Source organism: Manis pentadactyla, chromosome 4 (genome assembly GCF_030020395.1).
Source record: "Manis pentadactyla isolate mManPen7 chromosome 4, mManPen7.hap1, whole genome shotgun sequence".
Lineage (NCBI taxonomy): Eukaryota > Metazoa > Chordata > Mammalia > Pholidota > Manidae > Manis > Manis pentadactyla.
Genome location: NC_080022.1, coordinates 21,035,245 through 21,483,461, shown reverse-complemented (window position 1 = coordinate 21,483,461; position 448,217 = coordinate 21,035,245). Strand labels below are relative to the sequence as shown.

Genomic DNA, 448,217 nt, shown 5'->3' with positions numbered 1-448,217 from the left:
CAAGGGAGGAGAACGATTAGACCATGCCCCTGCCCCTGCCCTCTAATGACCGGCCCTGGATTTTCCTACAACCCTGATGGTGGAGGGAGGCAAGGGCAGAGCTCATTTTATTTTTTTATTTTTCAATTGTGTTTGCATCTGAGGTTCTTGGAGGAAATGCACATACCTGTTAAAGGAAGCATCATGAGGCCCAGACCAGGCACCATCTGTCTGGATGACAATCACCCACTTCAGAGGAGGGAAGGTGATACCAAAAAATGTAAGCTGCCAAATCTCCCTCCCCCTCCTGCCTGGGTTCAGCTATCCGCCCAACCACATCCTCTCCTTGTTCCCTGCTGCTGTACTCTGGTCGGGCAAGGGGTGTTCCCTTGATTTGGGGAAAGGAGCCCTTCCCTGTCTCAGGGGACGAGTTGGCCTAAATAAATCATGGTAATCTGTGGTAGATTGTGAAATGGCCACAATTCTTCATCCCTCTCTGTACCTTCTGCAATGTGACTTTACAGCTCTTCCCATCAAGCAGTGGAGTCTATTTCCTCACCCCTTGTATCTCGACAGCCTTGAGACTTGCTTTGCCCACAAGAATAGAATGGAAATGACAGTGGGCCAGTTCAGAGTCCAGGCCTCAAGAGGCCTTGCAGTCTTCTGCCTCATGTCTTGGAACCCTCTTGTTGCCATGGAAACAGCTTGGGCTAGCCTGTCACCCCATCACCCTAGTTGACAACCAACCAACACTAGATACAGGAGTAAGTGAGGCCATCCTAGAACAGACAACCCCAGCCAACCCAACAGCTAACCACAGGCACACCAGTAAGCCCAGCCAAGAGTAACCTCAGATCACAGAACTACCCTTCACGCATAGACAACTGACGGGTAATAAATGGCTGTTGTTTCAAGCCACTAGGTTTTGAGATGATTTGTTAAGCAGGAGCCATCGCAATACATACTTCCCTACATCATTCTACATCCTAGGGGTGGATATGTAAGCAAAAAGATGTAAAAAGAAATCTGCCAACAGGCTTTTTTCCAAGGATTAAAAGCAAAGCCCATCAGAAGAAAACGGCCAAACCCCTTGGGATGCTGTTATGATGCCTGGAACTGTAGCGGCTCTCCTGCAATCATGAAGCAATAAAGATAAGAATGAAAAGGTAATATTGTCAGGTTGTCAGTAGAAAGACAGAATAAGCCTGGGTCTTTGGTGATGTTGACCTGCAAGTACGCCAGCTCTGCACTGTCTGCTTCAAGACCTTTTGTTTAAGCCACTCCTCATCATACTTTTTTATTTCTGTGACTTAAAGCATTCTTAAAGGATGCAGCAGTGTGTGGGTAACATCCCAAGAGGAGTGACACAGAAATAAGTGGACATGGTTTACTGGCATGAATACATCTTTGAGACTGGGAGGAATTCTATGATTAAAAGTTTGGACTCACTGTGAATACTAGGTCTGCCACATGCTAGTTGTGAATTTGGATAAGTTTATCAACTTCACCACACCTCAACTTCCTAATCTATTAAGAGGAAATGATAATAATACATATTTCATAGGATTATGAAGGAGATGAATGAGGTAATGCAAATAGAGAGCTTGCTACAGTGCCTGACACCTTGGAAACCTTCAATAAAATCGTATCTTAGCTCATACTATTATTACAATAAGCATGTCCAATATTAATATCAATAGCCAGATTTGTATCAGCCTTCATGTCAAGACAAGATCTTGCAAGGTAAAGTGATCACAGATTTAGAAGAATCCATCCCTGGGATTGAGCCAGTGATGGGTATGTGTAGTGAAGAGTGTGCTGGGTCCTGTTAGAGCTAATTTGCAAGCTTCAAATGCCAGGATTTGTATGTTTAGAGTTGGGGGGAGATGAGAGGGGAAGTTAGTAGGGACTTGAAAGATGAGTAAGCCGGGAAGGGACAGTTCTGGGATGAGAGTGTGGGACAGGCCAGGGCTCCCCAGCGCAGTGCCAGCTAGAGCTGCATGAACAGAGGCCTAGGAGTTATAGACAGAAGGCAAGGGACCTCTGAGGCTGGGCGCCAGCAGCCCGGGCAATCAGGTGTGACCCAATGTCTCCCCTGCCTGCCTCCTGGAGGTGGTGAGGTACCACAGGATAGGGGAAGTGCACATGCTCTGTCTGCCTCCTGGTTTTCTCTTGAGCTGCCATTTTCTATAGACAAAAATCAATTCTTCCCTTTCCTTTCTTTACTTTGTCTTCTCTGCTCATTGCCTTCAGCTTCCTACCACCCCCTCCCCAGCCTCCTGTCCCCCCACTCCCTGCACTGGAATCCCTAGTGCCTCCCACTCTCTCTCCTTCTCCTTCATCCTCAGCGATTACTCTCTGGAGCATCCAAGCTGCCCATCTCTCATCTCCACAGTGACACTCAGGGTATTAAAAATTGCTTTCAGTTGACCGAGTTAGATGAGTAGTCCCTGCTGGCGAGTATCCAGTCTCCTTCTTCTGCACTATCCTTCTCCCCAGGCCCATTCCCATCCTCTCCCCCAACAAAACCTGGGCAGGACCCCTGCACTTTGGGGAGCCAGCCAGACTGAGTGCCGACAGCCCCAGCCTTCAGGGTAGTCCTGCCTTCAGAGGTCTCTCTCCCAAGGGCCCTGCAGCTCCCGGTGCTGGCTGGCTGGCTGGGCGCTGGGGCCATCCTGATAGCAAAGCAGGGTGGTGTGGTGAAATAAACGCAGCTTTAGGAGCCCTGGGATTAGCATTTTCACCAGCTGTGCAGAATTGCAGGCCTGGAAAAAAGCTTAGGCACCACCTGGTCCATCCCTCCTTTAGTTTACAGAAAAAGATGCTACGGTCCAGAGTGGTAAAGGGATTGAGCATAGCAAGTAAGTAGCAGAGTCAAGACCAGAGCCTGCATCTCCTGAATCCTATAACAATGCACTTTCCCCCCTGTTGGGCAGGACCACCTTGGGCCCTGCATCTCTTCACATGCCAGGTACAAAGCACTTCATATATAGGATTTGACTTTATCATTCACATAACTCTTTAAGGGAAGGAGTGTCATGATTCCCAGCTTACAGATGAGGAATCCAGGGTTCAGAGCAATTCAGGAGCTTGTCAAGTGTCATGCAGGGGCTGGACTGGAACCCAGCTGTCTCTAATTTCAGAGACCCTTCTGGGCAAGGCACAAAACCTCTTTGTGAAACACTAAGCGCCCTGGGCCACAGTTTCCTCACCTTTGAAATGGAGGAATTGGACTCCGTGACTCCAAGAACCACCTGCAAAGGCACTAACAGGAATTTTTTTTTAAAATAATTTTTGTGTGTGTTTCTTTTTTTCTTTTTTTTTTTTTCTTTGGTATCATTAATCTACAATCATGTGAAGGACATTATGTTTACTAGGCTCCCCCCTTTACCAAGTCTCCCCCACATACCCCTCCACAGTCACTGTCCATCAGCATAGTAAGATGCTATAAAATCACTTCTCTGTGTTGCACAGCCCTCCCCGTGCCCCCCCACACTATACATGCTAATCGTAATGCCCCCTTTCTTTTTCCCTACCCCAACCCTCCCTTCCCACCCATCCTCCCCAGTCCCTTTCCCTTTGGTAACTTAGTCCATTCTTGGGTTCTGTGAGTCTTCTGCTGTTTTGTTCCTTCAGTTTTTCCTTTGTTCTTATACTCCACATATGAGTGAAATCATTTGGTACTTATCTTTCTCCAACTGGCTTATTTCACTGAGCATAATACCCTCTAGCTCCATCCATGTTGTTGCGAATGGTAGGATCTATTTTTTTCTTATGGCCGAGTAATATTCCATTGTGTATATGTACCAGATCTTCTTTATCCATTTATCTACTGATGGACATTTAGGTTGCTTCCATATCTTGGCTATCACTAACAGGAATTTTGAAGTGAGGCTAGCCATTTGCTCGTTCCCACATTAGAGGGAGAATTTCCCTGTTTTCCCCATTTGTTTCAAAACAGCTCACCCCCAGGTTTACACATCGTGGAGCCTGGGGAAGGTGCCCGGGCAACCACGGTGGCTCCTGAGAGCCAAATTTGCCAGACTGGGCCAGGCTCACAAACTGAGTGACCTGAGGCCTGTCACCCCTGAGGGGTTGGGGCAGAGCTAGGGCTGGCCTGGAGGACATTAATCAGACCATAGAGGGCCTGGGGCAGAGGGGGTCGGGGAAGGGAGGTTGAGCAGCCTGCACTTTGCTCCTGAGATCCTGGCATGGCAGAGAGAAGATGGGTCTGATGCCTGAAAATATGGCTCTATGGTCAGATCTGTGATGTAAATTTGAGGACCGTGGCCAAATCACTTGCTCTCTCTGAGCCTCCAGGGTTTTTTTTCCCCCCTTGCCTAGCACGTTTAATTGCACACATGAGGATAAAATGAGAGTTCCTGTGGCCAGGATTCTCACCTGGCCCTGGTTGATTAGCTCACTGCACACCTGTGGGCAATACATGGCTGTTGACTCTATATAAAAAGCTCTGCCCAGTGCTCTGGGCATGACACGGTGGCACGGCTGCAAGGCTGCAGGAGAGCAGAGCAGAGGCTGGAGTGGTGGCAGCGCAAAGGACAGAGGCCCAGAGGACGGCTGTGTGGGACGACTGTGCAGAGGCCCAGAGGACGGCTGGGTGGACAGAGGGACCCAGAGGCAGAGACTGGCTTACTGCATGCAGACTCACTCTGAGTGAATGGGATTTTAGTGACTGACCTGCCACCTGGGAATAAAGTTGGGTATAACCATTTCACCCCGAGAACATGGTGTCATTTTCTTTGGTCACATTCAATCCATAGCGAACTTGGCAGGGGCTGAAACCCATTGGCAAGACAACACAATAAATGGCAGCTGCTGTTAGTATTGCTAATATCCAAATTTTGAAAAGTTGGATGCCCAACAGATAATGAACTTGAAAATGTTTTACATACTGCAGCACCACACAAGTGCAAGAGATTATTATTATTACCCAATAAGAATACTCACAATCCCATCTGTGTAGAACCCCTTATTTGCATATAATAGTTTCACCAAGCACTTACTATCCAAAAGACTATGTTTGGGGAAAAGTACAAAGATGAATCATACATGATGCTTTACAGTCTAGAAGGTGACATGTAAGAGGTAAGGAAGAAGGTGGTAAGTGTTATGAGAGAGAGTCAGAGGAAGCTGCTAGGAGCTGAAAGTCACAGACCATAGACTGATTTGCGGAAGGCTTCCTAGGGACCAAGTGGGCAAGCCACATTCTCTCTCTACCACTGCTATTCCCTGGATTGCAGACCCCTCTGTGAACACACACATCTCCTGTGTTGCAGTTATTTGTCAGCATTGTCCCTATCAATTAGGACTGTGTGGTTGCAAGCAACAGAAACTTATGCAGATAAAGATTTATTATAAGGGAATGGGGGTGTGTAAGGATACATGGTCAGCGATGTAGACTGGCTCTGGGAAGACCCTGGGACCAAGAATAGCATCTAGGAGACTCACTCTTTGTTTCTTATCTCTCTTTCATTCTTCTCCTGCTGCTGCTCCAGCCACAGTGACAGGTCTGACCACCCCAGAGCTCCTAAAATCTCAGGTTTAACACTCAGCCTGGCACAAAGCAGATAGGGTGACCAACTATCCCAGTTTTCCCAGGACTGAAAGGTTTCCATGGTAAAATTAGGAGAGTCCTGGGAAAACTGGGATGGTTGGTCACCCTAACGATAGTTGCTTAAGACATGTCACTGAGATAATAAGAGTTCTAGTGCCAGTGGCAAACAGGGGTAGTGTTTGAATCCCTGTTCAACAGTTCTGGGAGAAGAAAACCTGACTGGTCCTATTTGAGTCAGTCCCCCATCCCCACTCACCCAGTCCTATCAGCCGAGGCTGCAGGATCGGCTCGCAGGATGGACATGGCTGCCAGGTCACAGCCCTGGATGGTGAAAGAGGTCCTAGAGAAAGCAAGGGGTGATTCATGGTCCAGGTAGAGCCCCCAAAAGGTGTCAGCTGCAATTTCTGCTTTCCCCCCCAAATAATGACTTCCTTAGGGAAAAGGACCAGGCCCTAATTATCTTTAGATCCCCAGAGGCAGCAGATGCCTGAGACAAAGTATGCAACACAAGTTTTTCTGTTCTTCTAACTCATCAAACTTGTTCAGCCCTATCCTTGGTACTTGCTGATCCCTCTACCTAGAATATTCTTTCCCCTAGTCCTCAAGGCTGGGGTCTCCTCAAACAGCAGCCCTGAGCTCCAATCTAAATGATGTCCCTCCCCGGCCCTGGCACTCTCCTTGACATCAGCCTGATGCACCCTGCTGTTACTTCCTGGTCTTCTTCCCAGAGTTTATCACTGCCTGAACTTATCTGGTTCATTTACTGGCTGGCTTGAGTTGTGTCTGTTTTCCCAATACTAGAACATGAGTGAGATCCGGAAGGACACGCCCCTTATCTCTCTTGCTCATCACTGCATCCACAGTGGGTAGATAGTAAGTACCTCCCCCCTTGTACATGCCTAAGAAATATTTGTTGTATGAATAAATAAATGGATGAAATGTAGAGGGGGGAGGGGCAATCCCAGTGTGGTTACAGGTGAAACAGGAGGAGGGAATTAACTGCAGGGTCTATGCAGGGGAACAAGAAGTAGCTTAGTTTGGCTGGTGAGCAAAGAGCACAAAGGGAAGTGGGCAACTGTTAACGAGCAGGTTAGTTGGTTAGGGCCAGATCTCCACACCAGAGTGTCTAGGCCTTGGTGTCTTCATGCCTGAAGGAACAGGTTTCAAGTGAGGCTCTCCTTTTCGTGAAAGAGTAAATCTGTAGTTGATTCAGGTCACATAGGTAATGAAAATTCCTATCAAAAGATCTACTTTGCAATAATGCCAGACAGGAGTGTTTCATAATGATGCCAGACATGAATGTAGCCCTCTATGGAATGTCAAAAGCTTGCAGGAGAATGTCTTTTGTGCTTTGACAGCCACAGGAAACACACAGGAACAATCTGGGGACCACACAAGGCTGACTCTGGTCACTGTTCCAAGAAGCCTTGCAGTGAATAGAAAGAACAGCTGCCTACACCAAGTTCAGAAGACCTGGGCCTTCTTTTTGAAGGCCCCGTGTGTGAGCAGGCAAGACTCTCACCCTCTAGATCATTCATTCACTCACTCATACTTAGGACTGAATGGTTATCATGTGCATATTATGATGGTAAGTTTTATGTGTCAACTGGGCTGGGCCACAGGGCAAAGAGATTTGGTCAAACATTATTCTGGATGTTTCTGTGAAGGTGTTTTTAGATAAGTCCAACATTTAAATCGGTGGACCTTGGGTAAAGCAGATTGCCCTCCATAATGTGGATGGCCTCATCCAATCAGTTAAAGGCCTGAATAGAACAAAAGACAGCCTTCCCCAGAGCGAGGGCATTCTGCAGCTAGATAGCCTTCAGACCTGAACTGCAATGTTGGCTCATGCTTACTAGCCCACTTTGCAGATTTTGGACTTGCCAGTGTCCATAATCACATGAATTAATTCCTTAAAATAAATCTTCTCTGTGTACACATGTCCTATTGTCTCTGTTTCTTTGGAGAACGCTGCCTGACACAGCCTACTGTTTGATTAAGTCTGAAGACAGGGCAGTGAGAATAAGGGCAGTCTGTGGCCTCACTGAGTCTACCCTCTAGCAGGAGGAGGAAACAAGAAACAAGCACAGTAACACACTAATTAGAGAGGTCTGCAAGTGTGCAGGACCCCCAGGGCCCAGCTCTCACTGGCCTGGAGGCCTACGCAAGTGAAGAGCTGAGCCAAGTGGCTTTCAGGCAAGGACCAAGCCTTTCATTTCAGTTTCCTCTTCGGTAAAATGTAGAAAAGAATACTGGCTCTGTTGTCATAGACAATGTGTAAAATGAGCTCATTTTGTTAAAAAAAAAAAAGATGGCTGCGTCTAGCAGGATGGAAGTAACTGTTGCCTTAACAGATGGCGGCGGGCTCCTTAGGGAGGGAATTGTCTCTTTAAGATAACACATTGGTAAAGCGCTTGAGGTGGAAGCGAGCAGGCACCCAAGGGCACTGGCTCCCACACCAGCCTCTAAGACAGATGCATTAGCAACGTCAGGGAGGGGGCCTCAGGGAAGAGAGGAAGGCAGGGGAGCACCCCGACAGGCGACCCAAAGACTTTCATCTTTTTCCAAACAAAAGATTTCACAGATTTATTAGTGAATCAACCTATGAGTGCAGAAGCATAGAAACAAAGAGAAACACCATTTCCCCAGTAAAACACATCCAACTGTTCAGACTGTAGTGATGTTCACAGAGTGACAGGGTAAGAGCAAAGACCCTGATACAGCATAAATATGTGTGTCATCTCACGCACCATTTCTTAGAGGCCCAGCGAGGGTCTTCTCCGATGTCTCCTCTTGGAGTTGTACAGGATTTTATTACCAGTGTTCATCCGAATCCACTGGAGAATGGGACAATTTTGCTTTTGTTTCTTGGCCAGGAATTGCCTGATCCTGAAATTCTTGTAAGAAAAAGGAACAGAGTCAACCGCACACAACATAATTGTGAAGGAAGACAGAGAGGCCCAAGGACTTTTCTTTACAGAATCTCAACATTCAACTTAAAATGGTTGGTATTCCTGTGACATAACTCCCTCTGTCCCTCCTGCCTTAGAAATGTTTGCAGTACACACATGGCTTCTTGTGAATGGGGACTTTTCTGGAACTGTAAGAAAAATTTCAGATCTTTAAATTCCAGATCTGTTACCACCAGACCGTGTTGCCCCAAGGGTCACACACCAGAACAGCCAGAAGGATGTGGAACAGAGACTAAGAATTCGGTGGAGTTAGAAAGTAGGGCTCAGAAGTGACTGTGCCCACTTAGGTCCCCTTATGTTTGAGGAGGGAATTGTAATTTCCACTGGGCACAGGCTGAAGTGTTCAAGCCCATTTTATCCCAATCTTAAAACCTCAGATGATTTCTGAGTGACCTGGACATGAATGCATAAGAAATCATAGTGTGGAAATCTTGGCACCAAAATGCTAATGGAGCTATTTCTGGATGATGGAATGATGTGATTTTATTTACTTTACATATGTACATATATATTTTTTATGAAACTGTCTAAACATTTTACAGCAAGCAGAAAAAAAATCCAACAAAGCTCTTTTATTTTTCTAGAAATAAATCTCCTCCTGCTGCCAATCCTGCCCAAGTGGCTGAGACAGCACGTGTGTCCTCAGAAGGAGGGGACACGACGTGAGGCTGGATCTCCTTCCTCCACTGCACTTGAACACATGACCCATCTTGCTCCTCAAGCTTCTATGAACACAAAGGGAGCTCCCAAGAAGACTTGCAAACTGCCCGTCTCTCCCTTCCCTCTTTCCACTGGGAGAGTAAGAGGAGCCCAGTTGTCCTGCTCTTCTCCCCAGAGAGCTCACTCCTGGCCTTTGGCCTGTTGGACCCAGAGATGCCTCATGCTTGCCCTCAAGGCCAGGCAGGTTACCCAGGTGGAGGTTTGTCTTGTCTTGCCAGTGGGTTTCAGCCCTGGGTAAGTTCACTGTGGGTTCAGTGAGACTGAGAAATGACAATGGCACGTTGTTGGGGTAAAAGGGTTTATTACCCAGCTTTATTCTCCTGGCGTAGTAGTTCGAACACTAGAACCACATCTGCATCCAGCAGTCTGCAGGTTCGTAATCCTCCTCCTTCTACCTCTGCCCAAAGCACTGGGCAGACCTCTTTATATAGTGACTCAGTCAATAATAGCTTATTGCCTACGGGTGTGGAAGCAGTAGCCTAGCAGTAGGCTACATCATCAAGTAGTACAGGTTCAGGTGAGGATCCTGGTCATAGGAACTTCCGTTTTCCCCACAGTGGGAAAGCATAGAAACAGTGGGAAAGTGTAGCTCCAGACTGGGTTTCACCAAAGGCCTCCTCTCTCTGTAGCCTCCAGCACCCTCCTGAAGCCCCCCAGCCCTTGCTGGCCACAGGCCCTGATATCAGAGAGAGCTGCAGGCCTACCTTCCACCTCCCTCCTGGAGACCCCACCCTGTCCCGGGCAGCAGTGCCTCGCCCAGGTTACCGAAGACTCCCCCTCACCTGCTTCCATAGGGCCAGCCTCCTCCTTAGAGGGTGGTCCAGGTAAAATGTGGTTCCAAAGGGCATTTGGGGAGAACAGGTTTGAAAGGAAAATTAAGGCAAGAAGAACCTTAAATGCAAGAGTACATTTAGTAAATGGTCCAAGTGAGAGAAATTATCCGATGGTGCTAGCTAGCGATTTAACCTGAGAGTCCCCCATTTTCCAATCTTCCTGGCTTCCTCTTTCCTCCAATGCCAGAACCAAATAGTTTCTTTTCCCCTTCTGAGAGACTACAGGGAGGCCAATCTTCTGGCCAATGTTTCTGAGGCTTCTTGGAGAGAGGTACTTAATAATAATAATAATAATAATGACATTAATAATAATGTCCTGTGTTTATCAGGCCCTTATTAGCTTGAACCATATGAATTTCTCTCTTCACCATATTTGAACACAGAACAGCAATTTCATATGGCTGAGCCGGCCTATTTGGCATGCATTATACTCAGCTGTATATATACAGTATCTCATTTAATCCCCGTGACAGCCCTATGAGGAAGAGACCCTTATGCTCATTTAACAGAGTAAAATTGAGGCTCAGGGAAGTTAATTAACTTGCTCAAGGTCATATAGCTTGTAAGGTAGAACCAAAACAAAATTGCCTGAATCCCAAACTCACAGCTTGACCACAGTCATATGTGTTGTTTCCACATAATCTGAACAACTGCTCTGGTTTCTTCCAGATCTTTCTGAGCTGTCTTGTAATCATCTTTTCCAGCTGCCACCATGCTCCCAATCGCCTTCACCCAAAGACCTGATCGCCTTTCTTCAATCCCCAAGCAGTACTAGCCCCAGGCTAATTCAGGCCTGCAGCCAGCCTGGGTAAATTCAAGAGGAAATTGCAATTCAGTAAACAAAAACTTGAAACTGATGCCCTCCAGAAAACTCAAATATGACATCTTAAGGCCCCTCAGCCTCCCTGCCACATCAGTGGGGCCTTCCCAGCCCAGAAAACAGTCTTCTGTCCCTGCCCTTTCTTCTCTGTACCCAAATTGTGCCCACATCTGTTTCCTGGGTCCTGCAGGGAAGGAAAGCAAGAACAGTGTTTAGAACCAAACAACAAAAACAACCTAACGACCTCCATCCTTTAGTTCACTGTGCAAAGTGGCTAGTTAGCCCTCTGGTCTCAGTTTCTCCCTCCATATTCATTCTGAATCTTGCTTTGCATAACCAAAAGGCCAACGGGGTATGTCGTCCCAAAAAGGCAGTCTTCCACCAAGGTCTGGCTTAGGACAGGAAATGCTTCTTCCAGGAAGCTTTGGTTTTTTGTTTTTGTTTTTCCATTAAATATACATAATATAAAATTTGTTATTCCAAGCAGCTTTTAAAAATAGCATTTATTCTCTTCCCTGCTACATTATGAATAAAATGGGCAAATGAAGTCTGAGGAGAATGTGGATGGTAGGGGACAGGGAAGGGGCATGTTTTGCCAGGTAAGTGGCCCCAGGTATCCAGCAGGTGGCATGTACTTCTCCCTGGTGCCCCTTGAGTCACTGCTCTGCCTGCTTGGTGGCCTCAGTACTAGTGGTGACCAGTGTTGAGCCTGCAGAGTTGGGTTGAAGTCCCTCTGTAGAGACTTGAAATACTAGTTAAATTAACTATGTGCTACATGTCCAATCCATAAGGAGCCACTGAAGGTTCTTTAACATAATCAGAGCCACACTCTGTTAATATATCAAGTATGAGGGTGAAGAATAACAGGGGAAGGTTCCCAGGGTGGGGAGATCTGTTAAGAGATGGAGATGGGGCAGGTGGGTCCAGGTTCTACGATACAGAGTAAGGAGATAGAACTGAAACCCGAATATAACTTAGGACACTCAAAGGACTATACTCCTTGGTGAAAGAGGAGATGAGGAGAAATCTCTCCTCCAGCACAGGGAAACAAGGTAACTTGTTTGTCTCGCCTGGGTTGAAGTGGAAGGTGGGTATTTCCCTGGGGAATTTCCAAGCTTGGCATAATCCAAGCTCAGGTTTGGAGTTTGACTTCACAATACCCACATGATCTTAGACTCACATGCTGAAGAATTAACATGTGTCCTGGACCCATAAGCCTGCTCCCGAGAGACTGTTCAGCGCAGTCCTGGATAGCCTGGGGGTGGTGCTTGAATTCTCCTGAGAGGCCAAGGGCTCTCCACAGGGACTTCCAAGGAGCAAAAGCCTGGCTCAAAGGGCTCTGTGCTCAGCACTCGCCCGAGGTTGCAAACCCTTGGCTCCTGACCTGCAGCCTCAACCCCAGGGCCCGGAGCCTCCTCATGCAGAGCCCTGGACTGGTTTCTGGTCTGTCCGGTCTCATTGGAAGACACACCAAATGAGGAAGTGTAAGTCACTGTGCAGGTCCACGGAAATGTGTGCAAACCCAGAGGTTATGAAATGAACCAACAAGGGGCTCAGAGGCGGCCAGCTTCTGGGCAGAGACCTGCCTACACCAGGGCTAGAGAGACAGCAGAGGTGGAGGGCAGAGGAGTTGGGAGTTAACCTGTTGGCTCTCGTCCTCCTGGCTGTGTCCTTGGCAAGCCCCTGCCCTTCCCCAAGCCTCTGCTTCCCCATCAAGGGTCTTCAGACACAGATTCTGTCAGGCTGCGGAAAGAAGGGAGGGGAAAGTTCCAGTGGGAACACTCAGCTTGGAAGGGACAGGCCGCCAGCAGCAGCTGAGGGCAGCGATGGGCGGGGGCAGGGGGTGGAAGCCTGTCCCCAAGGCTTTGTTCTCCCCTGCCTGAAACTCTCCTCGCCCACTCCGCCCCTAGCCCCGTACAAACCCACTCGGCCCAGCACACTCCTGAAGCTGCTCTCCCGGTGCTTCCCAGTGACCCAGGCCCACAAGCCCCTCTTGGCCCTCGTTCTCCTCGGTCCCTCAGGAGCCGGTGGCAGACGCTGTTGCTCACTATGTCAACTGGCCTAGGTCCAGACTGTTTTTGCTCCCCACAGTCCTCTCATACCAGGTTGTTCTTCCTAAAGTGCAAATAGAAAATGCTAGAAAGCCTCCAATGGGTCCTTCTGCCCACTGGCTTAAGTACAGACTCACCTCACAGACAGGCAAGGCTGTGCGCAGTACACATCCACCTGCCTTCCCAGCTTCCTCCCTCACTGCTCCTTTGTAAACTGTGTACCCCAAGTACACCCTCGCCATTCTTGCCCACCTCCCTGCCTTTGTCATGCAGTTACTCCCTCCTGGAACCTCCCTTCCCTTCTTGTCAGATGACTTCCCATCATCCATGTCCACGCTACTGCTTCCTCGGAAACCTGTCTTGATCATTCCCAAGTGTAACTGCCATAGTGAAGCTGCTGAAACAAAGACACCCTGAAATACATGGGTTTACATAAGCCTCCCCTGATTCCTATTTTCTGACCCTGTTCTCCAGTTTTCCTTTTGATTCTCTGAGATATTTGATAACCTCCCATACTCCAGACCATCCAGAATTGGTTTCTGTTGCTTGCAATCAATAACCATGACTGATCCCCCTGCCTCCCTGAGATTGTATCAAGTGAGATGCTGTGTGCACAGGTGCTCTGAACAGGGAAGCCCAGCAGAAATGTGATGTATCATTTCACTCTGTATCCCCCCAGCCATCGCCTCCAACCACCCAGCCGCCTCTGAAGAAGAGAACCAGGGGAACAGCTGGCAATCACACTAGCCAATGGGAATGAAGGGCCAGGAGAGCTAGCAATGAGGCCCCCAAATAGAACACTCATGTTGCTCTTGATCATTACCTCCCTGACTATGACTTTTGCAATTATATAATCCCAAGCTTTTCTTTCTTTCTTTTTTGCATTGTAAACTGATAGCAAATCTCCAAGACCACTTACTGATGATTCCTGACTTCATTAAGGGATGTTTAAGTGCTTTTAGATCTTCTGTAAATGAGCCACCAAGAGAGAGAAAGTGGCCATGTGCCCCCTGCAGTTCCTCCTCCAGGCCACAGGCCTTTCCTGTCCATTTAGCTCCAAGAAATCACAACCCTTCTCTAAACTCCTCTGGTGAATTTTTTTTCAAGTATCATTTACACACATTTAAGCACACAAATCTTAAGTGTACTTTGGATGAATTTTTGCATATTTTACATATACCCGGGGGTCTGCTATGCAGATGAAAACAGAGAACATTTCCAGAAAGCTCCTCCCTGCCTCCTTCCAGTCAATACCCCAGTGGGAACCACTCTTCTGACTTCTATCACCATAAATAGAAGTTTTGGCAGTTCTAGAACTTCATAAAAATGGAATCACATCATCTGTACTCTTTGTTTCTAGCTTACTTTATTCAACAAGATTTTTAGTTTCCTGGCTCTTTAGAAAAAAATAACCTCTATCACTTTGCACATGAAAGCTTCCTTACTTATGTACATGATTCTCTCTACTAGAGTTGGGAGTAGGGTCCATGTCAGATGGCATCCCCCACAGCACCCTCCACAAATTAGATGCTCAATAAGGAGTTCCCAAATAAATTCACCAATGAAGATCAGAACTGTGGACCCAACTTCTCACATGAAACCACGCACATGTGTTGGCCATTTACTATGTACCAGGCTCTGGGCTGAGTCCTATGTACACAGAAGCTTCACTTAAGTCTCATGACAACTCTGGACACCAGTGTGACTTTGTCTCCATTGTCCACATGAGGAAACTGAGACTCAGAGATGTTACATTACTTCCCCCCAAGGTCAGCTTACTAAGAAGTGACAGAGCCGGGAGTCAGAACTTGCTCTGTTCTGCCCCAGAATCCAGACTATTAACATTAACCTGCACTGCCTCATGGTTGGGAAAGAAGCTAGCACTTACTGGTCAGCATGTCCCTGTGACAGCATATGAACTCCTCCCATCAGCCCAGCAATACACATATTATCATGCTGGTCTTCACAGGTAGGAAGGCTAAGGATCAGAAGAGTTGAATGGCAACAGCAAGTGGCCAAAACTGGAAACTAGAATCCCTCTCAACGTGAAGCCTGGGTTCTCTGACATCCATGAGCCACCTTTCTGTAGGACAGACTAACTGCATGAAAGGTTTTAGCAGCCAGTCTCCATGCAGGCTGGGTGTTTGTTTTCTTGAACCAGGGAGATTGCTAAAGGATCAACGATCTCCTTTAAAGCACAGCATTGGAGCGTAGTAGACTTGATGATGCAAGGCTGTGAGTAGGGCAGCTGTGTCTGTAGCAGCATTTAAGATGTCATCCTCAAATAATCTAAAAAGGCAGATCCAAATAAAAAGGATTGTCAAGCAGTATGTCTTGGGTTCATGGTATGAGCCAGGCATAGTGCCAGGTACTGGGGAACACAGCAGACCTGGTTTTGAGTCTTAGGAGCTTCTGGCTCAGCAAGAGAGACAGACATGAGTAACGAAGGGCCAGTTCAGGACCATGGGAATCTGTCACAGAGGCTCCCACCTCAGCCAAGAGGTCCAGGAAAGCTTCAGAGAGGAAATGGCATTTAATTTAGAGCTGTATGTTGGCTTTGTAGTTAAGGGGAGTAGAGTGTGCATGTTGAAGGAGGGTGTTAGGGCAGGGGGAGCAGTGTGTGAGGGAACCTGAAGCAAGAAGAGAAAACACAGGAGGCTTCCTGAGGGCTGAGACATTCGCTTTGTTCATACCCACCTAGTACCACATCTGGTACAAACAAGGCACTGGTTGCTGAATGAATGAATGAATGTTTAAATGAAATTCCAACTGGCTGAAGTAGAGCAGAGCAAAGAACAGCATGAGATGGAGCCTGAGAGGTGCAGGGTCCTGAAGGTCATGGTTAAAGAGCTTGAGTTTTATATAAGGGAAATGGGCGGGGGTTAAGAGTTTTAAGACATGTCGTGATCTTATTTGCATTTTTTATAAGTCACTTTGGCTACTGAGGAGAGAATGCTCGCAGAGGGGGTTGCCCAAGATGATGGTAGTGGTAGGAACTGAGAGCAGTAGAAGGATTCAGGAGATACTGAGGAGGTGGAATGATCTGGACTTGAGTCAAGGTCGATTCACACAGGCTTCCGGCTGAAGCAACAGGCTGGGTGATGCGGCCATTCACCACGATAGAGACCCCGGAGGAACAGGTGGGGAAGATGAAGACTTTTTAATACAAGTTGAGATTAAGATGCCTAAGAGACATCCAAGTGAGAAAGTCAAATAAGCTGTTGAATGTGTGGGCTAGAGCTGAGAGGGGCTGTGGAGAGAGCTCTGAGGACTGTTGACATCTAGATGGTGATTGAAACCACAGGAAGAATGAGCTCACCCAGGGAGAGGAAGAAGCGAGAGAAGGCTAGGGCTTGGAATTCAGCCTTTAATGGCTACAGAGAGGAGTAGGAGAAGCGGCAGATGAAACCAAGAAGAGGGAAGAGGCAAGTGGCAAACTGGAGAGCTCAGGCTCACACGCACAGGAAGGCAAATATTTCGAAGAAACAGCAGTCCTCTGAATGATGTAAAAACGAGGACTGAAATGTTTCCAGGGGATTTAGCAATATGGAAGTGATGGATGATGTCAGTTGCTATAAAAATATAAGTGATGATTACTATTGTCTCAGCCCTAAGGAAGGAGACTGTGTTCTAAGGACAAGACGGGAATCTTCTAACAGGGCTCTGGATGCCAAGGACCTCGCAGGTTATAGCAATCCTTTCCGCTTTGCGGTCAGGTTTTCTTGTCTTTGCAGGAAAGAAAATCTGTGAAGAGCTTCGGACACAGGGGGAAAGAATCTTGGAAAATATACTCATACTAATAGAAAGGACATACGATTATCAAAGAAACTATCTGACTTCTGCATCATTCAACCAACAATGCATTTATTGAGCCTCTACTATTTACCTGATGTGTAAATCTCAATCCATTGTCTATTTCTTGAGCCCCTACTGTACACACTGCATTAGTTAATTTCCTAAGTCTTTTATCCTTTCATCAAAAATATAAACTCTCACAGCAGAATTTTTTCTTTACCCTTTATCTTCCATGCAACTGGGATAACGCAGACGTTCCTGGCAATTCACCATTCTATCAATTTCCCACGAGTCCGTTCCCTCTATCCATAATGTCCTCCAACACATACGTCCTCCTTATTTTCAAGGCCTAGTTCAGATGTCACTTCCTCTGTGATCTTTCTACAAATTCTTCAAGCAAACTTAAAACTCCCTTCAGGTCTCCTAAGGTTCAGGAATGCCCTTGTCTTCCCATGTAGTGTTGATTTCTGTGTGGGACTTCTGTCTCCCTGGCCCAGCTGTGCCTCTTCTTACAATCCCTGATGCCTAGTAGAGCACTGAGTAAATATGTCAAGACTCAGCTATCACCTCCCCAGGTCTAGGGCTCTGTGCCCTAGACAGAAAGGCTCAGACAACTCAGAAAATGCTCTAGTGCCACCTCCTGGCTAGATAGAGTATGACAGCTCCCGATTTGGGGCTTTCTTACTCTCGCAGTCCTCTCAACTATTTTTTTTTTCATTCATTCATTCTTTATAGTTCGTTCTCTGCCAAGCTCTGAGTATCCTGGTGAGCAAGACAAACTCTGCTCCTGACCACAGGGAGTTTAGAATCTAGTACAGAAGACAGTCCCAGAACTGGAGTGAGAGGAGCTGTGATCCTGAATGTTTTGAGGCTACAGGAAAGGTGGCTGCTTTGCCTATCTCTGAGGTTGCCATCCCCCAGGGCCGTGACTGACACATGGTCTGAACAGGACATTGCCCTTTTGTGGCTACCTGGGCTCTCACTTGGGGAGCACATCTGTGCCAGGCAGGTCCTCCACATTCTACTCTCCACACACTCCCAGTCACATTTTTTTTTTAAAAGCTTGTTGTTAACAAAACAAAACAAAAAACAGCACACCACACTAGAAAAAACAATTCAGCACCTCTCTCTGTGCTTCTGAATGGCTGGGTCCTGGAATCTATGTCTTATAATCTTGAAACTTTAAGATTAAAACCACAATGTTAGAACTAGAGAAGACCTCCATTCTTTCGTTCGCTCATTCTGTGACACCCACTGAGCTCACAAGTGCCAGGCATTGTGTTAAGTGCTGAGGACACCACAGTGAACCAGAAAGGTCATTGTGTACATGCTCATGACATTTATGTTCTTTGGGAAGAGAGGAAACAAAGCAAGTATACAACTTTTAAATAATTACTTATTTATTAATAGGTGGTACATTATGATTCAAAATACAAAAAGGTGCACATTGAAAAGCCTCCCATTCCTGCTCCTAGCCACCTAGTCCTTCCATAGACGCAAGCAATGTTATCAGTTTCTTCTGTGCCCATTCAGAGATAACATGTATATACAAGCAAATATATTCTTTCCCCCCCTTGTTATACAAATGGTGGTTTTCTACACACTGTACTGCGTCTTGGGCTTTTTTCACTTAACAATTTATCTTAAATTCTTTATCAAGACACAGATTTCTTTTTTAGAGTTGTATGGTATCCCATACAACTGGAGTGAGAGGAGCTGTGATCCTGAATGTTTTGAGGCTGTGTGAGTATTGCATGATTTCAAATGTTACACTGTAATGTCATGATGCAAACAGAAAACAAGTAGGGAGCTGAATTTTAAATAGCATGGGAGATCTGGCATTAGAGATGATCAGCAAAGGAAGTTCACACTCAGGAAATGACACTGAAGCTCGGTCCTAAAAAATAAGAGAGAATCCACCAGGGAACATTAGGAGGAAGAACGTGCAAGCAAAACAAAGGACTGCCAAGGCAGGAAGGAGCTTGGCACACTGGAGAGGTCTGGAAACCACTGTGGAACAGAAGAGGTGGAGGGAGCACAGAACCAGACAGGGAGGGACCTTGTAGGCAGGGGTATAGAGCCCAGGCATGATTCTAAGTGCAAAGGGAAGTTCAAGAGAGAAATGGGCATGCTCTGATTTACATCTGTGAACAAATTCACTTAGGCAGCCATGTGGGAGGTGGATTAAAGGACAAGAGTGAAAGGAGATGATGAGCAAGGAGGCTCATGCAGTACCCCAGGCAGGAGATGACAGCAGCACGGAGACAGGGTGGAGGGCAGCGGGGATGATAAACACTGACAGTGTTCGGATTTCTTTCAGAAGTAGAGTTGTCAGGATTGGAGGTGGGTTAAACTTACATACAGACCATTTAATCCAGCTGCCTTGCTTTCCAAGCTAACCAGGCCTAATGACTTGCTTGCCACAGGTCACAGAGCTACTTAGTGATAGATCCAGGCCTGGAATCCAAGGCTTCTGACAACCAGGTCAGTGTTTAGTCACTGTACAAAAGCAAAGTTGGAATTTGAGACTAGAAACTGCACTTTAAAAATTCTGTTTACCAGTAATTACTGACACATTTCGTTTTTACAGTTGTTTGACATCTTTTTATTAGCTTTTTGACTTCCCATCTCAGAAAAGAAAGACAGATCTGGGGCGGGGAGAATCTCAGGTCCACCATTGCCTACTGTAAGCATAGAGCAAGAGAGACAGGCAGTGTGGGGGACGGGGACAGCAAATGTAAATAAGACAGTCAGGGAGAGCTTGCTGGTCAGGTAACCCCTGCTGGAAAACCTGAGGTGAGGGAGTGAGTGGGCCTTGCAGGTACATGAAGGAAAAGCATTCCAGGTAGAACATGCAGCTGGAGCAGAGACCCTCTGGCAGGAATCTGGTATATTTGAAAGGCTCCAGGGGGCCAAAGTGAGTGGAGCAGGGAAGAACAGTGAAGTAAGCCGGGAGAACAGTGGGAATGAGGGGCAGGGCTCAGATGGCATAAGGCTTTGTGAGCAACTGAATGCTTTAGCCTTTACTCTGACTGAGCTGGGAGCCATGATGTGTGAGCTGAGAAGTGACATGATCTGATGTATATCTTCACAGGCTCCCTCTGCTATGGTGTGGAGGACAGACTGTACGAAGCAAAAGTGGAAGTAGAGAGCAACTAAGAGATTGTTGTAGTCATTGAAGTGAGAAAGGTGACTTGGCCCGTTGTTGTAGCGAGAAGTGGCCAACTGCTAAGATTTGACGACAAATATGACATAGGATGTGACAAAGGGAGCAAAACATTATTCCCAGGATTTGGCATGAGACATGGGAATGGGAAAATGAGCTTGTTATCAAGTGGTATAGGGCAGGAAGGGAGGGGTTTGGGTTTGAGATGCTGGCTGGACATCAGAGAGGCTAAGCTGACAGTTGAATGTACTAGAGCTCAGGGAACAGACCAGGAATGGCTCTACACTGGGGAGTTGGTGGCACACGGATGATGTTGAAAGCCAAAAGATTGGATGAAATCTAGTAAGTAGTAAGTGTAGAGGATCCACTTAGCCCTGGATTGCTAGGGCATCAAGATAAAAAGCAGAGAAGGAACCAGATAAGGAGACAGAATAGGAACAAGCAGTGAAACAGGTGGCAAGTTGGAGGTTATGCTGAGCTAGAATCCAAGTGAAGAAAGTATACCAAGGTGGAAACAGCAATGCCACATGTTGTTTACAGGTCAAAACAGAAGAGGATGGAGAATGGTCAGTGTGAGGTCACCAGTGACCTTGACAAGACCAGTTCAGAGTGAAGAGGATGGAAGCCTGATAGAGCAGGCTGGAGAAAATGGATAGAGACTGCAGCTAGTAAGTTTCCTCTGGGGTTTTGCTACAAAGAAGAATAGAGAAATAGGTGGTAACTGGTGGAAGAAAATGGAGACACAACAGCATGTTTGTAAGCTGACAGGAATGCTCCAACAGAGGTAAAACTGGGATGTGGGAGAGGATTTGATGGAGCTGTTCCTGAGTTGGTGAGAGACTAAGGTCTGGGGCACAAGCGGAGGGATTTTCCAGACAAAAACACATAGTCCACAAATGTTACTTGTCAGATCCTAAGGTCCATCAATCACCTGGAGCACATACTAAAGCAGATTGCTGGGCCCCACCCCCAGAATTGTTGATTCAGGAGGTCTGAAATGGGCCCAATTATTTGCCTGACAAGTCCCCCAGGAGGGATGTTGCTGGCTGGGAAATCAGGCTTCAGAAAACACTGATCTATATTTACATGGAGTGGATGTAGTGGAGGGAGTCTGTGGTATTCCGTTCTGATTGCTTCAATGTTCTCAGGTAGGAAGTCAAGTCATTAACAGAGTAAAGGTGGGACTTGAGGTGTTGGTCTGAGGAAAGGAAGAAGGTACGAAATGGTTGTCTTGTATGTACAGGGCTAATGATGATTCTCCCCTGAGGATGATAATCATGAATTTAAAATATAACAATGGTTTTTTGTTTTTGTCCGACCACTCTGAACTGCACAGGTGCAAATAGGTGGAGAGTTGTATGTGGAGAGGATTGTGGCTTACCAATTAACATAGAAGAGAAAGGGGCAAAGGAGTTGATGGCAATCACAAGGTGGGGAGGATTATGATGGACCATGGAATTTTACCTGGGAGAAGAGACATGAAACCTGTGAGACAGAATGAAAGGTGATACACTTTTCTTGAAAGTGGGTGCTTTATTCTCAAAGCCTTACCCAACGTGTAGTCTCTCACCTCTCTGGACTTCTGATAGCATGACTTTTCCATCCTCAAACCCTTGTGTTACTTTTCTCTGTAGCACTCATCAACCACCTGACAAATCTGACTCTCCACCAGAATTAAAGTCCCATTGGACTTTTTGTTTTCTGCTTTTGCCCCAGTGCCTAGAATTCTGGCTGGCATTTAACAGCCCTCCCTCCCTCACACAACCTCTCTATCCCATCCAGTTTACTCTTCAACCATACACGCAGGACACGTCCAATACTTCTGCATCAAAATGCCTTGATATGGAATGACATCTAAATACAGAGTACCCAGGTGAAAGGCTTTGGGGAAGCACAAATCTGGAAAAGTTTGGGTTCCAAAGCTTAAAAGGAACAAGGTTAGAAAGACAAGGTTTTACCAAGTTGCTTTTGATGACGGAGACCTAGGTTCTTACTGCTCAGCCCAGGATCCTAGACGACCATCCATATTATTAGAGGAGGCAGACCAAAACAGAAAATTCATGGAATCGTGACTGGGGAGGGGGAGGAAAGGGAAACTTCAGATGGTTTGGTATTATTCCACTTGTGTAAAATAACTTAAAATTATGTGGATTATATATCTTTAGGAATACACACATGATATATGTACTGATTTTATATATATCATAAAGCAAAAGCTTTTTTAAAAAAGGTTTAAGACAGCAAAGTTATACCAAGATATACATTTTTTAAATTCTACATATGTAATTATCTGAACTGGTTGTTTCATTTTTAATTAGAAAAGCACTATTAAAATGAATTTTAAGTCCTGCAAAAATCATTATATCAAGTGGCTTCAGAGGTCATTCCCCATTTGACCTCTGAGGGAATGTGTGCACAGAGCTATTCCAATTTGCGCAACATCACACAGCTTGTTATGATGGAGCAGAGTGCCTCGCAGTGAAAGGTGAAACTGTGAAGGAGGATGAAGAGGCAAGGGGCTCATGTGGTTTCCACTGAGAAAACAGGAAGGAAAATTCAGTATAGAAAGGGCAATCTTCTGCACAGATGCCCCTCTTCTCTTCCTATAGCATGCTGTGTGGAGCTCCTACCACTCCAAACTGTATTACATTGTAATCCATAAACTGAATTCTGAGATGACAAGAATTTTACTCATTTCCCTTCCCCCCCGTTGCCCATATGGGGAAAATGGAAGTTCCTGTGGCCCGGATCCTCACCTAAACCTAAACTACTTGCTATAACTGGCCTACCGCTAGGCTACTGCTTCCACACCCACAGGCAGTAAACTTATTATTGACTGAGTCACTAAATAGCTCTGCCTAGTGCTCTGGGCGGAAGCAGAGGAAGGAGGATTACAGACCTGTAGACTGTTGGATGCAGACGTGGTTCTAGTGCTCGACCTATCGCCGGGAAAACAAGCCAGGTAATAAACCCTTTTACCCCAAGAATGTTCCATTGTCATTCCTCAGTCTCACTGAATCCATAGTGAACATGCCCAGGGTTGAAACCCATTGGCAAGACAGCCCAACAGTAGCAGCAACAGGGACTCACAAAACATAGGCTGAGTGACTGAACATGTGGAAAAAACATATGCGTATACTCACAGAAAGAATTGGCCAAAGAAGGGAAACTGGGAGTTTCCTCAGGGAGCTTCCCCTTAAAGGGCAAGCCTCAAGCAACCTCTTCCTTTCTGAGCAGAACAGCGCCTATGGCCAGCAGGTGGGGCCAGAGTAATACCTCTTCTACCTTCAGCTAGCAACGAACGTGAGCAGGGTTTTAAAAAGTAGAGGAAAGCAGTTAAGCCTTGCATGACACTAATGACATCTTTACCCCACCAGCAGGGTAGCGCGAAACTCCATCTCCTAGTCCCTCAGGCAGCCTAGCTCACCAGTGAGTTAGGGGTTTGGCACTGGGGCAGGTTTTTGCGCAGGTGCAAAGCAATGGGCGACACAATCTTGAACCTGGTAAAATGGCCGATCAGTCAGAACAGGTAAAAACGTACAGAAACGAGAGGATATGCAAAGCGGACCCACAGGCTGCAGAGTGTTCTTGAGAACTTGGAGACTCGGGTTAGCAGGACAGAGATTTGCCCTCTGGGGGGGCCCCCAAATCACAGCAGACCTCGTGGCTGCAGGCACCGCGCCCCACAGGCTGGGTGGAGCCCGGCAGAAGGTGCCCCTAAGCACCCCTGCAGGGGCTGCAGAGCCAGCCTGAAACCTGCACGCAGGGCACATCAGGTTCATAGGACTTTCTCAATCCACTTTCTCTCGCTGGGGATGGCTTATCCCACAGCCGTGTCAGCTTTCCACGTGCAAAGCCAGCAGCTGTATTCAGTCCTGAAGAAAGGCTTCCCAGGGGTCTGGAAACCACTAGCAGTGTTAGTCGTAAAAAGTTAACACTACTTCCCAATGCAAAAAAAAAAAAACTACCACATCTGAAACCTAGGGACACTTTTACTCACTTTTTTTACAAGGATCCTACATTCATGACACAAACCACATTTCAAATACATATCTTCCTTGATTTTCAATGGGATTACATCCCAATAAACCGTTATGTTGAAAATATCATATCAAAAATGCATTTAATACCCCTGGCATAATCATAGCTTAGCCAAGCCCACCTTTAACGTGCTCAGAACACTTAACATATTAGCATACAAATGGGCAAAATCATCTAACACAAAGCCTATTTTATAATAAAGCGCTGAGTAGGTCATTAATTTATCAACTACTGTACTGAAAGTGAAAAGAATGGTTGTAGTGGTACAGTAAATGTATGGGTTGTTTAGTTGTTTACCCTCATGATCACAAGGCTGAGTGGGAGCAGCCGCTCACTGCCACCCAGCATCAGGACTATCCTAGGAAAACATAGCCACAGACAAGGAAAGGATCAAAATTCAAAATCTGAAGTGCTATTTCTACTGAATGCATATTGCTTTCCTACCACTGTAAAGTTGAAAAATCCTAAGTCAGGGACTGTCTGTAAATCACTTTTCAAACAAAGGTCAAAAAAGGTGGCAATATTCAAGTGCATAATAAGCTCCATAACAAAAAACAGAAAACATTAGCATATGACCATTTATTTTCTCACAGGCAGAAAAAGCCCTGAAACCCTAAGATAATTTAGGTGGGGTGGAAACCAGGACTTCCAACACTTTGGGTCTCTATTTACAAGGCTAAAGGTAGAAATTATGGGAGGGTACAAGCTGGCCCACATTCATTTAGCCTCACTTTAGGCAAAGTATTATACCAAGTGAAAGCCCTCTCCATAACTCCAGAAGATTCGTAAGGTAGTGCAATATGAGGAAAAAATGGTTAAATGTTCTGATTAAATAATTATCCACCTAACATCGGTATTTAAAACCCAATTTAATATAATCTGCTACAACTTCTTTTACTTAATCAAGGGCTAGTTTCTAAATATTCTCCAAGAAAAAGAACCTTTGTTCCTTGGAAAAATGGGGGTGAATTTTTCAATGAACTGGAACAAACAGTTCTAAAATTCATTTGGAACCACAAAAGACCCCAAATAGCCAAAGCAATCCTGAGAAGGAAGAATAAAGCAGGGGGGATCTCGCTTCCCAACTTCAAGCTACACTACAAAACCACAGTAATCAAGATAATTTGGTACTGGCACAAGAACAGACCCGTAGATCAGTGGAACAGAATAGAGTCCAGATATTAACCCAAGCATATCTGATCAATTAATATATAATAAAGGAGCCATGGATACACATACAATGGGGAAATGACAGCCTCTTCAACAGCTGGTGTTGCCAAAACTGGACAGCTACATGTAAGAGAATGAAACTGGATCACTGTTTAACTCCATACACAAAAAGTAAACTCAAAATGGATCAAAGACCTGAATGTAAGTCATGAAACCGTAAAACTCTTAAAAGAAAACAGGCAAAACTCTCTTGAACATAAACATGGGCAACTTCTTCATGAACGTATCTCCCCAGGCAAGGGAAACAAAAGCAAAAATGAACAAGTGGGACTATATTAAACTAAAAAGCTTCTGTACAGCAAAGGACACCATCAGTAGAACAAAAAGGCATCCTATAGTATGGGAGAATATATTCATAAATGACATCCGGTAAGGGGCTGACATTCCAAAATATATAAAGAGCTCACGCACCTCAACAAACAAAAAGCAAACAATCCAATTAAAAAATGGGCAGAGGAGCTGAACAGACACTTCTCCAAAGAAATTCAGATGGCCAACAGGCACATGAAAAGATACTCCACATCACTAGTCATCATAGAAATGCAAATTAAAACCACAATGAGATAACACCTCACACCAGTTAGGATGGCCAACACCAAAAGACAGACAACAGATACTGGTGAGGATGTGGAGAAAGGGGAACCCTCCTACCCTGCTGGTGGGAATGTAAATTAGTTCAACCATTGTGGAAAGCAGTATGGAGGTTCCTCAAAAAACTCAAAATAGAAATACCATTTGACCCAGGAATTCCACTGCTAGGAATTTACCCTAAGAATGCAGGGGCCCAGTTTCAAAAAGACATATGCACCCCTATGTTGATCGCAGCACTATTTACAATAGCCAAGAAATGGAAGCAACCTAAGTGTCCATCAGTAGATGAATGGATAAAGAAGATGTACATATACACAATGGAGTATTATTCAGCCATAAGAAGAAAACAAATCCTACCATTTGCAACAACATGGATGGAGCTAGAGGGTATTATGCTCAGTGAAATAAGCCAGGTGGAGAAAGACAAGTATCAAATGATCTGTGGAGTTAAGAACAAAGCAAAAACTGAACAAAACAGCACCAAATTCACAGAATCCAAGAATGGACTAATAGTTACCAAAGGGAAAGGGACTGGGGAGGATGGGTGGGAGGGAGAGATAAGGGGAATAAGGGGCATTATGATTAGCACACATAATGTAGTGGGGGGGCACGAGGAAGGCAGTATAGCACAGAGAAGATAAATAATGACTCTATAGCATCTTACTATGCTGATGGACAGGGACTGTAATGGGGTATGTGTTGGGGACTTGATAATGGGGGAATCTAGTAACCACAATGTTGCTCATGTGATTGTATATTAATGATACCAAAAGAAAAAAAGAAAGAAAAAAAAAATGGGGCTGAGCCAGGGAAAACACCAGGCAAACTGGAACATCTTGCAGTACCAGAAAAGGGCTCCAAAAAAACAGGGTCACATCAAAGACGCAGAAGCCCAACTTGAAGGAGCTCCCAATGGCCAAAGCTGGAACAATTTGAGCAACAAAATACATGATAACCCATGGAATAAAATATCCCACAGTCCATACTGATTAATAATAAAAATGGGGAGAAGGAACAAGTCCTCTTTACAGGATTCTTAGTATAAACGTAGAGTCATAGACACAGGGAAGTAACATTTGGCAAATGCCACAGCAATATTTGTTGCAGGCATTAACAATCTGAAGATGTTAAAAACAGTGAAACAAAGACAGAGTTTCAAGGTATATCCCTCCACAAGTTACTAATTATAAAGGGAAGATCAATAATTTTACAGTGGAAAAATATGGCAAAAACTACCTTAACCAAGTGATCAAAGTTAACGTGACCAGTGAACAGACATATGGCTATCATATATCCTGATAATAAAGCACTAAGGGTGACTTCTGAGGCATATGACTTTTGTGGTATTCTTTCTAAAAATAACCTCTATCCAATAGTAACAGAATATCAGACAAATCCAATTCAAGGGACATTCATTCCCAGTACTCCCCAGAGTGTCAAAATCCTAAAAGGTGACGACTGAAGAACTCACAGGCTAGGGCTGAAGACAACTAAATGCAATGTGGGATCCTATCTTGGATGCTGAGCTGCAGGGGGGTGAGCTGGGAGAGACATCCCTGGACAATTGGCACAATTTAAATAAGGATGAGTTAATAGTACTGTATCAGTATTTACTGTTTTTGATAATTGTACTATAGCTATGTAAAAATGTTAACATTTATTGAAAGCTTAATGAAGGACATATAAGAACCCTCCATGCTATTTTTGCCAGTCTAAAGTCATTCCAAATTAAGTTCTTAAAAAATGGAACATGTTGGAGGATGATAGCCAATCAAATATAACTAAAGTTTAAACCAAGTGAATGTAAGATTTATAACATCTTCCCCATATTAAAAGTTAAAATACTTTTTAAGTAGCACTGATGGTATATGGTAATTGTTCAGTTTCCCCTCAAATCACAAAACAGAACAAAGCACTGAGAGCAAATAGTTTTAAGTCAACAATTAGCACTGGCAAAGTTCTCATTAGCAAATAAATAAGAACTAACTAAGCTGCATTTTGAGGTCTTCACCAAACCAACTTTTGAACCGAACTCTGGCGAAGAGTGAATGTAGTCTAATTTTTTATGCTATAGGAAAAGCCAATGTATATATATTTTAATATACAAATCAACATCCTGACCCCCTCAACACTCACACAGAACTAGGTAAAGCAGCCTTCTCAGGGGCTCTAAATTCCTTTCAGTTTGCCCCCAGAGCCATACAAAGCATGTTGTTTTATGTGATGTGAAAAGAAAAACTGGGAAGTAGTGGCCTAAACTACACAAACATTTCAACTTGCAGAAAAACATCCTGAATAATCTCATATACAACTTGAATAGAAGGTAGGAAAATCTAGGTAACACTGCTTTTGAATTTGCTTTCCTCAGGGTATTTTCCTTTTTGAAATCCAGTGACATACTGAACACCATGAGAGTCCTCTAGAAGTTACACAAGTTTGAGCTAAAATTGAAAACAATGTTACATTTCCAATTCAGAAAGTCAGTATTTTCAAACTGATGAATGCCCAAAGGACTCCCCCATTTGGGGGAATGTATTTCAAAAAGCTTGGCAAGTAGGTGTAATATAAAGATATGTTGTACTATGTCTCAGGCAGAGAAAAAGTTCTCAACTCAGAGCGCCAACTATAATGCTAATTACAAATCAGCACTTAGCAATTTCATCACACCCTTGACTGAGTGGCCTGGGCTGTACAGAAAGTCACACGTGTAAGTAATTTGAGGGCAAAACACTGTCCAAAGTATTAAAATCTATTTTCAGAACCCTTTCTTATTATAGAAGTTTTCACACATGTTAACTCTCCAAAACTGGGACATCTTGAGGGCTAAGAATCTTTAAGGCAGAGCAGCTATAAACCTCAGGAAATAAGCAAGGGTGAATCAAATGCCCCTAGTATGGTTATATGGTTCATGAGCACCCAAGCCCACTGGAATTTCTTATTCTTGGACATGCATCCATGTGGAATCCTGTGTAAATAAGCCATATTGAAGATCAAACACTTACTTCCTTGATACCATGCTCCACCTTCTTTGCACATAAGCTATCTGGCCAATTTTCTACAGGGTGTTAGCACAGTATTTGGCACCTAATCACCACTCACAATGAAGTATCTGCTGAAAGATTTAGCAGTGGCGCTCTACCCTCTCTGGTAAGTATCCAGAAACAAAGCATTATAAATATTGGCTCATCTTGCTTTGCAAGAGGTCATGGTTATCCAACCCTGGGTACAAAAGCAAGCCTGAACTATTTCATCTTAGCAAACTTTCTAAAAATTGTTGCCATCGCACTTTTTAAAACTCCCTACACTTCAAATCTTTCAAAAATATAGCAGACTCAAATAATACTACTAATAAATGGTACTAGAAGTGATGCTCAACAGGATCTCATGTTTATTGAGAAGTGATTAATGGTAAAAAGAAAGGCAATGCCCTTTCCTCATTGGCCGAACAAGAAACTGAAGAAACATTCACTACACGTTTTACAATATTTCTCTCTTCCAAAATGCATTTCTGTAAACAAGTTTTTACCACCGTTCTCAGCTTTGAAATCAAATTAATCCTGACTTAATCAGCATAATGTACAAGAACAGAACATTTCTTAGGACTCCTAGTACTTTGCTTTGAGTAACAAAGGGTCATAGAAAATGAACCACCCTTAAAGACACAACCTTGGGTAACACTGTCAAATTCTCCAAGACAAAAATTCTTCATAAAAATGTTCTTCCAGTTCGGAAGGGAAAAATCAAATTCCCACTTTCTGGGGTGGAGGCCCAAAACCTTCGAAACTCAAGTGTTCTCCAAGTGCAAATGTCAAAATGGGGGGAGGAAAGGGTTTAAAAATTAGAGAAAACTGTATGCACTTACGGACTTTAAAATCCGAAAAACATTAATAAAAAGACAAAAAAAAAAAACAAACCCAAAGCATTATGCTCTGAAATCACAACCAAAGCCAAAATAAAAGGGACATTTTTCACCTAAACTACCTAGAGGGATTTTTTGTTTAGTTTTTTTTTCTTTTTCTTTTTTTTTTCATTTTCCAGTTAAGTCCTATGTCTTTTGTGAAATTCCAATACTTAAACTGCAAGTCTGCAATCGTCTCTGAAGTCAATGAAATTAAGAAAAATGTCCTAATTCTCTTGAAGGTCATATTTTTCCTCTTAGGATGTGCAGACGCAACCGTTGCTGCAGTCTGTGCAGAACTGCCTTCTATTTCCCACGACCTTGACGTTCCTACAGAGGTGAAAAAAAGATTGAGATAGTTAGTCAAAACTTATCTGAACATGCTTACTTAAGAATTAAAATTTCACAGAATAACTCAATAGACATTTGACTATGTGTGCTAGACAGAACATTACCCACAAATAAAAAACAACTTTTACTTCTTACATTTTCAAAGTAGTAACACTCAAGCATCCAAATTAATATACAATTGTTTTTGTGTTTAAAGTTTCTTATATGACTAAACAGATTTGTTTTATTATAATCCGTTTAGGTGAATATTTGTCAGTCCCCCAAAATTACGGCCTAACGAAATTAACCCAAACAAACATCAATAGCCTGAGGAAGGGAAGCAGCACATATAAATAGAACACTAAAGAAAAAAAACAATAAACTAACAGTACTAGAGTCACCCCATACTAGTCCCAAGGTCTTAGACATAATCATATACCTCAATGTCCTTTTTTGTAATATAAGGTTATGTATCTCACAAAGCTGCCTGAGAATTAATAAGATGATATATAAAAAGCTCTTAGTCCATAGTGAGCAAGAAAATTATCCTCTTCCCCTAAAGAGAACTTAAAATCTATTTAAGAGCTGGATTTTGAAAAGTGACTACAGTATTTTGAGATTTTCCTGAAATAAATCTAAATGGTCGTTTCTTTTTTAGAATTATTCTTTATGATCTTCTCAGAAATTTATCCTAAACAGCTTTCCATTTCACATATTACCTCATGTACTGGAATTTTTAAAAATACAACTCAATCTACATGCCTCAATTTTTTTTTTTTTATGGTTCTCCAAAAACTTTTAATCAGCAGTTTTTTTTTTTTTGAGAGGGCATCTCTCATATTTATTGATCAAATGGTTAACAACAACAGAATTCTGTATAGGGGAGTCAATGCTCAATGCACAATCATTAATTCACCCCAAGCCTAATTCTCGTCAGTCTCCAATCTTCTGAAGCATAACAAACAAGTTCTTACAAGGTGAACAAATTCTTACATAGTGAATAAGTTCTTACATGGTGAACAGTACAAGGGCAGTCATCACAGAAACTTTTGGTTTTGATCACGCATTATGAACTATAAACAATCAGGTCAAATATGAATATTCGTTTGATTTTTATACTTGATTTATATGTGGATCCCACATTTCTCCCTTTATCATTATTATTATTATTTTTTTTTTTTTTAATAAAATGCTGAAGTGGTAGGTAGATGTAAGATAAAGGTAGAAAACTTAGTTTAGTGTTGTAAGAGAGCAAATGTAGATGATCAGGTGTGTGCCTGTAGACTGTGTGTTAATCCAAGCTAGACAAGGGCAATAAAACATCCACGGATGCAGAAGATTTCTCTCAAAACAGGGGGGGGTGAGGTTCTAAGCCTCACCTCTGTTGATCCCCAGTTTCTCACCTGATGACCCCCCTGCGACTGTGCCTGTCTTAGATTGTTCCTCCCTTGAGGAATCTTACCCGTCTCTGGCTAACCAGTCATCTTCCAGGGCCATACAGGGAAATGTAAAGTTGGTAAGTGAGAGAGAAGCCATATTGTTTGAAAAGGTTAGCTTTTTACTTCTTTGCAGATTTATGCCCTGTGGCTTCTATGCCCAGCATTTGTCTTGAGGTATCTTTACCACTTGGAGGAATTATGATACTCGGTAAATTCGATATGATACATGCCTCAATTTTAAAAGCAAAATGATTATAGTAGCACTGAACTCACACTTGATTCACCAATTTACTTGAGTAAGTCATCTGTTCCCATTACCCTATGGTAACTATGTTTCTGAAATTAAATATGATTCCTACCAAAAAAATAGCAATTATGACTTATGGGCTTCCATGTTCCAGACACTGTACATAAAAATGATCTTTAACCATCCTACAAAGGCTGTATTATTCCTGTTTTAAAGAAAACTAAAGCTCAAAACTTACATGACCGAGGTGATCTAACAAAATAAAACCAAGACTCAAACCTAGGGCTATAAAGACTTTTTTTTTTTTTTTTTACACCATGGTGTTGTATTTATGTAAAAGTCAACGAGTTTAAGTGAGACTTTGTCATAAACTGATTATCCTACCGCTAAATTAGTCCATGGATATACAAAACAGTATATTATTGATTCACAAAGAGCAGTTATCTTTTTGTGACATCTCACTTCTCATACCTGGAATTCAAATATAAACTCACTAACATACCAAGATCTGGGATATTATTTTTTTAGTAAGTCATTTTGAAATATGAAATTTAGTAAAATAAATTTAATAAAGTAACTTACTCATACAATTCTATCTCTGGAAATCAAATTCAATTGAAGAATAAGAAAAATTCAGTCCAATATAAGAGAGACCTCAAAACTTTTGATACTCCTGGGCTGTGGTACTAACACGTCCCACACCTTTGTTTCCCCTTCTATATAATGAATATATTGTTTATAAGTAGGAAAACTGCTTATTTTTTAAAATCTCTAGAGCTGACCATAGTCTAACATTAAAAAGCACTCTGATGCTCATATCAATTTGAAACTCGTCTACCTGGTTTTGTCTTTAATTTGGATGGATACCACTTATCTAACCTCTTCTACTACTGATCAAAATTTACCTTTTGCTTCAGTAAATGTGGACTCTTCAGTATGTTTCTTCATTAAATCTCATTCCTATGCTTTTATTATTCTTTAAGCCAAGAATGTCTGGCCTTCTGGCCTTCAAGGTACAGTTCAAAACCTCTTCCTTCTTTGAGACTTCCTTAACCACTGCAGCTTTCAATGCCCTCCTAAATACGCAACCACAATTGAAAATTAAAGTGCATTTGTCTTGTTTCATGAAAAATTAGTCAACTCCATCAATGCTTCTAGAAAACAAAGAACTGGTCTTCAAGTAATCTGACAAGCTATGAGTTTAGCTGTGGGTTAAGAGGCTACAATTGACTTTTTAAATAAAACTGATTCTCTTCACAAGAAAAAAAAATTCTAACTATGTTGAGGTGATGGATGTTAACCACATTTATTGTGGTAATCACTTCTCAACATATACACATATCAATAATTATGTTGTATACCTTAAACTCATGTTTTACGTCAATTCTATCTCAATAAAACTGGGGGAGAAATTCTGCCTATTATCTTATTTTAATGTAATGTAGCTCAGGAATACAAATAAACTTATGTGCCCCAAACTATACCACTAAACTAGAAAACCTAGACTTTGCCAAATCCATGTTTCCCTTAAGAAATACACTATATATATAAGTTCATCAGCATACTTAATGACAGCATTTACAGTATTAATTAAAAACAGCACTGTGTAAACTTGGCACTTATTGCATTACCTCATCTTTTAAACAGTCTGTTTCTCTTTCTAATGTGCTAAGTCCCACAAATAAATGTGTTCAATTTTGCCCTACAACATAAAATAATTCCTGAATCTCAACTACACAATGATACCAAGAAGGCAAGTATCTGTATCCTAATATAAACCTGTATTATTTTAAATTATGCAAATTATATACAAGTAAATGGCATTTGCTGCCTTCATCTCCTGAACAACATCCAGAAAGCATCATCACATTGACACATTTTGGCTAGCTGAATAAATTGCTCTATTTCCAAATAAAGTTTTGATGTATACATAAAAAATAAGCTTATAGATTTACAAAAATAAAGATAACATCTATCTTTCCAGAAATTATAAAGATACTTAAGCATTCACATTATACTACCTTGAAAAGTAAACTAAGTGAATTTGGCACCAATAAAAAAACTGTAAATGATTCATTCGACTTTAAGTACTGACCTGTTTTTTTAAAAAAACATTATTTTCATTTTAGAAAAGTAAAAAATTGGAGGCAGGAGTTAGTAGGATCCTGCTGGAAGGGCCTCCCACTGCCCAAGTCTGTGACAATTTGAGCCTTACATAACCTTAATGATAAGTGAACAACTATCATAGGAATACCTGAACTAGACAAGAATTAGCAATGGATACTAAAACTAAAGGGTGAAAACTTGATGAAGAACAAGACATTTATAGATTCTCAACTACTTTCCCAATTAAGAGGAAAATAGCTTTAGAAAAGGAGAACCTGGTAAATACCTTAAAAAGGTGATCAAAGTTAATTTTCCCAATAATGACATAAACAGACATCATATAACTTTGGCAGGAATACTTCGTAAGTGATTTTGTATCGAGGATACAAAATCACTTACGAAGTATTCCTGCCAGAGAAACATAATCTGAAAGTACATAATGAGGAAATCTAAAGACAAGTTGAGGGACATTTCTACAAAAATAAATAGCATATACTCTTCAGAAATGCTAACTGGTGTGTAACCACTGCAGATTTAAAGACACCAAAAAAACATGAAGAATAAAAGATCCTAGACCAGAACCTGGACCACAAAAAAAAAAATGCTACCAAGGACAAGACAACTGGTAAAATGAGTAAGATCTATAGATTACAGTATTGAGTCAATGCTAAATTTCCTGATTTTGATACTACTTTGTTGTTTGAAGTGCACATTCTTGCACTTGGTTCCTTCATAGCAATATATTTAGGGGAGAAGGGAATTTACGCAAGTGGTTCAGAAAAAAACTGTACACAAATCTCCAAAAAGAAATGACAAAGCAAATCTGGCAAAATATTACATTAATACATCTGGGTGAAGAGTATATATAAGTTCTTTGTACTAGTCTATTCCAAAATAAAAAGTTAACACATGGAGGGGGATTCATTTTCAATTAATCCTTCTGCAAAAACTGGTTGCACTAAAAAGTTAACTTAACAATTCATGAAACCTGGAAATGTGTTTATTTCCTCAGATCTATACTAAAGGTCATCAAATACAAGGATACTTTAGCAAAAAAGAAAGTCTGCCTAAAGGGAAACAAAAGCAAAAATGAACAAGTGGGACTACATCAAACTGAAAAGCTTCTGTACAGCAAAGGACACCACCAATAGAACAAAAAGGCATCCTACAGTATGGGAGAATATATTCATAAATGACAGACCCAGTAAAGGGTTGACATCCAAAATATATAAAGAGCTCACGCACCTCAACAAACAAAAAGCAAATAATCCAATCAAAAAATGGTCAGAGGAGCTGAACAGACACTTCTCCAATGAAATTCAGATGGCCAACAGGCACATAAAAAGATGCTCCGTATCACTAGTCATCAGAGGAATACACATTAAAACCACAATGAGGTATCACCTCACACCAGTAAGGATCGCCACCATCCAAAAGACAAACAACAACAAACGTTGGCGAGGACGTGGAGAAAGGGGAACCCTCCAACCCTGCTGGTGGGAATGTAAATTAGTTCAACCATTGTGGAAAGCAGTATGTTCCTCAAAAAACTAAAAATAGAAATACCATTTGACCCAGGAATTCCACTCCTAGGAATTTACCCTAAGAATGCAGCAGCCCAGTTTGAAAAAGACATATGCACCCCTATGTTTATCGCAGCACTATTTACAATAGCCAAGAAATGGAAGCAACCTAAGTGTCCATCAGTAGATGAATAAAGATGTGGTACATATACACAATGGAATATTATTCAGCCGTAAGAAATAAACAAATCCTACCATTTGCAACAACATGGATGGAGCTAGAGGGTATTATGCTCAGTGAAATATGCCAGGCAGAGAAAGACAAGTATCAAATGATTTCACTTATCTGTGGAGTATAAGAACAAAGAAAAAACTGAAGGAGCGAAACAGCAGAAGACTCACAGAACCCAAGAATGGACTAACAGTTACCAAAGGGAAAGAAAGGGACTGGGGAGGATGGGTGGGAAGGGAGGGATAAGGGGGGGAAGAAAGGGGGCATTATGATTAGCATGTATAATGTATGTGGGGGGGAGGGGCACAGGGAGGGCTGTACAACAGAGAAGACAAGTAGTGATTCTACAGCATCTTACTATACTGATGGACAATGACTGTAATGGAGCATGTGGGGGGAACTTGGTGATGGGGGGAGTCTAGTAACCATAATGTTCCTCATGTAATTGTAGATTAATGATACCAAAAGAAAAAAAGAAGAAAAAAAAAAAAGAAAGTCTGCCTAGCAGCTTTTTACAAGTTTTTTTAGAATAAAGACAACACAGAGGTTTCCAACACAAGGACCATTATTTTTAGCCACTTTTGGACATTAAATACAACATCTTTAGGTTTAAAACAGTTTTCTGCCACTTTTCTATTCCCTATTACTACAGGGAATGATTTCCACTAAATTATGTGACAATTTATGGTCAAAGGGCTTTGATTATAAGTCAGCTGCATTTATTGACATTCATAATCAACCAGCTCTACCCTAGTAATATCTAATGAGGTAAAGGGAAACAGGAGAATAATGAAGGTTTTACAATAAAGGGAAAAGGACAGATAAATGGTGGGGCAACTTGGTTTTCCCCCATGGTGGTGTCATGTGGAGCCTACATATACCACTTTTTAATCTAGTGCTCCTAGAGCCACATGTGATGCAGTTGCTGTTAGATCTGCAGCAGGAACAGGCTAAAGTAGCCAGTCCAGATCAAGCTCTTGCCACAGGTTAGCCGTCCATAGATACAAAGAGGTAAACATAAGATCCTCAAGCATAAACACAAAATTAATTATGAAGTCCCAGGTTAACCAGAAAATAGCCCAAGAAAAGAATGGTGCATTTCTAGAGCTTGATGATACTGTGATGGTAATAAATAGAGTAGAGGAAAACAGCAGAGCCAAGATTTTACTGAATTTACACCCAATCTCAAAATTCCCACTGGACTATTCATCCTAATCCTTAAATCACCCCACAATCTAAAAAAAGAAGGAGACTAAAGAAACAATCTTAAGAAAGATAAATTTAAAGAGATTAAGAAACTATAAACCAGAAGTTTCTAGCCCTCAATGTCTGATCTGTCACTTAAATATCCACAACTATCCACCCTCCCTACTTTACATCTATAAAATACAAAACTTGTCTCTACAGGAAATATCCTAAGAGCCACAAGATGACAATGTTAAAGTCTGCATATTTGAAATCTTCCTATAATACATATAGGTCTCTGCCTGTTTTTCCTCTTTTTAAGCTTAATATCCTTTCTCATTTCTACTACCTCCCTCAACTTTTAAGTGGGTCACAAAAACATTACTGAGATATATTTATGTTTATCTGTTGGGTACAATTTTATTAACTTTAAAATTTGATGTTTAGATCCCCTCTCCCCCAAAATTAAATTACACAGCCCTCAACTATTTTTCCCTATGTCTCCATAGGCCTTGATAGAAAACACAAATTCCTAAAAAGAATGTTTACACAGAAAAAAATGTGATAATCACTCATTGCTTTATATGGTTTATGAAATCAATCTCTGTAGTCTTCAATGTTGTGAGTAAGAGTTAAATGAGTCTAATGGCAGAAAGAGTTATACATAATACTCTGCCTCCCACAAGTGAGTGAACAGTTTTCCAATTTAATGAAAGGCTGTAATATTTCATTAAAAATATCTTCTATATTCTCATCCCCCTTTTGAGTTTTTCTAGATGCAGAAACAGACATATAGTTGGCATGAATTTCTGGGAATGGAAGTAGAAGCACCAAGAGGAAGTTAATGAATTAATAACCTTTCTTATTATCAAATTATTTTCCAAGACTGCGAATCAATTAGTAGCTGAACTCCTATATACTTGTCACCAAAAGGGTCAGATGTAAAAAGTCTGGATAATCCACTATTCTCAGTATCTGAATAATAAATCTGACTAGTAACAGAACAAAGGACAAGATAAACAGGTACATTAAAATTTTTCAGCTTAACTAAGAATAAATTAAAAAACACTAGTTCCAAACCGAGTGAAATGGTTTGTTGACTATTCTCTGAATCACTCCTTGGCTCTCCAGAAGAACTACATTCGAATCAAACCTAATTTCACAATAAAACCAACCCCTCAAAACACTTCAGAATACAATTAAACCAGCACAGTTTTAACAGCCTGTCAAATCCCTACTCCCAACCTAAGTATATTCTGCATTTGAGAGATAAATTAGAAAAAATGAAGCAATCATTAGAATATACTTTCTATTTCTCCACCAGCTCCACCTCCAAAAATTCCCAATCATCCCCAACAGCTCCATTAATACCTCTCTAGTCCAAACTACTGTCATCTCTCACCTGGACTTTGCCACAGCCTCTTAACTGACTTCTCTTTCACTCTTGTGCCCTCTTCAGTCTAAGGGTTGGACCCTAAAATGAAAACCAAGTAGCACTATTAAGCACTATGCCAAAAATTATTGAAGAATTTAATGTTAAACTAAACTGTGTGTATATTTATGTGTATATGGGTGTACATACAGACACACACACATATATATAAGCCTGAGATTATGGATCACAATAATCATTTGTGAAAGACCTCTATGTAAACACTTCATTTATATATTTAATCCTAACAACCTAAGGTATTTTCTCTATTCTTCAAATACTAAGGCTCAGAGAATTTTACTTGGTCAAATCAGTAATAGTGACAGATATGATACCAGGTATTCTAGAGCCCTTAGCCTTTGCATTACTAGACGTATGTTCACAAGACCACAGAATCTAAGATTCATGTTCTATTGATAATATCAACTATTTATTTATAAAGGTCCACCTTATGTAATATACTTAACAGAATCCTTTCCCACATTCCAAAAAACTGATTACCTTTAAAACTCAGCTTTTAACATCTTAGTTTAGGTGACTTCCAGTGGCCACTAAATCTTTTATCTTAAAATTACCTCTCTATAAAAAAAAATTAATGTGTTCACAAAAGGATACAATAAAAGGAATACTAAATATAAAACTTAAAACATTTATGCCTCTTAGAAGTAGTCATATTGCCTCTAAAGAGTATATTATAACAAAGTTACATGTGTAGAATATTAAGCCAAAGACATCACTACCTTTTAATGGACAAAAAGAATTCACTAGAGGCTAATAATACTGATAGCTGATGAAAAATGGGCAAACTATTCAAAAGACCCTTTCAGTCTTAAGGTAGGCCACAGTATCGAAAAGTACAGCCAGGCTTATCAGACACAAGTGAATTCTAATGTTTCTAAAGAAAAATCTTGAGACTAGCAAGTAATTGGGTGGGGAGGGGTGTGTGGATCCTACACAGGTCTACAGTACAAAGGAAGAAACTTTGGAAAACAAATTTACAGGAAAAATAAACATGAGGAATTTGAGTTTGGGGGTACACAAAACACTAAGACATATAAAACCCAGTAGTTCTCAAACTGCTTTTGTTGAAATATTTTTTTAACTGAAGTATAGTTAATATACAATAATAGTTCTCAAACTTTACATACAAAAGAATCATCTATAAAGCTAATAACATGCAGATTCCAAAGGCTCACCTCCAAAGATGCTCATTCAGTAGATGAGGTGGGGAAAGAACCTGCACTGTAAGTATTCCCAGATGGTAACTTGTACAAACTTCTCTTCAATCAATTTCTCCATATCTTGGGAGCTTACTAAGTAAAATTCTAGTTTAATAAGTCTGGGGATAGAGCCCAATTATTTTTGCAAATACTTTTTAGATGACTCAAAGTTTTAAATGGTTCTTACCCTCTTTTTTGGAGTTTCTGAAGCAATCACCCGTATCCACCCTGCTTCCCTTTTCCCATCTCTTCTCAGGATCATGGCTCCAAGTAAACTAACGTTTGTCATAAATGACTGAATTACCCAAGAACTTGTCTAGGTACTAGTTCTGCCACTGAAGTGATCTTGCAGTTTGTGTTCAAAATTAAGAGTGGGGTAGACTAAAACCTTCCCACTCAATTTTATAATCTTTCAGATTACACTATATTCAGAACCATTTTTTTCCTCTTATTCCTGCTATCAATGGCAGCAACTTTCACAACATTAGGTAAAGTGATGAGAGAAGATTAAAACCGAGTTTAAATAAAAGTTTATATTTCAATTAATTATGTTCTCCTCCTATACCCACAGAGTGGTAACTGGCTATAAGGCATCAGAAGATAAACATTATTTTTAGCTCTTTTAAATAATAAATATGATAATGCAGCAAGATGTAAACAAAAAAAGCCTTGGGGCAAAACAAATTCCAGCTCTTCTACAACTTAGCTAGCAATCTTTAAAAAGTTATTGCTTTTTAAACTGAAGGAACAAAATGGCAGCAGACTCAGACTCCAAGAATGACTAGTGGTTACCAAAGGGGAGGGGTGTGGGAGGGTGGGTGGGGAGGGAGGGAGAAGGGGATTGAGGGGTATTATGTTTAGTACACATGGTGTGAGGGATCACGGGAAAACAGTGTAGCACAGAAAAGGCAAACAGTGAATCTGTGGCATCCTGCTGCACTGATGGACAGTGACTGCAATGGGGTATGGGTGGGGACTTGATAATATGGGTAAATGTATTAACTACATTGTTTTTTCATGTGAAACCTTCATAAGAGTGTATATCAATAATACCTTAATAAAAAATTTTAAAAAAAGTTATTGCTCTTTGAGTTTCAGTTCTGTAACTATAAAATGAACATAATCTTAACTATTCTACCGGATTACTACACAAGGGATCAGTGATAAAATATGAAAAGTGCCTAAAACATAAATGTCCAAAAAGATGGCTAAATACAGGTAAGCACCTCAAGTAGTTAGGGAAAAAAATCAGGATAAAATACTATACAGAATGATTATAACTGCATAAACCACTTGTGTAGGTAAAGATGAGACGGAAAAATGCCAAAAATAAGTTATTTTTTTTCTCACCAAGAGGATTTGTGGGTTATTTTTCTTTCATTTTTCTACACTTTTTATAATTTGGTAGAGCCTAACTATATTTTATATTTAAAAAAATGCAAAGGCAGAATTCACAATTAACAAAACATTTGCACACGTAATTTTTTTAAACATGCAAATACATTGAAAGTTCTATATGCTATCCACAACCTGATTACCAAAGACGTGATCGTGTTAACTCTAAAGCTTATGTAAGTCTATCTCCTCTAAATGGCTTCATGGATTGCACAAGCGGTGTAAGACCAGGTTTTTAACTTGGACATACGTAGAGTACTAAATATCTTCTAAGAACCACCAGTAACTACCACAGCAGTAAATGCAAATGAGTTGGAGAGAATAACTGCCTGCCTCTTCCCTAACCCCTCAATATCCAACAACTCAAACTTGGGGATTTATTTAGCCATTTTCTTTCTTCACCTTTCCACTATCATTTCCTATCCATCCTTCCAGACCCAATTCAAATCCAGTCTTCCAGAAAAATGTTTGACTCTAGTCCTAATTGGTCTTGCTATACTTTTCCTCTGCACTGTAAAATAGCACTTTAATATACTGTCCTATACTGTTTATGATACCTCATAATTACTTGACATCTTCTCCCCTTAACTAAAGTTAAGTCAGTTCAGTTAGGGATTTTTTATTCAGTAAGGGATGAAAAGCACTAGGGACCTATTTATTCAGCTAGTTGTTACAACAAGAAGAATTTGGTCTGGAGGAGGTGGCAGCAGCATGCACATTTGAACTAAATCTTCTGCTTCTGTGGAGGAGAAAGGCAGAAAGGATGACCTGAGCCACAAAACTCAGCCTGCCTTTCTCGATCATTTTGCAGACTTGCAGGATTCAATGGTGAAGAACAGCTCACTTCTGTTTACCCTAATTCGGGGAACACGCAACCCCTGAACAGCTGCAGTTAACAGTTCTTTGTTGTACTGTCCCTTAAACTAAGGCAGTCAAAGCCAATGCTGTAGATTCCCATTTCCTGTGACTTATATGTCTTCTAGCCCTGCCCGCCCCCAATAAACAAACCAACACACCTAAATGAAAAGCTGAAGATGCAGAAGCTTTACATTTCAATTTCAAAACAGACCACCCCACCCCAACCTCTATGCACCATTCATCCATTTTAAAAACTTCGTGTCATCCAATGAACCGTCCAAATTATGCTTCATAAGGAGAGATGCTTCAGAGACCTGGGGAAGAAACTGAGCATGTAAATTTAGCAATTTGTGGGGGTTCTCAGTAAGGTTGTTGAGGGAGGGGACAATTCCAGTGCTTAAAAGTTTGAAAACTGTTACAGGACTTATCTTTACTTCTGGCAGGTAAGCAGAATGGCTCACACCTGAGTAATTCTTGGTTTAAACTATCAGAGTAAATAATGAATGATTCTAGAATCACTAACTATCCATTATCCCAAAATGTTTAAGTGTGGAAAAATGGCAGTGCCCTCTGGATCAATCTTTAGCCAAATCAAAAACTGAACACTGCCGTTTTTAGTACCCACTTGTATTTCAGACATTTTTTTACAATCTAAATTTACCAAAAACAATTCATACTAACTAAATAAAAGCTGGTCTTACTTCACTAAACCTCTTTGAGGTTTGGAGCAAACCGCTTGGAAGACGTTGCAGGTGGACAGGGGTAGAAACAATACAGAAACAAGGAATGCAGTCTGTTGAATGATGTGTGGGAAACCAAAATCTTCAAACCTCTTAACAAAGCACTCTCATGCTACTTTAATTCAACAAACAGCCATTGGCATTTGCAGTATTCATCTGCTACCTCTCTGCAGTCTCTGAAATAAGTTGATTATACCCCACTGCTTGAAACTCTATTCAAGATAAAGTCCTTTCCTTTGTTCTCTTTCTAAAGCTCAGATTACTCCCTCTTTAACCCATCCTTTAAGTTTTGTTATTTCTGAATGTTCTTTCTTTGGCTCACTTCTCTCACTGCATGTTGGCTCTATAACCCCACTGCAAAAGTGAGAACACCAGCTCTGCTTTCTTAGCTTGTGTAACTTTGCAGTTTACTTTTTTCTGTGCTTCAGTGTCTTCACCTGTAAAAGTGAGATAACTACATCTACTTTAGAGGTACGGAATTAAATGAGAACTTATGTACAAATATGTTAAGTATTCAGGACAGCTATATGCTGGACACTGTACAAAGTGCTCAATAATTTCAGCCATTGTGTTTATTACTGATATTCTTGAACAACCTTAAACTCTTCCATGCTCTTACCTATACACTAAGGATTGAAATTCCAAATTTCTATCAGTGGACCTCTCTTCTGAACTCCAGATCCCACTGTCCCATGGGAACCCCAAACATCATTTCCAAAAGACTATACATTTCCAAACCCTAGCCTGTTGCTTATCTCATATTCTCTAATCTTTTCTGAATAACTAGTCAGCAAATATGTCCACCACATTCTTCAAATCCAACTTCCCTATCCTCAGTCTTGGTTCCAGTTCTCATTGTCTTTTTCTCTCAAACTATTGTGAAAGGAAGCCTCTTGTTAGATCTCTGAGCCACCTACACCTATCTCTCTTCACTTAACAGATGAGTTTAGGTAAGTTGCTAACCTGCATTTCCATTTCCCTACCTATAAATATGGGATATTACCTCCCAGAGTTGGTGTGGGGATTAAAGTAAGGCTATGGAAGATCCTAACAAGATCAGTACCAAGTATTTCATTCTTTCCATTCTCCAAGCTGTCACTCCACATTAACTACCATCCCTTACAATCCAACTGAAACAAAAGTATAGAATAAACATCCAAAGCCCTTCATATACTAGGCCCAACCAGCCTCTCCAGCTGTACTACTTACCATTCTTTTCCACATTAAACTTTTCATTCTGAAAACATACCCTAAACCATTCATAAGATGTTTATAAACATGCTGTCTCCTCTTTCTAGAATGTGCTTCATACTACTTTTCTATCTGGCAAACTCCATATATCACACAGTGGTCCATGGGCTTTGAGGCTAGATACCTCCCGGGTGTAGTTCCAACATATTTTCATTTATCATTTATTTATTAAGTCAAAAGTGAAACAACAAAGACAGAGGTGAGAACTTCGGTTTATGAATGATTTGAGCAACTTCTTTGCTAAGCTGGATATTAATTTCCAGATTCTGTAAGATTATTTCCTCAGATTTTTGTGTTAATTCAAAATATGTCAGAGGTAGAGACATGACACACTTAGATTTAATCTGCATTAATATATTCTCAACCACTTTAAGCACTTTAGACAATCAACAAAAATCAAGTCCTGATTTGTATACTGCATTTGACAATTTTCATAGTGTAAATAAAAGGTGATTTCAAGCTACAAATGTGATACCACTGAATGTCAGGTTGAGAAGAGATATGCAATGGCACATTATATTATATATTGATAAAATAGATGTAAATCACCTTTAGTAATGAACCTGAATGTATTTCTTTAATGGTAATAGCAATGCCAAGTTTATGCAATTTAATTATAGTTTATAATACTATAAACTGTAGTTTATAATGTAAATAGGCATGTAAACAGAAACACCTTTTAATACAATGTATTTTAAGTTTATGTAATTTGTTTAATAATGACTGTAATTAACAAACAGCTTGCTAAAATTCTTGAAAGCTAAAATGTTGGCTCACAATTAGCCAGCTCAAGCACGTCACTGGACTTAACACTGAAATTCCAACTCCACCACTTATAAGCTATGAGACATACAAAAAACCTCTGAGCCTGCTTCCTTATCCAAAATATAAGAATGATACATTAATGAGATAGCTAAATACTTATGTGCACTATGTGCCAAGCACTGTTATCATTTGAGTGATTACTCATTCTATTTGACATGGTACAAATAAATGCTATTTCTACCATGAAGCCTCCCTAATTTCCCCCAATTTATTACTCTTCTCCAGAAAAACAAAACATTTCTTCATTCCTCTATTACAGCTCTTATTCCATATACTATCCATTTTGTTGTCCTGACAGTCTGCTCCTATGGTTAGAGATGGAGCTTTATCTGTTCTATCCTAGCAATTAACACAAACATTTGCTGAAAGATGGACACAAAGTGCAGGGTTCAAAGAGATCCAAATTCAGTGTCATCTATTCTCTTTTAGTCTTTAAGGAGACTCTACAGAAAGGCATTTTATCTAGCTAAAAAGCAAGGAAGGTGATGAGTAATACAAACAAATTCCTCAACTCTTTTGACAGACAGATTTATATGCAAGATTGAAGTAGGCAGAAACGGCCTTAGAATTTTACAAAAAGTTTGTTTGCCATCCTGATAAAAACATACCCACTTACTAGAATTGAAGAGGCAATTTAAAACAGTGGAGTAGGGAAATGCTAAATGGAAAAGAACAATACCCCATGGCTTAGATTTAATAAGAAAATACATTTGACTAATGTTTTCTTCCTTTCTGACTTCTACTAAACTTGGGTGGGTTTAATTTTTTTCTAAAATTAACAATAGAGCCAAGGTGATTACTCCAAATATTTCTCAACAAGGAACTAAAACACCCAAATTTAAGGGTTAGGAGGAAAAAGATGGCTATAAGGGGTGGAAAAAAAAAAAAACCTTCCTATAAAGAAAAACTTGCGCCAACACTATAAGAAAACTGGATTTTTTTTAAAAAAGGAAACATTTCTCTTAATCACTTCTATATTCCTTTAATAAGAAGTCTTTTTAGTACATCACAGGTAAGTTTTTCGTTAATACTTACACAGTAAATACATTAAAAAACAACTACCTATATACCTAATCTGTACTAAGATTCACTGGGAGGCCACCAATCCTCTCTGTCATTCATATCTTTTTATCCCTCAAGTCCTTATTTTCTATATGTTTAAGTATCTAGTCCAGAAATGACAGAAAAGAAACAATAACCTTCCTAAAAAAAGAATGGTTGAGTAGCACCAATTGCTCCCTAAGAACTTCAAATGTTATCTTGGGCCAGCTTAACCCTCTCTTATCCTTGGTATCTCTAGTCTAGACTATGCCATGTATGAATCTTCTCTATAACATATCTAGTAAAAGTTCTTTTAGTCTGTTTATTGAAACCCTCCTGGTATTTCTATAAAATTCTTTCTTTTATTTACAAAAATCTTCATCCCTAACCAAAAAGCCAAATTCCCTTCAACCTCTATGCATTGGTTCTAGTGTCCTTCTGGCCATGGAAAATAAATCTGACTTTAAAAGCATCTGTGAACAACTATCACATCCCTTTCTAAAGCATTTTCTAAGCTAAATACTCTGCTAAACATTAAGGCATGTTATGAGAAATAAGATAACATGTATGAAACAGGGTGGGAAGAAGTCATCTGTACATATTCAGTAATGTTATCTATTATTACCACATACTAGTTCACCGTTAATTCAAGCTTCCTACTGCCTTCCATGCAAAAGTTGTGTCACAGAGCTCCTCCATCCTAACTCAAATTAGACCTCTTCTTTAAAACTCTAGTACCTTTTTTTTTTTAAGGCCAACTTTGTACTTGTCTCAGTAGATTCCTTCTCTATCAAACTAGTTACATAAACATCTCATTCAATTGTCTTTTCCTCATTTATCTCCAATCTTCCCATTTTGGAAATCTATTCCACTAATACCAGTTAAGACTTGTTCTTGAACTGTACGGAATTTCTGTTTAAAATTATTATCTATACAGTGGCACCAATTTGGGCTGTTCCTTCCAGAACACCTCTGGCTATCCTGTACACATCTTTTGTGGCTCAGCTCAGAGGGAACTTCTTCCAGGACTCCTCTATGATCAATCCACCTACACCCCAGGCTGGGTTAGGCAATCTTCAAGCTTCCAAATTGGCACCCTGTGCATATCCTGAGAAAACGCTTTCTGTTTTGTACTGTACCTGTCACTAACGTAAGTCACTCTCACAATCCACTCCTGGTTTCTCTGTAGTGTCTTGCACACAGTATAATTTTTCAAAGATAAATTTTTGAACAGCAAAATTCTTAGAATTAATTCTTAATTCTTGAACAGCAAAAATTTTAAATGTCCAAACACACTCCATGTCACCATTTTAAGACCTTCTGCTCGAAAGTAAGAATAATTCTAGAAGTATTTAAGGAGAATCCTACTATTCTCACTTAATAGTAGCAAAAAATTTAAAAATATATACCTTAAGCTGTTGTCACTATAATCACATCTCCTATACATCAATCTGTCTTACCACCCTATTAGCTTTCCAGTTATTCAGAAAAATCATTTACCAAGTGCCTGATTGAGCCAAACATTGGGTTAGGTTTTAAGAAAATTGGTTCTTAATCCCTTCTAGTAGGCTGTTCTTATTTTTACCTATAGTTTGAAACCTTTGATCCAGCAGTAACACTAAAGGACAGATGTGAGTCAGTATTTATATCAAAGGATAGTGTTATTTTAGCTGGCAAAAATTACAAAACTGATATATTCAACAATTAAGGATTGGCAAATTATAATAAAACTATTTTAGAATACTATGGAGCCACCATAAGTGATGTCACAGAAGAATATTTAACAATTAGGGAAAGGTTCTAAATAATGCAGAAAAGTTACAAAACAGTATCTGAAGCACAGAACAAAGTAAACCATGTATCAAAGAGGTCACTTAAATTTTCCAGAAGTTTCAAGCCAGAAAAGATTCAAAGCTTGAAGTTCTATGATACTGAATTAGATCATGTGACAGAACAAGTCCATAATAATACTTAGGCAAAAATGGCTATAGTTGATTCACTGTGTTCTGCCAAGATACATGCCCAATCATGGAACTTTAGAACAGCTGTGACATCATTTTCAGGATGCAGTTTAAGTACTTCCCTACTTATTGAGTTACCATGCCCATTTGGCATGAAGATTTTTCGCAAACTTGTAAATAATACAAAGGTGCACACACAAACATCCCACCTAAGGGAGTCTACTGCAATGACCTATCTGTCCCAATCTCATGAAATTTGTTTTGTCTTGGAAAGCTAATAAAGACTGGCTTTACAGTCAGTTACGTAAGGATGTTAAGGATAATAGTGGGCAATTGAGGAGTAAGTCAATACTAAACTCTGAAATGGTAACTGGGTTTAGAATCAATCACACAGACCTTCCTGAAACCCCAGCAGGCTCTTCTTACAGAAGGTAAACTAAAAAGTAACCTAACACAGGTATAATCAAAGCTTTTATTTCTATTTTTGGTAGTTTGTTCACCAGCCAGAGAACAATTAGGAAACTCATTCATCAAAAGTATTTATGGAAACATTTTAAGAACTATTCACTAGTTAGCTTAATAAACACCCTAAATCTTGATTATTATTACACTATGAAAGCAGCAAAAGGCTGGTCAATTCCAACATAATGTATCTTACACCTACTTATGAAGATCAATTGTCATTCACTGTTAATACAAACACAGATTTGATTTAAAGTTTATATAATAGTCCTCAAATTTACTACTACATTTTTAAACCCTAGCTTCCCTACTGGTTCTAACACATACAAATTTATTTTACCTACACTTTACATTCTTAAAAATATTCCTGTCTTTGTTTTCCTGCCTTTAATCACAAGATGCAGGACAGAACTTTGCAGATGAAAGAAAGCAGATTCATAATACAGGATAGATACTATGCATGTTTTCAATGGCTTAACTCAGCACTAGGATGCCCCTCAAATCTAATAATCTGCTATGCGACTAAATGCTGCTAAAAGGTCACGGCCTCCTTCCTTATTCGTCCAGAAACAGGAGCCTGTGAATACATCTTGAGAGCCTTTCAGATGTCTAGCAAAAATAATCAATAAACTATCTTTTTCTACAAGATTATGACATATTTTAAGTTACTGTTAAACTTTGGGGAAAGAAGAGGGGAGTTTAAAGGACTAAAAAGTAGAGTTTTTGTTGACAGCGAATTTTTCAGTAACCTGGCTCTATATCCCCAATACTTTTAGCATCACTGTCATGTCTATTTCCATTGCTTATTTATCTGTAAACACTAAAAGATGGTAACCATCTTGCTTTAGTTGGACAACTATACACCTCTGACTCCATGTTATGAAGTGGAGAATCTACGAAAGAGCCTTCCTTCCACTGCTCAAAGGAGTTAAGTTTTGTATAGAGGCATAAGAAGTGCCTCAGATACTAAATTAAATATCTAAGATCCTTATGAATTCATGACAGATTTAAGAACATATTTTCATAAACTTATTAAGGTTTTGTTTTTAATTTTACATTTGAAGCTACGGATTCTCAGTCAGTATAAACAGATCTTTCTCTGCCCACAATCTTTACACCTACTTCCTATATTTAAATGTATGTAAGTCCTAGGTAATACATGCTGTGCCTCAACCAGTTATTTTGTCATTCCCTTATGGTCCTAAATATATTCACTCCACACACACAGACCAAGCATTACCAACTCTTTCAAATGAATTCAACTCTTTAGTTGGGGCCTATTCTCATCACTCACTCTGCCCGAGACTCCTGCTTGTTACAGAGGAACCAAGAGAAAGTGACTCTTCAGGAATTCAATAAAATGTTAAGAGGAAAAGGTCAGCCTTTTCTATTATGTTTTCTAAGTTTTATAAACATCACCGCTTCTAACTAGTGACTCTACAGCATCTTGCTATGTTGATGGACAGTGACTGCAATAGGGTAGGGGTGGGGGGACTTGATAATATGGGTGAATGTAGTAACCACAATGTTGCTCATGTGAAACCTTGATGAGATTGTTTATCAATTATACCTTAAAAAAAAATTACCTCTTCTAATGGAAGAAAGGTTTTGGAAAATGTAATTAAGCAAAACACTACAAAAGACAGGAGCAAGGAAAACATACTCCTAATAATGCCAGTTGTCAGACAGGCAGAAAAGTGATGTCAGGCCTTGGCAACACACCAACTCAAAAATAACCACTGTACCCCAGCTAGGCCAAAAGTTAATTCCAACAGAACTTTTACCTTTTTCTCTGCAACAGCCTCAATCTTTTCCTACTTTAATATCCATGGCTCTACCACTTAAACTATTTATTCCCTTTGTAATTTTTTTTGGACTCATTCTCCACCTCTTTCTGCATACATAAATCAGATTCTCTACATTGTTTCTGATTAAGCCCACATTTCTGTCCTCCATTACTGTTCCCACATTCCTTCACACTAAGGTTCAAGTCGTAACACCAACTATACTTCCTTAAAGGATTCAGTGTAACACCTCTCCTGTTCTAGTTCCTTCCCCTTCCGTAAGTCTTAAGAATGGCAAGCTGGTTACCTTTTTAACACTTTCTTCTTCCTCTTGGCGTTTCTCATAGTGTGAGAAGTCATCAAAAATGGAAGTGGTGTGCTTGTAGCTGGCTATGATTTTCAACACCTGCTTAGCCTTTTCCAGAGGCACTTCCTGAGTGTCCCTGGAGTTGGTCACCGGTTTATTCTCGTTGTTCTCTAGGCGAATGTGTCGCAGTTGGCTATTGGGAACGTCCTTCACAAAAATCCACCTGACATCAAAACGACCCTTCCATTTGTCCTGGGACCACACACCTGCACATGTGTTGTAGTCCACAGCAGATTTCATTTCTGCAACGCCACAAAAGTGTCCACTGCCGTTGACACTGAAAAGTAAGTAAACGGGGCCTTTCCCGTTCATGGAGCGATAAGCAGCATCCAGTCTCTTGTTACCATGCTCTGTGCTGCACCAAATATTGTACTTAATAGAACGGTGGATATCGTCCTCAGAGTAGCTCTTAATGATGAAAACCCGGCCATGTTTCAGATTCCAGTCAAAATCCTTGGGGTTATAGTTATTAATGGACCGCAGCTTCTCCAACACTGGGTGAGGTTCTGAAGGAGCAGATCCAGATCCAGCCTGAGATTGTCCTACTCCATTACCATCCACCCCATTATGACCAAACCCACTGCCACGGTTCCGAGGTGCTACCCAGCGGGTTGGCTGAGTTGCCTGTTGCTGGACTGAGAGCTGCGCAGGCTGTGGTGGAGGTGGGGGCAATGGCTGTGTCTGTTGCCCTACTGATGCCTGAGCCACTGGTGGGCTACTGTTAGCCTGCTGACCTACAGGCTGGGGAGACCCCTGGTTTGGTTGTTGACCTATATTCTGAACCAAAGCCTGTGAGGGGGCTTTTGCCACAGGACCCTTGTTATCCCAAGTTCCAATATCCATGTTATGCTTTATTGGGGGTGGTGGAAGACTTGATCCTGCAATGCCATTCTTGGTCTTCAACTTAGGTTGCTGTTTTGCAGGCTTGCTAGCAATATCAGCCCAAGATGCTGGTTTTGGAGGAGCAATGGTAGCTGGAGGCAAACTACTGGAAGCCACAATGTTACTAGTAATGGACCCACTACCAACAGCAGAACCCACAACTTTTGGAACATTGCTTGCAACTTCTGTGCTACCCAACTTCAGTGCTGCCATCCCTTGGTCTATAGTGTTCATGCCAGGAGCCTTATTGAGGGTCTCACTGGCAAAAGCTGACTGTCCATCAATCATGGCTCCACCTAAGGAGCTAGGTGCATAAGCATAATTGCTACTATATCCAGAGCTCTGAGTAGACTGTCCCTGAGAACTGTTATTTCCCCAAGCTGAGAAATCAATCCCACTGGGAAAGAAATTAAAACCATGCTGACCAAGAAATGGAGTGCTACCTAGGGCTCCTGGTTGTCCAAACATTGCATCTGGTAGGAAGTGAGGCTCTCCGTTGCTCAGCTGTCCATAAGAAGCTAGGTAGGGCATGGCTGTGTCACCCCCAGTAGACCAAGCAGCTTCACCCAAAGAATAGGAGAAGCCAATGGAGGGACTGTAGTAACTGGGTAAGTAGGAATCTGACATGGCAGTATAGGCATTATTCTGTGAAAGAAAAAAAAAGGCAAATCAAAACAACAGAAAAATAACCAAATAGAGAAATAAACAAAAACAACAATCAGGAGCTTTCCTCTGCCTATCATTCATACAATTCAAATAATTCAGCCATTACCACAAAGAAAGTGAGTGACCACTTGAAATGGTTTCTTCCCATAAATTCACTGGTAGGAGATTTTGGCATAGTAATCAAAATGTTTAAGCATTTGGACTGACAGTTAATATGGGCATCAAACTTTAGCACTATAATTCAGAAAAGGGAAAACCTAGCACCTCACCAATAGTTTAAGTCTTATTCTACATAAGTAATGAGATGATGCTTTTACTAAAAACAGTATCTCTGAATTTAGGGAGTGGGAATTTTGGCAGAATGGAGAAGTATTGAAAAGAGTGTCCTACTTAAACTATAATAGGTAAACAACAAAACAAAAGAACCGGAAATTTCAAGTTCTATCCCAAAAATGTGTGTAGTCATTCATCAACCATAAAGTTTCTACATCTAGTTTATAGTGTTAGCCTCATGGCAAACCATCTGGCAGCATCAACAGATGCTACCATTTAATTATAACCTGGAAAGGAAAGTGGCTTCCTGAAATTTTAAAACTAGTCCACATCTTTCAATAAGGAATCATCCTCAAGAACCAGAAATATACACTTATATGCAAATAGTCTTAACATCAGAAGCCAGGTTACATTGCAAAAACCTCAGTCATTCTTGATCTTAGTTTGTGAATAGTATTTTTTATAATTCCTATAGCTCACAAAATAGTTCCACAAATGAGAAGCTGGAGGTATGAAATTGGTCTCTACAGATGTAGATATAGCTAAACAACTCTAAATAGAGAGTACTTTACCATCTACTTTCAAAATAGCTCTGGTATATAAGAATCCATTAACTAGTGAATGGAAGTTTTGTTCCTAAGAGAGCTGTATGATAAGAACTACACTAGGCCTTAAGTTTGTATTACCAAAGCCGGTATTCCTCTCTAGGAACTAAAACATCTCTCTTGAAAAATGTTTCAACTATTGTGGCTTGGTAAAATGGTGCTTTTCTCCGCCAATTTAACATTTTCCTGGGCGGGGAGGAAAAAAGCTAAAATCTTTTCAATGTATCTTCAAGCTTAAGAGAAGTCTGTATTTCCTGAAGACAGTGTTAAAATATTAACAGACCCAAACCCATCATGTATAAGAAATTCAGTCTATAATCAATGAATTAAGATTGAACAGTTATTCCAACATAAAGCAATGAAAAATTTGGTTAGGAAGTAGGTGAATTACTCTTGACAAGAAACTATAAAGGACAAAAATTCTCAGGTTATCTGTCTTTTCAATGGAAATTTTAATTTTTCCCCCAATTTTTTTAAAGATTAAGTTCTAGCTTGAAAAATAAGAAACAAATGGACGTACCACATCATGCCATTATATAGCTGAATACCTAAACTTTAACAAGTTCCCACATGCCCCTAAGCTCAAAAATCTCAATTACACAATGTTTCACAAGAAAGACCTAGGATTGTTTCTAAATGCTCTCACTCTCCCTGTAATAATTATGTAAACAAACTACTTCAGTAGCAGGAACCTATTAATAGTTCATTCCTCTACTTCCTTCCCTACTTTTCCTGATTAACTGGTTGTCTTCAGGGAAAACTTTTTCCCAATCACCTGCTTAAGTGGTTTTTTATACTTTCAATGAAGACTATTTTAATAAGGGGTCTAAAAGTTTTAGATCCAAAAAAAAATCTAAAAATATTAGGCCCAAACGTGGGCATGCACTAACGTCATGTTCAGAATTTTACAAAGGTCCCATAAGCTTCTTCATCTTTTAGGATGTTCTGGAAAAGTTATTATCAATTTTCCTTTCCTTACTGGTCTGGGGAGTTATAATTATTAACCACAACTTCGTGATTGTCTTTGGAACTCAAGATATTAATACAAAAAAAACGGCTAAATCAAGTTCCTACATGCACAGGTCATTTTAATATATGAATCTACATGCAAGTAACCTTCACATTAGCAGATTCAGTACACTGCAAAAGCCTCATTCTTCACATTATGATAAAGTTATTTTATCTTCCTTTTAACTCCATTTTGTAAACCCTATAACTCCCTTAAGTGAGAAGCCAGAGGTACACAAAGTTGGTCTCTATAAGATGTAGACACAGCTCAATTCAAAAAACAAGATCTGATTTTGTTGTAACTCCAAAATAGACCTAATAATCTAAGAACTCACTACCTAGTGACCAGAGGAAAGTTGGATACTCATTTTACAGCACTGAATAAAATTCAGGTGATTTTACATTAGTTTTTCCCATTACATATGAATCCAATCTCCCTAAGAGGGAAATTTCAGAATATTTAACGCTATACGTATTCTGAAGTTTTGCACTGTTACATTCTTGGTAAGGAAGAATTACTCAAACAGATGTTACTGTTAGTACACTATAAAATGTGATCAATACCAATCTTAGAACACAGTATGTTTGCTGACAGTAGAGATGGGAATCTTAACAGCCTGTAACATTTGTAATAACTTTTTTATAACACTTTGGCTGGTATTAAGAAAGTCATCCCCTGAAAAAGACATTTACTGATAAGGCAGAGAAAGAATGGTATACTACACCCTTTCATCAGGCATGTAAATGGTTAACTACTCACGGGCCTCGCCTGCGGACTCAAGTACGGCTCAAAATCATCATCATTTAATCCATCCTTTTGATGTACAGATCCATTTTGTACTAAAGGAAAAAAATTCAAATTAGTAGTCTTCACAATAGTACAATCTACCTACCAAGTCAATCAGATTTTTCCTAATCAGAAGAAAACCTTACTAAACAGAGCAATAAGCTTGAATTTCAAAAGGATAAAAAATGAGTGATGAGAATATTCGTCAGTGAAAACGTCCCCCTCCACCCAGAGCAAGTTGATCTAAAAAGGTCATTTTATTGGCTCCTCTAGATTTCAATTCCCTCCCGCGTCCCCTCCCCCACCACATGTAAGTACTTCCAGAGTGTGATCCACGAGGATGAAAAACAAAGGCCTTCTTCTAAGAGCTGCAGGAAACTAAGGACCTGGGACCTTTCAAAACCGAATCCACCCCCACCCTTAATGAATTACGCCTTGTTCACTAAAAAGCTGTTCACCAGCTGCAAGAACACACCGAAAGGGTCAAAGAATTAAGTGTGGGGCACCTGCGAACTAAGAGGCTTCCGAAAGGTCCTCTCCCTGGGGCGCTTCGAGACCCCGCCCCCACTACTCGGCGCCCCCGGCCCGGGGCCACCCGCGGAGCTGGGCTCACCTTTGTTTCCTTGACCTTTTGGTCTCTGCAGGCGAAGAAACGTCGCCGAGCAGCAAGTTGTCCGAGGAAAAAATGAAAAAGGAAAGACAAATTAAAGCTGGGCCCGAAAAGGGAATAAAGGAGCAGGCCTGAAGGGAGGCGTCAGGAATGATGATGAGGAGGAGGCTGAAAATGAGAGGCAAGGAAAAGCCCTAGGCCGGCGGGGCCCGCGAAAAAAAGCGGGGACGCGCCAGAAACAGCGCGAGAGGACCAGAGTTTGGAGGAAGGGGAAGGAAACAAGGAAGAAAAACGAGGTCCGCTGAGAGGAGGGAACGCGGCGCGGGGTTGCGAGGCCGGGGGAGAAGCGGCGAGAGCGGGCTGAGGGCGAGGCGCTGGGCGCGGCCGGCCTGAGAGGCCCGAAATCCGGCCCGCGAGAGGCACCGCCTCGGCTCGGCCCGACCGGGGGCGGCGGGCCCGGGCCTAGTCGGGCTCCCTTTCGCCTCACACAATGGCCGAGGCATGCGGGCTGGGCCTGTACCTGCTCCAAGAGGCTGCTGGCCGACATGACTCTCGGATCCACACGGGTGACGACGGCGGCGAATCCTCCTCAGGGCGGCGGCAGCGGCGGATGTGCCCCGGCGGCGGGAGCAGGCGGCGCGGCGGCGGCTTTTGTCCCTGACACTCGGGGGCTTCGGCGGACGCAAGCGGAGACACAGCGCGCGGCTCGGGCTCCGGCTCCGACTCGGCGACGCTCTAGCCCGGGAGCTGAACGCCCGTCTCTATGCCTTTACGCGCGCGCCCGCCCCTCGCAGCCGAAATAAGGGCGCCGAGAGGCGGAGGCGGACGGCGCGCGCGGCGCGACGCTGACTCTCACATTCACTTACCCACGCGGAAGGGGCCCGGCGCGGAGGACCGCGGGAAGGAAGAAGCGGCGCCACAGCGCCCTCTGACGCTCTGGAGGAGCGGAAACGGCGCTCGCGGCCTTCCCCACCCCACCGCCTCGGCATTGGGGCCTAGGAGGATGGGAGCGGCCGGGGTCTCACCACGAGGTTTTGACTTAACACCTGGAGGGAGTAGCTTTAGCTTGAGAAAACCCACAAAAGCCGGTTTCTCAGTTGAGGAAGGGTCCCTCCGAGCCTGAGACACCTTAAAATAAACACGCGTCCCAGCTGCAAATGGTCCGCCATCCCCCTGACACCATCTGGGAGGGAATCCGAAAACCGGTCACAGTGTCTGGGGGGAAATTTCTTGGAGGGGGATCCTACCCCAGAAATACACGTCCCCACACCAGGGGCCTGGTTACCTCTGATGTTAGCGGACTGCAAGAAGAGTGTCCAGAGAACGAAAACATCCATTAAAAAAATCGGTCCCCTGCTAAAGAGATTCACCCTTTGGTATTCATTGCAGGGAGGAGAATCTATAATCTTTTTTTAGGGAAGTCGCTGGCCCCTGTGATAATCTTTTAAACTGGACTTGATTTTCAAGAAAAACACACCTCACACACCTACCAGTCCAAAGAATCTATAAATCTAGGGACATCAAAAGGGAATATCTTTTTCTGGGGAAGGAAGGAAATTAACGCTATTTGAATACCTGCTGTGGTCTGGGCTTTGTTGTTAGGTGTTTTTAAACCTGTTAAAGGCTTTCAGCATCTTCAAAATAGTTATCAGTCTCTGTTGTACAAATGAGGAAACAGGTTAAGTAATGTGTCCAACAAAAGCTACTGAATATCTTTTATATTTAATATAAAATATGAAGTATACTGACACTAAGAGAAACAGTCATGTTCCTCCACCCTCAAGGGAAATCCTGTATGCAGGAACCAGAGTCCAGAGGAGATCCACAGGATGTGCACAGGCATTCTGAATCAGAGGCAAATCCAATTTAGGACTGTTTGATCTTAGGACAGCCCATCTCCTTATAGCTTTTGTTATTAAAAATAGTGTAAACAAATAAAATAATGCACTGTTAAGTGTCAACCTGATAATATTCACTCCCTGGATACAAGAGGCTTTGGTGAACTCAGTAGTAAAATAAATGATAGCACAGCTTGGATTTTGCACCATAATTTTGCTTAAAGTGCTCAAAGCATTCTTTCTGCCCATAATCACTTTTATGGTTGGAACGAATAAGGTCAGTCACCAAATGTGATGGACTTCTAGCAGAGAGAGTAAAATGTCAAGTCTCAGAGCATAAATCCCACCAAGGGAATAAAAGGAAATTAAAACAACCTAGCTTTTTTTTGAGGGAAGGCGTGATAGTCAGTTAACCCCATTGCCCAGATTAATGTATAAACTGTAAGCAACTGCCTACACTCACCCTTGAAAGCGTGGTTATGTTAAAAAGGTTGACCAGGAATCATACCTGGGAGGGGGAGAGACTAAATACTGGCCTCCCTACCAGATTTGCAACATCAGGTAAATTACTAAACCTTTCCAAGATTCCCTCATTTGATAAAGGAAATAATAGTATCTATTTAACAGGTTTGTTGTGAAGATAAAGTTAAAATATACACACACACATACACAAACAGCCATTAAGCAAGCCTGGCACTTTGTAGGTCCCTTTCCTATAATCCCATTAAGCGATGACAGTGAAAATTCCCTCCTTGCAATAATATCTTCTTAGTGCCTGAAATTTTGATTGCAGTAATCCTCCCCACCCAATTTAGGGTTTTCACTGTTTCAGTTACCCACCAGCCAACTGCTGTCTAAAATCAGATGATTCTCCTTCTGATGAAAAGGTCGGTAGAGCCTAACACTACTACGTCACAATACTTTCGTCATTTACCTCACTTCCTCTCATCACATAGGCATTTTATCATCTCATCATCACAAGAAGGGTGAATTTAGTACAATAAGATATTTTGAGAGAAGACCACAGTAGATTGTTACAATTATTCGATGTTAGTGTTGTTAATCTCTTAACATGCCTAATTTGTAAATCAAACTTTATCATTAGTTATGTATGTATAGGAAAAAGCATAATATGTGTGGGATTCGGTACTGTCTGTGGTTTCAGGCATCCACTGGGGATCTTGTAACTGTCCCCTTGGATAAAATGGAACTACTATAGTTCCTTTGGGATTACTTTCTGTCCTCCAGGAGTTCCCAGTTAAAGTGCAGATATCCTGGGGGAAGAATTTGTAAACTGGATTAATTCTGATTGGCTTTTATCAGACTCCTGAACAGAACACACAGACTGATATATTTAATCACTGAGAAGAGGGAGAGGAAGTCTGGAGTGTGGGGTAGCATCTTATGGGGAAAGACCTCTCATTGTTTGAGAAAAGAATATTGTACTAGAAATAAGTTTGGATTCTAGTTTCAGCTCTGCCATTGGGTAGATAAAGCATTTAATTCCTCTTTTAACAAGTATTTTATGAGGGCCAGGCAGTGTGCTGGAGAGAAAATCTTGAGTTCACTTCCCCTCAAGCTTATAGGCTCAGTCAGGGAAACTGACAGTCAGCAAATAGTTATTCAATTACAGTTGTGCAAAGTGCAAAAGAAAGCACAGACAGATCTAACCTAGCCAGGTGGGCTAAAGAAGTTTTCTGAGGTCCTGAGCTTCAGCTAAAACCTGAAGGATGACCAGAAATTGCCCACACAAGAAGAGAAGGGAAGTGAGGGAATATTATGTGCAAAGGCCCCAAGCAGGAAAGGAGCTTAACACGCTGGTGAGGAACTGAAAAAAGGCTGGCATGACTAGTGCATAGTGAGAGAGAGGGTGGCACCAGCTGAGACTAGAGAATTGGACAGAAAGGAGAAAAATAGGGACTTTAGTTAACTACAATGATCAGCTAGTAAAAAGGGTTAATGGGAACATAGAATTCTCAGGTTTATGGTTTAAGAAGTTCACTCTGGTTGCAATGTGGGAAAGAGATTTAGGGATAAATAAGTAGATTAGGAGCTAGAAGAGTGTTGCAGTCAAGGGTCCGCAAAAGAATAATCTAATAGTGTCAGTGAAGATGGTAAGAAATGGATGCATTTTGGACACTTTCAAAGGTAAAATGAGAGATCTTGGTGATTGATTGGATTGGGAGGCAGGCTGTAAAGGAGAAGGAGGCAGTTAAGGACCTGGTTTGATGTGAGCAATTCGGTGGATGAGGTGCCATTTTCTAATTTGGGGACTATTGGAGATTTGTGGAGGTGGGAGGGATCATAAATTGATCTTTGCATATGCTGGGTTCCAGGAGAACATAAAACATCAGATAGAAGTGTTCTGTAAACAATTAAAGGGCTTGGGGCATGGAGAGAAAAAACAGGGCTGGGAATACAAATCTTGAAATCTTTGGTATAGGAATGTTAGTGGAAGCCAAAGGAGTCTGTAAGTTTCTTCAGAAGAGAGGGAGAAGAGCAAAAAAAAACCAAGCCAGAGATAGAAGAGGAGACAAGGAGAGTAAATAACTTCCTCTCTCAGAATCTATTTCCAAGGCTGTAAAATAAGGAAGTTGGAACAAAATAACTTCTATGGCCCCTACTAGTTTTATCGTTTTAGACCTTTGGAAGGTGAAACCAAAGAGAGAGACCCTTTTGAATATATGAAGTGGGCTGGCCTGCGTCCTGGAGCTCTGGTTCTCAAACTTTTCCAGCCTTCAAGAACAGTAGATCTCATTGGCCAAATCACCCTGTTAGTGAGGCAGGACTAGAAGAGCTCTCCCATGAGAAATGTTTATATACTTCATACAACCAAGAATGTATAAATCTATATTTAAAGATTTTCTGCTGGTTCTTTGTAGTCCACATAGTGTACAAAGCGTGCACTCTCTGTTCCTGTGTATTTCTCAGTGTGTACCCATGCTCCAACCACACTGCACTTTTCCCAAATACACATCTTTTCTGGAACCCATGATATTATATTGTACATGCAGTTTTTCTGCCTCAAATGCTCTTGCTATCCTCCCCCCACCAAGCCCACTGTCCTTCAAGGCCCTGATCAATGATGCCTTATTTCTTTCCCCAAACAGAAAGAAGATGCTCTAATCTTTGCTCATACTTCCTTATCATAACATTTTAGTGTATTCAAATTGCCTGTTTACATCAATACTTCTTTTTCTTTTGGAAGTCAGAGTCAGTTAAGAATCGAATAAGAGGAACCAATCTTCTCAGAAAAATGTCCATGCATCCATATTTTTGTTAATGATCTCATTAAGCATCCCCTTCCCCAAGACCATCCTTCCCATGGACCCCAGGTTAAGAGAACCAACTCCCAGCTTACATACTGCCACGCCAATAAGTCTATGTCTACTTATTGGACAAAGAACATTTATATTATTCTTTATAATCCAAAGCTAAGTAAATGTTCAATGAATTAATTTATGTCATTGATTTCCAAAATTCTCCCTGGTAATGTCAATTCCCATTTTATTAAATGAAAAACTGGTGAGGCCAACATTTTAATTAAAAAGTTACATGTGCAGACTGAACTAGCCTAATTGAATGTTAAAGGAAAGGCCCTGTGGAAATGCCAAGTTGATGATTGGCTTTGTAATGCGCATGTTTTTAGCGATTGCTGAATAGCGGTATGAAAAGAGCAATGTGAGAACAGACTCAAGTAAGAAAAGACCTGCAGCTGGGCCAGGTGGCTTAGGACACTAAGAATTCACAGCTGTGTTATCTAAAGGACGTTGTTAGAGACATCAAGGGCAGAAAATAACAAGAACCAAGGAAGAGCCCCCAGTAAAGGAGCGGTGAAGATTCAACTCAGAGTCCAGAGGGGAGAGCAGAAACTTTCACCAGTCCTCCAGGGGGTAAGAAAGGTAATGATAATGTAACGATTTTTTTCAGAAAGCTACAGGTATTCAATGTCGGGGACTCCTCTTTATTCTGAAATTATTTCTTTTTGATGTAAAATGCCTTTTCTTTTCAAAGGATGCCAATAAGAGTTGGCCATTTAAAAAAATACACTTACTTGGTAAAATATGTTGAGAACCCCATCTTGATTCCTAAGATTTTTTTTTTTAAATAATTATTTTTTATTGAAGGGTAGTTGACGCACAGTATTACATTACATTAGTTTCAAGTGTACAACACAGTAGTAGAACATTTATATACATAATTCGAGGTTCCAGCTATCACCCTACCAAGCTGTTACAATATCTTGACTATATTCCTTATGCTATACATTACATCCTGGTTACTTATTTATTTTACCATTGGAAGTCTGTCCTTTTTTTTTTTTTTTTTTTTTGTGAGGGCATCTCTCATATTTATTGATCAAATGGTTGTTAACGACAATAAAATTCTGTATAGGGGAGTCAATGCTCAATGGACAATCATTAATCCACCCCAAGCCTAATTTTCATCAGTCTCCAATCTTCTGAGGCATAACAAACAAGTTCTTACATGAAGAACAAATTCTTACATAATGAATAAGTTACATAGTGAACAGTACAAGGGCAGTCATCACAGAAACTTTCGGTTTTGCTCATGCATTATGAACTCTAAACAGTCAGTTCAAATATGAATACTCATTTGGTTTTTATACTTGATTTATATGTGGATACCACATTTCTCTCTTTATTATTATTATTTTTAATAAAATGCTGAAGTGGTAGGTAGATACAAGATAAAGGTAGAAAACATAGTTTAGTGTTGTAAGAGAGCAAATGTAGATGATCAGGTGTGTGCCTGTAGACTATGTGTTAATCCAAGCTAGACCAGGGCAATAAAACATCCACGTATGCAGAAGATTTCTCTCAAAACAGGGGGGGGTGAGGTTCTAAGCCTCACCTCTGTTGATCCCCAATTTCTCACCTGATGGCCCCCCTGCGACTGTGCCTGTCTTAGGTTGTTCCTCCCTTGAGGAATCTTACCCGTCTCTGGCTAACCAGTCATCTTCCGGGGCCATACAGGGAAATGTGAAGTTGGTAAGTGAGAGGGAAGCCTTATTGTTTGAAAAGGTTAGCTTTTTACTTCTTTGCATATTTATGCCCTGTGGCTTCTATGCCCAGCATTTGTCTTGAGGTATCTTTACCACTTGGAAGAATTATGATACTCGGTAAATTTGATACGAGGCACGAATTCTATTTAAGGGTTGTAATTAGGAAGGAAGAAGAAAAGCTATAGAAGTAGCAGGCGGAAGAGAACATGGGAAGATTGATTATTTCTTTGACATATCTTCTTGTAGAGTAACTTCAGCATGAATAGGTTTTAAGCTACTACTTAAATTGCGCACACACATTAACATAATAGGAGTATGGTTACATAACCAAAGCATATCTGTAATTACCAGCCATCTCCAGTGAAACCAAGTAAACCAGTTAGGCACCTTAGGCATTTGTGAAAACTTATCTATGACATGGTGGATATTGTCCAACTGGACTTGAACAGTCTGAGAGAAATCAGACAAATTAAAACAACCCATTCCTGGGGAATGTTCACATCCCTTATGTTCTTTTAACAGTAAATAGTCTGTAGTTGTAAGACTTTGGAGCGCTACAATTTGCACTTCTCCAAATTCTTGGTTGAGTTCCAACAGTATAGATCCAGTCAAATTTGTTGTTTTACTGTATGCACAGGCCAGCTTAGATATCTCCTTCCTCATTCCCATGGCAAGTCCAGGAGCTGGTGGGATGAGTGCATCTACAGCTGTAGCAGTGCGTGGATCTTTGTTGGGGTTTTTGATGATCATCTTCTGTCATGCGTCTTCCAGAGAGTGCTGATGTTGGAAGTTCTTTTTCATATCGTATCTTAGTTCATTTTTGGGGTAGCCCAATTAGGCTTTGATCCTCTGTATAAACACAAACAGACCCTTTGCCTACACTTTTATATGCCCTTTATACCCTTGTGTAGAACTCGTTGGAGGTTACCACACAGGAACTGCCCTTTTTTTTTTTTTTCTTTGTTTTTGGTATCACTAATCTACACTTACATGACAAATATTATGTTTACTAGGCTCTCCCCTATACCAGGTCCCCCCTATAAACCCCTTTACAGTCACTCAGTCCACTTTACAGTCCATCAGCATAGCAAAATGTTGTAGAATCACTACTTGCCTTCTCTGTGTTGTACAGCCCTCCGTTTTCTCCTACCCCCCCATGCATGTTAATCTTAATACCCCCCTACTTCTCCCCCTCTTATCCCTCCCTACCCACCCATCCTCCCCAGTCCCTTTCCCTTTGGTACCTGTTAGTCCATTCTTGAGTTCTGTGATTCTGCTGCTGTTTTGTTCCTTCAGCTTTTCCTTTGTTCTTATATTCCACAGATAAGTGAAATCATTTGGTATTTCTCTTTCTCCGCTTGACTTGTTTCACTGAGCATAATACCCTCCAGCTCCATCCATGTTGCTGCAAATGATTGGATTTGCCCTTTTCTTATGGCTGAGTAGTATTCCATTGTGTATATGTACCACATCTTCTTTATCCATTCATCTATTGATGGACATTTAGGTTGCTTCCAATTCTTGGCTATTGTAAATAGTGCTGCAATAAACATAGGGGTGCATCTGTCTTTCTCAAACTTGATTGCTGCGTTCTTAGGGTAAATTCCTAGGAGTGGAATTCCTGGGTCAAATGGTAAGTCTGTTTTGAGCATTTTGATGTACCTCCATACTGCTTTCCACAATGGATGAACTAACTTACATTCCCACCAGCAGTGTAGGAGGGTTCCCCTTTCTCCACAGCCTCGCCAACATTTGTTGTTGTTTGTCTTTTGGATGGCAGCCATCCTTACTGGTGTGAGGTGATACCTCATTGTAGTTTTAATTTGCATTTCTCTGATAATTAGCGATGTGGAGCATCTTTTCATGTGTCTGTTGGCCATCTGTATTTCTTTTTTGGAGAACTGTCTGTTCAGTTCCTCTGCCCATTTTTTAATTGGGTTATTTGTTTTTTGTTTGTTGAGGCGTGTGAGCTCCTTATATATTCTGGACGTCAAGCCTTTATCAGATGTGTCATTTTCAAATATATTCTCCCATACTGTAGGGATCCTTCTTGTTCTATTGATGGTGTCTTTTGCTGTACAGAAGCTTTTCAGCTTAATATAGTCCCACTTACTCATTTTTGCTGTTGTTTTCCTTGCCCGGGGAGATATGTTCAAGAAGAGGTCACTCATGTTTATGTCTAAGAGGTTTTTGCCTATGTTTTCTTCCAAGAGTTTAATGGTTTCATGGCTTACATTCAGGTCTTTGATCCATTTTGAGTTTACTTTTGTATATGGGGTTAGACAATGGTCCAGTTTCATTCTCCTACATGTAGCTGTCCAGTTTTGCCAGCACCACCTGTTGAAGAGACTGTCATTTCGCCATTGTATGTCCATGGCTCCTTTATCAAATATTAATTGACCATATATGTCTGGGTTAATGTCTGGATTCTCTAGTCTGTTCCATTGGTCTGTGGCTCTGTTCTTGTGCCAGTACCAAATTGTCTTGATTACTATGGCTTTATAGTAGAGCTTGAAGTTGGGGAGTGAGATCCCCCCTACTTTATTCTTCTTTCTCAGGATTGCTTTGGCTATTCGGGGTCTTTTGTGTTTCCAAATGAATTTTTGAATTATTTGTTCCAGTTCATTGAAGAATGTTGCTGGTAGTTTCATAGGGATTGCATCAAATCTGTATATTGCTTTGGGCAGGATGGCCATTTTGACGATATTAATTCTTCCTAGCCACGCGCATGGGATGAGTTTCCATCTGTTAGTGTCCCCTTTAATTTCTCTTAAGAGTGACTTGTAGTTTTCAGAGTATAAGTCTTTCACTTCTTTGGTTAGGTTTATTCCTAGGTATTTTATTTTTTTTGATGCAATTGTGAATGGAGTTGTTTTCCTGATTTCTCTTTCTGTTGGTTCATTGTTAGTATACAGGAAAGCCACAGATTTCTGTGTGTTGATTTTGTATCCTGCAACTTTGCTGTATTCCGATATCAGTTCTAGTAATTTTGGGGTGGAGTCTTTAGGGTTTTTTATGTACAGTATCATGTCATCTGCAAATAGTGACAGTTTAACTTCTTCTTTACCAATCTGGATTCCTTGTATTTCTTTGTTTTGTCTGATCGCCGTGGCTAGGACCTCCAGTACTATGTTAAATAACAGTGGAGAGAGTGGGCATCCCTGTCTAGTTCCCGATCTCAGAGGAAATGCTTTCAGCTTCTCGCTGTTCAATATAATGTTGGCTGTGGGTTTATCATAGATGGCTTTTATTATGTTGAGGTACTTGCCCTATTCCCATTTTGCTGAGAGTTTTTAACATGAATGGATGTTGAACTTTGTCAAATGCTTTTTCAGCATCTATGGAGATGATCATGTGGTTTTTGTCTTTCTTTTTGTTGATGTGGTGGATGATGTTGATGGACTTTCGAATGTTGTACCATCCTTGCATCCCTGGGATGAATCCCACTTGGTCATGGTGTATGATCCTTTTGATGTATTTTTGAATTCGGTTTGCTAATATTTTGTTGAGTATATTTGCATCTACGTTCATCAGGGATATTGGTCTGTAGTTTTCTTTTTTGGTGGTGTCTTTGCCTGGTTTTGGTATTAGGGTGATGTTAGCTTCATAGAATGAGTTTGGGAGTATCCCCTCCTCCTCTATTTTTTGGAAAACTCTAAGGAGAATGGGTATTATGTCTTCCCTGTATGTCTGATAAAATTCCGAGGTAAATCCATCTGGCCCGGGGGTTTTGTTCTTTGGTAGTTTTTTGATTACCGCTTCAATTTCGTTGCTGGTAATTGGTCTGTTTAGATTTTCTGTTTCTTCCTGGGTCAATCTTGGAAGGTTATATTTTTCTAGGAAGTTGTCCATTTCTCCTAGGTTTCCCAGCTTGTTAGCATATAGGTTTTCATAGTATTCTCCAATAATTCTTTGCATTTCCGTGGGGTCCGTCGTGATTTTTCCTTTCTCGTTTCTGATACTGTTGATTTGTGTTGACTCTCTTTTCTTCTTAAGAAGTCTGGCTAGAGGCTTATCTATTTTGTTTATTTTCTCGAAGAACCAGCTCTTGGTTTCATTGATTTTTGCTATTGTTTTATTCTTCTCAATTTTATTTATTTCTTCTCTGATCTTTATTATGTCCCTCCTTCTGCTGACCTTAGGCCTCATCTGTTCTTCTTTTTCCAATTTCGATAATTGTGACATTAGACCATTCATTTGGGATTGCTCTTCCTTTTTTAAATATGCTTGGATTGCTATATACTTTCCTCTTAAGACTGCTTTTGCTGCGTCCCACAGAAGTTGGGGCTTAGTGTTGTTGTTGTCATTTGTTTCCATATATTGCTGGATCTCCATTTTGATTTGGTCATTGATCCATTGATTATTTAGGAGCGTGTTGTTAAGCCTCCATGTGTTTGTGAGCCTCTTTGCTTTCTTTGTACAGTTTATTTCTAGTTTTATGCCTTTATGGTCTGAAAAGTTGGTTGGTAGGATTTCAATCTTTTGGAATTTTCTGAGGCTCTTTTTGTGGCCTAGTATGTGGTCTATTCTGGAGAATGTTCCATGTGCACTTGAGAAGAATGTATATCCCGCTGCTTTTGGATGTAGAGTTCTATAGATATCTATTAGGTCCATCTGCTCTACTGTGTTGTTCAGTGCTTCCGTGTCCTTACTTATTTTCTGCCCAGTGGATCTATCCTTTGGGGTGAGTGGTGTGTTGAAGTCTCCTAGAATGAATGCATTGCAGTCTATATCCCCCTTTAGTTCTGTTAGTATTTGTTTCACATATGCTGGTGCTCCTGTGTTGGGTGCATATATATTTAGAATGGTTATATCCTCTTGTTTGACTGAGCCCTTTATCATTATGTAGTGTCCTTCTTTATCTCTTGTTACTTTCTTTGTTTTGAAGTCTATTTTGTCTGATATTAGTACTGCAACCCCTGCTTTCTTCTCACTGTTGTTTGCTTGAAGTATGTTTTTCCATCCCTTGACTTTTAGTCTGTACATGTCTTTGGGTTTGAGGTGAGTTTCTTGTAAGCAGCATATAGATGGGTCTTGCTTTTTTATCCATTCTGTTACTCTGTGTCTTTTGATTGGTGCATTCAACCCATTAACATTTAGGGTGACTATTGAAAGATATGTACTTATTGCCATTGCAGGCTTTAAATTCGTGGTTACCAAAGGTTCAAGGTTAGCCTCTTTAGTATCTTACTGCCTAACTTAGCTCGCTTATTGAGCTGTTATATACACTGTCTGGAGATTCTTTTCTTCTCTCCCTTCTTGTTCCTCCTCCTTGATTCTTCATATGTTGGGTGTTTTGTGCTGTGCTCTTTCTGGGAGTGCTCCCATCTAGAGCAGTCCCTGTAAGATGTTCTGTAGAGGTGGTTTGTGGAAAGCAAATTCCCTCAGCTTTTGTTTGTCTGGGAATTGTTTAATCCCACCGTCATATTTGAATGATAGTCGTGCTGGATACAGTATCCTTGGTTCAAGGCCCTTCTGTTTCATTGTATTAAATATATCATGCCATTCTCTTCTGGCCTGTAGGGTTTCTGTTGAGAAATCTGACGTTAGCCTGATGGCTTTCCCTTTATAGGTGACCTTTTTCTCTCTAGCTGCCTTTAACACTCTTTCCTTGTCCTTGATCTTTGCCATTTTAATTATTATGTGTCTTGGTGTTGCCCTTCTTGGATCCTTTCTGTTGGGGGTTCTGTGTATTTCCGTGGTCTGTTCGATTACTTCCTCCCCCAGTGTGGGGAAGTTTTCAGCAATTATTTCTTCTAAGATACTTTCCATCTCTTTTCCTCTCTCTTCTTCTTCTGGGACCCCTATAATACGGATATTGTTCCTTTTGGATTGGTCACACAGTTCTCTTAATATTGTTTCATTCCTGGAGATCCTTTTGTCTCTCTCTATGTCAGCTTCTATGCGTTCCTGTTCTCTGATTTCAATTCCATCAATAGCCTCTTGCATTCTATCCATTCTGCTTATAAACCCTTCCAGAGTTTGTTTCATTTCTGCGATCTCCTTTCTGGCATCTGTGATCTCCTTCCGGACTTCATCCCATCTCTCTTGCGTATTTCTCTGCATCTCTGTCAGCATGTTTATGATTCTTATTTTGAATTCTTTTTCAGGAAGACTGGTTAGGTCTGTCTCCTTCTCTGGTGTTGTCTCTGTGATCTTTGTCTGCCTGTAGCTTTGCCTTTTCATGGTGATAGGAATAGTCTGCAGAACTGGGACAAGTGACGGCTGGAAGGACTTCCTTTCTTGTTGGTTTGTGGCCCTCCTCTCCTGGGAGAACAGCGGCCTCTAGTGGCTTGTGCTGCGCAGCTGCGCGGAGACAGGGTTTCTGCTTCCTGCCCGGCTGGTATGGAGCTAATCTCCGCTGTTGCTGTGGGCGTGGCCTGGCTCGGGCAGCTACTCCAAAATGGTGGAGTCGCGTTGGAGCAGGAGCTGCTGGGAGGCTATTTATCTCCGTAAGGGGCCTCCCTGCTCCCTGCAGCCCAGGGGTTAGGGTGCCCAGAGATCCCGGATTCCCTACCTCTGGATTAAGTGACCCGCCCTGCCCCTTTAAGACTTCCAAAAAGCACCCGCCAAAACAAAACAACGCCCACCAAAAAAAAAAAGAGAGAAAAAAAAAATTTTTTTAATTAAAAAAAAAAAAAAAGTTTTTAATTAAAAAACAAGGGTGGTCGTTCGTTTTTCTTTATTCTCCGGTGCCAGCCTCAGGCCTCTGCTCACCGGTCTTTCTGCCCTGTTTCCCTAGTATTGGGGGCACTACCCCTTTAAGACTTCCAAATAGCGCTCGCCAAAACAAAAGAGCAAAAAAGCAAAAAAAAAAAAAAATGGTCGCGGGCTTTTCTTATGTCCTCTGTCGCCCAGCCTCCAGTGCCTGCTCACTGTTCTTGCTGCCCTGTTTTCCTAGTATCGAGCGCCCTGCACTCTGGCCCGGATGGCTGGGGCTGGGTGTTCGGCAGTCCTGGGCTCCGTCTCCCTCCCGCTCTGCCTGCTCTTCTCCCGCCGGGAGCTGGGGGGAGGGGCGCTCGGCTCCCGCGGGGCCGGGGCTTGTATCTTACCCCCTTCGCGAGGCGCTGGGTTCTCTCAGGTGCGGATGTGGTCTGGATATTGTCCTGTGTCCTCTGGTCTTTATTCTAGGAAGGGTTGTCTTTGTTATATTTTCATAGATATATGTGGTTTTGGGAGGAGATTTCCGCTGCTCTACTCACGCCGCCATCTTCCGCCCCTCTCCTAAGATTTTTTTTTTTTGGTCTTTTTAACTGATACATGGGATCTAAAAGTCCAAGTAGCACTGTGCTAGGGAACAACTTACAGTCTCAATGTAATATAATATACTAAAGAGAAAAATGAGTGCAAACAAGATTTCTGGAGATAGTGACAAGGGGAAATGAAGCCAGGGAGCCCTTGGGAGGATTGCTTTAATTTGAAGTCTGTGCCAAGGAAGAAATAGTTAAACCAATGAATGTGTGTCTAAACTATTTGTGACAATGTTTTAGATAAATCCTACCCTCTGTAGGGGCAACTACAGAGAACTTAAACAGGGCAAGGATATGAGAGGCTATGTCCACTTTGCTCAGATAGGCTAACCAGAATATCTCAGTCAATAGAAGTGTTAACTTAGCATTTCTGAGGCATAGTAGTTCCATTTTTGTTCTTGGAGTGGGGAAATACTGCTTTTTGCTCAGTTAGCAAAGGTTCTATAATATTATTAAAGTTCTATGGGGTAGGTTCCCTGTGTAACAGCTAGCACCTGGCACTGGGCTCTGCACAGTAGTAGCTTAGCAAAGGAATGAAGGAGTTCTAACCAAACACAAAGTGATAAACCAGTACTTTCTGTGACATACAAATGATCTGGGTTCTAAAATCCTTTGTCAGCCAAGTGGACTTTCCTTCTCTCCCTCCAGTACTTCCTCTCCTATACTCTTGAGCCATGATGAGTAGGACTTGCTGCCCATCGCAGATAGCAAAATCTGATCAGCTACCACTGCCCCAGATCTCTGAAATCTCAGCTAAGTTGCATCCATACATACCCTGTCCCACAACTGAAAATTTTAATATGCTCAAAGTTGAATATGAACAGAGCAACTTAAGTAGTGACTCAGAATGTTATCAAATAAAACACCATTATAAATGATTCGTTGAAGGCTTTCTTTTAGATGTTAAACATCTCTACTACATTTAAAAATTGTTTAATAAATTTGATGGAAGATGGAGGTGTGAGAGGTGAGACAGAGGCTTCCTCCTAAAACCGCATATAATACAAAAATATAATTAATACAATTAATCCTGAAAGAGCAACAGGAAAGAGGACTGAGCCAAACTGCATACACCTGGAGAAAACAAACTACACAGAACACGGTAAGGCATCAAAGCTGTGGCCTGGAGGGACCCAAGCCCTTCCTCCACCCCAGCTCACTTGGTGGGAGGAAGAGAAACGGAGCACAGAGGGAGTGGAGGCCTGGGACTGCTGTAAACCCAACTCCGGAGATCTACTCTGGGAACACAAACCTACATTTCATGGTGCTTGTATGGTACTCTCGTGATTAGGGGGTTGGAAAGCTAAGCAGGCAGAATTCCTGGAGAGACTGAGATTCCAGCCACTTGTGGAAAGCAGGGAACCATATCCAGCTGCTATGGGACAAAAGAAAAGCGGGCAGTCTGAGAGACTTCCTAACAGCAAGAGGGCTGCTAAAGGGGCAAGGATTGCACAGAGCTTATGCTCAGGAGAAAGGACAGGTAGACAAAATTGTCTGGGTGCACTCTGCCCAGCAGGTTGGGAGCTTTCCCAATTTTCAGGTGCTCCAGCTCCAAGGACCCCCTCCGTGATACGCAGCCTACTGCGCCTTTCTCCTGGCCAGCCCCAACTGGCTCGCAAACCGGCAAACCCTACCCTGGCGTTAGGCCAGCCAGAGGGAAGACCTATCTACAGCAATTACAAACTGCAAAGCAAAGAGGCTTATACCTGGGTGCCTGGCCCACTGGTTCAGGCAGTGGAGACAGGCATAGCAGCTGGGAAGCAGGAAACAGCTCTTTCCTCCCCCCAGGCACCAATACCACTTCCCTGCGACCCCTGACATTACTTCAGGGGCTGAGCAGCTCCAGAGAGGTAAGCTTCTGGGCACTAGAGGGCGCCATATACAAATATGAAACGCCAAAGGAACCTGGTTCAGAGTAAAATTATTAATACAACCCCTGAGAAAGATGACACCGACTTCATGAATCTTCCTGAAAGTGAGTTCAAAATGAAAACCATTAACATGCTCATGGAGGTACAGAAAGATATTCAAGAACTCAGGAATGAATTCTGGTCGGAGAGCCAATCATTGAAGAGCACAATGGAGGGTATTAAAAGCAGATTAGATACAGTGGAGGAGATGATAAATGAAATAGAAACTAGAGAAGAGGAATACAGAGAAGCTGAGGCACAGAGAGAAAAAAGGATCTCAAAAAATGAAAGAATATTGAGAGAACTGTGTGACCAATCCAAATGGAACAATATTCGCATTATAGGGGTACCAGAAGTAGAAGAGAGAAAAAAAGGGATAGAAAGTGTCTTTGAGGAGGTAATTGCTGAAAACTTCCCCAATCTGGGGAAGGAGATAGTCTCTCAGGCCATGGAGATCAACAGATCTTCCAACACAAGGGACCCAAGGAAGACAACACCAAGATATATAGTAATTAAAATGGCAAAGATCAAGGATAAGGACAGACTATTAAAAGTAGCTAGAGAGAGAGAAATAAGATCACATACAAAGGAAAGCCCATCAGGCTATCATCAGACTTCTCAGCAGAAACCTTACAGGCGAGAAGGGAGTGGCATGATGTATTTAATGCAATGAAGCAGAAGGGCCTCGAACCAAGATTACTTTATCCAGCAAGATTATCATTAAAATTTGAAGGAGGGATTAAACAATTTCCAGATAAGCAAAAGATGAGAGAATTTACCTCCCACAAACCATCTCTACAGTGTATTTTGGAGGGACTTCTATAGATGGAAGTGTTCCTAAGGTTTAATAGCTATCACCAGAAGTAATAAAACCACAGTAAATAAAATAGAACAGATAATTACTAAGCAAATGCAAAATTAAATTAACTATTCCCAAAGTCAATAAGGGATAGACAAAGAGTACAGAATATGATACCTAATATATAAAGAATGGAGGAGAAAGAAAAAGGAGGAGAAAAAAAAGAACCTTTAGACTGTGTTTGTAATAGCATATTAAGTGAGTTAAGTTAGACTCTTAGATAGTAAGGAAGTAAACCTTGAACCTTTGGTAACCACAAATCTAAAGCCTGCAATGGCAATAAGTACATACCTATTGATAATCACTCTAAATGTAAATGGACTGAAAGCACCAATCAAAAGACATAGACTCACTGAATGGATAAAAAACGAGACCCATCGATATGCCACCTACAAGAGACTCACTTTAAACTCAAAGACATACCCAGATTAAAAGTGAAGGGATGGAAAAAGATATTTCATGCAACTAATAGGGAGAAAAAGGCAGGAGTTGCAGTACTTGTATCAGACAAAATAGACTTCAAAACAAAGAAAGTCACAAGAGATAAAGAAGGACATTACATAATGACAAAAAGGGTCAATCCAAAAGGAGATTTAACCGTTATAAATATCTATGCTCCCAATACAGAAGCACCTACATATGTGAAACAAATACTAACAGAATTAAAAGGGGAAATAGAATGCAATGCATTCATTCTAGGAGAGTTTAACACTCCACTCACTCTGAAGGACAGAACAACTGGACAGAAAATAAGTAAGGACACAGAAGCACTGAACAACACATTAGAACAGATGGACATAACAGACATCTTTAGAACTCTACACCCAAAAGCAGCAGAATACATATTCTTCTCAAGTGCACATGGAACATTTTCAAGAATAGATCATATACTACGCCACAAAAAGAGCCTCGGTAAATTCAAAAAGATTGAAATTGTACCAACCAGTTTCTCAGACGACAAAGGTATAGAAGTAGAAATAAATTACGGAAAGAAAATGAAAAATCCCACAAACATGTGGAGGCTTCACAACATGCTCCTAAATAACTAATGGATCAATGACCAAATAAAAACAGAGATCAAGCAATATATGGAGACAAATTACAACAATAATTCAACACTGCAAAATCTGTGGGACACAGCAAAGGCCGTGGTAAAAGGAAAGTATATTGTAGTACAGGCCTACCTCAGGAAAGAAGAACAATCCCATATGAACACTCTAAACTCACAATTAACAAAACTAGAAAAAGAACAACAAATGAGGCCCAAGTCAGTAGAAGGAGGGACATAATAAAGATTAGAGCAGAAATAAATAAAATCAAGAAGAATAAAACAATAGAAAGAATCAATGAAAGCAAGAGTTGGTTCTTTGAGAAAATAAACAAAATAGATAAACTCCTAGCCAGACTTATGAAGAAAAAAAGAGAGTCTACTTGCATAAACAGAATCAGAAATGAGAAAGGAAGAATCACTATGGACACCACAGAAATACAAAGAATTATTAGAGAATACTATGAAAAATTATATGCTAACAAACTGGATAACCTAGAAGAAATGGACAACTTTCTAGAAAAATACAACCTTCCAAGGGGCTTCACTGCTGAATTTTACCAACTATTTAGTGAAGACCTGATATCCATCCTCCTTAAAGTTTTCCAAAGAGTAAAAGAAGAGGGAATACTTCCAAACTCATTATATGAGGCCAGTATCACTCTAATACCAAAACCAGGTAAAGACACCACAAAAAAGACAATTACAGACCAATATCCAGATGTGAAAATACTCAACAAAATATTAGCAAACCAAATTCAAAATACATCAAAAAGATCATCCATCATGATCAAGTAGGATTTATTCCAGGGATGCAAGGATGGTACAACATTTGAAAAATCCATCAACATCATCTACCACATCAACAAAAAGAAGGACAAAAACCACATGATCATCTCCATAGATGCTGAAAAAGCACTTGATAAAATTCAATATCATTCATGATAAAAATTCTCAACAAAATGGATATAGAGGGCAAGTACCTCAACATAATAAAGCCTATATATGACAAACCCACAGCCAACATTATACTTAACAGCGAGATTCTGAAAGCTTTTCCTTTAAGATCGGGAACAAGACAAGGATGCCACTCTCCCCACTTCCATTCAGCATAGTACTGGAGGTCCTAGCCACAGCAATCAGATAACACAAAGAAATAAAAGGCATCCAGATTGGCAAGGAAGAAGTTAAACTGCCTCTGTTTGCAGATGACATGATATTGTACATAAATAAAACTCTAAAGGATCCACTCCAAAACTACTAGATCTAATATCTGAATTCAGCAAAGTTGCAGGATACAAAATTAATACACAAAAATCTGTGGCATTCCTATACACTAACAATGAACTAGCAGAGAGAGAAATCAGGAAAACAATTCCATTCATAGTTACATCAAAAAGAATAAAATACCTAGGAATAAACCTAATTAAGCAAGTGAAAGACCTATACTCTGAAAACTACAAGACACTCATGAGAGAAATTAAAGAAGATACCAATAAATGGAAACACATGCTCATGGATAGAAAGAAATAACATTGTCAAAATGGCCATCCTGCCTAAAGCAATCTATAGATTCAATGCAATTCCTATCAAAATACCAATAGCATTGTTCAATGAACTAGAGCAAATCATTCGAAAATTCATATGGAACCACAAAAGACCCTGAATAGCCAAAGCAATCCTGAGAAGGAAGAATAAAGCTGGGGGATTATGCTCCCCAACTTCAAGCTCTACTACAAAGCCACAGTAATCAAGACAATTTGGTACTGGCACAAGAACAGACCCATAGACCAATGGAACACACTAGAGAGCCCTGATATAAACCCAACCATATATAGTCAATTAATAAGTGATAAAGGAGCCATGTACATACAATGGGGAAATGACAGCCTCTTCAACAGCTGGTGTTGGCAAAACTGGACAGCTACATGCAAGAGAATGAAACTGAATTCTTGTTTAACCCCATACACAAAGGTAAACTCAAAATGGATCAAAGACCTGAATATAAGTCATGAAACCATAAAACTCTTAGAAGACAACATAGGCAAAAATCTCTTAACATAAGCATGAGCAACTTCTTCCTGAACGCATCTCCTTGAGCAAGAGAAACAAAAGCAAAAATGAACTCATGGGACTACATCAAACTAAAAAGTTTCTGTATGGCAAAGGACACCATTAACAGAACTAAAAGGTATCCTACAGTATGGGAGAATATATTTGTAAATGACATATCCGACAAGGGGTTAACATCCAAAATATATAAAGAACTCACATGCCTCAACACCCAAAAAGCAAATAACCCGATTAAAAAACGGGCAGAGGATATGAAGAGCCAGTTCTCCAAAGAAGAAATTCAGATGGCCAACAGACACATGAAAAGATGCTCCACATCACTAATCATCAGGGAAATGCAAATTAAAATCACAAGAGATATCACCTCATACCAGTAAGGATGGCCAGCACCGAAAAGACTAAGAACAACAAATGCTGGCGAGATGCGGAGAAAGGGGAACCCTCCTACACTGCTGGTGGGAATGTAAGCTAGTTCAACCATTGTGGAAAGCAATATGGAGGTTCCTCAAAAAACTAAAAATAGAAATACCATTTGACCCAGGAATTACACTCCTTGGAATTTACCCAAAGAATACAACTTCTCAGATTCAAAAAGACATATGCACCCCTATGTTTATCGCAGCACTTTTTACAATAGCCAAGATATGAAAGCAACCTGTGTCCATCAGTAGATGAATGAATAGAGAAGAGGTGGTACATATACACAATGGAATACTATTCAGCCATAAGAAAAGAAACAAATCCTACAATTTGCAACATGAATGGAGCTGGAGGATATTATGCTCAGTGAAATAAGCCAGGCAGAGAAAGACAAGTGCCAAATGATTTTCCTCATTTGTGGAGTATAACAATGAAGCAAAACTGAAGGAACAAATAGTAGCAGACTCACAGACTCCAAGAAGGGACTAGTGGTTACCAAGGGGAGGGTTGTGGGAGGGCGGGTGGGGCGGGAAGGAGAAGGGGATTGAGGGGTATTATGTTTAGTACACATGGTGTGGGGGATCATGGGGAAAAAGTGTAGCACAGAGAAGGCAAATAGTGAATCTGTGGTGTTTTACTACGCTGATGGACAGTGACTGCAATGGGGTATGGGTGGGGACTTGATAATATGGGTAAATGTAGTAACCACATTGTTTTTTCATGTGAAACCTTCATAAGAGTGTATATCAATAATACCTTAATAAAAAATTTTTTTTAAATTTGATGAGGATGCAATGCTTCAAGTGTCTCTACTGTTTAGAGTAGAATATATTAGTTTCCTCACTGCAAATGAAGTACATAATGCTCTTCACCACATAGGATTGTTATGAATCTCAAATGGATTAACATTCATAGAGTGCTTAGAACAATGCTTGGTACAGTTATCCTTCAATAAGTATTGGCTATTATTATTAATATTAATATGCATCAAATATCTATCGAGCTTCTACTACCAGGCACTGTTCCAGGGACTGTAGAGACAGCAGTGACTAGGGGATAAGAAAGGACCCTGCTCTCATGGAGCTTCCAGTCTAGTTGGTGGAGAAAAAGAAAAGTAGGTTAAGTGCTAAGTAAACAGAGATAAATAGAGCAGGAAAAGGAAAATAAGAAGCACAGTGCAGAGGGAAGTTGCCATTTTTTATAGGGTGAATGGTCAGGGAAGTCCTCTCTAATAAGGTAACATGAACAGAGACTTGAAGGAAGTGAGGACATAAGCTTTGCAGCTTATTTGAAGCTTATCTGGGGGAAGAGAATCAAATAAGTACCTACCAAAATAAGTAGGTCTTGGTTTGTATAGGGAGTAATGGGCAAGAAGCCATTACCACCTAAGTCAGGGCTCAGATGCAGTTAAGTGCTGCTGAGGAAGTATATATCCAGTGTTGTCAGGTCTTGTTTTTTGAAGAAAACCCTCTCTGGAATTTTTCATGTGAACTATCCTAATGTTTGAAAGTCTGAGTAGGCATAAAAGCACATATATGTTCATCAAAAGACATGTACAAGAATGTTCAGAGGCATTATTTATTATAGCCCCAAACTGGAAGCACCCACCATTAGAATGGATCAGCTGTGGCCTAGTCATTGTTTCTACACAGTGCTGAGAAGGAACCAGTTACAACTTTGCACATCATGGGTAATCTCACAACATAATGTTGAGTGAAAAAAAGCCAGTCTGTACAAAGGAGTCCAAAACTGGTAAAATTCAGCTCTGGGGGGTTAGAGAGCTAGATGGTGGTTACCCTGGCTGGGTGAGGTACTGGTAATTTTTATTTTTCCTTGATCTGGAAGCAGATTTCATGGATGTGTTCAGTTTGTTAAGTTTATCAATTTGTTTAGTGATTTGTGCACGTTCTGGTATACATTTATACTTCAATAAAAAGTTAAAACAACAACAAAAATATATATATGGGCCAAAGTAAGTGTTCAGGCTGAATCAGGACTGTGGGCTTCCAGTTTACTCTAGAACGCATAGATTTCTTTAGACAAAAGGCAGAGAAGTTTTAAAAAACTAACACATACTTTGAAATGCAGGTAAAGTCTCTCTCTGTGTGCTTTCCTTAGAGAAGTCCTACAATGCCCAGTGAGGAAGTTGTCTTTCCTCCTCAGTCATTATCCTAATATGTGACCCAACAGTATTGTTCATTCTTGTTCTCAACCTAGAAAAATTAATTCCTGTATTATCATATCACAAGCCATAACTATCAGTTAAGGTATAGTTGGGAACCACAGATGCAAGGAGGAGAAGCCAGAGGCAATTTAGAAGTAGTGTGTGGTCTACTTAGGTTGAGAGGCATCAGGAGTCTTTAGCGTGAGAGGCTCTTAAAACAGAAATTTCAAGTAGTCGTGAAGAGGTACTAAGAATCCTATTGAGTTGAAATAATTTACCCAGGAAACAGGCATATCTTAGCCTGGGCCACAAACCCTGGGTAGAAAATCAATCAGGGGTAAAAGGTAGGATTTAGAATCTCAGATTCTGGGAAATTAACTAATAGTCACTGCACAAGCACATCCCTAAGGTACTTGAATTCAGGTGACTGACACAGTTAAGGCTGTTTTAGGGTAATGAAGGCTGCAGTCTATAGATGTATGCTGAGGTTTGGGTCTTGGAGGGTGACAAAAAATGAAGAGTTGAAAGTTACTGACATGGCAGAAGGGTTCCCAAAAGCAAGGGCTAGAGATGTAGGAGCATGGATAAAGAAGTTAGAAGAAACAGAACCTTCTAGAGGAACTCAAAGTGCATAGTTCAGGAGTAAGAAAGGTATTCCAAGATTGGGAAGGGAACCTGGAAAGGACTCAATTAGGGATGCCTAAAAGAAATTCTAGGGTAGAGTCTAAATCTAGTGAACTGATCCCATGTGATCTCTTGTCCAATGCTCCAGCCTTGGCTGTTGTTATAGCATATTACAAACTGCACAGCAATTTCCTATAGAGGATGTGTCTTGGGAGAGAGGGGTCTGTGATCAATAGTACTAGGTAAGTGTTCTGAAAGTGCAGGGGCTATAGCCTGATTTCTTTCCCCGAGAGGTGTTTCCTCAGGAATATAGCCCGAAGTGAATCACAACCTCATGCTTATTTTCAGAAGTCAGCCTTTTCTTTATCCTTTCCACCTCCAGGATAGTACTAAAACCTGGACCAGTCACAACTTAATAGACTAGTAATTCCATATTCCATGCTTGATTTTGCTCTTTACAATAAAATGCTACCAATACCAATACTTCCCACCATAGACTTACCTTTAGTGCCTTCATGAACTGGGATACAATTCCACCACTAAAGAGTGCCAGACCACCTGAACTGAATATTCATTTCTAAGATACTCAGATTAACATTGGTCCCTAATGTGGACAGAGGTGTGAAAGAAACTTCACATGAAGTGCTTTTGAATCTTGACTATTCAAGACTGTTGTCTATTTTTTACTTCAGAATAAATGGGAGGGAAAAGTGAAAAGGGGAAAAGAAAAAGGCAGGGGACAAACAGGAACATACTAAAGTGAGACAGTTGTACAGTTGACTCTAAGGCTTTTGTGGAAACCACATGGCAGGAAGGTTTGGGGCATTTACCTTCTACCAGCTCAACTCCAGTCCTGCACCGGACTCATCTGATGGAGACCTGGAGAAGCCGACACATGGCTTGCATTGTCCAGTGGGGTGCTATCAGGAGAGACTGCCCATGCTGTTGACTACGCCTAACTTTGGAGGCAGAAGCAGCAAGAGACTAAGGATTTCTTTCCCCTCCAGTATAAATAAGCCCACCTATTTGAGAATACTAAATACTAATACTACTAAAAAACTAGCCAAAACTGGTGTCTCCTAAATTAGCTTATGTTCACACTTTCTTCAGGAAGTACTCCCAGATTTGCTCACATCTGCCCCCCAGCTGGGTTAGGAACTTGATCGTTTATTCTCTCAGCTCTCAGCCAATAGCTCTATCTCTGTACTTACCCCAATATGATGATGTATTTCAGTATCTCACTAGAGAAAGGCTTAACCTTTTTGGCCTTTGGTACAGTTTGCTGAAAGCTAAGGACCAAGTCTTAGGATAATGCTTTTCAATGCATGACATAACATGCATAGGATTACAAAGGAAACCAGTTGTACTGAACTATTATTTTTAATTCCAGACCACTTCTGGAATACGAATTCCTTGAGTGCAGGAACTATGTCTTCATCTCTATACTGCAAGTGCCTAGCACAAAGCCTGGCACATAGATGGTACTTAACAAATGTTTATTTAATGAATAAACAGAAAGATAGATGGCTACTGCCAAGTCAGCCTGAGGAATGACTCATTGCAACTACTTGTGCACATACCAATGGATTGCATATGTCTTGCCCCATCTGAGATCATCTAGACCAGGGCTGTGAGGACATGCCCCCTCAAAAGGTGCAATAGCATCTAGCAATAACGACAGGCTATTGGAAGACCAGGAAAACAACAAGGTTCATGTATTTCTACCAGCCGCAATATTCAGATAGTGAACGTAAACAGGCTCTGTCCTTAGATCTCTTGACTTTAGAAGCATGATGCTCATGCTACTTATAAAACAGTATCAACAGCTGACAGAGGAAAGAAAGGAAACTTTCTAGCGTGTAGATGTTCTCTAGGGCTCCTCCTCTATCCTGAATTGGGCCTCTCATCTCTGGGAAAGAGAAGTGTCCCTAAAAATCACAATAGGGATGACATGTGCTTTTCTAGGTTCAAGGAGCAGTTGTAGGCTTAGAAGTCTGTTTTTATGTACCAACAGAAAACTTAAACAAGAAATAAAAGCTACTTCCCTCACTAAAGATTACATATAAAGGCCCCATTTGTTGTAACCTGATTTCTACCTCTATTAAATATTTTGAAAAGAAAAATAAAACCCCAAACAATTTTAAAGCTGAAAGCCATAACTGTATGGGGTTCAGAAATCTCACCCTTAAGGCCTTTAAGATTGACCCTCCTAAATCAGAGGGCTTCTCTAACTATGCACAGCCATCTGAGGGATAGCAGAACAGTTTTCACTTGCTTGACAACAGGGTTTCCAACATTTGTTGGAAGAAACATGGCTTCAAGTGAGTGCCTTCCTTAAAAAAAAAAGAAAAAAAAAGGAAACTACAGGTCAAAGTTTTGCTTTTAATGGGGGGGAAAAAAAAACTCCCACTCGTAAGGTGTGTGCTTTCTTTTTTGACCTTTCCTTTAAATTATCTGTAGTTTCCCTCTATTTTTCCTAGTTCAGTAAACAACGCAATCAAAGAAATGAAAACTAGGGTAGACTCTTGCCCCAAACACTGAAGATGGTCAAAGAGAAGGAATCACAGCACAGAAATGGCCCAGCTCTAAATATACAAACATAAAAGAGAGAAAACAAAATAACCCCCCCACCAAAGACATTAATATTGACATTCCCAGTACATTTCCTATAATATAATGTTGCAGACAATGCTTCTTTCCCAGGGAGTCCAGCTCGCTCAGGAGGAGACATCCACTCAGTGCCTCATGATAGGCTGGAGGTGTTGAGTCTTCCCTGCCAAGCCTAAAATTTTTTTGTAAGTTCAATATCTCACAGAAACATCTGTGGTATGAATGGTATAAATGAATCTAAAAGGGGAGGAAAGAAGGCAGGCACCTGTCACTGTTCTCCAAATCAGCCAAAAAGCTGAAGAGCATGGCATCCAGGAGACAGATGCCATTAACAGTTGAGGGATGGAGGGCAGAACAAGAGGAAGCACCAAATGAGTGGTTGCTTTTGGTTCCAAAACCAAAATAGGGCCCCACCAAAAAGGGCAGCTGGTCTGGATGAGGAACTCCCCTGCTCCTGGAGTCATGCAATAAAAATGATGGCATTGGAGCCCCACCCCCATGACAGCCAAGGTCCAAAACTAAGCAGTTTACACCACATCACAGTCTGCTAATAAATGGACTGATCCTAGTTTAGAAGGGTAAGTGTTTTGACAACATAGGGGGGGCAATGTGAGCTTAAATCCCAAAGCACAGCCGTGACATCTCTGGATTTCTACTTTTGCAAAGCCACAGGCCACTGATGACATTTGCTTTGTGGAGATGTACGCTTCCACTTATCATGGCCTCCCCTCAAAATGGCACCCATGGTGGTAACCCTCAGAGTTATCAAGAAGCATCAGTTGTACTTCTGGAAGTGAGATAATTTCCTTGCCCCATCCTAGCCAAAGCACTTCCCTTTTTAAGCAGCTGCTGATATGCTACCTTCCCCTTCAAGTGGAGTTCAACTTCCTTTTGTTGTAGAGTTTTGCACTAGCCTCTAGGGCCCTTTCCAGGATACAAATAAAGTATCCTTCTGCAACCACATGTAAGTGGATTGCATTCCAATGTCAGATCTGTGTTCCATTGTTTGGTCAATGCACCTTTATAAAAATAAAACTGCGTGCATACACAGATAGACTAGCCTGGAAAGGGCTTTCTGGACAGGGTTCCTGGTTATCCTGATGCCTCCCCTAAAAGAAATAACTTTCTTGGTGTAAGAGTATTAGGAATATTGAGTGACCTACTCTCAACTTCTGGAAAGACAGCTTAGCTTATTTTTGTCCATTTTTCAATGAGGGGTGGGAGGGACCCAACATTTTCAGTTATAACAACGAGATTTTGTTTAAAACAAAAAGGATCCTATATGGAAATGAGTGGGACAATGATAAAAATAAACAAATAATTAAAATTCCAAGCCAAAACATATCTCCTGGCCCTGAGATCCTATCAATCCTCTAAGACCACAATCTCCACATTGTGGACTTGATGCTGGTGTTCTTCCATCTCAGCCACAACTTTCTCCTCAGTCCTCAGCTCTGTCTCCAAAATGACTGCTTTGCCCTCAGTATCCTCAGCCTCTGGGTCTGGGGCCGGGTCAATCTCAATGATGGTCTGCCCATCCTCCGAGGTGCTTTCAACAGCCTGGATTGCTGAGGTCAGGCCAGACTCCATGGCTACCAACTCCACAGGGCTCACCATGGTGGTCATGTTGCCCAGGGTACTCCCATCCTGCATGGTGGTGGAGCTTAGCAGCGCTAGGCTAGACGAAGGGTGGATGGTCACTGTGTCTGGTGAGCTGCTCTTGGCAGAGGAGACCACTGTGGCATAGCGGAAGAGCTGAGGGCCAGAAGGCAGTGTGTGGACAGTCACAGGACTAGAGCCCTGGCTGAGGGTGGCCACTGGAATATTGCCCATGGAAAATGACTGACCCATTGGGGTGATGGTGATGGGTGAGATGACTGTGAACTGAGGCTGCTGGACAGGAGGAGAAGGGCTCAGGATGGTGGTGGAAGCTGGCCGCTGGAGCCGGGGCCTTTTGGGAGGCTTAGGAGTGCTGACAGGCATTAGTACCACATTTTGAACTGTTTGGGATTTCAGCCTGTGATCCTGAGCTTGCTTCTTTTGCTCTTCCAACTGACGTTCCAAGTCTATGAAAAAAAGAGATTTTGAATGGAAAGAAGTATGACCTTGGGAACTGTAAACTGGAAGTCAGGAGACCCGAGGTCTTGTCCTGGTTTTGCTACTTGTAACCTCAGGCAAGCCACTTCACTGTGTTCAAAATTAGAAACTAGACTGGATGATTTAAAAAAAACCCTCCTGTAATTATATTTCACTGTGCGATTAGAGGCAGGGCAACAATTCAGCATCTTTTTCAGGCTGTGATTCTACTATAGTACAACCCGAGAAGCTCCTGTGGTTGTCACCTGTCACCAAAATATAAATGAAAGAAGCCTCCAGTTGATTGTACAGTTTATATATGCCTGTCTGGGTCTGTAGGTGAAAAGAAAGAGTATCTACATAATCCCTTTAGAATTGTCATTGGCCTATAAAGGAGCTACAATGGCCCCTCTGGAAAACAGTGGTTCCCAAATGGCCTTAAGCTGCCATTAGCGAGCAAAAAGTCTATAGAAAGTTACAGAGCACATCCCTAAGAATTTAGAACCAAAAGAGATCTTAGAGTTCTCACACATTCATTTTAACAGGGATCCAGAGAGATAAAGTGACTTCTTTAAGGTCTCAGAGCTTAGGCCAAGACAAAAGTCTTCTAATGGTGGTTTTCCCACCACAATACACCTATTACTATCCCTTTCCCAAGTATACAGTTCAGCCTTGGAGACCACTAGTGAGTCTGGTTCTATATTAGAACTTCTCTATTGCTTAGAACTTGATAAGCACTCAACGAATAATCATTTATACCTGCAGAGTGCCTTGTTCCCTATGGAACACCAAGAGCAAGTCATCAAGAACATGTTCAAAATTTTTTAAATACTGTCTTTTAAAGTTACAAAATACTGCATTTTCTCCATCTTCAGTAGTAATCAAAGAAATGTGAACCTAAACAAGATACCAGTTAAATTAATAATTTTAAAAAAGTTAAATCAGGGAATTTTATAAATAACAATGCCCAATGTTAGTGTGCTCAGAATAGTGACTTTTTAATAAATTGGTATAATCTGGAAATTTGACAACAGGTAAAAAAAATCCATTAAAAAATTATCACTGTCATTGACCCTGAAGCATACTTCTGGGAAGTAGTTTAAAAGAACATAAAAAGAAAAAAATTTATTCATAAAAGTTCACTGCAACAAAATAAGCTACTGAAGAAAATTTTGAAATTTTAAATGGCATCCCTGGAAGACTGTCTAGGTAAATAACTGTGTAGCAACTTGAAAAAATAGTCCTATATCATAGTGAAAAAAGCAGAAAACAAAACTTTATATATACTATGATTAAAACTACCTAAAAAAAATAATATGAATAAAGAACTAAATGCCTATGTTTTTAACAAAAACAATTTTTCAGATGGTATAAAGTTTTCAGATGAAAGACAGCACTAGATAAAGAGTAAGAAAATAAGAGGTCTGCTCCAGGTCTCACTGCCAAGTAGTGATGTGGCCCCAAGCAAATCATTTATCCTCTCTGCCTCCACTGGGTCATCTGTAAAATTGGGATAATAGCTCACAACACTCTAGGAGGGTCAAATGAAAAAGGGCATCTCTGAGAATAGTTGGTAAACTTAGTTTAAAATATAAACTGGGCATAAAAATAAGTTTAAGACAATGTAAACTGTTCTTCTCTTACCAAATGATCTTTGTCTTTTGGCTTCAGGACTGACTATAATATGAGCTATATCATTCAAAGGCTGATTATCCATACCTCTTACTTGTTTTATATCTTTCACCTGCCTTACCTCTTCCAAAAGCTTCTCTTGAGTCTCTCCAGGTATAAGTGGCAATTCCCTTTGCTCTTCCACCATCCCACCTATGTGCCTCTGTCCCCAAACTGCCTACTTATTTCTATGTCTGCTTCCCCTTGAGTTCCTTAAAGACAATGAAGAGACTGAGGCTGTCTTATTCAGCCTTGTATTTCTAAAACCTAGTTTGGAGACAGTGCAAAGAAGTACTGATAAAAAGATTTAAATTATCCATGTGCTCATACTTTATGATTACCACAAATAATCAAAAGATGTAGCATTCATAACGTAAAAAAGACACAGAAGAAAAAGATATCCCAGAAGAAACTGAAGAAATAAGCTATGACCTAGGAGAGTCAGCATAAGGTAAATGCAAATGACCCAGGCCAATTTGTTTCTTCTACTACCAATATTACTGGATTAATGGAATAATCTAGCAGACATCTTAATCTTCCCAAAGATAAAGGAGGGCCATAATAAAGAATGAAGGAAGGAAGGGAGGGAGGTAAGAAGTCAACAGAAAAATGGCAAGACTCAAGGATGGTAGTATCTTATCACCTAAGAAGGGAGAGAAGTTATACACACCTGTCAGAGTATAGAGAAACTGCTCTTCTCCTTGCTCTATTTGGTTCCTTCTGTTGTCCAAAACCTTCTTGACTGTGTCCATTAGGCCAAATGTATGTGCTACATTGTTGAGAACAGCAGCATCTATTTAAAACAAAAGACATGCCTGCTGAGTTAAAACACAGGTATTTCACCAACTCCCTTTTGTGCTGCTTATAAATATGAAACACAGTAATGATGGAATTGTTATAACTTCATTTTTAAAATTTTTAACAAAGATTTATCACATGGCTCTTCCCATTAGTGGCCTGAGGTGATCTCTGAAAATGATTGGCTATCTACTTGCCCAGAAAACTCCATTAAATCATGCAAATCAAGGGGTTCAAATCTCCATATTCACTTTAAGAACACTTGTGAAACTGCCCAGGACATCAAGGGCATGCATATCTGAAAAGCCACTGAGTGTCTGAAGGATGTCACTTTACAGAAGCAATGTGTGCCATTCCATTGCTACAATGTGGGGTTGGTGGGGCTGCCCAGGGCAAACAGTGGGGATGGACACAGGGTTGGTGGCCCAAAAAGAGTGCTAAATTTTTGTGGCACATGCTTAAAAATGCAGAGTAATGCTGAACTTAAGGGTTTAGATACAGATCCTCTGGTCATTGAGCATATCCAGGTGAACAAAGCCCCCAAGATGTGGCGCAGAACTTACAGAGCTCATGGTTGGATTAACCCGTATATGAGCTCTCTCTGCCATCTCCTCATTGAGATGATCCTTACTGAAAAAGAGCAGATTGTTCCTAAACCAGAAAAGGAGGTTACACAGAAAAAGATATCCTAGAAGAAACTGAAGAAACAGAAACTCATGGCCTTGAATACTGAGCATAAGAAAAATGTAATACAAGTAAAAGCAGGGGAAAAAAAGACTTATTACATGTATAACTAATTATGACTTAATTGCTGTATCTTTATACATCTTTCCATATAAATAAAAAATAAGAAAAAAATCTTTCATCTGGTTATAGGTTCTGATTTTTTTGGTTTCATGATCATTGTGCTATACAGAGCTAAATTTGAATCTCGTTTTGCTATTTCCAGCAATCTACATGACCTTGGGTAAGTCATTTCACATCTCAGTGTTCTCATCTGAAACAAATGGGACTAATAACACTGACCCTGAAAGACAGATATAAATATGAGAAGTATCATATTTTAAGTGCCAAACATGGGAACTGGCATGCAATATTATTAAGACTATTATCTCTGTTCCCCTTTATGCAAAACTTCCTGGAAAAGTGGTAATTGTGGTCACTACTTCCTTAACTCAGATTGCTTCTCTACCTACAACTCTTTTCTACAGTCACCTCATCCAGTTCCATGCATTTAAATAACATGTACATGCTGAGAACTCCCACATGTAGCTCTCTAGCCCTGACCTCTCTCCTGCATTTCAGATTCACACTTCCATCTAGCTGAGTGAAATCACCACTTGAAGGCCTCATAAGCATCTCAATTTACCAAGTCAAAAACTAATTCTGATTTCCTCCCCCAGTGGTCTTCATCTCAGGAAATGGTATCACCATTCACAGCTCATGCATCTGGTTATAGGTTCTGATTTTTTTGGTTTAGAAAACATGATCATTGTGCTAATGTATGACTCAACCTGGATTTCTTCTCTTTCCCCCTATATTCAATCCATCAGCAAGCCTTGTCAGATCCACATTCAAAATATATCCCTAATATGATCACTTCTTCCAGTACCCACTCTAATCCATGCCACCATCATCTCTTGCCTGGATTAACCACTTCAGGAGTCTCCCAACTGATCTTGTTTCCACTCTTGCCCCATATAGTCTATTCTCCACATAGCAACCAGAGTGATCTTCTACTAATATAAATTTGGTCACTTCACTCCCTTGTTCAAAATCACTATGATGGCTTACCATCATCTTAATATAAACCCCAAAGTTCTGACCAAAGCTTATCTAAACTATTCCTTATGTTCTTTTCCAAACTCCTCACCTATCACTCTCCTCATACCTTACTCCACTGCAACCACATGGATGCTTCTGCAATTCTTTGAACCCACAAGGCTCATTGTAACTTCAAGATCTTTGTTTCTTCTGCCTGGACTGTCATCCTCCTAGCTCCTCACATGGCTAATTTCTTCAATTTGGGTCTCTGCTCAAATGCCACCTTCTTAGAGAGGCCTTCCTTGACCACCCTATCTAAAATAGTCAGCCTTGCTTTTTATATTATTTGCATTTTTTTTTACTCCAAGTATGTAAAAAAAGATCTGCTACAGTTCTTTATTTGGAAAATAATTATAAGTTGGTTTTATAACCCTCAGAAAAGAAAAAGATAATGCTGTAAAGTTTGCTTAAATATATTTACATAATGTATGAGTTATAAAGAGGTAATAAGACACAACTAACAAATCTGACTTCACTGAACACACAAGTTTATGAGATCCCATCCCTTTTGTACCAGATGATTAGAACATCCTTTTACATTATGCACAGCAGCAAGCACCTTGTGAGTATTCAGAAACAGCTATAAGTGCACACAATAATTCTGAAAGCAATAAACTAATAGAATATGAGAAATGTGTGTATGTGTATATATATATATAGATAGATAGATAGATAAATAGAGAGAGAGAGAAATAGATTGACAGAAAGAGGGTGGCAGGGGAGGAGACAGAGATTGCTGTTTAGCACCATTTCTAAGGGCAAAAATTACCTGTGGGAAAAGCACAGCCGGATCTCAGTTTAAAACGTAGTTATAAACTTTGGACAAGTAACTTAACTTTTATGCGTCTTAGTTTCCTAATCTGTAAAATAGAGATAATAATATCTGTATCTCAGTGTTTTCATGAGGCTAACAGGATCTACCTACAGTTGTTAGTGTTTAATAAATAATGCTATTACTAGAATTAGTACTTACCTGTGACCTGGAAGGGAGCCTGGATGAGACGTTGCTGAACTCCCCTGAGTAGCTCCTCTATTTCCTTCTGTATATTGCAAACAACCTCCTCCATCAGCCCTACGTCAGCTATTCCTTTCCAGAACATCAAAGTGTCCTCTGGTACAAGAGAAGTAAGACAAAGGGTAAACAAGAGATGCTACTTATACTTAAGCACATCTCTGTAATGCTAAATTCAAAATTATTTTGATTCAAAATGATTTCTTGTTGGGCCATTTCTGGGAAAAGCGAAGAAGCTTTTGGAACACTAACTGCCTCCCTGATTTGGTATCTAATTATTAAGCCTCTTCAGCAACATAGGGACTTGGGATAACTGCCACAATTTGTCATGGCTCTGGCTATAGCGAACAAGTATCTCCCTCTAATAAAGATACTAAATTAAGTATTAAATAAACATTAAGTAGTAGCTATTTAAAGTTAAATAATATTTAATATATTAACAGTGAAATAATAATGATATTAAATTAAATATATACTCCTTCTAGACCTAGACTTAAAAAAAATGAAATAAAACTGTTGAATAAGTAGTTATTCAACGCCCTGCACCTGAGGGCAGAGGCTCTATCTTTTCATCCATCTATCTAGACCTAGCAAGAATGCAAATTAAAAACAGTTAACAACAAATATTTGTTAAATGAAGTAATGACTGGAGAATAATGTGAAACATCCCTGATCCCCTCTAAGTGAATCACTATTAGTCACCATCCTCCACACCACCTGCTACCTAATCTTTTCTTCTAACATCTTGCAGCTTGGCTCATCTAAGAAACGTGCCAAAGTTGGAGGCTGAAAAGCATGGTCTACAAACAGCTGAATCCAGCTCTGACACTTACTGGTTGTACAGCTGATCTGAGGCAAGTTGCTGAACCTTTCTGAATTTCAACTTCTTCATGTGTAAAATGTGACTTTGCAGGGCATGTACATTAAAGTAAGATGTTTGCAGCTATAATCAGTATTAATATGTGTGAGAAAAACTAGTGAAAGAAATTAAGAGGCTTTTTGTGCCTATAATTGTGATGGGAATTGATAAGGATCACAAAACCCTGCAGGGTTTCTGAGCCCATAGAAAAGTACCTGAAATTTCCTCTGAGTCTTTCTTCACACCTTCCTCTGTGGCCATGGTAACAGCAGCAGTGAGAGCCGAGTTCCATTCCAGCCCTGCCTCTTCCATGCTCTCTTCTGAGATGGCAATCTGTGTGATGCTACCTAAAGGCAGTCCATTAGAGGTAAGGGTAGTGAATTTTATAAAAAGTCATAGCTATCCTCTATTTTATACTCACCAAAGAGACCCTGTTATTTTAACATTCTTGCCTTTTACCTGCAGGTTCATATATTAAAAAATAGAATCCTAAGTAAGCCAGGATGAATATTGGATTTTCTAAAGGAAACCTGCCTTGCAAAAGAAAATGCTTTCTTCTTTCTCTGAATATAAAGGGAAAGATCACTTATAAAATCGCAAAAGAGCAATCTGCTTCCTGAGCAGGTTTTTAGAAAGACTGACTGATGATGGGCATGAATGCCAGACTGCCTGCCCCAGACTTAGTGAGGATGAAATGGACTTGAAATAATTTAAAAAGAAGGTATGGTGCTCAGCCAAGAGCCCTACCACAAGCATCTTTGATACTAACGATCTAGAATATGTGAACTTGCTATATAGCTTATCACCCCATAAGAGATGGCAAGAGAAATGAGACCAAAAAGTCAGATAAGAGATCCATGAACAGAAGAGGAAAAACTTTTGCTATTAATTGTATATTAAGATTTTCAGCAAAGAGAATTGAGAAAAATCAAACTGATTCAGACAGAAATATAGACAAGTGTAGACTCTACATGTTGAAGGATATCAATAATCAAGCAAAGAAGTAGTAATACCACTATGAATAACTGGGATTTGGCCAAAGGAGTTTTGGCCAAATGAAATAATTTCACAGCATTTTTCACTTTTCAAGTACAGGAGTCACATGACCAAAAATTCAAATTGCTAGATATTTTATACTTTCCTGAAAGGAACTTAGGTTCCAAGAGATTTGGCTTCTACTTACCTGGTGGTAACTCATAGAAGAATAGCAGGGCTGACCAGAAGAAACCTCAAAAGGTCATTTTTAAAGCACAGTACTTCCCTTACATCTTTTATTATTCTTACAACTCTGTCAGGCATATTTTATAAGTCTTCTGGAAGCAGTTGAGACATAGTCTATCTAAAAACCTTAGCTATGCTAAATCTCCAGCTGGACTAACTGAATCCTTAATAATAATCTCACAAGGCTACATCTTTCCTGGATATGGGCAGGGAGACCTATTCCTCCACTCAACAAAACTGAAGTTAAAAGTGTGTGCCCATCCTGCTTCACTGTGAGGAAACCTAAGCTTGGTTATCTGGATGCCTTCCAGGCAGAGCTATCTGATCCTTACAACAGTCTCCAAAGTCCAGCCCAGCCAACCACACACTGTCTTTGACATATCTCAGTTCAACAGTTGGAAACCACTCACTATTCTAATCCACCTTCTGGCCTCCACCACTAATACAGCAAAGGATTTTCAAAAAATCTAATTTCAAAGATTTGCCAATGACACCTAAGTGAGACTGAGACTTTGAATAAGAATTATAACTACTGAACCATCTTCCTAATGTTTACCATGCCATGATAAGAAAGAAACAAGGCAGAAGTTCTGGTCAATAGGAATCACTTGGGAGAAAACAAAGAGATTTGTTTCTAAAGCAAGGTATCCCACTCAAGATTATCACATCTGACAGGGACGTCAATGCTCATGAGAACTGAAATTATAAAACACAGAGGAAAAATGAGGGGAAAAGTGCCACTAAAAATCACAGTGGGTTTTCTGGTGGTTTCCTACCCCCTACCATCAGCCGAAGTGGGTGTCTGCACCACACTTGTCTGTTGTCCTGGCACTGGAGCTCTTGCACTGCTGATCAGGAGATCAAATTTGGTGCTTCTGCAGGTATTGGAGCAAACCTTGTCATGTTGGTAAAAATCAATCTGTCCAGAGTCCATCATTTTCCTACACAAAAGAAGACAAGAAGTACCAGTTCAGCCTGTACTTCATCTGGAGGGACCGAGGCCTCAGGAACAAACACAAAGATGCTAAGTCTACTCTGCATATTGGTGAAACCTAAAAAGTCATTAGATTGCAAAAATTCTAATTGGGACTATAAAATTTGCATTGGTACTGCCCCCATATACAAGTACTCCTTTTTGCTCCCTAGTCTATTCATTGTAGTTACTCTCTTATTTCCCATTATCACTAAGCTTTAGGTATATACTCCTGACAGTAGCTAAGTTTCCCCATAGAAACTCACTGAAACCAAACCTGAAAGGGGAAAAGATGACCTTATATCCTAGCACAACTGAGAAATGCCACAGGAGAATTAGAATTTTGTGATGAGATTCTGATGTATTGGTATTCCTAGACCAGCAAGATCTGTTCCCACTTATGGAAGCATAAAACTTGGGCATATTTCTTTTCTTAAAAAAAAAAACTGATAACAACTCTCCTGTAAACACAAAGTTGATTATACTAAGCCTCCACTATAAAATGTCCCTATAACTGGATTTGCATGACATTGTTATTATAGGTCATGGGCAAAACCATGGGGAATATTAATTATAGTAAACTCTATGTTTTAATGTTACTTGGCTTTTACTAAAGATTTTTTAGGCATTCTGATTCCTTTTTCCATTGGCAGAAAGTAGGTATATGCTTGTTTTTCTAGGTAAATAAAACAAGAACAACAAAATGAAAATTAAAGGTATACCTCCCCAATTTCATTCAACTACTTATTTGTGCACACAAATCATCTGGAATGAATTTTTAAAAATTATGAATCTCTGACTATAAAAATAATACATAAAGAAAAAAATTAACATTTTCTGTGGACAATGCAAAACAATATAAAGAAAACAGCTGCCCTTTAAAAAAACCACAACACAGAAATAATATCAACAATTTGGCATACTTTTTTCTACTAAGCTTTACTTAACACAACTAAAATCACACTGTTCAATCATTTTATATTTTGTTTTCTTTCTTATATAAACATTTTTTCCATGTAAAAACTCTTTAGAAATATTTTAATGACTACATAATATCCCACAGTATATACTTATGTATATTTATATGAGCCATAATTTACTTTAGATATATTTTGACTACATATTAAGGCAGACTATAATTTTCATCATAATAAATAATGTTGCAATGAACATCTTTATGCTTGAATCTCTACATGCACTACATATTTTTCTGAAGACAGATACCTTAAAAAGATTTAAAGACAAAGGGTAAGACATTTTCAAGACTCTTGATATGTGTTCTGTGGGGAACTTAATAATTCTTGACCATATTTTAAAATTTTCTAACAATAGGCAAGTGCTCAAGGACTACCAACTAATGTTAATCTTCACCAGAGGGAAAAAAATTACAGTAATAAACTTCCTGCATAAAGAAATAGGGGTGGGGATATTTCACATTCTTAAGTTTATTTCTATGATACAGTGATGGCAAGGGTTGCCTTCACTGTGCATAACTGTTACTTATCAACAGCACCCTTCTGCTGTACCAGATTATTCCAGGATTTGTCAAGTCAGCCTATACCTCTCACGCTTCTTCACCATCAGGCTTAGATCTGCCTATGCTTGGTGATCTCAAGCAGGACCATAATCTACAGGAGTCTCTCTGCCTAGAGAGGAACCTGCCCAGCACCCCAGCATCAGAAAAATTTGCCCTACATGATGAGAAGAGTTAATTTAACTCAATCTTCCTTCTCCCAAAGGGATTTTAAGAACAAGTTGATGAAGGTCAAATAATACATGAATTGCTCAAGTCAATCCTTTGGACAGAATAAAAATTTCAAAGTAAAGAAAAAAGACTGGATTGTCTGGAGTCTACCATTATTAAGTGTCCCAAAGTCAGTTGAAAGGTATGTCCCTGCTATTAGAACTCACCTGAGCATGATTCCACCCAGACGAATGGCTCTCTTCCAGTCCTTTAGGGTGGACTTGCCAGCCAGATGAACAAAATGCTTGGGGCTGATCAACTGATCATTGAACTAAAGTAAAAACAGAAATTCAAAATAATCCGATTTCAACTTAGGCAGGCCAAGAGGAAAAAAGAGATAACTCTACTTGCTATATATAAAAAATACCCAGAAACACATTAAGTCATAGCCTTGTATTATTTAGCTTCCTGCCCTATTGTGACAGAGAAGATGATCCTTCTCTGGGCCCAGCACCCTGTCCTGGTAGAAAGCTACAGAAGACACAAGGAGAATCAGAGATTAATATACTGATTAGCATCTAAAATCCATTTATGCCTTGAATCAGATAGTTGGGTCCAAAATTGCAAAGCCTGTGTAAATAAACTGAAGTAATCTATCTAGCCCTAATGACAAGATTCAGGATGTGGTAGAAAGAATAAATATGATAGAACCAATAGTATGGCAGAGCCTTGAAACTCTGTAATCCTAATGATTCTAGGATAATGCCATTGCTATTATCTATGGGTACAGCTGTGGCTACCAATGGAGACAAAATAAGCAATTACTTCCAAATTGTGCTCTTCTGATTATTTATTTTTATAAGTAATAATTTGCAATAAGTGCTATCATAACCCACCATCAGTGTAAGGCATTTTACATAAACTATCTCATTTCATCTTCTAGCAACCTTATATTGTGTATGTTTGTGTGTGTGTGTGTATGATTATTTGTATTTTAACATATGAGCCTCTGAAATATTAAATAACTTGCTCAAGGTCACCTAGCTAGTCAGTGATAGAGATAAGACTCCATTTATTCATTCATTCAACAAATATTTATTGATAAATATGCCAAACACCATTCTAGGTGCTAGGGATATACTGGTGAACAGGACAGACAAGTTCTCAACTCTCACAAAACTTTTGCTCTGGTGGGGCTTGAATCCAGGTAAATTTTACTCCAAAGTCCTTATTTCTTTTAATGTGACACTATGGGACTATAGCCATAGAATTGAAAACATTGATATGGTAGGAGAGAGAGAAGAGGCACTGAAACCATACCCTTGGAAAACAAGGAGCCCCAAAATAGGCCCTAGCAAGGAGAAAAGACAATTACCTTGACACACTTTACATTTATTCCTGGACATACAAACTTCTTCCAGAGGAGAATGGCTTTACTCTCCCCACAAGTTATGGGGTAAGCAATTTCCATATCCTCATTTGCTTCTATAGTGCTTGCATCTGAAAATGGAAAAAAAATTATCAGTTACTTATCATTCTTCCCCAAAGCTTAATTCAAAATTTCTAGTCTCCTGCTTCCTCTAAGGAGCTAACAATTCAAATTGGCTGTTATTGTTTAGGAATCTTCTGGAAGAAGTTTGGCATAACAATTCTCTTTCCAAACTCCTCCTATGTGCCACTGTGCTATATGCTTTTACATGCTTAATCTTATTTAGTTCTTACAACAATCCTATGAAGCAGTAATTGTTTCCTATGTACAAATGTGGGACTCAGAAAGGTGAAGGGTCTTTCTCAGGGACACATAGCTAAGAAGTGAGAAAGTAGGACTCAAATTCAGGTTTGTCTAATTTCAAAGTTTCTTGTCAGTTTCTTTCCACTGACTACCTTCCAGTCAACACCTTATCAGTCCTCATCAGCAACTTCCCTAATGACAGGGAGCAACCTTGAGGCTTCAATTGCTTTGTGGAATTTTTATGGATGAAAAATCTTTTTAGCAACCCTAGCAAATTGATGTTAAACAATTTCTAACAGCCCTAGCATCTTAGTCAGTGGTGTCTCCAAATGTGCCACCATTAATCAAATTGATGGCTACAACATTGGTAGAGCACACTGGGTGGGGGGCCAAAAATAAGGCACAAAAGGCAAGAAATGTCAACCAATGAAGCTAAGATCAAAGATACTAGAATAACAAAAAACTTACCAATCCCTTCTTCAATTTTGTGTATTGTATGAGTTTCTACTGCCACAACTGCCGTGTTGTTCTCAGAACCAGCTTCATAAATCCTGTTGTAAAAGTGTCCATCGATAAACAAACTACATAAATCATGAAAAAATTAATATTCACAGCATGGGGTTAAGAAATTTGTCTTAATCTATCTCAAAAGGAATAAAATAAATACACTTTACAACTCTATGTTAGTGTTTTGACTAGTTCCCCAATATTTAAACTCTAAGCTGCCCAGGACTGCTTAGCAGCTACTACCGTGGAAATAAATCAACAGTTTCCCCCACCTCAAAGGAAAGTTCCTCTTACTACTGTATTTATACCAGATGTTTCCCTTCATGACTTTAAAAGCTCATGAGATAAAAGTGTTGCTTCAAGCATAAGATTAAGTCATATCACAGAATTATCCTAACAAGACTAAAAAGCAAGCCTGCTGAACAGTTCAAGGCAAAAAGAACCTGCTGACCATAGAAGTTCTGTCCCTTGTTGGAATCTAGGCACTTAAACATTTTTTAAGGCACCATAACCAAACTACTCTGACACCAGCAGAGCCTAGTTTAAAAAGGAGACTATGTCCAAATAACTAGCAGTAACTAGAGGCACCACTCAGGGAAAGTCTCTCTAAAATGTTTCTGCTTTCTAAGAAATGGGCTCAGCTCAGTTAACCTAACATGATACACTAATGGCCTCTGTTTAATTTCTATAATAAACCTAATGTGTTAATCACTGTGTCTTGTTATATGAAAGCACTGCCTGAATAACCTCCTTTGCATCTGTGATTACCCACCCCCACGGCGACACCTCTAGCACAGAACTCCGTTCTAAATTTTACATGAGGACACAGTTAACTGCCAAATGAATAAATATGGATGCCCCATAGGCCTTTGTTGAACTCAGTACGTCTAAAATAACCAAGTTTCCTTCCTTCTCCCATCTCTCCAACTATTCTTCCTATACTCGCCATCCTTGTTAATGGAACCACCCAGCACACTATAGTCTAAGACAGAAGCTGGGGATTTATTCTCAGTTTCTCCCTTTTCCTCAACTCCAACATAGCCTCCAAATTCTGCCAGCTTCTCTTTTATACCAACCACCCTCCCTGTGTCTATTTCCACTGCAATTCAGGCTGCATCATCTCCAGTCTGAACTGGCCTCCTTGCATTGACCTGATCTTCGATGTTCCTACCAGAGTGATTATGTAACTTGCTCCTTACGACCCTTCAACAACCCTCTCTTTGCTGTTAAAATGAAGCCCCAAATCCTTAATATTTAGTCCCTCCAAAATCTGGCCCCTGGCTTCAACTCTTCCCACACCCACCTTACAATCTAAGCCCCAGTCATACCAAACTATTTGTGGTTCCCAGAACTGTCATCTTTTACACCTTCTACCTTTGCTCTTCTCCCTCTTCTGAGAAATTCCCCATCTATTTGTTTAATGAGTAGCCTCTATGACGCTTTTCCTTCCATCTCAATCCCTCCAAATATAATCACTCATTTCCTCCTTTGTGACCCAATTGTACTTTAGGCTTCTGTCAGAACACCTGTAACACTCAATACTATATACTTGTTTACCAGTCTGTCTCCCCTTGGGCATAGTCTAAGAGGCCCTGGAGAGCAGAGATTATGTCTCATTATCAATTTATTCAATTCTGTATGCCTGTCACATCAACACTAACTGAAACATGGCAGAGCACACAATTAATGTCTGGTAAATGAATGAGGATTGTGATAAACATCCTGTGATAAAAAAAAGTATCATGATAAGAAATCACTGTCTTAAGTTTAGTAAATTCATTCTAAATTGACCAGTAAGTGCAAAATCCTTTAAAATAGTAAATTCTTATTTATACATAATTTCATCAACAGTAAATTTCACTTGGGGTGGGAAGTAGGAGCATAGTCTGTATTTTTATGAGTAAACAAGGTTTTATTGGAAAATTTTTCTAAAGCAATTCAGGATAGTGATAGATTTAGCCTAATTGTATGTACTACAACTGTAAGTAAAAATCATAAAATATGTTCAAAATGTTAAGGCATTGTAAGATAGTGATGTATGAATCATCAAAGGAAGGTCAAATTATGTTTACTAGAGCTTTAAATTTAAGTCTATACCTTTGTATTTTAATTTTCTGAAAACTAAAAATGCACATATATTAAGTTCTTTTTATCTAGAATGTTAAGGGCAGATATTCTTATTCATTGGATGTTGGGTTATGACATAAACTAAGGGGCACCCTACTGATCTGAAAGAGTATATATCTTCCTAAGGCCTTAAACTTTTGACTATGGAGGGATAATGAGCAAGAAAGGGAAGGCTGGGTCATTATTCCTCAAGTTGAACTATTGTTCTATATAATTGTATCAGGAGACTGTTACCACTCTACTTTGCTTCATAATGTATTCCTGAAAACATGTATGTATATAATGAATACTTGATAAGTATAAAGTGTCATGTATGGTCATGTTGTAAGAGCTAGAAAGACGTACAAGAGGAGTTCTATATATTGAAATCCTTAGAATATTTATATAAAATCTCTAATTATTTATTACCTTTTGAATATAATCTTTACCAATTTATTTCCAGCAATTCATACATGTTCTTTGTTTCTTTCCTTCCTATTTGAACCTGCAGCCAATCAAGTTAAGTGTAACTGTGGCTGAAGACTGACACCTGATGATTTCCATCTTTGTCTCAAGTGTGTTAAACTTATGAGACCTGCAACTTATTGCTAGTATCAATGTTTTTGTTCCCTACTCTTTTTTTAAAATGAGGCTAAAGTGCAATAAAATATTCAAATAATTAAAAAATACAACTTGAGAAATCAACTAAGCATCAACTGGCAGGCATCTCAAAATGCAGTTCCTCAAAATGTTTATTCACTATCTCATATACTAAATTCAATGTGAAAAGTAGACTGGGGAGTTAATATAGTTGTACAAGTATGCCTATATCTCACCAAGCATAAGAGGTTTCCAGAAAAGGCAGTATCGTTTGGAAAACAAGAGAGACAGGCAAAAAATAAGGGGAACTAAATCTTCAAAAGAATTAAGTCTTTAGGAGCAGAGAGGTTTTTTTCTCTACTAGAGATAGGGCAAGTGACAACTGGAGCATGTTAGGACAGATAGAAGAAATGATGACTCCAACAGAAATTAAACCTACCAAGAACTTTAATTCTTCCCCATGTTATCCTTCCTCAAAGGGATGTGTATAAGTATGTGTAACAAATGAATTTGAATAAGCATATATAATCTGTGGGTGCCAATAAAAATTTTAATGACTACTGACTATATGTCTGGAATTATTTTTATCATCTTTTCCTTACAGATCATAGATTTCCTTTATGCTTAACAATATTTAGAAATGTCAGCAAATTATAATTATATTTTAAAAACTAAAAAGTCATTATTTTTACAGATACATACTACTGTTTTGGGATTTGCCTCAAATAATTCAGAAGTGGGTGGATACAGAGGTGAAATAAGACTGGCCATGTACTGATAATTGTTGAAGCCGGGTAACAGGTGCTTACATGGGGGCTCATTATAGTATTTTAATTCTTTAAATTTCCTATATGAAAAAAATTTTTAATTGCCAAAAGAGGTTAGAGATTAATTTATGTCTCCAGAAGTGTTTAAGACAAGGTACATTATTTAGTATACTGGGATTGGATTTTATGTTTGCCCAAGAACATGTCTATGAATAATCTTTTATACATTCTCCAAGTTATAAAATTTAACTACCCCTTCCTTCTCTATGTAGATCTAATTCTTATTTAACCTTCAAGACCATTTAAAAAATCTTACCTCATCTCTCAAATTCATAGTGATCATCTGAATTCAAAAGCACTTCCTAACCATGCCACTCAGCACTTCTTAGATTTTGCCATGTAAGTGATCTATTTACATATATGTATTCTGGGTTTGTACAACTAGACTGCAAGTGGGAACCACATGCTATATTTCTTCCAACACTTTTGTGATATTTTGTATAATAATAAGTCATTGGTATGTGTTTTTTGATAGACTAAGGTTGATAATTTGCCCATCCATGAGAGTCCAGAGAGCTTTTGGTGGGAATACAGAGTGGGTAAATAAGATGAGGTAGTCGAGTCATTTACCCACATGGAGCTCACAGTGGAGAAGAGAGAGAGAGACGAGGGAACAGGTAATTCTTGTAATAATATTAAAATGACCAATTTAGCTCACAATACATTAAAGAGATGAAAATTTAGCCAGCTCTGAGGGACTGACATTGAACATTCCACTGTGCCAAGCAATCATAAAGTTGTAATTTCCCCACTCTAAACTTCCCAAAATTTTCAGAATATTGAAATCTCTAGCCACTTACCCTTGTTGCACAGGCTGTAACTGCAAGATTACTTGAGTTTTAGTGTCTTCAGGGTTCTCCCCTTCATTTCCTTCAGTGGGTACCACAACCACATCCCCCACTGGGACACTCACTTCTGCATTAGCCATCTTTCACATGAAGTCAGATAGCTGAGACTGTCAGAAACAAGAAGCACCAGTAACTTCACCTGGTTTGAAAAGATGGCAACCATAGCAAAGGAACACCAAGATAATGGCTACCAATTCCAAGGGCACCCCGGAGATTATGGAAAAGGATGGGAACTGTGAGGAGAGGTTGACATAGGCTGTAATCTTTCCCGAAATGCCTGACTAGCCACTTGCTATTGTAGGTTTTCTTAGTATGTGTAATTCAACCCAGTAGTGTGCTGGAGCCAGCGCTATCAACCAGCTTCTGAGAACTGATTGCACACATCTCTTCTCAACTCTGCATTTAGTGACATCAAGTTGGGAGCTTGAAATTAGTAATGCTAGGAATATGTACACCACAGAAACTGACAAACACTACAAATCAGGGGGCTTTTGTGTGTTTTCTTTTCCTAGAGAGCTGGTTTACGACATCCCAAACAGTAAGCTCCTAGAGAGCAGGAATCATCCCTTTTCTTCGCAGCCAGCCATTACACCTCATCAAGCGCTCTGCACAATGTGAGTACTTAGTATCTGCTGACCAACTGATTTAAGCTGTGTGGGAAGAGAAAGATGATTTGCACTGTGTGGTTGTTTAATAAATGCTGAATCCAATTGTATGACCTCTAGGAACTTCTTAATATCTCTGTGCCTTAGACTGAATGGAGAGAGGATCTTGCCTGGTAGTTCCCTTACAGAGCTATTGGGGAAAGCAGCGTCCAGCACCATGTACTCCTTGACTCTAAAGTAACTCAAAGTATTGTCCCAATCTCAATGAAACCTCAGAAAGCTCCAGGATTTTCTGCAGTTGTTAGTCCTCACAGTTGAAAAGAAAAGGGTCACTTAAGAGAATATAAGTAGGAGCACTGTATTTACTGCGATGTGAATACACAACGATGATTGGAACCATGCTGTACAGAGCCAGGCACATGATAGATGGAATTTTGAATATGTAACTGGTTATCAGACAACCAAATCCACATTTCAGCTCTGCCACAGCACTTGTTTACTTACAATACACATACTTAAGCATAGCACTCAATCTCCCTCATTTGGCTCAAAAATACTTTTCCAGTTTTATCTGCAACTGTAATACCCCAAGAATTTTAAGTTCCAGCCATACCAACCTCCCACTATATTCTGATATAATACATACTTTCAGGTTTCTGTCTGTTTGTTATACCTTATGCACAAAATTCCCTTCTCCCTTCAAGACCTAGTCCAAAGTCCACTCCTCCACAAAGCTACTAAACCATTTTTTTTTCTGCAGTCCCCCAACACTTGGTCTGTAGCTCTTCCCTAGTGTTTATCATGCTGAGTCCCATCCTGCAGTTTACTGAAGAGATGGCTGTCTCCATAACTACACCGTACTCTCTGTGAGGACAGTGCTGCTTATCTAAAAATCTTGTCTCCTACAGCCCTGTTCATCACAGGCACTGACATACCTTTGTTCACTCAATTTTTACTTGTATTTGTCCTAGTTAAAATTCCTCACATCTGACTTAAACTTCTGCCTTTTTTGATTCTTGCAATTTTTTTCCTGAATTCTGCACCTCCTATATCCAAAAGCCTCTTAACATATTTGTAGGTACCTTAAACTCAATTCATGTTCCCTCTCAAACCTGCTCCTATGTTTCCTGCCTCAGTAAAAGGTGCTACCCTCCACCTATTTTCTCAAGCCAGAAACTAAGGAGTTATTTTTTATTCTGTCTAAATCCAATCAAACACCAAATCCTATCAATTCTATCACCTACATACCTCTTTTAACCATCCCCGTTCCATTTGTGCTGCCACCTCCATATTCTGAGCCACCACAGTGTTACCTGGATTTTTCCAGCTGTTTCTCATCTGTATCCTAATCTCTGGTCTTGCTCTCCAATCCATTATCTACAGAGCAGACAAAGTGATCTTACTAAGGGTCACAGACCATTTCCCCATTTAAAAATCCTTCAGTGAGGAACAAAACAGCAGCAGACTTACAGAACCCAAGAATGGACTAACAGTTACAAAACGGAAAGGGACTGGGAAGGATAGGTAGGAAGGGAGGGATAAGGGGGTGGGGAAAGAAAGGGGGCATTATGATTAGCATGTATAATGTGGGGGGAGGCAAGGGGAGGGCTGTGCAACACAGAGAAGACTAGTAGTGATTCTATAGCATCTTACTAAGCTGATGGACAGTGACTGTGATGGGGTATGTGGGGGGGACTTGGTGATGGGGGGAGTCTAGTAAACATGATGTTCCTAAAATAAATAAATAAATAAATAAATAAATAAATCCTTCAGTGGATTGATTCCCTTTGCAGTGAGAATAAAGTACAAACACCTCAGTTTATGAAATCCTCCACATCTATCCTATCTACCCTGCTAGCCTCTTAGAGTTCTTCAACCCACATTTTGAGCTCCTGTCATTGACTTGAAATATGCTGCATTTCCTCACCTGAGCTTTCACACTTGTTTCCTCTACCTGGAATCCTCTTTTCCTTCCTCTTTGGTTAGTCACTGCTAGGCTTTTGTGACTTATTGAAAACATCACTAACTCAGGGAGGCCTTCTGTACTTCCTTGACTAGATCTGAGCTTGTGTTCTTGCTCCCTCAGTGCCTGCAGCACCCCTGTCACAACCATCACATCCCACTTTGTCAGCTCTCCCTTACCAGACTCCATCCTGGGAGAGCAAGGATTGCTTTACTTTTTCAGCAGCTCCCCTGTGCTCAGCTCAGTGCCGAAGACACAGGAGTGTAATAAACAGTTTTTATACCTGCTATTTACAAAACTGCCTAACCAAAACATTCCAAGGAAATTTGGCACATAGCTGGTATGTAACAATTTTTATGCAATGACTAAATGACTCACCTTACTCTAAAAGACTTCTAGAAAAGTAGAAATACTTTTCTAACTTAGGGAATATAAATTTGCTTAGGCACCTAGGGTAAACTACCTTGCTTATCATTCATCATTATGGTCAATTCAACAAAGAATTACTGAGTTTCTACTCCACACTGGGCACAGAGTTAGGCTCCCTGGATATGGAAAGGGGCAGTATCTGTTTTTAAGGAACTACAGAAGGGAAAGAGATGCTTGGCACTGCCACTTACTAGAGGAAAAAATGTAATTGCAAGATATTACAATACATAATCTGAACTTCTGTAAATCAAAGGTTTGAAACTAGGAAAAAAAGAGACAGAGAGAGAGAATCAATGGACTGGTTCACTGGCTGTGGGCAACAGAACCAAAACCATTAGGACCCTTGAGTCTAGAAAAAAACAGGAAGGGATATGATGAAGCATACAAATACAAACACCAAATCCTAGAATAATTGAATAGATATCTTCAAAATTAAATAATTTTATGAACCATCAAAATGCAGGGTGAATTAAAATAATCACAGTTAACATTTGTTGGGCATTTGTTTATTGTCAAGCGCCATTCTGTTCTATTACATTTTTAATGAATTTAAAAGATGTGATACTTGAGTATGTAACAAACTTACAGAATTTATTACTCCAAAAAGGTGGTTTAAATTTTTAAAAATAGCTTAGGTATATTAATAGGTTAGAGACCAGAATTAGAAGGATGCATCTAGTTTCAACCTTCTACCCTAAGGTGGAGTCCTTTCTACAACACTCGGGAGTAAATGGTTGACTAACTACTTAACACTTTTACTCAAAGGGAACTCATATTTTACTCCTTACCTTTCCCACACTATGGAACCCAAGAAGAATGTTCTGGCTGCTTCTCTAACCTTCTGAGAATTTATCAGAGAAGATAATTATAATATTCTACAATAAATCTCTCAGTGTCAGAGAAACAGGTCTGATCCAACATGGCAATTCTTACATTCTTTATAGCAGCAAGTTTGGGTTGAATCTCTCTCACTACCCTAAATACCATATTCCTAAAAAGAAACCCAAAACCAGCTCTACAGACTCCACTGGCTAACTGCAAAGTGATCTCTTTGAGCTGAGTGTAAAATGAAAAGTAGCTCTTGTTTATAGCAACAAAACTCCTGAGGCAAGATGAGTTACTCCTCTGGGTATTTCATAGAAGGGGCCTTATAGTATTAACTGTGGAATCACACAAGTCTTTGTAATTCTAGGGGAACACACATAAAGGAAGTATATCAAATTTATGTGAAAAGACTTTTGTAACTATTTTCACAGACAAAAAAAGACCTTGAAAGCTTACTCACATAAACTATCTGAAAACTAAACAAAGGTCATCTGATCTACTCTGGATTAAATTCATTTTTTGTCTGAAAATTAATGTTGAAAACATGGCAACATGTAAGCATGAGTGTCACATGACCAAAGGGACATCAGAGTTGGTAGGCTGAGAGAGTAATAGAGACTCCAGATATCCTTAAGTTTTCTAATCCCAAGGTGTATTTATTCCATACTATAATTTTTATATAAATTTTATAGACTATATTCTTAAGAAATTTCCAAGTTAAAACTTTATTATTACTCGAGGCCAAGCCCTTTTATTTTTTCCCCTTTGTTATTCCTTCTCATGCATTTAGTTGGTGAACCAGGGTGCTACAAATGTAATGGAGCCAACAAGGCGGCTACACAGGACCACTGTGAGAGAAATAGTTTAAGCAAATGAGGTTTGGGGTACGTCACTATTGGAGACTGCTATATAGGTGTTTGGGGGAGCAATGGAATGAAAGTGTTCTTTGAAGGGTCTTCCCTCTAGCGTAGAGGGGACTTCTGCTTAGGATAAAACGAAAACAGGGCCCAAACTAACTCAATAAATTTAAGTACACATTAGCTATTGTTCAAATAAATGTAAGTGGTTGACTAATGACTAATGAAAAACTCACCAAGTCAGTAGATAATAAATATACGTAATTGATAAAAGGCTTACAAACCAAGGGAGATAGTCCAAACATTTAATGAAAAGTCCCCCAAAGTATTTTGGTAACCATTAGCAGAGGCAAGTGGGAGAAAAGAATGCCTGTGAGACTAGAATTATCTGATCCTCCCTTTCACTAATCCTCCAGGTTATGAAGGAAAACCCCACATCTTGGTTCTCCTAAATGAGACACCAAACAAGAATTCTTTTGTGCCTGCTAGGAAGTGGTTTTGAGATTTTTCTCCTCCTGTTCCTTGGCTAGCCAATCTTCCTGATCCCTGGGTCAAATCTTGACAAGGTAAGTGGTGGATCACTCTCCAGGACCCTCAGGTAAGGCTCTACCCTCATCTCTCCGCCTCACTTAGGAGACACCGGGCCAGTTCCTTTGTCAATTCAGAAAGTAGGGGTATTCTAACTTCTCAATTATCTTCTCTCGGTCCTCAAAAACATGGGTTTGCCAATCCTGACATAACAGCTTATCCTGTTCTCTATCTATGTTATCAAGAGGTACTCAAATCTTTCATTTCCTCATAGGTTTGGACCCTTCTCATTCCTACTTCAGGAGGCTCTGAGGTGTCTTCCTACCACCCCCTCATCTACGGGAGGGCGGAGACCTACTCCGGCTCTCCTTGGAGCTCTGCTTCCTTGTCCCCTGCTCCCACTACTCAAACCTGTCACCACGCCTTCGGAAAGGCACCTGGCCTCCTTTCCCCTAGACTGAAGGGCTGAGGCCTCTAAAGCACCCCTCGGGTGAAGCCTGGACCTTCCTTTCCTCAGCCGAGCTCCCTCTCTGCTCCTGCTCCTGCTCCCGCCAAGTCTCCGAGGGTCTCCTCCCGAGCGGAGAGCCAAGCTTCCCTCACCTTTTGTCACCCCACCCCCACCTCCAACGCGACCCAGGCCTCTCCCGAGCTTCTCATAGAAGGGCCTGGTGCTCCCCGGACCCCGCCTCTGGGGATACCCCAGGATCCCCAGACCCCTCGCCGGGGCTCTGGGCGTCCGGGTCTCTCAGTCCGGAGTCGCACCGGCCCCTCCGGGGCCCTCGGCCGAGGACTTCCGGGCCCCTCAGTCCGGGGGCACGGGGGGCCCCCCACTGCCGGACCCACCGGCGCCCGCCGTCCTAGGCTGGGGGCCGAGCCCAGTCGGCGCGGCCGGCCGCGCTGGGGGCGGCCCGGCAGCTCGGGCGGACCCAGCGGCAGCGTCCCCCCACCCCCCCGCGGCGCCGCGACGTCCGCTCGCTCCCCGGCGGCGGCGGCGGCACGCACAGGGCGTGGGGAGGCGCCCGCGGAGGCAGCAGCCCCCCGCCCCCTGCGCGCCCGCCCGCCCTCGCCGGCCGCCGCGCGGCCCCCGCGCCCGCCCCCCCCGCCCCCACCCCACCCCGCGCCCGCGCGCCCACCCCTCCCCCTCCTCACCGTCTCCGTCGGGCGGGCGGGCGGCGAGCGGCCAGGGCGGGCGAGCGACGGAGCATGCGCAGAGGCCGCCACGGCCGCTACTGCCACCGCCGCCGCCAGGCCGAGCTTCAACACTTCCGGCCGCCGCCGCCAGCGAGCTGCCTCCTTAAAGGGAACGCGTCCCTATTGCCGGCCCCGCGGAGGATGAACCTCAGCCGGATGGGTTTGAGTGATCCTTTACTTGAGCAGTGGTCTTCTGCTGTGAAAAGTCAGTGTTGGAAAGGACACTAGGAACCCTAATAATTCTTCTTTCCCCTCTTAACGGATTAGGAAAACGAGGCATAAAATAAAGATTAACCTCATCCACAATCGGGGGCAAACGCAGGTCTCTCGACTCCTCTGGAGGACTTCTGCCCTTTACCTCCCAAGTCCTGTCTTATGACGCTTACATCTTATCAGGCCTTTAATTTGGAATCAAAAGATCTGATTGAGTATAGAGTCAGCAACCGGTCACGAGTTCTTAAACTAGCTGCTTACATTCTGGGACCCATCCATGTTTGCCAAGCCTTCCTTTCCTGGGTGAGGTTCAAGGCTTAACTTCCTTAGGGGGTTATTTAACAGCTTCCAGCCTCTCTTTTACCTAAGGCATACGGTTGTTCTGAGTGTTTAAAGAGATGGTATAGGAAAAGTGCTTAGAAAAGTTCCCGGACCCAGTAATAGTAATTAGCAAGTATTAAGACCTTTTTCTAAGGCCAGACTTTGGGGAAGATGCGTTTGTCTCATACAATCCTCACAGCGACTCTACTAAGTAGCTTCTTTTCGCTCCCATTTTACAGACTAAAAAACCGGAGGGCAAGAGAAGTTAAGTCCTCAATGTTGCATAGCCTGTAAATAGTGTAGCAAGGATTTCAACTCCAGTCCTCGCTATCCCCCAGAGTCCATGGTCATAACCACTAAGATAGTTGCGGTGGTCGTTAAGAACAAATGAGGTGGAGGTACGCGGGCCCTTTTCTGATGGGGAAGAATTGTTTCCCCACCTTGCCGCCTCTTAGGAGGCCTATATCTGCCCTCCGTTCCCAGAAAGTTTTATAAGTTCTTGATTCAAGTACAGGTGAGGCAGCCCAGGAGTAAATAATAGAATTTGGTGAGTGGGGGAGGTCAGGCAACCTGGTTTCTAGGATCTTGGCCAAGTCACATATCCCTTAAGCTTTCATTTCCTCATTTGTGAAACAGATGATTTTCCCACCGTGCACATTCTCATCCCTCATTCCTCACCTGCCTTCCCTGGCTCCCAGCCTAAAGTAGGATCCCCAGCCACATTCTTCCTGTCATCACTGCCCCAGTTCCATCAGGGCACCTTTCATTGTTCATTTGGGTGACTATTTCAGGTCAGAGACCACATCTGAGAGAACTCTCCTGCCCACGCCCTAGTTATTTCCTCTCAATCCCCCTGCTTACTTTCATACCAATCCCCACAATTTGAAATCCCCCAGATTATTTATTTACCTATTTTGTGTCAATCTTTATCATTTGCCCCACATAATATTTGGAGCAGAATTTGGTGCCTGACTGCTATGATCATCCAGGCAAGAGAGAGGGCCTCATGCAGGACAGCCAGAACTCACCAGCAGTGAGCTGAGGCAGTCCAGACACATTCCCAAATTGGAACCAACAAGCATTAGTGACCAACCAAAGTGTAGCGTGTGGGAGAGAAAGGGACACGGATTACCCCGGATGAAGGAACAAAGCAGGAAGAGTTGGTTGGGGTTGAGGGAAAGTAGAAATGGGTTCGTTTGGATTTGTTGAGTCTGAAGTGTTTGAGGGACGTCCAACAAAGGTGTTCAGAAGGAAGTCGGATTGACTTGTCCCAGGCAAGAGGCCAGGACTGGAATTTGGGACCTGCCATGTTTATGGGATTCCAGAGGCCAAGAGTGAATGAGGTCCCTCAGGAAGAGTACAGAAGGGGACGGAGTTAGAGGCCCAAATAACAGGGAACATTAAAGTTGAGGTGTGAAGGGACCGAACAGAAGCGGTCAGACATATTAGGTCCCTGGACAGAGGAGAAAGGAAGCCCAGGGAGCGGGCAGGGAGCTTCCGGAAGGAAGGGATGGCACCAACAATGCCAGATACTGCAGAGAGCTCTGACAAAGAAAAAGAAGCCACCAGATTTGGCAACTAAGAGGTCATTGCTGGTCCATCTTTCGGAGGGAGTCACCTCCAAGGTTGGAGAGGAGGCCAGATTGCAGTGGCTCAAGAAGTAAATGGGAGAAGTAGCAGAAACAGTGAGTGGAGACAATTCTTTTAAAATTTTTGTAGAAAGGAGGACTAAGACATAAGGCAATAAGATGATTATTTTAAGAGGTGAGAAAGTCATGTGGAGGCTTTCTTTTTTTATTTTTCACTTAATTTTCCTGTTAATTCCATGTTCACTGTAGAAAATTGTAAAGTACATAAAAAGATAGAGAAGCCGAGGGGAGAAAAAAAATCCTTCCAATCTTTTGTTCTATGCACTTTTCCTTTACCTGGATGAATTATCTTGAACGTACAATTCCAAGTTGTATTTTTTTTTTCCCACTAAACATTATTTCTTGAGCATTGAAGAGAAATTCTTCTCCTCCTCCTCCTCCTTCTTCCATCTGCCTCTTCCTTCTTCCTCCTACTTCCTTCTTTTTTTCCTCTTCCTCCTCCTCCTTTTTTAAATATGAGAGACACTCGAATGGCCTGTCTGGTTCTATCCTCTCCTCTAGAATTCTTGGGGTCTCTGATTCCTGAGCAATTTTGTTTGGGAGATAATTTTGTTCATTTTGGGTGAATAAAAAATTTAAACAGTGGAAAGGCCAAAAATAACTTTGGGGCAGCTGTCAGGGTTAGGAGAGGGCCCAGTGCGGGAAGTTCAAGTCATCCAGGCCCCCTTGGGTAGATTGTGGGTGTGAGCTGGACACAGGCCCATCATAGTGGCTTCAGTATGGAAACAGCAGGGAAATGAGGGGTGGTGATGCCCAGGCCTGCTAGGAGCTTATGGCTGCCAGATATTGTTCTAGGCACTATAGATCTATAGAGCTTCCCAGGTCCTGTTATTAACCCAGTTTAATAGAAGAGGTTAAGAACTTTCCCAAGTTCGTACATCTGTTTATTGGCTGGGTTGGATTTGAACACAGGCAGTCGTACTCCAGAGCCCATGCTCCTAATTACCCCTCCACCGTGAAGCCACTAAACCTGGCTACAAAATCACTTGGAGAGATTTTATAAAATATCCGTATTAGGGCCCCATGACAGATGAATTCAGGTGGGATCTCTGAGGGTAGAGCCCAGGCATGAATATTTTCTAAAATGTCCCTAAATGAGAACCATGACTTTGATGTGTATTTTTACCCTGTGCTAAGTTACAACAGCAGTAGTAATAATACTTACTGAGTGTCATGCCATTTAAATGCCATGACACTTACTAAACTTATTTAACCCCGACGAGGTAGGTACTAGTAGTGTCCCCATCTTACAGATAGGAAAACTGAGGTTGCATGGTTGGTAAGTGGCAGAGCCAGAATCTGGGCTCTTTACCTCAGCCTGTGCTATGACCTAACCATTCTGATTTCCTGGGACTGGGTGCTTATGGGATTGAAAGGAAAAGAAACTAGCATTATTTGAGCCCCTTCTCTGTGCTGCCGTTGTGCTAGGAGCTTTCCCATAGATGAAATTCCAGATAGGAATTTTCTTTCCAGGTAGGGAGTGTTATCCCCTTTCTCCAGAAGAGTAAGACAGGTTTAGTGAAATTAAGTGGCACATCTCTGGTCACCAGGCTGAGAAGCGACAGCCTCTCCCAGTGGGTCTGTCCAAAGGCAGGCTCTGTCCCAGGCCACTTTTTCCCCTTTCTGTGGTATCACCTCCTGTCCATGCCAGAGGTTGAAACTCCAGTGCTGCCAGGACTAGCCCTTGAGTGGAATCTGCAGCAGGCCTGCTGGGGTTGGGCCAGCCAAGAGAGCTCATGCCCTATCTGGAGGGAGCAACTCCTCTACCAGCCTGCTGTGGAACCAGAATGTGGGCCCATTGTGGCCAGAGCATCCAGTTTGGAAGAAGACGTGGAAATTCTGAGTTTTATTTGATTATTTCTGGATTTGTAAGTGTCGATGACCAATTTAAAAAACAAAACTTAAAGCATTCTGTTTTACATTACCCAAATCTGGGAGCGGGTGTGGCCCATGGGTTCCCAGGTGGCGGCCTCTCATTGTCCTCCCAGGTATTTACTTCTAGCCTGTAACAGTGTCCCCACCAAACCTGCTTCTCTTGTCTCCTCCACCTCAGAGAATGACACCTCTGTCACTCAGTCACCTCCCAGAGGCCCCTCTAATACCACCTCTTCTCTTAATCCCTGCTTGGTCCTGACCAGCATCATCGCCTGCCTCTGTTACATTGCAGCCAGAATGTCCAAATTGGTCTTCCCACTTCTGTCATGCTGCCCCCCCAGTCTTCACTCTTGACTCCTCCAGTGGCCTCCCTTCTTAGAATTAACTTTGACCTCCTCATCATGGTCTATAAGACCCTACATGAGCAAGCGCTGGGACCTTCCCTTGATTCCCTTCTTTCTGTCACTCTGCCCCAGCCTCACCAGCCTTCTCCAGGTTCCTCTAACACGTGGATTTCATGGCCTTCACCTTGAGCTGTTTTCCCATGGAATCCCATGACAAATCAAAAACTCTTGAGACCGAGAGATCTCTTAAATAAAAGGGTTTATTGAGCCTTTACAGATGTGAGCCAGATAAGGAATGAGTCCTGGGACAGGAAATTTCTGCTTCACCAGCAGCAAGAACAGTTAATAGAAACAACTTGTCCACCAGACCTCAAGAAATGGCACATTTATGCGAGGTCTCAAGGAAAGAAAGTTCTTGAATTCACATTGGTTATAGATAAGGCAGGCAGGCTAATAGAAAGCAGGGGAAGTCATGGGGTAGGTGGCAGTCCCAGAGAAGACTGTTTATTGATGATGGTCACACCGATCACACACAAGGGGTTGCAGTCGTTCTGTGATCCTTCTAGATAATTGGTGAAAGAACTTTATCCAGAACGTGGAGTTTCTGATTAGCTACGGCCTGTGGCTATTGACTGATGACTTTTCCTTGTCTCTCCCCTTACGTCACTTAGGACACTTAAGAATTTTTGCCTTGTCACCTGGAATGCTCTTCTTCTAGAAGTTTCAGCTACTTCTTTCCCATCCTCCAGGTTTCAGCTCCTGAGCCAGGCCCTTCCCTATTCTCTCATTGTCTATAGTTGTGTCCCCCAGCCCAGTCACTCTTTCCCACACATCCTTTATAGCCCTTTCTGACTTCTAGCCTGAAACAGTGTCTCAGTTGGGTTAACATCCTATAAATCTCTAGGATTTATAAACATCACTCTAGCCTGAAAGAGTGTCTTGTTCCTGGTCTGTATCCACTCCCTTCCTCCCCCATCCCCTCTCCCTACCCCCTCACCCACATATACACCCTGCGGTGAAATTGCCAAGAGGGCAGGGACAAGGTCTGTTTCATTCAGCAGAACTCCCAGCCCCTAGGACATTGCCTGGTACATAGAGAGCACTCAAAAAATAACTGTTCATTAAGGACTGCCTATGCTTTTGTGTCTACCTCCCTACCCCCACGGCTTACCCCACCCTCTACGTCACATTCTCAGAAGCCAGAAGCCACTAACAGATGGGGAGTGAGTCAGAAAAGGAGGCAAAGTGAGAAAAGAAGGAAGTTCTGCCAGTGGGTGCAAGTGAAAAAAAAAAATCTGGGCTGAATCTAGGTACAGTCAAGTGAATCACCTCCTCCCCAACCCCAGACCCACTGTCACCCACTGTCCACCAACACGACCAAAGCAAAAGGCTGACTTTCTGGTTTTGGATTCAGAGAGGACAAGATTCAAGGTCTGCTGGCTCTGTGACCTGGGATCAGTCTCTGTCTCAGCCTCAGAACCCTCCTCCATAAAGGGGAGATGGTAATGGTACCTCACTTACAGAGGGATTGCAAAGAGTAAGTGAGGTAATCCACACTCAAAAAAAAGGAATGTAGTAAGCACTCTAGAAATGCTAGCTGGTATTACTATTAATAATCCAACTTGTACCATTCACTTGCTTTACAGAACTTAGGTCCTGGGAATCAGCTGCCTCTATTGGCTGCAGGACCTTAGTTAAGACACTCTCTGGGGCTCAGCCTCCTCATCCTCATCTGTGATGAGTCCCTTTAGTAGCCGCACTTAGGAGCACATGGTTCATACCACGCACTTGACATACACTGTTTTGCCCACTAGCATGTAAGCCCCCTGAGCTGGTGACTGCCAGCCCAGCGCCAGGGACATCACAGGCACACTCAAAACTTGCTCTTCTCCATCTGTTCTTTTCTTTAAAATTTAAAGTTTTATTTTATTCATTTTTAATTTTTAAAACTGTGATAAAATATACATAACGTAAAATCTACCATTTTAACTGTTTTTAAGTGTACAGCTCAGTGGCATTATCTACCTTCACATTGTGCAGCCATCACTACCATCATTTTCAGAACTTCTTCATCTTCCTCAAGTGAAACTGTACCCGTGAAACAATAACTGCCCATACTCTCCTCCTCTCAGTCCCAAGGAACCACCACTCTATACTTTCTGTCTCTATGAATCTGACTATTCTAGGTACCTCAAAGAAGTGAATCATACATTTGTCCTTTTGAATCTGGCTTATTTGAATCTGGTCTTCAAGGTTCATCTGCTGTAGCAGGTGTCAGTATTTCTGTTTTTGGGGCCAAATAATATTCCATTGTATGGATATTGATCATTTTGTTTATCCTTTCATCCTTTGTGGATATTTGGGTTGTTTCCACCTTTTGGCTATTGTGAATAATGCAGCTATGAATGTGGGTGTACAAATATCTCTTTGAGACTCTGCTTTTAATTCTTTTAGGTGGAATTGCTGGATCATACTGGCAATGCTATATTCAATTTTTTTAGGAATCACCAACTGTTAATGATGTTGAGCATCTTTTCATGTGCTTATTGACCATTTGTGTATCTTTAGGAAAAGGTCTATTTAAATCTTTTGCTCATTGTTGAATTAAGTTTGCTTTTTTATTATTGAGTTGTAGAAGTTCTTTATATAATCTGTATACTAATCTTTTATCAGATAAGTGCTTTGCATATATTTTCTTCTATTCTGTCAGTTGCCTTTTCACTATCTTGATAGTAGCCTTTGAGGCAGAAAAGTTAAATTTTGATGAAGTCTAATTTGCTTTTTTCTTTTTTGCCTGTGCTTTTGGTGCCGTAGTCAAGAAATTGTTACCAAATCCTGTTATGAAGCTTTCCCCTGTTTTCTTTTAAGAGCTTTATAGTTTCAGCTCTTATGTTTAGATCTTTAATCATTTTGAGTTGTTTTTTGCACGTTGTGTTAGGTGAGAGCTAACCTAGCGAGTTGGGGAGACCAAGGAGGGCCTCCTGAGGAAGTGACATTTGAGCTAAAATAGGCAGAATGAGGAGTTAGGAAGATTTTTTTGGGAGAGGAGAGAAAAGGAGAGGGTGAAGACCTGTTGAGAAAGAGCACCTCCAGCTAAAGGATAGAACTTTCTGGAGGCCTTGAGGTAAAGAGGGTAGTCGCTTCAGAGAGACAGAGAGAAGATAAATGTGGCTATAACCTGGGGACAAAGAAGGTGGTGAGTCCCTTGAGATTTATAGGATGTTAACCCAAGCTACTTAGGTGCCAGTGAGGGTTTTAAATGAAGGAGTGAGTGACATGATCAGCTAACACATGGAAGTTCAGCATGCAGGAAATTCACTAAGGTCAAGTTTCTAATTAGATACTTTATTCAATAATCTGACAATAGATTCTCAGGCTGGGTGAACTTTTCTCCTTCTACTCCTTGATTTAACAGCTGCATTAAATTATAATGTACATACCATAGAAATCACCCATTTCAAGTGTATTCAATGATTTTTACTAAATGTATAGAGTTATGCAACTCTCACCATAATCTAGTTTTAGGACATTTCCTTCACCCCAGACAGCTCCCTCATGCCCGTTTATAATCAATCCCTGCTTCCACCTCCAGCCCCAGGCAACCACTGATGTGCTTTCTGTCTCTATGGATTTGCCTTTCCTGGACATTTCATTGAAAAATTACATAATATGTGGCCTTCTGTAACTGGCTTCTTTGTGAGTCTGATTTTATTTTTCATCATTTGTATTCCAGTGACTATGCATCCTCATTATTTCTCTAACCTCTTCTACATAGGGCCTGGCACTTAGTGTTCCATAGAGGCAAACCATTATCATAAATGCTTCTATTTCAACATTTTAATGAGTACATAGTATTCCATTTTGTGGCTGTCCCATAATAGTTGGTTTGATCAGAATCTTACTGTTCTTGAATGTGTAGACCAGAGGCCAGTAAATTATAATTCCCTGCTCTTGCCCAGGAACCTAAGAATGGTTTTCACGTTTTTAAGTGGTTAGCAGAAAAAAAAAAATCAAAAGAATACTATTTTGTGACATGTGAAATTTATGTGAAATTCAAATTTCAGTATCCCTAAATAAAATTTTATTGGAACACAGCCACGCCCACCTATTTATATATTGCATTGTGCTGCTTTGCAACAGCAGAGTTAGTGGCTAGCAAATACCATATTGCCACAAACCTAAAATAAGTACTATCTGGTTCTTTACAGAAAAAGTTCGCTACCTGGTGTAGGTAATTTTTCATATCTTCTGCTTTATAAAAAGCACTGCAATGAACATCCAAGGTCTGTGAGGCCAGGCCTCAAGGGTCTGTTTTAAGTGTCCTGCCACCTGGATGGTTTCACTTTGGTCTTTCAGCTCTTGGATTTCAGCACAGTTTCTCCACCCTCAAGGCTTTGTCTCTACTTAAAACAGCCCTGCACCCCACACTTTGCCAGGTTATCATCTATTTATTCTTTAGGTTTCAGCCTTCTTTGCTCAGGAAAATTTCCACATCTCCCCCTCTCAGGCAAATTCAGTATTGTACTGTTTTCTCTTTTCTCCCTTCACTAAACTGTAAGTCTTTGAAGTCAGGTAAAGCAGTGAGTCTATTGTGTTTGCTACTATGTTAAAGCACAGCATACCTTTTTTGTTAGAATGAATGAACCCTTATCGCTAAATCCCCCTTTTTTTAATTGAAGTATTGCTGATATACAATCTTACATTAGTTTCAAGTATACAGCACAATGGTTCAACAGTTACCCGTATTATAAATTCCTTACCCCCACGAGTGCAGTTACTATCTGTCAACATAGGAAGATATTACAAAATCATTGGCTATGTATTCTCCATGCTGTATTATCATACCTGTGACCAACTTTTATTATGATTGAGAATTTTTGTGCTCTTTTATCCCCTTCACTTTCCCCGCCCACCCGGCCACCTACCCCAACCCCTCCTCTATGGTAACCAGTCACTTCTCAGTGTCTATGAGTTCTGCTGTTTCGGTTTGATTTTAGATTCCACAAATAAGTGAAATCATTAGGCATTGCCTTTTGCACCTGGCTTATTTCACTTAGTATAATACCCTCTAAGACCATCCATATTGTTGCAATGGCAGGATTTTTTTTTTATGGCTAAATGATAGTCCATTGTGTATATGTACCACTTCTTTACCATTCATCTATTGATGGGCACTTTGGTTGCTCCCATATTTGGCTATTGTAAATAATGTGGCAATAAACACAGGAGTGCATATATCTTTTGGAATCAGGCATTTTGTTTTCTATGGGTAAATTCCTCGAAGTGGAATTACTGGGTCAAATGGTATTTCTATTTTTAGTTTTTTGAGGAACCTCCATACTGCTTTCCACAGTGGCTGCACCAATTGACATTCCCACCAACAGTGTAGGAGGGTTCCCTTTTATTCACATCCTGACCACCACTTGTTATTTCTTGTCTTTTGAATAGTGGACATTCTGACTGGTGTCAGGTGATATCGCACTGTGGTTTTGATTTGCATTTCCCTGATGATTAGAGATATGGAGCATCTTTTTATGTGCCAGTTGGCCATATGTATTTCTTCTTTGGAAAAATGCCTGCTCAGGTCCTCTATCCACATTTTTTAAATTAAAGTATCTTTGATATACACTCATGAAGTTTTCACATGAAAAACAATATGGTTATTACATTCACCCTTATTGAGTTCCCCCCCATACCCCATTGCAGTCACTGTCCATCAGTGCAGTAAGATGCCACAGAGTCCCTATTTGTCTTCTCTGAGCTACACTGTCTTCCCCATGACCCCACACACACCATGTGCACCCATCATGATACCCCACAATCTCCTTTTCCCTCTCTCCCCACCCACCCTCCTCCACCCCTCCCCTTTGGTAACCACTAGCCCCTTCTTGGAATCTGTGGGTCTGCTGCTATTTTGTTCCTTTGGTTTTGCTTTGTTGTTATACGCCACAAATGAGGGAAATCATTTGGTATTTGTCTTTCTCTGCCTGACTTATTTCACTGAGCATAATACCCTCCAGCTCCATCCATGTTGTTGCAAATGGTAGGATTTGTTTCTTTCTTATGGCTGAATAGTATTCCATTGTGTATATGTACCACTTCTTCTTTATCCGTTCATCTACTAATGGACACTTAGGTTGCTTCTGTATCTTGGCTATTGTAAATAGTGCTGCGATTAACATAGGGGTGCATATGTCTTTTTGAATCTGAGAAGTTGTTTTCTTTGGGTAAATTCCTAGGAGTGGAATTCCCGGGTCAAATGGTATTTCTATTTTTAGTTTTTTGAGGAACCTCTCTATTGCTTTCCACAGTGGCTGCACCAATTGACATTCCCACCAGCAGTGTAGGAGGGTTCCCCTTTCTCCGCATCCTTGCCAGCATTTGTTGTTCCTAGTCTTTTTGATGTTGACCATCCTAACTGGTGTGAGGTGATATCTCTTTGTGGTTTTAATTTGCATTTCCCTGATAATTAGCAATGTGGAGCATCTTTTCATGTGTCTCTGTTGGCCATCTGAATTTCTTCTTTGGAGAAGTATCTGCTCATATCCTCCACCCATTTTTTTGTAGGGTTATTTGCTTTTTGGGTGTTGAGGTGTGTGAGTTATTTATATATTTTGGATGTTAACCCCTTGTCGGATATGTCATTTACAAATACATTCTCCCATACGGTAGGATGCCTTTTTGTTCTGCTGATGGTGTCCTTTGCTGTACAGAAGCTTTTTAGTTTGATGTAGTACCACTTGTTAATCTTTTGTTTCCTTTGCCCAGGGTGATGTGTCTAGAAAAAAATTGCTCATGCTTGTTAAGAGATTTTTGCCTATGTTTTCTTCAGAGTTTTATGGTTTCATGTTTTACACTTAGGTCTTTGATCCATTTCTTTACTTTAATGTATGGAGTTAATAATCCAGTTTCATTCTCTTACATGTAGCTGTCCAGTTTTGTCAACATCAGTCATTGAAGAGACTGTCTTTCCCCCACTGTATATTGAGGGCTCCTTTATCATATATTAATTGATCATATATGTGTGGGTTTATTCTGTTCCATTGATCTGTGGTCTGTTCTTGTGCCAGTACCATACTGTTTTGAGCTAAATCCCCTCTTAAACATAATTTTATATATGATACATTCTTAGATAATTTTTTTAAAGGTTTTAGATTTTCAAGTCTGTTGAATTGCTCTCCAGAAAAGTTGTTGCTATCAGCTATTTAAAAAAGTGCTACTAAACTGGTGTTTTAAACTACAGCCTGTTTTATTTATTTTTATTAAGGTATTATTGATATACACTCTTATCAAGGTTTCACATGAAAAAACAATGTGGTTACTATATTTACCCATATTATCAAGTCCCCACCCATACCCCTATGCAGTCACTGTCCATCACTGTAGTAAGAGGCCACAGATATATTTGCCTGCTCCCCTCCGCTCCTAGTTCCTTCTTGGAGTCTCTTTTGAGTCTGCTGCTGTTTCGTTCCTTCAGTTTTGCTTCGTTGTTATACTCCACAAATGAAGGAAATTATTTGGCACTTGTCTTTCTCCACCTGGCTTATTTCACCCAGCTTCATCCATGTTGTTGCAAATGAACACATACTTTTCCTACTTCAAGGATCAGACGCTGCCCAATGAATGTGACCCCACCACTCTCAGACACCTGGTAGAAGTTTAAAACCCCCAAAACCATAATTTCAGCTCTTTGAACATCCCCACCCCATAAAGTCGTTAGCTCTCATCATCACTTCAAGCAGGGGCGCCAGGACCAACGATCACTAGCTGCCCAACTACCAAAAAATTATGCTTCCGAAATCTCTTGATGTCGATTCCGCACGAAGAGCATACGAGCTGCCCTACGTGTGCCACTCACGACAGAAGCCCTTTTTATCCAAGGAAAGCCAAAGCCAAGGTGGCAATGTTAAAGAATCCCTCTTTTGGTAAAGGTGAAAATAAGCCCGATGCAATTTCCTTTTCCACCTTCCTGAAGTTGAGGGGTAAATTGCAACACCGTCAGAGCTGGAAGGATGTCGTCACAAGGAGATTCTACGATTTGTTCTTTCGATTTTTATTTGGAAGTAAAGGCAAAGATGTGCGCTGTTATGCAAATATGAGCAGTGCTTGCTGGGAAGGTGCCGGCGGGTGCATAGGGAGACTAGGGGAAGAGCGGTTGCCGGGGGGGGGGGGGGGGGGGGGGGTAGGAAGCTGTCGCCCGCTGCGGTAGGGCGCGTCAGCCGGTGTCCTCCGCTGCGCGGAAAGACCGGTTTTTCAGCGGCAGTGGGTACCTGTCTGGAGAAGACGCGAATCCCACCCTATTAAAATTGAAAATGCACACGCTTGTGCCACTCTTAACCATCCACCCTGAACGGTGGCCCCAGTACGCAAGTACCGGAGGCACCGGATGACTGTAAAAGCGAAAAATTGGGAGCAATCTAATCGTCATCTATACAACAACGGATTAGCAGAACGTGATCTATTCATCAAGTGGAATACTATCTGCCGCACTTCGAAGGAGGAAATTAGGCATCCAAGAACATTCAGTGATAAGAGTTGCAGAATAAGGTACAGCATACCATTAACATGAAGAAAAAACGCAATACTACACTTGAACTGAAGATCGTTATCAACAGATATAAAAATTGAAAAAATGTGTTGAATAGGATACCGCATGATCCTGTTACTGTAATAAAGACTAACGGGTGCACATAAGACCCAGTGTTATTTTCTCTACAGCATATATTTATATGCATTAACTTATTAGAAAAGATCTGAAAGAACACACATCGGTGATTAACCTCTGGGAAGAAGGGAAGGGATCAGGATGCGTCTGTGATATACAAGACTTTAGATTTACCTGTATTCTAATTTTGTAAAAGCATAATGGATTATTATTGTGTAATTTTAAATATCTTTAAAATATAGTCCTTACGTTTTGTATTTTCTCCGTATACTTCATTTTTTTAAAGTCAGGTTTACTGAGGTATAATTTACATTCAGTAAATTCACCTTTTTTTATCATAGGGTTGTTTTTACAAACCTGTAGTGACATTTATCTGCTACCACAATTAGTCCAAATAGCAAACGTTCTATCACTCCAAAAAGTTCCTTTGTCCCCTTTTCTGGTCAGCCCCTCCCCCTATTCCCAATCCTGGCAGCTGATACTATTCTCTGGCTTAGTTTTGCCTTTTCCTGAATTATCAGAAAAAGGAATGGAACCATTCACACATGCTTCATTTTTAATATAAAAACAATGTGCACTAACTGTAAAGAAATTCAAACAGGACAGAAATGTGAGGATGTTTTCCCCAAACTATTAACAGTCTAATGTTTATCTTGCCAGACTATTTTCTATGTGCATATAATTTTTTTTAAAACAAAAAATACAGATCGGTAGGCATTTTACTTTCCTTAATGTATTTTAATATATTTAAGTTCCTGACCTCTACAAAGTAGAAGCTGCAAGAAAAGAGTCATATAAACAGCTCTTACACTGTAATAGGAACCAGATGTGTAGTATAAACTGGTGGGAAGCCTAGATATGGGCAATGTCAGTGTGTCTGTTGGCAGCTCCTGCAGTCCACCAGTCATCTCTTACCAACAAATTATTTCTCCCCTCAGCTCAACCTTCCAATGCCACTCCATTGCACAATAAATAAAATCCCACATCCCCACCAGTCTATAAGGTCCTGCTTGACCTGACACTTGCCCACCTGTCCAACTTCATCCTGCTACTCTCATTATCACCCATTAAGCTCCAACCACCTTGGCCATTTTGGTCCTTGAATAAATTCTTTCCTAGCTCAGGGTCCTCCATCACTCAGCTAGATACATCTGGTTTATTGTCTCCTCTTACACTTTTGTGTACTTGCTAATGCTGTTTCCCACTTCAGATTGTAAACTCTCTAAGGCTAAAGATATAATGTCTCATCTACTAGTGTATATTCAACACCCAGGCTTGGTACACAATGAGCACTCCTTTTTGTTGAATGAATGAATGAATGTACATTTAAATAGGGTCTTATAAAAAGGTGGGTAGGAGTGACAAAAAGAGAAAAAATATGTGCCAGACCCTTAGAATGAAGAGAGCATTGGCAGGGAATAAAGGTAGGAAGGCAACTTGAAGTCTAATGTTGAAGGGGCCTTGAATCTGCGAATTTGGATCTGGTTGCAGTGTAAATGGCTTATCAAGAATTTGGTGGGATGAGGATGAGAAGATATAAAGACATGGAGGGCAGATTGCTGCACTAATCCAGGAGGCATTTCTTCCTGATTCCTGCTGGCAGTTACTGTGCCTTATTCTGGGCTGTCACAGTCATTTGTACATTCCACTGTGTTTTTAAGTTCTTAGCCATCTTAGTGTGAACCCCGCAGAGGCTGGGACTAGGTATTTTATGGTAAAAAAAACATCAGTTTTCACCAAGCGTTTGCTGGATGAAATAACCAACATCAGTTTAAGGATTACAGGACAGGTTTAGGCTTTAGATTGACAGCTCTGAGTTCAAGCTGAGGTTCTGCACTTATTAGCTAGAACCTTGCTTTCTCACAGTTTCCTTTGAACGATTGAACGATTAAATGGTAAATCCAAAGGGCACTTAACAGTTCCTGAGTTAACTGTTAAGTGCTCAATTATTACTACTCATTGCCAATACACAGGCACAACCGCTCTCTCTAGTCTTCGTTCTTATGCTAGCAACTCCCCTGCTGGAGTCCAACAGGATACTAACGGGGTGCTGCTGTCCTAGGTGATATCCCCGTTCCGATATTACGATAAAGACACCAACCGAAAATGGCGACCTCTAAGCTATCCGAGGGCGTCAATCACCGGTCATGATAGCAATATATATACGACAGCAGAGTCTGCAGGGAAGAAACAGCGAGGGCAGGGTTCGCAACGCCAGGGTAGAAGACGCAGAGCTCGCCAACGCTGCCAGTCAACCACAAGCAAGAAAAAGCCCAGCAGCCGGACCAGACCCAGAGCCCAGAACAGCGACCACGTGTCGCAGGGCTCTCTACGTCTGCGCAAACCAGGCGCGCGCCCGCCGGCCGGAAGAGCCGCGCGTTTCCGGGTTGGAGGCGGGGAGCGGTGCCGGAAGTACTCGGGGAGGGCCGAGCAGTCGGACCGGCTGCTGAGACGAACGCTTCACTGGGGCAGTCTCCGCATATCATGGGGAGATAGACGCTGCTGCCTGTGAGTCTTGGGCCCTGGCAGTTGAGGAAGAAGAGCGGGAGGAGGGTGTCAGGACCCAGACCCACAGTGGGTCAGTGTTTGAAGAACCAGGTTGTGGAGGAGACTGGGCTGTGTGAGGAATCATGCTCTTGGGACGGGAATGAGGGATCGGGACTCGGAGAAGACGCGGCTGTGGGGACCCGGGCTCCAGACGGGACTTAGGGAACGGGGACGGATGTGAGTTCTCAGGCATCTGAGGGAAAGCGGTCTGAGAGGGACGAGATTGTGAGGACTCTCGCTCTTAAGAGGTTAGGGTAGGAAGGGAACGGGTGTGAAGACACGGGCTCCTGAGGTAAAAGCGGAGCGGTAAGGACTTGTGCTTCGTAAGAGGCAGAAGCGGGACAGTGAAGACCCAGGCTCCTAAGGATTCACAAACTGGGCAGCGAAGAACCTCTCAGGTTCCTGAGAGCCAGGAGCAATAAGAGAACACTCGGGTTTGGGAAGGAGCAGGAGCGGTCAGTGAATACCGGCTTCTGTGGGGACGGGATCGGGGCTGGAGACTCCGAAGTACCCGAGGGAACAGAGCTGTGAGGATCCGAGCTTCTAAAAGCGGAGCATATAAGGGGCCATGGCAGTGAGATCAGCCTCCAAGGGAAAGAGAGTTTGGAAAAGATTTTTTTCGCATATTCTCAGAATCCAGAGTAGTAAAGGATGTATTCAGGGGAAGACGACGACTGCTTCGCGCTGCCTAGTTGGCTTTTGGCAGGCTTTTTCTTGTGTCAGATACTTATCTAGGAAGCCCACATGCAAGCATCTTCATTTTCTGCTTCATTCTTGAGAAGCTCTGCTGTGAAGTTGAAGCAGTTTGAACTCAGTACTGTACTTGATAAGTACTTTAAATCCCATTCCACTCCTGATTGAGCACAGCTCTCTGCATCTCTCAAGTAAAAAAGAACATCAGAGATGGAAGGGTCCGAAAAGATCATCGTGTTTAAACTCCTGTTTTACGTGTAAGGAGGCTAAGGTCCAAAGAGGGCTTAGGTTCACAGTGAGGCAAAGATTAATTAGATCATAATTTTGATACAATTCCTTCCTTTGTGGAGCAAATAGGAGATGCTTGATTAATATTGTTCCAGAGTCTTTGCTCTAACGTCAAACTCAAATTACAGATTCTAATACTTCTTTTTGACTTTGGTTACCGAATTGACACTGATATAGTGAATGTCACTTACCAGGTAGGAAACCTTTAAATGAAGCCTCCTCCCCCAACAAATACAGTAAGCCATTTAGAAAGCTGTAGATAAGTAAATTGTATACTGTATTTTTAGCATAAGCATTTTCAGGGTTTCGCAGGTTTGGGTCCAGACCACTGCAATAAAGCGAATATAGCAATAAAGCGCGTCAAAAGAACTTTTTTGTTTCCCAGTATATATAAAGGTTATGTTCATACTGTAGTTTCTTAAGTGTGCAATAGCACAGTTAAAACAGTGTATATATCTTAATTTAAAAAGTTTTATTGCTGAAAAAGTGCTTACTATCATCTGAACTTTCAGCAAGTTGTAATCACTGATTACAGATTGCCATAACAAATATAATAATAATGAAAAAGTTGAAGTATTAGGACAATTACTAAAATAAGACACAAAGTAAGCAAATGCTTTTGGAAAAATGGCACCAATAGACTTGCTTGATGCAGGGTTGCTACAAACCTTCCGTTTGTAAAAAATGCAGTATCTGCAAAGCGCAATAAAGCAGTGCAATAAAAGGAGGTGTGCCTATACAGGAGATGGCTGCTTTTAGATAAGAATGGTAGGGTGACTTGGACCAGTCACTTCTCTTCAATAATATCTTTTACTGAAACCCATTTAAACAAACCAGGCACCATTGTAAGCACTTTCAAGTATAATATTATTAAATTATCACTTAACAGCCCCATAAGTTAGATATTGTTAGTCCCATTGTACAGATAAGGAAATCCATTCAGAGAGGTTAAGTACCTTGCCTGAAATCACATTGTACTAAGTGGCCCTGCCCCAGTCAAACCCAGTTTTGTGTTTGACTAAAACTTTTTTCCTACTTGTTTAAGTGGATTCCTTTCCATGTTTCAGTTTACGCATCAGCAAAATAGAATAGTCATACAAGCATACCTTTGAAGAAAAGCACCCCCTCCTCCTTAACTCCTCTTAATGTCAAGTACTAAAACTTTGTAGAGTACTTAGATGTGAGGTATTTGAGGAGGACTAAGTTCCTATGTTTTGAAAGAAGCAGAGATAATCAAGATAAAAAACAGGACCTGAATAGAACTTTTTTTCACAATAGAACTTTTCCTCAAATTTAATTCTAAAGTTAGGAGGCAGAGACCAATCTGAAAACCAAGGGTTTAAATTGGATTAACTTTACAATGAATTGTAATATGAACTTGATGATAGAAAGTGGGCTTCCTTAGTTGAAACTACTATTTTTTCCCAATATTTTTTGCAAGTGCCTAACACTGCACTGTATGCAAGTAATCAAAACTTACACCAAATTACGAGGTAAAGCATGCCCATGCCACTATTTCAAAGTACATTACAGTCTGCACAGTGAAACAGGTGTATTGGAGGAAGAAGAAAATCTTTGAAATCTGTACATAGGGATTAATTTAAAATAAAATCTTACATAATTGTTAGAACTGGAAAGGGACTTTAGAATTTGCCTGGGTACCACTCCTAATTATAGATGTAATTAAATGAAACCCTAGTCAAAGGTTGCTCACATAACTCAGTAGCGTGAGGGTGGCAGTCAGCGCTCCTGACTTGGGTCTTCCCTGTGCCACAGTACCTCTCATCAGCCTCCTGCTGGCCATTTGTTACTACCATTTTTTCAATCCACTGTTCTTTTTTAAATGTCTGCAGTCAAAAGAATGGTTATAGGATGCTGCCAACACAGCAGGATGGGAGAAACCTTTAACACACTGATTTTTAGAACTAAGGCTTAGAAGAGGAGAGCATAATAACAGCAAACATGTTAATGTATATTAAACATGTACCATACACTCTTCTAAATGCTTTAGATATATAAACTTAGTTGTCACAGCACTCCCATGGGGTATGCTGTGTGATTAACTCCATTTTCCAGATGAGGAAATTGAAGCATAAACAGATTAGATAATGAAAAGCTAGTAAGTGGCAGAGTTGGTACTTGAACTCGGACACTGCCACCAGAGTCCAGGCCCTTGACATTGTTCTGTACTACCTTTCTGTTAAGTCAAAACCACCTAAAAGAAGATCAATCTAGTAAAAAACTAATGGAAAAAGTCCCACATTTCTATTGCTCTCAAGTCTCACAGACTACAATAAAGTGATTATTTTTGGTTTATTTAGGCTGGGAAATATGAGCTCATTTAGATACATCTAGAAGCCAGTGAAGAGAAAAACACAAATATCTTGTACAAAAACAACCCCTTCATTAAGTTATCCACTGCAGTGATAAGGCTTTCAGGCCATCATTTGGTAGTCCCCTTCACTCCAGTATTTTGTTTAAATAATAAACATTTAGAGGTAAAAGCATTTTAAGATAATCTAGTCTTCTATTACCCTATTCTCATCACTTAAAAAAAAATCTGTTAATGAAAGAGGCCCAGACAATGTGACGGTCTTATTACTACAAGGTCTTCCCTGGTTTCCTACCCTCTGAAAAATCAGATCCTCTTACTACAATAATAGGCTTGCAACTGGATTTCTCTTTGAGATACAAGGTCGTTAAAAGGAAAAGCATTAGGGCTTGTCATCCTTAGCCTGTCAACCACAGTTTAAATGTAACTGCTGCCGGAAAGAAAGCTAGACTTGGTATTTAATTGAACTCCCAGCCACACAATTTTTTGTAATAGGATTATTAAGTAATTTCTACTGCAGATCACAAGGGCATGGACTTTCTGACTTACTTTATGAATCCCATAGCACATGATTTTGACTATGCTAGTAAGGGTTTATTTCGTATTACAGTTGTTCTCTCAAACCGTCTCACACTTAATGCCTACAGTAGTATATCCCTAACTCTTGGCATTCTAAGGAAGTGAGTTAGAAATTTGACTAGTCCAGAGGCAACCATGGTATATTACATAATGGAAATCAGGTTATTTATGGTCACTTTATTCCATTGTTCTTGATCAGCATCATCCACAATTAAGCTTGATGAAAGTTGTCAGTAAACAAGTAATTTGGGTGTTGGATCATTGGCCATTCTGATCAGGTTGTGCTGTTTTGTTTTTTTTTACCTTATTTTTAAATTTATATACCATAAAATTCACTCTTTTGGGTGTACAGTTCTATGAGTTATGACAAATACACACTGTCATGTAAGCACCATACATGTTACCTAACATGTTACACAGTCCTCAAAATTTCGCTCATGCCGCTCTTTTGTAGTCAGATCCTCCTCACCTTAGCCCCTGGCAACCACTCATCTGTTCTCCATCCACATAGCTTTGCATTTTCCAGACTGTCATATAAATGGAATCATACAATAAGTAGCCTTTGAGTCTTGCCTCACTTACTTAGCATAATGCACTGGAGATTATTCGTGTTGTTGCACATATCAGTAGCCCTTCCCTTCCACTGCTGAGTAGTATTCCAGTATATAGATACACCTGTTATTTGTTTATCCATTCACCACTTGAAGACATCTGGATTATTTCCAGTTTGGGGCAATTATGAATAATATAAACATTCACATACTGACTTTTATGTGAATATAAGTTTTCATTTCTCTAGGGTAAATACCTAGGAGTGGGATTGCTGGTGGTCATATGTAAGTGTATACTTAACTTTATATGAAATTGCCAAACTGTTTTCCAAAGAGACTGCACCATTTTACATTCACACCAGAAATGTATGAGGCTTTTAGTTGCTCCAGCACTGGTCTGTTTATTTTTTTTAATTTTAGTTATTCTAATTGTATTTAGTTGTGTCTCATTGTGTTTTTAATTTGCATTTCCCCAGTGACGGATGATGCTGAACATCTTTTCATGTGTTTATTTGCCATCCATCTATCTTCTTTGGTGAGGCACCTGTTCAGATCTTTTGCTCATTTTTTAATTGGGTTTGTTTTCTTGTTGAATTTTGAGAGTTCTTTATATATCCTAGATACAAGTTGTCAGGTATGTGATGTATACATATTTTTTATTAGTCTGTGACTTGTCTTTTTCTTTTGCAAAGCATTAAGTCCACTTTATCGATTTCTTTTTTGTGTGTGTATTGTGCTTTTTGGGCTTTTGATGTTGTATAACAACTCTACCTGACCCAAAGCCACGAGGATTTTCTCTTATGTTTTCTTCTAAATGTTTTACAGTTTCACATTTTCACATTTAAGTCTGTGATTGGTTTTGAATTAATTTTTGTATAGGTGACTGAGATACAGTCAAGGGTCATTTTTGTAGCTCCTCCTATATTTTCTGTTACATTTTAAAAACAGGAGCCAGTATTTCTTCAGAGGAAACAAAACAAATAGTTCATTTTAATTTTTTTCATAGGTAACATATCGACATAGTACAGAATTTGGTATACAATGGAAAATAAGTCTTCTCCCTTTTCCTCCGTCCCTTAGGCCATCCAGATACTACCATTCCCTTCCCCAAAACAACCACTGTTATTAGTTTCTTATGTATCTTTCCAGGAATAATTTATGCATTTATAATTATGTCTGTTTATGATAACAAACTGTTCGCACTGTTCTATAACTTGCATTTTCAATGAACAGTGTATCTTGGAGGTCATTTCATGACCTTCCTCATTTTTTAAAAACATTTCTTGAGCTATCCACATATATAATTCACCAATTTAAAGTGTACAATTCACTGGATTTTTTTTTTGTATATTCAGAGTTGTGCAACCATCACCAGAATCTAATTTTAGGTTATTTTTGTCACCCCCTAAAGGAAACCCCATCCTCACTAGCAGGCAATTCCTATTTGTCTCCCCCACTTTCCAGCCTCAGCAATCACTAACCCACTTTCTGTCTCTATAGATTTGTCTATTCTGGACATTTCATGTAAATGGAATTACACAATGTATCCCCTTTTATGATTGGTTTCTTTTACCTGGCATGCTATTTTCATGAGTCCCATTCTTTTTTCAGTGTATTCCATTATATAGTTACACCCCAATTTATTTAACTACATCACTTTTTTTTTTCTCCCTCAGGAATTTTTTTAAAATTAATTTATTATTTTTATTTTGGTATCATTAATATACAGTTACATGAGCAACATTGTGGTTACTAGATTCCCCCCATTATCAAGTCACCACCCCCCACCCCATTAGAGTCACTGTCCATCAGCGTAGTAAGATGCTACAGTCACTACTTGTCTTCTCTGTGCTATACTGCCTTCCCCTTGCCACCCCACACATTATGTGTGCTAATCATAATGCCCCTTATTCCCCTTCTCCCTCCCTTCCCACACACCTCTGCAGTCCCTTTCCCTTTGGCAACTGTTAGTCCATTCTTGGGTTCTGTGAGTCTGCTGCTGCTTTGTTCCTTCAGGTTTTGCTTTGTTCTTATGCTCCACAGATGAGTGAAATCATTTGGTAATTGTCTTTGTCCGCCTGGCTTATTTCATTGAGCATAATACCCTCTAGCTCCATCCATGTTGTTGCAAATGGTAGGATTTGTTTTCTTCTTATGGCTGAATAATATTCCATTGTGTACTTGTGTCACCTCTTTATCCATTCATCTACTGATGGACACTTAGGTTGCTTCCATTTCTTGACTATTGTAACTAGTGCTGCAATAAACATAGGGGTGCATATGTCTTTTTGAAACTGGGCTCCTGCATTCTTAGGGTAAATTCCTAGGACTGGAATTCCTGGGTCAAATGGTATTTCTATTTTTAGTTTTTTTTTTTTGAGAGGGCATCTCTCATATTTATTGATCAAATGGTTGTTAACAACAATAAAATTCTGTATAGGGGACTCAATGCACAATCATTAATCAACCCCAAGCCTAATTCTCAACAGTCTCCAATCTTCTGAAGCATAACGAACAAGTTCTTAAACATGGTCAACAAGTTCTTACATAGTGAATAAGTTCTTACATGGTGAACAGTGCAAGGGCAGTCATATCACCAAAACTTTCGGTTTTGATCACACATCATGAACTATAAACAATCAAGTCAGATATGATTATTCATTTGATTTTTATACTTGATTTATATGTGAATCCCACATTTCTGCCTTATTTTTTTTTTTTAATAAAATGCTGAAGTGGTAGGTAGATGCAAGATAAAGGTAGAAAACATAATTTAGTGCTGTAAGAGGGCAAATGTAGATGATCAGGTCTATGCCTATAGACTAAGTATTAATCCAAGCTAGACAAGGGCAACAAAACATCCATGGATGCAGAAGATTTCTCTCAAAACAGGTGGGGTGAGGTTCTAAGCCTCACCTCTGTTGATCCCCAATTTCTCACCTGATGGCCCCCCTGCGACTGTGCCTGTCTTAGGTTGTTCCTCCCTTGAGGAATCTTACCCTTCTCTGGCTAACCAGTCATCTTCCGGGGCCATACAGGGAGATGTAAAGTTGGTAAGTGAGAGAGAAGCAATATTCTTTGAAAATGTTAGCTTTTTACTTCTTTGCAGATTTATGCCCTGTGGCTTCTATGCCCAGCATTTGTCTTGAGGTATCTTTACCACTTGGAAGAATTATGATACTCGGTAATTTTCTATATGAGGCACGAATTCTACTAAAGGGTTGTAATTAGGAAGGAAGAAGAAAAGCTATAGAAGTAGCAGATGGAAGAAAACATGGGAAGATTGATTATTTCTTTGACATAACTTCTTTAACTACATCACTTTTGATTGACATTTAGGTTGAAATTCCTGGTATGTATAATACTCTACTCAATTACGAGTTCAACTATAATTTAAATTGCTAAAAGTGGAACTATGGAATCCAAACAACTTACACTTTTCTAATTTTGGTAAACACTGCCAAGTAGCCTGTTATAGAGATCTCTAACTAATTTATATTCCCCCTACTCCAGCAACATATGAAATGACTATTTCTCCATAAAATTTTCAAGCACAGTATGTATAAAACTTTTTCATTATTGTCAAGTGTGGAATAAATAGTATCTTGTTGTTTTTATTTGCATTTTTATTATCAATGAAAATAGGGACCATTTCATTATTTTAAGAACCCTTTGAGTTTCTTTTTCTTGACCATTATATTTTGCAGTTTTTCTTCTGGATGGATGGATACTTATTGATTTGTAGGTATTTTTAATATATAAGTGAAATTAGTCCTTTCATATATATTGTATATATTTTTGCTAGTTTGTCTTTTGTCCTTCAACTTTATTATGTTTGTTGCCATGCATTTATATTTATATAATTGAACATGTCAGTTTTTTATGGCTCCTGAGCTTTGGGTCATCTTTAGGAGGGCTTTATTTTTTCTTGAGAATTTTTTTCCCCACTTAAAAATAATTCAGATAATTATACATTTCTATAATTATAAAAAATAATACAGAGAGATCCCTTATACACTTAACCCAGTTTTCCCCAATGGTAACATTTTGTAAAACTATTGTGTAATATGAGGATCAGGATATTGACATTGGTACAACCCAACAATCTTAATCAGATTTCCCCAGTTTTATTTGTACTTGTTTGTGTGTGTATGTGCATGTGTGTTTATGTATTAAATCCTATACAATTTAATCACTTTTATAGGTTCATTTACCCATCACCACAGTCAGGATACTGAATGATTACATCACAAGGGTCCCTCATATTGCCCTTTTATAACGCATCTCCCTCCCACCAATCCACAACAGCCTCACTAATCTGCCCCCTTATTTCTAAAATTCTGTCATTTCAAAAATGTTAGGTAAATGTTATATAAACATACTCTTTTTGGATTGGCGTTTGCTCAGCATAATTCCCCAGAGGTTTATCCAAGTTGTTTTATGTATTAATAGTTTCTTTTTGTTACTAATATTCCATGATACAGACATACCACAGTTTGTTTAACTGTTCACCTGTTGAAAGATACCTGAGCTGATTGCATTTTTTGACTATTAAAAATAAAGTTGCTGTGAACATTCACATACAGGTTTTTGTGTGAAAGTAAGTTTTCATTTCTTTGTGATAAATGCCTATGACTACAGTTGTTAGGTCATACAGTAGCACATTTAGATTTTTTTTCATATCAATTTTATTGAGGTATTAAAATTTGCATACAATAAAATGTATACATTGCAACTGTACAGTTCAATGAGTTTTGGTAAATGTATGCAGCTGTGTAAACATCACCTACTCAAGATACATAGAGAACATTTATATCACCTCAGAAACTTTCCCCATGTCTCTCTACAGTCACTCTCAGCTCCAACTAACACTAGACATTAGTTTTTAGATAATTAGTGATTAGAATTTCATATAAATGGAATCATACAGTATGTATTCTTTTGAGACTGTTTTGGCTTATTTTTTCCACTTAAATATTTTAAGGTTCATCCCTATTGTTTTGTGTATTAGTGATTTATTTTTCTATTTTTTAATAAATCATGTCTTAGAACAGTTTTAGATTTGTAGAAAAATTTTTGGAAGCTTGTACAGAGTTCCCGTATACCCTGCACCCACTCTCTCCATTATTAACATCTATGGTGGAATGGTACCTTTGTTAAAACTCATGAACCAACATTGATACATTATTATTAATTGAAGTCCATAGTTTATTCAGATCTTAAGTTTTTCCATTTAGTCTTCATCTGTCTTTAGGCTGTTCTGTGACAGTACATATTTAGATTTTTAGGAAACTGCAAACCATTTTACAAATGGCTGTCCCATTTACATTCCCACTAGCAGTGTATGAGTGATCTGCTTTCTCTGCATCCTTGTCAGCATTTGGTGTTGTCACTTTTTAATTTTACCCATTCTGATGTGTGTAGTTACATCTTATTTTAGTTTTAATTTGCCTTTCTTTGATGACTAATGATGTTGGATATCTTTTCATGTATTTATTTGTCATTTGTATATCCTCTTTGGTGAAATATCTGGTCATGTCTTTTGTCCATTTTCTAATTTAATTACTTTAAAAATTGTTGAATTTTGAGAGTTCTTTATACATTATATACAGTCTTTTGTTGAATTTGTAGTTTGTAAATATTTTCTCCCAGTTTGTAGCTTGTCTTTGCCTGCTTTCCACATAGGCTTTCATAGAGGAAACTTTTTAAATTTGATAAGAGCCAGTTTATTAGTTTTTCCTTTTATTAGTCATTCTTTTGGTGTCAAGTAAAGTCTCTGCCTTTCTACAGCCCAGGTTTTCTCCTAAAAGTTTTATAGTTATACATTTTACATTTAACTCAATGATCCATTTTGAGTTAATTTTTGTGTAAACTGTGAGGGTTAGGTTTCAGAGTAATTTTTGTAAATCTCTTGTATTTTATCTAGTATATGATTTTATATTTAAAATTTAAATATCTGATCCATCTGGAATGGTGGAGTGTATGAAGAAAGAAGTGTATATACCTCTTCTCATCCCAGATAGACCAAATATTTAAATTTTGAACTTGAAAATAGATGTTTTCCAGATGTACTCAGTCATATGCCACCACTTACTCAATAATTATCTCTTCCATATTGGTATATACTATGAGCATTAGTATATAGGTTTGTGTGGACCACAAGTTTTCATTTTTCTGAGATAAATGCCTAGGAGTGCAAACTTATACCTATTTGGGGGATTTGATTTATTTTCCTTAATCATGGTATAGTTTACATACAATAAAATATACAGGTCTTAAGATGGCCAACATCCAAAAGACAAACAACAACAAATGCTAGTGAGGATGCAGAGAAAGGGGAACCCTCCTACACTGCTGGTGGGAATGTAAATTAGTTCAACCATTGTGGACCGCAGTATGGAGGTTCCTCAAAAAACTAAAAATAGAAATACCATTTGACCTAGAAATTCCACTCCTAGGAATTTACCCGAAGAAAACAAGATCCCTGATTCAAAAAAACATATGCACCCCTATATTTATCGCAACACTATTTACAATAGCCAAGATATGGAAACAACCTAAGTATCCGTCAATAGATGAATAGATAAAGGAGATGTGGTACATATACACTATGGAATATTATTCAGCCATAAGAAGAAAACAAATCCTACCATTTGCAACAACATTGATGGAGCTAGAGGGTATTATGCTCAGTGAAATAAGCCAGGCGGAGAAAGACAAGTGCCAAACGATTTCCCTCATTTGTGGAGTATAACAACAAAGCAAAACTGGAGGAACAAAACAGCAGCAGACTCACAGACTCGAAGAATGGACTAGCAGTCACCAAAGGGAAGGGGTTGGGAGGGCAGGGAGAAGGGGATGAAGGGGCATTATGACAAGCACACATAATGTAGATAGTTCATGGGGAAGGCAGTATAGCACAGAGAAGACAAGTAGTGAGTGACTCTATAGCATCTTAGTACACTGATGGACAGTGATTGCAATGGGGTGGGGAGGACTTGATAATATGGGTGAATGTAGTAACCACACGTTGCTCATGTGAAACCTTTATAAGATTGTATATCAATGGTACTTTAATTAAAATTAATTAATTAGTAATTAAAATTTTCTATAACTGAAAGCACAGTATCTGAAAAAAATGTACTAGATGATTTTTAAAGCCAGTTGGGAATGACAGAAAAAAAATGACAGAAAAAAAAACTTGAAGATACTTATTTAAAAAAAAATGTACAGGTCTTAAAAATTCAGTGTGATGAGTTTGACAGTTGTATAAACCCATGTAATCCTCACCCATCCCAGTATGTTATCCGGTGAAATAAAGAAACAATCTAGGACACTAAGGGCAATGTCAGTCTGGTAATGGGTGTCTGGTTATCATCTGCTTTGTTTTGTTTTGTTCTAATAGAAGAAGTAGTTCACTTGCCCAGAATTACTAAAAATGCAGAAGTATTGTTTCATTCTCAACAAGATCAATGAGTACAGTAAATTGCCATCTAGTAGTCTTAGGGAGAAACTTTGGTTTTTCTTACATTATACAGAGTCCACTTATTCACAAAAGTAACTGATCTGATTAATAGCCATTTGGAGCTATTCTTTAAGATTAATTATTATTTGATATGTGATTATTCATATTTGTATTATGAAGATAGACTATATTTTTTGTCTCCAGGCCTTATCACAATAATTCCCATTATTCCAAAATCTCTATTGTAAAAAAAGGCTTCCACTTATTTTGAGCAATACTCAGTACTATTTGGGAAGTTCCTTGAAGGTTGAGAATGTTATTTGAGAGGTAAGGTATAGTATATTCGGTGTGGTGAACATACTGATAATGTTTAATAAAGCTTTTTTTCATAGAACTTGCTCTGGGAAAATAGTTTGCTTTTATAACATTAGAGCAACTATTACCATGTTAACATATTTTCCTACTCTGATTTTCCCATAGGTAATATTTGTGGGTAAGGGGAAAGGAGATATGGACCACATATGGTTAAAAAAAACAAGTGATCCTGATGCTCTGTTGTCCCCCTCAGCTGGCTCTTGGTCATTTAACCAGTGTGTAGTTAGTTGCTTTTATTAAGGGTAAACCAGGAGAAGGTGATTGTTCATATTAGAGAGTTAGACAGCTTGTGGAAGGAACTCAGCAGTAAAGGCAAGAGCAGAATAGGTGCAGATACTCACTTCGGTTGCTAAGCTTTACCAAGTTCTGAAACCCATTGCCATGATTCCTGCAGGTTCAGATTCCACAGTTTCCACCAATAAAGTGTTTCATATGCAGTTAGTTTATCCCTAACGATAGAATATTCATTTTATTGGATGAAAGTCTCTGTTACTATTATCATCATTAATTAATTTTCAAAATCATATGTGAAAGGGTTGGAGACATTTGTCTTGGCACCCTGTATGAATAAGGAGAAATGTTTCTCCACATCCAGTTTGCCTGGATCCTGGTTGACGAAGATGTACCAGGCTTTGCAACTGAAGTGGTTCTGTGGCAAGATTGGTGCTTGATGCCAGTTGTTCATTTACAGGTAGCTTTTGAAAATGGCTGCCTCTCATTTCACCGGGCTCACGGCTGTTGCTGATGTTATTAAAGATCTAGACACTCAGATAGCTGTAAGTAAGCTCCTTGAGGCCACTGCGGGCGAAACTTGGTGAATGTGCTCGTGAAATTGATGACACCAAAGCTTGTGTCCATGGTCAACATCAAGGCTCTAAAATTTAGGAGTCTTGGCTACTCCAGGCTAGGGACTCTGCATGTACTTCAAGATTGCTAACACTGAGAGAAAATGTGTTCTTGATGAGAAAGAAGAGCTTACACTAACAATTGCTAAAACTTATGTGTGTTAGACATAGCCCTGACATAGACTTTAGCATGTTTTGAAATGCCGAAAAGAGCTAATCTATTTTCTGAGGTTTTGTGAATGAGTTTTAAGTATGTGACTATGCCATAATTTACTTGAATTTAACAGTATTTGATGGTCAAAAATAATGCATGTAGTACTTAACCATATTCTGTTTTTACAAAGTCTTTAAAAGTGTTCTAATCATCCTTACTAATTTTTATACATAAGATTCCTCTTTTCATTTACTTTCTTCCCATATTTCAATTTTGTTGACTATTTCATTTAGCTTTTGGAGAAGAGATGTTTTCTAAATACCAGGTGAGAGCAACAAGGATTCTTCATTCCCTCCATTTTTAATGTGCAGGTGTCAAATGGTCACTATCTCAGATGTACTGAAGACTCTTCAAAGTCTGATGGACCTCATATAATTTTACTTTTAAAACTCACCATTTGTTACAGGTGGTTCTGGAGCTAATTCTCTTGTTTTCCTTCTACAGTTGATTGGCCTCGGTCCTCACAGCTCCAAAAAGAAACAAGATCTTGATAAGCTCTATGAGCTGAAATCCAAAGCTCGGCAGATTATGAACCAGTTTGGCCCCTCAGCCCTAATCAACCTTTCCAATTTCTCATCCATAAAACCGGAGCCAGCCAGCACCCCTCCACAAGGCTCCATGGCCAATAGCACGACAGTGGTAAAAATTCCAGGCACTCCTGGGACAGGAGGGCGTCTCAGCCCTGAAAACAATCAGGTATCATCCTCCTCCTTTTTCCTCTCTGTAGGTACCTCTCATCTGTTATCATATCAGTAGTACTTCGAGAGATATCTGTCTCAGATGCTGCCTTTTCTCTCAGCTGAAAAACAAGGTCTTTTCCCTCCTTTGGATTTCTGAAGTTCTTTATTGATTATTATGCACAATGTTTATCCAATTTTACTCTGTAGTATATGTGGGTACACATAGGCATATATATATATATATGCACAATACATACATAGCCATATATACACACACTAACGTCACCTTGCCTATGACAAGTTTTCATATATATGTGCTATGTAATTATTAAATAAAGTAAAATAATTAATGGATTCACCATTCATTATTTTTGTAATAAACGTACTGTTGCCTCCAGTCTTCTAGTTCATCCAGCTGCTGCTATTACTAATCTTCTGCAGTGATTCTAAAATCTGACACCCTCTTTCTACCCATGATCCCTCTAGAGCCCCAAGAAATAAGAAATAAGTGTAATTTCATTATTATACAGAAATAATAAATGGCCTATAATTATACACTACCCAAAAATAACTGATTAGCATTTTAATGTATGTCTCTTTATCTTTTTTTAAAGGCATATATATGTGACATGACATTTCCTTTATGAAAGAGGGATAATAGTTGTACACATTTATACAAATATTTAGTTTTACAGAAATGAACACATGTTCCCTACCCTGAGGGAGCTTTCAGCCTACTAAGTCAAAAATAGGCAAGGTTATAAATATACACCATGACAGAAGGGCACACACAGTAGAGCAGAGGTCAAAGGAGGAAGTGGTTCCTTTAACCTGAGTTAGCTGAGTGAAGCATCATGAGCTGAGCAGGTAGGAAGAAAAGTGGAAGAGCATGGTCAGTGGCACCAGGGGCATTAGTACAATTCATGGTGGTCAGAAAATCACAAATTATTCAGTGTAGAGGGAAGGTAAGGCACAGTGAGAAAAAGAGATGAGGCTGAAATAAACTAATGAGATGAGAGATGTTGGCCTCTTTTCCAAACTGCCCTTCCTGCTTCTCCCTCGACTACTTCCGTCTTGAGATTGTAGTCTTGTTGCGATGCCACCAGGTAGGCCTGACTTAATTCTTTGGAAAGTAGAAACTAAACCAAACAAATTGATAGCCTTTCTTTATTACAGAGTAATGAGTTTTGTTTCCTCAATAGTTGGCTGAAAAATCTTCTCCCAATTAATTTTAGGTATTGACCAAGAAGAAATTACAAGACTTAGTAAGAGAAGTGGATCCAAATGAGCAGTTGGATGAAGATGTGGAGGAGGTAAGGTGGGGTTGGAATCCCAGAGATGTGTCCCCCTTAGAGCTAGTATAGAATAACAGTTAAAAGCACATACTTTACAGGCAGACAAATCTGAATTGGAATCTTGGCTCTGCCACTTACCAGCTTTGTAGCTGTGGATGAGTCATGTGTGCTTTCTGAGACTCAGCTTCCTCCTGTGTTGATAGGGTCTGACATTATTTACCTACATGGTTATTGTGGGGGTCCCAGGGAATAACTTAAATATAGATCACCTAGCAGAATGCCATGTACTTGGTACCTAGCAGCTATTGTTACTTTGGCTTGTCAAAAAGGGCATAGTCTGTTGGTCATAGAGAATCCCTATCCATTTTAGTTGTTTCTCTAATATTCCTTTCTATTTCCAAGTAATTAAGTTACTTAAACAGATATTCTTTGATTTGTTAGTTTTATAATAGTCTGTTGACTTCCTGTAGATTAGAATTTTGTTAAAACACTCATACACATGCCAAATACTTTCCTTTTCCTCATTTCTCCAACATTGTTTTGTCACAATTTTTAGATAACTCAGAAATCAGTGTTTATATTATGCTAATTATTTAAATATCGTTCCCCACTGAGCCAAGTCATGTCTATGATTACCTTTCCTTGTACAACTTCTTACTTGAACTTAATAATTGACTCATTTTTATTTACTTAGTTTTCCTTTTATCCTTTTTATTCTGCTTCTGCTGTCAGCTCTCTTATATCCCTAACAACATTATTTTCCAGTGGAAAAATAATCTATTGATTTGGATTGTGTCCTGTTTGTCCATCCATGTCATTGCTACCCCCACACCCCTTTGGAGATTTCAGTCCCAAAAACCTCCATCCTTTTCTGGTCTGATTAATTTTAGGCCACTTATACAAACTGCTCCTGGGTCTTCCTTTTCTTCTTTTGCTCTTTTGAGTTCTTGTTTCCTAGATCCTATATCCTCTTCTTACTTTACTCCTTTTTGTTAGAGCACTTTTTTTGTTACTTCATACAAAAGGATAGCTGAGAGGTAAATGTCTGAAATATCTACCTTCTAACCTCACACTTAATTTTTAGTTGGCTGGGTTTAGAATTCTGTTTTGGAAGTCATTTTTTTCCCTTCAGTTGTGAAGGCATTACTCCATTGTCTTTAAAAATCTCCTGTTAAGAAATCCTACTCCATATATTTAGATATGCCAAACCATATCTATAATGCTGTTATATTTAATTTTTTACATACCACAGCAACATGTAGACTGCTCAAAATATGTCTTTTTTGATCATTAAGTTTCAGGTGTTAAATCTCTATTAAAAATCTACTATTTAAAATAAAAAAAAAAGAAATCTTACCCTATTCTAATGCCATTTCTTTTTAGAGTCTTACCTTTTTCCTGTTCTGAATTTTCATATGAACCATAGTGTGTGTGTCTTTTTTCATTTGTTGGGCTGAGTTCTTGGAAGCTTCTTTTATCCTAGTGACCTGAGTGCCTCAGTTCTAGGATGATTTTGTGTATTTTGGGTTTTGTTTTTTGGCTTTTGCTAAGGAATATGTAACAATAGGGAAAGGTAACAAAAACAATATAACTCCATTATTATTATTATTTTTTAACCAGAGGGAAAACATTTGCCCTCTTTGTGTGTGTGTGGTTTTTTGATGTAGCAATTTTACTGAGAGATAATGTATATACCATAAAACTCACCCATTTGAAATATACTGTTCAGTGGTGGTTTTTTTAGTACATTCACAAAGTTGTGTGACTCTCAACACAGTCAATTTTAGAACATTTTCATTACCCTCAACAGAAACCCATACCCATTAGTAGTCATGCCCCATTTTTCCCCAATCCACAACCCTAGGCAACTGACTATTAACCTTCTTCCTGTCTCTATACATTTGCCTATTCTGGACATTTCAAATAAATGGAGTCATATTTGTAACTGGCTTCTTTCACTCAGCATAATGATTTTAAAGTTCATCCAGGTTGTAGCAGGTATCAGTACTTCATTTCTGTTTATGACTGTATGGATGTACCATATTTTGCTTATCCACTCATCAGCTGATAGACATTTGGGTCATGTCATTTTTTTGGCTATTATGAATAATGTTCTCATGAACATTCATATGCAAATTTCTTTTTTTTTTTCCTTTCCCTTTTTTTTTTTCATTTGTATACAAACTTTTGTGTGGACATATCATATGTTTTCATTTCCTTGGGTACATGGCTTAGGAGTGGAATTGCTGGGTCATATGGTAACTCTGTTTTTCCTTTGAAGAACAGCATGTTTTTCCAAAGTTCTGCACCTTTTTACATTCCTACCAGCAGTGTATGAAGGTTCCATTTTCTTATATTAATTTTTTTGATTATTTATTTTTGCTTTTTCTTTCTGGAATGATAATTGACTGGATATTGGATCTTCTGCATTACTGTCCCATTTTTCATTTCTTGGTAATTCTAAGTTCTACTGCTGGGGAGATTTTCCTTAGTTTATTTTCTTAACCTTTCAACTTTTCTTTTTATGTATAAAAATTTTAATTTTTTGTTGACTGGTCCTCCCCCAACCCCCCCAAGCCATTCTGTTCTTATTTTATAGTTGGAATATCTTCTCTTTCTCTCTGAGGAATTACATTTTTGAATCTTCTTTTCGCTGCTCTGTCTCTGTTTCCTCTGTGTCCTTTTTTCACCGTTGATTTGTTTCTTTTCTTTTTAGTGTTAGAGATTTTCTTCATGTTTGCTGACCCTGGCTATCCATTCTTAAAGGATGAGCCACTAAAAAGCTGATTTGAAATAGAACTTACTGACTGATGGGCTTCATCTCGTAGTGTACTGGTAAATGTCGAACAATTAACTGTGGAAGGAATACATATAAATGGCTTTCGTGAGTTGTCTTGGCTATCTCTATCCAGCATACCACTGGCATCACTTCAGAATAGGTTGTTCACATGTCAACGTTCTTATTGGGGAGTCCCTAAATGTCAGTATCTGTAAGTCTTTTCTCTGGAGTCATTTAGTATCTCCAGAGAAAAATCCTCCCATATCCTATCTGGATGATTTATCCCTAGCTTCTAACATTTGGCGGTGAGATAAGAGACTGGGGTTGTGTCTCTCCCCAACCTCTGCTGTGTCTGCTGTTTTAAACCAGAGCCACTCCCATTCACTTTCTCTGGAGAATAAACCGACTGTGTTCTGGGTCATGTGTGTGTAGTGAGAAGGCACTTGGCAGCTTTTGGAGTCAGGTGCTACTCAGTATATAGACACATAATAATTACAATTCTGCAGTTTTAAGTCCCATGCTTCCAGTCTTCTGTGATAAATGTCTCTTCCAACTCCTGGAACTCTTAGGCTTTGCAAAGGGTAAATCAGTTCCATTCTCACTGGTGTCCACTCTGTAGGCACTTGTTTTGTACCTTCTGTCTGCTAGGTCAGTTCCCACTCTTCCTTTGTTCTCTTTGGCAAAAACATAATTGAAAAGTTTATTGGAATCTCTTGTCCATTAAGGCTTTTCTCTCCTGTTCTTGTTGCCTTTGGGTGTAGGTGTCTTTTTTTTCCCCTTCATTATTTTAGTGCATTTATGGAGGAAGGGGTCATTTTTTGGTGTTGACCTGCCCTATTTAATCAGAAATAATTCCTTTAGATGGTATCCATTTAGTTCCATAGGAGAGATGTTAATGTGTTAATGGTGTAGTAGGACAAGGAATGGGAATGTCTTTGTCTGTGATTGTAATTGTCTTTTATTTATTGATCAGCAGATAAATCCATGGGGAATGTATTAACTAATTAAAATTTCATTTTTTTCCTATAGGCTTTTAGCTTCAGAGTTCTGATTTTGCTATTCACAAAGTCTAGGTATAATTGGTAATGAAGTGTAATGAACCCAGAATTTGGACTCAGAACCTTGAGGTTGAATCCTCCAGGATTGGTTCTACTGCTTAGCAGCTACATGGCCATTTGCAAGTTAGTCTCCTTGAGTCTTAGCATCCTCCTCTGTAGAAGGAGGATAAAATCCATGCCACATTTTTTTCCACAGGGTTATTATAAAAACTATGTGAGCAAGTGGAGATAAAAATGCTGTGAGGGACTGAATGAGAAAGTATAATGGTTTGCTTTTGTTTTCCCACCTAATTCAGAAGAAAATAGCAGAGTGAGGGGTTGCGCTGGTTGAAAGTGCAGAAAGGAACATCCTCAGAAACACTCAACCTGGTTAGTGAGTTGTACTCAACTTTGTTAATGAGTTGAAGTGCTTCTGTTGTTGCCCTCACTCCTCCTCCTCACCCAAGTGCTGATTCCAGGCTTTCTCATACCAAGCCTGACTAAATACATGGTTGAACCAGATACAGTTGTCCCAGCAACAGAGGCCTACTCTGTCAATGTCATGGTTACTCTCCTCCACTGTTGTCTTCTCTAGATGCTGCTGCAGATTGCTGATGATTTTATTGAGAGTGTGGTGACAGCAGCCTGCCAGCTTGCCCGGCATCGCAAATCCAGCACCCTGGAGGTGAAGGATGTCCAGCTGCATCTAGGTATGTGGTCTTGTTTCTCCTTGAGGTATCCACACTATGGCTCCTTCAGGCCCACGAGGGAAAGTGTAGTCAGAAATCTTCACAGCAGGATCACTTTTGGGCTCTGGGATATACATATTTATTCAGTAGCAGCACTACATAGAGAAGAAAAATCCATCCATTGTAGAGGGAAGGAGCCCAAGCACTGGGGTTGCCACTTTCTAAATGTATCACCTTATCCTTCCTACTTAGTTTCTTATAGACCCTGTTTCCTCATTTGTAAAGTGGAGATCATAATATCCTCCTTACAGGGTAATTGTAAGAATTATGGATTATCTTTGTAATGTGACTGGCACGGGGCCTGGCACAAACAAGAGCTTAGTAAATGTAACTATTGTAACTGGTGGTGTTTTTCTTCCAGTTTTTAGCCTGTTTATGCATTTTTCTCAAGAAAATTTTAATCAGAATGTACATATAATTTTGTGTCCTGTTTTTCTACTCAATAGATGCTAAATTCAAGCTTGGGTTTTTCTGGGAGGTACTTATCTAACGCTGATAACCGTAATTACTTGGGAAATGAATAAGCCTCTCTGTGCATTGATTACAATGTGATCAAAATAAAATGAACAATCTATGAATACAAAAACAGTCAGGCCAAGTGAATGAGGCAGAAGATATTAGAGATTCAGTGCAGAGCAGCCTATGACTGATTACTGAAAGGCTTCCTTCCCAGTGTCAGGAATATTGCCTGGGGAAGCACTGGTAGTCTAGGTGGAGAAAATAATACTCTTCTGGTTAGTGTTGCTGGTATTAACAGCAGAAGACAGATACTCTATCTATTTTTGGGTAACAAACTACCCCCAAACTGTGGCTGAAAGCAGTAACAGCTGTTTATTTTGCTCATAACTCTGGGGATTGACTGGGCCTTGCTAGGCAGCTTTGCTAAGGGTCTCTCATGTAGTTAAAGTCAGGTGGTGGCTGGGGTTGAAATCGTTCGGAAGGAAGGCATGTTAGTCTCCTAGGGATGCTGGAACAAAGTGCCACAAGCTGGGTAGTTTAAAACATCAAAATTTAAAACCACAATAAGACATCACCTCACACCAGTCAGAACGGCCACCATCTAAAAGACATGAAATAACAAGTGGTGATGAGGATATGGACAAAAGGGAACCCTTCTATGCTGTTGGTGGGAATGTCAGTTGGTGCAGCCACTGTGAAAAGCAGTATGGAGGTTCCTCAGAAACCTAAAAATAGAAATACCATAGGACCCAGTAGTTCCGCTTCTAGGAATTTACCCAAAGAAAACAAAATGCCTGATTCGAAAAGATATATGCACTACTGTGTTTCTTGCTGCATTATCTACAATAGCCAAGATACAGAAGCAATCAAGGTGTCCATCAATAGATGAATGGATAAAGAAGAGGTGGTACATATACACAATGGAATACTATTCAGCCATAATGAAGAAAGAAATCCTGCCATTTGCGACAGCATGGATGGACCTAGAGGGTATTATGCTAAGTGAAATAAGCCAGGCATTCACTTATAAGAAGACAGTCCAATATCAAAATAGACAAAGAAATTGAACAGCCAGTTCTTAAAAGAAGATATATGAATGCATAATAAGCATAGGAAAAAATAAAAAATAAAGAAATAAGCCAGGCGAAGAAAGACAAATACCATATGATTTCACTTACTTGCAGAATATAAAAACAAAACAAAATGAACAAAACGGCAGTAGACTCATAGACACTCAAGTGACTGGTGGTTATTATGGGGGCAGGGGATAAAGGGGCACAAAAATTGTCAATCATAGTGTAAGTTGGTCATGAGGATAGTAGTACAGCATGGAGAATATAGCCAATGATTCTGTAACATCTTCCTATGTTGACAGATAGTAACTGCACTAGTTGGGGTGTGAGGATTTAATATTATGGGTAACTGTTGAACCACTGTGCTGTATACTTGAAACCAATATAAGATTGTATATCAACAATACTTCAATAAAACAACAACAAAAATGTATTCTCTCACAGTTCTGGAGACCAAAAGTCTAAAGTCAGTGTATCAGCAGGGCCATCCGCTCTCCAGTGCTTCTGTTGAATCTTTCCTTGCCTCTTTCTAGCTTCTGGTGGTGGCCAGCAATTCTTGGCATTCTCTGGCTTAGCTGCATCACTCATATATGCCTTGAGCTTCATGTCACCTCCCCGTGTGCCTCGCTCGGTGTCTCTTATCCTTTTTTTATAGGATGCCAGTCATGCTGGATTAAGGGCCCACCCTGCTCCTGTATGATCTCATCTTAATCAATTACATACACAACAACCCTATTTCCGGTACATTTTGAGGTACTGGGGCTTAGGACTGAAGCATATCTTTTCGAGGGACACAGTTCCGTCCATAACAGAGTTTTATCATGTCCATGTCTGATGCGTGGGCTAGAAACAATCAAAAATCTGGGACTCCACAGTTCTCTCTGTCTCTCTCTGTCTTTCTCTGTCTCTGTGGTCTCTCTACATGGTCTCATCATGTGCAGTCGCAGGATAGCTGGATGCCTTACATGGCAGTCAAAGGCCCCCTGAGTGAGTGTCCCATAACCACCTGGCAGAAACTTCATGGCCTGTTCTAACCCAGTCTCTGAAGTCACACGGCATCACTTCTACAGAATTCTTTGAGGCAATCACAGTGACCTCTCCGGGTTCAAGGGGAGGGAACGTGGACTCTACTTTTTAATGGGAGAAGTATGAAGGAATTTGAAGACACATTTTAGAACCACCACAACACAAATTCAGAGAGACAGAAAGTAGAATGGTGGTTACCAGGGGCTGGAGGGTGGGAATGGGGAGTTATTTAATGTGTACAGAGTTTCGGTTTGGAATGATTGAAAAAAATGGGAGATGAATGGTTGTACAACAGTGTGAATGTGCTTAATGCTACTGACCTATACACTTAAAAATGGTTAAAATTGTAAATTTTATGTATATAAAAATACAATTTTATGTATATATTTACCACACACACTAAACACAACAGATTTTAGTATTTTGAGAATTTTGCATTCTATTTTTAAAATATTTTATATTCTAATTATTAAATAAAATTGGGATGTTGGTTTGTTCATTAATGGTTAAGAAATAATTCTCACATAGATTAGGATTCTTAAAAGTCTATGTGATCAGAATGGCTTCTGTAGCAGGCCTAATGGCAGCTGAATCATAATCAGAAGGTTGCTTGGAGCACATGGGATAGAGCATGGGGAATTAGGGAACCTGCGGTTAAAGGCACTAGGCCATCTAGGCGTGCTGCACACACAACCCTCCCACTAAGACAGGCTTGCCAATGGAGCTACAAACTCTTGATGCCTCTCTTGTGGACAGGCTGGGATGGGTACTGTCGGTGCTCACTTCTGACCCAATTTTCTATACTTTATAGTTGAATAACCTCCCCTTCTGACTGCCGTAGTCTTTCTTTAGAAATGTGAAAGTTAAATGAGATGACATACATGGAATGCTTTGCACACTGCTGTGCCATACCAGGCATTTCACTATGTGTTTATTCATTACATGGCCATTGCTGCTATTATATTATATAAAATACAAATACACACATATGCAAATATATTGCTACACATACTTACATATGTGCATTCATGCCTGGTAGCTGCTCTTTCTTCAGAGTGGCTTTTCCATATCCATATCCTGATCTGCTTTGTGTTGATGGTAAAGTTTAATTCCCAGAGAATAAACTTAGTGTCACTTTCCAATACTGACAACAAATATTCCTAGTAGAAGGCCTCAGATGTTTTTATTTTCAATGAAATATTGGAAGAGAACTATATGTAAAATTATTCTAGAGCCAAACGTGAATCTTTTGTTTTCTCAATACTTACTGTGCATTAGAAACACAGTATAACTATGACATAACTAATATTCAGTTTAAATGCCTCCTGGGATAAAATGAATTTGAGAAACAAGTGTTTTCAGTACTTTAGGAGAATGTGATCAAGGAATCCCTGTGTAGCTCCTTTTGAGTAGACTCCCTGAACAATCTTGTGTGAGTATGATTTGTTACTATTTGGTGTGCTGAAAGTGCAGTACACACTTTCATTCGTGGGTTTAGGGGCCCATGTGGCTATGCCAGTTACTGACAAAGCAGGATAAACAAAATCTATGCCCTCTGTGACAGTCTTATGGGATGACCGTACCCCGTGGCCCAGACACATGGAGCTGGGGTATGAACATACCTGTGCCCACATCGGCTTGGGGACTGCATTGTGTCACTGAATGCTCTCAGCCACCCAACAAGGTGGTTATTACTGTTTCTCCCACCGTGTAAAAGATGAAGGAACTGAGACCCAGTGTCATACAGCCCCACAGTGAAGCAGCAGAGCTAGAACGCAGCTCTTAACTCAGAGTGCTAGGAATGCCTTTCTGGTCCTGCTCTTCCTCTGGGTCTGAGAGGAGTTCCTTTGAACAGAGGAGTCAGACAACTGAAGAAATAGATGACTTCCCTTTTCTGTAGTGCAGCGTGGAAACTTTAAGACTTAGCACCCATGGCTTTGACTCATTTAAGCCATTGTCTTTGCCAGCAGGTCAAATGGTGTCTTACAGCCCTGGAGGTACCACACGCAAGTCCCGGTTTGTATCCCATGGGTTCCTCTGCAGGGTTACTGTTCAGAAGTGCGACTGACTGCTCAGATTAGTCCTCCCGACCCCTGTGGGAGGGTCACACTATGCCCCGATGCTGCCTTCCCTGTCCCCTTACCTCTGTGCTGGCCTCTTCCTTGCAGAACGCCAGTGGAACATGTGGATCCCCGGATTTGGCTCAGAAGAGATCCGACCCTACAAAAAAGCTTGCACCACAGAAGCTCACAAACAGGTGAGGAGCTCTCAGAGCCCCAGGGCAGCCAGAGCTGATCTCTTGAGCTGTGTCTCAGCTGCTGTCACTGCAGTTGTCACAGGTCCCACACAGCAAGCTCCACTCTCGACCAAAGATCAGAGAGGGCATGGGGGAGTGGGGCTGCACTGGAGATCAGTCAGATATTTCCATGGCACTTTGCTATTCCCACATGGGGTCTCAGTTTTTCCTCTGGGCTCTGATGGGCATCACTTAGAGCTGTTGATTCTAGGTTCTTCTAGTATGGTTGAACCTTGCCCCTTCCACATCACCTAATGAATGTGTCCTTCATTATTACTGATTTGAACATCATATTTGGACGGCCCTTTAACTAGAGCACAGTTTAAGGAAATATGGTGCACTTGTGCTGGGTGGGGGTGAGCACCCAAAGGCCTCTGCCAGGCATTCCAGCCTCTGTCCCAGCTTAACCTTTGTTCTTTGTCCTTCTCACTGCAGAATTGAGGAGGTCACTGTGAGAATCTGACCACTGTGCTGTGGAACAGGTTGTCCCTGTCATTGGTCAATGTAATGGCAATGTTGGCCTCTCTTTGAACAGTCTTAATTGGTTACTCTGATTTGAAAAGTGATCCTTTTCAAAGTTTGACGACCACCATTGGGTGGTCCTGGCTGACTTGCCCTTGCTTTTACATAGCCTGGGATTTCTGGAGTGGGTATGTTAACAAAACTGACAGAGGAAGCCCTATAGGGAAGCCACCATTGGCCTAAATCGAAGCATCAGTGTTCTTCAGAAGGGAGTCCCTCCAAACAATGGATGGCTGTTTTGGCTCTGCTCTCAAATTACCCACTTTTCAGCCCTATTTATTTATCAACAAGTATCTTAAGGTTAGAACAATCTCTTGGTCAAAAAGAGTAAGCAAAACAAGTCAGTAATTTGGCCAGTGGTTGGTAATAGTAAAATGTGAAACCCTTGGTTTGAATGTTTCCCTGATGGATTGTGGTGGAAGTCTTTAGGGTCATTTTCCTTCATTGTAGGTCATCAAGTGTGAAACTTCAGCTCCTTTAATGTGTGGTAATAGGCTTAAAACAGAAACTCCCCTTCCCTGTTTTCTCCATCATCAAATAGATCATGGTGGGAATCCTAGAGAACATGCTTTGATGGCCTGTCCCCCAAGTCCCCAAAAGCCAAGAGCTGTCACCTTATCCACTTTTAATTTTGTGTCCTGCCTGTCTAGAGCACTTTGGGTCTTTTAATATCTCCTAGGGTCCCCTGCAGACTGTCCTCAGGCTAGAAGGAGCCTGCTGAGCTGGCCTGTGCCTGCCAGCCACATATGAATGTCCCAGAAAGTTCTTGACTCTAACCTGTGTAATTGCTTATTTCTCTCTTCAGAGAATGGCATTGATCCGGAAAACAACGAAGAAATAACACACGGGAAGGTCAGGGAATGGACAACAATGTATTTGGAGATACTTGAGCTGAGACCTCAGCCATCTCATTCTTGGATTTTTTTTTTAATGCTTTACAGAGAAGCATATATTTTTTATTAACAGTGCAGCAATATCTATAATGACTGAGAGGATCTGCCAAAAGAATAAAGCCTCCTACCCCAACTCCGTCCCATTTTCCCTGCCGTCTCAAAGAGGAGCAGTGTATCTGCCAGAGAAGATTTTATTTGTGGTTTATTATATAAGTGATTGAATATGGGACAAAAACAAAGCATTATGGTCTTGTTTGGTGAGACAGTATTAGCAGGATTTGTAGAGGTTTTTGTTTCCTCCCTTCCCCTTTTCCCTGTACTTTGTAATGTCAGTGTTTATATGAATATGACTTTCATTTGCTTTTCCAGAATAAAAAAGTTATTAATCGAAAGACAGGGTGCATGGCTCACAGCCTTTGAAATGCCAGAGTAAGGATGACAAACAAGGCTGGATAGCAGCACCATCTCTAGTCAGCAGGTGGCAGCACCATTATTTGTTTCTGTGAGGAAAAAAACCCAGGGATTTTTCCATTGTATTACTCCGAGGGAGGGCCCTTTCATCCTTAGAGGTAAGGCAGTTTCTCAGCCATAACAGTGGGGCAGGGTGACCTTCCCTCATGAGCCCCAAACTGAAGAGGCATGCTGGTGTTGGCAAAGCCTTTTTTGGCTGGTTCTGGAACTCCTGGAGTTCATCCTTGGCCCTAAGAAAGGGTGGTAGGGAAAGGCCTGTCTGTTCTTAGTTGCTGGTATTGCTGATCCTGGTATTTTCACCATCGTGAAGAGGAAACCAGACCTCTTGAGATGTCAGGATCATGACCCTCAGTGGCACCTAGCATTATCCTGTCCTGTGCCCAGCATAGCCCTTGAGGATCGTGAGGGTTCTGTGGGCTCCACGAGGCATGGCTATTCCCCTCAGGGATCACCAGCACAGGCGCAGCCACCTTGCCCTGCTTTGGTCCTCTGCCCCCTGAGACTTGGCCTGACATGGGACCCTGCTTTTCACTTCCTATGCTGAGTTTGGCCCCATGACTCCTGTCTTCACAGCCTCATAGATCCCATGAGTGAGCTACTCAAAGGCAGTGTTGATGTTACTGTTGCTCTTGGCCAAGGTCTCAACATAGCGAGCATCCGAAGAGGCAGCCAGCTTCTCCCTTCTTCCAGCATCACCTGTTGCTGAGCCACCAGGTCACTTTTGGGGCCTACCTCCAGGAAGAGCACATGGAAGGGTCTCACTTTCTCCAGAACCTCCTGATGCCACTGGCTGATGCTCTCCACGGATGGTTTGTTGGTGAGATCAAGCAGCAAAAGACCTCCTTCCAAGTTCCGGTGGCAGGAGCAAGTCAATGACCTTGGCAGCCAGGAAGGAATCCAGAATTTGTTTTGACTCCTCCATTCAGGACAGAAAGGGGCAAGGGAATTGGGGCAGTTTAATGGAAAGAGCTGGGGTGGAGTTAAAAGGCCTCAATTCTTGATTGGCTGTGTGACAGGTAAGTAGCTTCAATCTGAGTCTTGTCCTATCTTTATGTTGAGGGGCTTGTTCTTTCAGTATCTGTAAGCGGTGCTGTGTCTGTTGTAGGTAATGGGCTACAATGGTGAGCAAAGACATAGGGCACAACCCTGCGATTGGATAAATGTCACACCGCCTCTGGGACTAGGGCTGCCAGGAGAGGCTCACAGGCCTGGGGAGGGGGTTAACTGGAGGGACCCAGGTGAAGGAGAGGAGATCTCGATCAAGGAGAGAGCGCTGCCCATGTGCCGGCCCTGAGGCAGTGCAGGGAGGAGAGCTGGGCCAGGTCCTATGGTGCTTTGTAGGCCCCAGCAAGGAGGGGGCTTTACCCAAAAAGTAACAGAGCAACTGAAGGAGTTTAAGTGGAAGCATGACATGGTCAGATTTGCGTTTTCAAAAGAAAAGATCGCTCTGGCCAAGCAGTGGAGAGCAGGGGGAAGAGAAAAGGCAACTGGGGAAGTGGAAGTTTATCAGGAGGCTGCTGCCTGGATTGAGGAGGCAGTAGTCAAGCAGATGGAAGGGTAGATTTGGAAGACGTTTAAGTGGTGCACTCCCGGGCCTTGGTGACCGGAGGTGGGGTACAGGAGAGAGGAGTGTCACCAAGTGGTCTGTAAGGGGCCTTCTGACTTGGTGTGTCTCTCTGGTACAGCTCAGTCCTCCACTCTGGGCATGAGGCCCTCTAACTCGCTCAGCTAAGTAGCCACTCCCACCTGACTGATTCTCAGAGCTTAGCACAGTGCTGAGCACACAGAGGACTTAGCGCAGGCTGAGGAGCGCGAGGCGGAGCAGGCTGGTGGATCCGTGTGCTTGTGTCGGGAGGGTCTTTGTTGAGCACTTACCGGGTGCCATGTGTGTGCTAAGCACCTTCCCTGGATGAGCTCATTGTGTTCCTAGCAAGTCTGAAGAAGAATGTCTAGTATGTGTCAAGCACTTTATTTGTAATATCTCATTTAATGCCATTTTCCAGTGAGAAAACTGAGAGTTTAAGTAATTTACTCAAGACCACACAGCTGGTAGTAAAGATGCTGAGGTTTCCCCTAAGACCATCTGACTCGGGAGCCTGTATTCATCTGTGCCCTTAACTGTCTCCCTGAGTCCTGTGGAGACAGAGATGGCAGTAACTGAAGAAAGAACAGCATATGCAAAAGCCCGGCCGTGTTAAGAACTCAGCAAATCAATATGGTGAAAGTACAAGGTGAAACCTTAGGTGAGGATGGCCAGAGATAAGCAGAAAGTAGTGGTGCAGTCCAGGGGCCTTGCTTTGGGCCTACTATTTGTGTGTGCGTGTGTGTGCGCGTGAGAGTGCGCACATGGCACATATCTTGCAGAGGGTGGGAGGGCCAGGAGCCTGGCTCTGGGCTTCCTACCCCTCTTCAGCCTGAGCAATCTCTCTCTTAATTGTTGGACATTGTAGGGCTATGAGAAAGATCCATTTGACAAGAGGATTCTGATGCTAAAAACAGGCATATAGACAAAAAGTTTGAAAACTACTGTACAGGTAATGGAGAGGCAGTCGCATTTTGGATGGAGGACTGATGCAAGTATATTTGATGTTGAAAGCCAGTGGCTGCCGGTGTGGAGACTAGAGTCCGAATCAGGCAGGAGGGGGACCAGCCAGGAACTTGTAGTTAATTTGGACTAAAGGTAAAGGAATAAGGCTCGAGAGGTTTTCCTGAGAAAGAACAAACCAAACAGCAGGTTGGGGGGTGGTTGCAACAAGGGTGAGTTTTGAGAACACAAAAGGAGCCTTGTGAACCAGGAAGCCATCCTGCAGAGCATCCCCTGTGTGTGCATGAGGTGAAGCAAGGAGGGCAGAGCTGGACTAAGGTCTTAGTCACCTCTAGTTAGACAAGAAAAGGCCCCTGGAGTCATCCAATTGTAGCTCATTTCACAGGTAAGAACACTGAGGTCCAAACAGGTCATGTAACCTCTCCAAGGCTGCTGGGTAGGCCAGGACTCAGGTCTGCGTTCTTGATCCAGGCTCCAGCCTTCTCATGGGGGTCCATCCTCAAAGACACCCTGGTCTTAAAGAGCTACAGTCCAGGGGGTGCAAAAAAGATACAAACAACAGAGCTTGAACCCTCCGAAGAAGAGAGCCACTCAAGTGCCCTGAAAACTCAGAGAAGGAATTGTTATATGAGGTTGGGCCAAACCTTAAAGGATGAGTAGTGTTTTGACAGAGATGGAGGAAGGACATTCCAGGCAAGGGAACAACACATGCAAGACACAAAGGGGGCTTATTAGCAGAAGAAACTTGGCATTTATGGAGCAGTTAGCACACATCGTCATGTTTATCTGTCTAACAAACCTGTGAGGTGGGAATCGTTCTTTCTTCATGAAGAGACTGAGGCTCAGAGGTAGACTGAACAGACTGAGTTTCCACCCGGATGTCTTCCGTCCCAGCCTGTCCTTGGTGGGCAGGATGGGTCTTCTCTGTACATGAACTAGGTTTAAGTAGCTCCCAAAAAGGGTCCCGTGGGTGACAGACTTGCTCTGTTCCTTCTGAAGGGCAAAGGGGATGGATTCAGACCTAGACTGCGAGGTTTTCAGGATGAGGAAGCGGCTGAGTGAGGCCGAGGCCAGGGCGCTGACCCTGTGGAAGCGGCTACGGCTGGAGGGATTAGCCGGGGTGCCACCTTGCCGAGAGAGCTTTGCTTGTCCAGAGCAGCGTGGGGACAGGCCTGAAGGGGTGATTCGGGAATTTCACCCTTGGTAAAAAAGCAGGGCCCAGTCCACAACTCCACAGAGAGGTGACAGCCTTTACAAACTTTGTTAGAGTTGGGAATCCTTATTTCCCCAATGTGTTTACTTCAGTAGTCTCTGTTCCGTTGCAGTGATTAATAGCAAAACCTTTGGGAGGAAGGGGGCTTCCATTTTTGTATTCCTGTTTGACAAGTACTGCCTGTGATTTCTCATCCTTTCTAAGATCCTGTGAGGTAGGTATTATTGTCCTCATTTTACAGATGAGTCCACTGAGGTTGAGAGAGATGAAGTGAGTTCCCCAGGGTCCCACAATTATACACAGTGGAGCTGGGCTTCAAACCCAGGTTTGACTGCCAAGCCTGCCTTATTTTTGGCAGCTGGGATAAGGTGATGGCTGAGAGGAGCTGATTCTTACCCAAGTGTTACAGGCATATGAGGCAACACAGGGAGAGGGGAGAGGGTGGGGCCGTCCAGGCGAAGGAAACAGCTGTGCCGAGCCCAGGGCTGCAAGAACTTCTGAATTTGTCAGGACAAAGTGTGTGGGGAAGCAGCAGGTGCCAATTCAGGAAGGGCCTGGAATGGGCAGAGAGGATTTGGATGTGATCCTGTAGATGACGGGGAGCCAGTGAAGGATTTCTAGGAGAGCAGCCAGGTCACATCTGTACTTTAAAAAGATCCCTCTGGGGCGATATGGATTGCTGAACCACAGGGGACACCCCAGAGACCTGAGACCCTCAAGAGGGTGGCACAATCTACACTTGAGACCAGGGGGCCTGACCTGAGGGCAAAGGCAGACTGGGTGTGGCACCTGCCTGCCCCCTGGACAGCAGGCCAGCTTCTGAACAGTGGTGAGAGGTGAGGCCTGCCTTCCTCCATCTCCTCCCGACCCACTGCTGCTCTCTGCTCTCCTCTAGTCAGCAGGCTGGGCAGGGCTGCTTCCCATGCCCGGCCAGAATCACACGACCAAAGCCACTTACAGCCTCCAAAAGCTTTGCCACAACTGAGGGTCTTGTGAGGGCGGGATCAGAGCCCCAGGGCGTAAGGTAGGACCTTCCTGGCCTGGCCAGAAGTAGTGACCAAGGCTACTGGAATACTGAGCTGGCCTGGGATCACCAACTGAGCCACATCAGTTTCCTGTCCTGGACTTTAGATCTCTGTCTGAAATGGACAAGATCAGCCCAATCTCACAGGGTTGCTTTGCAGTTAATAATAAGTCATAGAAACAATAATAAATAAGCAGTAGAAACAGCTCATTGTGTGAGCTCATATATGTGGCAGGAATTCACATTATGCAGCATTTAATCCTCACAACAACCCTGTGAGATGAAAACTATTGTTATCCCCATTTTATGGATGGAAAACCGAGGCCGAGAGAGTTAGAGAAATGTGTGACTCCAGCCTGCTGCACATTCCTCAGGGGAGGCAGCTGGGACAGTGCAACATCTCTTCCTTCCAGATGGACCCAGATGGCTTCGGGCTGGTTCTCCGAGGCCCCACCAGGATTTTGAGAGGGGAGGAGATTATTCTCCAGGGATGTGGGGATTTGTTTGGAGCACCCGACAGCAAAACCCTACCCCTATTTCCCAAACAAGGTTCAGTTTAGACCTGTACAGGGAACGTCTGGGAGACTAGAAAGCACAAGGGTCACTCCCTGCTTTTTCCTTCATTCTAGCTGCTCAGATTCCCTGTAAATTCCTAGAAAGATGCCCGTTCCTTTTTGCCTTGTTCCCCCTCACCCCCGACTTACTGGCTTCATTTCACCTCTCTGGGCCTCAGTCTGCACATGAGTAAAATGGAATAATAGTCCCTACCTCTCAGGGTGCCTGAGAAGCACTCAGTGCTGTTCCTTCTGCCCAGATCTCTGCTCCTAGGTTGGCTCCTCCTCCAGGCGCAGCTTGAAGGTCATCTCCTCAGAGAGGCCCTCCCTGACCTCTGCTCTCACAGAGCCCTTGTCATTCTCAGTCCCATTGCCCAGATCTGTGGTCTCTAACGCAACTGGAAAAACTGGAAATCACCTAGTTCGAGTGTTAGTTTTTTTCTCTCTTCCTCCAGAATATCAGCCCCAGGAGGGCTTTTCTGTTATGTTCACTGTTGTATCCCTAGAACCCAGAACAGAGTTAGATGCTCATTGAAAAGAGAAAAATTTGATGAAGGAATGATGGGCTCTCAAGCCAATTGTTTCCCTCTCCCGGTCCAAGCTTCCCATGTGTGAAATGGGGAGAATCATGCCGGCCTTGCAAGAGCATCATAAGGATGAGTGGTGATGTTTTAAAAGAGGGCGCAGAGAGGAGGCAGGGCACAGGGAGACCCCACCCCTGCCCAGCCCCGGGGGCAGGGAGGGGGGAAGATGCGGAGAGACTCACTCCCATTGAAAATTTACTAAGAACCCTAGGAAGGAGGGATTACCCGTCACACAGTGCCGAGGAGGAATGTGAGATTCAAGGTGGTGGAGTAACTGGCCCCAGGTCACAAGTGAGGGAGTGGTTGTGTGCTTTTTTGCTGTGTCAACTGTCCATGCCCTTCCAGCGCCCACTGGCGCAATGAGACCCCCAAGACACCCTCTCTACACCTATTGAGAACGTTCCCAATAAACACCATCTCCTCTGTGAAGCCTTTTGCCTCATTGCCTCTGCCTAGCAATTCCTGTGGCAGGATATTTTCCCTAGGAGGGCAGATTCTGAAATGGAGATCAGTGTGCAGACATTTATTAGGGCATTCTTGAAATCAATAACTGTTGTGGGGAGGAAGAGAAGGAAGGACTGAACAGAGGGAGAATTTAGCTCTGATGTTGTCCCAAAAATGGCCTCAATCAATCCCAGGGAGAGTAATGAAGCTGGTTTTGACCTTCAGAGTTGTGCAGAGCTGGGGCAGGCCTTTGAACACCCCCACACCCCTCACCCCTGCCTCTAATTGATGGTGGATATGGGCTGCTCTGAGGGATGGGCAGTCCCCAGAGGGTGCTGTGAGCTGTGCTCCATCATCTGGCAGCCCTCCCAGCAGCTGGGGGAGAGGAGGGTGTGTGTGTGGGGGGGGGGCAGCACTATAGGGTCTTTGGCCCTGAAGAGGATCTTGGTGGCTAATCACAGTGTCTACTGTGTACCCAACAAGGGAGCTGCTCAATTATGTTCATCCCTGCCTCCCAGGTCCAGATCCAGCCCCTGGCCTTGGAATAGGGGCAGCGTGCAGCAACCCTGGATTTGAGGGCCAGTTAAGACTCATCCAAGCGTGAGAACCTAAGGGGGACTCTGAGGCAGGCTCACCCTGAAATTCCCTGCACCTGTCCTCACCTGGGCAGCAGCGTCCAGACGCTGAGCATCTCAGCGTCCCAGCCCAGGAACACTTCCCAGAAATGGCCACATCCCAGCCAAGAGAGGAAAGAGTGGTGATGACAGTTCTTTTCATTGAATTCGAGCTGTGTGGCCAGCTCTCGTCAGGCACATCCCATCCACTACCACTTCACGCCCACGATCCTCTGAGAGGGTGAGGTCTTTTACGAGCCCCACTGGCAACTGGGAAACAGGCTGCAGGCCAGGAGGCTGCACACCTGGCCTCTCAGGCTTTTCTGCCAGAAGAGTGCTGAGCTCTGTGACCCCCCACCCCAAATCCAAGAGGCGTGGCTGCATTAAGCTACTGTTTTTAATAACCCTCTGGATACATTCTGCCATTTGCCCTCCAGAGAGATCCACACACTCCCCATCCCACCACTTCTGAGGTTGGCACTGCTTTAGCCCTTCCCTCCTGGAGTCAACACTGGCACAGGCCTGGGTGCTGCTTCCTGCTGGGGGACCTGGGGATTTGAGTTTCATAGAAGAGCTGGACCCAGCCCCAGTCCTCCTACAGCTTGATGTCCCCCTGCTGCAGGGCCTGCTGGATGGCGTCCACCAGGGTGTCGAAGGCCAGGTCCACATTGCAGTTATTTTTGGCTGAGGTCTCCATGAAGGCCATGCCCAGGGAGGCAGCCAGCTCCGCTGCCTCCTGGGCAGAGACACAGCGGGTGCTCTGCAGATCACTCTTGTGGCCAACTACCAGGAAGATGGCCTTGTCGTGGCCCTGAGTGGCCATGACCTCCTGGTGCCAGTCTCGGATGTGTTCAAATGACTTCCTGTTGGTCACATCGAGGACCAGTAGGACACCCACTACATTCCGGTAAAAGGACCTGGTGATGCACCTGATGCCTTCAAACACCCCCCGACCCAGAGGCAGGACATCCCCAGTATCCAGTAACTGCCTCGCATTCCCCACCCCACCCTCATCCCCCACCCCAACCACCTCAGCTCATTTCACACTGCCCTGTGCTTCTCTGTTGCTGGTGTCCGAGTCTCTCCAAAGAGAATGCGCGCCCCCCACTTAGGGAGCAAGTTTAATTCACACACTCTCCTGACCATTCCTCTATTCCTGGAGGAAGACTTATGTTTTCCTGATTGCGGGGCTTAGCTTCCCATTCTCTACGGCAGACTCCTATGCCTCCTTCAGAGCCAACACAAATCCCTCTTCTTTCACATCCCTCGCTGGCTCCTGTGGGCTCTCGCACACCCAGGGCATTCATCCCTCCAGGTTTCTGTGTCCTTGTGCACCTCCCCCTTCCGGCGCCAGGCCTGATGCTCCCTTGGGGTAGGCACCAGGTCTCAGGCATGCGTTGGCTGAGGGGCTTGGCCCACCCGGCTGTGTTCTGTCGGATGAATGACACGGAGCATAGGACCCGAGACCCAGGGCAGGGACCCCAGCCCTTTACTTGGGCCCAGGCAGTTGACCCCTCTGACCCCCCCTCTCCCCTGTCCCCAGGCCCCGCCGCCCCGCGCACCTGAAGAGCTCCTGGCCTGCGGTGTCCCAGAGCTGCAGTTTGACGGGCGGCCCGGCCGGCAGCTGCAGTTTGCGGCTGTATAACTCGACGCCCACCGTGGGATCCGGCTCTGGCTCTGGCTCGGGCTGCGGTGTCCGGGGCGCGCCCGCCACGCAGCGCCACAGCAGCGACGTCTTGCCCACGGCCGCGTCCCCCAGCAGCGCGATGCGAAACTGGTAGCGGCATCCGCCCTGCTCCATGGCCCGCGACTCGCCTCCAGCCGCCCGCGAGGCTCTGGGCCGGCCCCGCCCCTGCCTGCCCCGCGGCCCGGAAGGCGGTGCGGGCCCAGCGGAGCCGCCCCGACGGCGGCGCACTGGGTGCCTGGGACTAAAGGCCCGGGTAGGGGCGCCCCGTGGAAGCCGGGCCTGGGCAGGTTACCGCCTCTCTCTGAGCCTAGATTCTCCTCTATAAAATGCGGAGAATACAATACCTACTTCACAGGATGGAGACGTTAAACTAGATGATGTGCGGGGAGGACCAGAGGGGACCACACCCAACGCCCTGGCGGGAGACTGATCCCGCTGGGGCACCCACTTCATTCATCAGTGGGAGTGGTTTCTCCGCAACCCACTCTCCGGTTGGGTCACCAGTTGGGCCCCTGCTGCTGGACGTGGGGACACCACTCTAGGATGGTTTGTAAGTGCTCCTTCCCCACCCAGGTGCCCCTTTCCCCGGCCGAGGCCTCCCGTTCAATGTTCAGGTTCAGTGTTCCAGCAGCCCCCCATGTTCTTCAGTGTCTGCCTGTGCTGGGCCCCAGGGCCCAGAGACGTACCCCGACACAGCCCTGCAGAGGCCACAGGACAGACGTGGACACTGCGGTTCCAGAGGGAGGATGGTTGTCCTGGGCACTGCACAGCTAACATTTATGAGGCCAGTCAGTTCCTTATGCTTTGGGGGCAGCAACCCTTTGTGAGGGCCAGAGGGTGCCTGCTCTAGAGCCGAGGGCGTTGAGGCTCTAGATGCGTGGCCTGGCTCAGGTCACACGGCCGAGCTGTGGCTCATACCTGAGTCTCGGTCTTCATTACCGAAAGCGGACTGCAGATCAAGCACCGAGAGGGCTGGGGTGTGGTGGTGGGGTCCCACTGGTCAGGAGCAGGGCAAGGCTGGCACATCTGCTTCCAAGACCCACTCCTCCCTTCCCAATACGGCCTTCTGGAAGCCTCGGACTTTCAAGGCTGAAGTTCTGGCTGGGCCCAAACAGACCACTCGGGTGGATTTTACCCTTTTAACTTATTTTGTCAAATTGGTAGTGGTGGGCAGGGGAGGAATCCTTACTCTTGGAATCATATCACATTTACTCCTCACACGACCTTGTAAGTAGGTATTTTTATCTTGCTCATTTTTACAGATGAGGAAACTGGAGCTCAGAGAAATGAAATAACCAGACCAATGTCAGTCAGTGAGGAAGAATGAGACTAGCTGCCAAGTCTACCAAAGGCCAAACACTTGCTTTGTCAGTTTCTGAGCGTACCGTTTGAGGATCTTGGAAGGCCCAGATTTCCTTCTGGCTATAAACAAATCAATACGAAGCCATTTGATCAAGTCTCCAAGTAATCCCTGCCAGTGGTCACCTGCATGGTAGAGCCTGAAGGGTGCTGAGTCTCTGCTTGCCCCCTTCCTCCAGAAGTAGGAAAGAGAGCGAGCCTGAGGATCCGGGAACCATGAGGAGCCCAGGAAGGGTGTGGGTACCGGGGGAGGCATCCTCCTGGCCAGCTCTGCCCAAACCAACAGTCTGCCCCACCCCCACCTGCTCACTGATTCCTCCATCAGGTTGTTCTCACCCCCTTGCTCTGTTCAGCTGGAAAAATATTTCTTGTGTCAGGTCCCTGCTGAGGTTTCCAGACCCTTCTTTACCTACTACTGGTGCTCTGAGCTCCAGCTGTGCTGAACATCTTCGCTCTTCTCAGCCTTCTGCCCAGAACACTTCTCTTCTGCTCCTCTAAAGGCTTGTTAACTCCAACTTCGCGGTAGATCCTCAGGTTAGATCCACGTCCTCAGGAAGCCACTTGCTGACTGGCTGCGAGGTCACATGCCCTTCTGTCTGCCGTGATGTCGTGTCCCCCTAGGCTGCAAGGCCCTTAAGGGCAGGGGGCTATGGTAGTGATGCCGGGGTTCTTGTTTGTGGGGTAGAAGAATGAACTTAGCAAACAGTCAAGGTAGGAGAGCCAGGGAGAGGCTTTTATTGAGACATACAGTGAGAGGACAGAGCTCCTGGCTCACGCCAGAAGGGGGCAACGGTGCGTTGTCTAGGGGATTTACAGGTGGTTAAGAGACAAAGCACTAGGGATGCAGACTCAGCAAATGGTCTCTAAACGTTTATCTTTGAAGAGACACTAAGCTTCTTATCAGTTTCCTGGACTATTTTTCAGAATTAACACAATAAATGTACTGCCTGCTCTGATTCTTTCCCAGAATAGCAGCTTCTTGGTTTGGGAGCACATCGATCAAGACTGCCTGTCCTGCTCCCAAGGTGGGCTGGGTTATTGTCTGTTTGTAAGAGTAAGTTAAGAATCTTACTTCTTAACTTCCTGGGTGTTAAAATGCAATCTTATCTTTAAGGTGGAATCCTTCCTGCCTTTTATTATGTTGTTTGTGACTGGGCCTGCATGCTATATTAATTGCCCAGGTTATATATTACTTGATTAGGGCTGAAGGAGGAAAAGCAGCCTCTGGGCAAAGTTAAAGAAGATAGCTGAGCCTTTTAGCAGGCTAAAGTAAATTTTACAATAGCTTCATTTAACTGACACAATGAAGACATGGGCTATGCTGAGGTACTTTCTTATCTGGGGGATGTTCAAACATTCCAGGCCAAGTTACTCCTGGCTTTTAGTTTTAACTAATCTCACTGAAGAATACTTATATTCCTAGTGTGACATTTTACTTTAGAGAATTAATGTGACTCTGACTTTGCTTAGTTGTTTAATGTGGAGTTTTCATAGGGGTCTTTTTCCAGAGGCCCCCACCCTACTCTGACTACACCCACGGTCCCTGTCTCAGTAGTATTCTCTGTGCTTGGCACAAAGGAGGAACTCAGTAGATATTTATGGTTGCATGAATGAATAAAAGTGGGTAAGTGCTATTCATTCATTCATTTATTCATTGTTAGTCAAATACCACAATAGAGCTGGACTCAGGGATCTACAGGGTTAGAGAAGACCTCTTGGAGGAGGTGATGCTGAAGGTGAGCCTCCAAGGATAAGTGGGAGTTGGGGAGGTCAGGGAAGAAGGGCGCTCCAGGCACAGCTGGGCAAAGGCAGAGAGGCACAAAACAGCTTGAAATGCAGTTTGAACCCAGCCTTCCCAGGAGCCTTTGTGGTCAGTGCCCATGGACAGTGCAATGTCAGCAACAGACTCCTGAAACTTCCTCTCCTAGACACCTGGTACTTGAATCCAGATGTAGTTTGATCTTGCCATTGTCTTACTATGTGACAGGGGTTGGGAGTTATTTCCCCTCCCCAACTTTGCTTTCCCTTCTGCTAAATGAGGCAAGCCATGATGTCCACATCACAAGGTAGTTCTGGAGGAGCTGTGTAACAGCAGGTAGGGTTATGTACATTTGCATTAGACAGACCTAGGTTTTACTTCCAAGTGCCACTTACTAGCTATGTGGCCTTGGCCAAATTTTATTCATTCATTCATTCATTCATTTAGTAATTATTTCAGTAAGGGTTGGCCATCTCTTATATACCCGACACTTTTACAGCAGTGAGAATGAAAAGATACAATTCCTATTCTTGGGAGCTTACATTGTGATGGGGAAGACAGAAAATAAATATATATAGTATGGTGTTTAAGGGAGCAGAAAGTGTTATAAATACAATCAAGCAGGGTAATGGCTTGAAGGGCATCAGAGTGCTTTATCAAAATGGGGTGGACTGAGGAGGTGACATTTGAACAGAAAACCAGGGGAAGTGAGGGAGTGAATAGTGTGGTTATATGTGATATCCAGGGAGGGTAGTTCTAGGCAGGAAAAACAGCAAGAGCAAAGGCACTGAGGAAAGAGAAGGCAAGGGGTGCTCCAAGAAGAGCAGAGAGACCAAGAAGAGGGAGCAGAATGAATGAGGGAGCAAGTGATGGGTGATGAGGGCAGAGAGGAGGAGGAGCCAAATAATACTGGGCTTCAAAGCCATCATGAGGACTTCAGTTTTTATTCCAAATGTGCTGGGAAGTCAGTGGAGATTTTTGAGGAGGTAAATAGTATGATATAAAAATAGTTTCCTTATTTTTTTACATCTTTATTGCAGTATAATTGATACACAATGAATTGCACATCTTAAAATGTACAGCATAATGAGTTTTGATGTAAGTGTACATTCATGAAAACATCACCACAATTAAGACAACTAACATGTTTCACCCCCTAAATTTTCCCTATGTCCTTTTTAAATTATTTCCTGACCTTAGTCCCACCCCCAGAGTTTTAAATTTTGATGAAATGTAACTCATTAATCCAAAATTATTCTGGAAGTCCTAGCCAGTAATAGAGGACAAGAAAAAGAAAGAAAAGGCATCCAGATTGGGAAGGAAGAAGTAAACCTGTCTATTTATAGACATGAAAAATGTCCAAGGAACTTACAAAAAAGCTGCTAGAACTAATAAGTGAGTTTAGCAAGGCTGCAGGATACCCATTAATATGCAAAAATTAGTTCTATATATACTAGCAATAACCATTTAGAATTTGAAGTTGATAAAAACAATACCATTTAACAAGTGCATCAAAAATATGAAAAACTTAGGGATAAATCTGATGACTTGTAAGCTGAAAATTACATAACACTGTTGAAAAAATTTAAATGACCTCATTAAATGGAGATACCATCCTCACGAGGAAATTCAATGTATTTATCAATTTTCCCCAAATTTATCTACAAATTCAATGCAATACCAACCAAATCCCAGTAGGCTTTAAAAGAAATACAAATTAGCTGATACTAAAATGTATATGGAAATCCAAAGGACTCTGAATAACTAAAACAGCTTTCCCAGTTCACAGGGTTAAACTTTCCGACTCTCGAATCCTTCCTAGACTGAACTCCTGAGGGCACGGCCGTCTGATTCATTTGTGAGCCCAGTGTTCTGCACTGGACGTTCAATGCGTGCGAAACCAGGCGGATGAGCCCCTTCGGACCTCAAGAACCACTCACAACGTCCCTTCACCTCCAGCCCATGCGTGAGGTTGGGAGCTGAACGCACCGCCCCGTGCGGAGGGCGAATGGACTACAACTCCCGGCGGTCTGCGCGGTGCGGCGCTCCAGCCGTCAGGCGCGGCCCCGAGGACGGACCTATATAAACGGTCTACTAGAGTGTAGACATCCTTTCTCCATCCACTGCGCTGCTGTATGTTGTTGCTAATCTGGGCTGCTACCATCCAAACCCGTCCTCGCCGCAGGTTGCCTTAGCTCCACTGCCATCGGCCCCTCACTCGCCGGGCTGCCTCATGAGGCTGCAGGATGTTGAGCGCGTCCCGGAGATGCCCGCCCTATGGGCCTGTGGAGGCTCAAGTACGGAAGGCCACGTCGGCCGCGTGCGCCGTGAGAGCGACCGGAGCCCGCGACGGCCGCGCCCTTCTCCCGCCTCGGCCTGCGCATCCCTGAGCTCCGCCGTGACGGGTGAGTAACGCGGAGAGGCGGCCCGCTGCAGGGCAGTCCTGGGCTTAAAGTGGCTTAATCTAGAGGAGGCTGCGTGGTGGTTAGCCAGATCTTGAATTGACCGCCTGTGACAGTGACCTGCCGGGTGACCTTGGGGGAAGTGACTTTACCTGTTAACTGGCTGCACGTTTAGTAATTCATCCCCGTGTATATAAGGACGAAGTTTTCTGGAGGATGGGTTTTAGAGTTATTCAGATCCTATTTTGGACTCCACTTCACTCACTTTTCACATTCATAGGCGACCTTCAAGTAATTTAATTGATCTAAACCTAATGGGGATGCTAAAATAGTCTTGTAAAGGTTAAATGACAGAACACAAATAGTAAAGTGGTAATTGGGACCTATTGGGTATCTGTTCTCCTTTTTGATCTCCCCAATGTCCTGGGAGATGAATTTCAGTGTCCAGTTATGTGTAGGATTTAGGTGGGTCTGAGGGCGGAACAGCAGTCGGGGCTGTCCTGAGACCTTGATTGCCCTGTGGCCCTTATCGAAGCTGCAGCTGCTTCCACATAGCTGCTGTGGTCAAAAAGGAGCCCAGAGTGACAGTTTTCCTTGACGGTCGCCGTTCTGTTTGCTGTAACTGATCTGCAACATTTCAGGAAAAGACAAGACCGTTCCCACTGTACCTGCCATTTCTCAGGTACAGCTTTTTTTGCAGAGGTGTGCCGTTGATGGAGTCTTGCATATAGTTACTAGAATAAGGTTTTTAGAAATAACTTGCTAACTTGCCAAGACTCAGTGTGGAGGGGTAGAGGGAGTGCGTTGGACACGTGCTGGGAAAGTCCAGTGGCAGACGGCACAGATACTGGCAGTACTGTGGGTCATTGCCCTGAAAAACTTTTTGAAACCAGGACCGAAAGGCCAGTCAAACCTTTGATTCTAAAGACCAGAAGGGAGCAATTAGATCATTCAGGACAATTGTGTTCTTGTCTCAGCTGTGCCACACGAAGGTCTCAGGGTGACTGAAGTTGAGCTTTCTTTTGAGTGAAGATTCTGGGGTCATGACGCTAATGGAGCACAACTACGTGAGGACCTGGTAGGTTTCTTGTGGAGACTAATTGGGAGCTACCTGGTGGGTCAGTGCAGCATGTTCCCAAGGGCTGTGGCTGGTTGTGGCCATGGGACCTCCAACTGCATGCGAGAACAACCTGGAGAGACTTTGACAGCACGGGTCAGCGCAATACCTGCAGCTGCCACTCGCCTTTCCTACATGTCTCAGGTCCCAGGCTGGGAGCCTTCACCTGAGTCCGGGTGTTTGCAGCCCCCCTGCAGGTGAGTAAGCTGGATCAACTGTTCAGAGCACTTACACTTCTTCCCTGCAGGTCGCCTCATGTCTCCCGGCAGTGTCTAATACTGAAGAGACCACCTTGTTGCTGGAGCTGTTTTAGAATAAGGTGAAGTTAAATGCTGAAGATGGCCTGACCCTCCGGTTCCCTTTCCCATCGGATCTGAACACTGGTCTTGGTGGTCGTAAAAGGAGGAAAAGGAACGCTGAGGCTGGTCCTGCAGTGCTCATAGTCTCATATATAGCATGTGGGCTAGTTTCAAACAAAGTTGTCTTCTCCTGTAAAATGGAGGATGTATATGAATTTTTGGGCAGTTGGTGTAGCGATTACTAGTATTTCTGCATATTTCGGGAGGGATTTATCAGTGGCTTTCCTGCCTCTTGACTGAGGGTGTCCCTGCCCCGTTCTGTAGGTCTCTTACCAGTGAAGCTGCTTTTGCCTGTGATTGTGTATCTAAGGAGTTGGGTAAGTTAAATGACTACCTGAAGCTTTATCATAGCTCCTTTGCAGCTTTAAGCAGTTTAGCAAATAGACCACTCAGGTCTGTGTAAAGAGTCTAAGCTTTGTAATAGGCCGTTTACATCTGGTCGTCCTTGTGTGCTGTATTTGTTACCCATTCATGGCCAGAGGAGCTGATTTGGCCTGTTAAGAGCTTCAGGGCGGGCACATTCTGTGAGTACAGTGTGCCAGGTGGGACAGCCCCGCACCCTTGGCAGCAAGGGCTGCTTGCTGTCAATGCACAACAGTGGCTTGAGCTGCCTGATGTTCTGGGGTTATCTCCAACCATGGAATCTTTACCCATAGTTTGAGTGAGTTGGGAGGGACTGGGTAGAAACAAGTAGCTCAGGGTTATTTTTTAGGCTGACTGGTCCAGGATGAAACCTAATCTGAGTGGACGTCTACGGATGATAAATGCGGATATGGGACTGAGACCAGCTCTTAGAAAAATGCCTGGGTGGCATTAATCTATTGGGGCACATTAACACATTGGCTTATACTTCCTTTTCAGGAGAGAAGTGCTATGGGAAGAAGGCAAGCTAACACAACAGGCTATTCTAAGTGGAAACAGTGACCTCAATTTTTGCTAAAGCTGCTGCCTGGCATGTTAAAGTGACCAATAAAAGACTCAAAGTATGTTTGTATCAGTTTTCTTGACTGCTCAAATTGTTGGCTATTCCCCAATTAAATATTCCATAGACTCAGCTTCTTAATAAAAAAGGCTGAACTCTCAAAGGGGGCAATATAGTAAATTCTATAACTGTTCTACTTCTCTGTTGATGAACCTGAGAATGCAGACTAGGCCTAAGATTTTAAAAATCTTTAAAGGCTTCTTGTGGCATAGACCATTTGCCTGCCCACCCCCACCCCCACTATCCTCTTAACACAAAACTAAGTATGAAATACAGGTTTTTGGCATAAACCCAACTCAAGAGGGGCCTGGGTATACTCTAAATTGAAAAATGGGATTTCCTGATTTGGAAAACAGAAGAGATGTGTATAAGGTTGGTGTGAAAGTCTGGTACTCATCAACCTCAGTCAAGGTCAAGTTACCTTTATAAGCCACTACTTCATATAGGTAAAACATTTATACCTATTGAATATACTTAGGTAACTAGGGTCAAGAAATAGGTGGGCTTGGCATAGCACAGTAATTCCATGCAACTTCATTTCCAGCTGGAATGCCTAATTAGCTCACTACTACAAGACTTGAAGCAATTTGTGGGGAACGGGGCATACCTACATTGGACATAGAACACGTTAACTGATGCCTTCTGACCTCAGTAAACCTTTAGTGCCTATCACCTGAGAAGGGCCATGAGGTTTAGAAACGGAATCACATGATCCACTTTGGTTAATAATCCCAGTGCACGTACATAACTCTACCTGGAAAAATGATTACAGTTCAAAGACAAAATGGAACCTGTTCAGTGCTTTTCAACAGTTGTCCCTTGGTTTTCAAAGTCAAATGGCTCACTGTCAAATAAAGGCAGCAGTGTTGGAAAACAACTTAAAAATCTCACAAAACATTTCCAGAAAGGTGATATTGGATTTTTTTAAAGGAGTCTCTTATTTCCCTTGCATAATCCATTCTTGCTTGTCCTTTGTCCTGGCTACATCATGGCAGGGATCTCCGAAGACACTGTGTCCAGAGGCTGCCAGTGACAGTCCATCAATGCATCGTACAGCTCCTCACTCTGCTCCATGAACTCCTTGTTGGCCTCAGTCACGTCCAGCTGTGGCATGGGGTCTGGAAAAGAAGCAAGGACAGGTTCAGGGAGCATCAAGAGGAGAAGCTCTCAGTTGCCACAAGAGACTGGATTCAGTTCTTCTACATCCAGGACTTCCTGTTTCCTAGGGCAAGCTCCCTGTCCTGGTGTCAAGTTCCCTCATTTCTCATGGCAGCTGATCACACTGCCTTGCAGGGTTCTGTGAGGACGACAATAATGTACTTAGAGAATGTAACATGTAGTCACTATTCAAATGGTGGCTCTTACTCCAGATTCATTAAAAGCTACACCTCTACCTCTAGCCTTCATGTGTCCTGGCTTTTCTAGTGTGGTCCTTATTTCAAAAAATCTCATCAAAATTAGTAAGTCCATAGCACTATTAAAAAGCACTGAAAATGAGCCTCAGCGCACATAACTTGGAATGGACCTCAAAATGCTGAGTGAATGCTGAATGGAAAGAGACTGTACATAGAGTACAACTGCATATTACATTAAAAATGGGCAGAACTAACCAGATTGTTTAGGGATGCATACCTAAGTGATTAAAGAGAAGGGAGAAAATGATTATCACAGAAAATCAAGTTTTCCCTAGCAGGGAACATTGTGTAAAGCATCAAACTAGACATTTGTCTTTTGTATTTTTCCACATAAACATATTTCACATTAAAACAAAATCAATTACTCTGATAACACTTTATACTTTTAGTCTTGTGTTGGCTTAAAATGCATAAACAGCTAATCATCAGAGAAATGCAAATTAAAACCACAATGAGATATCACCTCACACCAGTAAGGATCACCACCATCCAAAAGACAAACAACAAATGCTGGCGAGATTGTGGAGAAAGGGGAACCCTCCTACACTGCTGGTGGGAATGTAAATTAGTTCAACCATTGTGGAAAGCAGTATGGAGGTTCCTCAAAAAACTCAAAATAGAAATACCATTTGACCCAGGAATTCCACTTATAGGAATTTACCCCAAGAATGCAGGAGCCCAGTTTCAAAAAGACAGATGCACCCATATGTTTATCGCAGCACTATTTACAATAGCCAAGAAATGGAAGCAACCTAAGTGTCCATCAGTAGATGAATGGGTAAAGAAGACATGGTACATACACACCATGGAATATTATTCAGCCATAAGAAGAAAACAAATCCTACCATTTCCAACAACATGGATGGAGCTAGAGGGCATTATGCTCAGTGAAATAAGCCAGGCAGAGAAAAACAAGTATCAAATGATTTCACTCATCTGTGGAGTATAAGAACAAAGAAAAAACTGAAGGAACAAAACAGCAGCAGACTCATAGAACCAAAGAATGGACTAACAGTTACCAAAGGGAAAAGGGACTGGGAGGATGGGTGGGAAGGGAGGGATAAGAGGGGAATAAAAAGAAAAAGGTGGGGGGCATTACTATTAGCAGACATAATGTAGGGGGGGATGGGGAGGGTTGTACAACATAGAGAAGACAAGTAGTGATTCTATAGCATCTTACACTGATGGACAGTGACTGTAATGGGGTATGTGGGGGGGACTTGGTGATGGGGGGAGTCTAGTAAACATAATGTTCCTCATGTAATTGTAGATTAATGATACCAAAAAGAAATGCATAAACACACCCATTCACTAGAATACGTATTTTAAAACTAACTGAAGAAATTAAGGACCTAAATAAATAGACATCCCATATAATTGCATTGGAAGACAATACTGAGATAGCAGCATTCCCCAAATTAGGTGTGAATTTGTACCCAATTCAGTGCAATCCCTATCAAAGATGCAGCTGCCTTTTTTTTGGCAGAAACTCACAAGCTGATCATAAAATATATATGGAAATGTAAGCGACCCAGAGTAGCCAAAACAATCTTGGGAGAGAACAAAGTTCAAGGACTAGCACTCTCCTGTTTCAAAACTTACTGCAAAGCAACAGTAATAAGAACTAGTGCAGTGGCCCTAATGATAGGCCTACAGATCGGTCAAAACCCAAACCCATATATTTATAGTAAAATGATTTCCGGTGAGGGCACCAAGATAATTCAATGGGTAAAGAACAGTATTTTCCACAAATGGTGCTGGGACAACTGGATAATCACATGCAAAGAAAAAAGCTAGATGCTTACCTCATACTTTATACAAAAATTAACTAAAAATGGATCAAAGACCTGAATATAAGAGCTAACTAAAACTTAGAATGTAAACAGGCAATGGTTTCTTAGATATGACACCCTAAGCACAAGCAACAAAAAAATCAGACTTCATATAAATTAACTTTTGTGCTTCAAAGAACATTATCAAGAGTGTGAAAAGATAACTATGAAATGGGAGGAATACATTGCAAATTGTGCTGGATAAGGGACTGGTATCTAGAATAAAATATAAGGAACTCTTATAATTCAACAAATAAAACACAGCCCAATTAAAAAATGGACAGACATTTTTCCAAAGAAGATATACACGTGGCCAATAAGCATATGAAAAGATGGTTTAACATCATAAGCCATCAGGGAAATGTAATTCAAAACCACAATCAGATAGCACTTCAAACCCACTAGGATGGCTACAGTGAAAAGGAGTAACTGCTGAAGATGTGGAGAAACTGGAAGCCTCCTTCACTATTAGGAGGAGAAGAAAATGCTGCAGTGCCTTCAGTAAAATTTGGCAGTTCCTCAATGGTTAAACATAGAATTTACCACATGATCCAGCAATTCCACTCCTGTGAATGTACCCAAGAGTAATGAAAACTTTTCTATGCCCACACAAAAAGTTATGAATGAATGTTCACAGTACCATTATTCATAATACCAAAAATGGAGACAACCCAAATGTCCATTAACAAAATAGGTATCTACACAATGGAATATTGTTTGGCTAAACAAAGGAATAAAGTACTGATACATGCTACAACATGGATGAAACTTGAAAATACTATGCTAAGTGAAAGAAGCCATTCACAGAGGACCACACATTATATATGATACCATTTATTTAAAATGTCCAGAATAGGTTAAATCTAAAGAGACAGACAGGAGATGAGTGGCTGCCAGGGGCTGGAGGAGGCAGGCATATGGAGAGTGACTGCTAATGGTTACAGGGTTTCTTCCAGAATTAAGAGTGTAGAAATGGTTGTACAACTTTGTAACTATTCTAAAACCTATTGAATTGTACACTTGAAAAGTTATGGGAATTATATTCCAAAGAACAAACAAAACAAACCCCTTACTGGAACTTTACCATATATCCTATTCTATATCTGCTGTTGTTTCACTGAGAACATTTTCTTACGTCAATAGTCTCAGAAAAAGACATGATTAAAAAAAAAAAAAGACAATTATTTAACAAATCCTCTATTATAGGACATTTATCTGTAACGACTATCATTTTGGGGATTAAATCTTTCAAATAAAATTATTGATTCAAAGGATATACACATTGTAACTTTTTACAGAAACACGGTATATTATCATTTGTATTTGATTAATAGTGTGACAGTTAAGTTTTGTGTCAGCTTGGCTGGGCTATGGCACCAGCTGTTTGCCAAACACCAGTCCAGATGTTGCGTGAAGGTACTTTAGAGATGTGATTAACATCCACAACCAGTTGTCTTTAAATAAAGGAAATTATCCTCAATAATGTGGGTAGGCCTAATCTAATAAACTGAAAGCCTGGAGGCTTCCCAAAGAAGGAATTCTGCCTCAAGACTGTAAACAGAGAAATCCTGAGTTTCCAGCTCACTTTATAGAGTTATATATTCATACATCCTGTTGCCTGTTTCTCTGGAGAAAGTTGACTGATACAGTATATTTAAACGCTTTTTTTTTGTCGTTTATAGGCTCTTTGTGCTTGTTTTGTAAATTAGTCCCAGCTTTCTTACCTACTCTTGAGAACCTGTTTCCTTTTCCAAAGCAGTCCATGCTGAATCTTTCATGAACGTACTAGGCCAGGTCCTTGAAACAGGGATCTCTCTCTTGTAATTCTAATCTAAATTATAAGAGTTGAAACTTTGAGCATTTAGAAAGGCTCCATATGGAAACTATAAGCAAGCGTGACCAGCTTGGTTACTGTACTCAGTCTAAGCAGGTGAACAGCCTATGGGAAGAGATTAAAAAAGAGCTCCATCAAGGGCAGGCATTTGTGGGAGCTGAAGTCTATGGATACATATAAAATAAAGCACCCATCCTCACTCTGAAGAGCCTGGCAGACGGCCTACTGAAGCCAGGGCATAGATGAAGGACGACCACCCACCATGCTCCCTGGGACCCTGGGCGGTTATTAGGGTGAAACGGCAGGCATTAGGACAGAGCCAGAAACATCCTGAGGTCTGGGGCAAGACTGCAGTTGGAAGGCTGACTCCTCCACCTCTGGCTACTATGTTGCAACTTGCAACCATGGTGACCTTGGACAAGTAATTTAACTCCTCTACTTCAGTTTTCTAGTCCACAAAATAGAATAAATGTGGTATTTACCTCAAAACTGTTGTGAAAGGAGTTAATACATGAAAAGTGCTTAAAACAGAGCCCTGTGCATAGGAAGACCTCAGTAACTGTTAGCTATTATTAACTATCTCAGCCTCAGTTTCCTTTCTGTAGACTGGGGATTATAACGGTACCAACTCATCACAGTGTTGAAAGGTAGCAGAGCCTGGCACAAAATGTGTTGGCTGTGAATATATTACTAATGGATGAGAAAGAGATTGGAAAATTCAAAGGAGTTACATACAGATATTATTATACTCAGGTTATCTCTAAAAGGAGGCAGTATTTCCTGGAGGGGACAGCCAGAGACTGAGTATTGAAAGGAAAATTAAATAAAAAATGAATTTTACAAACTGTCATATAAATACAAGGCAACAGTGTTTCTGCCACCAGGCCGGGAGTGAGCAGCTCACTCCCTTGAGCTGCCTTCTCCTGGGCTCTGCACTCACACCTCTGGACGACAACACACTCACTCTGTACTGTGATTACGTACGCACTGGCTCTCTCACCAGAAGGTAAGGTCCTCCAGAGCAGAAGTCACCTTGCATTCTGAAAGCATCTAGCTAAAGGGATGGTGACAGGCACAAAGCAGGCACTTGGAAATGGCTGACAGAGGACAGAGGAATGAGCGAATGGACTCCTTTCTTACCTTCCAGTGCATCATCTCCAACTTCTTCATACGTCTGCCAAGAGACCAAAGATGTGGGTGAGAGGCATAGTGAAATCCTGGCCCATGAGTAGGATGGGTTGTTTTTTTTAACTCGTGTCCCTTTATAATTTTTTCCTCCCAGTCCTTTCCAGCAACCTCTTCCCCATAATTCACAAGCAACAGCAAGCATTTCCTACAGTTTTATATAAATGGAATCATATGGTATATACTTCCTAGAGATTAGGGTCTTTGGCCTTTTTCACTAATCTTAACTATTTTGAGAATTCATCTTGTTGCATGTATCAATAGTTTGTTCATTTGTATTGTTGAGTATTACTACCTTGTATGGATGTACCACCATTATTTTTTATTCATTCAGCTGTTACTGGAGGTTTGGGTTTTTTTCGAGTTTTGGGATGTTTACAAATAAAGCTGCTATGAAGATTTATGTATAAGCTATCACTTAATTAACACTCCATTCTATGGTTGTACCACAGTTTACTTATTCACCTGCTGAAGGACATTTTGGTTGCTTCCCAGTTTTGGCAATGATGCGTATACCAGCAAGATACATATGTGTGGAGGTCTTGTGTGGACATAAGTTTTTAACTCTTTTGGGTTCAACCCACGGAGGGAGGGTGACTTGCTGGATCATACAGTAAAAGTATGTTTAGTGTTGTAAGAAAATGTCTTCCAAGTGGCTGTACCATTCTGCAGTGCCACCAGCACTGAATGGGAGTTCCTGTTGCTCCACATCCTCGCATTTGCTAGTGTCCGTGTTTGGGATTTTAGCCAAATAGGTGTGTAGCGGTATATTACTGTTGCTTTAAATTACAGTTCCCTAATGACATGAGTATCTTTTCATACTCTTTTAACACGTGTCTTTTGCAGAGTTTTTAATTTTATTCATCTAAATTATCAAGTCTGTCTTGCACACATTGTTTTTGGTATTGTATATAAAAAGTCATTGCCAAACTAAAGGTCACCTACATTTTCTCCTTTGTAGCTATTTTATAGTTTTGTGTTTTGCATTTAGGTCTGTTTTCCACTTTAAGACAATATTTGTGTAAGGTATAAGCTCTGTTCTAGAGCATTTTTTAAATGTGTTGTAGCACCATTTGTTGAAAATACTCCTTTCTCCATTGAAATGCTTTTGCTGCTTTTTCAAAGACCAGTTGAATGTATTTGTGTGGATATGGAGTAATAAATATTATCTGAGTAACAGTGTTCCCATACACAAAACACCAGCGAGATGAGAATTTGATTCAGTTCTGACACATCTGCCCAAGATAGCATCAGATTCCACAGGTTAAGGGTCCAGTCCTACAAGACTTTTCCTCAACCCCTACTTCAGATGCTAGTCACAAACCCAGGCTGTTAACTGTGCTTCTGACCAACTAACTAGAGATTTAAGGTTAGGATGGCTTGTTTTTAACAAAAGGAACTAGGCTGCTTCAGCTCTTCCCATTTCTTTCTGAAGCCCAAGGTCCTGTCTCTAACAACCCCACCCTAGAGAACGACCCATGACTTTAGAGGGCGGCGTGATCCCAGAGGGCCAGACCGGCCACGTCCCAATCACCTGCATGGCGCTCTGCGTATAGCCGTACTGGGGGTAGCTGTAGCTGTAACTGCCCGTGTTCTGGTCATAGCCCCACTGGGCATAGTAGTTCTGGTACTGCTGGTAATACTGGTTGTAGCTGTAACTGTACATCTGACTGTATTCCACTGGCTTCACACGACTCCTTAAATGAAGAAACAAAAATAAACAAACAAATGTAAGCAAACATTTCCACAACACTTACGATATGGCCAGAGACTTTTCTGAATGTTTCGTGCAGAATAACTTAGTCCCCACAACAGCCCTGTGCAGTAAGCATATCACGATTCCTACTTTACAGATGAGGCAATGGAGAGGTTGCATAATTCGTCCAAAATCACCCAGCTGGTAAGAGAGTCAAACCCAGGCAGTCTGGCTCCAGAGCCCATGCTTTAAAGAGAGAAGCTTTTACAAAACTGAAGGAACAAAACAGCAGCAAACTCACAGACTCCAAGGCACTAGGGGTTACCAAAGGGAAGGGGCTGGGGAGGGAGGGAGGGAGAAGGGGATTAAGGGGCATTATAATTAGCACACATAGTACAGGTAGGTCACAGGGAAGGCAGTACAGCACAGAGAAGACAAGTAATGACTCTATAGCATCTTACTACGCTGATGGACAGTGACTGCAATCGGGGGATAGGGGGGCTTCATAATACGGGTGACTATTGTAACTACAATGTTGCTCATGTGAAACCTTCATAAGATTGTGTATCAATGATACCTTAATAAAAAAAGGAGGATCTTTTAATGGCTAGGTTTGTCTGTTATCAAACCTTGTCAGTCCTACTTTTTCCTTTTTTCAAGATCTTGGAGGACTGTTTTTCTGCTAGTCACAAGGGCTCAGGTGAACATGGCCTGGAGAATCTGTTTGGAGGATGATCCAAGAAACATTTCAAACTACAAAATATCTAATCACCTGTTCTGCACAAAAAGATAGGGGAAGCATTGCAGTAGCTGTATCATCACTGCTATAGTCCTAGCTACAATTATGGAGTAGGTACTTAGGATTTGTGCCAATTATTTTTCATATATGGTCTCCTACTTTTAAGTTCTGCACAACCCTACAATACAGCTATTATCTATGATTCCCTTTATACAGATGAGAATACTGTGTTTTTGAAAGGTTAAGTGATTTACTCAACACCACACCTAGGACTGGTGACAAATTTAACACCAAGGCTCATGTTCCTATTGTCACCCAGATCTTACCTACAGTACCTGCCCTGAGAGACTTGAGCTATCTTGCCTCCATCCTGCATTCACAACCAGAGCTGAGGCCCAGGGGCAGCAGATAGCTGTCTTCTGATTGCATGGCTACCTAATCTGCTGCTAACCAAAGATGGAATGTTAAGCCTACAAAGGATCCACTGCTTTCAAAAATATCAAAAACCACGTGCACACAGGGTTATGAAACAGGCCTGGGGAATGACCCCCAGTCCTAGCTAAGAAGAATCGGAAGAATAGAACCCCAGTTCAGGACACGGCAGTGCGCTTCCAGAGTCATTGTACTCCTCACGGCCACATTGTCTTGTAGGTGCCCATCATACACACACAGAAGGCAGAGGTTGACACCACCATGCCAGGTGGGTTCAGGAGAATCCTAACTGTCACATAGTATGGAATGCATTTCTGTCGTCATGACTGGTGTATCCCATTGCCACAGTGAAGTCAGAGAGGAAACCAACAAGCAGGAGTTGATGTACCATGGAAGCCCCAGACGCAGGAAACAAAAATGCTTGAAGTCTGAATGACTCTTTGCAAATTCAATGACAGATTCCAGCACCACCTCCAGATGGGGTGGCTCGCTGAAGTCCAATGGCAGAGGTCCCTCTCCCAGCTCAGTACCAGGCTGGAGTCTGCTGATGCTCCCCTCCACGACTCCTGTTCCATGTTCCAACGAGTCCACCACACTTCCGACATGTTTAAGTAACCCAAAGTACAGTCTCCCTGGCCTGGGTCTGTACATTTCTGTTGTTTCTCCACACTCAGCTCTTAAGTCTCTCAAAGGGAACTTTATCATCCTCAACTCCTAGTGTTTGAGGGCACCTCCCTAGAGGCAGGCACCAAATACCAGCAACAGTGCTCAAGAAGGAAACAGCCACAACAGGTATAACCTCCTTGCAGAAGGGGCTGTTTCTCATTCACACTACAACCCCAATGTCTAAAGGCAGGCCTGCAGAAATGTAGGGACCGTTAGTGTTGACTGAACAAACGGTAACCATCAGAAACAACCAACATAGTATCAGAGGAACTGCTAGACAGAATATATAATCCAAACAATACACTGCAGCTGTTAAAAACATAAAGAATGACGACTGTGCAACTATATGGGAAAACGAGCATGTATACTCAGGCCTGGGGGAAAAAAGCACTGTAATTATAATTAAAAATGAATAAAGAAATAAATCTACCACATACTGACTGATTCATATGTAGTTCATCTCTGTCTATACCTATGTCTATGTATCTATGCATCTCACGGACACCCATGGGGAACTTGGAAAGGAATGCAGAAATTATGATTAGACATTTTAGGGTAATGAGAATTTCTCTTTTAAATATTTTCTTCATGTTTTTACACATACAGTAGAGTTTAGAACAAATAACATTTAGGGGGAAAATCACTTAGGCTGATCTAGGTTTTAAACAGTTAAACTGCAAAGAACTTCCAAATCTTTTGCTGCTTTAAAAAACATGTCCATGTGGAAGTTCTGCCCTAAGAATGCAGCCACTCTTCCACTTCTGGCGCGGAGTTTCTCAGCGTTGGCCCTGCTGACTGGGGGAGGGCTGCAGAAGTCTGTTGTGAGCTGTCCTGTGTGCGGTAGGGCATTTAGGAGGATCCCCAGCCTCTACTTAGAGGAGATGCCAGCAGCACCTCCCCTAACCCCACGCGGTTGTGACAACCAAAATTGTCTCCAGGTGTTGCCCGGGGAGCAAAATTATCCCCAGCTGAGAACCACTGCTTTGGCCAAAAAAAGGGAAGATTCTACGCAGAGAAGTTTTATCTGTGAGAAACCTGGACAGTTTTAAGTTGTTTCTCACACAAGTGAGAAACTTGTTTGGAGATGTAAGGGAAGAAGGGTTTTCTCCCTAGCATGACACATACAATAGCATGTGTAATATTCTGTAGTGTTTGGATCGTTAATCCTTAGTCTTTCCCACAGCAAGGGACAATCACAGGAGGTTTCTAGGTTACACTGACATACATAAGGCTAAAACTGAGTGTATTTTTTTCCTTCTACTTAATTCTTATTGGTTCTATGGATAAATTTCTAACAGCGGCACTACTGTACAAACAGCAGGGACATTAAGTACATGGAGCCAAGCTGCTTTTCCAGCACTGCTACCAGCAATGGCAGATGTATCTGCCCTCCCCACTCACAGCTCTCTCTCCAGCCGTTAAGCTTCTGGAGGGGGAGTTATGCTTGTTCATCTCCAACACACAGCCTGGCAGGTAACAGGCATTGATTATTTGTGACCTAGCGTCTCCCTGCATCCTCCATCGAGCCTGTGGATGCCCTGATTATCAAAAAACAAGTGAGGAGCGTCCAGGTGGGGGGCAGTCTAGAGGCCCTCTACCTTCCCTGCCAGTCAGGACTCACGCTTTAGGGATTGCCACGCTCAGCCGCACGGGTTTAGACCCCAGTCCTACTGCTCCCTGGCACTCTGTCAGGGCTCGCTTCTGTTCCAGTTCATCTGTGAATTTCACAAAACCATAGCCCCTGCAGGAAAAAAAACCCACACACTATTTAGATCACAAATGTGCTAAAAATCAAGTCTAAGAATGGAAGGAAGTCCATCAGACTACGTGGGAAGGGGTGAGAGCCCCATCAGTGGAGGTATGCCACAGAGATTCAAGCGCTGGAGGATCCCGAGATCTGTAGGAGCCCCACTTTCAGTTCACAGTTCTCCTCCATACCTTCAATGACAGGGCTCCTTCCCAAATAGCTTTCCTCCCAACCTAGGGGCAAGTATCATTACTATCATTATCATTACAGTAACTGCAGTAGTGGTAACAGTTGTAGAGGTTCATCCAGCAAACATTACTGAGTCTGTCCTGTGTGTAGGTATTGGGCTTGGCACCGGCACTCAGCATCCAGAAGCAGACAAGGTTCCTGTTCTCCTGAACTCATATTCTACTTGGGGGATAAATGAACGAGAGCTAACATTTAATGAGCACTTACTATTTCCATGCACTGTGCTGAGCATTTCCCCAGGGTTATCTTAACAAACTGCCCAACAATTTGATGAAGATAGTATCCACATTTACTGAAGAGGGAACCAAAGTTAAGAGATGTTTAATAACTTGTCCAAAGTCATAGTGGAAGCAGGATTCAAATTCAGGCCTGCCTGTCAAACTCTCAAAGCCTGAGTTTACAACTGCTATACTCTGATCAAGAATGAGCCTTCCTTGAAGCGTTTCCACTTTTAAAGTAATAATAGTAAATAAACTGGCAAACACCTATAAAGCATATCCTATTGCTTTATTATATGACATCATTTAATCCTTACATCCCCTCTATGAGCAGATACTATTAACCAGGCCCATTTTGCAGAGGTGCAATAGGGCCAGAGGTTCAGTCACTTGACTGTGTTACCCCCAGCTAGCACTGGAGCCGGGATTCCCATCGGGCAGTGTGGCTCCAGAGCTGGTACTCTCCACCTCCACGCTGCACAGCCTCACTGCACTACCTCTACCTCTGAGGAAAAGGCTCCCACTAACAGGGTAGGCGTAACAGGTGAGGCCTTACTTAGACACGCCTGTCTGGTCCAAAACCACCTTGCCTCCCCGACAGGAGGGGTAGACTTTGACGAAGAATTCATACAGCATGCCATCATCCACATCTGGGGTCAGGTCCCCCACAAAGAGGGAGTACTCAGGGCTGAGAGGAGAGAACAAGATTCAGAGACCAAGACCAAAACCTTTGTCTGACAAGCTCTTTGGGCCCATTCTAGGTAAACCTTTCCTGGGCCTTTTAAGGAACAACACATCTGATGGGTCCCTAATTAGGCCCTAACTGCTTTCATTTGGCAGTCCTGGCGGGCGAGTTATCAAAGTAGCCCCGTCCCAAGTCCTTCACCCACTGAACAAAGCCTAATTGGTTTTAAGTATTACATGTGTGCAACTACAGGGACCCAAGCAGAGGTGCTCAGAAGATAACACTAGACATTCTGTATTCACTGCATAGTTTTAACTCAAACAGTGAAAGAGAGAGAAAGACACTGGACCTTATCTCCTAAAGACCTAAAGCCTAGCTAAAACAAAATCCCCTAACTTTTAGGAGAGGGGTCAGCAAACGGGTTTTTGGTAAAGGGCCAGACAAAATATTTTAGGTTTTGTAGAGCACCTATGGTCTCTGTTGCCTTTTCTCTGTTTTCACAATCCTTTCAAAGTATAATAACCATTTTTAGCTCAAGGATGAGATAAATCAGACCACAATTTGCCAACCCCTGTTCTAGAATTAATAAGAACAAAACTCACTGTTTTCTTATTTCAAGCATAATACACATTCCTTGTATAACATTAGAATACACAAAAGGTCGAAGACAAATAGAATGATCAATAACCCATCCATTCAAAGGCAATCTCATTAACACTTTGATATATATTTTTTTCTTTGGCTGCTTCTTTTGAATTTACAAAAACTGGATATGCCTCATTTGTTCTGTTGCTAGCATTTTTTTCTCTTTTAACATATCACCAACATCTTTACATATCCTCTTCTGCTACAATGACTTGCTAATGGACATATAGCATTCCAATTAATGAACATTTTGTAATTTAAACCACTTCTCCATTATTAGATTTGGGTTTTTCACCAATTTTGTCCATTTGAACATAATATTTCAATCTTTGAGGCTAACCTTTGCACACATTCACAAATAAATTCTGAAAAACAGAATTACAGTGTCAGTGGCTATACACCTTTTTAAAGCTTTTGACATTGTGTTTTGGGGCTTTTTTGCAATTGATGTATTTTTTTAAATTTTCAAACAGTGACCTGAAAAGCAAAATCAATTTATGTTGCTACACCAGGTCACTTCTTACAAAATAAAACACCAATACTGTGCGATGTAACAGGGTGGAAGGCTTAGGGGTGGGGAAACCAAGACCCACACCCAGAAGACTGATCCCAGGGGGAATGGGAGATGTCGTCCTTCAGGAGGAAGGTGAACTGGAGCCAAGCCTCCTCTTCTTTGGTAGTGACTGGCACGGGGATGCACCTTGTCTCTATCTATACATTTCCTGGGCTTGAAGCTACCTTACGGCTACTCTGTACATACCTGTTATCTGGTTGTTTCCCATAAGTGGCATAGTTCAGTTTAAAACGTTTTGCCTAGAAATTTAAAAACAAACAAACTAAAACAGAGAAAGGTGTTTTTCAAGAGTCGAACAATATTTGAAAAAAAACTGAAACAAATTACCTTGGCCAAAACATCTCCCCCTCTCTAAGCCTCAGCCTTTTCTCCTGTATAAAATGAAGGGGTTGCACGGATGACCGCTAAGGGCACTGCCAGCTCCATGGTTCTATGAGCCCAGGTGTGCCAGCTTGGTGCAGCTGTAAGCTAAGTAACTGTGGGAAGAGCAAAATGTAACTCTCTTGGAATGTGTTCTCACTGCTGCCAGCCTGTTCTAGTTGCTCAGTCAGGCAAGGGGTCTAACGTTTCAATCTTCTGCTAAAGGAGACAGCGGCACGGAGTGGAAAGGGCACTTTAGAGGCAGCCCATCCTCAGTTTGCATCCCGGTTCTGCCACTTACTACCTGTGCTGCCCTGGGCAAGGTATTCCACTGCCCTGAGCTTCAGTTTCCTGGCCTGTCATGGGTCACAATGCCTACTGCTGAGTGCTTACAGGATTACATAAAATAATGTAAGCACACAGTAGGGATTCAATCGATGACAGTTCTCCATGACAATAAAAACAGCAACATAATTATTATCTAAGTGTCCTTACAGGTGTGGCTCCTGGAAGGGGTTTCCCGTTAATTTTATGCAAACACTTCTCGGCTGTGGCCAGATCTGCGAATTCTACGAAACAGTAGCCAGCTGGGATCCTGGAATGAAAGCAAACAGAGAAAGAGAATGGTTGAAGACTGGATTCCCAGATGAGAGACTGAGTCTTGGCCTACACAGAGGGGAAAAACGTTTCTCATCAGAGCCCATCCTGTTTTTGTTCCCTGCCAAATCAAAAACCTGAATATAAAGGATTGCCAATCCAGGCCAGTCCCCGATTCATTTAGGTAATGTTTACTTATGTACTGTATCACCTTATTGCCAAAAATATTTAAAGTAGTCCAAACGGATCTAATGTCACAGGAAATATTAGGGACATAACAAGTAAACTACCACACCACAAGGAAACAAATCCAGAATGTAGTGCCAGATTCCAGAATGCAGGACAATTAATCTTAACCTCTTTAAAATGCCGATGTTACAAAGGAAAGAAAAGAGGTGGGCTTTTCTGCATTAAAGAGCCAACAGACAAAAGAACTAAATGCAGTACAGGATCTCTGGATCTTAATTCATTAAAAACAACAAAAAGTTATAAAAGATGTTCTGGGGACAATTATAAAAATAAATTTTTAAAAAAAGTAACTGTATTTAGTAGTTACATTTTTGGGGAAGTCAAAATTATATGTGGATGTTAGATTGTGCAGGGCTCAGCACCCATTTAGCCCGTGTTGTTCAAGGGCCAACTGTACTTATTAGGGAATCATTATTATGTTTGTGTGATATGAACAATGTGGTTATGTAAGAGAATGTCCAGTTTTGGGCAATGCATGCTTGAATACTTAGAAGTTTCACAATGCCTGTAATTTATTTTCGTATGGTTCAGCAATAAGAAATATCCATTTAAATCTATCCATCTTTAGACTAATTTGGATAGGAAAATATGGCAACATGTTAACAACTGCCAAAGTTAGGTGTTAGCTGTATGAGTGTTCACTGTACTGTTCTTTGAAATTTTGTTTGAAAATGTTCATAATTAAAGAACAGTTTTTTAAATCATCTATGACAAGCTTGGCTAGTAGAGCTGAATGTGGTTCCTGTCCTCAAGAACTTACAATCTGTTTGGATAGACAAGTAAACCCATGGACCTTACCTAATTGGGGGATGTCTGAGATTCCCAATGTTCTCTTTTTTAAAGCATCACTAAGAGATGTAAGTAGCAGGTCGTGGCTACATTCTCTGACATCCCTATCTGATAAGAGATTTAAACTGAAAACAGTTAATTTTTTAAAAGTCATCCTAAAAGCTACTACCAGTGATATAATCCAATTTTTTCTGGAAATAGTACTTTAGATTTTCAGTTCAGATCCCCTTATAGACACAAAGCCAAAATGGTGTGGGTAAGGGTGGTACCTGAGCCTGAGTCACACAACAGTCTATGGGCTCCATAAATATTTCCTAATGCCAAAAGGCATAGCGGGCCAGATCTGTGCCTCCTGGCTTGTGAATGTAGAATTTTAAGGCTCATAGATGTAAAGACCAGCACCAGTAAGAGCGGACTATTACCAAGTGCTCACTATGGGCCAGGCACTGAGCTAGCCCCCGCACATGCCCCATCTCACTGAGTCCTCACAATACCTGTATTAGGCAAATGAAACCATTTCTTTCATTTAGATGAGGAGACTGAGACTTAGCAGGATTGTACACTCTGCCCTGAACGACACAGCTGGTATGTGCCAAAGGTGGATTTGAATTCAGGAAAGTCTGACTACATTCTTTTCCCAACATCTTATGAAAATTCCAGACACAGAAATGAAAACAATGGTATAGCAAACATCCATATACCCACCACCTACAATAAACATTTTATTCTATGGTTGACCCTTCAACAATATGGATTTGCACTGTGCAGATCTGCTTACATGTGAATTTTTTTCAGTAAACATATTGGAAATTTTGAGATTTGTGACAATTTGAAAAAACATTTTTTCTCTAGGTTAGTTTAAGAACACAGTACATAATACATACACAAAATATATTACTCAACTGTTAATACTGCTGTTGGTAAAGCTTCTGGTCAATAGGAAGCTATTAGTTATGTTATTGGAGGAGTCAAAATTATTTGTGGATGTGCAATTGTGCAGGGGTTGGCACCCGTTTAACCCACTTAGTTCAAGGGTCAACTCTACTTATTTCATCATGTAACTACCCATCTATCCATCCCTCCACCATCATCAACCTGCTTATTTTCTGATACATTTCAAAGTATGTTACAGATAGTGCTATACTTCCTTCAAATACTTTAATATGCATATTATTCACTAGACTTCAGTTCTTTTCCAGTTTGGTTTTTTTTTGGTTTATATGCAATGAAATTTACATACAACAAAATGCACAAATCTAGATGCAGTTATTTCTACCACAGATTAGTTTTGTGTATTTTAGATTTTTAAATAAATAGAATCATATAGTAAGGCTTCTTTTACTTAGCATAACACTTCTGAGATTCTTTCAAGTTGTTGCTATACGTTTGTTCCTTTTTATTGCTAAGGTATTCTGTTCTATGAACACACCAGTAATTTATCTGATCATGGATACCTGGGCTGCGTGCAGTTCTGGCCATTGTCATTGAGCTGCTATGAACATTCTTTTTCCAGTTCTTTTTTTCTCGTGGATATATGTTTTAATTTCTTGGGTAAATAGGACCAGACTTGCTGGATCACAGCATACATGGACGTAAGAAACTGCCAGATACTTGGGCCTACTGGTATACCACTTTACAGTCCTACTGGTGACGAATAAGAGCTGTGGTTTTCCACATCTGACTTCTTTTCTGAATGTTAACAATTGTGGTTAAATATACTTAACATAAAATGTATCATTTCGACAATTTTTAAGTGTACAGTTCTGTGGATTGCACATTCACCCTGTTGTGCAACCACTGATTGCAGTCTTAAGCTCTATGCTTTATTGCATATTATTTTTCCTTGGGTCTTATCTTCTCTGATCTTGGTTTTTAAGTTATACTTATTTATCTTACAGTATTCTTATATTCAGTATTTTAAGTATTCTTGTGTTCTTTAAAGTCTTTGTTCAAGTGAGGCAGGATGTAAATGCACGAGTCTGCATGTACCACCATAAGGAGCCACTAGAGGTTAGCAATCATGGGTAGAGGAATGGATAGTTCCAAATCTTATTTCAAAGATTAAAATACAAGAAGTGGTATCAGTGTTTTAAAAAGTATTACAGGACTAATTTGTGGTGGAAATAACGCTGCATCTAGATTTGTGCATTTTGTTGCATGTAAATTTCATACCAGTAGCTGATTATCTGGGGTTTTTGCTATAAGAGCAAGAAGAAAAATATGTAGGCCAGTATGATCTGCCAGTCAGGAAATCAGTTCCTGGGTATTTGGGCTGTGAATGCCTGTCAACGAGTCACAGAGTTGACCACCCCTTATATTCTCATCTGTTATTGTCTCATTCCCCTACTAGCATATAGTAAATTCTGAGAGGAGAGGTTATGTCTGGCTTGTTTCAGCCATGTCATTCCAGGACTCTTATATTGTGGTGCACAGTAGTGTCTCTATAAGTATTTAAATGAATGGCATACGAGTTAAGGGCACTCATGGCTATGAGGACAGACTTGAATCTGAGTCCTGGTTTGTCACTTAATAGCTGTGTAACTAAGGCAGTCATTAAGCTTCTCTAATAACATTACTTAGCTGAGGTTTTTGCCATTTTAAAAAGTAGTTTTCAAGTGTTTATTATCTAGCAGATCATTTTATATTTACTGAGCATATACCCTGTGCCAGACACTGTTCTAAATACTGAACGTGAATTAACTCACTTAATCCTCACCATAACTCTTATGGTGCCTATTCTCATGTCCATTTTTATAGTCATGGTACAACAGTGCGGCTCCAGAGTCCGGTCTTTAAGCAATATACTGTACTTCCTCTCAGTATGTCTCCAAATGTTAGCTTTTAAAACATTATAATAACTACTATTAGGAGTGACACGCCCTTACTCTCGGCGATGTTTACATTCTCCTGAATGACATTCAGGATGACCTGTTAAGAGAGAACCAAGATGGAAGGAGAAACTTACCCAGTGAGGCGGTTTCGGATAATTTTGACACTCATCACGGTCTCGCCCATGGTGGCAAAGGCCCTGGAGATGAAGTTCTCATCCATATAGGGTTCCAGCTGCGTATATACAAGGGCAACGATTCAGGGCAGCATCCAGGCTCCTCACGGCGGCTCCAGAGTCCCTCCCCCTCACCCCAGGGTTGGAGGCCCGCGGCTGGTGGGGGCGGGTGAGGAGTGGTATGAGCCCCAACTCCCCCGTTTTCAATCCCTTGCCTCCCTTCCCTTCAAACGTGCTCCCTTTAGGGGGCCTCCGCGCAGGATTTGCCCAACCCTCCAGCCCTACCTAGAATCACGGCGCCCTTCAACCCTTAGGATCCCTCTCATTCTATTCCCCCCGGCCAGCCAAGATTCTCTTCTCTTCCACGAACCCAAGCGGGGCCCCAAGACCCCGCCCTTTGCAGATTCAAGCACTTCACCCGAATGCGGAGACGCGCTTCTGTGGCGTCCTAAAAACTCCCCTCCCCATTCATTTCCACCCTTTCGGGATCGAGGATGCCTCCCCTTGCGACACTGAGATTCCTCCTCCTCGGACCCGGGCGGCCGCCCTCACTCACGTCGCCCATCCACAGGCTGGCAGCCATGGCCACAGCCCGGCCGGGACTTGGCGGGCCGCGGAGGCCGGCGCCGGGGCCAGTCCGCGGGGCCGGGATCGCCACAGAGCATGCGCCTCCGACGCCTTCTGCGCAAGCCCGGAAACTCAGCGTCCAGGGCGGCAGCGCCCGGATATGCTGCTCCGGGTTTTTCCGGCGACCCGGCTGGGCGCCAAGCTTCCCCGCTCTGACCCACGAGGCTCAGACTGGAGCCCGCGGAATGGGGCGGAGCAGACGCCACCCTGCGGAGGCTGGTGGATTTGACTACAAACACACACATGTCCTTGCAAGATTACAATATATGCTCATTGTAAAAAATTGCAGATATAAGCACACTTTTTAAAAAAGTGAAAGGTCCCCTTTGGGATCCTGTGACCTTGGGAAAGCCACTGGTCTGTCCCAGCCACCCCTTCACCCCGCGTTTCCCAGTTCGTAAGACAAGAGGTTTTTGTTAAAACTGCAATGGTATTCTTCCATCATTCCCGCGTATAGCCCTTGGGTGGGGTTGAAAGTAAAGGGAGAGTAAATACTATCATCTCAACCAATCAATCCCCAAGTCTTGTCACTCTGCTCTCCTGGGTTCTCACATCCACTATCTTAACCTCAACGGCCTGTTCTAGCCTGTTCCAGAACAGTAAACGCCCTCAGTAAACACGATTTAGATGACTAGATAATCCTGACGGTGTTTAACTCTCCTAGTCTGGGAGTGTCCCAGGCCTCTCAGTCTCAGTCTCAGAATAGGACACTTCTGTAGGTGGTGACTGTCATCTCTAAACTGTGAAGCTCACTCCAAGTGCATTTCTGGGGCTCCCTTTAGGCTGATGAGCCATTAAGGCCCTTCCTTACCAGTTTATACACCCGAAAATTGGGGTCATGACTGGCAAGCACTCATCGTTCTAAAAACTTGAGATCCAACCACCAGTTGCCAAATTTCCAGTTTTATCCAGTACTGCAATACCAGTCTAGAGGTTAGGTGTTTTGGCTAGATTAGAACAAATGGAGCATCAGTCCCAGGCACCTCATTATTTTGGCAAGTTACTTAACTTCTGGGAGACTAATGCGAATCATAGCAGTGCTTACTTACCTCACAGGGTGTGAGAAGATAAATTGGGAAAGCACTTGGCCCAATGCCTGGCATCCACTCGGTTCTCCAACATGGCAGCTGAGGGCCTTAGATTTTAACTGAGAACTATTCATGTTTGCCAGACCCTGTGCCATGGCTCTTTAATTACTATTTTTAAATTTTTGCCATGTATAAGATTTTTAGATAGTTATATTAAATTCAGAATGTGAGCTTCACAAGGTAAGAATCTTTTTGTTTCTAATCAAATTCCTACAACCTCTGGGATATGGTAGGCACTAAAAAAATACTTGCTTAATTTATGGTATAAACAGCAGTCCTTTTCCCACTGTCAACTCCCATTGACTTGAGGCAGTCATTTCCAAATCTTTCCCCTAGAATCATCTGCATGTTTCTAAATAATACTCTCTTCTTTTGTAGTTTGGTATTTTAGTAACTGCCCCTTATATCTACACACTTCTCCATCTTCTGATTGTGACTTTTCTCAAAGCAAAACTGAACATTTAATTATCACTTTGTAAATATTATTCACAGCAGAGCCATATGTGGTACTGCGATTGCATTTGTTTTGGGGTAACCAATCCAGGCTGTAGGATGATGGAGGAACAGATGAAACTGAGAGCACTTGCTGTGTATAATAAACACAGTAAGGGAGATTTACATTTCTGATAGAGACAGACACTGAATTAATGATATTATGCCAAAAACACTAAGCACGTGAAAAAACAGGGCAATTAACTACAGGGAATAAAAAAATGTACAACAGTCCTAACAGCAAAGACCATGTTGCAGTGTCTACTATGTGCCTGACACTGTGCTGATATATGTAAAGCACCTACAGAGAGCTTTAGGTTCTGGGTTTGGGTGGAGGCTGAGGATTCCTGCCTAGTCTGAGCACTTGGTAGCTTCATGACCTAAGGTAAGTCACTTGAACTCTCAGAACTGTTTCCGGAAGAACAGCAATTCTATTTTGCGCGGCTGATTAAATGAGCTATTATTGCATGTAAAGTGCTCAGCACAATGCCGAGCCCATTTTAAGTCCCAATACATGAGTTTTTAAGAACAGGGTATTTTCAACTGACTATACTGTCAAATGGAAAACTTCAGTTAATCTAATCCAAATGGACTATTTTTTGGTGGGGGGCAGAGGGGAAGACTAGCAGGCACACAAATACTTCCTTACAAAGAAAATATTATAATCAAAAAGTGTGATTTTCTCTTCTAAGAAGTCAATATCTAATTGGTATAGTGCCTGCATCAAAACTAAAAGTTCATGGGGAAAAAAGTCACAATACATTTTAGATGGTTTTACATCAAATTCATTTTTTCCAAGAGTCACTGACATCAAAGAATCCTCTTGGTGCTAATCTTTCCTGTTATATATATGCAGATCTTCCATATCAACATTGTCTATTGTAACTTTCTGCAACTCTAGAAATGTCTATAGCGTTCTGTATTTGCACAGCTGGTACCACAGGCACTAGCCACATGTGACTACTGAGGAGTTGGAAGCATGGCTAGTGCAACTGAGGAAGTTAATTTTCAATTTTTACATTTTAATTGATTTAAATATAAATAGCCACACGTAGCTAGTGACCACCATATTAGACAAGTCAAGTCAGTTCTGTATGATTTGGTTGCTCAAATGCCTGTAAAAATCTATATTAATATGCCTAAGGTGTCTTAAGAGAATTAATCATGTTTAATGAATTGGTTCAAATGTTGAAAATGATACAACAGCAAGTTTAGCACAACTAATGACATAGTGTACATAAAAATCTTGGTTTGAGAGAAGAAAAGATAAAAGTATCCTTCTGGTTGTATTCCCCATTCATTGTAGGGGGTGCTTTTTGAATTAGAGGTCTTTCTGAGGACTAAGAAATAAAAACAAAATAAAATAAAATAAAATCTTGATTTGAGATTGGGATATTAAAAGATTCATCCCATGTCTTTTGCTTTTATGTCGTGTAATTTTTTTTTTAATCCAGTGATTCCTCAAACATGAATACCTAAGCAAAAATCTATCAGCTCTTCCCTGTTTTGATTTGTATGGAACAGCCACATCAACAGCTGACTGGCACACACCAAAACATCCTGACATCACTTAAATCCTAGTCTTGACCAGGTTCACAGCTGTGGGTTTATTCTGCCCTTCCCAAGACAGCAGGTGCTCCCTTAAAAAAGTAGGGAGTGTGTAGAAAACAAGTGGCCTGTTTTATAAAACACTAAATTTATTCAAAGTGTTAAAAGATTTCACTCTCCCCTCCAAAATACTTTACATTAAAAAAAAAAAATCAAAACTGTTTTCTATTTTCTCAGCCACTGTACAAGCTTCGCTTCCCTCTTTGGGGACCAACCTCTGTCCCTCCATCCCTCTGCCCCTCCCTCCCTTCACTCTCCATATTGCTGTAAATTTGATGATAAAACCCTCCTTACCCTCTCCCTGCATGTCCTGCCCTGCAGGCGTGGCTTTCCAGATTTTAGGCCCTTGGCTACAGGTGAGGCAGGTTGGATGTGCAGGATTAACGGCAATGTCCAAAGGGCAGAATGCTTTGTGCTTCTGGGAGAAAGGCTGTTTGGCTCTTTTCTTGATCAAGTGGAAGATCATTGTTTGTTTTTGGTTTTTTTTTTACCCCATGGGTACCTGTTCAGGGCCAAATATTTGGCTTAGGGTTGCCCACTGGCTGGGTAACTGCTCAAGGCCCTGCCGCCTCTTCAGCTTCCCCCAGGCATAGGTCCATGACAGCTGAGCCGGACCACTGTACCATTTGTCTGCCTGTGGATTGTGAAGGACAGGAAGAGTGGTGCATGACTAGAGTAGGGTTCGATGGAGACCCAACTTCTGAGTGTGGGCCCAAAACTTCTGGGGAGTAAGTTTTGGGTTTAGGTAGGCAAAACCAACATTGGCCAGGACCATGGGAGGTAGAAATGAGGGGGAAAGGTCTAACAACATAGCTCTGGGGTGAGCAAAGTTCTTTCTGACACCCCACCCCACCTTCTTCCATCCCCCCTTCATCCTGTAGGTCCCAGGATGATTCCTGAAAGGAGGAAGAAAAAAAAGGAAAAGGATTCTGGTCAGCTATGCTAATGGGAAACGGGCAAATTGACAACAGAGCACTTAGGGCTGGGGAAGCCTGCTGGGATCTGTAGTCATCACTGGGAGGCCTCCCTGTTCTGGGAGGGAAGACTGGGCGGCCAGGAGCCAGGCCCTCAGAGGCTTCATCAGCTCTGTTCCTTGTCCTTCACTAGTAAGACTGTGTGCTGGCCCCCACTGGACACAGATAAGACCACGCGGTTCTCCAGCTGTTTGCCTGTCATCTCCACGGGGCTCCAGGCATCCTCCTCCTGCCCTGTGCCCAGCTGGTAGTTGGTGCCCATGCCCCAGGCAAAAACACGACCTACAAGGGAGAGAAATGGGGGCAGCTGTCTCCAGGATCTCTAGCCCCACCCTTCTGTAGTGTGAGAAGCCTGGCACATGGGGGTGAATTTTGGCCTTGGCCTGTAGTAGCCTAGCAATGTTCCAGCTTCTGGGAGTTCGGGAAAGCTGGGAGGGCCAAGGAGAGGATGGATAAAAAAGAGCTTTGCCAACCAGTGACTACAGTCCTTACATATTGCCAAAGACAGTTCCCTGCTCCTAGTCAGAGCATTCAAAGCCCTACATGATGGGCCACTCCCCAACCCCTATACCACCCTCCATTCCCAGGACCAGCTGCCTCTGGGGCTGCTCTGGATGCCCCTATGCCTAGAACGTCCTCTTTTGCTTATCATAAAATGACTGAAACCTCACCGTGTGGTACAAGCCCTAGTTCCTCAGGACTCTTCCCAGATAACCCCAAACCAAGCACCTCTGCAGCGCCCCAGACTTCTCAAGGCCTCATGGCTGTGCCACTCACCCACTCAGGCTCTGGTGACCACCTATTCATACCCTCCTCTGCCATGCTTGCCAGGATCCCGGCTACCAAGCCTTCTTTCTCCTAATAAAAGTCTAAGTACAACTCCCTGGGAAGCTCGCTCATGCTATGTTATAAATAAAGGGGTCATTATGGTGGAAATGGTAAAAAGAAGCCTGAGTTAGGAGTCTGGACACCTGGGTTCAAGTCCTACTGCCTGTCTGAGCCTGTGATATATCCCCCTTTGCTGTTTTTCTTCTCTACTTACATTAAAATACCTCTATTAAAATAGTTTACTCATTTTATGTTTCTCAAAGCCAGAGCTTCTGACAGTCAGGAGAAAGGCAATGTTACCACAAACCCTGCTCTCTGCATCTCAGCTCCATCTTACAGTGGACATCAGAGCCTGCTGGGCAGTTTGGTAAGAATCATGGCCCCCAGACCCCAACCAGACCGAGTATGGGCAGCCCTACTCACCATCCTTGGTCACAGCATAGCCCACAGAGGCGCCACAAGCCACCAAGGAGACGGTGGGCAACCTGGGAATGAGGGTAGGCGTGCTCTTCTCCTCGGCACCCTCCCCAAGGCCCAGCCGCCCGTACTCAGCCCGGCCTAGGCTGTAGGCCTTCCCTGTGGGGGGAGGGAGAGAGGTGGGGAGCAGCAGAGGGTGTGAGCAGGTAGGCAAGGCGAGTGCCCACATCCGCAGGAGTTAGTCCCCAGTCCCCACTTGGTAGGAACAAGGTCTGTGGTGACTCTTCCAGTTGGAGGGGAAGGCTGGGAGGACCCCCACAGATGCCCACTGGACTCACACCTGGAAGACTGCCAGGACTCTGGGGGATGGCGAGGATGCTCACAGGCCCCCGGCTGGCCCCACCCATGGAGCAGGCCCAGGTTCCAAGGACCATGGCCAAAGAGTCTGGCCAGGCTTAGGCCCAGGGAATACTCTACCCTCAACCCAGACGTCCCACCTTCTGAATCCATGCAGACTGTATGGTGCTGGCCACCAGAGAAGCCCACCCAGGACTTGGTGGAGTTCTTGAATGACGTCAGGTTCTGGGGTATAAAGCAGGATTCTGTGCCTGGGGTTCCTGGGGGAAAGGCCAGGAAAGCTCTGTCAGGGGGTAAGGTATCCAAGGCACTGCCCTTCATCCCCTCCCATTATGAGGCCACCGCCCTCCCCAACAAGGGTATGGATGTTATCACTTTACGGATGGCAAGACTGTGGTTCTGAGCAGTTAGGTGACCCTGCCAAGGGTGCACTCATGAATGAATGGGGGGAGCCAGGATTGGAACCCAGGTCGCTCTGGGCTATGTGGATACTGACTTGATACTCACCAAGCTGATGGTAGTTGGAAAGGCCAAAGCCATACACATGGCCCTCGCAGGAGACAGCAAAGGTGAAGTAGGCGCCACAGAAGGCATCCTGGAACCTCACATGGCCCCGGCTTCCCCTGGACTTCAGCATCACACGCCTGGGGACCAGGAGTCGTTCTGCAGGCGGGAAGAAGGCCAGAGTCAGCAGCAGATGGACAGCCTCTTCTCTGCCCCATGTGTTTTGCTTTCCTCCTCTGGTATAGCCTCTGGAAGGCAGCTAGGCAGGGACTCTTCTACTATACAGAAGAGAAAACTGAGGCCAAGAGAATATAAGTGCCTGACTCAGACTCCCATGTGGTAACATTTACATGGAACTTACCATGTGCCAGACATTCTGCTACATTAATCACTTAACTTCACAACAACCCAATGAGGTAGGTTTAGAGATGAGGAAACTTACGTCCAGGATCCCACAGCTAGTAGGTTAGGAAAATCAAGATTCAAACCCAGGGTAGTCTGGCTGTAGAGGCAGAGTTCTTAACTACCATAGGTCTATCTGATACAAGTCTTAACACACACAGAATCCCTCCTGCCTTCGCCCTTCACCGGGGGGTGGCTTACCAAGTTGCCCTACCAGAGGGACCTAAGCCACCTACCTAGGCCCTGTCGGCCACCACGATTGGCAAATAATTCAGGCACACGGCCCAGCTGGCCCTGCTCCCCGCAGCCCAAAGTGTACAGATCTCCACCAGCTGTCAGCATCACCAAATGGTCATTTCCTGAGGGTGAGAGGAAGGCAGGGGAAGCAGGGCTTGTCTGTAAGGTCTCCAACTGGCCCAGCCCTAGAACAAGGTTCTCCCATGCCTGCCCAGAGTGAGCTGCCCAGACTCACCTGAGGCTACCTTCACCACAGGCATACTCAGCTGCACTTGCACAGGCACCATGCTCTTCTTCATGGGCTCCAAGAGCCCGATCACACCATTATTGTCCTAGAAGGCAGGAGCAGAGCCCTTACCAGCCAGCCCTTCTTGCTCCATACCAGCCAGATCCAGGCTTGTAGGCAGTCACAGAGCTGTTTGGTGAAGGGCACTGGTGCCAGATGGGGATGGGGAGGTGGGCAGGAGCCAGGCCACACAGTGAAATACTTATGAATGAAATCATATGTGGTCTGTGATTTGCACTAAAATAACAAAGGAGAGGGGGAGTGGATGGGAGTAGAGAGGAAACACATTTGGCCACAAGCTGATAACTTTGAGGTGAGGAGACAGACGTTCACCTATGTATATTATATTCAATATATTGTTAAATACATATCAGGGCATTAAATATATTATTCTGATTATTTTTAGGTATTTGAAATTCTCCATAAAAATTTAAAAATAGCCCTGATGATGAAATGCCTCAGCAGATTCCTTTATTTTTGACATTTCAAAATAAATTAAATACCAAAGGACCAAAAAGATTTTAATGCTGAAACAGCTTTTTTAAACTACACTCCTCTTAAATTCTGTGACAATTTGCTCCCTTTTATCCCCCCAAACCCCTGAGAAGTGTGGAAGAGGGCTAGGAAGGGGCAGGGGGAAGTCGACAGCAGGGAGATGGGTGGGAACAGCAGGCTTCCTGGGTCAGCCTTAGTCCAAAAGCACCCCTGATGCACCCCTTTCCAAAGAGGCACACTTCCTAACAACAGATTCAAGAGCCAGCGGTGTGGATAGGCCTGGATGAAGAAGCCAGAGAGACCGGAGTCTTGGCCCAAGCGCTGCCTCTGGGCCTTGATTTCCCCACCAGTAAGTACAGCAGGGACATGGAGATGGATTATCTTCGAGCCCCACCAGGTAATTCTGCTAGCCAGCCTCCATGCCGTCTTTCAGACCCAGTCTTACCCGGAAGGAGCCCCAGAGGAAGACACGGCCATCCTCGGTGAGGGCCGCTGTGTGACTGTCTCCTGCTGACACCTGTATCACCTTCTCTTGCAGTTCCACTTTCCCAGGGACCATCTCTGAACCGTCCACTGATGTGTCCCTTCCTAGGGCACCCTCATCATTGCAGCCAAAGGAATAGACCTGTGCCCAGGATGCCCCCATTAGTGCAAGGCCTGGCCTCTCAGTCTGTTCTTGCCCAGGCCACTCCCTGCTTGGCTAGCCAGTTCCACCTCCATACAGCAATGTGTGTGGCTCAAAGTTCCTTCCCCAAGCCCCCCAACCCCAGGTCCTGTCCAGTCCTGTGCCCCCCAACCTCCCAACCTACCTGGCCACTTTTGCTTAGACATACGGTGTGCATGCCTCCAGCCTCGGCCTGCACAATGTCCTCCGGAATGGGCACCAGGGCAGGCTTCTTCCTCTCCATCACATTCTCACCCAGCCCCAGCTGGCCCACGTCACCTTGGCCCAGTGTCAGCACCAAGCCTGGTTCTGTGCTGTGGGACCTATGTGAGACTGAGGAGTGAAGAAGACAGCCCCTGAGTATGTAGGATGACAGTAGAGGAGAAGTCACTAAGTGGGCTCTGAGATCACACAGACCTGTGTTCAAGCCCCTGCTCTGCCACAGACTGTTAGTATGACTTTTCCGAGCCTAAGTTTCCTCACCTGTGAGTCAGGGGTAGCATAAGTACCTGTCTCAGAGGGTTTTTGTGAAAATCAAAAACAGCACATTATTAATGTGAGAGGGAGGAAATGAAATAAGTCACTCAATATTGTGAAACAAATCTTTGTGGGGAAGGAAAAGAACAGTGAGGACACAGAAAAGTTTTCCTGATTAGCTGTTAAGTTCTTGTTCAGGACATGGTGCCAACAGCAGCGGCTCAGGCAATGTCTAACCTTTACTTACTGCTTAACCCTACTCATGTTAAATTGCCTTGTAGTCCTCCAAATTACACTAAAGACTTTCCATATTTAGTATCCTGGTTTATAGGAAAGGGAATAGAGCCTCAGAGAAGTTAAGTAACCTTCCCAAGGACATACTGCCAACAAGTAGAATTTGCATGGAAATCAAGTAAGCCCACATGGGTCAAAGTACCGTCCCTAGCTTCCATCCTCCTCGGGCTGACTTAAATACTGGACATATTCACATTGACCCCTTTCCACTCCTATCCCAGAGCAGACAGGCAGTGATGCGGAAGGGGAAGCAGTAAGAGCAGACATTGGCATTTGCAGACAGGTACGTGCCAACCAGTGGGCAGCACAGGCCCGTCTGCTGACCAATGGAAGTTGCTGGCGGCCCAGGACAGCCAATGGCGTCCAACTCCTCCCCCATGGGTGTGGTCACAGCTGCCAGGGCCTCTGCAGCTGCGCTTGGGGGTGCGCTGGGCAGGGAGCCACCTGGTTGAGTTTTCTGGTCAGGAGGGCTCAGCCTGCAGGCACCTTGGCAGGAGCGGGCGCCAGGAATGCGGCGGGAGGCAGCGGCCCTTGCTGCTTGGTTACGAGGGTCTGCAAAAGACAGACACTGTCTGAGTGTGGGTGCATACTCCCTCCACCCAGACAGGGGGTGTATTTCTTTCCTCCATGTCTCCTTCCAGGGTTCCATGAGAGGAAACCACAGCCACTGCCCTCAACTTCTACCAGGACATAATCTCATTTTCCTCACAACAGCCTGGTGAGGTTGGTACTGTTCTTGCTTCTGATTTATGAATGGGGGTAATCCAAGCTTAGCGAGGTGAAGTGACTGGCCCAAAGCTATATACAGCTAGAAAGTGGTAGAGCCAGGACTTGAACCCAGGACTGGAAGTCAATGGACCTAACCATAATGTATTACTGCCTGGGCCAAAGCCGGAGGGTATAGTTTTGTTTGTTTGTTTTTGCCAGTACTGCTTGAGTGCTTTTAGATAAGTCTTTACCCTTTTAAGATTCCCAGAGGGTGGGACTCAATAAGCTACAAGATCCTCCAGCTGGGTGGAGGTCTTGGACTTCCAGGCTCCTCAGCTTCAAATGTCCTGGAGGAAGGAGTCCTAGATTCTGGGGGCTCCAAGAGGCCACTCTTACAGAGATGTAGGCCACAGTCAACTTACCTTTCACCTTCTTGCTTTTGGGGAGGGCATCTTCTGGAGGTGACCTTCTTTTAGCTGTACGCTTGGGTGGCATCTTCCTGTCCTGAAAAACCACGCAAATACTCCATGTCAGAAATGGCAATCGTTTTCCTGCTCCAATTAGGCAATACTTAATCAAAAACCCTAAAAAAGGTAAGAGGAATTGCTCAGCAATTCCACCTCTCAGACTTCATCTGAGAGTAAGAACAGAATAATGGATATACCTAAAGATTAAGTTCCACAAATATGCTCTACGTATTCTTCATAACATTAAAAAAAAAATGCTTGTGCAACCCATGTACTCAAGAGTGGAGCACTGGCAGGATAATATGTAGTAATAGCATATGCATGACAGAACAATATGAAGCCATTAAAAGTGATGCTTTCAGATATTTGTTTACTGAATAGGAAGATGCTCACCACTGCAGTATAAACAAATATAAGCAGATTGAAAAAGAGCCCATCATCCCATTTCTTTTTTTTTAAATGCATACACATGTTAAATTACTGGTAGACAACTATATGGCAGGAAATACATTAATATAAACAAAAATAACCTCTGGAAAATGGGATTATAGGCAACTTCCACTTTTTACTTTGTACCCTCCCACATAATCTAGGATGTTTGACAAGGAGTATTACAGGTGTTTTTTTTTTAATTGAAGTATAGTTGATATGCAATATTATATTGGTTTCAAGTATATAACAGTGATTCAACAGTTACCCATATTAAATCCTCACCCCAACTAGTGCAGTTACTATCAACACAGATGTTAGAGAATCATTGACTATATTCTCCATGCTGCACTTCCATTCCTGTACCCAACTTACATTATGATTGAGAGTTTTGTGCCCCTTTAATCCCCCACCCTCCCACCCCAACCCTTCCGCCATGGGTAACCACCACTCACTTTAGTGTCTATGAATCCACTGCTGTTTTGTTCCTTCTGTTTTGCTTTGTATTTATATTCCACATATAAGTGGAATCATATGGTATTTGTCTTTCTCCACCTGGCTTATTTGTCTGTGTTTTCTTCTAAGAGGTTTATGAGTTTCATGTCTTATATTTAGGTCTTTAATTTCAAGTCTATTTTTGTGTATGGAGTTACATAGTAATCTCTAATCTCATTTCCTTGCACATAGCTGTCCAGTTTTCCCAACACCAGTTATTGAAAAGACTGTCTTTTCCCCATTGTATATCCATGGCTCCTTTATCATACATAAAATTGACAATATATGTGTGAATTTATTTCTGGGCTCTCTGTTCTGTTCCACTGATCTATGGGTCTGTTCTTGTGCCACTACTCTGTTGTTTTGATTACTGTAGCTTTGTAGTAGAGCTGAAGTCAGGAAGTGTAACACCCCCAACTTTGTTCTTTCTCAAGATTACTTTGACTATTTGGGGTCTTCTGTGGTTCCATATGAATTTTAGGATTATTTGCTCTAGTTCATTGAAAAATGTCATTGGTATTTTGAAAAGGACTGCACTGAATCTGTAAATAGCTTTGAGCAGGATGGTCACTTTGATGATATTATTCTTCCTATCCATGAGCATGGGATAGATTTCCATTTATTTGTGTCTTCTTTCTCTCATGAGTATCTTATAGTGTTCAGAGTATAGGTCTTTCACCTCCTTCGTTATGTTTATTCGTAGGTATTTTATTCTTTTTGATGCAATTGTAAATGAAATTGTTTTTCTGTTTTCTCTTTCTGTTAGTTCATTATTAATATATAGGAACACAACAGATTTCTGTCTATAAATTTTGTATCGGGTAACTTTGCTGAATCCATTTTTTTTATTATTACCATAAAAAAGTAAAACATTGAAGAATGACATTGAATAACTTATCCCTCAGAAATTCAAATGACCAACACACACATGAAAAGATGCTCCACATCGCTATTCATCAGAGAAATGCAAATTAAAACCACAATGAGATATCACCTCACACCAGTTAGGATGGCCAATATCCAAAAGACAAACAACAACAAACGTTGGCAAGGATGTGGAGAAAGGTGAACCCTCCTACACTGCTGGTGGGAATGTAAATTAGTTCAACCATTGTGGAAAGCAGTATGGAGGTTCCTCAAAAAACTCAAAATAGAAATACCACCTGACCCAGGAATTCCACTCCTAGGAATTTACCCTAAGAATGCAGGAGCCCAGTTTGAAAAAGACCTATGCACCCCTATGTTTATTGCAGCACTATTTACAATAGCCAAGAAATGGAAGCAACCTAAGTGTCTATCAGTAGACGAATGGATAAAGAAGATGTGGTACATATATACAATGGAATATTATTCAGCCATAAGAAGAAAACAAATCTTACCATTTGCAACAACATGGATGGAGCTAGAGGGTATTAAGCTCAGTGAAATAAGCCAGGTGGAGAAAAACAAATACCAAATGATTTCACTTCTCTGTGGAGTATAAGAACAAAGAAAAAACTGAAGGAACAACACAGCAGCAGACTCACAGAACCCAAGAATGGGCTAACAGTTACCAAAGGGAAAGGGACTGGGGAGGATGGGTGGGAAGGGAGGGATAAGGGGGAAAAAGGGGTATTACGATTAGCACACATAATATAGCTGGGGGAGGGGGGAACATGGGGAAGACAGTATAACACAGAGAAGACAAGTAGTGATTCTATAGCTTCTTACTATGCTGATGGACAGTGACTGTAATGGGGTATGTGGTGCGGACTTGATAATAGGGGGAGTCTAGTAACCATAATGTTGCTCATGTAATTGTACATTAATAATACCAAAGAAAAAAAAAGTCTATTAATTAAAATCAAAAAACAAACAAAGGTAAAACATTGAAGAACAGCACTGAATGACTTTATCCTTCATAACTTCCCACAACCCTGAGAAAGCCTCTAGTAACTCTGATGATAAACTACTCTTCTAATCAGGTAAAAAAAGAAATATTTCACTGGTTTCATTAAATAGAACTGAACCTGACCATTTGTGCCCTTTGATTCAAAAGTGCCACTCCTGGGGTGAAACTGGCTTTTTTTAAAACAGTAAGAGATAATCATTGCATATATAGTTACACTAACATATAAACACCAGGTGTTACAAAAAGCAGAAAGGAAACCAAAGGCAAATTCTGGCACGCTAAGACCCCCACCCCTTAAGATCCAATCACCAACGCAGAACACACCCTACCCCTACTCCTTAAAAACGTGCTTCCTCGCCCACAAGCTGCTGCTCCCTCTCTCTGGGGGCAGCCACTTTCTCTTTCAGATCATAAAATCTCTTGCGTGGGCCATGTCTCCTGAGTCGTTCTGGGGTAAGGAGGGTCGCGGCGAGATACCCTTTCAGAAACCATCAGTGGGTGGCAAGAAGGGTCAGTGGACCCAGGAGGATCCAGGGCAGCTGATGGCCTAGCCTGAGCCCCTCCCCTCCTTTAACTGCTGCTGCCTCCCCAAGGTCTCCATGTCCTCCCTGCATGACTGTTGAGAACAGAGACAGTCTCTCCAGTTCTCTCAGTTCCAGTCCAGCCCAAATTGTGTCCAGTGACTTTTTCCTCCAGACACACAGCTCTGGAAATAAGTCTTTACTAAGGCCTGGTCTTTAAGGCTGTGCAAGAAGGTCAAGTTGTCTAAGCCTGAGTCTCCCAAACTCTGGACTATGGACCCTCCAGAACAGATGGCTGGGGCCCGGGCATGTTAGAGCTATCCAGATGTAGAAGTGATATACAGCATGTGGCAGTTAAGAGCAAAGGCTCTGGAACCAGAATCTGGCTAAGCTACTCTGTAGCTGTCTGACCTTGGACAAAGTTATTTAATCTCTTCATGATTTAGTTTCCTCCCCAGTGAAACAGGAACACTAATAGTACCTATACCTTTGTGATGTGTAGGATTAAATAAGCTAATACTATAAAATTAATTACATAGTAAGTGCTCAATAAATCAATAGTGGTGTTATTGTAATGTCTAGGCCTACCCTAGGTAATACTCTGGTACAACTCTAATCTAATCTGACCCACAGTCCTCCATTTTATAGATAAGGGATGGAGCCTCTACCCAAGGCTACAAATGGAATGAGACCAAGAGCCCTTCTCAGGCTCAGTTGCAGACCTAATTACAACCCTACCCACTGCCCCACTCCTACCTTCCTTCTACTAGGTCCTAGAGGCTTTGCCTGTCCAGCTCTGCACTCCATGACACACGAACACAAGACCAGTGGCCTCTAAATTCCGGGGCACATTTCTGCTGATTCTCCTGGGGGAGGAGAACAAAGTTCTGAAGATGGGGAAGTAGCCAAAGGCCAAGAATCCACCAAGTCTGTGCAGGCTGTGCTTCTACAAGATGTGACTGGCCCAGTTCTGACCTGATGAGGTGGCAGTTCTGAGCCTCACCCAATTTTTATTTTCCCAGGGTGGGACTCCACCTGTCCAACTGACCTCTTTGGAGAACCGTCTTTCCACACCTAAAAATGAATATTCTTTGGGGTCAGAGGGAATTGGATTCACCAGCTGGATCTGTGGCTTGCTCGCCCCTGCTTCTGTGACCATGCTTGGCCAGGAGACTTAACCTCTCTGAGCTGTATCCTCATCTGTAAAAGGCGATGCAATGATTACACCTCAGGACTGCCGGCAAGACTGAATTAAATGTTTACAGAGAACTTTGCAGCACCAAGCACACAATCAGCACTCAACACACAGCAGTGTCCAGTCATTCATTCCACAAATACTTGCTGAGCGCCTGTTAGTGCTGCCTGGCTTTGGGCCAGGTGTAGCAAAGAAAAAGAGACTAACTTCTCCCTGTTCTCATGGAGCTTATATTCTAGCAGGAGAGAAAAAACACCAACATTACTACAGATGGTGCTGTGTGAAGGACAGGCAAGGTGCTGTGAAAAGAGAATAACTCAGGGCCGCACAACAATGTGACCAAACTTAATACAGCAAACTGTACACTTAAGAGTGGGTGAAATGATGCATTTTACGTAAATTTTATGATACACACATACATGCACAAAAGAGAGAATAACTCAGGACGGGGAGGAGAGTGGCCGGGGAGGAGAGTGGCCAGGGATGTGACACTTAAGCTAATACCTGAAATATGAGAAAGCCAGGTAGTATGATAAATGGTGTGATGTCTTTGGGAACCTGGGGAGGCCAGTGTGGCTGCAGCTGGAGAATGATCAAATAACAGAACCCAAGCAGGGGCTGGATCATGCAAAGCCTTGTAGGGATAATGGAAAAGTTTTAAAAAGAATGGTTTCAAAGTGGTAAAGATACCTCAAGACAAATGCTGGGCATAGAAGCCACAGGGCATAAATCTGCAAAGAAGTAAAAAGCTAACCTTTTCAAAGAATATTGCCTCTCTCTCACTTACCAACTTTACATTTCCCTGTATGGCCCTGGAAGATGACTGGTTAGCCAGAGATGAGTAAGATTCCTCAAGGGAGGAACAACCTAAGACAGGCACAGTCGCAGGGGGGCCATCAGGTGAGAAATTGGGGATCAATAGAGGTGAGGCTTAGAACCTCACCCCCATTTTGAGAGAAATCTTCTGCATCCGTGGATGTTTTGTTGCCCTTGTCTAGCTTGGATTAATACTTAGTCTATAGGCACAGACCTGATCATCTACATTTGCCCTCTTACAGCACTAAATTATGTTTTCTATCTTTATCTTGCATCTATCTACCACTTCAGCATTTTATTTAAAAAAATAATAATAATAATAAGAAATGTGGGATTCACATATAAATCAAGTATAAAAATCAAGCGAATAATCATATCTGACTTGATTGTTTATAGTTCATGATGCATTATCAAAACTGAAAGTTTCTGTGATATGACTGCCCTTGCACTGTTCACCATGTAAGAACTTATTCACTATGTAAGAACTTGTTCACCATGTAAGAACTTGTTCGTTATGCTTCAGAAGATTGGAGACTGTTGAGAATTAGGCTTGGGGTTGATTAATGATTGTGTATTGAGTCCCCTATACAGAATTTTATTGTTGTTAACAACCATTTGATCAATAAATATGAGAGATGCCCTCTCAAAAAAAAAAAAAAAAGTTGGGCTTAAAAAAAAAAAAAGAATGGTTTCATCAGATTTGCATTGGGTTAACGACTGTTCTGGCTACTATAAAAAGAGCAGAATGGATTGGAAGATAAGGCTGTGGCATTCAAATGAGAGATGACAGTGACTTGATTTGGTCTGAGGCAATAAAGAAAGGAAGACAAAACAGTCAATTTAGGAGACAGACTCGACTTGCCAGTAGATTAGACATGGGGAGTAAGGGTGAGGGAGGCATCCAGAATGATGGTTTCATCCTAAAATATCCAGGGAATCCTGGGCAAACCCCCTGTGAACTTGACCAAACACAAGGACTTTGGTCTAAATGACTTGGCGGGTGGGAGACTTCCACTAAGTGAGATGGAGAACACCGGGGGACACACAGGAGCAGAGGGACCTAGAGCTCGGTCTTAGCAGATGTTTTCATTAAGTCTGAAGGGCTGAGGAGCCAAGCAAGTGAGAAGGGACATTGAGCAGCAGAGCTCGGAGGATTGAGGGCTGCGGCTTTAACAGGCAGCCCTTGTTTCAGGCAGCCAGTCGCACCCTGGCCAAGCTGGCGGCCAGTTTAGGGTCCAGGGCCCTGTCCTGCTGAGGGCTAGTCTTCCATCGGTTCATCATAGTGACCAGTAGCAGTGAGCTGTGCTGGCAAGGGAAACTGTGTGGTGCTGTGGAAAAGGACTCACAGCAAGAAGTGAACAAACAGGAAACGGTATTATGTCAGCACACTGGTGCTAACACTGGCTGCAGGCAAGGCCTGGAGTGGAGACAGAAAAATAAATATGAGGTGGTAAGTATTATGGGGCACTAACAAAAAAATGTGTTATTGTGGGTTGGAACCAACTCAGTGAGCACCTTCTTAGCCCCTGTGTTTTGGTTAACATTTTTGGGCATCTCACTGAAGCTCACCACATTGATCCCACTTTACAGATGAAGAAACTGAGACAGAAGATGAACTATCTCACCCAAGGCTGGAAGAGGAAATCACGGTCTCAGCCAGGCTGGTCAGACTCCAAAGCTGGTGTCCTTGCTAACTTCCTCCCCACACTCTCCGAACCCCTCGGCCTGCCTGGGAACGGTCTCTAAACCCTCTCCCCCAGGAATCACAGCAACTTGCGCCTGGTCTTCCTGCTTCCCACACCCATCCCATTCCAGTCAGTCATGATCGTTTTAAACCTCAAACACTAGCTGCTTCCTTGCTCAGACGCCTCAGTGGTTCCTTCTGCCTAGAAGATAAAGCCCACATTTCTTAGCCTGGTAGACAGGCCTCCAAGGGCTGGTACTGACATAACTTCAGGCCTCATCCCTACCTGTCACATCCTCCTCTCTCTTCCCACACAACTATTCTCTTCATACCATTTGCACCTCTACAGCTTCTCATACCTTATCCTACCAGAAGAACTTCTACTCAGCCTCAAAGTCACCTCCACTGGTAGACCTCAATCCTTTCTCCCTATCCTAAACTAATCACTCTTTCCCAGAGAACTGGGGCAGACTTCTAGATCGTTCTTACTCTACATGGTTATCCACTACACCAAATTACTCCTTAAAATATGAGCCTCCCTGGGGCACACTGCCCATGCCTATCTTCTGTATGCCAAAACCTTTTACTTCTCAAAATGAGCTGAAGAAGATGGCAGTATCACTCCTATTTCTCAGTCGAGGACACTGAGACTCACAGATGAAAACTTACTTGCCTAAGTTCACACAGCCAGTAAAAGAGAGCCAGGAAGAGAATCCAGATGTATCTGATTGAAAAAATGAACAGGTCAGCTAAAGGCTGGCCATGATCCAGGCAGGGGCTGAGGCAGCCTGGACAGGGCCTCCCTGGGATGGATCTGCTGACGCATGAGGAAGGACAGACCCGGATTCTCTTGGAGATGAAGAATCTTCACCTCAAATGGAGGACTCTAGGCACTGCAGAGTGCTGTCCTGGGGGCAGGGCAGGGGATGAGAGGGTACCCTCTGAAAGGTGGAGCCATGTACCCATTGCCCACCTGTGTATCCTCTACTGCACAAATCAGTCCTTTGTACAGACTCCCTCTTCAACTGCCCTGGGTGTGTTTTCTTGACCAGATGGTGAGTTTCTGGGCTGGGAAGGAGTAGTGTCTTTGTCCCCACCCCTCACCCCCTAACAAACACAGCTTCCATCCTCAGGGAGCTTATGGTCTGAGACACGGTCACAAACAAAGGTCAGATACAGTCAGCTCCCACTAAGAGACACCTATGGCGTGCCAGCCTCTCCCAGAATGCTCACACCCACCCTCTGAGCTAAGTGTCATCACCCTGGTTTTGCAGATCCAGTTGAGGCTCAGGGGAGGGTCCCCAGGCCTCACAGGGATGAAATCCCAGGTCTCCTGACCGCTCCCCACCAGGGCCAGAGCTTGCCCCTCTCCACTTCTCCCTGGGCTCCAGTTTCCTCAAGTGGTGAATGGAGGCACCCCACACTACACAGTCTACCAGGGGCCTGGTGTTCCTATTGCGACCTTCTGCGACCTCACCACAGCCCCTTCTGCAAAGGGAGACAGAGCCCTCTCTGACCACAGCAGCTGTTCCTGCCGCCACCTACCCCTCCCAACGTCAGGAGGCAGACATTTGCCTGCCAGACTCAGAGGCTAAAGAATCTCTTTGTAAGAAAGGTCCCCAGGAGGAAAGGGAGGAGAGGGGCAGTCAACAAACATTTGTTACTCCTGCTATGTGCCCGGCACAGGGCCGAAATACCTCACCCAGAGATCCCCCTAGTATACAGAGCTGTGCCTGGGTATGTATGTTTATTTTTCCAGGGGGTGGGGGGCACAGCTTCCCCCTGAGGTTGGAACCACTGCTTTATGGGAATTATAGGATAGTAATAATTCTCACCACATGCCTCTTACCTTCACTTTACAGAGAAGGAAACTGACACTCAGGGGGATTGGGTGGGTGGCCCAAGGACATCCAACTAGAAAGTCACAAAGCTGAACAGGATCCCTACTCTTGGAATGTCTTCACAACAGGAGCATGGTGAACTCCTAATTCATCTTTCCAGACTCCACTCCGAGGCCCTTCTGGATGAAACCATCCTTGCCTCCTCCACGCCCACCCAGTGTTCCTGGGTCTTACCCTCCAGACCTTTCAAGACCCAGCCCCTGATGTATCATCCTGTGCCTCTCCTCCTTGTACTCTGTGCTCAAACACCTGGGGTATCCCTGGCCACAGAACACTCACCTATACTTGATGCTTTTGCCTGTGCTGTGCCCTCTGCCTGGATAGCCGGAAGCCCTCCACCCCGGTTCTGCCTGAGTACCCCACTGTTCCTTCAAAACCCCGTTCAAGAGTCTCCTCACCTGCAAAGCCATTCCTGGCCCTTCCGGGCAACGCTGGGTAACACTTTTTACACTCAACTTCTGCTGGGGCACACAAGTCACACTTGGTTGGAGCACCTCAATTAATATCTGATGAATGAATCACTTGGCAGCGCACCTAGCTCCACGGGCATACTTGGGTGATCACCCGGGATCGTAACTGTGGCACCACGTGGGTCTCCCCAAGGAGACCGAAGCTCGTAAAGGCCACAGGGGGCCTTTCTCACCATTGTTTCCCAGCCCTGCAAGCGCGTCACGAAGTAGACGGCCAGTAAAATAATCTACACAGCCGTGTTGATGCGGAATTCACAGCACACTTCTCCAACGGGTCAACAGCCGTCTTGGTGCCTGCTGACGCTGAGGTTTCTTTCCCCGCAGCAGACCCTCCCCAGCCTCCCCTCAGATCCTAAAGCAGCCCTTCGCCGATAGGATTCCTTCTCTGCTCTGCAAATTTGCACTCTCCAAACGAATGCTGGGCCAAAATCCCTTGTTCCGTGCGATAACTTCCCCGCCAGGGTGGCCGGGCCCGGCCGGCTAGGCCCGCGGGGCTGCGCACCCCGGGTTGGCGGGGTCACCGCGGCCGCGCGCACCCCGGCCAGCGGCGCTCGGGCCGTTTGAATCTCCCGCCCGCGCGGGTGCCGCGGCCCGGGCGTGAGAGGCGCGGTGGTAGAGGGGCCGCGCGGCCCTCCCTCGGGCGAGGCGAGATCCGGCGGGCGCCGGGGCGCCCTGCGGGGCCGGGGACACGCGCACCCGCACCCGCGCCTTCCTGCCGCCCGGCTTCACGTGGCGCCGGTGCCGCGCGACATGGGCGCGCGCGGGCAAAGGCCCGGTCCGCCGCGGCTGTGGCCGTGGCCGTGGCCGCCCCGCGCGCCACCCCTCCGCCCGTGACGGCCGCGACCTACCTCGGTGTGGGTCGGCCACAGGGAACTCCTCCGCACGCCGGCCCGGCAGCGAACTGCCCCAGAGCATGCGCTCTGCAGGCCTCCGGCCCCGACCCCGGCCAGAAAGGAAAACAAAGAGCCCGGCGGCCCCTGGCGGCCACCCCGGGAAGTGCGGGTGGCGCGCTCGAGCTCGAGAGCTCTTGACCAGGTTCTCTCCGGGGACAGTCAGTGGGTGTGTATTTTGGGGACTCCAAATGGGAACTCGCAGACTGACAACCAGAAAGACTACTTGAAGTCAGGGTTTGTTTGGGAAAATCCGGTATGGAAGGGACTACACGGAGAAGAGACACTGATCTTTCCGGTTGTCAAGAGGGTGTCCATCAGAGGAAGATGAGAAATCAGACTATCAACAACCACACCGGCCTATGACAGGGGTACACACAGGGACATCTGGCTCAGCCTGCGGCTTAAGCAAGGCTTTCCAAGTTAAGTCCAAAGGACAGGGCCTCCTAGGAGAAGCACCCTTGCAATCAGGGAGCGAGATCCTAAGGTGGCTGTGGGAAATTGCCAAGGATTGTCTGGAGTAGGGGTGCCCCTGGGATTGACAGAGGAGAACAGTGGAGAGGGAGGGTCAGACCATGGTTGCAGGGTCTTGTGTGCCTAAGACCAGCCTCTATCCGGGGGCAATAGGGAACTATGGAAGGGGTTTCAGCAGGTGAGTGACCTGAGCCGATTTTTGGTTTAGAACAAAATGGAGAATGGGCTAGGGGGAGGAGGAAACTGGGAGTGGGAAGAACAAGAAGAAAAAGGGAGATCAGAGAAGAGGATAAGGGTGTGGACTGGGTTTGGGAGCTGGAGACGGAAAACAGGCACCTAGCCGACCAACTTCTCTTGTTAACACACTCCTTCTCCAGGATGGATACAAACATCTTCAGGATTTCAGATGTTCCCTGAGGTGAACAGGTCATTTGATTGAGTCTGGGGGTTTCCCACATCAGGGCAGTGACCTCTGCAGAAGTGTATTTTCTCCATTTCACGTTGATTCTGTCTCTGAAATTCGTTTCTATCAGACCTGAACTCTAGATGGACATTTTCGATGAGTGTTCACCAACAGAATTTCTTCTACTATGCAGAGCCCACCCCAAAGCATCCCCCATCTTTGGAGTCTCTTACCTCTCCAGGTTTACCTCTGCCTCCATCATGTACTCCTTTTTTGGATGATATACTGTGAAATTCCTCCAAGTTTTTAACCCTGGGATCTCTGATCTTTCTCTCTCTGCTGTCTTCCTCCAAGATCTTACTCATTCACATGACTTAATGTAATTATAAAAATGATTATTATCACATATTTTGTAAATTCTTTTGTTAACTACAGAAACGCATCCATTAGCTCATTTTTTCCTCACAGAAACCTCATGACAGTTGGAAAATGAGAAAAATGATGTTCAAAGAATTTAAGCAAGTTCTCTGGGGTTATCACACAAGTGGTGGAAGAGGGCCAGAACTTTTGTTCAGGGCTGAGCCATCACCCTCTCCCTGAGAAGGCCGTCCATCTGGTCAGGTTCTGACCTCCACCCTTGGTTTAAGCCCTACACCTCTATCCAGAAGACCCAACGGCTAAAATAAAACTCATCTAGACTCCCCCAATTTCATCTTTCCAGCCAAGGTTAAAGTTCTCTAGGAAGTACAGATTCAAACCTTAACTTCTTTTCTGGTTCTTTCCTCCCTCTTCTCTTCATGTTTCTATTGCTGCTCCTCTGGGTCTGAAACACCACCCTTTTGGCCTCTGCTCCTGCCTCTTAACCCCTTTCCCTCCATTTCATTCCATCTACACCCCTACGTTAGTTTTCCTAAATCATGGCTGTGAGACCTTTCCCTGCTTCGAAAACTAAGACTCAAATATTTCTTCAGCACTGTGCTTGGAGCACAGGTAGCACATGCCCCAGGCTGCTGACTTCCCATCTCCCCCTTAGCCTCACTGTACTCTGAAGGTGCCCGTGCCTGCCTACCTTCTCACCTTCACCTGGGCTGTTCTTCCTACCAGGTGTCTTCCTCCCTGACAAGCTGCATTCTTGATATATTTTAAGGCTCAGTTCAGTCCCCATCTCCATGAAGGCTTCCTTGGCCCACTTACCTTTTCCTTCTCTGAATCCAAGTTTAATTTTTTTCATGCTCTATCATTGTCTTATTCACTGAACACAAACCATAAGAGATGAGTTGAACCTGATCCATAATTGGCACAGATGATAGAATTAGAAATGAAGGACACTGAAAGTTATTATAACCATATTCTGTATGATCAAAAGCTAAGCAGAGACATGGAAGTTATAAAAAGACCCAAAGTGAACTTCTTGACAATATCTAAGATGACGAATACACCAGATGGGATTAAAAATAGGTTAGGTATTACAAAAGCAATGATTAGTGATCCTGAAGGCATAGCAATGGAAACTATCCAAAATAAAACACAGAGAAAAAAAGAATTAAAAAACAAAGTGAAAATAGCGTTAATGAACTATGAAATAACTTCAAATGGCCAAATATACAGGTAATTGGAGATCCTGAAAGCAAGAGAAGCTAGGGACAGAAAATACATGAACTAATGGCTAAAATATGTCCAAACGATAAACCTACAAATTTGTGATCGTTATGTGACTAATTTTATGTATATCAACTTGGCTGGGTTACAGTGCTGTTTTTGGTCAAATGCCCATCTAAATGTTGCTGGGAAGGTTCCTTTTTAGACATGATAACCCTTAAATCAGTGGACTTTGAGGAAAACAAGAACCACCCCTCTGTAAGGTGGGTGGGCCTCATCCAGTCAGTTGAAGGTCTTAAGGAAGGAATTCTGCCAAGACTACCTCCTCCAGTCTCAAGACTGCAACATGAACTCTTGCTGGAATTTCCAGCTTGCTGACCTGCTTTCAGACTTCAGCCCCCACAATCACAGGAACCAATTCCTTAAAAAAAAAATCTATCTATACATATATACATCCTGTTGGTTCTGTTTCTCTGGAAAACCCTAATACAAAATCAAAGAAGTGCAAGCACGAAAACTAAGGCACATCACCCAAATTGCACAAAAACCAATGATAGAAAAATCTTAAAAAGCAGTCAGAAAAAAGACATGTTACATACAGAACAAGACAAAGATACAGTGCATCATGTTTTATAGAGAGGAACAAAGGATACAATGCAACAAGAAGACAATGGAGGAACACCTCTAATGCACTCCAACAAAATTGTATCTATATGTATATTCAGCAAAAATATATTTCAAAATGAAGGTGAAATTATTTTCAGACATAAAAAAGCTGAAAGAATTCTCACCAGCAGACCTATAGTAAAAGAATTATTAAAGGAATACATATGAGTGATATGTATGGAATACTTATGGAAAGTGATACCAAATGAAAATCTGTATCTACACAAAAGAATGAAGAACACTGGAAATGTAACTACATGGGATATATTTCAGATTTTTTTCTTTCCTAAAACTTTAAAAATGATAGTTGCCTGTTTAAATAAAAATAATAATGTATGTGGGTTTTATAACATATAAAAGTAAAATACAGGATGGCAATAACAAAGACTCTAAGATAAGAAATGTTTTTATACTATAATATACTTATTATACTATAAGGGAAGTGATATAGTATTAAGTGAATGTAGACTCTGATAAGTTAAAGATATATACCATAAACCCTAAAGCAATCTCAAAAATAACAAAGCAAACTTATGGTTGGTAAGAATAAAGAAGATAAGATGGAATCAGAAAAAGATAACTCAACTTTTAAAAGACAGAAAAAAGAAGACAAAAGAAACAAAGAACAGATGAGACAGAAAACAAAAATCAAGATGAAAAGACTCAAATCTAAGCACATTAATCATATGAAAATAAGTATGGTCGAAACACTCCAATTAAAAGGCAGAGACTGACATACATCAAAAAAGCAAGACAACAATATACTCTCTATATTTAAAGAAATACACTTTAAAAAATAAATAAACAAATAGGTTGAAAGTAAAAGGATAGAACAAGACTCTGGTAACACTAGTCAAATGAAAACTGGAGTTGCTATATTAAAAACAAAGATTTCAGAGCAAAGGATGTTATTGCAATAAAGAAGGTATTTTCATAATAATAAAGGAGTCAAAATGTACAATCCTAAACTTAAATGCAACTAATACAGAGCTTCAAAATACATGAAGCAAAATATGTGATAGCACTCCTAGAAAAAATAGATGAATTCATAATTATAGCTAGAGATTTCAATACTCCATTCTCAATACTCCACCTACTAAATCTAGGCATACAGATTTATAATTCATTACAGCTGACACTCAGTTTTTATGGTATAATGGTGACTCCATTAGCTTAGTACAAAAAAGTTATGTGGTTTAAACCTGATGGAATGAATAGGCAGAAAACCAGCAATAAAGTAGACTTGAGCAACACTATCAACCAATTTGAACTGATTGACATTTACAGAATACTTCACCTTTCTTCACACTCCACTTTGTTGCTTCAAACAACCCTAAAATACACATTCTTTTCAAGTGCATAGAAAACACTTACCAAGATAGACCATATTCTGGGTCATAGAACAAGTCTTGGTAAATTTAAAAGGAATCAAGCCAAATGAAGTATATTCTTAGACTACACTGGGATTAAAGTAGAAACCAATAACAAAAAGATTTTTGGAAAATTCCTAAATATTTAAAAACTAACACACTTTTAAGTAGCCCATAGATAAGTCAAAAGGGAATTTGAAAGTATTTTGAACTGAATTAAAAATTAAAACACAACATACCAGAATTTGTGGGGTATCATTAAAGCAATATTTGGAGAAAAGTTAAAGTATACTGTATTAGAAAAGAGAAAGGTCTCAGATTAAAGGCCTCTCTTCTTTAAGAAACGAGAAAAAGAAGAGCATACTAAATCTAAAGTAAACTGAAGAAAATAATAAAGATCAAAGCAGAAATCAATGAAAGAGGAAACTAAGTCATTGACCAATGTTTGCTCTGTGCCAGGCACACAGTACGAGGTACTGAGTTTACAACCCTGGTTTCACTGAGGATTCCCCAAATAATAGGTTAGATGGACAATTGGAAAAGAATCGTATCAGAATGCCAATCATCATGATAGAATGCTTGAAGTCCTCGATGCTTAGGGGAAGGGGAAGTGACAATGGTGGTTAAGAGTTCAGGCTCTAGATACAGACCTTCAAGTTCCACTCTGCATGACCTTGGGCAAATGGTCTAACCTTGATGTCTTCCTTTTCTATAGTATGGATTTAATCAAAGTTCCTGCATAGGGCTGTGTAGGGATTAAAGAATGCCTGTCAAATGTCAAGTACTATCAAGTGGTGGGTTCCTTCTGTCAAGGGTAGAGACAAAGATGTGCACAAGGCCATGGAGAGAGAGACATGGCCATGGAGGAACTTTCAATCCCCAGGAAACCACTCATCTCTACTTGATTTTCCAGTCAAGTAAAGCTAGACATACAGATTTATAATTCATTATAGCTGACACTCTATATAACGGTGACTCCATTAGCTTAGTACCAAAAAGTTCTGTGGTTTAAACCAGGTGGAAATAGTTGATATTTTTTGACACGTGATGTATGTAGATTGAGTATAGGTTCTGTAGTCAATTGCCTTGCTCTGATGCATGCTCTTCCACTTACTGGCTGTGCAACTTGGGCAAGTTCCTAAAATCTTCCAATTTTAGCTTTTTCAGCTGCATAACGGGCACAAAATGTCCCTACTTTACAAAGGTGAACCGAGTATTAGATGAAATAATGTACATGTTACTTACACTGCCTTGTCCAAAGCTAATACGATAGTAGTCTACTGCAATACAGTTTTGGAGTTAGGTTCAAATTCTGATTCTGCTACTTACTAGTTAGGTGATCTTGGGCAAGTTACTAATCCCTGAATCTCCCTTTTTCTCTCCAGGGAAGATAGGGTTGGTTCTGAGTGAGATAAACCAGGTTGAGTAGTGGATAAATGGTGGTGAACTTTATTCATTTAACAAAATTTATTGCATACTGTATCTGTAGTTTGACAAATCAGAGTTTTACTTAAGCTCATTCCATTTGAGACTGTAAGAAACTTTTTACAAACACTAACTCAAGTGATTCTCATTGCAACCCCAAAATGCAGGTACGGATGAGGAAATCTGAGGCAGAGGTTAAATGACTTGCCCAGTGTCACATGGAAAGTGGTGGAGTTGTTGATTTCAAACCCAGTCTGACAACCACCCATATGATTGCCTAGATGCAGAAAAACGACAGAAGAGCCTGTTTGTGAAGTCTTGACAGGCAAATATGTTGCAAGCTGAAGTTTAGCAGAAAGGGTGGGACCTAGAATACCTGAGAGCTTTGCTCAGACACTTAGAAATGAATATGCTATTGACATTTGGACAACCTGGGTTTGAACTGTGCAGGTCCACTTAACAGAGTTTTTTCAATGAACATTGGGAAATTTTTCGGAGCTCTGACTTGAAAAAATTTCCTTTTGTTTGGCTTACAGTACAAATATATTTAACATACAATGCTGACTTACCAATAAGGCTTCTGGTCAATAGTGCGCTATTCAGTCTTGGGAGTCAACTGTTATGTGGACTTTTGCCCCAGAAGTCAGCTGTATTTCCTGCCCAGCCTGTTACCAAGCACTATCCTGAGAATCTATACTAAAAGCTAACAGTATTCATTTTACTGGGTATCTACTCTCCAGGGTCTGTACATGGTAGTGCCAAAACGACACAGGGGCTGATCCTGATGGACAGGATCTGCATTGCATTCAGCTACTTCTCCAAGTCTGCAGAGGCTCTGCTTCCTAGCTGTGGATTCGGCAGTTATTTTGCTTTCCCATTCTTCAATTTTCCCATCTGAAAATGGGTTAGATTAACACCCACCTAAGGGCTGTGGAGAGCAACACATGCCAAATGCTTAGGACAGTGCCAGGGACAAGCCTAAGTGTCATTACTTTCTTAAGCAAATGCTGTAGACAGCTCTCCATGATTTCCCTGATCATGGTTGTAGTTCAGCTGACTTCCAGGCTCTGGTCAATACTGAAAAACTGCCCACCTGGAAATTCCATAGGAGTTTGGGCTTTGACCCACCACTCACTTCCTTCAGCCCTGACCTCAATGGCTTTTAGGCAGGACCACGGTCATCACACCTCCCAACAACTTTCTCAAGTTAATTTGGCCCCACCTAGATCTACTCTTACTTTTTGGTTTCCCTCTAGTTCCCATCAGTCTTGTGGCTGCCTTATAACGCTGGCAGCCAGCACGCAGGCTTGACAAAGCTTCCATTGTGACTCAAACTCATGCCGTAGGCAGGCTGACAATTTTCTCAGGCTCAAGGGCACTTGTTTTAACAGACGCTTCACTAGCCACAACAGCTGTGTGATGGCTTTTACCTGGGCCCTATAACTGGCCAGGAACCAACATGCATTTTCCCATTAGTTAAACCCAGGACAGACAAATGCTCAGAGATTTTAGTTAGTGTAGAACCAACCAGGCATTAACTGCTATACGTAGTTTTAACAAACAATTCTATTCACTGAATGGCTGATGACAATCACATTTCCACATAAAAAAGGGGACCACATAAATGTACAGTCATCTTTATTAAAATTCATAAATACAATAGGTACAGACATGGATATCTAGTAAGACATCTAAGTTTTCATGGACTTTTGCTTTCCATTGAGTTACAGTTGGTGTGCCTCTGGGGCCACTCATGAAAATTTGCATTTCTAACCTCTGGCTTCCCCTTTTGATTTACTCTCAAGTGTAGTTTCTCAAAGGAGTCAAACGTGCTTTAACTTTCAAACTGTCCATGCTAATCTTCCAAAAACAGGATTTATGGTTCATTTACCAACTCTCCCTGCCAAGTAAAGGACCCAAAACATTAGGTGCAGGGTTGTCAAAGTTAGGTGAGGATCCTCTTCTCTCCTGAATGAAAACAAAACAAAGGAGGATTAAACTCTTTATTTTACTTAAGATCTTAATTTTTAATTTTAGTATACTAGATGTCTCCTGCATGGTTTGTCTCCTCAGTCATTGTCCACAGACTCTGAGAAGCTGTAGGAATATGCAAGCGCAGACTCAAGGCCCAGCTTCATCTCCAACGTCGTGGAAAGGGACTGTACATCATGGGGCAGAGCCCTATGCTCCCCTACACCACCAGGACAGAGCCCGGGGAGAGTGACCTCCCGGGGTATCCACGTTGGAATACTTTTTATTAATAGTATTGCCCCTCAAAATATTAAGGGATTTCATTTTCGTTATCTATGCTATACATGTAGATGAAAGCCTGTTAAAGAAAATCCATTTGGGTTAGAAGCTGTTAAACCAGTCACTACTCTTAACTATTTCACGGCTACTTAGTCACCGTTATCCATTGTTATGAGTGTGAAGGCCCATAAGCCCAGTTTAATCTCCACTATCACAGAAAATAGCTTGCACCTGAGACCAAATCCTTTGCTATCCTGGATGTACTTTTGAGGGGGTATGAATGTTACAGCTATATGACTCCTTTGCAAGCTTTGCTAAAGGTGACTTTGGTTAAGTCATCCCAACTATCACATTTTTAAAAAATTTCCAAATATGGAAATTTCTGTTACATGAGAATTAAAGATGTGAAAATATTAGCAGTTCACTTATTTGAATAAAAAAGCTATCTTCCTGGAACATGAGCATGAGAAAATTGGGTCAATGTGGTTCAAAATATATAGCAAAATTTCTTTCCTGGCATATTAAACAGCAGCACCTTCATGAAAAGGAACTGAGCTCATAATGATCGAAAAGTCTAATGCAAAATGTGGACTGGCATACAGCCTTAAGTCAAAAGCAATTCGTAGATTTCCTTACCTCAGATCAAGTGATTTCAAATCCTGAGCGATCACTGCAAAACAAGGTAAGAGCTTGACCCAATTGTACAGTAAAAATGATCAAACCACTTTCCTTTCACTACAGTTCAGTCTCTATCCGGACAGGGGGAGCTCTAGAGAGCTGTTTCCTGCATGGTTTGTCTCCTCAGTCATTGTCCACAGACTCTGAGAAGCTGTAGGAATATGCAGGCGCAGACTCAAGGCCCAGCTTCATCTCCAACGTCGTGGAAAGGGACTGTACATCATGGGGCAGAGCCCTATGCTCCCCTACGCCACCAGGACAGAGCCCGGGGAGAGTGACCTCCCGGGGTATCCACGTTGGTCAGTCACTACAATGTAGTTTAGACTTCAGTGCTACGAATTAAGTTTATCCACCTGATGGAGGCTTCCCAAGGACATCGATTTGGGGGTGGATGCTAAACTCTCAAATTGTCCACGAAGTTCGAGTTCAAGACCGGTCAACATTCACATTATCAGTAATCTGAATTAACTTTCAGCTAGATACACCAAACTAATCCGGAAACCCCAATAAGCGATCAGCACGTCTCCAAAAAAAAAAAAAAAAAAAAGGTAAATGCAGAGCCGCTGACGCAGTAATTATGACTAGAATCTGGAAATTACCCTGAATCATATGACAAGTGACAGCAGAATTCAGAGCGGTCCCGTTTCGCCATCAGAACTCTGTAACCTCGGTTGGGCGTCAGAAATGAAATGTCCTGCGTGCAACTCCACTAGGATATCGAGCCTCCGAGGAGGCAGGACAATAAGCAGCCTAACAGACATCGGCGAGGTGGGCTGTACACTCAGGCTTGGAGCGCAGGGCGGAAGCCTTGCAGGCTTCGGTGCGAGCGCCCTTGCGTTACCGCCGAGAACGACGGCTAGCTAGGCCCACCCAGTCCCGCTGAACGAGGTGTAGTTAGCATGGCGTTGCCGAAGGGAACCCTTCTAAATAGTATGAGCCGCCCTAGAAAAGCTGGTTGGCGGGTTGGGGGTGGAGGGTTTCTATACCTAGAGGACAAAACGCGCAGGTTAAAAACTCACCACACAACACGTATCACCAAGAGTCTTTCCCGAAAAGACCAGGTTGCTCTGAAGCATCCTAATTTATATCCAGCGAAGCACGCGGAAGTCAAAGAATGTCTACTGCGCTTGCGTCGCGTCATGCGCAGTTAGGGAATCAGCTATTCGCTAAGGGTGCTGGGAACCTTCTGCATGGTAAACTCCACTCCTACCTTGTTCAGCGGCATCTCGCGATACTACAGCCTTCGCGCGCGGGACTTTCCTAGGGAATGTTAAAATACAGAAACCGAGTGGTGTAAAGTATGTTGGTGACTAGGTACAAACCGGATAACAAATTTATTTCTCTACTATTAGTTCACCCACTGTGGAGGATATGCCATTAAATAAACTCGTCCCCTCCACCAAAAGAAAAGCTTTGGAGTAATAAGTATGCAAAATAGAAAAAGACATCTAGAGAAATGCAGTTTCAAAAGGGATTGAATCTGTCCTGTACCAGTATCACATATAAAATAAACATTTGATAAATGCGTAGGTTAAACAAGACAAGTGCTCCTACACAATTGGCTAAAATTAGAAACCTATGTACAGCAGTGTGAATGTACTTAATACTATGGAACTGTACCCTTAAATGTTTGAAATGGTATGTTTTATGTATATTTTAACACACACATCTAATACAAAGAAGTTGGCAAGTAAAGAATCCCTAAAATAATTATTACATATGAAATGTTGCAAATGTGATAGAATTTTGAGTATGGTGTTAGGTGAATAACTGAATTAACATAGAGCCATCACAGGTGGGCTGTAATGAGTAGAAACATCTATGGTGTTCCTCCTATGAGATTTTGCCGGGTGCTTTACACATATTTTTTTTTACTATCACAGCAATTCTAAAATATAGGTGTTACTTCCTAGATTTTAAAATGTGAAACAGGCTCAGAGCAGTAGGTCTCAAAAGTGTGATTGACAGACCCTAAGGTGTTTGAGGCTCTTTTGGGAATCCATGAAGTCAAAACTGTTTTTTATATATAGACTTTGCCTTTTTTCACTGTGTTGACTCTGCACTGATGCTGTGAAGTGAATAAAAGTGCTGGTGCCTTAGTATGGCTCAAAGCCCTATCACCAAACTGTACTGGTAGTCATTGTATTTTTTATTGTCACATTTTTCCAGTTTGAAAAAAAGTCAGTGTCACCTAGAATGTCCTTAATGAAATAAAAATCACTAACATTATTAATTCTTGACTTTTGAATATTCATCTAGTTTCAGTATTCTGAGACAAAGTGAGAAATATACATAAAACCTTTTGCTGCACGCAAAAGTAGTGGTTGTCTCCAGGAAGAGCACTTATGCTATTGTTTTGAGATGTGAGCTGAAATAGCCACATTTTTTTCCTGGAATACCATTTTACTTGAAAGAACAGCTGACATCTTTACCAACTATATGTTTGCATGAGAATGGATTTTCTTCATTTACTTAAACCAAAATAACATGTTACAACAGATTGTATACAGAAGCAAATATGAGAATTGAGCTGTCTTCTATGAAATAAGACAAAGGTTTTGTAAAAAATGTAGAACAGTGCCACTCTTCTTCTCACTAGTTATTTCTGTAAATGTTATTTTCATAAAAATATTAATGTTAATGTGCAATGGGTTATTTTGAAGTGTATTATATTTAATTTTTTCTGTTTTAATTTAGTAAAGTATCAGTAAATATCACTCACAGATACAAAAGTCCTTGGGTTCTGAATAATTTTTAAAATTGTAAAGGGACCACAAAACCAAAATGTTGAGAACTAGTAGTTTAGAGGAAGAGAAATAATTCTGCTACTTCTCTGGTGATAGTACCATTATTTAGCTACTTTTCAATCACTCATTCAGTATCTACTTAGTGCACGACTTAATTGCTAGGCACTGTGCTAGACACCTGGGGAGTCTGAGATGAAGTACTTTTTCTGTCCTTGAGAGCTCACCGTGGGGGAAATAGGCATGATGGCAAATTATACTACTGATTGATGAGTGCCGTATGGCATGAATAAAGTATTTTGAGAACACGGAGGACAGAGCAATTAAACCATCTGCTCAAGGCTGAAAAAGTTTTCCTGGGGAGTAAATTTGAGTTAAAACTTGAAAGAATAATGGGATGGGTGTTGGGTGATGCCAACATTCCAGGCTGAGGAACTAGCAGGCCTATGGGCTCCCAGGAAGGTTGAGAACATTAATGAGTAACATTAAAATGATGAGGAGCACGCTGATGGACAGTGACTGTAATGGGGTTTGTGGGGGGCACTTGGTGAAGAGGGGAGCCTAGTAAACATAATGTTCTTCATGTAATTGCAGATTAATGGTACCAAAATTTAAAAAAAATGATGAGGAACATTTAACTGCCTGGACTTTTCATTTTGCAGGTAGGTATGTGGGGGCCAATAAGTTTTGAAGTAAAGGTTTGCTGTGACTATTGTTGCATTTTAGAAAGGTAACTCTAGGGGCGATGTTGGAGGATAGAGTAGAAAAACGAGGTTATGAAGTCCCATTAAATTATGTTGGCTTTGAACTTGGGTGGTAAACAAGCAAGAGGAGATAGAAATTGAGACATTTCTGACATAGACAACACACAGTATTGTCCCATTGGAGATGTGAAGAAAGGAACTTATGGATAACACCAAAGTTTCAGACTTGGGAGGCTGAACACTTGGTGGTCTCTAATTCTGATAACTGAAAAGGCTATGGAGAAGATAGTAAGGTCCATGTTGGAAGTGCTTATAAGTTACCTTTAAGTATTTGGATATATGTAAATATGTCCAGAGGGTGACTGGATATAGGGTTGAACTCCAGCAGGAAATTTGAGTTATAAAGATTTAGAAGTTGCCAGAAGAGTGGTGGCTGAAGTCACCTCAGGAGAGCGGGTAGAATGTTGAGAGGGCACGGAAACCCGGTATTTAAATGGTGGTCATGGAAGAAGCTAGTAAGGCAGAGAAAGCATGGCCTGAGGAGAACCAGGAGACAGTGGTGTCTGAGAAGCCAAGGAATTTTGGGGAATAGGACATGGCCCAAACATCAGTGCTGTACTTATACAGGGTAGTCAATGCATCAAGAGCTGAAAACAGGCTTTGGATGTAGCTGATAAGTCACTGGTGACCTCAAGCAAAGCCATGTTATTTTGAATTTAGATTTAGATGAGTTGAATGAATGTGGCTTTAGAAATGGGAACAGTCTGCAAAGAAGCCAAAAACTGATGTCACGAAGCCTAATATACTTCCTTTTTTCTCCACCTGTCATTTATTTAGCTCAACTGGTTGGACTATACAGAACTTAAGTTGTTTGCCGTTACAATAGATGTGAACGGCGTATAGGAAAGGCAGGAGATAGGGCAATACGTTTAAGAGAAAATAGGGTCAAGGGAAGATTTTTTGGGGGGTGATGAGATAAACATTAAATGAATGAATGAATGGTGTGTCTCCTCAGATGGTGGAAAACTGAGGGTGTTTGTTCCTGTCAGATGACCTCTATGCCTTAAGGAGGAAAAAATTCTTGGAGGAAATTAATGACTCTTCCTAACAGAAAAGACAGATGGAGCTCAAGTGTCCAGACTGCTGGTGGTTCCTGCTTTTCCTCCCTAGGGCTGGAATGAATAGAACTTTGAAGTAATAGTTTAGGCTGTATTTTGGTTTCCGGGCTTGGCTTTTCTGTGTTGTACATTCTTATCTTTAATGTAAGTACACTTCCAATCCCATCCCCTCCCATTCAATATCCACTGGACTCACCCTTTCTGACAGTGGTTTTCCAAACTTCTCACTCTGCAACTATAGTCTTCCCTCTCGTGGATACTTTAATCTAAATCCATAAGGACCCTAAATTCATTGCTTCAGCTAACACTGAGCTGTTTGTGGAACCTAATGACATGAGCAGTTCTGACTCATGGTTTCTTTTAACTCTTGGTAAAGGGTGGTGCACTAATCAGGGATAGTCTGCAGGGACAAGTAGAAAGTGAGCCATCAGTGAGGCCACCTGGATTGAAACTGTGCTACTTGACAGAGAGGAGTACATGAGGTAGGAAGTGTCCTATTCTTATGTCAGCCTGAGTCTAATGGTATGTGGTCCATACACAGTAAATCCTTCTAGGGATAACTGATTGGGATGTAACTGTTTGTCTTTGAATATATGCAAATAATGATTACAAAATTTGCTTTGACACTGGGGAAGCAACTTCATTTCTCAGGTTCTTCACTCATAACATGAGTATATTTCCACTTACCTCCCAGGTTAGGGGTGGAGAAATAGGATAAAGGACCTAGTACAATGCCTGGCACATAGTGTGGGTTCACAGTTGGCTTTCCTCTCTGCAGCTTCTTCTTTCTCTGTGTGTGCAAGACAGGCACAAACATGACTGACCTTCATCTCTGGCTACCTTTAATAACCCTAGTATTTTTTTACCCCCTCATCCACTTCTCATTTAGGGCATCTAGTACTATTTTAGGTCATCATTTTTAAGTTGGCTTAAATCTTTTGGAATAAGGTAAAACATAAAAATAAAAACACATCAAAATAGTATAGTTTGTTTTTTCAATTCTAAAATACTTTAATAATTAATATTGATAGGAAGACTGATATACAAAGCAATTACTTATTTTACAAGGAGAGTCTGTACATCAGGGAAACATCTTGAAGTACAATTCTTTACATTAGGCTTTTATTTTTTCTTTACATTATGATTGTGAATTGTTACTTACATGAAAAAGGAACACAAAATTAATTATATATATATATATATATATATATATATATAAACACCTGAAAAGACTTGACCCCCAAAGTATCTTGTTTCAAAAGAACAGGAGATGAGAGATGAACTAGATTCCTTGGTGGCACATAGAAAGCAGACCAGTAGCTCAGGAAATCAAATCCTGTTTCTGGCTTGGCACATCAAGGGAAATAAAGGCAGTGAAAGAAGAGTTCTAAAATGTCATCGCAAGGCAGAGAGTGCTGGCCTAAGCCAGAGTCTCCAAACCAACAATATAGAAAGGTTAGAGGAAGTTGAGATAGCACTTAATGTGTGGCCACCTTATACACAGACCTCTAATCCCTCTGTAGTATTGGGCCTTATCTTCCCTCAGTCATACCAAATGATCAGGAGCTTCAAGGAGATGTGGACCCATTAAATTTTCATAGCCATAAGGCATTTGATGGCAACTGAGAAATCCAAAGACCTCCCTATTCCCCATACAGAGGCAAGACACTACCTTTTAAGGTCACTTCAGCTTTTTGTTTTGGCCTGATACTCCTGATTCTTTCAGCAGATCTTACACAGACATGAAAGGAGATAGAAAAATCTACTGAACGATTATATACAGAACAGGGAATGCAGAAGAAATCTTATGAAATAGCCACAATTTCCTAAACATTAAAAGGAAAAGCCACATTCATTTGTCAAATAGAAACTATTTTTTTCCTCCCACTTAGTGTGGCCAGGAATTAGAGGGAAATAGTGAGGCTGTGTGGTTTTCAATAAACATTCAAAGAAAGCAACTGAATTTTTAGAAAATCCTATTAAATATATTTCAAATACAAAAAGGAGTGGGGGCTGACCCAATGTCCAGGTACCGATGGCACTGGTTACAGCTTGGAGGAGGAGAGGAGGGGGGGTGGGAAGCTGCAAGAGAGGGTCAGCAGGAGGATCAGTGTGGAGTTCAGAGGGGGAGAGAGCGCAGGACAGGGCACACAGCACTGAGGAGAAGAGAGGAGAGGGGCCATAATCATGCTCCTCCAAACTGCTTCCCCAAAGACATTTTCCTTTCTAGCACCCCACAAGCCTAGGACCTTGCTGTGATTCTGGCTGTGAATGTGGGAGTCAACTGCATACAAGTGCTCCCACAGAGTTGCTACAACTCCGCTTTACAGAGGAGGATTTACCTACTGGTCAGAATGATTTAGATTATCATTTGGTACAAAAAAGTACATCAGCTTATAAACTTTAAGCCATGAGTTAGTTTTCTGCCAAGTTGGCATTAATATAAAGGCCTTTTTTGGTTTTGATTTTGTATTAGAACATACATGCTTTTTTCATTTTCTCCAACTTGGAATCTGGTGATAGCTCAGATTGCTTAATAGACAGAAAAACATAAGTTCCCATCACTACTTCAAGATTTGTTTTGTTCTTTTAATAAAAATCAGGATGACATATGTGCAAAAGGAAGAACACGTCAGATCCTAAGCCTCTCTCAAGCTGGACAGCCTGAAGAATATTGCTGTGTTACAAGAGGTATAGTGCAATGCTTTCAACTGACATGCCTTCAACTGGCATGAAGGCTTTCCCTGGAGGTGGGGCCCCTTTGCCAGAAAGTTGGGGGCCTCCAGACGACTTTCCCCACGACCAATCTGCTTTGATGGTTGGAATTTAGCGCCTACACAAGTGGGTCTCACAACCAGGCCAGAGCAGGTAAGGCTAATGGTATAAACTGTGCCTCAGCACAGGCAGTCACCTTGGGGAGAGGGTGAAGAGCAGCCAATAAAACTCAAACCTGCACGTGGCCTAGAACATTGGTGGCTGGGGACGGAACACCCCTCAAGTATGCTGCAATATAAAAAGGTTCAAACGCACCGACAAAGTGTTCAGTTTTGCCCAAAGGAGCACATGAGAATCCATTCCAGTGAAATGCTACATTCATAGAAGTGCTGTTTGTCGCAGAACTATGTCCCCCAGGACTTGATTGGAAGTGCTGAAGTTCCCTCCATGACGCTCTGGAGACTGAAGCAGCAAAGCAGCCTTATTTTGGGGATTATTTAGTTCCTCTCTTAAACTTCAGCATCATGGACGATGATAGCTAAAACATGATAAAGAAGAGCCGAGTTACTAGATGTTGTAGATTGCTTTGCTATATGATTGTATTAACAGTAGTGAAATGTTATATTCTAATTTTTAAAAATAGCCTCTCCTCCACTCTAATTCTACATGAGCCTTTCTGTATCATGTGACACTCCTGACCCTCTTCCTTCCTTCTTGAAGCTCTCTCCTCTTGGCTCTGTAACACTACCTTTTTCCTAGATTTCCTTCTTCAATTGCTTTTTCCAGTATGCTTTTCTGGTTCATTTTCTTCTGTCCACCCTTTAAATACAAAACAAAACTTCCCCTTGAGAAACATTATCTTTTCTTATAAATTTTATTTTTAGACTTTGCTTTCTCCCTGGACTCTAGGCTGAGTATCCAACTGTCTTTTAGGCATCTCCACCTCAATGTGTCACAGGCTCCACAAACCCAACATATGCATTTTAGTTTCTAGTTTATTGTCTGCCTTCTTCTTCTCAATAAAAGCTCATCGAGGACAGGGACTCTATCTTGTTTCCTGCTATATCCCAAGCATCTAGCACTGTATCTATCTGGGAGTAGATGCTCATTGAATATTTAGTGAATAAAGGTGCTAATCTGTTCACCTGAACCCCTTATCGACTTCACAGACCTCAAAAATCACAAGTCAGAAACCTAAGAGTTATTTTGACTTTTTTTACTTCATCCCTGGAATCGACAGATTGCCAAATCTTGAGTCTATGTTTGAAATATCTTTCTATTCTATCTCTTTTGCATTCTCACTCTCACTTCTCTGGTTTGAGCTACCAGTATGCTCACTCTGACTACTTTAGTTACTTCCAAACTGGTTTCCCTGCTGCTAGTCTCTTCATCCTTCCATATCATGTCTCACAGTTCCACCAGAGCTTGTGCTGAAACACACAGAGCTCCAGCGGTTCCTATGGCCTAGCGTAACAGAGCTCTTCAGAGTGTGACTGAAACCCATCTTGTTGGTCTCATCTTTACCATGGAACCCATATGTCTTCTGTTCTAGCTACATTTTCTGTTACTCAGAAATAACTTTTATTTTCCTACCTCCCACAGCCTTGATAATGCTGGTCTTTTTGCTTGCTACATTCCTTCCTTCCTTCCTTTTTGTCCAAATAATTCTTTTACATACTTAAAGATCCTGCCTAAATGCCACCTTCTCTATGACTTTATTTTGCTCACTACAGTACTTTATTACTAACAATAAAAGTGGCTAACACTGACATAGCTAGGAAAGGGGAGAATTGGGATACAAACCTGACAGATTCAGGACTCAGAATGACTGAGGCATTTATCATATTGATTGTACTATATTAGTACTACACAGGTCTTTTTTCCACATTAGACTACAATATCCTTGCTGGCAAGAATGAGCTGTTGAGTTCATATTACAATGCCCTGAATAGTGTTATTGTTGTTCAAAGAATCTGTCTTCTCTATTCCTGTCAGAGTTCAGTACAAAAAAATTCTGTATAAAATAACAATTTGCTTGCTTTGTGATGGAAAAACATTTAATGATATTTTATTTTCCAACTTCACTATTCCTTCTTTTATCGTAAACTGTAATTGTCATTGTATCTCTCTTCATTTAGTCTCTTTTTATAAATGTTCTGAGAATTACCTAGATCTTTTACTGATTTGTGGCTACCTGATTCTTTATGTATTGGGTGGGGCCTTAATCAGTAATTCCAAATAAAAATACTTTTTGGATTGTTTCATGACGACAACTAATTAAAATTAAGTTTATACACTAAACTGATAAGATCAAATGACATCAAAGAGGGCTTGTGTAACTCCGCAACGATTTCCTCATATGTAACCTGGGACAGCGAGGTGCAAGGAAGAGAGCACCTATGGCTTTTCTGCCATTCATTCCTTTCTCCAAATGCTGGTTCTGCAACTTATCAGCAAGTCAAGCAAGTTACTTAACACTTCCGAGCCTGTTTCTTCATCAACAAATGGGGATATTAACACACTTTGCAGGTTTATTTCAAGGATTAAATAACATACATAAATACCACACTCAAATAGGCATTTGCCATTGCTTCTCAGTTCTCATCCCTATCTCTTAATGTAGTCTTCTTGCCATCAATGCTGAGTGTCCTTCTTTTAATGGTGTCATTAGAGTCCTTCCTCTCTGAACAGCTCTGTTATGTTTGGGGGAGCTCTAGCTCACTCATATGTATTTGGGTCTTACCGTGTAAAACGTTTGCTCTCTTCATGAACCTCCATCTCTGAGCTTTTAAATTCATTTAATTCTTTTCTTATGGCAGCCTGTGGAGTAGAAACAAAAATGTTTTATCATCTTCTGTCTGCTATAGTACACTAGTGTGATTTGCCATCTATTTTTCTCTATTATGCTTAACTCTGTGAGTCACTGCAACCTGTGGTAGGCAACCCAGAAGGAGAAGCCAGGTCAACACACTGAGTGAAGCTCTGAGCCTGACTCCATTCATCTCATAATAAACCTAAAGTCTCCAGTTATAACACCGTAAGAGCTTAAAAGAGATATTGTAGCTTTTACAGTTTCCACAGCATATCAAATACGTCTCCTGTTATAACAGTGAAATACAGCTAATTACTAAAATATACCACCCAAACTCCCTCCAACCAACCAAACACTGTTAAAAATGTATTTTCTTTCTTTCCAGATTTTAGTACTCTGTGATGTAGCAAGGATTTTCTTTATAGTTTTATTGGTGGTGGCGGACTCATGAGTATAAAGTTTTGGTTTGTACATCTTGGCATATTATTATCTTGACTAGAAATTTAACATTATATCAAATGTAGAAATTTTGTTTATGGTTCCCCCTTCTTGTTAACATCTTGTATCCTTCAAATAAAGAGAGAGAGAGAAGGAGAGAGAAGGAGAGAGGGAGATACCTTGTCTGCAGGGGTCAGTTTGGTCCAAGGTTTGTCAGCTCGCCGGTCATAATCATGAGCATCAGTTACTTCCACATACTCATTAAACCTCAGAATCTTCCTGGCAAGTAGTTCAGCCACAGTTGGCCTTTGACTGAGCTGAAAAAAATGGAGCCTCTCAGTTCAATGTGCCAGGAATCGGGTGTCAAGCATGCATTCAGACTGCCTGTAACACAGTGCTTTAGCCTTTGCTGAACATTGGCATCACCTGAGGAACGTTAAACACTACTGATTCCTGGGTCCATCCCCAGGTATTGGCATTTTTTAAGTTCCTGAAAACAGTTAAAATTGAGAACAACTGCTATAACCAAGGATAACCAATGCTTCCCAAACTTTAATATGCATACATTTTATTTGAGGATCTGGTTAGAATGCAGAGTCTGATGAAGCATGTCTGGGGTGGGGCTTGAGATTCTGCATCTCTTATAAGCTTCCAGATGATGCCAATGCTGCTGGTCCGTGGATCATATTCTTGGTAACAGAAGGATTAGGACTATAAACTCATATATATTTAGGAAATGAATACACTTAATATGAAAGCACTATCTAGTGGGTAATATTAAGGGTGAATTTCCTGCTAACATGAATAATGCCCAAGACAGCAGACTCTGTAACACATTATGATTTCAGGTTGCATAATCAGGTAACCTGCTCAATTAGAACGCAGCAAGTCTGGCTGTTGGCCACTAGCTACATTTACTCTATCAAGGATAATTCCTTTGTTTCTGGGGAAGGGGAGAGTGGGAGAAATCAGGAAGAAAATGTCTAGATCCCTTACTTTCCTGGGGATTCTTACACATTTTCAGAAATTTCGAGAACTCAGAACAAATCAGAATCTACAGGAGGCAATTACAAACTATTATGGAGGAAAGGAAAGGAAAAAGGGATTAATTCCGTGCTTAAAAGCTAACATGAGTCTGGTATGGAAAAGATTCTACTCTAACTGGTCTGGGACCAAGGAAAAATCCTAGTTGGTTTTTCAGATTTTTCAGGTATTACTAAGGGTCAGTTCAGTTCTTTTCCTGATTACACACAATTAGCTTGCTTTGCGAAATTGAATGCTACACATTCCTGTTACCATCTCTATACTTAACAGATTTTAGAGTCTACATCAATATCTTACATCTATCAAAAAAAGGTCAAAGTTTATGCAAACAATTATTGAGCACCATCTTATGCCAGGCTTTTTTTAAATAGTAAAAATGGAGAAAAAATGCTTTTAATAATGCTGTGCTATTTTTTCTATATTTACATCATACATTCTATTTTCATAGCAACCTATAGCAATTCAAGTCAAATTCATTTCTTCCCAATCAAACAGGTCATTCGAATATGAGATATGCAGTTAGTAGACAGACCGAAACTGACCACTTGTACAACATACCTTTCTAGTGAGCCGACGTTTAATCTCTCTTTTTTCTGCCTGACGATCAGCTTCATTTTTAGCTATAGTTGACAGAAACATAAAATTACTTCAAAATGGAAAGTTGCATATCAAACTTTTTAGTACATTTCTTACAGGCTCCAAGTCAGAATAAAATACTAACTGTGGGAATACTAACCAACATAATTTTCTTGTCAACTGGTGTAGTTAAATACATAAAAGCAAGGGTCAGCAAACTATAGTACCAAATCTGGCCAGTCACCTGTATTTTTATTGTCTGTAAGGTAAGAATGGTCTTCATGTTTTGTTTTGTTTTTTGTATCATTAATGTACAATTACACGAGCAACACTGTGGTTACCAGATTCCCCCCCATTATCAAGTCCCCACCACATACCCCATTACAGTCACTGTCCATCAGAGTAGTAAGATCCTATAGAATCACTACTTGTCTTCTCTGTGCTACACTGACTTTCCTGTGCCCCTCCCTACATTATGTGTGCTAATCGTAATGCCCCTTATCCCTCCCTTCCCACCCACCCTCCCTGGTCCCTTTCACTTTGGTAAGTGTTAGTTCATTTTGGTTTCTCTGAGTCTGCTGCTGTTTTGTTCCTTCAGTTTTTCATTGTTGTTATACTCCACAGAGGAGTGAAATCATTTGATACTTGTCTTTCCCTGCCTGGCTTATTTCACTGAGCATAATACCCTCTAGCTCCATCCATGTTGTTGCAAATGGTAGGATTTGTTTTCTTCTTACGGCTGAATAATATTCCATTGTGTATATGTAGCACATCTTCTTTATCCATTCATCTACTGATGGACACTTAGGTTGCTTCCATTTCTTGGCTATTGCAAATAGTACTGTGATAAACATAGGGGTGCATATATTTTTCAAACTGGAGTGCTGCATTCTTAGAGTAAATTCCTAGGAGTGGAATTCCTGGGTCAAATGGTATTTTTATTTTGAGTTTTTTGAGGAACCTCCATACTGCTTTCCACAATGGTTGAACTAGTTTACATCCCCACCAGCAGTGTAGGAGGGTTCCCCTTTCTCCACATCCTTGCCAACATTCGTTGTTGTCTGTCTTTTGGATGGTCGCCATCCTAACTGGTATGAGGTGGTATCTCGATGTGGCTTTAATTTGCATTTCTCTGATGATTAGTGATGTGGGCATCTTTTCATGTGCCTGTTGGCCATCTGAATTTCTTCTTTGGAGAAGTGTCTGTTCAGATCCTCTGCCCATTTTTTAAGTGGATTATTTGCTTTTTGTTTGTTGAGGTGTGTGAGCTCTTTGTATATTTTGGATGTCAACCCCTTAGTCTTCATGTTTTTAAATGATTACATTTTGAATGGTTTGATCAGTACCTATATAGTAGCTTCCTTTTGCTTTTGGCCTGCAAAGTTGAAAATATTTACTATGTGCCCGTTAAGAAACTGCAGATTTTGCTCAAGTAATTAATTACTAAGAATGGAGAACACACTGTGTTTCCCATGATATGTCAAAAAATACCCACACTTTAATATTTACTTAGTGACTAAATTGTATAAATCCAGATAATGATGAGAGAACAGGGGATGGATTGGTTAAACTGAACATGCCTACAAGTAATCCTGTAAAGCCTAATCCTCTTCAGTGTGGAGGTTTTTAAGGTCAAATTTCACCCTATAATCTGGAAAAATAAAATCTGTACTACATTAGAATGCTATTTGAGGAAGTTAATTATGTACACAGAAAGAAAATTAAGTATGTGGTCCCATTTTGTGACTTTAGGGGTATGAAAGTCTTGAGAGATGAAAATGGCAGGAAGACTCCTGCATTTGGGACTTGTTTTGGGTCCTAGCCCTAAGATTTCACTAGAAACAGGAAGGTCCCTTCCAAATGCACAGCCATTATCTTATTTCATTGAAGACAGAGAAGTTGGGCAGTATCTATCACATGCTGCCAAATCCTCCCAAATGGCCAATGTAGTCTCAGGATACTGTGAGAACATTAAAACAAAAATGTCTGGAGTATCCTGATACACTAAGCAATACTATAATGATATACCATAATGATATCTTATAAAGGAAGCTTGGGGGAATTCTGTTCCTTCAGAGAAAAAGATATGAATTGTCCTTCTCTGGCTGGAACACTCTCTCCTTGGCCCTTGTAGAAAATGCTTCTCTTCTGTTATGTGTATTAAAGTGAGAAATAAAGAAAATCTATATAATTTTATTGCCATAGCTGGACTCACGTTGTAGTATATTTCGTTGTTCTAATTCTTCTGGTGTTGGTCTTTGACTCAGTCGTCTAAAAAGGAGATAAATGAAAATATTGTCTGTTAAACCTCTCAATCCTGTTTATAAAGACTTGCCCTGGTCTTAGTTTATATTAGCCCCTACACTAGGCAAGAAAATCAATAAGTTTGCAAACTGTTTTAACATTTCATTTGTTCATCTGATTCAGTGTTGATGAAACAATTTTCATCTTCAAAGTGTTAATACAGATATTACAACATAAAAAGGTATCATACGTGCAAATGGGAAGCAAGGATTCTAGCTCTAGCTCTGATGTCAATAAGCTGAATCACCAAAGGGCAGCTCAGGTAGACCCAAGTTACTCCTCTGTGAAATGAGGGCTTGGACTTAACTGGCGGCTCCCAAACAGATTTGCTCCTTTAGCCCATCTGTTTAAAAGGCAGATCCTCAAGGCATATTAACAGAAATTGTGACTCAGTAAACAAGCATGGGAACTGAGAATTTGTTTATATATATGACTTATTCTTTTTTTTCTATAGTGTTTCCCATATGACTGATTTCCCTCTTTTGATTTTTTAAGCCCATGGTTTAGGAACCACTGGAATTGAAGGTTGTCTTTGTGACTCTATGATTTTAACTTCAGTCCTCTCTGTGAAGTATTTGATGAAGTCTCATCCACGGTTCTGAGATGTTACTCACCAATGACAACCTGTCATTTCTGGAACCGGAAAATTATTAATTCCTTAACCTTTAGTTTATACTTCTCAGACAGTATTTGAACTACATGCGAACAACTCTTTAGTTGCCTTCATAGAGAACTCCCAGTCCTATTTAAAAAAATTTTTATTAAGTATCATTGATATAGACTCTTATGGAGGTCTCACATGAAAAACAATGTGGTTACTACATTCAGCCACATTATCAAGTCCCCCCATGCCCCACTGAAGTCACTGTCCATCAGTGTAATAAGATGCCAGAGTCACTACTTGTCTTCTCTGTGCTACACTGTTTTCCCCATGACAGTGTGCTTCCCCCCACACCATGTGTACTAATCATAATGCCCCTCAATCCCCTTCTCCCTCCTTTCCCATCCACCCTTCCCCTTTGGTAACTGCTAGTCCCTTCTTGGAGTCTGTGAGTCTATACTCCACAAATGAGGGAAATCATTTGGTACTTGTCTTTCTCTGCCTGGCTTATTTCATGGAGCACAATACCTTCTAGCTCCATCTATGTTGTGGCAGATGGTAGGATTTGTTTCTTCCTTATGCTCGCAGCCCTACTTTTTAATATACTATTTACAACTTTCTTTGTGTATTTCAGAGGTTTTTTTTTTTCCTGTGAGTAAGAACTTCCTTTTTTAATGTCTATTACAACAAAACAACTTTACTAAGGTGTGTTATACAATAAACTACACGATTTGATGTTCTGACATATGTATACACCTATGAAACCAATACCACAATCATGATAATGAACATATCCATTACCCTTGTATTGGTTTCCAAGGGCACTGTAACAAATTACCACAAACTGGGTGGTTTAAAACAACAGAAATTTGTCCTCTCACAGTTTTTGAGGCCAGAAGTCCAAAATCAAGATATTGGCAAGGTTGGTTCCTTCTGAATCCTCTGGGAAAGAATCTATCCCATGCCTTTCCTTCTAGCTTCTGGTGGTTGCTAGCAATCCTTGGCATTTGTTGGCTGATAAATCACTCCAATTTCTGTCTCCATAGTCACATCGCATTGTGTGTGTGCGTGCATGCAAACTTCCCTCTCATATGAGGACACCAGTCTCTGGATTAGAGCCCACACTAATCCACTATTACCTCATCTTAACTTGATTATATCTGCGTAATATATATAAAGACCCTCCTCCCGTTCCAAATAAGGTCACATTCATAGGTACCAGAGCTTAGGACTTTTTGGGGGACAGAACTCTATACACTATAACCTACCCCACAAAATCTCATTTCCTTTTGTAATCTCAACCCTTCTGCCCCCAGGAGAATAGTAATCTACTTTATGTAACTACAAATTAATTTTCATTTTCTAAAATTTTATATAAAATCATACAGTGTGTGCTCTTTTTGGCTAGCTTCTTTCACTGGGCATAATTACTGAGATCCATCCAAGTTGTGGCACAATAAATAGTTCATTCCTTTTTACTGCTGTGACTATTCTACCACATGCCTATACTACAACTTGCTTACTCATTTGCCTTTTGATGGATATAAGGTTCTTTATAGCTAGCTTTCTTTGTTTTTTCTTTTTTTCGCTATTACAAATAATAGCCCATGGAATCGCTGGGTCATATGTCTGATTTTTTTTAAAGAAACTTAGAAATTGTAAAGTAGTTCTACCATTGTACATTCTCACCACCAGGGTATGAGAATCCAGCTGCTCCTCATCATTGGCAACTCTTGGTATTATCAGTCTTTTGAACTGAGCATTTTTAGCCATACTAGTGGGCTTGTAGTGGCATCTCACTGTGGTTTTAATTTGCATTCCCCTAATGGCAATGATGTTATGATCATCATTATCTTTACATATGCTAATTTGCCACCTCCCTCTCCAACTGGGCTGTTTTCTTACTGAGTTTGGAGAGTTATTCATATATTCTAGGTTTAAGACCTTTATCAGATAACATGGTTTATAAATATTTTCTCCCATTTTGTGGCTTGTTTTTACATTCTCTTAATAGTGTCTATCAAAGATCAAAAGTTTTTAATTTTGATGAAGTGCAATTTGTCAATGTTATTCTTTTTGAGATCACACCTAAGAAATCTTTGTCTAATTCATATTCTCAAAGTTCTACAGTTATAGCTTTCATGTTTAAGTTTATGATCCATTTTTAGTTAAATTTTGCATATGATACAGGGCATGGATTAAAGTTATTTTTGTGCCAGCACCAGCTGTTGAAAAGACCATCCTTTCCCCATGAAATGGCCTTTATACCTTTGTCAAAAATGAGTTGTACATATATGGGAGGGTCTATTTCTGGGCTCTCTCTTCTGTTCCATTGATTTACTTATCTATCTTTATGTCAGTACCATACTGTTTAGGTTACGTTAGCTTTATAATATAATGTCTTAAAATATGATTGCGTAGTCCTCAACCCTGTTCTTTTTTATAGTTCCTTTGGTTATTCTAGGTGATTTGTATTTCCTTAGGAATTTTAGAATCAGTTTGACAATTAAAACTAAAGCCTACTAATGGGTATTTTGGAATTACGTTGAATCTCTTGCTATCTTAATAATACTGAGAATTCTCAACCATGAATATGACATTTCTCTCCATTTATATTTAGGTCTTCTTCACTTTCTTCAGTATGATTACAAAATCTTTTGTCAGACTTATCTGTAAATATTTAAAGATTTTTAATGCTATTGTAAATGTAAGTCTCTTGTATTTTTATATTTCAGTTTCACATTGTTCTTTGCTTATGTCCAACATGCTCTTCTACCTGTGAAACAACACTCAGAGATGAGCAATTAGCTTTGCAGTACAGGAAAAATAAATCTATTATCAAAGATCCCCATTCTTAACTAAGTCATAATCTTGCTGGTCTCTTGCTGACACTCAGAGGGCCACAGATCTATCTAAGATTGCCATTTTGGCCAACAGCAGAGCCAAGAATCTAAGTTAGGAGAGGAGAATATAGTTTAATTAATGGGCATCCTTAGTTAATTACTTTGTAAGGAATATGTTGAGAGTTCCACCTCCTTTTCTTACTCTACCAAGAGAAATATCTGAGTTGGGTCAACACATGTATATATACCTGGACTCTGTGTGTATTAGATGTGTAGGGAGCTGGCCTGCATTCAATTTCTCTATGCTTTTGGCTCTAGCTGAGTTGAAAAATATACTAACATTTTGAAAGGAGGTAGTTACATGGAATATGTGAAAATAAATATTATAAATATGGGTGTGATCTTTAACTGGGTTGGCACCTTGTGTTTGAGCAACTGGATAAATGACAGAGGAGTCTTGCTATCCTGGGAGTTTCTGATATTCCTGGGAATACCCTGAATTCCCTAGAAAACTTTTATTTATTAAAAATTTATTTTTTAATTAAGTATAGTTGAGATAATAGTTTCAAGTGTATAACATAGTGATTTGACATTTACATATATTACAAAATGCTCACCATGGTATGTGTAGTTACCATCTGTCACCATACCAAGTTATAAACAATATTACTGACTATATTCTCCATGCTGTACCTTTCATGCCTGTGACTTACTTATTTTATAACTGGAAGTTTGAACCTCTTGATCCCCATCACCTATTTTGCCTATCTTCCCACCCCACCTCTAGGAACTTTTTAAAAACCATATTTATGTCTAACGATTTAAATTTGACAGATATTACTGAAATATATATAATATGTATTTTAAAATATTATGCTATTTCTAAAATTAAAGAAGAAAAAAAGATAAATGAGTGCTCTACCATAAAGTAAGTCTCTAACACACATACTGGCATAATCAAATCAAATGAACCCGTTCTAAGCAAAGGCCTTACCGGATCAGTGTGTTCCCAATCTGGTGCCTTATTTCATTCCACTCTTCTTTGCTTTTTCGAGGCCAAGAATTCATGTTCATCTCAGGCTCACTGGGTCTGTGGTTCAATTTCATTGCCAGTGTGTCTTTCCTCTTCACTTTGTTGGCCAGAGCACCTTTGCACAAGGGAAAGAAAAAATGTAGAAGTGTATGGGGTCAGCCTCACCTGGAACTATGCAAGAAGCTGAACAATATCCTAACTCCTGATTTTCTTCTTGGTCTCCCATGATTCTCTGTTAGTTGGCCTGCATTCAGAAGTAAAGCTGAAGACAACTAAAAATCTTTTTAGCCAGATGGGCTCAGATGGGCTGAAGGTATTTTCTCCCTCCTACCAGACTTCTACATTTTTCTCCTTGGTAAGAGTTACTAGAGGAGAGATCATCTAAGCACGGGACAGCCTTCTGAATTACAACGTAAGGGCATTCACACTAACATACCTCACAAGATTCCTATTCTTTCCTACTTTTAGGAATCAGGATTCCATTACTCACAGATTTATATATATGAACATGCTTTTTTCTTTGCCCTATGAACACAGTAAGTTCATTAGACTGAGCATCACTCTAGTCTCTGTAACACCGTCCAAATACCAACTTTCCTCTACTCCATGTTCCTTAATATCACCAAGGGAAGTGATTTTTAAATCAAAACAAACATAAAAACCTGAATGGCTCCATCTACTTGGCTCCCTCTCACTGGCTTGTTCTAAGAGTGGGAATGGGAATGTCAGGGACAAGAGTTCCGCACAGACCTTCCAACACCAGTTAGTCAGATGACTCAAGGAGAAACACTGCCTATGTCCATTCATTTTACACTTGCTTAAAACCAGCAAGTAGCCTTATTTATAAAAGAATTTTCTCCTCTGTGTTTTTCTCCCTTGCTTACTATGATGGCTTTCATCTTCATCCTCTTCATCTCGGTATTGAATGGGACCTTCTGAATCAGAGTCACTCTCCTTTTCTTCCTCTTCCTCCTGCAGACACTGTGGTAGTTTAGGAATGACTGAGGTAGATGCCACATCACCAGACGCAGATGGGCGGGTTTGTTCCTCCTCTTCTTCATCGTCTGGACTAATAAATTAACATAATTATATTTTCTTTTCAGAAACATAAAGGCAAAGTACTGAATAACTATGGAAAAGTCAATGAATGAAACAATTTGTAATTCTTTACTTTTTAACAATCTTGTTAAGAAACTTTTTAGTGGCTCATAATCTATGAGGGTAAATTGCCTCATAATCAATCTAAAGGGCTCTGGGCTCAAATCCAGAAAATTTATTTACAACTTATTTACTAGCTTGTGAGCTACTTCTCTGTAAATGGGAACTATACCTACCTTGTAGGCTTGTTGTGGAATGAGATAGACAAATTCTAGAACACAGATAGTCTAGCACACAGGGCCCTGATGGGCTGCACACAAGTTCACTTTGGTCTGATTAAATGAGAAGACTACACAGCATCTAATGCTATAATTGGCTCATGGAAGATATTCCATAAAAAATATATATATATTTAACCCTTTTCCCTTTGGTTTAACAATGGAGTAGGACAAAATGAGAATCCAAGGAAGCAAAGAAAAGATGAAAACTCCCCTGCTTTTCACTCTGGAGACATAAAGTTGTGACGTAGTCCACTTCAAACTACTAAACCGTCTCTTTCCAGGATATAAAATAAATAATACCAGCATGTACAAAAGTTATGGCAAAACAAATAACAGTAGGTTGCTACAATAGCTCTGTAATAATTCTTGTAGTTACTAAGGCCAATATCCAACTTGCTAAAAAGTATCAACTTTCAGTCACAATTTTTCTGAATTTTTAAAGACAAAAGTATGTGTAAGTACGAGAGCCAGTGTGAACAGACTGAGTGTTTGGGGACAGATGAGGGAGAGAACATGATCAGGTCCAGTCTATGGGGCTGGAATACTGAGCTACCTTAAGAGCCCTCTTCTTTTCGTCTAGACTTCTGTCCCTCTGTACCAAGCTTAGGTGACAGGCACTAGTGCTTTCAAGTTTGTCTAAATTCATTCTCACAAGCTTGTAGAGTAGGTATTATCCCTGTTATGGGATTAGACAACTAAAGAGCAGAAAGGTTAAGTAACACAAACCTCTACAAGCTGGTAGGTAAGTAAGAGGTAGAGCTGGGATTTGAACCCAGAGCTATCTTACTCCAAGGCCAATACTCTTAAGCACTGTTACACTTGCCTGCCTTGGATCATATAAAAACATAGGTGGTTTTAATTTTCAAGTGGTTTTAATTTTAATCATAAATTTTGTATCATCATGGAAATTTCTGCCATGGAAACAATGTTATAGAAATCGGCAGGGTAAACAAAGTCCAAATTCTAGAACATGCCCTATATGTTGATTATTTTTCTTACATTAAATCTATTCACATTTACTTTTCCTAAGTAATTTTTTCCAAGAAGGGCTACTTGAGAAAAGAAAAGGAAGTAAGAGGCAATCTTTAAATGCACTCACACTTTGAGCATTTCAATAGTGATGGGAAGTGACCTGGTCCGGCCCAGGGTACTGCTGTCCTCAGAAAAGCTGTCACTGTTCTCAAAGAGCAATGAATGAGCTCTGTGAGAGCCCTCCAAGGGAGGAGTCATGGGAAGCGGGCTGGTCAGGGCCTGCTGGATTCGGATATGCAGTGGGAGTGGGGGCAGCCTGGAGGGTACACGGGGCTCCCCAGAGCTGTGGTCCAGCATCCTCTTGGGTACTTCCTTTTTCTGTTCTTCCTTCTGGAAAACCTCTTGGGGAAGGTCTAAGGAAGGTGGAAATTCAATTTCTGGCACAACTTGAAAAGTCTTAGCAGGGAAAGGAGGGGACCGTCGGGGTTCCGGAGGTATATGAGTAGGTAATGGGGGAGATGGAGAGGGAGGTGGGATCATCGGCAGTGGTTCGGAGGCCACAGAGCACATGCTCTTCTCTCTCTGATCACTTGACGCTTTTGTGGTGGTGGTAGCGGCAGGCTCCGAGGAGGACACCATGGTTGATGGAATGCCTCTCTTAGGTGGTAAGGGTGGGGATGGTTTTGACAACAATGTACCACTGTTTATTGCCTGGGACAGTTCAGCTGGAAAAGAGAGAGCAACACCTCAATTTAAGATGGCTTTATAATGCTTGAGGGGCCAGCCCAGGGCCTAGAATCAGAACTGAGATCATTCTTTCAGGCAAATTATACCATTCCGTGGCTTTGCCATTCCCCAGATATCTCATCCTGAAATCAACTTTATATTTAAATATCTAGAAGGCCTATAAATGTATAGAGGTATAGGAAGACCACTACCATAATACCCCGATGAGCAATTTCTTACTTCTTTGCTATGATAATAGATATGACAACATTTTATGACTTGGTGTAAATAAAAATATGAATAGAGATAGAAAAAATGTGATTTGTTCTAACAGTATTCCATTAAAAAATTAAATGGGCAGACAGCAATAAACGAACACTGTCAGGCACTATTATCATTTCCTGATTAAATAATGATATCTAGGTATCTCAGTTCTGTATTATAAAACTATCAATAATGACATCTTGAATTTTTATTGCAAATGCAAAGATCTTTGAAGAAATCAAAGTGCTTTTTATCTTTAACTTCATATTCTCCTTATATAAAATATCATCTCACATTTTACAGAAGGAAAAACTGTCCACCACAGAAGGTGACTTGCCCAAGATCATATTATGAACTGGCAAGGCTCAGCTAGTTTCCAGGTCTCACTATTAGGCTCCATCCTCTGGATCCCACTGTCTTTGATTTTTATTAGTGTCCATCACCTTTTTTTGCCCAACCCTTAATCTCCACTCCCACTACACTATGGGCAGCCCTTGTCTCCATCAGCATATCCACAGTGCCTGGCACAAAGTGAGTCCTCATTTCATGCTATTAGATGAGAGGCCCCTACCCTGTATCATGAGAGTATATATCCGTATGTGATCCTCCAAAGGCCACAATGACTCAGGTGCTCTTTCAGCAAAGTCCCTTTGGAGGGCTCCAAATAGCCTTGAAGAAATGGATCATCACACATCATGGAGAGGCCAACCTAGCAAAATAATTAAATAGTGGTTCTCCCAATCACCAATCTCTGTCTAACCAAGGCCTTATTTTGGTCCCACTGTTTTCAAATGGTTCCATGTCTTTCCTAGAAACACCTCATGGTTTCCTGAAATAAAATTTAACTTGCCCCACAAATCCCATTCCACAGGCAGCATTCAAAGAAAAAGACTAGTTAATATGATAATGTTTTGATGTCACTCCTCAGAAATTTTAAAAAGCACTTTCTAGGAAAATAGACATATAAAAGAGATTTTTTAAATGTGAATTTTAGGATCAATGAAAGATACTTTTGGGTAGACTGCATTTTTGCTGCCTCTCTAAAAGAGCAGTTAGCTATTCCACCTAAACAAACCACCCCTAACAGGACCAAATTTGTGCATTCTGACATTTGAACTGCTAAGGTAAACTACCTTTGGCAATTTAATGAAGATATATGCCCAAATATATTAAGGAAGTGAACATACCCTGAACAACAGCATTTGGCTGTAGTTCAGTAGGCAAGAAGCCAGAATGTTCATTGGAGGGGTTACAAATTCCCTTCATCTGTTCAGTTGTTTAGGTGGTCTTTAGTCCTTATACCCCTGATTAGTCCTTAATCCTAATACTGTCATACTTCTTAGTAGATATAGCAATGTCTAAAGTAGTGGTTTCCAAATGTTTGGATTTCATGAACCAACACAATTAAAAAGAAATTCTTGACCAACCTCAGGTTATTTTTAATATTTCGAAGTAGACTTTGAAGTAAGTAAAACATTTATGAATAAAACCATTTCATGAAAGAAATGGCCTTTTAAAACCAAAAATTAGGAAGGTCATAATTTTAGAATAAAGGATAGTCCTTTAAATCAAACCTTAATCAAATTAACATTAATAAAAACTCTGTGAACTGTCCTGTTTTTCTCCTTCTGCTGAGGACTACTCGGACTGATGTCTGGTCCCTCAGTCACAGGGCCTATATTGTTTTGGACCATTCACCTGGGCCAGAGTGGCCTCTGTGATTTAGCCCGGGGTACAGTACATATTATCATTTTTTTATGTTGTCTTACTCTGAAAAGGGTGTAGTAGTACTGGTTTAGAGCAATAGTTCTCAGTGTACGGCTCCTATTTATGCAGCATCAGTGTCATCTGGAAATTTGTTAGAAATGCAAATTCTTAGGCCCTGCCCCAGACTTTCTGAATTAGAAACTCTAAGGACAGGACCCAGCCCTCTGTGTTTTCACAAGCCCTCCAGGTGACTATCCTGAGAATGTCTGTCTGGACCACAGTTGGAGAACTCAGGTATACATGATAAAAGTCTGGCTCAAGAGCTGAAAAGTCTAATGTTTGGTTTCTATCTCCCCACTAACTGCCATCTTGATTGAGTCACAATTTCTTCACATTCTAACCACCTTAACTATAAAAGAGATATAATTAGTTCCCTACCTAACAGGGTGGTTTTGAAAATAAGTATACGAAAGCCCCTTAAGTTCCTCAGAAGTAGGTTCACACAGCACATTCTACCCAACGGGGTGATAACAACCTTCATCTTCTTTTTAATCAAGCTACTCTAACCTGTCATACTTAATGAATTCTGAGCCTGTTTTTCAAGGTTCTCGTCACCCCCACATGACGTGGTGGTATTAGCTACTTAATAACCACACTTTTATTCCTTCATTCTATCATTAACAATAATTTTAAGCAGTACTAAGTCTAATACCATTTTTCCTGAAAAACTACCTTTCTTCCTCTTTCCTGTTCTTGAAAATTCCTCTAAGAAGGTATGCATTTATGTACAGAAGAGATCTCAATAGGACTTCAGGTAAATATAAAAAACTTACTAAACCAATACAAATTTACTGGTTATCTTCCCTGCTTACTCTCTCCCACTATTTATTTTATTAAGAGTAACATTCTTACCTCTTCCCAAGCATGATATTATCACAGCAGTTTAATTTAAATACCTTTGGCAGTTCCCCAGGAAGATAGGCCACGCACTGAACCTCAGTTGCACTGCCATCTATGCAATTGTTTTTTTATCTATTGGGCTTACTTGAAGGAAGTTTAAAATAGGTTAAAAAAGCCTTTTTTCTCCATGCAGGTCTGACACCTTTGTTGTCCTTTGTGGCTGACCCTCAGTCCTGACTCCCACTACACTATGGGCTCCTTGATGACAGGGCAGCCCTTGTTGTCACATGTTCAGCCCCACAAATGTAACATTCCAGAGACAGTGTTTCTGGAAAGGAGATATTAATCCCTCCAAACTTGAACCTAATTTTACTGATATCTGATCCCAGCCTGTTTTCATTCCTAGACATCTGCCTCATTTTCAAGACTTTTCTCTATATCGAGGGCATCCAAGATATGAAGGACTCTCTCACAGACCAAATCAATTCTACACCAGTTAACCAATAAAACCATCATCCAAAACCAAACCAAGCCAAACCCAACAGAAACCTAGACTTACTTACCGATGATTGGGTTGCTATTTCTGTGGGCTGGCTTAGGGGGAGGGATAGGGGGCTGCTTGGCAGGGCCGGTGTGAGTGGGGCTCGGGACAGCAGTAGTGTTAGTGCTGGCAGGAGTGGCGGGCAGAGTCCTGGGTGCTGGAGACGGGGGGACAGAGGAATGAAGAGTTCTTGCTGGGCTCATGGCAGCGGTCGTGGTGGAGGAGATGGACCTTGCAGTGCTGGTAGAGGAGGTGGCATCCTTTGCTTGCCCTTCGTTTGCTTCATGAGAAGAGGATGAAAGTCTTTTAGGGGGAAGTAAAGGCTGTTTGGGTGTGTTCTCAGGAACAGAGTCTGCTGCAGAATTAGGCTGGCTTTCAGTTGAGCCTGTGTAGTAACAGATGTGATTTAGAAGGGAAGAGAGAAACAGACTGAAAGAGCTAACATGTTTACTGACTTATAGCCAACTTCATCCATTATTTAACTTAAAGATTAGTTTACAGGAAAAGTTTCCCAACCTCAACATATTTAAGGTATACAACACTTTCTCAGTCAGAAGGAGAGCCTTGTTTTGGTAGTGATTCTCCACACAAGAGCCAGGCAACTAGAGGGAGGCACACAACCCCTGGGGGAAGAGGAGGAACATGCAGTTTGAAAAAGTACTACATGTATCTGGTATTTAACATTCTCTTCCGTCCTTGAGAATTAAAAATTTAAGTTTTTTTTTAGTGTAAAAATGAGAGGAAGAAATTCCACTTGAAAAGCTGCTACTAGCTGAGGAACTGCTGGGGAACAGAATTCCCTCTGGATTTTATTTCCACCCTGGCTCTTGTAAACCCCTCAGATAAACAAGAATGATCCATGGCTCTTAAGCTAAAAAATCCAGTTTCTTACCTAGTTGTTTCTTTGGGTCCTCTTCCGGAACAGGTTTCCTAACACTTGCTCTTCTTCTTGGCTCTTCCTCAACTTGGACTGGACTGGGAGCTCTGGTAATCCCTATGGGGGTGGTATGGCCATTCTTCAGCACGGCATGGCTCAACTTCCCTGGATCCTCACCACCTGCAAGGTCAAGAAGGAAAGAGCAAAATGATGTACTGGTATAGTCAGAAAGGGAGAACAGCTGGTGGTCTGAAAAGAACCTCAAGGTTCAAACACTACTTCTGGCCTAAACTGGAGACACGTAAGCTAGGCCCTGAGGCCCATCTCTGAGCTTCTCTTTACAGAATAAAGCTTAGGTCAGTTTTCTCTTGGCAGAGTGGCATTTTGTCTAATGGCTGCAACTTATTTATCAATTGGGCCTTTGAGTTTGCAGGCTAAAAACACTTGATCAAGAGCCAATAGGAAGCATAAGGCAAAAGAGACTGAATGAAGGTGAAAAACAAGAAAGAAGTAATATATGAGGTTTGTGGTGAGTAAGCAAGAAAAGAGGAGAGGCAGGAGAGGGCATGAGCTAAAGAGCTGCTATTATCAAAAAAAGCAAGGGTCAAAGGTACATGAGCAGAGGTGTTATAATTGCAATTCACTAAAGAGCTAGAAGACTTTGTGTTCGACTGTTAAAAAACAAAGAGACTATTAAAAAAACAAGTTATACATGCTCCTAACTAGCCATGTAGAAATGTAGAAAAATAGAAAAAAAACAAACCCCTCTAATTCCCCTCCCAACATCCAGAGGTAACTAAGTTTAATAATATCTTAGTATTTTTCCTTTAAAGCTTGTTTTCTCTGCTTGGTTTTTTTTTTTTTTTGGTATCATTACTCTACAATTACATAAGGAACATTATGTTTACTAGACACCTCCCATCACCAAGTTCCCCCCAACATTCCCCATGGCAGTCATTGTCCTTCAGCGTAGTAAGATGTTGTAGAATCACTACTTGTCTTCTCTGTTGTACAGTCCTCCCCGTGTCACCCCCCACATTATACATACTAATCATAACACCCCCTTTCTTTTTTTCCTCCCCTTATCCCTCCCTTCCCACCCGTCCTCCTCAGTCCTTTTCCCTTTGGTAACTGTTAGTCCATTCTTGGGTTCTGTGAGTCTGCTGCTGTTTTGCTCCTTTAGTTTTTCCTTTGTTCTTATACTCCACAGTTGAGTGAAATCATTTGGTACTTGTCTTTCTCTGCCTGGCTTATTTCACTGAGCATAATACCCTCTAGCTCCATCCATGTTGTTGGAAATGGCAGGATTTGTTTTCTTCTTATGCCTGAATAATATTCCATTGAGTATATGTAGCACATCTTCTTTATCCATTCATCTGCCAATGGACACTTAGGTTGCTTCCATTTCTTGGCTATTGTGAATAGTGCTGTGATAAACATAGGGGTGCATTTGTCTTTTTCAAACTGGGCTGCTGCATTCTTAAGGTAAATTCCTAGGAGTGGAATTCCTGGGTCAAATGGTATTTCTATTTTTAGTTTTTTGAGGAACCTCCATACTGCTTTCCACAATGGTTGAACTAGTTTACATTCCCACCAGCAGTGTAGGAGGGTTCCCCTTTCTCCACAACCTCGCCAACATTTGTTGTTGTCTGTCTTTTGGATGGTGGCGATCCTTACTGGTGTGAGGTGATATCTCATTGTGGTTTTAATTTGCACTTCTCTGATGACTAGCGATGTGGAGCATCTTTTCATGTGCCTGTTGGTCATCTGAATTTCTTCTTTGGAGAACTGTCTGTTCAGCTCCTCTGACCATTTTTTAATTGAATTATTTGCTTTTTTTTTGTTGAGGTGCATGAGCTCTTTATATATTTTGGATGTCAACCCTTTATCGGATCTGTCATTTATGAATATATTCTCCCATACTGTAGGATACCTTTTTGTTCTGTTGGTGGTGCCCTTTGCTGTACAGAAGCTTTTTCAGTTTGATGTAGTCCCACTTGTTCATTTTTACTTTTGTTTCCCTTGCCCAGGGAGATATGTTCATGAAGTAGTTGCTCATGTTTATGTCCAAGAGATTTTTGCCTATGTTTTTTTCTAAGAGTTTTATGGTTTCATGACTTACATTCAGGTCTTTGATCCATTTTGAATTTACTTTTGTGTATGCGGTTAGACAATGATTCAGTTTCATTCTCTTACATGTAGCTGTCCAGTTTTGCCAACACCAGCTGTTGAAGAGGCTGTCATTTCCCCATTGTATGTCCATGGCTCCTTTATCATATATTAATTGACCATATATGTTTGGGTTAATATCTGGACTCTCTATTCTGTTCCACTGGTCTGTGGGTCTGTTCTTGTGCCAGTACCAAATTGTCTTGATTACTGTGGCTTTGTAGTAGAGCTAAAGTTGGGAAGCGAGATCCCTCCTGCTTTATTCTTCCTTCTCAGAATTGCTTTGGCTATTCAGGGTTTGTGGTTCCATATGTGGTTCTTTTGTGGTTCCATATGAATTTTAAAACTATTTGTTCCAGTTCATTGAAGAATGCTGTTGGTATTTTGATAGGCATTGAATTGAATCTGTAGATTGCTTTAGGCAGGATGGCCGTTTTGACAATATTAATTCTTCCTAGCCAAGAGCATGGGATGAGTTTCCATTTGTTAGTGTCCTCTTTGATTTCTCTTAAGAGTGTCTTGTAGTTTTCAGGGTATAGGTCTTTCACTTCCTTGGTTAGGTTTATTCCTAGGTATTTTATTCTTTTTGGTGTAATTGTGAATGGAATTGTTTTCCTGATTTCTCTTTCTGCTAGTTCACCGTTAGTGTATAGGAAAGCCACAGATTTCTGTGTATTAATTTTGTATCCTGCAACTTTGCTGAATTCAGATATTGGTTCTAGTAGTTTTGGAGTGGAGTCTAGGGTTTTTTTTTATGTACAATATCATGTCATCTGCAAATAGTGACAGTTTGACTTCTTCTTTATCAATCTGCATGCCTTGTATTTCTTTGTTTTGTCTGATTGTCGTGTTTAGTTTTTATATAGCTAAAATAATAAATCTTCAAGCTACATAACTTAATTAAATTTGTGAATAATAAATACATTCACATGGTTAAAAATCTAAAAAGTATAATACTCCATAGGTTTGGTTCCTTTCTCCCATCACCTAAAGGATATACTTTTAAAACTTGGCTTTCACACAAAGTAACTCTAATGAAGAGAAATGAAATGCGACCAATGTACTATCGTCTTAACTCTTCTGATAAACTGCTTCATAGAAGTCACACATTGGAGAAAGTCTTGACATTATTAAACCAGCAATGAGGGTTGAAATACCAAAACATGATCTTCATGATAGACAAACAGAAGATGAGAGCAGCAAGAAGGGCATGGAGACAAATTTGGTTTAAATAGAAAAAAAAAAAAAGGACAGCACTGTAGCTGGCACAAAGCTGAGGACGTACAAAGAGACAGAATATCTGCCCCAAGGATCTTTCACCAACCCCTCAATTTCAGAGTTAAAGATCACAGCTAGATATGGTAGACTCTTGGAAGGAAGAGTGGACAGTTTTTTCCCCACCAGCAAGTAAATGGACTTTTATAGAGAACATTAGGAGGTACTTAATAGAGGAAATAAATCATTTCATATTTATATCCTTAAATTGAGATTCCTTTAAAAAAGTCATCTAGTCTCACGATTTAATGCTTTTCCCTCATTAGATATTTTGACTTTTACAAAAAATATCTGCCTGCCTTTCTTAAATCAATCAAATATGGATACTATGGCATTGAATCCTATAGAAATATCTTATTACTTAGTTTTCCATTGTTAAGTGTAAAACCATTAGAGAAAACATAAATGTAAATTTCAATGACATATTACAAGAACACTTGTGTGGTCATCATGAACATTAAGAAATGTTTCCAGACCCCTGAAGCCTCTCTCTCCCCACAGTAACATACCTCTCCTGTTCCCACAAACCGATCATTCTTCTAACTCTTGTGTTAATCTTTTTTTATTAACCACTTAAGCATGCATCTCCAAATGCTATAGTTTAATATTACCTGTTTTTCTTTACATTTATAGAAATGATATAATATATAGTCTTTCACGAATGACATATCAAGTACTCAATATTACTTAAAGAGATTTGTATTATAGCATGTAGGTACAGTTTGTTTTCATTGTAGAATATTTCATTATATAAATATGTCAAAATTATTTTTATATTTTACTACTAATGAACATTTGGGTTGTTCCCAATTTTGCTCTATTAGTTAATACTACTGTTACAGGCCTGTCAGTACACTTCTTTTGATACACATACATACACATTTTGGAGGGGTATATACCAAGTTCAGGACATACCTGCACATAGGTATGCACATCTCTGGCTTCCACAGATGATGCTAAACTATTTTTCAATGTAAGTATTTCACTTTAACAATTCCACTAACAGTGATATGTGAATTCCACTTATTTCATACCCTTACCAACTCTTGTTCTTGGTAGCCTGATTAATTTTAGGTTTTCTATTTTATAGGTAGGGTTATTTTATTTTGGTTTTAATTTGTATTCCTTAACTACTAATGAAGTGAAAAATAAAAACCTCATTTGTTTATTGGGCATTTGCTTGTACTCTTTTTGTGAATTGTTTGTCTAAAACTTTTATAGATTTTTCTATTGAGTTATCTTTTCCTTTTCCTTTTTTTTTTTTTTTTTGTAGATAATTATTTTTTATTGAAGGGTAGTTGACACACAGTATTACATTAGTTTCAGGTGTACAACACAGTGATTCAACATTTATATACATGATAATTCTAGGTACCAACTATCACCATACCAAGTTGTTACAATATTTTGACTATATTCCTTATGCTATACATTACATCCCGGTTACTTATTTATTTTACAATTGGAAGTGTGTACTTTTTTTTTTTTTTTTTGTGAGGGCATCTCTCATATTTATTGATCAAATGGTTGTTAACAACAGTAAAATTCTGTATAGGGGAGTCAATGCTCAATGCATAATCATTAATCCACCCCAAGCCTAATTTTCATCAGTCTCCAATCTTCTGAAGCATAACGAACAAGTTCTTACATGGAGAACAAATTCTTACATAGTGAATAAGTTACATGGTGAACAGTACAAGGGCAGTCATCACAGAAACTTTTGGTTTTGCTCATGCATTATGAACTATAAACAGTCAGTTCAAATATGAATACTCATTTGATTTTTATACTTGATTTATATGTGGATACCACATTTCTCTCTTTATTATTATTATTTTTAATAAAATGCTGAAGTGGTAGGTAGATACAAGATAAAGGTAGAAAACATAGTTTAGTGTTGTAAGAGAGCAAATGTAGATGATCAGGTGTGTGCCTGTAGACTATGTGTTAATCCAAGCTAGACAAGGGCAATAAAACATCCACGTATGCAGAAGATATCTTTTCCTTTTCTTATGGAAGTTAAAAAAAAAAAAATCTACTGCATGAATGTTTTTTAAAAAGTCCCTTTCCTTCCCAACAATAGCAATAACAAAAGAAAAAGAGAAAGTTCAAATACCTAATCAGAACCAAAGACTAAATGTACAGCGGGAAGTGTATGCTATTTATTTTCAAACTCACCTGGCTCAGAGTCTTCCAACAGAACCCCTCTTTTAACAAGCTCTTCTCGTGGTTTCCGCATAGATATTTTTCGCTCTAAAACTAACATTAAATTGGAAAACAGCACTCAGAAATGTGGCAGTTAAAGGTTGACTATAAGCATTCTAACACCACAGATAAAAAAATAAAGTGGTTCAATTTTCTATTCTCTAGGAAAAAAAGAAAGGGAAAACTAACTTCAAATTAAAACTTTCATATACTGTGCTATGAGGAAAATAGCATTTCCAAAAGGAACTATCCTTAATTTTAGCATTGACATTTTAATAATAAGGTGTTCATGAAAGAACTTTTTCTGGGACGAAGCAGCCAGAGCAGGAAAAAAGAAGCGTCTTAGATTTGCTACAGTTCAGGACTCCATTCACCACTTGATAAATTTTAATCCAATCAAAATACCAATCTGGGAATGAGGCTATAGAATATAAGGCTTAGTGAGTGACTACTTGGTTTTTTAATTCCAAAGGATTCAATTGCCTCATCAAAGAGGAGGTTATAGAAGCTTGGGAAGAGGATGAAAAAGTCAGGTACTTCTAAAATAGGGAAGTCTTTAACTTAGAACATATATTAAAATCTTAATTTCTTACCTTCTGATGTCTCTTTGAATTTATCACTACTTTTTTTTTTCCGCCATTTCCAGGGCTTGAAGATCTTGCCAAAGCCTGAGAACTTGCTCTTCCTTTTGGTTGGAGGTGTCACATCTCCAGCTTCCACACCATCCATGACCATGCCTGGGTCTGCAGTGGCCTGGCCAGCTTCTTCTGTTGCATGGAGAGAGGGACAGAAGGACAAGAACAGCCAATTTATGATTTCAGCATAATCTCTGAAATCTCCCTTTCCCTCTCTTCCTGTGGTAGTTGGAAAGGATCAGAGCAATGACAAACAATCATGCAGACAGTCAGACTACTTGACATCACGTGGACACCAAACATCAAAATCCATTAACAGATAAATAACTCAGAGGGAAAATGAATCAAACCAAGCTGGCATCAATTTAGGACAAAAATTCAATGAGATGATCATAACAGCTCAAATCTCTTAAAGATGCGCACACCCACACCCACGTGTGCCTGCCTTCCCACTGTGCCTAAGAACTTGCCCCACAGCTGCCTACTACTGTTGCCATTCTCAACCTTTGGCATGGAGGGAGGCACTTCCCAGCTAACACTACTATCTCCTGTGTCACTGAAGTAGGGAATTCCACCATTAGTGAGTGAGTCATTATTCAGTTAAACATTGCCCTCTCCCTGCCCTCCTCTTTCAGGATATAAATAGTTCAGAAAGGGGGTAACACATTAAGTGTTAACACCTTACTTGTGTCTGGTTTTCAGATTATTTTCTCCCTTCACAGACCCTATGTAGTCTTGGAGCACTGGAAGGGGGCAGGGCATTAGGAAGTGAGAGCTTTGAAAAGGAAGGAAATTTTTTTGGAAAGTAGAGGTGAGGTTTCAGTTTGTCTATCACAATACGGCTTTAGGGACAATCCTGATTTTAAGGATTTGACAAGAAACATAACTGACACGATAAATGTGAAGACTGAAGTGGAAGCCAGGAGTCCCTCATAATGACCACACATGCAGGGTTTAGTTAGCTTTAATGGCAGAGAAAGGAGCAGGCAAGACTGGGCCAAGAATAAAAAAAAAAAAAAAAAAAAAAGGGCAGGAAGGCAACAAAAAAAGCAGGAAGGCAACACAATACAGCTTGGCACTCCACCTATTGTCCCAGGGTTCTCTGGAGAAGTCTAGAGGAGAAGAAAAAAACAGCCATGTGGAAAAACAGTCCTGGACCTTTACTTTATAGAAACACATCAAGGACCACATACTATATTATCACTTGTAATAAGTTAACATGTTTATGGTAAACAATTTCACATCTGAAGCAAATAATGCTTTTTTGGTGGGGAGGGATGAAGGGGCATAATATATGCACTAAAAAAACCTCTTTTCATAGTTAAGGTATTTCTTCATAAGTGAAAATACACTATCAGTAAGCATTACATTTTTTTAAAGAAACACTTGCCAAATTCAATAATTTTTCTGTTGATAGACATGAGTCTCAGAACAGAAATATTATTGAAATCTGTTGATGAAGATTAGATTTACACAATTGTGGTGATCAGGGTGAGTGCAGTAACGACAGCTGATGCATTATTTTGCTGTGCCCTGGTAGCTCAGGTAAAATAGGGTCCTGGTTACTGAAGTGCATCTTGGGCCTCTACTACTTTAACTCTTTACATGAAAGGCAACAGAACCTGTCTGTAACTGGGCCCTATTTTTAAAAGTTTAGCTGCCAGAGACATTAGAATTCCTGTCATAACAATTTGTTCTCAATGGTATCCTGAGATGGACCCCTAAGAGCAGCACTAGAGTGAACTACATGGTATTGCTTTTAAGAGTTAGTACTTTAATGGAGATAGCATTCTCCCAATTATGGAAAGTCAATGAGACCTTCAAGACATTTCACAATAACATAATATTTAACATATGTTAATGATAACACTTTCAGAAAATAAGCTAGGTAATGTGAAGTGTTTGTTTTCAAATAGAAGCCTCATTTGCACAGGCAAGAAAGGACTGTAACTTTAAATGTCTTGCTAACCTATCCACTGAGTGAACTTCACTTAGTTCCATAAAGGAAAATGATTGCTTGGTTAAAATTAATAGGGAAGGTTAACAAAACCACCCACCAGACTAACAATAAGAAAGAAAAGGTTATTAGTGCTATGTGATACTTCGACAGAGAAAAATAGCCAAAAAGCTTTAAGAGTGTTAGATGGTAATGTATTCACAGAAAAGTTCCTGTCTGTGAAACCCTTAAATGAAATATAGCCAATCTAGCCTGCTTTCACTATCTCCTTGGATATCCAACCATTTTCTAAAGTAGAACTTAGTTCACCCCTTTTAATTCTCCATTATATTGAACAATATAGTTATGTGTCTGCTTTCTCTTATATATTAAAAACAACATCATGATATTCTTTCAAACATATTTACACCTGCTACCATATGAACTCAAATTGTTTGATTTATAGTACAAAATACAGCGTGTGTGGAAAATGCTAAGTTTATGATGAAAATGAGTATGTCCACTGTCACATCTATTGCTAAGAATAGCCCTCCTCTTTACGTAGAGGTTATGTAATATAATCACTGAAACAAAAAGTAGAGAGAACAGCAGTTTTTTTATTTGATGCTTTATGCAAATTTGCTTCATTTTCATGTTCATAAAACTTTGGGAAGGGATATGCCTCTTGCCCCATGCAGTGGAGTTCAGCCACACCCAGCCCTACCCAGTTATTATACCAAATTCATTCATTTATATTCTTGTATTTTTATATTTCACCCCTTCCCATTCCCCCCCACTCTCCATGGGACAAAGAATATTATTTCAGTGACTCCCAAAGGTGTTCAAATACTTGGAATCAACCAGTTGTCTTTTCAAAATACAGACTCCCCAGGAGGTAGGACCTAGGAATCAGTTGTTAAAAATCTTCACAGGTGATTCTTATGATCACTCAGGTCTATTAAACCCAATCTCAGATTATTATCTGGAACGTCCATGCATGTTAAAAGACAGAGAGGCAGACATTCTCTGCCTGTAAACAAATTCCTTGTTGAAGAAAAATAAACTAGAAAACCATGACATTATGCCAGTGTTTCCTGTTTAAGTAAAGTATTCCTAGAGAAGAATTTTAAACAAAAAGTTTGCAGTTATTTTTTCCCCAGATTTATGATATATTATATCCCATGTACATTTGGAAAGGAAGTGTAATCGTGCAGTTACCAAGTGTTGTTTTCTATATATGTCAATTAGGTCAACTTGGTTAATCATGTGTACAAGTCATTAAAATCCTTTCTGATTTGTCAGCTTGTTCTATCAGTTACTGACAAAGGTTATGTTAATAACTCTACCTCTGAAAGTGGATTTGTCTCTCTTTTTAGTTTTATTAATTTTTGCTTTATATACTTTAAAGCTATGTTATTAGGTATAAACAACTTTAGAGTTATTATAATATCTTCCTATTGAATTGGCCCTTTTATCATTATGAAATTCTTTGTATTGCTCTAATAACACTTTTGTCTTGATTTTATTTTTCTATCTAGTTTGAAAATTGCTGTCTGTTAGAGTGTTTAGTCCATTTATATTTAACTTTTTTACTGACACAGTTGAGTTTAGGTCTACCCTTTTGCTCTTTATTTTCAATTTGCCTCATTTGCTCTGTATCCTCAATTTATTAACATCTATATGAAGTTAGTATTACTACTTATTGAAAAACGCAAGAATCTTACATTTCAACCCTATTTACTCTGCTATTGTCATATTTAACTTCTACGTATATGCAACAATAAACCCCAGAAAACATTGTTTTAACAAACAATATTTAAAAATATTTCCAACATATTTGCTTTCTCAGGTACTTTTCACTTCTTTCTGCAATTTTGTGCTTCCAATTAGGATAATTTTATTCCATCATTTTTGAATGATATTTTCACTGGGTATAGTATTTTCAGTTGCGAGTTGAACTGTTTTATTTTAGCACTTTATAAATGTCATTTCATTGGCTTTTTTTCCTCCTGTTGGTCTGCTTTTCTTTGTCTGTTTCATTCTTTGGGTGCTTCCTAGTTGCCTATGGAATAAGTGATCCAGCTGGGACTCAAATCGAAGTGTCTCTGACTTCAAAGTCTGTAATCCTTTCAATCATGCTGCCTTCAGAATAAAGATTAAGCTGAAATCTTACAAGTCTTTCCCACATCGAATTTTATTTGCTGACAAAGGTTTTAGAATATAATGTTAAAGCTGGCACATTATATTATTTAATTTTTATAACAACCTGGATGATTGGTATTAATCTATTTTATATAATTTAATAGTTTGGTATTCATCTCAAATACTGTTCATTATCAAAACTTATAAAGGGCATAAGTTCTAGTTAGGTTTCTTCTTAAAGCCTCCTTATAAATTAATTTACCGCCTAGTTATAATTACTTCAAATTGCAATAGGTACTTTTACCAATCCTTTGTTCCCTTCTCTTAAAGTCATTACTATGTACTTAAATTGGATGTAGCAATCAACTTTTATGATTTCAATCATTACTGTACATTATTTTTACATCAAATTATTGGTTTTTCTTTTTATTCATAAATCATATCCTGTATTTGGAGTCTTTCTTCACTGATGGCTATGCACCATATTTTTTTAGATCTTGTTTCAAGCTGGGACAGATTCTTCATGCTGTTGATAAGACAAGTGGGAGAGAGGGAGAGAGAGAGAGAGAGAGCAGACTCTGAAGCCATACTCTTAGGTACCTCTGGTGGAGAACTAGTCTGGGAAACTCAACTTTTAGCCATTATTCAAGAGCAACATCTATAACTGATTAAAATAAAGTGTTGATAAAGTTCTTCCCATGCACTCTGTGTTTAGGTGCCTGCTGAAAGACAAAATCTGAATCAAGGGCATGTCCTCATGGATGAAAGATATCAGAAAAAGAAGAAAGGGAAGTAGATTAATCATTCCTAATGAAAAGGAAAAGAGGTAAATGAAAAGTTAAAGAGGTAAATCACCTCTTTTTCTCCCAAATCCACTATGTTGACACCAGAGGGGAATCACAAAAACTTGACTCCATCAAATGTCCTATATATAAAGGGTGGGATCTTCAAGTAATTAGATGATGTGGGAAAGGCAACCAGTTAAGCCTTTTCCACTTAAGTCAAAGAGTATTTTCACAAAGGGAAGGTAGCCAACTGAAAGTATACTAATGGCATAACTCATTGGAAAACTCTATTCAGCAGTCTGCCTAAATCCAACTTTGAAGAGTCTATGAAACAGGTATTGGTCTCCTATTTCCAAACCCATCTGGGCATATATCCCTTTGTTATTTATTATTTATAACTGGAATGCCTAAATATAGGTATTATTTATAACTAGAATAGTGTGGCCAGGGCTATGTACATATTTTTTCATATTGTAATTCCAACTCTATAAATTATATAAAACCAGTTCCTCTAATAAAAGCCTAAGTTTTCACAACACTTACACAATAGTCTCAAAAACTCAGCTTTAGAAGATAGAAGCTGCCAAAGATGTTATTTAGGGTGGTAAAAAATTGGGAGTGTCTTAAATGTACAATAGATACGTGAATAAACAGAAAATTTTATATAAAACAATATGATCATTAAAACTAAGTTTCTAAAGAAATCAATAATCCTAGGTTAAAAATAGAATATGAATCTTTCTGTAAGTTATATATATCACATTATCTAAACTATGCTAAAATATGTGAAAAAGAAAGGAAGGAACTAAACATACATGTAAATATGTTTGGTTGGAAGATTTTGGGAGATTTGTGTTTCTTCTTTCCAGCTTCCTACATATATATTTTTTTGTTTATTTTACAATGAACATATGTGGCTTTCATAATTGGTAAAAAACTAAATTTACTTTTTACAATGGAAGTGGCAGCTTTCAAATGACAGTTAATAAATGAAGTCCAGCATACACATAAATACACAAAAGGAAACTCTTCCTAAACATTATGTTCCTATTTACAAAAAGCATTATTTCCCACATGAAAATCATAGTCTGAAATATTAAGCCTATTAAAGCACTCAGGAATATATTTTTTTGGTATCTGGAATAGTGACACATGTTAAAGTGAGCAGATTTGGATTACCCAAACAACAGCGTCACTCCTACATTCTTTTAAGTACACCACTCTTTTTTTTAAATTTAAGTATCATTGATATACAATCTTATATTGGTTTCAAATGTACAGTTACCCATGTTATTAAATCCTCACCCCCTCTAGTGCGATTACTATCTATCAACATTAAAGATACGACTCTTGTTTGCCATGAGTTCAATCTTGTCTTAAAGGAGCTATAGGCCAAATTTAATGGTGATGTAAATTCACCAGGAGTAAACTTTTTACCTGTAGAATGAAAGGTTTTAAACTATACAGAAATCATTGATAGCAGTGGCTGACTAGATGTAATGGAAGCCACTAATCTCTGTAGCATTCTTGGGCCCATTAAAGCTGGTAAACTAGTTCAAATTTCTTACTATGAACTTTTGTCTGACAGGAAGAAAATTCAATTATATTGCTTAGAAAACTGCAATTGAAAGAAAAAGAACTGATAGATCAATAAATTATATAATAATAGTATATTCAAGTATCTAGAAATCATCCCTCTTTATTTTTAATGATACAATTACACCTCAGATTTGTTCTATACTTACAAACAAAAGGCTGAAGAGGTGAATTTGAAGCTGTTCATGAGCGAATTTGCATATCACCCATTCGTTCTCAACAATTCTGATTTTATGACTATCTCCCATCCATTCCAATTTGACAGAAAAAATACAGGCTTAGAGTCAGATTTGGCTATCCCACGGGTTCTATTTAAATTAGTTATGGAATTTTAAAATGGCCTTATGGCCCCATTCTGTTTTCCATGAAGACTAAAGCAAGGTGGGTTTTTTTTGTTTGCCAGAAAACAGGGCTATGGTTTTATGCTGGCTGGCTATGGTTTTATGATTGTATGTCCCAAAGAAACCACCTTTTCTCTGAGTTATGCAGCTGTGGGCCACTATGAAAGCATGTCACAGAGTTGGCGGTCTTGGTGTTTTTTGGAAAGGGTGGAGGTTGGGAGAGGATGATAACTAACCAAATTACTGTTTGGAATTTCTGGTTTGAGTAGTTCCCTGAAACTATGCCCTGGTATTTAAACTACTCCCTCACTCAAGTTATAACACCTTACATTTCATAGGCTTGTACCTTATATCATGTATTATGCAGAGTTCTAGTAGTTTCTTTAACCTCCAGATTTTCCCTGGTCAACAGTTGAAAATTCAGGTTTTTTAGATCCAATTTAGTTGTTCCAAATGAATTTCTGGTGTGGTTTTTAAATAAATATGTATTAAAAATAACTCATCACTTTTCATTTTCAGATAAAGTATTCATTAACTCTCCCTGTAGATACAAATTATACCTACATTACTTGCTGGAGATAAGGGATAAAACAGGATCAAACAACAAGCTCTAGGTCAGAAATAGTGTTCTGTTAGAAGCTGATTTACAACCCATTCGTAATCATCCAAGTTGGAAGGCAAGGCAAGGCACAGGCAACTGGAGTCAATAGGAAACTTAGTTTTCAATACTGCCTTCACTGCCTTCTCCCCTTTACTGGGTTTGGTAATAAGTCACAAGATTAATGGGTCTTAGTTCTACCTCTATTGTTTTATACCTTACTGAGTTAAAAAACTTTTCATTTTTAAAGTGTACAGAGTTCTCCCATTTTTCCTATACAACTTTTGTAACAATCAGTTTTTAATTTCATTTCTTAATTACATTAAATTTTATCCATCCAGCAAATCCTTACTGATTCTGCCTCCAAATGACAATGTATTTCTAAATAATCTTGCCCCAAACTACTCCATTACCATGTGTGTGAGAACCCGTAACTATACATTTCAGAGCAAAAGGAATCAAATGGTGATGGAAAAGGAATGAAGGAAGCTGCCCTCTGAGCACAGCCAGCAGCGAGTCAGTCTCATAATCTGAAGGAATGTAGTAAAGAGGAAATATAATGCTGTATCCTTTAAAGCAGTAAATTCCTATGTAAAAGAAAAGTGGGAAAAAAGAGTCTAGTGGATGAAAGGTATATGAGGGGGTCAAGAAAGGAAAAAAAGAGAAAAAAGAAAAAGCTAGAGATGGGGAATGGAAAGGCAGAGAGAAGGAAAGTTCCAGGCTAAATGGCTAGGTAGAAGTTATTAAAATTCTTTGGTCTTGTACCTAATTTAAGGACATGTACTAATTAGCTGGTTGTTTTAATATGACACACAGTAAAGGATTATAATGAACAGAGAAACAGCTTTTATGTTGACAAGAACTACAAAGTATTATTTGAAAGTTTTATCTGAGCAAATCTATAGGCTTCCCCTATGGACATATTTCACTTATGGGTAATTTAAAAAATATGAACCGTTGAGGATATTTACATATTTCCTTGAACGGATACCATAGCATTCACAAACTTGATTCATTCACCAGTTGTTAAAAAGACCTTAGGGTAAAAAACTCGAGTCGGATACAGATATAACACCTCATAAACCTGCAAGAGTCCTCATGCAAAGTTCATATATTTGAAAGCCAAGGGAATCAACTAACTTAGAAAAAGGAATGTCTTATCTTAGACAAATATATAATATTTTAGATTTTTTCATTTACTATTTTAAATTCTCCAAGTAAACTTAAGGGTACAGATATGAGTTATACCTATACGGGGTCTACTACAACATTCATAGTGCCTTGAAAATAATAAGAAATGTATTCGACATACTCAGTAATTTATTTCACATTACTTGGTTTCCCAAACTTAGTGCCATCAGTTTTAAAGCTCAAAACTACTATACTACAGCCCTCGAACTGTACATGACTGAAGTCTTCATTTACTTTATTCATTTATCTTTCCAAAGAGTGTGGTAAGACTTTCCAGATATCTACCCATTGAAATGATTTTTCAATATCATTAAGAAATGATTGTTTGGTAAAGCCTTTAAAGCAATGGTAGAGCCCTCAAAGTTGTCAATGTTGTCTTCATGTCCTGCTCCTGATTTATTCAAGTAGAATACATCCTGAATTATAAATAATATAACAGTCTGTCCACTGAAATAGGTTATAGTCACGTATCAATTACTTAATAGGAAATAAAACTGAAAATTAAATCCAGAGAGAACATAAAAATCTTAGGTACCTGAGTGATTTCTATTTCTTTTTCATAGGTCTTTTATTAGGGCTACTTATACGCAGAAAAATTGATGAATTTTCTTCTCACCTTTTTTTTTAGGAATATAAAAATTATCAAACCTCACTCAGATGAAATTTTTTTAAAGTATACAGATGTTTAGATGGGCATTCTTCATAAGTATCACCACCTATCAGCAAGTTATACTTGCTTATCAAAGACCTTTCATTTCTATTTCATAAACAAATGCCTACCATTATTTAGGTCCTTATTATACTTGTTAATAAAGAACTAATCTTTGGAGTAGAAACCACAGGAGAATTTAGTGGCCCAAAAGTGAATTATCAAATTCAGGAGAGTGGTTACCTCTTGGAGCATCATTAGGGAATGTGGGCATAGAGAGAGGAGGAGGAGAAGATATATATCTGTTTTTAATTTCATTTCTTGAGATGGGTAGCAGCCACAGAGGGCCCTTTATATTTTTCTCTGTACTTTTCTCTCTATATAAAATATTTCGTTAAAAAAAAAAGTGAATTAGTAAACTGATATGGACCCAGCCTGGGTGATCAAGGTAAAGTGATTCAAGTCCTGACTTCAGTCCTACAAATCTGTTGCTGGATGATTCATTTTGTGATTCACGTGCCTCAGTTTCAGTAAAAAATAAAAGATACTTTGTAGGGATTTCATTTGGCAAGTTCTCAGGGGAAAACATACTTTTAGAAACGAAATCACATTAAATCCTGAGACATTTGAGAGTGTTACCTGTGTTCTCACACTTTTATATTTTTCTTTAAAGTGACCGACACTTCATTTCTGAAAAAAAGTAGCCCAGGCCTGGACATGTTTTTTACTTCCTAAATCAAAGAGAAGGTATAAATCTTTTTTTTAATCGTATAGTGTCAAGAAGTGATTCACAGGCTTTGCCCCACTTTGCTTGTACTTAGCAATGCTTTAATGAACATCCATTTAAAACTATTTTTCCTACCTTTCCAAAACCCCATTAGGTTGGGAAAATGAGTCTGTGGCAATGGACTTCTATTTCACTTAGAAGCTCTGAGTTACACTTAAAACTATCAGCTTGGTCTCCAGCTACCTGAGACAATAATACTTCACACGTAAAGCACTAACTTCAGAAATGTTTATACTGAAGTGTTGCCTTATGAGAAATGGAAACACCAGCACAATGGAGACAGCCTGAGACTTATCTGGAAAATATGTAACTGAGTCTAAAAAATTAAGTCAATTCTTAAAAATGGTCCTGTTTTTAGAAGCCAACAGTTCTAGTTCTATGCCATATATACATGTATCAATTGCCTAAGTCCTGCAAAATACTAGCAAAACAACACTGAATTCTATATACGAGTTCTAGTAGCACTTACTTATCTTCTGCAAGGGCAAGAAATTACCAGATGGTTTCTTGGCAATATATATAAAAAAAAAAACTCTGAAGGGATCAAGTAAAACAAAACTATCAGTGGTAAGTAAATTAATATAACTGAATGAAAAACAACTTAGATATTTTCATTCATTCTTCACTAAGTTATATACATCTTAAAATTATTAACATCAAAATCCTCATATTCAAAGCCCTATAAAATATTTACCTTCACCTGTAGATCTGCCTTGCCTCTGTCAAGATTTTGATTCTTTGCCTTGTATTACTCACCATTTGCATCTGGATTTACCGGTCTTGAGATGTCAGCTTGCCCCATGATTATATTGTCTGATGTGTCTCACGACAACAAACTGTCCCGGACCAAAGCAAACTTTTCTTAAAAGATAAATCCACGTAAGGAGGGGACATGAGCTCCTCTCTCAGTGTCACGGACAAACATCACAAAATGGCATGAGGTCAGTTAATCTGCTGGAGTTCCTGTTCGCTGTATCCTGGCCTGGGCACTTGTAGTTCGTACCAATATGTCTTCACGCTGGCTCTCTTCACACAGGAATGCCTGTCATTCCAGAGTGTACACTGTGAAGAGCTCAAGTGCAGGAAGGGGAGGGACTGCCAACCACATTCTAGCTGCTGGGCGGCACAGCCCTAAAAGGCCACACCTACTTTTCTTGACATTGAACTTGCTTACAACTCTTCAGACTCATAGCCACAGGAGAGTCTGCTCAAGAGTCTACCAAAGAACTTGTAAATTTAATCACACAAAGAACATCGGGGTTATGTGTAGCAGACTAATGGGAGCAGAAGTCCATTCAAAGGTATGTTTGAGATACAGGCTTACCTCAAAACTAGCAGACTGTTCTCATGTTTCACAGCTTGCTCTAAAATTGTTATTGCCTACCTATGAGTGGCATATCCAAAGCAGGATAAGATCAACATATTGGGAATTAATTATACTAGGAACAAGATTTTTGGATTGAATATACCTCTTCTAAAAATAAAAAAATATTTCTCAAAATTTTGCTTACTAAAATAGTAAACTTGAAAGAAACACTTGGAGGGTATTATACAGTATTTCTCTTTCTGCTAAAGTTCATTAACCACCATATGACCTTGGGGAATACAAAATTATAGGGAGTAGCCCCACATGCTGGATATAATACATGGAAAAGCACATGTAGCAACCGAAGATCCAGCTTGCCTAGTCATTTTTTTAAATTGAGAAATAACTAATTTATATATAGGCAAACACATAAACATGAAGAATAAAGCTCGATGAATTTTTACTTAGTTATATACCTGTGTAGGTTAACCCTAAATATTCTAAACATAAAAAAGCCACACACAATACAAATTTAACCACAGTGTTTAGCCACATACTTTGGATTACTTCACAAACAACTGAAGGCAAAATAGGGAACTCACAATTTCAAGCAATTTTACATTGGTTATTTCAATTAATCATCACCACAACTAAGCATGCATTGTGCAGAATATATTTATCGTACTATCAGATAAGAAAACTAAGGCTAATGAGATCAAATCCTGTGTCTTATGTCATCATTTAGTTTCTAAGTGCCAAAGCACTCAGTTCTTCAGCAAATGACATCTACCAAAAACACAGATTTTTTTTTAGTTGAAATCTAGTTCTCCCAATTGAGATAACAGAAATTTTCTCATATCTGAACTTTCCTTTTGACTTCCTTTGGCACCTTCTTCTTTTCCCCCAATGTTTTACCCCAATGGGTTTTCTGCTTTTTTTATATAGGAAAAAAACCCAGCCAAAGTAACAAATGAAAAAATGACAATGCTAAGGCATCAGTAAGAAAAAGAAATGTAGAATACTCAGGTGACACTAACTGTCAATATTGGTAATAGTCAGAAAAACATTATGATGTTGACCATTAGTATAGGAAAAAATAAAAGGAAAATACAATGAAAGAATGCTCCAATGTAAGATGTCCAGTATCTTTGAACCCTGGCACTTAAATTTATTAGCCTAGAAGTAGAACATGTGCCATGGCAATTTCTACTACTATAAAATGGGGCATCCAGTAGGTGCTCAACAGACTGTGCTATTAATCATCATCTCTATCATCTTCATAGGCACAGTACAGCATACTGCTTAAGAGGATGAGCTTTGTAGGCAACTGAAATTTTAATTCAGGTGTTAATACTAGGCAAGTTATTTCACCTTGGTTTTCTAATTTGTAAAATGGGCATAACAATATTTATCAGAACAGGGAGGTTATAAGGCTTAAATGACATGAACATAAATAAAGCCCTTTGCAATGTGCCTGGCAGATGGAAAGCTCTCAATAAATGCAAGCAATAATTATCACAGATGTTATAGTAAGAAGAAAAAAAAACAAGTCAAGAAAGGAAAGGCCAGGTAGGGAACACAGGCAATGGTACACAGCAAAAAAACTCAGTCATTACAAAGAGATTAGTCAGAAACGGAAGAGGATGACATTTCTGTATCATGAATCCAGAGAGCAACTTGGAAGAAGCAGGCCAAGGAGGAAGTCTGAACAGTCAGGGTTGGTGTACAGAAACACCAAGCAGATGGAACATCTCAGACAAAAGGAATAGCCTGAGTAAGTTTAAACCAGGCACCTTAAAAACACACACACAACACAGCCCAGAAACAGTACTGCAGAATCTAGTTTATACTGACAGGACCATATAAGAATAGAACAGATAGATTTGTGCATCCTGGTATAGTTTCTGTTTACCGCCTGCTAAGTTTAAACGTTCATCTTGGCTTGGCTCACTGCTGATTCTAGGGCATTGTGAAGGCAGCAATAAAACTTTAAGATAATGATGGGATTCTTAGTGATCATTTGGCTCAGACCAGGACTAAAACCCAACTCTCCTGTTTCCAACTCTAAGACTCCTGCTCTTGTATAAATGGTCAAGGAAATAAATATAATTTCCTAAAGATGTATTCCTCTCCCAAGGAAATCCATGCTGTACAACAACAAATCTCTCACAAATGCTAACTCTGTTGCCAATGTACCAATCCAATCCATGTTTCCTGGTTAGCATGCTTCTGTGTTTCATTCTAATAATCAATATTTACTTTGTGTCAACTGGTAAGCAGATACCCAGAGAGGGGGAAGTACTGGCCCATTGATGGCTTTAAGATTTAACAATTATAGCCTTGTGGGAAAAAAAAAAGGCTTGCAGTGCGGTTACTATCTGTCAACATAGAAAGATGTTACATAATCATTGCCTATATTCTCCAACCATGCAATACATTTTAGAAATACAAAGGGAAGTCTCACATTAAACTCTGTAAGAAGTAGACAACTATCTCTTCTTAATTGTCACATAATCAAAGATATTCTCTTTTTAGAGTACTTTCCCTCCATGGCTTACTGCCTCAAAGAATAGGGGGAAAGTAACAGATTAAAATTTGTGAACCTCTTCCTATTTGATTTATGGACACAGCAAGTAAGGCCTTATAAAAATAAAGTTTAATAGCTACAGTTTAGATGTAGGCAGCATTTGAAGCCCTCTAATCAGAGCCTCATTTTATAGAGAAAGGTTTCTAATCACTGCATGTAACCAATAAAAAGCTGAGCATTCAAGACCTTTAGAAACATGTACAATTCCAAAACTTTTTGTTGGCAAGCACATCATATCATATACTAACACGAGAACATGCTGTATATTTCCAATAAATAGTTGTAAGAGCAAACACAAGAGTATTAAATGCTTTCATTTAAATACACTTTTGCGCTTAAGTACCAATATAAATTGGATTACCTAGGAGAGTAAGCTCTCAGCTATTTTAATCACAACTCTCCCAGTTTAATTCAGCGTACTACTTTCTTACTGCCCGAGATGTCTCAAGGAGGTGTGCTCTACTGACAGGTTAGGAAGAAAGTTACTTTCCTCTGGGGAGGTTGACCGATAGAAATGAACAGGTCACACCATTAAATATTCAAGTAGAAGACTACTTTTCAACTTCTGGGTATATAACCAGGGGATGGAGTAGCTTCTTCTTCTTTACACCCCATGCTGTAACTAATATAGTCTAGCTGGCTTTGGCTAGTTAAGAGTAGGTAACATCCTACAACCGACCACCTGTGTCTCAAACTCCACGTGGGAACTAGAAAGCCTTGCTTGTCACTTGTAAACTCTTCATTTTCTCATCTATTTGTCTAAAATGTTCCCTTGGCCTGGAACTTCTTCCCCAGAACCATGTAGGGAACTCCTACTCATTCTTTAAGAACTAGCTTAAATGTTGCTTCCATTATTGGGAGCCTTTCCTTGGTCACTCAAGCAGAATTCCAGTAAAGATTTACTGCTCACTGATTATGTATCCAGTGATGTGCTGATGCTAAAAACAAGAGTTTTTGCCCTTCGGGGTCTTAAGTAAGTTCAAGTAAATAAGAGCTACAGTAGAGTGCGACACGTACTTAGGTTCTATGCAAACACAGACTGGTGTGTTGGAGGCGTGTCTAGCTTTGTCCTGAGAGAACAGAGAAATTATCTTGAAAGAAGTGACATCTGAAATCTGAGTCAGTCACAGAAGGGAAGACATGTGAGAAAAAGGTACAAGCATCAAGAGGTATAGCTGATCATGACTGACTGTGCTGGACATCTCTCCCCAAATGCAATCATCTTCAGACTTCTAGAACAGGCTAGAAACTTCTCATGGGCAGGGACCAGATACATTTATCCTTAAATCCTCAACACTTGGCACAACTTAGAGCACAGTGGATACATAACTATCAATTAACCTTGAATACAAGGGAAGAAACAGACTCTTCAATTTTAGGCTTCCTCATAGAATCTAGTAATAAAAGGCAATTAAGTTGAAAAAGTGCTACAGATGGAGGCTGAAGGCAATGTAGAGACCATGAACTATTTTACCATCCCAAACAATCCTTCCTGAGAATTGCTGCTGTGAGATGCTTGCTTTTGCTGGGGGGTGGGAGGGGAGGCATGTTCACGATGGTTTCCAAAAATTTACTGCTTTACAAGGAGTAACAACTTACAAGGGACACAAATTTGTCAGGTGGATGTTTACATAAGATCCCACGTAATCACCACTGTTAGTCTCAAGATCCTCAGCAGAAAGCTTCTGTACTTCATGTGAACTAGCCTGAAGAACAGGCTGAAAGAGACAGAGGAGGTTAAAGTTAAGGCAGGGCTGCTGGTATCACCAGACTCTCTTTTCAGTTACCCCAAATAACACTGATTTCTTTCTGTGGCCAGGTGCAAAAAAACAAAACAAAACTAAATACTCCTGCTCCTATTCTATACCAAGTGCTGCAACTCTGGTTCCCTGCCTACCCCCACTTCCAGAAGGTTTGCCACTGTAAGAAAGCAGAGGCTCTGGAGTCACATACAGCTATGTAAAATTTCAGTTTTCCCATTTTACTGATTAGGTGACTCTGAACAAGCTACTTATGTGTGCCTCAGTTTCCACATCTGCAAAATGGAGATAATTACTCAGAGACTTGGGAAGATTAAAAAGAGAATTCCTGAAGAGCCTGATAATTGAGATGCCTAAAATATTTAGCTCCCTCTCGTCCCATTTAGATTCTTTATATATATATGACCCCTCCATAATGTTTAAACTTAAACATGACAGTGTTTCAGGAAAAACTGGGTAGTTCTGATATGCCTTTTTGTCACACTGGCTATATATATAGCAGGCATGAAGTAATGTTTATGTTTATAAGCCTACAACATGTTGGACTGTGTTTATGGGAGGAAGAAACTGAAATTATGGCAGCAGGACTGCCTTCAGCTCCATGGGATGAAAGACCTCAGGCTCAGAAACTGGCACTACAGAGATTTTTTTTTTGCTTTCTCTTAAAGTTTTTGTTTTGAAGACACAAAGTTCTTAAGGATGCCTGAGGGACCAGGAGATGCTTCTAGAGCTGAGGGGAGAGTTATAAGAAATTAAACAGGAAAGTTTCAGTTAAGAAAGACAAAAGGGGTTGGGTTAAGGAGCTGGCAAGTTCCTAAGAGTACAGTAGAGTTAGTGGGAATAAGATTACATGAAAGTAAGAAATAGGTGAATGGAGTTGAGAGGATATGGAAAAAAAATAATTGAGCAAAAAAGAGTCACAGGTTGTGGGGGTGGGGGGAAAAAAGAGAGGTGAGAGGAGGATATAAATGACATGGGCGGAACTTTAAACCACTATGCGACAGCTACAGCAGAGTCAAACCAAAGATTTAACCAATTCAATGTTCTGTTCTAAATAACAGCTCCAAGAAATGTTTTACTATGGAAAAAAGCAGTGGCCATGGTGCATTTTTATATAACTAACCTAACTCAATACTTGCCATATAATGCAAAGTGATGTTTAATGAATTGGATTATTATTGGGAAACCACAAGCCTCACTTATTCATTCCACAAATACTTCCTGAGTACCTCTAAAGTATCAGGTATTGCAGCAGGTGTTGGGGACACAGCAGTGAATACAATGGGGAAGAAAATCCATGCCCTCTTACTAATATGTTAAATGGTGATAAGAGCTGTACAGAAAAATCATTCAGGAAAGGGAAACAGGATGGACTGAGAGAGAGAGTACTACATTTTAAGTTGTGTGAGCAGGAGAGCCTCACTGAAGATGACATATAAATAATGACCTGAAGTAATTGACAAATTCCTCAATAACTTCCTAGTACAGGTACACCTTGTTTTGTTACACTTTGCTTTATTGTGCCTCACAGATGCTGCATTTTTTACGAATTGAATGTTTGTGACAACCCTGTATTGAGCCCATCTATCAGCATATTTTCTCTACAGCATTTGCTCACTTCGTCTCTGTGTTACATTTTCGTAATTCTTACAATAGTTCAACTTTCTCATCATTGTATTTGTTAGGTGATCTGTGATCTGTTTTTTTGTTCTTTTTAAGACAGAGGGTATTTTATTCACACCCATCAGAGAAATGGACAAGTCAGGTCTGTAACACACCACCATGCTTTAAAAAGCACAGGTCAGTAATTGCACATGAGTACACATGCCACATACAAAGTAAATGACCAGAACATGACTTTTCAATGTTTAAAGCAGAATAAGTTTCCCTGTAAAAGAGCACCTTTGTGACATTTTAACTTAAGTATTCCTCTCCTTCAACAGAATCCTTACCCACCTCCTCATAATCCTTCTAGGGCAGCCATGTCCTACTGGGCCTCAGAAAATTCTCCTTCTTCCATGTCCTCACCCATGTACCAGTGAACAAAGGCATGCTTGGCATATATCAGGCCAAACTCGTGGTGTAGGAGAGCCCAAGCCTCTGCAGTGGCCATGGTGCCACTCAATATGCACACAACTCACTGTACTTTGGCCACATCTCCACCAGGCACCACAATGGGAGGCTGTAATTAAAGCCAAGTTTGAGGTCAGTGGGGCACCAGTCGCAATGGCAGCACTGACATTTTTGGGAACCAAGTCACTGGCATGACAGGCAGAAGCCATGTATTTACCATAGCAAGGGTCACATTTCACCACCTGGTTGGCTGGCTCAAAGCAAGCCCTGGTGATCTCTGCTACAAAAAGCTGTTTATGGCAGCTTTCTCAGCAGAGGTGACAAGGGCATATATGGCCAGAGGGAAGCTTATGTGGGGATAAGGCCCTAGGTTGGTCTGGAATTCTGTCAGATTAGCATTCAGGGCTCCATCAAACCTGAAGGAAGCAATGATGGGGATACAGTTTGACTCATCGATCTATTCAGGTTAGTATAGGTTGGGTGCTCAATATTGAGGTTTCTACAACAGACGTCATAGACGGCCTCAGTGTCTACCATGAAGGCACAATCAGAGTGCTCCAGAGTGGTGTGGTTGATGAGAACGGCATTGTAGGGCTCAACTAAAGCTATGGAAACTTGGGGGGCTGGGTGGATGGACTCCTTGCTATAATCAACAGAGAGACATTCCATCAGTAGGAGTGAACCCAGAACTAGTTCCCCTACCAAAGACACCCTGAAGACCTGTGCACTGGTTGGCCAATTTCCAAATTTGGTCCAAAACAAGGTCAATAATCTCTTTGCCAGTGGTGTAGTGCCCATAGTTATTGGCAGCATCTTCCTTGCCTGTGAAGAGCTGTTCAGGGTGGAAGAGCTGGTGGTAGGTGCCAGCATGAACTTCACCAATAACATGGATTCCAGGTCTACAGACACTGCCTTAGACATATGCTTGCCAGCTCCCTCCTCACTGAAGAAGGTGCTGAGGGAGTCATCTTCTCCCCCAGTGGTGTTGTCACTTGGTATTCGGCTGGATGCTGTGTTCCAGGCAGGAGAGCTCCCAGGAGGCACCGCCAATAGGATACTAGCCTGGCCAACACGGACAGAGATGCACTCATGCATGGTTGCTACTCTGCAGCTGTCAAGCAGATGTCAGAGAGGAAGAGGAGAGGATGCTTCTTCCAGCATGACTCTTAGGTGGTCAATGTAAGAGAACCTGCCTGTGATCTTTGATGCTACTACTGTAATTGTTCCCGGGCACCATGAACCACACCCGTGTAAGATGGTGAACTTAACTGATGAATGTTGTGTGTTGTGACTACTCCACCAACCAGGTGTTTCCCTGTCTCCCTCTCCTTAGGCCTCCCTATTCCTTAAGACATAAAATATGAAATCAGGCCAATTAATAACCATACAACAGTCTCTAAGTGTTCAAGTGAAAGGAATAGTCACATGCCTCTCCCTTTAAATAAAAAACTAGGTATGATTAAGCTTAGTGAGAAAGTCATGTTGAAAACCGATAGGCCCAAAACTAGACCTCTTATACCAGTTATCCAAGTTGTAAAAAGTTCTTTTCAAAGGAAAATTTCCTTTTCCCAAACAAAAAAGTTCCTTTTTCAAAGGAAAAGTTCTTGATGGAAATGAAAAGTGCTACTCCAGTGAACACAGGAATGATAAGAAAGTGAAACAGCCTTGCTGCTGACACGGAGACAGTTTTAGCAGTCTGGATGGAAGATCAAAACAGCCACAACATTCCCTTAAGTCAAACCTAATCCAGAGCAAGGCCCCAACTCTCTCCAGTTCTGTGGAGACTGAGAGAGGTGATCAAGCAGTAGAAGACTGAAGCTAGGAGAGGTTGGGTCATGAGATCTGAAGAAAAAAGCTGTCTCCAAACATAAAAAAACAAGGTGAAGCAGCAAGTGCTGATGTAGAAGCTGTAGCGAGTTATCCAGATAACAGTAAAATAATTAATGAAAGTAGCAACACTAAACATCAGATTTGCAGTGTAGATAAAACAGTCTTATATTGGAAGAAGTCATCTAGGACTCTCATAACTAAAGAGAAGTCAATGCCAAAGCTTCAAAGGATAGGCTGACTCTCATGCGGTGCTAATGCAGCTGGTGTCTCTAGTGGAAGCCAATGCTCATTCACTGTCCCGAAAATCCTTGGGCCTTAAAAATTATGCCAAATCTACTCTGTCCATGTTATAAATGAAACAACAAAGCCTCAGAGACAGCACATCTGTTTACAACATAGTTTACTGAGTCTTTTAAGCCCACTGTTGAGACCACTGCTTGGAAAAAAAGATTCTTTTCAAAATATCACTACTCATTGGCAATGCATCTGGTCACCCGAGAGCACAGAAAGAGATGGGCAATGAGATTAACGTTGTTTTCCTGCCTGATAACACATCTATTCTGCAGCCTGTGGATAAAAGGGTGAATTTGACTTTCAAGTCTTAGTATTTAAAAAAGACATTTCATACGGCTAAGGCTATAGCTGCCATAGATAGTGATTTCCTCTGATGGTTCTGGGCAAAGTAAATTGAAAACCTCCTGGAAAGAATTCGCCATTCTAAATGCCATTAAGAACATCTGTGATTACAGAAAGAAATCAAAGTATCAATATTAACAGTTATTTGGAAGAGACTGACTCCAACCCTTATGGATGACTTTGAGGGCTTTGACTTCAATGGAGGAAGTCGCTGTAGATGTGGTGGAAATAGTAAGAGAACTAGAACTGGAAGTGGACTGAAGATGTGACTGAGCTGCTGCAATCTCAAGATAAAACTTCACTGGATGAGGAGTTGCTTCTTACAGATGTGCAAAGAAAGTGGTCTCTAGGGATGGAGTCTTCTCCTGGTGAATATGCTGTCAGGATTGTTGAAATGACAACACAGGATTTAGAATATTACATAAACTTGGTGATAAAACAGTAGCATGGTTGAGAGGATTGACTTTAATTTGAAAAGACATTCTACTATGGGTAAAATGCTACCAAACAGCATCACATGCTACAGACAAACTGTTCATGAAAGAAAGAGTCAATCAATTCAGTAAGTTTCATTGCTGTCTTATTTTAAGAAATGGCCTCAGCCACCCAACCTTCAGCAACTACCACCTTCATCAGTCAGCAGCCGTCAACATCGAGACAAGACCCTCCACCAGCAAACAGATTACAACTTGCTGAAAGCTCAGTTTACGGTCAGCATTTTTTAGCAATAAAGTGTTTCTATTTTATGAATTTTCTGGATTTGTCCATAAGCAAACTTCATTGAAAAACTGATGCCAAAATAGGAGATCACTGTTTTAGACCTTAAAATAATTACATTTTCTTAGTAGATTAACTAGAATTATTGAACTGATAAAGCTTTCTATGATATAACACAAATTCAGGAAGTTGTGTGGACTATTAGTGTTGCATTTCATTCACAGAATGCCCCTCTGTGAGTCTAGCCTTCCCTCCTGTTTGCTGGCACAACACTGTTAACAATCCACACACAGAACCACCACCCAAGCATGGCTGAAAACCCCAGTAATCTTGCAGAAACTTGGATACTTTACACCCATAAAATAAAAATTTGGACTCTGAATCAGCCATTTCTGTGTTTTTTTCTTTTCCCCTTCCACAAAGGGATGTAGTAAATCTCTAGCCAAAGGCATGTCGATCCTTTCATAAGACCAGCCTATCCTGATCTCTAAGGCAACACCCCTAGCAAGCAGCATGTGATTGGACAAGTGGCACCAACTTCCAGCATCCATAATGTTTAAATAAGTCATGTATATGTGTTTTTAGACATACGCTATCAGACATTTAAGAGACTACACTATAAATACAACTTTTTTTCATGCACTAGGAAGTAAACAAATTCATTTGACTCACTTTATTGTGATCTATGCTTTATTCAAGTGGTCTGGAACTGAACCTGCACTATCTTTGAGGGATGCCTGTGATATAGTTCCTCCAGTCCTAACAGAAGCAAAATAAAAAGTGACACTTCCAAAGACACTAAAAATAAAAACTACACTAAAGTATTTTCATGACTGGTCACTGAAATAATGTTTATCAAATGTGCTGCTCAGTTCTCAAATATCTAAAGATGAGGTGTCCAATACTGTGGTCACTAGCTACATATGATTATTAAGATCTGTATTAACATTTAATATGTTTATATTAAATACAATCTGTAATTCAGCTTCTCAATTGTACTAGCCACATTTCAGGTGCTCAGTGGCCACACATGGATACCGCACTGTGTAATGCAGATATAGAACATTTCTATCACTGCAGAAAGTTCTATTGGACATGCTGAACCTGAAGGATTTTCAAAACACACTCAAAAGTCTTCCAGTAAAAACAAAATTGAGTTATTGCAAAGCACTAAGTCCATGTTTCATCAGCATGTGGTGTCAACCTTCATGGCACCAACTACTAAAGGCAGTATATATATTCTGAAGGAAGCTTGACAATTAAAAAGTTTTTTTATATAGTACAAACTGCTGAATTATTTATACTTTCTTTAGCAACTGAATTACTACTTCTTTTTCTAGTGACACTCAAAGTCTTTGACTAGCAATAATAATTAAAAGCCTAAGGAAGAAGAATAGTTTTATTTCAATTTAAAGATCTACTGAGTGAAATAAGCCAGGCGGAGGAAGACAAGCACCAAATGATTTCCCTCATTTGTGGAGTATAACAACGAAGCAAAACTGAAGGAACAAAATAGCAGCAGACTCACAGACTCCAAGAAGGAATTAGTGGTTACCAAAGGGGAGGAGTGTGGGAGGGCAGGTGGGGAGGGAGGGAGAAGGGGACTGAGGGGTATTATGTTTAGTACACATGGTGTGGGGGATCCCGGGGAAAACAGTGTAGCACAGAGAAGGCACATAGTGGACCTGTGGCATCTTGCTGCACTGATGGACAGTTGACTGCATTGAGGTATGGGTGAGGACTTGATAGTATGGGTAAATGTAGTAACCATTGTTTTTTCATGTCAAAGCTTCGTAAGAGTGTGCATCAATAATACCTTAATAAAAAAAAAATCTACTGAGAATTACATCCATTTAATATTCTTCCTACTCCAAAGAGTACTTTTCATGAGCTAAAGATAGATTTTATGAGTTACAGTGAAAGTGACTGAGGAGTCGTAATCTTAAAAACCACAATATTCATAAAAACGAAGTCGCAACTGGCCAGAATTAAGGAACCAGAAGGTATCAATGATGTGTAGAAACTAGTCAGAAATCAAGGAGCTGCCCATCAAAGGGTTTTGAAACATGTTAAATGTTCCCGAGTAGAGTGGCATTCATTGCTGGTGACTCAGAGAGATTAATTATTAGCCACTGCCACTTCTTCCCTTCCTTCTCTCTTTCCTAATTTAGTTTGACTCATCTAGCGCTCAATTTTATATAAGTGAGTGAGGATGAAAATCTAAATTACCAACATATCCAGTGGGAATACAGTAAATGTCTGATAATAGCTATAACATTGGTAAGTCATAAAAAGAATTCTAACATGGAATCTTCTTAAACGCTTTTTTCTTTTCTAGTACATGTGTGGGAGACTATGCCTCCATCTTCTACTAAATAAAAATTCTGAGTAATGATCAGTGGTTACACTACGAAGTCAACAGTAATTCCTGCAGAAGAACCAAAAAGGGTAATACAAAATGGTGTTTCCATTGAAACCTGCTCCAGCTGGTGACTCAAATGCACTTTATTATTTGTTTTCCATGTATGAAATATCCATCTCTTTTATGCCATTCCCTTCCCTTAAAACCCTCAAACTTCACAACCACAGAACCTAGGAGATGAAACACAGAGAGGGGAATAAAGGTCACGTATGTCATTTCTAAATTCACGAAGTTTGGATTGCCCATCCCCTTCTTTCTAATGGTTAAAAAAAAGGTAACATGAAACACATTAGGAAAACAACCTAGTGAGGTCAGAGAAAACACGGACAGCCGTGCCTTTGCTCACCTGTCTATGATGAAGCAAATAGCTCAATCCTAGTTTAACCTTTCTAAAGAGCTTATCTTCGTTAGTGCTACGGAGACTGTAAAAATGTAGTCAACAATAAAACCTTTCAAGATGCAAACCTGATTATTGATTTTTCAGCCTAAAAATAATTTTTTTTATTGAAGAGGCCCTAAATTAAACAGGATCTAATTAACTATTAAACACTGTACCATATTCACCTTGTTGCCAGGCCTAGGCACCAAGAGTCTTCAGAATACGACCTATCGTAAAATCTAAGGAAGAGCTGAGAACCAGTTTGTCATGTTGACTTGTGGTGAATGAAAAGGAAAAAGATAAAGGGATGAAATGATTCTTCTGGGATTTAGTCATTTGGGGCAAAAAGTCTTCTAAATCTTATAAACTTAAATTTATAAATCTTCCTGGTATGACAAAATCTGTTTGTGGAACACAACTTTCAAATTTGATGCCTCCTATGTGAGCTTAGGGCAATAATAATTTCTTTCTTAGCTTCCTTTGGTTTTGTCCCTTTCTAATCTATTCTCAACAGTGGTGCCACAGTGATTTTTAAACACACATTTGATAGTGTTCTTCGCAGCTTACAAAAAATCCTTCAAGACCTGACCTACCTTTCTATTTAGCCTCTTTTCTCACTGCTCTCCCGTACCTGCTCTTTAGTCCTAGGTCTAGTCTTCAGTCCTATTGAACCACTCGGGGTTCCTAAATTATGACATATTCTCCCAGGTCTGTCTATATATATGCATTTGCTATTGTAGTTCTCTGGAAAGTCTTCTCCCTCCCCACATTCTCTAATCTAACTAAGTCCTACTCCTTCAAAATTCAGTTTATGTGTCACTTCCTCTAGGAAGCCTTCTTTAAACATCAGGCACCCATCTTCTGTGCTCCCAAGTCACTTTGAATATACCTCTACATATGGGGTACATATCAGTATCATTTTAATTATCTGCTTACTTATCTATCTTTCCTACATTCTTTGAAAATAGAAATTGTCTTTATATCCTCAGCAAATAACACACTGCTCAGCATGTAGTAGGAATTCAATTAATAATTGAAAAAAATGGAGGAAAGCAAAGAGAGATTAGGATCTTTCACTAATTGAGCCTACAGGTGTCTCAGTTTAAGGAGTGTTTATGTTGGGAAAAGTGCCAGGCCTGCCTATAATAAATTACTGAACAATATCATTACAAAAAGGAAAGAAAAACACAGGCATAATTGAGATTATCTTGCAAGCTATGGATTACATGTTATTACAAATTCACTTCCGTAGATGCTTACAGGAACGCTGTCCTTTAAATAGAGTTGCTTTTAGAAATATAAAAAAACTGACTAAAAAAATAGCCCTGCTTTTCTTCTATTTTCTGAGAGAAACACAAAAACTAGCAGTGCCAACAGTTTTTAATCATTCAAAGCTGATTTCTGGTCTCTGCTGTTTCTTCCCTTCACTCCTGTTTCCTGGTTTGTGATTATTTCACATAATTAAGTTTTCACCAAAAAAACATAACATAAATAAAATATAACTAAATTCAAAATAATCTATTCTGTTCCATATGAACATCTTTAACAAAAGATATTGTGAAAAAGTAATCTTAGAAAAAACAAACTAAGTTCAATCTCTTTTCATTCCTTATCCCCATTCTCTATGAATAATAACCACTAACATTAACTGAACATGTAATGCCAGGGACTACTGTGCTTTACATTTATTAAATTCTTATAACAAATATAAAACAAGGATAATATTTATCGTTCCACTTAATAGATGAAGAAACTCACACAATGGTGAACTTGTTCAAGGAGTTCAAAGCTAATAAATGGCAAAGTTAAGGTTCATATCTAAGTAATCTGGATGTGAATCTCTTCCATTACTAACTAATACACTGTACATTGAATCCACATACTTCCTAGATGTTTAAATAATGACACATATTTTATTAAGGTATCATTGGTATATACTCTTATGAAGGTTTCACACAAAAAAACATTGTGGTTACTAGATTAACCCATATTATCAAGTCCCCCCCATACCCCATTGCAGTCACTGTCCATCAGTGTAGTAAGATGCCACAGAGTCACTACTTGTCTTCTCCGTACTACACTCTCTTCCCCGTGACCTCCCCCTACACCATGTGTACTAATCATAATACCCCTCAATCCCCTTCTCCCTCCCTCCCCACTCATCCTCCCCCACCCCTTTCCCTTTGGTAACCGGTAGTCCCTTCTTGGAGTCTGTGAGTCAGCTGCTGTTTTGTTCCTTCAGTTTTGCTTCGTTGTTACACTCCACAAATGAGGGAAATCATTTGTTACTTGAAGGACATATATTTTTAACCTAGGAAGTACTACTTTAACAAAAGTAAAATTCAGGCACAGAACAGTTATGCCAACATGACAATGTTAAGAAAGAAAGACATTTATTTTCTTAGCTCTTCCCTGATATTTCCAGTAAGACAGACCACCAACAAGAATGATGCTTCTTATGTCAAAATCTATTTTAAAAGGAATTTCTTAGAAAATAAAGGTGTAAAATAAAAAAAAGTTGGCTCTTTAGGACAGACATTTCTACTCCTCCTTCTCAAACTACTAAATCTACAACAAAAATATTCCAGCCCCAGTGTCTCATGAGAAATTCAAATTATTGAAGCACAGGATCACAATACCTTTAAGCCAACATTTACATTTCTGGGGGCACCATTATTAGCAATGTAAAAGTATGTTTCATCATCATGTATGTCTATTTATACTCTTCAAGGTAGTTAAGAAGCCTCTATTTTTCCTATTTCCACATGTTTATCAAATTCTCCTGTTGGACACAAAAACAACAAAACAAAAAAACTCTCCTTAAAGAAATCACTGCTAGACTGTTCTAGCAGTCTACAGATACAGAAAAGCAAGTATGTATCTATATAAGCAGGTTTTGCTTTTATAACTTCCTAAGTGCAAGTCACGCTGAATAACATAGCATGAAACTCCAGTAACAATTATTTTTATCTGAATAAAAACACTCATTCCTTCTACCTTGCATTAACAGTTCTTAATCTCTGAAAGCTGAAACTATATCTTACTTATTTTTTTTCCTTCATGGCAGTAGGGCAGTGTGCCAACAAAAATTTACTGAATGAAGTAATGACTCAGCCAATCATCTATCCATTCACCTTTTCACCTTTTGGATGGGGTTAGAGTATGTAGTTGAGTATGACAAGCACACACCTTTAGTATTACACCAAGCTCCTCATTTTAGCAAGAATGTCTTCTCTTTGGTGCCACTTTTTTCTCTTACTACTTAAGACATAATTCTTAAGGGTTCTTGCTATTCAAGCTCAATTGATTAATGAGCTCCAATCTTAAGAGTGAAAGACTGACCTCTAGGGGGGAAAATGAACAAAGTACTACAGTATTTATGTTCCCTACGGAGATAATAGAAGAAAAACAGAAGACCTAAATTCATCAAAGGAAACTTAAATATGGAATTTAAAAATATTTAAGTAATCAGGTCAAATGTATTTAATCTTAAATGCAGTGGAAAAAAGGAAAGCTGTGACTACAGACTACAATTTCTTCTGAAGGCATTATGGCTACAAACAGATAAACACTGGTTTAATGAGAAAAAACAAAACACACATTTATCATTGAGGAATTGAAGGCCATCAGTACCATTCCACAAGTAGTCCATTATGCTACTATCACTTTCTTTAATGGAAGCCTTCATTATGGGGAGTGTGTATGCACGTACAAGTGTATGTGTTTTAGATGTCATTGATGTCTTTCAAATTTTCAGTTATTTTCAAATTGCTATTTTGTAAAAACGATTCTGCTTTTAAGTCAAGTCAAAACTCTACCATGAAAGGTCCTTTTTAACACAATAGAACCCTGAGGAGGCACAAGAAGCCAATCCTGAGGTTGTTTTGAAACTAATGGTTCACTGACTAAGAGGAAGTGTTCATGCAAGTTTCATTAACAACTTTTAAATCTCATTGACCTTACTTAACCTGAATTTGTAACAAAGTTAAGGAAAACCACTTTTTAATTAAAGAAATTTATCGCTTAATAATAAAATATAAGAATTTAAAGACCTTTAAAGTTTTTTTGTTTAATAAAAGTAATACACTTAGAAAAAGTAATATACACTTTTAAATGGGACTATGCCATAATCACTGTGCTGTGCATAATGCCCTTTCTCAAGGTTATTTCTCTAGGTAAATAGCCACCAAAAGTTTGAAAAAGTAGAATAATGAAGAGATATTATTTTAGATCTTAAAATATGACTATAATAATAGACACAAAGTAGAACTGGTGTAAAAACTGACAGATGGTTCAAAAGAGCAGAACATACAGTCCAGTCCAAAAATAAACAATTGAGACTTTAGAAAACTTAGCTTGACCAAAATGGCATCATATATCAGCAAAAAAGGGCAGGAAGTTAACTACTTAACTACATTTTTTTTGAACTTACATTTTATATTCACTTTGTCAAATATCAAAACAAATATAAAATTATTTAATTAAAACGGCATCAAATCTATATAATACATAACAAATGACAATAATTTCCAACTTCTTGAAACAACACACCTATAGCAAATTCTAGTTTCATCATATAGGTTATGAACTTAAAATTGTTCCTAGGTATTTTATTATTTGGTTATTATTGTAAGTGACTTTAAATTCCTTTAGATTTCTGATATAATTTATTATATACTTGTATATGTACATTTTAAATGATTTTCCCCCCTTTTTCTTTTTTCTTAATTAAGGTGTCATTGATATACTTATGAAGGTTTCATAAGAAAAACAATGTGGATATTACCTTCACCATTATCGAGTTCCCCCCAATACCCCATTGCAGTCCCTTGTCCATCAGTGTAGTAAGATGCCACAGAGTCCCTATTTGTCTTCTCTGAGCTACACTGTCTTCCCCGTGACCTCATACACACCATGTGCACCAATCATGATATTCCCACATCCCCTTCACCCTCACTCCCCACCCACCCTCCTCCTCCCCTCCCCTTTGGTAACCACTAGTCCCTTCTTGGAGTCTGTGAGTCTGCTGCTATTTTGTTCATTCACTTTTGCTTCATTGTTATACTCCACAAATGTGTGAAATCATTTGGTATTTCTTTATCTGCCTGACTTATTTCACTGAGCATAATATCCTCTATCTCCATCCATGTTGTTGCAAATGGTAGGATGTTTCTTTCTTATGGCTGAATAGTATTCCATTGTGTATATGTACCACATCTTCTTTATCCATTCATCTACTGATATAGACACTTAGGTTGCTTCCATTTTTTGGCTATTGTAATAAACATAGGGGTGCACATGTCTTTTTGAATCTGAGAAGTTGTTTTCTTTGGGTAAATGCCTAGGAGTGGAATTCCTTTGTCAAATGGTATTTCTATTTTTAGTTTTTTGAGGAACTTCTATATTGCTTTTCACAATGGTTGAACTAGTTTACATTCCCACCAGCAGTATAGAAGGGTTCCCCTTTCTCCACATCCTCGCCAGAATTTGTTCCTAGTCTTTTCTATGTTGCCCATCCTAACTAGTGTCAGGTGATATCTCATTGTGGTTTTAATTTGCATTTCCCCGACAATTAGCAATGTGGAGCATCTTTTCATGTGCCTGTTGGCTATCTGAATTTCTTCTTTGGAGAAGTGTCTGTTCATATCCTCCACCCAATTTTTAATAGGGTTATTTGCTTTTTGGGTGTTGAGGCATGTGAGTTCTTTATGTATTTTGGATGTTAACCCTTGTCAGATATATCATTTACAAATATATTCTCCCATACTGTAGGGCCCCTTTTTGTTCTGCTGCTGGTGTCCTTCGCTGTACAGAAGCTTTTTTAGTTTGATGTAGTCCCACTTATTTTTTATTTTGTTTCCTTTGCCTAAGGAGATATGCCCAGGAAAAAGTTGCTCATGCTTACATTTAAGAGATTTTTGCCTATGTTTTCTTCTAAGAGTTTTATGGTTTCATGACTTACATTCAGGTCTTTGATCCATTTTGAGTTTACTTTTGTGTATGGAGTTAAACAATAATCCAGTTTCATTCTCCTACATGTAATTGTCCAGTTTACCCAGCACCAGCTGTTGAAGAGGCAGTCCTTTCCCCATTGTATATAAATGGCTCCTTTATCGTATATTCATTGACGACATATACATGGGTTTATATCTGGGCTCTCTATTCTGTTTCATTGATCTATGGGACTCTTCTTGTGCCAGTACCATACTGTTTTGATTACTGTAGCTTTGTAGTATAGCTTGAGGCCAGGGAGTGTAATACCCCCAGCTTTGTTTTTCTTTCTCAGGATTGCTTTGGCTATTTGGGGTCTTCTGTGGTTCCAAATGACTTTTAGAACTATTTGTTTCCAGTTCATTGCTGACTGCTGTTGGTATTTTCATGGGGATTGCACTGAATCTCAAAATTGCTCTGGTTGGGAAGGATGGTCATTTTGAAAATATCAATTCTTCCTATCCATGAGCATGGGATAGATTTTCATTTAATTGTGTCTTCTTTAGTTCCTCTCATGAGTGTGTTATAGTTTTCAGAGTACAGATCTTTCTCTTCCTTGGTTAGGTTTATTCCTAGGTATTTTCTTCTTTTTGATGCAATTGTAGAGTTGTTTTCCTGATTTCTCTTTCTGCTAATTCGTTGTTAGTACATAGGAACTCAACAGATTTCTGGGTATTACTTTGGTATCCTGCAACTTTGCTAAATCCAGTTATTAGTTCTAATAGTTTTTTGGGGGGTCTTTAGGGTTTTCTATGTATATCATGTCATCTGCAAACAGTGATGGTTTAACTTCTTCCTTACTAATTTGGATGTCTTATCTGTTTGTGTTGTCTGATTGCCATGACTAGGGCCTCCAGTACTATGCTGAATAAAAGTGATTAGAGTGGGCATCCTTGTCTTGTTCCTGATCTTAGGAAAAGTTTTCAGCTTTTCATCATTAAAGATGTTAGCTGTGGGCTTGTCTCATATGACTTTTATTATGTTCATGTACCTACCCTCTATGCCCATTTTCTTGAGGGTTTTTATTACAAATGGATGTTAGATTTGGCAAATGCTTTTTCAGCATCTATTGAGACAATCATGTGGTTTTCATCCTTCTTTTTGTTAATGTGGGATATGATGTTGATCGATTTATGATTATTGTACTATCCTTGCATCCCTGGAATAAATCCCACTTGGTTGTGATGGATTGTAATTCAGTCTTGCTAATATTTTGTTGCATATTTTTGCATCTATGTTCATCAGGGATATTGGTCTATAATATTCTTCTTTTGTAGTGTCTTTGCCTGGTATTGGTATTAGAGTGATGCTGCCCTCATAAATGAATTTGGAAGTATTCCCTCCTCTTCTACATTTTGGAATACTTTAAGCAGGATGGGTATTATCTCTTTGAATGTTTGGTAGAATTCAGCTGTGAAGCCATCAGGTCCTGGTGTTTTGTTTCTTGGGAGTTCTTTGATTACCAATTCAATTTCATTGATGGTAACAGGTCTGTTCAGGTTTTCTGTTTCTTCTGGGTCAGTCTTGGAAGGTTGTATTTTTCTAGGAATTTGTCCATTTCTTCTAGGTTGTCCTATTTATTGACATACAATTTTTCATAGTATTCTCTAAGAATTTTTTATATTTCTATGGCATCCATTGTGACTATTCCTTCTTCATTTCTGGTTTTGTTTATTTGTGTACTCTTTTTTTCTTGGCAAGTGTGCCTAGGGGTTTATCTATTTTGTTTATTTACTTAAAGAAACAGCTCTCAGTTTCACTAATTTTTTATATTGTTTTATTCTTCTCTATACTATTTGTTTCTGCTCTGATCTTTATTATGTCCTTCCTTCTACTAACTTTGGGCTTCATTTGTTCTTATTCTAGTTTCTTTAATTGTGAGTTTAGACTGCTTATTTGGGATTGTTCTTGTTTCTTGAGGTAAGCCTGTATTGCTGTGTACATCCCTCTCAGAATGGCCTTCACAGCATCCCACAAATATTAGACTGTGGCTTTTTTCATTTGTCTCCATGTATTGCTTGATTTCTGTTTTAATTTGGTCATTGCTCCATTGATTATTTAGAAGAATGATGTTTAGCCTTCTCCTGTTGGTAGGCTTTTTTTTTTTGGTCATATAATTTATTTATAGTTTCATACCACTGTGGTCTGAGAAGCTGATTGATACAATTTAAGTCTGTTTTAATTTGTTAAGGCTCTTTTTGTGGTCTAGTATGTGATCTATTCTGGAGATGGTTCTGTGTACACTTGTGAAAAATGTGTATCCTGCTGCTTGAGTGGAGTGTTCTGTAAATGTCTCTTAAGTCCATCATTGTTCAGTGCTTCTGTTTCCTGATTTATTTTCTATTATCTCTGTCAATCTGTGTATTGATGTGAGTGTTGTGTTGAAGTCTCCTAAAATGAAGATGTTGTAATCTATATCCTCCTTTAATTCTGTTAGTATTTGTTTTACATATTTTGGTGCTCCTATCTGGGTGTGTATATATTTATAATGGTTATATCCTCTTGTTGGACTGACCCCTGGTATCATTATGTAATATCCTCCTTTGTCTCATTACTTTCTTTATTTTGAAATCTATTTTGTTTGATATAAGTACTGCTAATACTACTTTTTTCTCCCTATTGTTTGTATTAAGTAGTTTCTTCCATCCCTTCACACTTTTAGTCTGTGTATATCTTTGGATCTGAAATGAGTCTTCTGTAGGCAGTATGTAGATGCATCTTGTTTATGTATTCTGCCACTCTGTGCTTTTGATTGTGCATTCAGTCCATTTACATTTAAGTTAATTATTGATAGGTATGTACTTGCTGCCATTTTATTCCCTTCTGTTTGTTTTTATAGCTCCTCTCTGTTCCTTTCTTCCTCTCTTATAGTCTTCTCTTGTTATTTCATGGTTTTCTTTAGAATTGTGGTTAAATTTTTAAAACTTTTTGTGTATCCACTATAGGCTGTAGAATTGCAGTTATCAAATGCTCAAGGGTAGCTTCCCGACTATAAAGTCTCTATTAAGTTGCTGATTCCTCTATTTCAAACACAATCTAGAAATACTTTTTTTCCTTCCTCCTCCTTCACACTTAATGTATTAGATGTCATAATCTGCACTTTTTGTATATCCCTTGATTGATTTTGTGTATAGTTGGTTTTGCTACTTTAGTTTATTTTAATTTTATATTAGATTGTAATTAATTGGTCTACCACTTTTACTATGGGTTTCTCTGGTAAAAACTAGCCTTAGGAACATTTCCATCTATAGCAGGGCCTTTAACATATCCTGTAATACTGGTTTTGTTGTTCTAAATTCTTTGAGCCTTCATTTATCTGGAAACTGTTTAGTCCCTGCTTCAAATTTAAATGGTAATCTTGCTGGGTAGAGGATTCTTGGTTGAAGGTCCTTCTATTTCAGTACATTAAATATTGCACGGCACGCCCTTCTGGCCGAGAAGTCTGCTGTGTGTCTTATGGGGTTTCCCTTTAAGTAACTTTTTTTCTCTCTCTGGCTGCTTTCAATACTCTCCCCTTATCCTTAATATTTGCCATTATAATTATATATGCCTTGGTGTTGTCTTCCTGGGGTTCCTTTGTTAGGGGCTCTCTGAACTTCCACAAAGAGAATGTTTATTTCCTTCCCCAGATTGGGGAAGTTTTCAAAACTTATTTCCTCAAAGAGACTTTCTATTCCTTCGTTTCTCTCTTCTCCTTCTGGTACGCCTGTTATGCAGATATTGTTTCACCTGGATTGGTCTTACAGCTGTCTTATCATTCTGTCATTCCTAGAGATCCTTTTTTCTCTCTGTTCCTCAGCTTTGTTGTGTTCCTGTTTTCTCTAATTTCTACCTTATTTTCTTTTATACTTGCAGCTATTTATTATTCTTTCACTCCATTGTATGTTTCATTCCAGATACTGTATTCTTCAGCTCTGTATCTCTTTGTTGAAGTCCTCTCTGAGATCTTTAATACATTCCTGCAGATTAGTCAGTATATTTATGATTTCTACTTTGAAATCTTTATCAAGAAGATTGGTGATCTCCATTCCATTTAGCCTCTTTCTGGTGACTTATTCTGTAATTTTGTTTGGAGCATATTCCTCTGCCTCCTCATTTTGTCAGAGTTTCTGTGTTTCTTCCTTTGTATAAGATGGATGTGCTATGCTTCCTGGTCTAGAGAGTAATTGCTTTATGAAGAAGGCATCCTGTGGTGCCCATAAGCTCGACTCTTTCCTCTCCAGTGCCTGGTCCTCCTTTGCTGTGGAGCCCTAGACGCTATTGGTTGGCAACAGGTGGAGTCACCTTTCTGTCTGTCTGCCAGCAGTGGTTTATCTCAGTCTGCTGCTGTGACCCTTTGTGAGCTGAGCAGTAGGGCTTCTGCAGGGATGATTGTGGGCAGGGCCATCCTCTGCCTGCTCTGCAGTAAATAGGGGGTGCTGCAGGTTAATGGGGGTGAGTGGGGCAGTCACAGGGCAAGCTGCACAATGACAGGGTACATGGGCTCACGGTGGTGGCAAGTCACCTCGTTGTGCAGCTCTTGGGTGCTCAGCAGTGGCGGCAAGCCACATCGTCAGAGGGTCTGTGGAGGTGGTGGCGAATTGCATGCTGGAACAGCATGTGGGTGTGCTGAGGCAGCACACTGCAGTGGAAGGGCCCTTGGATTCATGGGTGTGGCATGATGTGTGCAGTGGGAGAACTTGCAGGTGAGTGGCAGTAGCAAGTGGGGCAGTCAGAGGCCCCACTACCGTGGAGGCTAGTCACACTGCAGCAGTACCTGCTTCCCTCCTGCAGCAGCCAGGCACACAGCACCCAGCTTGGTCGCCAGTAGGGAGGAAGTAGCTCTTGGAGCTGACTCCTGTAGGCATCTCCCCAGCTGGGCTGAAACAGGGCCATGAAAGCTGGGAGGGTGCCCGTTTGTCTACCAGGCAGCCAAGTCTGATGCTGCCGGGCTGAGTGGGCTGGTCTGTCAGCAGTGGCAGCATGCAGGGAGGCGCCTTGGGTCCGAGCCACCAGTGAGGGGGATGGAGCACCTGGGGGTCCTGAGAGTGCTCAACCCACTGGGCTAAAGGAGGGCTGTGGAGGTACTGTCCACTTGCCGTTTCTCCTGCAGAGACAGCCCTATATAACCCTCACCCATCTGGATTCCCTTCCACTGTTTGCAAGTCTTTTAAGCTGTTGTCTCTGTGTTGGGTCTCAACGGGACCAGCAGAGCACTCCACAGGCAGCTGGAGTCTCAGCCTCCCAGAGTGCTCCAACTGTCCTTGGTGTCCAGTCCTGCTAATCACCAGGACCCAATGCAATGTGGACTCATGTTCCCAGAACAGATCTCCAGGACCATGTGTGCAGAGTTCCAGAGCACCTATCCCCTCCCTGCTCCATTCCTCTTCCTTCCGCCCATAGGCTGGGGTAACAGAAGGGCCGGGGTCATGCTCAATCGCAGCTCTGCTGCTTTACTCTTTTCTGTGTGGTCTTTTCTTCACCAGGTGTAGGTGGTCTGTTCTGCAGTCTTCAGGGCATTTTCAGGTTTAGTTTCATTTGCTGCAGTTGCTTCCTTGGAGTGTGTGTGTAGGAGGAGGTTTCCACCTTGCCTTCCTACTTGGCCAACTTAAGCCTCTGCCTCCCAGATCAGTGTTTGTTATTATTTAAAAATAAAAACAATCTTATTCTTAGTGTATTGAAAGCTTTTAGGTGGAATAGTTGAAAAATTTTGTCATGAGTTGACTCTAAAGCATCTTACTAGGCTGATGAACAGTGACTGCAATGCGGTGTGTGTGTGGGGTGAATGTAATAACCACAATGTTGCTCATGTGAAACCTTCGTAAGATTGTATATCAATGAAACCTTAATTAAAAAAAAGAGAGAGTAAAGAAAAGAAAATGAAGGAATGAAGGAAGGAAAGAAAAAGGAAAGACTCCAAATGTTTTATCAGTGGCTACAGGGTAAAGTTCAAACTTCTCAGCATGTCTTAGAAGACATTCCACAATATATCCATAACCTAATTTTTCAAATTAAAGTCCTACCACCCTCCTCACATAAAAACTCTTCTCCAATCAGACTGACACACATGTGTTTGATTTTTACCAAATAAAACTAATGGTTTCTTATCTTCCTCTTTCATTTTTACTATCGTACTTTACCCAACCAGAACAACGTTATTCTTTCTCCACCCAAATCTTAAACATACATGAAAGTCTAATTCTGTTTCCTCATGATCCCCTTTTTCTGATCATGTGTGCATGTCAACTGTGTTCTCTGCAAAGATGTGTTGAGCTCATAACCCCTGGTATCTGTGACTGACCTTATTTGAAAACAGGGTCTTTGCAGATATAATTGTTAATATGAGGTGATGCTGGATTAAGGTAACACTAATTCAATGACCATGTGAATATACAGAGACACACAGAGACAAGAATGCCATGTGAAGGTAGACACAGAGATTGGAGTGACGTATCCCTCAGAAAATAGGCAAGAGAGGCAAGCAAGGATTCTCCTCTAGAGCCCTCAAAGGAAACTCTGTAACACCTTGACTTCGGACTTCAGGTCTCCAGAACTATGAGAGAATAAATTTCTGTTGTTTAAAAAAAAAAAAATTTGTCATATACAAAAATTAGCATATTATTTTCTTCCTATTCTTTTGACTTACCGATGTACTAATGTGTTATTATTTGTAGATTCCTTAATATATCCTTAGGTCCTGAAAGAGATCCTACTGTTCATATTCTTTGATATACAGAGAGATTTGACACATCAAATAGGAATAAAAGCAGTTCTAAATCAGTATGTCAAAAATGTATAACTCGATAACTGTTCTGGAAGAAATCATGGAAGCAGACTTATCAAAATGCTATCAGTGGTTATAACTGGGTGGAAAGATCAGTGTGATTTAAAATTTTCTTCTTTATGCTGCTTTATATTTTCTAATTTTTTCTGGAAGAAATAGAATCTTTTTTTTGGTAATTAGAAAGTAATATAATAATAGTTTGTTGAATTTAATCTGCAACTACTTTATATACAGATTTTCTAAAACTATATCCATTAAGTGAGATAGAACAATGTCAATTTTATTATTGTACTATCTTTGTTGGCTTTTAGCTATAAATATTTTGCTAACTTCATCAAATAGATGGGTATTATTTCTATTTTTTTCTTTGCTGTACTGTGGTTGATATAACATAGTTATATGCTTATTCAATCTATTAATGAAATTACCCATAAAACCCCTGGGCTTAAACACATTTTAATATTTCTTCTTTGACTATTAGTCTACATGGGCTTTTATTTCTTCAGTTATTTTGGTAAATATATTTTCCTCTAAAATTACCCATCTCATCAGGAATTCAACAAAGGTGCCAAAGCAATTCTTTCAACTTCATACTATATCAAAACATTTGCTTGAAAAGAATCACTGACCTAAATGGAAAACCTGAAACTATAAACATCTTGAAGAAAAAAATAACAGAAAAATTTTTGTGACCATAGGTTAAGCAATGATTTCTTAATTAGACAAACAGCATTAACCATTAAAAAAAATTGGATTTCATCAAATTAAAAACTTTTGCTAGTAAGACAATCTACAAGTTTGAGAAAACATCTGCATAACACATATCTCATTAAAAAACTTGTACGTGGACTTGTATGTGAAGAACTCTCACAAGTCAATAAATAAGCCAATTTTTTAAAAAGCAGATGTGAACATTTTTTCAAAGGAAAGATATGCATTGCACATTAACACATGAAAATTTACTCAACATCATCAGTCATGAGGGAGCTGCAAACTAAAACCACTATCCATAAACCTATTTGAATGGCCAAAATCCAAACACTGACAGTATCAAATGCTGGTGAGTACGTGGAAAAAGGACTCTCATTCACTGCTGGTATGAATGCAAAATGGCACACCCCCTTGGAAGACAATCTGCCAGTTTCTTACAAAAGTAAGCATACTTATATCTTACATTCCAACAATTGCACTCCTTGGTATTTACCCAAATAATTGAAAACTTACATCCACACAAAAACCTGCATGCACATTTATAACAGCTGTATTCATAATTGCCATAACTTGGAAACAACAAAGATGTCATTCAGTAGGTGAATGGATAAACTGCTATGTTCAAACAATACAACAGTATTCAGCACTAAAAAGAAAGAAGCTATCAAGCCATGAAAAGATATGGAGGAACCTTAAATGCATATTACTAAGTGAAGGAAGTCAATCTCAAAAGGCTACAAATTATATGACTCCAGCTATATGACATTCTGGAAAAGGCATAAAATGAATGAACTACTGATAAATACAACAACACGGATGAATCTCACCACCATTATGTTGAGTGAAAAAACAGACACAAAAAGATGACATATCATGTAATTTTGTTTATATAACATTATGGGAAAAGGGACAGAACTCAAATATAAGACATTGCCACGGGTGGGGAGTGGAGGGTGAGACTGCAAGGTACGTAGGGAATTCTGGGGGGTGAAGGAAATACCCTATATCTTGATTGTGGTGGTGGTTACACGATCTTACATGTTTGTCAAAAACCAGAACTACATACTTTAAAAGGGTAAATTTTATTGTGTATAAATTGTACCTTAATTAATCTGACTTATTAAAAAAAGTAATTCTAGGGAGTAGCTTGTAACTGCTTAATCAGACTGAAAGTTCCATAAGAAGAGAGACCATGCTTTATTTATGTTTATGCTCTCAGTACCGAGGATATTACAGCTGTTATATGTTTAATGTTTACTATGTGCTTGGCAACATGCTAAGCAAAGAGCAAGCATTAACTGATTTAATTCTTATAACAACCTTGTGGGGAAGGCAAAATTAATATCCTTATTTTACATATGAGCTGCAGATCAGAGAGAAACTGTCTTGCCCAAAAGAAAAAGCCAAGTGGCAGAACTGGGATCTGAACCCGTTTGTGTGACTTGAGCCTGAGGGTTTAATCGTTATGATATGTTGTCTTGCTGATTTAGTCCCATGTTTAATGAACAAATGAATGGATGAGTAAACAGTGAACTGTGTTGGGGCTTGGTAGGGCAGGCTGAATCTAGTTCATTAGAATAAAATGTGTTATATTTCAAAAAGCCACATTTTAATGTAGAGATGTAATGTGCCTATTTTAAGTTGTGCATGTAGAATGCCCATTATAGTATTTAGTTCTCTTTAATAATGCCTCATTTTGCCTCTTTTAAGAAATGAGTATATATTTATATACCAAATTTACATATAAAAGTGCATATTTTATCTTTAACACTGAGAAATATAAAGAAACAAAAATGCCCCTAACACTACAACCTAGATAAAATCCGTTTACATTTTGAAAAATAAAATACACATACATATTTAGAAAATGCAAACCATTCAGGCAGATACAAAATGGTAAGTGAAAGCCATCATTCCCTCTTACTGCCCCTTTTTAATTTTAATTTTTATAATAATTGCCTACTCAGTGTCCATGACACACTGATAAGGACTCAGAGATAAATTCAGATGGAAGCTAGTCCATACATTTAGTCAACTTACCACACATGCTACATGACATTTTAGGGAGTAAGTGGCAGTCAGAAGTGATGAAAAGTGGCAAGAGGATGTGGGAGAGCTAATACTTACAGAGTATTGTGAAAACTTGTATACACTCGTGTTCTGTGCATTCTATTTCCCTTAAGATTAGTATTTTTATCTTATACAGAAAATCTGAAAACACTGTGAGAAATGCATACCCATATGTACTGTGTGCTTACTACTGGGCAGTGCAATATTAACAGTGAAAAGGTCTTGCCCTCCAAAAGTATATAGTTTTATCAGGGTATAAGATGATAGAAGATACTTAATATATACTTATAATAATGCCATATTAAATATCTACATAAAACCACAGGGGAAAAAATAGAATATCATTTTTGGCATCATTTAATTTCAGAGGAATTTTTCTCCTACACCCTAAGGATCTCAAAACTAATTAAGTTCATATTTTGTCCTTCATTCTTAAAGAGGAGGGAGGGAAGGAGTTATTTACACATTTTGAGCCTCAAGTGGCAATAACATAACATCACAAAAATTTTTCCCATGAACTTTGAAGTGAAATGCATTAGCCTTCATCATGGTTCCTTAACAACTGTCCTTGAGCAGCTAGAAAAATACCCTTTATAACATAATAATAATGTATAAATTCAGATACAGTAGGAAGGAAATAATTTATTTGTTTAGGATATATTTTCTACTTCAACAAATTGCTTCTCATATTCCCTATGTGATAAAAATTCTAATCTAAAGGAGGTATTACCTTGTACATCTGTTCCTAGAATACCATGGATATGAATAAGGCCTTTGTACATAGCTTCAAATTCAGAATTCACATTAATAACCTATTTCATTAAATAATTACTTCATCAAATACATATCAAAAATATTTTTCAATAAATCATGTTCACTTCTGTGAAAGGGAGGGTATAGAGAAACTTTATGAAGTTGTCAGAAGATTTAAAACATTTTGGGGAGGCTATTTAGTATACAGATCCTGTTCTACTCCAAAAACCCTTTAGTAGAAGTTCCATGCTAGGGTTCAGTTCCTTTTCCTCTGGCAGGCTATGAGGTGAGCAGCTGCTAACCAATGAACAATGGATGAGGGAGGAAGAAAGCAAGCAGATGCAGTAATAAGCCATTTTTAAAAGCTGTGATGCAGCATCACAGTAGCATAAATTGTACACATTTCTTCTCTGAACTCTTCTCCCCCTAGCGCTCTGGACAGTGTAGGCATTTCTTGTTACTAAAACTGATAGTATACCAATACTGATTAATAGTATTTTCATTGTATTCTACCAGGTCCCTTTGAAACTAGGGATGAAAGGGAAGGGAATAAAATAGAGTCAGGGTAAAAGTTGTTTGATTCCTTTATCACTTTCCCCATTCCATGAACCTGAGTATCTGTCCCACAACAACCCAAGCAGAATTCTGGGGGTCTGTTTTCTGAAAGGGATAAAGCAAATGGTCTCTTGACTGGGGGGCACAAAAGGCAGTTGACACTGGTAGGAATATACTACTAAAAACTGAGGGGAATTAAGTGAACATATGCTCAATTAATATGGAATGTAGCAACCCCTTCCACACCCAAGTCCTCTTCATCCCTTATCATCTAAAGAGTGAGAGCAAGACTCTGCTCTTCAGACCCTGATACAGATATGGTGATGTACCTCAAAAATAGGGAAAAGAAGTTCACCTTAATTTAAGGCCCAAAGGCAACCAGCCTATGCATTTAAAGCTTCTAATTTAAAGCTTCTCACTCTTTTTTTTCATACCATTCTCATATCTAAAAATTAGTAATTCCTTAGCACCATTAAATATTCCATCAATGTGGCAAGGGAAACAAAAGCAAAAATGAACAACTGGGACTATATCAAGCTGAAAAGCTTCTGTACAGCAAAGGACACCATCAACAGAACAAAAAGGTACCCTACAGTATGGGAGAATATATTCATAAATGACAGATTCGATAAAGGGTTGACATCCAAAATATATAAAGAGCTCATGCTCCTCAACAAACAAGAAGCAAATAATCCAATTAAAAATTGGGCAGAGGAGCTGAACAGACACTTCTCCAAAGAAGAAATTCAGATGGCCAACAGACACATGAAAAGATGCTCCACATTGCTAGTCATCAGAGAAATGCAAATTAAAACCACAATGAGATATCACCTCACACCAGTAAGGATCGCCACCATCCAAAAGACAAACAACAACAAATGTTGGCAAGGTTGTGGAGAAAGGGGAACCCTCCTACACTGCTGGTGGGAATGTAAATTAGTTCAACCATTGTGGAAAGCAGTATGGAGGTTCCTCAAAAAGCTCAAAATAGACATACCATTTGACCCAGGAATTCCACTTCCAGGAATTTACTCTAAGAATGCAGCAGCCCAGTTTCAAAAAGACAGATGCACCCCTGTGTTTATCGCAGCACTATTTACAATAGCCAAGAAATGGAAGCAACCTAAGTGTCTATCAGTAGACGAATGGATAAAGAAGATGTGGTACATATACACAATGGAATATTATTCAGCCATAAGAAGAAAACAAATCCTACCATTTGCAACAACATGGATGGAGCTAGAGGGTATTATGCTCAGTGAAATAAGCCAGGTGGAGAAAGACAAGTACCAAATGATTTCACTCATCTGTGGAGTATAAGAACAAAGAAAAACCGAAGGAACAAAACAGCAGCAGAATCACAGAACCCAAGAATGAACTAACAGTTACCAAAGGGAAAGGGACTAGGGAGGATGGGTGGGAAGGGAGGGATAAGGGTGGGGAAAAAGAAAGGGGACATTATACGATTAGCATGCATAATGTGTGTGTGGGGGCACAGGGAAGGCAGTACAACACAGAGAAGACAAGTAGTGATTCTACAGCATCGTACTACGCTGATGGACAGTGACTGTAATGGGGTGTGTGTGGGGGACTTGGTGAAGGGGGGAGCCTAGTAAACATAATGTTCTTCATGTAATTGTAGATTAATGATAACAAAATTAAAAAAATATATATTCCATCAATGTTCACACTTCCCTAAATGTTTTTTTTATTAATGTATCATTGATATACAATCTTATGAAGGTTTCACATGAGTAACATGAGTAAACATTGTGGTTTCAACATTCACCTATATTATCAAGTCCCCCCAACTCCCCGTTATAATCACTATCCATCAGCATAGTAAGATGCTATAGAGTCATTACTTATCTTCTCCATGCTATACTGCCTTCCCCGTGACCTACCTATATTATGTGTGCTAATTATAATGCCCCTCCATCCCCTTCTCTCTCCCTCCCCACCCACCCTCCCCAACTCTTTCTCTTTGGTAACTGCTAGTTCCTTCTTGGAATCTGAGAGTCTGCTGCTGTCTTGTTCCTTCAGTTTTGTAAAGCTTCTCACTCTTAAGCACAAGCAGATAGCTAATTATTACTAGACATCAGAGGAAAACTCCAATGTAAAAGAGATCACAACAAACAGAGAAAAGCAACTTTAGAGGAAAAGAATCTATGTAGGGCAAAGAAAATTTGTTGAAACAATAAAGAGGTATTATGAAAACATTCAGAGAATAAAAAAGACTTTCTAGAAATTAAAAACAGTAGAAAAGAAAACTTAAATTGAATATAAAGATGAGGAAATCTTCCAGTAAGTAGAGCTAAGGAAAAAAGTGGTAAAAATTAGAGAACTATTCCAGGAGGCTCAGCATGAAGAAGCTATTACTGGCAATCAAGAAAGAGGAAGACATGGAATTTAGGAAACAAAAGAGCCAACACATGAGAGAAGCAGACTCCCCAGGTGAGCAGGGGGGACATCACAGGATGACAGCTGTGTACTACACACAGAGGGACATCTGTCCATATCGGAACAGTGTGACTCCAGAGACGGACTGAAGGCTGTCATCACAAAGGTCTCTGTTGCCACTTATTCTCTTTCTAAAGACAGAAACACAATGCCCTGGTGAGCCTGGCCCTCGACTTGTCCTGACTAAATGCTAATAAATTTCTTCTCAAAATACAGGACTCATCTCACCCCCATTGAGGTGGTGTTTAACCCACTCCTGAAAGTTCATAGTCAACTTAGGAGAAATCACAGAGCTGCTCACTCCCTCTAACCATAATTCTGCCAAATGTCCTCCTGGTCCACACTGGAGCCCTGCCCAATACAATTTCCAGGACTAAATGTTGCCTTTGCCCAAAATTGCTTTTCTTCCATAAAAGAGGCTTTGTGAACCTCAGGAAAATGAAGCACGTATGGTCCATCAATCCCTGGGAATCCCTCAGTTCCTTTCAGGAGTCTAAGAGGTACAAGTATATATAACTATACACTTAGTATACACAGTATGGTTTATAAGTATAGTAAGTATAATGTATTTTAAGTATATACTTACATATATATAATATATATATACTTACTATATATAGTGATATATATTATATCGTATATATTACTATATATTTAGTATATACTAAGTATAGTATGTACAACTATATATACTTAGTAATACTAAATAATTATTTTCCTTTTTCACTGTGCTGACACTTGTGCCGATGGTACAAAAGCAACAGTGATAGCTGCTGAGACCTTGACACACATCAAGGCAGCAGCACCAAACTGCAACAGGACTCATGTTTTGCCACTACATAACTGCAGTTAAAAACAATACCAGGTTTAATTTAAGAATGCCCTTAATAAAGCAGTAAAAATTATTATTTTTAATAAGTCTCAACTCTTCAGTGTGGAAAGAAATGTTAAGTTTGCATAAAACATATACTTAAATACAATGGTTAGCTTCAGGAAAGGCATTTGTGTGGTTGAGTTGCAAATTGATCTAGCCAGTTTTTTTCATGAAGTACCATTTTTACTTGAAAGATTGAATGACAAACTGTTATTTAAGCTTAGATATTTGACATATATTTTCTTAAAATTGAACAAAGTGAGCCTGTTACTACAGAGAAAACTATAGTATTGTCACCATGATGTAAGTCAGGTTTTCAAGAGAAAATTAGAATTTTGGAAAACATATCCACCAATGTAAGCTTGACAGCTTCCCAATATTTAAAGACCTTTCCAGTGAGACCAGTGGTAGTATTAACAAATGTGATTTAAAAATACTATATAATTCAATAGCCAAGATATGGAAGAAACCTAAGTGTCCATCAGTAGATGAATGGATAAAGAAGATGTGGTACATATACACAATGGAATATTATTCAGCCATAAGAAACAAACAAATCCTACCATTTGCAACAACATGAATGGAGCTAGAGGGTATTATGCTCAGTGAAATAAGTTAGGCAGAGAAAGACAAATACCAAATGATTTCCCTCATTTGTGGAATATAACAACGAAGCAAAACTGAAGGAACAAAATAGCAGCAGACTCACAGACTCCAAGAAGGGACCAGCAGTTACCACAGGGGAGGGGTGTGGGAGGGCGGGGAGGGAGGGAGGGAGAAGGGGATTGAGGGGTATTATGATTAGTTCACAGGGTGTGTGGGAGGGAGTCATGGGGAAGACAGTGTAGCACAGAGAAGACAAGCAGTGACTGTGGCATCTTACTACACTAATGGACAGTGACTGCAGTGGGGTATGGGGGGGCTTGATAATATGGGTGAATGTAGCAACCATTGTTTTTCTTGTAAAATCTTCATAAGAGTGTATATCAATGATACCTTAATTTAAAAAATACTGTATAATGAAATGTGTAAACATCTGCCCACATAGGAAAGGTCCTACAGGCCTTAGGTCTGTCCCACTAGAACCTGTTATGTCAAAATTCCTTTTATTTTCAGAATAAAACAAATAGTTCTTTTGCAATATATCTATATAATTATTAGCTAACCTAACTGTAACAAAATTCTCACCCCATCTTATAGGGATTCCATCTCCTTAGAAATAAACTCATTTTACATTCAGAATTCTTTTCTTTATCAAATGGCACTGAGTGGACCATAACTCAGTAAACCAAATTCTTATCATATGAATGTTCTGTAAGCAATTAAGAAAAAAAAATTCAGTATAACATTTAGAAGAGAGAATGGAGGAGACAGAAAAGGAGGTTGGTTGGTAAATATATGAGTCATTTTCATTTTTCTCTAAAATCCATGTTAATCAAGTTATAAATTCCAAGACTTAAAGTAGAAGAGAAAACAATCTCACCAGCGTAGAATACAAACTTTTTCTTATACTTGTGATCAAAAGCACATTTTAATTTATGTTTCAGTTGACTACTGGCCAACTATAACTTCCACAGCAACTCTCCCTTTGGTCTTCTCTAGGAAATTTAAGTTACATTTAAATTTAATGTAAGTTAAATGTAATTAGTTTAATAACAAATTCAATTAATTAGATGAGATTAGATTGAAGTTAGGGAGGTAAGGAGGTCAGAGAGAAAAAACAACTTTCCAGTCAAACCTTTGGAGTTGTCATACATTACTCTAGTTTGTCATATAGCCATGTTCTTTAGGATTTATTACCAGACAACTAAAATTAACTCAATTTACCAAACTGTTCATAAATAATCCCCTCAAGAATTAATTTGGTAATGAAAACAAATTTATTAATGAAGTACTGACTGCCCTCTAGTGTTCAAAATAATGATTTTACTGGTTAACTAGATGTAAAATACCCTTCAGGGGTAAAAAAAAAAACCCAAGGTCCTAAAGAAGCCATTTAGGGTCTTTAAAATCAAGGGAGAAATTCAGATCTTGCAAGGTTTTCAACAGTGGTCTTCTCAAATCGAGACACCAGCTATTAATCTGAGCAATCTGATTACTTTTACCAGTAGCCCCAAGAGCCTAACCTCAGGCATATATGGAAATTGGGTATGAAGAGAAAATAAACTTGGTAACATTTTTACTATACTTCTTCAAGTTACACTGGCATAAAACCAGACTCAGACTTCTTCCATTTGGCAAAGAATAACAAAATGCTTAAATCAAATTCTTCCTCCAGCATGACTGAGGTTAAACAAGGAAAATTGTCTCTAGTTCCTTTTTTCGTTGATGCATATTTAAAATTTTAAGTACTTCCTAACCAGTCTTTCTAGTCTATATGTTCTTTTTTTTTTAATTGGATGTTCTAGAATCTCTCTTTGAAATTAGAGTCAACAGAAAAATAGAGTTCAATACAGAGTAACTTACTTTTTAGTCAAAAATGTAGATGCTAAACTTTTGTGTATTCAGACTTATAGTCTCTTAACCACATTGTTAAATAAAATACGACATACAGGTCCACATCACTGGAAATAGTACACACCCTTGATATTATGATTACTTCCAAGGTGTCTTTCATTGGCCACACACTATGAAACAGTACTTGTTTCAGAAATTCTAGCAGAACTAAATTTCCAACCAAATGAAAGTACACGTAAGTTGCTAAGTGTTCAATATAGAGAATTTAAAATTTCTTATTTTTAACTTGCAAGGGACTGATGAGGATCCCTAAATAGCAAGGTTAGAATTATTTTTTATAATAATATGAAGATGGTATTTGCCTTTTCCTTCTCATTACCTCCCAACTGTACAGCCAATTTTCCGGAGACTACATCATATGTGATAACACAACAGACTGAATGTAGAAGCAGGTATGTGAATCCAGCTGCTTCCTGTGAAGTCAGATATTACAGATATCTGCAAAAATGTAAAACAATGCCACACTTCTCACTGATTTTAAAATTCATTTTAGGAGTTATTTTTCATTAAAAATGTTATTTATGTAACATATCATGGGTTTATTAACATTATTTTAAATGACTTAAATTTTTTTTTTTAGTTTTAATTTGTAATATAGTAAGTATGAATAGATATAACTCATACAAACAAAGCTCTTGGGGTCTTCAATCAAGAAGTTCCTAAAACTAAAAAGTTTGAGCATCATGAATGTAGAGAGTAGCATATTAAACATGATAAAATTAATTTACTCTCAAAGCTTTAATAGAGGTGAGGATAAAACACAATTATCATTTACTAAGAAAAATATAGGTGATACTCACCAAATGGATCTTCCATGCCACTATTAACCAGTTTAGGGAGAAAGGGTACAGTTTCTAAAAAGAGAAAATTATTTATATTTTTTATAAATTTGTATATTTAAAACATTAAATTCATCATATTTTATGTTTAAAAAATATAAACCCAATTCATTAACAGTGATTATAGTTTAAAACTGGAACATTATAGAAATGTACAACTTATTGAGAACATTGCCACATGGGATTTATTTTAACTGAGTTGTGATACAGATATGTAATATTAAAGTGTCATAAAACATTTAAGGCTAATCTAATTCACTTTAAAATATATTATTCTCAGTGTGCTCAAATAAGTTCCTTTACTAACTCTCATCTTGAATTTATTAGAGTCTAAGGAAAAAGGCAAGTTTTTATGTAACCCACTCCCACCAAAAAACACCCACAAAACTCACATAAGCACCTGAGAAAGGATAGGAGAGATATCTGAGAAGGAAGGAATTGGTTTTGCCTAAAGAGAACAGAAGTTATTTTAGATGAAGGAAGATGGTTGAATAAGTTGTAAGTTTAGAACACTCAAGTATGAAAATAAAACGAAAAAATGTTTTGAAAGAAATTTCACTAAGTATAGCTATACAACCTCTTACTTGTAATCAACACAATGATCAAATCTGCCCAATCTTGCTTCCTATCTCTTTCATAGTTTGATCCCAAGGGCATTCCCTAATAAATAGTCTCAATACTAAACTCCAATTCAGATTCTGTTTTTCAGAGAACAACCTATTAACAGATGGTGCCAGTAGTTAGAAAATTGGGAGTATGCAAGGGAAACAAAAGCAAACATGAACAAGTGGGACTCATCAACTTGAAAAACTTCTGTACAGCAAAGAACACCATCAACGAAACAAAAAAGCAGCCTATAGTATGGGAGAATATATTCATAAATTATCCAAAAAGACATTAACATCCAAAATATATAAAGAACTCCTATGCATCAAAAAACTCAAATAACCCATTTAAAAATGGGCAAAGGACCCAAATAGACATTTTTCCAAAAAATGCAGATGGCCAACAGGCACATGAAAAGATGCTTCACATCATTAATCATGAGGAAAATGTAAATCAAAACCACAAGGAGATATCACTTTACACTAGTCAGAATGGCCACTATCCAAAAGGTATGAAATAATAAGTGTTGGTGAAGATGTGGAGAAGAGGGAACCTTCCTACACTGTTGATGGGAATGCAAACTAGTGCAGCCACTATGGAAAGCAGTATAGAGGTTCCTCAAAAAACAAAAAAGAGAAATACCATTGACCCAGTAATTCCACTTCTAAGAATTTACCCAAAGAAAATAAAATCCCTGATTTGAAAAGATACATGTACCCTTATGTTCACTGCCGCATTATTTATAACAGCCAAGTATGGAAGCAACAAATGAATATATTCTCCCATACTGTAGGCTGCCTTTTTGTTTTGTTGATGAAGTCCTTTGCTGTATAGAAGCTTTTCAAGTTTGATGTATCCCATTTATTCATGTTTGCTTTTGTTTCCCTTGCATACTCCCAATTTTCATTGATATGTCCATCAACAGATGAATGAATAAAGAAGATGTGGTACAGATATACAATGGAATATTATTCAGCCATAAAAAGAAAAGAAATCCTGCCATTTGCAACAATGTGGATGAACCTAGAGGGTATTATGCTAAGTGAAGTAAGCCAGTCAAAGAAAGACAAATACCATGTGACTTCAGTTATATATGGAATCTGAAACAAAACAAGACAGAAATAGACTCACAGACACAGAAAAGAGGCTGGTGGTTACCATGGGGAAGGAGTTGGGGTGAGTGGGTGACAGATGAAGAGGATAAAGAGGCATAAAAACCTCAACTATATTAATTAGTCTTGGGGACGAAAGTATAGCAAAGAGAATATAGTCAATAATACTGTAATGTCTTTCTGTGTTGACAGTAACACTTATTGGGATGAGCATTTAAACTGCTGAAGTACTATGTTGTATACTTGAAACCAATATAAAATTGTATATAAACTATACTTGAATAAAAAAGAAAGAAAATTGGGAATACGAAAGGGTTTTGGAGTTGAATCACTCATAGACTAGATGGCAATGAAGACCCCACCGCTGGTGGTAGGTGTAACATAGACAATCTCTGGCACAGGGTGCTGGTCCAATTCTTAACCTTTCACCAGTGATGAACAGTGATGGTCAGTCTTTGGAAGGGAATGCTCTAGTTGACTGGATGTTTCAGGCACCTGAAGAGGAAGGGGAAAAAACTATAATGACAATGGAATTGAATTTCTATTGCTAAACTCAACTGGTGCTCTAGAAAAAGATAATAAAAAGCTAAGAGTAGTTAAAAGTCAACGGAAAGTCAAATATGAAAGTCACAGGGCCTCCTTGGTAACAAAGACACTCTTTTCATGGCAGCAGGATAGAAAAAGCTGAAGACCAGGCCCAGGATTTAATCATCCGAATAGGTCAGCTCCAAAGGTCAACGCTCAGCCAAGGGAGGTGTACTACGCCAATATCAGGTCCCTGATTGGGAAAGAATGAGACCCTAATACACAAGATGGAGACAACTAAATTGATACTGCTCCAAAGTCTCAAATGCCCAAATACCCCTTGACCCCTTGAGACTACAAAAGTGGCACCCCCCCACTATAAGAGCTAGCATTCTCTCTCACTTAAAGATAATGCAGCGGCCTCCATACCCTGCTCAGTGAAATAGAAATGCCCCCTCTCAAGATCTGCCACCTGAATTCATGTCTCTTGGCTAGTAGGCCTTTAACTTGTCACAGCATAACCCAACCCAGATGTGCTGTGCCTGATAAGTCAGAAAGGAATTATAACCTAAGGGAATTGCAAGACTTAGCCGTCATGTGCTGGCAGGTGCTGGAACATGAGGAGCAGAACCTAAGATTGAAAGGGGAGAGGTTACTGATTATTCTCTGGAGATACAGCATTTAATACCCTGGCAAAAACCTCAGGATAGGATGTGAACTTACCACTAAGGAGGTTGCAGAAGATGGAAGAGTCACGGCCCATCTTAAGTAAAGTAGCAATGCCAAAACCACAGCAGCAGACAGTGGAGGAAGGGATAAAAGGAACAGGGAAGTAGGCTTGCTGAAATGGTCATTAAATACGTCAAGGATTTGGGAGGATGTCATAAGGAATGTGCTAGTTGGAGCACCAGGGTCGTTAAGAAATTTAATAGCTACTCTCCTCCATAGGAGTTATTAAAAAACTAACCTCACTGAGAGCAATGGTGATGACAGGACCCTGAAACAAAGAAGACCACACCATGGTACTTAACCGTTAGAAGCCAGATGGACACAATTACCATAAAGACCGGCAAAGCCCAAGTGGCAGTCAAAGACATGCTGCAGAGATTTATGGAGACAGTTAATGGAATATGATGTCACCAGATGCAGAAAAGCAGCCAATAAAAGCACTCTTCTAACTGTAACATCAAAAGAAATCAAGGATGGGACATCAGGATGCTGAGGGCAGTCAATTAAAAAAATCAGAATCCTATACCCAGTTTCAGATCTTGAACTCATTGACTGAATGAGGCCAGGTAGTCAGGTACCCAGGAGAAGGAAACCTGCAACACCAAAGCAAGTATAACGATTCCCTGAGAAACCTATGGCCCTATGAGACCCATCCAATACAGGTCTTATGGACTCTAAATTCTGGGAGTTCCTGCACTTAAGTTTAATGCTCTATAGTTGCTGTCTTGAAATAATCTTAATAATTTTATCTAGGAATCTGTGTTTTGTAAGTGAAGTCTGATGGGAAAATGAAGCATGTGCTTGAAGCATCTGTGTACACATGGTCCACCTCTTCCTCTATTCCCAGAGGGTCTCATGGTCACACCCTCTGGCCCCACCTGCCCATCCTTTCCCTGCCTAGGCTGGAAAAGCCATGGTGCTTCCAGTGGGCAATTCCTCTTAACTATTTTCAATCGAAGTGTACTGGGCATGCAGATTATACAGGTGGTCCTGTTTATGGTCATTCACTCAGTTAACTGTAAGGTGGGGAAACAGGAACACTAATGTTTTAAGGACAGATTGACATTGATACCTGGAGTCCGGGGGTGTCATCATGGACTTATGAGGACCAGGAAATAAAGTGAGTCCTGGCCAAGACCCAGCTCAAAATGGGCCCACTGGGTCTGTGGACCCTCCTGGTGGTCATTTCCCTGGTCCCTGAATGTATCATTGAAATAAACAAACTTGGAAATTAGTGCAACCCCTCATTTTGAGTCTTTGGCATGTGAGATAAGAGTTATCACACTAAGGGAGGCAAGTTAAAGGAAGTCTCTAAAGCTGCCTCAACCCACCTGCAAGATAAGAAAATAACAACACTGTATTCCAGGGGCAAGGAAGGGGAGATGGCAGCGATTGGTGCTATATCTCTAGAAGATGCAAGATTCACCAATGTGGTGAAGAAACCAGACAAATCCTGAAGGGAGGAAGCAGATCACTCAAATTCAATCTAATAGTAACCACAACCGAAGCTGCCCTCCAAATGTGGTATACTTGCTAGAGTAGATTAACACAGACCCTGGAGCGCAGTATCCAGCTAATGACTGGAGGAACAAGCTCTTGAAAAAAAACCAGAAGACAATAGGATCAGAAACAATTCACATTCACATGGAACAGATTAAAGTATACATTTATAGAACTAGATCAATTTTGTCACCATCTTGCATAATATAGTCCTAAGAGATGCAGATCATCTGGACTTCCTGTAGGACAGCACACTGATCCATTATATTAACAACATCATGCTAACTGGGCCAGGTGCAGGTGAGCAAGATGTGGATAGCCCACTGAAGGCCTTGACAGGACACATGCACTCCAGAAGGTGAGAAATAAATTCCACGAAGATTAAGGTACTCATTATATCAGTAAAATTTCTATGGGCCCAGTAGTCGGGCTTGATAAGACATCATTTAAGTAAAGGCATCCAAGCAAATAATTGCACCTTGCATCTCCCACCATTAAGAAAACAGCATAACACCTGATAATACTGCTCTGACTTCTATACTGGGTAACACAAAGAGTTGCCAGTTTGGAGAGTAGCCCAGAACAGGAAAGGACTGTGTAGGTTTAGGTAGTAATGCAAACAACCTGGCGGATCCTATGGTATTATGGCTATTGTGGCAAGCCCCAGTGGGAGAATCACTACACAGAGCCCTGGGGTTCTGCAGCTAAGCCATACCACTTGTAGTGGAAAACTGTATGCCTTTTGCAAAACAACTCCTGGTGTTCTACTTACTGGGTCCTAGGAGATATGAGCACCTGATAGGGCACCAAGTGACCATCTATCCAGAATCACCCAACATGACCTGGGTTCTGTGAGACACACCAAGTCATGAGGTTGGGTGTACCCACAACAATTCAGCATAAGATGAAAGGAATATATCCAGGATCAAGTAAAAGTAGGACCAGAAGTGACAAGCATGAGAAGACAACACAAACCCTCCTAGCATCTGCCTCAGGCACCACCCCCCTTTTCCGGCCAGATAGGGGGCCCTTAGCCAGCTGACAAAGAAAAAACCCTTACCTTTTTTCACAGATAGCTGTATGTGGGAACAAGTTAAAAATGGACAGTGAAAAAAAAAAAAAATGGACAGTGGCTGCACTACAGCCTCACTGGGAGGTGGCACTGAAAGACAGTGGTAAAGGAAAACCCTGGTGGCACACATGACTGTCTACTTTGTGTGGACAAAGAGCTGGTTTAAGGTTAGTATATTGGCAGACTCTGACATGCTGGTCAGAGGGCATAAAAAGAGAAAGACTGGAAAACTGGCGCAAGGAGGTCTTAGAGGCATGTAGGAAGACACAGGAGCAGACACATGTGAACATCTTTGTATCACAAGTCAATAGTCATCAGAGAACATCAACTATAAAAGATGCACTAAACAGCCAAGTAGACAATGACTCAACCAGTTTGTCAAGCATCTTTTGTCATGGCCTCCCCAGTGTTGACAAAATGAGCACCTGGAAGAAGGTAGTCATGGTGGCAGACATAAAACACCATGAATGGACAACAGCACAAACTCCTACTTAATAAGGATGCTCTAGCTACTCATGTTGCCAAAAGTCCAAATGGCCAGCAGCATAAACAAACACTAAGTTCCCCATATGGTACTGTGTTTTAAGGAAACCTAAATGCCACATGCCAACCATATTTGGCTGCTTCCACCCTGGAAAGGTGAACAATTTATTCTGAAAGGACGAGAGACATCCTGGGTGTAGGTTTGCCTTTCCTGTCCTCAGGAACACCACTACATGAGAGCTTAGGAAATGTTCCATGTATCAGTAAGCATCATGACAGGGCACTCACTCTGTAATAAAGTGTGGGAGAGGGCCCAGGACTGTGGGACCTACTGGTGGTATCATACACAGAGTTATCTAGAAGCTGCTAAGCTCAAAGAGCATTGGGAGAGTCTGATGAAGGCAGAGCCGAAGCAATGACTCAATGTAATATTTTGTGAGAACAGAGTTCCATACTCCAAGATGCAATATATACCACAAATCAAAGACCTTTATATGCTGCTATGTCTTCAAAAGGAAGAATACAGAGATGTAGGACATGGGGCTAAAAACTGCATCCCAAAGATCAGAGATAAAGATTCTGGTCACCAAAAGAGGAACACTTTCACAGGAGACAAAAGAATCCTGAGACTATAAGCTAGGGCTGTCACCTGAATATTTTGGAGTCTTTGTATCGGGATCAGCAGGCAGGAAGAGGAAATAATATTTTAACAGGAGAAACTGATCCTCATTACCAGTAAGAAGTAGGATTGCTGAAAAAAACAATAGGCAAAAATCTTTTGGACATAACATGAGCAACTTCTTCATGAACATATCTCCCGGGGCAAGGGAAACAAAAGCAAAAATGAACAAGTGGGACTATATCAAACTAAAAAGCTTCTGTACAGCAAAGAACACCATCAGTAGAACAAAAAGGCATCCTACAGTGTGGGAGAATATATTCATAAATGAGATATCCAATAAGGGGCTGACATCCAAAATATATAAAGAGCTTAAGCACCTCAACAAACAAAAAGTAAATAAGCCAATTAAAAAATGGGCAGAGGAGCTGAACAGACACTTCTCCAAAGAAGAAATTCAGATGGTCAACAGGCACATGAAAAGATGCTCCTCACTGCTTAATCATCAGAGAAATGCAAATTAAAACCACAATGAGATAGCACCTCACATCAGTTAGGATGGCCACCATCCAAAAGACAAACAACAACAAATGTTGGTGAGGTTGTAGAGAAAGGGGAACCCTCCTACACTGCTAGTGGGAATGTAAACTAGTTCAACCATTGTGGAAAGCAGTATGGAGGTTCCCCAAAAAACTCAAAATAGAAATACCATTTGATCCAGTTATTCCATCCTAGGAATTTACCCTAAGAATGCAGGAGCCCAGTTTGAAAAAGACATATGCACCCCTACGTTTATTGCAGCACTATTTACAATAGCCAAGAAATGGAAGCAACCTAAGTATCCATCAGTAGATGAATGGATAAAGAAGATGTGGTACATATACACAATGGAATATTATTCAGCCATAAGAAGAAAACAAATCCTACCATTTGCAACAACATGGATGGAGCTAGAGGGCATTATGCTCAGTGAAATAAGCCAGGTAGAGAAAGACAAGTATCAAATGATTTCATTCATCTGTGGAGTATAAGAAGAAAAGAAAAAACTGAAGGAACAAAACAGCAGCAGACTCACAGAACCCAAGAATGGACTAACAGTTACTAAAGGGAAAGGGACTGGGGAGGATGAGTGGGGAGGGAGGGATAAGGGGAGAAAAGGGGCATTACAATTAGCACACATAGTGTGTATGTGTGGGGCCATGGGGAAGGCAGTATAACACAGAGAAGACAAGTAGTGATTCTATAGCATCTTACTACGTTGATGGACAGTGACTGTAATGGGGTATGTGGTTGGGACTTGATAATGGGGGGAGTCTAGTAACCATAATGTTGCTCATGTAATTGTACATTAATGATACCAAAAAAAAAAAAAGTGGGATTGCTGTTTCACAATGGGGACAGTGAGAATATGTCTGGAATCTAGATGATCCACTCGGTGCCTATTGGTACTTCTCCAATTCTGAGAGTTTAGTGAACAGACATATTAGAAACTCTGACCCAAGAAGAGCACGGTAACGACTGTTTCAAGCCCCTCAGGAATGAGTGTTTGGGTTACACCACCAAGTAAGCCATCAAGACTAGAAGAGATGGTAGCTGAGGGCAACTGCAATATGAAATGGACAGGGGAAGGAGGTAGTAACTACCAGTTGTAAAGTTGAGACCAGCTGCAGCAGCATGAGATATATACAGTTCATCACACTAACTTTCCTCTTCTAAGGAGGAGAAGTCCACCAGATTCCTGGAGGATCTGATCTCTCAACATATGTAAAGAAATAGATGAGAAGAATGAACATGAAAACACAAAATACCAAAGATGCAGGTAAAGCAATACTCAGAAATTTATAGCTGTAAATATCTATATCAAAAAAGAAGAAAGTTCTCAATGAACAGAACAATAGTTCCATAAGACAGTGGAAATAAAAAACAAAGTGAACCGAAAGAGAGGAAGTAATAAGAATAGAGAGGATATTAATGAAATAGAAAATATAAAAATTAATTTAAAATAGATGACCTAATCATGGGGAAGACAGTGTAGCAGAGAGAAGACAAGTAAGGACTCTGTGGCATCTTCCTACACTGATGGACAGTGACTGCAATGGGGTATGGGGGTGGGACTTGATAATAAGGGTGAATGCAGTAACCACATTGTTTTTCTTGTGAACCTTCATAAGAGTGTGTATCAATGATACCTTAATAAAGAAAAAAAATAGATGACCTAATGTAAGACGTCATCGGTTTAAATAAGCTATTATTTAAAACTATAAAACTCTCAGAAGAAAACATAAGTATACATTTATGACTGTAGGTTAGGCAATGACTTCTCAGATATGACACCAAATGCACAAGCAACAAAAGAAAAAATAAACTTGACCTTATAAAAATTAAAAACAAAATGATACCTTAGTAAAAAAAAATTAAAAACAGAAAATAAGTGTTGGAGGATATGGAGAAATTGGAACCCTTGCGTATTGTAATATAAAATGGTGCAGCTGCTTTGAAAACAGTTTGAAAAAAACAACTAAAAATGGAATTACCACATGATCCAGCAATTTACTTCTGAGTGTACACCCAGAAGGACTGAAAGCAGGGACCCAAAACAGACATTTGTACACCCATATTCACAACAACATTACTGACAACAGCCAAAAGGTGGAAATAATCCAAAATTCAATCAGTGGATGGATAAATAAAATGTGGTGTACATTATTCAGTCTGAATAAGGAATGAAATTCTAACATATGCTACAACGTAAATGAATCTTGAGACATTATGCTAAATGAAGTAAGCCCAACACAAAAGGACAAACATTGTATGATTCCACTTATACAAAGTACCTAGAGTAGTCAAATTTAGAGACAGAAAGTAGAATGGTGGTTGCCAGGGGCTGGGGGAAGGGGTAAATGAAGAGTTTCAGTTTGGGAAGATGGAAAATTCTGGAGATGGATGTTGGTAATACTTGCAAAACAATGTAAATGTACTAATGTCACTGAACCATACCGTTAAAAAATGTTAAAATGGCAAACTTTGTTATGTATATTTTATTTCAATTAAAAAAATTAAAATGGCTGAATCTTGTAAGAACAGTGAATACTATGACTAATTTTAACTTGCCTGACTGCTATTTCCCTCTCCCCAGCTTTGTGGTAGCCTTGAAAATCAAGAGCCTCCAAACTACAGTAGCTATGAAACCCATCAGTCTAGCTGCCTCTGGAAGGGGCAAAACAAATTTGAGCTCCTAAAAGCCTCACTCTCAAAGAACTGTTACTATATGATCTGAGTTCTGCACCAAGAAGCTCCAGCCTCAGTGTTTTCTTTATTAGACCTGACTCACAGCTTGTTCTGTGTAAACAGCCCAATTCTTCAGGTATTTTTCAAATACAGTGGCAGTTGTTTAACATCTCAACTGCCTAAGGCAGTGATTGAGGTGGGGGTGGCTAACAGGACACTGAACAAAATACTTATATGTTTAGGAATGAAATGCCTGTGAGGGGCTTTGGAAAGCTGACATATTCCTGGCTATCTAGAGGGATATATACATTTGCAGGCTGTCATGCCCAGGAAAGGCTTGAGAAGGCCCTAATTTCTCACCTCTGGCTGAATCTGAGGGTCTATGCAAGCAGAAAGTGATGGCTAAGGCAAAGCTGTAAACTGCCTGAACGAACACTGGAGGTATACGCCAACATACACACATAGCACTCTTGGCATAGGTTGGAAAACTTACTGGTTTAAGGCATATAAGAAAATGTCTTTCTTTTCTTTCTCTTTCTCACTTCTTTTTTTAGTGAAGATTAGTTAATATACAATCTTTTTTTGGTTTCAAGTATACAACATAGTGATTTGACAGTTATCTACATTATTAAATCCTCATCCCAGTAAGTGTAGTTATTATGTCAACATAGAAAGATATTACAGTATTATTGACTATATTATCTACGCTGTACTTTCATCCCCATGACTAATTAATATTATAATTGAGATTTAGTGCCTCTTTATCGCCTTCACCTATTTCACCCACCCGCCCCAATGCCTCCCCCATGGTAACCACCAGTCTCTTCTCTGTGTCTAGGAGTATATTTCTGTTTTGTTTCATTTTAGATTCCACATATAAGTGAAATCAGAAGGTATTTGTTTTTCTCTGCCTGGCTTATTTCACTTAGCATGATACCCTCTAGGTCCATTCATGTTGTTGCAAATGGCAAGATTTCTTTGTTTCTTATGGCTGAATAATATTCCATTGTGTATATGTACCACATCTTCTTTATTCATTCATCTATCAATGCACACTTAGGTTGCTTCCGCATCTTGGCTATTGTAAATAATGTAGCAATAAACAAAGGAGTGCATTCATCTTTTCAAATCAGTTATTTTGTTTTCTTCAGGCAAATTCCCAGAAGTGGAATTGCTGGATCCTATGCTGTTTTTTATTTTTAGTATTTTGGGGAATCTCCATATTGCCTTAGATCAATCTACATTCCCACCAACAGTGTAGGAGGATTCCCTTTGCTCCACATCCTTGTCAGCACTTGTTATTTCTTGTCTTGATGGTATTAGCCATTCTGAATGGTGTGAGGTGATATTTCACTGTGGTTTCGATTTATATTTCCCTGATGTTTAGTAATGTTGAGCATCTTTTCCTATGCCTGTTGGCCATCTGTATGTCTTCTTTGGAAAAATGTCGACTCAGGTCCGCTGTCCACTTTTTGATCAGGTTATTTGTTTTTTTGGTGTTGAGTTGTATGAGTTCTTTATATATTTTGGATATTAGCCCCAATCAAATATATCATTTGCAAATATATCCTCCCATCTAAGGAAATTTCTGTGTAATCATTAGCTAACCACTAAGCCAACCAAGACTTTGATGATCACACACAATGAAGAGCACAGGCTCTACAGATTTAGTCCAGGACAGCCACTAAACAAACAAAAAGAAATTCACATGAGGAAAAGAAATCTGAGTTGCAGACTTGCCATATTACTTTAAATGCTCGTTTTCAAAAAGAAATGATGAGAAACACAAATAAACAGGGAAGTATGATCCATATACAGGCAACAAAAGCATTCAATAAACCTGTACCTGAAGACATCTAGATGTTGGACTTACTAGACAAAGAGTTCATATAAGCTATTATAAACACTTCAGAAACTAAAGGAAACCATGTCTAAAGAATTTAAGTATGAGAACAATGCCTCATCAAACAGAGAATATCAACAGTGATAGAAATTATATTAAAAAAGAAAAACAGATTTTCTGGAGTTGAAAACTACAATAACTGAAATGGAAAACTCACTAGATAGCCTTAACAGCAGATCTGAGGTGGCAGAAGAAAGAATCAACAAACTCAAATACAGGTTAATTAAGATTATCCAATCTGAGGAACATAACAAAAAAAGAATGAAGAAAAATAACAGAGCTTCAGAAAAACCATCAAGTGCACAAACATATACATAAATGGGAGACAGAATAATAGCATCAAATTACCCAAATATGGTGAAAAACACATCTAAGAAACTCAACAAAATCTAACTAGAATAAATGCAAAGAGACCCACACTTTAATATTCAAAATGCTGAGAGACTGTCAATGTAGACTTTTTACCCAGCAAAACTGACTTTTTAAAACAAAGAGAAATTAAGACATTCCCAGATAAAAACAGAGCATTCATCACTAGCAGACCTGTCCTACAAGAAACACTAAAGGGACACTTTTATGCTGACATAAAGGGACACTAGACAGTAATTAGAATCCACACAAAGAAATAAAGAACACAAGTAAAGGTAATTACATAGGTAAATGGAAAAGACGGCAAAACTACATTCATTTCCTTTTCCCATCTAATTTAAAAGACAATGCATAATTATAAAACCATGTTAATGGGCTTATACTATACAAATATATAATTTAATGAGAATAACAGCACCAAGAAGGGGAGAAGGAAGAGAGCTATACTGGAGTAAAGTTTTTATATACTACAGAATTAAGTTGGTATTAATCTGAACTAGATTGTTTAAGGTAAAATGTGAACTATAATCCCCAGAGCAACCAATTAAGACAAGAGATAAGCTGGAAAGTCAAATTAGTTGAGTGCTAACCTTGCAAGAGCAAATATAAAAGGAATTAGAGAAAATAAGGGATTAATACAGGCTATAATTATTAGAAGCCTAAACACACTGAATTCATTGTATAAACAAAGCTCCATTCAACCTCTCATGCTAACAAAACTTTGCTTCATATGTATGTGGCACTGAATAAATGATAAATAAGTGAAAGAGCAATAATAACAAAGAACTGAAAATCGGAAAATAGTTAATAAAAACAAGAGATTGAGGCAGATTTATTTATTGGCAAATTGAGAAGGCAGAACCAATAGTACCTCAATCACTAATCACATTATCACTAGATAATCAGGATGATTAACCCTGGGTTAGCTGTGAGGAGTTTCAATGAACAGAACACCTCTGTCTTTACAGAATCAAAAAGAGAAGCCTATCTTGCTGCAAGAATCCTGTGTAGTCTTTGCAGAAGGAGAACTACTTCATGTCTTAACCTACTGAATGCCTGTCCAAGTCAGAAATATTCCCATGGCTTTGGCAACCACTCATGTGCAGATGAGGACAAAACGTACACATATGTTTGGTCCAGAACTCTCTGGAAAGGTCAGGGTAAGAGCCATGGTACTTTCAGTAGCTTCTAAGGTCCTATAACCATGCTCACATATCTCCATCAGGTTCATGATCCCCCTCCCTCACTAAGCTTCAGGTTGGTGAGTCTCCTGCTGTTCCTTGAGCCTGCCAGACATGCTCATCCCCCAGATACTCAATTCCTCAATTCCTTAATTCTTTGCTCAAATGTTGCCTTCTCAGTGGAGCCTTCATCGCCCACTTTAAGTTAAAATTCCCAGCATTGCCCCATCCCATCCCTCTTTTATTTCTTATCCCAGCTTTTTGTCAAAACACTATCTTCTACTATATGATATAAACTTACTTTTTTATTGTTTATCATCTCCTCTCACTAAAATATGAGCTCTTCCACGGCAAGTATTTTGCCAATTTTTGTTCACTGCTGTATCTCCAACATCTAAAATAGTGTCTGGAAAACAAGTGCTCACTAACATATATTTTTTGAATGAATGAGCTCTAAATTTACATGTCCAAACTCACCAAACATCTCCACTTAGATATCGACAAACCTCCATTCAATGTGCACAGAACAATTATCTACCTCTCACTTATCCTTAATCCTTCCTCTTCCTGCAGTTTCCTAGCTCACCACCTATTTCTCAAACCAGAAATCTCAATCTTCACAACATAAGTGTCATTTCCAAAACATATCTCATGTTCTCTTCATCTTCACTGCCTGAAGACACAACAGAATTCAAAATATTCTCCCTGCCTTTTTGAGCCCCAGTAATTGTTAAGTGTTTTTTACATGGGTCTCTGGGGCTCTAAGAGTCCTTGGTCCCTCCTACTTCAACTGAGGTAGTCTCTTGCAGCAACCTCCTCTTCTTCCTGAACTCCAAATGTTGTGGAGCACCAGGATTTGGCCCTAGAATTTCATCTCTTCACTATCTCACTCCCTCCCTGGAACATCACTGGCATTTTGGTGGGTCAATTCTTCATTGACTACTATTGTCCCATACATTGCAGGACATTAGCACCCTCACTTAATATCTCCAGCCCATTAAATGCCCATTGTCTCTCCAGTTATTATGACACCCAAAATCAGCCTCCAAATTCTAAATCCTCCTAGAGAAGCAGTAACACCCCAAATATGAGCCCTACTTAGTCATCTCATCCAGTTCTATAGTTTTAAAACCATATATACATTGATGACTTCCAATTTCGTATTTCCAGACTGAATCTCTTCCCTGAACTTGAGACTGGTATATCCACAGCCTATACAATATCTTTAGTTGGAAATCTAGTAAGTTTCTCAAACATATTGTGTTAAAAAATAACCTTTTTGCTCCCAACTCCCAACTGGTTACTCCCCAGTCTTCCCTATTGAATAATTAGGGCAACAGATATAGAGCACTTCCTAAAAAAACTGTGTTGGCTACAATTTTGTATCATCATTTCAGTAATATGGCAACTTAAGTTTTTCAGGATCTCTTTCACACCCACATCTAAATCCTTAACAAATTTTACTGCCTTTGCCTCCAAAAATATATCCATAATCTAATCACTTTTCACCACCCAGCTCCAAGCTATCGCCACATCCTGTCTAGACTAGTGTTAACCAACTCTCTACTCAGTCTCCCTTCTTTCACTCAGACTCCTATATTTTGTTGTCCTCAAAGTGGCCTGGATGCTCCTTTAAAAAAGCAAAGCAGATCATGCCTCCCTATTACATCTGAAATTAATTCCAAATTTCTTACCATGGCCTATGAGATCCTAAATGAACTGGCCCTGTCTACTTAACGACTTCATTTCCTACCACTCTTGCTCTCTTGCTCACTCTGTTCCTGCCACACAGATCCTATTGCTCTTTCTGTAGCTCAGCAAGCATATTCCTATCCCAGGGTTTTGCAGTTGCTATTGCAGTCAGCCTGGAATGCTCTTTTCCTAGAAACTGCATGATTTGCTCCTCCGTTTCAGGTGATAACTCAAATGTGACTCCCTGAGTACCCTGTCTGAAATAGCACACCCTTTCCAACACATTCTATCTCTATACTGTTTTATTTTTATTTTTAACTTACTGCTATTTGCCAGTATGCTACCCATAATATAACTGTAGACATGTTATCTAATTTCTTATTGTATGTTTTTCTTAATCTCAAAACTATCTTAAAGCTGTGACTGTTTTGTTCACTACTGTATCTCTGCATTTAGTATGGGCATACAGCACAGTAGGCGCTCAAAAAAAACACAAAAACTTAATGAATAAACGAACAATAGCACTAAATAATACTACTTTGTCCAGCATCAACAAGAAATGAATAGAAATTGAGTTAGGTGAGTACCCATGATGCATCTGAGCCAAGAGAAAATCAAAAGACCTCAAAGGAACAGAAGTTGTAAAAGAAATAATAAGTCATCTCATATCACTTAATAGTAGTGAAAAGCTAAATTCAAAAGTAATTATACATAGAAATTACAACACAGAATTATCCATATTAATAGTAACAATTTTTACCAGTTTATAATTTAAATTGGAAATTTAGTTTTATAGACAAGAGCTGTAAGAAGCTTATACCTACTTTTATGTTTGTAATACTAACTTAACAATATAATGAAAACATTTTAAGTCAACAAAAGGGATTAACAATAAAACTTTTCCTTTAAAATGCATTACTTGAACTCTATAGCATCTTACTATGCTGTTGGACAGTGACTGCAATGGGGTCGGGTGAGGACTTGATAATATGGGTGAATGTTGAAACCACAATGCTGTTCATGTGAAACCTTCGTAAGATTGTATATCAATGATACTTTAATAAAAAAATGCATCACTTAAGAAACTCTGTTCTAGAGCAAAAATCTCATCACACATCCCCTCCTTTATAACCTTTCATTGCCAAGATAAAGTCCAAACTCCCTAACTTGATTAACATGACCATGTGTGCTCTAGCCTGTTTACCTTTTTTATCTCATCCCGTTATTCCTTTCCTTTACCTACTATATTCTACCCAAATCAAACTATGTTCCACTTCCTGGATCACATGTCTTCTTACCTGAACCTTTGCACCTGCTATTCCTTCTACCTTTAAAAATTCTTTCTCCTACCTTTCCCAACACTCTATTCTTCAGGTGTATTTTTCAATCTCAGGGTCAAAACTGCACTGTCTAATAATTGTAGTTTTATAAGAAGTCTTGTAATCAGATAGTACAAGTTTTCCCATCTGTCTAGCCGAATGTCTTGGCTGTCCCAAATATATTTTAGAATCAACTTGTCAAATTCCATAAAAAAAAAAAAAACTTGTTGAAAATTTTAATAGAATTACATTCAATCTAAAAATCAAACTGGGGAGAGCTGTCATCTTTATAATACTGAGTATTCCAATCATGAATAGTGTATGTCTCTCCCATTTAATTAGGTCTTCTTTACTACTTCTCTACTTGGACCATCTTTGACATTTAAATAGAGTTTTTTGGAGGAAATTATCTAATTTATTTTATTGTGACTGGTATATTTTTATTCCTTTCTACCATCTTACTTTCTACTTTTTTTTTTCTTTTTTGCCTTCTGTTGTACTGATTTTTTTCTCACTTTTTTCTACTAATTTCTTTTTTTATATTTATTCTTTCTATTCTATTTCTATTCTTTTACTGTAACTCCTGAAGGCTAGTCTGAACATTTTACCTGAAGTCTAAAGTTAAGTATCTTTACTCTCCTCCTCAGTCATACAAGAACTTTTAGAATGCTTCAAGCTCCTTCCCTATTTGTATGGATTTACATACTTTCCACTTTTACATCCACAAATAAGAAGTTACTATTGTTTTACTAAGTTAATCCTTCTTAAGATCTTCCTCAATGTATACTATGCTCTTTGCTCATCGTTCCTTTTGTCTTGGGCCTTGTTTACAAGAAGCATTTTTCCTTCTCCCTGAAGTACATACTTTAGGAATTCCTTTGGTGGGTTATATGGGAATATATTCTCTCAGTTTCTTTGTTTGAAATTTTCTTTCTTTTCAATTTATTTTTGAAATATGATTTTACTAGGTATACAATTCTAGGTTGACAGGTGTTTTCTCTTTTGACATTTTGGAAATATTGTTCCATTGTCTTCTTGCTTCTAGTACTGGCTTAACTGGATTAACCAAACAATCTCTCAAAAAGTACATATCCTGCTAGGATAAATTTATCCTCCGTGTCCAATACAAACCCTTTATTCTGATAATCTGTGCTCTTCAAAAAAGGAAGAAAGAAAAGTAATAGAGTTTACCCAAATACAAGGAAAAAGTAGCATTTCAAAATGAAACTGAACTGGTTATCTCTCAGACTTTGAATAAGCTACTTGCCTGCTATATGACCTTAATCTTCAAAAGAACCGTAAGGTAAATATAATTATCCCCAATTTGAGATAAATTTAAGGGATGTGAGAGGTTAAGTAGCTTATCCAAGGCCAACCACCTAATAAACAGTAGAGCCAAAATTTTAATCCAGGCAGTCTAGTTTCTGAGTTTTCACTTAAACCACAATACTATGTTGGCTGATGCTAAATCAAGGAATTTTAACTGACTTAAGATCTGTAACAGGTTTGCCCTTCTGTCAAACCAAAGAACTGAGGAATTCCTTTGTGCAAGAGGTATAAATGTTAAAGTCCTGATTAATACAGATTCCTCCAGCTAAACTTATAAAATAATTAGAATTATTTAATTAACAAAAAGTACTCTATATGTTCGTGGAGGATTCTTCAGCAGCTAAACTACCAAGTGGTTTTTAAGACCATGTAAAAATTCAACCAAGAGATTACAAACGAGTAGATGCTTGACAGCAAAGCATTTCCTGAAGAAGCAGCAAACATGATAGGTGAATGCATACATCTACCTCAGTTTGCAAAAACCAGAAAGTTGCTGCTACCTTAAAAAATGGCAGAACAAGAAGGGAGAAAAGGCAGTCAAGTCCTAAGATACCACTCCTCTTTTTGCTAATCCTTATATACTCTTTCCAACACTGTTTCATACTCCTCTACCACCACCTCCAAATTTTCCTAACAAATCCCTCCAAAAATTCCCTTCTGGTTCTTCAAATTCAGAAAAGGGTAAAGGAACATATTGGTGATTTTCTTATTCCATGAAAAGTACTAATTACAAATGAAATTAGCCAAACAATAAATCAGCTAAATCACTCAATCGAATACTAAAAATCCTGTTTTGTATAAACATTGCTTTCAACTAAACATCAAATATTCATCAGTACAAGGATATGCTGGGCCACATAAAATAAATAAAAGTGGATTTACAAAGGACAACTCACTGTAATGTTTCTACTTTGTAACCAAAAGCATCTTTTTTTTTCCTTTAGTATCAAGCAGATTTAAAATCAAAACTTTAGAAGCATATGAAACACTTGCTAGCCTGATTCACATTTAACTGGTAGCTGTGACAATGTCCATAAAATCTGGGGCAAATAATAAGAAAAATAATTTCAGTTTTATTTTATACCTGCAATACTAAATAGCATTGGTGTACAGTTTAATCTAACAGACATTAAATGCTGCTGTTACTAACAGTACCCATAGTATTGATAATATTAGTATAAGAGAATAATCCATCTCCTTCACAGCTTTAGCAAAACCCTTCATATGTATCAGTTTTTGACTTTAATACCTGTGCCTAGGTCAATTCAATGAAGCAATGCAGAAGTATGCACTACAAGCTGACAACTTCTGATAGTAAAATTCGAGCAAAAATAGGTTCTTTTGTCTCAATCACCCTTGTAATAACTCTCAATCTTTGTTTCCCTTTGAGTGTCCCATCAGTTGTAAATAGATACAAATGAGTCTACCAAGATGTAGATCATTAAGAAGGAAAAGATTATCCTTCTGCCTTTCCTATTTCTTCCTATGCTACTTTCATTGTACTAGATCCATGTTCTTCAATATAATCTTCTTCCTCTTGAGAAAGCTGAAGTGAATATACTTACTCAGGCAAAAACTAAAGAACAAAACTCACTGGGTAGATAGTTATGAGAACTCAGATTTTAGACAAATCAGCACAAGTTAGTTTCAAATATCACTCACTCACACAAAACAAAAATTTTGCAACCTAGAAGAAATGGATAAATTCATAGAAACACAATCTTCCCAGACTAAACCAGGAAGAAATGTGAACAAATCAAAACAAAGAAAATTGAACTGATCAAATACTAGTAATGAAACTGAATTGGTAATCAAAAAATTCTCCAAAACAAAAATCTAGAACCAGATGGCTTCACAGGTGAATTCCACCAAATATTTAAAGAGTTAATACCTATTCTTCTCAAACTATTAAAAAAAAAAACCAAAGAGGAAGGAGAGCTTCCAAATTCATTCTATGAGGCCAGCATTACCTTGATACCAAAACCAGATAAAGAAACTACAAAAAAGTAAAATTACAGACCAATAGCTCTGATGAACATTGATGCAAAAATCCTCAACAAAAATATTAGCAAGCCAAATTTTAAAAATACATGAAAAGGATCATTCACTACAACGAAATGAAATTTATTCCAGGGAAGGATGATTCAATACACACAAATCAATGTGATGAAAAAAGGATAAAAACTGTAAGATCATCTCAAAAGATGCAGAAAAAGCATTTGACAAAATTCAACACCCACTCATGATAAAAACTCTCAACCAAGTGGGTACAGAGGGAACATATCTCAACATAATGAAGGTCATATGTGACAAACCCATAGTTAACATCATACTCAATGGTGAAAAGTTGAAAGTTTTCCCTCTAAGATCAGGAACAAGGTAAGGAGAAAAGGCAGTCAAGTCCCACTCTCACCATGTTCTATATACTAATAACAAGCAGAAAGATATTTTAAGAAAACAATCCCATTCACAGTTACATAAAAAATAATAAAATACCTCAGGAATAAATTTAGTCAAGGAGGTGAAAGACCTGTGCTCTGAAAACTCTAAGACACTGATGAAAGAAAATGATGACACAAATAAATGGAAAGATATTCCATACTCATGGATTGGAAGAATTAATATTGTTAAAATGGCCATACTACCCCCATCAAAATATCAATGGCATTTTTTACAGAACTACAGCAAATAATTCTAAAATTTGTATGGAACCACATACACACACACACACAAAAAAAATCAAAGAATCTGGAGAAAGAAGAACAAATCTGGAGGTACCATGCTCCCTGACTGCAAACTATAGAAAGCTATAATCAAACAGTGTGGTACTGGCACAAAAACAAACACACAGAATCAATGCAATGGAATAAAGAGCCCAGAAATAAACCCACAAGTATATGATCAATTAATATATGACAAATGAGGCAAGAATATATAATAGGGAAAAGACAATCTCTTCAATAAATGGTCCAGGAAAACTGGACAGTTGCATACAAAAGGCTGAAACTGGACCACTTTTTTATGCAATAGTCAAAAATGAACTTGAAATGGGCTATAGGTCTAAATATAAAACTTGAAACCAAAAAACTCCTAAAAGAAAACTAGGCAGTAAACTCTTGAACATCAGCATTATTAGGTTTTTCTGGCTATGTCTTCCCAGACAAAAATAAACAAGTAGAACTACAGCAAACTAAAAAGCCAACCGCAAAACAAACCATCAACAGAATGAAAAGACAACCTAACTGAATAGGAGAAGATATTTACAAATAATTTACCTAATAAGGGATTAATATCCAAAAGATAAAAAGCACTCAGCCATGAAGGAACAAAATAGCAGCAGAATCACAGAACCCACGAATGGACTAATCCATAGTTACCAAAGGGAAAGGGACTGGGGAAGATGGGTGGGAAGAGAGGGACAAGGGTGGGGAAGAAGAAAGGGGGCATTACGATTAGCATGTATAGTGTGTGTGGGGTACGAGGAGGGCTGTGCAACACAGAGCAGACAAATACTGATTTTACAGCATCTTACTACGCTGATGGGTCTGTGGGGGGGACTTAGTAAACATAATGAACTTCCAAAAAAAAAAAAAAAGGCACTCAGCCAACATACCCAAAAAAAGCCAACAACAAAAAATCCCAATCAACCCAATTAAAAAATGGGCAGAGTACCTGAACAGATTTTTTCCAAAGATGACATACAGATGGCCAGACACATGAAAAAACGCTCAACATCACTAAATAAAGGAATACAAATCGAAACTACAATGAAATATCACCTCATACCAGTAAGAATGGTTGATGTCAACAAGACGAGAAATAACAAGTGTTGACAAGGATGTAGACCCTGGGCACTGGTGGTGAGAATGTATACTGATGCAAGCACTGTGGAAAACAATATGGAATGGCCAAGATGGTGGCGTGAGTAGAGCAGCGGAAATCTCCTCCCAAAACCATGTATATCTATGAAAATTTAACAAAGACAACTCTTCTTAGAATAAAGAACAGAGGACACAGGACAACATCCAGACCACATCCACACCTGCGAGAACCCAGTGCCTCGTAAAGGGGGTAAGATACAAGCCCCGGCCCGGCGGGACCCAAGCACCCATCCCCCCAGCTCCCAGCGGGAGAAGAATAGGCAGAGCGGGAGGGAGACGGAGCCCAGGAATGCTGAACACCCAGTCTCAGCCATCCGGACAAGAGCACAGACACAGTGCATGCACGGGGCCCTGGATACTAGGGAAATAGGGCAGCAAGAACGGTGAGAGGGTACCGGAGGCCTGGCGCCGAAGGACATAAGAAAAGCGAGCGGCCATTTTTTTTTTTGTTTTGTTTTCGCAAGCGCTTTTTTGAAGTCTTAAAGGGATAGGGACCCCAATACTAGGGAAACAGGGCAGCAAGACCTGGCGCCGGAGAATAAAGACGAACGAGCAGCCATTTTTTAAATTTATTAATATTTTTAATTAAAAAAAAATTTTTTTTTTTTTTTTGTGGTCGTTGTTTTGTTTTGGCGGGTGCTTTTTGGAAGTCTTAAAGGGGCAGGGCGGGACACTTAATCTAGAGGTAGGCAATCCGGGGATCTCTGGGCACCCTAATCCCCTGGGCTGCAGAGAGCAGGGAGGCCACTTACGGAGATAAATAGCCTCCCGGCTGCTCCCCCTCCAACGTGACTCCACCACTTTGGAGCAGCTGCCCGAGCCAGGCCACGCCCACAGCAACAGCGGAGATAAACTCCATAGCAGCAGGGCAGGAAGCAGAAGCCCTGTCTGCGCGCAGCTACCCAGCACAAGCCACTAGAGGTCGCTGTTCTCCCAGGAGAGGAAGGCCACAAACAACAAGACGGGAAGTTCTTCCAGCCGTCACTCGTCCCAGCTCTGCAAAGTATTCCTATCACCATGAAAACGCAAAACTACAGGCAGACAAAGATCACAGAGACAACACCAGAGAAGGAGACAGACCTAACCAGTCTTCCTGACAAAGAATTCAAAATAAAAATCATAAACATGCTGACAGAGATGCAGAGAAATACGCAAGACAGATGGGATGAAGTCCGGAGGGAGATCACAGATGCCAGAAAGGAGATTACAGAAATAAAACAAACTCTGGAAGGGTTTATAAGCAGAATGGATAGGATGCAAGAGGCCATTGATGGAATTGAAACCAGAGAACAGGAACGCATAGAAGCTGACATAGAGAGAGATAAAAGGATCTAAAGGAATGAAACAATATTAAGAGAACTGTGTGACCAATCCAAACGGAACAATATCCGTATTATAGGGGTCCCAGAAGAAGAAGAGAGAGGCAAAGGGATGGAAAGTATCCTGGAAGAAATAATTGCTGAAAACTTCCCCACACTGGGGGAGGAAATAATCGAACAGACCACGGAAATACACAGAACCCCCAAAAGAAAGGATCCAAGGAGGACAACACCAAGACACATAATAATTAAAATGGCAAAGATCAAGGACAAGGAAAGAGTGTTAAAGGCAGCTAGAGAGGAAAAGGTCACCTATAAAGGGAAACCCATCAGGCTAACATCAGATTTCTCAACAGAAACCCTACAGGCCAGAAGAGAATGGCATGATATATTTAATGCAATGAAACAGAAGGGCCTTGAACCAAGGATACTGTATCCAGCACGACTATCATTTAAATATGATGGTGGGATTAAACAATTCCCAGACAAACAAAAGCTGAGGGAATTTGCTTCCCACAAACCACCACTACAGGACATCTTACAGGGACTGCTCTAGATGGGAGCACTCCTAGAAAGAGCACAGCACAAAACACTCAACATATGAAGAATGGAGGAGGAGGAACAAGAAGGGAGAGAAGAAAAGAATCTCCAGACATTGTATATAACAGCTCAATAAGCGAGCTAAGTTAGGCAGTAAGATACTAAAGAAGCTAACCTTGAACCTTTGGTAACCACGAATTTAAAGCCTGCAATGGCAATAAGTACATATCTTTCAATAGTCACTCTAAATGTTAATGGACTGAATGCACCAATCAAAAGACATAGAGTAATAGAATGGATAAAAAAGCAAGACCCATCCATATGCTGCTTACAAGAAAGTCACCGCAAACCAAAGACATGTACAGACTAAAAGTCAAGGGATGGAAAAACATATTTCAGGCAAACAACAGAGAGAAGAAAGCAGGGGTTGCAGTACTAATATCAGACAAAATAGACTTCAAAACAAAGAAAGTAACAAGAGATAAAGAAGAATACTACATAATGATAAAGGTCTCAGTCCAACAAGAGGATATAACCATTCTAAATATATATGCACCCAACACAGGAGCACCAGCATATGGGAAACAAATACTAACAGAAGTAAAGGGGGAAATAGACTGCAATGCATTCATTCTAGGAGACTTCAACACACCACTCACCCCAAAGGATAGATCCACCAGACAGAAAATAAGTAAGGACACGGAAGCACTGAACAACACAGTAAAGCAGATGGACCTAATAGACATCTATAGAACTCTACATCCAAAAGCAACAGGATATACATTCTTCTCAAGTGCACATGGAACATTCTCCAGAATAGACCACATACTAGCCCACAAAAAGAGCCTCACTAAATTCCAAAAGATTGAAATCCTACCAATCAACTTTTCAGACCACAAAGGCATAAAACTAGAAATAAACTGTACAAAGAAAGCAAAGAGGCTCACAAACACAAGGAGGCTTAACAACACACTCCTAAATAATCAATGGATCAATGACCAAATCAAAATGGAGATCCAGCAATATATGGAAACAAATGACAACAACAACACTAAGCCCCAACTTCTGTGGGACACAGCAAAAGCAGTCTTAAGAGGAAAGTATATAGCAATCCAAGCATATTTAAAAAAGGAAGAACAATCCCAAATGAATGGTCCAATGTCACAATTATCGAAATTGGAAAATAGAAGAACTAATGAGGCCTAAGGTCAGCAGAAGGAGGGACATAATAAAGATCAGAGAAGAAATAAATAAAATCGAGAAGAATAAAACAATAGCAAAAATCAATGAATCCAAGAGCTGGTTCTTCGAGAAAATAAACAAAATAGATAAGCCTCTAGCCAGACTTCTTAAGAGAAAAAGAGAGTCAACACAAATCAATAGTATCGGAAATGAGAAAGGAAAAATCACGACAGACCCCACAGAAATACAAAGAATTATTAGAGAATACTATGAAAACCTACATGCTAACAAGCTGGGAAACCTAGGAGAAATGAACAACTTCCTAGAAAAATACAACCTTCCAAGACTGACCCAGAAAGAAACAGAAAATCTAAACAGACCAGTTACCAGCAACAAAATTGAAGCGGTAATCAAAAAACTACCCAAGAACAAAACCCCCAGGTCAGATGGATTTACCTCGGAATTTTATCAGACATACAGGGAAGACATAGTACCCATTCTCCTTAAAGTTTTCCAAAAAATAGAGGAGGAGGGGATACTCCTAAACCCATTCTATGAAGCTAACATCAGCCTAATACCAAAACCAGGCAAAGACCCCACCAAAAAAGAAAACTACAGACCAATATCCCTGATGAACGTAGATGCAAAAATACTCAATAAAATATTAGCAAACCGAATTCAAAAATACACCAAAAGGATCATACACCATGACCAAGTGGGATTCATCCCAGGGATGCAAGGATGGTACAACATTTGAAAGTCCATCAACATCATCCACCACATCAACAAAAAGAAAGACAAAAACCACATGATCATCTCCACAGATGCTGAAAAAGCATTTGACAAAGTTCAACATCCATTCATGATAAAAACTCTCAGCAAAATGGGAATACAGGGCAAGTACCTCAACATAATAAAGACCATCTATGATAAACCCACAGCCAACATTATATTGAACAGCGAGAAGCTGAAAGCATGTCCTCTGAGATCGGGAACTAGACAGGGATGCCCACTCTCCCCACTGTTATTTAACATAGTACTGGAGGTCCTAGCCACGGCAATCAGACAAAACAAAAAAATACAAGGAATCCAATCGGTAAAGAAGAAGTTAAACTGTCACTGTTTGCAGATGACATGATACTATACATTAAAAACCCTAAAGACTCCACCCCAAAACTACTAGAACTGATATTGGAATACAGCAAAGTTGCAGGATGCAAAATCAACGCACAGAAATCTGTGGCTTTCCTATACACTAACAATGAACCAACAGAAAGAGAAATCAGGAAAACAACTCCATTCACAATTGCATAAAAAAAAAAAATACCTAGGAATAAACCTAACCAAAGAAGTGAAAGACTTATACTCTGAAAACTACAAGTCACTCTTAAGAGAAATTAAAGGGGACACTAACAGATGGAAACTCATCCCATGCTCATGGCTAGGAAGAATTAATATCATCAAAATGGCCATCCTGCCCAGGAAGAATTAATATCATCAAAATGGCCATCCTGCCCAAAGCAATATACAGATTTGATGCAATCCCTATGAAACTACCAGCAACATTCTTCAATGAACTGGAACAAATAATTCAAAAATTCATATGGAAACACCAAAGACCCCGAATAGCCAAAGCAATCCTGAGAAAGAAGAAAGTAGGGGGGATCTCACTCCCCAACTTCAAGCTCTACTACAAAGCCATAGTATTCAAGACAATTTGGTACTGGCACAAGAACAGAGCCACAGACCAATGGAACAGACTAGAGAATCCAGACATTAACCCAGACATATATGGTCAGTTAATATTTGATAAAGGAGCCATGGACATACAATGGCAAAATGACAGTCTCTTCAACAGATGGTGCTGGCAAAACTGGACAGCTACGTGTAGGAGAATGAAACTGGACCATTGTCTAACCCCATATACAAAAGTAAACTCAAAATGGATCAAAGACCTGAATGTAAGTCATGAAACCATTAGACTCTTGGAAGAAAACATACGCAAAAACCTCTTAGACATAAACATGAGTGACCTCTTCTTGAACATATCTCCCTGGGCAAGGAAAAGAACAGCAAAAATGAACAAGTGGGATTATATTAAGCTGAAAAGCTTCTGTACAGCAAAAGACACCATCAACAGAACAAAAAGGAACCCTACAGTATGGGAGAATATATTTGAAAATGACAGATCTGATAAAGGCTTGACATCCAGAATATATAAAGAGCCCACACGCCTCAACAAACAAAAAACAAATAACCCAATTAAAAAATGGGCAGAGGAACTGAACAGACAGTTCTCCAAAAAAGAAATACAGATGGCCAACAGACACATGAAAAGATGCTCCACATCACTAATTATCAGAGAAATGCAAATTAAAACTACAATGAGGTATCACCTCACACCAGTAAGGATGGCTGCCGTCCAAAAGACAAACAACAACAAATATTGGCGAGGCTGTGGAGAAAGGGGAACCCCTCCTACACTGCTGGTGGGAATGTAAATTAGTTCAACCAACCATTGTGGAAAGCAGTATGGAGGTACATCAAAATGCTCAAAACAGACTCACCATTTGACCCAGGAATTGCACTCCTAGGAATTTACCCTAAGAATGCAGCAATCAAGTTTGAGAAAGACCAATGCACCCCTATGTTTATCGCAGCACTATTTACAATAGCCAAGAATTGGAAGCAACCTAAATGTCCATCGATAGATGAATGGATAAAGAAGATGTGGTACATATATACAATGGAATACTACTCAGCCATAAGAAGAGGGCAAATCCTACCATTTGCAGCAACATGGATGGAGCTAGAGGGTATTATGCTCAGTGAAACAAGCCAAGCGGAGAAAGAGAAATACCAAATGATTTCACTCATCTGTGGAATATAACTACAAAGGAATAACTGAAGGAACAAAACAGCAGCAGAATCACAGAACTCAAGAATGGACTAACAGGTACCAAAGGGAAAGGGAGTGGGGAGGATGGGTGGGTAGGGAGGGATAAGGGGGGGAGGAAGAAGGGGTTTATTAAGATCAGCATGCATGGGGGGGTAGGAGAAAGGGGAGGGCTGCACAACACCGAGAAGGCAAGTAGTGATTCTACAACATTTTGCTATGCTGATGGGCAGTGACTGTAAAGGGGTTTATAGGGGGGACCTGGTATAGGGGAGAGCCTAGTAAACATAATATTCGTCATGTAAGTGTAGATTAATGATACCAAAAAAAAAGGCAGTTCCTGTGTGGTGACCTCCAATGAGTTCTACACAAGGGTATAAAGGGCATATAAAAGTGTAGGCAAAGGGCCTGTTCGTGTTTACACAGAGGATCAAAGCCTAATTGGGCTACCCCGAAAATCAACTAAGATACGATATGAAAAAGAACTTCCAACATCAGCACTCTCTGGAAGACTCATGCCAGAAGATGATCATCAAAAAACCCCAACAAAGATCCACGCACTGCTACAGCTGTAGATGCACTCATCCCACCAGTTCCTGGACTTGCCATGGGAATGAAGAAGGAGATATCTAACCTGGCCTGTGCATACAGTAAAACAACAAATTTGACTGGATCTATACTGTTGGAACTCAACCAAGAATTAGGAGAAGTGCAAATTGTAGCGCTCCAAAATCTTACAACTACAGACTATTTACTGTTAAAAGAACATATGGGATGTGAACAGTCCCCAGGAATGGGTTGTTTTAATTGGTCTGATTTCTCTAAGACTGTTCAAGTTCAGTTGGACAATATCCACCATATCATAGATAAGTTTTCACAAATGCCTAAGGTGCCTAACTGGTTTTCTTGGTTTCACTGGAGATGGATGATAATTACAGGTATGCTTTGGTTATGTAATTATTCTCCTATTATGTTAATGTGTGTGCGCAATTTAATTAGTAGTTTAAAACCTATACATGCTGAAGTTACTCTACAAGAAGATATGTCAAAGAAATAATCAATCTTCCCATGTTTTCTTCCGCCTGCTACTTCTATAGCTTTTCTTCTTCCTTCCTAATTACAACCCTTAAATAGAATTTGTGCCTCATATCAAATTTACCGAGTATCATAATTCTTCCAAGTGGTAAAGATACCTCAAGACAAATGCTGGGCATAGAAGCCACAGGGCATAACTCTGCAAAGAAGTAAAAAGCTAACCTTTTCAAACAATAAGGCTTCTCTCTCACTTACCAACTTTACATCCGGAAGATGACTGGTTAGCCAGAGACGGGTAAGATTCCTCAAGGGAGGAACAACCTAAGACACGCACAGTCGCAGGGGGGCCATCAGGTGAGAAATTGGGGATCAACAGAGGTGAGGCTTAGAACCTCACCCCCCTGTTCTGAGAGAAATCTTCTGCATATGTGGATGTTTTATTGCCCTTGTCTAGCTTGGATTAACACATAGTCTACAGGCACACACCTGATCATCTACATTTGCTCTCTTACAACACTAAACTATGTTTTCTACCTTTATCTTGTATCTACCTACCACTTCAGCATTTTATTAAAAATAATAATAATAAAGAGAGAAATGTGGTATCCACATATAAATCAAGTATAAAAATCAAATGAGTATTCATATTTGAACTGACTGTTTATAGTTCATAATGCATGAGCAAAACCGAAAGTTTCTGTGATGACTGCCCTTGTACTGTTCACCTTGTAACTTATTCACTATGTAAGAATTTGTTCTCCATGTAAGAACTTGTTCGTTATGCTTCAGAAGATTGGAGACTGATGAAAATTAGGCTTGGGGTGGACTGATGATTGTGCATTGAGCATTGACTACCCTATACAGAATTTTATTGTTGTTAACGACCATTTGATCAATAAATATGAGAGATGCCCTCACAAAAAAAAAAAAAAAGAAAAGAAAAAAAAAGTACACACTTCCAATTGTAAAATACATAAGTAACCGGGATGTAATGTATAGCATAAGGAATATAGTCAAAATATTGTAACAACTTGGTATGGTGATAGTTGGTACCTAGAATTATCATGTATATAAATGTTGAATCACTGTGTTGTACACCTGAAACTAATGTAATACTGTGTGTCAACTACCCTTCAATAAAAAATAATTATCTACAAAAAAATAAATAAATAAAATAAAATAAAATAAAATAAACAAAAAACAAAAAAACAATATGGAATGGAAGTTCCTCAAACATTTAAAAACAGAAATACCATGGGACCCAGTAATTCCACTTCTGGGTATTTACCTGAAGAAAAACAAAACCACTAATTTGAAAAGATACATGCATGCCTATGTTTACTGCAGCATTATTTATAATAGCTAAGATATGGACGTAACCTAAGTGTCCATGGATAAAGCAGATGTGGCACATATAGGCAAAAGAATATTATTCAGGCATAAAAAAGAATGAAATCTTGCCATACGTGACATGGATGGACCAAGTATTTACGCTATGTGAAGTATGTCAGAGAAAGAGATACCATATGATTTCACTTATCTGTGCAATGTAACAAATAAAACAAACAAAAAAACTCATAAATACAGAAAACAAACTGGTGGTTGCCATAGCAGAGGGAGCTGGGGGCATGGACAAAATAGATGAAGGGGATAAAGAGGTACAGACTTCCAATTATAAAATAAGGAAGTCATAGTATGAAAAGTACAGCATAGAGAATATACTCATTAATATTATAATATCTTTGGTGAGAGATGGTAACTGCATTTATCATAGTAAGCATTTTGTAATTTATATCATTGCAGAATTAATATGTAGTACACTTGAAACCAATGTAATATTCTGTATTGACTATGCTTCAAGTAAAAAAACCTGATTAGTTATTTTGGTCACAAAATACTGGAGAACAACTTAATCTCTTTGTCCTGTGGCTCCAAGTGGAATTAATAATACCCACCCTCAAAGAGTTGTGAGAATCTTATGAAACAATATTTGTTAAAAAATAAAACAGTAACAAATGGGCTGTGCCTGCACATAGTGGGTACTTAACAACCGCTCAGCGAAGCAAGTAGTTCTTAACCAATTATATGCCAAGTGCCATGTTAGGCAGCATACAAAGGAGAAAAGTTTATGGTTGCTACCCTTAAGAAACAATACTAGGAAAGTAGAAGAAATGGCCATGTTAAAAATAGCTATTAATACAATATATGAGTAATAATGGAAACACAGGTAGCAAGGGAAAGATTTCCCTTTCCTTTTTAACCACATGAGAAGGCAGGCTGGACTTCTAGCTGAAAAGAGCTCACTGCACTCTTTGGTTTTTGTTCTAAAACTGAACTCAAAACAGATTTTGGCTCTCTCATGATTCTAAGCTTGATCAAAATATATAATGTCAAAAACATTATGAAGGAAACCAATTTATGTTGGCAGAGGACAATTAAAGTACTATTTCCACTTATTTCTTGGACTTGACTTAAAAGCACATCCAAAGCAAACAAGTAAGTGTTTCATCTGCTCTTCTAGAGTGACCTGCAATTGTTCAGACAGATGCTACTATCTTAATATAAGGAGATAATCTATGTGTACCTTTATTATCTGTCACCAGAGAATCAACCCTTTTGACTGGAAATTGGAAAACTTTAGAAAACCTCCACAGTTCCCTAAAACAATCTTCTTTGTTATGTCTGAACTATTTTTGTTAGTATTCTGTACAGAAATTTGGTAACTACAAATAGAATCAGTTCTTAAAGAACTTTGTTTCTGCCTCATTACAAGGAAAATGGAACATAAAGAGATTTATAATCATGCTCTCAGGAAAGATGAAGTTTTATGAATGTCTTAAAAAGTCTGTCAAAAAAGTTACACTTAAGATAACTTTACTTTTTAAGCACAAATATCCAATATCTAACATATTACTTAACGGTAAAGACATAAAATTAGTATTAATTTCCCCTTCCAAGAAAACCTGTGATCTCCTCCTCCTAGTTCAACATGGTCTATTACCACCAAGAGACATGAATCAGCTCTTTTAAACAGGTGTGGCTCACAGATAAGCAAAGTTACTCTGAGGAAATATCATTAGATAGAGGTATTTCAGTTATAAAGTACATGATTTTCAGGAAAAATACTGATATGAGAAAGGGCAACTCATCATCACTGAGCATGACAAAATCTACACCTAGAAAAAGGCAGCACTGTTTCTTTCTGGTATAATACATGTCACATTAAGAGAAAATATCCAAAAGCAAAACACTTAAAAGCCACAGTTTTCAGTAAGATATCAAATTATTTTTTAAACAATTTTGGCAGCAAACTATGATAAAAATACATTTATAAAATTTCCAAATATAATTCTATACCCAAACTAAAAACATAAAGAAACAAAATTTGTGTTTGTTCTCAGCTTGACTTTTTAAAATTGCTAATTACGGCACATGAACAGATAATTAGGCAAAGAACAATAATGGAATTTACTGAAGAAATACAAGTGACTAATAAACATGAAAATATGTTCAACCTGATTACTAACAAGGAAAATGCCAATGTAAAAGGAATTTTGTTTTGTTTTTTCTTGGCTATCTGAATGGCTAAAAATTTGTAGATTTAAATATCCAGTATGGGGGTGGGGATGGAGGAGAGAAGATGGGGAAAAGGAGCAATAGAGATTAAAGGGTATAAGATGAATAAATTCTGGAGACCTGATATACAGCATGGTGACTATATTTAATAATAATGTATATTAATAATAATCGTCTATTTGAAATTTGCTGAGAATAGATCTCAAGTGTTCTTACCACACGCAAATGGTAACTGTGTGAGGTGATGGATATGTTGATTAACTTGATTGTAATCATTTCACAATGTATACATATATCAAAACTTTATGTCGAATACCTTAGATACACACAATTTTGATCTGTCAATCATACCTCAAGAAAGCTGGAAAAATAAATATCCAGTATTGGTGGTATTCAAGAAAACATTCTCATGAACTGAATCAAAAATAGTTTGGTTCAAAAACTGACTCCAAAAAAAGTATCTTCTTGGAGGGCATATTGGCAGTACCAATCAAATGCAAAACTGTAAATCTTTGACCCAGCAATTCCACTTCTAAACCACAAATATGCTACTTCTGTTCACAAAGATACTGTGGCAGTATTTGTTATGGAAAAAACTGGAGATACCAGAAATGCCTGTCAATAGGTAAATGGTTAATGCATGAAACCTTTATACATAGAACATATGTATACCCTAAAAAGAATGAAGGATATCTACTATGTCTGACATAAAAAGGTATACACAATATATTGCTGAATAAAAAAGAAACAAATATGATAGGTAGGAGAAGGATTCTCGCCAAAATTGTTAACCAGTGGTAACTCTTAGTGGAAGTTTGGAGGGTATGGGAGTAGGAATAAGAGAAACAGTAGGAAGATGGTAAGGACTTTGCTTTTTATTTTACCTACATCTAAACTATCTGAATTTTTTATTAAAGCTTCCTTTACAATTCAAATTTATTTTTAACATTTGTAGATCAGAATTAATAATCTTATTCTTCTCCAGGAATACTTGACACTAAAGTTGGACCTCAGGCAAAGAAGTTTCTTTTTAATTGATGCAGTTTTGTTACATAAATCTACAGTGTCAGAAATCTAGGAAAAATGATCAATGCAAAGACTGACTTAAATGGAGTTAAAAAAAAGTTTCATGTATCCTGGATCATAGTAATATCAAGTACAAATATTTCCCAATGAAATAATATTTAAGTTCACTATTCACAGGAATTTAATATGGCATAGTTGATGTTTAGAAGGTTAACCCTTTTAATCTCTTTTAGTTAAAAGGAAGAAGTTGCTCAATAACTGCTCCTTAATATTTCCCTCTCTGTTCTGCCCTCTAAAAGCACTAACACAGAGTAAAATATTTTATTTACCAAATTCTCTAAACCTTTTCTTATTAGTTCCTTAATACAAACACCCTGAAGATAGTTAAATGCTTGCTTTTCCACATCATTCAAATGGTGCCTTTCCTCCAGGGTGAAGAGGCTAATGTGGAACTTCTGATTTTGTTACCAAATAAAAGACATGTAAGCACAAACAGGAAGTTGTTTTAAAAATAAAACAAGTAAGCCAGGTAAAAAGACCAACATTATGATTCCATTTTTATGAGGCACCTAGAATAGGCAAATTCACAGAGTCAGAACCTAGTATAGAGGTTACCAGGTGCTCAGTGGGGAGGGAAATGGGGAGTTCATATTTAATGCACACAGAGTTTCTGTTTGGGATGATAAAAAAAAGTTCTGGAAATGGACAGTGGTGATGGCTGCACAATGTTGTGAATGTACTTAATGTCACTAAAATGGTACACTTAAAAATGTCAGAAAGTCCTGAGGGCAGCCCCGCCCATGGGAGCTCAGGAGATTGTCCCAGAATCTTCCTTTATATTTAAAATTTATTTTTAACATTTGCGGATCAGAAATGTGCCAGGTAACTGGCACAGGCAGCGGAAGCCGGAACAAGGTCCGGAAGGCACGAATGGGTGCCATTCTCATAGCAGAACACAACTGGGGTGGCTGTGACCCCCCGCAGTGCTCTAGGCTAACCTGAGGATGGCCCCGCCCACGGCAGCTCAGGAGATTGTCCCAGAGTTTGCTCCCAGTGTGCGGGTAACCAGCACAGGCAGCAGAGAAGGGCAAGGCAACCAACAAACAGGAAGGGACTTTGTTCTCCCAGCTGACACACACGCCACCTGCCTGCAACAACTTCTATTAGCATTAAAAGGCAGAGGAATCTGGTCCAGTCAAAAAACCACTCAGACAACCCCAGAGAGAGGGCCTGGTGAGATAGATATAACCAATCATCCTGAAAAAGAATTCAAAATAAAAGTCATAAGCATGCTGATGGACATGCAGAGAAATATGCAAGAGCTAAGGGATGAAGTGCGGAGGGAGATAACAGAAATGAAACAATCTATAGAAGGGCTTAAGAACAGACTGGATGAGGTATAAGAGACTGTTAATGGAATAGAAATCAGAGAACAGGAAAACAGAGTAGCTGAAGCAGAGAGAGATAAAAGGATCTCCAGGAATGAAACAATATTAAGAGAACTGTGTGACCAATCCAAATGGAACAATGTTCGCATTATAAGGGTACCAGAAGAAGAAGAGAGAAAAAGGGATAGAAAGTGTCTTTGAAGAAATAATTGCTGAAAACTTCCCCAAGCTAGGGAAGGAAATAGTCTCTCAGACCATGGAAGCCCACAGATCTTCAACACAAGGGAGCCAAGGAGGACAACAACAAGATATATAAATAATTAAAAAGGCAAAGATCAAAGACAAGGACAGGATATTAAAGGCAGCCAGAGAGAGAAAAAAAGATTACCTACAAAGGAAAACCCATCAGGCTATCATCAGACTTCTCAACAGAAACCTTACAGGCCAGAAGAGAATGGCATGATATATTTAATGCAATGAAACAGAAGGGCCTCGAACCAAGACTACTGTATCCAGCATGATTATCATTTAAATTTGATGGAGGGATGAAACAATTTCCAGACAAGTAAAAGTTAAGGGAATTTGCCTCTCACAAACCACCTCCAAAGGGTATTTTAAAGGGACTGCTCTAGATGGAAGGACTCCTAAGACTAAATAGATGTCACCAGTGAAAATAAAATCACAGCAAAGAAAGCAGACCAACCAAATACTAACTAACAGCAAAAAACAAAATCAACTAACCATAAAAACAGTTGAGGGAAACACAAAAGAGTACAGAATAAAACACCTAACATATAAACAATGGAGGAGGAAGAATAAGAAGCGAGAGAAATATTCATCAGACTGTGTTTATAATAGCTTAATAAGAGAATTAAGTTAGATGGTTATATAATAAAGAAGCTACCTTTGAACCTTTGGTAACCATGAATCCAAAGCCTGCAAAGGCAGCAAGTACACATCTTTCGATAATCACCCTAAATGTAAATGGACTGAATGCACCAATCAAAAGACACAGCGTAATAGAATGGATGAAAGAGCAAGACCCATCTATATGCTGCTTACAAGAGACTCACCTCAAACCCAAAGACATACACAGACTAAAAGTGAAGGGATGGAAAAGATATTTCATGCGCACAATGGGGAGAAAAAGCAGGTGTTGCAGTACTTAAATCAGACAAAATAAACTTCAAAACAAAGAAAGTAACGAGATAAAGAAGGACATTACATAATGATAAAGGGGGCAGTCCAACAAGAGGATATAATCATTATAAATATCTATGCATCCAATACAGGAGCACCAACATATGTGAAACAAATACTAACAGAATTAAAGAAGGAAATAGAATGCAATGCATTCATTTTAGGAGACTTCAACAAACCACTCACTCCAAAGGACAGATCCACCAGACAGAAAATAAGTAAGGACACAGAGGCACTGAACAACACACTAGAACAGATGGACCTCACAGACATCTACAGAACTCCACACCCAAAAGCAGCAGGATACACATTCTTCTCAAGTGCACATGGAACATTTTCCAGAATAGACCACATACTAGGCCACAAAAAAAGCCTCAGTAAATCCAAAAAGATTGAAATTCTACCAACCAACTTCTCAGATCATAAAGGTATAAAACTAGAAATAAATTGTACAAAGAAAACAAAAAGGCTCACAAACACATAGAGGCTTAACAACATGCTCCTAAATAAAATCAACTATCCATAAAAACAGTCAAAGGAAACACAAAAGGGTTCAGAATAAAACACAACATATAAACAATAGAGGAGGAAGAATCAGAAGGGAGAGATATGGATCAATGACCAAATTAAAACAGAGATCAAGCAATATATGGGGACAAATGACAACAACAGCACAAAACCCCAACTTCTGTGGGATGCAGCAAAGGCAGTTCTAAGAGGAAACTATATTGCCATCCAGGCCTATATAAAAAAGGAAGAACAATCCCAAATGAATAGTCTTAAGTCACAATTATTGAAATTGGAAAAAGAAGAACAAATGAAGCCCTAAGTCAGCAGAAAGAGGGACATAATAAAGATCAGAGAAGAAATAAATAAAATTGAGAAGAATAAAACAATACAAAAAAAATCAATGAAACCAAGACCTGGTTCTTTGAGAAAATAAACAAAATAGATAAACCCCTAGTTAGACTTATTAAGAGAAAAAGAGAATCTACACACATCAACAGAATCGGAAATGAGAAAGGAAAAATCACGACGGACCCCAGAAAAATACAAAGAATTATTAGAGAAAACTATGAAAATTTATATGCTAATGAGCTGGAAAACCTAGAATAAATGGACAACTTCCCAGAAAAATACAACTTTCCAAGACTGACCAAGGAAGAAACAGAAAATCGAAACAGACCAATTACCAGCAGAGAAATTGAATTGGTAATCAAAAAACTACACAAGAACAAAACGCCTGGGCCAGACGGATTCACCGCTGAATTTCACCAGACATATAGAGAAGACATAATATACATTGTCCTTAAAGTTTTCCAAAAAATAGAAGAGGAGGGAATACTTCCAAACTCATTCTACAAATGAAGCCAGAATCACTCTAATACCAAAACCACAAAAGAAGAAAATTACAGACCAATATCCCTGATGAACGTAGATGCAAATATACTCAACAAAATATTAGCAAACTGAATTCAAAAATACATCAAGAGGATCATACACCATGACCAAGTGAGATTCATCTCAGGGATGCAAGGATGGTACAACATTTGAAAATCCATCAACATCATCCACCATATCAACAAAAAGAAGGACAAAAACCACATGATCATCTCCATAGATGCTGAAAAAGCATTCGACAAAACTCAACATCCATTCATGATAAATAAAAACTCTCAACAAAATGGGTATAGAGGGCAACTATCTCAACATAATAAAGGCCATATATGAAAAACCCACAGTGAACATCATACTTAACAGTAAGAAGCTGAAAGCTTTTCACCTAAGATCGGGAACAAGACAGGGATGCCCACTCTCCCCACTGTTATTCAACATAGTACTGGAGGTCCTAGCCAGGGCAATCAGACAAAACAAAGAAATACAAGGCATGCAGATTGGTAAAGAAGAAGTCAAACTGTCACTATTTGCAGATGACATGATATTGTACATAAAAAACCCTAAAAACTCGGAGAACCAAGATGGCGGCATGAGTAGACCAGCGGAAATCTCCTCCCAAAACCATATATATTTTTGAAAATACAACTATTCCTAAAAGAGAGACCAGAAGATACAGGGCAACAGCCAGACTACATCCACACCTGCAAGAACCCAGCGCCTCGCAAAGGGGATAAGATACAAGCCACGGCCCAGCGGGACCCGAGCGCCCCTCACCCCAGCTCCTGGCGGGAGGAGAGGAGTCAGAGCAGGGAGGGAGAGGGAGCCCAGGACTGCTAAATAGCCAGCCCAAGCCTTCCGCACCAGAGCACAGATACACAGTGCGTGCGTGGGGTGCTGGAAACTAGGGAAACAGGACAGTAAAACCTGTGAGTGGGTCCCCGCAGCCGGCACCCCTGGGACAAAGAAAAGCGAGTGCTTTTTGAAAGTCTTAAAGGGACAGGGACCCCACAGCTGGACGGAAACGTCCCGGGACACTTAGCCTAGCAGCTGGGATCCCAGGGAACACCAGGCACCCTAACCCCCTGGGCGGCAGCACAACTCGGAGGCCCCTCACAGCGATGAACGGCCTCCCGCCCATTCCCCCCTCCGACGTGGCTCCACCATATTGGAGAAGCCGCCTGAGGCCAGCCACGCGCACAGCAACCGCGGAGCACCACAGGAGCTGGGCAAGAATTAGAGACTCTGTCTGCACACAGCTACCAAGCACAAGCCGCTAGGGGTCGCTGTTCTCCCAGGAGAGGAAGGTCACAAACCAGCAAGAAGGGACTTTCTCTTAGCCAACACATGCGCCAGCTCCCCACAAATACCTCTATCACCATGAAAAGGCAGAAGAACTTGATACAGACCAAGATCACAGAGGCAAACCCTGAGAAGGAGATAGACCTAACCAATCTCCCTGAAAAATAATTAAAAATAAAGCTCATAACCATGCTGATGGAGCTGCAGAGAAATATGCAGGAGCTAAGGGATAATGTCTGGAAGGAGATTACAGAAATGAAACAATCTCTGTAAGGATTTATAAGCAGAATGGATAAGATGCAAGAGGCCACTGATGGAAAACAAACTAGAGAACAGGAATGCATAGAAGCTGATGCAGAGAGAGATAAAAGGATCTCCAAGAATGAAACAATATTAAGAGAACTGTGTGACCAATCCAAAAGGAACAATATCCACATTATAGGGGTACCAGAAGAAGAAGAGAGAGAAAAAGGCATAGAAAGTGTATTTGAAGAAATAATTGCTGAAAACTTCCCCAAAATGGGGAAGGAAATAATCGATCAGAGCACGGAAGTGCACAAAACCCCCAACAGAAGGGACCCAAGGAGGACAACACCAAGATACATAATAATTAAAATGACAAAGATCAAGGACAAGGACAGAGTTTTAAAGGCAGCTATAGAGAGGAAAAAGGTCACCTACAAAGGAAAACCCATCAGGCTACCATCAGACTTCTCAACAGAAACCTTACAGTCCAGAAGAGAATGGCACGATATATTTAATGCAATGAAACAGAAGGGCCTTGAACTAAGAATACAGCACGATTATTACTTAAATATGAAGGAGGGATTAAACAATTCCCAGACAAGCAAAGGTTGAGGGAATTTGCCTCCCACAAACCACCTCTACAGGGTATTTTAGAGGGACTGCTCTAGATGGGAGCACTCCTAAGACTAAATAGATGTTACCAGAGAAAATAAAATCACAGCAAAGAAAGCAGACCAACCAAATACTAACTAAAGACAAAAAATAAAATCAACTACCCACAAAAGCAGTTAAAGGAAACACAAAAAAGCACAGAATAAAACAACCAACATATAAAGAATGGAGGAGGAGGAATAAGAATGGAGAGAAATAAAGAATCACCAGACAGTGTTTAAAATAGCTCAATAAGTGAGTTAGGTTAGACAGTAAGATACTAAAGAAGATAACCTTGAACCTTTGGTAACCACAAATCTAAAACCTGCAATGGCAATAAGTACATATCTTTCAATAATCACCCTAAATGTTAATGGACTGAATGCACCAATCAAAAGACACAGAGTAATAGAATGGATAAAAAAGCAAGACCCATCTCTATGCTGCATACAAGAGACTCACCTCAAACCCAAAGACATGCACAGACTAAAAGTCAAGGGATAGAAAAAGATATTTCATGCAGATAACAGGGAGGAAAAAGCAGGTGTTGTAATAGTATCAGACAAAATAGAGCTCAAAACAAAGAAAGTAACAGAAGATAAAGAAGAACATTACATAATGATAAAGGGCTCAGCCCAACAAGAGAATATAACCATTATAAATATATATGCAACCAACACAGGAGCACCAGCATATGTGAAACAAATACTAACAGAACTAAAGGAGGAAAGAGAATGCAATGCATTCATTTTAGGAGACTTCAACACGCCACTCACTCCAAAGGATAGATCCACAGGACAGAAAATAAGTAAGGACACAGAGGCACCGAACAACACACTAGAACAGATGGACCTAATAGACCTCTATAGAACTCTACATCCAAAAGCCACTATTTACAATAGCCAAGAAATGGAAGCAACCTAAGTGTCTACCAGTAGATGAATGGATAAAGAATATGTGGTACATATACACAATGGAATATTATTCAGCCAAAAGAAGAAAAGAAATCCTACAATTTGCAAAAACATGGATGGAGCTAGAGGGTATAAATAAGCCAGGTGGAGCAAGACAAAGACCAAATGATTTCACTCATATGTGGTGTATAGGAACAAAGAAAGACTGAAGGAACAAAACAGCGGCAGAATCACAGAACCTAAGAATGGTCTAACAGCTACCAAAGGGAAAGGGACTGGGGAGAATGGGAGGGAAGGAAGGAATAAGGGTGGGAAAAAATAAAGGGGGTATTATGATTAGCATGTATAATGTAGGGGGGAGCATGGGGAGGGCTGTGCAACACAGAGAAGACAAGTAGTGATTCTACAACATCTTACTACGCTGACGGACAGTACTGGGGTTTGTGGGGGGGACTTGGTGAAGGGGGGATCCTAGTAAACATAATGTTCTTCATGTAATTGTAGATTAATGACAAAAAAAAAAAACCCTAAAGACTCCATTCCAAAACTCCTAGAACTAATATCTGAATTCAGCAAAGTTGCAGGATACAAAATTAATACACAGAAATCTGTTGCTTTCCTATATACTAACTATGAGCTAGCAGAAAGAAAAATCAGGAAAACAATTCCATTCACAATTGCATCAAAAAGAATAAAATACCTAGGAATAAACCTAACCAAGGAAGTGAAAGACCTATATCCTGAAAACTACAAAACACTCATGAGAAAATTAAAGAAGATACCAATAAATGGAAACACATCCCATGCTAATGGATAGGAAGAATTAATATTGTAAAAATGGCCATTCTGCCTAAAGCAATCTACATATTCAGTGCAATCCCTATCAAAATACCAACAGCATTCTTCAACAAACTGGAACAAACAGTTCTAAAATTCATATGGAATGACAAAGGACCCCGAATAGCCAAAGCAATCCTGAGAAGGAAGAATAAAGCAGGGGGAATCTCGCTTCCCAACTTCAAGCTCTACTACAAAGCCACAATAATGAGGACAATTTGGTACTGGCACAAGAATAGAATTTGGTCTGTGGACCAGTGGAACAGAATAGAGAGTCCAGATATTAACCCAAACATACATGTTCAATTAATATATGATAAAGGAGCCATGGATATACAATGGGGAAATGACAGCCTCTTCAACAGCTAGTGTTGGCAAAACTGGACAGCTACATGTAAGAGAATGAAACTGGATCACTGTCTAACCTCATACACAAAAGTAAATTCAAAATGGATCAAAGACCTGAATGTAAGTCATGAAACCATAAAACTCTTAGAAAAAAATATAGGCAAAAATCTTTTGGACATAACATGAGCAACTTCTTCATGAACATATTCCTCTGGGCAAGGGAAACAAAAGCAAATATGAACAAGTGGGACTATATCAAGCTGAAAAGCTTCTGTACAGCAAAGGACATCATCAATAGAACAAAAAGACATCATACAGTATGGGAGAATATATTCATAAAAGACATATCTGATAAAGGATTGACATCCAAAATATATAAAGAGATCATGCACCTCAACAAACAAAAAGCAAATAAGCCAATTAAAAAATGGGCAGAGGAGCTGAACAGACACTTCTCCAAAGAAGAAATTCAGATGGCCAACAGGCAAATGAAAAGATGCTCCACGTCTCTAATCATCAGAGAAATGCAAATTAAAACCACAATGAGATATCACCTCACACCAGTAAGGACGGCCACCATCCAAAAGACAAACAACAACAAATGTTGGCCAGGATGTGGAGAAAGGGGAACCCTCCTACACTGTTAGTGGGAATGTAAACTAGTTCAACCATTGTGGAAAGCAGTATGGTGGTTCCTCAAAAAACTCAAAATAGAAATACCAGTTGACCCAGGAATTTCACTTCTAGGAATTTACCCTAAGAATGCAGGAGCCCAGTTTGAAAAAGACATATGCACTCCTATGTTTATTGCAGCACTATTCACAATAGCCAAGAAATGGAGGCAACCTAAGTGTCCATCAGTAGATGAATGGATAAAGAAGAGGCGGTACATATACACAATGGAATATTATTCAGCCATAAGAAGAAAACAAATCCTACCATTTGCAACAACATGGATGGAGCTAGAGGGTATTATGCTCAGTGAAATAAATCAGGCAGACAAAGACAAGTATCAAATGATTTCACTCATTTATATAAGAATAAAGGGAAAAACTGAAGGAACAAAACAGCAGCAGAGTCACAGAACCCAAGAATGGACTAACAGTTACCAAAGGGAAAGGGACTGGGGAGGGATGGTGGGAAGGGAGGGATAAGGGGGGAAAAGGGGCATTAGAATTAGCAGTTATAATGTAGGGGGTGGGGGGCACGGGGAAGGCTGTACAACAGAGAGAAGACAAATAGTGATTCTACAGCAACTTAGTACGCTGATGGACAGTGACTGTAATGGGGTATGTGGTGGGGACTTGGTGATGGGGGGAGTCTAGTAACCATAATGTCGCTCATGTAATTGTAGATTAATGATACCAAAAGAAAAAAAAGAAACTCAGAATGGTAAATTTTACCACACACACACACACACAAAAAAAAAATGTGTGCAATGATTAATGCATTTGGAAAGAAACAAAATTCTCATTCTCTTATGCCACAGGAGGTATGTAAAAGACTGTTCATAAAATTCCCAATCTGATTGGTATTCCTTTAGGTGACAGGTATTGTGTCATGCTTTAATCCACACAGCAAAGAGGCACTCATATCCTAAATCATAATGCTCTCCCTCAAATTTAAATTCAGGGGAAGGGACAGGAGGCAAAGCTTGGTGTGTGCAAGTAAAAGGAAGTGGAAAGTGCTCTTCACACCTGATAACTGGTTTTGTACAGTTATTCTTTGGTATCTACTGGCAGCATATTTAAAAGGGATTATCCATGAAGGAGGGAAATTATTCCTCTTTCTAGCTGTTACTCACTGGAGTAGTAGAGTGGTAGGGGAAGGTTTCAGGGCTCTACTTTTTAACCTTGTTTAATAGACAACTCACTCAAGCAACAACCATTTCTCTATGAACCCTATTCTGAGGTAAAGAAGAAATGAAATACATCACAGCACTAGTGTGAGGAAGATACTTAATTTTTTAATACCCTTCATCCTTATAAAGTGACAAATTTTAATTTCTAATGACCTAGGATATTCATAGCTCAAGATTTATAAGAACACTTTAATTTTGTTCTTCCAAACTCAAAACATCCTCATAAAGCAAAGCTACTGAAAGCATTATGAAAAAATTAACTTAGATTAAAAATTCTATCCCACACATCAACATTAATCTTTCCAAGAGGTGAAAAAAAACAAAGATTAACAGAAACAGAAGTTGAGAAATAAAAGTATTTACTCCACCTATGGAGAAATAATTTTCTAATAACAGAAGAAATACAAGAAATTAAAAAGGAGACTGAATAACTATGGCACAACATATTTAAGTTTCCATACAAAACAAAACAAAAATAAGAACACACACCACAGACTGGGGGAAGTCATTCAGTAAATTTGCTATCCATAATAAAAGGCTTACAAAAATAAGACCATAAAGACCTAAGTAGATGAATGAACAAAAAACAAGGACAGAATTTACATTCATATGAGAAGTTTAACTTTCCTAATAATTAAAATGTTAAAACAATAATTATGTACCATGTATAACTATTAAATGGGAAATGTATTTATCGTAAAATATTAAAATATATTATTAGTAAGATTGGTTGTGAATAAAGTAGTATAAACTGTTACAGCACTCCAAATTAGAATATTGATATTGAAACAATTTGGTGATACCAATCAAGCACTATAGAAATGTTCATACCTGTTGATCCAGTAATTTCATTTTAAAAGAAAAAAGTTATAAAGACCTATGTGGCAGCACTATTTAATGGTTAAATACAGTGAAACCAACAACATAGGAATCTTTAATTCAGTTTATTTTAAAAAACAGGTACTGTTTAGTGGGGGAATAAAGAGGTAAACAGGCTAAAGAGGTAACAACACCCTGCAGAGACATGGACAAAGTGGTCTGGTCTCACTCAAGGTAAGGATGAATTATTCATCTTTTATACCAACTTTTGACACCACATTTTTTAAACCAAAGTTAAAAAAGAAGAAAGTAAGCAACTGGGCAGAGAGATCAAATAAACTAGTTATGAACCAGGTGTCCCATGCAGGGTAGAGTCAGGGCCGGAGATCTCTCTGTAAGACATCAAATATATTGAGCTCCATCACAAGCAGCCATCCCTAGAGGAAGCAAACCAACCAAGCAATGCACTTAAGTTCCGTCAGAAGATCATAAAGCTGTTATCTACCCTTTGATAAAGTACAGTCAACATCTATCTAAAAAATACTCTTGGAAATTTGACTAACAAGTTCACATGAGAATAAACGCTGAGAATTTTAACAATGAAGCTTTTTAAAGTCATAGATTTGATTAAAGATCAGATTTGACTTTACATGTATACTTGGAAAAACACCCAGCAACATCACATACCACAAATAAATTTCTAAATTCAATGCACTGACAGTTCACATCCTGAGAGGTTTCCCTTACACTCCATATGCCTGACACTTTAAACCAGTGTTCCCTCTCTCATTTAACACTGACCACAGTCCCACCCCTTTTTCCCTTTCTCACATTTGTTAAACACTATTCATTTTAGAAAGACCTCTCACATACATGATCCCATCTGACATCTCTGAAGAAATGGTTGCCATCCCTATTTTATAAATGTGGAAACAAAAGTTTAAAGTGGTTAGCTGGCTTGGATATTCACAGCCATAAAGTGACAACACTAGAACTAGAACCCAAGTCTTTAGACTCCAAAGATAACTAATGCATTATATTGAGTAAATATGGGAGAATTTTCATATTGTCAAAACTAGTGCTTTAAACCATTATAATAGAGAAGTTAAACTGAAAAATAGGCTTGAATCTGAAAGCTGTGTAGTTTCAACTATCTCTTCCCTAAAAATCAAACAGCCACCAAATATACTTCCTCTCCTAAAACCCCTTGGAATGTTTTTGGTTGTAAATCATAAAACCTTAGAATTTTGAGAGATCAACTAACTGAGACCCTTTTAGTGATGAGAAAATTGAAGCATAAAACTTGTGACTTGCTCAGAGATGGTGGCACCAGAGCCTTTTATTATGATACAGTCTGTCTTTTAGGCCACACATCAACAGTATTCAAGAAATGTTTTGCTGAGAATGCAGGAGACAGAATGGGTGGACTATGGGATAATTTGTGTCTGACCTCAGCCGGGGGCCCTAACTACTGTTTAGCAGCCCTTCCCCTTATCAATGGTTGGCTCCCTTACACTTTTCTATAACTGCTATTCCAAACTTTAATCACTTTCTGAAACTGTCCAGCCCACTGTGGATAAAATTGCAGAATTTCCAGAATCTGTTGCCTGACTTTAGTGTATCTCCATATCAACAGGCATTCCTAAGGGGTGGAGAGCAGAGTTCATCTCCATATCAATGGGTCATTACCTGGGTGACTGAGGGATTATCTGAACCTGAGAGGTTGTGGAGGTTCCCCTGCTTCTGCCAGAGCAGGAGAGAGACGGCTCCTGGACCGCAGTTTGTAAGCAATAAACAGGTTTTCAACTTTATTTCTCCCTTTGACTGACTTCAGTTTTAGAGGTATTTTGCCCTCAGGATTTCCTCTCCCTGGAGTTACATCTGGTGGTAGTCAGCAGGATCTCTGAACCCAAAATCTGTCTTAAATGAGTGCAACCTTTGGGAGGGCTGCCCCTAGAGATGGTGGGGAGATGCCCGGAACCCTGCTGTGGATAGTGGAGAGGCCCCAGTGGATGCAGTGGCAGAGGGTGCAGCTTCACCTGTTACTGTCCCCCTATCTGTGGGGCTTCCAATTTGGGAGCCCCTAATGGGAAACTGATCTAGCGCAAAGTACCCCCTAGAGGGGTGGGGCCTTCCCCAGAACTGGGGAAGGGTGGAGACACCAGAAGCTGCAGAATTAGCCTTCCAGTTAGAAGGCTGCTTAGAGGCCCTGAGTGGCCGTGTAGCGGCTGGCATTGTAGGGTCTCTTTTCATCAAGAGAGTGGAAAATATTATCAAGGAGAGAGGATTATCGAGAGGGTTAGTGAGGAGAAAGAGGGACTTAGGCAGGAAACACACTTCAGCACTGCTTGGAGGAGCTGGGCAATAACTTATGGGATGCCCTTCAGGAAGAGAGACAGTTATTAGACAGGCCTGGAAGATTCCTTAGCAGTGCTGACGGTGGGGGGCGGGGTGGTGAGGCGGCAGGAAAAGCTGCGTTGCAGGAGGCTGTGGGGGAGCCAGGGGATGGGAGTGGAGGGGCCAGGGGATGGGAGTGGAGGGGGTGGAGAGAAGAGGAGTAGGCAGGGCCATTGGCCAATTTGCTGCCGAGGCCACTGCCCAAGGTACCACCCTCTCTGGTATTAAAGGCCTGCCCGGCCGTAATTAATAAAAATGAACACAACCGCAGGCTCCTCAGGGGGAGGAGCCGACCCCTCCCCAGGTTGTGGAGCACTCCATGCTCCGCCCCTATACCTAGGATGAACTGGTGGACATGAGTGTCCAGTATAGACAGAAGCCATCTGAATCTCTGCCTACATGGCTTTTAGGTCTCTGGGATATGGGGGTGGAAAATATTGTTATGTTGGTACCGAGATGAGTAGACTGGCTTCCCTGACCACTCACCCTTCCCTCTGGCAGCGGTTGCAAAGTGCCTGTCATGCCTCAGGGAATCAGACACTTTTGGGAGGGCTGACAGCTGCCATCAGGGCAGTTTGGCCTAATCAGGGTGATTTACAATATTTACCCACTAGTAGGAAAACGTAGGTAGAGCTCCAACAGGCTCTGTGGGAACTGGGTATGAAAAATATCATCTATAATATGGACCCCAGGGCCCCAATGAGTTGTTGTTCACTGTAGGAATGAGAAATCTGGTGTAACATACAGCTCTAACATCTCTTTGGGTCCCTAGTGACTACTCTTGCCCCCCACATAGGGCAACCCATAAGTGAGGCTATTCATATTTCAGGAGATCTGGGGGAGACTGAAACAATAAGAGCATGGAAGGAAGTATGGGCTACGACTGAAAGGAGAGGTGCAAAAGGCCCGGTGAAGGTTTCAAGGACCCAGTGTGGGCTGATTTGATAAGGTCTGGGGTAGTGAAAGAGAAACATGATGGGCAGCCCAATAGAATCTTGTTAGAACTGTGGCACCAACTGAAGCCAGAGCAGCAGTTCCTGCCACTGAGGTCCAGGACACGGAAGCCAGAGTCAAGGCCTCATGTCTGGCCTGGGTCCCTGCTAAACTTCCTGGGGGACAGTATTCAGGATTTGCCTGGGCCCTCACCATCAAAGGAGGATGATTGGGCATCACAGTTTGACTGAGGGAGGTCAAGGTCCCCACCTTGGGGGATGTGGTGGGGACAGGAGACCCATGTAGAATTAGCAACTCATTGGTCCCCTGTGAATGTTACAACATGTTCTGGTGCTGGTGGACACAGGAGCTGAGTGTTCTCTGATTCATGGCAACCCTGAGTGTTTTCCCAGGACCCGTTGTGATAGATGACTATGGGGGTAAGGCAATTAGAGTGAAAAAAACTCAAATCCCATTGGGGATAGGGCATTTACTCCCAAAGGAGAGTATACTGTGCACATTTCTCCCATCCCTGAATATATTTTAGGGATAGCTATCCTGCAGGGCCTGTGGTTACAGACCACTGCAGGTGAGTTCAGACTGAGGGTACATGAGGTAAAGGAAGTTCTGAGGGGACATGCTTAAGCACCCACCTGTAGCTCTGCCTGTACCTTATGACAAATACAGTATAAATTGCCTGGGGGTCAAAAATTCATATGGAAACACCAAAGACCCCGACTAGCCAAAGCAATCCTGAGAAAGAAGAATAAAGTGGGGGGGATCTCACTCCCCAGTTTCAAGCTCTACTACAAAGCCATAGTAATCAAGACAATTTGGTACTGGCACAAGAACAGAGCCACAGACCAATGGAACAGAATAGAGACTCCAGACATTAACCCAAACATATAGGTCAATTAATATTCGATAAAGGAGCCATGGACATACAATGGCAAAATGACAGTCTCTTCAACAGATGGTGCTGGCAAAACTGGGCAGCTACATGTAAGAGAATGAAACTGGATCACTGTCTAACCCCATACGCAAAAGTAAATTCAAAATGGATCAAAGACCTGAATGTAAGTCATGAAACCATAAAACTCTTAGAAAAAAACATAGGCAAAAATCTCTTGGACACAAACATTAGCGACTTCTTCATGAACATATCTCCCCGGGCAAGGAAAACAAAAGCAAAAATGAACAAGTGGGACTATATCAAGCTGAAAAGCTTCTGTACAGCAAAGGACACCATCAATAGAACAAAAAGGTACCCTACAGTATGGGAGAATATATTCATAAATGACAGATCCGATAAAGGGTTGACATCCAAAATATATAAAGAGCTCACGCACCTCAACAAACAAAAAGCAAATAATCCAATTAAAAAATGGGCAGAGAAGCTGAACAGACAGTTCTCCAAAGAAGAAATTCAGATGGCCCACGGGCACATGAAAAGATGCTCCACATTGCTTGTCATCAGAGAAATGCAAATTAAAACCACAATGAGATATCACCTCACACCAGTAAGGACGGCCACCATCCAAAAGACAGACAACAACAAATGTTGGCAAGGTTGTGGAGAAAGGGGAACCCTCCTACACTGCTGGTGGGAATGTAAATTAGTTCAACCATTGTGGAAAGCAGTATGGAGGTTCCTCAAAATGCTCAAAATAGATGTACCATTTGACCCAGAAATTCCACTTCTAGGAATTTACCCTAAGAATGCAGCAGCCCAGTTTGAAAAAGACAGATGCACCCCTGTGTTTATCACAGCACTATTTACAATAGCCAAGAAATGGAAGCAACCTAAGTGTACATCAATAGATGAATGGATAAAGAAGATGTGGTACATATACACAATGGAATATTATTCAGCCATAAGAAGAAAACAAATCCTACCATTTGCAACAACATGGATGGAGCTAGAGGGTATTATGCTCAGTGAAATAAGCCAAGCAGAGAAAGACAAATACCAAATGATTTCACTCATCGGTGGAGTATAAGAACAAAGGAAAAACTGAAGGAACAAAACAGCAGCAGAATCACAGAACCCAAGAATGGACTAACAGTTACCAAAGGGAAAGAGAAGGCAGAATGGGAGGGTAGGGAGGGATAAGGGCGGGGAAGAAGAAAGGGGGTATTATGATTAGCATGTATAATGTGGGTGGTGGGGGAAAGGGGAGGGCTGTGCAACACAGAGAAGACAAGTAGTGATTCTACAACATCTTATGTTGATGGACAGTGACTGTAATGGGGTTTGTGGGGGCGACTTGGGGTAGGGGAGAGCCTAGTAAATATAATGTTCTTCATGTAATTGTAGATTAATGATAACAAAATTTTTAAAAATTGCCTGGGGGGTACAAGGAAATTGGAGAAACTCTATAGGAGTTGGAGAAGGTAGGCATCATAAAGTCCATTCATAGTCCTTTTAATTCCCCAGGGTGCCAGTGAAAAAGCCAGATGGCTCCTGGTGTATGACCATGAACTACAGGGAATTGAAAAAAGTCACACCCCCTTTGCATGCTGCTGTCCCCTCTATAGCAGCCATTCTGGACACCCTCACCCATGAGCTGGGAACATATCATTATGTAGCAGACCTTGCTAATGCTTTCTTCTCTATTGACATAGCACAGGAAAGCCAGGAACAGTTTGCCTTCATGTGGGAAGGATGGCAGTGGACATTCACTGTCCTTCCACAGGGATACCTCCACAGTCCCACCATCTGTCATGGACTTGTAGCCCAGGACTTGGCCACATGGAAGAAACTGCAAATGGTGCAGTTTTATCACTACATTGATATTATGCTCACGTCTGATTCCCTTTTAGATTTAGAAGGGGCAGTTCCTAGACTGCTGCAAAAGCTACAGGAGAAAGGATGGGCTGTGAACAGCACAATGGTTCAGGGACCTGGTTTGTCTGTAAAAATCTTGGGGGTTTTCTGGTCAGGTAAAACTAAAGTTATTCCTGAAGCAGTCATAAACAAAATCTAGGCTTTCCCTACTCCTACCACTGTGGTAGTATTATGAGAGTTTTTGGGTCTTTTGGGTTACTGGAAAGTGTTTATCCCACACTTGGCACAAATTCTGAAGCCCTTATACCAGTTGGTATCAAAGGGCATCAGGTGGGACTGGGATGAAACATGTGCAGCTGCTTTTACTGCTGCTGAGCAGGCAGTCAAGGCCATACAGGTCTTGGGTGTAATGGACTCATCAAGACCCTGTGAGCTAGATGTTCATGTAACTGAAGAATGGTTATGGATGGCATCTTTGGCAGTGGATTGAACTGACATGCCAACCTATTGGATTCTGGTCACAACTATGGAAAGGAGCAGAGGTCCAGTATACCTTGATAGAGAAGCAACTGGCTGCTATGTACCATGCCTTGCTGGCTACAGAGCTCATCACTAGAACAGCTCTGACAAAGGTAAAAACCACCTATCCCATCACTGGGTGGATTTAAGACTGGACCCAAAGGCCACGGAGTGGTGTGACACACAGATGTCTACACTGGCCAAATGGGGTGCATATTTACAGCAGCATAGCGCCCTCTCTACTAGCCCCTTAAGTGAAGAACTCCAATGCTTATTGGGCCCAGTGACCTCTACCAGTGGAAAGCAGGAAGAACTTGCTTTTGAGTCATTGCTAGCCGAGAGTTCTTATCAGGAAGGAAAAGCCCCTATACCTGAAGATTCTTGGTATACAGACAGCTCCAGTCGTGGGCAGCCCCCAAAGTGGAGGGCAGTGGTTTTCCATCCTAAGACTGAGACAATATGGATGGAGGACGGAGATGGGAAGAGCAGCCAATGGGCTGAGTTGTGGGCAGTATGGCTTGCGATCACCCAGAAGCCTTCCCCTATAGTTGTCTGCACTGACAGCTGGGCTATCTATCAGGGCTTGACCCTGTGGCTACTGATGTGGTACCATGCCAACTGGATGGTTGGTCACCAGCCCCTTTGAAGGCAAGAGCTGTGGCAAGACCTATGGAACTCTGGTCAGACTAAGACTGTTACCGTATATCATGTGACTGGCCATTTGCCTTTGGCATCCCCAGGGAATGATGAAGTAGACACATAGGCCCAGGTACACTGGCTAGAAGGAGCCTGCCTCTGGTGTGGCCCAACGGCTACATCAGCATTTGTTGCACGCAGGGCAAAAGACAATGTGGACTGGAGTCCATCGGTGGGGCTTACAACTGACCTTTGAAGAAGTCAGCCGAGCCCGGAAGGAGTGCCTTGTGTGCTCTAAGAGGGACTTACACCAAGTCCCACAGCAACATGGGACAATAAGGGGCCAATACCCCTTATCAGGTGACAGATAGACCATATTGGGCCTCTGCCCATATTGGAAGGACATTAGTATGCCGTGACTTGTGTGGACACGGCTACTGGACTATTGGTTGCTTTTCCTGCATGTTGTGCAAATCAGCAAACCTCCAAAAGGGGCCTAGAGTGTCTCTCTGCAGCCTATGGCTGGCCGCAGGTGACTGAGAACAATCAAGGCACCCACTCTACTGGACATGCATTACGAGAATGGGTGCAGCAATTAGGAATAAAGTGGAAGTTTCATGTACCATATAACCCTACCATGGCAGTCATGATAGAGAGGTACAACAGTTTGTTGAAATCTGGCCTGAAGTTGGACACCAGTCTACAAGGCTGGTCAGTTTGCTCATGGACAGTGCTACGGCGTTTGAATGAGAATCCCCGAAAAGAAGCTTTGAGCCCTGGGGATATGCTAACACATCTTGCTGCCTCTCCTATACAACTAAACGTGCAAACCAAAGAAGAGTTATTGAAGCCAGGATACGGCCAGCAGAGCAACATCCTGCTGCTAGTCCTACTGCATTAAATCCTGAAGACACTGTTGAATGGACGTGGCCCTGGATATTTCAACACATGGACCAGCAATGGCTGGCCCTTCTGGCACCTTGGGGGAAAGGCCTGGAAGCTGGCTTCATGTGTATGCATGGAGTAACAGAGTGGTCCCCAAAGATCACAGTAGTGCACCCCAAATGTCCAGGAGGTAAGAGCATCTTATGGGGTAGTTATGTTCTATCTTCACGGCCAGTGCATGTACTTCCCGTAGCCCTATATACTGACCCATCTGTAACTCCCACAGGGAGTGGGGTGAAAGTCTGGTACATTAGAGCAGGACGAGATCCCATTCTTGCCATTGTTCTATCAAAGGACTACTCTCTTGCATGTATCCTACCTGACAGACAAGATTTGTCTATGCTGGTGCCATTAAAACATGTATCTTATCACCCTTAAGGTTATTTTCTTCTACAGTCCTTGTGGCCTGGATGTGCCCCATGGCTGCAGCTGCCCTGTGATGATTGCCACTGCCTGCCTGTGGAATGGGCAAGCTATGAACTTAATCTGTTTAGGTCTCTGAACCTAGCTGAATCCTCCTGTTTGACGATTATGATTTTATGCTGTTGCTATTGTATGTCATTAGTCTGGTTACAATGCTCCAGTTTTCTCGCCCAGGGACCACTGTGGAAGAGGGGAAATGAGTAGATTGTAAGGCGAGATTTCTGGAGGAGTGGCATGTGGGTAAAATTGCAGAATTTCCAGAATCTCTCACCTGGCTTTAGTGTATCTCCATATCAACACACGTTCCTAAGGGGTGAAGAGAAGTAGTTCATCTCCTTATCAGTGGGTAATTACCTGGCCTGGACAACCGAGGGCTTATCCGACCCTGAGAGGTTGGAGGCAGGCTTTGCTTGTTTCTGCTGGAGCAGGAAAGAGAAACAGCCCCGGACTGCAGTTTGTAAGCAATAAATGGGTTTTAAGCTTTATTTCTCCCTTTGACTGATTTCAGTTTTAGAGGTATTTTGCCCCGGGATTTCCTCTCCCCGGAGTTACACACACTTTATCCTTTTCTCTTTCTGCAGATAACTTAACCCTTCCTCAGAAAGAAAGATAAAAAAGAAGTCATCAGATATTAACAGATCCTGTAAGGCAAAAATTATGATCTTGAGCTTTGGAATTGAAATGTATCTGGGTTCTTGAACTTTTCCATTACTTATACAATACCTGTGGTGGGAAATTTAGTTAATCTCTGAGCTGTACTTTCTTCAATTGTCAAATGGGAATGTCCCACAGTCTATAGAATTTTTGCAAAATTAAATGTAGTAACACATATAAAAGTGCCTAAACCAGTATCTGGGTACAGAATATGTAGTTGGGTAACTCCTCCAATTTGAACTTCCATCTCCACAACTTCCAGATCTTCTCCCATCCCCTTTATGTTTCCTTTTCAAGGCTCACCTCTCCATGAGCTTTATATTTTATCTCCTTTATGAAGCTTCTTTATTAGCTCCCCTTTCTCTTGTACAGACCTTCAAAATCTATCTTTGCTAGCTCCCTTTCCTTTACCTTCAAGCATGTCAAATTTCTCCCATCCTTTAAAAGCAAAACAAAGAAGGACCTCAGTACTGCCACTTTTTAGTACTTACTCTAAATCTCTCTCCTCAACACTCTTAACTACCCTGAAGACATGAAGCAATTTATCTTTCAAAACAGATCAGATTATGTAAATTACTTCCTTAAAAACTTTTGACAGTTTATCTTCCCTAATTGGAAAGCCTGAACTCCTTAGCAAAGCACCTGAATCTTTCTCAGCAGCCAGCCCATGAACCCTTCCTTTTACCAGCCATTGCATTCTTCAACTACTCAACCCCAGGGTCCAGAGGCCCCTAAGTATTCTATAACTTTATTAGGTTATACCACAAGTTTACTTATGTTTCTGGGGTGAATTATAAGTTTTCTGGGGTGAAACCATTGCTTTTCTAAACTTTTCCTGAGGGGGTAATCTGAACTAAAAAATGTTAAAAACCAAGTGCAATACCCTCTTAGTCATGCCAGACTTCACTCACTCTTCCCCAGACATACAACTTACACGTTTACATCTCCATTCCCATGCTCAAGCTGCTGCCTCTGCCTGGAATAACCTTAATAGTAACCAGTCTACCAATGAATTCCTATTCATCTCTCAAGAACGAGCTAGCTCCAAAATCACTTCCTGTGTAAAGCCTTCCTTTCCTGTCTACCGAATCAGAAGCATTCAGTCCCTTACTGTATTATAATACACCTCTCTTTAACACTCTCCACGCTGTGAGGTGTTGTAATATTGTAAGCTTTTCAAGGCAGAGGCTATATACCTTCACATCTTTGTTGCACCAAAACATAACTCAGATCCTAGCACACAATGGGCAAAACAAAAATCTGTTGAAAGAATAATTTTGGCATTGCATTTGTGTTCTGGCAATCTCCACAACTTCCCTGCCCACTTCTGTTATTTATTCACTCATTCAACAAACATTTATAACATTCTAATGAAATACCTGGAGCTGTGTGCTAAGTAGTAAGAATGTAGCCTGGAACATAGTTCCTGTCATCAAGACAGTTAACTGAGACAACACAGAACAAAGAATGGTCTTATTTGATAAGAGCTGTAAAAAAGGTCTACATAAAGAGTTATGGTAGCCTGAGTGAAGAAATGACTAACCATCACATAACATTTTACAATGAGACATCAGACTCTCTTAGACAAAAGAATCCATCCACTTTCTTTGTCTCTTATTTATAAACAGCCTTCTTCCAATGCTCCTTTACCCTTTCTAAAGGAAAAGTAGTAACAACTTGTTATTAGTAGTAGTAATAATAACTTACTATAGTAATTTGAAGGGTATAATGTCATCAAATACTTATCTTACTCGCTTCTGGAAACAATTCCACAAGCTAGACAGAGCAGGAATCATTATATATGAGAAAACTAAAGTTCAAAGAGATTACTGCTCAAGGTTGCACAGTATATAAGAGGGAATTTTATTCATTTTACAGTTGACCCTTCAACAACACAGATTTGAACTGGGAGTGTGAACTTATAGGCAGATTTTTTTCAATAAATATATTGGAAAATTAGAGATTTGTGACAATTTGAAAAATGTTTTCTTTTCTCTACCTTACTTCTTTGTAAGAAAGAGTACATAATATACATAACATTCAAAATGTGTTACTCAACGGTCTGTTATCAGTAAGGCTTCTGGTCAACAGCCTAATAGAAGTTGAGTTTTGGGGGAGTCAAAAGTTATATGTGGATTTTTGACTGGAGGGGGGCAACCCCTGAGTTGTCTAATGGTCAACTGTAATATTTATTTACTGTCAGACCCCTCCTTCTCTCCTTACCCCAAACAAGTCTATAAGCCCTAAGAGAAAAAATAATTCTGTTTTCACTACTTTGTCCTCAGAATCTGATTCAGGGATTTCCGGAATCTGATTCCAGTGCTTAGAACATTATAGGTTTTCAATAAATATTTGTTGGTTGAATGAATGTTTGAACTGATTTGGAAATAAAGAAGATCAACTGCAAAAAAAGAAAAAAACAAAAAGAAGGGAAAAAAGTTCCTTCCCATTAGGATGGTGTAAAGATATTTAAAACAGGCTTCTACTAGTTAGAAAGGCTAGATGAACTATACTGACTCAATTCCATTGGCATGTTATGCATTTTACCTATGAAGAATTTAAGATTTAAGGGAGGTGAGGTAGGTTTCTATTTCTGAGGTCACATTCCTGGCATGTACTGACATAAATCCAAGCAAGACTTAAACTACAGATTCAAAGCTAATTATAAGTTTTTATTAAAAGCAAAAACTAAAGAAAGCTATTTCTTGATGCAAGTCTTGACTCTGGCTAGAAATGTATTTGAATTTCTGTTCTTTCTTCAATGGTACTTTCAGCAGCCAAAGCTGCTATATATATGTTCTCCAAGATATTTCTTAATAAACCTTTAAGCAAAGATTAGCCAAACATTTTAGTAAATAAAACTTTTAATAATGATTAGACAAAACCACAGACCAGTAACTAACCAACCCTTGTACCCCCAGGACTCCATAAAATTGCCATTCTGTCTAAGCCTAAGGTAATCACAGTATACCATAACCATTACGGTTCTAGAAATTCTAGTTCCTTATAAATCAGTTGGTTCCAATTGGAAAATACTGCCATTATTTTTCTCCAATATTTAAATGTCAGCAAATCACAAACTGTTGGTAGTGGTATGATGAATAACTACAACAGATGTGATGTAACAGAAAGAGCACTGGACTTACAGTATGGTTTACTATTTCCTATCTAGGTTAACTGTGACGTAACATTTTAGAGGCTGTAAATTTAACATTTATCAGCCATAAAATGAGAGAACAACCATCTCACAGTACTCTAGTGAGAATTAAATTACATAATGAGCTGTTTTAAAAAAGTAACATTGTCATGTTTGAACAAGTAACTAACAGCCAGTCATTAGCAACAGCTGTTCCTTCGATTCTTTATTAAATTTATAGAGCAATTCCAGTGGATGTTTCTCCAATGCACAGCCAGGAAAACTCAAACAATCCCTACTTACTGCTGATTAAAAATTGAAGAACAATAGAAACACAATGAATTAGAGAATACTATGAAAAATTATATGCCAATAAATTGGACAACCTAGAAGAAATGGGCAAATTCCTAGAAAATACAACCTTCCAAGACTGACCCAGGAATAAACAGAAAATCTGAACACACCTACTACCAGTGATGAAATTTACTGGTAATTGAAAAACAAAATTCCAGGTTCAGATGGTTTCACAGCTGAATTCTAACAAATATTTAAAGAAGAGCTAATACCCATCCTACTTAAAGTATTCCAAAAAGTAGAAGAGGAGGGAATACTTCCAACTTATTCTATGAGGCCAGCATCACTTTAATACTAAAACCAGACAAAGACACCACAAAAGAAACTTACAGACCAGTATCTCTGATGAACATAGATGCAAAAATCCTCAATAAAATTCTAGCAAACTGAATTAAAAAACACATTAGAAGGACCATCCATCACAACCAAGTGGGATTTATTCCAGGGATGCAAGGATGGTACAATATTTGAAAATCAATCAACATCATACACCACATCAACAAAAAAAGGAAGACAAAAATCACATAATCATCTCAATAGATGCTGAAAAAGCATCTGACAAAATCCAACATCCATTCATAATAAAAATGCTTAAAAAAATGGGTACCCAGGGTACATACCTCAACATAATAAAGGCCATATGACAAACCCACAGCTGACATCATACTCAATGGCAGAAACTGAAAGCTTTTCCTCTAAAATCAGGAACAAGACAAGGATGCCCACTCTCACCATTTTATTCAACATAGTACTGGAGGCTTAGCCACGGCAATCAGACAACACAAAGAAATAAAAGGCATCCAAACTGGTAAGGAAGAAAGAAGTTAAACTGTCACTCTTGCAGATAACAAGATACTATACATAGAAAACCCTAAAGACCCCCCAAAAAACTATTCGAATAACTGGATTCAGCAAAGTTGCAGGATACAAAATTAATACACAGAAATCTGTTGGATTCCTATACACTAAAAACAAACTAGCAGAAAGAGAAATCAGAAAAAAATTCCATTTACAATTGCACCAAAAAGAATAAAATACCTAGGAATAAACCTAACTGAGGAGGTGAAAGACCTATACTCTGAAAACTAATAAGATGTTCATCAAAGAAATTAAAGAGGACACAAATAAATGGAAATCTATCTCTAGCTCATGGATAGGAATAATTAATATTGTCAAAATGCCCATCCTGTCCAAAGCAATTTACTGATTCAATGCAATCCAGATCAAAACACCAATGGCATTTTTCAGTAAACTAGAGCAAACAATCCTAAAATTCATATGGAACCACAAAAGACCCTGAATAATCAAAGCAATCCTGAGAAATAAGAACAAAGCTGGGGACATTATGTTCCCTGACCTCAAGTTATACTACAAAGCTACAGTAATCAAAACAATATGGCGCTAGCACAAGAACAGACCTGTAGATCAATGGAACAGAATACAGAGCCCGGATATAAAATCACACATATTTGGCCAATTAATATATGATAAAGGAGCCATGAATACATGATGGGGAAAAGACAGTCTCTTCAATAACTGGTGTTGGAAAAATGACAGCTACATGCATGAGAATAAAACTGGATTACTGCCTAATTCCATACACAAAAGTAAACTTGAAATAGATCAATGACCTGAATATAAGATATGAAACCATAAAACTCTTAGAAGAAAACTAGGCAAAAATCTCTTAAACATAAAAATGAGCAATTTTTTCCTGGATATATCTCCTCAGGCAAGGGAAACAAAATTTAAAAAATGAACAAGTGGGACAATATCAAATTAACAAGCTTTTGTACAGCAAAGGACACCATCAACAAAACAAAAAGGCAGCCTACAGTATGGGAGAATATATTTGTAAATAATTTATCTGATAAGGAGTTAACATCCAAAACATATAAAGAACTCATACACCTAAACCCCAAAAAACCCCAAATAACCCAATTAAAAAAGGGGCAAAGGACCTGAACATTTTTCCAAAGAAGAAATTCAGATGGCCAACAGGCACATGAAAAGATGCTCCACATCACTAATCATCAGGGAAATGCAAATCAAAACCACAATGAGATATCACCTCAGTTAAAATGGCCAGTAACCAAAATACAAGAAATAAGTGGCAGTTAGGATGTGGAGAAAAGAGAACCCTCCTACACTGTCGGGGAGAATGTAAATTGGTGCAGCCACTGTGGAAAGCAGTATGGAGATTCCTCAAAAAACTAAAAAGAGAAATATCATATGACCCAATAATTCCACTTCTAGGAATTTAACCAAAGAAAACAAAATACCTGATTCAAAAAGATATATGCACCCCTATGATTATTCCCACATTATTTACAAAAGCCAAGTTATGGAAGCAACCTAAGTGTCCATCAGTAGACGAATGGATAAAGATGTGATACATATATATAATGGAATGTTATCAACCGTAAAAAAGGGAAACCTACCATCTGCAACATGGATGGACCTAAAAGGTATTATGCTAAGTGAAGTAAGGCAAATGGAGATAGACAAATACTATATGATTTTCCTTACTTGTGGAATATAAAAACGAAATGACAAAATAGTAAACTCAAAGACACTGAAAAGTGACTGGTGACCATGGGGGAGGAGTTGGAGTAGGTGGCTGGGAGGGGGATAAAGGGACACAAAAATTCTTAATTACAGTATAAGCTGGGCAGGGGGATGTAGTACAGCATGGAGAATACAGCCTATGTTTCTGTTACATCTTCCTATGTTGACAAATAGTAACTGCACTAGTTGGGATGAGGATTTAATAATGTGGGTAACAGCTGAACCACTGTGTTGTACATTTGAAAACAATATAAGATTGTATATCAAGGATACTCGAATAAAAAAAAATTGAACAACTGCGTTAAAGACCTCCATCCCTATACAATATTGCTAACACAATCTGTGAATCTTTAAATCACTTCCATTACGATATACAAAGTAATCAAGTTCAAATGGCTTTATTTGCCTACTTGGCTAGGGTGGGAATTTAACTTACATAATTTCAATAACCTTCCCTGACTCATGTAAAGGGGTCCTGGTTGTCCTCATTTCAGAGACTTGAAATATTAATCTGTTTTCCAAAGTATCTGCAATGGCGTTTAGGAAGCACTACCTTATGCTGAAGCTAGCAATGCAGTGATCCAATGGAACATACATAAGGTTAGTGCTGACAAGATTTGATCAACTCACACAATTCACTGCTTGCGGTAATATATACTACCTCTTTTCCCTCAAAACTGGCTTCATTCCTATTGCTTGGTAAACTAGTCCCTTCTGTTGCTTTCTAGAAGCCGCAAGGTTTATGGTTTCTCTATAACGCGGATCATTCTTTCAATGAGTTTTCTTTCAACTTTTTGTTTTAAGCAGCAGAAGGAAACGATTTGGAGGACATGCGAGCCTGGAACCGGGCGGATGGACGACGTACTGTAGCCTTTTTCTGCATGCAATGAATGAAAAGGCTGCTCGCTGCCCTATAAATCACTCGTCTCCTCCGAGATTTCAGAGATGTGTGAACGACCTCTGGTTCTCTGGTTCCCCTATCACAGCTGCGACCTATGTAGTCCTACCTGCAAATTCGAGCCCTTTCCGGTTTTCCCGGGGAGGGGGCTGACTTCTTTTCCACAAGCCCATCCCCTTACCTAAAAAAATTCCTGGAGATTAGTGTCCCGAAGCCGCCCGGGGCTGACGTTGAAGAGTTAGACAATAACCTCGAGGTTTTCAACAGAAACTCCGTCTACCTGCCCGCCTCCGAAGTCTCCACTTTGCCCAGCCGGAATGCGAAGATCTTAGGGAGGACGATTCTGAAAAATGGACTTTGACCCGATCCGGTTACTGTAACCAGATCCCCAGGGACCGGTCCCGTCCGGGAATGGCCCGGCGGGCTGCCCCGAGGAGGCGACTCCCCGCACGGGCACAAAGGGGTGCAAAGCAGTCCAGACAAAAGGGCCCCGCCAAGTCGCGGGGGGCGGAGAGGGCGAGCCAGCGCGGGGCGCGCTGCGGGCGGGCAAGTCGCCGCGGGCCCCTTGTGGGAAGGGGGAGGAGGAGGAGGCAGCGGCGGCGGCGGCCCCGGCCCGGCCCGGCCCAGCCCAACGCAGCTGCGGCTCCGGCGGTCACCCCCGCCTGGACCGGGACGCCCCTCTAGGAGCCAAGAACGCTGCTGAGCCCAGGGGTGCCTGCAGCCAGACTCCGCGCTCTTCCCGCTCACTTTCCCTGACTCGCCGAACTCACCCGGGTAACCGCCGCCGCCTCCTCAGCTTCCACCGTAGTTTCCCCCGGAAATCCTACCTGGCCCGCGGGCCGCCAGACTGCAGCCAGAGCTTTCGGCCCCCGGGAGGGGGGAAAGGGAGCGGACCTCACAGTGAGGAGTAGGAAGTGCCGCCGCGGGGGCTCACGGGACTTGTAGTCTCCCGCAGGGACCAGCTCTGTCGCGGGCGGGACAAAATGGCGGGAACCGCGCCCTTTGCTCTCCCTGTGCCCGGTCCCACACGGCCTCTCTGGGCACGCGCAGTCCACTGCACACGCCCGTCAAGTAAAAGAACTTGAGCACTTTTTCTAGAACAGAAGGGGGCAAAGGTTTTGGACTTGGGAGGGTAAATTCAATAAGGGGCACCAGTCAGTTGCTTTAAGTGGAGCTGATGCCAAGTGTGCTCTTTTAGAATACTGTGTCCAGTCCCTCTTTGGTCAAACTTCAATTATAATCTCCCCAAAAGAAAAAAACTATTAAGGGCCAATTTGAAGTGCAAGAAACTTAGAAGAAAGTTATCCTCAAATTTGTGCATAAAGAAGAAACCCAGGGATCCTTCTTGACACCTACTTCAGTTCATTAAGTCCAGTCATTCTGCATCCCAAATAGCTCAGTTGCTTTCCATTTTCTCCACTACCGTTACCTTGAGGAAACTACCATCATCTCTCTCACTAGTTTCAGACCTCCAGGCTAACAGGCTAACATCCTCCAAACACCTCCCTTGCTGCTGCCAGAGAATCTTCCTAAATGCCAAGCCCATTGTGTCACAATCTGAATTAGACATAAGTTAAAACCTAAAACTACAAAACTTCTAGAGGAAAACAGGGAAAAAGTCTCCATGGCCTTCTGTGGGTAAAATTGCAGTTATTTCCAGAATTTCTCGCCTGGCTTTAGTGCATCTCCATACAATGGGTGTTTCCAAGGGATGAAGAGAAGTAGTCCAACTCCATCTCAGTAGGTAATTACAAGGGCTAGCGAGGGCTTATCTGGACTAGAGAGGTTGGGTGGGTGTCTCTTCTGCAGCCAGGTCACGAGAGACACGGGAGAGCATAAGTGGAACTGCTTGTAAGAAATAAATGGGTTTCTCCCACTTTTTTTCTCCTTTTGATTGATTTCGGTTTCAAAGGTATTTTGCCCCGGGATTTTCCCCCCGGAGTTACACCTTTGAACTCCCAAACTGTAAAAAAAAAAAAAAAGATAAATTGCACATCATCAAAATTAAAAATTTTTTTCTTTAAGACACTGTTGAAAATGAAAATGCAAGTCACAAACTGGGATTAAATAGCAAAACCTACATCCAACACAAGACTAGTCTCTAGAACACATAAAGAAGTCTTTCAACTCAAGACAAACAACCGAGTTTAAAAAATGACTTGAAAAGACACTTTGCCAAGGAATATAAAACAATGGCAACTAAACACATGGAAGATGTTAGGGAAATGAGCATTAACACCACAATGAGATAACACTACACACCATGATTGGCAATATCAGGTGATCAAGTGTTAGCAAGAATATAGATCCACCAGAATGCTCATTCACTGCTGGTGGAATTGTAAAATGACACAACCACTTTGGAAAACAGTTTGGGAGTTTCTTTAAATACTAAATATACACCTACCACATGGGCCAAACATAGGTATTTGACCAAGACAAATGAAAGCATACATCCACACAAAGACTTGCACATGAATTTTTGTAGCTGCTTTATAATAGCTGAAGTACTGGAGACAACCCAAATGTCTTTCAAAAGGTCAGTGGGTGTTTATACAATGGAATACTCTTCACTAATAAAAAGGAATAAACTGTTGATTCAACAACATGATGAATCTTAAAATAATTGAGTGAAAGAAGCCAGACATAAAAAAAAGTTACAGAGACATTCTGTATAACTCCATTTGTATAAAACTCTAGAAAGTGCAAACTATTGTGACAGAAAGCAGATCCGTGCCTGCCTGGGGACCAGAGGCTGAGACATGGCAGGGAGGGATTACAAAGGGGATGAGGAAACTTTTTGGGATGATGGGTATGTTAATTATCTTGATGGTGGTTATGATTTCAAGGGTGTATGAGAGTTGTAAATGCATCAAAACTCACCAAACTGCACCCTGTACATATATGCGGTTTATTGTTCATCAATTTTACATACTTTACTAAACCTGAAAAATAGTATAGTTGAACTGTTAAAAAAAAAAAGGAAACCATTCAATGACTTCCCTGTACCCTTAAGAAAAAGACAAAAATGATTGCAATAGAAGCTCGAACTGTGGAGCCTCAGTATCGTCTATGGGAGAAGAGGACTGACAGGGATGGCAACTATGAAACCCCATAACTGATAATGGTGGTAACAGTAGTAGTAGTAGTAATAGCAGTAATAATCCCTACTTTTTCTTGGCCATCTTTAACTCCAGGGAAAGGAAATCCTGGGGCAAAATACCTCTAAAACCTAAATCAGTTAAAAGGAGAAATAAAGTTTAAAACCTGTTTATTACTTACAAACTGTGGTCCGTGGCTGTATCTCTTTCCTGCTCCAGCAGAAGCAAGCTAGGTAACTACCCATTGATATGGAGATGACCTACTTCTCTCCACCCCTTAGGAACACCTGTTGATATGAAAATGCACTAAAACCAGGCAACATATTCTGGAAATATTACAATTTTACTCATACCATCCATCATTTGCCAGGTATTTTACATGTCTTAATTAGGACTCCCCCTCTGCTGGAAAGCAGAACCTGAGGCAAGTACTAAAAGCAGTTAATTTACTTGGAAGGTGATTCCAGAGATTTAATGTGGAACTCCACAGAGTAAAACGGAAGCAGGAAAAGTCAAACACAAGGCTGCATTACCAAAGTGATCACTTTTGTGGGCATCTGGGGCTAGATCCTACAAACCATCTGAAAACTGTCTAGAATGCCTTTCAGCATGACCCACCTAAGGACCTCCACAGAGACGCATTTATTCATTGGTTCCCATCCCCCACTAGGCTTACCTACCCAAAGGGGCATCAACTCCTCTTGCACCTCTGAGCAGGCTCCCACCAGTGTCCTACATCTTGGTTTAGGAAAAGCTCTGACAGAGAACACAGTGAGAGGCAAGGAGAATTTAAAGTCTTCACTGAACTGTTTTTTCCAGCTTCAACTGCAATCTAAGGGAAGGCTAAGAAGACATGAGTTAAGGCAACAGAGGTCCCAGGCCACCCCCTTGTAGTGCTCAGATTTGCCCATGCCCTACATTAGATTCAGTGTATCACCTAGTCCTCAAAGTAATAATTGGCTACAATTTTGACAAAATAGTGGCACTCATAATTCTTTGTAAAATGCATGCTGTCCCATATGCCACTTGTGTGCTCTGTAACACACTATGCTTAACCATATAAATGATTCTCACAAATAATATTAACTGAAAAAAGCTAGATGAAATGAATATATGCTGTATGATTTCACATCTATTAAATAAAAAACAAGCAAAAGTATTCTGTTGCAAGGCAGGATAGAAACTATGCTTCAGGGTGGAAAAGAAGAGGGTGAGAGGAGGTTTTCTGGGTATTGTTAATTGTGGGTAAAATTGTAACATTTCCAGAATATCTCACCTGGCTTTAGTATATCTGCTTATCAATAGGCGTTCAGAGGTGGAAAGAAGTATGGCTTTAGTGCATTTGCATCATTCCTCAGGGGTGGAGAGAAGATCATCTCCGTACCAACAGGTAATTACCTGGGCAACTGGAGGGCTTATCTGTACTTGAGAGGTGAGGGGGAGGGCCGGTTTTGCTTCTTCTGGAGCAGGAAAGAGAGAAGGACTGCAGTTGTAAGCAATAAAGGGATTTTAAACTTTATTTCTCCCTTTGACTCATTTTGGTTTTTAGAGGTATTTTGCCCCAGGATTTCCTTTCCCCGGACTTACATTAATATTCTGGGTTTTTTATCTGGATCTGGGTGCTGGCTACATGGTTATCTTCAGTTTGTAAAAAATTCATTAATTGGGATATATAAACCCTTGAACAACATGGGTTTGAACTGCAAGGGTCCACCTAAACATGGATTTTTTTCCCATAAATATGTTGCAAAAATTTTTGGCAATTTGCAACAATTTGAAAATGAAAAACATTTTCGTTTCTCTAGCTTATTGTAAGAATACAATATATAATGCATAATACATACAAAATATGTGTTAATTGACCATTCATTTTATTTATAAGGCTTCCAGTCAACAGGATATTAGCAATTAAGTTGCAGGGAGTCAAAGTTGTTTATGTGGATTTTCAGCTGTGCAGGGGGTTGACACTCCTAAACCTGAATTGTTCAGGGATTAACTGTATATACTTTTCTGCATAGATATTATACTCCTGATGTAATTTTTTAAGTGGGAAGTGGCCTGGGTCATACTCTCATCTTCTGAGAGGCAAATTAATAGTAAAGACTATTTCTAACTTAATATTTCTGGATTTGGGGCTTATGGGCACTATTGGAACATAATGTTAACAACTTTCCTGCCACTTGTTTTCCGTGTGCAGTTTAAACTGCACCACCACCATAATAATCTAGATAAGAACTGTTCCTTCATTGTACAATGGAAAACATAACAGTAATTAATATATAAGTTGATGTGAAAACTAAATAAAGTAACATAACTAAAACCTGTACCTGATATATGTTAAATGCTCAATGAACAGTAACTGTTATGGTGGGTAATATTAGTTTTGTTAATTTTTTTTAAGCTTCCAAGTTTTTAACAATTAACATGGACACAGGCTACAGGTGCAAGGATGTTTATTATAGTACTGTTTGAAGTTTCAAACAAATAAAAAACTGGAGACAATCTAAATATGCATCTACTGGAGACAATCTAAGTATGCATCTACTGGAGAATGGGCAAATCAACTGTGATATACTCATAATACAGAATTCTACAAAACAGTTCAAGTGAATAAACTAAAGGGACAGGGATCAACTTGGAGAAAACAAAATGTTGAGGAAAAAAAAAACAAAGTTGCAGGAGGTTATATACAGCTTGATGTATACAAAATTTTAAAACATACCAAATAACACTATATACTATTTAAGGATTCATATATATAGTACATAGTAAAAATAGAAGATCAGATGTGGAAATAAAATATTCAGGCAAGTGATTATTTATTGAGGAGAGAGGAAAAGAATGGTTTAAAGGAGAGATATACATCAGGGCTTGAAACATCTCTCTTGATATTTTATTTCTTGAAAATATGGTAAGTAAATAAGTCAAAATGTTAAGATTTGACAAAGTTGATAAAAGGTACTTGGGTGTTTCTTATAAAAACCTATTGTTCTATATGCTTGAAGTAGTTCTCTATTTAAAAAAAAGCATGGAGCAGAGCAGTGTGCAAAACACTCTACATATTTTTTTGTAAGAAAAAAATTTATATCAACAACTGCTGTTTGGTCAACCTAAAACCAATGGTTTTGGTTAGGAGAACAGTACTGGGTTTTGTTTTGCTTTGTTTTTTAGACAGTTTTTTTTTTCCCCTCACATATTTATTTCTTTTTGGTATTAAATTCTGAGTCCAATGCATACGCCTGTGTAACCACCACCATAATAATCTAGATAAGAACTGTTCCGTCACTCCAGGATATGCTCTCACGCTAGCTTTTGTAGTCCACTCCTATCCATCACCCATCTGTTTTCTGTACATATATTTTGGCTTTTCCAGAAATTTGCAAGTAGAATAAGTATAAGTATGTATAAGCTTTTTGAGTCTGGTTACTTCCAGTTAGAATAATGCATGTATGATTCCTGTGTAATTCATATATGATTCAGTTGCACTGTATATAAGTAGTTTGTTCCTTTTTATTGCTGAGTAGCGTCCCTTTGTACTGGTACATTGTAGTTTGCTCCTCCTTCCACCAGTTTTAGGATATTGGGATCGTTTCCAGTTTTTGTCAACTGTGAATAAAACTTCTGTAAACATTCATGTACAGGTTTTTGTGTAAACATAAGTTTTTATTTCTTTTGGGTAAATACCTAGGAGTAGAATTGCTGCATTGTAAGGTAAGTGTTCACCGAACATTCTGTCTTTAAAAAACCCAAACTCTTTTCTAAAATGACTGCCCCATTTTGCATTTTCACCAGTAAGAATGAGAGTTCCAGCTGATCTGCATGTTTATTAGTATTTGTATTCAGTTTTTAACAAATTATTTGTTTTTAGCCATTCTGATATATGTGTAGTGGTATCTCAATGATATATGTACTTCCCTAATGACTAATATATTCAGCCTCTTTTCATCTGTATATCTTCTTTACTGAAGCATCAATACTAGTCATGTGCCCATTCTTTTATTGAGTTGTTTTCTTATTACTGAATTGTGAGAGCTCTTCTATATGTTTTAGGTACAAGACCTTTATCAGATATGGTATTTGTAAACTTTTTCTCCCAATCTGTGGTTTGTCTTTTCATTCTATTAATAGTATCTTTCATAAATCAGAATAAAAAAAATTTTTTTGGTATTATTAATCTACAATTACATGAGGAACATTAAAATTTTTATTAAGTACAATTTGTCCTTATTTTTCTCTTGCAAATTTTGTCATCTAAGAAATCTTTGCCTAACCTAAGATTACAGAAGTCCCCCCTAAATTTTCTCCTAGAAGCTTATAGTTTTAGGTTGTCATTTATTTTTTTAAAAAGGATATATGCCTATAGTTTTATATCCATCGTCTATACGTGGGAGGATACACAAGCTTTCCTCCAGGGTGGGAAAATAGTGCAATGTGAGTGTGATGGAGAATCAGACTTTACAATGTTAACCCTTTTGTGCTATTGAATTTTTCCTTAAGTGTATGCATTACTGTATTTTAAAAACCACAACAAAATAGGGAATTTTCTTAAAAAGCTAAGATCGCAAAGTGTAAGGAGACCACTGAAACACGGTTTCACCTAACACAGTTTAGTACCATGGCGATGGCTGTCGTACTGGGTGCCTTCCCCGAAACCTGAGAGCTCCCTCCTTTCACAGAAGCTAAGGGCTCAGCAAGCCTGGCTGTTCTCACTGGGCGGGCAGCCAAGTCCGACTAACTGGCAAAGAATTGCTTGGGCCAATCAGAGAGCAATATGCAAATGTATGAATCGGATTGTACGATTTCCTCACTATAGCTTAGAACCTTAGGGATGTTGCTGTCACCTGCAGGCCACATCTCTCAATAGCAGATTCATGGAAATAACCCAGGGGGATTCCTGTTTCAACTGAGTCCTCTGTGGGGCTCTGCATTGGAGAAAGAGTGATTTACAATTTTTTCCCTTTTGCCTTCATTCCACTACTCTGCCACAAGCCCAAATTGGAGATAGGAGTTCCTAAGAGTGGGGACTGTGGCATTAGATTGTCTGGGTTTGAATCCTGACTTTACCTTGGGTAAATCAGATACATGTTCTATACCTTCGTTTTCTCTCCATAACATGGTGATAACTGTAGCTCCTTTGTGTAGATGCTGTAGGGATTGAATCAGATTATGTAATGTGCTTAGCACAATGCCTGGCACATAGTAAGCATGTAACAAATATTAACAGCTATTGTTAGGCAGAGGTTCAGGAACTTCTCCAAACCGACAAATTGTATCTTGACACACGGTAGTACAGAGGAAAGACCTTTAGCACCTGGCTGTACCATTAGGGCTTTTGATGTTGGGCAAGTGTCTTAATCTCTCTGAACCTTACTTGGCCTCACAGGTAGTTTTGGATATTACATAAAATCATCTATGTATAGTGCCAATCACAGTGCCAGCCATGAGGTGGACAGTTAACAAACAGAGTGACAATGGAGTGATGATTAGCACAGGAGTAGTTACCACATATAGTCAAAGGTTGAACAGCTAGGTTGCAAACAGGCCATGGCTGGTCACTAACCTACAGATATTTTGGTTCAGTCCTCAGTGTTTTACTATTGTTAAATTACTTGCTAACATTAAGAACAAAAATTTCACATTTGAGTCCAGATTCTTCTCTTTTTAGAACGTGAAGCTCTGACACTGTATCACACCAGATCTATAAGGAAGATGGCATATAACACACAAACCTATTTCTTCCCAGGGAGCTAAGTAATGCTCCCTGAGAAGTGATGTTAAAGCTGAAACATGAAGGCTGAGTTGAAGTTAGCCTGATAAAGAAAGGGGGAGAATGCTCCAAGCAAAGGGACTGGCATGTCCAAGGATCTTGAATCAGGGAGAATAGTGCCCTCAGGAAACTTCAGGAAAGGCTGCTGGCTGGAGCACAGCAAGCAAGGGGGAGGTGGGAAAAATATGAGGCTCTAGTCAGCACCTTAAGGATTTTGGATTTTATCATGAGGACAAGTATAGTTCAAGGCTGGAAGCTAAGAGGCAGCCAATTATTATAACAAACAGAGGGGCTAGACAGGATCAGAATGGGGAAGGGTGAGGGGTCAACAATTAGCAGCTGAGAAAACAGGATTACTAGGGCAATATAGGATCTAGATCTAGAAACTCTGAGCATACACAGGACAGCCTGTTGGATGTGGTCTGTCAAAAGGCAGACTTTACATGAAAGAAGTTGGACACCAATGTGAATATCTTAATGTTCATTTTAACAGTGGTAGAATAAAAAGAATAAAGATTTGGCCAAGGACATATAACAAACACGATACAGAGCTAGATTTGCAATACCTACCTCTAATTTTTTTTCCTCTATGTTATTTTTCTCAAGTGAATAAACTCAGCACCAATGCTATGTTGTTAATAATAATATATTCCATTGATTGAAAGCTTATTAAATGTTAGACTGTGTTTGGGGGCATTATTATCTCATTATTTCACTCAGTTAACAAATATAAACCACCCAAAATATTGTGTACCAAGGGATAGTTAGGCACTGGGGACATAGGAATGAATGAGATAGACACCATCCCTATCTTGTTGGATCCAGAAAGGAAGTGAGAAGTTGAGGAAGTAATTACAAAGGGTGATTGGTAGGTACTACAGGGAGAGTATAACAGGGAAGCCAAACTACCATGGGTGGCAGGGAAGGCTTTCAGAACGAAGTGACAGTGAAGCTGAAAACGCAGGAGTGAAATATGGGGAAAGACTGTTCCAGGAAAAGAGAACAGCGTGCAGAAGGCAGTATTCTCACAATAACCTGGTGAGACAGGTGCTCGGATTATCCCCTTGTCATGGATGAGAAAACCGATGTTCTCAGGGGGATTAAGTGACTGACCACTAGACATTGCAGGAGCTAGGATGTAATCCTACATCTACCTAGACCAAAGCTCATTGTCTTAGCCATTAAGCTAGATATTTCTATCAGTTTGTCCTTTCCTTCTAAGGGTCATGTGAGTGGAGTGGGATATTAACTGAGATGTCTACAGTGCAGGAAGTTGAAATCATGGCTTACAAAGTATGCAAGTATGTCTGTGTCAGGGTTGGCTGTCAATTTTGGAATGACAGCTATTTAGTGACACAGCTCTTGTGTCAATGTCAGTCCAATTGAATATGATTCAACAGTCATTTACCGAGTACCTACTATGTGCCAGGAATTGTGCCAGGCACTGTCAGAGTTAAGAGATGATGAGAAAAGTTTTTAAATACTAGGCTAAAGATCATGTTAATCACTAACAAATTAAAAACATTTAAAAACCTATAATCCTGGCAGTTAGAAACTGCAGGTAACATTATAATAGCTACCAGGTTATGAGCATCAACTTCAAGCACTGCATGAAGCACTTTAATGAAAATAAAAATGATCATCATTAACTAAAACCAGAAAGCACATACTGTGAGACTGTGTTGAGTAGTTTACATGTATTATCTGTCTTAACACCATTTTTTAAACCCATGTTCCTTCTATAATGCGAATATCATAGTATTAATGATATTAAAATTGCCCATTTTACAGATGAGGAAACTGAACTTTGGAGATTTTTGCCTGAGATCCCAGCGCTAGTAAATAGAAGAACTAGAATTCAAACCCGGGTCTGCCTGACTCCAAAACCTGGCCACTAGATGTCTGCACCACCCTATCCCTGTAAGGAGAATCAGCCTGTAAAAACCCAGGGGAATGTGGTTTGATCTGCATAGCCGGACACACAGACAGAAGAAATAAATATCAGTACTTTTTAAACCCTCCAGGGAAGTAAAGAAGTAAGAAAAAAACCCTAAACGCAAAAACAAAACAAGAATGTGTCTAGTAATTAGACACAAGTTAATCCCTAGAACAGAGAGTACACCCAAAATATTTCTACTCTATTCTTTTCTATCACTTAATTCTGCTTAAATTTGCCTCTAGAATTATCTTTAAATTTAATTAGTAAATAAAGCTCAGAATTTGGGGTATCAAGATATGCTTCCTTTAATTCTTACATTATATCTATGTGAGAAAGAAAAGAAACTTTCACAAAAGTCAGTGTCAAGCAGGTAAGTGATCCCATTAAGGATGGGGTGTAAGATGTGTTTTGAAATTGGGAGGGGAAAATACCCTGCAGGAGGCAGCCATCAGCCCTGGGCCATAAATACATTCTGTCTCAATGATTACTCATGGCTGTGGGCAGGGAGGTAGGCAGCCTCTTTCCAGATGTTCACATGTGGCCAGAGGCAAAAGCTACATAGCTAAGGAAGTGCCCAGAATTGGCTGTGTGACACACGGACCAGGAAGATCACTGTTATACTCAAACATACGATGTTTGCACTGTTGTGTTCAAACATACGATGTTTTGCACTTCCACCTGCTTATTTACCCTTTGTCTCAACATAAAAATGCAAGAAAAAAAACTAATATTTATTGAGTGTCATTTTGTATATGTTATTGTCTCAACAATTCATTTAATTACGTAGAAATGAGTTCAGAGAGGTAGAACTTCTGTCACAGCCACTATAACAAACTACTTGTTATAATTTATTACTAAAACAATAATGATAGCTTTCATTTATGGAGTACATACTATGTGCCAGGCATTGTGCAGGGCACTTGTCATACACCATTTCATTTAATCTTCATGACAACCTTCTGGTATAGGGACTATCACCTATTTTATGGAAAAAGAAAAGATGTTCAGGAGGTTAACCAACTTCTCAAGGTTACACAGTGAGGAAGTGGAATCTGTTTATGTATCTGTCTCCACTCCAATCACTATAAATTTCTTGAGATCAGGGACTGTGTCTTACGCATCTCTGCAGTCCCAGTCTCTCATACTATGCCTGGCACAGAGTAGGCAACATTCAGTAAATATTTTTGAATAAATGAAAGAACAAACAATGTTTCCCAGGATAAATGGTAGAGCCACCAACAGGATTTAGGCCTTCTGTCTTCATGTCTATTGTGCTTTCCATAATTACCTATTGCCTGCCTAAATCAGGATCCTGATTAATCCCTCACATGCCTCTTTCACTCTGGAAATTCCTATTAGACACTTTCCATATGAGTGTGATAGGATAATTCCACTTCTTGGTCATTGTCTTACAGAAATACTAGCACATGTGTATAAGGCTGCATTACTAGAGTGTCCACTATTAGTATTTCAGGGAAAAAAATGAAAAATAAATGTCCATCAATGGAGGAATGATTAAATGGTACATCTTTTCTATGCAATATCATAAAATTTTAAAGAGAGCAGGGTATATTTACTTCTTTTGATGCAGAGGAATGGATACAACATTGTATTAAGTAGAATAAGCAGGTATCAGAATGTTAGGTATGATTTAATATGAATAGTCATTCTGCCTTCAACATTTATTGCACACCTTGTTTTAGATACTCTTCCAAGTGCATTACATGTATTCCCATGTTTTACTAAAACTAAGATATCATTTATTGAATTCTTACAATACACTTTGACATGTGCTACACATGCTGATTTCAGAGATAAAGACAATGGCTGTTATTTCATGCATTTAATTTTCCTATTTTCTCCCTCCATTCCAAATCCCACTAAAACGCCAGTAAAGGATTGCTTTAAAGCACAGGAAAGGGAGAGGGTGGACATTAAAGACAACAGAATTTGCAGGTGGGAAAGCAGAGGAGTGAGTGGTAATAGGCCTGGCAGACCCAAGGACACTGCATCTTGGACCAGAAACTGGAGAAAGCTGAGAAGCAGTCTGTTATGTTCAGGAATTAACATACCACTGGTATCCCTGGAACTGGGATGAAAGCAGCTTAAAAAGTACTGGTTGAAGGCCTAGTTCTCTTTCCTCACTGTACCCTCTAGGTGTCTGCTCCTCCTCCACCTCAGCAGAAGTATGGAGGTTTATTCACTTAAGAGAGTAAAACAGACAACTTTTGGAATAAGGGTCACCAGGCACAGTTAAGGGCATTATATTGATAAACAGAGAATCAGCAGACTTTCCCACACTCTGCTCCCAAAATGCCAGTAGCCAACCTTTACCCACTGGGCAGGTGACTCTTTTTCTTTGCGGAAAATGAAACCCAGTAAGAAAGGTCAAAGATAATGGCATTGAGGTCTCCCAGCTCATGGTTCCCCATGATCATTGCCTCATGGACAAATGACCTCACAGTCAAAGGCTCCCATCTTCATGCACAGAGCTTCCAGTCAGCCTTTAGTCCCCCACATTTATTCACGAGCAGAGAGACAAGGATTAGCAGCTGTGAAGCTTTCCTCTAACAGGAAAGAGACCAAAACAAACAGAAGAAAGAAATTTGTAAGATATTGGGACAGAGCAGAGAAAGGAAGACTAAAAACTATCATGTACATCCTCAAAAAGATGAAAAGATACCTGAATAGATAGGATAGCAGGAAGCAAAAATAAAGAATATTCAGAAGGCAAAAAGTATTCCTGGAAATGAAATAAACATGAAAGCAGAAGTCACAGCCCAATAGAAAAATTGGAAGTTAAAGTTGAAAAAATCTCTGAGGAAGTACAGCAAGAAGACACAGATCTGAAAAGTAGGAGGAAAAAAAATAAGAAAATTAGGGGACTAGCCAAGGAGTGCAATAGCTCAATAAAAGTTCCATAAAGAAAATATGTAAAAAAAGAATTTAAGAAATCATAAAATCATTCAAGAACATTTTCCACAAATTTCCAGACTGCCCATTGCATGCTCAGCACAGTGAGTGAAAACAGACCCACATTAAACTCACAGCTGTGAAATGTCAGAACACTGTAGACAAAGACAAGATTTGATAAGCTTCCACAGAGAAAAGAAACTAATGGGTTCCAGATAAAGGATAACAGATCAGAATGGCTTCAAACTTCTCAACATCAAAACTAGAAGTAGAAATGAAAGGAAGAATGCCTTCAAAATCTGAAAGATGGGGCACTGGTCCCCACCTCCCATCCTGTCAGATGAAGTGCAGCTGGGCCTGCCATTCCTTTCCTTTGCTCTGGATCTTCTTTCAGTTCTCTGCTCCCCTGGACCAGGTGTATGCTTGCTCAGCAGCGCGACACAGGGCCTCAGCTTCTGCGGTCTACCCTCATCAGCAAGGTCAGAGGAAGTAAAAAGGACACGGGTTTCGGTCCACCCCATGGCATTCCAGCTCCTGCTTGTGGCAGTCTAGCCTCCTTGTTCTTGGGTGCCAACATGGAGACTGCCTAGCCAGTCGTATTCCAAAGAGGCCCGTAAAGAATACTTTCTTGAGAGGCTCAAGATGGTGGAGTAGGAAGGCAAGACAGAAACCTCCTCCCACACACACACCAAGGAAGCAACTACAGTAAATAAAACTAAACCTGAAAATGACCCGAAGACTGCACAGGACAGACCACCTACACCTGGGGAAGAAGAAAAGACCACACAGAAAGGGGTGAAGTAACAGAGCTGTGATCAAGTGGGACTCCAGCCCTTCCCCCATCTCAGCCCACAGGCAGGAGGAAGAGGAACAGAGCAGGGAGAGGATAGGTGCCCAGAAACTCTGCACACCTGCTCTGGGAATATGAGTCCACAACGCATTGGGTCCTGGTGATTAGCAGGACTGGACACCGGGGACAGTTGGAACACTCTGGGAGGCTGAGACTCCAGCTGCCTGTAGAGCACAGGCGTGCTCCACTGGTCCCGCTGAGACCCAACACAGAGGCAGAAGTTTGAAAGACTTGCCAGCAGTGGAAGGGGAGCCAGAGGGGTGAGGGTTGGATGGAGCTATCTCTTCAGGAGAAAGGGCAGGTAGGCAATACCTCCCCAGCCCTCTCTCTGCCCAACAGATTGAACACTCACAGGAGCCCAAGATGCTCCATCCCCTCACTAGTGGCTCATCCCCAAGGCACCTCCCATGCACCTGAGGTGTGCCAGCCTACTTGGCCCAGCAGCCTCAGACTTTGCGACCTGGTGGGCAGAGAGTCTCCCAGGTTTCATGGTCCTGTTTCAGCCCATCTGTGGAGGTACCAGCAGGAGCCAGCTCCAAGAGCTCCTTCCTCCCCACAGGTGGCCAAACATAGCTGCCTATCTCATTGCTGCTAGGGGGCATCCACATGACTTGCTGCAGCAACTGTGTGCCCCTACCTGGGACTAGCTGTCTCTGCCACAGGTGCAGCCTCCCACTGCTATGCCACTCACCTGTGCACCAATGCACCCTCCCACCACTCATGTTGCATCGCCTCCACAAGCCTCCTCACCACTGCACTGAGGGACCTGTTGCCTCTGTGCCTGTGTGTACCTTCCCAGCACACAATTGACTGCCCTGCTGTATACCTGCATGCCCTCCCTCTGCTCACCACCACTGCCAAGTGCCCCCATGCTCCTCAACCAGGTGACTGGCCACCATGGTGAGCCCATGCACACTGCCATAGTTAACTCCCCTTGTGACTGCCCTACCCACCCCATTAACCCAGCAGCCCCATCATCACTGCAGGGCAGGCAGAGAGCAGCCTGACCACAATGATCCCAGCAGAGGCACTGCTGCTCAGCTTACAAAGGGCCAGATGAGGCAAACTGCCCACAGCAGCAGACTGAGATAAACCACTGCCAGACAGAAAGGTGACCCCGCCTACTGCCCACCAATAGCACCTGGAGCTTCACATCAAAGGAGAACCAGGCACTGGAGAAGAAAGAGTCTTGAGCTTATGGGCACCACAGGATGCCTTCTTCATAAAGCAATTACTCTCTAGACGAGGAAGCATAGCACATCCATCTAATACAAAGGAAGAAACACAGAAACTCTGACAAAATGAGAAGGCAGAGGAATATGTTCCAAACAAAATTACAGAATAAGACCCCAGAAAGAGGCTAAATGAAATGGAGATCACCTATCTTCTTGATTAAGACTTCAAAGTAAAAGTCATAAATATACTGACTGATCTGCAGAAATGTATTAAAGATCTCAGGGAGGACTTCAACAAAGAGATACAAGAGCTGAAGAATACAGTATCTGAAATGAAACATACAATGGAGTGAAAGAATAATAGCTGTAAGTAGAGAAGACAATAAGGTAGAAATTAGAGAAAACAGGAACACAACAAAGCTGAGGATCAGAGAGAAAAAAGGATCTCTAGGAATGACAGAATGATAAGACAGTTGAGTGACCAATCCAGATGAAACAATATCTACATAATAGCCATACCAGAAGGAAAAGAGAGAAACAAAGGGATAGAAAATCTCTTTGAGGAAATAAGTTTTGAAAACTACCCCAATTTGGGGAAGGAAATAGACATTCAGGTCATGGAATTGCAAAAATTCCCTAAAAAGGAACCCCAAGAAGACAACACCAAGGCATATCTAATTAAAATGGCAAAGATTAAGGATAAGGAGAGAGTACTGAAAGCAGCCAGAGAGATAAAAAAGATTACTTATAAGGGAAACCCCATAAGACTAACAGCAGAATTCTCAGCCAGAAGGGAGTGCCGTGCAATATTTAATGTACTGAAACAGAAGGACCTTCAACCAAGAATCCTCTACCCAGCAAGATTACCATTTAAATTTGAAGCAGGGACTAAACAGTTTCCAGATAAATGAAGGCTCAAAGAATTTATAACAACAAAACTGGTATTACAGGATATGTTAAAGGCCCTGCTATAGATGGAAATGTTCCTAAGGCTAGTTTTTACCAGAGAAACCCATAGTAAAGGTAGTAGATCAATTAATTGCCAAGCAAATATGAAATTAAAATTTTAAAAAAGTAGCAAAACCAACTACACACAAAATCAATCAAGGGATATACAAAAAGTGCAGATTAGGCCATCTATACATAAAGTGTGAAGGAGGAGGGATGAAAAAAAAGTATTTCTAGACTGTGTTTGAAATAGAGCAATCAGCAACTTAATAGAGACTGTTATATAGTCAGGAAGCTACCTTGAGCATTTGGTAACCACAAACCTACAGCCTATAATAGATATACAAAAAGTTAAAAAATAATCTAACCACAATTCTAAAGAAAACCATGAAATAACAAGAGAAGAGTATAAAAGAGGAAGAAAGGAACAGAGAGGAGCTATAAAAACAAACAGAAGACAATTAATAAAATGGCAGTAAGTACATACCTATCAATAATTACCTTAAATGTAAATGGACTGAATGCACAATCAAAATACACAGAGTGGCAGAATACATAAACAAGATGCATCTACATGCTGCCTATAGGAGACTCATTTCAGACCCAAAGATATACACAGATTAATAGTGAAGGGATGGAAGAAGCTATTTAATACTAACAATAGGGAGAAAAAAGCAGGATTAGCAGTACTTGTATCAGACAAAATAGATTCCAAAACAAAGAAAGTAACAAGAGACAAAGAAGGATATTATATAATGATACCAGCGGTCAGTCAAAAAAGAGGATATAACCATTACAAATATCTATGCACCCAACATAGTAGTACCCAAATATGCAAAACAAATACTAACAGAATTAAACCGGGATATAGATTACAACACCTTCATTTCAGGAAACTTCAACACACCACTCACATCAAAACACAGATCAACAGATCAATAGACAGAAAATAAATAAGGAATCTGAGGCACTGAACAATGATGGACTTAACAGACATCTACAGAACACTCCACCCAAAAGTGGCAGGATACACATTTTTCACAAGTGCACATGGAACATTCTCCAGAATAGATCACATACTAGACCACAAAAAGAGCCTCAATAAGTTTAAAAAGACTGAAATTGGATCAAACAACTTCTCAGACCACAGTGGTATGAAACTACAAACAAAATACATGAAGAAAGCAAAAAAGCCTACAAACAGGTGTAGGCTAAACTACATTCTTCTAAATAATCAATGGATCAATGACCAAATTAAAACAGAAATTAAGCAATACATGGAGACAAATGAAAACAAACATGCAACAGTCCAATATTTGTGGGACGCTGCAAAGGTCATTCTAAGAGGGACATACATAACAATACAGGCTTACCTCAAGAAATAAGAACAATCCCAAATAAGCAGTCTAAACTCACAATTAAAGAAACTAGAAAAAGGAGAACAAATGAAGCCCAAAGTTAGTAGAAGGAGGGACATAATAAAGATCAGAGCAGAAACAAATAACATAGAGAATAAAACAATAGAAAAAATTAATGAAACTAAGAGCTGGTTCTTTAAGTAAATAAAATAGATAAACCCCTAGCCAGACTTATCAAGAAAAAAGAGAGTACACAAATAAACAAAACCAGAAATGAAGAAGGAATAGTCACAATGGATACCACAGAAAAACAAAGAATTATTAGAAAATGCTATGAAAAATGATATGCCAATAAATTGGACAACCTAGAAGAAATGGACAAATGCCTATAAAAATACAACCTTCCAAGACTGACCCAGGAAGAAACAGAAAATCTGAATAGACTAATCACCAGCAATGAAATTGAACTGGTTATCAAAGAACTCCCAAGAAACAAAACTCCAGGTCAGATGGCTTCACAGCTGAATTCTAACAAACATTTAAAGAAGAGCTAATAACCCTCCTACTTAAAGTATTCCAAAAAGTAGAAGAGGAGGGAATACTTCCAAACTTGTTCTATGAGGCCAGCATCACTCTCATACCAAAACTAGGCAAAGACACTACAAAAGTAGAAACTTATAGACTAATATCCCTGATGAACATAGATGTAAAAATCCCCAACAAAATATTAGCAAACTGAATTCAAAAATACATCAAAAGGATCATCCATCATAACCAAGCGGGATTTATTTCAGGGATGCAAGGATGGTAAAATATTCATAAATCAATCAATGTCTTATACCACATTAACAAAAAGAAGGACCTGTACAGACACTTCTCCAAAGAAATTCAGATGGCCAACAAATGAAAAGATGCTCCACATCACTTGTCATCAGAGAAATGCAAATTAAAACCACAATGAGCTATCACCTCACACCAGTAAGGACGGCCACCATTCAAAAGACAAACAACAACAAATGTTGGCAAGGTTATGGAGAAAGGGGAACCCTCCTACCCTGCTGGTGAGAATGTAAATTAGTTCAACCACTGTGGAAAGCAGTATGGAGGTTCCTCAAAACACTAAAAATAGAAATACCATTTGATCCAGGAATTCCACTCCTAGGAATTTACCCTAAGAACACAGAAGCCCAGTTTGAAAAAGACATATGCACCCCTATGTTTATCTCACACTATTTACAATAGCCAAGAAATGGAAGCAACCTAAGCATTCATCAGTAGATGAATGGATAAAGAAGATGTGGTACATATACACAATGGAATATTATTCAGCCATAAGAAGAAAACAAATCCTACCATTTGCAACAACATGGATGGAGCTAGAGGGTATTATGCTCAGTGAAATAAGCCAGGCAGAGAAAGACAAGTATCAAATGATTTCACTCATCTGTGGAGTATAAGAACAAAGAAAAAAACTGAAGGAACAAAACAGCAGCAGACTCATAGAACCCAAGACTGGACTAACAGTTACAAAAGGGAAAGGAACTGGGGAGGATGGGTGGGAAGGGAGGGATAAGGGGGGGAAAAAGGGGCATTACTATTAGCAAACATAATGTAGGTGGGGGCACGGAGAGGGTTGTACAACACAGAGAAGACAAGTAGGGATTTTATAGCATCTTACTACGCTGATGGACAGTGACTGTAATGGGGTATGTGGTAGGGACTTGGTGATGGGGGGAGTCTAGTAAACATAATGTTTCTCATGTAATTGTAGATTAATGATACCAAAAAAAAATCACACGATCATCTCAATAGATGATGAAAAAGCATTTGACAAAACCCAGTGTCCATTGATGATAAAAGTGCTCAACAAAGTGGGTATACAGGGTATGACCTCAACATAATAAAGGCCAGATGTGACAGACCCACAGCTGATATCATACTCAATGGCAAAAGCTGAAAGCTTTTCCTCTAAGATCAGGAACAAGACAAGGATGCCCACTCTCATCACTTTTATTCAACATAGTACTGGAGGTCCTTGCCATGGCAATCAGAGAACACAAACAGATAAAAGGCAACCAAATTGATAAGGAAGAAGTTAAACTCTCCCTATTTGCAGATGACATGATACTATACATAGAAAACCCCAAAGACCCCACCAAAATACTATTAGAACTAATAACTGGATTCAGCAAACTTGCAGGATACAAAATTAATACACAGAAATCTGTTGCGTTCCTATAGACTAGCAAACTAGCAGAAAGAGAAATCAGGAAAACAATTCCATTTACATACATCAAAAAGAATAAAATACCTAGGAATAAACCTAACCAAGGAGGTGAAAGACTTACACTCTGAAAACTATAAGACGTTCATGAGAGAAATTAAATAAGATATAATAAGTGGAAATCTATCCCAACCTCATGGATAGGAATAATTAATATTGTCACAATGCCCATCCTGCCCAGAGCAATTAACAGATTCAATGCAATCCCTATAAAAATTCCAACAGCATTTCAACAAACTAGAGTAGTTCTGAAATTCATATGGAACCACAAAAGACCCTGACTAGCCAAAGCAATTCTGAGAAAGAAGAAAGCTGGGGGTATTATGCTCCCTGACTTCGAGCTATACTACAAAGCTCCAGTAATCAAAACAATATGGTACTGGTACAGGAACAGTTCCACAGATAAATGGAACAGAATAGAGAGCCCAGATATAAGCCCATACATATATGGTCAATTAACATATAATAAAGGAGCCATGCATTACGATTAGCATGTATAGCGGGTGGGGAGGGCACGGGGAGGGCTGTGCAACACAGAGAAGACAAGTAGTGATTTTACAGCATCTTACTATGCTGACGGACGATGACTGTGAAGGGGTATGTGGGGGGGGACTTGGTGAAGGGGGGAGCCTAGTAAACATAATGTTTCTTATGTAATTGTAGACTAATGATACCAAAAAAAAAAAAAGGAGCCATGAATACACAATGGGGAAAAGACAGACTCTTGAACAACTGGTGTTGGCAAAACTGGACAGCTGGCTACATGCAAGAGAATGAAACTGGGTTACTGCCTAACTGCATACACAAAAGTAAACTCAAAATAGATCAAAGACTTGAATGTAAGACATGAAATCATAAAACTCTTAGAAGAAACATAGGCAAAAATCTCTTGAACATAAGCATGAGGAATTTTTTCCTGGACACATCTTGGGGAAGGGAAACAAAAAATGAACAAGTGGAACATCAAATAAAAAGCTTCTGTACAGCAAAGGACACCATCAGCAGAACAAAAAAGGCAAGCTACAGTATGGGAGAATATATTCATAAACAATTTATCTGATAGAGTTAATATCCAAAATATATAAGGAACTCATACACTTCAACATCAAAAAAACAAATAGCCTAGTTAAAAAATGGGTGGAGGACCTGGACAGACATTTCTCCAAAGAAGAAATACAGATGCTCCACATCATTAATCATCAGGGAAATGCAAATCAGAACGACAGTGGGATACCACTTCACACTAGTTAAAATGGCCAGTATCTAAAAGACAAGAAATAACAAGTGTTGATGAGGATGTGAAGGGGAACCCTCCTACACTGTTGGTGGAATGTAAATTGGTGCAGCCACTGTGGAAAGCAATACAGAGGTTCCTCAAAAAACTAAAAATAGAACTGCCATACAACCCTGTAATTCCACTTCTAGGAATTTACCCAAAGAAAACAAACCCTTGATTCAAAAAGATATATGCACCCCTATGTTTATTGCTGCATTATTACAATAGCCAAGATATGGAAGAAACCAAATTGTCCTTCAACAGATAAATGGATAAAGAAGAGTTGGTACATATGTACAATGGAATATTACTCAAACATAAGAAAGAACAAAATCCTCCCATTACAACAACATGGATGCACCTAGAGGATATAATGCTCAGTAAAATAAGCTAGGCAGAGAAAGACAAATACCAAATGAGTTCACTCAATTGTGGAATATAAAAACAAAGCAAAACAAAATGAACAAAATAGCAGTAGACTCAAAGACACTGAGAAGGGACTGGTGGTTACCAATGGGGAGGGGTTGGGATGTGTGGTGGAAAGGGGGAGTTAAAAGAACACAAAAATTCTCAATCATAAGTTGGTCATGGAGATGGTAGTAGCATTGCGTGGAAAATGCAGCTAATGATTCTGTAACATCTTTCTATGCTGACAGAGAGTAACTGTACTAGTTGGGATATTTAATAACGTAACTGGTGAACCACAGTGTTGTATACTTGAAGCTAATATAGATTGTATATCAACTACACTTCAAGTAAAAATAAACAAACAAATAAAAAGACAGGGTGGTAAAAGCAAGAAAAAACGTGTGAGGGGATGAGAGATGAAATAACATTGGCAAAGTATTGGTGATTTTTGAAACTTGGTGATGGGTATATGAGGATGTAGTGTACACTTTTTTCTACTTTTGCGTATGTTTGAAAATTTCCATAACACAATGTTCAAAAAGAGGGGGAACAAAATCAGTATAGAAAATTAATAAATACTGATAAGAAAAAAGAAGAAAATATTATGCATAATCATACTATCCATTAACTTTTTGTATCTCTTTCCAGTAATTTTAGGTCAGTCTGAGGCCCACAACAGTATTATGACTGATTCTTTATTTTAAAAAAATTTTTTTATTGAAGTGTGGTTGACATATTATATTAGTTTCAGGTGTACAACATAGTGATTCCACAACTATATACTTTACAAAATGTTCACCATGATATGTGTAGTTACTGTCACACCAGTTATTTAGTTATTACAGTATTATTGATTAGATTCCCTATGCTGTACTTTTCATCCCCATGATTTATTATTTTATAACTGGAAGTTTGTACCTCTTTATCCCTTTCACTTATTCCATCTGTACCCTCATCCTCCTCCCATCTGGTAACTACCTGTGTGTTCTCTGTATTTATGAGTATGACTGATTCTTTAAACACCGGACACACCTAGTACATATAAATGAATATTCTTTACTTCAAACTTAGAGGCAGTGCACTTATTTCAAGGATGTTTCCACTCTTCAAAACATTATTGAGATGCCTAATTCAGAAATGTCTACAGACTCTATGACACACTCTTTTGAATATCCTCATTTGTAGCAAATCTTCATCTTAGATAAATTCAATTTTTGAAATAATCAGGTCAATGAATAAATAGGTACAGAAAAGAATGAAGTAGAACTGATTTTCTTATATGGCCCATATACAGATTTTATCCTTTTAAAATAAATTAATTTTTTAAAAATAAAAGCAATAAAGACTTTGATTTGATTAAAACAAAAAACAGTATTACACATAAGCCTAACTTGTTAATACAACTATCACCCTTGTGTGTTTTGCTTGTCTTTAAGACGCAGTTGTAAAAATAGTAGTGATAGTGTGCATATAACTTATAACATGCCAATTAATTTAATATTATATCATAAGCATATTCTTAGGTTGCTATAGAGTCCTCATAATAATTTTAATGGCTGCATAACATTTCATCAAATAGATGTGCCAGAATTGAATTAACTGCTTCTCTTTTGCTGAGTATTTAGGTTGTTTAGGTTTTTTAGCATGAAGTTAATTTGGGTTTTTCCATACTTTCACTTAGTAAAAGCCTTACCAGAAAAGGATGTTGGATCAAACACACTAGGATTTGATGATTCCTTTATTTACTTCCAAATCACGTTCCAGTAGGTTTTCACTAATTTATAATGCTACTGAAAACATTAAAATGTCCATTCCACTGCATCTTTAAAAAACACTTGGTACCATAATTTTAATGAACTAGGAGCTAGAAAAATATTTCACATAAAACAATTTTGAAGCCTTCAGTTTGACTTTCACCTTCCCCCACGAAAAAATTCAAATAATTGAACAATGGCAAAAAATGTGTGTGTGATTTCTCAAAATAAGTACTTTGAAGGGTACCACTTATTCAGATGTGTATCTTCTTTTACATTTTTTTAAATTAACCGCATCACTTCACATTCACACCTCCAAGGAAAAACATAGAAACAATTAGCTTGACAGATGCCCATGTGATGACTCACATCCTGTGCACTCTAGGGTTCAGTGTTGGTTCTATATTGGGCCCCACACTGCTCAGAACCCCACCTTTGCCTAAGGGCATCCTGGGTGTGGGATTCTCTTTCCTTCAAGGAGAGTGGAGATCACCTTGTAAAGTGAATAGAGAAGATGGACCCCTCCTTCAGCACTCTTTTGTCGGCCACACCAACTAAAAAGCAGGGAACAGACAGGGTGAAACATTCCAGACACCTTTACTAAAGCAATGATTTTTTTCTCTTTTGTTTTTAATTATTATTATTTTTAAGTTACCCAAGAAATATAAATGCATTGTGAAGAAAAGGATAGGCAAAAACAAAAGTATATAGCATATTTCCAACACAAAACCATAACTAGTAACATTTTGAAGTACTTATTTTCATACTGTTTTCTATATGCACATTTTATGGAAAAACAGCATACCATACACACTGCTTTTAAACTGCTTTTAACATAATAATAATTATAGCTTGTATCTATAAATGTTTACTATGGGACAGATAGGATTTAAAGTAATCTCATCCATAATAACTCACTTAATTCTCATGATAACTCTATAAGGAAGGCAATATTACTATCCCCATTTCTTGATAAGGAGACTGAGGCAGAGAACTTAAGTAATTTGACTAAGGTACAAAGTTAGTAAGTTAACTAGGATATTTTACCATGTCATTAAATTCATTTCTACAAAATTTTTTGAATGGCTAAAGATCTCTCGTATGCATGCAGTATCATTTAATTAGTCCATCTCCTTTTAGGAGACATCTAGTATTTCCATTTTTTGCTGTTCTGAGATGACCAGCCTTATAATACACCTTTGTGCACATTTTAAATTATTTCTTTAGGCTAAATGCCCTCAAGAACAGTTGCATCAATTTTTACTTCCTCCAAAAAGGTGTTTTTTTTCTCTGTTCTCCATGACCTTGAATGTTTTAATTTAAAATTTTACCACTCTTGCCTACAGCAGTGTTCATTTTAAAACCACAAAAGGGGGCCATCAGGTGAGAAATTGGGGATCAACAGAGGCGAGGCTTAGAACCTCACCCCCCGTTTTGAGATAAATCTGCATCCGTGGATGTTTTGTTGCCCTTGTCTAGCTTGGATTAATACTTAGTCTATAGGCATAGACCTGATCATCTACATTTGCCCTCTTACAGCACTAAATTATGTTTTCTACCTTTATCTTGCATCTACCTACCACTTCATCATTTTATTAAAAAAATAATAAGGGAGAAATGTGGGATTCACATATAAACCAAGTATAAAAATCAAACGAATAATCATATTTGACCTGATTGTTTATAGTTCATGATGCGTGATCAAAACCACAAGTTTCTGTGATATGACTGCCCTTGCACTGTTCACCATGTAAGAACTTATTCACTATGTAAGAACTTGTTCACCATATAAGAACTTGTTCGTTATGCTTCAGAAGATTGGAGACTGTTGAGAATTAGGCTTGGGGTTGATTAATGATTGTGCATTGAGTCCCCTATACAGAATTTTATTGTTGTTAACAACCATTTGATCAATAAATATGAGAGATGCCCTCAAAAAAAAAAAAAAAAAAACCACTAAAGGGTGAGTGATTTTTCTAGAGTGAAAAAGCCAGGGTCTAAAAGCTCCCCTTTCCCAATCTGCTGTTTTTGTTGCTGTTTAGTTTAAAGCCCCCAGGTTTGGGGGAGGTTTATTTCACAGCAAAAGAGAAGTAAAACACATTAATAGGACCAAATCTCCAGGCTCATCTTGTACACTTCCTCCCCTATACCTCTAATTAGGCAATGAAAAATGGCACTTCGAAACCACAGTGTGAATTGAATTTATAATTCGGAGAAAAATAACAGTTTGCAACACTGAATCTTTCCATCCAGGAATGTGATGTCATTGTTTAATCAGGTCATCTTTACTATTTTTTGATAAAAACTCTTTTTTCACCTTTGAAAATTTACATAATCTACTTTTTATAGGTACTGAACCTTATGGCTTACATACTAACTCATCACAGAGGAATGAGGAGTGTTAACCTAGGACAAACCAGCTTACACAGGCAAGATTCTTGTGGTTTACAACTCAGCATTCACTAATTCAGTCACTCAGTCATTCGATAAATATTTGAGAGGTTATTATATAAGTAGCACTAAGCTAGGCAGGGGTTATAGGGTCCATAGAAATAAAATGTTTAGAACAATGCTAAATAAAATATTTAGCACATTATCTGACACATAATAATTGATCAGTAAATCAAATTTTATCAGGCACTGTGCTAAATGCTCAATGAGCACTCTACTAGGTCCTTCTGTATACTGATCATTTAATTCACATAACTCTATGAAGTAGGTATTATAATTATGCTTGTTTTACAGATAAGACATTCTGAGAGTTTAAGTAACTTGCCCAAGACACAAACAGCTACTGAATGGTAGTACTAGAAGGCATGATGTACAAAGAATTACTGTAGGGAAAACATGATGAAACCTGCAACAAGAGATGTTACTCGGCTGCCATCAAACTTCGGAGGTCAGAGGAAAGAGATGTCTTTCAGTGGCCTTCTGTGGTCCAGGAATGATCACAGAAGAACGGAAAGGGAAAATTCTCGTGCCTTGTCAGGCCCCATGTCAAGGGCCTTCACACTGGTTAGCTCACTTTATCTTCTATGTGATGAAGGTATTATTCTCAGTCTGACAGATGAGGAAATTGATTCTCTGGGAGGTGATGCAGTACATCCAAGGTCCCACAGTTAGTAAATGGCATGGCTAGGTTTGGAACCAATCCGTCTCTCCAGCCTGAGCTCTTAACCACTGTTACATGCTTTCCACTGTTTGATCATGGCTTTTGGTTGTATAAGAGCCACATAGGCAGAGATGAGTAGAAAAGGCAAATGTAAAAGAGTATTAAGAAAGATAACAATATTGGGGTATATCCAAGGAAAAAGAAAAAGTCTACTTGGTTAGTGCTAAAGATTAATTTGTTTTGGGAAGGAGCTCTTTGTTCACATACATTCTAGGACTACATGAATTCTGTAAATATCTATTTCTGCCATTTTAATAGAAGCTATGAAAGACAGAGACTGTATCTTAGCCATTGCTATAGCCCAGCACCTAGCACAGTGCATAGCTTTCAGTTCCAGAAGAGAGACTAGAAAAATCGCGAGTAGTCATACTGCATAATCTCTGGGTGGCAATTAAGGTAGTCCACAATGTAAATATCCTAAACAAAATAACAGGTACTCAAATCAACAGAATATTTAGAAGACAATATCATGACCCATAGGAGTTTTCCCAGGAGTACAAGGATGGTCCAACAACAGAAAATGTGTCAATATAATTCACCACATTAATGAACCAAAGGGTAAAAACCATGGTTTTCTTTCATACAATAGAGAAACTTGATGCAATAGCATTAAGATGGGTTGTGAATGCTCATTATTACCAGAGTATTGGAAAGCCTGAACAAATTTTAGACAAAGAAAAGGTGAAAGAGGCACATACTCATTCACCTTGCCACTCTTACCAATGATACGATAGTCAACATGGAATATTAGCAACACAGTCATCAGGAAAACTAGCAGAACTATGAGTTATTAATCAAGTTTGCAAGACTAGAAATCATTTTACAAAAATCAACAGTATTCTTCTGTACCAGAATGCCTTAAAAATGTAATAAAAATTGTAACACAATCTACATAGCAATTAAAATACAGTCTGTAGCAAGATCAGCAAACTTTTTCTGTAAAGAGCAAGACAGTAAACAGTTTCCACATTGTAGGCCACATGTTGTAGCCATTCAACTCTGTCATTGTAATATAAAAACAGCCATACACAGTATTTGAATAAGTGAATGTAGATGTTCCAATAAAACTTATTTATAAAACCATCCACGAGGCTGACATGCACCAGTGTAGTTTGCCAACTCCTGGTCTATGGTAATTGGCCTAAAAACAATGCCTAAGAAGTTTATCAAGAAAAAAATGTACTGTTCAGGGACATAAGAAGATCTGAATAAATGTCATAATTGGGATAATCTCAATAGTGTAAAGATTTTATTCATTTGTTTAACACATATTCAGAGTGACTGAATGCCACAGGGCAGACATTGTTTTGGGTGCTGGGAATACAGCAGAGAACAAAACAACGAGCTACACTTGTGAATGTTTCATCCTAGTAGAGCAGCAGTGAATAAATAATCTAAAGTCAGATAGTAATAAATGCTATGAAAAAGATTAAATAAGATGATGAGTTTATGGGAGTGAGTGTGCTACCTAATTTTGGATGGTCAGGGGAGGCTTCTCTGACACATCAGTGGAGACCTGAAGGTGAAGAAAGCCTGCCACATTGAATTCTGGGGAGGGAGTGTTCCAGGCAGAGATGTCAGTTCTTCCCTTAATTAACCTATACAAATCTTCAATGACATTCCAAAAAAAGTTCCAGCAGTGCTGGTGAGAAACTAAAATTTACTCTAAAATGAATATGAAAAAATAAAGGTCTATTAAAGCTAAGTCTTATTTTTAAGGGGAAATAAAAGGAGGGATGCCTGCCCTACTGGTAGAACTGGCTCTATCACAAAGCCACAGTAATAAAAACATCATGTTGCTGGCACTGAAACAAAGAACATGACCAAGGGAACTGAATGGAGAGCTTAGAAATAAAGTACACACTTGGGAACCCAGTATGTGATAAAGGTGGCATCATGAAGCATTGGAAAAACTGTTTTTCAGGTGTTGACAGAAAAACTAATATACCGTATGGAGAAAAAAGCTGGATCTTTACTTGAAACCACGTTAAAGGTAGACTCCAGGTAGATTAAAGACCTATATGTGAAAATTAAAACTATAAAGATAATATATGAAAATCTGTTACCTTGGGGTAAATCAAAACTTCCTAAACAAGACTCCAAATCATAAGAGCGACAGACTAGGAGAAGGCATTTGAAATGTTTGAAACAAGGAATAATGTCTAGAATATACACATAATTCCCATAAACAAACAAAACGGGAACTCAAATAGAATAAAAAAACAAAAGATATAAGTAGGTATTGGGGAAAAGGTATTTGTTGTGTTTAAAACAAAGGATTACTATCTAGAATATACAAAGAATTCCTATAAATCAACAAGACAGGAAATCAAATAGAAAAATAGAGAAAGGATACAGGTACCTGAGTTTCACACACTAGGATATCTATACAATTTCATATAGAAAAAAAGCATATAAAAAAGGCTCAAATTTCATTATAATAAGAGATGCAAATCAAACCAACCAACAGCTGCCACTTTACATCCATCAAATCAGCAAAAATTGATGCATAACACCGAAGACTGGTGACGATGGGGATATGAGTTCTTGCACATTGGCAAAAGGAATGTAAGCATAGTCATCTGAAAACCAATCGGGCATTATTTGGCAAAATGGACCATGCCCATAGATATACAGCACAGAGGAATATTCACATTAATTTACAAAATGGCCTGTTTTAGCTTTTTTTTATGGTAATAGAGAGTTGAAGGCAATCTAGGTTTCTATCAATCAAGAGACTGAATGAGTAAAATGTGGTGGACACACAGTGATTACGTGCCTGGACTCTGGAACTGGACTGCCTGAGTTGAAATTCAGGCTCCACCACTTACAAATTCTGACTTTGAACAATGAACGTAGAAAATCTGAGTAAACTCTCTGTCTCAGTCTCATTTGTGAGAAGTATATTAAAACATTTAAAGCACCTGCCACAAAGTTAAGCACTATTTAAGTGTTAATATTAGTGTTAAAAAGAAAGCATATGCACACTGGAAGTTATGAGTTTGGTTTACATATATCAACAAGAGCATACCACTAAGGCAATGTTAACTTTAAAGAGAAAAGGAACAACATTTATAGCACAGAATCACTTATGTGAATTGAACACATTCATGTAATTCTACGTATTTTACAAGACAGGCATCACAGACATACATTGAAGATATTAGAATGAGTGTCTATAGGATAGAGGCAAAATAAGACTAGAGTTTAGGAATAAAGGGAAAGACCATAAAATAAGAAAAGGGACTTTGCCTGAATCATTATGCTAATATACTGTGAGAGGAGGAACAAAATTTACCCACTTACACTATCTGCAATGGAGGGAGAAAGCCAAAGGTAAGGATTCCAGAGCCAGAGAAATAACGGGCGAACTAACTTGGAAACCACCCCATCTTAGAACTTAATAGTTAGGTGAGATAATACCATTCTTACTGTTAAATACAGCTTTAAGTAAGTTTTCTGCTCCTTGTAGCCTGAAGCTTCTACCAGAGTATTCGTACTATCTTTCAAGTGGCAAACTGAGGTCCAAAGAGAATTATGATTTGTTCAATGTAGCTCAATTCGAGTTTACCTAAGTGGAGGTTCCAGAAGAAAATGAAAATTTTGAGTCACTTACAATTTTTAGTAAGCCAAGCTCTTTCCAGTATATTAAATGTATTAAAATGATCAACATTTATCCCACTAAGAATTGTTACTTTAAAAAATTTTGTTAGATGTCAAATGACAGATGGGAAAATTATGTAAAGGCTCTTTAATAATTAATAAAGTTGAACAATCAATGAAGAAAAGGGAATTCATGTAGGAGAAAAATATCCAATTAAAAATTTTTAAATATTCACTGATGAATGTTTTCAAGAGAAAATTAAAACTAGTAACCACCTATCATCAAATGGGATAAACACAAATTTTCATGGTCACACCCAGTTTTGGCAACAGCGTTGGAAACCTTACAGCTGGTAGGAGTGAAAACTGGGACATTTCTGGAAGGCATTTGGCAATGCACAGAAGTCTTAAAATAGTGTACATATATATATATACACTCTGACTCAGCAGTTCCCTAGAACTTATCCTAAACAATAATCATAGATGTCAACAAAGATTCAATTAAAAGCAATAGTATTACAGGACTGTTTATAAAAGTAAAACATTGGGATCAAACTAAAAATCCCAAAGTAGGGGCATCAATTAAATTATGGAAAATCTGTTGGGTACAATACAAATAAAAATTATATCATCAGTATTTAAATGCCAGCTCTAATTAGTAGCTGTGCAGCCCAGAGAAAGCTAATCTCTCTGTGCCTCATTTTCCCTGTTTATAAAATGGTTCTGTTGTGAAGCTTAAGTTAATTACCATTCCTGAAGCATTTAGGATAGCAGTGACATATAATAAGAACTCAATAAACCCATTTTTTTGGTTTGTTTTTACATAAGGACACTGTAGCTACTGCCCTAGAAAGATGTTAATGATAAACAAAAAAGGGTACAACCCAGTATATACAGAATATTTCTATAAAATATCTCATATACACAAATTTACAACTAAAGACAAGGATACATACTGAAATATAAATGGTACGTCTCTGAATAATAGGATTATAGGGTTTTTAATTTTTCTGTATTTAAAAATTTTTCAACAAGCTTTTATTAAAGGTAAAAACTATCATCTCTATCAAAATTAAAACTAAAAACTGTCAGGTTTTTTTGTTCTAACTGGTAATGAATCCACCCCCAAATTAGCAGAGTAATAATCAAAACTACAGATATTTCTCTTCACAGCCTCGGTTACCACACAATACAAGCTCATAGCCTCTATCTTACAAACCTTACGCACAAATGGCAAAACAATCTATAAGATTTTTCTTTCCAAAAGCTGATTTACTCCAGTTCTCCCTCTTTATGCAGAAAGATTAGATAGATTCTCCATGTTATCCTGAGCCTTTAATTTTTTTCCCAGGCTCTCACAAAAGTGAACTTGCCACATGAGGAACACAGTGCAAAGAACCAGGTTCTCACTGTTCTCTTTCCTGAGGAAAGAATGCCTGGCTGGCAGTGGTCAAACAGGGCATTTATAACATCATCTTCTTTGTAACAGGTGACGACAAGCCCCAATGGGGAAAGGACTGTCTTAGTCACATGAGCCTTTTGGGGTCTATTTTCTCTAGGTGAACCAGAGGTTTCAGCTGCTCAGCAAAGTTCCTCATGTCATCAGAGACAATGTCTTGTCCCGCTGGTGCGACAACACTTAATTCCACAAGGTAGGAGAGTGACAAGGGCTCAATGCTGTCTGTGTTCCCTGGCACCAGAATTCGGAAGATCTTGTACACCATAATCTTCATGATGCCTTTACGGAACAACTGTCCCTTGGCAACATACTCATGGTCCATGCGGAAGCCCATTTCCATCAGGAAGTCCGTGAGGTTCTCAGATGTTGCAATGTCCACACAGTTTCGTACCAGGGCATGGCGGTTCTTGTCTCCCATTTCTGGCTGTCCCAGGTAGCGCAGATGCCAGGGTGACCCTGTCCTATCTATAGAGCGCCGGGCTCTTAGAACAAAGGGGCTGGCCTGCTGGCCCTTAAGGAGGAATACCATCTCATGGTCAAGGAAAGACTCAGGTTCCATGTTATCACACAAACCACGAAGGCGGTGGCTGAGGCTGTCCAAGCTTTGATCTAAAACACTTCCTGAGGAAGGAAAAAACAGTACTGAATCTCATCTTTCATTCTGGGTAATGGAATTAGCAAAACATTGAAAAAACTTAAAAAACCACAAGTTTGGTGCAGTGCTTTGTAAAGCACAGGTCCATGTATGAGATTCTAGAGGGGTTATGCTGCTAAGGTATTCTATTACAGTATGAGAAAGTTAATGAGAAATTTTTACACATCTTATTTGGTACCCAAAAGTCTGTAGGCCTTGTTCTAACAATGCTGACCTCCAGCAGTCTTTGGGCTCAGAGCCTTCAACCGACAACAGAATCTATCTAGGATACTAACAGTTTTATTGTCATTTATATTAAAAAGTATCTTCTATTTCCATCAAATAAGTTTTTCATTTACAGAAGAAACATAACATTTCCTTTTTATGTAACATATTTAAATAAAAGATAATGAACTGCTTCATAGAAATACATGAATCTTTGTTCTCATCTTCTTCTTCCTGGTAGCATCTGATATGGGTGTTATAGATTATGGCCAATTTGAAATCTAGTCTTCCCTTGGCCTCTGGGACACAATTATCTCTTGGTTCTTCACCTAACTGATCATTCCTTTTAAGTCTTCTTTGCTGGTCTTCCTCATCTTCCCTAAATACTGGAGGATCTTAGGATCCTGGTCCTCTTCTCTATATTCAATTCTTTCTCCCTAGATGACCTAATTCAGGCCTTATGACTTTAAATATCATTTATGCCCTGAGGACTCCCATATTTATATATCATGAACTATAGACCCATACATCCAACTGTTTACTCAATTGCTCCACTTGGATGCTTACCAGACAACTTCATCTCTTTTTGAACTGAAGTATCACTGATATAAAATCTTATATTGGTTTCAAATATACAACACAGTGGTTCAACAGTTAACCTATATTGTTAAATTCTCACACCCACTAGTGCGGTTACTATATATATCAATATAGAAAGATGTTACAGAATCATTGACTATATTCTCCAGGCTGTACTATCTCCATGGCCAATTTATATTATGACTGAAAATTTTGGACAACTTCATCTTAGTATGTTCCATATCAAACTTGATTTTTCCTCCACAATCTTGTTCCTCCTACAGACTTCCCCACTGCAGTAAGTAGCAATCTTTGCTTCTAGGTGCCCAGGCTCCAAATCACAAAATTACACTGACTCATTTCTTTCTCCCATTTCCTACATCCCATCCATATTTTTAAAGTATATGCATCTCTTTTTTGTATCCTGCTTCCCTAAGAGCTTCCATGCTTGGGGAACCAGACTGTTTCCATGTGCCACGGAGCCAGGCCCCAAGCTCCACAAGGATAGAGGCTCCTTTATTTGAGACCTTGCCCTATGTATCTCTTTAACTGGCTGTTAACTTGTATCCTTTATACTATCCTTTATCAAACTGATAAATGTAAAAACAAAAAACAAACTATATGCAGAATCCAATCACTTCTCATTCCCTCAATCGTGTCCACCTATCCAAGTCTCCCTCATTTCTTGCCGAGTCTTGGCAATATCCTTCTTCTACCCTTGCTTTCTTCCTCTTTTTCCAAACAACTGCCAACTGGTGTTTTAGACTATGAGGCAAATGATGGCATTTCTCTGCTCAGAACCCTCCAATGGCTTCTCATGTCATTCAGAATAAATCTCAAAGTCTTTCCGTCATCTACAAGGCCATATGGTGACCTCTGCCACCTATTTAGTGTGGTCCAGCACTATGTCCTGCCACTATCCCCCTAGCTCACTCTCTGCAGCCACAATGATCTTCCTGCTCTTCCCGAAAATGCCAACTATTTCACAAAATATTTCTCTTCAGAGCCCCTTCCCTTGGTCCCATGCTCAGAACATTCTTTTCACAGATATCTGCATGTCACTCTCTTCAGGTCTTTCTTCAAATGTCACTTTATTGGGGAGGTCTTTTCTGATCACCCTTAATAAAATGGTATCTCTCTCTCTAATCTCTTCCCACCTTCCTGCTTTAGTCTTTAGCATTATCATTTTGATTTTGTAGTCACCATTCAATATACCAATTATGTATTGATTTTTTAGTCATTTTTCTTCCTCCGATGCTGGAACCATATTCAAAGAGTTATTGAATAAATCTGTTGAATTAAATAAGAGCATATTATTGTAACTATGGTATATATTGATAGTGGGACTCAAATGACTAAATTTTTGGATAGTGCTGGAGGAAAGCAACAGATCAGGTCCCAGTAACCACAGGAGACCATGGAAATAGGGAACAGGTCCTACATTCAATACATTGTATCATACATTCAGGACAATGTCAAGAGCTTTTGACATTTGAGGAGCTTTGTAAGTGCTGCTTCATTCAACATACACCTATTGAATGCTGGGCCAAGTGCTAGGTCAGGAAGTCAGGGAGGGACTCCTGCCCTCACAGAGTCTACAATTTAGTTGAGGAAACAAAAAGTAAATAAGTAAACAAACAGAAATACAAGGATATAAAAGGGAGATAGAATAGAGATAAATTGGTGGGGGTGGAGAAGAGGAGTTGGACTAGTCAGCTGTCTCTCCAAGGGAATGACAACTAACTGAGCTGAGACCCAAAGGATGAAAATGAGAGTTATTTGAAGAGCTGGAAAAAAGTACTGGGGCACAGGGATCACCAAGTGCAAAGGCACAGAGGCAGAAAAGGGCCTGGCAATTTCAAGGAAATGAAAGAAGAGTGTGGCTGAAGGTAGTAAATGAGATAAAAGATGATAATGAAATGAGGACCTGGCATGGGGCAAAACATGCAGGCCTCATATATATGCCATGGAAAAGATTGTATTTTATTTTAAGGTCAGGGCAGCTATTAGCTCCACATGTTATTCTCCACACAACAGGGAAAGACATTACTAGATTTACATTCTATTTTTTGTTTTCAGTTTTTGATTAGAATGAAATTGATGTACAATGTTATATTGGTTTCAGATGTTCAACATAGTAATTCAGTAATTAGATACATTACTAGATGCTTGCCACAGTAAGTGTACATACTCTGTTACCATACCAAGATATTATAATATTATTGCTTATCTTCTATATGTTGTAGTTCTATTCTTATGACTAATTTATTTTAAATTTACAGTTTGTACCTCTTTATCCCCTCCACCTATTTCACTTATCCCCCTTCCCACCTCCCTACAGCATCCAACAGTCTGTTGTCAATATTTATGGATCTATTTATTTATTATTATTTATTTTTTGCATATTTTTAGGTTCTGCAAGTAAGTGAAATTGGATGGTATTTGTCTTTCTCTGCCTGGCTTATTTCACTTAGTATAATATCCTCTAGGTCCATCCATGTTGCTGCAAATGGCAAGATTTCCTTCTTTTTATGGCTGAGTAATATTCTGTTGCATATACGTACCACATCTTTTTTATCCATTAATCTATGGATGGGCACTTGGGTTGCCTCCATTATGATGGCTATTGCAAATAATGGTGCAATGAACCTATAGAGATGTGCATATATCTTTTTCAAATTAGTGATTTTATTTTCTTTGGGTAAATTCCTAGAAGCAGACTTGCTGGGTTGTACGGTATTTCTATTTTTAGTTTTTTGAGGAACCTCCATATTGTTTTCCACAGTGGCTGGAACAATTTACGTTCCCACCAACAGTATAGGAGGGTTCCCTTTTCTCTACATCCTCACCAACACTTGTTATTTCTCATCTTTTGAATAGTAGCTGAATTTACATTTTAAAACGTTGATTCCAGGGAACCTGGTATGGATTCTTCAATAAGACATGGTCATGGGGGAGAAAACTGGAGGTGAGGGAAGACTGGTCCAAACTAAATGAGACTTACAAGACACAATTACCAAATGCAATGCATGAAGCTTGATTATATTGTAGTTACAAAACACACTTTTGGGACAACTGGGGGAAAACTTTTGAATATGGACTAGATAGCAGATATATTCAAAATATATTATTCTTTTTGATAGTGAATATCCTTGATTTTTAGGTATGTATACCGAAGTGTTCAGGGGTAAATTATGAGGTCTGAAATTTTCTCTAAAAACAGCAAAAGAAAAAAGATGAAGCAAATATGCCAAAATGATAGATACAGAAATATAGACAATGGAAATGGAGTATTCACTGTTACTCTTTATTTTCTTTGTTTAAATTTTTAAATAACAAAACACATTTTAAAAAAGATGACTAGCTATTATGTGAGAAGAGAGAGAATAAAAAATGGAAAGAAATAGAGTAAGATGATAAACCAGGGTGTGGTGCTGTGGGTGGATAAAAAAACATATTTAAAATATATTTTGGAAGTAAAATGAATAGGGCTTAGAAATGGACTAGATGTGGGCTAAAGTGAAAAATGGAGACTGACTCCTTAATGCTTGTCTCAAGCAACTGGTGAATGACAGTGGCACTTAACAAGATGGGAAAGAACTGAAGGAGGGGCATCCTGAGGACTGAAAATTGAAGAACCCTATTTTGTTTACATTAAGTTACTACGTGAATGTTTTGAATTAAAGTCTAAATCTTCCACTAAACACGGTATGACCTGAAAAGCATTACCCTCTCTGGGTCTCCAGTTTTCTCATCTGGGCACTTTATCTGTTTCCTGATTTATAAGAGTCAATAACAGTATCATAGACTTACCATATGATTCAATGATCCCACTTCTGAGTATATAGCCAAAAGAATTCAAAGTGGATCCTGAAGAAGGATCTGCACACCCTTGTTCACTATGGCATTATTCATGATAATAAAGAGGTGGAAGCAACCCAAATGTCCATGACAGATGAATGAATAGAGAAAATGTGGTATATACATACAAGGGAACATTATTCAGTCTTTAAAAAGGGGATCCTAATAAAATCGAGAAGAATAAAATAGAATCAATGAAACCAGGAGCTTGTTCTTTGAGAAGATAAACAAAATAGATAAATCCTTAGTGAGACTTAGCAAGAAAAAAAGAAAGTCTACACACATTAACAGAATCAGAAATGGGAAAGGAAAAATCACTATAGACACCACAGAAATACAAAGGATTATTAGAGAATACTAAGAAAAATCATATGCTAACAGATTTGATAACCTAGAAGAAATGGACAACTTTGTAGAAAAATACAACCTTCCAAGACTGACCCAGGAAGAAACAGAAAATCTGAACAGACCAATTACCAGCAATAAAATTGTTGAACTGGTAATCAAAAAACTACCTGTGAACAAAACCCCTGGACCAGATTGCTTCACCAATGAATTTTATCAAACATTTAGTGAAGACCTAATACCCATCCTCCTTCCAAAAAGTAGAAGAGGAGGGTATACTTCTAAACTCATTCTGTGAGGCCAGCATCACTCATACAAAACCAGGGAAAGACACCACAAAAAAAGAAAATTACAGATCAATATCTTGATGAACACAAATGCAAAAATACTCAACAAAATATTAGCAAACTGAATTCAAAATGCATCAGAAAGACCATCCATCATGATCAGTAGAATTATTCCAGGGATGCAAGGATGGTACAATATTCAAAAATCCATTGACATCATACACCACTTCAACAGAAAGAAGGACAAAAATCACATGATAATCTCCATAGATGTTGAAAAAGCATTCAACAAAATTCAACATCCATTCATGATAAAAACTCTCAACAAAATGGGTATAGAGGGCAAGTACCTCAACATAATAAAGGCCATATATGACAGACCCACAGCCAACATCATACTTAACAGTGAAAAACAGAAAGCGTGTCCTTTAAGATCAGAAACAAGACAAGGATGCCCACTCTACCCGTTATTATTCAACACTGTTCTGGAGGTCCTAACCAAGGCAATCAGACAACACAAAGATATAAAAGGCATCCAGATTTGTAAGGAAGAAGTTAAACTGTCACTGCTTGCAGATGACATGATATTGTACATAAAAAACCCTAAAGAATCCACCCCAAAACTACTAGAACTAATAAATGAATTCAGCAAAGTTGCAGGATACAAAATTAACACACAGAAATCTGTTGCATTCCTATATACTAACAATGAACTAACAGAAAGAGAAATCAGGAAAACAATGCCATTCACAACTGCATCAGAAAGAATAAAATACCTAGGAATAAACCTAACCAAGGAGATGAAAGACCTATAACCTGAAAACTACAAGACACTCACAAAAGAAATTAAAGAAGACACCAATAAATGGAAAAACATACCATGCTCATGGATAGGAAGAATTAGTATTGTCAAAATGGCCTAAATCCTGCCTAAAGCAATCTACAGATTCAGTGCAATCTCTATCAAAATATCAACAGCATTCTTCAACAAACTAGAACAAATAGTTCTAAAATTCATTTGCAACCACAAGAGACACCGAATAGCCAAAGCAATCCTGAGAAATAAGAAGAAGGCAGGGGGGATCACTCTGCCTCACTTCAAGCTCTGCTACAAAGCCCAAGTAATCTAGACAATTTGGTACTGGCAGAAGAATAGACACATAAATCAATGGAAAAGACTAGAGGGCCCAGATATAAACCCACGCACATATGGTCAATTAATAAATGATAAAGGAGCCATGGATATACCATGGGGAAACAACAGTCTCTTCAACAACTGGTGTTGGCAAAACTGGATAGCTACATGTAAGAGAATGAAACTGGTTTACTGTCTAACTCCATATACAAAAGTAAACTCAAAATGGATCAAAGACCTGAATGTAAGTCATGAAACTATAAAACTCACAGAAGAAAACATAGGCAAAAACCTCTTGACTATAAACATGAGCACCTTTTTTCTGAATACATCTCCTCGGGCAAGGGAAACAAAAGCAAAAATGAACAAATAGGAATACATCAAACTAAAAAGCTTCTGTATCAGTAGAACAAAAAGGCATCCTACAGTATGGGAGAATATATCTGTAAATGACATATCCGACAAGGGGTTAACATCCAAAATATACAAAGAACTCACACGCCTCAACACCCAAAGAGCAAATAACCCGACTGAAAAATGGGTGGAGGATCTGAACAGACACTTCTCCAAAGAAGAAATTTGGATGGCCAACAGGCACATGAAAAGATGCTTCACATCACTAATTACCAGGGAAATGAAAATTAAAACCACAGTGAGATATCACCTCACACCAGTTAGGATGGCCAACATCCAAAAGACAAGAAACAACAAATGCTGGCGAAGATGCGGAGAAAGGGGAACCCTCCTACACTGTTGGTGGGAATGTAAATTAGTTCAACCATTGTGGAAAGCAATATGGAGGTTCCTCAAAAAACTAAAAATAGAAATACCATTTGACGAAGGAATTCCACTCCTAGGAATTTACCCAAGGAAAACAAGATCCCTGATTCAAAAAGACATATACACCCTTATGTTTATTGCAGCACTATTTACAATAGCCAAGATATGGAAGCAACCTAAGTGTACATCAGTAGATGAATGGACAAAGAAGATGTGGTACATATACACAATGGAATATTATTCAGCCATAAGAAGAAAACAAATCCTACCATTTGCAGCAACATGGATGGAGCTAGAGGGTATTATGCTCAGTGAAATAAGCCAGGTGGAGAAAGACAAGTACCAAATGATGTCACCCATTTGTGGAGTATAAAAACAAAACAAAACTGAATGAACAGAACAGCAGAAGACTCACAGACTCCAAGAAGGGACTAGTGGTTAGCAAAGGGGAGGGAGAAGGGGATTGAGGGGCATTATGACTAGCACATACGGTGTGTGCATGGAGGGGGTCACAGGGAAGACAATGTAGCACAGAGAAGACAAGTAGTGACTCTGTGGCACCTTGCTACACTGACGGACAGTGACTGTGGTGGGGTGTGTGTGGACTTGATAATATGGGTGAATGTAGTAACCACAAGATTGCTCATGTAAAACCTTCATAAGATTGTATATCAATGACACCTTAAGAAAAATATATATATAAATAAATAAAGGGGAATCCTGTCACATGCTATGATATGGATAAACGTCAAGGACATTATACTAAATGAAATAAGCCAGTCATAAAAAGAAATAGTTTATGATTCTATTCATACAAGCTATCTTAAGTAGTCAAAATCAGAAACAGAAAAATGGCTGCCACGGGCTGGGGGAAGGAAGAGGAATTACTGTTTAATGGATACGGAATTCAGGTTTTGACAAATAAGTTCTAGAGATCAGCTGGCTATATAACAATGTGAACACAGTTAACACTACTGAACTGTACACTTAAAAATGTTTAAGAAGGTAAATTTAATGTTATGTGCTTGTGACCGAAAGTAAAAATGAAATTAAGCTGATTTTTTGCCTACTGAGTGCCAGCAACTTTGCAGGATGCCGTTGTATAACAGTATCTCATCTGCACGGATGCTGAACAGAAAGAGGAAAACAGGTCATTCAAGCTCTCCGGTTCACTTACCCTGCAGCAGGTATTCCATCATGTTAATGGTGCCTCCAGTGACAGGCATCATGGTGACTGGAGGTGCCTCCATGGTGACTGATAAGCCAAAAATAGAACTGGATTCTGAGTCTCCTATCAAGCAAAGCACAGAATGCACCTGGAGAAGAGTAACACTTGTTAATGTAAATCCGAGACGGGGAGATAGAACAGATCTGCTGTGCCATTGACCTGGACATCAAAAGATTCACTCATCCATTCAAAACCTTTTGAGTAACCACTATAGGCCAGTTTCTGGAACTGATGATACAGAAATACACAAGAGATCTGCTCATGGAGTCACAGCATAATCTAATCTCAAGGTATGAATCCTCTAAACGTTTTCTGTGTCATCTTAAGGAAGTCACTCTGTTTATATACCAACGATATTTAACCTCCAGGACTTTGTGGCTCAAATAACATAAAGGACATGCATTAACATCCAGAACTGAAGGGTGACTTTAAGGGGACCTTGTCTACCCTTCAATTTATAGATAAGATTATTGAGACTCGGCGAGGGACCCAAGTCGGTGGCAGAGCCTGGACCAGACTAAAACTGAAGCGTTCTGCCTCTCTGAAGACGCTTTTTAAAGCGAGCCAGGGGGAAGCATGAAGTCATTTTAATATGATGGCTTAGATCCTCCTAAGCCAGCATCGGTGACACGTGCCACTTACTGCAGAAACACACCACTGCACGCTCGAGCCTCTTCTCGCAAAGCGGAGAATTATATTCATCCGAGTACTTTGAAGCTTTTCAGTTATAATCCATCCTAGTAATAAAGTTAAAGTTCCCTAAATAATGCAACGCGGCCTTCTCCTCTTCCCACTTCCGGCAAGAAGCCGACTACGCGCAAAACTCGACACCGCCCTACGCAATATAAGGGTGCCGAGAGGACATAAAATTGCCGTGTTTGGAGCCCGGCAAGCAGAAACGCATGCGCAGGGGTGCATGCGGCTTTACGGAAGATGGCGGCTTCCTCGGAGCGTTCCTCCGGGAGGTACCGGCGTCTTGACGTCATAGTCCAGCCCGTAGGAAAATATTTACTTTTTTCAAGTTCGACGACCTGGCGATGTTTTTGTCTAGGAAAACTCTTGGAACTGACAGGGGAGAAAGGGAGCCTGGGAAGGGAGTTGGAGAAAAAAAGGAGCGACCGTTATGAAACAGACTTCTTTTTGTTGGGTTACCTCAAGGTGAAAATAAAGGTACCTTTACTGTTTAGCATAATGTTTTGAGCAGTCAGGGAGTTTAACAATTATACTTAATATTTGTTAACTTCACTATGTATATTTTGCTTCGATTTAAAAATAGAGGAGATAAGTAAACTCAACGCATGTGTATTGAACTCTGCTTATGTGTCATGTGTGTAAGATGTGGACAAAGTTAGGACTAGAGATGCAAAGGAGGCCCTCTCCTGAAGAAAAACTTAAGGGAACACCAAATACTAAGTAACTAAGATAAATAATATTTTAATGCACTATTTTACGCATTTAAAGCAAAAAAATACTAATAAACAGTATCAAAATTTTAAATTTGATCCTCACAGCAGCCCTATGAGCCAAGAACAGTATTACTGCAATTTTGCCGATGGGGACACAGGTGACACAGGAGATGTTTAATAAATATGCAAGGGAATGGAGAGGCTGTGCTACAAATCTAAGCCACTGACTTCAGAGCCCACCCTCTTAATTAGGACATTATACTGCCACATTTAGCTCTAGTTCCCCCGACTGTAATCCACACTATCATTCATTCATTTATTCGTCTTTTTTTTTTTAAACATTTCTTGAAAGTCTCTTGTGTTCTAGACATTCTATTGGCTGTTGGCTTGCTTCCATCTCTGCCCTCAAAAGAGTGTATAGCCAAGTTGTGGGAATCATTTAAACTAAGAAGATAGTACCATGTGATTTGATTCAATGGGATAATGAGACATAAAGCTCAACTGCTTTGGAAGCAGGCAGTACACTTGATCCATCTTGGGGGCATCAGAGGATTCCTGGAAAAGGTAATTAGTGCCCCAAATAACTTGAAGGATCAATCATTGTTATCAGTAACATTGATAAGGGAGGGCGTACAGAGAATTTCAGGTAATGGGAACAACGTACAAAAGGACATTGAGTTAAATAGAATTAAGATATAGAATCTGAGGTTAGGGGATAAAAATTAGTCTGGAGAAAGGTAAGGCACAGATCCTGGAAGAATTTGCATGTCAGACTAAAGAACAGATGTGAGCTTTAAAAAATGTAACTGTTGCAATGTGGAGAAAAGCTTGGGAAAAGAGGACTTAGAGAAAGAAGCTTTGTTAGGAGATTTGGCACAACTCCAGCTGAGAAGTAACTGGGAGAAAAAGACAGATTTTAAAAATATGAAAGAGAATAATTTGATGACTAAACAGAAGTAAAGACAGAGGGAGTCACAAATGTCTAGATGAGTTCATACACAGATACGTTGAGCATGAGGTGTTTATGCAACACCCAAGTAGCAATTCCCAGCCAGGTTGAGGAGAGAGCTGGGCTGGAGGTAGAGATTTCAAAATCTGAGCTTCATAAATGGTAGCTGAAGACAGAGAAGACAAGTAATGACTCTGTGGCATCTTACTATGCTGATGGACAGTGACTGCAATGGGGGGGTGAGGACTTGATATGGGTGAATGTTGAAACCACAGTGTTGTTCATGTGAAACCCTCATAAGATTGTATATCAATGATACTTTAATAAGAAAAAAAAGGTCAGCAGCCTTTGAGCCTCATAAAAAAAAGTGGTAATGAAGGCATAAGAACAAATGAGGTCACTGTGCAAGAGTGTGTAGAATAGGAAGAGAAGATGGCTAAGAACTGGACTTTGCCTAGGACTCTGACAGTTAGTAGAGCTACATATGCCCCAGGGCTTTGCATGTGCCTCCTGATCAGTTTTGTGATTCACAATATGTAGCACAGTGACAAGTTCCAAGTGCTGTATTGATTGGAGGAGGTTGTAAAATTGCTAGGCCTCTCTTTCTATACAGACACTAACCTCAGAATGGGAAGTCTAGAGAATTATGAGTCCTTTGACGCACTATAGTAATTACCCAAATTCTAGCTGGCATTTTGGAATAGGCATAAATTTAAAAAAAAATTGGGGCAGGAAATGGGTGACCAACATGGTAAACCTTGCACAGGCCTCAGAATTATAGGGATGGGTTTCTGACACAGATGTGAAGCCTAGAACTTAATATGGGGCTTACTTCTGTCCTCTTCCACTACCCAGCTGTGCAGCCTTGGGCAATTCACTTCCCTTCTCTGAGCCTCAGCTTCCTTTTTTGTGAACTAGAGATAAAAATAGTACTTTCTAAGACAGAGTTTGCAAAATTAACATGAGATGTTTATGAAACACTTAGCATAGTGCCTGGCTTATTAACCAGCAATCAATAAGTGGTAGCTATTGTGATTTTTGCATTTTATATCTCTCACTTGAGCAAGCACATTCTGTGTTATTGAATATATTTTGTGCATATCTCATCTCCCTTGATACTGTACACACTTTGAAGGGAGGAATCATGTATTTTCTTTATGTATGTGTATCTTAATTAGCTTGGGCTGCTGCAAACCATACATATCAAACTGGGTGGCTTATAAACACTTAAATTTATTTTTTACAGTTCTGGAGGCTGGAAATCTGAGATGAGGGTGCCAGCATGGTCAGGTTCTGGGAGTGTCCTCTTCCAAGTTGCAGATTGCTGGCTTCTCTTTGTGTCCTCACATGGTGTAGAGGAGAGCAAAGCAAATTTTCTCAGGATTCTTATAAAGAGCACTAAATCCCATTCATGAAGGCACTTCCCTTGTGACCTTATCCAATGCTGATCACCTCCCAAAGACTCTACCTCTTAATACTATCACACTGGGGAATAGGGTTTCAACATATGAATTTGGGGATGGCGGGTTGGAGGGGCAACATAAACATTCAGTTCATAGCAATTCTTTACATTTAGTAGGTGTTCAAAAATTTCATTGAACACATTATAATAGCTACCAATTATTGAACAGTTACTACACACCAACAACAAGTAAATATGCCAATTACTGCTAAAAGGCAGATATTAAAATCTCCATTGTATAGAGGAGGAAAAAGACGTTCAGTGAGATAAAATGACTTGCCCAAAGCCAAATGGCCAGCAAATGGCAGAACTTAGATCAAAATTCAATTTGTTATGACACCAAGCCTGTCTCTCTATATGCTTCCTTCTGAATTCATGGGCTCTTTGTCCACAGAGAATTTCACCAATTATTACAATTAATGGCAGCAAAGGAGAATAAAATTTCATATATTAATACTTTCCAGCTAATTACTAGACTGGGCTCAAAGGAGTAGGACCAGTTCTTCATCAGAGCAGCAGACCATCAACATGGATTGCTACACAATTCCTTCATCAGCTTCCTAAAATGGTCTAATGAGAATTAAAATAGTTCTATCCCCCTGTTACAGCAATGCAAGGCTCTCAACATTAGTGTTACCAACTTAATATTTCTCCAGGATTGAGCTGATGCTTACTGGCTTCTTCCTGTATGCATAGCCCTATGAAAATGGTATAACTTTTACTTTGAACCGAATTATTCCAGCATCCTCATCAGTTCACGTCATTCCTTCACTCAGAGTAAAAGCCAAAATCCTCATTATGTCTACATGATCTGCCCCCATCACCTTTCACCTCTCTGACCATATTCCAACCATCCCCACCTGTGCCTGGCCTACCCTATCTACTCAGTTCCAGCCACACTGTTCTCATTGCTCTTAATTGAACACGTCAAAGACGCTTCTATCTTAAGTCTTTTGCAAATGGTGTACAGTCTTTATGGAACTTGCCTTTCCCACTGAACTGCAGGATAGCTCCCTTGCTTCCCTCTGGTCTCTGCTCAAATCCCTATTAGAGAGGTCTTCCCTGACCATCTGTTTCAAATTGCAATCCACTGTAAGCCTGCACTCCGCCCACACCATGGCCTGCTGTATGTTTCTTCACGGCACATTTGACTACATGACACACCACCAACTCACTGACTTGTCTCTCTCCCCTCTCCCCATTAAAATCATAAGCTCCATGAAAGCTGGGGCAGAATCCCCAGCTCCTGGATGATACTTGGCACAGTGCTGGCGCTTGACAAAATACTGTTTTTGTTGAGAGAATGATTGGTAGAGAATAGAGGTTAGCAAAGGGGTTATTGAAATATTTTCTTGGTCTCCCATATTTAGTCAGCACTGGATTCAGGCGGGGAACCTCAGGCCTTAAATTCCAGGCTGGGAATGCTGCACCTGTCCTCTGGGTGTGTGCTTCCAATGGCAGCCACAAGCCACATGGGGTTATTAACCACTTGAAATGTGGCTAGTTCAAATTGGGATATGCTGTAAGTGTAAGATACACACAGGATTTTCAAGACTTGTGAAGAAGAAAAGATGGGAAATATCTAAATTTTTTATTGGTTACATGCTGAAATTAAATTTTGGATACCTGGAGTTTAATAAATATATTATTAAGTTTAATTTCACCTGTTTCTTGTTACTTTTTTTAATGCAGCTACTAGTATATTTAAAATTACATATGTGGCTCACATTATATTTCCATTGGACGACACTGCTATAGGATCTAGATTTGAAGGTGTGGCTTTAGACCCCCACAGATGTAGGTTTGAGTCCTGGCCACTGCTTATATGGCCCTAGGCAAGTTATCTAACTTCTTAGGCTTTTGGCAGTGCCTGGCACATGTATGTTGTAGGTATGCAATGAATCAGAGTTATTACTAGGAGATTGTTTAGAAACTGAGGAATGTTTAATTTGGAAAAGCCTTGAGAAGGGTGGAACATAACATCTATCTTCAAGTATATAAAGCTAGACAAAGCCAACAAGGAGAGAGAGGAGAGGATCTTACATTTATTTATTTACATTATTATTTGAGCACCAGGGACCAGATACTTTATGCATATTTATCTCACTTAAATCTCACAAAAATGGGTACTTTAACCCACTTAACAGATGAGGAATGGAAGTTGAGTTTCTCGCTAGTAACTGGTAGAGTCATGATTCAAACCCAGATCTGTCTGCCTCCAGAGACTTTGCTTACTGTGCTAAGCCACTCTGCCTCCGAAGGAAAAATTGACTTTTTTTTGTGCAGTTCCACAGGACAAGACTAGAAATGCTGGGTGGAAATTACAGGGAAACAGATTCCAGCTTCACATGAGGAACAATTGATCACAGTGATGGTGCCCAATAATAGAGAGACTGCCTGGGTGAGAAATAAACTCTTCCAGTGGTCATATTGAAGCAGAGATTATGGTAGAAAGAGTTCTTGCCTGAAGTGGGGGAGATTGAACTATTATACTGTCTCAGTTCCTAGACACTACTCTAAGTCAGAGCATTTACTTAACAACAGAGTTTCAGGCACTGAGAAACACCTCCATATACATATACATATATACTGTGAGACAGGTCTGATAAACAGGGACACAAAGTACATCTCAGAGCTGAAAAAATATGATAGTTAAATCTTATGATTTCATAATTCATAGAGACACTGAGCCTTAGTAATTCTTTACCTTTGGATTTTTTTTCTTCTACTGTGAAAATGACAGCATCATTATTAATAGCAGACACCCAATGACAAATAATCAATGATACAATTCTTGTGCTTAAGGAGTTTGGTTTGCTGAGAGACAGGTAAAACATCCCAAGTTGTTTTGTGCCGAATATTCTTCACTGGCTGCTGACTCAAGAGGTCACTTCCCTACCCCACCCCTTGTATGACAGGCAGCATCAGCCATTTCATCCTCTTAATCTCAAGGCAGGACCTGTGAAAGTCTGTTGCCGAGGAGTAATTGGCCTATTTACTTGCTCCTTTCCACTTAGTCCAGCCACCCCAAGCCCAGCCTCTGGTTAACCAGGTGTTGAGGTGCCTCGAGGGGATAGGCTGTAATAGTTAATGTATTACACGTATCCATAAAAGATTAAAGATTAGCTCTGTTTTAGCTGAACTGTAACTGTCTGTTTGGGTTTCTCCCCTCCCAGGTCTGTCTGGGGAAATCAGTGTTGTTTTCTGTCTGAAGATAATTAACCCCCTGGGTCTTGAATTTCCTAGATGGAGGTCCTTTGACAATTCCCTGTTCTTGTGTGTTTACTGGGTCCCATACCAGGTTCTGGGGTAAGCGCTCTCTGTAAATCTCTCATTTACCCTCACACTGGCCTTCTGAAGCAGCTACTGTTCGTTTGGTCTCTTGGCAGCAAGAACTGTGAGCCTGCTCGTGGTATCTTTGGAAGTAAAATGGTTTGTTTCTGTTCCCCTAAGATTTCAACATCATTAACCCCTTCCTGGAGACAGAGGGTCATATACCATCGTCTATGCCATCAGCTCAATTGTTTCCTTGGGGGAGATTCTGTGTGCAGCCCAGAGGAGATAAAGAAGGCCAAGGAGACTCAGTAGAGAAGCAGAAGGTCATGGGTTAAATAACACACTAGTGCTTAGGGTTTAGACGGGCTTTGGGGTCAGGCTGCTTGGGTTAAAATTCTATCAGTGTCTGTCCATGTAAGGTTGGACAAGTTCCTTGCCTCTGTGAACCTCAGGTCCTCACCTCTCCAGTGGGAAGAATACTAGTACTCCCCACTAAGGTTGTTATGAGTATTGACTGGTACACTTGGCACATTTTATTATCAATAAAATTTTATTATCAATAAAAATTTTAACGATTCCCAATATTATTCTGGGATGTGGACCCTATTAAACATGGGTTAAAAACAAACAAATATGAGTCACATCTGGGCTCAGCTACATAGTGGTAGGTGGCCTTGAGCTAGTCACTTAATTTCTCTGAGTCAGTTTCTTAATCTGTAAAACAGAGAGATCATCTACCTGAAAGGATTGCTGTAAACAATATTGATGCTATATGCAACATGCTTAGCATGTAATAGGTAATTTCAGACACTGCCTTCAAGTAGCTTGGTTGAGGAGGCAGGACATAAACATTAAAAAGAGAACTAATGAAGAAAAAACTCTCAGGAGAATTGTCATGTCTCCATATGGACATAGCAAGGCAAGCCATGGCATACAATTCAGTCAACACTTATTGTGTACCTGTTGTAGGCCAAACATTATTCTGGGCACTTGGAACATAAGAATAAGCAAGACAGCCTAAATCCCTTCCCTGGCAGAACCTACATTTTAGAGATAAAATGTTATATACCATTAAGAATGGTAACAAAAGAAATAATGTGAAAAATGTTTACAATGTCAACTAAAAAAAATCAGTTACAAAGTCATATGTGCAAGATGATTTTGACTGTTTAGAGTCTCTAAGGCATCTGTGCACAGAGGAGAAAAATCAAAATATTTCAATGCTAGCAATAATTATCTCTGGTTAATGAGATCAGAGATTATTTTCCTTCAATGTATGTTTTTCCTTCAGTGTATTTCCTCCGATTCATGTATATGTTTTCCAAATTTTTGATGAGTGTGTGTTACCTAAAAAGGAAAAAAAACCCTTAAACCAAATGTCAATCAAAGCATGAATGGATAAGCAAATTGTGACATAGTTGTACACTGGAATACTACTCAGCAATAAAAAAGAACAAACTAGTGACATACATAACCAGATGAATCTAAATATATTCTAAGTGAGAGAAGCCAGACACAAAAGAATGTATAATTCATGATTCCATTTATATAATGTGCTAGAAAAGACAAAACTCACCTATGGAGAAAGAAAGCAGATCTCTGCTTGCTTGGAGTGAGAATGGGGAGTATAGATTACAAAGAGACACAAGGGAACTTTTTGGGAAAATGGAAATATTCTCTCTCTCATTTGTGGTGGTGGTTACTCAGTTGTATTTATGTGATTGTGTGTCCATATTGTGTCAAAACATCAAGCTGTACATATACATAGGTGAATTTTAATTATAATGTAAGTGTACCTCAATAAAATCAAATAAAATAATGAAAAAAACTTTATAGCTTTTTCTGGATAGAAGAGCATTGCATGCTTACTGTTAGAAATTCTGATACCTTAGAAAAAAATTCTAATAATTTAGCAAAAAATTGCTTTCTCCATCTTGAGAAATTGGTAAGTCACTGCAACTCTAAGCATAGGATTTGGTACACAATAAATATCAGTAAATGAAAAAACAGAGTAACGGACAGAATTGACCTCATCAGGAAGCAGAGAAAAGTGAATAGAGTGGGGTACCCAGTAAGAACTACAGAAATCTAGGAGAAGCCCTGCTGGAGATGAGGTTGTCAAGGGTGTCAGGACAGGTGCGTGACCTCTATGAGACCCCGACAGGTGGGAAAAAAGTGAGAATGGAGGTCAAAATAGGTGATCTGATAAGGAATTGTGTTTGATTGGCTTTTCTGCTTGCTCTTGGGGTTCTCTTTTCCCATTTCCTTTGAGGAAGAGTGAGAAAGTGGCGATGATAAAAATCACAATGCAGAGAAAAGCTGAGAATAAATGAAGGAGGAAGTAGGCACAAGGTCCTCAGTAAAGACCAAGTCAACCAGGGAGCTAATTCCTAAAATTATTATCTTTCCTGCTTGGCCAAGATTTTGTTGACTGATCCCACTTGTTTGTCCTTAGTGAACAGAACTATCTCAGTCAGCAATTATGCACCAGGAACCCCTTTGGTTAATGTCCCACCTCGGCCTTATTTGCAGATGCAAAATGGTTGAAGACTCAGGTCCTGGCTCTCACTACAGTGGGAAAAGAGAACTCGTGATAATTCTTAATAGTTCATGTGTGTACAGCAATCTACAAGTCACCAAGTCTCATTCATTCATTTCCCAGTTTTGTTCATTTCAGTCCACTCTCCGCCATGAGGAGTAAGAGGGGCGGAGCAGCAAAGAACAAAGGGGCAGACACACACCACCTAGACTGAGATGCCAACTCCCCCTCCTATAAGCTGGATAAGCAGTGACATCCTTACCTGTGGTCATTAGGAAGATAAAACGAAATGTATATGACACACCTAGCCCAGTGGTTTGTACTGTGCCTGGGTTGTGGTGTTATGGTCATCTCAGTTTTATAAATGTGGGCTCAGTGGAAGTCATGGAAAAATTGTAAGCGAGAGTTGAGACTCTCAGGAAATCTCCAAGTTAGAAGAATTCCTCACTCTTGTCTGCGCTTCTAGAATAGGCAAGAATGGGATGTGCGGGGAATAGAGACCAGGCCCAAAGGGTGACTTAGAGAAAGGCCTTCTGAAATGAAATCATAGGATCGTACACTTAAAAGTGAGCTTCAGCCTCCTTATACCAGATCCCTCTTGCCCGCCCCACAGAACAGATGGGGAGACTAAGGCCCAAAGAGAGCAGAAGGGGTGTGCCTAAATGACTCAGCAGAGAATGGCAAACTCTGAACAGTGGCCAGATGTTTCTTTTGCTATTTCCTTCTAAACCCAAGTTCTTTAGTCATACAGAAACTTATGTATGATACACCCTATGTTTAACACGGCACAATTTACAATTGCCAAGATATGTAAAACTAGCTATGTGATATAACGTCTCTGATATCCAGTATCTGCATTTATAAAATGAAATAATAGCTTAGGGGTTAACATCCAAAATATATAAAGAACCCACATGCCTCAACACCTAAAAAACAAATAACCCGATTAAAAAAATGGGTGGAGGATCTGAACAGACACTTCTCCAAAGAAGAAATTCAGATGGCCAACAGACACATGAAAAGATGCTCCACATCACTAATCACCAGGGAAATGCAAATTAAAACCACAATGAGATATCACCTCACAGCAGTTAGGATGGCCAACATCCAAAAGACAAGAAACAACAAATGCTGGCGAGGATGCAGAGAAAGGGGAACCCTCCTACACTGTTGGTGAGAATGTAAATTAGTTCAACCATTGTGGAAGGCAATATGGAGGTTCCTCAAAAAACTAAAAGTAGAAATACCATTTGACCCAGTAATTCCACCCCTAGGAATTTTCCCAAAGAAAACAAGATCCCTGATTCAAAAAGACATATGCACCCCTATGTTTATCGCAGCACTATTTACAATAGCCAAGATATGGAAGCAACCTAAGTGTCCATCAATAGATGAATGGATAAAGAGGTGGTACATATACCCAGTGGAATATTATTCAGCCATAAAAAGAAAAGCAATCCTACCATTTGCAGCAACATGGATGGAGCTAGAGGATATTATGCTCAGTGAAATAAGCCAAGTGGAGAAAAACAAGTACTAAATGATTTCAGTCATTTGTGGAGTATAATAACAAAGGAAAAAACTGAATGAACAAAACAGCAGAAGACTCACAGACTCTACGAAGGGACTAGCGGTTACCAAAGGGAAGGGGTTGGGGAGGGTAGGTGGGGAGGAAGAAGGGGATTAAGGGGCATTATAGTTAGCACACACAATATAGGTAGGTCATGGGGAAGGCAGTATAGCACAGGGAAGACAATTAATTACTCTATAGCATCTTACTACACTGATGGACGGTGACTGCAATGGGGTGGCCTCGGGGACTTGATTATATAGGTGAATGTTGAAACCACAATGTTGTTTGTGTGAGACCTTCAAAGACTGTATAGCAATGACACTTTAATTTTTAAAAATGAAATAATAGCATCTACTTCCTGGTTTGCTGTAAATATTAAATTATATAGTGTATGTAGAGTGCCCAAAAATTTAAATATGTATACAGTTCCCATTTTACAGATGAGGAACTGAGGCCTGTTGAAACTTCCCTTGGTTCCAGATTATACCTCAGGTCAAAGAGAGAGCCTAGAAGAAATTGAAGAAACCTCTGGGTGAGAACTGGGTGGGCACAGGGTGAGCCATACTCTCTTTGCACCTGTCATAGGGAGCCACCTGTCTGTCCAGGAGCTCAAGAAGACACCAGCCACCAGCGGTGACTTTCCCTGCCTCTGCCGCCTTGGTGCACAAACAGGTTGTGAAACAACTGGGCAGTGACTCAGCCTGGGGGCCTGTTCTGCTGGTCTGTGCAGGCGGGCTGGGGCTGTTTGCCTGAGCCTTAAAAGGACATTATGTCTAACAAACATGTTGCTTGTCAAAGCTCTGACGGGGATGCCAAGCACAGACTGTGAACTCTGGTCCCTAAGGCGTCACAGATGACTGAACTGGGGTGCTTAAGTTGTATACAACATCTCCTTGTTGTTATTCTGGTTCAACAGCCATCCAGGGCCAGTGTCAGGAAGAGGGGAATGTGTTAGAGGTTGTGGGGTTCCTATGTCTCAAGAGGCAGCTTGATGTGGCCAAAAAGGGCCACCCTCGTCTGGGCTTTTTGTGTCCATATTGTGCAGACCCAAGTTCAGATCTTGGCTCTGTTGCTTATTGTCCTCGTGACCTTAGGCAAGTGGCTTACGCTAGTTATGCTTCAATTTCCTTATTCTATGAAATGCCCACCTTGCAAAATTGTCTTTTAGAGATAAATTTCCTGGAATATAGAAAACTCTCCATAGATTGTTATTAAGATCCTGGGCCAAAATCTGCCTCTTCCTCACCTCCAAATGGAAATTGTCCCTCCTGTGCTAAAGGTTTGTATTGTAGTGGCACTTTCCCCCTCAGCCGGAAGTGATGAAAAAGCAACCATTACAACTGGCTCAGATACATGCCCCAGGCTAGTAGTAGTATCATTGCTATGCTATTGATTACGAGACTCATGGCCTGAAAGTAGATGAGAAAGAGACATTTTTAATAAAGGGTTGTGTTAGGCTGAAAATCGGTCCCCAAAGATACCTGGATCCTAACCTCTGGAACATGTGAATGTTATGTGGCAAAAGAGACTTTGTAGTGTGATAAAATTAAGGTTATTGAGGTGGAGAGATTATCCATCCAGGTGTGCACTAAATGTATCACAGTATCCTTATAAGAGGGAGACAGAGGAACATTTGACTGTGAAAAAGAAGTAGGCTATGTAATGACAAGAGCAGAAATTGGAGTGAGGTGACTACGAGTCAAGGAATGCGAGCAGCCACCAGAAGCTGGAGGAAGCAAGGAATGAATTCTCCCCTGGAGCCTCCAGAAGGAACCAGCAGCCAGCACCTTGATTTTAGCCTGATAAGATTTATTTCTGACTTCAAGCCTCCAGAACTACAAAAGAATACATTCCTATTGTTTTAAGCCACTAAATTTGTGGCAATCTGTTACAACAGCAATAGGAAACTAATCCATGGCTACGGTTATCTTATTAATTCAAAAAATTAATCCTTGTGGTGTAGAGCCACATAATGGAATATTATTCAACAATAAAAAAGGACTAAAATATGGATGCATGCTACAATGTGGATGAACCCTGGAAACATACTAAGTAAAAGAAACTGGTAACAAAGGACTACATATTGTATGGTTCCACTTATGTGAAACAAAAAGAATAGGCAAATCTGGGGGCACAGAATGTGTATCTGTGGTTGCTCAGGGCTGGAGGTCAGCAGCAATGTGAGGACTGGGGGGTGATGGCAAAGAGAGGCAGGGTTTCTGTTGGGGGTGATGAAAATGTCCTAAAATTTACTGTGGTGATGATTACACAACTCTGAATATACTAAAAACCATCTTTATTGTATACTCACATGTGAATTGTATCTCAGTAAAGTTGTTAAAAAATATTAAGAGCTAATATTTACTGAACACTTGCCAGACTGTACTGCAGTTTATGTGCCTTCTCATTTAATCCCAGAATAATAATAATATAACAACAACTAACCTTAGCACTTGCTGTAATGCTAGACACAAAGCGCTTTACATATATTAACTCCTTCAATCCCCATACCAATCCCATAGTGTAGATACTTTTCTTACCCCATTTTAAGATAAGTAAACCGAGGTCCTGAGAGGTTTAATAATGTTCCTAAAGTCACACAGCTTGTTAGTGGTACAACCAGAATTTCAATCCAAATCATTAGACTTCTGAGCCCAAGATCTTGCCCATTTGTTGCCTCTAGTCAGCTTGCATGCCCAGGATGGCTGATTAGATCTGCAGAACTTTTCCATTTCCTAGTTCCAGTCCTGCATACTGCTCAGCAGTGCTCCCTGGGTCTTCATAATAGATTCCCCTTCTTAGCCTAAAACTTAGCCTGTTACTTACACCCCCAAAGGGCCCTGATTCAGAAAAGGGCAAATTCCACCCACACCAGGACCCAAGGGTTTCCTGAGAACTTGGTGAGCATTGAGCATATTCTACTGACCTGGGCAGCTGGGGGCCTCCAAAGACCACATTCTGGGGAAGACACCAAGTGCTTCTGTTTCTCCCAGGGCCAGCAGCTTGGCAGCCCTTGCGGGAGACATTCCAGTGTGTAAAGGCCCTATGAATGTTTTTTAAATTAAAAATAACTCAAGTTGTGGTTTTTTTAAAAAAAAAAAAACGTGTTATTACTAAAGTTCATCTCTAGGCAACAGAATATTATAATTAAAATTCTGGCCTCTGTACTCCAGAAAATGGTTGGGCAGTTTCTTAAAAACTCAACATGCATCTTCCATACAATCCAGTGATTGCAAGCCTGTACATTTATTCCAGAGAAATGGAGACTTATGTTAAGACAAAAACCTGTACATTAAAGTTTAGAGCAGCTTTATTGGTAGTAGCTAAAAACAGAAGACAACCCAGATGTCTTTAATAGGTGACTAGTTAAACCAGGGTATAGCATATGGAATACCACTCAGCATGGAAGACTACTCAGCAATTAGAAGGAATTAAATATTGATCCAACAACCTGGATGAATTTTCAGAAAAGCCAGTCTCAAAAGGTCACACTTGGTACAATTCATTTAAATAACGTTCTTGAAATGACAAAATTGTAGAAATGGAGATCCAATTGCTAGTGTAATGAGGGGATAGAGGCAGGAGAGAACTGGGTATGGCTCTAAAAGGGCAACATGAGGAATCCTTGTGGGAATATTCTGTATCTTGACTGTATCAATGTTGTGATATTGTATCATACTTTTGCAAGATGTTACCATTAGGAGAAACTTGGTAAAGGGTACATAGGATCTCTGTAGATTATTTCTTACAATTGAGTGTGAATCTATAATTATCTGAAAATGTAAAGCTCAGTCAAAATAATTCTGGGCCCTGTGTTCAAATCGTATCTTCATTTATTAGCTCTGTGTCTTGGAGTAGTTACTTTTCTTCTCTGTCCTCAGTTTTTACTCATCTTATAGATTTGTCATGAGAAACAAATAATACATATAAAATTCTAAGTATGGTACTTGGTACATTGCAAGGACTTAACAAATATTAGTATTATTCTAGAAAAATTAGAAAATATAGATAACCAAAATGAAGAAAATATTTTGAACAACCATAATTCCAATACTCTCAATGCCTGTATCAATATCCATGCTTTTAGCTGCAAATGAAATAGAGAACAACCACAATGAGGCACCACTTCAAATACCACAGAATATCTATAATCAAAAAAAAAAAAAAAAGGAAAATAACAAGTGCTGGCAAAGATGTGGAGAAATCTGAAACCCCATGGATTGCTGGTGGGACTGCAATATGGTTTGGCTTCCATGGAAAACAATTTGGCAGTTCCTCAAATTTAAACACAGAATTACCGTATGAGGAAATACCACTCCTAGATATATACTCAAAATAATTGAAAACAGGCACTCAAGCAAGTACAGGTACACACACAGTCATAGCAGTATTATTCACAAGAGGCAAAAGGTGAAAACAACCCAAATGTCCATCAGTGGATGACTGGGTAAACAAATTGTGGTATATACATACAAAAAAATATTATTCAGTCATACAAGGAATGAAGGATTGATACATGCTCTGACACAGATGAACCTCAAAAAACATTATGCTCAGTGAAAGAAGCTAACCACGAAATGCCATGTACTGCATGATTCTATTTATGTGAAATACTCCCAATAGATAAATCCACAGAGACAGAACCACAGATTTGTGGTTCCCATCGGGTGGGGGAAGAGGAGATGGGAGAAAAAGCTTAGTGGGCAATGGGTTTTACTCTGGAGAGATGGAGATATTTTGGAATTAGAAGTGGTAGTTGTGCAACGTTGTGTGTGTACTAAATGCCACTGAAGTGGCATTTAAAGTGGTTAATTTTGTTATGTGAATTTCATTTCAATAAATCATTAAACAAAAGACTCTCAAAATTGTTTAAGAAAAATTTCTCTCTCATATTAGAGTTCTTCTAGCTGCAAGTGACAAAAAATACAGTCTCACGTACCTGAAGAAGATTGGCAAAGACTTCAGACCTATCTGGATCTAGAGTCACAAAAACAACCATAAAGAATTGGTCTCTCCCTCTTTTTAACTCTCTGTCTCTGTCTCCCTAGTTATTCTCTAAATTTGACTTTCCTTTCTCTTAGCTTCCTTGGTGAAATAGAGCTGCTTTTTTCCTAAGAATTCCAACAGATGTGATGGGGAAGATTCTCCTTGGCCCAGCTTGGGTTTTATGTCCATCTGTGTACCAGTCACTGCTGTGTTCTAATTGGCCAGACAGACTCAACTGTGTGCCAAAGTCCAGAGATATGAAGGCAGGTAGGGTCAGGCCAACCAGAGCTACGCAGAATGAGAGGAGGAGAAGTGGATCTCTAAAGCAAAACAGGAGCGTGCTGTTCCCAAAAGGTTTAAAGAAGGCTGGGTGGTAAATGCCAACATCCTTTCCAGGATAATCAACACAGTATTCAGTTTGTCCCCACCATGGGGGTTGTTTACAACTCAGTATCCATTCTAATTGGCTGGTGTCTATGCCCTTCTAGCTTTTAACTATTTGGAATATTACCCCTGCCTATTTCCACCAAATGGTCTTACCTCAATTTATTAACTTTCTCAGCCAGATCAACTATGCCTGTTCCCCCATAGGCATACAACGTATGGCCCAACCCAATCCAGAGGTCATACCTCTCAGGACCTTATTCCGAGGGAAGAGTGGGCTGTCCACCCATTTTCAAAGACCACCAGTTCAGCTACCATTTCCTCCAAGAGGACTTCTGATTGTCTCCACCTAGAATTGACCTCCCACCTGCCCTGCCAGACATGAATGTTCTTTATCAGTTCCTCTCTCATTGTTTCTTTGCTTGGACTTAAGACTTTTACCTGTATTTACCTCCCCTATGACACTCTAAGCTTGTGGAAAACAAAGAGTGCATCTTATTCATCTATTTCCCAAAAGTCTGTGATAGCGATCCCCTGCCACTTAATTAGTCCTGTGACATTGCACAAAGTCCTTCACCTCTTTTAAGCCTTGGTTCATTCTTTTGTAAAACAGGGATGATAGTTGCCCTTACCTCACAGCTTTTTGTGAGGACTGAAACACACACAAACATAATTAACTGAGCATATTCTATGTGTGTTGGAGATATGATGTGCTTTATGAAGGGCAAATATCTAGTGCTGGCAAACCTGGGACTTAAATGTCCTTTTCTAAAAAGACTGCTCCTAACCACTGTTATAAATGGCCTCCCACATAGGAGAGGGGCAGTGACTGGCACACAGTAGGAGCACAATGAGTGTTGCTAAATGCTTCACTCTGTAGAGTTGAATTAAACTTTGCTTTGGCAGCACTTTCCCCTGGCCTGTGGTTTGCCCCTCTCCAGTTCATCCTGCCCGTCCCCCTCCCCGGGGGCCCCACTTAACTCTTGCTGACCTAGAAGGTGTCTTCCTAGCACTCCTGCAACCTGGGAGGAGCTCATGGGTTGTAAATCCTGGATCTGGGACAGCCCAAAGGTCTTTGTTTGCATTAACCCTGACAACAGCTGGAACTCCAGCCAAGAGAGATGGTACCTGGTGGGGGAGGGGAACGTGTGAGCCTCCCCATCTCCCCCCACACAGAGGAGTCCAAGGTCCAAGGCCGCAGGTCTCCCGTCTTGCTCGCCCTTCGGTTTCCGAGGATTTTATGGTGATAAAACCACTTCACTGCGAACCTCCTCACTTACGAACAGCCTTATAGCCAGATATTTGGGAAAAAGAACATGAGAACTTGATTCACCAACCTCCTATTCCTGTTCCTGAAAACATTTTCCCCCAAACTTATTTGTTTTCCATTTACCAAGCAGTTGATATATGCCAAATGTTGTACTGAACATGTTATGTGCATTATTTTATTCAGGATTTCTTAACCTTGGGACTATTGACTTTTTGGACTAGATAATTCCTTGTTTTAAGGTACTGTCCTGGGCATGATAGGATGGACGCTTGGCAGCATCCCCAGCCTCCAGCCACTAGATGCTAGCAGCACCCTCTCTTTTCTGACAACCAAAAACTTCTCCAGGCTTTGCCAAATGTTCTGTGGGGCGAAGTCATACCAGGGTGAGAACCACTGATTTAATTGAATATACTCTACAATATACTGTGGAGGGGGAAACAGATTGTAAAACAGATTGTTTAATATGTTGCCATTTTGTTACCATATTTAAGTATAGAAGGAAGATCTAGAAGATAAATTCTACAAAAAATAACAGTAGTACTCTCTAGGGGTAGACTATTTGCAACTTTGATTGCCTTACTTCTGTTTATCTGTATTTTCTGATTTTTCTGTAACAAACAAAAACATCTTTTTTTTTTCCCCCATCTGGTTCCACAGAGGAACGGTGTTTACTTACAGGAAATACATGTAATAAAATAGTGAATAACATATTAAAAATGCAAATATCAGAGCCAGAATGGACATATAAGTCAATGGAACAGCTTTAGAAAATCAGAAATAGACTCACCTGTGTTTAGTTAATTGATTTTTGACAAAGGTAAATGGAGAAAGGATAGTTTTTTCAACAGAAGATGTTGGAGCAACTGGATGAAGAAAAAAACGAACCTCTACCTTTACCTCCTGTGATACATACAATTTAACATCAAATGAATCATAGATCATATAATTTGTAGATTTTTTGCACATTAAAAGTGTTTTAAGAAAAAAGTTTATATAATTAAGCTCAGTAATATGGTCCAGCTATTAAGTTTTAGCATCAACTATCTTAAATTTAGAGTAAACACTTCTGCTTATTTCCTATTTCTTTGTTTGAGATAATGTTGTCTTCCCATTCAGCACGAGACCCCAAAACAGAACTTCATCATGTTTCCTGATTTCTTCCTTATATTGCCATCTTGAAATTTCAGAATCATTCTTAATTTGTGTATCATAAAATTAAAGGAAGAAATCAGAAAAACTGGATAATGATCCCTCTCTTTTTAAATGCCTTTTCTTTAGAAGTATTTAAATTAAATAAAACGTATTGCCTTATAAATGTCATCATCTCTCAGGAAGCAAACAGGTTATCACATACCTCTGGTAACTTCGTAGGTATAGTTTTTATCAATGGTCAAACTCTCTTCACTAAATGGACAAATTATGATTATTAGTAATTCTTTTCTTCAATGAATTATTGTGAGTTTATCTAATGACTGATATATTTATTAGCAAATGCCCTAGAATGAAAATATTTTCATCCCTAGTGAAGTAACACATTTTGTTGCATTTATGTTTTTGTTCTAATTTTTTTAATGCAAAACTTTGTAATTTCCTTAAAAAGAAATGAGTTATTAAGAGCAACAATGAAGTAAACTGTAGTGACAGAAAGCAGAGAGTGGTTACCTGGGGGACACAAGAAAGGAGGTTTGAAGAATTAGGGCCACAGGAAATTTGATTAGGGTGGTGGTTGCATAGGCCTGTACATTTGTCAAAACTCATGGAACTGTGTCCATTTAAAATGTGTGCATGTGTTGGTATGAAAACTATACTTCAATAAGTCTGATTTGAAAGGAAAAACAAATCAGAGTAAGAAAACACATGAGAGGAGACTATCAACCTCAAAGGGAAGAAAGTAAAACCCAGAGAGGCTGGAGGATCCTGCTTTGGTTGGTCTGTGACTTTGACCCTGAGCTTTGTTTCTCAAAAATCTTACCTATGTTTAAGGCCTCCCTGAAATGCCACTGCTTCTAGGAAGCTTCTCTGACTTCACCAGCCCACAGTGATTTATCTATGAAGTAAATGTTCATTCTGCATATTAACATTTAAAAAAATTCTCCAAATGATAACAAAATGAATTTTAAAAAAATAATAATAAATCCTCCATAAATGACTATAGACCTTTCAGTTTATTAAGTGCTTTCAGGCTATTATCTCAGCTGATTCTCACCTGAACTACCACTCCAGGAAAGGGTTATTCTTCCCATTTTATAGATGGGGGAACTAGGGCTGAGGAAGGGAAGTAACATACTTAAATCTTACAGCTACAAGTTAGAACAGGGCCTGGGCTAGTACCTGGTCCTCCTCCAATGCTCCTTCCCCCAGACAGTGGGTGGAAAGAGAGCGAGCCAAAGTGTCTAGAACTCTGGCTAATTTTCTTGGGAAATTCCTGGGTGATATTAATATTGCTAGACCTCAGCTTCCACAACTGTAAAATGGGTAAAATCCTTGTCCTGCCTGTGTCCCAGGGTTGAATAGAATGGTCGTTTGCTGATAAATAAGTGACCAATAAATATTTAATGCAATTAGCAAACATTTACTGAGCATTTACTCTAGAGTTACGGTAGACATTGGGGATACAACAGTGAGTAAGGAGACAGGCAAGAAATCATAAAGGTTATGAAAGGGGCTAAAGAAAAGAAATGGGAGGAGGTGGAGTTAGGTTGAGAAACACGAGTCAGGTCAGAACTCTGATGAGATGATATTAAAGGTGAGAACTAAAGGTTTAGAAAGAGCTAGCTCCATACAAGTCTGGAAGAAGAGCATCTGGGGTTGCAAGCAATTGTACATTATCTTGCTTTGCACAACTTCCATTTCACAGAGGAGGAAACTGAGGCTATTGATTTGAGAAAATTATATTAACCCAATCCCTGTCTTCTGCTAAAGGGACTAAATAAACAAAACACTCTACAAACATTTCCTCATTTGATCCTGGCAACAATAATTTTTGATGGTAATGTTCCCATTTTATGGATGAGGAAATTAAGGAAAGTTCATAAAGGTCATGCAAGTGATTGGTTCTGTTTATATTACTCTGCCTTGTCCCAGATGGATTTACGCTCAGATTTCAGCCTCATCTGTCTGGTCCAAAGTCCAACCTCTTTTCCTGACACCAGACTGACGCTGAGCATCTGAGAGCTGGCAACCTAATAGGAAACTAGCCAGGGAAAGACAGCCAGAGCAGAGGCCAAGTCCAAAATGTGGGGAGGCTGTTATTTCTGGAACACTGCCACCTGGATCCAATGCTAGACCAGGCATCCTGGTGGACAGAAACATATATTTCATACCTATTTTATTTATTCAGTCTCTGTGACATCTATGTCCTGCTCTAAGCTCTGAAGATAAAGCAATAAACGTGCTAGATAAAAACCTCTGCCTTCACAGGCCTTGTAACAGAATGGGAAGATGAGCAAGCCACACAAATGATTAGACAGAAAAAAATGCCTTGGAAAAACAGAAGCATTTTGTAAGCTTAGTTCAAAAAAGGAAGCTGTATGCTGAGAGTAGAAATGGGAAGCCAGGGGAATCTTTTTTGGACAAGGGATTTGAGTCTTGGTTCAATTATGTATCTGTGAAATGGAGATTATAATAGACTCTGCTACATAGGGCTGCTGTGAGGATTAAATCGACTTCATAGGGCTGCTGTGAACACGTGCCTGTGAAGGACTTAGTGGAGTACCAGGCACACAGGCAGTCGTAAAGAAGTCCTCTATTTCTTCTATTCCTTCTTCTAATAAATATTACCTATTGTCTTAGTTAATTTGGGCTGCCATAGCAAAAATACCTCCGATTGAATGGCTTAACAACTGACATTGATTTCTTGCAGTTCTGGAGGCTGGAAGTCTGGCCAGTTTGGTTCTTGATGAGAACCCTCATTCTGGTTATGTATGTCCTGTCATGGCAGAAAGAGACAGAGACAGAGAGACAGAGACAGAGAGACAGAGAGAGAGGGAAGAGAAAGAGAGGAAAGAGAGCACCCTCTTGTCTAAGGGTGCTAATCCCATCATGAGGGCTCCATCCTCATGACCTGTCACTTCCCAAAGGCCCTATCCCCACATACCATCACATTACGGATCAGGGTTTCAACATCGGAATTTGAGGGGGACACAGACCTTTTGTCCAGAGCATTTATTTTGTGATAAACAACATCTCCTTTGAAGACTTCCCGTTGCGCATAGGGTAAAGTCCAAAATTCTTCATGAACCTTGTAAGGCTGTGCCAGGTCTGCCCTGGGCTTCCTTCTTCGCCTCACATTTCCTCACATTCTCTCGGCTCCCTCTGTCCCTACCAGGTGGCCTTCTCCTTCCTCCTCCAAATCTTCTCCATGCTTCTTCCTCTGCCAGAAACCTTGATTCCACACTCCTTTCTGCTCCCCATCCTTGGCCAGTCCTTTATCCTTCATGTCCAGGGTGTTTCTCTGGAACACCCCCACTGAGCGCACTCTCTCACAGCTCCCTGTGCTTTTTATTCCCTCAGGATTCATCACAGGTATTTGTGTGATGTTTGTCTTTTCCACTAGATGTTAAGGCCCATGAGGGCCAGGACCGTGTCTGTCTCATTCACTGCTATACTGCCGGCATCTAGCAGTATCTGGGATAACGTGAGCACTTGGTAATGTTGGCATAACCAAAGCAAAGGGGGCTCCTCCTTTAGATACTCAGAACTGGGACAGAATGGCAAGCTTCTTCCAACAGGAACCAACAGTGGGGTCGGAGGTGATCCAGACAGGAGGGGAAGAATTTCTGCTACTCTAATCAGCTGAGACAGGGTTTTTTCTCTGTCCCATAAACAGGGGCCTCATATGCAGGCAGACTTGAGAGAAGATGGACTACTCAGTGACCTTCTCCCCAGAGGGCGGGAGTGGCTTGAGCAAGGGCTCCAGCCATGGGAGTGGGGATGCGAGTGAGAAACTAATCTGGCCCCTTCAGCTCTGCGGCTGTTGTTTCGCACCTCAGGAAGAGCAAGTCGACACAGGGTGATGACAAACTGTGAAGAGGATCTGAAGGCTCAGGCTTGTGAAACCTCAAGGAAGTCATTTACCCAATCTGGTCTTTACTTTCACCATCTCTCATAAAAGTGTCTTAGGTCAAGTACCTTGGTAGCAGACTCTGAGATGGAAACCTGCCTACAGGAGGTCTACTGTGGATCGGTATCAAAGGACCACGAGAAGCAGGAGGGGGCAGAAGCTGGGCTGCAGTGCGACTGCAACACTGGCCTCAGCTGATCTTAAGGGGAGCACCGAAGCTAGGCTGATACCTCAGAGTTGTTTCAAAAGGGCCAGGAGGCAAAAGGGCCGGGCCTTTGCGTACTCTTGCTCTGTCTACCAGTCATGGGAGGCAGACTAGACTGCCTGGAGGGGCCATAACCATGAGCGAGGCAGCTGTTTTCAACCCAGGGCAGTTCCCAGACAGGGACTCGGCTGCGATCCTTCAGCAACCAGCACTCCCAGTGGAGTGGGGCTGTGTTGGAAGGCATGAGGCCCTGGGGTGCCAAGAAGGTGCTTCAGCGGGTGAGAAACTGCTCTTCTTAGATATGTTTTATTTCCTGCAAAAGTCCAACTTCCCTTGGACTTTTCTTCCATATTTCCTTCGAAGAAAAGGCTCTGCTGCTAAGTTGTAAATGCTCTTACAGTACCTTGTGTTGTTCCACTGAGGTTCCGACCACAGTTATAATTTAAATAATTAGTTGCATAATGATGTAATGTCTGTCTCCTCCACTAGACAATAAATCTCAAGAGGACAACCACTGTGCCTGTCTTGTTTATTGCCCTGTGTCCAGAGTATTTACATGTTAGGTGCACAATATCTGTTGAATGGAAGAATGATCTTCATATCAGAACACTGGGGAAGCTGTTAAAGATGCACATTTCTGAGCTCCTTCTCCAAACACTGGTCCTCTGGGAGATTGAGGCACAAAAATTTGTGAACCACTTCATTCCACTTGTCCTAGGACTCTGGTGAATGTTTGAAACCTGCTGGAGGGGACTCACCCAGCTCCCATTTCCATCTACTCTCAGCAGTCCTCAATCCAAGCATGGCTTCAAAAGCCAGACATAGAAAGAACCAAGCCACCAGCAATCCTGCACAAACTCCAGCTGGGTAGCCATGCCCAGGTGCTGGGTGGCAAGCAGCAGAAACCCAAAACAGATTCATTAGATCCAATCTGGATCCAAGAGCATTCAGTTCCATGGGCAAATTGACTTGGACATGACTTTTAAAAAATGCAGATTGAGGGCATTGGGAGTCTGGGGATAAAAGCAGAGCCCTGAAATCAGACAAGGGTTCAAATCCTACCTCATTTGTAACCTTGAGCAGGTACCTGAATACAGAATGGCTTGCTAGTGCTAGGTTAACTTCCTGAACTGTGCTAGGTGGTTTTCTGGCATTACTTAATCCATACAACCCTCCTGTGACCTTAGGTATTAATTCCAGTGCATAGGTAAGGAAATTGAGGAGGACGAATTGAAATAACTTGCTATGATTAGACAGGCATTAAATGTCCAAGCTGGAATTTGACCCTGGATCTGTTAAGTTGGTGTCCCCTGAACTGTCACTTGAGGTTCCTTTTCCACATCTGTAAAATGGGAACACTACTACTTTTCTTCTTCACAGGGTTGCTGTGAGGATTGAGATTAAAATGGCAACATCTGGCAACACTCAATGCTACGTGGAAAAGAAATCCTTGGCAAAGGAAATTTGAGGCACCATTTAATCAACCCTCCCCCTACCCAGAGGTAGTAAGTGACTAAATCATGACCAGAATCCAAGTTTTGTAATCCAAGTCTGATTTGCATTCTCTCATACCCTCTCAAATTACTCTAGAAAGAACTGTATCTGAACACTGCAAAAATGAGGAGGGTGTAGTGAATCAGGGACATGGAGTCAATCAGGGGAGGCTTCCTGGAGGCCTAGTTTTCATCTTATGATAGCAATGTTTAGAAGTAGGAAGTCAGCAGGAGAGGTCTTCACTCAGTCATGTCATCTTCCTGACAAGATTGCTAGAGTTCCTGGTGCCCAGAGAGGCTAATGAGATTGGCCAAGGTCACACAGCTACTAAATGGCACTGGCACATCTTGGAGATCACGTCAAAATCCTTATGCCAGGTTCTGTCGGCATATGAGGGATGAGAAGCAGGTAGGCATAATGTGGTAGGGCAAGGGAAACAAGGGGGCCCTCTAGGGATTCTCAAACAGCCTCCCTCTGCCAGAGGGAGCCCAGTAGTGGGGAAAACAGCAATGGGAAATGCCAAGGCCTCAAGGGCAAATAGATCCTGGTTGGAATCCCAGCTTCCCCACTGACTACCTATGTGATTTCAGCCAAGTTTATCTGAGTCTCAATTCTCTTGCAGGATCACTAGATTTTGAGACATGGCCTCCAAGTACCCAGCCCAGCACCAGGCTTAGTGAGGAAAATAACATGGCTGTTATTACTCCACAATGCCAGGCCAGCCACAGATGGGTGGCAGGGCTGGACACCAAGGGACAGAAGTAGACTTCAATGCCAACCACTCCCAACCCTGCAGCAACGGAGCACGAGTGCCCAGCTGGGTGGGGGCTAGCAGATCAGGTCCATGATGCAATTATAGCTTATGAACTGTGATCTTTAAAAAATGGAAAAACAGTCCATTAACAAGAAATACAAAACAAAACCTCAGAGAACTTTTATTTCTGATCATATGTAACTGGCAGCAAAGCCAAAGATTTCTGCACTTGAACACTGGATATCCCTACCCACCCACCAGGGGACCATTGTGTACACTCATCATGTCCCCTTTAGAACCCAAACCCAATGCTGGGGCCTCTTCCCTTCTACCCAGCTTCATTGCAGGGAGGGCTTTGAGGCCTGGGGGGTGCCAGTTGCTTGCCCATGCCTGCATGGGTGTGAAATGTGGCACTGACCAGGCTCCTCCCCTGCCCCACTCGAGGGAGAAGGGTCAGAAGTGGCAGCAGCACGGCCCCTTGCCTGTCTTCGTCCACCCCCAGACTGGTCAGAGAGGAGGCACATACTGCCAAGAGGGGCAAGGGGAGTCATAATTCACAGCTTGTTTGTTACAGAAAGTGTGGGATTACTTCTTGGCTGCCTCTGCATCCAAGCAACCCACCTAAAATCAGAGACAGAAACTGGGCTGGGGTGTCTTTACAAGGTAGCCAGGAGAGACTGACTGCAAGAGGGGGTCCTCAGAGGCCTTTGAGATCCTGCAAGATTTGCAGTTGATTGCTGGTGGGCTAGCCTAAGAATCCCAGAGGAAAAACTCGGACATTGCAGAAACTTTGTCCCATCCCTCATTCAGCCACTGCAGAAAGGGAGGTCAAAGTTTGGTCACCTGGCCTGTGGCAGGACCCAAACAAGAACCCTGTGGTCTCCTCCCACCTCTCCCCAAGCCACGTACTGGGGGCTAGAAAGGCTCAATTTCTTAAGCAAACGTTTGCCAGCAGAGCCACGGATGATAGGAGAGTGTCAACCTCTCTGGGGGCACTGCGGTTCTGGGGAGAACAGATTTCTCTGTCCTCCTCTTCTCAGGAATTGACTGTGGTTCAGGAGTGAAGCCCTGTAGACCTCACCCACAGAGAACCAAAATATAGAGAATTTATAATCTCCATTCTCTTCAGAAGGCAAGACTCCAAACTCTCCAGAAATAACCTACTTTTTTGGGTGTGTTTGGTCTCTCTCATGGGGCCTCATGCCACCAGGCACTGGAGAAAGGGTAAGAGGGTAAAGAAGTCAAAGGAACTGAACTAGGATTGGGGCAGCCAGGGAACAAGGGGCCTTCAGGCTGTCCACCAAACAGGCTTTTGGGGAGCCAGACACACAGACCAGCTGTGGCCCTGACTTTCACATTGATGGGTGAATGGCAGGTGAGAGGTAATGAAGTCCGAGAATGAGGGAGGAGGAGGAAAGAGGCAAAGTCGCTTGGAGTGTCGATCCTTGCAGGTGTTTGCCCCCCTTCCCTCAGGGGCCAGCCAGGGACCAGGCCTGGAAAGCCAGAGTACTTGCAGTGCCTGGGGCCCAGCCTGCTGGCATACAAGTCCAAGTTCAGCCCATTTCCTTCCTGTGCCCTCTGCCTCTGGGGGCAGGGGCAGGGGCAGGAAGAAGGGCACAGTCCCTTGGGATCTTCCAGTCCTCTTCCAGCTCCCAAGGGGCAGAGCTGAGATCCCAGTCAGTGCAATGATCCTGTCCATTCCAGTGAGGGAAAGGAGGGTATGGCTTGGGGGCTGCATGTCATACACAAGTCCACCTCCAGAGTAGGGTGGGTGGGCATGGGACAGAGAGGGATTGGGGTCTGTATCCAGACAGAGAAGTCCTTGCAGGGGGGAGAATGCCCCCAGTCAGCTGCTCCAGGCCCAGGTCCTGTGTAGGAGTCAGGTCATGTAGCGGGTGATGGCACGGAGGGCGTAGAGCAGGGCGGCTTGCATGCGGGCCTCCAGAAGCAGCAAGTTCACATGGACCTGAGGCACAGACAAAGGCTTGTTGGCAACTGATGACACACCTCACCATCCCCACATCTCCCAGGCTGCCTTTACCCCTGACCATTCAACTATCCTTCCCTTTCCTAAAGCTCTGAGTGCAAAGACTGCTGAAGAATATTAAGCCCATTCATCCCTATCATGACTAATCTCTAACTCCCAAAGCTAAAAAAAAGCTACCCCTCAGCACCTGTTTGGGACAAGAGATTTATATTCATTTTCCCATTTTATCCTCCCAGGGACCTTGAAATGCAGGCAGTATTTATTCCTACTGTAAAGGTAACAAGCTCAGGGAGGTAAAGTGACTTTAAGGTCACCTTCTAGTGAGTGATAGTGACTGCTATGATTTGAACCCAGGTCCTTCTGGCAGCCACTGAGGACCCCGTGAAGCACATTCCCATTTTGCAGGTGAGTAGTCTGAAATCACACAGTAGGGTAGAACTTGAACCCAGGACAATACCCCCAGGTGTCACACCTGGCAGAAGAGGCTCAGTCTGGGCTACCTCACTGAGGCCAGAACCCTCTCCTCCCCCACAGGCCCATACCTTCTCTGAGTGGCGGAAGTGCCTCCAGAAGAGGTTGTACATCCTTCGGGTGGTCTTCTCTGGGTAGCAGGCCACTGTCTTGATATAGACCTTGAGGTTCCGCTCCAGGAGCTGGTTCACCTCCCCATAGTCATAGTCATCATATCTGGATGGAAAGGCCCCAACAGCGTTACTCACTCTCTGCTCCCAAAAGGAGCTCCTCTCCCCTACCCCCACACTATAGAAGGAGGAAGAAAGGGCAAGAAAAGGCAGAAAGTAGGAAGCAGCTTGAAGCTTGGTTCCTCTTAGAATCTCTGAAACTACCATATACTACAATGTACAAAACTCTTGTACCCCACAGTCACTGGCCTCCCTATATAGGTGAAACGGAGATTCAGAAGTGAAGTCACTCATCCTAGGTCCCACAGCTGGGAATGGGATTCAAGCCCAGCTCTGCCTGCCTCCAAGGTCATATTCAGCACATTGCAGTAACATGGAAAATGGGGCAGGAGGTCAGTGCAAATATATACCCTGGAGAAGGACGAGGGAAAGGATGAAAAGAAGCTGGTATTCATTTTGCAGATGGGCAAACTCAGGCCTGGAGAAGGCAACTAACTTGCTCAAGTCAAAGAGCAAGTTGGTGACAGGCTTAGAAGCCACTTTGTCACTCCCCAGTCCAGTAAGCCAATGAGGCATCACAGATCAGTGTGGACAGGGAAGAGAACGGGAGGGCTGAGAACTGGAGGACGGATTTGGTAGACAAAGGTACAGGAGCGAGGACCATGTTGGAGCTGAGGAGCCTGTTCACAGCTTGCAGGAATAGCCTGAGCTCTACTCTAAGATGCTCACCCATCCTCGGCCTCCCCTGGCATGGGAACCTGCCAATGACTGGCAAGAGGATGGCCTATTAGGTACAGCTCCACCCAAGCAGTGAAATATGATTTACAGCTAGTAATGCACAAAAATGCACATTTTCTACAAAGAACATGTATTGTTTTAAAAATTAGGGGACTTTTTTTCTGATACTTGAAGTAAACTGTTACATGAGAAAAGCAAGAAAAAAAATCAAGTATTTACTAAAATGTGCTCATATTTGATTTAATGAGTAAAGTAAGTGAAATGGAAGGCAAGCAAATCTTGTTTTTGCAGAATGGTATGTTTTGGTTATTTGCGCATGGAAAAAAAAGAAAGGAAGTACGCTACCATAATAAGGGGGTGGGATCATGGATGAGTTTTATTTTCTTCATTATCTATGTAGGCTCAATTTACTATAAATCTGGGTTGTTTCTCTTTACCAATGTCAAAAATATATTTTTAAAAATAAAATAACCATAATTTCAACTATACAAATGCAATTATGTGAGACATAAAAAAAAAGAAATGGAGAAAAGTATCACAGGATGTGAGTGTGGTGTGGAATAGAAGAATTTGGGGAAATTGCTTTTTTTCCTTAATTTCCCACGATGTTATCAGAATGAGATTTTCTTAAATAAAAAGAAATTGTTCTGTGTATATTCCTGGCAAGGAATTTATAAATAATGTAAGTAAATAATATAAATATGGAAATATATATAATAGAAAATGTAAGTAATAGAAATGTAAATAAATATCTAGGATTTATCTGTAAGGACTTAGGTATATGAGTAGTCAGTGCAGATGGTGTTTTTAAAAGTGAGAAACTGCAAACCACTTAAATATCCAACAATACAGAAATGGCTGAATAATATAACAGAACACCGTGCAGGTTAGAAAGCATAAAAGATCTTTTCATACTGACAAGGAGGGTGGTTCATAACAGATTATTAGGTGAAAAAAGCAAATTGCATAATATACCAAGTATGATACCATCAATTAAAAAAGAAAACTACTGAAAAAAAAAATACTTAGGTAATAAGATGAAAATGTAATTCATTACATACTACAGCGACAACCACTATTAAATAACACTTCAGTGTACAGCAAGAGAGAGAAAGAGAGAACAAAAACAAGACTCTGGCCGTTAAAAAGCTTTCTTTACCCTCAATACATTTCGAACATTTTCCCATGGCAAAATAAATAGACCATTATTATCATCTTTAATAGCTGCCTAATAGTTCACTGAATGAATATAATAACATTATTTAAAGTCCTCTATTGATAGGAATTTATGTTATCCTTACTTATTAGCAGAGAAGAACTATTACTTGGAATGGAGATACAAACGTAAATATCTTTATTTATATACACACACACACATAGTTATCTCTATAGGGTAGGATTAAAGAATTTCATTTGCAAGGTTCAAACAGTGAGCACATCTATTACCTTTTATAATCAGCAAAGAAATGAATTTGCTTTGAGAAACAATAAAAGCAGGGAGAAAGGAAAAGGAAAAACAGAAAAGGAAAGCAACTGTGAGCTTAGATCAAGGCTTTGCAGGCCACACTTGCCCTGGATGAGGAGCCATGTGCTCACCTGATGCCAAAGACGCAGTGGATGTAGTTCCAGATGGCCCTGCGGAGCATGGAGGTGTCTACTCCGCTGTGCATGGCAATGGTGTTGTAGGTGAGGCTATAGGCTGCCTGGAACTTCTCATCCAGCAGCTGTCCACCTTCAGGGTAGAGCCGCTGGATCAGTGAATAGCCATGGTCTTCCCAGGTATAATCCTGAGAAATGTGGGAAGGGATCAGGGAGAAGCAACTTTGGGGCCCATGACTGGCAAGAGAGACCCCACTTTGGCTCTCCATAACGGCCGTTCCCCATTCTCCAAATCTAACCCAGCTGCGTGGTCTGGGCCTGAGAAGCTGAGGAGGATGCACCTTGGGGATGGCCTTCCCCCCATGATCAGGATCCCCTGACTTAGGGCACAGACGGGTCCCTTCATGATCTAGGGTCTCCCACTTCCCTCATGGAATCTGGAGGGAGAGAAAGCGGCCAACTGTCTAATCCCTCAAACCATCTACCCCATGCTTGTTTATAAACCTGGAGCAATGCCAAAACTAGTGGGGAGAGCCTACCTGGGCACGGAAGGTGGGGGGTGCCTGAACCCCTCGCCGGGTGAAGTCCTCATATCCAAAAGTGGGGTCTTCTACAAAGCACAGCATGTCTGGATGTGGAGAGGGCTCCAGGAAGTCAGCTAAAAATGCCAGAAAGAGGTCATAGTGAAGCCAAGGCATGGAGCAGAGGCCTCCACTCCTGATCAATCATGAGTAGGTTGCTGGGGAACCCAGAGGAAGCGCCTCACTGAGTGAGTGAAATCAGGGCACTAGCTGGAGCCAGGCCTGCAGGAGGAGGTGAATCAGGCCCATGGACCTGAGACAGCTCCCAGTAAACAGCAGCAATCACACTAGCAGCAGTTATTTATGGAGCTGCTCCCAGGACCAGGTTCTCTAAGAGCTTTGCCTCTGTTGTCCCATTTACACTACAAATCGATCCTTCACATGGGAGGAGATTAGGTCTTGAGACAGGAAGTGACCTTATTGGTGGTTACACAGCCAGAAATGCTAAGAGGCCAGGGTTCAAATCCAGTTCTGACCCCAAATCAGAACCTCTTGGAAAGGGAGGTTGAGATGTGGCCACTTCCAAAATACAAGAGGTGCAGTGCATGGAGTGCCTGCTCCCCAGCAGAGATGGTGTAAGAGGCAGGCTGCCTCTGGCACCTGGATGCCTGTGATCCCGCACCTGAGGGGGTCACCAGCAGGCTCTCTGACTTCTCCAGCTCAAAGCGGCTCTCCATCTCCTCCTGGGATGCTCCTTCATCCCACAACAGGCTTTCCTGCAGCTGCCTCATGCGTTCCATCAGCACTTCCACGTCCTGGGCGGCCTCAAAGCCCTGGAGGAAGGATTCAGTGGTGACCATCTACTCCTCCTTCCTCAGCCCCAGGAAGCCACACACACCTTTCCCCCATGCCCAGCCTTCCTGAATGACCACAAAGGCCAGCCACTGTGCTGGCCACTCACAAGTGCTTCCCAAAGTGAAATTCAAGATGCTACAGAATAGACATGTTTTCTCTGAGCATCAGCTTCCTCCCCAGGTAAGAGATTTTTAAGGTACCTGTATTTTTATACTAAAATAAACAAGGCCATTTTATAGAATAAGAGGCAAATTTTGTATTTTCAAAGTGCTAAAAACCAGACTTGAAGCCAACAGGCTATATGCTGAGAGGCTAGCCACAGGATTATTTCATTTAATCCTCACCACCCACTATGAAGTAATGGTCTTTATCCTCATTTCTCAGATGAGGAAACTGAGCTTCAAAGCCAACTTTTCTAAGGCCTCTCAGTGTGAGACAGAGTAGTGGCTTCTACCTAAGGACCAAATGCCACGCCAGCTTCCTTTCCTGCTAAGATCCAGGCCCAGGACTTACCCCAGAGTTGTTCAATGGGTCCCTGCTGGGGGGGCTGCTCTGCCCACTGGAAGGCGAAGGTGCCTGGGGGGCAGGGCTTCCCTCTGGGTCCCCCTCAGGGAGGATGCCACAGCCAAACACGAAGGAGGCCAGCGAGTGGCAGTGGGTGAGCAGGACCAGGGCCTGGATGAGCTCGGCCAGGGACCAGCTGTGCTCGCCTGTCTTCAGCAAGGCCTGGAGAGGAAAGAGGACCATACTTGTTCAATGCCTGTTCCTGGGCTGCCTGCCATGCCCAGCCGGGCCCAGCCCCAGGGCTCCCCTGGGGACCTGCCTCACTGCCCACTGCACCTGGATATGCTCCTTGGTGATGAGCCACGGCCGATGTGCCAGCAGCTTGTTGATCTCACTGAGCTTGCGCAGCTTCTTGGGGGCGCGATGGAGGCCAAGCAGCCATTCAGGGTCACCACCAGTCTGCAGAAACTCAGCCATGTGGGAGCCCACCAGGTAGGAACACTGGTGGCGGGCAGCAGCCTGTGGAGGTGGTGGACAGGACCCAGGTCACCCTCTTCTTTCTGTGCCCTGCTCAGGGTCGGTACCCCAGGGGGACAGACCTCACAGGCCTCACTGTTGCCTGAGAGGCAGGAAACAAGAGTTGGGGGCAGACAGGCTCACCATGATGGCAATGTAGTGGCGCCAGGAGCTGGCCAGGGGCCCATCTGAGTGCAGCAGCTGGTAATGCAGGCGCCAAAAGCTGCTAAGGTAGTCAGGGTGCAGGCCCATCACCACTGCCAGGTTGTCCACCCGTCCCGAGGACATCAACGCCTCCAGCCCCAGATGCTGCTCGAGGCTCTCAGCTCCCTCCTGAAGGACCTGCCACGCGAAGGTGAGGAGAGGTTGGGTCCCGTCCTGTCCTGTCCTCCCCACCAAGAAGACCAACATATTCACTGCAGTGGGATTTTAAGAGCACGGAATTGAAAACCACCACCATGTCCAAAAAAAGAATAGGGAAGGAAAAGATATTTCATCAAGTGGTTAAACAAAAACTTATTAACTACCTTATAATAGCCAGTGCTTACATAATGCTTACTACATGTCAAGCACTCTTCAACTATGTTTCATATAAATTAACTCATTTAATCCTCACAACTATGAAATTATTAAAGTTCTATTTTCTCCATTTTTAGATAGGAAAATGCAGGCACAGAGACTGAAGTACAATTTTTTCTGCCTTTATGGAGCTTCTATTCTAACTGCAAATCCGTACAGCCATGGGAGGTGGGCACAAAATAGTTCCCATTTTCTGAGTGCTTTTTCCATGACAGGTCTGAGTTTTAAGCTTTCCTTGCATTATCTCACTGAATCGTCCCAATTATCCTATGAAATGAGTAGTATTATTTTCCCCCATTGACAGATGAGGCAACTGAGGCCCACAGAGGTTTCAATCCTTGCTCAAGGTTACAGACCTTGTAAATGACAGAACCAGGGTTCAAATCCAGATTAACCCCAAAGCCTACTTATTTTATTATTGAAGAGGAGTGGTAATTTATAAATGAAAAAATAAAATATAAGAACCATACTTGAGCTTAAAATTCTGGGTGACAGACATAAAATCATCAGTGGGTGGGTGGCTACTTTCCATTTATAAAGGGTAGAGGGTTTAGACATTTGTTAACAGCTCATTAATTATCTTGGCCTACACATTTGGGGAGCAAAGAGGACAAGGAAACAAAACATTTGCTTTTGTTCACCAAAGGCCAAAGAAAAAAGAAACATTAAAAAAATTTTCTCTGCATTTGTTTTGGAGATATCCCCCTTCAACTGCATGCTACAATGTCAGTTCCATGATGGCAAGGGTTTTTGTCTGTCTTGTTCTCGGATATATCCCCAGCACCTAGAGCAGTGCGCTCAGGGCTACAGACATACATGATGAATGAATCATTCAACACATAGCTGTTAAATGAATGAATGACCTGACTCAGTAAATGAGTTGTATTGAGAAAAACAGAACAAAACAGAACCACCACCAAAAAACAACAAAAACCCACAACAAGACTATGACCTTGATTTTGCATGAAAAAAAGCCCGAAAACAGTGGCAAATGGTAAAGTAACAGTTATTACCTCTCTGTGGGGTAAGATTACAAGAGACCAGAGCTTTCTGAAACGTTGGGAATTTTCTTATTATGAATATATACTCCTTTAGAAGTTGAAAAAAACTAGTATGTGCACAGTCAAGAATGAGAAGATAAACATTGATAGTTTTACCTTCTTAAGAAAAAACAAGCCTCATTCTGGGAATCAAAAGTTTGTTCATTACCAGCTGTGCTATTATCACCTTAGCTCTGTGAGCCTGTTTCTTCCCAGTAAAATGGGGTTGACACGCTCATTTAATAGGGCCTGTTGTGTGGATTAAATGAGCCAGGAACCTGAAGGGGTAGTTTCAAGCTGCTATTTCAAGAGATAGGAAGACAGCCTCACCTACCCAATGCCCCATGTCCTTTCTTCCCAGGACCGGACAATTTCTGACCCCTTTCAAACTTACCTCCTCCACCGGGATGAAGGCGCTTGGCCCTCGAGGACCTCGCCGAGCCCGGCTCTCCCCCTGCTCCTAGGAGGAAATGCATCACAGTTAGCTGGAAGTAAAAGGGAGGACAAAGAGGATAGTTATCTCTAGTTTTCTCATCCTACTCACGGGGCCACTCTGAGCTATTAAAACCACCTTTCTGGTGCACCTTGCATGCAGGAGTCAGGTGGGAGATATATACCTGTTTAGCAAGTGGAGGAAGGGTAAGCAAAAAAGAGGGTTCACCCCACAGGCTGAGGTCTTCAGAACAGAGCAAAGACCCAGAAGTCCCAGGATTGGGTGGGAAGGGCCTGAAGAAGCAGCATACACAGCCACCACGCTGTTAATCCCCAGGAGGCCACCTTATGGCAGCCCTGAAGAACCCACGAAGAAATCCCTTGTTTGTATCCCAAAGCCACATGCTTATCAAGTCCCCCAGGTTCCTAGGATGCAGCTGCAATCTCTCTCCAATTGTCACTTGTTCATTCCTCCCGCCATCAACTCCTCAGACCACCACTCACAGCCTCACAGATGATCTCTCTGCTTCTGCAGGCCTGCCCTCTCCTATCCATTCTCTACTAGAGTTAACAAAACAGGTGAATAAATAAAACATCTTCCCTGAACCCCACCTTTAGCACTAGGAGCAGATTTAGCGAATACATGACCCTGGTAGCTCCTGAAGAGGGCAAATTTTCTGCAGCCAGAGTAAATTTTCTCAAGTGCTAATCTGATCAACTGACAAAACCCTGTCTTGATATCCCACAGCCTTCCAGAGAAATTAGTGGTCAGGCCCAGTGCGTTCCCACGGTCACTCCTTTTGCAGTGCTAACTAGTCTTCCAAGGTCTAGGAACCTTCTTCTGACCTTCATCTGTGAACCCACAATTCCCAGTGCTTTTGCTTCTAATGGCGTTGTCTTCTAATTGTCAGATGTCGGCCTCCCTACCACCAGATCACATTTTGTGGCGAGCAGGGCTAAGTCATTCATACTAGTCCATGAATGAAGAAAATAGAGAGGCATGGAGGAAATCAGGGCAGGGCGTAAAAGAGTGATGGTAGCAGCCAGTCTGACATGCACGTATTTATTGGAGCCTCTTTGGAAACCACCGGAGTCATGTACTTGTTAATTCTGCTTCTAGTCCTGGAGGTGGGGTTCAGGGAGGATGTTTTACTTATTCATTTGTTTTGATAACTGGGAGGGGAGCCCTCAGCACTGGCCTTGTTAACAGTACCCAAACCAGATCATGCTGTCACTGGACAGTGTCCCCATCTCTCTCCCTTCTTTGCTAAAATCCAGATTTAGTACCAATCCCATGTGTCCAGGGATTGAAAATTATAACTGAACTTTCCTTCTCAGGTGGCCCAAAGCCCCCTGAGGGAGGCAGAGCTCTAGGACTCTGACAGACCATTAAGAACAAAAAGGGACCTGGAAGTCCCCATTGTGAGTACCAGTTCAGCCACTAACTTGCTGTGTGACTCTGAGAAAGTAACCAAGATGGAGACTCTCTGGGCCTTAATCTTGGACAAAGAAGGTAGTTAGGCCCAATTCAGCCCACACTTCTGGGAGTTATCAGGCCAGGATGGTCCAAGTCCAGCACAGAAACCACTGTAGTCCCCAAGCACTTCCGTCTCAGCCTCCCTCCTCCCTCACCACAGAGAAAAAGCCTAACAGCTCTGTCTGGAGATAAGGACTGCTGACTCTACAAACTGGGCCTCCCTCTTGGGGGACCTGAGGACAGACAGAAAACCACAGCCAGGTTGGGGGAGTGGAAAGGGAGGGGCAAAACTGGTGTAGTGGCAGAACAGGGGAGGGCACACCAGGGTGCTGGGGTGGCCCAGGAACAGCCTTGGGGATCCCTTCTCACTCTAAATCTGCCCCAGGAGCTGTCAAGGGAAGGAACTGATACCTGTGCATCTGTGACTCATCTGGATCCACTAATATTCTCAGTCCTAATGATGATGATACTATTATTACTACTACTACTACTACTAAGACAACAGTTAAAAGATTGGGGCTCTTGACACAAACTGGGCTTAATTAACAACTCCATCAACTATTATTTGCTAGCTACGTAAGCCTCAGTTTCCTCACCAACTAATGGGGATACCCACTTTCACAGGTCCTCATTCGGACTTCATGAGATACTGCCTGTGCAGCCCTAACCTCAGTTCCTCCACCACAGTAAGCACTTAATAAAAGTCAGCTATCATTAACCTCACTGTTCTTCAAACAAGGCTTCTCAACCCAACCAGTACATTAGAATCCCTTTGAGAAGCTTTTTAAAAATGCCAATGTCAAGGTCCCACCTCCAACAATTTTAACTTTATTGGGCGGGGCCCAGCCCAGCCCAATTTATAGCCAGGGTGGTGGGCCACTGTTTCACACCATTTATTGGTCACTTTCTCAAGTATAAGGTACTGTGCTGTGAGCTTTCCAGGTGGAAGAAGAATTAATCTGTTCACTCCACAAGTATTTTTGATGACTACACTGCAGGCAGCAAGAGCACAGGAGTGAAAAAAAGTCTCAGGCTTCACAGAATTTACCATCTAATGGAGAAAGTCAAACAATGATGAACAGGATTTCAAAACAGATTATATGAAGTAAATGAAGCAGAGCAATGAGAGAATGTATAATGTAGTGGGGTGTGTATGCAATATTTTAGTCCGAGTAGACAAGGGGTAGCCACTGAGGAGACAACCTTTGAGTTGTTATCTAAATACCAAATAGCTAAGTGAGCTGATGACAGGGCAGCAGGCCTGTAAAGATCCAGGGGACCAAGCATTCCAGGCGGAGAAACAGAAATGTAAGGCCCTGACAGCAAGACCAAGTAGACTTTAAACCAGAGCTACAATACCCTGAATGCTTCCCTGACCTTGACACCCAGAATTTGGGGCAGGGTGCCACTGACTAGAGATGATGCCTCAAATTAGCCCACCCCTATTCCTTGGGCTAGGATGTCAAGAATAATAATGGTAGGTAACAGCACTGATTACCATTGGCTAAGCATTTACTTCACATGCACTTTAAGGTAGGAAGTACAAGTACTAGGGCTCTCATTTTACAGATAAGGAATAATGCTCAGAAACGTCAAACCACATTCAGGTCACTCAGCCAGGAAGGAGGTAGCAGAGCTGGGATACAAACCAGGTTTCTGCAACAGCAGAAATGATTCCCATTCTCTGAACTTCTCAAGGTCTCAATAGCCCCAACACTTTGCATCTGGGGTTCACCAGGAGTGAGATGCTTTTCCCTGCCCATATCCCTGGGGATCCACAGTCTCCAATCCCAGCACCTGTCACACTGTGCTGTCCCTCATCTGAAGGGCATACACTGGATCTGGATCCCTGCTGCTATCCCAGTGTCTAGCACAGCACAGTCCACCAGAACTTTCCGCAATGGTGGAATATTCTGCATCTGTACTGGCCTACAAAGACAGAACCCTCTAGCCACAGTGGATGTTAACTAAAAAACTGAATTTTTAAATTAAAAACAATAATTTATCTAAATTCAAATAGCCACATGTAGCTAAGGGCTACCATATTGGACACCTGTTATTAAGACCCTCATCTCCACTCTCCAGATGCAGAAAGGGAAACCAGGGGAGGCAGGTGACTTAGCCAAGGTAATATTGCTAGTATGGGGCAGAGGGAAGACTAATTAATGGTGGCTGTTTCTACAGTTCCAACTGAGGGGACAGTACAGGGCAATAAGAACACTGAAGTCAGCCACCCCTCTGAGTGGTCACTTAACAGGGACGGCTTCAGGCTAGTTGTAAAACAAAGCTAATCATCTCAGAGCTCAGTGTCTGGCTTCCAATTTAAACACTCACTAAATATTTTTATATTAGCTCAGTCATTGGCACACAGGTTCCATCTAATCTTCATCAGTTTTGGGGTGAGGAGGGGGAGATGTCTCTATTTTGCACGCAAGGAAAAATTAAGGTTCCAAAGGTTAAGCACCAGCTGACAAGTGGCCAATCTGAGATTTGAACTCAGCTCAGTCTGGCTTCCAAGGGTTGTGTCCACCACCCACCTCAGCCTCTTGGGGTAGCCCCAGCCTTTGCTCTTGTTGGTACCCAATCCAGAGTCTACAACCCCCAGGACCCAGCTACAGACACCTGCAAAGTCACTCTGCCAGCTGGGAAGGGGCACAGACTGCCCTCCCATTCCTCCCCTGGGGGCAGCCGTGGTCGGTTGAACTCAGATAGTTGCCTGGGTTTACACATGAGAGGGAGACATAGCTCAAGTAGCCTCTGACCTTCAGCCTTGGGAGGTGGGGGGTGTGAATGGTCCCATAAACTTGTATGCCCACCACGGGCTGGTACGAAGTGCTTTACACATCTGATCCGGATGATTTTTCACAACCACCTGGAGGCAGATGGGTCTTACTACCCCTTCTGCAGAAGACAGTTCACTGAGGCTCTTGAGTCCTATACGACAGGCACAGGTCAGCTCTGACTTCAAAGCCTGCACAGTTCACAATGGTCAGCTAAGCCAACAAGCAGCAAATAGTTTTGAGCATTTATAAGGTGTGAAGAACAGTGCTGGTGAGGCAATCTACAGAGTGTTCTAGTCTAGCAAAGGAGACAGACAAGAAACACCCAATTACATACTGGTTACACTGTAATTGAGATAAAAGCCCCTTCAGTGTGAGAAAGGGGACTGGAAGCAGGTCTGCAGAGAGGACAGGTCTGGTGTGGGAGGAAAGGCCTCCCAGAGGAAGTGATTCTAGCGCCCAACAGGGCTCTAACAACATGCTACCAGTACTAGATGGAAGTGTCTGAAGAACTTGACTCCTTGAAAGGGCAAGAGTTGAGTGGACTGTACATCTGGGAGGCTTCCCTTGGGCCATGGGCATCAGGCTCTTTACATTCAGTAACCCGCTGTCTTCTGAGAACTCTGCTTACAGCAAGCATCTTCCCAAGGTCCTCTTTTCTTGAGAAGATGCAGAAAGGGTTCAGGTATCACCACCAGCTTTCCCGGCTGCTGACAAGTGGCTTCCCTCTAAAGGCCACTCCCTCAGGACCTCCCCAGACACTGCCCCAGACCAGGAGGGACCAACTCTCGCTTGAAGCAGGAGGAAGGGCTCAGGCACCCCCTTGTGAGACACTCGGGGTGGGGGGGTGGGGGGAATGTGTGCTATGGCCACACTCTAATAATATTCAGCTGTGCTTGGGCCTTTGCTTGTATTTTCTCAGTCAATTCTCCCAACAATCCTCAGACATATTGTTAAGTCTCCATTTAATAATTAAATCTGATTTTATTTAATTAAAGATAAAATAAGCTGCAGGTCGGAGAAGTGATCACTTGGCTAAGAGCAAGTGAGCAAAAGGGCTGGGACCCGAATCCAGCACTCGCCTGCTCTAGTACCCAGGAGCTTTCAATAACAGCATTTTCATCCCCACCCCCTTTCTCCAGCAAAGGAAACAGACTCAGAGAGTAAAACGACTTGGTCAAAGTCACACAGCTGAGACGTGGCAAGAATGGGGTTCATTTCTTCACATGGAGTTCCTATGCCATGGTGGGGAAGGGTAAACAAGCTAACAGAAAACCCAGGAGGCAAACCATCCAGGGATGGAGGTAGGACTCCCAGAAACCACACAACACAGCTCAGAGAAGGGCAGTAATTTTCCCAGGGTCACACAGCTTAGGGCTAGCACTTGTCTGACTCCCAAACCAGCTTTACAAGCATGCTCCAGGTCTGGGAACTAAAACAAGCAAAAGTCCCTGTAGCGCCGTGCACACTAGGAAATCCTAGAGACAAATCCTTGGTAGGCCATAGAAAGAGATAGTTGGTAGGATTAGTTGAAGGAAGCCTCTCCACGGCCCTTCCTGGATATGATATAGTTCATCCTATTTTGCTAGTTTAGTCATGAGGACTCAGGAGAAAAGGCAAAAACCGGAGCCCAGCACCTAGTAGGTGCTTAATAAAAGATAAGACGTCCTTTATCAGTGATGGTGGGGATGGGGGCAGAGGGTGTCTGATTAGGCCCAGCTTTATTTCTAGCCTCACTGCAAAGAGTCCCTGCAAAACAAACTTTTGAGGCCTGACTACTTAGTAGGGCGCAGCCTAATTGAAGCCGCGGCCAAGATTCCTCCTTCTCTCCCTCAGCTTTGGCCGCGGTCGCCGCGTACCCGGCAGACTGCCAAGTCCCCGGAGGGCCCGCGCCCCGCCCCCAAATCCGAGGTGCGAGGGGCGGGGGACAAGACCGACCTTCGCTGGACAGTTCCAGGTGCCCCAAACCCTGTGCTGGGACATATCTTAGGAAGGGTCCTCTGCCCGCCAGCCCCAGCCTAGAAAGAGGGAATCTGCGGAAGGGGGCGGGGAAGAGGAGTGGTCGGGCCGCAGCGGCCGGGATTTGTCTGGACTTGAAGATTCTCTCCACAGGAGCCCAAATCCAAGATAACCTCGAGAAGGCTCCCTTCTCATTGGCCAGGAGTCCGAGCCTTAGAGCGCTCCACAGCCCCGGGGGGAGGGGGAGGGGACGAAGAGGGAGCCGAGGCCGCCAGTTGATGCAACTCTACTTCTAGGTTTCACGCTCTACTCCCCTCCCCAAGCCCGGGGGTTGAGGGGGGCGCACGGACCCAGCAGCGGACAGCCCAAAGCTCGAACGCAGCTCCAGGCTGTAGGGAAGAGCGGCGTCGCACGGCCCCCGTTTACCTCTCCGGCCCCAGGGCCGCCGCCGCCGCCCCTGGCGAACCGCAGGTAGCCCTGAAGCTCCGCGCGGCACTCCGAGTCTGCAACGATCATGGTGTGCGCCAGGACCCAGCTGCAGCTCGTCCAAGACCCGTGCACCGCAGGGGGTTTGGGACGGACGCCAGCGGCCAGCCGGGGCTGGGGGCCGCTGGGGAGGTCCCAGAGCCCGGAGGTGTCTCTCGGGTTCTAGAACGCTCCCAAAGCCCAGAATCCAGGAACAGCCGCTGCTGTCCGGGACGCTCCCCTCGTCCGGCTTCTGGAGCGGTGAATGGCCTCGGGAACCTGGGGTTGGTCGCGGCGCAGGGGTCACGGCTCGGAGCGCCTCGGAAGTCCGCAGTGGCCCGGGCTGCTCACCGACCCAACGCGCCTCAGCATCCCCGCCGCGGAACTGCCAGCGCTCGGAAAGCTCTGACACCAGCAGCACTGCTCTGCCCGCAGCGGTCCCCGGGGGAGGGCGGGGACACAAAAGCCCTGCACCGCAGCCAATCAGACGCCTGTTTCCCGGAGAGGCGGGGGCGACACCTCCCTCTGGAGCGGAATGCTAGGCCAATCCGCACTGGAAAGCATCCGGGAACTCTGGGAGCTGTAGTCAGCCCCGGACGAATGCTGCGAACTTTTGCAAAAGGGGTTTAGTCAGATTGTTGGCAATACCAGACGAGAGTGACAACCTAGAGAGTCATAGGGCTGCGTGACGAAACGGGACTTCACTGGGCTGGGCGGGAGAGCCGGGCGTGCGATCCCTCTTAAGTATGTTCTCCAGCTTTTCAGTTCTTGCAGGTACTGGTTAAGGTTATGAGAGGTGGTGCTAATTACAGAGCTGAACTCCAGATCTTTGGAGATCAGAGGGCACGACCCTGTTCCCCTGGCCTCTGGAATAGCTCCACCTTAAAATGTACCAGACACAAAGAATCCACCTAATTCGTGGAGTCTTTGGAAAAACCATCATTCATTGAAATGTCCTTGGCAACTTCATGTCTAACCTCAGTCCCTGTTGCTGCAGTTTACCCCTTCTGCTTTGGCCCCTGGTCCTGTCTTCCAACCCTGCCAGTCCATTTCTAGAAACTTTGTGACAAGGTGTTCCATTGGGTCTTTTCTCACACCTCTCTCTCGCCATTTCTTCTCTGACTCTTCTTTCTCCTCCCACTCCCCGGACGGTGGGTGTTACCCTAGTTTCTGTTTTTATCCCTCCTCTCTCCAGACTCACTCTCCTGATCTCACCCATTTCCTTCCTGGCCTTGCACACCTCATTTACAATAAGTTACTTCCACCAGCCCATCAGCACTTCAAGGCTGAATTCATCTTCTGTCCACTTCTCACATCCTCTTCCCTCAAGGTTTTTCTTTAGAGCTACACTTGTTTCAATTTTAAAGTCACTGTTTACTCTGAATAGAGAATTCTGTCAGGAAGGAAGGTGGATTAGATGACCCCCAAGGTTCCCTTTGAGACTTTATAAATTCAGGTTTACTATTCCAAAGATGCCCCTCTGACTGGGTTTCCTGTGTCCAGCCTCTTGTGAGAAGGAACTTAATCTCACCTTCTGCTGAGCTTCCAGGGCAGTTGAGCTGAGGCTCCATTATAATACTTATCATATTATACACTGTATTGCAGTTTTCTGTGTACACGTCTTATCTCACTCTTTTGGCTATAAGCTCGAGGACAGGGTTCACATTTTGACATCTTTGTCTCCTGCCCTATGCCACCTGTGTGCCCTACCAATAATATGCCCTTGGTGACTGAATCTTCCTTTGATTGAATTTCCCTCTAAATCACCCTATGTCAGATTCAGTTTTCATTTTAAAATCTACTATGTAAAGTCAATAATTTGGATTTAAAAATGTTACTGGTATTTCATCAGCTGCAGAATAAAGGCCAAACCCCTAGATTGAGATTCAATATCTGCCAAGATCTGCCTCAATTTATCTTTCCAGACTTATTACCTGCCACACCGATGTTGCTTATCTGGCCTTCAAGCCTTTCCTCCAATAGTTCCCTCTGCAAATCTCTGCCCACTGAAATCCTACCCAGCATTTAATGCCTTCATTCATGTTTGTGGCCTGAATAAAGGCTTCAAAATGCCACTTCCCATGGAAAGTGTTACTTCTTCAGATCAGCTGAAAACAATCTAACGCCTTAACAACTCAACATGTTTTTTCTATATACCTCTTTATACCACTGGTCTTCAAATTTGATGCAACCTCGTTATTATGGCTGCATGTCTTACCTCTTTTCCTCCAATTAAAAATGGAATATATTATTGACCACTTTTGCAAAGTGATGAAACTTGAGCTCAGAAATGTAAAACTTCATGTCAAGGTCACACAGGATCTTCTTTTGACTGCACCAGGCTGTGTCAGAGCTCCTCTAAGGCAGGAACTGTGTCTATCCCCCACTAGTAGTGGGTCCTCAATAAATATTTTTGAGTGAATGAATATTAATTATTCTCCTCCACAGAATAACCCTTTAGAATCTTCAATGATGTGACTAGGTCATTCCCCAAGGCTTTGCATACAAAGTTAGTAGTTTTGTGAAAAGGAAAAAGCAAGAGGTGCTGATATTCTCAATTGGGTGAGCTTTTGTGACCCCAGTCTCCAAGGAAGGAGCACTCGAAAGAGGCACAGACACTGCCATTTATTGAACTCCAACAACCTGGTAAAGTATGTTATATGCCCCCATTTGACAGGTGAGAAAACCGAAGCTCAAGAGGTATGTTGACCTAGATCAGAAAGCTTAGTAATATGTTGAATAAGGCACAAGGAACTAATGCAAAAAGCAGAATTGCAATATATTAATTGGGTGTGAGAAGCATAATTGTCAGATAGCCTGTAATTGATGGGCCAACACATCCCTCTTCATAGGACAGCCTCAAAGAAAAGCCAGCTTATCATCGGAAGGTGGTGAAGGTAGCTGGAAACAGAGCAAAAGGAGCCAGTGAAAAGATGAGTCATGGAACTGGCTCCACTCAGAGCAAACATGCTGGCCAGGGCTCTGGCTTCTTCCCTGTCTCTTTCATCCAGTAAACATTTATTGGCCATCTAGTATGTACCAGGCACAGTGCTGGGCTCCGGAAATCCAGCAGTGAAGCTTCCAGCCCAGTGGGACATGGCCTGACCACACAAACTGGGTTTATTCCTTCCCTCCCCCACGCCTTACATTTTTGGTTCAGTAAAGATCTCCACCTCCTGTTGCCCTACTCTCTCAACTCTTGCATCAGCTATGTTGAGGTCACTGATTTGCCAAAGCTCTTTTTTTTATTATTCCTCAATCACATTCCAGTCCTGAAGATACTTCTAGATTGGATTTGAAATGTGTTTGATATTTCTTCAGCTTCAGATCCTCTCACATATTTTAACCCTAATGGGATTCTCATCTGTTCTATATTCATTCCTCCTGAATTGACTTGCTAATACCAAATTCTGGGATCACTTTTCTATATCATATCCTGACCACAACTTGGGGCTGAGATTTATCACCCCAGCTGTAAACCACACTACCCCCTCCCATCTCAAAATTTAATTTCTGCCTTCAGGGAGTTTTCAGGAAAGCAGCCCAAATCCAACAAGTTTGATAAAGCCAAAGCAGACCAACCTCCTTGGCTATTCACATACTCATTCATTTAATTACCCATTAAGCAGTCCTTGTGCTGGGTGCTGAGGGAGGTCTCTTCAGCTGACACCATCTGAGCTCTCAAGCTATACAACCAAAATTGAAATCGTTCCCTGGAGTTGTGCATTAGGCGGCAGGACAACTATGGGGCCATCTATCTCCGAAGAGCATTGCCCAATAGTCAGGGTGCTAGTTTTTAGCTATGTGAACCAAAGTGAGTTTTTTCCAGATCTTAGAATCTTGTTTCCTCATCCATCAAACAAAGGAGTTGAAATTAGCTCTAACCCTCCAGAGTCACTGTGGAGAGGACTGGAGTTGGGCAGTGCTTATAATTCGGTTTCCTCGAATGAATACTGAGGACAAAACCTTCAGGTTTCAAAGAGCTCACCCCTTTTAATAAATAAAAGAAAAATTGACCATTTTGGATAGATAATTCACTAAGAATTCGTTTGGCTTTGCCAGCTGAGTGAGCCCCTAGCGCCCCCTGCAGGCAGAGCCCTGCTTACAGCTCAGAACGGACTGGGAAGAGACGGATTGAGCACCGCCACCAAACCGTTTTTGAGTTTATAGGATTGTCAGGTCCCATGCCAACATCAGAAAGTCCTGAAAAAAACAAAAAATGCAGGCAACAGTCAAGTAAAGATCATGTGGTTTCTGAGGATTCCGCTGCTGCCAGCAAGGACCAAATTTCCAAAAGACCTCCCAACCTGACTATACTTACGTTGTTTTGTCTTACTTTCTGATCTGACAGGAAGAAAGCCTGAGGTTCAGAGAGAAGAAGGCATTTGCCTCAGGTCCTCCAGAAAGTAGTTTCAGGTCAGAGACTGGAACCTGGGGGTCCAGGCCCCTACTCCAGAGCCACTTGCACCATAGAGGCTGCCCCATTTCCAAAAAGGACTGTCTGCTCTGGTGTTCTCTCCCTCTTTTCCCCTCTCCTCTCTGCCATCTCATTCTCAGTTACCCTGAGGCCTATGCCTGGAGCACTGCCCCAGCCCTTGTCACTATCCAGGACCCTCACTTCTCTGAACCTGTTTCCAGCTGTGTAAAATGGGGCAACCAAGTTAACTTCCGCAGGGGCTGTTATGGGGATGGGAGCTAATGCATACAAATCCTTTAACGAGGCTTGATGCAGATTAAGTGCTCAATAAACTCTTATTACTTATATTGTTAACTACTGTTCTTATTTTAAAGTATCTAACTCAGTGATTGGCAGATAGAGGCTGTTCAAGAAACATGGTTATAACCATTAATATTTAAAAGTTTGGGGCACGGAGCCTGGCATTTAGCGAAATGAATAAAAAAGGTGGTTAGTATTGCTGAGTTTTTGACCCAAGGACACCCATTACGTCCGTGATCGTTCCATCTCTGCAGGGAAAGCTATAGCACTGCTTTGCGCTCAGCAACAGGCTCTTCCAACGTAAATCGCGGAAGCCAATGAACAAGAAGGTGGGCGGGGTTACCAGGCAGCCAATAGCAGCCCGCAGCGGCCCGCAGGATAGGTCCAGACGGGTTTCCAGGCTAGCATGGGGAGCTAACCACGAGGCCGTATGAGGGGCGGGGAGAATCTCCAAATTCTCCTGATTCGGCCTGTCAACCGGGCTCTGATTGGTGCGGACTGTGGCGACCCGCCTCTCACTCCGCTCGTTTTCGTGGGAGGGGGCCGGGAAGAATCCCGTTTGCTTTACATTGTTTTTTACCTCTTTCCTTTTCTTTGTAATGAACGTTTGGTTTTAGTTTATGTTTTTCCCTTCCAAATTATAGGTGACATGTATTATTGCAGGAAATTTGGAAAATACAGAAAAATATAAAAGTAAAAAGATCCCAAAATATTTTCCCCCATTGTGTTTTTTAAATGATTTTCAGGCATTCTGCCCTAAGCTGGTATTACTCCCATTCGTTGTTCTGTTGTTGTAAAAGCGCAAATTGGAAGCGACCAAAATGTCCATCAAAGGGGACTGGTTAAAGTAATAAACAGATTCGCCTTCACAATGGAATATAAGTGCGCAAAGAAACTGAAGGAGGTAGCTCTATACAGTCTATAGTAGCTGTTCTAAATGAAAAGGTGTGCAGGATTTAATGTTGGGTTAAAACAAAAAACAAGTTGATAAGAGTGGTACATATAGAATAATCTCCGATGTGTATACGGTTACACAGAGGCAACAAAAGTCTGGAAAGACGTGCGGTTTGCAAGAAACAGCATCTGTTACCTCTGGATGAGGGAGGGAACGGAGAAATGAGAAGACTGTACATTTCTTTAATATTAGTGTTTTTTTTTTAAATGCCAAGATACATCATGTTTGTAATGGAAAAAAAAAAAGACCCCAAACCCCAAAACCAAAAAAACTAAATTGTAAAGGGGGTGGGGTGTGTGCAAACCTTCAAAATCTTAATCTCACTACCAAGACAACCAAAGATAACATGTTGATTTTTATTCTTTGCATATATTTAAGTACTATTATATATTTATTGTCTTTAACTGATGCTTATATTTATCGTATAAAAATGATGTATATTTGTATAGCCTGCTTTTTCCACTTCATGATAATTTTCATAATATTAAATATTCCTTAAACATAATTTTTAATGGTTCCAGAATGTTCATGTGTGATATAATTACTTCATTAATCCCTATGGCTGGAAATTGAGGGTTCCTTCCCAATTTTTCACTATATCAAGATGAAATAAAACTCTTACATAAATTACACTAATCCCATTCATGAGGGTGCCATCCTCATGAATTATTACCTCCCCAAAGCCCCAGATCCTAATGTCATCACATTGGGGGTTAGGATTTCAACATACAAAATTAGGAGGGACACAAACATTCAGGCCTTTATGATCACCTTTCCCTTCAACAAGATACCACACACTGGTCCATTACTTGGCTGACATTATGCTAACTGGACCTAGGGAGCAAGAAATAGCAACGACTGTAGACTTATTGGTAAGAAGTGTGTGTCAGAGGGAGGGAAATAAATACAACAAAAATTCAAGGGCCTTCTACCTCACTGAAATTTCTAGGGATCCAGTGATGTGGGGTATGTTGAGATATCCTTTCTAAGGTGAAGGATAAATTATTTTATCTGTCCCATTCTACAACCAAAAGAGAGGCACAATGCCTTCTGGGACTCTTTGGAGTTTGGTGGCAGCATATTCCTCACTTAAGTGTACTACTCAAGCCCATTTATCAAGCAACTTGAAAACTGCCAGTATTGAGGGGGGCTCAGAGAAAGAGAAGGCTCTGTGACAGGTCCCGGCTGCTGTGCAAGCTGCTCTGCCACTTGGGTCATATGATCCCTGGAGTGGCAGCGGCAGATAGGAATGCTGTTTGGACAGGCTTCTATTGGTGAATTGCAACATAGGCCTTTAGGATTTTGGAGCAAAGCCCTGCCACCCTCTGTAGACAACTACTCTTTTTTTGAGAAACAGCTCTTGCCCTGCTTTTGGGCCTTAGTAGAAAAGGAATGCTTAATCAGGGGCCACCAAGTCACCATGATACCTGAGGTGTCCATCACAAACTGGGTATTTTCTGACTCACTAACCCATAAAGTTGGGCATGCACAGAGGCACTCTGTCATCAAATAGAAGTGGCACATATGTGATGGGGTCCTGAGCAAGCCCTAATGGCACATCTAGTTACATGAAGTGTCCCAAATGCTCATGGTTCCACTCCTGTTACACTACCTTCTCTTTCCTGGTCTACACCCATGACCTCATGGGCAGTTCCCTACAATCAGTTGACAGAGGAGGAAGAAAACTTGGGCCTGGTTTGTAGATGGTTCTGTACAATATACAGGCACCATCTGCAAATGGACAGCTGCAGCACTACAGCCTCTTTCTGGAACATCCCTGAAGGGCAGCGGTGAAGGGAAGTCCTCCCAGTGGGCAGAATGTCAAGTAGTGCACGTGCTTATTTACTTTGTTTGGAAGGAGAGATGGCCAGATACACAATTTTATAGTGGTTCATGGGCTGTGGCCAATGGTTTAGCTAGATGGTGAGGGTCTTGGAAGGAATATGATTGGAAAATTAGTGACAAGAAAATTTGGGGAAAAGGTATGTGGAGAGGCCTCTCTAAATGAGCAAAATATATGAAGATATTTGTGTCCCATGTGAATGCTCACCAATGAGTGAGCTGAGCAGAGGAAATGTCAATAATCAAGTGGACAGGACAACCTACTGAGTCAACTTCTTTCCCCAACCACACCTCTCATCACCCAATGGACTCATCAACAAAGTGACCATGGTGGCACGGATGGAGGTCATGCCTGGTTTCAGCAGATGGACTTGCACTCACCAAGGCCAACCTGGTCATAGCTACTGTTGAGTGTCCAGTCAGCCAGCAGGAAAGACCAACACAGAGCCCCTGATATGGCACCATTCCCCAGGGTGATCAGCCAGCAACCTGCTGGTGGGTTGATACATTGGACCCCTTCCACCATGGAAGAGGCAGTGTTTGGTTCTTACTGGAATAGATAGTGTGGATACAAATTTGCCTTCCTTGCATGAAATGTTTTGTCAAAAATACCATCCGTGGACTTACAGAATGTGTTATGCACCATTATAGTATCCCATACAGCATTGCATCTGATCAAGGAACTCACTTCACAGCAAAGGAAGTGCAACAAATAAAATGAGGTAAGCAAACGAAATGCTTATGGAGTTCACTGGTCTTACCATAGTCCCTAGCATCCTGAAGCAGCTGGCTTAGTATAGTGGAGTGGCCTGTTGAAAACTCAGTGACAGTGCCAACTGGGTGGCAATACTTTGCAGGGCTTCAGATAGGTTCTTCAGAAGGCTGTATATGCTGTGAGTCAGCATTTAATATCTGGTGCTGCTTCTCCCATTGCCAGGATTCACAGGTCCAGGAATCAAGGGGTGGGAATGGGAATGACACTGCTCACTATTACCCCTAGTGACCCACTAGCAAAATTTTGCTTCCTGTTTCTAGTCTCTTGGCCTAGAGGTCTTAGTTCCAAAAGGAAGAATGCTTCCACCAGGAGACACAACAATGATGCCACTGAAGTGGAAGCTAAGACTGTTCCTGACTATTTTTGACTCCTTATGCCTCTGAATCAACAAATAAAGAAGGGAATTGCTGTGCTGGCTTGAGTGATTTATCTTGACTACCAAGAGAAATCAGACTACTACTCCACAATGGAGCTAAGGACAACTATGTCTGGAATACAGGAGATCCCTTAGGGTGTCTTTTTGTATCATCATAACCTGTGTTCAGGTCAGTGGAAAACTACAACTCAGTCCAGGCAGGACTACTAATGGCCCAGACCCTTTAGGAATGAAGGTTTGAGTCCCACTAGTTAAAGAACCACAACTAGCTGAGGTACTTAAGGCTTTCCTTTGAAGACAAAGGGAATGGAGAATGGGGAGTGGAGAAAGGTAGTTATAAATATCAGCTACAACCATATAACCAGTTACAGAAAGAAGTATGAATAATTCCTCCTTATTTGATTATGAGTATGTATGTGTGTGTACACAGATATACACAGATATACACAAATTTTATATATATATATATATATGCTTGTGTAGCAAATATCTTTGTATATAAGTAACAAATATCTATATATATGTAGCAAATTATACATATATGTAAAATAATTTCTCACTTCTGCAATTTCCAGACAGCACAGAGGCTGGTTCTGCAGACAGATCTAGCATTCAGAATATATAAAAATTATTAAACTTTAAAACTCAACAACAAAAAGACAATCCAATTCAAAATAGCAGAGGACTTGAATAGATAACTCTTAAAAGGAGATATATACATAGCGAATAACTACACAAAAAGATGTTCAATATCATTTGCCACCTGCAAACCAAAACCATAATGAGATACCACTTTACAATCACTAAATAGCTAAAATAAAAAAGTCAGTTAAAACAAGTGTTGGTGAGGATATGGAGAAGCTGGAACTCTTGTACCTTGCTGGTAGGAATGCAAAATGCTGCAGAGACTGTGGAAAAACAATTTGGCAGCTCCTCATTAAGTTAAACATAGAATTACCATATGACTCAGCAGTTCCACTCCTAGGTATGTATCCATACTTAGGAAACCTGAAAACAGGTGTCCAAACAAATACTTGTACATGAGTGTTTTTAGAAGCATTATTCACAATAGCCAAAAGGTGGAAACAAGCCAAGTGTCCATCAAGTGATAAATGGATAATCAAAAGTGGTATATCCATACAATGGAATATTATTCTTGCATAAAAAAGAAATGAAGTTTGAAAACATGTGCATGGATGAACCTTGAAAACATTATGCTTAGTGAAAAAAGTGAGATACAAAAGGTCACATATTGTGCCTCATATAGAAAATTACTGAGTATCATATTTCTTCCAAGTGGTAAAGATACCTCCAGACAAATGCTGGGCATAGAACCCACAGGGCATAAATCTGCAAAGAAGTAAAAAGCTAACCTTTTCAAGGATATTGCTTCTCTCTCACTTACCAACTTTACATTTCCCTGTGTGGCCCCGGAAGACGGCTGGTTAGTCAGGGATGGGTAAGATTCCTTAAGGGAGGAACAACCTAGACAGGCACAGTTGCAGGGGGGCCATCAGGTGAGAAATTGGGGATCAACAGAGGTGAGGCTTAGAACCTCACCCCCCTCGTTTTGAGAGAAATCTTCTGCATCCGTGGATGTTTTGTTGCCCTTGTCTAGCTTGGATTAATACTTAGTCTATAGGCACAGACCTGATCATCTACATTTGCCCTCTTACAGCGCTAAATTATGTTTTCTACCTTTACCTTGCATCTACCTACACTTCAGCATTTTATTTAAAAAAATAAGGCAGAAGTTGGGATTCACATATAAATCAAGTATAAAAATCAAATGAATAATCATATCTGACTTGATTGTTTATAGTTCATGATGCGTGATCAAAACTGAAAGTTTCTGTGATATGACTGCCCTTGCACTGTTCACCATGTAAGAACTTATTCACTATGTAAGAACTTGTTCACCAAGTAAGAACTTATTCACCATGTAAGAACTTGTTCGTTATGCTTCAGAAGATTGGAGACTGTTGAGAGTTAGGCTTGGGGTTGATTAATGATTGTGCATTGAGTCACCTATACAGAATTTTATTGTTGTTAAAAACCATTTGTTCAATAAATATGAGAGATGCCCTCTCAAAAAAAAAAAGGTCATATATTTTATGATACCATTTATATGAAATATTCAGAATAGGCAAGTCAATGGAGACAGAACAGACTAGTTTGTTGGGTGGAGGGAGAGAAGTGTGATGTTTGCACAACTTGTGAATGTTCTAAGTACCACAGTTTTACACTTTAAATGGTTAATAATTAGTTTTGTTAAGTGAATTTTATTTCAGTTAAGAGTGGTGAGCAAGGAAGCCTCTGTGTAATTTGCTACATGTGTGGTTGTGCCAGGTAGCACAAAGGGAGGCAGTGATGTATGTGTCCCCCTGCTTCTTTTTTCCTTTGCCTGCTCCTGAGCTTCTTGCTCCTTTCCAGTGCTTGAAGACAAAGATTCCTTGAAGAAGGGTACAAATGGTTTTGGTGTTTGCTGCTCTAATAAAGGACTGTGATTAAAAGGAGGAGAGAAAGGGAAGGAGGGAGGGAGAGAGGATAGAAAGAAGGAAGGACTGAGGAGTGGGACATAGTGATTAAGTTACAAGGAGCCAGCCAGCCCTTGGAAGACTGGTCGAACCTACCACACTACCTCCTCTTCCATCATTCCCTCCCTGCTTCAGATACACAGGCTGATCTATTTTCAATTCCCAAATAACCCATGGTCTCTTTCAATGTTAGGCTTCTTGAAATGCTGTCACCCAGCCTTGAATTCCACCCACTCCCTTTTACCAGGCTGCTGTCATATCTCTTCCATCATGAGGTCCCTTCGAGCTCCAGGTCTGGGTGGAGTGCCTGTCCAGTGTCTTCCCCCAGACCTCCGGCATTCTGCAATCACCCCCGTTAGAACACTTCCCATACTGTTGTTTAACCACTTTTTTCCATTAGGCTGTAGGTTACATAAGGACAGTAGCTGTGATTATTTTGCAGATGTATTCCCATTGTATACCACGTGCCCACCATGTAGTAGATGTTAAATGTAAATTTTAATGAATACATTAAAAAAATCTGAAAACAGAATACATAGAATACATAGTGATGAATATTCAA

At 40.6% G+C, this 448,217-nt stretch overlaps 9 protein-coding genes, 3 long non-coding RNA genes, 7 other non-coding genes and 2 pseudogenes across 34 annotated transcripts; 8 read left to right on the top strand and 13 right to left on the bottom strand.

The window, feature by feature from the left end:
- Positions 1 to 8,310: 8,310 nt before the first annotated feature.
- On the bottom strand, positions 8,311 to 8,714 carry LOC118926891 (60S ribosomal protein L39-like). Its single transcript, XM_036914287.2, has one exon. The coding sequence runs from the start codon at positions 8,488 to 8,490 to the stop codon at positions 8,311 to 8,313; it is 180 nt and encodes a 59-aa protein (XP_036770182.2). The 5' UTR covers positions 8,491 to 8,714.
- Positions 8,715 to 18,413: 9,699 nt separating this feature from the next.
- Positions 18,414 to 50,322, top strand: LOC118927140 (uncharacterized). Of its 3 annotated transcripts, XR_005030722.2 has the most exons (4): positions 18,414 to 19,088; positions 19,172 to 19,229; positions 20,452 to 20,579; positions 50,184 to 50,322. It is a non-coding gene; the product is annotated as an uncharacterized LOC118927140 (long non-coding RNA). The 3 variants fall into 3 exon arrangements; XR_008996941.1 differs by lacking the exon at positions 19,172 to 19,229; XR_008996942.1 differs by lacking the exons at positions 18,414 to 19,088; positions 19,172 to 19,229 and adding an exon at positions 20,156 to 20,253.
- Positions 29,864 to 55,738, bottom strand: YTHDF2 (YTH N6-methyladenosine RNA binding protein F2). The gene is made up of 6 exons (XM_036915000.2): positions 55,421 to 55,738; positions 54,904 to 54,928; positions 54,264 to 54,343; positions 50,010 to 51,596; positions 38,136 to 38,207; positions 29,864 to 30,001 (listed from the first exon to the last, which is right to left on the bottom strand). Exons 1-5 carry the CDS (start codon positions 55,445 to 55,447, stop codon positions 38,172 to 38,174), a joined length of 1,755 nt encoding a protein of 584 aa, XP_036770895.1. The 5' UTR covers positions 55,448 to 55,738; the 3' UTR covers positions 29,864 to 30,001; positions 38,136 to 38,171.
- Positions 55,739 to 79,589: 23,851 nt separating this feature from the next.
- GMEB1 (glucocorticoid modulatory element binding protein 1) lies at positions 79,590 to 105,953 on the bottom strand. Of its 3 annotated transcripts, none has more exons than XM_036914997.2 (10): positions 105,817 to 105,953; positions 99,413 to 99,567; positions 95,041 to 95,153; positions 94,216 to 94,340; positions 93,068 to 93,171; positions 90,967 to 91,124; positions 89,178 to 89,309; positions 88,065 to 88,202; positions 85,140 to 85,262; positions 79,590 to 82,788 (listed from the first exon to the last, which is right to left on the bottom strand). In XM_036914997.2, the coding sequence occupies exons 2-10, from the start codon at positions 99,538 to 99,540 to the stop codon at positions 82,088 to 82,090; spliced, it is 1,722 nt and encodes a 573-aa protein (XP_036770892.1). In that variant the 5' UTR covers positions 99,541 to 99,567; positions 105,817 to 105,953; the 3' UTR covers positions 79,590 to 82,087. The 3 variants fall into 3 exon arrangements, with proteins under 3 accessions (XP_036770892.1, XP_036770894.1, XP_036770893.1); XM_036914999.2 differs by having other exon boundaries at positions 95,041 to 95,123; XM_036914998.2 differs by lacking the exon at positions 105,817 to 105,953 and adding an exon at positions 101,314 to 101,457.
- LOC118926875 (60S ribosomal protein L17-like) lies at positions 85,543 to 86,064 on the top strand (annotated as a pseudogene).
- A 12,047-nt stretch (positions 105,954 to 118,000) lies between the features above and the next one.
- On the bottom strand, positions 118,001 to 118,134 carry LOC118927156 (U11 spliceosomal RNA). Its single transcript, XR_005030731.2, has one exon. It is a non-coding gene; the product is annotated as a U11 spliceosomal RNA (small nuclear RNA).
- Positions 118,135 to 121,302: 3,168 nt separating this feature from the next.
- TAF12 (TATA-box binding protein associated factor 12) lies at positions 121,303 to 148,015 on the top strand. 2 transcript variants are annotated; one of them, XM_036914995.2, is made up of 7 exons: positions 121,303 to 121,433; positions 134,447 to 134,531; positions 135,259 to 135,510; positions 136,730 to 136,807; positions 141,201 to 141,315; positions 146,081 to 146,169; positions 147,536 to 148,015. In XM_036914995.2, the coding sequence occupies exons 2-7, from the start codon at positions 134,460 to 134,462 to the stop codon at positions 147,569 to 147,571; spliced, it is 642 nt and encodes a 213-aa protein (XP_036770890.1). In that variant the 5' UTR covers positions 121,303 to 121,433; positions 134,447 to 134,459; the 3' UTR covers positions 147,572 to 148,015. The 2 variants fall into 2 exon arrangements, with proteins under 2 accessions (XP_036770890.1, XP_036770891.1); XM_036914996.2 differs by lacking the exon at positions 134,447 to 134,531 and having other exon boundaries at positions 121,307 to 121,433.
- Positions 148,016 to 150,047: 2,032 nt separating this feature from the next.
- LOC130683327 (uncharacterized) lies at positions 150,048 to 154,801 on the bottom strand. Its single transcript, XR_008996940.1, has 2 exons — positions 151,439 to 154,801; positions 150,048 to 151,163 (listed from the first exon to the last, which is right to left on the bottom strand). It is a non-coding gene; the product is annotated as an uncharacterized LOC130683327 (long non-coding RNA).
- A 571-nt stretch (positions 154,802 to 155,372) lies between these two features.
- On the bottom strand, positions 155,373 to 157,137 carry RAB42 (RAB42, member RAS oncogene family). The gene is made up of 2 exons (XM_036914994.2): positions 156,635 to 157,137; positions 155,373 to 156,001 (listed from the first exon to the last, which is right to left on the bottom strand). The coding sequence occupies exons 1-2, from the start codon at positions 156,871 to 156,873 to the stop codon at positions 155,668 to 155,670; spliced, it is 573 nt and encodes a 190-aa protein (XP_036770889.2). The 5' UTR covers positions 156,874 to 157,137; the 3' UTR covers positions 155,373 to 155,667.
- A 4,848-nt stretch (positions 157,138 to 161,985) lies between these two features.
- On the top strand, positions 161,986 to 166,136 carry LOC130683326 (uncharacterized). Its single transcript, XR_008996939.1, has 6 exons — positions 161,986 to 162,282; positions 163,257 to 163,357; positions 163,644 to 163,715; positions 164,020 to 164,072; positions 164,617 to 164,738; positions 165,733 to 166,136. It is a non-coding gene; the product is annotated as an uncharacterized LOC130683326 (long non-coding RNA).
- On the top strand, positions 162,798 to 162,932 carry LOC118927162 (small nucleolar RNA SNORA16B/SNORA16A family). Its single transcript, XR_005030736.1, has one exon. It is a non-coding gene; the product is annotated as a small nucleolar RNA SNORA16B/SNORA16A family (small nucleolar RNA).
- Positions 163,405 to 163,535, top strand: LOC118927154 (small nucleolar RNA SNORA44). Its single transcript, XR_005030729.1, has one exon. It is a non-coding gene; the product is annotated as a small nucleolar RNA SNORA44 (small nucleolar RNA).
- Positions 163,743 to 163,875, top strand: LOC118927155 (small nucleolar RNA SNORA61). Its single transcript, XR_005030730.2, has one exon. It is a non-coding gene; the product is annotated as a small nucleolar RNA SNORA61 (small nucleolar RNA).
- On the top strand, positions 164,472 to 164,545 carry LOC118927158 (small nucleolar RNA SNORD99). Its single transcript, XR_005030733.1, has one exon. It is a non-coding gene; the product is annotated as a small nucleolar RNA SNORD99 (small nucleolar RNA).
- On the bottom strand, positions 165,537 to 188,334 carry TRNAU1AP (tRNA selenocysteine 1 associated protein 1). 4 transcript variants are annotated; one of them, XM_036914990.2, is made up of 9 exons: positions 187,763 to 188,334; positions 183,615 to 183,712; positions 179,510 to 179,609; positions 178,841 to 178,893; positions 177,307 to 177,438; positions 176,158 to 176,277; positions 172,538 to 172,700; positions 170,959 to 170,992; positions 165,537 to 165,855 (listed from the first exon to the last, which is right to left on the bottom strand). In XM_036914990.2, exons 2-9 carry the CDS (start codon positions 183,698 to 183,700, stop codon positions 165,719 to 165,721), a joined length of 825 nt encoding a protein of 274 aa, XP_036770885.1. In that variant the 5' UTR covers positions 183,701 to 183,712; positions 187,763 to 188,334; the 3' UTR covers positions 165,537 to 165,718. The 4 variants fall into 4 exon arrangements, with proteins under 4 accessions (XP_036770885.1, XP_036770884.1, XP_036770887.1 ...); XM_036914989.2 differs by lacking the exon at positions 187,763 to 188,334 and adding an exon at positions 184,210 to 184,366; XM_036914992.2 differs by lacking the exons at positions 170,959 to 170,992; positions 187,763 to 188,334 and adding an exon at positions 184,210 to 184,366.
- On the bottom strand, positions 187,934 to 204,946 carry RCC1 (regulator of chromosome condensation 1). Of its 6 annotated transcripts, none has more exons than XM_036914983.2 (11): positions 204,829 to 204,946; positions 194,534 to 194,615; positions 193,848 to 193,955; positions 192,778 to 192,965; positions 192,414 to 192,593; positions 191,423 to 191,519; positions 191,187 to 191,309; positions 190,552 to 190,707; positions 190,185 to 190,304; positions 189,694 to 189,846; positions 187,934 to 188,724 (listed from the first exon to the last, which is right to left on the bottom strand). In XM_036914983.2, the coding sequence occupies exons 2-11, from the start codon at positions 194,604 to 194,606 to the stop codon at positions 188,549 to 188,551; spliced, it is 1,374 nt and encodes a 457-aa protein (XP_036770878.2). In that variant the 5' UTR covers positions 194,607 to 194,615; positions 204,829 to 204,946; the 3' UTR covers positions 187,934 to 188,548. The 6 variants fall into 6 exon arrangements, with proteins under 6 accessions (XP_036770878.2, XP_036770877.2, XP_057355881.1 ...); XM_036914982.2 differs by lacking the exon at positions 204,829 to 204,946 and adding an exon at positions 203,909 to 204,398; XM_057499898.1 differs by lacking the exon at positions 204,829 to 204,946 and adding an exon at positions 198,671 to 198,695.
- A 7,482-nt stretch (positions 204,947 to 212,428) lies between these two features.
- LOC118927129 (mediator of RNA polymerase II transcription subunit 18) lies at positions 212,429 to 395,845 on the bottom strand. 3 transcript variants are annotated; one of them, XM_036914971.2, is made up of 19 exons: positions 395,643 to 395,845; positions 394,950 to 395,088; positions 293,547 to 293,600; positions 246,276 to 246,449; positions 245,656 to 245,736; positions 240,049 to 240,213; positions 239,179 to 239,541; positions 235,146 to 235,743; positions 233,552 to 233,736; positions 232,629 to 232,782; positions 228,102 to 228,157; positions 225,869 to 225,930; positions 224,446 to 224,583; positions 223,760 to 223,836; positions 218,989 to 221,554; positions 214,755 to 214,995; positions 214,089 to 214,258; positions 213,694 to 213,727; positions 212,429 to 212,775 (listed from the first exon to the last, which is right to left on the bottom strand). In XM_036914971.2, exons 1-15 carry the CDS (start codon positions 395,700 to 395,702, stop codon positions 221,539 to 221,541), a joined length of 2,322 nt encoding a protein of 773 aa, XP_036770866.2. In that variant the 5' UTR covers positions 395,703 to 395,845; the 3' UTR covers positions 212,429 to 212,775; positions 213,694 to 213,727; positions 214,089 to 214,258; positions 214,755 to 214,995; positions 218,989 to 221,538. The 3 variants fall into 3 exon arrangements, with proteins under 3 accessions (XP_036770866.2, XP_036770874.2, XP_036770875.1); XM_036914979.2 differs by lacking the exons at positions 212,429 to 212,775; positions 213,694 to 213,727; positions 214,089 to 214,258; ... (12 more) ...; positions 246,276 to 246,449; positions 293,547 to 293,600 and adding an exon at positions 379,941 to 386,547 and having other exon boundaries at positions 395,643 to 395,841; XM_036914980.2 differs by lacking the exons at positions 212,429 to 212,775; positions 213,694 to 213,727; positions 214,089 to 214,258; ... (12 more) ...; positions 246,276 to 246,449; positions 293,547 to 293,600 and adding an exon at positions 379,941 to 386,547 and having other exon boundaries at positions 394,950 to 395,063; positions 395,643 to 395,797.
- On the bottom strand, positions 212,851 to 213,053 carry LOC118927161 (small nucleolar RNA SNORA73 family). Its single transcript, XR_005030735.2, has one exon. It is a non-coding gene; the product is annotated as a small nucleolar RNA SNORA73 family (small nucleolar RNA).
- LOC118927160 (small nucleolar RNA SNORA73 family) lies at positions 213,833 to 214,035 on the bottom strand. Its single transcript, XR_005030734.1, has one exon. It is a non-coding gene; the product is annotated as a small nucleolar RNA SNORA73 family (small nucleolar RNA).
- LOC118926873 (tubulin alpha-1B chain-like) lies at positions 263,475 to 265,620 on the bottom strand (annotated as a pseudogene).
- A 24,671-nt stretch (positions 395,846 to 420,516) lies between the features above and the next one.
- On the bottom strand, positions 420,517 to 436,888 carry SESN2 (sestrin 2). The gene is made up of 10 exons (XM_036914970.2): positions 436,415 to 436,888; positions 429,735 to 429,800; positions 427,866 to 428,063; positions 427,542 to 427,724; positions 427,215 to 427,427; positions 426,529 to 426,679; positions 425,865 to 425,983; positions 425,323 to 425,513; positions 422,890 to 423,034; positions 420,517 to 422,326 (listed from the first exon to the last, which is right to left on the bottom strand). Exons 1-10 carry the CDS (start codon positions 436,502 to 436,504, stop codon positions 422,240 to 422,242), a joined length of 1,443 nt encoding a protein of 480 aa, XP_036770865.2. The 5' UTR covers positions 436,505 to 436,888; the 3' UTR covers positions 420,517 to 422,239.
- Between the last annotated feature and the right edge of the window lie 11,329 nt (positions 436,889 to 448,217).

Excerpts from the sequence above, each read along its gene's own strand:
- YTHDF2 (XM_036915000.2), bottom strand. The coding sequence starts at position 55,447 with ATGTCGGCCAGCAGCCTCTTGGAGCAG. Across the intron at positions 54,344-54,903 it reads AAAAGGTCAAGGAAACAAAG|TACAAAATGGATCTGTACAT; the intron begins GTGAGCCCAGCT and ends TTTTTCCTTTAG. Across the intron at positions 38,208-50,009 it reads AAGAAGAAAGTGTTAAAAAG|GGTCCAACCCTTAGACTGAA; the intron begins GTAACCAGCTTG and ends TTTTCATTTTAG.
- GMEB1 (XM_036914997.2), bottom strand. The coding sequence starts at position 99,540 with ATGGCTAATGCAGAAGTGAGTGTCCCAGTGGGGGATGTGGTTGTGGTA. Across the intron at positions 85,263-88,064 it reads GGCTCCCTTCCAGGTCACAG|ATGCTGCTGTTCTCAACAAT; the intron begins GTAAGTACTAAT and ends TGTTTTAAATAG. Across the intron at positions 82,789-85,139 it reads GTTTCTCTATACTCTGACAG|ACTTGGAACGTCAGTTGGAA; the intron begins GTGTGTATAACT and ends TTTTTTTCATAG.
- RCC1 (XM_036914982.2), bottom strand. Across the intron at positions 192,966-193,847 it reads TGACCAGAAAACTCAACCAG|TCTCACATAGGTCCCACAGC; the intron begins GTGGCTCCCTGC and ends TTCACTCCTCAG. Across the intron at positions 192,594-192,777 it reads GTCTAAGCAAAAGTGGCCAG|GTCTATTCCTTTGGCTGCAA; the intron begins GTAGGTTGGGAG and ends TCCTGGGCACAG.
- LOC118926891 (XM_036914287.2), bottom strand. The coding sequence starts at position 8,490 with ATGTTGTGTGCGGTTGACTCTGTTCCTTTTTCTTACAAGAATTTCAGG.
- LOC118927129 (XM_036914971.2), bottom strand. The coding sequence starts at position 395,702 with ATGAATATAATTCTCCGCTTTGCGAGAAGAGGCTCGAGCGTGCAGTGG. Across the intron at positions 232,783-233,551 it reads TGAAGATGAAAGCCATCATA|GTGCTCTGGCCAACAAAGTG; the intron begins GTAAGCAAGGGA and ends CCTTGTGCAAAG. Across the intron at positions 223,837-224,445 it reads AACTGACCCCTGCAGACAAG|GCTGCCATAAGAAAAGAATT; the intron begins GTATCTCCCTCT and ends TCTACTCCACAG.
- RAB42 (XM_036914994.2), bottom strand. The coding sequence starts at position 156,873 with ATGGAGCAGGGCGGATGCCGCTACCAGTTTCGCATCGCGCTGCTGGGG. Across the intron at positions 156,002-156,634 it reads GCAGGCCAGGAGCTCTTCAG|GTGCATCACCAGGTCCTTTT; the intron begins GTGCGCGGGGCG and ends TGAAGGCATCAG.
- TRNAU1AP (XM_036914989.2), bottom strand. The coding sequence starts at position 184,236 with ATGGCTGCCAGCCTGTGGATGGGCGAC. Across the intron at positions 179,610-183,614 it reads ATCCGAAACCGCCTCACTGG|GATCCCAGCTGGCTACTGTT; the intron begins GTAAGTTTCTCC and ends CTTTCATTCCAG. Across the intron at positions 172,701-176,157 it reads AGCGTGGCAATCCCTAAAGC|GAGTCGTGTGAAGCCAGTGG; the intron begins GTGAGTCCTGAC and ends TCTTCATTTAAG.
- SESN2 (XM_036914970.2), bottom strand. The coding sequence starts at position 436,504 with ATGATCGTTGCAGACTCGGAGTGCCGCGCGGAGCTTCAGGGCTACCTG. Across the intron at positions 427,725-427,865 it reads GCCACTACATTGCCATCATG|GCTGCTGCCCGCCACCAGTG; the intron begins GTGAGCCTGTCT and ends CCACCTCCACAG. Across the intron at positions 425,514-425,864 it reads CCCCCACCTTCCGTGCCCAG|GATTATACCTGGGAAGACCA; the intron begins GTAGGCTCTCCC and ends CACATTTCTCAG.
- TAF12 (XM_036914995.2), top strand. The coding sequence starts at position 134,460 with ATGGCTGCCTCTCATTTCACCGGGCTCACGGCTGTTGCTGATGTTATT. Across the intron at positions 141,316-146,080 it reads GGATGTCCAGCTGCATCTAG|AACGCCAGTGGAACATGTGG; the intron begins GTATGTGGTCTT and ends TCTTCCTTGCAG. Across the intron at positions 146,170-147,535 it reads CCACAGAAGCTCACAAACAG|AGAATGGCATTGATCCGGAA; the intron begins GTGAGGAGCTCT and ends TTCTCTCTTCAG.